This window comes from Scatophagus argus, chromosome 13 (genome assembly GCF_020382885.2).
Source record: "Scatophagus argus isolate fScaArg1 chromosome 13, fScaArg1.pri, whole genome shotgun sequence".
Lineage (NCBI taxonomy): Eukaryota > Metazoa > Chordata > Actinopteri > Scatophagidae > Scatophagus > Scatophagus argus.
The window spans coordinates 14,182,492-14,676,899 of record NC_058505.1 but is presented as its reverse complement, the minus strand read 5'-3'; the positions used below and the strand labels follow the sequence as shown (position 1 = coordinate 14,676,899).

The window sequence follows — 494,408 nt, the reverse complement described above, 5'->3', positions numbered from 1 at the left end:
TACATATAGAATATTATAGATCCAAGACATGACTGCAGGGCTGAGAGAAAAAGGCGTAATTACAGATCCATCTGCTACATCAGCACCAGTCCAACACCACGGTGCCACATAAGCCAAGCCGAAACCAAGTGCCTCAAACCTACAGTCTTTCTAATGACCATCAGGAGGCAATTCTATGTAAACTAATGAGAAAAGGATTTGCTTTGGGATGTTGCTACTAGGGATGTGTGCTTAAACTTGGTATTAAATGTGCCTTGGGGCAAAACAAAATTATTAAAGACTGTAGTGTCAATAAGCACTGTGTTTGGTACTGGAGATATTAAAAAAATAGATTTCATATTTGTTATTGTTGCATAAAAGGTATTTTGCACATTTTATCTCACCACCTGTTTCTAATTAAGTCTCTATCTATCTATCTATCTATCTACCTAACTATCTATCTATCTATCTATCTGTCTATCTATCTATCTATCTAGCTAGCTATCTAGCTATTTATCTATCTCACCATGCAGCACACACACACAATCTTGGTTCCTTAACCTCACCCTAACTTCAACCTCACCTTAAAGCAAATCTTCACCTTAATGTTTAAATATTTATGTTGTGGGCGTTTTGTCCCAATAAATAAGACGACTATGCTCCCAGAGCTACAGGTAAACGCATTCACACACACACACACACACACACAATGGGTGAGAGGACTAAATGGTCAAAGCTGTGGTTACACTTCAACAGAGTCAATGCCAACGATGTTGCCAAACATGAGCAAGCTGTCTAAACATCTAGTGTAAGTGCATTACATATGGGCGGAGAAATGCACAGGTCACTTCTGGCTGAAGAAAAAAAAAGGAAGAGAGAGTGAGAGAGAGATGTCAGTGGCCATAATGCCAAATTCAAGGCTTCAAAACAACTTTAAATCATGTCACAGTGGGTTTACACCTGGAATTTACAAATATACAGCAGAGTCAAGCCTGTGATATTTCAGAGTGATGGTTGGGCCATAGATTCTGACTTACACGAGCCTCAGTCAGATAAAAGATCAATAAGTCAGGCAGACTAGACAGCTGCTCTGCTCCTGCACCCTCTCTGCTTCTTGGGGATGGAGAGGAGGGACTGCAGGCCAGCATTTAGGTCATCTTGCCATAACCAGAGGGAAGACACCCCTCCGCTCAAATCGTCCACTGTCTACCACAAATGATGACACTGCAAAGCAATCCCAGTAAAAACCAAAATGAAACTGCATTCAGGAAAGGCTTTTTAGAACTGTGTATACAACTGAAAGAGGATTTAAAAAAAATAATCATTAGGAAGATTAGAAGGGTGCTGACTTTTATGTGTGAATCCCATGTCATTCTTATCTCAGTCTCTTCAACTCTTTAGTATCTATAGTGTTATTCTCATTGTGTTTGCTGACGCCGATCTTTATGAGAGAACATACAACTGGTAATGAAGTTTGCTGTCTATGTTTCTCTCATTCAAACAAGCAAACTCCTGTGATACTGGTCTAAGTCACCCAGCATGGGGGATATATTTCATCTGAGGGAGGAGTGATCTGACTGTGAGGGCCGATCCTTGTAAATTAACTGGTTGCGTCTCTTTACGAGCATCCAATTGATTATTCGATTGATTTCATTTGCTCTAAATCTTGCCACTATTGATTTTAGGGCGATAGTGAGGACAGGCTTTGCCCAAATAAAAGTTTGTGTTTGTGTATGGGTGTGCTGCAGGTCAGCAAATTAATGAAACTTTTTTAAAAATCGACATGGGACAAAAGTTTTTATTTCATTAAAAAATGAATGCCACTTTAAAGAAACATTAGGAAAATATCTAATTTTTACAAGCGAGACTCTACATCCAGGAAGTTGGACCATGTACAATAGTTAAACAGTCCTTTGGTCATTAATGAGGAAGCAAACCAACTTTTTAATAAATCAATAGAATTTCAATACTAAACTTGATTTATAAAGAGTCTTTCAAAGCCACATTTCAAAGGACTTGACAGCATAATAAGGACAGAAACAATATTACAAAAATGGCAAAAGGAGTAGTATTATCATTAGTATGAAATAGAGTATAGCTTTTGTTGTTTTTCTACAGGCACTGTTGAACAGATTTGGCTGGTGCACTGGAGGGGGGCCTAAAGGCAAACAGGATTAGGCAGAGGAAATTGGTGTACATGCATTTCATAATCATAACTTTATGACACAAATTCAGTCAGTGCTGTGACCCTCTGCACTGAGCCTCATAAGCCTCTTAAAGGGAGAGCGACATGAAACAGCACAACCTCAAATAAAATATGCTGCATCAACTGTTATGTATTATAAACTTTAGCTTTTATAGTAGCATAACATTCAAATTTAGGACACAGTGAATTTGAAAGAAAATAGAGCAGAACAAATAGCAGTTTGAGCTCAATTTCAGTGATTCCCTCAAATTATAGAGGCTTTGGTTGATTAGAAAATCACTTTACCTGAGGATCATTTTCGAGGTGGTTCAAATGCCTCACAATGTCCAGCATGGTTCACATGAAAGATAAATAAATGAAAAAGGCTTCCACTTCCAGAGAAACTATGACATCTTCTGACTTCTTGGTTCAGCTGCATTTCCACACATTGTATTTGAACAGTACATCACCGTGTAAAGCTGGCTGTCTTGTCTCTAAATTCACAGCAACAGTGTGTAATAGTTCTGTCTGTATGACTTCCAAGTGTTCCCTGAACTCTGAACCCTGAATTTAATTTCTCTTTTTTGAATCAGGACCCCTCTTGCAGCAACTCTGCTCTCTATTATAATTGAGCCCTGGGATTTATAAAAACATTATAGAATAACAAAATTACACAATAAACGTAATACTGCATTACTGATCTTTGTCCTCCTGCAGTGTTTGTCACTGTAAAAGCTGCAGTGTAGTATCATATATGACATAAGTCTCTGATAATTCATGAATTACTGTAAATTAAAATGGATGCAGGACTTCTGGTATGTCTGCTCTTTTCCCCTCTGCCCTGCTGTGTTTAATCCTGATACACATACTGTCTAATGGTATTAAAGCCGTTATCTTGACCACTTGCATTACCTCAACCACACAATAAAAATACTGTAACATACTGCAGAGTCTCTTGTTTTCAGGAGCTGAATTGTTGGAAATTGAAGAGGTTTTTTTGGGTGGCCTAAAAGCTTCTATTAAATGTTCTTCAAAAAACCCTCAGAAGAACATTTACATATCCCCCCATCTCATCTCCCGCTCACCCCTCATCTTTACACCAGGGCATAATCAAACTGTCCTCTGTCCAGTCCTTCCTTATGGTCCGTCCATGATGACGCTGGCATGCTGCTGTAGGGATCTAACAAGATACGGATGCAACGAACAAGGAGGAAGAGCAGCAGCAGCACAAGGAGGCCAACGAAACACAGGGCCGTTCCCTGCTCGGGGTGCCCTTCTGTGGGCTGCAGCACTGTCGGGCCCCTGGGAAACCCAGGTGGCGCAGGAGAGGAGAGATCATAGTCCACGACCCAGTAGTTAGTGTCGCTCATCTTGGAAGTGAGGGAATGTTTTGAAGGTTGAAGTGCTGTATCAGTTTTATGTTGCAGTCAGAAGCGGTGAGGGATGGCACGACTCTGCAGGGTCATCTTTGTTACTGAGTGTGATTTCTAAACCCAGAGGGTGATCACATAGTGAAATCTGGCAGATGTCAACCACAGTGTTTCCGACCAGCCACGGGGCAAAGAAACAGTTCCTGCAGAAATAACACGGGGCAAATCAGTAGTGCAAAATAAAAAGCCCTCTGGTAAACCAAACAGCAAGATGAGGCATGCACAGTAAGGTTTAATTAGATTTAAGTGGCCGTTCATGTGTCCCTCATTTGCTCTCCAGAGAAGCTAACAATACAAATTCTGAGGCTACTGCTTCAACTTCAGATCATCTGCATGTCCCTCAGTTCATTTACCAATATTGTAAGTGTCATCCAATAGCAGCCCTCAAGGATAATTTATTGTCATTACACAGTGATGTATAAATCTCTGTTCCACAGATCAATTAAACCACTTGCAGGCTTTAAATGATCTGTGTTGTAGTGCTTCAAAGAACGTTTTTGTCTTGAATCGCTTGAATGGTTTGACCTTGTTGCAATGAGTTGTTGCGTATTTACTGACTGAGATTCTATTTTTATACCTTCATCTCCAGGAACCTCTTCACTTGGAGATTCACTCATCAAGATATCTAAGGGGGTGGGGGGGGGGAGCAAAGATAAGATGCAACATCACTGAGTGACTTTCCTGCATGCAGAGGTGCTGAATAGGGGGAAAAGTCTGATTGATTCAGGGGATTCACAGATTGACAGGGGGCCTTTGATGTCAAGGGTTATAGATTTTTACTGTTCTGGGGCCCCAAGTGAAGGTTTTTCAGGAGGATGAAGCCTTGCTGTTCCCCTCACTGACGCATATTGCAAGTGAAAAACACAGACTCACTTTAAAATTGCTATTATGTACTCTGTCCGATCTTCTAATCCTTTCTCATGACAAAAATAACTGAGACAAGACATAAGCACTACCGCTCTCCTGAACTCAGGTACAGCATAGTACAAGATAAATAAATCAGACACTGATGAAGGAGGAGAAAAATGTTGGGAAATCCCTTAGAGAGTTGCTGCGCTCTTACACAAAACCACTCTCAGTCCATAGCCTCTTTAATGGGCTGTGGAGTGGAGAGACATTTCCTGCAATAGGTGCACTTCCAAGTCAGCAGATTCTATTCCAGGAGGCTTCGTCTCCCTCCTTACCACCCCGCCGATCCTCGCAAAGACACGTTGATAGCTCCCAAGCTCTCTGAATGATGGGACTGAAGGGGCCAAGTGAGGATTTAATAGGAGACTTGAAGATATAATGAAAGGAACCGCCTGCCTCAGAATCAATTATCAAATGGGCCGTGGTTACATCAGGCTGGACAGCTCAGGTAGCAGCATGTACAGAGGGAAGCGAAATGTAAACTCAAAAGTCAATAGACAGTCATGAAGTAAGCATGAAGTTTACACAACAACACAACATATTGGTCCTTAAGTCAGTAAGTGCAAACCACTTAGAACAGGGCTGCTAATGAAAGCTGCAGAACAGGAGTTGAACAGTATGCTTTTTGGCATTGTTTAATCACTCATACAAATAATAATATCACATTTTCCTTTAAAGACTTCATAACCTTGTTTTTCCTGCGCCAATGATTTTTTAAATAGTTTTACGATGTTACTGTTTCTATCAGGTGCCAGAAAACATGAAAGTAAATGATAAAAGACTGGATTTAAAAGTTAAGTGAGATTAAAATCCTTTTTGAGTATCTGCCCAAAATATACAGAGTTACGCAACACAGACAAAATATTTGCTAGTCACTGCAGCTCTACTTGACAGTGCACTTTATGCTTCATTGGCAGAATATACAGTGGTATGGGGAGGCTTTCTTACATCACAAACTTGTCTAGTTGTTCTTATTTGCGAGCTAGCTCAGCAAATACGTGGGCCCATTCAACATGGAGGGTTTCAAAAGGCGATAGGGGAAACCACTGAATCACCCCGAAAGTCTGCAGGTTACCCAAGGTCACGGTGGCACATAAACACTGCAGAGCTGTGAACCCAGTCGTATTGAGAAGCAACACAAATGCAGCTTTAAAGAATATAACAGATTGATCAGTTTCATGATTCAAAAATCCTCATTCAGAGACCTGCTTTGGTTCCTAAACAGCAGATACACTGTGGAGCCTGACCACATCTGATTTACACATACAATAAAAAAGTAAATAAAAACCGATCCAGATTGGATGTAAAATGTGTGCAAATGTCAGAGAATCGCTGCTTTTAATTTAAAAGCCACAATTATATCGGGCAAAAAGTATTATTTGCGAAGGCTTCAAGCAGCCATGCCGATGAATCCTGATGACAGAGCACATGTGATGACATATGGCGTTCCTCGTGGCTATAATACCTGTAATACCTCCCATTTATGCCTGTGGATTATGAGAGCAGCTTTGGAAATGTCAAGGACTTCTCCAAATAAAAAAGGTGAAATGAATAAATAAATAAACCCTGAACATGGTCTGCCAGGCTAAACAAAGCCAAAAATTTATTATTTATTATACATATTATTATTATTATTATTATTATTATTATAGATTTTAAGGCATCCAAGAGGTGTTATTTCAGGATACGTAACACTGTTATCTCCACCATTTTTTATTTAACACTGCTGCTGCTGATCTCTGATTATATCACATCATAAGACTGTCTGTAGCTATGTTTATCCCCTGGTAAGAAGCAATAAAATTTCTTGATCACAGAAATGAGTGGAACTAATTAGAAGATTTAAAGACAGACATTTTAAACTTTTGTCTACTTCCTCCCCATTTTTTGCTTTACATACTTAAACTACTAAAATTGTATTTCACAAACGCATGACATACAGTGACAGCTGTGGGTGGATCTGTTTTTATATTGTGCCCTGATGCTACAAGTACAGTTTTAAACAGTTTTCTACCACTTCTCCACTTTTATTCTGATGGCAGATCTCATCTACAACATTTTTAAACCCTGAATTTTTCTGACTTTTTCTTTTTCCACAGAATGGTCCGATGTTAATGTGACATGAAGTTACACAGCAGCACAAAGTTACAGCCCGCACACGGGTCAACTTTTAAACGAGAGATTCAGAAAGTGACCCCACAGCTCCTGTACTGACTCCTCCATGCAAAAGTTCACCCAACAACAAACCGAACCGTCGTCGTCGCATCATTGCAGTGACAAGCCGGGGGACGATCACATCAGAGAACTTACTTTTCTCCAGGTGAGATGCGGGGTGACGCGGAGCGCGCAGCGGCGGAAGCGGCTGTTGAGCACCGCGGACAGCTCCGAGCTCGCTCGGCCCGCACACGGAGCTTCGGTCACTGAACTCCGTCGCGTCCTGCAGCACCTCCTCCGCTTTGTCAGGACAGGGGCTTTAAGTCCTCTCACTTTGAGGGATCCGCCCCACCTTCCTCCCTCCTCCCCGCCCGCTGTCCCTGTATGGACCGCACACATAATCTTTTCGTTTGGATGAGTAAAGCGCCGAAAGCCATGTGTGACTTTTGCATTATGTAAGACGACTGCGTGAGGGGCATGGATACTAAGGGGGCCTTGTAACCATGCAGCCAATATATTATAGACAAAAGTGGTAGTGATTGTTTATTCTCAAATAAAAATAATCCTGTTACTGATACAAAAACAGTTTGGCCCATGCAGTCCTGCTAGGCCAGATAACAGGTAATATGTGCACAGAATAAGAAGAACGTAAACACACCGCGTATAACTTGTCTCTCACTTCCTTTTCTTTTTTATATTTCTTTTTTTGTATGGTCAAAGTTATCTGAAGAGGGTCTAGACAAAGAAGGTGCCATGTGTTGTACAAATTTGTAATTTTGGGACATATAAAACTGACTGAATTAAATTTAATTTGTGAGTAAAAAGTAGGTCTGGGCCAACTCTATTAAAGGTCCAATAGAATTTATCAGAAATAGAATATAATATTCAGAATTATGTTTAAAGTAATCACTTAAAAATGAGAACTGTTGTGTTGTGTCTTCTTCATGGTTACACCATCATGTTTCTTTATTAGCCCAGAACAAACAAACCAAACACTGGCTCTAAAGGGGGTCTGCTGTGTTTTAAGCAGTCATCGCAGGGGAGTGTTCAGTTGGTTGTGATGTGCAAACTCACCACTAGAGGCCACTAAATCCTACACACTGAACCTTAAAGAGGGCGGCACGGTGGTGCAGTGGTTAGCACTGTCGCCTCATAGCAAGAGGGTTCCAGGTTCGAATCCCGGTCTGGGCCCTTCTATGTGGAGTTTGCATGTTCTCCCTGTGCCTGCGTGGGTTTTCTCCGGGTTCTCCGGCTTCCTCCCACAACACCAAAAACATGCACATTAGGTTAATTGGCTACTCTAAATTGTCCCTAGGTGTGAGTGTGAGAGTGTGTGGTTGTTTGTCTTTGTGTGTTGGCCCTGCGATTGATTGGCGACCAGTCCAGGGTGTACCCCGCCTCTCGCCCGTAGTCAGCTGGGATTGGCTCCAGCTCCCCCGCGACCCTCACGGATAAGCGGTATAGAAAATGGATGGATGGATGAACCTTAAAGAGTGTCTCATTCTGATCAAGTTTACTAAGTCCTACTGACTGTATAGGGACTTAATTACTATAAACTGTGTATGGTGACATACATCTGATGTCAGATTACTTTACAAGATTTGCTGAACTGCAAGAAAAGACATAATCAAGATGTGGAACAAAACAAGTGACTCAACCTGACTGTGCCTGTGGCTAAGCTCCAGATACTTACTGTGAGAAGTAATTAATTGACACAATTAAAACTGTACAAACACTGGGACAGATTGCTGTTTGTACGCATCCACATCTCCCCTGCCTGAGGCTGCATGGGCCCTCCCTGTAGGTTTAATTAATAGTCGGTGGTTTGTAACACTGTCCTGAAGGGGTTCATAATCAAATCACACTGAGCAGTGCTCTAGAAGGACACCCGCTGGGGTCATAATTGATACAAGTCTTTAGCCTGCAAGGTTATGAAATTCAACGTTTCCGTCACTATCCTTATTGTTACAGATGGCACACCCAGGGGCCAAGCTGTGGTTCAGGTCACCGCTACTGGATACTTCAGGCTCACAACAGCAGGTGAGTCTGGGTGACTAAAACCATAAGCCACTGACTTGTGGGGCACTCGAGTCTGTGGTGTCCTGGGTCTATCCAGCACTTCTTTTAAGATACAGCTCTTATCTTAAAGGGCACAAACCCTAAACTTGACCTTTTATTGAACCTCAGCATTGTTGGTACTCTAGTGGGGGAAGTACACAGCTTGGAAATAAGTGATGTCCAACAGGCTCAGTTCAGGGTTGGATCTCCCAGAACTATTTTGAGGTTCCACTTACGGGTTATAGACCTTACAATTTATTGCCATGTGTTTGTCTACTTTGTTCTTGCTGTCAAGGATGGTAATTAAGCTTTTGTGATAACTTTTCCGGGTGCAGTCTTTTGTGTCTCTGGAATTCCCCGTGAATTGCTGTCAATATGAAACAAGATAAACTTGACAGTATTAAAAACAAAACTGAACAGGTCGCCAGTCAATCACTGGGCCGGCACACAAAGACAGACAATCGCACACACACTCACAACTAGGGACAACGTAGAGTAGCTAATCAACCTAACGTGCCTGTTTTTGGGATTGTGGGAGGAAGAAGAGTACCGGAGAAAACCCACACAGGCACAGGGAGAACATGCAAACAGCGCACAGTTTGCAAGTGTGTGTGTATATGTGTGTGTGCGTATATACATGTATATGTGTGTGTGTGTGTGTATGTGTATATATATATATGCTTACATAATGGTTTGATAATGGTCTTTTTATTATGTAGACTAGAGCACAGCTGTATACATGGAGGAGTGTTGCCGAAAAAGTAGATAAAGGAAAGAAGTGCACATCCTCCAAGGCCATTTCTGCTTCCAGGCTGTTGTGTTGATGCATCCAGCTCCATTCATTCAAATACAATAAGAGTGTTCATTGCTCACAGGGCAAAACATGCACATGTTCCACAAGGATGCTCTTACTATATCAAGTGATTTAAATGGTTTTACTGTTGACCTGTTCTGCACCTTAAAAGAAACTAATCTGTGTGTGTAAATGTCCTGCAGAGACTTGATAATGATTGTAAGGATTTACTTTAATTTAGCTTTGAGAAAATCTTATCATACATCAACTCTCAGTAGGTTTCAGTCGCAGTCAAGGGAAGCAAGGACTTTGGAGAACCAAAGGAGGTTAGTTAGTATAAGGACACCCCCAGTCATTCATCACAACAGACAGCTGTTGGATGAGGTCTGCTATATATTGGCCCTGTGCGTGAATATACAGGCCTGTGTTATTTAAAGCCTGATCTATCATCCCTATACTACCAAATCCATAGGTTTATCAACCACTGTCAATGGCCAAATCCATGGACATCTATCAGAGCATGTCAGTTTTGAAATGAGAAAACAAAGGAGACACACACACACACACACACACACAATGTGTAGTTTAATTTTCTCTCGTGAACACAAACACACAAAATGCATACAAAGCTGCTGACTCCAAGAAAGCCTGGATGAAGCAAATCATAATACAGCACTCTTTATTCTGCAAACAGATATATTACTGAACAACAAATGAAAAACTCATGAATATGTTTTTTTTTTCCTTTGGTCAACTCACAGAATAAATAATGAACGTAAAGTTGAAGGATGGATGTAATGTGTACATTTTATTGGAACACTTCAAAATTCATCTACATTTTGTAGTATGAGGAATTTCTCGTGATTTTGGGAAAATGTGGCAACAACCAGATAATTTTTCAAATAAACATGAAAAACTGATGACACAATATATTTTACTAACAAGTTGGGAGGCTGGGTGTGTTATCATTTACAACTTGTAACCAATCTACACCAGTGAGAGGAATGTGTCATTATTCTGATCAAAGAGAAAGAAAAATAAGACACAAATAGATTTTATCTATCACGTGATTTAAAAAAAATACCCTCTCACATCCCACGCTTTGGCCACGTACGATAAATGTTATACATAAACATGATCAGATTCTCGTGGTGTAATATGGGCACCAAAGGCATTAATCAGCTTGTCTTCCCAAGTTTGGATGTCTCTGTGGATGAACCGAACAGCAGTTACAGTACAACCATGTGTTCAATCCTAAGAAACGTGTGAGCAGACACCCACACAGACACAGAATAAATGTTAAATACAGTCAACACAGTAATGTAGTCGTTCATTACAGTAAACCAAACATTTTAGTACAGCTGAACAATGTGCAACATGAGCTGAGTGATCCTCAAACAACAAAGCTGCAGTGATGACATATGACAATGTGGTCCCATCCAAGCTTACAAAGAATCAGTACTTGACACGTACTATATTTACAGAGTTAAGAGCTGTAGACACTATATTATATTATATTATACAATATACTTCTTCTCACCGAGGGTGTCAGGAATACTCTGGGAGTCCAATGCACTGCAGTCTGAGAAAGCATACTGCATTACAAAGATACCTGCTGACTATAGATAGATCATATTATATGGTTCATAATTAATCTTATCTGTCGCAGATGCATTTAACTTATCTTTATCTTTGTGAAACCAGCAGGAATCAAGCAAGAACCACCAGAGCTAAATTTTGTCTCAAGTCCAATCTGATTTAACTCATAAAGTCAAAATTAAATTGCACAGGATATTTACCTTGATTAATAAGACCTCTCATGCTGCCCCACTCAGCTATGTTGGTTGCTGTAATAAGGCTTTTAATTGTTATTTCCCCGCTTACATCGTTTGACGGTGCTGAGCTTTTAAGAGACGAACAGGTAAAATCACATGTGTGGTGTCCATTTATTTCCACTGATCTTCTTGGATCTAGCCACCAGGTTGGTAGTGACGAACTGCACCACTGGATGAAAGTGAAATGCACAGGCTCCTCATGTAGCCATTTTGTGAAAATCCATCCGTTGAAAAGCAAATGTAAATGTTCTACGTTATTCCACCTGGAAACCCAAATACTGAGCTAACCAGTGTCAAAGACAACACACACTAGTGGATGCACAGTTTTTCGATGGATACAACATATGTCAGTATTTTATCTCTATGTTCATGTATATTTTTGCACCTTACAATCTGAAATGTGAGTGTGTACAAATGCAGTCTCTGGCATTACACAGCAGCGTGAGCGCACTCAGCCCTCAGATGTTAGTGTATGTATACATGTGAGTCAGTTCGTGCAGGTGTTTCAGGCACATTCTCTTATCTTTCGCCCTTCTTCACAGTTTGTGTGTCCCTGTCACTCTTTCCACTGGTGTTCTTCCTCCTCCTCCTCTTCCTCCTCCTAAAGGACCTGCTCAGTGCTGGAGGCGGAGATGTCCAGGAGTCTCCAGGCTGCGTTGGGATTCAGCTCCTCCTGGTCGCGACACAACGCCCAAACATACATCATCCTCATCACCTTCCCCTGTTGAGAGAGAAGATCAGAGGTCAGTCCCAAAGACTTAAGTTCCAATTTCAGAACTAGAGCGGTGAGCAAGCAACACTCATCAAACCTTTTAGTGGTTTGGCCTGTAATGAGCATGTTTAGTCCAGCTTGTTAGACAGACTAGATGCAATTTGATAATATTCCTATATTTACCATGTCGCAGTTTAACCCTTAGTGTATTAAAGCAAGCCAGAGTTCTATTGCTACTTCAAAGTAATACAGACAGACGTGAATGAGACTCGTGTCGATACAAGAGTGCTGGTCTAATTTCGGCCATTTCAGTTATTAACTTCCATGTAATGACTCTGATTATATCACATTCCCTACGCTAGTGCAGCACTTGTGAGTTTACTGACCGGATCTCCTTCCACAATGTCTCCTTTAGGGCTGCGGATCACCATGACAACCTGAGCCTGGAAGGTGATGATCAGCACTGGGCCTTGGTCCATCATCTTACCCATCGCTAGCTACAATGAATCAACAAATTAAATGAGTAGTGCCCACTTAACAAAAGTTATTATCACTTTCTGCAGAAACCTGACCAAACCAACAAATTATGTCTGCTTTTGTGCATGTAAATGAAGTGAATGCAATTTGGAAATTTGCAGCCACAGTAAGCGTAACGCTAAATGTGATGGCTGGTGTGAAACACTTACATCTATGTTATCAATGTCAAGGATTTTGGACTGGAAGAGCAGTCCCAGCGCTCTGGCCTGCTGGATGGGCTGAGCCAGCTGACTGTACGTCTGAGGACAGATACAAAAAAAAAAACAAAAAAAACCATGACATGAAGATGACCCAGCTATGGGAAAAGGCTACAAAACCTTCTACGGCATATTTATTAGAATTGTACATGTATGCATTTGGAGATATATTGCTGCAACAATGAACTTACAGCTTCATAGCACCAATCCTTTAACACATCCAACTCTCCACGGATCATAGCCTGCAGAAAGGACAGTGACACTGTGTTATTGACGACTGCTTCCATAAGAAGGCTACTTCACAAGTGAGCTGAGGCAGTAAATTACATTTATATTCTTTAGTGTTTACCTGTTAAATCCAGTTAAACTGTAATGGTAATTTATGCTCCAGTCAAACCTTGTCAGGGGCAGTTTTAAATATGTAAAGAGACACCATGTTGCCATACAGCTACATGGAAACATGGTTTAAATCAGAACAGATTCTCATAGAAACCATACTGAGTGACATTCATGTCATTATTACATGCTTGTAATTTCTGTGAAACTGCATCATAAGCTCTTGTACTGAATTATGCATTCCTGCTGACCTTGTTTAGAAGTTGATTTAAAACTTGATTTAAAATATGACAGCTGGAGCCTGACTTTAAGTCACAAAGAGAAGTCACAAATTCATTTACTGAATCGGATTTGAGTTGGAGTAAAGATTCCCATTTAATTCAACATTTTTTTCAATAACTTATTTCCTTGCCTGGAAGCTGGAACAGCCTCAGGCAGTGGGAAGAGTGTGAATGAAGCAGTCAGTTAAAGACACTGAGAATGAGTGGGAAAAGGCTGAAAGATGAGTACACTTACTTCCAGTATGTTAGGGATGATGTCTTTCTCACACTGTTTGAGAAAAGAGTCTTTGTCAAAGGTGGGGTCTGCCTTCACGATCTCTGTGAGGACTTCAGACATTTCCGTCTTAGAGAAGAGACCACCTGGACAACAAACATCAACAGCAGCAACAACAAAGAGGTCATTCAGTACCACGAAAGGGGCATTAACAAATACAAATTTATATCTTATGTCTATGCTTTTCCAACATCCGCATTTATCTGTAAAACAAACACAACGTGGCCTTTCGTATGTCCACCGGTCTTCTCCAACATCGATATCAGTTATGATGTACCATTACCTAGGAGGTCAGTGACTCTGTCAGTCACAGCCCTGGATGCTCTGATGACGACATTGTCACTTTCATCATATTTCATCTTCATCTCAAAGAACCCTGCGGGAAACACAAGCTGTGGTGAGGATAGATTGTCAAAAAATGTAAATGTTTTTCAGTTTTAATGGGCATAAAACCTGCAGCACTGAGGACCTCTGTCAAGATAAACATGCGACACCTGAACTGTATTAGTTTACAATGAAATCTACTGTAAAGGATCTGGTGCCACCTGCTGTCATTAAAGGACATTACACACATAAACGCTGCAGGTGACCTATTACATTACGCTAATGCCATGGTCTCTAAACTTACAAATCCAGACAATTTTCTTACTGTTAAAAACTACGTTATTGTCCTTGAAGTCCTTCCACTGCTGGAACCACTTTGAATCCTTGTGGAGAACGACACCCATAGCCTCCCTGTGTCACAAAATACAGGAAAGTCACTTCCGTCATTGGAGATGTTTACAAAAGTGCAGTTATGGATTAAAGGGGAACACATGCTGTCCAAGAGAAGATTTATCTTTACAGAAGAGGGGGTGAAAGGGGAATTCACTTTCAACAGTTACTCACTCATTGGCCTCGAACACTCTATTGTCGCTATCTGCTCCTTTAGAGGAGAAATCGCTTCTCTTCCTCAGCTGAGAGGGAGCCCTGTAAGGACCGGCATCACCGACATCTATCTCCTTCTTCATGGTCTCCACACTCTGCAGAGGTACAACGGCATACAGTTTCATTAGAACTGGGGTAGAACATGCATTTATAGCAAACAGTTCCAAACTGAGTGCCTCAAAAATGTAAAAATGAAGATTATATTAAACCCTGTTTCCAAAACAGCTGGGAGTCCATTCAAGACATAAGTAAAACAGAATGTGATAATTTGTCAACTTTTTTGGAGATATACTCATTTGAAAACAGTACAAAGACAATACATTTCATGTTTTACCTCGTCAGCTTCATTGATGTTTCCAAATACGTGTTTATTTTTAATCTGATAGCAGCAACACATTTAATACAAGTTGGGAGAGGAGCAACAAAAGACTGGGAAAGTTGTGCACAGTTCAAAGAACAGCTGTTTGGAACGTTCCACAGGTAAACAGGTTCATATCAACAGGTTGATAGGATCATGAGCATCCTCGAAAGGCTCACTCGCTCGCAAGCAAGGATGGGCAAGGTTCACCACTTTTTTACAACACAAGTGTATACCAGAAACTGTAAAATCAACAAAATGGGTTTGCACAAGATGCTCCTCCAGAGCTGCTCTCATTCTGACATCATGTCTTCTGACCTGTGAGAGGGCCTTGAATGCACCGGTTTTGCCAAGTTTTTCTCCTCCTTTGGAGACAGTCTCAGCAGAGTGCATGGCCGTCCTGGCCGCCTCCTCCACGCCTTCCTTGATCTTCTTCCCGATGTCAGTGCGACTCACCTCCTCCAAGCCCTATGGTCGGAAAGCCAATACATTCACATACACACACACAGACACATAAAGACAGATGCAATTAATTAATATGCTTAAAAGTGCACACAGTATTTCACTGTATTTAAATTCACACGTGAAGTTGTGTTGGTCTTAATGAGGCCAATGTTCCCCACAGTATAGAAGTAAGACTGTTTTATTGGTGAACAGGTGGAAGTGCTGATATCTTACCTCCCTGACGGTGTCTGACAGGGAGCCAAAGGTCTTCTTAAACACCTCAGAAGTCTTCACTGTCTCAGCCTCGATAGATTTCTAATGAAGGAAATAAAAAGTTATGCAAAGCAGCCCTGTATGATGATGATGAATTACATTTTGATTTTATGACTCAGAGAGACATCTTGCTTAAAAATAAAATCACAGACCAAATTGTGTTCTTACATATTTCTTGCGGGCTTGTTGGAGAGCATCAGATTCCTCGAGCCTCTTGGCCTCTTCTCTGAACTTCTTTATGTTCTCCTTCATCTCCTGATCCTTACTGAACTCCTGGCGCAGGTTTTCTATAAACTCTCCCAGGAAACCTTTACGCCCTGAAGAATATCGCACCTAATGAGGCAAACAGAAAGTAGGACTTCACTTGGACAGACAAACGCATAAATAGAGAGAACAGATTCAACACATATTTCCCCAGGGAAGTCCTTCTTTATCCACGACATCAAGAGACAGAATAAACCATATAGCAGTTAGTAAGAGAAAAGAAAATTCTAAAAATCAAACAGGGCAGTGAGATAAGTAAAGCCGACTTTCAACTTTTTTAGCTTATATGAACACTTTAAAGTGACGCAAACAGCTTGCTTTCTTTGATGTAATCAACAATGAGCATGTGTAATTTAAAAGTGAACATGAACTGTCAGTGTGTACCTGCACAGGTGCAGCTGGGGTCCCAGGTAACCTGCAGGCATGTCCTCTCCACACTGAGGAGACCAGAGGCCGGGAGCAGAGGGCCAAAGCCCGTCTGCCAACCAGCTGCAATACACAGGAAGTCACGGTCAGTAACAAACATCAGCACTACAGTGAATGAAGAATGAGTGACGGGCTGTTACTTCATGAGATACTTATGAGTTGTGCCCTCACAACAGTACACAAGGACATAAAATAGGAACATGACAAAGCAAAGCAGGAGTTATGTGGTGATGGTACTCGGAAGAACCACATTTAACATTTGTTTTTGGTCATTTGCAGTGCAGAAACCTGCATCTAGGTGCCTTGGCTAAAACCAGCCTATAAATTACTACAAGTTAGTAATGTTAGACGCCTTTGCCAGATTAAACATAACAGTAACATACACAGGCATACACTGATGGCTAACGCCATTCTTTCATAAGATATTCCCTCATTGGTGTTTTGATGATGGCAGTGGACAGCCCTGTCTGACAGCTCTGCCAACAACAAGATGAGACCATTCAGTGACCCCTTCAGTGATCCTTCACTCTACATTGGGGCGAGTGGACCACAACCACGCCAGAGAAATGCCACCCACAGAGCCACCCGAGGCCTGACTGCAGCATTCACATATGTATCATGCAGTTTAGTCACTGCTCTTATTGAAACACCCGCCATCTGAGCAGTCTTTGTTACGGATGTCCCAGTCATCTGTTCCAAAGACAGGAGATTATACCGGCATTACTAATCCTTACACCAAGTCAGCAATGACTCTAAAAGGCTCCAGTTTGAAGCCCCCAACACAGACATGTTTCCGTCTACAAACCTAAAACAAGACGTCCATTTTAGACATTGATATGTAAACATGAACGCTGACAAGTCTGATGCAAGAAGGCCTTTTCTAACGGACATCTCGCGCTCTAGCTGGATAAAAATCACCCTATGGAATCCCCTCCACATAACACGATGCAAAGACACAACTAGCAAAGCCGGGTGTGACTGTTCCTTTCACCAAATCATCTACTGCACAACCAAGAGTTGCAATGAAGGATATGAATGATTGTCTAACCTCGTAGCACCGACACACGGAGGCTGCCATCTTGATCTTGAAATGCGCGGAGCAGCACGTGTGTCCTCGCTATAGCAGCTGACCTTCCACTCGACCAATAGGAGCACAACTGATGGGCTGTGGGCGTGACCAGCTGTCAGCACGACATTAAAGGGAAAATCCACCCTAAAACGAAAATTTTAGGGTGGATTATACTGTCATGAGCCACATATTTAGCTGTCATCCTAAATAAGAAATCAGAGCATTTAAGACTTGAACTGTATCACTAGTAAAAGTGAAATCTCGATTTGACAGTTTTTGTAGCGGAAATGTTTGCGGAAATGAAATGTTTCTCGATGAGCTGCAGTAATTTCAATTTAGGACCTTCAAATGGGTTTAATTTAAATGCACACGTATGAGTGGGAACATATTGCAATAAATCTTTGGTGCACGTGGTGTCCCTGGAGATATGCTTAAAAAACATTTAAAAACACACAGACAGCATCAAACAGAGTAAACAATAAGTCTTCAAGCAGTTCAACAGAGTGAGATTCAATGTTCAGTTTATTAAAATCTTTGTATCTAAAATGCCTTTGTATCTAATCATTCATTATTAACTTAAAAGACGTGAACATCCTGTGTGGACTGACCCTGTTATTCTTTTCATTCAGAATTAAACGGCAGTCTGGCTGTGAGCTCCAGCTGGATGCTTTCTGCTGGCATGCCAGTAAAGCGCGCCCCCCTGAGGAAGGTATTTGACGTGCAGGGACTCCTCCCCTCCCTCTGCAGAGTTGGGAAGCTCTCCCGTTCAGCGGACAGCTCGCATTGACAGCCAAAACTGGCGCAGAGTCTCAGCACAAACCTTTCCCATATTTTTTTCTCGCATATAACGACAATTCGTACCCATACTTTTTACACATCTTCTTCCGGAGACAAGCGTTGGAGCGGCCTCGTCTAGAATGGGGAACCGAGACGATGAATACGATTTCTTGTTCAAAGGTAACAAAAAAAAAAAAAAAAAAAAAAAAAAAAAAAGACTGCATACCCCCTTTACACAGGCTCTCACCGAGCTGTGTGCTTTATAAATGCCTATAAATCTCGTATTGTGTCATTTTGCTGAGCGGATATCTGCATTTTCTAAGGCAACAGACTGATGTTTTTCTCAGAAGCTGCCCGGATGATAATCGGTTGGTGTTTTTACAACATAATGCTGTCATTGTAACATTACAATGCCTGCAGCTATATTTATAGCCTAGGTATAGTATGCAACACCCTATCCTTGCTCAGCCTTTGTATTAAACTTTCATAAAGTCGTAGAGCAGGATCGGCGCTTTGAGTGAGCAGTTTGCTCATTTATTCAGTGACATCTGATGTTTTTCTTCTGTCATTCCACCTCGTGATGTTGATTAAAGGCCTATTAGCCTCCACTGATCGATCAGCTTCATCCTCAGATGATTTGCACTGAGCCAGCTCTCCCCGGACTTTGTGTGCTGATGTTATTATGACACTCAATAGGGCCTGATCGGTTTGTCACCGAGAGATTTGAGGCGGTACCGCACTCAGGTCCGTGTTTATGTTCAGGGCTCAGATGGATCCAGAAAGCCTTCCTTTGATCGTGCTATCAGCTCCTGTGGCACATTAACATCCTGGGCCTGCATAAGCCAAAGGGCCATTTAGATGTAACAAAGTATCCTCTGTGGGATGAATAGGGCATCTGCCGGAGGCGAGGGCTCCCTCTCTCTCTCTGTCTCGCTGTCTCTCTGTCTGTCTCTCTGACCGAGCCATCGTCTGTGTACCCGGCTGAAACAGGAAGGGCAAGGCGGCCTGAAACTGTCGATTCAGGTTTTGATGAAGCCCTGTTATCAGCTTCCTGCAGCCCGGACCACAGCGATGTCGACAGGGACAAAGTTCGGCTCTATTTCCTTTTTGTCGAAGGCAGAGAGAAAACAAAGGGCTCCACCTCTGCTGCCGCCGCCGCCGCTGCTGCTCTGTGATCAGCAGCATCCTCAGCTTCTGTCCTGACACCAGCTCTGAGCTGATGTCTCACATAACACAGCTAAGACAAGGCCTGTTGATAATCAGTCCATGTCGTGTCAGTTTATAGCCTGCTGTGGACGGCACACAGTAGCTCTTCAGACCTGCAGCTGGTGCACCACAGTGACTCTGTAGGTGACTTTTTAGACGTTTTTAATGGTAAATCCCCATATTTATGCTCACAGTGTCAGTACCACATCCCCATAGTCCCTTTTGCGTGTGGTTCTTGAATGATTTAGGCAGAAGCAAAGTTTTAAATGAGTGTCTGTCTATCTGAGTGCTCTGAGGAAGATTTCGGCAGTTAATTTCAGCCTGCTTAGTAAGTCCATCCAGCAGGGTGTTTGGACCGAGCTGAGGCTGTGATTCGAAAGAAGTGTAAAAAGTTTAGTTAAAGATACAGGGTGGAAGGCAAACTCCTCATTTATTCAGTTGAGCAAATTCTGCTCAGTGAAAAAAAAAAAAAGAAAACTTCTTAAAAACCTTCTCTCATACTCCATTATTTATATTCTGTCATCACTGACTGAGGCACCTCCTCTTTATTTAGTAGATGATCCTTCAAGCACTTCAAGGATTTAATTCTTGTTTGGATTACAATCGGGGAGTATTGGCATAGGTGGAATAACCACAGGCCTACGTCATCTCTGTCTTAGATGGTAGGCAGGTAATAGACATGTTTTTTAGGCACTTTAGCCTAACTTTAGTTTCTTTATGCAGGTGTTTCTCGACATTTACACCCAAAACAAGCCGGATATGCAGAAAGAAAGGTTGTTCATTTGGTTATTTATAAGTGAGGAAAGATGAAGAGTATCAGACATTCAGGTCATTGTAGCATATTGTTCATTACAGTACACATGACTCATCGAACAATCCATCACGTATTTCATTCAAGGTCTGTTAAACAGTGCTTTTGCTGTGTGTGGTCAGGAGAAAACTTCTTTGTTTTTTTTATCAAAAGGCTTCCAAATGGTACCTCTCATTAAGTCAAGAGCTGTAATGGATTTTAAGTAAAAGGCAGATTCTCAAACGCTTTGTAATGTTTTGCACTTTGTAATTGCCACACTCCAACTTTACAGTAGAAATGTGTGTCTTTCTTATCCCATAAATCACACACACAAATGTAACCCCCCCAACACACACACACACACACATTTAGACGCACTGCTTTGTGCTATATCAACATTTCTTGGAACTATTAATACATATTGCCCATCCTGTACGTCTCCCATCACACACGCTGTACAAAAACATGCTTGTCTCATCTTTTTCCTCTCCCTCACTCCCTCTCTTTGCCTCCACAGTTGTGTTAATTGGGGACTCGGGCGTTGGGAAGAGCAACCTGCTCTCTCGATTCACGCGGAATGAGTTCAACCTAGAGAGTAAGAGCACCATCGGGGTGGAGTTCGCCACGCGCAGCATCCAGGTGGATGGCAAGACGATAAAGGCTCAGATCTGGGACACAGCAGGGCAGGAGCGCTACAGAGCCATCACCTCGGCGTGAGTCCACCTGCATGTCACCTGAAAACCCCTCAGTGTGGGGGAAATACTTCAGTTAAAATTGACACTTTATCCTTCTGACTAGATTGCTTGAAATTACATTGTTGCATATATTCCACAACTTTTAACTAAAGATAGAAGCTTTGATCACTGCTCAGCAACACTTGGTTTTGTCTTCTTGAGTCAGAGACAGAACCCCGAGCAGCCCTTTCGATGCCCTACAAACATAAGTGCATCTGATAAGAGTCAGGATATCTGCTGGTTTCAGAAGGCAAGCTTTCACCGTGACCTTTGTGTCTCGCATTGAATTGAATTTAAATCCAATTTAAAGACCAAAACAAAGTAAAATATGAGTTCACTTCAGGTTGAAAAATGTTCATTGGCTGACTGTGAGCATAGTTGTTAACACAATATCCAGTAATGTTTAGTGTAGTAGACAGGATGCAGATTATATGATCTGCTGTATGTTTTGAATTAGTCAGTGTACAAGTAACAGAAAGATACGTCATGAAAACTAACAGGACTTATGAGAATGACTCCCTGACACGCGGATGTTTCCTGTAATGATTGGTGGACCGTGTCGTGCCTCTTACAGATACTACAGAGGAGCAGTGGGGGCCCTCTTAGTGTATGACATAGCCAAACACCTGACCTATGAGAATGTGGAACGCTGGCTGAAGGAGCTGAGGGACCACGCCGACAACAACATCGTCATCATGTTGGTTGGCAACAAGAGCGACCTGCGCCACCTCAGGGCCGTGCCCACAGACGAGGCCCGGGCCTTCGCAGGTACCACTGGAAAGACACAGGAAAGGCTAAATATTGGAGTATGCAGAGAAATTTCAGAGATCTCAAATTTGAATACATTTGTAGATTGTGTGCATAGTTTTGAAAGATATTTGATATTTAATATAATCTGTGTAGGTGGTTACCTGTGTGGCTGTAATAACTGAAAGTCAACATCATCACAGAAAGCTCAACTGTAGTTTGTTTTTCTGAAGGTGGCAAGAGAAGAATATAAAAAATAATGCTTGGTGCTCCTCTTGTCATTATTGTATATAAACTTGTGTCGCCGGGTGTTACAATAAATAGTAAGCATCTGTTGTATGTTTTCTTTTCTCACCCCTCAGAGAAGAACAATCTGTCATTCATAGAAACCTCAGCCTTGGACTCAACAAATGTTGAAGAAGCCTTCAAGAATATCCTTACAGGTATGCTTGTGAACAGAGGTTAGACATCAGAGCGACACTGTCAACACTGATATCAAATAGCAAGAAATTAAAGTACTGTGAACTTACCATTACTCTCTGATTTGAAGATGAAAAATGTGTTTAGGCTCCAAACCTTTATGTGATGTCAGGGCTGAGAATCTCTGGGAACTAAACACGTGACGTTTACTTGTGTAACTTCCTCTTACAGTGGAAGGCTCTTTTACTGGTCTTGTGTAAATTTGTATCTGAAGTATCAACATGTATGCAAAATATCTCATCATCTATATCTTGGTTTCAGTATCATGGGAGGTGTTTCTCAGACAGGTTTGTTCTGATATGCCAAGTGAGGGTGAAGCATAGCTGTCTGGAGGAAAAAAATGGCTCATCTATCTCTATTCTGTCTTTTCAAAAAACAGAAATCTACCGCATCGTCTCGCAGAAACAGATTGCCGAGCGTTCTGCCCACGATGAGTCCCCAGGAAACAACGTGGTGGACATCAGCGTGCCACCCACCACGGATGGCCAGAGGGGGAGCAAACTGCAGTGCTGTCAGAACCTGTAACCCGTGGCAAACGTCCCTCCTCACCTGGGTTGATTATTAATTGAAATCCACAGTATTGGTGTGCTTCCACCCACCTGGAGTGCAATATTGTCTGGATGTGCACTTTTTTTGAGATCAGTAGAGTCAGTTAAGTCGTACTATAAACGATCAATCCAAGAAAGTGGTGTTTGAATTGATTTCAAGTTGTAATCTGACCCAGGTACAATCTGCTACATCCCAGTGCAAAAAACAGGACTGGTGGTACCCAGTAAGTAGCTACCATAGTTAGTGTAGCAGAATAGCTTTGCCTGAGACCTTGTAAGCCCAGACTTCCCCATGGCAGACAGTTATTGCCACGCAGGGTTTGACTCCTGCCTGTTTCAGTCGTACCAGCAGTCCTGTTTTTGGGCTTTCCTCCTCATTCAGTCATCATCTCAAAAGTGGTTGTGACGCCGCTGATGCTTATTTCATTTTCTGTAAAATATATATAATTTTTTTTGTTTTGTTTTGATTTTGATAGCTTGTCTGCTCACATACATTATATTAATGCCATGAAATTAAATTTTACAATATTATGTTGCTGTGTTCTTTTTTCTTAGTCACAACACATGATACAAAATAATACTGTCAATTTTATATGTATAGGTTTATATTTATCTTTTATCTTTTTATCTTTAATTACCATTTCAGGTCGAGGTAGAGCTACTTATATCTACTTTGTATACAGATAACTTTATCCCTTTCGTTCCACTGGTTTCCAAATTAGGGGTCAGGCACCTCGAAAGCATCGCTCAGGGGACTTTCATGATTCTTACTTAGAGGGGTAAGGATGAGGAAAAAACAAAATTGTCACTTACACATTTGTATTCATTTTTTGGCCACTGAACAGAATCTTTTTATGAAATGGTGGATAGCTTTATCTCCTCAGGTCTCAAACAGTAAGTTTAACGAAACCATTCTTTGGTGGAGCCGACGAGAACTCATATTAACCGTTACACATCATAAACCCTCAGGGAAGGACCCCAACGCTGATCGATGATTAGATAATATTTCCAAAGACAACATGAAGATAACCAGAAGTTAAAATACCAAAAACCAGACACACTCCACACTGATTTTGTCCAGGAGTCCCTCTTGTTTTATTGCACAATAACCCAACTTTCCATGGGATGCAGCAGGAAGACTACAATAACACAAAATACCTTGTTCAGTATGCTGCATACACTGATTGACATCTCAGAACACGTTTCTCTTTTGCACCGTTACGGAGTACCAGCCTGCTCTGGTACATCTCTGTGATTCTATATAGGACAAAAAGTCTGTAATGTCACTATTCAGAACACTGGCATCTCTTCTATTTAGAATTGCATCTCTTGTGATGTAGGAGTTAGCTACTGGTCATTGCTAGGCTGCTCAATTGATGAATGGTGCATTTACAAGTGGATCAGGGCCGTCTGCTAATGCACTTCTATGAAAATAGAAGAGACGTCATCCAATTAGAATGTAAACAATTTTTCATAGCTTCAATACTATTTCCTTATGCAGTACTGCATTGCCGTTTAACGGCTGCAGGTAGTGCAACCCCATATACAACAATTTTAACTGACCCTGTGACAAGTGAGATAAATATGTGAGTGTCTAAACGGGAAAAGGATTTCATTTTCACTGTTCAGACAGCAACTGGTATGAGCGACTGTCGCCCTTTCCTTGTTGAGAATGACTATTCACAGATAGACTCTGTCAATCATGTTTTTAGATAATTACCCTCTGCCGGGCTACTGGCTGCCCGTTGTTCAAAAACAGCTAAATACATTGTGAAGGGGCATGGGGGAATTATAGGTAGTGAATATGTTTCATATTATACTGTAGTAGCATGCTGAATGAGTTATATCCTGCTACATTAGCATGTGTCTTAGTATTTCAGACGTTTGTGTCACGAACATACAGTTGGGCTGGTTAGTCCATTGTCCATGTGCTCATGTCATTCACATCCCAGCACTGTCTGTCCGGTGACAACTCTGTGTTTCAACATCAGCTATGACTCCGGAATGAGTTCTTGCCAAAACCACTTTATGCGGTCGGCCAATACCGTAGTAGTTTACATGAAGTGCTTCAACAAAAGAAAACAGAGAGATTAAGAAGTTCTCTCCATGGTCCATATGAAGTGCAAAAGTTCATTAACATGATTAATTTTGTTTTTTGTTATTTTTTAGAGAGTACTTCAGTGGGCTTTCTTTTAATTATTCCTCTTGGCACCACTCTGCACTCATACGATGGTCTCATCAGTCATTTTCTTGGTCGACTTGGTCGGCACAGAACGTTGGGTGGTGTGCGCCCCTTTCATGTCGGGCATGAGCAGGCGCACTTTCTGATTGGTCCTCCTCCACTCTGAGTACAACTGACAGTGATACCGAAATGACACCTGAGATTGGATAGAGGAAGAGTGGGGGTGGGGGGGAAAGAGAGGAGGAGACAACAAAGAAAGAAGACAGACATCAATACAACTGACATCAAGATATTTGAGACAGAGTTGTATGAATGCAGGACAGGAACAAAATGCTGACTGAAGCTGCAGCTGCTACACGACAGGTGCTCACACACTTTGTGCAAAAAGGCTTGTCTTTGACAGTCTGTCATTTCTAATGATTTGCTTGGGGATTATAGGATGAGGTTTATGAAGAAGGTTTCAGATTTGCATCATATTTTTAAAGAATATGATCCAGACAAGAAAAAAGCAGCTTAGTCTTACTTAAGAGTAAAAGTTTCTTTCTGCGAGTTCTGCATGTATGTGTATGCATGAACCATCTGGCCGTCTTTCAAATAAATGACTGCTCTGCGCCAGAGATGATCACGTTTCACATGCCCTCACACCTCTCTCTACCCTTTTGACTTTGTTAAAGTGCCATTCAAGATCGTACTGGGAGCAGAAAAGAGTGACAGGATTTCTACAACAACAGACAACAGAACAGAGCTGTGCCATATTATAAGACCAAGCTGTATGACTGAGCTGATACAGGTCATTTCATATTCAGATAACAATATGGACAAAACCACCACAAGAAAAGGCCTATTTATTATTATAGCTTCAACTAATCACTAATAAAAAGGTGCATTTGATTATTTTTCTCATTTTATTTAAAACCTTCGTGCAAATTTGCAATTAAACATGAAACAGAATATTTAATCATATAATTTATATATATAATAAATATATATGACTGGCATGCAGCATAATTTGTAAAGTACGGTTTTCTACTCCATGTCAGACTTTTCATACCTAACTCATGTCCATACCAACAAAAGTAGTCACTTTTCAGGTATAAGCTCCTCATTTTGCCTTAGCTAATACGAGGCTTACTGTTTGGAATCACCCTGTTCTGTGACACTGCAAATTTCTTGCCCACATCCCTTCCAAACGCAAAGCATCATCCAAATGACAAAAAATACTGGTGTACAGAGTGTAATTACCAACATAACAAAATTACCAATAGGGAATAATGCGAAATGATAAATGTTGTTCCACAGTCACACAACGTACAGCAGAGCATCAATCTGTGGGTCTGACTGTCTTTCTATTGTGTCTGTGGCAGTTTATGTTTGTTTTCCAAATCTATGCGGAACACCAAGACAATAAAACCAACTTGTGGGTGTGAAGATGCAGAGAAAAACATTCACTTGTTGCCAGTACCAGAAGTACATAAACATGTTTTATAAACATGTTTTGTCTCAAATTACATGAGTATGACTGAAGTAATACAATAGTTACCAGTGTCCAGAGGATGTAGATGGTGAAGAGGGCGATGGTGAGGGCGATGAGGCCAACAGCCTCGAGTCTGCTCTTCAGCTGCAGGTGGTCCTGGGCTCCCCTCAGACACAGCCAGCCGGAGATGGCAGCCAGGGGCGTGATGAGAAGGAAGCAGGCCATGTCGCACAGCAGTGTGCGCTTCTCACTGCGAGGGCCTGGGTCCTTCAGCCACTGAGCAAGAACAAAATGAAGAGTCCATTGGTCCAAATGAACATTAGCTTTCTACAGCATCTCCTTAGTGTGTACTGTGTGTGTACTGTACTGCTGTTCCCTGAAAGTTTGCATTTTGTGTCTATTTGCTCCAGTACGGTTTCCATTTTATTATTTTCTACACATTTAATTACTTGTTCTCTTTAAGTTTTTCTACTTATCTGTACTTATTCGGTCCTTGTGCTGCAGTAACACCAGAATTTCCCCTTAATGGAATTATCTTTTCTTATCACAACAAAATTCTGCCAAATTAGAGACACTCAAATATAAATGACTTTCCTGAAAATGACTGCACTGATGCTACTGAAAACTAATCCTGTGAATAAGGAGCTCTTATTACAAGGTCAGGCAGCCATCTCACGAATGCTAGCAAATCATCTAATATTCTACCATGAAGATGCTACCTGTTGGTACATACAACATGGCTTAAAAATCAATCTCAGACAATTCAAATATCAGTACATAAAACCAAAAGGAAAAACAGCCTCCCTTGCTTTAATCTTGCCCGTTTTCACCTTTTCGTGCAAACAAAAGAGACAGTCAATACATTTGTCCTCGCAGTAAAAATCTTCCAACCTGTGTGAGTGGTTGTGGTCGTCGTTCAATGGTGAATTCTGTGTGACAGAGTTCACAGTAGCTGGTGTTGGAGGAGGACAGCCACTTCTCCAAGCAGCTCTTGTGCACTTTACCCAGTGTACCAGTGCAGTCGCAGGGTGAGAGCAGCGTCTCTCCTCCGGCTCCTTCATGACAAATCCGGCACATGCCCACATCACTGTTGAACAAAGTAGAGAAGACGACAATGTAAAGATCAACCAAAGAACAGTGTAATTACAGTATGTTTGTCATGAGGGTCCCATGTGAGATCCTCCCTCTCTTACCTCTGCAAGCTCACAGCTTTGACAACGGTGGAGAGTGGGCGGCCATCTTTAGCCGTAACCTTGGCAATGTAATGGGCCTGCGCAGTAGAATCTGACTCCTCCGAATCCTTGGAGGCATCAGATTCTGCGTTTCCAGAGTAATCACAAAGGGAGCCGGGTAGGTGGCAGCACCCTGATGAAGACATGCCTCAGCTGAGGTTGACAGTGACTAAGATGATGGTGGAGGCGACTTCAGAAGAGGTTCAGATCCAAAACCTGGTGTCCTACACCTTGCCTCTCCTCTCCTCTGCTGTCCACCTACAGAGCAAATGCCTGGTGGATCATGACCAGGAGATGAACAGAAAATAACATATATGTGACTTCAAATGAAACATAAGCAATTTTTAAAAAGTAAACTCTAAGTGTCAAAAAGGCTGGAAAAATAGCCGGAAGTAAACAAAACACACATCTTTCATACAGTCTCAAAGGAAGGCAAAAATCCTCAATATTCCCTGGTTATCAAAAGGGATCGTCAGCACACAGCCAAATAGTCAAGCAAAGTTACGCTTGAGCCATACAGAAATTTGGTAAAATCTAAATGGCATGATGGCTAAAAACAATAAATATGTCCTGCTACAGAGAGATGTGTTTAAACAAAGCCATAGAAAAATGCATGTGTGTAAGTGCTTTACTAAAAGCCTTCAGTAGATAACTCAGGGTTTTTAAATAACGGTGATATGACTGCAATAAACTGTCTCGGCAATACGGCACATTACTGTGCAGGTAATAAAACTGCTTTAAGCTGGCACGGCCTTTAGGGCAAACCTAGGGAACGGGGCATTCTGCTGGAAGTTTGACAAGAAGCTGTCTAAATCACCTCTACTAGCCCCGGCAACCTCTTGAACTAAATCCTTGAAAAAGCAAGAGTATGCAAACATATTCATGTATCTAAAGCCAAGGGCCACAAAGCGAAATAAATCAAATCCATATCATTGAGATTTAACGACTATTACGAAATCAAATAGCACTGTTATCAACATAATAAAACGCTAAGTAGAGAAAGCCCCCGAGTAAATCTATACTGTATACTTCTAATCAAAGATCAACAGTTAAAATTCCACAGTTAATTTTGGCTCGCATGTAAATACATGATTGATAGTACCGTTAATTTACAACCGCCAAAGGCAAAACGTAATACAAGAAAACTATATGAAGTAGCTGAATAACTGTCAACCAACAAGCTAATATGCGATGTTGGTATATAATACAGCTGGTTAACAATGTGAATTGGATGAATTTACTCACCCAACGGCCTCTTTTTTCTCGGCTGGCCTTGGCCTTGGCCCTGCGTTAACCAAACACAGGCTAGCTGAGCTAACAGAATAGCCCTAGCTACAAATTATGACATTGACATCCAACCAAAAGTTGATGATATCAGGGGATGCGAAAGACGAACACATGCGCTGTGTCCTCTCCATGGCGCGTAGTATATCTTCCTCGGGTGATTTAGTTCGGAAAGGTGGGAAGAAACGGCTGTTTCTGCCAGGATTTCTAGGCACTGCTAACGTGGCTAACAGGCTTGCAACTGGCAAAACTACCTCAGCATCCCTCAGCTGTGCACTGGTCATGTGACACAATGCTGCCTTCACGACCATCAGTAATGTTGTAATAACGGACACTTAACACATATCGGTTTTCAAAGTGGAACAAAAACGAGTACTACGCCTGTAAGAACTACATGTAATACATAACTAAATGTGCTGGAAGGATGTTAGTAAACGCGAAAGTTCAGTAAACACATATTATAACAGTAATGTGTGTAATGGCTTAGTTTATTCGATGATTTAATTTATACGTCGATTAGTTGTGGAGCTGAAAGTAACCTAAAACAAAGCAGCATCACAAACAACTTTATCCGCGTACCGTTTTATCTATTCCTAATATCTGCACGTTACAAATGACGCTCCCAACCCGTAACAGCAGCAGTTTACGAGGACGAAGAGAATGCAGCGCAGAGTCAAAAATAAAGGAACGCCAACACAAAGTGTGGGATACTATGGATCAAATGTTTCAATGCCTTTTTCTTGTCAGTTATAGGTTTGATTTCAAAAAGGAGACGACCACCCATCGAGAAAACATCTAAGATATATCAAAACAAAACCGCTAGGTGGCAGCATGTGGTCCCTCTTAGGGCGTCGCAGAGAGGAATCCTGGGACAGATGTTTTCAGGTGAGCTCCAAGGACCTTCAGAGAAAGGGATGAGAAGGATTCTTTGATAAAACAAATCAAAACAAAACAAAACACATGTCTGTCAATAATTACAGACACTAGACATTAGTGCAAGGTCAACTACAGTTTAAATGTTCAACAAATATATATTTTGGGTATTTGAAGTAGTATGAGCATTTTGAGGAACCTCGGGTGTCAGCTACAGCAGTAGTAGAAAGTAACTAAGTAGTCTACATTAAATCATGCACAATTCAGAGGTACTTGTACTGTACTTATTAGTATTTCCATCTTATGCCCATGTCAGTTCTCTACATGGTAGATGTAACAGTGGCTTGATGCTGCTTACATGTTAATGCATCAGTGATAACAAATCAATAATATCATATGTAATATAACATTGGCAGAGACCAGTCTGCTGAACACTGACTTCTTTTACATTTGATACCGCAAGAACATTTAATTTATAATGGACCTCATATTCCAAAACACATAAAGAAAACTGAATGTGAAAATTGGCTAATCCTTTTTGACATACAGTATACTCAGCTGAGCAACACAAAGACAGTATCTAAGTTTTATCTCCTCAACCTCACTGAATTTTGTAATTAATCTGAAACTGACACCAGTAAATTGACACCAGCCCCCCACTGGGACAGGGAAACAAACAGAGAAAGTTGTTTAATGCTCAGCAACACCTGATTGTAACATTCAGTATAAGTAAACAGGCTCTTAACAGGTGTTAGAATCACAAGTAAGGATGGTGCGAGGTTTGCCACTTTGTTAAGCACATTAGTGTATTGGGATGTTACTTCGAAGGCTCAAGAACAGTTTGTAAAACTGCTGTCTGTAAATGCAGTCTGTTTGCAAATGACCGCATTCTGTTTTTATTTAGCTTTCACACAGCGTTGCAAGTTTTTTGAAAGCAGGCATCTATACTTTAACTTAAGGAAAATGCTTGTTATGATGGAAATGATGAAATCAGGCCATAGCCATCAAATATTTACCTCACCGATATATGCAGTATGTACTGTGTACTGTCAATACTTTACTGCTAACATAACTGATGATCTGCAAATATAAAAATTCTCAAAGACTTTTTATTGTCTCACTGAGTAAGCTTCACTTTGCTGAGGTAATGCAATTGGGGGAAAAATTTGATGAACCAAGTCAGTGACTATTTTTTAAACATTTCCCTTTGAAACATCAGCCACTAAAAACTCGATGACATTAAAGCCTGCAAAAGCAAACATTAAAAAAAAGTCCACTTGACCTATCGGTCTTGAATGCAGCGCTCAGACAGATCTACGCTTTATTTTGGCTCATCTCTGTGCTTTCATTCTGGCTCTTCTGGAAGCATTTTGTCACTAGATATACAAAAATAGCTTTCCAATTTAATTCTGCATTACAAATAATCATTCAACACAGTGATACTTTGCAGACTTTTAAAGTGTACCCGGTCAAAGATTTTAAAATGTCCCTTTAGTGTGAGTTAAAATAGTAACAAGTAATTTTGAACCCTTAGATAAACAAAATCTATTTTTGACATACTGCCCTGCCAGAGTGCTCCCCCTACCTCTTCCTCTTTATTCCCTTTGAACCCAAACACTGATAAAGAAGGGGTCCATTCGTGGAGTGTGTGACTGAGTACATTACTGAGCACACACACACACACACACACACACACACACAGAGAGAGAGACCACAGAGCATGTTTCTCATTACTTATCCCATCTGTCTGTCTGTTTGGTCAAAGTCCAACAGAAATCATAAGACACTACCTCTCCGCATGCGTGGGATATCATGAGACATGAGTTAGTGGACTTTAACACTGACAGAAACACAATGGTCACGCCGTTCATTTAGACACGACACATTTTGAATGTTTGAGCAGTTAGCCACCGTTGGAAACTATAGGAAAATAATATTTACATAATAAATATTTCTACCACAAATGTCAGCCTTCGGATTTTGGAGAAGTCTGCTCTTTAGTGTGACAAATAAACTGCTCATTTATAGTAATGGGATATGTACTGCATTTCAGTTACATGCATGGAAAACAGAGGGAAGTTTTGAACTGGGCAGTATGAAGAATTTGACTGACACACACATACACAATAGTAACACACATATACTGTATATATGCTATACCTGTACATTATTTATCCTCAATACCACTGAGAGAAATGGAGAGAGTCAGACAGCCACTGACTGACAGAGAGACAGACAGGTGGATACAGACGGACAGACTGAAAACTTATTCACGGCATTAGGCTTTCAATAACAGTTTAATCAAATTGCTTCCGTTCCATCTCGTGATCTTTTAAACTGTCAGCTGGAGTCCTCATGAGCATCGGTGGACGACGGTAATTCAGTTTCCCTCATTTTCTTATGCCCTCTTGTCCTTGTGAGAAGGACATTGACTTGACCGTGCTTGTCTTTCTCACACCACAAATCTATATTCAAAGCCAGACTCCTGCAGTGACCACCGTGCAACTATTTAATGTCATTTAATATGAGATAGTGTTTTGGACATGCTTTATCACCTTCAGCAATGTTGACAGGTCATGGGGTCACATATTTTGAATTTAATCTTGAGTTCTTAGGAAAAAATATGATAATGGTTTCACTATTGATGAATCACTACTGTTGAGGTTTACACGTCCCTCATCTCGCATTTCCCATTCACTCAAGAATCAATCAAAGCAAAATGGAATTTCACAGAATTTCAGCCACGATGATTCTGAGTATTAGCCTTGTTTATCTACCCATCAGTGTTTATTTTTGATGTACTTTCACCTGGTACTGACCGTATTGATTTAAGATATGAACGGTCCTGCAGAAACAAAACAAAAAATGAAGCTGCTTTAATCTAAACTGAATACATACAGTAGAGATAATCAGTGTGAGACCTGCATAAAAGCTAAACCTCCATTAATCACGTGAAGGCATGAAACAACATAGTTCCTGAAAAATGCTTTTAGTTTACAAAATACATAATAATTAAATATCCAACAACTGAAAAAAGATGACAAAACTTCCATTGATGTGATGTAAAACTCTTACTGTGGTTGTATTTTTTAAAAATATCAGGCAGAATTTTGTTCTTTCAAAGAAAATACAAGGACGTTGATGTATAATGATCAGACAAAACAGTTTCACTGATTAGTGTAGTTTAATGTCAGTGTTTGGTTTGAGCGGCAAACACACTTACTGAAAACAATGCATTTAATGAGAGTAGGAATGTTTTAAAAAAGAAATGCAATATGTACATTTTAAACAAAATAAAAATATCTGGAAGATTTTTGCATATTTTTTTCCCTCTAAAATCTTTACTCAGTGGTAAAACCATTCATTTCATCTTAGTTTGTATTTTATATAATAACAAGAGGCACGCCATTCTTTCATCTGACACCGAATCACTCCTTCTGCATCAGTCCCAAATCTCTGAATCATGAGACTTACATAACCTCTATAATGCAGGACATGACATTGCTTGTTTTCACTTTACAAATGTGAACGGTGAAACCATGCACATGACTCCAACTTGTCATACTATGCTCCCAATTACAAATCTGCGTGCATTCATTCAGATCCATAATTGAATTGCCAACTGACTATTCTGGGTGTAGTCAGCTGATTGTGAAGAAGCTGTCAGAATTTTTTTTAAAAATCCAGTGTTTGGTAAAGACGTGAATGAATGTGCCCATCCACAAAACACGATGGAGTGCCTTCTGTTTTTATTACAGGTGTAATAAAATCCGAGGCACACCTGAGTTGCATACTACAACAGCAGTAATCTTAGCTATGCTTTTAACTGTCTCACCATAAATGCATCATTACTTTCCCAAGCTGGCAGGCTGTCAGCCTGGGTACTCCACCCTGTATTATGTATTTAATTTGTGGCTTGACAGTGGACTATTCAATCACACACACACACACACAAGGTCTGATCTTAATTTCAATGAGACGACCACATCAACAGAAGCTGTTATTCTGATTCTGATTCTGAAACAGCAGTGATACGCTCGATGTTGAGCATGTGAACGGTGCATGATCGGGGCGGATACTATGTGACGTCACGCGCCAAACTGGCCAATGGCAGCGTCTGTTTTCCAGCCTATGATCGTACAGTAAATACGAGGGCTCTGCCCCCTTCCATCTCGCTGTAGTGATGAAAGCAGAAGGGTTAACTGGGACAAATCCGTGGATGTGACATAAAACCGTTTGTTAGAGCAGAGTTATCCTTCTGCTAGTGGGTAGACTGTTGAGCTCGCAGCTATCTGGTGGTTTAAACGAAGATAAGAAGCAATCCGTGTAAGAGGGGAACCGGAGCAAGAGCGACAGAGGGGGGTTCGTCAGTGGCCCGCTGCAGTCTGAATCACCGGAGACTCAGCCCACCGCTGGATCATCATCGACGTCGTTTGCCCAGTTTTCCTGCGCATCCTGTCGGAAGAAGAAAGCAAAGGGAAGGGACTGGACCCAAGATCGCGTTTGACCCTCTGCCGCAGCCCCGAGGTGCGCTGCTTGGCAGAGCATGCTAAATAATGAGCCAAAGGGACACACTGGTTCATTTGTTCGCCGGAGGGTGAGTCAGACAACGAATCAAATATCATTTGGATATTTGGTTTGTTTTTTTAATGAGCAGTCTCAGCAGGAGATGACTTGTCTGGTATCTGTAGTGGGATAAAGGACCGTTCTCATACGTGTGGAAATTCTATAACCCTTGCAGTTGTCAGTCACGTTAGTCACGTCCTCGTCTAAACCCACTGTTCATACTTCCTGTCAACACATCAAAATATGACCACTGTTATTTTAAAGCATTAATACCCATGTGTTGAGGCAGAGAGCGCGTCTGAGCTTAGATGCTTTCAGAGATGCTATAGAGTCTTGCACCGTTTCATCTAAAACACCCGACTTCTTGTGTTTTAGTGGCAAAGTTTGATGCTTTTATTTTGAAGGGAAATTCAGTGTATTTCCGGGCTCGTCGCTGCTCTCTCTTGTTAACTAGATGACGTTATGCAGCAGACAGCTACAGCAGTGCTACTCATTTCCTGTAGAAATTTAGCATTTTAAGAACCTCACAGATTAATTAGATGAATTAAACAAAATGTCAGGCACAGGTCTTTGTATGAGAAGCCCACAGTGTAATTTATTTCTGTATGTATCGTTTTGTTTCTTTACTGATTGATATTACCATCTGCTGAAATATGTAGGAGTTTACACCTTCTCTTGTCAAGACTCCCAGATACAGCAGACAAACATTAATCTGCAAATCTCAATGTGATAATGTTTGTCTTTCTCAGAAGGTTTTTGCTGAGTTGAGTCAACTGTCCCAGCTGTAGGTACAAAGTAGTTTTATAGTGTGAAATAAAATTTAGTATTTTCTGCTGTTTCTGAGGAGCTTTTGTAAATGAGGCACAACTTTAGGCTAAACTGGTGGTCCACGCAAAAGGTGTTGATAGTCATTCACAATTCTGTAAACGGGCCCGACAACTTGTTCATCAAAGAAAATGCAAACAGAGACGTAAGATTTAGCAGTTTATTGATGTAGTATGTCTGTCTTGTTTGTAATCCATTGTCTTCAGTTTCTCTGTGTCTGTTACCTCTGCTTTCATCTCTGCACCAAACCATTGACATTTAAATATGGTAATCTCATCACACCACAGCTTATCTGTTACCTCTCTTGTCAGGGGTTTAAAAATCAAAGAATCAAACAAGATGCATTGCTATCTTGAATGAGCTGAAGCTGATTTTTTTTGTTTTCCCCCACAAATCTGAGCTGGAGGCCTTAGCACAGTGCTTCCACTCACAGCCACTGTGAGACTCACATGCAGCAAACAGCGTAGCTCTGAAAGTAGGCCAAGGGTCACGGCTGCCTGTGAGCATGAATGTGGGTTGGTCTTTTGAAAGGTAAATATAACTGGTGCTGCTCAAAAGAGACTGCAGCTAGAGGAATTCACTACCAAAAGCTAAGATGTCAGAATACACCATTGCAGGAATACAACTTGTATATTTACATACCCTAACCCATAGGACATTCATATGGTTTGTCACTGCAATAGTCACCAATACTATCCAGCTTTGTGGTGGTTTGGTTGTGACGCTCAGTTTATGCAGGTCCTGTTATGGAAAGCACAGAGCCTTTGGTGAAAGCAGAGAGGATCAGCGAATGTGCATGTGCGGCACGGTGACAGAACATTGTTGTGAGATTATTTCTGCTAGCTGCCTTTGGCTTATGAAATAAAGTCCACCATAGCAATGAAACAGATAATACAGTGTTTTTAAAAAATCTTTTCTCTGTTTATTAATAAAGATAGTTAAAATGATTGCAGTGAGATTGGTGTCGGTTTGTTTACATGCTGCAGGCTTCTGTCAGACTGGAGGTCAAAGTCGAAGCAGCACACACACAAGTTTCTAAGGTTCATTTGTGAGCAGTCGTGTTTTTATTTACGGTGTGTGTGTGAGTGTGAGAGAGTTCAGCGAGCCATCTAAACAACAGTCTCATTTTCATGACCTCTCATACTCACTTTCTCATATGGGGAAAGTCAGCAAAGTGGTTACCGTTACACTGAGCTGTTGAGTAAACTGCATGATGAAAGCAGTCATATGGTCTTAGCCGACAGCTCATGCATGACAGTATCTTGCATATCGCAATGCCAGGTCATGGTTTTCCTGGTCCTAGATAATTTTAGATGTAAAAGGACAAACAGTCCGTGTTACCAGGTGATTTGGAAGATCAGCATTAGGGGATGGTGTAAAAAGAAACCTGACAGAGGAAATAGGCAAAATGGAGATGTGTCTTGACCAAATATAGTAATAAAAATGCATTGTATTTGTAGAGTGCTTTTTAACATACTCAAAGACACTTAACATGGCAAACTAAATGAGTAAAACCCCCTAGAAACTGTAAACACAGTACAAACACTTTATCTAATATGTAGTGTCATATATACACTCATATGAACATTAATTTTATTTGTCCCATCTCTCTTTTCGTGAATGCTAAAACAAAGTGTTAAATGTGTTTTTTGTTTTTTCTCTCCATGTTTTTCCTCTTTCTGTCCCTTTTCTTTCACTATCTCCTGTACCTCCTTGTAGATGTGGTGGCACAGTGGGTGCTATTTTGACTTGTCCTCTGGAGGTTGTGAAGACCAGGCTGCAGTCCTCCTCCATCACTCTCTACATATCTGAAGTCCAGCTCAGCACCGTCAATGGAGCCAGCGTGGCCCGCGTCGCTCCGCCAGGGCCTCTGCACTGTCTCAAGTAAGGAGAACAATGCTAAACATAAGTTAGCACAATAGATTAGAGGAGCCTGATCACATAAAATGTTATGGCAAGGTGCAAATTTGCAGCACAAATTAGGTTGGTTACAGCTGACAATTTGAAAATGCGTCAGCTTATGAGATAATTTCAAGTTATCCAGAGTTGCATTACACAGTCAGTGAATGTGCAAAGACGTGAGCAGAGAGAAGAAGGTCATGCAAGATAAAAGTAGAATTTGCTGAAGTTTTGCAATCAGTCGGAGCTGTGACCCGGACAGTTTGCTTGTGCATGTCACTTTGTGAACTGTTCCACTGAAATGGCTCCACAGTAATATGAGTATTGTATGCCATGGATCACTGAAATTTCCTATGAGTTTACATGTATTATATTATTTTACACTACATCCTTTTACTTCCTGCAACCAAATATGCTTTTAGAGGATAACTCTTAACCTCAGCTTGTCACACTGACTTTTCCAAGAGACGCAAAGCTACATCACCATAATGAAAAGCTTTAAATTGTTTCAAGGAATAGCAAAAATATATATATATATATTTTATTAGTGGCATTGAGTGACAAAAGAAATTAAAAACAAGCTCTGTGACTGATTTTGGATACAAAAGCATGAAACAGAAACCAGGAAATACTTGTTAAATTCTTCCTTCTCTTTTCAGAGTAATTTTATGGGAAGATGAAACGTGAGAGTGTAGGGGAATCCAGCATTGGTTAGGTATTTATTTGAAAGTTACTCCAAGCCGATGTTGCAGGATACTCATGATTAATGTTGCTCACTGAGGGATTAAAGGTGTTTAAGTAAATATTCAGCATGGCCACGGTGCTCTGCTCCTGTGCGCTGGCAACCTATTTCCATGACTGTCACAGAGCATGTCACACACTGTTAAACATATTGCATAATGCACAAGCTGCTGTGTGTGGAATTTTCCACAGCTAAATGCTTGCAATAATTAATGTGCAAATTAGGGGATATAGAGACAAACATCCCTTGTTTTACTTAGCTTATCTGGATAAAATTATTGCTTTTTAGCATGAAATTCAGGTATGCCAACCTAACCTCATAAAACTGGTTGATCAGAATCGGTTTTCCTATTTGTGTTTGGTTAAAGTGATTTGTTCTTGCTGGCTGTGGCATTGATTGGGAATGTGTTTTTGCCAGTTTGTCAGATTTTGTTAACAGTGCTTCCTTCAGGATTTTGTTTAGTAATATTGTACTGAGGCCGTCTTTTGATAGCATTTAATCAGGGCATTGTTTTGGGCTCAACATTGGTCTTGTGCCGACATAAACCAACTTCTCATGTTGCCCTTGAGATAAACAGCTACTGGCTGAAACTGTATACCACTATTACATGATACAGAGCGGAGAAGGGCAGAGCAGGGAAGAGCGGTATGGCAAGGAAGGGGAAAAAAAAGAGTCAAAGTAGGTCAGGAGTATTGCACTGTCACTCCAATGCTGCATGTTTTCCAAGTCTGCACTCTTGAGGAGATGGCATATACTGTAAATATTTTTTTTAGCTATGAGCAGAAGTTAGGAAAACTTCACAGCGAATGTAGGAAGGTGCAGAACCCAAACCAACAAGCTGAAATAAATACGACCACAGAAGTTCTCCAAGAAAGAGCGGCGCTGTGTCTTGTTATTCGATGTGTGGGACAGCTCCAGTCGAGCTGCTATCATAAGAATTTAATCTGACCCAGATTTCTCCCCCTGTTTATTATCTGGCCCAAAGCACCGTGTTCAGGTCTTTTGTGTCCCTTATGTCTTTCTCAATGCTTTTGTTTGACTGTGATCGTTTATGTGAAAACGTGTGATGAATGAAGGTGAGCTATAGGCTGAGCTCACTCTGAATGAGGTCACTGGGTTAGATTGGAGACAGATGAACAATGTTTGAACTCAGGTGATGAGAGAAAACGAACACGTGAGGTGTTGTGATAACACCACCATAAACACCACCAGAGCAAGGACACACCTGTCTTTTCATTTATTTTGGGTCTTCCAGTATGTTGATAGTGATGCCATGTATAATGTCAGGCTAGATTGAATGTCAGGTGCTGGCAGATCACTCAGATAGTGTAATCTACTGATGGGCCAGTTGGATATAAATTTAGCTACAAACAGAGATGCTCCCTTTGCCAAATGAAATGCAGTCTGTGCATGACCTCTTCTCTAGTGGGTTTCATTTCAGATCCCCACGCTGCCCTGTAACTATCAGGGTTTAGGAATTAGCGCTGTATTTTTTCTGTCATCATGCAGCATGTAAGGGAACATGAAGCAAACACCAGCTTTTGTACGGGAAACAGGCTAGTTTCCCAGCCTCTGTGCTAAGCCAAGCTAATCAGCTACTGCTGCTAGCTTCATATTCAACATTCAGACATGAGTGGTAACAGTCTCCTCATCCGGTTTGGAAAAAATGTCATGTCACATGTCTTTTTTTTTTACCATAGATCTTTTTTTTTACACTCTACTATACAATCATCATGTTGGTACTGAGACTGGATAACTGACTCTCACATATGCACCACACAAGTGCACCAAGCTGCCATGGTTGAAATTAGAGAAGAGTCTATTTTAATCAAATTAAATCTATTTGGCTGACATAGAGCAGTCTGAACCCCTTCTTTTGACTGATGTTGTTCCTTATGTTGTTGTCCTAGGCCTGTTGTTTGTATAATTTATTGATGTTTACTGTAGCTTCTGTGTGTTTTTAATTGCTTTCTATGTACTGTAATCAGGGCCTTTTCAAGCCTTGTCCTTGTAAAAGTGACCTTGTTAAAATGCCCCTCCCTGTTTAAATGACGGTTCTAATAAAATAATGATGTACCTCTCCGCAAGGAAGTGACTAACCAAAATTCCAGACCATTCTTTTTAAAAATAAAAGCACTGCAATTCTGTTGTTTAAAGTTTACGAAGTGAAAGTTAGATGAAATAGCCAGGAGGACGTGAACTGAGATCTTCTTCTCTCTCTACAGGTTGATTCTAGAGAGAGAGGGACCCCGTTCACTCTTCAGAGGACTGGGACCCAACCTTGTAGGTGTGGCGCCCTCGAGGTAAGTGCAGTATGATTTACACTATTCTGTGTATGTTGCCTGTCTGCTCCTGCTTAACTTAACCTGTACGATGTCTTAAACAATACCACAGAAAAGTACACTTAAAAGTCAAAAGAACAGAAGAAGAAAATGTAATAATCTGTACCTAAACGTGCATATCTGATAAGCAGTACCCTAGAGTAGGTCATATAATCTTTGATGTTGATAAGATACCATCTGTATGAAGCACTGTTATCAGTACTAACATGTTGACTGACTTGTTATCAGAGAATAAAGTGATTTCCAGATCACCTATCTCACATGGTGCACCAAACCTGGGCACATAGTTTTGTCGAGAAAAATGTGCTTCCGGCTCATTCGAAGCTTAGATTGGCCACAAATAAAAGCAGGCCACAAACAGAGAAATGAATGGACTTAAAGCTCACAGGAATGCAGAGGAAATCTCTTTAGTTTTATTCTACAGGAAATGAGCAGGTTCCTTTTTTTCTTAGCTTGGCTGGTTAGCGTTGCATAACAGCCTAAAGTCAGTCAATCAAAGCCTGAATGAAACAGCAGCAACAGCTGGCAGCGGCCAGCTGTGACACTCACATCATGTGACTGTTGTTGTCGTGTGTTATCACAATGGAGTTCCTATACTGAGATGGCTGTGTGTGTGTTGTGTCTAATCCCCCTCCCTGACCTATCTAATTATCCCTAGCGACTGCTGCGTCACATGGCCATTGTCATCCTCCTCTCATTGGTCCACCTCTGTCTCTGTCTGAGTCATCCTTTATATACTTTCGTCCTCTGTCTCTCTCTCGCCATGTTTGTCATTCTCTATATTAATTCAGAATCGTTCTGTCCTCTGGGTCCTTCAATGTCTATGCTGTCTGGCTCAGACTTTCTGAGGGGTGAGAGATGGTGGTGATGGTGTGTGTGTGTGTCTGTGTGTGTCAGTGTCAGTCCTGTGGGCAAGCTGTCCAGCTGTGGAAATGGCAGCTTGTTTCCTGGTCACGACAGCTGTAGCAAACTGTGCTATAGTCTGTACTCGTGAACTCATTGGCCACATATGATATGATATTCCTGCTGTCTTCTGTGCAATTTTATGAAACACTTCAAGCCAAATGTTTAGATTATTCGCTGTTAAAATTGTTTTCATGTAAGAGCAGATTTAGACACATTTTTTATCACTTCAAGGTCACATCAAATGGAGAATTTAGGACACAGGTTTACTGGGGTATAGGACATTTGGACATTTGTTTAATAACAATAAAGCAGCCTGGTTGTGTTTAATGTCACGGGTGTGTTCCAAGTATGATTCAGCTACAAATGAAATCAATGACACATCAACCGTCAGACATACCAATTACAATCTCTTTTGAGGATTAGACGGAGAAGATTTAATTCAATTCAATTTAATTATATAGCACCAATTCACAACAAAAGTTATCTCATGACACTTTCCAATTAGAGCAGGTCTGAACCAAAACTTTAATTAAATTGTCATATAGAGAACCCAACATTCGCCCTTGAGCAAGCACTTGGCTTAAGTGAAACGTCAGCATATGCAGAGACTTGCAGTAATTGGCAAAAGCTACTTTGTCAAAATTTTTCGTTTTGGTAGCCATGAGCACCACTTTAAAATAAAAATACATCAGTTCAAGTTTCAGCTGCAGGCAATGAAATCTAACTAAATCTTCTCTGTGTGTAATTGATGAACACACAGCCATCGATATCTGCACCATTTATTAAAGATACAAGGGAAAATTCCAAATATGAAGATGGACGGCAATTTAAATTTAAAATTTCCATTCCATTTAATCGCAGTCTAATTTAATTAAGGCAAAGCTTTCAGTGCAATATAATTGAATGAAATAACAGATTTATTGCTTTATCTGCAGGGCGAGGTCTGGGTTGCTGAGCTGCAGAGTTACTCTCTCTGGGTTGTAAATTAGGACACAGAAAAAAAAAAAATCAACTGATGCTAATAACAGCGTCATCCGCTGGGCATGCTGCTGGTGTTCATTAGCAACACACACACACATATAACACATGTACATGCAGAACAGCTTACAGCGGCAGCATCACTCATGAGAGATGCACATACACACTCATCCCATGCTGGCTCTTAGTTCAGAACGATGGCAGTGCAATGAGGTCCCCAGGTTTAGTTCCACTGAGAAAATGTAAGCTAAATCCTGGGACTTTATTTAGTGTGGAACAGCTAGGATTTTGAGAGATAAATCTGGGATAAACCAGACTATGACACTGAGATGCACACACACACAGTTAAAGATAAACTTCTTTCAGTGGCTTGTTTTTGCACTAGATGTTATCTTAGTTTAGTTCACATGACCTAATGTAGGGCAGGCAATCAGGCAATTGAAAAAAGGTTTTCCTATTTAATGCAGCTAATTTAAAGCTATTCCTTATATAAATCCATCCATTTTCTATACCCGCTTTATTCATCAGGGTTGCGGGGGTGGGGCTGGAGCCTATCACAGCCGACTATGGGCGAGAGGCAGGGTACACCCTGGACTGGTCGCCAGTCAATCGCAGGGCTGATACACAAAGACAGACAACCACACGCTCACACACTCACCACTAGGGGCAATGAAGCTTGTTTTTGGGACTGAGTACCCGGAGAAAACCCACGCGACTCAGGGAGAACATGCAAACTTCCTTGCTAGTTAATAGTAGTTAATCTTAAGTCAGTTTGGCCAGTGTTTTAATTTCTTACTAATCTCCGTCTTACTTGCCGCAGGGCAATCTACTTTGCGGCCTATTCAACAGCCAAGGAGAAGCTGAATGGGGTGCTGGAGCCAGACTCTACCCAGGTGCACATGGTGTCAGCTGGGATGGCAGGTAATGATGGCTCCTTCTGCCCCTCAGTTCTGTCTGTTTGTCCCTGTCTGTCGCTGAGTGTTTTATCTGTTTGTTCGTTTGTCAGTCTGCCTGGGCAGTGTAAACCACTGATGGGTTTTATATATATATATATAAAGCATTATTCAGTTTGTCTTCATCAGACAGAATTATTTTTTCTCATTATTTTTGTCACAGTCTGAAGTACCCCAGAGTTTCGCTTCATTTTCTTCCCCCTTCACCCCTGCCCTCCCCTTCCATATATGTGTGTAGGATGGTGGGATCTTCACAGATTTAAAATCTTATGAATACCTGAAGCATGCTAAAGCTAACTAATACCATCTGTTATATGCAGCCATTATGTAGCTGTTTCATGTATAAAAATATTAAATACGTACGATAGGGGATTTATCAGAAAGCACAATTTGAGACTCTCGGGATCAAACTGACCTTGATTGTAGTGACAACAGCCTCACTGTTTACTGTGAGGCCGAGACATGCAAGATACATTTACATTACCCATTACCCATGGGTAAACACTTTATTGCAATCAAGTTAAATGAAAGCACTGTCAAACAATAGCATGGTATACTTCTACTACTCACTAGATTCTTTCTGAAAATCCACCCATCTACCCAGATAATACAGTATCTTGTCTCTTCATGCTGGTCTTGCCAGGCCACATATAGCCGAGGAGACAAATCCTTATATCAGCAGTCTTAGACTTCAGTGCACTAAAACTAAATGAAACACAGCAGGATATTTCAGGCTGTAATGTTCCACTTCTGGCATTTGTATCATGACTGCGCTTTGTCAAAACTAAGAAAACCACATGGTCCTCAAAGTTTAGGTTGTGCTTTCCTCGTCTCATAGCCCCTTTGTCCCTCTTGTCATCCATTATTTTTTTTTTCCTCCTTGCCCTATTTTCTTCTTTTTATTCTTTTATTCTGAGGCCTCTCCAGAGGACTCTGTAAATGGTTTAACATCCCAGTTGTTACTTAAACAGCGTGGTCTGGGCCCCCTTCTTTGCTCTGTGTGTATAGAGGAGAGAGCACAGCTCCGAAAGGTCAACCGGGGCCCCTGGCACTCGGGCGGACACGTCAGGTAGCACCCCATTTCTTTACACTGGTATGATGAAAACCATGGTGATTTTTATGAATTTCAGAAAGTTCATAATGGTCATTCATTTGTAATGATATTACCATTGCTTACGGCAATGTGTTTGCTGCTGGTTTGTAGTTTTAGGTTCTTGATATCAGGATTTGCTATTGCTTAGTTTTGACACACACCTCCTTCCCCTTAGCCTGTTGTCTTGTTCCATCAACATAGTAAAGGTAAAGTAATGACACATACTTCTTCTGTGGATTTTATGTTGTCAGTACAAAAGAAATGCTAACCTTGTCACTGCTCCAGATGGTTATAATGGATGTGCTCCATTTTGTCTTTTGTCATCATCCATCAACACCATTTGTGCCTCAGTCATTCTTATCAACGATAATCTGTGTCAGTCCATCATCCAAAAGGCTTGTGCTACTTCAGCATGACTCACTCTTTCAGAAATTAGTTAGATTTCCTGAGCTGTTTTGCACTGACCATTTAACCCCAACAGTACTGGCACCAGTTTAAAAACACAAATTAATACTTGAATGTGGACAAGACACTGTCACTGGACATAATGCATAGTTCGACTTTTCAGCACTGAGAACCTGTAGAGTTAAGAACAGCTAGAATTTTTTCTTGGATAATTGCATCTAGTTTTGTAAAGTAGCTTTATGAAGTCACAGCCTCTCATGGCCTCCCTGCTGTGAATTGTGGTCTTCCTTGCACCGGGGAAAGGGAGGCGAGTCCCACTGCTTCACTTAGACTTATTTTCCCTTCCAGCAGCTAATCTAAAGCATGCTTTCTTTCTCTGGAATGTAGGCCAAACTCCGCCAGAGAAGTTGCACAACGATTGTGTGTCTATAGAAAGATCATAGCGCACAGTGTGGAGCAACATATGCCCATACATATACTTCCATTCATCAGACATATTTCTAAAGCTATGTTGCTAAGCTGAGATTTTTATATATACATTATTGTGACAGAGGGAAAAAAAGGGATAAAATGGAGATCAGTCATCGATGAGCTCATGTTATTGAGTTGTGAATAAAGAGCATGTTATACTTTGACAAAAAACTCTAGTGACTCTAGTAATAGAATGAAACTTGAGCCTTTTATATCCAAGCGTTAAATTTTCAAAAATAAACTTACGGCCATATAGAACAGGGCTCTCGGTTAAACTGTGCATTGTGAACAGTAAGATGTTAAGTTATTAATAATGACATTTACCCATGAACGTTTCTGTGAAAAGCTTTAAAAAGAAGGGTTGCCCAGGTTGCCATTTCCAGTGTCATTCCTGGGTGCGACTGAAGACGACTTGTCCAGTAACTCCTTCAGGACTTATTTGATTTGTGTCTCTAGAAACAGGCTGGCTCTCTGGAGACACATTTTTCTCCTCGTGTGAGGACATTTCATTGTTATTTTTAAAATTTATCCCAGTTTTTCCAGAATCCGGCTTAGTCCAGAGAGTATCTGGGGCTGGCTGAGTTGCATTCATAGTTCCACTTCACTGATTCACTTCATCAATTGTTATGTCATCGCGTATTCATAAAATGATCTCTTCACTCCTTTTCGTCTCCATTGTCTGTCACTTAGAGTCACAACGACAAGGTTAGCATTTCCACCTGCCTCTCTTTATTTTATACCTTATTTTAGTAGTCATTTGATTTTCTTCTTTCTCTAATATGTAGATTATAAATAGATAATGGCACAATGATTCTGAAGAATATATCTTCACTGCCTTTGTATTTGTACTGTACCTCTCTCTGGTGGTTCTGGAGCTGGGGTTTGGGATTTGGATGGCTTCTGTTCAGTCAACATTTTCTTTATTCCAGATAACAAAAGGGGTTAATAAGTAAAAGTAAAACAAATGTAGTAATAACGGTAATAATGATAGTTCAACATACAACTTACAGTGTAGGGGGTTAAGAGTTGAGATTTGAGTTTGGGGAAAGACGGGTGGAGGTCAGTCCTTCCTCTCCCATCTCTTCTCCACCTATCTGTACAGTACCAGAGGGTTGGGGAGGGTGGTTGGTGGGGTTGGGGGTGGATGTGACTGCTGCTTGTGTGTGACTGTGGTACAGAAAAGCCTGTGTCTATTTTAGGGCTTTACTGTAAAGCTTTCACCCCTGCGTGATTGGGTGGGAGACCCCCGCCATCTGAGCCCCCCATATCTGCAGGCTACTAGCTGCAGCGGGGAGGAGCTGGAGGAGCTTTGCCCCTCCCTCGTGAGTACACGCCATAGACGCTACTTCCTTCTACTTCCCTCTTTTTTCTTCTTCCTCTTTGTCTTCTTCTCTCCAACAGACCTGTGTCATCCTCTCTTCTTCACGCAGTTGCCTTAACGTAGGGCTGTGTTGCATTGATACACTAGATGTGACTCAGGTCTCTTTATAGACGTTCCCTCGGCTTAGCTGCAAACGGCCATGTTTTATTTCTCTGTCACATCATTTGTATCAGAAAATTCTCACAGAGACTTTGTGTCATTTCGTGATGATACAAAGAGCTCATTACTAAGCTTATCAGTCCTAACATTACTGTATATTGCCATAGTGTTCCCACTTAATATAAACATAAAAACACATCTGTTCAACATATCATTTCCTGGAAATAACTCAACACGAGCACATGCACGCACTTACAACTGCTTGATATGTATTCTGTGCACAGAGGGGACCCCGATAATGACTGACTGAAGTTTCAAACTAACATTGAAGGCAGATGAACAGACATTACAGTGTACACCAGTACTACTAAAGACAGGAAGTAATGACTGAGCACTAAATTTCACATCATAGACTTTCCACTGTAGTCTTGCTGAATAATTGAAGAATCTCTTCCAGACACCATATTGTTTCTCTGTGCTGTTATAGTTTGCCCGCTATCAGAATCACACCCTCTCTGGCATCTAACCAGTTAACTACTGGTTTGTCAAATGTCACTCAATAAACATGAAGACCTTCACTCACTGAAGGGAGCACATCCATGTTACAGAACCAACAGTGAGAGAAAATTTAGAGCAGCGTCAAAACTAAGAAACAAACCAACTGTGTTGTGACTTTAAGTTGTGGAATGGCAGAATTGCTTGTCAAAGGCCAGGATTTAAATGTTTATTAGAAAACAAATTGAAAGTGTACTGTTACTAAAAGAATAACAGTCTGCCTCTCTGAGCGCTATAAGATTATTTTATGTTTTTATTACAAATGATTTTTATCATAAACACAAGAGCTCTTATTATCAGTTCAGATAAATGAATCAGTTGGCAGCACAATAGCAGCCTGCCACATCCAATGGCCTAAAATGAATTTGCTGCTTGTCCTCATTTCTCAGTGTTTGCAGCTAAATACTCTTTTGAGATGATAGATGGAAAAGAAAGAAAGCACTCACAGCTGCTTCCTTCATGCACTGCTGTTAGTTGTTGTTAGTTAAGATATTTTACTTTTTACTTCAGTTAGAGAGCCAATGTTTGCATATACCTTGTGTGGCATTTCACATGAAGAGGATCAGTATGTGAATATGGAAAAGCATGAAACTCATTTCATGATTTTTTTTTTTTAAAAGAAATTAATACTGACAAGGACTGAAATTATGGATACAAAAACAATTCTCTGATCCTGTTTAGTGAAGTGCTTTCTCATTGTCCTTATACAGTATAGAGTGTTTAATATAGTTGATCAGATTGTGCTCTTCCAAACGTCTCTGCATCTTACTGAGGCAAGCTCTCACCTCCTTTGAATTCCCCAGGGTTCACCGCCATTACAGCCACCAATCCCATCTGGCTGATCAAGACCCGTCTGCAGCTGGAAACCAGGTGAGGAACCTCAGACCTTAAACTTTAAAGTACATCCAGTGGGTTGTGCGAGTCATTCTTGTCCTACATTTGTTATCGGACTGAAACTAAAAGTCTCAATGTGATTGCAGAAACCGGGGTGAGCGGAGAATGAATGCATTTGAGTGCGTGCGGCGGGTGTACCAGATGGACGGGCTTCGAGGTTTCTACAGGGGCATGTCAGCCTCATACGCTGGCATCTCTGAAACTGTTATCCATTTTGTCATCTATGAGAGCATCAAACGTAAACTGTTGGAGTCCAAGGCCCACGCCAGCATGGACGAAGAGGACGAGTCTGTCAAAGATGCCTCAGATTTTGTGGGCATGATGCTCGCTGCAGCCACCTCCAAGACGTGTGCCACCTCCATCGCCTACCCTCATGGTAACCTTCTGTCTCACTCATTTTTCCTAAGTCCCATAATTTTCCATATTTTTCTTATCATCATCAAATCCATATGAAAAATCTAAAACCAGCAATATGTTAGTCCACCTCTTTTTCCACACTTCCACAGCCTCTTTGCCACACTAGAATCTGTTCTTTTGGGTTTTTTTTTTAACAAGGCTAATTGAAGCTTTAAACCAAGGTTACTCCAACCCGACTAAATTGTGCCTTTGCCTCTTTTAATTTCTCACAAGTGCAAGACGATGCATGCAGGATCCACTCAAAATAAAGCGCAGCGTCCTTGCTGTTGATCGTAGCGGAGGAACATGTCAGCAGTGTAACTGGTGGCTCGCTGATGAGTTTTTAAAGAACCGATAAGGTCTATGGCACAGAGGAAAAGCTTTATTGGTTACACGGGCAATAATTTATGAATTTGCTCTTTTCAAGGGTTTTGTAATTAAAAACAAATACAATATCACAAGGCCTATTCTGAAGTTTATTATATTTTATTACACTGTCATAATTCAAAGAACAAATCCAGATTATTAATATGTTGTCACTTTAATTTAAAGGCATTTATAAAATGAACATCGTCAAGATTTCAGAAAATATTAAGCTTTAAACAATGTTTTTCTCATTTTGCACACTCCTATGATTTACTTTATATCTCTGAGCTCATTCTTTTTTTGTGAGATCTTTTTATTACTTTGAAATAAATGGTCAAATCATTTTACAGTAGAGTTTAAAGTAATAGTTCAACTTTTTCAGAAATAACTCGAGGTGAGTTAGAGGAGAAAATCGATACCATTCTCATGTCTGTGCATGAAGTATGAATATAGAGCCAAGGGAGGATTATCTTAAAGCCTGGAACTGGGGGGAACCTACCTGCCCACCAACACTGAGACGTGTTGTATTTTGAGTGAGGCAGTGACTCACTTGTTCTTACTGGAAAACATGGTGATATACTTATGCTGTAAATATCACAATCACTCTCCACCTACATACAGCCCACAGGGGAAAGCAACAATGCCTTCTGGTAATATTGTCTGAAGTTATTCTGGCACTTAGACAAAATCAGTAACTCTAGCAGTTTATTCACAGAAGGTTAGGATTAGGTAGGTTGATGGATATCTGGTATATCCAAAGATCAGTAAATTGCTTATGAGTTAATAAGTGTATATGAGGGTGTCAGATATGGAGATTTAGCCAATACTGTATTTAACTCAACATATCATATCATGTTTTTTTTTTTTAACTCTCAAATTGCAGAGGTGATTCGCACACGACTACGAGAGGAAGGCAGCAAGTATCGCTCCTTCTTCCATACGCTACTCACAGTACCCAGGGAGGAGGGATACCGGGCGCTGTACCGCGGCCTCACCACCCACCTCGTCAGACAGATCCCCAACACCGCCATCATGATGTGCACCTACGAAGTGGTGGTCTACCTGCTCGGCCGTTAGCCCACCAGGTATGTCTCCTTCTTGTTAAAAAGAGGGAGACCGAGAAGGAGGCCCTTTGGCGAGGAAGAGCGAGGACAAAGTGTCAAATCAAAGACCAAAGGAAAAAATAAAAAACCACGCTCCAGTGGACCATCCATGCATCCATCCATCATCTGTAACCGCTTATCCTTTGCAGGGTCTCAAGGGCTGGAGCGGATCCCAGCTGACACTGGACGAGAGGCAGCGTGCACCCTGAACACGTCATCAGTTCATCACAGAGCTGAGTCACGGAAGCAAACAACCAGTCACGCTCACATTCACACCTAATCACCAATTATCCTGTATGTCTTTGGACTGTGGGAGGAAGCCGGAGCACCCGCAGGAGACCTACGCACACACAGGGAAAACGTCCAAATTCCGTCTTTCTTGCTGTGAGGAGACAGCGCTAACTACTGCAACACCCTGCCGCCTCTAGTGGATAAGAAGAAGACAAATCAACAAAAAGTGAAGACAAAAAGAAAGAGAGAAGTCTTTTGTTAGCACATCAGCATCATCACCTCCAGTTCCCTGTATCAAACTGATGGAACAGATAGAGGGCACTACAGTTCACAGTGGAGTGGAGAAAAAGTTTGGCACCTGTTAAATAAAGGACAACTCTGAAGGAGTTTTAAGCACAATTCAGTGGCCTTTATGGAAAGGGTTTCAGTTTGCATCCTTCTCTTGAAGTGAAGTAAAATCTCTCACTCTCTGAGATGATATTGTGAAAGGGGGATGCTCGGAGGCAACTGGACATGAGAGAAAAGATAATAACTAATTGTACTTCAATTTCAGTAATCGAGTAATCTCTGCGTTGGCACTATTTGTCTACATGCTTCGGTGCTGCTGTGAGACTATTGTGTGATTAGATGAGTGGCAGTTGAAGAATGTTCATTCAAAGCAGAATGTCTGAAGGAAGGCGATATTTAAAACAAAGACACCAATCACCTGAACCACCCATCTGTGCACTACAGAAAGCGTGGCTGCAGTCAGCCCGCTCCCTCCTCGATGGCCTGAAGTTCATAAAGAGCAGTGAGCAAACCGTCCACAAGGAAAAAAAAGAAAAAACCACAGTGATGAGCTTGTGATGGCCTCTCTCTCAGAAAGTAGCTGGTGTTTATGCAGAGTGGGTTGTGGGTTGTTTTAGTCCTCTGTAACTCAGCGCCTGGTGGTGACATGCTTCGGCTGAAGTTGGCCTTCAGTGCTGACAGTTTCTCTTTGTTAAAACTGAAACCCAATTGGCATACAAGGCCTGCTTCTGCCAGCACCCGGTCACTGCTCAGGACTTGAAAATCTTGTGTGAATACACAAGACCAGTGTGTCCTTGTTGAGATGTGAAGTGTGTGATTGTCCAAAAGGTACCAAGACTGAGTATCTGCCATTGGAGTGCCACTACTTGAATATAATGTGACAGTGTGGGGAAGTGTTTCATCAGCACCCCATCACCTGGTGTGTGTGTGTGTGTGTGTGTGCGTGCGTGTGTGTGTGTGTGTGTGCATGCACGCACACATGTGTGTTTGTGAATCTGCAGTTATGTGTGCCTGCATGTATAATTAATTAATCTTTACTCCAGATTTCCCTCCACTAACTATTAATCTTACAAGACACTGCGGTTGAGAGTGCAGTGAAGCTTCTGTTCGATACCTGGCAGCTTTCAGTCGCACTCTCCTGCCAGTCCCCTCTTCTAGTGGCTTCCAACTGACCTGATAACATGCACTTTTGTGGCCTTTTAGGGCTTGTGCTTTGCATTTTGTTGTGTTGACAGTTTGAACTTGTACATTGTAAAAAAAAAAAGAAATAGTATTACTGTATATCAAAATGGCATTTTGCGCAACTGTTCTTATAGCAGATATATTGTATAGTTTAGAATTCTCATTAGTTGTGAAGGATGTCCAAATGGGTGTAAATAATATAGATACTGTATATGCATATCATTTGTCATTTTTCTCTGAGGTCCATGTATGATCATGCTGTAGTTTGCATTTGCAAATTATTGCTTTCATTTCTGTGCAATTAACCTTGTTTTGACAAGGAGTGTTGACATAAATATTGATACTGCTTGGCTGGTTTTGCTTACAGTATAAGTTGTGTGGGGTTTTTTGTGTTTGTTTGGTTTTTTTTTTTTGTATTTTTATTTTGCTGTCATGCAAAAATTGTGCTTACTTGAAAGCTGACAATGCTGAAGGACAAATACTTCTCACGTAAGCATTTGTGCTGAAGCGTCGGTTAGTCATTTTACCGCATTCAGAAAAGGTGTTCCATTTTGTAAAGTTTGGATGTTTCCATTATTAGTAATGTTTACACTGTTCTTGACTTGATGTTGGATTATTTTTGGTTCTTTTTGCAAAGCACGTTTTGAATATCAAGACTTTTATGTGACAGTCTAAGAACTGGAATCATCTTTCTACCAAACTGTACAGTGTGCCACAGCGAATTGGGGCTGTTAAAAGCCGAATCTGAGAGATTCAGAAATGAATAAACTAATCTGTTACTGGAGAGGGCTGCTGGCAAGAGACAGTAAATGTACCCTTTTCAGTGATCCCAACAAAAAAGGTTAATATAGTGTACATAAAGAATTAACTTTAGGGAAAATTTGGCACAGATGTTTTTGCAAAGTTGCACCTTTATCAAATTCTTCATATAATATATACTTTTATGTTGTTTATTTTCAAAACAGCCTGTAAGGTGAGATTTCAAACTTCCGTTGAGCAGAGAGAAGCCCTCCCTCCACAACAACCCAAACGCTGTGGTCTCAGTGCACACTGGTCTGCTAGCTTTCCATGTTTAAAAGTATTGTTATTTCAATAATTACAGAAAATCTGATGCATTCATGCATGGTGGAGTTTGTGAACTTTTTCCATCCTCGTTGCAGTATCATTTCAGAGGCAAACGGAGCCCCTTGTTGTACCTTATAATAACTATTGATTTTCAGTCTCCATTGACATGTTGGTAGCCAATAGTTGCTGTTGGTGCTTAAAAAATTTGCTGATTCATTTTAAACGTCCGTGTTTTCCTGTTAAACACTAATAGCTTTTCTGCCTTTGGTTCCGTTGCAGTAACACTTGAGGTCAAATTACCAAAATGTGACATGAACAGACAACTGGACAAGCATTTCACTTTATTTTTTTACCTCTCACTTCAGTGTCTGTATGCAATTCAGTATGTTCAACCTGAATGTTTGGACAGGATGCAGCCTCAAGCAGGGTCGAATGAAACCTGGAGCATTGGTCTTTGTCAGCTCATTCACTGATGTTTTTGTTTGTTTGTTTGTGTGTTTGTTTGTTTGTTTTTAAACAGAAAAGTCAATAAAAATCCACTAGCAACTGAAGCCATATCAGCTTTTTTTTCTCAAGTGTTTGTTTATTTATTTATGTGTATTGTTGTTCAGTTATTTGCAGTTTGTAGCCATGGAAATTAAAAAGAGAAGACTCTTGTTCAGAAGATAGGAAAATCAATTAATGCTGAAAAATGACAATACTGGACTGATATACTGTATGCAGTAGTCATATAGGCCCCTTTCAGGAGACATATAGAAAGTGTACAATAGTGTATGATGGTGCAACTATAGCTTCTATTTTTTATAAATTATACACAATGAAAATGACTGTGGAGGAATTTGCATCGGTGTTAAAATTTTATGAATGTTATAGATCCTAGAGTTGTAGAAATGGAAGGATGGAGAGTTAGAATAAGTCCCCGGACTAATTGTACTAACGCATACGACCGCCAGGAGGAGCCAAACAGCTCCTGATAGAAATGACCGGTGCACCACTTCAATATACTGGATTCACTGCTGTCGGTTTTCATCTCTCTAAATTGGAACTAGAAAAGTCGAAATTTCCGTATTGGCTAAAGTACACAAGCATGTGTCTGACACACACATACACACCGTCACAGCTTGCACATCATGATCATTTTCATGCTTAAACATTAGGAGCTAATAGAGGCATCGATTTATTAATTAGGCCTGTTTCCCTCTCATTCAAGTATAATACCTACAGCAGAGTTGATCAATGAATGTGGGTAAAAGGAAATTGGAATAATCCATCATCATACATGGCGTGGCTGTGAGTTATATTAAAAATGGCCATAAAACATAAGTAATTGATTCTGTTGTTCATCACAGACAGCACACAGCGCAGACACTGCTCTTACTACAACTCCACGCAAATCAGTCAGCCCTACTTTGTTTTACTTACACAAAATAGCCTGAATTTCAAATATTAAAGCAGATCAGTGCATTGATTTTGTGAATCTGAACTGACTTCCTCTTAACCGACCGCTGATCTGTTTAGTGTTAACGATTCTGTCGGAAACCACAATCTGTTACTTTCACGAGAAGAGAGTAATAAAGCATGGGGATAATGATACCTTCAGGGGCTGTCGGAATTATTGGGTTCAAGTCCTAATACCAGAAGAAAAAAAGAAAAACAAAACAGCCTACAAAAGATTGAATGTTATTTTTAACAGTATGAATTGTAATAAAAAAAAGACAAATATAACTATGATAATTACATATGCCTACGGCAAGTTAGGCTTAACAGGCCTAGGCTTTTGTCTAATTGAAAACAAGAGCTTCACAGAGATTAAAAAGAAAACATGACACATAAATGTTGCATCATCACATGGCTCATAGCTACAAAATGAACAATTTTATGAAGAAAACTGACATGTACCCAATACTGGAAATTTCCAGCTGAAACATTTGAGGTCAGTGAAGTACTGAAAGCTCATGAACTGAAGTGGCTGTTGAAATGTAGTTACTGAAATACGACATTTAAAATGAAAAGTCTTGAACAAAGGTTAAGTTGCTGAGTGAAACGTCAGTTAAAGTGAAAGTGCCCAGTGGAGGTGAAGATTTCACCGAGGTTAAAGGACTGAAAGGTGTTGAAATCATGAGAGACTAAAGGATAGTCTGAGTTGTGTCACTGACACTTTCAGAGCTACAACTAACCAGCAGCTAAACTCTCAGTTAAAGAATAAGAAATCAACACAGCAGGACTCTCTATTTAGTTACATTCAACAATTAACAACATCAACAAAGTAAGTGTGTATGGGGGATGTTAATAAAATTTAATAAAATAATAGCACTTAACATACTACCACATGGAATAAGAAATTACATATGAAATACATTACAAACACACAACATCAATACATAATATTATTAAACACAGAAGCACAATACATCAGAAAATGTAGAAATATTAGCAGCTACATCGGCTCACCTTCAAATTAGCTGTATTTTTTAAATTATTCTTCTTGTTATCATAAGTACACACTGAAGTAGCAATAGTATTAGTTTTAGTAATAGTAGAAGAATAAATTTTGTACAGCTCTATAATATGATACAACTGGAGTTTGCGTTTACGAAATGCATTAGAAAGCATCACCTGAGCCTAAGCCAATAGCGTCAGAGCCAAATGTTGTGTTGTGGTGGAAACTACCAATCAGCGTTCGTTCTGCGAAGTAAATGGACACCCAGCATCGGGATTGTGGCTGGCTGGATGTATCGAGCTGCTGTTTGCAACAAAGAAACCGTCGCTGAGTCTGTGTAACATATGTGACATCGCTGGAATAACGTTGTTGTCATCGGCGCAGAAGAAGAGAGGCTTCAGTTTTTCTAACCTGGGAGAGAAATCTTCAGAGAAAAGTGTCGTGTGGAGACGAGTTTCCGTTCGGTGAGTGTTTCTCTGTTTACACCAGATGAGTTGAACACGGAATTTGGAGCGCTAGGTTGTGTGTACTTGTAGGTAGGGGGAGCGGAAGAATGTTTTCCTTGGATAAAAGTATCTCCAATCCACATTCTGTTTAATGTATGAACTGAACTGCCAGGACGAGGAAAGCGACTTCTGTTTTCGTAGCGAGGGTTGGTCTACTTTTTAGTTTGTCGCCTCGTTGCCGAGCTGTTCGTTCCCACAAGTAAGATCAGAAATCCTCACTCAGCGTACCTGGATGTGCTTGTGCTTGTGTGTGTGTGTGTGTGTCCGCCTTTTCACATGGTCGTTTCTGTTGCCCTCCCGTTGTCATCTTACATCACACACAAGTATGAAACGCATAAAGCATCTCATGAATGAGCAAAATCTGTTTGTTGCTTGATTGTAAGAAGTATGTCAGTGGTTTCCAACCTTTATGGCTTGTGACCCTTTTAAAATGAAACAATTTCTATTTGTGACCCCCCCACGCGTGAAAAAAATGTGATGATTCCTACCTGGATTGTTTCATTTGAAAGGGTTTTAGAGGGATGTAAAGGAAACGTTGTGCAGTATTTCACAACAAGAGAACAAAGATGACAAAAAAGTCAAAATTTTGAATGCATAACCCATATTTATCTCGGGACATACTAACCCAGTTATACAAAGTACACTGTCAAAGACTATGCAGAACACAATCTAATCAAGACATTTAGTTCAAAGTGTCTCTGTGTATAAATACAGAACTGGATTGCATTTTTGTTAAGTGACAATGGCTTTTTGTGTGAGTTATCTATTCTCTGTGGGGGCACACCTCGACTTTTACTCAGCTAAGATGGATAAGGTAATGAGGACATGGGAAATGTAGAGCAGGTGGGAAGAGCAGGGAGGGGCGGAGAGAGACAGGGATGGAGTGTTACAGAGGAGTGGAGGGGAAGGGAAGGGAAGAGGATGAGGTGAGAGTGTAAGAAGAAGAGGGAAGAGAACAAAAAAAACATATGGAATGAGAGCGGAGCAAATTGGAGCTAAGAAACCGAGGGAACTCATGCACTCCTCACATGTGCCAGGTGCAGCATCGCTTCATTTGGTTTGTTAACGAATAACAGGCAAAAAAGGGTGTGTGCATGTGGGTGGGTGGGTGGAGTCTGCCAGTTGATGGATGACCTGTCGAGATGCGGGAGGGAGGTGGATGGTGGGGAGAGAGATGGAGGGATAGAGAGATGGAAGAGAGGATGGAATGAGCTATTGTGATAGTGACAGGAGGTCATTTATCTGTCTGCTCGATCTGACCAGCCGGTCACTATGGGAGATGGGGCTGCTCACCAGCACCTCCCCACACCAGCCATGTCTCTTTATTTTGTGGTTGCCTGTTATCCTCTATCCATACTTCTCAAGTCTTCCTCTTTCTGGGGAACTTCCCCTGGCGTTTTTCTTTTTAACCCCCCCCCCCCCCCCCTCACCACCACCTTTCTCCTCCCGTCCTCCTTCTCGCTCTGCCTGTTCCTCTTTTCCTCCCTCTGTGTTTCTGGCGCTTCAGGTTCAGCTGAAAGTTGAACTGCTTTCAGCTGAGTCCCGTTCAACTGACATTTCAACTGGTGTCATCTGTTATGCTTTAAATGACAGTTCAAATTCTTTCATTTTGCAAACTTCAGCCAAGTGCTTTCAGTTTGTTCCACTGCTTTCAGTGCTGACATGCAAATTGACATTTCAGCTTCCTTTGGGGCGTAAACTCATAATAAAACGGTTTCAGCAAAAACACCATTGATTTCAGTTGCTTTCAGCTCTTGGACTCCAAGCATTTAAACGCATTTTTACCAGTTAAGTTTTCACTTGTCAGCATAAGCGAGCATGCTTTAGTTTTCCCCATAAAACTGAGCTCTTTCCAGTCTGGTTGTACATTCTTTGCATTTTTCTCTTTTCTTTTTTGCTCAGCTCTCTCTCCTTCCTAATGAAAGAAAACACTTCTTTCGGTCTTTACTTGCTTTTCCCCTCCCTTTTTAAAAATCTCCCCTTGTCCCCTTTTATCCCTCCAGAGGGACTAATAAGCAGCATTATGAATAAGTGTGAGGAGACAGGCAGATGGGATTCAGCTCGTAGACCAGATAAGGGTTTTTATCTCTTATCGCACCCTGTCACTGCTACTTAAACTGAACATACACTTCCTGGCCTCATAGACTGGTGAAAATCCTTAGCTGAAGTTCTGTCTGAAGCATGTTGGCTTAATCCCCATACAGAAGGGTGATGTCAGAGGTCTAATTTAAATGCAGTGATGGGCGACTTCTTCTGGTGGTTCACAAAGGCAGCAGCCGTCCAGGAGTTGACTCAGTGTTATTGCGCATCAATTAATCAACATCTTGGTCACAGAGTAGAATTTTAAATTAGATTTTTGGTCCATTTCTTGCTAGTTGCTGGACATATTACTCATCTGCGTTCTGCTCAGTGCCCAATGTGTCACTGCACTCATCACTCAGTGACACATCAAGCGATTTGGTGACAAGACATACAGCATTTTGTCAGCTTTCCATCAGCCATCATTATTTTTAATTACTTTATTTCCCTGCCTCCCCTCTGTGCTTGTTGTGCACCACAGCAGAGAACCACACCACAGGAAGCAGGCTCTTTACAGGAAGCAGGCTCAAAGATCTGAACCTGTGAAGCTTCAAATTAGACTAAATCACGACACAAAATAGATCAGAGTGTTGCATTTCTAATGGTGAATCACATTTTACCTAGCATGAGCAAAGTGTAAATTGGTGCTTTGAAACAACTGTAATATATTTAACTAGGTTTGCAACCAGCAATTATTTTCACAATTGATTAATCGGTAATAATTTAGTTGTTTGTGAGAAACACACATCACAATTTCCCACTGATTAAAAGACATACTGACATTTTTGCTCTGTCTGACCAGCAGTCTTAATCTTTACTGTCTTGTGTCCACTGCTTTGGTGGATTTTAGGACACACATTCATGTCTGGATGAATTGTAGTAATTTAAGTTGGTGATCCCTTTCTCCTTTTGAACTTTTCATCTAACAGTAAGGTTTTATTCTGCGGGTTTGTAATATGCCAATATTCTCGTAAGATATTGTGTAAATATAAATATAATCTGTGTAAATATATCGGGAAATGGAAATGTTCCGAGGAAACATGAATTCATTATACATTTATCATAAGAAATCTTATGCTCCATTTGAATTGTTTGCTTGCTCTTTAACAAATGTGACTTTTTTGCAGCTGACCTGCTGTGCCCTGATCAGAAAACTATCTGGGTTATGCTTGTGATCATTTGGAATTAATTAACTGGAAATGTACCAGTTAAGCACGGCCTCTTATTTTCTCTGTAATTAGTAGCACATTGCATGAGCCTAAGCCATGCGTTGCGTTAAATTCTAATTAGGTTAGCACACTAACATGCTAAACTAAGGTGGTGAAAAAGGTAAACATTATGTCTGCTAAACATCAGTGTTTTATCATGCTGATGTTAGTATTTAGTTCAGCGCACCACTGTGCCTAAGTGCAACCATTGACGTATGTTAGTCTTTCTAGCTCTCTGTCATATATCTTTCTACCCATGCAAATGTATGCATCTTACAGAGGCAGATGAAGGGGAATGGATTTATATTCAGCAGCCTTTTGTTAAGTCAGTATTAGACTGCTGAGCTTGCAAATACACACACACACACACACACACACACACACAGAGTCATGTTTCCATCACTTCTGGGGACATTACATAGACTTACATTCATTTCCTGGAGGCTTAACCACCACCTAACCATAACAATAAACATTACTGGCCTAATCCTAATCCTCACCTCAGCCTCACCTTAAAGCAAGTCTTCACCCTAATATCTAATGATTTACATTGTGGGGATTTGTGGTGTAAACAGATTTTTGTCCCCACACCTACTGGAATATGCGCGCACACACATACATGGATGTAACTCTGTGTGTGCACGCTCTGAAGTCAATGACATCAACTGCTGCAGTGAGAAACAAACAGGAAGACGACATGTTCCTCTTGCCCTTGACAGGTGCTCAGTGTCTAAATGCAGTGTACGACCTGTACGTGTGCGCACCCGCGTGTTTACGTGTGAGTGTGAATGCAGTGTTTTGTGCCTGCTGATGCACTGGTGACTCACAGAGGCCATTACAATGACAGGATAGCTCGAGCAATAGTGCACTTTCCAGTAAGATGGGCAGATTTCCTCTGAGTGTCTGCCAATGCAGTGAGCGGCAGAGATGAATTCAGAATGTCAGAGAAAAATCGGTTGTTGTCGTTCTTTACTGGTGAATCTCCTTGTGTTTTTAGCTTGCTCATCAGTTTATAGGGGTGAGGTTGAAACTGCTTGTCATCTTGTTGTCATCCTGTGTGACACGCACCAGTTTGTTTGGGAAAGAACTGCAGCATCGAGTGCTCATCCAAATTCCTACTCGCCACCTGACGAGTCCGCAGCGCAGTTGAAGCCCTTCGGGAGACAAGGGCAAACATGAAATCATTAGCACTGTGACAAACCGACCTTATTTTTAGCTAATGTCCACTCCTCATCAACCCTGTCATCTCATCTCATTTCACCTCATCGTGTCCAGTCTTGTCGTGCATCGTCCGGCTTCCCGCCAATCTCAATCATCTCGTTAGTCATCTTGTCTGATCCGACCGGAAGTTTGCTCCGTCTTCTGGTTTCTGAGAAAAGTGGACTGTGTGGAGGGAGAGGGAGTTTGCTCATCTGCATATAAATGACAGCAGCATCTGAAGTGCTGGGTATCTGCTCATTTGTCATTTTGCCGTGATTTAGTGTCCTCTTGCGTGTGTGTGTTTCCTCAGTATTGAAATGTGTGTGTGTGTGTGTCAGTGTGTCAGTGCAGCGTCATTACGTGTCAATGCCAGGACAGTTGGCTCTGGATCAGCTGCTTCATGCTGCCGCCTGTCTGTGATTTGACTATCTGATGACTTTTCCAGCTGGATAAAATCAGTTGGCTCTTCCTGTAATGTATAGCATTGTTTTGGCCAGAGAGAAAAGCTTCTGATAATTGTGAGGAACATCCAATGGAATGAAAACTAACAGGGTGTATAACTTCTCCGGCATGCTTTCAGTGAACAGCAAATGTGTTCTGTATTTTTTTTTTCTTCCTCTTTACGAAAAGGAAAAACAATAGAATTTCCTGTCAGTCTCTCTTTAAGGGTCTTCAAGTCTTCTCACATATCATGTCTGAGTGTTTTTGTAACAGGAATCCTGGCAGGCTTCTCCAACTATTTACTTATAAAGCCAAAAATAGACCAGACAGCACTCTGAGGCCTGGTGACCACACATCACATTCTCACTAACATTAGACATTAGATTTGTCCTCAGGAGGTAAAAGGAGTGGGATGAACGTATGCTCCGTCTGTTGTGGAAACCCAGTCAATAGCTTTTTCTTTTTTTTAAAACAAAAATATAACTATACCATAGCCTTTGGTGTAGGACATACAGTATGGCCAACAGAATATGTGTATATGTTAAATGTTAGAATAGAATAGAGTTAGATGAGAAAATACCACGTTCATGTCTCTATGGTATGAACTACAGTTAAGTTAGCATAGCATAAAGACAGGGAACTTTTGGAGCCTACTAGCCTGCCTTTGTGAAAGGTAACAAAATCTGTAAAAATCAGTTAATTGAGCTTTGGAGGTGATGGTAAGAAGATTCTTAGAGCCAGTAGCTGCTTCTCCCTTTTTCTTTTTCTTTATATTCATTCGTTATATTTATGCTAAGCAAATAAGCTTAATGAGTCAAATAAGCTTGACGAGTCTGTCAGTCTCTTTCACTTTACGCAGCATTATGGCCAGATGTGCATGTAGGTGTAAATGTAGGCAGGGCTTAAACTTTTTTTCTCACGCTGTCTGTTCTTCTGTACACAACTGCATCCATTCGGACTGACCCATGCGTCAAGGCTTCTGCCATTGCTATGGTAGGCGATGTTTAAATCAGTATTTGAAGGAAGGTTGTGTTGTGTGGGCTGCACCAAAAAACAGGCAAAGGAATAATGAAGTTCCTGTATGGTAAAGCAGTTGTAGTTTTTTGGTTTTTGTTTTTGTTTTTTTTAGCAGACCACACAGTAAATCATGTGGGGGGAAAAGCTTTTACTGAATATATCTGCATGAGCCAAATTAGATCAGTCACTTGTAGGTTGACTCTTGATGTTGGCCTTGGTACATTTTTGGTTTTTCGCCCAGCTCCACTTGGCACATACGCCAAGCCAAGTAGTGGGAATAAACTGGGTGAATCTATTTTTTGAAGTCATCACAACAACAAGTTGCTGCCAAAACTGATTATTGATTTTGACTCCTTGGACTGTTGAGTCTAAGCAGTTTCTTCCACAGCTGTCAGGGAGGATTGCCAGTGTGGCTCTGTGTGTCCATGTATCCACCCGCCTATTATCATATCATCATCATATAGCATCGTTCACACATGAAGTGAGCTCTTCATATCAAACTAGCCACTATTAGGGCCCGATCAGACAGAAGGAAGTTTTTTCCACTGGTTTACAATAAATGTTTTGCACGCTGCTAATGAGCCCTGAGCGTTTTGCATTTTAGACACTCTGGGCACTTTATGTCTTTGGAGGTACGCTTTGAATGTCTCAGAGCAGGAAAGCACCCAATGTCCTTTATCTTTTTGTCTCATTGTCCAATTGAATGGAGTTGTTTTGTTTCGTCTCGCAGCAAAAATGCAGTGTGCCTCACGTTGCCCTTAGTGCAGTGAAATGCAAACAAATAAATAAATGAACAATGAACAAAGTCAACAGTGAACAAAGAACTTTTTTTTTTATTTAAATGATGTTATAACGACGGTATGTCTAACTTAACAGTGACATCCCTTTTCCCATCCCCTTTTAGTAGGTCATGAGGCTCTTTGAAAAATAGTCTTTAGCTTCTCTTGCTTGGGTGGCAGAACTGCACTCCTCTGTTGACTTTATGTGCTAATAGTGTGGGACAGCCTGTGTTTTTAAAAAGTGTGAGGGCATTTCTTTCTCTGCCTCCCACTCTCTCCCTCTTTCTCTCTTTGTTTCTATCCGTCTCTTTTTTTGTGCTATAATTACAGAGCTCATGAAAGCGTTTAGAGTTTCATGAATATTTAGGTCTTGGAGGGGAAGTGTCAGGGGAGACCCATGTGTGGCTGGTCTGCCCTAATTATGGAGATAGGCCTCCATGCCCTCACACACACACACACACACACACACACACACACACACACACACACACACACACACACACACACACACACTTAAAGCGAGGGAGAGAAGGCCAGAAAATGATCAAAAGCCTCCAATTTAGGAAAAGTTAATATAGGCTTAAACAAAGGTATAAGCCCTCTGAGAAATTGGCACATGTGTGCTCAGACACACACACAGCAGGGAGATAATAATAGCGCAGCTGGTTCTTTCTGCTCACTATTGTTTAATAGTGAGCTAATGATGGACACGAGCCTGGCAGATTGGTCAAAGAGACTGTGTGTGTGTGTGTGTCTGGCAGTCTGGAGGCTGGGATTTTTTTTCTTTTTGATGTCTTGTCGTGCTATGTCATGACAGATGTGTGACTCATTGACTCTGTGATGGACACCATTGAATCAAGACAGGAAGAGTCACGCTTTTTGGTTGGAGAGAAAGCCGGAGATGAAGGAAGGGGGCTGCATGAACAGAACTGTGCAGAAATGTAAAATTAATTAATTAATTGGAGCCAAAAGAAGGATGGAAGCGGAGGAAGATAGGAAGTTAGTGGGAGGAATGAAAGGCGGATGAAACAGAAATGGCGTAAGGAAAAGCAGAGGGAGCGAGTGTGCTAGAGGGTGGATGGACTGGGAGCGGAAAGGGGAAGTCGAGAGTTATGTGTGTGTGAGAGAAAAAGATGGGTGAAAAGAAGGTGAGAAAGTAGCAAATGAGAGCGTTGGGGAGGTAAGAGGTTTGCATTTTGAAGGAGGCTTGTATTGTAATGAGTCATTTCAGACAGGGAGGCTGGTGAAGGATGGAGGTGAGCCGTATGAAGAGGGGAGAGAGGTGTGAGGAAATGTGGGAGAAAGATGAGAGACCTAAACAGCATATTGAGAGGGTAGAAGAAGAAGGAGTACGGTGTAGTATGTCACTGCAGATGGTGATGTCTCTGTAGAGGTGAGGAGCGAGGGTGGTGAATTTAAGCACAACAGGCGCATGTTTAGTCCCAGAATAGAAAATAGCGTGACAACATAGTTAATTAGGCATACGTACAGTGCTTTAGAAATTCACAGTGCTCACATACACACATGATGCTGAACTGAGATATTTCAGCGTTTGTTACTGTGAGATCATAGTGAATTTAACGGCCAGTCGTCCTTAGACACCGGATCGCTGAGGCACCTAAACGCACAGATGGGTGACAAAGTAAAGGACGATGTGTCATCAGGTTGGGTGTCCACGAGCCTCCAGAGCTGCTTCAGAGCTCCTTGTCATAGATTCTCCAAATCTCTGAGACTGGAGGGACGAAGACATTGTTTGGTGTTTAATGATGCTGTCGGAGAGTGCAGTCTAACACTCCAAATTCTCCCGTAGTTGCTGAATGAGGTCTGGTGATCACGAAGGCCATAGCAGATGATTAACATCATTTTCATCCTCATCAAAGTGCTCAGTGACCCCTTGTGCACTGTATGGAGACATTTGCATCAGGGATATGAGATAGAATATTAAAACCACTGTGAAAATGTCAGCTTTGGTTCCCCTTGTGATTGTAAACACTCTGTATACACTCTGGCGATGTCTCCACCCCTGTGATGATGGTGATGATGATGATGTCACCAGGGCCATTTGGGGTTGGGTTTGTAGGCTGCTGATTTATTGCAGAAAGCCTGCTTTTTAAACCAGAGTTTAAAGACATATGTTTTTGTTTGTTTCAGAAATGGTTGAGTGCTGCGTTCATTTTATATTTCGCATCCAAGTTATCGTGATTATGCGATTCCAGCGTGTAAACGGTGTTCCCTTCCACACGTCCACCTTACTGCAGAGACAACTTGGACTTTTCCGAAAGCTTGAATATATCTGAAAAGCACCTGGACAAACAAGAAGATACGTATGACTCACATAAGGCAAAGTGGCCATTGAAGGTAATTAAACCCACATTTTATTAAGTGATATATTGTGAATGCACAGTATTTTAACCCTCAGTTAGCCAGCTCTGCTTTCATACAGTTTTGAGTTGTCCTGTGATGTGAATGCTTGCAAGTCCTCTACATCTCTGCTATCCATTCCATATGACTGGAACAAGGCATAAGCAAAGACAACGCTGAACTGCATTGTGGTGTTTTAGCACATGGTTATAGGAGGGTTAAAGGTCGGGAAATCTGGTGCTGTGAAATATTTGATATTAGAGAATAATGATGAAGCTTGTCCTGAATAATAATTAACCGTTTACCCATGTATGTAATGTAGAAGATAGACTGTCTGGTTCCAGAGTGTGAATTCATACCATGTAAAAATCCTGATGTAGCTCATTGGTGTAAGGTTCTGGTGCAGTGTGGATCAAAGTAAAGCGTCAGTGAGGTTTTGCCTTCGTATGAACCATCCTCTTGCTCATGGCAGCATCCAGACGTTAAAAACAAGCTCATCACCATGACTATGCAGCTGAAATGTTTGCCTACTGTCTCGTCACTGTTAAATGTCTGCGGTGGACTGGGAAGTTGCGTCGTGCAGCCGTTGGAGCTCTGCGGTCACGACGAGAGATCAGGCGCGTCTCACTCCCACCACCGTGTGTGAGCTTTCATCAGGCCACTTCACAGCCCTCAGAGCGGAAGCCAGACCACCACCACGTGCTGTGAAGGCACGCTGTTGCCGCACTGACTGTGCCACACACACACACGGGTATGATTATGTACACAGACGCACACTCAAAGACACACAAACACGTGTCAAAGCCACTTATGATAGACCACAGTTTGATGAGATGTGTCACCAGTCTGAGAGGAGTGGAGTCCACTGTGTGTATGTGTGTGTATGTGTGTGTGTGTGTGTGTGTGTGTGTGTGGAGAAAGAGAAAGAATTGTTTAGAAGTTAGTAATCACTCAATCATATAATAGCAATCACTGTTCATCAACCAACTCCAGACAGTGACTGCACTCTGAGCGTATAATGTCATTCAACATGTGATTTAGGTGTGAGTGTGTTATGCTGCCAGTGAAAGGCAAGAAGACGTGGAGGAGATAAAGTTTTTATTTATTTGCTGTGTTAAATTTATGTATACCGCACAACTGAAATGTTTTCGCGTCCTCGGTGCTGTCTCACTGTTTTTTTCATTTCAAGTGTGATGGACGACTTTTGACATAATGTTCCTTTCTTTTTTAAATGTGAGTTGGCAGATGTTAGTGAATCTAGAGAGGGGAAAAATAGTAGTTATGATGAAAATGCCAACCAGTACCTGTCAAATGTAACACCACCCCGCCCATCTCTCTCACACAAAGCGATTTAAACTGGCAGGAGGGTTGAAAGGAAATGGAAATTGGCTTGTTCTCACAGGTGATAAATGCAGTGGGTAAACAAGCCCTGCACTGAGCTTTGATTGCCACAGTATGGGCAGGACTCCTGTCACTGCTTCATCTGAGTCATGTGGACAGTGTGTGATTAGTTTCTTTTTTTTAGCTGCAGTTTATAACCCCCCCCCCCTCCCTTAGCTAAATGGAACAATTGTGAGACCAAGACTCATCAGTTTTAAGAAGAAGTCACAGTAATCTTAAGTGTAGACAATATTGCCCGTGCCTCTAAATCTGTGAGGATCATTATGACTCATTGAACTTGCAATGACTGCTGCTTATTTACCTATGGAGCCACCATATCATTCATGTGGAGCTGTATTTTGTGACAAATGTAAGACCAATGTTCACACTCTTTTAGCCCTGTTTTTGGTCTTCAACCAACTTCTGAAGGAAATATATGGCGCTTTAGCTGCTAAATGCTGAACTGTGTTTAGTCCGTCTCCAACTGTTTTGCTTGCTAGTTTCTTAGCAGAGCATGTTGTGTACAGTATGTCATCTCATATTAGATGTTAACATAAATACATCATAGAAACATCACAGGTTCTCTTCGCTGTAGTTTTTGCTTGCTTTAGGCTCACCTTCCATACTCCTCAACTGTTGCTAAAGAAGAGGAAATCCTCTCCATGTCGTGTCCTTTCTTTGATTTAGGGAACACACAATTTCCCCGTCAGCAGTCTTTGTTATGGTAAAAATGGTCCCAGAATTTTTTCTAAATGATCTTCTTCCTTGTGTATTATTAGCTTTGAGCATGCCCAGTGCCTGTGTTTTCTGTGTTTTGGAATTCACCACCACAATTATTTCCAGCATCATCTTGTCTTCATCACATCCTGGCATAGAGGAAAGACCACCATTGTGACACCCAGCTGCAAGCCTGACAGTCTTACGCACACACCAAACTCAGTTTCAAAATGAGTGTACTGCAGCTCTTAGAGAACATTCAGCACAGAAGCACAATGCCATCCGATGAACACAGTGTGTGTGTGTGTGTGTGTGTGTGAAAGATAAAGTGAGGAGTAAGAATATACTCATCTCATGTAGAATTAAAAGAGATGATAAGCACTTAGTGAAGCACATGTGTGTGAATGAGTAAAATAATGTTTGTATATGTGTGAGAGGCAGAGAAGTGTGTAAAAAGGCATTGCAAGAGACAGAAAGGGCATGTCATTTAAAAAAAAAGGGTTCTTGTAATAGAAAGCAACCCCCACTTATAATTTATTTATTCATTCATTTTTGTTTTTCATTAAGCGAGGAACTGGGTCAGACACAGTGAGTGTGTGTGTGTGTATTGGGGGGAGGGAGGTGAAGAAATATTGAACAGGACAGATGTTTTTGTCCAGTGAAGACTGAAATCTACTAGTTTAGACTGAGGGAAGAGGCAGTTGGCAGATATGTAGGCAGATGCAGGGTATGAGACAGATACATGAAGAGAGGCGGACACATGTGAGCCAGCTGTTTGTCATCTTCTTTCCACAGCTCTTTCACAAAAACAACAGGTGCTGGTACTCAGATGACAGATGCAGAGACAATTTGTGGAAATGAGTTGTGTTGCTACAGAGTTTCAGCCTCTGAGCTGGTTTGTCTGCGTCTGTAACAGATCTGACTGAGCGCTTTGAATTAGTCAAAGGAACAGGAGGTAGCTGTGAAACAGGAGAGTCTGTACAGTACGTCCCACTTACACTGTGTGTGTGTGTGTGTGTGTGTGTGTGTGTGTGTGTGTGTGTGAGAGAGAGAGACGTACAGACAGACAGACAGAGTTCATTTTCTGTTTGATTTTGTCTAATTTTACATAATCTGTTAATTGCTTGACTGCTTGTTTTCTGTGATAATAAACTGAATATCTTTGGGTTTTTGATAGCATGTCAGAGAAAGAAAGCAACACCCTGGATTCTGGGAAATTTTAATGGCCATCTTTAATGAAAACAATCAGTGCTTGCTAGTGTGAACTGTTGTGTGGGCAGGTGTGTGTGTGTGTGTGTGTGTCTGTGGTTGAGGATGTGTTTGTCACACAGAAGAGAGACCGAGTGCAGACGAACTCCTGTAAACTGAGAGCATCTTGTGTTGTTGGCATCAAAGATGCTTCATTTGTCTTTCTTTATTGCTTAAAAAGGGCAAAAAGAAAAATATTACACACAAAGACATATTCCCTTTATTTGTGGTTTGATGATTCAAATAGGTTCAATTCAAAAGTACAAAGACAGTTAGAAATATAGTCTCTCTGTTTGACAACTCTTCTGATTTAATCTGGATACATGAATTGCTGTGATCTGACAGACAGTAAATATTCTTGTGGCAAGGAAATTGGACAATATCCTGCCAGTACTTTTTTTTTTCTTTTTTTTTTTTTATTCAAGGAAGTTTGCTGCTGTCACATAATCGAAAATTCCTGGTATAATATATCCCTTTCATACAGGAGAGTTGCTCTAGGGAAATACTTGGTCCATTCAAGGGGAAAGGGGGAAGGAAAAATGTCAGGGAGACGGAGGGATGAGGGAAAGCAGAAGAGATATGAAAACGATGGAGCAGCTGATAAGAAGCTCATTATTCTGTTCCTATATTTGGCTTCTTCATATCTCCCTCTCTTATTCTCATGCTTACAGTGCAGACATCCTCTGTGTAGGTCTTCATCCTACTGAAATCTGTCGCCTGCAACCTGTCTGTCTTTGCATACATGTGTATGTGTGTGAGCCTCCTCTGTACTTCTGTAGTTGTCATAGCAACATTAGATTCCCTAACGCTATATGAGGGTGTTTTCAGTGACGCTGACGTATAATGAGTGGAGGTCTTTTGTATTTCAGAAGGAGATGTTCATCAGGTTGACCTCTCCCCTCACCAGAGCAGAGAAGCAATTTGAATGTGTGAGCCTCCTTCCTTTTGCTGCGTTGAGTTTTACTCAGTTCTCGTGTTTGTAACAGCTCGCCTGTCATTGTGGCGAGACTTGGCTTCATTTGTCTTGGCAGCACATAACTGAAATGCAATACTTGGCAGTTCTGGTGTTTGAATTTTTACTGACACTCCCATCCGCCACTGCTAGTGTTGACTTTTTCTGTCGAGGGTTGAGAGAATCGCTTGCGTGCACTCAATAATCTGATTGGACATACTTATTTGGATTCCATAAAGACGTAGGGTAAAGGGTAGGGTAAAATGTACAGTATTGTAACAATGAATTTGTTTGACCCATACAAGTTCTCAGAGTCAAAGGCAAAATCAGTAAATATTAATATATTTATAATATATCTTTGGGTTTTGGGTTGTTTTAAGGACTAAAACAATAGTCCTAAGGACTAAAACAACAATAGTAAGGACTAAAAGGATAGTCCTTATAACAGTCCAAAATCCAAAGATACTGAATTTGTAATGACAGTAAAGATAAAACAGAGGCAAATCCTCATTGGCGAGTATCTATACACCGATCAGCCATAACATTATTACTACCCACCTAATATTGAGTCCCCTATTAAGTCACCCTTTCGCCAAAACAGTCCTGACCTATCTAGGCATGGACTCAACTAGACCTCTGAAGGTAGCCTGTGGTATCTGACACCAAGCCATCAGTAGCACATCATTTAAGTCCCCTATATTGCGAGGTGGAACCTGCATGGATCGGACATGAGTTGCAGAAACCCAAGGTTCCCCAGCAGAGCGTTGCCCAAAGCATCCCACTGCCTGTGCATCCTGGTGCCATGTCTTCCCCAGGTAAGTGACGCACACACACCCGGCCATCCACGCTATGAAAGAGAAAACATTATTCATCAGACTGGACCACTTTTTTTCCATTGTTCTGATGGTCACAAACCCATGTAGGTGCCTTTGGCGGCGGACGTGGGTCAGCACGGGAACTCTGACTGGTCTTTGACTATGCAGCCCCACATTTCTGCTGGAACTAGCATTAGCTTTTTCAGCAGTTTGAGCTTTGAGCCTTGGCCACCAATGACCCTGTCACCAGTTCACTGGTTTCCACTTCAAGGACAAAATGTTCACTTGCCATTCAAGTTCAAGTGCCATTGTAATGACATAATCAATGTTATTTGCTTCACTGCTTAGTGGTAACAATGTTATGGCTGATCGGTGTAAATTCCTGAATAAATTACTTACTATTTATAAAGTTGTTGCTTATCCATTTTTTGTTGACTGACCAATTGTTTTAGAACCACAGTGGAGTATATCCTGAATAAAACAAAAAGGTTGGGAATTTGAGAAGCTTCACATTATTCTGATATCTGTCCATTTTTTTCTTTGGTTTTCTTTTTGCTCGAAAGTGAGTGTCATGAAGTTTTTACCCCAATTTGAACTGTGGAACGTCAAGTCTGGAAAACTCTCAAGAGGAACAGTTCTTTTTAGGTGTTAACATATGGAAACTGCTACAAGAGCAAAATATTTTACTAGATTTTCCACTGAGTAAACACTGCTGGACAGCTTCACGGAGAAGTGCTCGAGGCATCGCAAAACATAAGCAGTCAGACAAGTTTTGAACACAACAAATCCCCAGTTGAACCTGCTTATCTAAATGTCTTATTTGGAAATGTAAATAAATGTGAACTTCAAAACTATTACCCAGACTGTCTGCTGTACGGTTGCACTACAGCTTCCTCCTTCAACATAGACATGCTGAACAATGGGTGAAACTGCTTCAATCAGGATATTAAAATAATAGCCCAAAATCAGAAATAAGGAAAAAAACAAATACAGTAGCTTATCGACTTGCAAAATGTTCTTTTGGGCATCCACAGTTCTAAAGGCAAACTCATTTTAATTCACTACATAAACAAAGTTAGACTGGCAGTTGAAGCACTTCCAAGGCTTGAATGGGATTCTCTGAGGTGAAACTTCAGGAAAAAAGTTGAGTGGTTGCTTCTGGGAATGTGTGGCTCTTAGATTAAAAAAGCAAAGAGTCTGTGCCCATAAAAATGAAACTACTCCCAAGGTGCATTTCTGTGAGAAACATTTAGTCACTGAGCTTAAATTTCTGCACGTGCAACTAAAAGCACAATTCATCAGTTAAAATTAGTTCACTTTCAGAGTCTAAATCAGGGTTACATGAATTCAGCAGCTAAAATGTGTTGTTTTGTTCTGAGTTCAAAAAAGAAGAAATGTTTTTTTTAATTTTTTTACTATTTTGCAGAAGCCTTGTCAGAAGTTTCTCTCTCCTGATGAGCTTTGTCACCATAGTATAATCAGCAGAGACCACCTGCTAAACTGATGGAAAAAAGATGACTTACCAGAATAAAAGATGAAATGATGTACACTGATGGCTAAAGCATCACCCTATAGTGTTATTAAATTGTCTATGGGCCTCCTGTGCATCTGTTACAAGTTTAATATCAGAATATGTGTTTGAATGTAAAAGCAGAAGTCTGTAAATGAGTCGTAGAGTGAGTGAGAGTGTTCAACAGGTCAAGACAGAACTATACAGACAGACAGACAGACAGACAGACGGACAGGCAGAGAGTGACACCTGCAGAGGGCTTCTAATCCCAGAGTAAAGTAGATTACTCTAGCAGTCTGGTGCTTCCTCCCAGTCTGCCTGGAGGAAATAGAGCTGCCATAAGCTGCTAAGTTGCTGTGGGCTGAGAAACTGCTGGCCGCGCTGCTGTGTTGCCCAGAATGCTGCTCGATATCGCTCGGCTCGACTCTGAACTCCTCGACTCTTCCATGACCCGTCTGTCATGTCCGACCTGCTGAGTCCTGCTGTCGTACGAGGTCTGTCTGTGTGGCTGCTGTCGCTCAGGTCATTACTGTGTGTGTGTGTGTTTTTTTTGCCTTTACTTTTTGCATTGCATATGCGTACTGCACTGACTGCTAATCACAATTTAGCATAAAGTGCAGAAATGCTACTTGATGTATATTTTCTTTACAAACATTCAATATTCATAGGTTTGTGATGTTTTATAAGTAAAATGATTCAGCTGTTGTTAAGTGCAATTTTCACTGCTAATAGCATAAGCATAATAGCATAAAAATCATAATATAGTTAACCTTAGGAATAAATTGAAAACCCCACATGGATGTGGATTGAAAATGTGAGGTCAAACTCGCTTGTTTCATACACAAATTTTCTAAATCTCACAGGGTCTTTGGGGAGTTTTTGACCATAGTAACACATGCATATAAATCATATGAGGCTCAAAATATTTATAAAAAAATTAGCTTTGTAAATTCTAGGCCAAGGATACACCCAATATGTTTTGGTGTCAATGGAAGGAATGCAAACAGACACCTTTCAGGGCAATTCTAATCCTCATAAAAGTGTGAATATTTATTTATTCATAAAAATGAGCCATTTTGGATCTGCTGTAATTTTGTTTAAATTACGTCCATATGCAAATTTCCAACCTCAAACTGCTTTGTTATCTTCACTTTACAATCAAAATTTTTCTGCTTATCTGAGTGCTGCATGGCCATGAACAATAGCTGCCAGCTGTCAGCTATTCAGTTTGAAATAATGAGAGATTCTGCAGGTGTTCCAGGTTTGAATTATCAGAACAAATGATGTTTTGTTATGACATGGTTACACCTCTGTTTTGGTGAATTACACATGAAGACACAGAAATGTCGACCCAGGCAGTCAGATAGATGAAAACAACACACGCGCATCAAACTTGGGTGTGTGTGTGTGTGTGGAGGGGGGAGTGCTCGGGGGCTCCTCTCTGTGGTCACTAGCGTCATCATTGTCGACAAAACGACACGAGTGCATGTCGCACCGTGTGACAAGGCTAATATCACATTTTGTAAATGGGTCTTTTTGCACAGCATGGCATGCGGTGAATGGAAAATAAGAAACACGGGTCTGATGGGAAATTTCAATGATGTTCTTGCAGACAGATTTTCTAGCTTACTACGACACAGTTTTTGCAGACACAACACCGCAAAGATGAAGGAAAAGGCAGGCGGGAAACTAAATGCAGGACGGGGTCTGTATGTGTCTGCATATATTCATAAGTTTGCTGAGTGCAGTCCCGATGGCTCCGTATCTGAGTGTGTGGGTTATTGATGACAGGTAGCCTTGTAGACTACGTATTTGACTGACCTTGCACCTTTGGCCCTGGCCTGGACGGACGCATGCAGAATAAAGATGTATCCATGCACATGTCACTGAGCATGGGGTAAGTAAAGTGCACTGTGAACAGGATTTCTATCCTAAACATCATTTCAAAAAGTTCAAAGTACAACTGCTGTGCTTTTTCTGAACCCATCAGCAATTGTAGTAGTAGTAGTACTCAGGTTAATCCAGTTTGCTTATTTTCCTTATTTTGTGCTTATGTTAACTGTGTTGTCACAGTTTGTGACAGTACCTAACAGTGACTGATACTGTTATGGATGGATAATGGATATTTTCTGCCATCTTAGTGATAGTGAAGGACATACCCGTAAGCCTTTGATATTTTCCTTTTTTCTTTGTCCTGCAGCTTTGGTGTGCATGTGTGTGTGTACGTGTTTTGAGTTGGGGTAGACATAATGTATCTTCGTCTTTACCGATTACATCTGTTTCTGTCTCTATTTCTTTTGTCTGATCGTCTGTCTGACCTACTCTGATCTGATTTCTTTGTTTTGAAGTCATGAGTAAGATTTCAAAATGATGATTGATTCAGCTAAAAAAAAATAGCAGGTGTAAATATTCCACATGGCACAGCAGCCATGTCCATGTGCGTGTGGGCTTGAAACCTAATGTGTGACTAGCAGATGTGTTTGCAGTCGAAGGGTACGAGGAGGCATGCTGGACATGTGTTACTGTGGTTTTAAGATGCCAGTTCTGTTGCGTTGTCAGACCTTGAAGTGACATAAAAGATGAGTTGCTTTGATACAGTGGGATATAATACATGTACAGCAAGCAGTAAAAGGTCTAGAATGCCTTGAGCCACAAAAAAAAAAAAAAATCACAGTAAAAGTCTGTAAAACAGCAGCTATAGGAGAGGTATGCTAGAAGCAATTTGACGTTGTAGACATGTTGTTTTTTCTGTACATTGCAGAGATTTGACAAGCAGAGAAGCAGTTGACAAGATTTTAGGTGACACTTGCAACTCCTAGCTTTGCAGTTTGGCCAGGAGAGCAGATATACCAATATTACTTTACTACCGCAGAGTAGTAAAGTAGTCCTTCAGCTGTCACTTATAATCCTTTCACATTGGACAAAAAACTCACTAATATCTGGCTTGTGTCGTCACTGTAAAAGGTTACAGTTGTAATTCATTCTTGGGTGAAATGACTGTGCAGTAGCCTCAGGTATTTCAAAGCTCCAACTCCAATCGGCAAACATGACACCAGGATGCTAATTTTTGCCCCTTTTCTGATGCAATTCTATGACACACGTTGAAATTTGGTGCTTATTGGTGCTTACTTTTCCATCCGTCTTCATTCAGGCAGCCTTTGAACGTTGCCCAGTCGGCATTGAGTTTGAACAAGAGACCGAAGGAGAAGATAAAAAAAAATAAGCACTACAACATTGTCACTGGCCTGCACGCTGCCTTGTGCTGTTCTCTGTTTTCTGACGTGCATGACTTTGAATGTGACACGCCAGGAGAAAACAGAAGGAAAACATCTACTGGCAATTGCAAAGGAATCATTGGCCATTTTTAGATGATTTAAAAAACCTGCATGTACGCTCTAATGTTGGTGTAAAAAAGACAAAAACAAAGGCTTGACAGGTTGTGGTAGATTTATTTTGTGGAGCAGCACAAACTCTCTCTCTTTAGCTGGAGGTGTCTTTAAGTGAGCGTGTTTTAGCACGGCGTTAACGCCAAATGCCACTGTCAGCGCTGATGTGTCTGTAGCTGTAATGCAATCAGCATTTCAGAATGACCATCTTCAGTCTGTCAAGATTCTTTGCAAATGTGGTCCAAGGGCACTTTAATTGAAGAATTTGCCCTTTATGAGACATTTAATTGACAAATGATACAGCAATGTAATGAGAGTCTGCAATCAGAGGTTGAATTTGTGTGCTTTTCTCGCTCTCTATGGGTGGGGCACAGCCATCTATCACAAGCTGATCTGTGTGTGTGTTAATGATTTAGGGTCTCTGTGGGACACTGAGAAGAGGACTTGGCATGTGGCAGCGAGAGGTCAGCAGTGACAGACGCAGACCAGCAGATGTTGGAGAAAAGGGAGGAGGTGGCGGGAGCAGAGGGGAGGGGAGACACGAGGAAGAGGATTGGCAGTGGGGAAAAATTGTGGGAGGAGAGGAGTGGCAAGGGAGGTGCTAAATTGATGGATGGATGAGCAGATAGAGATGAGACAGAGGAGATGTGAGGGTAACGAGAGAGAGGGTAGAGATGAAGGGCTAGAGAGGAGGAGGAGGAGGAAGGTGAGAAAGAGGCCATCAGGCGGCTTTAAAAAGAAGAGCAAAGGAGAGATGTGAAATCAACAGAGAAAAAAAAAACGGTTGTACTGGTCGGTTGTACTCAGACTAAGCCTGTGTTGAGAAGAGATATTTTTGAAAATGCTCGTCTGGTGTCAACAGGAAACACTGACATGTGACTTCAGGCCTCTTTTTGTCATGTGGTGTATTTTTGAGAACTGTGATTTGCAGATGCACTGCTTTCTTCAGACTTTGAACTTGTAAACAACCCTTCAAAAAACTGTGAAATACAATTACCAATAAGTGGAGATTTGGTAGAACTTCTGGCTTATGTGGGTTGCAGAAGCTGAACAAGAGTGTGAACTATAGATACTATACAGCGGTATAAACAATGTATAAACTCATAAAATGTGTGGTGTTGTCTATATGTGCAGAGTCCCTGCACTCTGCCTGTATTTTCTTAGTGTTTTTGCTATGTTCGGGATGTTCCTGAGCGCCAGCCTGCATCACAGGTGATCAGATTCCAACGCTGCAGACCGAAGCATCTGTATTTGACGTCGCGGCAATGAGACTCAATAATCACCTATTGCACCCTTGAATGGTGCGTTTAGAAGAACAATGGACAAATCCTTCATAGTAAACCTTATATAAACAGCCTGACAGTGCTAGTGCAGATGGAAAGCTTTTCCCACTTAAACAAGGTTTTCACATGTGTCCGCATTAGTGAAGACATGGCCTTGATAAGGCTGCATGTAACAGAGAACAAGGCACAGACGTGATACCCAGTGTCTGTGTAACTGAAGCCTGAAAGCAAGAGAAAACTGCATGCGTGCTGTACCAAGGAAGACTGTGACTCACTTAGAGAGCTTTCCTGTAATGAAACAAGACATGGAAAGGTTGTGTTTTGTGAGAGAGCGAGAGAGAGACGGAAATGAAAGCAGCATATCACTGCCTGTCCCTCCTGCTGCCTCCATTTACCATCATTGATTGTGCGGCCAGGCTAAATTAATGCCTACCTGCTGTACTCAGACGGCCAGCATCTGTATCGATGTGTGTGTAAGAGGGAAAGGAGTGGAGTGTCTGTGTGTTTCGCAGAGTCTTTCTTTTGTGTTCACACAGTACGACAGCTGAATGTGGGTGTTCTCATCTTTTTATGAATGTCCTCACAGTCAGGGAAAGATGAGGACAACCCTCTGATATGAGGACATTTTTACCAGGCATAGCTCAATTTAAAGGGCTTCTATAGGGTGAGGACTGGGGTTCAGAGGAAAGATTTGAATTCAGATTAGATTTAGGATTCAGCATTTAGGCTTTGATCAAGTTCAGTTAAGGTTGATGAAAGGCTCTGACGAGTTTAGGGTTAAGAGAGAAAGTATAATTAGGTATTAGTATACATTTTCTTAAAATAAAAATGTCTACATTCTTCCATGTATTGATACCATATAGTGTAGTTTTTGCTTGATTAAAGCGCAGAGATTTTGTGATAAATAGACAGATTTTAAAAAAGATACCAATAGATCAGTCATTCAGGGGAGGAAATGTGAGTCAAATGCAAAGTGTGGCCAAGCCACAGCAGAGTTGCCTTTCCAAGATTAAAAAAAAGAAGCTTTAATTCAAAGAAGAAAGGGGTGTGAAGAGGTTTTTTTTTTTTTTTTTTTTGGGGGGGGTCACATTGGACACTTTCCTGGAAACCTTCACTGGCTTCAGAAAAACACAGTGACCATTTCAGGTGAAGGAGTTGGAGGATTTTTGCAGATTATTACTTCATTGTTGATGATGTTAGCATGAGACTTACATAAGCTGATGACGCTGTGTGAAGCCAGTTGATGCTTATCTTAGCTAGCATAAAAACTTGACACAGGAAAGAAAGAGCTAGCCTGGCTCTGTCCAAAGGAAACAAAATTTGCCTATGAGCACCTTTAAAGCTCACTAATTAATGTGTTAATTATATTTTGTTTGGTACTTACAAAAACTTGAGTATAAAAATGATACGTTGTGATTTTACAAGGGGGACTATTTCTCGGCCACGTGCAGTAACTTTCTGGACTTCTCTGATGTGCTTGGCAACCTCCTCCTCAAAACTCAAAAAGTCAGTGCATTCACACAAGAAAAAGTCTGCACATCAGCTGCATAAAACACAAAAGGTATCAATCTTCTCATCTAGTTCTCGGCAAGAAAACGAACAAGCCTGTTTTGCAAAAAAAAAAGAAAAATCAAACCATTCTTTTTGAATTCAAGTAAGAGCAGTTTTAGGTCTGGCTAGATAATTAGGGTCCTCACAAGTACAGTAATATGAATGTTTGAGTGTATTTGGGTCCGTATGTGAAAACAACATCTTCTCGTTCGAGCACAAAATCAGCGAACATGTCCTTCATCAACCCTCTTTCACTGTTACCTTGTCCAGTCTGGCCGTGCTCCTGTCGCTCTCAGCCATCTGTACACGTTAATTCTCCCATCTACTGTTTCTTTTTTCTCTCCATCCTCACCCTTCACCCCGGGGCTGCACGTTTCAGACCCCCTTGTTCCTCCCACTTCCTTTCTTCTGAACTCCTGTTCTCCCCTGCCATCCGTCCATGTGTCCATCTATCCATCCCTCCCTCTCCGTCTATCCTTGTCCCCCGGGCCGTATGGACAGTTGGAAGGCTTTGTGTTTGACACGTGTGTTGGCAGGAGGCAGAGCACACATGCACGCTTACACACACACACATACACACACACTCATGCACATGCACATACACTTCTAGTTTTCATTGTCAGTAAGCTGCTCAGCTGTGAGGCCCCCAGTCCTAATTCTGTGGGTGGGGTGGGGCTAAAGACAGGGCCCCCATTGTCCTGCAGATTAACTCACATACACATACACACACACACACACCCACACACACACACTCGCCCCAGACCCCATGGGTCCCTTAAGTGTGAAGGTGCCTTGAGGCAGAAAATCAGGGGGCAATTTAAAGCCAGGTCCATCAGAGAAGATGGGGGATGTACCTCAGACTCAGACCTCTGTTTGAAGCTTTGATATCAAACTGTATCTTTGGTTGCTTGTTCAGGGTGATAGCAGTGAATCTGAAGCCCTTTATTAGACAGTATAGTAACCTAAATATGTACAGGAACTTGATTCAGTGGATTTTTATGTATACTATGTATATTTTTTATGTATCGCATAGTGATATAAATGGACAATGTGACACATTCAGTAAACAGTGCAGAAAACATTTTTTAAAAAACTGCATATTTACTTTATCAGGGAACCTGTGCTTGCAAATGTATTTTACCTACAGTATTTTATTACTACGATGCTGGACAACACAATCAATTTTGGTGATCATTGGTTTGTGGCAAAGCTTCCCGAAGCTAAAACCTGGAAAAGCCTCTAATCCAGCAGATTTAGGAGGCTGAGTGTGTGGGTTTGTATTTTATATGCAAATTAAGCTGTAAATTAGCAAAAGTAAAATAATAAGCTGTGGGCCCTCATATGTTCAGAAATTCAACCTGTTTATGGACACACTGTCAAGCTGATCCTTTATTATCGGTGAGCATCACCAGATTGTGTCTCTTAGTGACATTACAAATCCAGATCTTTGCAATCCTCTAATAGGACTTTGAAACAGCAAAACATAATTTGTTGAAGAACTGATTGATTTTTGCAACAAACATAGAAGTTGCGGGATTACAGCAATTAAATTAGTGCAGTGTTCTCTTGCATACTACTGCCTAAAAATACGTAGAAAAATACAATTTTTACAAGGCAAACTCATCAGTGAAATGTTGCCCCAAACCTTAGAACCTGAACTCGGCCTCACAGCAGCATGACTTTCATTGAAATCCAGCCTCAGGTTCTTAACCAGATTTCTAACCTTGCTTCAAAGCCCCCTCCTCCTACCCGTGTGTATTATGTTAAGCTTACAGTGACTGCTTACATTCAAAACCATTGACCTACTTCAGCTGGTGTCTAGAATAACGGAGAGTCAGTTAGGAGGTTGAGGTTGGTGTGTGGTGTATGAACTCCATGTGCATGTGTGTGTGGGGCGAAGGTAAATACGTCTGCTTCATGTGATCCATAGCCGCCACTGTGTGTTTGTACAGATCTGCACATTTCCTCTTTTCTAACTCTTGGTCTGAATGAGGTCAATTGACTGGCTTTGACATGCACACACTCTGTCTGTGTGTCGCCAAATGTTTATGTTGAATGGTTTTCAAACTGGTAAATCCATACACATATTTTTGTGTCTCCACACCAGCCATAGTTGTAGATTATACTTTGGCGGTTAACGGTCAAAGGTCCAAGGTCGCTGTGACATGACAAAACAAGTTTTTAGGCAAGAACTGAAATACTAGTTACACCATAGTTTCACACCAGTGTTTAATGGGATAAAATGATGAATAGATGACATTTCATATCTAAAAGGTCAAAGGTCAACTTCACTGTGCCATTATAATGTTTTTGTTTTTTTCTGTTATTCAACACAATAACTCAGGAGCAGAGGGGAGATTGTGACATTTCTCGTTTGGTCAGATGCTGAGTTGGGTGTCCACCTTGAAACAATGCTGCTGTACAGATCGTCAGTGCTGCTTCGTTAAACGTGTGCGAACCACTCACAACTTCCACATTTGAAGCTTTGTAGTCCACCGCTGGTTGTGATGATTTTGAGCTTCAGATGACTGTAGCTACACCATGTGATGAAGCTCTCTATCGGTGGGGACCACAAGGTGTTAATTCGAGTTCGCTCTCTTGTACATGCCTGTTTTGCCTTTTTAACGTCTCACCAAGTTGTATGTCTGTACCACAGGCTGTTCAAATAAATGTAATTTAAAGCAAAAGTTAAAAGCACTTTGTTTGTCCATTAAGTAAAGCCAGGACAACCTGAATTGCACTTCATGGCTCACTGGTACCCTAGGAGCATCCCCCCCAATGACCCCCACCAATTCAGCCCCTTATGTTGTTTCAGTGCAGGGCTGATTTTGGTCTGCACACTCGTAAAGGCCACAGCCAGTGGTAGTTAGCTTAGCTTTGCACAAAGACAACTGTCAACTGACAAAACCTGTTTATCAGCACAGCTAAAGTTCACCAATTAACACAATGTATCTTTTTTTGTCTAAGCCATAGAAAATAACAAAGTGTAAAAAGTTTTTTGACTGGTTGCCAGGTGACCTGACGAAGAAATGGTCCAGCACATAGCCCCCCACAAATCAGAAAATTGTTGTTCTTCAGTTTTGTTTGTTTGTTTGTTTTTTTTGTTTTTTTTTGATGGATTAAAAGTAACCAGCAGAAGGTTAGCCAAACTAGAATAATCTGGCTTCATATTTTAAGGCATATATGAGAGCGGTATCAATAGTTCCCAAAATTTCAAACTATTTCTTTAAGCACATTATGTGCCTATTTGTTAGTGTGTGTGTGTGTGTGTGTGTGTGTGTGTGTGTGTTGGATGGACAACAGTATCTTTTGATTGCACTAGCTCCTAATTAAATGCATCCTCTATTAATCGTAGATGTGTGAGAAAAAAAAAAAAACATAATTAACTGCTCTTTCTTACTGTGTGTTACATTTGAATGTCTCTGCAGTCAGTGTGATGTAATGATATGGTAATGATATAGTGGTAGCAGTGGTGTTGCGGGGAGTTTGGTTCCCGGTGGTCCCTGCAGCCCTGGGAAAAGGAAGTCTATTCAGGAAGTGAGCTGGCTGTGCCTCAGTCCTGCATGACTGAAAACACTGGAGTCCGCCACACTAAATGTAACTCAGGGTGTATATGCTTATACACAAATGCACGCACAAGTACTCTAGCATTAGTGTTTATGTTGGTAAGTGCATAAGCATGTTGTGTTTTTAAACGCCACATGGAGGTGAAAAGCTGTAGCAGTGAAAGAAAAAGTTGGCCACATGTAGGCACAGTGTGTGTGCGTGTTTGCTTGTGCAATTTCAAACTCTTTCTTCACTTCCCACTTTGTGAATGACTGATGTAGCTGTGGGAAAACTCCACCAACTGAAGGCCGATAAATGGACTCAATCATGACATCATCTCTGAGCCAAGTTCTTCAGCAATGTGGGCAGATACACAGCGTGATGACAGGATGGAACAGAGAACAGCAGAGCAGAACAAAGCAGAGCAGGTCCTCATCCAGACAGGACTGGATGAAATGTGTTAACTGCAGAAAAGTAGGAAAAAGAGCCATTCCTCTGAGCACTTCTTATCCTGACAGTTTCTACGTTAAACTCCAAGTGTTCATTCTTCAGTGATATTTTGTTTTTCAGTTTTAACCTCACATGTACTTGTGGTGACACAAGTTTTTTTTCACCTTGATGACTAAAATGTGCACATGATCCACTCGTGCTGGGTGTGTTTGTGGCACGTGTCAGGGTGTGTGTGTGTATGTGTGTGTGTGTGTGTGTGAGTGTGTATGTGAACATGTGTGTCCCACTAACAGAGCGGGAAGCGGGGGTTGCTTTGCTTGGTTGGCTTGGTTGCAAGCTCTTTGTAAGAAAGAGGGAGTCATGAAGAGGGGAGGGAGCGGGGGAGGTGAACTGGGTGTTTCTCTCAGCTGCCTGCTGGTCTGGTTGCTGTCAGAGGGGATCGGCTTTCAGCTCTTCATTTCTCTCTCTCTCTCTCACACACACACACACACACACACACACACATAAAGACTAAAGTGGGACTGAAGCTGGAGTGGGGCTCCGAAGTCTGTGCGCCGCTGTAGTTGTCAGCAGAGAACGTCGTGACGGCGCTGCCTTGGAAACACTCTTTAGAGTTGGAGCGCAAGTGTGTTAGGGGAAGGTGGGTGGGGGGTGCGTGGGGAAGAAGTGATAGCCTTAGGACAGATAAGCTCCAGGGAAGGGAAAAAGGGAGGGAACAAGGGAGGGAGGAGGAGTGAGGTGGGCAGCTCTCTGAGGAAAGAGGGAGTCTCTCTTTCTGTCTCAGACTTGCTGTGTGCTGGTGTCTTCTTCCTCCTGTCTGCTCGGGTCCTCTCTCTCTCTCTCACCCTCTCTCCCTCTCTCCCTCTCTGCCGGTGGCTGGAGGAGTTTAGCTGTGTTTTGGCTGCCTGTCAGGATTTGAACATGGACTGAACACGCGGCTAGACATGAGAAGAGCCACTGGAGACTCGCTGTAAGTGGCTGATCTGTTGTGCTGTCTACAAGGTGTAGTGTGTCATTGCTGAAATATATCTCACTGAAAGAGATTTTTGCTATTTCAGGAGTGTGTGTCTGTGTGTGTGTGTTTGTGGAAGAATGGAGTAGCCGCTACAGCTGTATATGACGACACAGCTGATATACGATACATGCCTTATTTAGTGATATACGATACATGCCTGAGAGATAAAAGTAGCTCTAAGATTGTTTTTTCATTCTGTGTCTATAAACAAGATGAGCCCACACACTGCTGCTGCTGTTAACCTTTTGATCATATACTCAACATTCTCCTCTCCCGTGGATGCTGCCATGCACTCAGCCTCCCTCTCTCCCCCTCTCTTGCTTATCTCCTGTCGCCTTTAATTCTCTTAATGGTTTTGAAGCCCCAGCTGGCCAGATGGGATACCCCAGTGTGTGTGTGTGTGTGTGTGTGTGTGTGTGTGTGTGTGTGTGTGTCTGCTTTTATTGGGGAGAGCTAGAGAGTCGAGAGTCCTGGGATAAGCTATCCAAGGATTTCCCCCCTTCACATACAATAATAGGATAGATCCTGCTTTCTATTTTTAAACACACTGTTTGTCTATATGTTACAAACACCCCTAATCCGGCTCCGTGCCCCACTCTGCCTGCAGTAGCTTCTGTCACGCTGTTGTGTTTAGTCTATGGATTGGGGTGGGAGGGTACATTTGTGTGGTCCATCCTGGGATAGAGAGATAGCATTTCTCCTTTCTGACTTTAGCCTTTTGTTTTGTCAGCTGCTGACCTCTGTTTCTCTCTCTCTCCATCTCTTCTATTGTTTATGTTCTCTTCAATTCTGCCAAATCCATATAGCCTTCCTCCACCTCAGCCTCTGCCTGCTTTTTTCGTTAGTCCCTCGATTTAAATAATCGCCTCTTTCCTCACTGTTTTTTAAGGTCCTTCCTTTCTTTCTCTTCATTTTCTATCTTTCTCTAGTTGGAATTTGAGAACAGCGGGGAGGTTTCTCAGTATCACTGTGTGTGTGTGTGTGTGTGTGTGCGTGCTTGTGTGGATGTACTTTTCCCTGTCCTGGCACAGCACCCTTTGTTCTACTTTACACAGAGCAATTTTGGAGAACAATGTGGCGAGAGAGACAAGTGACCCAGTCATTAAACCTGTGTGTGTGTGTGTGTGTGTGTGTGTGTGTGCGCATGTGTGTCACAGAGCTAAGGCTGCAGTTATTTAGTTATTTCCATTATCTGTCAATTACCATTTGAGTAACTGATATATTGCCCATATATTGTCAGTGAAAAATGTTCTTATCAAGTTGGTACATGAAGTGACATCTTCAGATTGCTCGTTTTGTCCAACACATCGAATATGTTCAATTTACAATGATATAAAATGGGCAACAAATGGGGTGTTTTTAGCCACACAGCATTGTTCTCAAGATGGCATTTCAGTGAGTCTACAACTTTAGGTCATACTGACATATTTCATCAACAGTTATTGGATGGATCGACATGAATGACATGACATATGTTATACAGACATTCATGGCACTCATCATGAGGTCGTTTTTTATTTGTCTAATACTTAAGTTTAAAGCCAAATAATAATAATAATAAAATTTATTGAGCCAAATTTTGTGCTAGACAATATTTCATCATGAGAGCATTTGAAAAAAAAAAAAAAAAAAAAAAACTAACGTTGGACTTGTGTGGGAGTGACACGTTTCATCACGCTCTGGTTCAAGCAGTTTGGATGTTAAATGAGTGAGGCAGCAGCAACGGTGCGTCATGTTCAGTCAGACTTTGATTCAGTTTCATTACTGCTGGGGTTGTGAATCTGCCACCTGAATCTACTGTTACCCCAGAGAGCTTTATGGATGGCACTGACAAGGCCTTCTGAAGGTGTGTATGTGTGTGTGTGTGTGTGTGTGTGTATGTGAGAGAGAGAGAGAGAGAGAAAGATGAATAGGTTTTGCGTAGGTGTCTGTAAAGGAGTGCTCAATCACAACAGCACTAATGGATTTTAAGGTGTCACAGCAGACATGAGGAAATATAAGAACTTAGTAGACAGTGTGCCTGTGTGTGTGTGTGTGTGTGTGTTCCATATTTCATACTCTTTATTTGTACCGCATTTTATTATTTTTAGGCAACTGCGTATCTTAACATCCTCAAACAACAATGAAGCAAATTCAGTATTTAAGAAGAAGAGTGAGGGAATTTTTGGAGGGAATTTTTCATTTCAGGAGGGGAGCAGATTAATGTGAGCAGAGGAGGAAGATGTGGGAGAGGAAACATTTCATTAGGGAGAGGATGACTGGAGTTTCTTTGTGAAGAGTTCAGACTATGATGGGAGGAAGAAAGAGAAAGAGACTGCTTCTGTTATTGACAGGAAATACAGAAAAGCGATGCATCAGGGATATTTCACTAAAGGCAACCGTCAGCTCATGTGCATAGAGGTCATTTCTTCCACAGTACATACATTCATTTTCATCTTTGTGAGGGGTTTTCGTGAGCATGTGTGCTAGTATGCAGCTGTGTGTGAATCCTCTTGTGTTTGGCATTTTGCAGACCCTGCTTTTCCTGCACGCTGAGCTTGCATTGATTGCCACATGCTAGAAGCTGGGGCATTTGTTGTTAGAGCCTTAGATAATTTGTACCAATTGATAGGGTGTCCATGCTGCTGTGCTCTCTGTGGATTTGCTGGTACAGTAAGGCAGATAGACAGGAAGAAAGACAGACAGACAGAGAGACAAATGGATCAGGCAGTAGGGATGAAAGTAAAGTAAAGAATGGAGTGGGGGAGGGATAGAAAGTTGGTGAAAGTAGAGCAGACAGATGTGTGAGGAAAAGTAAAAAAGTCAAACCTACAAAGTGAGACGTGATAAAAGAGTCGTGATGGCTCCCTCTACAACTGCCTAATAAGTGCAGAGAGTCTATATGAGCATGACACTTCTTTTCATCAGCTCCAAGGTAAGTTTAAAGTCCCAGTCTGGAGTCTGTATTTTGACATCCTGTTAGGAGCCAGACGGTACAGTTTATGTCTGGCTCTGGCATCTTCAGCTACCCAGGGATTCCCTCAGTAGGAATGAATGTCAGTAATGTGGAGAGGATGGTAGTTTGTTTAATCTAGCGGGTACCGCTGTTGCTATCAGAAGTTATAATATCAGTTTGCATGTTTGCTTTCCTGCGTGTTTTCATGACCTCTGTTTTTATACACTGTGATGCCCAAAATCCCCACCCCCACCCCTCCGCCCGAGGAGTGGAAAGTGGAAGAAGTGACCACTTTATGATTCATTTCTCAGACGTCATATGAATGAGGCAAAGTTTAATTTAGCATGACAGTTAAGGTTCAAATAAGCTTGGAGTGGTTTAAAATCAGTTATGTAATGGTGGTAAAAAGTGATATGGTTAGATTTAGGCCATGAATGAATGCGTCTGAAATTAGTTTGGCCTTTGCCATTTCTCAAACTTCAAACCTGTTTCTTTGTTAGAGCTCTGCAGCTCTCCATGATGAATTAGAAACTTGACCAACGTGTCAGTGAGTGAGCAGTTTTTAAATTAACCCACTCCCTAATTGTGTGCTTAAATCAGAATTCATGACTCGAATAATTCCAGTTCACCGACCCCTGAAAGACAAGTCACAAAGTACATTGTGCACACTGCTGACATATTTTAATGCTGATGCAGGCGCTCCTTCAGAAAAAGAAAGACAAGACCTCAATATGTGTCGTGTGTATTAACTTTCAAATGCAGCTTTGTTGCTCTAAAGAAAGTGAAGACTTCTTAATGGAACGGTTTGACATTTTTGGATGCATGCTTATTTTTTCTGTTCTTGCCAAGAGTCAGATGAAAAGATCAATACAATGTTCAGACAGACGAGCTGTTCCCCCTGTTACCAGTCTCTATACTACGCTAGGAGAGGGATGTCGATGTGCTCCTCTAACTCTCAGAATCAGCGAATTTTCCCAAATGTCAAACTATTTCCTTAAGATATCTTTAAAATATTCATTTAGACTCGACTGCGTGTGACTTGCTAAGCAAAGCCCATTGTCTCCATGCACGGTACTATTGGTGCAAGACAGCAGCTGTTTCTGTCTGTGTCACTGTCTGCAGGTGCCTGGGATAATAACTTGTGGACTGAGGCTGAATGAGTGTCTAACCATTAATCTCGATCGTGTGTGGCCTTGTGGGCCACCGATTGTCCTTGTTTCACCCTCTCAGACACAAATGAGCAATCACACATGTACAGCAAATTCCACTGCATTTGTAATGCCTTGTTAATCAAGTGATTACCGCCCATGCCACATAGTTGTGGGGCTATGGTCGCTATATCGATTCCAGCTGACAACCCTTATGTCATACCTCTCTCTCTCTCTCTCTCTCTCTCTCTCTCTCTCTCTCGCTCTCTCTCTCTCTCTCTCTCTCACCTTCTCCCTCCCCATTTTGTTTTCCCTTACTGTCTAATAAAAGCAAAAAATGGAGAAAAAACAATCTAAATCAATACAACTGTCATCAGCTTTACTTTGAAAACTTGGTTTCTGTCAGTCATAACTTCCTATTTAAACAATAAAGTGAGCTCAGATCCTCACATGCACACGCTGTCCTCCTCTCATACAGTGTTGCTCACGCACACACACACACACATACGCAGGGCCTTCACATACCTTTTGGAGAGTGCAGCAGTGAGTGAGTGCAGGCTGTTGGCAGTGCGGCAGGAAAAGTCAGATGAAGCACACATCAGGTGCACGTTGCTGTCTGCCTGTATGTCCTCTCCCATCTTATCTCATCCTTTTCCACTTTTTTGACAAGGCTTTTAGAATACTTTCTATTTTAATGTAACTTTTTGGCTCTTTTTTCTTATTGATGCACTTCTCTCAATCCAAATAATTACTTTTCATACATATATATATACTGTATATCTATATTATATAGATGATTCAAATTCTATTTCTATTCAAATTCAATTTCACTTGTAAATATACGTCCATTCTGCCATTCAGGCCTGCAACACATTCCAGAAAAACTGGGGACTTGGGACTAAATTAAAAGATTTAGGGAATCTGGAATACTCTCAATGTGTAAAGGGCAAGGATGTAAGTCTAAGGTGAATCATCGTCATCTCCAATCAGACCGCACTGCAGCAAGAACTGTCATTCATCTATAAACAATATAACCACATGGGCTCAGGATTACTTTTACACCACAAATGAGAGCGTGAGCGAGAGGGAGAGGGGGATGGGCTGCGGGTTGAGAGAAGGAGCACACAAACAGAGAGACAACAATAATACTGTAATCATAAATATTGGAACTGTAGGTAATGATAATGATGAAATATACAGGTACTATGTTGATTATGATAACAATAGTAGTAACAATAATATTGGTAGTAGTTGTACAGAGTAGTAAGAGAATTAAAATAAATTATGACTAAACAGTAGTAACTACAGTAGGTGTTAAGAAGGACTGCAGGTCATTTTAGGAAGAAAAGGACGCCTAATTTGGGCTTGTAGGTAACCAACTGACCATTTTGATAATCTAATCATTCTTCAAGTCATTTTTAAAGCGCAAATGCCGAATATTAGTCAGTAAAACTAGTTATTGTTTGTTTTCGTCTTGTGGGCAGTAAATTAGATTTTTATTAATTATTTGTTTTAGACTGTTAGTTGGGCAAATGAAGAGATTTAGTCTAAATGATTAATCTGTTATTCAAAATATAATAATCAGTGTATTTATAGATAATGATAATAACACTTAGCTGCAGACCTAAATCATAACATGACCTGTGTGTCAGCATGAGACCTCTGTCCCCTCCATACCTGTCTGACCCAGCTGAAAGTACAGATGAAGTGAGGGGGAACAAGCGTGGTCCCTCCTAAATGAGTAGGCTGCAGAAGAAGAGAGAGATGGAGGGAAAAGTAAACAACAGATGGCTGAAACATGTTGCCGCTTTTCGCAGCAGCAGACACTGCGCCAGCCCACCGCCAGCCTCTTGAGAGGTTACTACCCTACGGCGACCGTGACGACACGAGGTCAGAGATCAAGTGCCTCCTTGATGACAGCCCATAATGCCAGATTGTCATCCACATGCTGTGCCATACTAGGCCAGCTGAAAGATATCCACAAACACACACATACACGCACTGAGGGTCGGTACAGTGTTAAATAGTGTTTTCTTTGGCTGAAGTATGGCAGCAGTGACTCTGGAATCTTCCATGCAGTGTCCACCCTGAACCCACCTGCCAGGCGTGATGACACACACTGAGGCAGCTGTCTGTGTGAGTGTGTGCGTGTGTGTGCCCGACCACTGAACCTTCTCATGCTGAGGAGTGAACTGAGTGGTGGCACACATCGCTGCCAGCTGCCATGACCTCATTCACAGTGAGAGAGACAGAAAGAGAGTGACACTGAATGGGAAATGCAAGTGGCCAAAATGAGGCAGAGGTATGTGTGTGTGGACATGCATTCCTGTAGTTGTGGGGACAGAAATCTCACATTTTGAGGACCTGCCTTACTTATGGGGACAAAATGCAAGTCCCCATACCATAAATCATTAGTTATTAGGGTGAAGACTTACTTCAAGGTGAGGTTGAGGTTAGGGTTAGGATTAGGCAAGTAATGTGTATTGTTAAGGTTAGGTGGTGGTTAAGCCTCCAGGAAATGAATGTAAGTTAATGTAATGTCCCTAAATGTGATGGAAACATGACAGTGTGTGTGTGTGTGCATGTGTGTGTGTGTGCATGCAATTCACTCAGAATTACACCATGAGCTCACACTGTGGTGTGGTTGCTCACTGGTTTGATGAAAATATTTATGTCTCTGTCATCATTCTGTGGTTAAAAGTAAACACATTGCATGAATTTTTATAATAACATTATTGCCCTTTACATTTTTTAAAGAAATAGACAATAACAAAAGTAGCTATTGTGAACTTTTTGTAAGTGTATTTCCATGACATTATTGTTGACTTTACAGTTCATATTGGTTCTTGTACAGATTAAAGCACTAAACTCATGATATAACTCACTTAATATAGTCAGCAGCAGAACTAGGTTTAACCCTCTGTAGCTAAAATTTGTTCTTGTAATGTTGACGTATAAAATGAGTGTGACACACTTATACCAGAAGTGCCAGTTCAGCGTACACATAAATGGGCGTTTTGAGGAGGCTTGTTGTGGGTGCAGTAAATACAGGCAGCAGAGAGATGAGACAGATAAAGAGTTGTGTCATCCACTTCCTTGTCTGCCTGAGGTCTGACTGACTCTTTTCCTGTGAACAGGAAGCACCAGCTGCTGTTCCTGGAAGAGTTCACTACGTCAGCTGCACCGCATACTGTCTGTGCACGCATGAGATCACTTTTGTAGGCTTTATGAATGTAAGTAGGCCTTAAAGTATGCCACACTAATCAAAGACAATCAGTTTGTCTACTTGTATATTTTTAATGTATGTATAATCTTTTTTGAATGGTTTATGATCTGTTGTGTTTTTTTTGGCGGTGCCACCTGTACCCCAAGTAAACCAGAACTGTGCTAAAACTGTCCCTCCCACAGTGGAAACTAAGACACTACACTGAAGGTGGCATAAAATGCAAATTGCAATCTAAAAATGAAACTACAATATCAACTGTGGTTATTGCTTACCAGGATTTTGAATTATCATTTAGATGACAGAACTCAAACCTCCTCCTCTTCCTGTGTCATATTACCATGTGAATCACATATTGGGTGATCTATGACGTGTGAGGGTAACCGTAAGTCAAGCTGACTTTTTCAACTTTGTTTCACTGAGGACTGGAGGTAAATTATTACCTGCTGTTTTGTTGTTCCTTCTGCTGTGCTGATAGTTTTGCAGACTCAGGCAATGCTCATTAAAATTACATTACGGAAATGAGAGCATGGCAGCTTCAGATCTGGGCATTGTTGCACAACTGGGGAATGTTTGCAAGGTTGCACATATGTATTGGCGTGTGACTTTGTTGGAAGAATTCAGGATGAGTCAGAGGAAGTGTGAGTCTGTGCGTGTGTGTTTGTGCTAGTATATATATATATTTGCTAAACCAGTTCATTGTTTATTCCTATCGACACGAAGCCACACAAAATCTGTGAAACGAGGTTTTGCCAGCACTTCTCATCAGCATAATTCTCTTTCTCTTCCAGTTATTCTTTTTTCTCTTTCAGTCATTGTCTTTCTTTGCATCTCTTTCTTTCTACCTCATTCCTTAGGTTGTAGTGTGCTAAAAATCTATTAGGTGTTAATAACTAATTTTTGAATCTTTTTTTTCTCTTGTCCTTCTCTCAACAGGAGTGGTAGAAGAGCTGTCTTCCTGAATATGTTTGTGGCATGAAACCAGATCGCATACATCTTTCATTTATCACCTCCCTCATCTCCCACCACCAGTCTTCCATCAGGAACTCTCACCACAGCTCCACCGCATTGATGAGGTAACGTCACGCTCTACGCAGCGCAGCACCCACCTGCACAAACACCACCCTGCCCCCTTCTTTCCCCCTCCTTCTGTCAACCCTTCCATTGCGGCCATGGGGCAGAAGATCTCCAGCGGCATTAAATCGGTCGATGGTCGCGGGGAAAGCGTTGGCTCCCCATCCTACCGACCTCTGGCTCATCGCCGACAGCACCCAGAACTGAGGGACCCAGATTTCTCCAAACCTCCCAGGCTGGATCTCCTGCTGGACATGCCATGTGCTGGAATGGAGACCCAGCTACGTCATGCGTGGAACCCTGATGACCGCTCACTCAACATCTTCATCAAAGAAGAGGATAAACTGACGTTTCACCGCCACCCAGTCGCTCAGAGCACGGACTGCATCCGGGGGCGGGTCGGATACACACGGGGTCTCCATGTGTGGAAGATCCACTGGCCTGCCCGGCAGCGTGGCACCCATGCCGTGGTTGGGGTAGCGACCACAGAAGCTCCTTTACATTCTGTTGGGTACACTGCACTGGTTGGGTCGGACTGTGAATCCTGGGGCTGGGATCTAGGACGCAACAGGCTCTACCACGATAGTAAAAACAGGGCCCACAGCTCGCTGCCCTCTTATCCTTCATTCCTGGAGCCTGAGGAGTCTTTCACCCTGCCGGACTCTCTGCTAGTGATACTGGACATGGACGAAGGGACGCTGAGCTTCATGGTGGATGGGCAGTATCTAGGAGTCGCATTTAGAGGACTGAAAGGCAAGAAGCTGTATCCCATTGTCAGTGCCGTGTGGGGACATTGTGAGATATCCATGAAGTACATCAACGGCTTGGATCGTAAGTTTCACTTACTGCACTAATGACACAGTATGAATGGTTGAGTATGAAGTGTACTCAAAGCTGATATTTCATTATATTTTTGTGCACAAAAGTCTTTAAATTCATGGTGAGGAAAAAGCTATTTTCTTAAATTCCCCTGAACCATGTCCTAACAAGTTCAAGCCATGGTTAGGTTCCTGTTAATGCAAGAATAGGAAACCAACGGCCGTAGCTCCGTCTAATTGTGACATGTCACCGTTTGTCTGAGGCTGCGGCTGTAAGACAGTTTGTTTTGTAACTCTGTGAACTCAGAGATTATACAGGCTGAAAATACGGTGAAAGTTAGTTTGGCACCAGCAGCAAGACGGAAAATCCACATGTTCTGCAATATTCAGGGGCATCACCCGTTTCTCTAGAAGAGAAGCTCAGGCCGTAGTTTAACTTATCATGTGGTATCATCTTATCTGGTTAGTTCTCAACAGAAATTAAATAGAAAATAGAAATAGTACTGTCTGTGTGTGTTTCAGTGGTATAAGAGGGAGATGAGCTCAGAGAGAGCAGCTTCAGTGTTATTCTGTCTGCTTTGGGTTTAGGTATTCAAATAGGGTATGTTTTTCTCTCAGGAGACACTGCATTCTGTTCGACTCCCATTGTCTGTCCACATGTGTGTGTGAGGGGAGAAGAGACAGGCTTTTCCTCCCATAGCAGTCTAAACAGAGTGACTCTTTGGACAGCTTGTTAGAAGAACTCTTATACACACATCATGGACCCATACACACACAGACACACACCTTTCAGGACGGGAAAGAGTGTTATGAAAACATGTTTGTGATCTGACTCTGGCCCTCCCCCAGGTGTTTGCAGAACCCCATGGGTCTTATTTGATAACACAACAGGGTCATTTTTTTTGTCAGTCAGAAAGCTGAAAGCAAACTCATCTGTCTCTCTGTAGTTTGTTACGTCTGATTTTTCTTTGCCTGATCACCTCAGATTCCTCAAATTCTTCTTAGAAGTTCTCCTGTCTCAAGGGTCTCCACGACATCAAGAGCCTGTTTTCTGCTCTTAAAAAGATGCTTTGTAAAACTGCAGCTGCCCAGCTAGAATGTGAATCAGAGTGAAACACTCCACTCTTGGCTCAATCTTCAGGCTTGACTTTCTTAACTTCTGGTTTACGTCCTGCCTGACACTTTGTGTGATGTTTGCGTGATGTCTCCTACACTCAGGCTTAGTTCAAAGCATATACTTCGGCTGCTTCTGAATGCACCTCAACTCGCGCCATTTTCCATTTATGGAGCCATCTGCTGGATTTCACAGCAAGTCTGTGTGATGGGCCACCTTGAAAAATATGGAGAATATTGAGTCTGTTCAAAGCCCTCACTTCTACAAGCGTGTAGACTTCATGCTGTGAAATGAGGTTTGACTGTTCAAAATGTGCACAGCTTAATGCAGGGAGGAGAGTGAAGGCTGAAAGGCTCATCCTGATAGGTGTGTCTTCAATAACAGTAAAATAGGGAGCAGAAAAGGAGCCAAGTAGCAGAAATGAGAGGCTGATACAGTGACAGCCAGAAATTTTTAAATTTTCTTATCAGAGTATAAAATAACAAAAAAGAGACAAGGTTTGGTCATACTGGGAAAAGGCGCAGCGAAACTCATCGGTGTGTTTTAACAGAATATTTGTTTCTCGTAGGTTGGTGACTACTAATGAGACTAGGTGAACTGTTGTTGTTGGCAAGCTAACTGCTCGCATGTTAGCAAGCTAACAAACTAGTGCTGGACAGCTGCAGTAGCTCCTAGAGTTTTCTCCTGTTTTCTCTGTACCTGATCACTAACTCTCCCTGCAGTCATTTCAGTCAGTAGTACTGAAGCATATTGAAGAGGGATTGAATGCTCTCTGAGCTATTGTTAGCTTGGTTGCTAACAGGTCAACGCTTCATTTTATTTGAAAGATGCAATTGTACTCCTGTGCCTCCTGTCTCACAATTGTCAACAACCCGTTCTTGTTTTGGGGGGCAATTTATAATCTGACAAGTTCACCAAATGAGAAACTTTTGTATGAGTTTACTCAGCCCTTATGAGCAAATCCAGTATTTAGCTAGTTGGAACTCTGGTGTGACCTGGCCTGTTCAGTCTAAAAAGATACTGAATTATACTGTCTTCCAAAACTCATAAACAAAATAAATGAAATCAGATGTGTGTGTGTGTGTAGTCCGACAAGACAAAGACAGAGACGGGCCTCAGGTAGGGGAAATCTGCTTGGACCACCAAATCTGAAATGATGCTTTTGGTTTCTTATTCCATTGGCAAATAACCACATTTATGGCTGAGAGGTCTTTTGGGGTTATTAGTGTTCCAGTCATTGCTCTGAATCTGAAACAAAGACTGTGATGAAAGTAATATCTCAAGATTTCATTCAGAGGTGAAGTAAACAGCCTCGAAGTGCTTTCTTTGTTGCCGAGGGGGCGAACAAGGTGTGATTACAGTCTGCATAGTGGCTTCATTTAATATGAGTTTCGAATTGAATTGGCTAGACTGCCCCGCGGATGACTCGGATAGTGTGAATGAAGTCATAATTGCTGTCTGCTTTTGAGTGTGGGAGTGTGTTTGAATGGCAAAGCAGCAGTATGCGGTCAGTTAGTCAACAGACGGTACATTACATAGCTGTCTTTTGCTGCTTTCTGGTAATTTACTCTTGTATCTTTTGTGTGTGTGTGTGTGAGTTTAAATCTCAATAAACGTAATGTCTAAATCTATTCTGTATATTTATGACTGTGTGTCTGCTCATGAAAAATCCTCTTGGTAGTTTGGTAACAGGCCTTCCCGTGAGAAGTGACTATTGGATTGTTTTGTGAATTATTGTTGTGAGGTGAAACAACATGACTGCAGGGTATTAAAAAGAGATTTATAGACGCCACGTTTCCTCGCCACAAACTGTTTGTTTTTCTCATCACTCTGGCTCAGGCCCCACTGCACCACAAGCATTTGATCATCGCTTTGCTCCACCTTCACATCATTGCTCCCGCTCCTGCAGTAACACGGCACATAAGTGGCGAGACATCTAACCAACAGCTCTCCGGGCTCGTGGTAGTTTTGAGAGATTACGCAAAGCAATCAGGGTCAGATAATCGTGTAATAGGCACTAATGCAAAGAAATGTTGAACAAGCTTCAAGCTGCATTATCCTGTAAATGTGATGTAAATTATTCTTCCTTCCAGCGCTCCAGCTTCAAAGAATTTCTCCTCTTCCATCGAGAAGTGAGCGGATCCCCCTTTCCCAGACATTTCACTAAATTGTCACTACATCACATAAACATTTAACTAATTTATTTTGCTAACTTGAAGCACACTCTCATCTGCCTCTGTCTAATGTGTGTGTGCATGTGTCTCTTTCTCACACAGCTCTGTATTCTCTTGCGTCCTGTCTATATAATTGTACCAATTAGTGGTGCTTTGATTCGCTACAATGGGAGCTGTCTTAGCTACAGCCCTGATGTGTTCCACTTCCTCTCTTTCCCTTTTTCTTCCTCTCTGATCTACGTACTCAAGTACATATCGCACCAAACTCCACTGCAAAAGCGACCATCTTAATGTCACCATATCACATAATATACAAACCACCCAGACTGTAATTTCAGACCTTTTCTGAGTCATTTGAGGCCACTGTTGGGAACATGTGATTTTTATCATGTGAAAACCTCATTTAACTCTGATATTTTTAAAACTGAGCACAATTTTTTTTAACATATATTGTTGTGCATGAAAACTACTTTTTAACAGAAAGATCCATGATACTGGCTGAGGCAATCTACTGGACCAATTCCCCAAATTTTCCTGACTGTTTGTTATTTGCCCCGCGAAATATGTAAACAATAGGGACCAGGTTTAAAAATACTGGAATTCCCCTTGAAATTAGTAGAAAGAGTGCGTCTCTTAGAGTCTCACTTTATGCATCAGCTGTGATATGATTCACCAGCACATACCAGTCAGTTTAGCTGACAGGATGACTAGGCCAGTCATTATTGTTTCATAGGCTGGGAGGGAAGCAAACAGAGGAGAGAACAGTTTGGCACAGGGAAATTTGTTTTAAAAGAAGGAAAGGCAAGTAAAAATGAGTTCGACTGTGGCATTAAAGAAGGAGAACAGAGAGTTACATCAGTGAGATGTAAGAAAAAACAGATTTAATAGTAGCTAGGTCCACACTGAAGTTTTATCAGGAGAAAGATGGAGAGTACAAAGGCAGTGAGAGGGAGGTGTGAACAATTAAGCCAGAAAGCGGAGAGCTGGCGATGACGTGCAGTTGTGTGGGATGATGTGAATGAGGCAGCGTGACACTGACACTCAGCTGATCAGTTCCCTGCGCTGACTTAAGATGGAAAACTGACATGTTTACCAAAAAAAAGTTTCAAAACTGCATTGCAACACACCCACATCTCTGCACCAACGCTTTGTCTGTTTTAACTGCACTGAGTGAGAAATGACAAACACACTTGAAGCCACTGGACTTCCAAATTTTCCTTTGCAGCAACAGGCAAACACGAATACTAACACTGGGGGGGTTGATTCATACTTCACAGTTAAAATGATGTTCTCTGCTTTATTCAGGCAGATCTGTCAACATGAAGTGACCCATTGGTGACATTCAGTAAGGAGGGTTAGCGCCATTTTTGACTGTTTTTTTGACTAAGGTGTCAGGCAGTCAAAAGATGCATGGATTAATTGTCCATTTGACCATTTGATTTGACAGTTGTTACAGATGTTATTTCCCCTGCCTTAGTAAGACTTGTCAGTATAAAAGCTTGGATTATTTGATGTCTTCATTGTTGTAAAAGTAAAAATGAAAAGTTATCTGAAATGAAATAATCTCATTTTAATCACTTTTGGGTTTTCTTGCCATTTGGAAAAATATCAGCTTCCCAGTATTTTTCATTTCAGTCACTTAGCAGCGACACATAGCTTGTGTTCTAGAGAGGAATATGTGAATGTGATATTAGAGTCATGCAAATAGTTTTGATTTTGTCTCCTGAGGTTTTTAGACTTTCATCTCTCAGACTTCTGCTGCCATTGTGATACAAAGGAGATGAAAAATGCTCATTTATGCTGCTCAAAGTGCTGAAAAATGACATCAGGAAACTCGCAACGTGTCCTTCCAGAAACAACTCTCACTAATTTCTTCTGAAGAAATAATTCTTAAAAAAAACTGTCCACAGTGAGGTTCGTGCAACTGCGGGGAAGTTGTTCTGGAAAAACACTTTGCTGTGGTAATTTTGTGAAATTCCAGTCACCCTCACTGTATCCACACTGCAGCAAAAATCTAAATGTTTAGACGTCACTTACTGTAAGTATGAAAATGTTTTTGATTTGGCTGGACTGATCCTTTAATACCAGTCTATTTTCTGAGGGTTAGGTTTACCTCACCTCTGCTCGGGTCAGTGTACTTAGGTCTCACTCTGTTCCATTACAGGTATGTTTATCAGTGGTGTGAATTATAAATCTTCCTGCTGGACACTGTGACTCTTTCTAGTGGCAGCCCAGTGGTTAGCAAACTAGCCCTCCAAGTTTCACACAAACTGCCGCCTGTGTGGTATGTGGGTCAGTGGGTTACAGCCTTAGCCTAACTTAGCTGCTAGCAGCAGCTGTAATGGCTCACACTCTGCTTTTTCTGCTTCCCTGATTTGTCGCCGTCTGTTTTTTTACTGTCACATGTGCGTGCTTGTCTCTCCTTGGCTGCCTTTTCTTTAAGATTATATATATATATGTATGTATGTATCTCTCTGTTTGTTTTTCCTCAGGGGAAACATTTAGAAATGCCATCAGTGGCTTCTCACTAGAGCCCACTTATTGTACAGACACACTAACAAAGTATATGCTGTATCTTTCTGTTTGTCCTACCCAACTCTGTGTGTGGTGGCCTTCAACACAGTTGTAATGCAGCTAAATTCTGGCTTTATAAAACTAAAAGGGCAATTTTTGTTTCCATCTGCACCATAAACTACACACAACACATTACAGATGCTAATTGTGCTAATTTTATACTGACTAAGTTAAACTGCCTTTGCAGTTACTTAATAGTTTCTGCTAAACACTGGAGTTGAAGCTACATCAACTGTTGTTCTCCTCATGTGTAATGTCCTTGTTGGATGAATGCTTCTGTCTTTGCAACTGTGTTCTGTGGCCTCGTTCCCCTCAACATAATCTAACACAAATGCCTATGATTGGCTGTTCTGAAACTGCATTACACGATTATGTGACAGAAAGGGCTCGGATGTACATTTGAAAGTGTTGCATGTTTCCTTTTTCATCCTCAGCTGTGAGATCTGAGCACCCTCGGCTGCAGCAGGGAACAGTGGTGTCATGTCAGTGCACTCATAATCAAATATTTAGCAGCAGAGATGAATAAGGGAGAAGGAAAAAAGAGGCAAAGAAAAAAACCCCCATAAAAAATACAACAAGACAGAGAAAGAAAAGAATAGGAGTTGGGAAACTGGTGGCTTGTGAGGGAAAAACGACAAATAGAGAAACATGTATAAAACAGAAATCCTAAAAAGTGAAGATGGTGATTTTTATATGCTGTCTAGTGTCAAAGCTTTCATAGGAGATGCCTTCTGACAAAATAAGGGTATGAGTACAGGAACAAGACTATAAGTGAAAAGAAGAAGAGGCCAAATAAACAGACAAAATAAACCAAATTATACAGACAATGAGATGAAGGCAGCTGTGAGATGTGTGAATGATCACAGATCAAAGGGTGGCAGCCAGAATGAAGAGTGACAGAGACGGCATGATAAAAGATGACAAGAGAACGGAGAGGCATTAGAGATGAAGAAGACGAGAGGTGTGAAGAGTGAACGAGGGGCAAATTGAAAGTCATGTCAAGCAACTGGAGTTCTGGAGATCACATGAACTGATTGGTGAATAAGGAATGAAAGGCTGCTCAGGGGGGGAGGCAGGCCGGTCAGCAACCTGGTGCTAATGAAGGACCGCAGCGGGGCTCCGAGTAAAACCGTCAGGCGTTATGAAGTCATCGTAAGCAGACAAAGTTTACTACATTCTGTCTGTCAAAGTCTGTATCAGTATGTGCGCTGCTAACATGGCTTCAAATGCAGCAAACTATCATCTAACAGTAGAAACTGCAGGACTATTTTGTTGCTGTTGCATTCAATAGCATGACACGAAAAAAACTGGACTTTTGTCTTTGTTACTTTCAGTTGTGTTTTCCATTGACTTTCTAAAGCCCATGGTCAGTAGGAGAAGCACCACAGCTGACCCGATTTAGCTTCCGAACTTTAAAACTTTATTCTTCCTGAACCTTATTCCCATACCACATGGGACTTTTAAACCAGATCAGCTGCAGCACAAACTACTTGTATACTTGTAAACTCAAATCAATTCAAATTGTTTTTTTCTGATAATCCTTGATTCAGTCTTGCATTAACTTAAATGGTTCCCTGAAGAGAAAATCTGCTGTTTATCCCCAATAATGAGACACTATTGGTTTTTTTGTTTTCTTCAGTTTTTCTGCTCCTATGTCTTATCTGTTTCAATTCATTGATTCCAACACAACAATGAACTTTTATTGATCCATTCCTACTTGTACGAGCACCTTGAGGCCAGAGTCATGTGCACCTGCCCTCACTAATGAGCGCTAACACAGGTGCTTGACATTAATCTTGTGGTAATGGATGACATTTGGAAAAACTGTCTCAAAAAGCCACCTTTAAAACTGGGATGAATTATTCCGGATTAATTCTTGGTTTAATTTGCATCATGAACAGGAAATAATTGTTGTGACGGTCATTCACAGATAAAACTGTCTCTACAGCTTAGCTGACTGCGAACACATTCACCCGAGTGCTTTGCACTTATTAAAAAAAACCTGGATGCTGGAGGTTTTGGTTTCGTAATTTGCTTTTCTAGTTCCCCCTCTTTAGTGTTATGAAACATTTTAGCTTTAGTGTATTTGTCTTTTGCATACAGGTGATCCAGTTAAATATACGCAACGTTAATATATTCCTTTGCAGCAGCAGAGCTCATTAGGTGTGTGTTTTTGTGTGAGTAGCTTGTGTGTTTGTTTCTCCATGCAAACCCACTACAAATCTCCAAGGAGTCCATGTGCAACACCAGATCTACTGTTTGCTTTCTGACAGTCTGCTGCCAGCTAACAACCAGATAGTGGCAGGCGTCCTGGCTTACTTACCAACTGTCAAGTGCATATTTTTACCCCAAATTTTGGATGGTTGAATAGAAAAGAAAAACTTCAGAAACACACCCGCAGTGGAGTATTCCTACATTGCATCATTTTTGCTTGATATCACTGACTGTTGCATAATTTCCATTCAGCCTCTTTATCTTAACACATTAAAATTCAGGTAACATAAAGCCACAGAGCCTGAAAAGGAGGGCTGTGATAGACGTGGACAGAAGGACGGAAAGGCAGTGATTGATCAACAAGAGGAGGGAATAGTACGAAGCTCAGGGGGGTAGGATGAAGGTGTGAAAATGGACTACTGTGTGGAAAGAAGGCAGAGAAAAAGCATGAAATCCTGAATGCTGGAGCTTCCCTGAGGGTAGTCGCACACCCGAGGGAGCTCAATTGTTAACATTTCCCTACTGTACCTCCAGTATGTGTTTTAAAAGCCCTGAGATTCGTGCCATTAGTTTGGTGTAAAGCAGAAATTGCGCTGTGCGTTGAAAGACACAGAAAAGGCGAGAGAGCGACCGAATTACTGCAGAAAAACACCAGAGTGATTTCACACCCGATTATCTTCACATTTATCCCCGTTCTCCGTCAGGATAGATCCATTTTCCCTTGTCTGTTCCTCCCAGTGTGTGTGTGTGTGTGTGTGTGTGTGTGTGTGTGTGTGTGTGTGTGTCGTACAGAGAGAGGATCTATCCAGACATATTAGTGGAAAGACATTGTATTTACTGTATTTGGACTGTTTTAAGAAGCAGGTCAGTCTGTGGGAAACTTATTTGAATGCAATTAACTTTCCAGAAATACAAAAATAAATACCTAAACAGCAGCAAATCCTTTTTATCCTTCAGTTTTGCTTTGCAGTCAGTTATGCACTGCAACACCAGCCACCAGAGAGTCAAAGAAATTTATGCGAGCAAGGAAAGCCGAGAGTTTTGAAAGCTCAGCAGTCGCTTTTTATATACCCGTAAATCCCATGTTTAACGCTGCCACAGACTAGACTATGATTGTGAGCCACGCTTTTCCCAGACATGAGTGCCTTCTTTGGATGAGGGTTTTATATATATATATATATATAAAAAGACAGAAGAGGGAAACACTACTACCTCTTACCTGTCTGACATGCACTGAAGAAAACATGGTGGCAAGTGAAAAGGTTTTTAATGCCAAGGAGTCTGATGACCATTGATTCAGAACATCAGTGCATTCATTTCTGCCACCAACACACACACACACACACACAGGTCCATTGTTTTTATTGAGGTGAACCAATCACTCTTTGTCTCTGTAATGAATGAGAGCAAGAAAATCCTCCCCAGTCTTCGCTTCCTCGGCTCTTTGCTCAGGAAGCTGTAGGATCGGCCTCTAATCAACACTTCAATTTGGCCTCTTGACATCACCAATTTACTGACAGTCCCAGCTCCTTTGTGCGTGCTTATGGATTCAGCTCTATTCAAAGGTCTCTTGGCCCTCTCTCCCTGTCTCTCTCTCTCTTTGCCCGGTGAATGAAACTCTGTCAGTTTATTCAACTGTTGCTTCATTCACTTCACTTCTTCTTTTTTAGTGGCTGCTGAATTACGTGTGTGTTTTCTGTAATGTCAGTGAATACTGTGTTGACCTCCCGTAGACAGAGAGCTTTTCAGTTACCATTTCACTGTCTGAGTTAACCGTTAACCATCTGCTATTGCTCTTGCCATACATAAACTTAAGCCTATCTGTGAAGTCGCTCTGAATTGGGTCCATCTGCCACTGTTGAAGAGAAGTTGCACCGTTTCCATGACGACTCAAATTTAACGTTTGTCTTTTGCATGTCTTGTGAGGATGAGGTCATGACTTTGGTCAGATCAAAGGGGTTTGTCTTTGTGCTCAGGAATCCTGTTGGGATGTAATGGATTTTGTTTATGTCAGATGAAAAGTCAACAAAGCACGCTCGAACTTTTCCAGTTATTTCCTAATTCACACTTTCACAATCTTTCACCTTCACGCAAGATCCTCCGCTGTTTGCCACTGAGCGACTGGTGACTGGCTCAAAGGCTTCTTCACATCGCCTCTCACTGTCCTCAGTAAGTGGCATTAGTCCTTGTCACATTTACATGCACTGTAGCCTGCTGAAGAGTAGATCCATGTATACATGCAGTAGGTCAGTAATCAACCTAATTTTGTGAGCGTTACTTCCTCATTTCAACAGTTGTAGTACTACAAGACACAACAAGTTTTTGTCTGAAACCTAGCTGGCTTGGGGAAATCACTTTTCACAAATCCCAATCCCAATTATAAAAGCCTTGACTGTAAGGCCCTGCGTGCCATACTGAGGATCTCAGGCTTATAGTTTTTTTTTACTCTTATAATGTGAGTAATACGTTGGAAAGCTTTTGATTTCTGCCCACATTTTGTATTATTAAAGTAAATTAAGAAAAGTAAATCAGTTCAGTGTACAGCTGAACAAAGACTTTCCACTGACATTGTTTTTCTGTGTTTTCACTGAATGTGCATTGTGAGCACAGGACTACTTTTTACTAACGTCTGCACTTGGTGTCTGTATTGCTTTGAATATTCAAACAACAGAGACTAGCAACCCAAAGAGGTCAAAGAGACCTGAATCTGCCCTCTGATACATTTGTCTTTTGTCTGAAGAGCATCTTCTCAAAACCGTACAGTTTTTGGGGTTTTTTCCCCCCCAGTTCTTACACAATATGTGAAATACTGAGTAATTGTTTTTAGGTCAAAACTTTCTAACATTTTGACATGTGGCCACAGATCCCATGTATTGTGAAAGTCAGACATGGCCTAAAGATCATGGTGTGACATAGTGTGAGCCACTCATTTCATCTCAATCTTGTTAGATATGAATATACAAACACAACTTGTTCTGCAAATGCATCATTCATTAGTGAAAAAAAAATCCAGAGAATCAGGTTCAGTTTTGAGATGTCACAACATAACAGTGTTGACTGTAACTGTGATATTTAACAATGAAACACCAATATTGTATGAATAGTTCACATATAAACTCATATAGATAACCCAGTGCAGATGTTAGGCCTTGTGGAGCTCCCTGTACTCTATTATTTCAAGTGTAATTCCTTTGCCAAAAATAAAGAGACAAAATCCACAATAAACAAAGTTAAAATTCAAACATTGAGCTGCTCTGTTCACACATGGGCTCAGTGGAGCTGGCAGGGAAGGTCTGAATGATGTTCGGTCCAACTGGCTGGGACTTTGGCGTTCATCCATACAGTTTGTCTCAGAAATGTCCAGAAAAATACAGCTATACAAAGGACACGGGTGTAAAGTGTGAAATATTCAAAGTGATCCCTACTAACGTATCAAACATACCCTGATCTGTGGTTTTAAATTAAATCTGTGAAATTAATTAATTAATGAGGCCATTAAACTCAGAGTTGAACAGCAGAGGGCATATTTTTTCTGTCTTACCTGCGACGCTGCTGGTTTCAATTATACAACCAAGTCCGTGGTTTGGTGGTTTTCATCATCACACCAGTTTTTTTCTACACTGAAAACTTTATGTCCCTGTGTGACATGACAGCTCTGGACAGATTTTGCCTTTTTCTTGCTGCAAGTGGTGTGACTGTGGGATCATTTAGGGATTTGTACCCAAATGATGGATTTTAGAAAGTGTTTTGAAGTTGAGTGACAGTTTAAAGCACAGTCTGCTTTGCTATCACGTTAAACCCAATGGATATCAAAGCGGTTTAATGTGCACACTGTTAAATCTGCCTCCGCAGATTAGAGATAAAGATAATCATCATTTCAGTCTGAATTGTTTAATGTTGATGTCCTGTCTGCTCGGCAGCTGAACATCACAGTGTGTGTGTGTGTGTGTGTGTGTGTGTGTGTGTGTTGTACATTTGAAAGTATCACACATCTGAAAGGTTTGCTTCTGTATCTCCAGTGAAACACCGCAGAGTCTGAGTGGCTGTGTGAAAATGTCGCTGTGCGCTTGACCTGAGGATGATGTGGAAACCCTACTTGAATACATAATATTTTACTGTACAAAATTTTTCCAGTTTATTAATCTCAGGTTCTACTGCTTGTGTTTTTTCATGACTTTAACTGACAGCAAATATGTTTATAAAGGAGATTTATTGGTTAACAATAATGTTTTCTGCTAGCATAAAGAGGAAATATTGCTAGTTAACATAGGTGGCAAAGATGTTGACACAGACCACATAAGTAAGATATTCACTGATAACTTATTTTATTTGATTTCTGAAACATTAAACTTAAAAAAACAAAAAAAACTTGACCACAGGTTGGAGTCTTCACACTTTGTACTTTGCATATCCACCCCAATCATGTCCAGGTGGGACACATTAATGTAACAATTCGTTCAGTCGATTAAACTTTACCACTCAACATAATCCAGGCTGCAATTCCATTCCCCTTATGAACGCATATGCTTTTGCAAATGAGTTGTGTTCATTTCTAGGAGACAGAATTTGACTCTTTATATTGAGTCAAATATGAAAATGCATTTCATACAGGAGGTTGAAGAGAGCAGGACAGAAGCTAATACAAGCATTATGATTTCTTTGAAGATATCGTTTTACAGTCTGGCACCTGTCCCTTCAGTGTCCTGCTCAGTGTTTTTTGGTGTTGTGGTCTCCTGTAGGATTCATCTTTGCCTTTGTGCTGCTTCTGTCTTTTTCAGTTTTTATCTCTGAAGGTAGTCATGGATCTCTCTCTCTCTCTCTCATCGCTTCCCAGTATGTCCCTCCCTCCTACTATGTGTCCTATCTCTTAAATGTCATTCTCCCTCTAGTTCTCCATCATTGTATCTCTGTCTCTCTGTATAATTCACGTTGCTCCTTCGTCCCCTCGCCCTCTGCTGGGCCCTGTGCCCGGCCACTGCTGAAGCTTGCTCTGTTGGCTGGTACTACAGTCCAGCCTCTCACTGCTGCCCTGTCCACTGTCATGCAGTGCTGAAGTCACTAGGAGCAAAAGAAATGTTGAGGCTGTTGTCTCAGATGTGTAATCCTGCTTTAATCTTCATTACAGTGCAGTGTAGTCACAGTTACTAGGTTTAATAAATGGTCCTCATGTGGCTGTCTTAAAAACGTTTGTCTCGATATGATCAGTTGCTACTCAGGTTGTTCTCTAGCCTGTTTGCCCTGTTCACTTTTCATGGCTACTCACCTCTGAAGAAGATGACTTGTGTGTGTGATGGATGGCTGTTATGCAGTAAGGACATCCATTGTGAAGTGTGCAGGATTAAAAAGGAGTAGAGGAAGTCACCTTGCAGTGAATCATCGTAGACGGAGTTTGTAGCTGCATTGCAGGTCGTTTCACCTCAGCGGTGTCATGTTGAACAGTGACTGTTCTGTTTATGAGCCTAAAGGCGGAGAAGGTGAGTGGGTAAATGGAGGCAAGTCGCAGATATTCTAAAGAGACAACAATTCTTTAATGTGCAGTGAAGTTGAATTTAGAAATAAAAACCACACTTGACAATTTGTGCTGGTGCTTTTCTCTCCTATTATCACCTCAGCTCCCCTGTTTAAAAAGAGGAGGTGACAAAGGATGCAACCTTTGTTCTGCGTTTCTTCCAAAGCATTTTAATTGCTTAATTTGCATCATAAATCTTCCACCCAGACCAACCAGCAAAGAGCAGTTATGTAATCAAGGTGAAGAATTATGTGTATTAAAGGTAGATCTGGATTTCTGAGAGTGTATTTGTCCTGTCTGATGAACTTCAGCTCACAGTTTCCCCTGCTGCCAGTCTTTGTGTCAAGCTGGGCTAATCGTGCCCTGGAGCTGCCCGTGTACTGCACATACCCTGAAAAAACCTAAATCAATCTCATCATCCAACACAAACAGTTTTCTTTCTTTCCCCTTGTAGATGATCAATGATTGTTTTATCTGCAGCTATTTCAGAGAGAACGGTTTAACATTTGTGTCTAGTTTCATCTGGTCAGGGATGTGCTGGTGGACCACAGATGTGCTTTACTTTGTCGACTGCTGATTTTGTCTGGCAAAATTGAGTTTTTCAGCAGTTTTCATTAGTGAATATCTCCACATTATATTATGTACTCAGAAACAGGACCAGAATTTTGTTATTTGAACGCTTTCATCTTGACCTTTCAGTACTTCACTCTATGCTTATAGCATCTGCCACACAAATACAGCATTTTAACATACACTACAGCAAAAACACATACAGTGTAACCTCACTGTACAGACTGTGCTTAGTTAGTGTACTGTAATTTAATCTTGTAATTCAGTTGTTTCATGCCTGGCACAAGCAAATAAATTCATCTTGAGCTGCTCATAGACCACAGTGTTGATACTGTACAGACATGCAGAAACCTGCAGGTTAATGTTCATTACTGTGAAAGTGAGACAAGTGACAGCAGAATGGACAAAGCTGTATTAGGTACTCCCTCTATTTAATTTAACTTTACCTCAGGGATCACTAGTGTCCCCCGCTGAACTGTGAAGTGGATTCCTGACCCAGTGTGATTACCTGTGTTACTTTAGATGGAGTTTTGATAACCATATGAGCCCAGATGAGTGCTATAAATATTGTGTAACACATAAGACAGTTTGTGCATCATCAGCTTGTCCTGCTGTTTGATGGCAGATATAAAATCAATCTCGAGGGGCTTGGCATTGCCATGTTGTTCTCAAGATTTCATCTTGCTCAGTGAAGCCCAATAAAAAGATTATATGTTCTCACATAACAGTTGATTCATAGTTATGTTCAAGGTGTCCATGCAAAGTCCTTCAGGAAGAAAACTTATTGTGCTGTTGCACAAGATTGATAAATGGCCACTTTTAAGGGCTATAGTTAAATGCTAATGTGTTTGTTTTACAAGAAACTCGGTCTGTACAGTCACATCTATAGACAAGGTGAACTTTAATTTGACATTAATTTGGTCTAATTAGAAAACTATATTTATCTCGAAATTTTAAATCCCTGAAAACTTGGCTGCAGTACAGGTTCCCATTTAATGCTCAAACACTCATCTAATCTCCATCATCACTGCAAACCACTGAGAAATGTACGCACACAAACCACTAATAGAGAAATCTGTCGTGTAAAATAACTAAAGTTAGTCTGACTTTGTCAGAGAGCTGTGTGTTCATGTAGGATCCATTACGCATAGAAAGAAGCAGACAGAGAAAATGAGTTTTTCTGTCCTTTAATATAAAACGTTTAAATCAGGGTTCAGTTCCATAGCAAACTCTAAAAAATACTTCTTTGATTACATTTTGGCATCAAACTCACATGTGTGCCATCCAAAGATGAGCACGTAGGCTTTGATTCCAACCAAACACACTCACAAATAAATTCAGTGATATCTTAACACAGCCAAGAGGAAATGACTGCTGAGAGCATCTGGTGTGGTGTTTGATTGCAATTGAACCCTGTAAACATACCCATTTGTGGAGAGGAACCAAATGAGTGTCACAGTGGCTTTCCATGTCTAATTAAAGGAAGCTGTTGAGAGAAAAAAAACTCACTGTGATCCATACCTCACAAATTAATACTGTGCTCAGAATCTTTTTATTGCTCCAAAAAATAAGAAACTACCCACCCACAACCTCGAAGCGTTTTGGCTTTTTATAATTACTTAACAGTTTGAATGAACTGAACCAATTCCACTGTGAGGGACAGAGATATTTTTAATCTGATTTTGCGTATTTTAGGCTTTTTTCTGGTCATGCCTGATGTCCCAGGCTGAGACTGACCTCGTTGGTTATAACACGAGTGGCCTTGCATGGCATCAGGAATGTGTGCCAGAGATGAAGATTAACTGTCTGCGACAACTGAGGAGAGACAGCAATTCCCTGAAGCCAACTGACAATTTGTTCAGATGTAATGAAATGGGTGGAAGACCACACGTCCCTCAGTTGTGCCATAAAACTCTGCATGCAGTGACAGTGATTGCGAATTGAAAAAGCAAAAGAAATGCAAAAGAATGCTAATGAGAACCTCTATATTCAGCAGCCCTTCTGCTTTATCACAGTTTATCCGTTCTGCAACTTTTTCAACAGCTTCTTTTTTATACATTTGCCTTTTGCAAGCGAGCAAATTAGGTTTTAATTGCTTGAGTGATTGTTGCATGTTCTCTCATCTCTTAAATATTCCATGAGTTTGAGAATGTAAGCAAAACCAAAGCAATTTAAGCAACCCTGCTATGAAAAACTTTATGTGTACAAGCCTGCATGGGGACTGAACATGTGACCAACAATATTTTACAGCACAGATACAACAGTACAATATGATGATTCTTAACAGCTTCAAACAGCTTAAAGATTGGAAGCCAGACTAGCCATTTTAGCAGTCTTTATGCAAAGTTGACCTAACTAGCTGCTGGCTGTAGCATCATATTTACAGACCAGACCAGATGCTCCAAAATGTTGAACTATCCCTTTAACATTCCACATTTTGAGAGTGACTGCATTTGTCTCATCTCCAAAAATTTTAGAGGTCAGGCCTCGGAAGCCCTGTGTGGGGGCTGCAGCTGTTCTTGGCCATCGGCGTTAACAAGGATTCACTGTCACAGTATAATGGCCGCGGATGTTGTAGGCAAAACAGTGATTGTAAGTGTAATTAATTTAGGAAGGCCTTCTGGGTGCACTAAAGGCTAACCTTTGACCCCCATTAGGCAGATATGGAGACATCATTCCAGTTTTTAATTCAGTGCTCTCCTTCCTCTCTTCTCTGTAGTCAGAGTCCTCCTCACTGCTCAGTCTCTTCAGCTCTGCCTTCGCTCTCTCCTCTTTATCTACCCGTCTATTTATCTTCCTTTCCACATATTCTTCTTTGTTCTCTTGGTCTCCCCTCAGGCTATCTTCCTGCTCTTCTTCTTCGGTCTCCAACCTCTGCTCCTGCTCTGGCTCCATGTTTACCTTTGGGTCTGCTGTCTTTTGTTTTCTCCCCACACTTCCCACATCTGCCACATTTGTCTCTGCCGCCAGTCGAGCTCTCAGCTCCTGCTCTCTGCGGCTCCACTCCTCCTCCAACCTTTGGTACATGTGAAGTGAGAAGTGCCATCCTCCATTCTCCTCCAACATGTTCTCCACTTTACTCAGCAGCGCTCTCACCTGCTCCTGCTCTGCTTCCTTTGTCCCGTGTCCCTCACTTCCTGTGCTCCTCCTTCCCACCACCTTGACAATTTTCTTCTGCCAAGTCCCTTGCAGTTTCTTCTCACCTCCCTTCACCTCCTTCTTTCTTCTCTCTTGCTTGCCAATGACGGCTGCCTTGTTATCAAAAACGTGGTATTGATAGCGACACTTCTGCATCAGCCAATGCAAGGCGGGGCCTCCTGACTGGATGTGTTCCTGCACACTGCGCCCTCTTCCCCTCAACTGATCTCCACATGTGAACAACACCATCGTGTGTCTCCAGACTGTAGAGGTCAAGATCTCCATCCTCCTCTCCAATGCTCTCCCCTCAGACTCAGTGAAGTCCAACAGGGGGATCACTAATAGAACAACATGAGGTCCTTCAGGTCCACAGAGAGACAACGCTCTCAGCAGTTCAATTTTCTCCTCTTTGGGAACATACTCCTCAGATGAACCCCAACCCTGTGCGTCCACCACGTTTACGCGACGTCCAGCTGTGATGGCACTGGCAGCTGTGCTCGCTTCTCCTCCTCTGGTTTCAAAAACCTGACCCCGACCCAGGAGGGTGTTACCAGTAGAGCTCTTGCCTGTCCGTCTGGGACCAACCAGCAAAATATTAAGTTCTCCTGAGGCTGGAGTGACAAGGACAAGAAAGAGGAAGCTTTTAATCTGTCGCTGACTTGAATTTACCAAATTGGATTCCAAAGATTTGTGAATGTGGAATTCAGTGTTGTCTAGTATGCGTATTATACATGGATCAATTACTGAAGTCACTAAATGTAGCAAAAACATTTCTACAACTAGACTGGGTTGAATGATTGAATCTATCCGTTTCCTTATCTTAAAGACATATGGAAATGAAAAAATTCACTTTCCTTATTTTAAACTTTTTCCTGGTTGGGGACTAAACAAATTTGCATTTCATGTTCAAAAAGTAACATACCAACATTTCCTGGTGGGTTGTGGCTTCTCATTGTGACAGTCTTTCTTGTGGGTGATTCCTCGAGGCCTCAAGTATAATATCCCTCCACAGTGAGAGTGGCACTACATCATGATCCCTGAAACGGGGTTTGCAGAACTAACAGGCTTGTTTGAGTCTCTCAAGCTGCACCGTCCTCCTCTTCGCTTACTTTACTGTTTGAAGGCTCAGTATCTGAGATACTCCTTATCAACACGTTGACTGAGACTCCTCCCGGTTTTTATTACTGATTTTGCATTCACAAGGAACATAAAGCTTTCCAAACTTTTATGATTCCTGTTTTTTACAGTTGTACTCTCTCTTTCAGGAAGCCTCCAACTATATTTGATGCTTTACTGTTTTATTGAAGGATAAAAGATTGTTGTCAGTGTCAGTGTTTAACTAGTGTTTCTCACTGCTGGGTGGCTTTTGATGAGCCACGTGAGATTGCTCACAACAGAGGGAATAAAGTTGTACTGCAGGGAAGCTGACAGTTTGTTGCATTACATCAGAACACAGAACAGAGTTTTGTCAAAGAAATGTCAAAAGGTTTCCAGTACATCCTGATACTGTAGTGCATATTATATTGATTGCTTAGTCTCACAATACAGAACTTTATTACAAGGCAGTAAAAAGGTAGGGGCAATACTTTAATTGTTCCATGGAACACTAATAAGAACATGATGGATGAACTGCTGACAGACTTTACAATATTAACTTTTTGAAACCACAGTCACAGTCAAGTCACAGCGCAGCAGCATAGAGAATATTTTAAATGCTCTGATACACACATACATACATATGTACATGTATGCATGTATGTAGTAAATAAACAGTTGAAAAATTTGGTCATATATCCATGAGATCTCCTGAAATGTAACATTTAACATGAATTTTGACAAATCACTCAATATACATTAACTGTAACAAGAAATATCCACAAATGAGTGGAACTGTTGACCCATCATGTGTCATCTGAATCTGTCCTAACATGTTGAGTTCCTGATGAATCAGTTTTACAACCTGTTAAAAACAGCAGGCCTCTCACATGTTACACGTCTCAAGGCTCGTCTGCTCGTCTGTTTGTGTGAATTTGTTCCCTCCCCCTGAGTATCAAAGCTCTCACGACTGGTCCGTCTTTTTCGATAGTCTTCATCCTTCAGCGAAGAAACTTTATGGAGGCACGGTAGTAAATTAGATAGTACACAAAGAAAAATACACAGATACTCATATTTGAGAGTGTAATGCATTCGATTGTGATGTAATACCGTAATTTACCTCTTTGTATCCAAATTATTCATCAGTTTACTTCAGTTAGTGGTTTCCGACATTACTCAGAATGACAGTTTCCAGACTGCAGGTATGAACTTGCTGTGTTCAGCTGTGAGTTGTACTTCAGATGGAAGTGGAGGTGGGCATTACTGGTAATGACACATAATGTGCAGTCTGTATTCTACTCTAAAGTTGAGGTCTTTTACCTCTTCCTGTACATCAGCTGATTTATATCTTAAACCTAGGGAGGTGAGGTATTACAACTTGCTGGAAAGTTGCACCTTTTTTTTATCTCTCTTCCCTCTCTTAGGCATTTGTTATTTTCCCTCTGATCTCCAACATGCGCTCAGATCAACACACACTCTGACCCGACAGGTAAAGCCAGCCAAGGATCAGCCAGGTTGTTATCACAGTCTGGCTTGATCACGTTTCTGCTGAGATCCCGCGTGCACACGAGTTAGAACACGTGTGTGTGTGAGTGTGTGTTGTTTTACCACCTTCATTCAAACATACGGTAATCCACTGAAGCTACAGCAGCAGGAGCAAAGTTTCCACCAGGTTCCGCCTTTTTTTCCTCCTCCCTCTGTGTGTTTTTTCTCTGGTCTGTTTTGATCTTAAGACTCTCTGATCTTTTCTACTTTGTCTCCATCTGATCTTCATCTGCTTTTTCTTTACATCTGTGTTTGTTCTTTTACTTGTTGTTTTTTTTTTTTTTTTCCTGTCATCTACACAACCAAGGACCAAAGAGAACATTAGATATGTTTGAGGCTCATCCAGAAATTTCTTCTATAATTTTTGGCTGAGCGTTATACATTTCTAGTAATTTCTTGAATAAATAACAATAGAAATATTGTCCTTCATCTTACTGGAACTGCATTCTTATTGAGTTATTTACATTAACATTTGAACAGATAGCACGTAAATGGTTAACCCCTGCAGTAATTATTCTTTTAGCCACTTGGGACTGTGTCACAATATAGGCACACATGGTGAACACGCTGGCAAACAGCTTTATTTCACTTCATTTATAAGAACAACACACTCATTAATCAACGCTTCTGTCAATGGGCCAGCTGGCTAATTTTCAACTGCAGTCCTTTGGCCAGATGTTTTGAAACTGTAAAGTAATAACATTTACACATGAAGATAACAAGCTGCTATAAAGACAGCAACAGCAACAAAACATAAAACTCTCAAGACAGAGCACAAGTCATGCAGAGCAACAAGAAACAGCAAAACAGCAGACGCAGAGCATCATTTCCTTTCCAATATCAAGTCCCCTTTTAGAAATATTTGGCTCTTGCACTCAAAATATAAAATACAATAATGTTGCAGGCTGTGAAATCAAAACAGGGAGCTGAAAGACACTAAAATACTTTGTAGAGCTGTGGGGAACTGCAGAGTTTAGTGATAATTTGCTGTGGGTTAGTTACTACAAGTAACACCTTTTATCCTTCATCATGTCCTCTTTTCTGTTGTTTGCGCAAAAATATTGATTATTGCTGCTTCAAGTAATTACATGTGCTCGCTCTTTTTGCCTTATCTCATAAAGGTTTGTCATTACTGTCATTCTGTGTCAGACTGTGAACAAGTTATCTTTAATCATGCCTGTATTTTTAAAAGAAAACACACTAGCAAATTGCCACAGTGGATGAACGTCAGCAATTTATCTGCATATTACACAGGCTTGAAGAATCATTCATTACGTTTGACAAACGGCATGTAAGCAGGAATATTAATTGAATGTATGCTTAGTAAATTTACAGATTTCCTCTTATGCTGACATTTTTGTGAATAATGTCCACCTCCCTGCGTTTTTTTTTAATTGTCAAGGATAGCTGACAGACAGGCTGACTGAGCTTGCTCCTCTTCCTGTTTATCACCGTCTCTTCTGTGTGTGTGTCCTCCTTGCTCGGCTCATGACCTCTTCCCATCTTTCTCTGTTTCATCTCCTTTGCTCTTTTCTCCTCTTCCTCTCCCCAGTCCTCCCCCGCTCCCTTTATTTTCCTACCTCTGCTTCACATCTCTCCTCCTCCTGTTTCTCTTATCACTTTGCCTCTCATCCCAGAGGAGATGGTGAACAGTGGATTTACAGTAATGCGGGATGGTAAAGTATGAACAGGGCTTTAAAAAGAAACACTGGCATGGCTTATATTACCACCACCTCCTCTCAACTAGCCAGCTCTGCCCACAGGGCCCATCTTTCTGTGTGACACTAATGTAGCTGGTAAAATATGATTCATACCACAGCATACGCGCATTTTAACATTTTAAGCACCAAAGTTAGCTTTAGCCAACTATCTCAGCATAGACTTTGCTCAAGGAGAGCTTCAGAAAAGTATTCAGCATTTTCACACCCTCCTCTTCTTCTTCAATATCTGTGTGCGACGGACTTTCCACAACTATGCGTGTAGCCATTAGTCCTCCCACAGTGGGCTGCGTTCTTTTCTTTTAGTGCAAAATGGTTTTCTTACAGATCCTCTGTGGATTGTAGCAACGTTACTGCTACAGCTTGTGTAACATCACAATGTGCTGGGGATGAGGATACAGAACACCGATGGCGGTACATTAATTACGGATAACGGCAACATCCCACAGTGGCTATGAAGGACGTTCTGTGTGTTTTAGAAAGCAGCACAAATGTGTGCAAGAGTAAAGCTACACATCCTGTTTAACTTTTCCTTTGTTGTGTTATTTTGGTTTTTAGTGAGATTTGAATACAGTTATTTTGTTCAGTACCTCTCTCTGTTGTGACATGAGGATTAATCCGCTCTCTCGGTAAGGCTGTTGATCTTCAGAATGTAGTTGAAACATCAGCAAGTTGTTATTTACTGCACTGCTGTCTTCTCTGAGCAGATCTGCAGTACAGGTGTCATATTTATGACACTGCATTGTGTGTAAGGGCTGCTGTCCAAAGTTCAGATTATCCATTGGTCAGCATGTAGTGCAGTAGAGCTCTTAAAGTAAAATAAATTACCGGTCCCACAGCACAAAACGTGTTTGATATCATTTCTGAACAGCCCACTGTCCCAGGGCTGCTCCCCTCTGAATGAAGTTTTGGGCCTTTGCAGATTTTGTCCCCTATGCTCCTCACATTTCCAGTTGGTATTCTTTCTGAGTGATCAAGCAGCCGCCGCAGAAGATTTAGCTAAAGTTCCTCAGTTTCCAATCAAAGCTGTTTTCATATCAGATAATTGTTGAAATGGTTACTTAATTAGTCATCTTATCTGTCTGTCTTGCAAAAGGTTTTTTATTTATGTCAAGCACAGAACATCATGAACGTGCTTCCAGCTGAGGATGATGAAAGTCAAAATGTTTAAATTTCTTTGTCATTTCATCTGCTGCTTTCACTGCCTTCAAGAAAGATGCAAACTTGGCCCACTATTTGTATGTCATAAAACATCTACTCTACTACATCTACTAGTATGGAAACTGTTGCTGTAGAATGTGCTGTTCCATTAGTTTTTTTTACTCCTGTTCCTTTGCTCTTGAAAGCCTATTAGTTTGCATGTTAAAGTAGCTAAAATACTGGTAGCCTCTAATAACCTACAGCTTATAGCTTCTTTGATGGTTACGCAAGGAAAACTTGAAGGGATTCTCCTCTTTGTCTCTATTTTTTAATATATTCCACACAGCTGCAGACTTTAGGTTAATTGGATGTTTATTGATCCGTGGAAGCTTCTCACATTGTTAAATGTTGTATACATACAAACAGCTGTTGACCAACTTTTCTGTTGGTACCAAAAGGTACTGCAGTTTGCTCAGTACCCAACCCTAAGTGTGACTCAATGGGGCCTATTGACTCAAAGAATCTGTATACATTGTTTACTTCACACTGAAGTTTAAAAAAAATCTTCCTTGATTTGGAGATGTGTGTGTTTGTCAGTTTGATTTCCTGTATTCGTGACCTTGCATGTGTGCATGCTCTTTCCGTCTGTATTTCTACCTGTCAGTATGTTTGTGAGACAAGTTTGTGGATTTCCTTTGTGTAAATGTTTGTTCTTTCGGGTTTCATGCTAACAGGAAAATACACTGCAGTGGGTCGATGGCATTAGACTGGGAGAGAAAAGGCTCGGCGTTTGCTGTGAAATGTGCCAGAGGTCACATTATTGAGCTGTTGGTAATTTTAACTGATTACTCTGTGTACACATGCCTATGAGCATGCACAGGGCTTGTACATTTGTTCAAATTCCACCACTGTTGTCGTGTGAAAGCCTAGTAATTAGAGTTTTGTTCATTTTCATATTTATTGACTTTAATTAAAGGATTAAAGGATTACATGCTCTTCTAAATTCTTCAGCCTCCTGGGCTTAGAAGCACTTCCAAAACCAACCGGATAATATTAAAAACTGCATTGTCATCAAGCTAAACGCTCACTTGTTTTCTGTCTGTTGTTGACATTTTGAAGATAATACAGCTTTCACCCAACAGCGATCATTTCTAATGTGCCAGAGAAGATCAAATACTCTGACCTTGGAGAGTGTGAAGAGGGAGAAAGATGAGAAACAGAAGAGCATGAAAGAAGGGCAAGGAATAAAAGCGATGAAGAGTAGAGTAGAAATCAGGCAGACGGGTGTCTCCTTTGCTGGTGAAGCAGCGTTGCAGGAGCAAAGAGGCGAGAGGTGTACTGTTACAGATGAAATGGAGCTGTGGCCAAAGGAGGGAGGAAGACCGAGAGATAGAGGAGAGAGCACTAAAGAGGAGAGGATTGTGTTTTCCTGAGCTATCTATTCTGGGTAATGTGTGTTTGTCATCTCCACCTTCTGCTGTTAACGCACTCTGAGACAACTCATGACACAACTCAGTATCATCTGCTAAGAAATCGTTATATGTCCGTAACCTGAGTATTTGCTTTAACAGCTGCATTGTCATCACACTTTATACTTCCTCACGCAGATTTCAGTTCAGCTTCTATGTGTTTTCTGTCTACCACTGACTCCAGTTTTTCTTTTAAACTCACTTGTCATCTGTCAGGCTTTATTTAGCTCTCGGTCCACCTTCAGGTCACTTTTTACATCTATCATAAAAGTGATGCTGCCATTGCCATTTTCACCCTCTCTCCCGTTATCATTGTCTATAGACAGTAAATCCTGCTCTGCACTGCCATGCACTGCATCTCATTACAGGCGTTATGTCACTTTGTGTGCCCCTATTACTTCTTGTTCCTGTCGCAGCAGACCCAGGGTCGCAATTCATATCCATATAAAGTGTCTCATCAGGGAAGAAGTTCACCACTAGCCAGGATCACATCACACATGGTATCAATCTGGTATTGTCTAGTAGTCCTCATCAGTGTAAACCTTCTCATGAAATTCATAGAGGTCAGCCACCTTCGTGCAAATTAATCAACTGCAGGAGATGGTGGAGAAACCAAATAGTTGCAGAGAAGTTGCTGGTTTGAGTCTCAGTGCTGCAAACAAAGGCGCTGAAATAAAGAGGAAAGAGAGCACTTAACATGATTCATGTGCATAATCTTCTTTTTTTCTGCACTAATGGGCCAATTTTCTCACAGGGGTTGAATCATCTAGCTGTTTATTTTAATTCAGCTCTGAAGAGATCAACAAAGAGCAACACTCCAGAACAGATATTATCTGACCCGAGAAAACGGTTATTTTAATGGAAGTAGCAAAATGTCTCTCTGTTCCTCTGTATCTCAGGGTGGCATTCAGTCCAGCAGCATTTTGAATTGCAGTTTCTATTTATACACTGATGTATAATGATGCAAGGGTAAATGACCCGCTGCTGATCAGTTCATCCTCACTTTGTGTCCTCGTTAGCTTGTCTCACCACTTGAGGAGATGCTGATTGGATAAAACATGATAGAAAACGTGTCACTCAGAATAAATCTTATCACAAGTGCACTGTGTATTGTAATTGAAGTTGTTAAGCCAGTTAATTATGTGTCTAATACAATCGAAGGCCACTATACACAACTGGAGGGCAGATGATTTATGTGAAGACGATTCTAACTTACAGTAGCAGCTACTGGCTCACCTACAGCTCGAACGATGTTGTGAACAGACGCCTGGCTTCTTCTACTGTATATACCCACATAACACTCTGTAGCACATGTTCAATACACTGTAAGCTGTAAAGGTATGATCACAATAACGTACAAGAATCATAAGTCAAGTGTTTATAGTTAATTTGTTCCTTGTTTGCACTGCTATAATTTAGTATTTTTATATTAACAGTGGAGCAAATGCCTGTGTGGAAAGGGGTCTCTCTGCCCCATTGATTCTGCCTTCTCCTTCAGCTCTGCTGCTTCGCTGTATTTTCTGTTCATTGCTTTGATTTGATAGTCCACAGTGCAGGCAGCTCTTTTTGGGTGAAAAAGCTCTAAAAAAAACCTGCTGAACACTACCTGTCCAGCAACAAATGTCAGACAGACAGAGATAGCAACAGGCTGTGTACATAACCATCATATGTTTGTACACCTTGCCACACATTGTAGTTAATCATTTGTAAAGGTTTTATATCATGTCATTTCAGCCAATCAAAAGCAGGTGTCAGTAAAGGCTTTCTGTCTCTCTGGGCATCAACCAGGCTGCCAGTAAAGCCAGATTAGCATCAGTGTGTTATATATAGAGTTGTTAATGAGCAGCTACTCTGTTGTTCACAAGCTCTCACACTGTGACTACTTCAGAGTCCAATAATAACACACACACCACTGTGGGCAGCACTTTATCAGTCATTTTATATATGTTGGCATACATTAGAGCTGAAACCATTAGTCAGTTAATTGATCAGTAAGTCTCTGGAAAATTAACAACAATTCTGACAGTCAGTTTATTGTGGATGTCATTTATCAAGTGTGTGAATTAAAGACAAGCCTTCAGCTGTACAGTGCAGTGCTATAGGAAAATATGCAAGGCTTTCCCAGTGTTTTACTGCTACGTTGAAGGCAAATTCCAATTTATTTGATGAAATATTAATCACGCAACCAGTCTTATCTTGTGAGTTAATGATATACCACAACCAATAGGGAAGGAGTTAACCAACTCTTCACTGGGGCTCACAGACTACAACAGATAAACTGTAATTTTGGACTTTTGGACTGATTTTGGACTTTCAATTGGACTTTTGGGCTGATTAATGCTGTACTTCTGCGAGGGTGCGTCGTCATGTCAGGGCCAGACGTTTGCTAGTTTCAGCATCTCAGATATTCGGTTGCATTAAGCTCCTGTTATCTTATTTTCTCACTTTTTCAGTTAAAATGAGTGTCTTTGGATTTTGGATTGTTGTCGGGCAACCTGAAAACATCACCTTGGGCCTTGTAATGGGCACTTTTGCTATTGAATAGACTGACGTAATAATCTTGTCAAAAGAAAATCACCAGATGAATTTATAATGAAAGTAATTGTTAGTTGCAAACCTACCATATACGTGCGCACAAAAGGACTTTTGTGAATCACTTGTTTGCAGCTCACTGTATCTGATGTTGATGCCGCTCAGCTACCTTACAACAGCATTCATCCGCTGCACTCGTGATGAGAGCAGCTCTCATAATGTCAGTAATTGGCAGTCAAACAGAGGGCAAATTAAAAGTCAACAGTGTCAGCGCGTCACTTTGCACAAGTGAAGAACTGTGGTTTCTGTGAGCGTGGATGGGCATTAATATGAAATGTCAACATGTGCGTGTCACATTGTGAGGACACACACATGTTGAGCTGAGGTGGATGTTTTGACTACTGTGTGTGTGTATGTGTGTGTATGTGTAGAGGATGCTTTGTCCTTTTTATCTTGCTGGTTTAACCTTGAACACACACACACACACACACACACACACACACACACACACTTACACAGCGGTGCAGCTACAGAAGCAGGTGGTAGAGGACGTCCAGAATTACAGTGTGTGATGGCAGTGTGTATTTTTTCCTAAATAGGAACAGCAGGGAGAGATAGACTGATAGACTGACTGTGATGCTCTGATGTCAAACACTTCACACCTCCAAAATTAGATACGTACCACTAATTAAAGCCTGTTATAAGATAAATTATGTTGATGGGTATCTCCTCTTACAGGAGCTCCTTTTCTGCAACTTCACACATTCACGCATCAGGTGATTGGAGGTTTTCTCGATTACAACCTGCATCCCTGATGCTGTTTGACCTTTCGTCCCTCCTTTTTATGTTTTACTGTTTCTCTCCCCCCCACCTTTCTCTATGGTGTCTTCCTTAGTTTCACTTTTGCATACACAGCGCAGTGCATTGTCTACGTGTGCACCCGATACAGTGTGTACCTGACTGTGTGAGTGTTTTCCAAGATGGAGGGGTCTGAGGAGGGATGAGTGGGTTGTTTTATCATGGAGTTCATTTTGGTAACATGTCTCTTCTCTCTCCCACTGTGCTGTGCTGTGTAATTAGGCCAATCAGACACAGTCATTACTATTAATTGAAACTGATGATACTATAAAACAGACATGGAGAGGCTGCAGTACGAGGCCAAGTGGTCAACACATAATGAAGGCAGAAGGAAAAAGAGTCAAGTGGTATTAAATGATTATATTTGTGTTGGCAGTTTGTCTTTATTTATCGTTTGTTTACTGGGCTTGATTGTAGAAAACTGGATGTCAGACTGTGTGTGACTGATCAGTGTAAAAATGAACTTGTCAGTGTTCTCTGGTGGTGACTCACTTTTCTGAACTGAACAGTCATGTTACCTGTCCGCCATCAAACCAGTATGTCTGCTTAGATTTTGTCATCTAAACTGTATCCCTTCTGACTCCTTGTCTTATTTAATTAGATTTAGCTTTCAGTGTTTATAACTGGTCTGTAATCACTTTTTGTTGTTTGAAAAGACAAAAGCTACAACATTGAGTGACAGCGTAATTAATTTTCGCAACTCACCTCACCTGAAAATGAGAAGAGCAGAGCATATGAAATGTTAATTAAATATGACACATTTAAATAACACTTTTAGACTACACTTTTTTTTTTAAACTAAACTAACTAAAACTACACTTTAATTTGCAGCATGTTGTATTTTATATAAAGCCCTTTCTGATGGAGAACTGTAAAGCTGATGAATTTAAAATACATACTGATTGACTGATCAGAAACCAAATGTTTCATTTGAGCCATTATACAAATTATGTTCATTTAGTTGGCAAAAGCAACAACCTGGAAGGTGCTGTCTAAGTGTTTTATATGTTGTAAAGCCAAAATGTTTGGGTTGGTTTTGTTGATTGGAATTGCAACAGACTTGTAGAGGTGGATGTGCTTATTAAAGCTCCTTAACAAGAGACCAGACAACACGATTCAGACAGGTTTCCCCTGAACTTCCATCCTTCCACCTCGTCTCCTCTGGGCTCTGTGTGCCCTGCAGCTCAGACCGCAGCCTCCTGTATCTGTTACCTCCTTAACCCTGCGGTGAAGATGAAGGTCAAAGAAAAGGCTGACCAGGAACTCACAGTGTAGAGGGCACAAATATATAGACATTTATACTAGTTTTCCAAATCCCAAATCTTCTTATGAAAGTAGATGGAAAGTCAGGGTGACCCAGATGGCATTAGTGTTTTAATGGTCTTAAAGCAATGTGGCAGTAGAAACAGCTTTGTTTGTTGGCGTGTGTGTGTGTGTATGTGAGGACTGAGTTTAAATATTTAAAAGGTGTGCATCATCACAGTCTCTACTCTTCGTCTACTTGTGTTTCTCATTCATCCATGCATAACCAATATTAAGATGTATTATGCATGTATTAAAGGCAGAAGAGCAAGTGTAAACATAAACCAAACCATAAGTCACAGGTCAAGAGCAACACACAAGTCATTCTCTGAAGTGTTTTCCTCATTTTCCTTCCTTCCTGAACATTATCCTCTCCTAACTTTACCTTTCTCTCTCCTTCCCTCTCCTCAGCCGAGCCTCTTCCTCTTATGGACCTGTGTCGACGTGCCGCCCGCCTGGCGTTGGGCCGGGAGCGGCTTCAGGAGATCGAGAGCCTCCCTCTGCCACAGTCCCTGAAAAATTACCTCCAATACCAGTGACTTGACACCAGCATGGTCAACTGGGAGTACACGGACACAAACCGGACCACCAGAAAAAGATGGAGGGATGAAAAAAATAAAGAATGCAAAGAGCCAGTGCTGGATGGAAGAATGTCTACACTGAGAGCACCATAGCTCTACAAAAGATGGATTTATAAAAGAATGGAGAGAAAGGTGGTGGATGAACTGACTAAGGAAAGCCCAGGCTTTCAGACAAAGAGCAGGACAGCACCAGCTTCTTTTGGATTTCCAGCTGCTTTTTTCATTTCGTTTTTGACTTGAAATAAATTATTAATGATGGTATCCCATCAGTTTCTCACTCATCCAGAAACCCCCATCCTCTGATGGCTCGGTGTAGTTAAGAGGTGACAGTGTTAAGATGAGCACTGCCACCTAGTGATGAGAATAAAAAACTGCGCAGAGAAGCACACTAATCCTACCCCTGGAGGCCTTTCTGACACACACAGTCAGTGACCATATCATTACTGTTGGATACCATAGTGTGTATTCATAGTCTCCACTAGCACAGGTGGCAGGCTGCACAGCCCAGATGTCCAAGAGGATTTTAGCACTAATGTTGTCTTTATCTGATTGACGCGGGGCCAGACCAAAAGCTCACTTCGAGTACTGAGTAGAGCAAAACATGGCTGCAAGCTGTATGCAAGGTCCAGTAATAAGAAGTAAAGCATGCAGAACTTATCTCCTGACTTTATGCTGACATGTAATGAGAGTTGAGTCCTTTTCAGACTTGGAGTAAGCGGCATTTCTAAGTTTAAGTGATGGCTTTTTGTTATTCAGAATTGGTTATACAAAAGTTCGTCACGGCTGTATTCACGGTGCTCGTACACTACTTAGCAGGTGGTGCGCGAGAAGGAGCGGTGGAGCTAAACATTAGTGATGCAAAGGAAGAAAAGCAGATCACTGATGGTTTTTAACATTCATTTTACCATTTAAGTCTTCCTTAATGACCGCTGTCAGAGGGATTTATTTATTAACACTCATTTTATTTTGCCGTGTATTCTCTTATATCATGTCACGTCAGACAGTACACAAGTACAGAATGACAAGGCATTACATTTGGACTCCTGTTTGCTTAAATGCTGTTTGTAAAGTGTTTTTATATACAGGATAGTCATCATTTCATCGATGCAGTTAGTCTGAGAGAAAGTTTAAAAAAAAAATAGAGTCGCATGAGTATTTTGCAAGTTTTTTTTAACCACCTGTGCCCCATGTGGCAAAGAGAAATAAATATCCTTTTTATAGTCTGACCTGACATGAGAACAGTCCTCTCGACAACTTAAAATTCACCCATTTACAGTGTTTTGATGTCTTTTCAACAAATCATAATTACATATTAAATTTGTCTCAGTGCTCTTTATGTTCCTGAAAACCTATTCCCTGTAACATTAAATATTCTGAAATTAATAAGCACCCATCTAAAAGACATCTAATTTCCTTTTCTGGTCTGCGTGGGTGTAATTTGATCAGGTTTGCTTGACCCAAACAACTCAGTAATTACTCATCAAATTTGAATCCAGATGTACAAATATATATAAATTTCTGTGTTTGTGTAGGACTCCTCTGATCATAGTAAGAAGCAGAATGAGAAAATACTTTTTAGGCCCTTTAATAAGGGTACAAAACATGCATTTAATCCTTTAATGTGCCCACATTGTGCTGCTGTGGCCTTAATGCTGATATTAAATTAGGACTTGCACTGTGTGGGAAGTGTTATGGAAATGTTACAAGGTCTGACTTATTAAGATTGCCACCGTGATTAACGAGCTGCATGTCTGAAAAGGGCTTTATTTAAGAAACACACAGGATAAAACTGCCTGTGGTTTATAGTAGTGTTACTGTTGTACTGACAACCATTTCTCACAGGTCACTAAACCATGTGTCATGATGTCAATCACAACCAAAGTATTTCATGTTCATCCACGGAGTGCGTGAATGTGTCTGTAGGAGCCGTAGGTCACAGGCCCGTCTTAGTCTAACTAGTGCTAACGTGCTGTTGGCAGTAGGAAGAGCCTCACCTGGTATTGTAGCACCCAGCTGTAGCTCACTGGTATCATACAGCATCTTTCTGCACTCCACACAACTGTCTTAATGACCACAAACAAAGAAACAAAACAGAAGCAGAGCAGATCTGGTCTCGCTGGATCTATAATAAAGACTGGAGCGGGATGGAGGAACATTACTGCTGCTGCAGCGGCAGAGCAGATGCGTTTCTGGTTCAGAATAGGGGGCAGATGACCAATGCACAACGACAACAACAACAACAACACACACACACACACACACACTGTAGACCAATCATGTTTTCTTTCCTAAAAAAAGCTTGAGTCACTTTTTTTTTTTTAAACTTCTGAGTTTGTATCTTACATTATTGTTATTAATATTATTGTGAGTGTGGAGTCTGATTCTGATGATGGTAGGATGGTGATGATGATGGTGATGATGATGATGATGATTATTTATCACAAGCTAGTTCTTTGTTTTTTTTTTAACTGATCATTGATGGTTACATTCAGGTAAATTTAATACAAAGATGCTGGCGATGAAGGGAGAGAGAAATGAAAGGTTGTTTTCTTCAATGCTGCTTTTATTATTATTAATATTATTATTGTTGTTGTTGCTGTTAATATTATTTTTATTATTTGTAATGGTGGTGTTCTTACCTCCAGTTTTCATCAGTTAGGATGAGGAGAACAGGACCATTAAGAAAAGTAGTAGAATGTATGGACAGATGGTGGAGTTGTGATGTCAACAGATATGAAATGTGAATAAAAGCCAAGTGAATTTCAAAAATGTCTTTTGAATATTCCTTGTTTCTTTCCCTTCAACCTCTTCTGGATTTTTAGGAATGCTTACTAAAATATACATAAAATAAAGTATACAAAAGACTTCTGACAAACTCAAAACAGAGCTGCAGTGAAGCCCCAGTTGAACTGATGGTTCAACTGGGGCTGACACATCTTCAGCTTCTTAATTGTGTCTGCGGGAGCGTTTATTCCAGCAAGGGAGACCTTGGCAAGGAAAACTGGGTCGTAAAGTATTTGGCTGTAAGTTCTTCCAATTGTCAAGTGTGCAGTTCCCACTTCAGAAAGTAAACAGCTAATGCACCGCTCATCAGCTCCTGCAGCTGTGAATACAGCTCACGCTCAGCCAGGGAGTCACCCATGTGCTCAAAGTGAAAAGTGCAGGGCACCGCAGCAGAGTGGGACAAACCAGACATAAGTGAGGCCTGATGTGGTTACAGGCTTTATGTTTCCACTGCACAATATGAGATCAGTCTCATCAGGTTCAGCTCACTGTATCTAAACACAAAGGGGAATGATGTTTGACAAATCAGTAGCAGACAGATGGTGTAATGATGCCTCTGCATCACAATCCTGCCTAGGATGGATGCAACACACAATTTAACAGCATCAGAGAATTTCCTCACCAACACAAACACACACACACAAAACCAGTCAGCTCATCAACAGTTTTCTCTATTTTCCCAGTTAAAACCTGACACAAGTTGCAGGCCCCAGGAGTTACACTTTGATAAGGCTACACAGCGGAGCACCATGTGATTTACAGCAGAGTTTTATATTTTCCAACAGATGGCAGCCAATGCAGGTTTATTAACACTTCAGCCCAACAGTGCAGTCAGACCAGGTTTTGGCACACGAAATTTACTCATGAAGTGTGGCAAAAAAGCAGATGGGAAATAGTGCAGGCAGTATTATAAACAAAAACAGAGGGAGTCCAGCAGCAGCAGTCCACAAAGTTGTAAATTATACAGCAGTGGTAGGGAAACAGAGGCCCATGAGCCAAATGGGGTCCAACAAAAGTATCTGCCCCCAACAATTTTAGAATTTACAACTTCTGTGTACTTGACAAATCTTTTGTAGAAAACATAAATACAAGTCCTCTGTGAATCCCAATGAACATAACATGGTAACATCTAATATCAGCCAATGATATGGATCCAATTAAAAAAAAAGGTGGCAGTATAACACACATGGTGTGTTGAGGTCACAGTTTATTTAGCGTCTTAGTGCAGCACAAAGCAGCGCACTTTTATATCAAGATCAATGTTTTAAATCTACTGTATAGATCAGGTCTGTCTATCTGGAAACTGATCCGAAACATCTGTCAGGTCCACTTTTCCATTCTTATCTAAAAACAAAAAAAAAACAACTAAATAAATCTTGGCACCAGCATAGCCAACTGAGAGTGCAACAGAAAAGTCATCAGAATGCAGAAGTAGCAGTTCTACAATATAAAGAAAATACTCTACTCAAGATACTCTAGTGAATGTCTGACATTCGACATTTTAACCAAAATAAATGTCCTAAATTAGTACAGCACATTATTTATTGCCGGCAAATATTTATATACATATGTAAGTCAAGTATAAAGTAACTATCAATAAATACAGAGAGTAAAAAGTACAATATTTCTATCTGAAAATTGTGCCATAGTGCAATATTTGAGTAAAATATACTTAGTAATGTCTGAAGGACTAACACTTTTCATATGGATGTGCATCAGCAATAAGTTATGAAGGCACCTATGAACTACCAAAATCTATAAAATTCTTTGAAAATGAATAAAACATTTAAGCATAACCTTTGAAGACCAGCATCTACTTCATCTTCCAGCCCACATGCTGCACACACTACTGCTGCATTCATTTCAAACATTTAACCCCAACGGTTGCTGAAGCAGGAAAAGGGCAACAAAGCTGCACTGAGGTTCTATTCTGGGACCGAGACAGGAAATTGAGGTGTGAAAAGGGTCCACAACACATTTCTCTCCTGGGGAGAGCACTTTGTCTTCAGAGCTAGGCATGAAAATCATGAAAAACAAAGATGTTTTCCATGTATTTTTGATTAACAAATGATTTTAGAGAAATAGCAGAACAAACAAGAGAGATGTTCTTCAACATGTTGCCTTTCCATCATCCGTTTTACACTAATGAGCTGAGAGGGGAAAACGCTACGTTACAAAGGCCAATGCACTGGAATGGCAGTGACCATCTGGGACGATGTGTCTGTGTCTGCTCCTGACTTCACAACCATCCGGCACCTGTTCATTCACTGAGCAGCAAATGCAGGCAGGTGGAATCAGCTGAGACGTGTGCCGGTCGATAAAGTGAAGCGAGCTCGAGGAGCTGCAGGAGAGGCCGTCTGAGCCTGAACAGCACTTTACCGCCACACTCAAGATGAAGACAGATAGACAGCCTTTACACTCAGCAGATATGGGCAAGGATGATAATATTTATTCCCACCACACACAACATAGGTAGCCTATTTGATTTCTTCTCTTGTTTAATTTTAACTTGCTTTTTTGGCTCACTGTGTTAAAAGCTGTATGCTTGTATTTAAAACACTAGCTATAACTGCACCACAATGACTGCAAATTTGACATTCTTTGAGAGGACACAAAAGTCAAGTTGAATGAAACAGAAGCATTTGGAGACAGTGCACAGGATGCACAGTTACTGCATGACGGCTCTTCAGTAATCACGACACAAACACTCATGTCAGCACCAAGTTTCATCATCTCCATGATGCACAGGAAAAAAGAATTTTTTGGCATTATTAAAAAAAAAAGACCCTGGTTGCCATGTTTTTTCCCCCCAAAGCATCAACAACAACTTTGGAAGGAATGATGCCCTCAAACCAAAATAAGAGTGTTCTTAACTCACAATACCTTTGTTAACACAGTCTACACCTTTCACAACTGCAGCAAGTGGCCGAACCGTCTTTCACATAGTCTTTACAGTATTGTGTTTTCACACTGTCTTGACAAACTAAATTGAGCCCCTAAAATGAAATATTCAACAGTAAATAAAGAATGTTTATTACTGTACATAAAGATGTTTGTCTATGTCTCAACATTATCGGCCCTTGAAAGTATAAATGTTGTTGCGAAGTTGTACAATAGTATACTCAAAAAAGTTTGACCATTGGCTACTTAAAAAAAATTATGGCAAGAAGGTGACACTTAATATAATTGAACAGATACTACATACTACAAATTTGACTAAAATCTATTGATTTAATTAAGTACATTTAAACAAACCAATTACGTACAAAATAATGAAATTATCAGCTGAAATATTTTGGATTTACTAATGTTATGGTAAATTTTAAGTAAATCCAAATCAATTTTACAGGGAAAACAGATTAGTTAGATTTACCAAATATCTGCAAAAAAGTGATTCACATTTACTAACTCTTTAGATGGATTTATATTTACTAATTACCTGGACAAAATGTATTTTAATTTACCAATTATTTGGATGATGTTGATTTATATTAACTAATTTTATGGGTGAAATTGATGCTTCCTTTCTAAATATCTGGATAAGAATGATTTGGATTCAATAAATAAAATAAGCTATATCAATTCATATCTTGGAACAATGTTTCTTAACTGAACACATTAAAACTGCAATTCTCATGTATCTTTACATAAATTAATTGTTCAAATCAACTTAGAATTGGTATCAAATAACTTAAAATCCAATTAATGCTATTAATTGTCACTTTCTTGTCATAATTTTTCTGTCAAATTTACTTAATACCATGCCTTCTTGTTACAAGAATTTACCGCAGGGCAGGAAAACAGCAGGTACATAAACATTTATTTGTGCAACTTTGCTTACACAAACATTTTTCAAAAAGCATTTTTTGTTAAGTGCCAAAATACAAAATACAAATAGAGATTGAGGCTGTAAGAAAACAGACATAAACAAAGTAAAAGCAAAAACCCTTTAAATTTTTTCTGTGTAAACTGAAATTGTCAAGGCCAATATGTTTCTAAACAGTTAAAACATCCCATGCTCACTGACTCAAGTCTGGGACAAAGGTCAAGTCCTTCATTTGGTTTGGTTCTTCTCTACTACAAGTGGCACTCAAATCATTAATTTGTGCAAATTCCAATTTCTATATGAAACATATGGATACATATGTATCCCTGGTGTACACAAAAGAATCACAGCAGCAGACTGTGCCAATGTTAAATCTAAAAGGGGGTGCCCCTCTCCTCAAACGACTAATTGGATTTTTCTGAACAAACACCTGAACAGCAATTAACTGCAGTACTGAAACTCCAAGCTTCGAAGTAAACCATGTGGCAGTGACTTAACAATTCCTACAGAAAATGCAAAGTGAAACATCAACAACTACATCGGTTAAAACTCTGTGCATTCTTCTAAATTTTCTGTCCAGAAAGGTGGGGAACTTTGAGGCCTGCAATCATAGTGATAAAATATTTCTGGATAAAAACAAAGGCACTTGCTATTTGAGGTTGACCACTTACACAGGTAGCCTCCTGCGTGTCAGATCAACATACAGCTTATGCTCACAACTAACAGCGACACAAAACACAGGTAAAGACTCAGCAGAATATTTTCCATCTTCATAATGGAGCTTTGAGGTGGTGTTACAAGAACAATCAGAAGAATTATGAAAAACAAAAGTGTCTGGTTTTGCCTCTATGAAAGTGGACTGTGTCACTGGCATCCATAGGCTGGTGGCTGAGTGTCCATAGTCCATCAAGAAGCTCTGTGTTTTCAAAGTGCAACTCTCACTGTCCATACCAAGCTACAAAACAGTTACTTCGAGTCATGTCGATTATAAGTCCAAAGTAAAACATCACACCCTGCAAGTGAGTATGGATAAGGTGTTTTTTTTTTCCTCAACAAGACTTGAATACTTAACTGCAGTACAGAATTACTGAGCACTCCAATGTATTTATGGGTCCCTTTTTAAGCCAGCAGCTTGTTCTTGAGGCTATTCACTTTTGCGGAAAGCTTTGAACAATCCAGCTCGAGGAAAAGTTTCTGAAAGACTTCAAAAGTGTACCTGAGTTCCTTGGGACAGGCAAGATTCACTGCATACATCAATCCCATGAGCATGGCACCAGCCCTTGGAAGGTTACCCAGACCAGTCAGGACCTTTGTTGCTTCTATCACAATTCCCATGTCCTCTCTACCCTCTGACGGATTAGTCTGGATGCTGAAGATTTTCATCCCTTGTACAGCAAGGTCCTGTGCAACACTGTCCTCATCTGCATCCTAAAATAACAAGAACATTGTGTATTTCAGACTATACAGCTATAGGAGGAGGTCCTAAATAAACAGAGATAAAAGAGAGAGAAATCACTTCTGTATATTTTAAAATATATTTTAACTTACATTATACTCTTTAAAGAGGTGCTCAGCATATTCCCCAAGGTACAACATCAAAGACCAGATGACAACATCTCTGGTTATGTTGAAGGCAGGATTGCTAGGTGCCTGAAATAACACAAATTAAAATTACTCAAAGTCATTGTGCAGTTTTTAATACCAGGAGGTAAACACTGACCACTGCCATTGACCACCAGTCTTATGAAACAGTCTTAACTGAGGTTTCCAGAGGACCAGCTAGAACAGGAAGTCACTGGTCCTGGAAAAGGAAATATGATTATCATTGAACTTATGGTGAGTTCATCACGGGTGGGGGGCGACCCCACCCCACCACCACTCAGAAGTAGTAAAACTGGTAAATTTGCTACTTTTGACGGTATGTTACTCGAGTATAAAGTGTTACGTCAGTGCAGTAAACCCGATAACACGTAGTGCGGTAAATGAAACTAGTATGTCTCAGAACATCTGTTTGCTCCACCGTTAGCTAGCTTGCTAGCTGCGGCTGACTTTAAATTACGATATAGAGTAAATTTAACGTAGTCTACTGCTGGTAAACTTGTTAGGGATCTCGCGGTAACGTAAAACAATGTTCAGCCACTGGGACAACGTTACTAAGAAGTGTTGGTTACTGAAGCATCTTACCTTGAGAAAACGGCAGTCCGACGACGGCTGTGGCAGACATCAACGTCCACGTGGCGCAAATGGGCGGAAGTGTGCAGCAAGTAAAACTAAAGAGCAAGTTGAATTTAATCATTTTTTGACGTTGTTAATTTTACTGACAAGATATAATTAAATTATACTCAATGTTTTTCCGCTGATATTATTCAAACAAAAATGAGTAAAATGCAATTGATGAATAACTCAAATTTGATTAAATCAGCGTAATAATATACCAAACTGCACACAGTCTTTTTTTCATGTATAGGTTACTACTATTTATTCTGTAAACATTAATTTAGCCCTGTCACACTTTTTTTCAGTGTACTGTATATTAACACTTGCACTTGGCAATATAATATTCCAGATAATTACATTTATTACTATAGCCATTAATGTTTGATCTACTGTACACTTTTCTCCCAGAATAAGAAGAGTTTTTTCTAAAGCGAGCCTGACTCCTTCATTAAAAACTGATGAAGTGTCTGCTGCTTTTAAAGTGTTAAAGAAGGAGCTGGTGTCACATGATGATGATGATTATGATGATGATGATGATGGAAACAGAGAGTAACGCGGTGACATTAAAGTTTGATATCAGGCAGAGATATTCAGTAGCTTTCTCTAGCACTGGTCCATTGCAATGTTACTGAACATGTAGGGTCCATCAGTTAAAAGGGCACATTAAGCTACTAATTAACTGATTGTATTTCTTCATCCTCAGGGATCTGCTGAGTGAAGAAATGAATAGTCAGCACTGCTGCGAGCAGGAAACCCAAGCAGAGCTGCAACACTTCAACTGCACGCTCAGTTTGAGGCAGAATCCACATACTGAGGTCCACGTACAGTAACATAACTTAATGTGATGTTTGTCAGACAGAAAATATCTGGCAGAAAAGTGTCAGTTCCAAAACACTGTTGTTTCTTGTTCTATGTAAATCAAATTATGTTACAATCATGAGTGACTGCATATTCTCAAGGACACCTGCCAGGTTTTCTTTACATGTGCCAATGTAGTTTTCACATCTTTATTTATTTTTTGTGTGTGCGTGTGTGTGTGTGGGGGGGGGGGGGGGGGGGGGGGGGTAATTCAACTTCAAATTAATGTATCTACAAGTTGTAAACCTTTCCACCAACAGGGGTCAGCAAAACTCTACTGTACTGTCGTATCTACTCTGCACTGCATTAAGACAGCAAAAATTCCCCAAATTTTTAAGTACCAGATTTTTCATTTTTATGGCAGCATTTCATAATTCAACATGACATTTCAAAACGTGGCTTTTTATCCAACGGTTTCTCTTATCATTAATTCCTGTTAAAGCTGTCATCCTCCTGCAAGTAAACATTTATATTTGTATAATAGCCTTTGTGTCAGAGCTCACCAGGTTTGTTGTTCCTCTCACAGCAGCCATATAAACCTGCCAAATGATTTACATGCCCACAGTGGATTATCAGTTGTTTTCTTTATGGTCCCACTCACCACTTTGTTGCACAATGTTACATCATTACTTGTGTTACGTGTGTCAGTGTGTATCTTTACCACCACATTCAGCATTTTCCCAGCCAATATTACATGAGGTCTTATTAATATATCTTTCAGGTTTGATTTCTGTTTATCATTCTTGCCCTGTGACTACATTGGGTACAGAAATTGTAATCTGAACTAAATTTATCTTTGGAAACTATTGTAGCATGAATGATCTTGATTGTGTCCTTGACTCAACTGCACGTATTGACAAAATAATAACAACAATAATAATATGCTGATGTGCAATGATAATAATTCACAAGTTCAACCATTTACTTTTGTTTTCCTCATTTAAAGTATAAGTTATGGGAATTAATGTATATCCTAACACAATGGTTCCCGAATCGTTTAGAGGAATAGATTTGAAGAAACAGATTTATTTTTCTTGTGCGCTAAGATTTGATACAGCTACATGGTTTATGTTAAATATGAAAATACAGCCAACTGCTGGTTAGATTAGCTTAGCAAAAAGACAGAAAATGAGAAAATAGTTAGCCTGGCTCCATCCTAGCCTGCAACACCACTAATCAATGTTTTTAGACTTCGGTGTTCATTGTGGTCTTTCTGTATGTCAGGTTGTGAGTAATTCAACTAAATTCAATTTCAAAGTTCATGCAGAGTCCTGAAGAGGGAGCTCTCCAGAAATTCACACAAAGCAATAAATTAGAAGAAATGTTATTTCGCAGCATGGCCTGGTGTTCAACTGTGTAACACATTAGATATGGGCATGTTTTTCCCCTGGTAGTTTAGGTTAGAACTCATACATTAAAACATACACTTTCCATTTCTTTGTGTTAAGACAGGCAGTGTAGCATGCAGTGTGAATATACATTCCTCATATAAGTGTATGAAAGATACACATTACATATCAGGCCTTTTTTCGGTCCAGAAATTCAAATACTGTGAACAAATTCAGGAATGTGATATTAGTTACACCCCTCTCAGTCTATGTGAGCTTATGCACACAAATGAAACACCAGTCAGCATGCACTATCGTGTGATGAGTTTGGGCAGCTTTCCAACATCTACAATGCTTATAGCTCATTAATAATGCAAGTCTCTCAGTGTGCCCACACACACACACACACATTAGATGTCAAACAAGGACAACTGCATAGAGTCTAAAACAAGTTTTTACTGGTCAATATACAGAAAGCAGTGGGATGACCACTAAAGAGAGAGAAATCCCAACCATTTTGTTTACAAAAAGAAAAAGAAACATATATAAAATAACTGTATTGAAGATTTTTACAGGGTTTGTTTTTATATGTAAAAGAATCTTTTTTCCTTTAATCTTTCAGAAGCACAATATGACAAAGGGGGACGAGGGCGACAAGGCAGTTGTTTCACAATGATGACATCACAATCACAGGTGCTTAAAGGCCGGGGGTGGGGTGGGGGTGGGGTGAGCAGACGTCTCAGTCAGAGAGCTCAGAGAGGGTACTGGTCACTGCTGACGTCTGGACATGAACAGGGGAGGGCTGACTTCTCTGAGTAGAAATGGGAATGACAAAGGGGATCTGAAGTTACTTTTAGATCATCTGAATGTAGACAAACTCTACTGTCTGTGCAATCAACAATAATGATGGTACACAATAGAATTAATATTAGTGAAGTTTCCACTTCTGCTTAGAGTTCTGGTGAGGTTGTGCTGACTTCATAACACCAGGAAAATAAACAATCGCTCTGCTTGTCTTCTCCAGTATTTAGCTCTGTGGGTGTACACCTGATGAAGCACCGCTCAGTCAAAGAGAAGTCAGAGAAAATAACCCTGATGATATAGTCAGAGTTTGCTTGGATATGAGACAAATTCCTAACAGAAAGCCTGCATTACCACCTGGAGCTCAAAAAGAACAGTTTCTCAAAGATATCTTAGATTAGTCTAAAGTATTAGGGCAGTCTAAACTTTTCTCTCACATTAGTCTAATACAAGACAGACAGTTTCACAAAAACAAAGGTGTTTTACCGCAAAAAGGTAGCCGCCCTACCTCCAGGTTAACCCAGAAGGAAGAGCCATGTTTCCATGTTAACAATCAGTGTCGCCTCCAAGGACAAGTGACAAAAATGTTCTAGAGCAAATAATGAGAAGGGAAGGAGTTTTAAAGAGAGTGCAGTAACCTGCTGGAAATACACAGCCAAGAGGACACTGTCTGTCATTTTTGTTTTCCCAAGGAAACTTTGCTGAGTTTCACAGACTAGTCAACAGAGGTCCTGAGAAACCACAGCTCCCAGCCGTGCTACTGGTCTGTATTGTATGCTGTGTTTTCTTTTTTTTTTATGCTGCTGGAAGTTTCTGTCTTATCACACTCTTTGCCACATTTTTCCCAGGGAAAATGTCCTGCTGGAATGAACAAAGCTGTTTTAAATTTAGAAATAAATCTGAACTGAACCAGATTTCATAGCACATTAGTGTTACTTAAGAAAATTAAAAAAGCCAGGACAGTTTTATGTGAAGGATTAATTTCGACATCTATCTGAAGTCTGACTGTTAGTTTGATCTAAACCATAGTCAAAGTCTATCTTTGTGAAACCAACCCATGGGTATTTGTCAGGCAGGTCTACAGATGCTGCCGAGTTGCATTATTGGAAGTGTAGAATCCAATGTGTTTGGAGTTTGACCCATACTAGGCACTCAAGTCAGGATATCCTCTCTGTTGCAAATCTGACCCATTTTCAAATCGGCCTGTCACACGCAGTGCAAACTAAATTGCTGGAGTTTCTGTGAACTGGTCTTTTATAATGGGCCCATAATTGCATAGAGGGCTCCATTTACTACAGCACTGAAAATAAATCAAAAACGTGATATCAGTAGCATACAGTAACATCTCTGTATCATGTCATCTGCTGAAAAAAGAAAGACAGCTGACCTAACTCCAAATAGTCAAGGCTACAACAGGCCACAGTACTATTTTAAAATGGATTTGAGAAACCAAAAGTGTAAAACAAGTCATACTTTTGTTTTGTATGTAAGTCAGGACAAATGTTTCTGAATGTTTCTGGTAAGAGTTAACATGATAACAGGATCTTGTTTCTCTTTAGTGTCCAGGCCACAGAACCACAGCACTGCGATGTATTTAGAGAAACTCAGCACTAATCACACAGACATCACTGGTTCAAGTTAAAGATGAGAACAGAGGATATGCACTGAGTGACAGAACAGCTATGTCATACCTACTATATATGCAAAAAGAACGACATTTAAAATGTTTATGGAAACATTAAACAACGGATATGTGTATGGATACATCTCGTTTATAAATCTGCTATAGTATTGTAACCCATCTTATTGCAAACAATCTGTTTAAAAAAACAAACAACACAAAAATAATCTGAGGACACATGCAATGGGAAAATATTCAATGCTGAGATAAAAGCCCACATTATTTTTGTGCTAATATCCAAAATATTTGAATTTGTGATGAGAATTTCTGTCACCATATTTAAGATTTGAACCCAATTTCATGTACCAATTGTGCACATATAAGGAGAGACTGTGCTTGTTTGATATCCATAAGTTTAGCTTCTTCACTGGCTGTGATGTGAGTAATTTAATTAAACTAATTCCAGCACTGTGGGACTGCAGCTGATTCTGTAGTTCTGACTTTGTCCAGCAGAGGAAGATGTTTCATTAAAAGTGACAATGTGGGAAGATTCAGTGGTTTTTTGTTTTTTTTTCAAGCAACAGATTGTAAATAATTTTATCAGAGATTTTGTTTCTGTGTGCATATGTATATGTGTGTGTGTGTACTGAGCGTGGATGATGATGATGATGATGATGATGGTGTGTGTGGCTGATAGAGAGTGTGACAGATGAAGTAAGGAAGGTTTGTATGTGCAGGTGTATATTAATGTGTGTACATGTGTGGTCAGTATGTCATGGATGAACTGTCCCACTCTAATTTTCCCTTCTGCATCCTCTCTTTCCCCTCTTCTTTTTCGTCTTCTTCTTCCTCCTCCTCTTCGTCTTCATCGCTGTTGTCTGACTCAGCACTTGTCATTCCTCCCACCCGCTCCTCATCGTCTTCTTCGTCCTCCTCCACGCGTCCTTCTTCTTTTGCCTCTTCATCAAGCGCCTGAGCTCCTTTTATGTTCTAGAAAACAGAACATGATTTAGTAAAGGTCACCCAGATCCAGTTTACAGAGGCAACAAATGCATCTGAGCTATAAATCGTCTTCTATCGCCCAGTCAGCTATTCTTCTCTTTACATAGACAGTCTTTAGACGTACTAAAAAATAAACAACCCAAAATTTAAATGCAAATTTCATCCAACCTCCATGGGGTTGACAGTAATAGTGAGTGCAGAGTTGTCCCAGTCTTCCTCAGGGTCTTTGCCACCGTCCTCATCTTCTCTGGACCCCTCCTGATGTGTGGCGTGGATCCTGTACACGCCAATCACCACAATTACCACCAGGGCGGCGATACAAACCACAATAACTACTGTGGCTGCTGGAGGTGCTGCTCCCCCTGGAAGAGAAGTGGAAAGGCAAGTCATTAGCAAAATATTATATTATATTATATTATATTTACCCTTTGGTTAAAGCAGCATTATGTAACTATTTTACCTTGATACAGCTACAGTACAGCAAATCATTTTGATGCTGCACTGACTTGTAACAGGAATAATAGTGTCTCCATCGTGTTCTTGCTCTCTGAGAAGTGAGTAACGCTCTACAGAACTATGCCAAAAACTATCAATGTTTGTTCTAAGTGTATCATGAGTGAGACTGGATCATATTTTACAGAGAAAATGCTTTGTGGAGCATTGGGATGAGGGGAACGCTGGCTGGGAGTGGCGCCAAAATGGACATCACAGCTAGAGCTGGGCAAGCTTGCAACCCAACCAGGCTCAGCAGCCTCTACAGACATCATGACAGGAGCAAAAAGACTGAAGAGGACATCGATGGACACGAGACAAGAGGAAATGTCGAACTTGCTTCTAGTCGTTGGCGAGAACACTGTATTCGCTTTGCATGGCAAAAAATGTCCCAGCAAGAAATACATTTTCAATATATAACATTGTTACGAAGCCGTAAAGTTTTGTTCGTAGTTAGCACATACATCTGACAGTACTGTCACAGAAACCTGGAATTTGTATTAAAATTGTTGCACTAAGAAACTGTGGGGGCGCCCAATCCCACAAAATGCCAATTCTGGCATAATGTTGCTTTAAACAGCAGCTAAAATTACTATGCATACATATTCATGGATATGGACATCTGAGTCTACACGTACATGTCTGCAAATCTCTGACTCTTGTTCAACTTTTGTCTTGAGCATAATATCTTTATGATGCACACTGCTTCCCCTCTGTGTGTGAGTAATCTGTAATCTTAGCCTGAAAGAGTCTCTCTTTACAACCCATATCTTACTCTTGTTGTTTAGACCAACATTTTTTTCACTTATGATCACATTTTACTTTTAAATTTGATTGCTGGGATCTGGGGATGAAACAACTCATTTAGACAAAGCTTTACAATCTCCGGTTTAATTATCTTGTCTAAACTGCTTATACGAAACAGGAATCAAAGGCACATAAATCTAGATGTTGATTATTCATTTCAATGCAAAAGTAGATCTGAGTTCAACGGTACAGTGGTTGCAAGCTGAACATGTAGGAAGGAAATCTAACAGGGGCTTAAATGCATGTGTTGTACTCAGTTCCAAATAATGGTCTGATTAACAAAAATACTGAAAAATAAATTGCATTGAAACAATTTGTCTTTGGCAGGAGGTCACAGAAAAGCACACGATCTGCCAATTTAAACATCATTCTGTCTTGTCTTTACAGCAACACATATTCATCACAGACCACATCTCACTTTCATTTGTGGCTTACCTGACATGTGTGAGTTGAGAGTGTGGATCATGAGTGGGTGATGGACGGGTCTCATATATTGAGGTTGGGCAGCCATATGATTAACATGTTCCACAGGCGCAGGTGAGTGGTGAAGAACACTGACCTACAGGGGCAGGACAAATACTATTATCCCCAGGAAAAAGTAAGTGCACAAGAATTTGATTTGTTCAACTACACAAATAAAAATACAGTAAGAAAACAAAAATGCAAGGCAAGATGATACAGTACGAACAATGAAGAAAGAAAAGGAGCATTGGAAAAACAAAAGATAAAAGCAGACACAGAAATTGAGCAAAACAAGAGAGATGATAGATGACAGGGGCTAGATAAACAGTGCAGGACATGTAGGGAACAAGAGAGCGAAAACGAGTTGGAAGAAAGCCGATGGAGAGACATCAAACTGACCTCTAAATTGAACTCATTGCTGGTGTAACGTCCGTTGAGTTCAGAGCAGGTGAGTCTGAACCTTCTCTCACTCAGGGTGGCAGGTCGCCAGTTCCTGTAGCGCACCTGTCTCAGTGCCTGCTCATAGTGGGACATGGAGTCCACGCCTTGTAACACACACAGGAAGCACATTATACCTCAGCCTAAAATTTGTCCTTTAGCACTGTGTGTCAGTTTGTAACTGTAATGAGTTATGACAGGAGTCTATTCGAGGGACCTTTACAGCTGTCTTACTGTATAGAGAGTGAATGTTCATCTTATTGCTGTATAAAGGGCAAGCCATTTTTAGAGCTATTCTTTATGATTTTGGGGGGTGGAGGTGGAGCACATTATATGATGTCTCCCCACACATCGCTCCTCTGAGCAGAAGCTCTGCCTACCATATATTGATATTCCAGAGGTGGAGTTGGTGGCATCCAGATGTTTTCCCAACAAAGCACTGTGATGAATCTCCAGACTCTCTCTCTCAGGATTCAATTCATCCCCAATTACTAGGACATCACAGTAGTCCAGGTTATGCATCACCTCCATCACACCTGGTCTGCGGGCTGTAAATTAGGACACCAAATGACAGGAAATGAGCTATATGTGCCTTGATAGGATCTTAACAGGAATTAATAGAAAATCTTTGTAACATTAACTAAAGCCTTACTTCAAGGCTGGTATGACATGAGAACACCCTAACAACACAGGCAGCCACTTTACTCACATCCACCAAAGCCGTCTCCCTTCATTACAGTGCTGGTGATGTGAAGCTCTTTGAAGGGGGCCACACCCAGCGGGCCCCGAAGGTCACCGGCAGGCCTGACGAGTCGATTAGATCCTGTAATGGTGATTCTCGGTTCACTGGGCGGGAGGACCATCACTACCGCCTTGATGTCTGGGATGGAGAGACATGTGTCCTCCCCGAAACACCTGACACACACACAAGCAGAATAAAGGAGGAGGGAGAAGGTTCAGGACAGGACAGCACCAGTGTCACAGCTTCACTGCTGATTTGTCTTGACTCGACTGTATTGGTGTCCCGGAGGTTTTTCTACATAGCGGTCACAAATAATGATCATAAAATGCAAAAATACTCTTCTTGTCAGATTTCATTTACAGCAGTCGAACAACATTAGTAAACAGCCACCCACAGTCATTAGATCTCAGTCCTAGTTGGTGCTCACTTCATCTAAATGGCAACGAATAGTGTGCTCATGTAAAGAACAGTAGGACCCAGTCAGTCTTAGTAAGAACCTGACAGACACATTTTCAAGTTGCATTACGGGAAGTACATGACTTTTTTTTTTTTTTTTTTTCGGTAAAGGATGATGACTGACTGAAGCTAAATTATCTAAATGGCAAAAATGAAATATTCCCTAAAGTTTCTCTTTTATCTGCCATGCTATGCTCAGAAAATCATTTGAAAATGAGAAAGCTCACCCGCCAGAAAATCATCCTCTGTCTGTCCCGAAAGTGGTTTGTTTTCAATTATGGACACAACACATTCACTTTAATTAATGAAGAAAAAGCTAGTTCATGGACCCTGAAATTATTTGGTATTCACTACTTGGTATTCACTTTTTCACTTATTCTGATGACGATGTACTGCATGTAAGGTATAAGAGTCCAAAAAGTCCACTTTAAACTGAAGCATCAATACCACAGAAGACTAGTATTAACACCCGCAGACATCAACAAAGTTTAAAAACTAAAATGTTGCAATAAAGTGAAGAATCACTTAAAAGTTTGAGTGGAGGGCAATTCACCCTGACCTCTGGCTTACATGAATAAATCTCCAAAAGAAAAAATTATTTAGAACTAAGCATGACACACAGAGAAGGATGTTAGCTTAACCCCAGCTTGTTTGAAATTCTAAATCCACCGACCCTGTGAACACTGAGGTGGCAATTATCAGTGAACTACTCTTGCTCCGAGGCAGGACTTTTAACACGGAGACAAGACACACAGCTTTAATGCACCACAATAACTTTAAGGAGAATTTAGAAAATATTAAAAATGTGTGGTGGAACTAAATATTATCATCCTTGCCTCAGTCACACAGTACAGATTCAACATATCTGCTGAGTGTAAAGGCTGTCTATCTGTCTTCATCTTGAGTGTGGCTGTAAAGTGCTGTTCAGGCTCAGACGGCCTCTACTGCAGCTCCTCGAGCTCGCTTCACTTTATCGACCGGCACACGTCTCAGCTGATTCCACCTGCCTGCATTTGCTGCTCAGTGAATGAACAGGTGCCGGATGGTTGTGAAGTCAGGAGCAGACACAAAGTATACGCCGTGAGACACACACACACACCGACAAGCACCCTCATACACACACGCAGCACGCAACTAAACACACACACAAACTCACACACGTGGGCACAAATGTTGATGAGAATGGACAAATACTTTAAGTATTGTATTGTAAGTATCAGTACAACTATTAAAACATCTACTGAGTAAATCAGTTTGCGTGACTCAACATTAAGGAATTTATTGACTTTATGAGCTAGTATATAAATTTGTAGTTATGCCATTCAAAGTCACTGTGGCATAACAGGATACAAGAGAGTTTTCACATAAAATGTTTCCTTTGGACTCTGAATATCCATAGCATATATCAACGAAATCCAGCCATTTCCAAAGCAGGTTGTTGTGAACCAAAGTGTTTGTAATTTCATATTTCTTCACAACATGGCTAGCAGTCAAGATATTTTGCTTTGGACAAATAGTGGACAAACTGACTGACAGCACTGTCCTCTGGCAGCCGTTGGGAAGTGGACAAAGTCAATTTAAATGAAATTACAACAAGAGGTAGACACACAGAAGGACACTCAGAGACACAGACAGAAAATGAATAAAAAAACGAAATAAACAAAGAAAGCAAGGAAAAACAGACGCTCGCAAGATGGTCTTTCTCTTCTCCAGAGGGCTTAATTTCCTTAATGGCCAGCTGCTCTGTTTAGTGATTTAATAGTTTTTAAACTAATGATTCATCCTTTGCCTTCTCACTGGGAGTTCTGTGGCTTAAAGACAGGACAGGACACATCTGAAAGAGTCTTCCTTTAATACTTTAACCACCACTCCTCTGGCTGTTTGTAGCCTACGCTAACACTGACTGTGTTTAAGTTGACCAACTTCTTAGGCATGCATCATTTCACATTAGTGTTCTAGCGATAATCAACACGCAAACAGAATAACTGCAAAAAGTGCTTCCTTAAGGATCACTACCAAGATTCGTGTCTTAAGGTGATGTGGTAAACAGCAAAAAGAAAGACTTGAGATGTGCTTTTGGGCCATAAACTCATCCAGCTGATCTGTGCATCTCTTAAAGCGAAAATGTAAAATCAAATGAATGTAAAACTGAGGTGAAAATTGTATATACAAGTATATATGCACTTACTGTACTGTGGTGGTGATGCGTAGCCGTCGGAGGCCTGGCGTGGGAAACTGGCGAGAGTTAATGTAGGAGACTTTGGTCATGGCTGTGTTGATGCTGTCCACATCCTCTCCTTCCACCACCAGTACGGACTGGGCAGGGTTAAAATGGAACTGGACACACACACACATGCACACACACTTTTTGTCCTCAAAGGAACTTCCAGAGATTCAGATTTAAACAACTGTCTTCATGTTGCGACTGTTTCACTGGACTGTCTGTAACATCGACTGACACGTATCACGGAGCAACATCTTAACAAAACACATTCCTTTTGACAAAAAACATCAGCCTGTACTTCTTAAAGGTGACACTTTAATTAACAATTGTGTCTTACTTCTTCTGTGCTGACACTAAGGTGTTTAATGGTTGCTATAATACCAACTGAAAGCTTAAAGTGTGGAGCCTGCATGTGTGTGTGTTTGTGTGTGTGTTTTTTATTAGGAACACTGCATCCATTTTTTCCACACACCTTGATGTCCTTAGCCAGGCTTTCAAGTGAGTTGATATCAAGGCCTTCCTTGCAGGCCTGCAAACAGGAGATAACCTTCTGGGTTTCAATGCGGCCTGGTCGGACTGTCAGACCTGACAGGCTGCCGTGGAAATACTGGGTGAACCTCGGGGTTGCCACCTCACCACCTAATGTGAGAGGCAAGACGACGTTACAAGACGACCACAGGCAGGAAAAGTGCGAAAATGAGATATAAGAGAGTTAGAGAGAATTGGACAAAAAAGGACCATTGTTAAAATGAGCCAATTCCTACTCTCAGGTTTTCTGTGTCTGTGTTTTTCCCCTGCCACAGACCTCATTCACTCAGCCATTTTCCTCTGGCGCCTTGCTCAGAGTGGTGGCTTACATGCTGAGATAATTTCCTACTGCTGTGTTGCAGGTTGCAAGCCATTTAAATGGAGGGAATCGGACAAATCATTGCCATTGATTGATTGATTGATCAGCAACTGATAATGGATTGTGAAAATCCAGAGGGACATCGGGTCATGTTACTTAAAGCTTGGATCTCAGGAGTGTGACATCCCAGCATTAGAAGGTGACATCAGTGAATATGGTCTGTATTAACTCTACTGTTGTTTCAAACCCCGTCCCTCTCACCTGTCCTGCAGTAAACCCGCATCTCCACTATTCCCCATCACGTGACCTCCCTGTGCCCACCTGCACTTCACTGTTAGCACAGTGTCCTGGCCCACTTTGATCCATTCCCCACCAGATCATCTCTTGTGTTTCTGCCTCAGCGGTCCGGTCATTTTCTTTGCTCGTTAAGACCCCATGCCTGCCATTTAGACTCCTGCTCTCATCTCCTATTGGATATAATTGTCTCATCTGCCCTGCCTGCCTGATTCTGACAGACCTCAAGTAAACTAAAGTTTTTATTTTACTGGCCTGGTCTCAGACTTGTGCATTTGGGTTCAGACCTGTTTTTACTGAGCCTTTGCAGGGTAAAAGAGACAACTACATATATTATGCATGTGTCCAAGAGACAAGCACACACATCTCTGTTGAAAAGAACATCTGTTAATCTGTTTCAGAAAAAGCTTACAAGACCCAAAGGATCGCAAGCTATGAAGAATTTAGAGGTTATCTTTCCCTAAGTTTACAACAGAGGTAAGAAAAGAAGCATAGAAAACAAATCAGACAGGAAATATCACATTGACACTGACATTGTGTTTTACAGTGTTCTATAATCACATCACTTTCTGTATGACTTCACCCTCACCACACATGTTTAGGGTGAGAGCGGGTGGCAACAACCATACCGATAATGTTGAATACTAGACATAAATCAACCATAAAACTAAGTATATAATATTGAAGCAAACATTCCAAAATGCACTTACAACACCCAACACTTCCTGTCAGGTTATGCATTAAATCTGATGACAGATGTAATGTGTGCTTGACTTGAAATGTTCTGCAGCTGCTACAGAAAGTGAAGCGAGTGGGAAATACATCTTTTCAAGTTAAATAAATCTAACTTCTCATGCAAACCAACACCTTGGCACAGTCTGTGTGTGTGTGTGTGTTTGTGAAAGAGAGAGAGAGGAGGGGGTCAGCTCCATTACAAATTCAGTCAAGCCCTGACATCCCGTGTGCTCGAAAAAGTGTACTTTTTTCACACACAGCACCAGATTTTCCTGTGGAACTGCTCAACTCATGACTTCTTTTTTTCTTTAAAACACATTTTATAAGTTCACTGCTTATTATCCAGTGTGTCATTCCCTTCAAACGAGCAAACAACAACTACGAAGGTGGAGAAGATGTGTGAGGACAGCGTTGCGCTGACAAGGTAGTTAATTACTGCTGATCCTGCTTAAAAGGAGTCACTAACTCTTTATTTTTTTGCAAGTACTTAAAAAGAATTTAATGCAAGTAGTTCAAGATGGAAATCAACAGTCAATTGCAAATACAAAAATGTCACAGAACAGAAGCTTTATATGAGCGTCTGGAAAGTAACCCATCGTCCTTAGGAAAACGTAAGATGAAGTTTGAAATCAAAATAATACACTGTATCGTGCCTTAAAATACCTGATTATGAAAAGAATCTATTAACAACTATATTATTGGTGTTGGTTCATACAAATTAAAGCAAACAAAAACACAAAACATCCATCTTTTACATTAATAAATGTTTATGTTATGCAAACGCAGTTTAGTGCTTGGTAATGTTAAACTGATAACAGATATAAATAATTTTTTTGTTAATATCAAACCAGAAGACCTATGTGTGGTGATATTTGTGTTCTGCTGTAAACGACAAAATGAAAACTGTATCTACCCACAGTGGCTCAACTCTATACTGTAGTGTTGAGTCACTTGTAATATTTCCCATGCATTTGCAATAATCAGGCATGGTTTACATGTTCATTCCAGGTCCTTTGTTAAACATAGGACCATTAGCATGATGGTTTATACACCTGAACTAAGCTGCTGCAGCAAAATCCCTGTCATCACACTGAATCCATGATCTTCAAAGTGCCCCAGTGTTGACTAAATTATTATATTTTCTGAGGTTTCAAATGGGCTTACTGTAACGGAGGCTGGATGTTCTCCTTGTACTGAATTATTCTGTACAGCCAACCTCAGGGGATAGATAGACAGTGGCGGCAGATATTTTTCTGAACAGCAGCTACCAGCCAGCCAGCATGGTGCTGGAGGCATCTACTCTCCCAGCTCTGTCAATGTGAATCACACAGGAGTGCATACATGTGAGCTGAGAGAGCCGATCCTGTCATGGAGGCATCAAACAGCTGCCTTCAGCATGCCAGGCAACAGGGGACTTGTACAGCACATTTTACAAAGCCTATCTACACAACAATATGTTAATTATAGAGGAACTTTGTCTTAGATACAGATTAATAGCATTTGCTTTGTCTTAGAGGCTCCTTCTCCTTTTAATCAGAGCACCAGTCCACTTTATCATATTTGTCTCCTGGAGCACTGAGGTGCACAGGCTGGACACGGATGATGCTGATGAACACTGACGCAACTTTAGGATGAACTCCATGTTCTCTAAGAGCCATTAGTTCAACATAAAAACAAAACAGACACCACGTGAGAGTTCATCCACACTAAACGTCACCAACAAGCTGAATGGCAGTAGGAACTGAATCAGCTCACAAGATTTACACTTATTGACTAGTCTGTATTTATTCTGTGGATTTTTCTGAAAGTCTAAAAGAAATCAGGTGGAACATTACATTCTGTCATCCCTGTTTCATTAATCATGCATGCTCGCTGCTGCAAGAGTTCAAGAGGTCACACCTCGAAGCATATTTTAATTTATGAAGAGTATTTGACATCTTGACCACAACCAGAGCACACACTGCAAAAAATACCTTATTGTTGGGGTTTGTCAATGTCTCACTACTAAAATGATATGGTTGCATTTTGCTTTAATATGGTACTACATCACATACATATAAGAAGAAGCGTCAGACTTCCTTTCATTTTTCATACAAAAATATTCTGCGATGTGCGCTTTTTCCGTGCTTTGGTTTCCAAAGGTGCTGTTGTTGGAAGGCTGAGTCTATTTCTGTGTTAGAACTGTAGCTTCTCCACTTGATCTCTAATGTCAGACTATCAAAGATAAAATAAGTAAAAGTGATTAAAAAGCTTTCTGGTTTGGTTTAAAATGAAAAAACAATTTGACTTGTATTTGTCATCTCCTGTGCGTCCATCAGACACTGTACGCTCTTAAGAAGTACAACCACAAACCCCAAGAGCCAAGAACATCATCCTTGTCACAAGCTTTATCATTATGGTTCTTTATACCTGCTTTATCCATGCATTAGAAACAGACATGGCAAACATCACATTAGGTGCAAGTACGGGCAGAGAGAGGAATTTTCCTCAACAGCGTCCATCATCTCCCTCCTTATCTCTCTGATAAAAGCATTGTTGAAAGGTTTTCATCAAGACAGTGTCTTGGTGATTCACTTACTAAGTGTCAACTGATTGCCTGTGTCTAGACGTGCACATTTGTTGTTACTGATTCACTAAAGAGTGAAATGTGTAAAAGGATGGAATAATAAAAAGAGCACACGTCAGGCATTGCGTGGCAGAGCTTGATATAATGAAGTCTTCTGTAAGTGAAATTAACATTAGATAAAACAGGGCACATAAAAAATATCACATTGTTCTGTGGTTCTCTAGGATTCACAGGAAACTGAGCCCAGGAGCTTCATTTTGCTATTTTATTACTTGCAAAAACATTCAGATACTGAGTGGTACGCAGTTATTTTCACTGGGTTAGTTGGTTTTAAGTCAGTACATCTGTATGTCAATATTCCTAAGCTTTGAATGTTCTCAGAAAAGAGCTCTCAAGAGACTACTAGCTTATGTCCCTGCTTACACCTAATGTAGTGTTCACATACAGGTGTACCCATTAACACTGATAACTGCTGCATTTCATTCCAGTTCCTTGGTTCTTGTGTTGTACATGCGAGCTTCATGGCATTAGTGCGACACCTTAATGAAACAGAGCCATAAACATTATTATTTACATGCATGCCTTATCTGCATTACCAAGTCAGAATGAGAAAGGCCAAGTCGATTACTTTCAATTTGCAGTCCATAAGGATATAAAATATTCTTATTTCAGTGTGTGCTTAAAAACATACTGATAGTATATGTTGACTGGTGCCTTTCAACATGAAATTACCCCTGGCTCCTGGTGCCCACACTGTGCTTTGGTGGTTAAGTATTCATAAACTGTACTGTGAATGATGCTTTGAAGTTGTACACCCACTTTGCCGTTGTGCGTGAAATGAGACGGGAAACACACATTTCCCTTTCAAACTCAAAAACAGCTTATCCCCACAGAAAACCGTTTAAAAATTGCACAACAACAACAACCAAACCGTTCTGTTGTTGCAACCTTGTACGGCGACAACACACGTCTTCCTTTTTGCTTTCAAAAGGCAGGGAAGTACAGTCTAAATGCCTTTCACTTCACGTGTCTCATCATTATGTCGTTGATTGTGGGGAAAAGGGGATGGAGAAATGAGAGGCTGAAAGGCAATCTTGCTCGCTAATGGCCTGCAAAGTTATCAGTTGCGGCTTAGTGAAGCTTAAAGCGGCTTCATTGGGATGTAATAGCTGGCAAAGTTGTCCTCCATTCACTCTAGCTAATCCTTCCTTCAGGGCTTTCTCTCACAATCAGAGATTCATGGAAAGAGGCAGAAAGAGAAGGCTGTATGAAGCAAGGAAGAAAATGATGACGACAAAAAGAAAATTTGCAATCAGGCACAGGATGAAAAGAAATTTAACTGGAAACCAAAACGGCATTAGGATTGAAGTTTTGGATGATGCTGACAAGTGTTATAAGCATGATTTAAGCGAGCAGCAGAACGGATCACCCCGTGTCATTCTGCCCTCCTGTGAAGCACTTTTGTATAATTATTTAAGTCATAAACATGGCAGCAGGCTAGCTCTTCCTCATCATCACTACCCGCTCTCGTTCCCCACCGCTGGAAATGACGTGCAGAATTTCCTGGTTGATAGTCACCCGGCTAGTGCCTCTTCATTTCAAAATAGAAATGCTCACAGCTCTGGGACATAAATCTTAATCTCTTTATTTATCTTAGCAGTAAGAGAGCTGCTTTTTCTTTCTCTCTGTTTTGTGCTTCAAATGTAATTTTCAGCATCTTTTGGATGCTGTTGATGCATTTTCTCTGTTTGCCATCCAGGTTTTATACATTAATTTTCTTGACACTTAAAATCAACTTTATCATTATTAAATGCCTGATTTGTTCTCATGTCTGCTTCTGCGTCCAGTAATTGTTTTCTAAATAATGCAAAGTTTCGGATCAAAAAACTACGACAGACCATTTATCTTTAATTCTAAATAGCCTAAATTTGTAGTGTTACAAATTTAAACAAAACTGTTCCTGAAAAAGGAAAAGCACATGGTTGAAAACAAGTTAATGAGGAGCAAATTAGGCCCTCTGGAAAAAAGTCAATTTATTACCTCGATGAGTGTGTATATTTAGCACATATGGCTAACAAATTAGAGAAAACACATCTTTGTAAATGCACCAGAACAGCTTCTGTGCTCTTTGGCAATGATTTCTGGAACATTCTTCCATGAAATATTCCCGTTTTTTGGTGTTCTTAAATTTCTGGTTTTTTTTTTAACTACTTTTTTCTTTGTTGGTTTCACAACAAGAATTTAAATCAAAAACGCAGCCATAAACAAACTACATAACAACATTAACTGCAGTTGTGACCTATTCCTGTCCAAATTTCAGCTTCTTTAATACCATGGTTACATTTTTAAATTTTTAGTTTCATGTTTGATTTATAAGGCCATCATAAAGCCCAAACATAACTGTCACCATTTGACCAGATTATAGCTTCAAGCTAATTTGCATCTTTACATTAATGGTTCTGGGTATTTTTAGAAACACAGAGACACACACACATACACACTGACCTTGCCAGCAGGCACCCACTGTTAGCTGTGTATCAATCTTTGAGGTGTGGATTGGCCAGTCATCTGTCACCAGGTAGGGTTCATAGGTCACACCATCCACAAATAGAGTGACTGCAGGAAACTCCACATTGATCACATAATAGTGCCACTCCTTGTCACAGATCTGTAAAGCATAGAGAGAGGTTACCCATTAAAGATGCAGTACTTTATGCAAAGTGTCCACCAATTATGCATTCCAGTAAGAGAATATTGTTGGTTTGCACAAAAATAGGGCAGCTTTAAAAATACATTACACCGGCAACTACATGTTATTTAGGTTAGGAGCATTTTTCCGTGGAGGATTATGTTTACAGCGATGCCGTTATGAAAATGATGATGTTTACTCCAATCATGCAGTCGAGCCCGAAGGTGCATCCTTGAATGTTCCCCCCCTCCTTTTCTGCCTTCAATGAGAGCGATGCAACAAATTCCTCTTCTCATAGCTGGATCATTTGCTCCCTGTCGTCAGATGGCTAATGAGGTTTCCATCTAATGAGCTGTTCATTAAAGGCACAGGATGAGTGACAAACACGGCTGTGGAAGACCCGAGTTTCTTTGATTATTTGGAGTGGAGGACACATCCTGTTGACACGTCTTTCTCTTTCCCTCTGGCTCTCTGACCCCCATAAACACATAGCTGCATTTTCTCCCTACCTGAGCCACCATCATATACTAAAACATGTTTGCAATTTTGCTTACATGTACTCAGAGCTATAATTACAACAAGAACAAGATCAAGATCCACTCATACAGATTAGTTTATTAGTGAAATATGGTTCCTAATGAAAACATCATGTTACGCAAAGCGCCGCATTCGCATATGACACCTACAATACTGCACGAGGTCCTGAAAGCGACAACACATCTGTCTGACACACACCTGCCACATGTGCCATACAGCCGATTATCTGAATTACAGGGAGCCATGCGAATACTTTCAATTTAAACCACTTAAACTGCTTTCATTTACAGTGATATTTACAGTTTTAACGTCTTTGGCAACTTGGTGAACTCTTAAAGGATTTAGAAGTGCTCACGTTATCGTTCATCCTCTTATAGCCACAGCATCTGTTTTTCTGTAATCAGTCTGTAATCAGTCTAATGAGAACAGCAGCAAAAGATAAAACATTCAGATAGATTTTCATTTTGTTTGATTTCTTTTGTAAGGTTCAGTGGTCTCTCTCTCTCTCTCTGTCTCTCTCTCTCTCTCTTTCACACACGCACACGCACACGCACAGCTAGTTTATTCAAGCAGTGATATGAACTAATGGGATTGAGAACTGTGTTGGAGCAACCAGGAATCTCCAGGGATGTTCAATTTAGAATGTTGTCTCGCCCTTTCCTGTGTGAAGAGATAGAAATTCCCACAGGATATCCCAGACACCCTCCCACACAGCATCACATGTCTCAACACATACCCAGATCACTATTTAGTATGCTTTTGTATGGACTCCTTCCTGATACAACCACAAGTCAACCTGAACCACACGATTTAAAGGCTGGCGTTACCATCTGCTCTAATGATTTGGTGCTCAACTAAACTACAATTTGATGTGTTACCAGTTGTAAAAAACTACATACAAAACTTTTTCGGCTATATCTTGTTCATTCTTCAGATTCTTGTACTGTACACAGATCGACATGTACCATGATTCCAATCAATGGTGACTGTGATTTCTCTTTCATCAGCACACATTCAGGATTTGTATGTGTACTGGACAAGACAGGCAAAATTGTCACTTTCATGCTGCCTGGCTGATTGCCCAAGACGGTCCCTGAAACAGACACTGAAAAAGTAGAATTACAGGGATATCTGATCTTTCTGAACCTCCTGGAGTTTAGTTACAGCTCTCTTTTTGGGCTGCACTAATGCTGCCAGATCTCTGATCAAGAGTTTACATCCATGCCAGCAGCGCTGTGAGGCTGTAGTTGGAGCTAAATGACTGACTGATCACGGACTCTACATTTCAACTAAATTTCAACACTTTGGTCTTAACCAAAAATCAGAGGATCATGAAAGACATCAAGGTTCACCCCCTGGGGGCCATGGATAACTGTACCAAATTTCATGGCAGCCTATGCAATAGTTGTTCAGATATTTCGATCTGGACCAAAGTGGTAGATAGACAAGGCTGCATGTATGAAAATCTTTACCATGAACATATTTATACACATAATCAGACTTTACTGCACGAATATCAAAGCACAAAACGAACCCGACAGGCACTGAGGCCAGACAATGAAAAAAAAAATACAGTGTATGTTTTTATTTAGTACACAATAACATGTAAATAAAAAGTGTTGCTGGCAAAAGTCAGATAGACAGATTAACTTTGCTGAGTGCAATTATTTACATGAACACACTGCATGTGACTACTGTAATTAAAAAAAAGTTAAAGCCTAGTGCTCAATTTGTTTATGTTTCCAACTGTCCTAATTTGAGAAATCACACCCCAATGCTTGGGAAAGCACACCCGCCCGCACACACACACACACACACACACACATCATTAGTAGATACCATCAGCTGCTTTCTTTCTGCTGCTCAGGCATGTTCGCATACACAATGGGTAATGACACAATGAATGCTGAAAAGCATTAATGAGCAGGTAGCCAAGCAGACTGCAGGCCTGCTTAGAACGAACAGACTCATCAGCGGAGAGAGAGGGAGAGAAACAAACAGCGACAGAAGCTGAGACACACTTAGGCCATGTCTCTGCTAATGTAGATGAACTTTAAAATGCTTCTTGCTCTGTTTTGGACTTTGATTCAAATTAAGTTCTAATAGTAACAACTGAACATTTTTTTTTAAAGATCTTGCCATGCGGGTCACACGAGACACTCACAGCGAGAGAACAGAGATCACTTTTGCTCTCTGACTCCGACAAAACCGACATTTCTACCTTCTTGACAGATTAAACCACCTTAGCTGAATAACTGAAGAAGATGTTTTTTCATGAGAAACTCTAAGCAAAGGGCCATGTTTACCTTACCTTTCTGTGAAATGGAAAACTTGGCTTGCCTGAAGAGAAGTGTGGAAAAAGAAAGATAAAACAACCGCTCCACTATCATTTAATTGCTCAGAATCCTTCAGTACGGTGAAGAATTGTAGCCTAATGGAGCAGACGTTCAGCTAGTTACAACCTACTCTTAAAAGAATGAACAGCGGATTTTCAGACAACGCCAAAAGGATTACTGGAATGACATGCCTTATTTCAGCACAACATGCACCTTACTTCACAGGCAGGATCACTGAACTTAGACAATGATTAAAAACTTCAAATTCAAAACTTAAAGCTGAGGACAGCAAAAGACCCTGGCAAAATGAGCACAAACATAAAAGTCATTTATGATTTAAAAGGGCTCACAGAACACATTTGTTATGTGTTGCAATAAGAGGAATTTTCTGAATAGATCACTGATAAGTCCACACATGTGTATACTAAAAACAACAGACCCTGAGACTGAAAGTAAATGTAAAGTCATTAGTTGTTATGTATGGTACATTTGGAATATTTTCACATGTTAACAAGCCAAAATGTCCTATTGAAGATTTTAGTACACATTGTCAGGAACACGCGAAGTCACTGGTGTGGGTGTGCTGGATTATGAAGCAGACCTTTCTGCACTGCAGATGGTTGGTCATGTCATATCAGGAAACGCATAGGTGTAACTGATGCCATTAAAAAAACTATATTTCACTGTGAGTGAACTGATACCAGGATCCTGTACATATCACTGGAATATTTAAAGGAGCTGAGTCATCATCCACAAAGTTTGTTTGACTTGTGCTTTTTGAGTTAAAATATCTGATAGGAAAAGATCTATTAAGAAGGAGAAGGCCAGGGGAGGTGTTTTACTCATCTCATAACTCCAAAAGTATGAAAGGGACTACTAACACTTTCTTACGTTTTTATCTTGGATAAAGTAACAGATAAGGAGAATTGCTTTGTACTTCTGTCTGGTTTCCTTTATAGAGAAACAAGCCACACTCCAAACTATTTACAATCCAACTATATATACACTATGAAGACAAAGCTATTGGGATGGGGCTGCTTTTCAGGGGTTGGGCTCGGCCTCCTACTTCCAGTGTAGGGAAATCTTAATGCTTCAGCACACCAAGACATTTTGGACAATGCTATGCTTCCAACTTTGTGGCGACAGTTTGGGGAAGGTCCTTTGCTAGTCCAGCATGACTGTGTTCCAGTGCACAAAGCAAAGTCCATAAAGACATGTTGGATGAGTTTGGTGTGGAAGCACTTGACTGGCCCACACAGACCTGACCTCAACTACACTGGGATGAACTGGAACAGATATTGTGAGCCAGGCCTTTTCATCCAACATCAGTGCCTGAACTCACTATTGCTCGACTGCATGAACGGGCAAAAATTCCCACAGAAATAAATCTTGTGGAAAGCCTTCCCAGAAGAGTGAAGGCTGTTAAGGCTGCAAAGTTGTCTGTGTATTTAGAATGTGATGTCACTGAAGTCCCTGTTGGTGTAACTGTCAGATGTCCCAATACTTTTATATGCCTCTATATAGTGTATGTAAAGCATACATTTCTCCAAGTTTTCTCACAGACTTTTTGCATTGTTGTTCTTCTACTGTGAGGCAACTTTGTAAACCAACTGTAAGATTAATATATTTCCTCCAAAGTCCTCTCAAAACTTTTTGACCATTTTTTAATCCGGACATACAAAATCTGGACAGTGCTCCAACACCTGGATAAAAGAATATACAGTGTCCTCCTTCAGATACTCTCCAAGATAGATTACTTCCCCGCTGGACAGAATCAAGGACTTTACAATTGGTATCCAGACAAGTTCTGATGATTCCTCTATTACTGCAACCGTCTCCCGTCCTTATAAAGATTCAGCTTTCAGATATCTTACTGAGCCAGATTCCCTTTGTTGAGTATCTTGCCATGCAGTAGCAGTGTTTTATTGCCAAGAATAAAACACTAGAGATAAGCCCATCTATCTTGTGGAAATCTGTCATGGCATATTTGTGAGATAGGGGCACAAAAGAAGGAAGACCTTAAGAACCAACTGGACCTTGAAAGTACTAACTCAGGTCGTCACCCAAAGGATATCTGGCAAAATAATTAGACTCTGCCCGCATTAGAACAACTACGAACATAAAGAACACAATTCAAAATCTTTTTTGTTCCAAATATAGGTTACTGGATTCAGGTAATAAACCAGATTTGCTTACTGTGCATGTTGCTATGGAGAAAACCAAACATAACCCCTTATTCACATATAGCAATGGGACATTTGAGATCTGCTGACATAAACAGAATAATGAGGACAATCTGCTGGCTGCTGAACAGTACTACAATGGGGTCAAGATGCACTGGAGAAGAAGTCTTCATTGTATGGATACAAACTATATGTAATGATTTGTTCTATGTGATGAACAGTGCCAGCAGGGACATGCCATTAAACCTCAAATCTGCACTTTGGCATCCGAATCACGGGCCAAGACTATGAGGCTTTTTGCTGATGTGAAGGGTATGATGATCGGTAATGACTGGTGCATGAATTCACCTTGTATGCTGACAGTATTCTTTTACTGTCGTTCTTTCCAAACATATTGATTGCCAACTTTCTGTGAGTCACAAAATAATTTCACAACATGTGAAGGTTAGCTCTTAGGCACCACCTTTCAGTTGATGCAGATCCCCTGCTTCTCTCTTCTTCTCATCTGTCCTGTTCCATATCCCTTTGTGTAAACTACTTTCTACTGTTTTTTTCCTGCTATTCCCTCCTCTACCTCATCACTCTATCCTAACCTGCACCTCTCTTCTCTTTCCCTTTTCATCTCCTTTGTTCCTATTCACATTCCTCTCCTCTCTTCTCTGCTCTCTTCTCTTCAGCCACTGTTGTGGCTCTACATTATTGATGCCAGCCTATTATGTGTCAGTGTGGTGGTAGGGAATGACAAAGAGTGAAACAAAGGGAAAAAAACAAAGGAAAAAACAGGAAAATAAAGGAAAAGAGCTTTGGCAGCATACTGAACAGCATAAGATACATCTTGTCACACAAAAGCAGCTTATTTCTGATGTAAAACACTTTTACACTGTCATACAGACCATGTAACAGTCACTGTTATAAGGAATAATGTCCCAGTGAACAGGTTTTGTACCAGTGGTACCAGTATGTAACGACTGCACCAGGGTCTGCTTTCACAAGTTTTACTAAAGTATTTTGATAAAGGGAAGCTGCTAAGCGATGGGACAGAGAGGTCGAGATGGAGAAAGAGAGAGAACACAGAAAATAGAGACGGAAGAAACAAGTTGTCAATACATAAGTGTGCTGACTGAAAGCTTATGCAGTGCTGCTTACAGTGCACTCCATGTCCTCTGAGTGGTCTATAAGTAGCAGATAGTGGAATGAAGTACCTCGTCTCTTACACCCACAATGACACGCAGTCACTCCTGCCACCTCTCACACTCTCAGCACACACTGCAGTGACATACACATATGGTGAGATGCAGCAGCTCCACATTACATACTGTAGGAAAAACACAAAGCGCCTAAAGGAGACAAAGTAAAGCTGAGCTCTCAAATGAGTTCATTTGCAAAACAGAAGCCAGAAATAAAATAAACACATACACTGAAAATGTATATGCTAGAGGCAATGCTCAGTGTCTTCTCTGTTTCTCGTTGTCTTTTTTCTGTTTTGTTCTTGCTTGTTTGTGTGTGTTTTATCATTGTCAGCTTGTGCTGTTTTATACTAAAGTATGCTGCATACTTGGTAATAGGATGACTTGCAAAATCTGTGATTCCTAGCAAACAACATTAATATTAAAAAGCGAATAAACACAGCAAGGCCATGTATGAGTTTGAGTCTTTTGTATAACAAAAAAACATGTCAATTCAAGATTCTTTTCACTGTAACCAGATCACTTCTCAGATGTATGGCAAACAAACATTCTCCCTCTTGCACTGTCATTCAAGATACTTGGTACTTTAAAGTGAAGAACGAGTATGATTTTCCTGAAGAGCAATTTATTTACTCGAAAATAATCCATCTCAGTCATCACCCAGGACCCACTGAAAGTGTGTGGCGTGTCTGTATCTGCAGAGGCTCTGCTGAGTTTGGTACCTTTCTGGGCATCAATCTTTGGGCAGTGGGTGTTGAAGCCTCCAGCCAATAGCACCACACAGGGTGTGAGTGGACTCTATAAAAATGTAGCGACCATGTGCCAGATTGTAGTAAGCATCCAAGAAGAATATACAAAATTAGTACTCACAGCAACGCAAATATAGCTGCAAAACGAGAGTGAATGTGAGACTGTCTCTGTGACGTGTCCTGCAGAGTAAGGGCCAACTTTACAACCTGCAACTGACAAAACCTACTCATTCTGCTTTTAACCTTTAAAAACTACACGGCTACTCTGCTTAAAAACATTACACGCATTCAAAGACCCGAAATGTTCTTTCCAGTCCGTCAGTGTCTTGTGTCTGAGATGGACCTAAATCACTCTGAATAGGCACTTCAGTCTCTCCTGGTATCTACAACAAACACGCAAAAAAGCAATACACTCTCATACACACCAACACCACCGCCGCCATCCGATTAATCTCCTTGGAAACAAAGGGAGTTTTCTAATCAACACAGGACAGTGAACAAGCCATGGCACAACAAGCATGGTAACAGCAGGCAGATAAGGCAGATAATTGCAGATGCCGTATAGACAAGCAATGATTTTGTACTACTCCAACATTCAGTCTCTCAGTCTAATCGAACGTACTCTTAAATCATAAATAGCAGGCGCCCGGCAGCTGTTTTTAAGGCAGTGTAATTGGTGAAATTGGAAAGTTTATCTGTGATTCACACCACGTGATCTCTGCATTGTATAGTTATCTTGGACTGACGTGAAACAGCTGCCAACACAAATAAATCTTTGGCTCTGGACTTATCTTTACCAAATCTCAGGCCTCAGCTGGGAAAAATGCTGTGTATTTCTCTCAACTCTCACCGCTGTTAACATAGATTTTTCCTACCACTGGACCCTGCTGTGAGTAAATAACACCCCATTTGTGAGGATTTAGATGGATCTGCTCTGTATTTAGTTGCATGCCTCCAGGCACCAGTCAAGCTGCAGTTTACATCCATGTCTGTCCAGACTCATATATATAGTAAAGACTTTAATTTAAAGAAATTAATTAAAAAGGTTAATTCCAGTGAATCATTTCCAGTGAGAAACATGCTGTTTTCATTTAGAGACTGTTTTTACAGAAATACAATGGACTCATGCAGAGCTCTGTCACATGTTGCAATGAAAATTATCTGAAGCTCACCATCAGCAAAACCAATGACGGTGTGGTGGACTAAAGCTGTACGTCTGTTGTAAGTGTGGAAGTTCTCCACAACTGTTGTGTGTTCACACGCTTGGTCAATAAAGTGATTCTGATAAACACAAAGAGGCTATAAATTCTAAAATGTGGGAGGTTTACACACATCTTCAACCCGGCAGCACCAAAACATCTTCAGTGAAGACTCGGAAACCTTGACCTTTGACCACCAAATTTTTAATCATCCCTGAGTCCAAGTGGACGTTTGTGCCAAATTTGAAGAGCTCCCCTCAAGGCATTCCTGAGATATCAGACAGGGAAAAATTCATCTTAATTCACTTTGTGTTTTGCTTCCCTTTCCCCTCTGATAAGTATGCCTTTGCTTGCATGTTTGACCGATTCCTATTATCTTCCAGTTAATTTTAATGTGTATAGGACCTTCTGACTGTGAGTGAACATCTTCTGAACACCTGGATTCAACTGATAGAGCCTCTAGACTCAAGGAAAGTGAATGACATGCATAGAGAGGAGGGATGCATCCTGTAGTCTATCACAAAAGCTGAAAAAGAGGAAGGAAAATGGACATTATGTGTGTGTGTGGATGATTGTCTGCTCGTGTACGCTCACAAATAAGTCAGTGCTGAAGATGCGTGTGTAGAGGTCTCTGTCAGATGTGACATTCCTTCAGTGTGTTCAATCGACAAGGAAAATGGAAGCCTCTCTCTCTCTCACTCTCTCTCAACGCCAGCTTCCTTTAATCCCTCTCTGCCCCTCCTCCCTTGGAGTGAAAATTGCAAAATCAATAGAGTTAAATGGAGTTACTGTGGAAGCCACTGAATGTCCTTTCTAAGTGATGCACGAACAAGGGCAGTAAGAAGCAGCAGCTGTGACACTCCATAGTCACCTCCTCTTCTTCCTACAATCCCCCACACTCCTTTTCAACACTCTTTACTTCTCTCTGAGCTCGCCCTCATTATTCACCTCAGGCCACTGTAGCAAATCATGAAAGTGAGGAGAAAGTGAGAAATGTGTGGAAATAAGGTATAGTATGTTAGATACTCAACACTTTTATTCTCTTGCATTTAAGTTAGTTAGATGGTTTCAGACACGTTCACTGCACTCAGGCAATCCTCATTTCGCTAACTGTGAGACTACTAGCATGAACAGGCTAGAATTAGGTCAGTCACTTGGTGAACATTTACACAATCACTTATTCTATATTACATATTTTTAATCAAATGTTTTAAAGTTTTGTCAAAAAAAGCCAAATTGTATTAACTAGAAGTCCATTTATAAAAGCAATAAAAGGGAAAAACATCTAATTGGGTGAATATTTTCTATAGGCTGTTTATTATTATTTATTGCTGTGACTTAATTAAAACTATTTTTGTAAATGTGTAATTCCTTCTAATTTTATGAAGATATTAAATTCAGTAAAATGAAAAAAACAGGACAAAGACATGGGTCTAAATGCACTCACGTAATCAGAGTGTCTGAAATCATTCCCTGACTATGACAGTGCAGTAATCTGGGATTTTACTTGGGTGTCAGAACATTTAATACGAGATGAATCCACTATGTGGTGCCATCATATGATCCCACAACGGAGCAAGAAAAAATGACTTATGACACTACAAACTCCCCAATGCAATGCTCTTTAGCTGCTAAAATTACAATCAGGAGACACTGCACCTCTCTGCAATCCTCACTCTAAAATAAACTACTGTGTGTCTATCATACACAGTAAAGAGGGTTGAAAGCAATAACATTAATGCTGGCACTGCTCTATTTACTGTCCTCTGTACCTTTGTGATGAGCCAACATGCACCAGGTACTGGAAATATGTCAAATGGAATGCAGTGCTAATTAATGTCATAGTTACACCTGTACTTTACCTGCGATGACATGTCAAAATGTAGACAAAAAAGCCAAATTACTGACAAATATCTGATCAGTGTCTCTGCTCCTTCCAATATGTCTGCAGCTACAGGTCATGTAACTTCACTGATCACTCAGTAATGATCTTGTCCTTTTGGTTGACAAGAGCACAATTGAGAAACAATAACCACATTATTGGCTCATTGATGGTCACTGATTTGAGATAAAAATGCATGTACCCGCATTTTCACTCCAGCTTAATAGTCAGTAATGTTAGTCCTTCTGGCATCTTAAAAACAGATCCAAACAGTCTACTGTATTTGTAAGCTGCTGGCGTTTTCAAAAACACTGCGCTCTTCTCTTTGACGTAACATACCGTGGCCCGCTTCAGGGCTTTTGATGTCAGTTCTTCAGATTCAACGAGCAGCAGTTTCTTTCTAGAATCACCATTTTGCACAGAAATTCAACAACACCACAGACCCAAAACGACTGCAAAAAAGAGACCACTTTCTCTTTCAGTAGAAGCCAGAGTCAATAATGCAAACCCATCTGCAAGACATGTTTTCTTAATGATAGGGATTCACACAATGCCACTTTGTGCTCATCTTTCCACTTGAATGTAAAACCATTGGTTAAGTGCATAGTCAGACATCTGCCAAAGAAATATTTAAAAAAGAAAAATCTGGAAATCACTACCATAAGCAGACAGACTGTATGTAGACACAACAGGTTAAGCCAAGGGCAACTTCACTGCTCAGGATCACAGATCAATGAAATCGCAGTTTATGAAATTATTATGATCTTCACTTTGTCCATTCCTGCTCTTGTGATGTCATTTCACTCGTTAACCTCCGGTACTTCAGACCAGTTTCCATTTATATTTAATAAGAGTCTGTGCACGAGTGATTTGAACTAGAGATCAGCTCATCACGTATTCTCTTTGGCTGCGCTGCATGCTTCCTCGATGCTCCTTCTCATGTCAAACTAAAGGTACAAATGGGATTCCCGCCATCGATATAATGTACTTGTGTGTGGGAGAGAATGTGGTTGGGGATTAAGGAAAAGATAATAAGAGACCAACCAAAAGAGAATGGGAAGAAGAGACTGAAACAGAATTGAATTTTGAAGTTGTTTGCCGAGAAAGCTCAGCGGCCTTCTACTTGTCTGCCCTCCTTTTGTCACATTTTCCTCCGTGGACTTCAGGAGAAAAGCACAGTGGACTGAAAAAAAACTTTCTAATCTACCTTTGACCTAGCAAACAACCAACTGGTTGGAAGGTAAACACCACCGCCAGCAGAGATAGTGCCAAAAAAACACACTGGGATGTTTAAGTACACACAAGGCATGACTGCATAACTTCAAGAAAGTAAACCTTGTATGTAATTTTTCATAAAAAACTGCAAATAAAATTCCAAAATGAAAGTAATCACATACTGATGCATCACACAGCCATGAAGTGCGCTCACATGAAGAGACCCAAATATGAATCTCTGATAATCTGCTTAGCGAGCAAAAAACTCTTGAGAGCTTGCTGTAATTATGAAACATTTTCTAAGGTGGATATACGCTGCATCCCGAGGGTAAACAATTAGATTAGATTTACATCTACCACCCATTATTAGTGAGCTGGGGAGAGTCTGTGGAAAGATTCCTGGGCTAGAGAGTTCATTAGCCTAACATGAAAATCATTTTGACTCCAGGGATGTTGTTTTCTTTTTCCAGTAGGACTTCCTCTGCTCAGTGACTTTGTGCTGAGCTGGTGTGACTAGATGCCCTTCGGATGGATGATTCTCAATCAAGCATCAGGTTTACTGAGGTATCCAAGACCTTTAATCCTTCCAGTGCCACGGTCTTTAAGAGAGGGGGCAAAAATGTCACTTTGTTGACTTTACATTTCTGTCTTTCTATTCAAATAAAACACCTTGCTGGTGTGCATAATGTTACTCAGGGGTTATTTACTGTACCATTATATACATCTACATAATTCCAGGAGAAGCACAGTGAAACATTCTGCCAGGAAAAAAAAAAATCTTATTGTATGCATCTTTCTAGATGAAGTAATTTCATAAGGGGAAACGTTTTCCTTTCACAGGCGTTCTGCAGCACCGAAACAACGAGCTGTACTGCAAATTAGTTCAAAAAATACTCCAAGCATGACAGATAATAGAGATCTGCTGCTAGGTGAGCTATTATCCATCTGTGTGATTGTGTGTGTGGGATAAGGGTGTCTTCTCCCCACTTATCTCCTGCAGTAAGCACAATAAAGTGATGGAGGGCTTCTGTTAATTAGAATGGAGAGCCTCTGCCTTCACGACACAAATAATGATAGCCCTTCACCTGCTGTAGAAAATCACCCTGAATCTATGCTTGTACTCAAATAGGACACAGACAAGCTCTCACTCACTCACACACACACACATATACACACACACACACACTACTCACCTGCTCCAGCTTCCAGTGGAACTCAGCAGGTCTGAAAGTGTCGACCTGAGTGAAATCTCTTCTGAGCAGGAACACCAGGCGGCAGTTGTGAACATACAGAGAGTAGTGGTGGCGGTTCATTTCTGCAACAGGACAATCACGGGCATGAATGGTCACGCAAAAAACACCAACCATGCCCACAATTAAGGATAATCCTGCAGTAAACAGTGTCCCATTCAATGTGATTATGCCCTCTATTTGGAGGACAATAACTGAGGCTCTCACAGTTTGATTATTCAGTGGGACCATCCACAAAATGTCATATAGCACAGCTGTCAACATGAGGGTACAGTGAATGTGGTCACTCTGCCGGTATGTGTGTATTATTCATTATTGATTGGTGTCTGTATAACACTGCTTTTATAATACACTAAATTAGCTTGAGCTGGGATGGTGTGTGTGGTGTACGACTGATACAACTCAACTCCACAAGGATGAATCAGAGTTTGTCTTTGACAATTGTTTGTTGTTGTTTTTTTTATGGGAATTTGTGTTTGTTGAACGAATGGAATGGAAACAGAGATGTTTGTCATTCCATACTTGTAGAAGTACAAATCAAAACATGAACAATATTTGAAAAACTTATTTAATTTATTGTGACAAGTGTCACAGAGAGGGCATTTATCAATGTCAATTTTTTTTTCAATTTTTGCTCTTTTGCAAACTATATTATCATTTTTTTGTCCGTCCGTATCACTTGTCAGTTCACATGTCAGGATATCAGTGTTTGTCATTCTCACGTCTAAAAGAATGACATGAACATGAACGTGTTGAATTGTACCAAAATCTGTCACAGTGTGAGCTCTGAAAGACATATTTTTGCTTTAAAAATGTGATAATTATCATGATATGTTATTTTTTCACTATGTACCATTTTTGATGCCACAAGGCTTTTGCCAGAGGAATGATTGGATACAATACTCTACCGTTCTTCCACACAGTATTGATGATCTGGCTCTCACACTGAGCCTTCTGGTACCATTCACATCCTTAAGCCAAAAGTTCCAAATAATAATAAAAAATAGAGTCTGAAGATTCTGATGGTTTAACACGAACTACTCTGCAATTTTGCATTACAAGATGAGACTACACATTTCCTAAGCTAATAAGCCATCTGCGAGACCATTGTGTGAGTTTGCAATGTGCAGATGGCTGGCTTAATTACACAGTTCAGGCAACTCAGTTCAGACATGCAGTGGGAAAAAGCTGAACGTTTCAAAGGGCATTTGCCATTGTGGCCTTCAGTCTTGGCCTCATTAGCTTGTTACTTTGAAAGGATGCTTTTTGATCACGTCATGTTCATAGTATGTTTCTAACACTGAAGACTCTGGGACATCAGAGCCATAAGAATCAAGTAGCTTTCAGTATCCTACCGCAGGAGCAGAAATGTCGCTAAAATGTAAGAGAATTAAAGGTCAAATACAAACTCAGTGACGACATTTTGTTCAATGTTGTTATAGTTTCACTTTTTAATGTGTTAGATGGCAAAAATGTATTCCTAAACAGTGAGCATGTGTGGAACTGTTTCCTCACCAGTCTTGTCCGAGTTACACAGCAAGGTTTCCTTCTCAGCTCTGAGTCCTGGACTGGGCCCGTGCTTCATCCATGTGGCTATGGTGAACTGGTCTGTCAGGTTTTGGGGCACCACGTGATCTGGAACGTTAGCAGCCTGACGCCCGTCAAATCTGTAGATGAGGTCGCTGTCTCGGCCGCTGTCAGTCAGCAGAGATGCCGTCCAGTTTGTGGTGGGGCTGGGGGCAGGAAGGAGGTCGGTGCTGCCTGATGCTGCACCTGGATGTGCCAATCAGAAGACGGGATGCTGTCAAGACAGCTGCACAGAGAAGGAGAGAGACAGCTTCTCCAGGGCTGTCTTTAGTGCGATGCGATTTTTTATTTTTTATCTCTCAGTACCAGAAGTCAGCATACGTCAGTTCATGACCTACAGTTGTTTGTGTGTGACACAAATATAACTCTGTCAAACCATCAGTGTTTAGAAATGGTCAATAATGTGTCACATAACCGTGCTTACAAACTGAATGTGCTTACATGAAGCATATAGCAGGTTTAATTCACATTTTCACTCACAAGACACAGTATAATTAACAACTTACGATAATCTGTAATACACCTGACTAAATGTGATTTCAGTCTTTTTTTTGAGATATTTGAATAATGATGATGAGTTAAGAAAGCAAAAAAAAAAAAAAAAAGTTGACAATGATCATTGTGCACAACACAAAATCTTTTCAGACTTTTTATTTTCTCTCAAACAGGAGTATTATCTTTGTCTGTTTTACATATAGTCTGTACTGCATATTACAAAGCCATAAACACAAGTCACAGTCTTTCTAGCTTTTAGAAATTTAATTTAAAATAAATGCAATTTCAGTACAGACTGCAGGAATGAAATGGCACGAAAATTGGCATATTAATAGACTGTAGAGGGTAAGATGTCAAGAGGTAATTTCTTCTTTGAATTAAATTTTTCCTTGTCTCTCATTATTACTCCTACCCTTTGCTCTTTCATAGTCCTTCACACTTAAACTGCACCCCACTATTTCAACAAGGCATTTCAATCCAGTGCCACACACACAGACACACACACACACACACTCCTCACTTACACCTTAAATTATTTTTTTTCTTTCTCTCTACTTACCACAGAGTTTTTGCAGAGACTTCTCAGAGTATGTTTCCCTGTCACAGCCCTTCCCGATGTGACTGGTCTGCAGTTCGACCATTGCCCTCACGCCAGACAGGGGACCTCCACATGTTTCCAAGTGCATTTTGGGAAATAGCTGCCTGCTTCCAGTCCCTGGCTCATAGTCCACCCGCTTGTTCCAACCTTCGAGAGTCATTCCTGTTAGTCGTCTTAAACATCTCACTTAAATTACTACTGGTTAGTAATCTCACTAATTTGATCGTAGACACACTCACACACAAACACATCAGGATATTCAAGCATCAGTACCATTATGTGGCTTCACAATGTGGCTTGACAATTTCTACCAATCATGAGGTAGTTCTGTTTGACCTGTCTCTTGCATGTCTACCTGTATCTCCTGCCCAAGTCTGTATGTGGCACCCATAGGGAAGGCTGATCAAAAATGTAAATGAAATCAAAAACAAAACAAAAACGTAAATTGGCACCTATGCCTCATATAGATTAATAAACCGTAGGGACCGAATATCTGACGGTGGGCCATGTTTGCCCTGTTTCTGACTTCTATCTTCTTTAAAACAACTACTGATTCACCCCTGACCAATCACTCTGAATAACGATATTTAAATTTAGATCAGCCTCTTTGTGACACTGCGAGTACAACTGGTTTTTGGTCTTTGTTTCAATATCTCATTGTGAGATAAATTTAGGAAAAACTGCATATTTTACAACGGTTCTGTTAGATTTTTGTGTCTTAAAATTGAGATCATCTATCTAAGCAACATACAATTCACTTCACAGGATCAGTTAATCCTAGATAACTACATGTATGTGCACTTGAGTTCTCATATAAATTATAAACACATCTATTTTAGCATAGTGATTTCTTTAAACCTGGTCACCTGTAGGACACATCTCTCGCTGTTAATCTTGTTGCCTTTTCTGCTACATTTCAAGCATCATCAGAGCAGTAAAGGGAAACATAGGAAATAAAATTTTATGTTCTGCTGTAGGTGGTTTTATAATGAGCATGTGGGTCCAGAAAGAATTACATGCAAGTGCACAGGTTGGCAAATTTGCAGCTTAAGATTTCCACAGTGAAATCTTGTTCAGTGTCAAGTCAAAAGGAGATTGAAAGCCCAGTAACATGACAGGGCTGGAAGAGAGGGCTGCTGACCTCCTTTCTAACTGTCGGTCCTGATGCCAGGTGTCATATTTTCATTATCCAGGTGTTACATACATCATCACTGAATGAGAACCCCTGAATCCCAGTGGTGAAAGGGATTCTCAAGCATGACTGCATACAGGAAATGTGTGTGTGTGTGTGTGTGTGTAGGTGGACACCTACACAGCTCTTGTCAAGCCTACAGCGCATGATATCAAGTCTACTGAGACAAACATTTAAAGAGAGAGAAACCAGCTATAGTCAGGTAGGAGTGAGGAGGAGTGAGAGGTGAGTTGGAGCGAGACGTCTTAAGCTTCTATAATGCCAAGAAGACTTCTGCAAAGAGGAGCTGCTGACCTTTACACACACATGATAAATAAGGTTGTGTGATCAAATGACTTGATGTTTGAATGCATCATTGCTTTATATTTTATTCATGAATTTACAACAGGATTATGCAGTATGGCCTCTTTTATGAGCCAGATTGTAAGGAATCAACACTGACAGACATTGGCTCTATGATTTCAAGTGTTTCTTCGCAATTCAAATGCACTGTGTTGGTAACACACATGCCCATGGATTTAAAAAAAGATTGCATATGTTTTTCCTCTATTAGCAAGATCAAGATCTAGCTGATACTTTTGTTGGTTCTACGATCTGTAATTTTGGGTTAAAAATTGCACATGTAGCTTCCATTTTTCAGTCAGGTCAGAGTCCATCACATATACTAACTCTGCAGAGGTTTTTAAATACCCTGCACATGGGGAGCCCCTGTAGGCCCTCAACTGCAGCATGTCTGGTTTCCAGCTGGCACCCATTGTTGCATCTCTCTCTCTCTTTCAATTCCTGTCATTTCTGTCTGTAATAAAGGCTTACAATGCCCAGAAGTTACTTTAGCAAATGATATGCTGTCCACATGGTTCTCAGCATATGTAGAAATTGGGAGAGAGAGCACTTTAGGTCTGTGAATAAGCAAGAGTTGTTTTCTGTCATCCTCGGCTCAGTTTATCTCGGAGCTTTATAAGAGTATAATGGGAATTCAGAAATCAAACTGAGAAACCATTGTTTTGTAGCAGATTTTACTAACTACACCGTACACAGTAATATATATCTTTGTTTTGAGTGACTCTCATCGTCACTGCAACTTTGTTTCTCTCTTTCCTTCCTTGAGTTGCCCGTTCATCCGGTTTCTTGCTTTATCTCATTCTTCCTCCTTTTCACCTCTCTCCTCTTATCTTTCCTCTGTCTTCCTCCTTCATTCCTGTGTGAGCTTGACTCCTGAGATGCTGTCAGAGCTGACAGGTGAAGCAGCAGGGGAGACGCTCTAGCTCGAATGCCAAGCTGCTAGCATGTTACGGGATGAAAAAAAAAAAAAAAAAAAAAAAAACCCCACTCCAGTCAACTTTCCCTCTGGAGGTTTTTGTCAGGTCTTCTGATTTCCTCGAGAGACGCCCGTTCTAAAACGAGACAGAATTCCCTCGAGGGAATATGCTCAGAATCTGCGTGTTTCAATTTTGAAGGCACTGCTTTACATTTGAGTATGTTCAAACAACATGTCAGTGCACTTTGTCCCAGCAGTGTAATAAGTAGATTTCAGTCATTTATCTTAAAGTAAATGAAAGTATTTCAGCAACTGTTTCTTTATCTCTGACCTTGCCATCCGGGTTTGCAGACAGGCTTGACATCAATATGCACAGCCACATCCTCCTTTGCTCTCTTCTGACCACAGTCAAAGGCCGTCAACATAATCTGGTAGCTCTGCTGCTTGTCATAGCTCAGCCGCTCTGTGTTTCTGATGTTGCCTAAAGGAAACAAAAAGAGAAATACAGATAGACATAAAGCCTTATGCTTAATTGACAAATTTAAACCAAGGAACACTTTCCTCTGAGCAATAATTGAAACTGACTTTGCAGTAAAGAAACAGCTCCTTAAAACAAAATATCTCTCTGTGCTTAGCGAAGCCTTTTACTCACGGCTCAAAGTCCAGTAACCTTGTATTGCATTTGAATATCTAAGCCTCTTTTTAAATCAATGTAAAATTGCATTGATGGATTAACTTCACCTGTCACCAGGGTAACAGTGCAAGAACAGCGTGCGATAAGGGAGAGGCTGCAGGCCTTTGGATTTTCATAAAAGAGTCTTGGGTCAAGCCACTAAGACAAGGTCGTAAAGTATGCTGAGGTTACTGCTGTCCACGAGTGCTGCACACTTTTGCAGATGTTTACTGTGATGTATTAACTTCCACACTGATAGTGTGCCGTTTTGACATAAGGTGCCTTCATGGTGTTGAACATTATTGGCCTGCTTTGAAGTGTCCACCTCCATTAACTCTCACTTATCTCAAAAACCCTTAGATTGTTTTCATGAGTGTGAATGAATTCTTTATGAGTATCAAACTGCCTCAAATAAAGTATTTTCAACTGAATTTTAATATTCTTTAATTTGTTGATATCTCTTCTCTGTTGAGGCCCCTGTCCTTTCCATCCTCTGTACAACTGACTTAACCTTAGGGCTGTGATACAGTAATACTGTAACTAATGTGGTCTTACAAAGAAAATGTTCCAGTGAATAGAATCAATAGAACCTCTAAAGAACATTAACTTTTAATGTAAAAAACTGTTCATGGTCAGCTTTTTCTGCCACTGCAGCTAAAAATTATTAAATACCATAAATGTGTATTAAAAAAAGACAAAAAAAAAAACGTTTGGAGAAGACTGTGTGAGTGCTGGGTGAGAAATTCACTGTTCTAACATCCTCAAACTGTATTTGCTACCAACAGAGGCCTGCTGTTAGTGAACTAGCTGTCCAAGAATTCCCTTTGTTGTCTCTTAAGCTTTACAGACTGTTACAATGTGGGTTTTCCATCATCACAGGAGGATTTTGTGAAAGGAAATTTTTGTCTGCTGAGAGCCTGAAGAGGTGGTGACTCCATTTTTTCAGTAAGTTTGTGGCTCGATTTAAAATGTGAACTTTCTAGAGTAGGTTGGGTTTGCAGGCAGAGGTTACTTTGAACATGTTTGTCCAAAGTAGTTGAACCCAGAGGTTAAGATATGATACAGTAACTCATTAATCTTGCTTCATGAGAGCACAGGCAGAGATCTATTCAAATGTACAGGGGGAGATTCGCTAACCACTGGACATTTTATAACATCAGATGCCTTAAAAACTACCTTATTTAAGTTTTAAGTTAAGTGTGGCCAGAAATATGTGAGCTTGAAGTGTAGAATTACAGCCCAATTCAGTTCAGTACAATAATACAGTTCTGGAAACTGCTGTATCATAATATTAAATGTATATAAACAGTTGACAAAACTGTAGAAGTCTATAGATAGAGTTAAGTAGAGTAGAGTGGTGCAACCATCCTATAGTGTACTTAACTGACTGAGCTAAATGTTAAGAGTGCAGCAGAGATCGTGTTGTACATCTCGAAGAACATCAAAGCAGAAAGAAAACACAGCTAAAAGGTTTTCCAGTTGATGATTAAACATTATTTGTGTCTGAGGCTTTAATACAGATGTTCCAACAGACTTCAAAACAATGTCATAGTCTTATTTTATCCTCAGTCACTGCCGACACAGTCTGCCTCTGAACCTATGAAGACGACTGAAGCTATTTTTGTTGTTTGCATCCGGAGGCTTGGCTCTACGAAAGGCTGTCACTCTGATTGCTGTCGGAGAGAAGAGGAGAGATGAAGAAAAGAGAGGAAAATGAGGTGAGATCAGAGGAGAGGAGGTGCAGCGGGCACGGGAGAAATCAGTTCAGAGCGCAGCAGTGCAGAGGAGAAAAGAGCTGAGCTTCAAACGTCGGAGGGAGAAAGATGAGGAGGTCAGAGTCAGACTACACAAGTTCCCTACAGTGACTGTTTGATCCACAGCTGGTGTGAACAGTAACAATTAAGGTTCTGGTTATCAACCATCTCATACTTCCTCAACAACACGTAAGGTTATATTTCGTCAAATACCAACGCTCTGGGAATGAAACTCAACAATCAACTATCTATCGCTCACCCCACCTTCAGCAAGACATTTTATTGATGAAGTTCAGTGAAGGTCACTAAGTCCTGTGTCAGGTAGTTGGGATACAAACCATATCCCCTCACATCACAAGGTACCAAGAAAAGATATTTACAAGAACAAGTTAATTAAGTCTTGTTTGTCTTTGTGAAATTATGAAGAGTGTATGTGAGAATGAATCGCCCACCGGGCATCCTTACTTGCAGGCATGTCTACACAGGCAGGAAGCCACTGCAGAATCAGTGTGAGAATAAAAAGCCAGATTATGTTATCTTTACTATTATGATTAAGTCAGCTTAAAGAAAAGAGAGAAATGTTGTATGCAGCTGATTGTGAAGTTGCCACTACATGTAATCAAATTACAATATTATTATTATTCTCACTCTAAACAAAGATTGTTATCTTAACCTTAATTCACTGTCTGTTTTAAGATGATCGATTTACTTGACATGTGGATTCAGTGATACACACTAACACACAGCCTGTTTACTTATGTTACTTTTTATCTTCTCTCATGCACAAAATGATCTCATTCTATAAAGTAGTTCTGAACGATGTGCCGCATCTTCCACTTTCTGCAAAACAATATTATTGTGCCTGGGAGCAGACTGAATGAAATGATCCTGACTACTGTCCAATACAGAAAGAGACAAAGAGATTGTACAAAGGGATTTGTGTGTGCTTCAGTCTGATCTATTGGTAGAATTCAACACACAAACACACACACACACCCTCCAGTCTCCCTTCAGTTTGGATCACACTGCACTCAGATCAGCACAGTGTGGATGTGGAAGCTCAGGGGGGGAGGCAGCGCAAATCCCAAAGCTGAAATTTTATATATGCAGATATGCTCAGAATAGCTCTCAATCAGAAATGAAATACTCTCCACCAGCGAACTAGGGCTGGTGTAAAGCCACAAACAAACACAAGAAAAAGAAAAGAAAAGGCTGTCAGGAGTGAGGTGGAACTTTGTCAAGTAATGAAAAAGCTTCTTCCCGGATCACAACATTATTGCAGTGAAAAGAGGAATCAGCCACAGTCGAATGCTTGCTTTTTCCTTTTCGTTTTCCTGTAAGTCCATTCACAGCTATCCGTTTGGTGTACGTCCCTAAAAAGACAATTGGACCAGCGCTTACTGTACATCAGACAAAAAAGTTTTAAAGCAGTTTGTGGATTAACAAAATCTTTAATCTTCCACCACATGGAAGCAAAACTTTACTGACTTTACTGCTTCGTATCATCCTCGAGTGTATCATTACTTTAAATAACATTGGTTTGTGTTCACTGTCTGCTCCACAGTTCATCCCTGGGTTCAGTCGTCTGAGCTGGCTCTCTCATGTCCATCTTTAGTAGAGACTTGTTCATGTTCACACGAGGTCCAGCCACAGGAGAACATACAGAGAACATACGCAAATGTAGACAAAGAGCAACTTTTATCTTTCATCAAGACAAGAACAACTCTGCTATTAGTGCGCTCAAAATTTACGCCGAGTCTCAAGGTTCAAAAGAGTATTAACCTGTGATTAAGTTCATTTCAGTTGTTGTTTCATTCATTTCGTTGCTTCAGTTGAGAAGACGGTCTCACACTGAGGTCCGTTTAGGAGCCGTTATTGTTTTGCTTTCTTATCTGACAAACTGATTAGCTGTTGTGGTAATTAATTAAAAGTGAAATTAAACATGAGCAGAAATTAGCTAATTTAAAGGTGTTCTCACATGTTTTTCCAAATTAATCACATAATTTCATGTCTTGCCCTATGGAAAATACTAAACAGTACATTTCTTTATTCACCGAACAGTTTTTGTGACTGTTTGTTTCAAGTTCAGTTAAGGTTATTTTGAATGATTTTGGCAAAAGTTTACATGCTCATGGTCTACTGTACAAATTTGAGACTAATAAGACGAATAATGGATAATTAAATTAAAAGCCCAAAGAATAAAGCCTCCAGTCATGCAAACGGTCCCTCGCTTTGTTATCCCAGTTTCTGCTTCTCTCTCAGACACACATCACCCCTGATCACATCAGCAATTATAACTACCGCTCAGTCTCTCATTCAGCCAAGTCAGACTCAAACACACACACACACTTACCATTACGGTCTATGGCAAACGGTGTCCCTGCAGTGACAATTTCATAGTTGCAGATCTGGCTGTACTGTGGTGAACAGTCCTGGTCCCAGGCTTCCACCTGCAACATCACAACATCCAGTTTCCTCCCAGTTCCTCAACAACTGTTCTGCTGGCAAGAACTCCAAAAAGACTGTAGACAGTTACAATATCTCAGTTTTTTTAAAGAAATGATTATTTGTGCCGGCGGCACGGTGGTGCAGTGGTTAGCATTGTTGCCTCATATCAAGAGGGTTCCAGGTTCGAATCCCGGTCTGGGCCCTTCTATGTGGAGTTTGCATGTTCTCCCTGTGCCTGCGTGGGTTTTCCCCAGGTACTCCGGCTTCCTCCCACAATACCAAAAACATGCACGTTAGGTTAATTGGCTACTCTAAATTGTCCCTAGGTGTGAGTGTGAGAGTGTGTGGTTGTCTGTCTTTGTGTGTTGGCCCTGCGATTGACTGGCGACCAGTCCAGGGTGTACCCCGCCTTTTGCCCGTAGTCAGCTGGGATAGGCTCCAGCTCCCTTGCGACCCTGATGGATGGATTATTTGTGCCATTGTTAAACCATCCTAACCCACATAGTTATGAGCAGGTTGATTCCAACACTGAAACAAGAGACAAAATTTAACCACATTTTAATTTAAAACACAATATCTAAATACCTGCAAAATGCTGTCGTAAATCTTGCCTTCTGTTACTGATGCCTTGTAGAGGGGCTCTCGAAACACGGGGCAGAACTCGTTGACGTCGTCCACCTGGATGTGAACCACCGCCCTGAATGGAGGAAAGGAATGAAAGAAAGAGGGAGAGAGAGAGGGAGAAAGAAAGAAAGAAGGGGAGAGAGAAGGATGCAAAGAAATGAAGGGACACAGTGAAAGCAGAGTGAAAGCAGAGATGAATGGAGGAAGGGAGAGAGATGACAGAGACTCTTTAGAGATGATGAACGTTACTTAAAACCTAACGTACTTCACTGTTAATCTTAAGTAGAGTGAAGGCTGAGAACTGTGAGAGGAAAATGGTCCTTTTGCTTATAGATTTAACCCTGAAAAACAAAATTGAGCAGAATTGATTAAAAGGTCTCGTTTATTGGTTTTTCTTTGTGGAATGGATTCTCATTACTATTTAATGGCTAATGAAGTTTTACTTAACCAGCTTGCCTACTGACACAGGCTCATCCACAGCAGATCTTGCAAAGCCAGTGTTTTTCTAAGTGATCGCTCTACCTTTCGTTCCATATCTCCTTCCCTCTTAGTCTGATACACATGCATGATCTCATCTGTTGGATGGGCCTGCCGAGGATATTAATTAGGCACTCTGATAACATTTGTGCAGTAAAGTATATAAATGAAGCAATAATTCAGATGTATCATGAAGTTTTCTTCACCGGTGACCTTCTCTGAAAACAACTCACGGTGTATCTGACGAAGCACATCTGGCTAATTAATGACATTAGCTTAATGAGGCCTATTTAGAATGTCATGCGGTGATAATGTCACACACACACACACACACACACACACGCCCAAGCATCATTCATCATCCACTGGAGAAATTCATCACAGATCCCAGCGCTGATAAATTTCTCTCTCTCCTTCCCTTTAGTACCAAGCCTGCAGCAGCTTATTTTAGCAGCTCCTTTCCTCCGACTGAAGGACCAGAGGGTTTGATTTGCTGCTGTCCATGCAAGTCTGCCTGCCTGTCAATCTCGTCCACATAGCACACACTCACTGACACACATGGTATTGATGGGCCATTAGGGGGACATATCCTGAGAACGGAACTGCAAGTCTCAGCTGTCACAGCAGCCGCACTCAAAGATCTTGGGGACGAGAAGATATAAAGAAAAAATATAAAAAGGAAGAAGAAATGACAAAGACAAGTCTAATTATAATTCAAAGTTGTTTTTCTTTCGGCTGCAAGTGTAAAATATATATAGATATATATTTTTTTTATTATTTTTTACGTATTTATAGTAGACACCTTAAAATTGTTGTAATTGTAATTGTAATTGTTTAGTATATATAACAAGAGATGTGGTTCTAAACTTTTCCACAGTTACAATACATCCCCGTCTCATGGGCCTTTTAAATTGGACAAAGTAAATAAAATGGGTCCTAAAAAAGGAAAACACGATTTCCAATGCACACTCCATCCCAGTGTTCTACCTCGCATTTTCCTGCACTACAGGTGGACAAATCACTTTGGCCCTTTTGGTTGCTCCATTTGAAAAATACATAAAAACATGAGCATCATTAATTGGGAAGGAAATACACCCAGAAAATCAATATAGTGCAGTATGGGGCAGTGTGCTGTTTTGTAGTTACAGTGTAAAGGCGTATTTAACATTGCCAGATAGGTGTTAATTATTGGTTAGTTTTTGTAATAATATCCTGTTTTTATGACCACTGCTCCATGTTACTGTTTTTCCTGTGTTGTTCACAAGTTGTCAAGTTTTTTTTGGACTTTTTTAGAACTAATAGCTAATTTGTGCAACTTTTTAAATTTAAATACTTGCATGTTAATAATTTCTTTTTGTCATGTCAATCCGCCCACTTTAAGTCAGAATTACTTTGACAGCTAAATAAGTGAGTCATTTTATGATAAATAATAATTGGTGGTATGTGACAGCTTTCATACAGGGTCTGACAATCATCATTTTCATGAGTGAGCTTTTAGGCAGCATAAAGAACATTTCAGAGATACAAACATGTCAGATATCCAGAGGCAATAAAGCGCTGATGGAGTCACAAAATGTGTAAAGTTTTTGAAAGCACAAACACAGAATAACTGCATCAAAAATGAAAGACAGCAGCCATGTTCACAAACAGACTGTTACACTTCTGTGAAAGCAACTTAATGCAAATCAAACATTTTAAGCTTCAGGAAGGAAGAACGTCTTGTAGGGAAACTTAATTAAATTGTAAAATTGTTCTTGACTATCCCATATCGCTGTTGTTTTTTAAATGCACCAATATACTTTTTTTTTTTTTTTTTTTTTTGTTCTTTAACTTCAGCTAGTTTTCAGTTTAACTCCCTTCCTCCAGGCAAGATCTCACCCAAGTGGCTTGGTGCCAAAAACCAAACAAACAAACAAGCAAAAATTAATTGCAATTGTAAGTTAATTAAAATGGAAATAAAACAATGGTATGGAAAAATAATATTACTCTAGTGCATATTGAATAAAAACTGTCTGATTCCTTTCACAATGAGAATATGTACACCGATCAGCCACAGTACCAGGTGAACCAGGTGAAAACAGGTGACGTGAATAAAATGAATCATAGCTTTTTTTGTAGGGAAACCTTGAGTTCTGGCAATCAAGGCAAAGGCTCTTCCCTGTAGAACATTGCATTGTAAAGATATGATTAATTTCATTCACTTCACCCATCGGTGGTTTTAATGTTGTGGCTGATTGGTGTTTATCTCATAGATCTCTCTATATATCTATACCTATATCTATCTATACACATGGCTCTCATGTTGAGACACATATAGATACATTAACTGGATGAAATAACACACATTATCACAAACAGTTTCAAAACAATCACAGTATAAGGTTTGAATAGATGTGTTTCAATGACAGTTTACCCAAATACCCACACACACATGAACGGTCATTGGCTCACTTGTGGGATTTCTTCCAGTCAGCCCCGGTGGGTCCAGCCCCACAGTCGTAGGCCTGGATTATGAAGGTGTACTCTTTCTGGCTCTCACAGTCCACAGGGCTACTGGCTCTCAGGACTCCTTCCCCTGATGTGCGATTCAACACCACAGCCTCAAATGGAGCATCCTGACCGTAGATCTTAAAGGCACAAATCTCCCCTAAAAAGACAAGGAAAGAAAAGTGTAAATGATGTGTTTTACTTTTACAGTTACATTGAAAAAGACAAACATTAGACACAGCTATTGTAGCATTCAAGGCAGCATTTCTTAAAAGGGAGCAGAGTTTTATTGTATCAAAACTTATTTATTCTCTGTTTGTGCCAGAAATGAAAGCAGCACTTTCAATCTACTACATACAGCAATGTGGTTTAGCAAATCAGCACCAATTTAAAACCAAGAAAGACATACAAAACCATGTGAAGACAGTCAGATACAGAGAGAGTGAAATTCACATTAAAAGCGGCAGCACTTTTGAACACCTTAAACACTTTGGAGGACAGGAGTTTTTGTACCAGTCAGACATCTTGAGAAAAGAAGTGAGTTCTGAAGAAGGAAAGCCAAGAAAAAAAAAGAAACCAGAGATATTTATGGATTTCGGCATGTCTGTTCCCCAACAGAGGGTGAAAATGTTAAGAACGTGTCTCATGAATAAATGGACAGACGGTGTTTAAAATGGAGGCAGTCAGCACAGCAGTCAGACTCAGAGACAAAGTCTGAGACTGCGCTTAATTTCAGGTCAACACTAAGGAAACAAGCAAAATATGGGAAAACATTTAAATAAGTAGACATTTTTCACTCAATTTTTCTTTCCTGAATCAGCTGGTAAAATGTTATCACTGTGCTGCTCGTCCCCTCCGCCTGTCATTTTCTCAAACCCGGCAGCAGCTACCAAATGGCTTAAACAGTTTCAGATGAATCAAACTGTGACTAATGAAGCAAAAACTAATAGGGCTGTTGACATGTTCTCTACAGCATGGCTATCACTTCAAATTTCAGTCTGAATCTGGACACAGTGATCTTTGTTGGCATGAGCTTCTCACAAAACAAACAGCACACAGCTCCTGGGGAGTACTTAAGAACAAAATAATTTCTGATATGTGTCAAAGTGTGCCAGCTCAACAAAAGATGAAATTTGCTGCGCTCACATTGTGTTCTACCAAAGCACACTGAGTGCACTGTGTTTACTTACGTGCGTGTGTGTGTTTCTGTGTGGGGATCTGGTTGTGGGTCTTGAATCATACCCTGCACAAGCCTTCATTTCAGGGATTTGAGAAATCTCTTTGCACAGAGAAGAAAAGGCTGCAGTGCTCTGACCCTGTGTTGGCTGATATCTCTCAGAACAGAGTGGGACACAGCGGAAACAAAAAGCTACCTAGCTATGGGAATTCTGTTTGGACTCTCAAACCCCACTGACAAACACAAAGACAAAGTTCTCCTCTCACCGCTGGCTTCTTTCTACTTCTTTCCCTCCCATCTTTAAATCCCACCGTCATGCGAACAGTCTTACAGCCACTTGTTTTCTGGCTCTCATTTCCTTTTAACCTCGTTCAACTTTTTCAAATCCCCTTCTTGGACGAATAATGATGCTGCCAAACACAGTGGGCTTCAACGTTTGATCCCAAACCAATTTTCAGTTTTTTTGCTGGTCCTCTTATTTGTCCCTTTGAGGTGTTATTGAAATGAAAAGGTCCCCAATACGGCTGTGGGACGTGGTTTGTATGTACAGAAAAAAATAATAATAAACACAGCAGGTGCCTTGGAAGAAGGGTGATAAGCACGGCCTTGATCCCAGTGTGTACACATTCATACGCACAAACTGAGAAAATAAGCTCTTAGATGGGACCAGAGAGAGAAGAATCTGGTTTGAAAATACCAGTGATTATAATATGCTGCTGCAGCCCTTATGCATAAACCTTGACTTAGTGGTGGGGAGCAGGAAAAAAGTACTTCCACTTAACAGTTTGGGGTAGGATGCAAATCCATTTTCCGCTCCATCTGTTGAGGCGAATTCATTTTTCTGGATTATATTTTACAGGGAAACGTTACACAGTCATGGAGTGGAGGAAAGATAGAGGGAGCAATAGAAACGGATGGAGAGAGAGATGAGGAGGAATGTGATGTGCCAATGTATATGTAAATGGTAATGACAGAGATTTCAGACAGATTCTCACTGTGTCAGCAAATTAGTACTTAACACACACACACACACAAGTGGACTTTCTTTCCTGCCACTTAGTTTGCTTCTCATCAGCCCCACCAGAGGGAACACTATAATTTCACCGCGTTGTGGTATATGGATGAAATGAAGTCTAATCTTTGGGCCAATACGTCATGAGAGAAAGGAGTCGCTTTTCAAAGTAAATATCATGGATTTTTCCTTCGGGGAGTCGGCCCGTTGCCACGGCAGACTTAGAGAGGAAAGTGGGAGAGTCAGCAAAAAATGGTTCGATAATGACGTTCATCTAGAATAAATGGCATTCGTCAGAAAGCTTGAGCGGCATAGACTGCATCAACAGAAAATGTCAAGTTGTCAGGGCACATGTATTTCACAGGATGTTAAATTGCCAACATAAAGAAAATGGGCAAGATGGATACAATTAATGAGAAAATGATTCTCCTCAAATTAACATGTCGTCACCAGGAGCCGAAACAAATTTGTGTATTCTGACCGTGAGTAACAGCAGCTGACAGAGCATTTAATTTCTGACAAGTTTTTTTATCTTCAATTCAAGGGGTTTTAACAATTGATTAATATCCATGCTTGTTTTTAAAGGGCAGAAACATTGCTTTTCAGAAAGTAACCTGCACTCCATAAAGCATGAACCAATTTTCTTTTTGGTGTAATTAAACTGATTTATTATGAAATCAAACTGATTCATGACAACAAAAATACTAATGAGCAGCTTTAGTTTTCAATCAAAAGAAACACTTTGATGAAATATTAATCTGAACTAACAATCAGCATATTGCGATGAATGAAAAGCTGAATTTTCTCAAGGGTTCTCTTCATTGTTCAATATATTTTCCTGTTAAAGAAAACAAATAGACATACGTATCTAATCATGTCTTTCCAGACTCATACAGGTAGTGAAGGAATTTAATAAAAGATATTACTGAAATGGAAGTTAGCACTATATTTGTTATCACTGTCTTCACTTACAGACTAATTTTACAAGCATACAGAAGCTTCGTCATATGGTGAAATCACCTGAAACTCAGCAAAATCAGTGAGTTTGTGGTGGACTACAAAGCTTCAAATATGGATGTTGCTGCAAAGAAGCTAAAAACGTTAAAATGTCAACACTTCACACACATGTTCAACCTGACATCTCTGAAGATCCATACAGTCAGCACAGTTTCAAGGTGGACACCCAAGATTAATGTCACCAACTCAGTTTCTGAACAAATGTGAAATATGGTCACAATCTGCACGTGTGTTCCTGAGTTTTGGTGTTGAATAATGGACAGAAAACATCATGATGACACACCGACGTTGACCTTTGACCTCCTGGATATGAAATGTCTTCATTTTATCAATAGATGGATGAAGGGACAGACAATGTGAAGGGGAAAAAAAGCCTCAGGCTATATCTGTTGACCACAGCACTGGTCGAGATGTGGATGACATACTGTGAAGACCACTAATCTGCACGACATGACGAAGGTATGAAAGTCTCGAAATTGCAGGGCTAACATAAGCAATACAATGGAAAAAAAAACACATGCTCATTAAAATGGAAGCAAGAATAAATTTACAGTATGAAAAGACAAACTGGGGTCAGGACCTGTGATTTAAATTTGTGTCTTCAAATGGAGGTTTGTGCAACTGACGCCCTCTTGTCAAGAAAACAATTATGTAAAACAGACAGGCTGCTTAAGTCATTTGGGTTAAAGGAGAGGTATTTGTCTATCGTCAGCATGAAAATGAAAGAATATGTCAGGCTGTCCTGTAATGTGACCCATGGGTGAGATCAGTGGAAACAAATTAGGGCCAGGAATGAAGCCTTGAATTTATATCAGCAGTGAAGAGGTAAAACTTCACCAGTGAGAGCCCTACGAAGGGAAACATCCCGCTTTTTTAGATTTCAGCAGTTAATCATGTGATTTATCACCTTGCATCGTGTCTGTGATTGTGTCACGTGCGCTGTACTGTTGGAGCAAAATTTTAAAGAGGGACTTTCAAAGCCTCAGTCAAGGCTCTACAGAGAAATAGAAAATTCAATCAGGTTAATTCCTCTTCTTAATCGAATACTGTTGTGACTCCATCTGGTATGTCTACGCCTGTTTGTCTGTGCAGAGTATTAGACTCAAAAGCTTCAGTATCAAGATTTGAATCTGAGTGTGTGTGTGTGTGTGTGGTTGGGGTGGGCTGTAAGACCTTGATTAAAGTGAGTTTCTAAGCAGACAGTGTGTCAGGCGGTTTTAAACCCTGATTCCTTCACTCTCCTGCCTTCAGCACTGAGCTCGCAGTCAACCCTGTTCCTCTCGTTTAATTAATGACTGGATTACACTTCATCCCACTACTGACCCACAGATACACCCTAACTACACTCACTCAGACACATGCACACACACACATTATACAGTATGCACATACACACACTTCTGCATTTATTTCAAACAAACACACAGAGTAAGTAACGCACGGTGAGCTGCAAAAATACACACTACGGATAAAAATGGAAGATGTTTTGAGGGCAAAGGGCTTTATTACAGTCTCTCGGATTTTAATAACATTTTATTGACTCAGACTTTGCTTTGCTCGGTGTTCTCACATGTGATGTTAAAAGTACAAAACAGCCACAGCTGTGTTTATAAAAGATCCACCTTCTCAGTTAGCCAGCAGTATATTAGAACATTAACACATTAAAAAGCTTTAATTTTTGAAAAGAAAGTACTTAGAAATTTGCTCTCTAACATGTCATCAGCTCTGTGGTGAGCTTTGTGTTTTTTAGGTTTAATCTTTTGTGCATTTCATAGCCATAAAAGATTCCTACCATGAAGAAGCACCTTGCTCTAAATAGCCTCATGGCATATGGAGCACACGGGTGAGTAAGACTGAGCAAACAAGGGCATGCGTTAGACGTCCTCTGCTGCTCCGGAGCTTCAGTCACTCCAGCTGACCCTGTTATCTTCTGAGTACAAAATTTAGATTGGAGAACCGACTACTTAAAGTCTTGTTCTATCCTGACAGAATACGTTTTCACTGTCATGGCAGCCTCAGACGCTGCTTTTATGGATGTTCTATTTGGCCTCCCGCTGTTCCATGTACACTGTTTCACTCTCTGTATAATGCAGTCCAAAACTACGACACAAGCCTCAAACTACCACCTTGGACTTTATCACAGGGCATTTGTATTGGCTTGCTTTAGACTGTACAGAGGAAGTGAACTAAGTGCATTTTCATTTGAGTTGGACTTTAACTGTTAACTCAGTGTTGCTTTGGTGTTGGGGATATTGGCAGGGTTCTATGATCCCCAGTTTAATATTCTATTAACATAGGACCTGGAGAACAGAGGACCCTGCAATGGAACCCAAGGACAGTAAATGTCTTGTACTTTGAGATAAAGTGAATTCTGAGAGCATTTCTGTTTTTCAAGGAGGCAGAAAAGAAGCTCTGAAAGCTTGTACATGCTGATTACCTCACTATTCTCATCTTGATTTAGCAGCCATCTAAACAAACACTTTCTCTGCATTCTTACCGTGATAGATGTTTCGCTGTGGTGCATTTTGAATGGGGGTAAAAAGCTTTTTTATTATTATTGTTATTATTTTTGTGAGCAAATAAGAAGAGAATGTTCAGCAAAAAGGTGTGCTTTGTTTGTACTGTTTGTTTGTTTTAGGGATTGACTCAGATGGGTTTTTCAGGGTCAATACGATAATTAGTAATCAAGAAGACAAATAACCAATTTGGAGCCACCATGCATTAGCAGTATGGAGAGGCCACTTCCTCTATACTTCCACTTCATTACATTTCTGAGGTACATACTGTAATCTCCCAGGCTGGGATCAATAAAGTCTATCTATCTATCTATCTATCTATCTATCTATCTATCTATCTATCTATCTTTTACTTCACACATTTATTTGTTAAGTTTAGTTTCAGGTACCTTGCCATTTCATATGTTATTTTATATTATGTTATATATAATATAAAATAACATAGGCCATTACTAGGAAGGTGTAACCAGTTAATAATCTTGTAATAATAATAATTACAATGTTGTACAGGCATATAGACCACAGAGTGATGACAACAGACAGAATGAGGAGTCAGCAAAAAAACAAAAAACAAACAAAAAAAATACACTGAAATGATCTTTTATTCAACTACTAAAATCAATTACACTGATTAAACCGGCTAATCTTAGCAATTTAGTTTTGTTTGAGAGAGGATGGAAGAGCAGGATAAAGATGAAAACAAAAGAGGGTTCACAGCCTGCCACTGAGACTTTATCCTCTTGGCTTTAATGGGATTTTCTCTGTAATGTCTCAAGGTTTTTGGTGAGGACATGATGAGGACACTGAGCGGCAGGCAGTTAACTGGAGGATAAGTTGTCAGATGTCAGTGGTGGCTCTGTAGATTTGTCACTGCCTGACATGTTGGTTTTTGAATTTACTTCACTACTTTACACCAGAGAATCCCAAGAAGAAGGAAGCACATTGCAAAAGGCAAAGCTTATTACTTAGAAAGTCATGCATTACAAACTAGTGGTTAACACTGAGTTACATTCAGAGGTGTCTATTTGCTACATGACGTCACATGCACCCACAAAGTCACCGACACTTTGAGTCCAAAAAAACAAACGCATATGGTGTTGACTGAAAGCACCTCTTTACACATACACAACCCCACACAAAAAAATGAACTCAAGATAGTCGCAGGTAGGCAGCATTCAAATCATTTCAAGAGAACCCCAGAATCAAGCTGTAACAACTCCTGAAACCTCTTCTACACACCAGCATCTGTTTTCTCACCTCATTTTCTAGCCCTTATGACAGGAAACTTAAACTAATGCTACTCAGCCAATCAGATCTCTGTGCCTTCCAACAGTAGCATTGGCTGAGCCGGGTCAGAGTGTGGATAAGCTGCAGCCAAAAAATAAAAATATTTGAAACAGAGACCAAACAACGGGGTCCTCTGTAAGCCCTGCAAATTGGAAATGACTTCACACAGCAGTACGACTGCAATCCATCAACACTTTTTGTGCGGACCTGGGCATGATATATTAGGATCACCAACACGCAAAACATAATTTCTGCACTGCTGATGTTTTGGTTACTTAACATTACGTGTAGTGTTAAACTGCTGTTTCATTTCTGTTTACTTTAAGGGCCATGTATAACTTAGAGAACTGCTGCAGCCAACACCACAGATTTACAGTCTGTAAGTCATTTCAATCATTTTGGGTTTTTTTGCTCAGTGACTGCATATTACTCCAGTGAAGCAAACTCATCCAAACCAGTACTTAAACAAAAATAATGATTCGTCTCAGGGAAAGGACTGCTCTGACATACAGTATGTGTCATAGCAATCGTTTTGAATTTGAGTTCCAGTATTTTTATGATTAGGCATTCGACAAAGACCAGGATCTATTATATTTATAATTATTAATATCATAACACACCAGTAACATGGAAATTAGATAATGATGATGAGGGAGTAAAATATTTCGTTTTTTTGTTTTTGACTTATATTTAGGGCTAATTAATTGTTTTATCAAATAAAAATAAATAATATTTAAAATAACTGATAAACTAGTTTAATCAATGAAAAAACATAATAGTGATAATAACAGTGAAGTTCTAGATAACAAACTATAACCTCTTTTCTGCTGGCTATAATGAAAGACATGTCAGCTAATTTGAGTTTTAACGGTGATGCTTCATTAACACCATGCAGTTATTACAGCTATAACACAGTTTTCACTGGTGTTCTAGAGAGAACAGCAGAGGCCAAGCAAGCGGCCCATTCCAAACAGGTACACTTTGAACGAGCACTGTATTAGTTCACACAGTGCGCCGTGTCTGTAGTGCAGGGGTGCATGCACTCGTTGACCGGTGCAGCCACAGTGGGGCCTGCCCAGTCAGTGAAAGAGAAACATGCAGGAGCAATTCATCAGAGTCTCACCAGGCTCCTTCAGACAGTCAGCCACTTCCTAATTGCATTTGGGAGATTGTTGGACCATCCACTTGACCTCAGGGTGACAAATCAACGGGAAGCTCATATTCACACACACACACACACGCACACACACACACACACACACACTGAGGGGTTATCTATTCACCCAGAATCACTGGCGCCTTGGACAACACCATATGGGAGTGGGGAGAATTCAATACTGCAGACAATACACATTCATTCTGCCGGGGGCTTTGGTGGTCTGCAATGCAATTAGTGTTAATTGCAGCCTCTGAAGTTGAGGGATTAGAATTCATTGAATGAACTGTGACCGTCAGTGTTGCCTGTTAATTGAAGTGCGTGAAGATGCAGTTGTGTGACTCAAAAGCTAAAAAGAGCTCCGGAGCATTCTGACTGAAGTGTTCAAAGCCGATATGAAGTGTGAGTGAGCGTTAACTACTCAAGTCAGACACAACTACTAATAGTTTAACCCGTGTCTTTTAGAGAGGCTTCCTGTAACTTAAGGATCATGGGCATGAGTGATTGTGAATCACCTTCAGCTCAGCACTGGATTGCACATTTCTCCAGCGAAAACATGTAAACGACTTGTTTGTCAAGTTAAATGGGAAATTGTTAAAATTGCATGTTGGACCACAAAACAAGCCACTTTTCCCCTAAGGGTTTGATAATAATATATATAATTAATATAATATATATATATATATATATATATATATATATGGGGCAGGGGGAGAGGGGGGGGGAGATGGGGAGAGATTGTAGAACACACCAAAGACATTCACATTCTTAGTGATTGCCTTTGTGACATCACACAGGGATTCTGGAATGTTGAAGTTATTTAAGTCACCAGCAGCAGAAAGTTTCAAACATTCAGGGTTTAATCTCACTGCAGAGACTACTGAACGTTTAGAAGAGAGCGTATCGAAAGTGTTGACAATGGAAGAACCACGTGAAAGTGTCATGTCTGTTGACAAAGCAGCGGTGACGGTCCAAGAGGAAGAAAACAACTCTGGGGTCACTGTGGACCAACCTCAAACACCTGCCTCTGGTTGTGAACCTACAGTCAGAGAAGAAACTGAGAACCAGCTCCAGGTGTTTGTCACTGTGCTGACGGTGAGAGTGTTGGACAAGTGTAACGCTGTCACGAACCGCAAGCAGGAGGAGTTGGTCGCCCACATCAAGAGACTGGTGAACCAGACGATGGAGGGACTCACCATCACTGAAGGCTTCTGCCCGGACATCAAGAGCACCAAGAAAGTGTGCAAGGCTGTGAAGAAAGAGCTACAGAAGAAGTTCTGCGGTAGGCGAATGCTGGAGACTCTAGTGTTATTGGAGGATCCAGTTGTGGAAGCAGAGATTGTCCGATGCTTACAAGCTCACATCAAAGACCTGTCCGCTCGCCTTGCAAAGAAAGCTGCAAACTCCGGAAAGTGGTGGAAGGACACGCTCAAGGTCATGGCCATCACCGCAGGTTTTCTGGCCGCCTTGGTTTTACTGATCCTCATCCCATAAAGCAGCCCACCAACAGCTGCAGGTGGTATTATTATTATTGTTATTATTATTATTATTGTTATTACTTGTCACTGTCACTGTGTCACTACTGTTTGAGTTAGCGTAACACGTTTCTTTTTTTGTGTATTCTGTACCCAGGTTTATGACCTGCAAAGAACTCACTAAACCATCAGTCCTGGCTGACTTCTGTCGTCTGGATGCTACAGTCACTGGTCTCTACTTTATTGATCCCAGGCTGGGAAATACGCTCTATACAAAGCAATACAAAAATGTATACAGCAGTACTAAATAAAAAAAAAAAAAAATAAAGTGCAGTGAACTGCATGTGTAAAAATATATAAAATGTGTATTGACTGTATGTTATGACCAGAATTTTAGCTGTTATTGTACAGTGTGACGGCATGTGGCAGGAAAGATTTCCTGGAGCTGTATCAGCCTGTGAGAGAAGGTAAAAAGTGAGTAAATATTTTTGAAAATATATGAATAAAAATACAAGTAATTGAAGGAAAGCCTCTCTAGTACTAAGTATGTAAATAATAAATACGAGGAAAATATAGTATAAGAAATATTTAATGTGTGTGTGTGTGTGGGGATGATGCCACATCACACACACACACACACACACACACACACACACACACACACACAAAACATTTGTGTTTCTGGTTAGTGCATTATAATCTTTCACTGTGAGAGGACAAAAATGCATTAAGGTACATGTAACTTGTGGCTGTTTTGCAAAGTGTGTTTTTTCATCCAAATTTTAGTGTGAGTCTTTATTCATCATTCAATATATTCAGAGTTTCATTCCATATATTGAAATATTAATTTCCTGAACAGCACGCCATAATATATAAAACTGGCAAAAAGAACACTGGGCAGGTGAGCACTGAGGAGGATACCAGTGAGATGTAGTACAGAGGAGGTCAAAGAGATACAAAGAGTGGATTAAAAAGTGATTGAGAGGAGAGGAAAAGCTGTGAGGGGAGAAAGAAAAGAGGAGGAGGAGAAGGAGGAAGGATATAGAGAGATAACTACAGGGTGTGTGATAACTAATGCAGGTATAAATAGCACTATCAACCTCTGGAGTATCTTCAGTGTGCTTCTGCTCCAGCCCCACCCCCCCACTCACCTTCTCCTCCCCATGTTCCTTCTCCCTTCCTCTGCAGCAGATTTCACAGCAGTAAGCAATTATTCAGCTCTTAACATCAGCACTCAGATGGGATGCTCAACCTTGCCCTCCTCTACCCCTGACACGCCTCACCCACACTTGTTTCTGCCCTCTTTCTCCCCTTCCTCCCCTCCTCCTCCTCTGTTCTTCAGTCACCTGCTGTTGCCATAGCTGACAGTTCACTGCTCTCTGAGGGTCACCGCTTGACAGTTAAATGGCTTCTTGAACGAGGGGAATTTCACACTTTGGGGATGTGTTTGTGTGCAGGTGCTCTCTCACAACCACACACACACACAACAAGAAGTGTTGAGAGCTGCTGACCAGGGTTACGTTGCTCTAAACTGAGGTCTAAAAGAGCAAAATTCACAATAGGATTTATCATACTTTGAAAATGTGTCGTATTTCCTCGTGGCTTACATCTAGAATGGTAAGTCATGAGGAAATAAGACATATTTAGAAAGTACATCTCTTCCCACTCTACAGAAACCACAATAAATCAGAACAAAGGATTCAGAGTTACTGAGAGTTATATTTTAGAAGTCATGCATGTTTGTGCAAAGCTTTGAGCCAACTCATCTCTTAGATTTGAACATATTTCCCCTGAAACATATTTTAGCCAAATAGTGGACTGAGTGACAGATCACCATCAGGCCACCAGCTTTGGCGAAAGTCAAGTCCTTCTTTTCATGCAGTGGAAGTGGAGGAACATTAGGATATGTTTTTCATGTTTTTCTTTTTGAGGCAACTTCTGTAATTTTGAATGGCAATTTCTGCAACTCCACAGGTAACAGAGCTGAGCTCTGCATCTCATTAACATATCCTCACTTGACCAATCTCTGAAGTCAATCTACTTCCTCGTCACCTTGTTCATACCTGAAATCACCTGTCCAATGTCTTTTCAGACGAATCAAACCTCTCCAAATCGTTCATTCATCCAGTCATTATGATTCCTTTTTATGGCATGGGTCTGAGATAATCACAGGCTGCCAGCCACAGCAAAGAGTCTCCATAAGCCTCTGAGCTGTAAATGTCACACTGTCTCTGACTACAACCTCTGTCAGCTCAGCGGCTCACTGAGAGGACAAGGACATGGCCCACGGCTTTATAGGAGACAAGCACCGACACTCACCCAATTTGTGTCTCGTGCACATGCTTCAATGCTTCCGAACACGGACACACACACACACATGCATGGACACCTGCTAACACAAACATTTGTACACAAACAGGACAAAGCAGTGAGTATCAATGAAAGACTTATAACTAAAATGTTTGTTTGTTTGTTTTGCATGCATGTCATGTTTTAATATGACAATATCTGAATTATTTCTAAACAGTTTTGTCTTGATGCAAGTCACTAAAATGACCTGAAGTCGGGCTTTTATTGATTTTTATTGACTTGAATCAGAATAAGAACACTTTATTGATCCCTGTGGGAAATTGGGCCAGCATCAGCTGTTTACAGTGTGATTTTCACTGACTTTATACAAACAAAAAGGAATCCGTGATCAGCCAGTGTCAAACCAAACTCAGTATAAATACATTAATCCGTTTTTCTCATATGACTCCTTTTAAGTTCCACCCCACATTTTTTCCCTCCGCTTGTTATGAGCACTTGAGTGTGGAATAATTTACACATTATCACTTACATGTATAGCAATAGCATTAGTTAAAGCAAACACAACATAAATGAAATCTGACGTGTGGCATTTGAGGAACCCCAGGAGACCTTTCGCATGCAAATGCATGCTTATTAAAATAACACAACTAAAGCACCAGCAGGAGTGTGGGCTATAAGAGACAGCATGCAGTAGTCATCAGGAAGGTAAATTCAGAGAAAACATCTTGAAAGGAGGTAATGAGCAGTGTAGTTCTGATATGCTGTGGAGGTTAAGATAACCTAATCTGTCATCTTTCATTGATCACCGCATGCTACTTGTGTTTGTCATAGCAGACAGCAGGCAATAGCTGATGCATGCGTCGCTGTCATGTTTGATCATTTGCCAGCTGAGGTAAATGTGAAGGTGTCTTTTTGTTTTACAGGGAGAACAGCTCCATTCATTTATACAGATTTGCTTTCATGAATCACGGTGTGAAATTAGCCCTCCTGTTGTGTTCTTTTCATGTTAATTAATTCTGTTTGCCCAGTCCAAAATGACCACCTCATTATGGCTAATTATAAATCCATAATAATACATGTATTGTTGTCTAATATTGTAGATCTTTTTGTCAAGTTCTTAAGAATAATACGATTTAACTTCTATTCGATATTTATAGGGTGCTGGCCTCACTGACCTCACCTTAAACAACTTAAAAAAAAAGAAAAGAAAAAAAGCATAATGTATGGATTATTTTGATGGTACAAATAATGACATGAGACACGTGTCTTTTTTCAGACTACTTTGAGTCAAAGTATAACAAAGATGGTTGTTATGAAACCATTTCAAACTCATAAATACATAAAATAACATCTGTTGTGTTCCTGGTCATAACTGACCAGTATGATTCGATAAGGAAGGATGGAGGCCCAAATCTGTGGTAGAATTTAATCCTGGAAATCATAATCTTGGAATAAGAATTTATCTAAGATGAGTGATGACACTGAGCATCATTTATTGGCAATCCAATTAAAATGTGGCAAATGTGACTGAAACAGTCAAAAGGTCAGAGGCCATTTTGGCCATCAAAGCATGGTGCAAGACTGACTAATTGTTCATAAGTGGGCAAATTAGTTTTTTCTGTTCTCCACCACACTGGAATCAGTCACCACGTGATACACCACCCATGTGGACTGCGAGCTGATAAAATCCTCACCTCACAGATACAGTCCCCCTTGTGATAAAGTTAAATGACACAAAAAGGTCAACAAAAGGTCTTAGAAGGGCAGGACGAGGTTGGTATTAGACTGTCTTCATCTGTTTGAGTCACGGGAGACAGGAGACCGTAGATAAGACAGTTTTCCCGATCCACTCCCTCTTTTTCCGCTTTGTCTTTATTCTCACTTACTCTCACAATTAAAAGAGACAACGAAATCCTTAGAGGAGTAACACGAGATAACAACGTGTGACAGAATGCTAATAACAGTACAGGAAATCATACATTAGCTCAGGAGCTGCAGTGCTGTAGAGGTCCAGATGTCACACTTTGCCTAACATATCTTGAGCACAAGAGCATGGTGTGTGTGTGTGTGTGTGTGTGTGTGTGTGTGTGTGTGTGTGTGTGTGTGTGTGTGTGTGTGTGTGTGTTTGTTTTTTTTTTCAGTGTTATTTTTTTTAAACTATTTATGAAAATGTACAGGACTGCACTGAACCATTCCCTCTACTAGATCGTCACTGCTTAAAGGAAGCCAAGGACAAATTTGTCTTATCTTTTAATACCAAATCATCTTGAGGCAAAGTGCTCAGATGGCATATTTACTTTAACTTAATATCATTACTATTGTTTCCAGCATCCATTCAGGATGTGAACTGAGGAAAAATGGAAAAAAAAATGATTTTAACTGATCTAATTATTTATCTTGGGACATTGGCTTCACTATCCTTTGATGAAGTAAAACAACATTTTCTCTTCATTCTGCAAGATTTCCCTTGAAAAGGCCGTTGACGTCAAAGTCGGCTCTAAGTAACGTTTCTCCAAACATTTCAGCATCTCAGTAACACTGCAACACCGTTTTAAAAAGATCTTCAGACATCTTCCTCATACAATAGGCTATACATGTATTGTGAACTTTTCAAAGTCATTTCCTGCATCAGTTATGTCTGGGAGAGAAATTGAGTCATCAGAAGCTATAGTGCAGACACATGAGAGTGGGCTGTAAGTATATGTTAGCTAGAACGCTGACATAGTTCTGTTTAGCACTAGACTGATGGCCCTCGCTACCGTCATCCATTACTCTGTCACTCGTTCGGAATTGCCTTTCACACTTTCTGGCACTTCTGGAAAAGTGAGCACTCCTGAGTTTTGTCCGCTGATAGCTGAACGAAGGCGCGGTGACAGGTGGAGACGCACAAAAATCTTCCTTTCATTTGCACAATCATCAGATCTGTGGGACCTCTTCAGAGGTGATTCAGCTCTGCACTGTGATTGGTATGCCGAAACGTGAGCAAAATACACTGAGCAGAGAAATCAAAAAGGAGAGCGGACAAAACAGAATGCAGACACGCACGCTGCAAAAAATATAACCACAAAAGTGACATTCTTAGAGAGAAATGTGGACACAAGACAAGGTCTCATTATACTTTTGGACTGGATGTCAGAGCTGATGTCACATATGTAAATAAGTAGGCATTGAGAAATGGATAGATCTTGACAATTGTACTATTGTAATTGTACTACTATTGAACTATTTATGAAATTGTGGACACTGTGCATATGTTTGAATACATTCCTGTGGACGTTTGGCATGCGGGTAAACTGCCTGCAATCTGTAATCTGAACTCACAGCCTTCACAATGCACCAAGGGCAGTCTCTCCTGACTCGTGTCCTCCGCTCTGTCCCTGTGTGAGGGCCTGGTGACGTGACAGCTCATTCCTAGAGACTATTAATGACGGCGCTCCCCTTTTCTCTCGCTGATTCGCATCTATCACCCAGAGCCAGACTGGCCATCACTCCTTCACTAAATTACAACCTGCTGCATGAGACATAAAATAGGGTAATGGGCTGAAAATTAGCCAATTACAATCATTACACTGCCATAATTGACCCTGGAGACCCATGTCCAGCAGTACACACTCTGCCTTAAGGTTATGTGAGTGTTTGTGTGTTTGAGGCACTTAATTAGGTGTAGATTGGGCCACGAGGATGAAATCAAATTTATTGAACAGCAGCAATCTAACAGCTGACTGGCAGTAAACAGGGAGCATTTTGGGGAGATGAATAGCTGAGATGTTTATAACAAAATAAAAAAGGAAAAAAAAATTAACAGCCAGGGAAAAGGATGATAGTGTACGGAGGAGGGGAGATATGTATTTTATATCTAGGGAAAAAATCTAGACCAGAACAGAGGGGAGAAAAGATTAAAAAAAACACAAATGGGTCATTATTTCTCAAGGCAGAGTAAGGTCAATAGATGTTAGCTCCTAAAAATGATCTTGTTAAACACTGTATTATACAGTGCGCTGTAGTTTCTAAGCCTTTGGAGTCAAAGTAAAGATCATCTCTGCAAAAGAGGAACAAAAAATAAAATAAAATTCACTTTATTTATTCATATGGGGTGCTATTTTTTTGGTCACTCTATATGGCAAAGGTAAAATACAGAATATAAAATTATTTATGTTCTGCTCGTTTCCACCTTCTACATACCAGCTGACATATGATCACATAGAAAATTTGGCATCAGTGCAGAACAAAGACTGATGAGTGACTCTTACCAGCTCTGTGATCCACCATAGTCCAATTCACTTTACTGTTTCCACTTACAGTCCACCCATTTATGACAAATCGCAGATCAATTAAAACTTCTTTGTCTCCTAATAATTCTATTCTATTCCTGCCAGTCCTCCCCCTGTGTCTCCATCTCAAGAAATATATTTTATGACAATATAAGTAGTGAGAAATGATATAATAAACATAGACAAAATCACATTTTCTCTTTTGTACTTATCAGTCCTTATTTAACCTGTCTCTCTCTTTCCCCCTCTCCCTCCCTGTCCCTCTCTCTCTGTCCAACACAAATGCTAATCTCAAGGTCTCTCAGGATGAGGCATCACTGCATAAAAAGACAGTTTGTCTCTTTCACCTTGACACAAAACAGCAAGACATCCTTCAGATTTAAAACATGTTTCTGAAATCCAGTCTATGACCCAGCGTCTAAACCAGAGTTTGAAAGTGTAAACCAAATACCCCTTTTATACAGTGAGAATAAAAAACTAAATAAATACAAATGACATCTTAAAGCTAACAATTTATTGCAACTCACATTAAGACTGTTGATAACTGCATATTCAGATCTACTGTATGCCGTCACATTTCATAGACTGGAGCAATTTTGAGGAACAGTAGAAGAAATAATGCATTTTTTTACAGTAGCCACTGATCGTATCATAGGAGTTAGAGGCATTTCTTGCTCGAAACAGATGAGTGTAAATGTGCTGCACTTAACCATGCATATTCACTGTTTAATAATTTGATACCAGTGTATTATAATAATGTATCATTTTAGCAAAATGCCGACAAAACAAAGAGATTCTCTGTAGCCAAAAAGTAGCTAGCCTCTGTTGAGTTTTACAGAACTAAAAACTAAACTAAACTAACCAAAATGACTGTTAAACTTTTACACCCTCTATTGTTATGTTGTTTATTACAGGATGGTTGTTTTCAAAACCCAACCGTGGGCCAGTGGACCAGTGGAATGTATGAACACATGGTCACATGCCATATATTGTGCAGAGGGCATAAAATCTTAATTTTAACGGAATAGTTTCTTTAGAAAAAAAAAAAAAAACATCTTCAATTAACGTCAGTCCTGGAGCACAGGCCTCCTGCTTACTTTTTGTAATTAGGATGATCACGGTGACAAGAGAGGAGAGGGAGTTAAAAGGGTACTTGCGAAGATAAACAGGAATGCAAAGGTGACAGAACAACAGAGGTCTGAGGTCTAACTAAAAACAGGTTGGAGTTAGGAGGGTGGAGAGGCCATGGATGATGGAGGGTGAACTCAGTCTGTGCGAGTCTGATGTCGTACACAGGTCCAAAAGCCAGATTATCCTATTTTATGCTCACATGAACAAGGCAAATGGAGCGAGGAAGATATGCAAATTGCTGTCTAATTGGCCTGTCAGGATACTGAGGTCCTGTCAAACCACTGTCAGAGAGGGAGGGAGCAAGAGCGAGAGAACATAGAGATTTACTGAATTAGTTTCACCTGCCATTCACTGCACATTTCATTAAGTAATTTCACCTCACATCACATCCACACGTCCCTGCTCTATCCTTAAAGAGAAGGTTATTTCAGCTGTCATTTTGAGAAAAGAGAGGGAGCACTTCTCATCACTGCTCTACCTTAAGAACCATAACCCAACCAAAACACAGACATTGCCAAGAGACAAGTTCCTACTGGCTTCCCTGCTCTGCAGGTGGCACAAGAGCGACAAATTTGAATACAGTGCAGGTTACAAGAAACTACTACGAAACAAAGCATAGAAACTGTAATAAATCTGTTCAGTCAGACAGTCAAACAGAAATCTCTGTCACCTTTTCTACATCTACACTTAGTGTTAATAAAGGAAAGTCAGTGGATATTTTCTCAACAGGTTCTAACGCTCATATTAAAGTTATACAGGAGGAGTTTATGTCTCCTGCATGCTAAGCTCTGTCACTTTTTGTTAACTTTTTTTAAATAAAGAAACAGCATTGTTCTTCAATTGCAGTGTAGAACATGTTATTCCTGGTGTAAGATGTAACCAGTGTAAGAGAAAATGAAAGATTAGACTGGCTGGATGCTTAGTATATGTACTAGTTCATATTTTCACTTTGAACATTAAAAAAGAAAATGTCTGACAATATGAGCGCCACTGTGAGGGTTAATATGAGGACTGATGTGTCTGGCAAATGTATCATTATCTAAAAATACTATATGGGCAGACTGTCTGTTATTCAGTAATCACCAATTTATGTGGACTCTGTTATATGTATAGTATTGCATTTAATGTAGTTTATGAGTCTTTTGTAGCTGTCATTACATTTCCCTGGTAACTGCAGGTGAAAATTATCCAGAATGTCTAAGATGGCACATTTACAGAAATGTTTATTAACGTGCATTGTCCCTTTAAATCTAAACACGAGGGCACGTGAACACACACAAACACACACAGTCACAGCCTAAGCCCGTTTTGTCTGACACACACAAATGAAACAGAGAATTCCACAAATTGAAAATCATCACGTGGTATCAGGAAATGAGAGACAAATCAAGTGCTAGAAAGAAAAAAAAAAAAACAAGTCATGCGTTAATAAGGGAAGTAACTGGGTCCTCGAGAAAATCAATCAGAGGCTAAGAGGTTGTTTGACGCCGTCAGTGATGCATTGATGACAGAGCTCCAGTGGAGTATTACTGGTCATGTAATTACTCTGTACATCTTACACAGACCCAGTTAGCTTGCCTCAACAGCAGAGAGACATGGTGATCACCATCATATAAATGGTATTTGAATGATATTTTCAGTTAGTTGGAGGTTATTTTGGAGAGTCCTTAGATCCTGAAATAAGTTGTTGAAAGATCACAGCTATCTATTATATTTAAAAAAAAAAAAAAAAAAAAAAAGATAGAAGTAGATATGTGCAGTTTCTCTCCTCTAACTCTCCTTGCGGTTTCTTCAAAATCCTTCCTCTGTGTTTTTTTTGTTACGTATACTGAAACTCCACTGAAATGATACAAGGATGTACAACCTGAAATACCCGAGTGTGAGACTGAAAGTACAGTCAAATACATCTGCTTGTAGAGGGGATGGAGTCGTTATGTCCCGTCGACAACAGAAGGCCTAACGTCTATAGAAGCAGTCTACATACACAAATGCACTTCATCTGAAGGCTAAGTGGCAAGTATTGCGGAGACCACAAATGACTTATTACTCTTTTATCTTCCACTAATTTAACTTTTTAATTAACTGTTTTCATAACATGGAAACACTCACAGAAAACACTTGCATTTAATGAACCTGGTTTCTACATAATTTTGTAGGGGTGTTTATCGCTCCCTTTCATCAATGCAAAAATTATGAATAATTTAATAGAATTAACATTTAGAAAGTAAAATGTTACAGTCTCCTCCTCTCTACAATAGTTTGAGCAGAATTAAATTTTTTGAAAACAACATGCCCTGCAGAGAGACTGACTTGCAAACCAACCAACACTGGTGCAAAGGTGCAGGTCAGACACAAGGTGAAGTGAGAGCAGAATCAACAAAATGTGACAAACGCGATACCAGCCTGGTTTGTAACAAGAGGATGTCATTGACTGTGGGTTAGTCCAGAGAAGTTTCATTTAAGATCTACTGCAATGACAAAGGAGATAGGGAAAGAGCAGGAGAAAGACAGAGTGAGGGAGAGAAGGAAACCAGAAAAGGATTGAGAGGACTGAGAGGGAGGAACAAAAAGGGGATCTGTCCGCATCTGTCCTGCTTGGAGCCAACACAGAGAGATGGGTGTGGAGGCGCAGCAGTGAACCTCATGTCCTAAGGCAAGGAGGAGATATCAATGCACACACTGACAGCTCACTGAGAGCCCGTCTCCTGTTCTGAACAGGGAAAAATGGAGGGAGATACAATAAGAGGAGAAAAGTTTGCTCAGGCAAAACTCTACCTCAGCTCCAAAAATGGGCTGCTGCCTGGGCCTGGCTTAAGTTTTAAAAGTGATGTATCCCTTTTCATTCGCGCTTCTCCACTTCATAGCCCTTTTCACACAGGGAGCCCAAAACACTGTCAGAACAAAGACTTTTTACACTTCATCAAACAACACTGGAGTAATCCAGTCCCAGCGCGAAGAATGAAACAGCATGTGTAACCGACATGATACTGATGAGGACAATCTTGCACTTCGTGTCCATCTGGACTTTGAACAAAAGACTAACTCAATGAGTCTCAGTTGATCTTACTTGAGTATATGAATACAAACACAGATCTATCAACAAAGAAGATCTTGGCACAGCAGGTATATGAGGACAAAGCTACAACAAAAGCTTAAAGTAACATTACATTTGCTCACCTTTACAGAGTAGGTCATACGTCATACAGCTTGTTGTATCTTCATGTCGTGTGTAACTCTTGGTTAGCTTATCATTGATGTTATTAAAATAGTCTGGATTCTCTCTGAGGCTCATCTTATCTGTACCTCTCTTACACTCTATGAGTAGACTGTATGAGTCTACTCATAGAGTGTAAGTTTGCCAGTTATGAAGGACTCTAACTATTACCAAACCAAACAACGGTTTATTACTTTAATATTGTCAATGCATAAAGACGCAGAGTAAAACATTCCTTTAGGAACCCTTTAGCATTGATGTGCAACACAAAGCCTTTGTGTCACAAAGCCTTTCTAACACGTGATTAACATGAAACAGCATTTTGGTTAAGATTAGGCACAAAAACTATTTGGTTAGGTTAAAGAAAAGATTTGGTTTAGAGCTGAGGTGAACAGCAGTGCTGGGATGATTCCTTGTATATTCCGTTACACATAATCATTTGAGACACTAATACAGAATAATTGATCAGTGCTTTTATGTACAAATGTGATGTTATTACTTTATTGCAGTGACAAAATAAAATAAGATGCTCATGCATGTCTGCTAACGCTGGATACAGAAGAGAGAAATCTGGTTCGCAGGTGGGTGTTAGCCCTCTAAAGACCGTACAGAATCTTTGATATTCTGCATCTGTTTCATGTTGCAGATCTGCCTCACTATTACCTCATGACTTTGCACTCGTTGCAAAAATTTAACAGCTGCACAAAGGCAAAGAGGACAGAGCGAGGGAGTGAAAAAAAGAACGAGAGAGGTGGGCAAAGTGATATGTTCCTCTTCTCCTCAGGGCAGACAGACAGACACCTGTGTGATTTTATCAGACTGTCCCTTCAATACTCTCGCTTATCCTTTGATGATCCATCACATCACCCTTTCTACACCAACAGACACACACACACCACATATACCTATTTCCTGGGTCTTTCTTTGTTTCTCTCTTTCATCTCCCCAGCTCCCTTTTTCTGACATGTTTTTGTCTCTCTCTCTCTCTCCCCCTCCTTGTTCCACTTCCTCTTTTGCCTCACCACCTTTGAAGTGTGTCAAAGCTCCTGCTTTGTTGAGTCCTACAGTTTAATTAGCACCTCTGCTTTTGTCACCTCGGTGCAGTTTCACTTTCAGGTAGTCACTATAGGTAGATTGGTATATGGCAAAGGGAATCTGACTGTTGTCATTATGTGAAGATGCTTGGCAGCAACAAAGCCGAAATTCATAGTCATGATCTGTGGAAAAACTGTACTTTAATAGAATCGTACAATTGCTTTCTTGTGTTTATTTACTCCTGTTTTCTATTTTCCCCTATTTTCTTGCCGTCCTGTCTCTCTTTTTAGATTGCGATCCTGCTGTTTCTGCAGATGGAATATATTTTGGGTATAATGCATGTACAACAGATCAAAAGCTCTTATTGTCTCTGCACAAAGGAAAAGGACAATACACCTGTAAGCAAAAAAGCATTAGCCAAAATTTGTCAATCCACCAAGAAGTTTTAATTGTGACTGGGAGAAAAAACAACAACAGAGATCTCGGGACCACTGTCTGTCTTCATTTTAACAACTGACAAAAATGATGTGTTTGTGACAGAAATGCTGGAACATTAAAACTTTTCACTTTTCACAAAATTATTCAAGTATCCATAATCGTGGCTCATTAACAGACAAGTACTGTAAATAATGCGTGCCCACAAAACACAAACAGCATGCTTTTCCTTACCAAAATCCTGCTCATCATTGACTGTGGACTTAAAAAAAAAAATTGTGCTTTCTTTGTCTCTCAAGTTGACATGGATCGTGTCTGGACCTCCTGCTGTGGTTTTGCTTGACACAGATGACTGCTATTACCAGGTCTAGTTCTAGACCTGCTCTTATTGAAAAGTGTCAAGACACAACTGTTGTTGTGATTTGGCGCAATGTAAATAAATTGAATTTAACTGAACTGAAAATGGAAGAAATGTTCGACAGAGAAAAATTAGGGAATTTGGACTACATGTCAGCATTTTTAACACAACACTCAAGGTCTGACTGAGGTAATAATATCTAATATCAGTATCAATCTGATGCCAGAATTGTTCAGCTCATGACTGAGAGGTATGGAGGAGTATGAAAAAAAAACTGCCTAATAAATCACAACAAAAGCATCTAAAATGTGTGCTGAGTATTAACTTCAAGTGTATCAACTTTCATGCTGTTGACCAATTCAAATTTGTAGTTTGATTTTTTTTGATTTTTATTTGACTACACTATGTTTATTTGACTTCTGTTAGATTCCTCAAAACTAAAATCTCAGCTTTGGCCTGCATGATGCTGACATTACATGAACTAATGGACTGGATGGTGAATCAGGTGTCTTGGGGAATTATGTTTGTACTGAGAAATGTTCAGAAATAGATCTGCTACTATATTTGTGTTTTCACTAGCAGATAGGTTTGTCCAGCTGGGTGTTGTAATAAAATTAACTAAAGCTATCTCAGTGTAGGGGTGATGGGAATGTGCTGTTCCACATACTGAGGAGACATGAAATACAGTCCAGGAAGTCCAGTTTGAGTAATAGAGCTGTGAATTTGAAGCCAACACCAAAACCTTGAAGAGCAGCTTATAATAGTAATAAAACAGTAATAATTATAATTTTAAAAAATAAAAAAAATTTAAAATTACTTTTCACTCTTTAATGTTTGATTCACGTAATGACTACATTTTGTTGCCCACTCTTCCTCTGCAACGGCATAATCATGTCAAAATCTGGCATTGGTGCCACCTACTGTTCATCTGGATGAAATAACTCCTAATGCTTTCATATCAACAGTGGATGGTGGGTGGTTGCTGAGATGCTGAGAAATGAGGTTTACAGAAACATTTACATTCACATGCATATCTGTCTATATGCACAAACACAACCTAAACCAACCAATGGGAATAACCAAATATGTTTTGTCGTGGTAGCTGCTCGTGATGACTCCCGCTCATTTCCATTGTCCATCTGTCTCCTACTTTGTTTCGCTCGTATATCCTTTCTCCCTTTGCCTCCAATTCTCCAACTAGTTTTGTTCCTTTACCCAGAGTGAGTTCAGCAGAGGAAACAATGTACCGCAGCACATTATTCTAGTGCCATGATGAATGGGGAGAATCTGTGCCTGTTGACTGTAGCCTTGAGATAAAGAATAAGCAAATGAAACTGTCTGCCTGCCTCGCAGCACCCTGGAGTTCACTGCCGCTATTCCTCATGCTAATTTGATTGAGAATGCTCGATCAGCACATACTCCTCGACCCACACACCTTTACTCCAAGAGAGGTGTTGGATGGACGTGGGGTTGGGGTTGCAGAATGCCATCATAGCATGCAGTAATAACAATTTATATTCAGGATGCCTGTCTCAGTGGATAATGTTCAAGTCAGGTCCACTGTGGGTAGATTGCATCAATGTGAACTGTGGGACAAAAGGAAAGACAGGAAGGAATCAAGAATATTCAGGTAAGAAGGTGAGGTGGGGAAAGAATTGAAGATAAAGGGGCTGTATGAGTCATTCAGAGGAGGGGCAGTGGTGATGGGGGGCTGGTGTAGGGGAGAGGGAATAGAGGAGGACGAGAGGAATGTTCAAGAGAAGTACTTAACAATCTTGGTCTGTGTTCCCACACTGCAATTAATGTGGAGCCAGAAGGACAGCCTACTCCTTTCTGCAGTACAACAAAACGGGGATTGATGAGAGTGTCTGTAGTGCATAAGTGACTGCCTGTAAATGGGCTTGCTAAGAGCAAAGTGACCAGACAGAGAAGAGGAGACAGGAGAGCTGGGCTGAAAAAGAAGGAATGAGGCTCAAGGTAGGGAGTAAAAACATATAAAGAGGGACAGACTGAGATAAAGGTTTGAGCATGGGGCTGTGTGTGGGTTTGTGCAAAACACAGGGAGAGCTCTAGCTGTAGACAATTACAAAGGAAGATAAATTGGAACAAAAGCTGCTCCTATGATGGCCTTTTTTCAGGGTCTCCTTGGTAGCGATTGTACGGGTTTCATTCATTAGACGGCATGCAATGAACAACAGGGAGTGAAATATCACCAGTCAGCAGCCAGTGCACAGCTCTGCTTTTTTCTCTCGGGCGGTATTTCATCCAGCTTGACCTTCCAAAGTCAACAAACCAAAGTGTTAATCGTGCAGAAAAAAAACAGTCAAAATTAATTTCCTCTTTTGTCTGGCTGCTTAATGCAGTGTCATTAAACCTTCACTATGTAACGGATTTGGTTACTAGGAAAAGCTATGTACTGTAAATTACTATTAAGCCACTACTGCTTGACTGGATAGGAACAATGCTGCGAGGCGTATCTTCAGCACCTCCACTTCAGTGGGATGAAAAAAAGATTAATTAAGTTTTTTTTTCATGTTTTTGATAACTAAATCATAATGTATATCCTAAATATTCCTATACAGTACATCTACATATGCAATAGTATTTGGGTAACACTACAGTATATGTACAATGTAGGACTGTTAAAAGCCCTGTGAGGGGAAGCAGAACAACATGAATCCAGCCTGTTTCGAGCTCCTCGAGGTCAGCTACATTTACTCATTACACAAAGAACAGTTCACATGTAAAACTGAAAAACAAAATCCTAACTGTAGCATCAAAAAAACAGACGGGGAAAAAAGGGAAAAACAGAGGGAGAAAAATAGCCAAGTATCAGTTTTACGTGGTTGTCAGCGCTGGGATTAATAGGAGCCATTTCACCATAATGAGCTGTTAAGCGTTAGCTGCCAAAAAGCCTCTTGGTTTGCCTTTGAGTCTCAGAACACTTTGTCCAATTATAACAGCTCTCTCTATCTCTCTCCTACCTGTCAGTATCGGCACTGCTGTACCAGCATGACTGCTGCCTGACTCCAGCTCTTGTTAGACAACACAATCAGCACCTGAAACAATCATCTGGAGATGAAGTCTATAATGATAACGAACTGTCGTTTCTACTCGTGCCTGTTCAGTGACTCAACAACTTTCAGTCAGCACTACGCTCCCAGCACCTGGCTCAACGGAAACTATTACGGGTTGTGTGGCGTATTCGTCTCAAATATGAGGAGCAATAAAAAGTTTCAAAGAAGAAGTGATGTCCTGGAGTTGTTTTTTTTCATGGGCTGCATGAGGAATTTTTACAAGCCTACAAGGATGTACAAAGCTGTTTCTCAACAGCTACAGCAAGTTCTCAGCAACTAAACATTCAGTGGCTGCAGAGAATTTATAAACCTAATACCTTAAATACTGTTAAAAAGGACTTCCCCGGGTAAAGGCTCACTGTTTTTACTGTGTATGACAAGATACGATAACAACATTGTGAAGTCAGAACATGAACAAAAACAAAGTGCTATATCATAGAAATATACGGTATTCATGCTGAGTGTTGTAGTGACAATATAAATAAAAGAAAAATATTATTTCCCTCCTTGGGAGTAAATTACAACTGTGCTTTGTAACTGTAACATCATGTATGACACCAAGCTGACACAGCTGGAGAAGAGAGTTTACATTCTTGAAAACAATCTTTTGGTCAGGTTAAATGAGGACGACACATGGCTTCAGTTAATTCAATTCAGAAGCCATGAATACAGTGAATAGAAAGAGTGAAGAAAGTGAAGAAAAATTATCTTAACTGCAAACCTAACACCTGATGAGATTATGAAAATGAAGGTATTTTCATAAATCTCAGTGAGCTTGAATCAGTCAGCTGTTTTCCCATCATCCAACTCATGACAGAAAGATTTTAAACCCCCTCAAACCTAACAAACAAAACTATCATTTTAAAAAGGTTTTAACATAAGAAGTGGTGCAGCACCTTTAAAGACTAACAGCAGTTCAGCATATATATTTACAGTAAACACAGACATATTGATATCCAAAATAATAATGCTTAGTTATTTTTGAGCCCTCTGTCCCGTGAGTTCTTCAACAATTAAATACAATAATGAGAAGAAAGAAAAGAAAACGATTTGTTTATCACTGCAAAGGGTGATAAATGGAATTCAGTCTCCATAACAAACAGTGAGAACAGAGAAATATCGGATCATCTGTTTTCGTCTTGTGGTGTGAAGTTGCCACAGTTGCCTGCACACAGCACTGTGTGTGTGTGTCTGTGTGTGTGTGTGGGAGGATGTGTATACAGCATGAGCGTAAGAGTGTACATCTCCTAATGTGTGTGGATACTTGAGAGTGCACATACTTCACCGCAGATGTTTTTTTTCTGTGTGAGTGCGTTTGGGCATGTGTTGTTCCTACCAGCATACGGGACCGGGGCATCCTTGTCTAGAGCGACCAGCGGCGGGTCCAGCAGCACCGTGTCCATGTTCTCTGTGATCACACCATGGTAAGATGTTTCTATCCACGGCTTGTGCTTATTGACTGTGAAAGAGGAGAGAAAAAGAGGAGGAACAGGACGAATGTTACCATCTTCCTTGGCAATTTTGTAATTGTATTTTTTACTTCATTGCACATTTCAGTTTAGATGCTTTTTTGTTTCTGTGCTGAGTCATTTCAAAAGGAGCGAGAATGAGGAAGCGGGAGGCATGGAAGCCTCCACTTTTTCCTAAACAACGCATTGTGATGCATTGTGTGTGTGGTTTGTGATTGATCTCTTAGGTTTTCACAGATGACAGGAGAACTAATGGAAGCCAGAGGGTAAAGATTGTAAAAACAAATTACAGATGTTTGTCATATGGCTTTACGTCTGTGATTGTCTTGCTTTGAAAAGAGCTCTGAATTCCCTACAAAAAAACACAACCCCAATTTTGCAAGAGAAGAATAAAAGTGAAACCTTTAACATACAAACACCCCTACTTGCTTTTGTCCCTTTTCCTCCCACTTTGCATACACCATATACGCTTCTTGTTTCGAATAACTCTCTGTGGGCCTGGGGAGGCTGTGGACAGCCATGTGTCTCCTCACTCGATAGTGCAATGCAACAAAGCTTTAAAGTTCTATTACCTTGACTTATTCAGGCAACACAACACAGTCTCAGTCAGCAGCCCACAATCTTTTAAAACCTTGTTACATCTAGAAACACTCATTTTTAATGAGAATTCTGTGCTCTAATCTTAGCCCAGACAAACACAAACTGCATACATTTCCATGTTAAGCTCAGGTTTTGACCTCTACATTTTTTCTTTTCTCTTCTTCCAGCACATCCTCTTTTTCTACAGTGCACTGTTTCTTTTTTTTCCTCTTTCCTGGAGAGCTCAAGACACAGAACTCAACCACTGTCGAATAAATGTGACTAAAAGGTCAGGGGGATGAGTTGGAGATTAACACAGATCACCATCACACATTGGAAATTAAAACCTCCTCCCACTGTCTCCCAGCAGAATCTCACAAGCCGACAGAGACCAGTGTGCAATAACCACATGTGCATGTACACTTTAATGTTCACACTCACATACATATGTAAGTAAATATCTCTGGTGTACAAGTGTCGTTCTTTGCAGGAAGCTGGGATGGCAACTTGACCTTTAAATCCACTGAAGAGGAACGCTTTGTCTCATGCCAGTGACCAGATGACACATCCAGCTGGCAGTGATTTAAAATGCATCAAACTGTTCCTAAAACCTTCTCAGAGCTTTTCATCTGCTTGGACAAATTTCAGTAGTTTTGTCCTACTAGTTCTTTTTCTCCCCAGCTTATGGCCATACCTGGTTGAGGGAACAGGGTGGGAAAAAAAAGGAAACACGTGTTTGGCTGATGCAAAAATGTTGTGAATGATAAAAGACGTTAAACTAATGAAATTATTATTATTTACCAAAGGTAAAACGGTCATTTAAAGTATCTTAGACCATAAGATTTCAACAACTTTGGCTTTAATACTGTATATTAGTATTAGTATATGCTATATACTCTGTTATTTTTATTGTACTCTGTTATTTTTTTTTAAATGTTATTATATTTTGTGGGGAAATTACTTTCTACTTTTGTATGCTTCTTTGTATTGCAATCCTGGCACAACAATTTCCTGCAGGATCAAAAATGTTCTTACCTTATCTTATCTTTAATGACACAAAACTGAATACACTGATTAGAACTGATGCAATTATTGTGCCTGTGCATCAGTTCTCATTCACACTTGCGTTTTAAGTCTTTAATTCAGTGACAGAGACCGATGACTACTGATCATTGTAGATGGGACTCTCACGCTGCAGAGACCAGAGTAGAGAGAGGATTATAGGGAGTGAAAGAGAACCACAAGGGAGGACATTATTCATACTAGGAGTCTCATCTCATGCTCACGCAGGAGACAGAAAGCACTGCAGCAAACAGCAGGACTCTGCTCTGCTGGAAAGTGGAGAGAGGAGAGTGGTGTTTAGGCATATTTACACCTGGAACATTTTACTTGTGATGGCGGAAAATCAGTGTATGAATCACAGCAGCAAACACACTTTCAGAGTGTATTGCAGATAGAGCTTCACCTTTATAGAATACTTAAAGATACTTACCTATAAATATTTATAGATGTACGGTACTATTGTGTGTTAGTAAAATTTCCAACCAAAAAGCTGATGTGAAAAGAACTGCTAAAAATCTTAGAATACACCTCTTCAAAACAAAGGCCACATTAGACTGAGGTACAGAACACACTACAAAAATTGCCATTATTCAAGTAAGTCTTCATTTCTATGTGCTTACACTTGCCAGTGTAAACACATATTAATCCATCGTGCCTGCATAGCATTTCATTTACATTTGAAGATGTCTTCACTAAGTCTAATAGCGGCCCACAGCTAGTGCAGTTTACTCATGGATGGCAGGTTCAATTTCTAGCTCAAGGTCTTACATTTATCCCAAACAAATTGGGTGGCAGTCGAGGCAGCAGAGCTGTGACTCTTTAAAGGGAGTCTAATGTAAGAGCTGTTTTGTAGAAAGAGCACACATCAGACCATGGAAATGTATTATTTCCAAAATGGCTTTGACGACATGTAGTACTGTAAAGCCATTAATGATGCGTTTAAGGTATTCATCCATGGCACCCGTGTACTGAGCCGCAGCAATGAAATAGAAACCAAGGCATTGAATTCGAACAGAAAAAACTCTGCCTGGACAAAATCTGCCCTGCTACGAAATATACTGATCAGCAGTCCTTAAGATCATCTCTGAAATTGAAACAAGACTCTACAGTCTGAATCTTGCCTGGAAAATGGCTGAAACAATTAATACATTATGCAAACATTTGGAAAATAATTTTCTGAATGTCTACACAATGCTTCTAATATTTGTGACACTTCACTGAAACAGCAAATGTGAACCTCATCTTGGCAGAAAAAGAAAAGTCAAGCCATAACCAAAGTCATGGCTGGTTGCATTGCCTGCGACCCAATTTTTGTGGCAGTTCATCAAGCGGATGTTTCACCAATATTTCACCCTAAGTGAATGATATTTCTCAAACGCTGGTGGCACAAAAAAGGAAATAAAAGATCACCTAAATCATCAGAATTAATTTTAGATAGCAATACCAGATGACATAGCAAGTTATTAGGGTTTATCTGTGATAGTTTTTGAAGTATTTCAGTCTTTGACATCTACAGATCCTGGCCACTACCATGGCTAATGAAAACCATTCTTGCACGTGATTCCTCTTTTAATAAGGTTACATGTGTCACTGACTGCAATATGCATGATGTCTTTGGCCATTTCCTAAGAAACATCTGCAGCCATTACAGCATTACAGCATGAGGCTGCACATTATGGAAGACTAATTCACTTAGTAGAAGAAACAGTCTAAAAGTGGATCTAGTACAGCAGTGGATAAGATCGGACATGACGGTAATATGGAAACAGAATTCCTGAAATAAGATAGTGCTTTCCTGTAAACAGCATTACTGTTGGGTATCGCAAATGTCCATCCTGGTATTGAAATCAAAATATCTGTTAGTGTCTCTCCTGGGACTGGGGTTCACGGAAACACATTACTGTAGAGACACAGCAGGTTGTTAATCTATATTTAATTTGGGTCACAGGCAAAAAAAGATAAAAATGAACAGCTAGAAAAAGAGGACATCACATAAAATCTTGTCTCTAAAAGTGTAAAAAGACATGCACATTATTACACGCCTACAGTGTCCTCAGAAAGATGCAATTCTGCATTGTTGGGTGACTTGTGAACCTGTTACCCAACACCAGGGACAAATAGATCATCCGGATGTACGTTATATAGACAAAAGTATCCAGACACACCTCTTTATGGGGCTGTCAGGGTTTGAGCTTGGCTCCTTACTTCCAGTGAAGGGGAATCTTAATGCTTCAGCATACCAAGACATTTTGGACAATGCTATGTTTCCAACTTCAAGTCCTTCAAATTATTTTATTATTACTAAAACATTAAATTGAACTCCTATTGGATACATTTCATGCCCAAGATTATACATCACTAAATAACAGCACTGATTCGAGGGAGGTCCATTTCTTGTTTGAGCAGAAAAATCTCCAAAATGATGAGCTAGGACAGGGTTTTGAGACCCATCCAACATTTCGATGGTGATGAGACGAAGACACTCTGTGTAGAAAATGCCTCCCTGGCAGCCCATTTGTCACACGTCATCAGCTTCTCTTTTTCCCCTTTTTTTTCATCATGTGCGCTATTAATTGCAAAATGGTATTTCAACTCCTTTTGGTCTCAACTTCACACAATCTAATTTTGAACCAGAGAGTATTGGTGTTACAACTTGCAGCCTAGAGATAACGCCCTTCTCTTCTTTTCTCTTTGCTTCTAGCTTCATTAACAAAACAAGAATGAAGTACAACTGACTTGTAATGAATTGTTGTTAACTGACTGCATTTTAATTTCACGGAGACAATTTACAGTATTTTAATTATCTCCCAGTGTTTCCTCACACCAGGCAGCACACTGGTGCAGTGGTTAGCACTTGTCTCACAGCAAGAGGGTTCCAGGTGCAAATCCCAGTCTGGGCCCTGGGCAGAGTTTGCATGTCCCATCCTTCATGTGAGTGTGTGAGGTTGTCTGTCTTTGCGTGTCAGCCCTGTGATTGATCCGTGACCAGTCCAGGAAAAACCCCGCCTCTCGCCCATAGTCAGTAGGGATAGGCTCTAGCCCCGTGTGACCCTGACGTATAAGCAGTATAGAAAATGGATGGACGGATGAATGCTTCCTGACACCATGACAAGCACCACAAACTTAACATTTTTTTTTTTTATTCTTGGTTTCTCTAATGAGGCACTTAAAACAAAGCACCTAATGCTAGATCTGTGTTTATGATGCTGCTATGTTAACAGTAAACAGTGGTCAGAGAATTAAAACTGCAGATTCAGGGCCAGTTAGGCGGTGATAATTACTTCAATGACGAACATCAAATCTCATTATTGCACAGTTCTACCATTAACTGATGACAAATTATAAGCTATAAAGGCATTAATCACGTGCAGCGGTCTTGACAGAGACACATATGAGCAGACATGATGGACTAGTTCAACCCACATCAGTAATGTGTCTGAAAACATCCTCAAAATAACTCACCACTCTATGCGGATGACACGAGCTTCATAGCACGGCGGCACAGATCATCACTCAGCCAATTTAAGAAGTCAGTGTCAGCTCTCAGTCATAATGCACATCGGTCTGTTTTTTATTTAACCTTATCTATGAAAGGAACTCAGGAATAACTTCATTTTTTTGCTGTCATTCAGATCTACAGGCTAATGTTTATTAATGAACTGACTATTGCTAATGCGAAACTGAGCACTAACCACAGCTGTAGTATCATGTACTGAATGAAGATTGTGAAATGTTCTGTGACATTAGCTGAAGGATTAAACAGTGAAGCTAAACAAACATCAGGACTGAGAGTGTCTGTTCAGTGAGAGCACAGAAGGTCTTCAGCAGAGTACAGTTTAGAGGTAAAAGTACTTTGAGTTTGGAGTTTCAGTTACTTTATGCAAGTGCACATTTTTGCCAAACTTCTGTCAAACATCACAGTAATCAAATACAATCATGGCTTCAGGGCACAAAGACATCAGTACAAAGACTGAACACAACTGAGACAGCTTTACAAATTATGAGTTCATAATTTGTGGATGATCAGTGCACCCTTAGAAGGAAGTGACTTGGTCAGTTGTACAGTTGTTTCCAACAAAAAAGCTCTAATAAACACATGCTGCACACAAAATGACGCTGACACACGCAGTAACACAACAGTTAAAATGAATTTACAGCAATGGTCAATAAGGGAACAAACTACAACAGCAGTAGATTAAGCATTAGAAAGTTGCATGCCCATGAGAGCAGGGGGACAAAATCATTACGTTCATAAGTACTATGAGCTTCCACTCCGACTTTAACAGTCCCACTGCTTAAGTGTAAGATGCAGTTTGCAAGAACAGAGTAATTAGGCCTATTGACTGCAGTCCTGCACTTTAAAGAGAACTAGGAAGGATCAAGTGGGTCCAGATTTCCAGTCGGTACTGTTTTTTTTTTTATCTTGTTTATTTATTGTTGATTCTTACATTCTTAACAACTCATTGAAAGGGTCCATAAACTCTGATCTCTGCCATTATAATGTACGGCCATCCTTCTCCCTGTTGTGGAGACAATTAGTTAATAAATATTTGGATTTAATTTGGTTATGGTCACAATTCAATCAAGGCAGTTCAGAGGTTGCTTTCCTAACCAAACACCAACACATGAGATACAGATGTGCTGTAATTGCTTTGCAACATTCAGCTCCCTTCTTTTCCTTTGCTCAACCTGGTGCTGACTGCACAACAAAGCCACTGCATTTAATTGGCATCAGATATTTTGCATATGGCAGTGTCTATATGTATATTAGAAAAACAAGTGCATTTATTTGGGTATATCTGAAAGTGCAGCGTCTGAGTGTGTATGAAGAAAACACAACACAGAGAGAGCAAAGAAAGAAATAAGGTTGCAGGGTTGGAAGTTAGTGGTCCGTAGGGGGATTGCAGCTCCACAGATTAAACTCAGCAGGTTTCTAATTCTGGTGGATCGGAGCGTCAGCAGAATCCTACGGTGTCTGTGGAGGGTGTGAAGGTGGAGAAAATGACACGCGCATGAAATAAAAAAAAAAAAAAAAAGTCTGTTAATATGATATAAAGGCTTTGCCAGTCAATCTCAAGAATGGCACATAAAATCATCCAAACAACAGCATTAGTAACCTCCAGCTCATGGAAGTCTGGCAACCGAAAGAGTCATGGGAGCTTTGATGTCATTTAAGGCAGATGACAATTTTTCATTTGACTGATCATTACCATAGCACTAGCACAATTCTCTAAATAAATAAAACTGGTGTCTTATTCTGCAATTTGTTCAATTCCCTGACTCCATTTTTTCCTCAGCTGTGGCATTTTCTGACACCAGAGCTAAAGTGATATGGGGAGTCTCAAAAGGTCAGTTGTTTGCCATTAGAGCACTTGGCATTCACTATAAGGAAATATTGAAAGAAAATCAGTCTGTCTGCCATTCCTTAATAATAAGCCATATTTGTTTTGCTTCCATGTCTGTCTCCTCTACTTGTTATGAATTATTTGTTGATTTACAGCACAATGAGAGAGCAAGGGGACGTGTCTTGGATGACTAACAATGACTCTGATTGGTTTCTGTAGAGAGAGAAATGCAGAGTGCACTCGGTGATGGCTTACTGTCGATTAGTTTCACTGAGTGGGCCAATGAAGAGGCACAACAGAAGGATTTGAAAGGAGTGAAGTGAAAGTGGAGTGGAAGGGAAAGGACAACAAAGAGAGAACAGAGAAGGGGATGGGAGGGAGGGGGAGGGCGGAGGTGATATCTCCATTAACAGAAAGCAGCAGGCGACGAGAGGAGCTGTGGTGAGGAGAAATGGATAGCTGTGTGACTGACTGGATTGAATAAGAAACTGTTCCACTCTGGCGACTTGGGCCTCATGTGATGATCAAGGAACATAGACAGTCTACCATTTGCACTTATTTCAGCTCCCTTCAAAGACAGCAATCTGGTATGTGTCAAAAACTCCACACCCTGACTGGCTGGAGTGAGTGATTCCTCCATCTGTTTATGTTTAGTTTTGCATCACATATCCACTGACATTTTTTTTTTACACCTTTAATGCAAAGCAGGCTGTAAAGACTGTAGCAACTGAGAACAGTTTTGACAGCTTGAGCGGATTTATGTTGTGTAGACAAGTTACATATCGCATTACATTACAAATCGGACATGCCAGAGGCAATTCAAGACCTATTCAAATCCCCTTAGGCTTGGTTCTCCAACAGACTACCAATACACATGTAACATTAAACACAAGAATACTCATTTAGGGTTAACGCACATCTTATTTATTAGGAATTAAGGAGTTAATTACCTTTGTGCTTCACAACATGATACTGGAGGCGCCCATGTAACTCAAGCTCATCTGCCAAAGCAGATGAGTTTTGACCAATTTCATAGTAGACAACCTCCGTTCACATAAAGCTGTGCTTATCGATATTGCAACTGCAATCGTGCACAGATTGAATATCAGAAAGAAGACTACTTTTTCTGGTTCAATGAACAATGTTAGCTCTAGTACATCAGAGGGCTTCTGCCTTCCTTTCTTTACTTTTCTTTCTAAGATTCTATTGAACTGACAAAATTCATGTCCTCAATGTTAGTGTCATAAATGTATATTAAAAAAGAGATACCTCTTGTAGAAATGAGCTTGAACTTATGGGATCAAGCTCATTTAACATTTTATGTTAGACAGAGTAGAAAACATCTGTTTGAAACCTGCATTTCTCTGCCTTATCTGAGACCTTGTCTTATCTAGTGTGTTAAGTAGGCAATCTCCAAGATGGGGGCCAAGGCTTTGCTGAATTGGCTTTATGAACTGCTTTGCTTATGTATGTGAATAGATCTAAACCGTTCATTTTCTGACTCCTATGTCTCACTATGTCTTATGTAGCCAAGGCTAAACAGCATAACATTGAAATGCAATAGCATTTTCATGAAAAACATTCCCTTTTAAATGTAGTATAAGTTTGTATAATTGAGTAGGTTTAAAAATCATGAACATGGCTCACCTGTTTTAAAAGACATACTTTGGTATTATTTCTCATGCTCCAAGTTGATCTGAATAAGCCTAAGCTTCACAGAGATACAGGGCCATAGTCCTGTTCAGACCCAGGGAAAAGTCCAGAGGAGGGTCGGGTTGTCAGCAAGTTTGAAGACGTGACCAATGGGATGAATCCTCTTACTGACATTAGTGCCTAAAATGAATTAGGAGACTTACAATCCATCAATCTGGATTGAATACATCAATTCATCAACAATCCAATCCAGATTGATACAAACTGAAACATTTCCCCATATCTTCATCTTCAAAAGACGGCTTTATTTTGAAATCCCTATAGCACATGTCTATGTCACTGTTTCCGTGAGAGCTCACCTCCTTCCTAAACATTCAAACAGTGCTTGTTCCAAGCCAAGTAATAGCAAGTAGCTAAGAAAGAGACAAGGCTATTTACTCCCCTCTAAAGAACAAATAAAAGTTGTTGAAATTGTGGAAATTTCGAAGAAAAGGCTAGTCAACAGGCACAACACACGCTGTGTGCAAACAAGGAAATTACTAGGTCAAATACTCAACTAAAACACAACAAACCTGGCTACTAACTCGCTGCTCTCACTATGGCAATATTAGCTGTTCATTTTCAGCAATGTTAGGCTGAGAAAACAGGCATGCAGACTGAAATTCAACCATGTTGTGGGGGTCTGGAGATGCAGTGACTTAAACAAAAATGTATGAATAATACATGTAATTTGTTACACTGTGGGTAGAGGAAAAGTCAGCTAATCACAAGACTAATTTATGCATGTAAAATGCCATAGGCTTTAGCCAATAATGGTGACTACCAAAAGCAAGAACACAAAGTTGTGGCAGCTTTTTCTGTATCTTATTTTTTTTTTAATTACTTATTTTTGTTACATACGGTTGGAAATATGATACAGTCATCAACTGCAGGACCCTGAAATGAATTAAATAAAAATTGCATCATGACATGTTCAAGAAAGATCGATACAATTCATACTGTGATGAAACTTGTGAATAAAAAGGTGGGAGGCAAGACAACCCTTGTGATGAGCCTGAGCTGGTGTACAATATGTCTGATAAACTGCCATCAGCCTATGTACTCTGTGCACACTCAGTTTTGTCAGGTGCCCAGCTGCCAAATAAAGTGATCAATTGATGATGTATTATCACCTAAAATTTATGAATGAATTTGACTCTTTTGTCATCTGCAATGCTCTTCCTGCCAAGGGATGGGTTCCAATAACTGGTTCAATTTCAGATCCAAGTCCTGGATGGCAAAACATCCAGATCTCTTACAGAACATTTTATTGGTCTGATTGTTGGAGGCATTCTTATATGCATGAAAGTGCTCTATTATTATTAGTAGTAGTAGTAGTAGTAGTAATAGAAGTAGTAGTAGTAGTAGTAGTAGTAACAGTAGTAGTATTATCATATCACAGCCTTTTTTTGCAACTCTTTCCACATTTTTTGGGCACCGTGAGCATCAAAGAGGCAAGCAACAACTGCATAAACTCCAAAAACTAAACAGAGAACAGAAAGTTTAGGAGGAAGCAGAAATGAGGATACTTCTGATACTTCTTCTCTAGTTTACGGTACATATATTTGAAACAACACACACAAACCTCACCAGCAAGCTGTTACCATCATCATGGCTACCTTTGATTGCAGCTGGCAACACGCAGGTAATTGAAATAATCGGTGGTTTGACAGACTTGCATGCATGACATTGACATCCTTGCACTTTTCAGTACTATTTAGATTTGATTATTGATTTGAAATGATTCAGATTCAAATGCAGATTTGATGCTGGATTTGACTTTGATAAAATGCAATGAAACCAACCAGGTTTGTCTGCTGGCTAATTTGCCAGTTAACTATTACTAACCTCACTATTTGTCATCTCTGTGTATATTTCTTCACATTAGCTCACAAGTCTCCTTGCTCTGCCAGGTTGCTTTGTGTGACACTCAAGACATCACCCTAGGTGAGAGACACATCACTTGATCTACTCCAACCATGAAAGTCACTGGCAGACAGCTGTTTGGTTGCTGCACTTCTTATCCGTTTTGTTGCTGACTCACGTCTCAGCCTTATCAGTTGCAAATCTGACTGTCTCTAACTTTTCTTGCAGTCTCTCTTGAGATCTCCTTTCTGTCACGGTCTAACATGGTAAATCTGTCATCTAAACCCACTTAATCATGTCTTTCTTTTTATCACTGTCTCTCTTTTTACCTGTCAGAGGATAGTGACAGTTAGGTAGTGATATGTGTGAGCTGTCAGTCTGACTTGGTGAAGACTTATATTAAATGTACCCTGAACAAGCACGAGTGGCAGGTCACTGTCATGAAGGCAATGCAGTCAAAAAGTGGACGGACTATTTCACTTGGATGAATACAGATGACAGTAACAAAAAAGATGAAGTGGCAATGCTGGTTCACAGATTCTGCTTAGCTGCTTAGTGTTAGAACAGTAAAAAATAACATCTTTTTTTTGTTTGTTTTTTTGTTTGTTTGTTTGTTTGTTTTTTAAAAAGCATGTACTTGAATCACTAAAATACTGCATCAACATTTAACAAACCTGCCAGGGAATGACAGACTGAAAAGAGCACATAGTCTAACTGCAAGATGTCTGATTCAATTACAGCACAAAATCTTATCCAGTAGAGCTCTAACAAGAAGGCAGAAGGAAATTACTTCCACTGTGGTGTCCTCAGCACACACACAGCTCATAGCTGAGCACAGTGACACAGTGAGGTCTATTAATGGCTGGTTTCCTTTGTGAAGATTTCATAAAAGCGCATCTTGAAGCTAAAACTTTCCATCTCTGTGATAAAATATACAGGTCTATTTTATATGCAATACGATGCACATGGACTGAAATCTACTCTCAATTAATTAAAAAAAAAAACTGCTGTCCTCATAATGCATTAAACCTTGTGTGTAAAAAGGGATATTTCTGCAGAGCTGCTGACTGTACTCAGAGGTTGCTTCCAACAAACTTACCATTGTAATCACAATTAAATGTGCTGTCGCAGGTCATGCGGGGGCTGTTATTGCTATATTAAAACAATTTGTGTCTGCAAAGTGCAAAGTGAAGTTCCTCAGCTGAACTTGAGAAACTGCTTTTTCACATTTCCAATTATAAGCCACCATGTGACAACTATAGTCTATTCTGAGAAGTGTCTCTTCTGACTCATTTTGATGTGTAAAAATATGCCAACGAAATTAATTCAGTAGGTGAATACAGTCTTAAAGAACTTGAAATATGAAGGTGTAGTATGGTACTGTGGATAAAGAGTGAGAAATCACTCCAGGGAGGTTAAAGTTGCTGGCAGAGGCATTTTTAAAGAAGGAGAAAAGCTTTAGTCATGGCTGAAGGAGCCTGTAAGCCCCTCTAGAAAAGCATGAGCATGAAACACTGTTACTTTCCACAGCAGACTCATTTACTTCACACAAGCGTGTATGCAAACACACCAACACACAGTAACCCAATAAGACAGAATTAGTGAGTACTGCACCACTGGGAATGAGGGTGTACAGCTTTTAAGTACTGTTTTAATACTCTCTCAACAGCCCTGGTCACAGTCATGGGTGAGTATTTGAGCTTTTTATAAAACAGACTTGAAATCAATTTTGATCTTAAGTGTAAAAACCATGTATAAGTAATACTTTTTATAAAAACTTACTGCAGTGGCAACAGTGGACACAAAAAGGTAGATGGCTCTGTTTGGAAAAAAATGTATTATATTCTTTTTTTTAACACTTACTAGACTTATTAGACCATAGCACTTGCCCCAGGCAACCATGAAGACATATAAATGCTCAACATATTAGGGCTGGAGTGACTCATCAATGTAACTGACGTCATCAATTATGGAAATGTGTCGATTTGCATTTGTTACAGTTTTTAAAACCATTTCAGTGGGGTTCCTTGCCTCACACTGACGCAAAAGTAAATTTGCCAGTGATTATCCTAGCTGCATATTAATCCACTGATGAAACAGATCTATGTCTATAACCATTTTAAGTTTAAGTGAAGCGCTGTTAACTATTTAGTAATTGATTTGATTGGATAAAATATAGAAATATTAAATTAAAGTTTGTGATATTTATTTGGGGTAAATTCTTTGTTGATTTAATAATTAGATTAATTATCCTAACTTATAGAGAAACACAACCATTCAAGCCCACAATTAAGAATCACCAGTTAACCCAAATTAGTAGTTAGATAAACTAACTGAAAAAAAAAAAAGTCAGGTTAATCATTGAAAAAATAATGATGAAATGAATCCCTCTTGTGATATACAAACATATCACAACACAAATTCTGCACTGAGCGCCTGGCGTCACTGAACAGCCAGAGTCTGTTTATGAAAACAAACAGACAACATCAGGTGTACACTGTATAGGTACAGATGGTGGCTCATGCCTTCGTGCTGGCGAGGACGTGTATTTTGCAAGCAAAAGTCTCTGTAGCACTAAAGACATTAATCATATTCCATGATGTTATTTTTAGTCCAATAATCAGTATCCAAGAGAGCATCTTCTCATCTTCACTCCAATTCAACTTGTTTTTTAAATGGCCCATTACATTATAGTCTGAAGACAAACATGGTTGATATAGGGCCTGTGCCATTAGGACCAGAATAAAGCTCTTTCTACTGGAAAATTATTATTATTTTTAATCTGTTAAATAAATCTTGGGTCTCCATCGCTCTCTGCACTCTCTCCCTGTCTGTCTGTTTCATACCTGCTCATTCTACGTCTCCACAATCACAAACACACAGACACACACACTGACATACAAAGCCTGAGGCTATATCCAAACCACCATGGTAGAGAGGACCAGGGGTGATGGACTATTGACTGATAGAGTTCAAGCAGTCCATGTAACTCTTGGTGGTTAGCCAGTCATTTCAGCAACAGCCTTGGGCAACCTGCTACTATTGACAGTGTGCATATGGTTGTGTCTGTGCATGTGTGTATCAGGACTTACATGTGTTTGTGTTTTTGCTGCAGAATGATGGAATTCCCCCAAGCCTGTGAGAGTGACTAGGAGGATGTCTGACAGGTGAAGATAAACTGGACCAATAGCATGGAAGCAGTGAGATTTATAAGAACAACATGGCAAACAGAACACATTGACTACTCTGCATAAAAGTTGTCTGGGATTTAGGAGGATATGCTGCTGCATTCATGTATGTGATGGGGCAAGCAAAGCCCAGGGCCTGTAGAGAGATGAATGGGTTATTAAAGTGTGTGTGCATGTGTGTGTTTCAGTGCAAGTGTGAGGGGATGGGTGCAAGGGAGACAAAATAAAGAGAGGAGAAAAATGAAAGTGAATGTAACTGGGAAATATATCAGGGATTAGTCATGAGGCAGAGCAGTGGATAAATCACCACCACCTCAGGGCAGCAGGAGAAGAGGGGTATCAAAGCAACCTCATGTTTTTAGATTTAATCCAGAAGAAATGATTAAATTACATTTCAAATACAAAAATGGAAAGCATTCAGGTGACATAAAATCAGACATCTGTATCACAATGTGAAACTACATCTGATCAGGTTATCATTCATTGTGAAGGAACTGGGTTTATTTGCAAGAGAAATATTTCAACTCTATGTCTCCTTTGTATGATGGGTTAGAGTCGCTGTCTCCCAGGGCAACCAAGGCCAATAGATATGATGTGCTTGGCTACAGAGTCTTAGACAGACAGACTCTACCCTATTAGACTGTATAATATGTGATTATGATTATACAATATGATCCAGGTCAACTTAGGTACCAATAGTTTGTTTATATTCTAATAATGATATTGAGTTATTCCAGCTCAGTAGACTTCCATTTCATTCGTTATCAAGTAGTTGCATGGAAGAAGACTAAAGATGAGGATCATAAAAAGGCGAAGTAACCCCTTAAGCTGTATGAAGTGTAATGGTGGCAAGAGACCTTCTTTTTTTTCTTACACTATCTTAAGTAGACACAGTGATACATTTAATCCATACTACTACACGCTGCTCCTCTGCCACTTCGTACACAAGTACCTACACAGATAGGAACAGAATCATTAGTGCCTTTCCCGCAACAAAGGACGACATACACATACAAACAGAAGACAGAAGAGAATTCTCATTGACGGATGAATGCATACGGCTTCATCAGTAGTAAAAGACTGCAGTGTGTGTGTGTGTGTGTGTGTGCGTGTGTGTGTGTGTGTGTGTGTGTGATGTACACATGTCATTTTTCACTCCCTTCCTCAGCAGGTTTGGCCTTTGATGTCTGGATAATCTTGTGGACTGAAGGCTCAATTAGTCCCTGAGGTGATCAAAACAAATCCACAAACAAATTTAATAGTTCAATACTGGTTCACACTGTCTGCAACATCAAGCTTGTTCACACTGAGAAGGCCATATTCTGCAAAGCATTGCATGTGGGTACAGTGGTTATATGCCTAATACCTATATCCAAGTTAGACAAGTTATTTATAACCTCCCTGAAGCACAAAGCTACATTGGACAATTCACTGTGAACCAAAGGAGGTGCTGTCACAGATCTCCTCAGAGCAATGAATCTGATCAGAGACGCTGCTTAAGCCCACCAGAGTTCAAATGATGAACCTCACCTTACAAATTGTGTGGGAAAGGTTCAAAACACGAACACCTCAGTGAGCAATGAAAGTTGATTTTGGCCTTGGAAACAACAGACAACAGGTCTACAGGTTTTCTTCCTCTTTCTCAAAATCCATCCACTGAGGAAGATGATTAAGATGTGATTAAAACCTCCTGAAAACGCAAGTGGAACTGAATCTTGAGTTAGGATTTTGTTTTTTCAGAACATCTTATTCATTTAAATGTAACAAAGCTGAATGGTTAACATTTAATTCATTGAATTAAAAGCCCTAAAGAACTGCATATCCACCAGCCTGGTGTGTGCATGTGTGCGAGACAAAGATAGTTCCAGAGACAAAGGAGAGGCAGGGAAGCAGGGCCGGGTACGAGCCAACTAAGATCTATGGGCTGTCAGTAACACTAATCAGGCTTTCCCCAGCAGCATTCATCTCAGGAGTAGCACCATGAACTGGGCGCTGACCAGCAGCCGGACAGCCAACTAACACCACAGGCTGCCATGGCTACAGCATTGCTTCAGCTGCCCAGTGATAAAGATGGGAAAGGCAGATTCTGTTAAAAAGAATGACATGTCACATTTCTTAGCAATGACTTTGACCTTTGGTTGTTAACTTGTCTTCTTGAATAGGCTTTTAGCTTTCGACTTGTCGACAAGCTACCCGGTGGAGTGATTGTTAAAAAGACTAAAAAGGAAATAAGAGCAGACAATAGACGATAGATGGAGAATGAGACAACATTGTAAAAATATGATGGAACACCATGTAAGTTTATGTCAAATGTGGGCACTGACTGTCTTTCAGGTAAAAAAAAAAAAAAAAACAGCAGTCAACAGTCCCTCACTGTTGCCAATCTAATAGCATCTGAACCATTTTCATTTCTGTTGCTCTGCTGTTGTGCCATTTCCAGAACCGTTGCCTCTGCTTGCCAGCCTTATGTTCATTTTCACTCCTCTGCAGATAGCATCTGACTTTGTCAAAGTTGTCTGCATCATTTGAAAGAATATGTCACTGGAATAAAAAGGCAAGTGGGAGGAGAAGTGGGGGCCAAAGTAATCAAGGGAGCTGAAAAGCGTGAAAGTACCATTACTCATAATGCCATATACACATAGGAAAGATAAATGACTACAATGCAAAGGCAGCCCTCTAATACTGGATCCAGTTAGGCGGAAAGGAAGAGACAAACCTTCCCCTTGCTTACCATCCTACCATTGTTTGAAATAATTGTTACACACTGGAGGCTCGTATGAAAACGCCCTAGAAGTAGTGTGAAATAAAAGGAGCGTGAAACAACAATGGCAGCATAAAGCTTTATAAACCAAGGTCACATATACGCTGCCTGCGACCCTGCTGTGAACACGCATACATTCTGACAATCTCCTCACACTGTGATATTGTGGATATTATGAGCCTGTGCCATTTGCAGAAGGTGTTCACAGGGTTGTGGTTGTCAACATGAGGCGAGTAACCCCAGTGCAGGAAGGGCGAAGTAACAGAAGGAGAAGAAAACCTTTGTCTGTAAAAAAAAAAAAAAAAAGAAAAGAAAAAAGAAGAAGCACAGCAGCAGGAAAGACGCTGTCTCCTTGAACAACTGTGGTGGCTTTGCAGGTGCCAGTTACCTCCACCTCAGGCTAAAAACTACAGCACCCAGGGCTAGGATGCACATCACGATAGAATACGTGTGCTGGGGGAAGGAAGATGACCAGGCGAGAGTGAAGAGATGTTCTGTCTGTTCTGTGTGTTCAAATACACAGGTTAAACAACACAGAAGTTAAAACACAGAGTACAAGTTATGTGCCATTTTATTTTGGAGCCTCTTCCAAGATGACAGATGATCCAAAGCATCCTGAAGTTGCTCCAAACAGCTTGCAGTGATTGTGTTTGTGTTATGCAAAGACATCACCATTGGTCGGCCTGATTTGAAAAATCCACATGACGCACTGAAATGTTTTTGTACAGTACAGACATAGATCCACTAACAATAACTAGCAGTCCTCAAAGGTCTGTTAAGGGGATTCATCTTCTCCAACAGTAATTTGAGGACACACACACATAAAAACACATTTTTCAGAGGCTTTAACACTTCACTAACACGCTGTGCCAAGAACGATGACTGACATAAATTATTTGTCGTGGCTTGTATAACACTGGTTATAAACAGCAGCTCCTCCTCTTAACATGGGCACACACACCTCCCAGTATGATTACACTCTCCTGGCATTTTTCAAAACTTATTTAGCTGCTCAGAACATTGTGGGAGAAAAGTAACAGCTGCCAACAACTTCGAGAAAACAAAGGAAAGAGAAGGCGAACAGAAATGCAGAGAAATAAGGACAGTTAATTAGGGAGCCTTTACCTGGAGGAACCATGAGGTTCACTTAATAAGTACTGGAATGCTGAATAACGCTCAACTGAACTGGTGTCATAAACTGAAAACAACCTGCAGTAACAGTGTGAAACATTTATGCAGAGTTACATCATATCTCCCTCTGGGCTCGAAAGCAAAGGTTTCCACTGTGCTAGAGAAGCTCCTGGGTCAGGGTTGTAAATTAAACTCTGACCATGGAATTATTTTTTTGGGCTTAAAGTACTGTAAATTATTTTGTTTGGATAGCCAGCACCATACGGTCTAAAATATTATTTAGGCTGAAAAAAAAATCTCTCAATGTAATTTATTTTACTTTATGTTATTTGGTAGTTATGTTACACCAAAAGCAGGCTCATCGGAAACAAGTGAAAGACCTTCATTAAAGTCACAATGTTGTATAATTTAATCATTCAGAAGAACATCAATTTCTGTCAAAACCATGACATGCAGATGTAAGAGAATTTACTATTACTACGCTCATTGGCTAGACATGTTGTCAGTGAGAAGGGGGAGATATGAGTCTGAAAGGCAGCAAAAACTACAGCCTTGTGGAGATAACTATAATGAAGATGCTGTATTTATGAATAAATTTAAATTAATAGGTTTTATCTAGTTTCCTGTCAGAAAGACAAAAGCTTTATTGTTTCCCGTTCCTGGCAACACCAACATCATGCAGATACAAAATCCTGACTATTAGATGAGTTACTGCAAAAATGCCACACTCACACCAAAGTGAGAAACTGTGGGACATCTGCAAGATGATACACAGAAAAACACTCACCAACACACACACACTGATGAGCTACTATATTTTTACAAACCCATATTTTAGTGTTTACGGAATATCTCTCTCTCATGCTGACAAATACACACACACATCCAAAGCCGACTGACATGGATGCACCTGTAGCTGTGTTCTTCCAACCAGCCAATTACATTGCATAGCGAGATAAAGAAGATTGATTCATCGGCAGTAGACGAAGAATAACTGCAAGACCTTGACGTTTACCACAAAGAAGCTACAAAGTTGTTTTTCATGAAAAGATAAGAGAGGCAGGCACCTAAAGGTCAAATTATTTGACTTTATTGATCTAAATCTTCCATGACCTTGTTTTCATTGCACTTTAAACAGTCGTGTTATTATAAAAGTTTCTATTAGATAAGTAGCAACTTGTGAATTAATCTAAGTTCATAAAAGTCTTTGCTGTTGTTAAGGCTGCGTTGGTCATTTTCCGGCAGAACTAAATCAAAAGAAGCAACAGTAACATCAAGTTGTTACAGCTCAGGTTTTAGCAGCATTTCTGCCCTCATTATGAATGAATGTATATATTCACTCTCAGGTCTGTTTTGGTATCTATCAACGCCTGAGAAAAAATACCTGGCCCTTTGTTTTGCCGCTATTATATCAGTATCAACAGCCGATAATATCAATTTCCCATCATTAAGCTGCAGCTTTAATCAGTTTCTTCCTGGAAATAATCCTTCTGATATTCTTGTACCAGAAAGAAATACAAAAAGAACTGTGCACCCTTGGGTATTTTTTATTTCATTCAACTTTCATAAACAGAAATAATTAAAAAAAAAATAGAGGCTTAGAGTTCAGTTAGCCACAGAACTGTCACGATTCATCAAATAAATCATTACAAATCACACATTTAATTTCATGTGATTACACTAAACTAAAGCTACTAAAACTTTTTTCCTCTCCTCATCAACACATTGCTTGTTCTCCACCTCTCACCTTTTTCACAACTTTTCTAAGAACTCCACTTCCATTTATTATTTTCTTCCATCCTTTTTTTTTTTTACAAAATTTCTCAGACTTTCAACAACCCTCATGGACATGTCTGAACTTTCTACATTCAGAGGGAGTGATGCTGAACATGCTGTGTTACATTCTGGACTATTAAGACGTCGTCTCTCCTGAACAGTGTTGGGGGTAAAACGTCGTAAAATGTCACTTGCTGTAGTAATATATTACTTTTTGCAATAAATAAGTAACATCACGTATTACTAATACGATTTTGGTAATATTATTACATTTCATTTGTCAAGCAACATGTTACCACTTGACTTCAATAATGATGATGATGATGTTGATGATGTATACCACAGGCTAGATATTTGCCTGCTAGAGACTTACTTGTTTTTTGCCCAGTTGTATACCGTGTCCCTTTCATAAGCTTTGCAATCCAGCCTTAAACTGCAGTGTCTTTTTGGAGACTTTGAAGCTATTACCCTTGTTAGCACAACTGGTTGCCTTGAGATGACATCAGTCAGAGGCTGTGTTTCATAGAGAGGCTTTATTAGTGACACATATCACCCACCAATGGATTTATAATGAACTGAAATAAACTGGAGCTTCTGTGCTTTGATTACCCAACCCACCATCACATATTACCTTCTTCAACGCTATTTTATAATGCCTAGTCATACTTTTTATTTAATTCAAAATAATCAGTAATGTCCAGCACCTCCTGTCACACGTGTCCCCTCTGCGGCCCCCTTTTTCATTTTCTTTCAGACTTTCCGTCTGGCTGTGTGTCCTCTGGCAAAAGTTGCATAAAAGGCTTTGACTTTAAAAAATTGAGTTGGCCTGCAGGAATGAGGTACTGTAGCAGTTACACAGCACAGGGGAGCAACCAAGATATTAGAAATACAGAAGGGGTAAAACTGGGAAACTGTGCTTCTTTATAAGAAAGAGACTTAAAATTCCCTTTCAAAAAGAATTCATTATTGATTGATAAATGAAAATGGACATGCAATAAAAATCCATGGACATGACCTTGAGGTCCTCAGTGGTAGTTTCAGCCTTGGAACTACACAAGTGCAAATGGGGCCATAGCACAGTGTGAAGACCAGTCAATAATCCGATAAGCGGAAGGACAGACGAGACAAAATCAGTGACGAGCGAGCTGGTCACACAGAGCTGGTGCTCATCCAGAGAGTGCTTTATTCAGAGGAGCTGCAACACGGATGGGAACTTCTCTTTGGCACAGCTGACCCTGTGCTCACACTGCGGCATCAGGCAGCTTGCAGCTTCTGGTCGCTAACTTTCTCTCTGATCTTTCCTATCAAATTCTGTTCACTTTCCTTACAGACGTCCGGGAAAGAATCAGACTTAGAGCAGAACAGTGATCATTATAGCTGGCCCACCAAAGCTTCCCAAGCAGCCCTTCAGAATGTTACTAAATTCAGAAAAAAACATACATTTAACGTTACTTACAAGTGGAAGAGGCCCAGTTCACCCTTAGAGTGATCTGCAATTATCTGGCCAACGTCTGGCAATAAGGCAAATATATGCAAGTTCACTCCTTTGACAGAATCAGATCGTCCTCCAACTCTATCCGTCTACTCAGCTTCCAGGCTGGACATTCCCTGGAGCTGACAGCAGCGCACTGGCAAGATGACAGGAGGTAACCATGGAGTGTAACAAGCTTGTCTATTAGATGCAAGAGGTGTCACTTGAGTTTATTCTTTTGTCTCAAAGCTGGTAAACCCTTGAGATTCACTCATGCTTGGACTTAAGTCAAAAACCACAATATGAAAGACAGAAAGACAGAAATTGCAGTATTAATTATAGCCCATAAATAACAGTGACTCAACATGATATGGTAAACGAAAGTTTAAGGCAGTGACTTCCTATCATAATCAACAGGAAATAACTCAAAGCTTTCAGTAATTTAAAAATCAATTATCTTACAACTAACTTACTGTGAGACAAATTGCAGAACAATTTATCAGGGAGTCTATTCAGCTTCAAAAAGCATTCGCTGAAGTCACTACAGCTACTAAGGACAACAGAGTACACATAATTATACACATGATGTATTTCTATGTTTAAATACAGCTAATTAAACATGCAGTGAGGCAAAGTAGATATTTTTGCACAACATGACACAGCAGAAGAAAAATATAATTGATTGCAGTAGATTGCTGTATCTCTGCAAGAGTCATTCTTGGCGCTGTAATTGGCTACAACCGCATGAGAACTGGAAGAGGAACAATAATGTGACTCAAAACCAAGGCAGTGGTATTCACAATGGTATCCACATTGTCACTGGCTGTGCAACTTTTTTAGTGTCGCATTTGACCTGCCGCTTCATTCTGCACTCCTTATACAGCTGCACAGCGACTGTGATTAGGCCTTTGCATTACTAAAGACTGCACAGCATCACTGCATGGCAACTACTTCGTAGCCACTTGATAAAGGCATCATGGCCAGAATGCAAAATAGCAATGAACACAAAAAAAAAGAAAAAAATTATGTGGTGCCATGGACACTGATTCTGCATGTAACCCGTAGTCCGTTGAAGCTGAAAAACTGAACAGATGACTCACAAAGTCTAATGAGGGGAGGCCATTCTCTTTTATAGCCACAACCATGGTTTGAAAGTTGCAGAGCATGACTATGTGGATGGTGTCTGCTGCAGAGATATCAGGTCAATTCAGGTCTTTCAAATAAGATGATTTGCTCATTGGGGAACTGCATCTCAAACAACAGCATAAGTGTTGTCATTCACAACCCGCTCACTTATTCAAGTACTGTGCCTGTGCATCAAGCTTTGAAGTCTGACATCTGTGTTTGTTTAAGTCTCACAGCACAGAGGTCTTTAAATCCATCTCTAGCTGGCTTCACTTTATGCTAAGTGGGATGCTGTGGCTAAAGTCAGATAAGACATTTGCATTTATGTCTGACTTCCCTTTGCAAGAGAATTTCAAGATTCAGAGGCAAGCTGGTAGGTAAAACTACTCATTGTGTATTACGGTACATCGCTCTTAGTCCACCTGTTCAGATGAATAAAATACACATTTTTATTCGATAGTAATAAAAGCAAAAGTTCTGTAGTCACTAAAACACCTTTGGCTAATAACAAGGTGACAATGTCCCTCTTGATAAAAGAATAGCTGTTTCTATCATTAAAAAACGATTGCTATGCCATGAAATCTGAACGAGTGGTAGAGTGACTCTGGGCCAAGTAACACACAAGAAATTCCTCTGAAATGAAGCCTTCAGCCAAGGTGGATGAAAATGAATCTTACAGTGTGACAAAACCATGTGACACATATGAGAAAGGGCAGAGAAAACGCTAGGTAGAAAGAGAAGGGAGCATTGAACCAACCGAGGTTGGAGAGCAGAAGGAAACCACTTAATAGACAAACCATCATGGTGTGTAAAATGTGTGTGTGTGTGTGTGCGCTCGCGCACTCGCACAATGCGGGTGCTTGTATGAGGGAGAGGCAGAAACACAACTAAAAATAGGAAGGCATAAGGAACAGGGAGAGGCAGAAAGCCAGTGTGTGAAGAGATGAAATGGGTAATTTTCATTTTTCCACATAAAATTCCTTTCGCCCTCCTCTAACTACTGCACCCCCACTTCTCCACCTGCACTCCGCACCATCGCATTTTCCCTGGCTGTCGGCTCTTGATTTGAATTTAGACAGGGAACAGTGAGCAGAGTGCACGGCTGAGGTTTACAGAGGGTGATTTGTCCTCGCTACCCTTGGAGTCAGTCAGAGGGACAGAATTCAGTTTTTTTTTTTCCCAGCCAGGCCGGGCAGCAGGCAGACCAGAAACAGAAAGTAATGTGGGGGTTACATTTTTTGTGTCCAAGTGGCCTAAAGGTTTAAGACACAGAGCATGTAATTGTAACATCATTGGTTCAATTCCAGTGAGAGACCCTGGACACATTTCATCCCCTGTCCCTCACCTCATTTCCTGTCACCACTCTACCGTCTCCTATGAGCTACGGGGAAAAAACTGTGCGTGCAACCAATTTTTCCCTGAAAAGTTACATCATTTTGAACAGATCTACAAAGCACAATTAATTCCAGTGTCAACAGTTGTCACACTGTTAATAGAGAAATTAGTGTCCACTTAATGTAGCAATGAAATGTGGGCATGTAGTACATCAGATTTTGGTGTAGGAAACTGGAGTTCATGTTCTGTGACAGCCTTTCAGTAAATTATTTTTTATTTTTAATAACCTCAATTTTTCCCAACCTTAACCGAGCGTTTCAGTCAACTAACCTTAAAGTCATCATCAAAACAAGCAACACAGGATAGCAGTCCAAATATGGAGATAATATGGAGGCACACTCCACTTTTGGGCAGACACTCCTCAAAGGCTTTCAGTGTGTTGCACAAAAATTAGAATAAGTAGACTGTGTGAAGAATGAAAAAGAGAGAAATTCAAACAGTGTTTACCTTCTCACCTCCACACACCTGGCCAATCGCAGCGTGAAGTGGAAGTGATTATATGATTGAGGGGCATCCCAAGCTGCTTAACCACCCGACAAGCTCAATGTGTCGCTTCAGCTGCAGAATAGCTTCAAAGTGGTTTATGTGGCATAACCACAGTCTTTCAGTAACCATAATGTAGTTGTCATTTGCAGAAATTGTAGAAATAAAAATATTTAAATGTTGGTACTGGATGTTCACTAGTTTTGTCACTGGACATGATCCAGGGTTTTTGCAGAAATGTCCAAAATCAACTTTCTCTGGTAATTGGATTGTGTGTGTGTGTGTGTGTGTGTGTGTCTGTATTTGTGTATTAATGAGCCTTACATGGGCTCACTGGGCTACAAATAATGCAAACAAAAAACGTAATGTAATTTTCAGTATTATAAATTGTAAGACCAAATCCAAGGTTTTCATGAGAATGTATGGAGTACATTTCAGCAGTTAACTGGAATGTATTGAATAAACAAGTTTGAGGGTAATCTTTGGAGAAATACTGTGCACTGTGTAAGTGAAACGACATTGGAGAAATGTGGGTTTAAAAGTTTTGTTAAATGACACGGGAGAGAAGAATGGAATCGCGAGAGTTGGACCGGTACGAGTAATGAAACCAACAATGAGCTACAGCACTAAGGAAAATACATCTGCTGCATTCTCTGAACTAAAAAAACTTGTAAGTCACAGTGGCTTTGCTGTACGAGCCATGCACATGGAGAAAAGTCTGTCAGTGAAGGAAAGCTTTTATAATTGAGAATAAAATAAGATGTTCTTCAGTGTCTTGGTGACAGGACAAGAAATAAAACATTTTGTTGTCTGTTTGATAGATTACCATCTGCCCACTATTCCCACAGCATGATTCTTCAATCAGACACAACCATAGATCTTTCCAGATAAATCCCCAAGTCTAATACTGTAAGGGAGGGGGGGGGGGGTGGGAGGGACCGAGAAAAAAACAAATCTAAAATCTAATTTAACTCACAAACAGTAGAATGTGTACATCAGATTACAATCAAATTGAATTTCTTACTCCCTGTCTCCCAAGTTGCCTTTTTCCTACATCCACTTGTACACAAACTTCCCCCGGTTGTTTGCTTTGATATTACAAGACATCAGTTTGGGCTGTCCGTCGCTTCAATCTGCCCATACTGAGCACCCTGATGCGTTTTCTTTGTGGCGTCCGACATTTTTTATTTTCAGATGGGTGAGTTCACATGCTTTTGCAGTAACAGCTTGTATAAATACAATAGGCACTAATCATCTGCATGTAATTTCCCAAGATAGAAAAGTAAACTCGTAGATTTCCCTTGAGGTGGCTGTCTAAAAATGTTCCACTTCTTGTGGTTGCTGTTTTACATACTTCCTGTCGTTCTCATGGTTTAATCACCCTGTCCTTGTAGCCCTCTGACAGACCCTAAAAACAGTAGCTGTATTTTTGGAGTATTTAGATTGTGGGTTGTTGGGTATGTGGTTTGAGTCAATGTCAAGCTGTGTATTTGAATTTTATATATTTTATAATGTCTTATATTTTTGAGGCGTTGGGCAACATACATATGCTTTTTTTTTTGATTTTCCAGGTTTACTTGATGGCAAAAAGATGATTACAAAACAACAAAATGAACCTCGCCAATTTCTCCTTGCTTCCAACCCTTCCATACATTGTTGCCTTCACCATCAATAGGTCCTGACATTAATTAAATCTCGCCCAATCAGAACTCTGGATCTTGGCCCGTATTGTTTGTGCAGTTGACTGATAACAGGTCACAGAGGTTGCAAGCTTTTATAGTACAGCTACAAGGTTGAGACCTAATCATACAGGGTTTCTTTTTTGTTATGCTTTTTTTAAGTGTGTCTGTGTGTGTGTGTGTGTGTGCGTGCGTGCGTGCAAAAAGCAGGCATATAAAACCTTGTCTCATATTCTGCACTTAAGATAAGCTATGTTATGTAAAAAACCAAACTGTGGGAAGCCAGCAGTTAAACATTAAAGCGTTAAGTCACAACCTCACATTAGTGACAACGGCAGAGCGGGTGCTGTCATTTGTGTTAAATTAGCCGCAGAATTGGAGACAGCTGCATGTTTTATTTTTAGATTATTTTTTTTCTTGGAGTATGCTTAAAAATAGCATTAACTTTCAAGGTGAAGTCAAAAGTGTCATCTCTCAGTCTTCCTCCTTCTCTTTGCTCTCTGTATCTCTCATGCACAATATTACTAGTGCTGTTTTGTCTCCCACTTAAGAACAACCACATTAGGGAATCCATTAGGCCAGAAGCAAAAGGAGAGAAAAGTATGCAGCAGACAAACTCCTAACACAGCAAGGTCGGCAGATAGCCATCAGACTGTTACAAGGAAAGGTCACAGGCATAATGCTAATGCATGTGTGTGTGTTTGTGTGTGTATTAAAATGTGGATAAATTAACATGTTTTACAAGGATAAATGCTGCAGCTTTCTGATGTAAAATTTACACACTTACATTTCCTCTACAACATTTACCAAAGTCAGTTTCTCAGTTTTTTGTTTTGTGTTTGTTTTTTCTTCAGTGATGCCAGACAAACTGATACAATCCAAGCTGCTCTATCACGAGGACGGATGTTGCAGAGAGATAGGACCACCAGCAGTCCATCTGTATCACACTGTTCCTGCAGGCCTGAAACAGACTGGACATGAGACAATCCTGGAACATGTCCTTTTATGTTAGCCAACATGAGTGAGACGTGTTTTTAACATGCATGTCCGGTATCACGCGACAGACACCTCTCTTACTGGTCTGTTTATCAGTTGCAAAAATGACTAACACACTGTTAACCTAAAAAATAAGCGTTTTCTTATAAAAAACTTTTTAAAGTGGATCAAATGCACCTCACGTCTGTGCTTATGTTGAGCAGTTGCTGTATGATAAATGTACCCTGCCAGTTTACAGCCATGTCTGTACGGTCTCTTGACCACCACAGTGTAATGAGTTCATCCTTGAGCCCAAGTGGACAGCTGTGTCAAATTTAAAGAAACTCCCCCACCCTGAGATATCACATTCACAAGAATGGGATGAACAGACAAAAAAACATAACGCCTCTAGCCACAGCTATCGCCATAATGCTATGGCTCTATTGTGCATACTGTGTTTACAGGTACTGCACCTGTCCAGCTTGTATAACCAGTCTGCAATGTCCCATTTAGTGTCTTCTAGTGCAGGGCACTTCATGCTTCACATCTGCTGTGCCCATTGCTTTAGTTTCCTTTCATTCTCCTATGATGTTTTTTCGTCCTCTGCCTCCTTCAGTCTGTTTATCGATCTGTCTATTTTCAGTCCCTTGCTCACTCACACACTCATACAACATCAGCACGGGTGGCAACCCCGCCATCTGTCCTCTGCACCTTCCTTCCCTGTTTGCTGCTTGCTAATTTGCAGGTTAATTATAGAAATGCAGGGGATCAGTGCAGTCTCTCCATAATGCGGGCTGAGTTTATTGTCTTTAGAAAAAAAGATGATTCTAATGAATTCGACAAACATTCGGTCTTCAAATTCAGTGCAAACTCTTGGCCAATCAGGCCATTTCAGTGGAAGATGAGCAGCTTCTGTAAAACCGCCAAGGCGGCTGAATTCCAAATTGGTGTTGTGAAGCTAGTTAGCTCATTTGTAAAGTCCTACAGATGGCCTAAAAACATGTACTGTAATAATACAGTGAGTACTGTATGGTCTCCATTTGCAAAGTATTCTCTGCATGTCTTGCATGTCTAGTGTATATCTGCATCAAGGCACTCACAACAAAAACAAAATGTTTTTAACTACTATCAAAGAATTGCTTCATAGGTCAAAGTCCCAAAGGACCCATACACAAAGACAATGAGATTCATAGGTAGAAGGCGACTGACACCATCCTCCCTCTTGGTGTTTCTGTCTCATACTCATCATCATTGTATTTTTTTCTTTAATTCAGCAGCAGCAACACGACTCAATTAAGGCTGTGTACTGGAAAGAATTGATGATACGTGTCATGATACAGTGGTTATGATTCGATACACTGCGATACTCTAAGCAAGCCGATCTATTATTTCATAGTCCTGTGTTCTTACTGCATCCCGCCTCAGCTGATGTTGTTATATTGGAAGAGTCTAATGCCTGAGGATGGATTACAGGATCTAGTGGTTAGGAGTTTAATTGCAAAACAAAATGAGCCACTGCCACAAATTTTTGGACATCATATAAAAACAGCACAAGAAAACATGTCAAGGGTGAGTGTATTTTCTGACACTTCCAGTTCCTGGGCCATTTCTTGCTTCACAAGAGCTTTAGTTTAAATTATTATTTCGATAGGTTTCCTCAAATATGGGGCTGGAAGAACTTTACACGTTTAACTAAGTTTCTACGCCAGTTTTTGGTGACTATTCAAAATATAAAAAAATAAATGCTGTAGAAAAACACGCACTACGCACCACTCTGGCAAAGGTAACAGTTAGAAATCCTTCAATCCATTGTCTGCCCTGACATTTTTAAAAACAAAAAACATAAATTCTTGTCAAAAGGCAAAACAATAGCGCTCCAGGCTGAAACTGTCACAAAATCGACTCAGTTACTGACAATGAAATAAGTATAAATTCACTTCTTCAAACAAACTAAAAGATAACAATAAGTTTATTCAAACTGAAACGAAGACAGACAATATCAAAGTCTTGTTCTAAGAATACAAGCCACAAAGGACTCCTCGCTCAGACATTTCTGTGCTGTAGCTGAGGTTATTTAGACCTCGGGTTGCAGGTGGGATGGCAGATGTCTGACGATGGAGCTAATCAGACTTCCTGCTTGGTCTAATGGCTGAATAATTGTACCAGGCTTAGCTGTGGTCTGATAACGCCCTATCAGCCCGGAGTCGTCTTACAGAGCGAACAGGGATGGAAAGTAATTCAATAGGGAGAGCGAGCAAATTTTATTAGAGATGATAAAGAATGGATTCATAAGTCTGGATGGAAATAGCAAGAAGCAGAGTGCTGCAAAGCTCATTGCTCTGGAAAAAAAAAAAACAGCTCTCATCCTCTGACCTTTCAGATACAGAGTGGGAGAGAAAGAAGATCTCATTGCGGGTGAGAAAATGTTCCCTCATGTGATGAATTATTGTCCCACCACTTTTCACATATATAAACTTTTTTATTTCTCTCCTGTGAAAGTTAAAAAAACGGGGACCTACGAAAGCAGTTAGGTTTCATTTAGGTATTACACAGTTGTTAGCAGAGAAATATTCTGACATACAAGCGTTTGTTGAGAATTTTAATGTGCTTTCATTAGCTACATTTTTATATCTGGTTTTATAACTGGCAGATAAAATTCAAATGAATTGCTGACAACAGTTCTGTTTATTTCCTCTATGTTTATTTAACATAAAATTGAAAGACCTCCTCAAAGTAAGACTAGCTTTCATGTGCAAGCAACGTACATTTAGTCAGCAATTTACTACACAGAAAGGCGTTCAAATAATTTAAGCACATCATGCATTATGTCAATTATTTTAGTTGCAGTAAATTTCAATTTTTCTTATCCATGGAAAGATTTAAAGTCATGACAAATACTTTCACTTTCTGTTTTTAATGTAATTAAGAAGATGTCGTACAGAAGATTTCCCAAAAATGCTACACTATCTCTGAGCTCAACTGTTTCAACTGTCTGCTTCTTACTACCTGAAATAAAAACATTACATTAAGACATTTTTAATACAAAGGGGAAACTTGCACTCACCCACTCACCCACACACACACACACACACACACACTCAGACCTATACATGAAATCATACACATTTATCTGCGCTCTCCCTGTTAAACTTCTAACTCTTAATCATTTCCCTTTTCTTTAACTGGGGTGTTTAGATTGATACAACAACCACAACGAACACACACATAACTCAAAAAGGACAAATTTTGTGTGTGTACAACAGAAGCATTACTTTACTTTTCACCAACAAGGGCAAATCAAAAATCCGCTCCTGGCAACAGGCCACAGGCTCCTTGATATAATAAAGACATTTCAAGTTAGCTTAAATGCATCTTGGTGAATAGCTTGCAGGGCTTGTTTCTTAAATATTTTGACACCGAGTATTAGATTCCAATGTCAAGTTGTGCTCTATGGATTTTGTACCATTAAAAAAAAAATATTAACAAAAGAATTTGACAGTAGCCTTGGTGCATTCAGTAAAAACTGAAATCAATCCAGTTGCCTGTTGTTTACAATATCTGCTGTGAAGGCTGCATTCCTCGCAATCATGAGAAATGGTTTATGCAATAGTATTATGTGTATTATCTCTCACCACCAAACTAAATGTCAATTTCTCCATTTCCTTCAAGTCCTCAGCTTCTCTTGCCCGTCTCTTGTGAATTTTTTTTACAGTGCTTTTTTTTCCTTTTTCTTTCAAGGCTATGTTTTAGTGTGCGACTGTGAGCTGCTCTGCCACATGGCTGAACTGAAAATTCATGCACAGTCTTATCACAGCGGCTCACATGGTTCTCCCATATTGTCCACACTGGGTAAAAAAGGACAGATGTGGGATACGTTGTCTTCCTTCATCTCTATAATTTTGTTTTTGCTACTCTGGGTCATAGCTTCAAATAAATAAATAAATAAATGAATTAAATAAAACTCTTCTAGATCTTAGAATATTTGACTTTATCAAACTGGGCAGATATGACAAAGTAGATTTGTTTGTTTTTGATCTGATATATTTACAGGCTGCAGGCACACACTGAAGCTCTGTTTGATTTCATCTGGCTGAATTTGGAAAATCTTAGGAAAAGCAAAAGCATTGATATATATACATAGATTTTTTTTATTTTTATTTTTTTTTTCATTTTGCTGTTTGAGTTCAGGGTCTCACCTTCAAATCAGTCACTGTGAACTTCATCCATTCATGTAAATTAAAAAACTAATCATGATTTGAGCAGGGACATTTGAAAATTAAATACTGTATCTAATCAAAGTATTTCAAAATGTGACTTTTATCAAAAGATTACTGTGCTCATGCTTTCTTGCATTTCATCAACAGTTTAAAGTTACTTAAAAATTTTGTAGCCGGCGGTGAGTTACGCTTCAGTAGAGCTCATACAGCAGCTTACTGATGTGCTAAGGCTGCCAGTGTCCCTCACTGACTTCAACGGCCACAGGGAGAAAGCAATGATGCAAGATCAAAAGAGGACAAACAAACCCAACCTCTCTATTTCAAGCATAATGGGGAGCTCAGCAGGTGGATTCTTCAAATGTAAAAATGGAAATAGGATTCACCTCCCCCTGTTGATCATAATTCATTTTGAGCTTTTTATTTCATTACACATCTTCAGACCAACTTATACTCAGTTAATTTCATGACATAATGAACTCGATATTAATTCAAGTCGTCAGTGTTGGAAGTTGGCAGGAGTGAGCGTGTGAATATCAAGCAGCAGTTTTCGGCATATGTCTGTTTGTGGTCAAACAGAGATATTCATGCATGGCTTCTCTGCCGTGTGACTGGCAAAGTAACATGTCCTAACACCTTGCCTTGCAGGTGGTGTACCCATATGGCCGCAGCTCCATGCCGTTCCGTGGGCTGCAGTACAGTCTCAGGCACTCATATTCATTCAAGCTCCCCGCTCGGAGAGGAGCTCCAGCAGAGGGCCCCAATCGCCATAATCAAGGTGAGGCTGATCATTCCAAAGATTTTTAGGGGTCTTGAATTAATTTGCCTTGGGAAACTTTCAGGTACTGTTGCTCTAAGTAACAACAGCTGCTGATCGCAGGGGCATCCGAACCCCTAAACCAATAAAAGGTGGATCTGTAAGGGAACCATTTCTTTGCTTAGCATGCTGCCATGGCTATTAGGAGCCAGACAAGTGTCAGGAAATACTTGGACGGATCCCTGATTCCCACCATGTTTTACAGTAAAGGCTTCTCTGCTGGCCTGCTTCCACTACTGATACTTCCAAATGGTAATTGTCATTAGTGGAAGTCCTCTTTTGGAATGTGATTATGGATAGATGGATGATGGGATGCACCTGTTTTATCATTGAAAGACACTTATATTATTTAAACCTACAGTGAAGAACATACTTATACATGTCCGTTACATTCAACGCCTGCCAAGAGAGTGTGGACAGTACTGAGCGAGCCTATCACCAGAAAGAGCTCTCTGTATTTCACATTATACCAGAACTTTCTCATCTGGGATCCATGGTGACTTTTTGGGGGAACAGTAGAATTCGTATGAATGCTGACAATATTTGTGTAGAACTATAATATTTAATATTTGAAACAATCTGCTTGGCTGTCAATAAACTATCTCAAGCGTGGTCAACATAAAACTGCGGCACCCTGCTTTCTCCAGGATTTATAAATCGTATAACAGAGTTAATTAATATGTCTCAACGTTTAAGTTCCTCATTATTATTATTAGTGGTCACAGATGGAGTAGTACAGTGGAAGTAGTAGCAGCCAAAATTTAGAGCACTGTTTTTATTATGCTTAATTTACATTTTATGCTGCAGAGCAGAGGAGTGAGTTTCTCCAGTTACCTGCTGGGTTAAAAACTGGAGAACAGAACCCCAGCAGCACAGTTTTCATGGAACACAATGATTTTAGTGCTGTCTCTCTCTACCTGCCTTTGTAGCTCTTCTTTCATGCAGTGATGTTACTTATAAAAGCTAATGTTCCAAGACATTATCTTAAAAGCTGCCATATCAAATTCTAGTCTATGGCTGCCTGAGGGGCTAACTGTGGCCAACACTGTGTGTGTGTGCGCGTAAAAATACACACACTTGCATCATTGCTGTCCACATGTTTTTAATATTAAAGTTTTCAGATATATTGAAAGATTAAAAACTACTTCATTCGTTTAGACAAATAAAACATTGTTTGAACTGAAATGAGTCTAGACAGACGTGTGTGAGAGTTTTGATTTTCAGTTTAGACACTTCCAGGACATAAAATTTTGTCTTCTTTTGTCATTTCACAGTAGCAACATGTGTTTTCAATAAAATATTGCACAAATAATAGTGTGACTCTCTGTGAAAAACTCTTTTGCCTAGAGTAAAACAGGGCTTTGAATAAATCCCACCACCCAACAGCTCATGGTTCATACCACTAGGTATACCATGCAGATAAACAGTTAAAGACTGACAAATCAATAACCAACACATATCACCAACCATTACAGTACATAAACAGTATAAAGGCATGTTAATCATTATAGTATTATATGTAGAACACAACTTATATCAAGAAAAACTGACAGCTGCAAGCTCTTGTGCATGCAAACACACCTGCACACAGTAAGCATGAAACATGAACAGGCTCATGTGCACATGCTGGCACTTTCTGTTTACTGCCACTTCTATCAACCATTTTTATATGGATGTGCAGCAAAAGCAAACAAAGGCGTACACAGACAACACAGAGGACTAACACACTGTTTTCTACCTTAGTAAATATCCTGTGTGTATACAAGCTGATAGTCTTTATCTTCCTCGCACTGCTGCCCGACACAGTCATGTCAAACAGAGGACCTGCTATTGTCAGGGCAACATTTAACAGAATATGACAGCGTTATAGATAAAAACACATTGGGGAAAAGGGGTAAGGAAATAATGTGTCATGTTTCTGCAATAGTGTTGGTGTGTGTGTGTGGGTGTGTTTGCTTGGGATTATACCTGCTTTCCTGAGGGCAATAAGAATTCATGGGCCATCTAGAGTTTTTTTTTTATAACAAAATTTAATATCACTATCAGTAGGGTATTGGGACACTTTCACGATGAAACAGCAATTCAAAAGCTGCAATCTAACAGCCGGGGGAGTAAAAAACTTTTGTACATCTTCACGCATAAATATCCACTATGTATCCTCAAACTGCAGTTTTGTGTCAAGTGCAAAGTGGAGTTGAATAAAGTTGAGTTTTTATAATGTATGCTAATATTACATTAAACTGTTTATTGTCATTGAAAAACAAATTAAACTACTGTTCAGCTGTGACATATTTCTGTTTCATGTTGAGTTTATTCGGTTTTCTTTTTACTTGCATCCTGTGTCCATGTGCATTCAGCATGCGCTACATGCCTGCACTCACACAGTTACCAAAAGTGCACCCCCACTTTGTCAGTACACATGACCGCACTTTATGCTCTGCTCCTTGGTTCACAAAATTTTCACCAAAGGAGTCTTCAGTTGTGGGCTACATGAAAAACTGGCTGTCTGCGACACAGCAAAAAACGTCCATTTTAAGTTTAACATGCAAAATGTATTCATTTTAATTCTTGTAAATCCTGTTATATGCAAAACACTTGTTTATTTATGTATACATTACCTCCCTAAATATTACGTTGGTGCACTGTGCATACATTTCTAGAGTCTGTGAGAGCACACAAGCTGCAACATGGCACAGTTATTAGTCCATCAGTCTGAAAACAACATTGGCCCCTCAGGATTTCTCCTGATGCTCCTGATTACCACTCCAACCAAAGAGCTAATCAACAGTATGTCCTGGTTTCAGAGTTTCACAGATTTGGAAAAGCTGGGGGCTGCACATGTAATGGGGTATATGAGGATGTAATTCCATGGATATGGTTGAAATCGGCAAAACAATATATCACACAGCCTAAGCCTGGGTATTAAACTATTGGTGTGTCATAGATGCTGTATTGCATTCATTTTTATTGGACTGCCCTGCATGTTGTTATAGTCCAGTGTGATGTATTTAGGGTTCTGCTAGACTAATGGAGTGTATGGGCGACTCTGAGTAAACATCCTGCAGATGATAAAGCTCCTGTGTCCAGCAGTGATCTATTCCAGGGTAGGAACACATTCTGTTTCTGCTGGGACAAGGCACACACCTTTACAAAAGACAGACACACACACACACACACACACACACAAGCACATAAATACCAAATACACACACACAGCTATTCCTGGATATTCAGACAGACAAAGGGGTTGGCTGTATCTGGCACTAATACCAGCATAGCAGCGTGTGTGTCTGTGAGTGAGTGAGTGAGTGAGAGAGAGAGAGAGAGAGAGAGAGTTCATGTATATCTGTGAATGTCAGAGCCAGTTTGAGTCTTAGAACTAGAGAGTGAGGGCAGGTCTGTCGTCAAGTGGGGGCAACAACCCAGGTGGGGGAGTTATATTATGTGTACTGGCTATTCTGTCACACTGCATCCCGTCTCTCCCTGTCAATGTAATTTTTGAACATGTTTTATTTCCACATTATTTCTGTGATAATATTTTGTATAGTGTCTGGTTTGTCTGTAGGCCTATTGATCCGTTATGGCAGGCGGATTCAGACAACCGCTGTAGCCTGAACAAAATATAGTTCAAATGCAGTTTTCAACCAAAAAAATATTGGGAATCTTGCATAAGGATCATGATGCAACCGCCTGCCTGGGGGAAATCAGATACCTGTCCAAGAAGTTTCCTTTAGCTTTCATTTCTTAAGAAGCTTTTTTGAGGCTCGAGACTTTTAGAATTAAGGTTAGTATTATGTTTCGACTAAATTAAAAGTTAGGGGCTAGGAAATGCAATAATTGAATGAGGGACCTCACAGATATAGCACAGATGTGTGTGTGTGCGTTGATGCACATATTGAAGCTTTTGTTTCCTTATTATACAGCACTTAGAATAACTCCATGGCCAGCCGGGTGCATTGTCCTAGATAGTGAAGGTGTGTGCAGCTTAAGATGCATAGCTCAGTGAAAAGTAAAAATGGAGCATTGGTTTCTGGGGGAAAATAATTTAAATTTTAATGAAGACAGAAACCTAACACTCTAATGAGCAATGACTCTATGCAGTTGCAAAACATGTTCGACCCACCTCTTCAATACTCAGCCCAGTCACTTATGATACTGGTTTCCAGCATAAAAACAGCACCAGAGTTTTAACAAACCTGAACTTACAGAGAAATACTTAAAAGCAAATTAAAAAGAAAATAGTATTACAAATGAAATGTTCCACACTTTTGCAGCTCGCCTTAGTTTAGTGAATATTCATAGTTGTTATGTGAAATTTGAAATAAGCAAGCTTCCTTTGCACTCTCATCAGTAAAGTTGCTGTGCATACTGCATGCTGAAAAACGTAAAAATCTTTGCAAAATACATCCTTGCATTCAATGGTACCACAGTAGATAAAAATGCTAGATAAAAAAATTTTTAATTGAAAATCAGATTGACACTAAGAGTTTGGGGTCATGCAGTGAAGTCATGCACTCATCTATTATTTGGTGTCAGAGGAGCAACACCAGGGAATATCTCATTATTTTTATAAGAGAAAGCATGAAGAGCAAGCATACGCAAATTTAAGGCTGTTGATATTCCAGTGCAGAGGTGGCAATGCCAATAAAGTAGACAGTCACGAGACTCAAAAAGTAGAATAAACGCGGTGTTCCCGAGGCTTACAAGTTAAAACGGCAACCATCAAACACTGCATCCCTGATTCAAGTCTGGCTGGGGACTTGTTGCATCTCTCCCTCTCTCCTATTTCATGTCATCTCTCTGCTGCTGCTGCTGCTGTCTATTTAATGCATAATAAGATTTACAATTCACTGATTGCCTGATGCATATGTTAACACCTTCAGATTAATGGTGAAACTCTGTGTCACAATGTCCGTCAGAATAGAGAAATAAGCAGCAACCCAAAATGTGTCTCGACCACAGCTGGTTTCCCTTAATGAAGAAACATTAAGCATGTGGAGCTTTGCAGGAGGTCCTTAGAATGAGAATGGACGGGATCAATCCATCAGTTCATGTTTTAATAAATTGTACTTACAGAAATAACTCAAATCTGTGTTTTTCTTCTACCTTTCTACCTTCTTCTAATCATTGTAAATAACATTAAGTTAACTGCTCCTTGAAGCTACTACTGCAGCTTCCTTGTAGACTGATAATGACAATGGCAGAAGGGATATGTCACTAAGTTAACAGCTAAATAATGACATAAAACAAAATGACAAGTCAGTCTAATTATCAGGCTATCAAAGTGATACTACGAACAATTGTCAGTCTGTGTATACTATGTGTAATCCTTGAAATGTGCTTCACTTCACTGTGCACAAACTTTATCTACGGCAGCATATTTGTGACATCACATATGTGTGTTGTGTGCATTTCATCACTGTTACTGGTAGGTTGCTATGAGACCAGTAATGTGAAAGTAAGTATTATCACTGTAGATAAAGATAAAGGACAGAGGACAAGTGATAAGAGTTAAGGAGTTGCTGTAAGGTAATGATGGAAGATTTGTCAGATAGTCATCCAGGGCATCCAGGGACATGGCTCTCTTAAGTCTATAATACCACTTAACTCCAGCCAAGGTTCTCAGGCTTTCATGGGTATCAGGGCCGAATGACTATGGATTGCAACCTTGAGAGCAACACACTGTTCAGGCCACACCGAGCATCTAAGCATTGCATCTGCTCACCTGGAGAGGTGCAAGGAATACCCGACCTCCGAGAAATACTCCTGGAGTTACTAAAGATTATATTACATTATATAATAATATTATATTATTATATAAGATTATATTTCTTGAACAGCACTGGTAAAATTGGGAAAAGTTTTTGAAGACTGAGTTGCTACACTGAAAGGTCACGATTCTACAATACTGAATGTACAGAAATGTAGGTTGCTCTGTAATTATTGCCTTTATAAAAGTACTTGAGGACCTAATGACTGGTTTCAGAATGTACTCAAGAAGTACAAATACATAAAGCTACTCGGTTAAAGGACTTCCAAACCCTCACTGCATCCCAGCCCTTGCCTCATGCTCCAGATTATTAACAAGGGAAGAAATGCGGACCAAGAAAGAACTGGAGTGGAGGGAATCAAGAAGTGTTGCATTAACATGTCAAATGTATCAGGAAGCTATTCATTTTGAAAAATATCAGTGAGTCTAGCAGTTGTAGATGATGGCAAATATAACAGAAAGACTTCTACCTATGTTTGGAAAGGAAAACATAATCATACAATACAGTCAATCTGTGTGAGAGAGAGAGAGTGTGTGTGTGCATCTAGCAAAGTGAGTGGGAGAGTGATGTGACAGAGTGCAAAGAAAATGAAGCAAAAAGTAAAGAAAGCGAGGCAACATGAGATAATGTGCAGGCATTCAAAGCAGGAGACCAGATTTCAAGGCAGGTAATTAAATGATCTTTGTGAATGTTGCATTTTTCATTGAACATCACTTATTCATGCATAAGATGACTGGTGTTTCTGTAAACTGTCTGAATGATCAATGGCCCCCTGTTTTACACTCTTGTAGATTATGTTAGTCGTCTTCCCTTCCTCTCAACCTTTCTCTTCATCTAATTTTGAAAGGGTCTCGAATTGACAATCCTGGCATTTTAAACATCAAATCTAGGCTGTGTGGATTGTCCTGAAGACATGATGAGAGCAGATTTGATCAGGATGACTCATGCACCTGGGTGAATGTTAAATACATTAAAATCAAAGGACCAAATTAATTTTTCCAAAACAGATTGTCTGACAACTTGGAACAAGTGAAACTGTCTGACATGCAACCCTTCTTTCTTCCAAAATTATTAAATTGATTTTATTAAATAACTGGCTGTAACAACTGAAGGATGTCACATACTAATGATACAGAAAGCCGCCAACAGTTGCTCATACAGATTCAGAGTAAGTTATTAAACTGACAACATCATACACTATATACACTATGTTGTTCACTTTGAGCTGCTTTGAAACCAATGTTTTTTCAGTGATAAAACACAAAAAGTAATGTGATTTTATAATATCTCAGAATAATAATGAAAAATAAATTTAGTTGTGTTTAGCTGTGACATTCTCTTTTTTGCACAATGGAAAGCTGATATATTACTTTATATTTACGGCAATTTTCAAGACTTTACAGCTTGAAGAATAATAATAAATTGATTGATTTGATTTAACCCTCAATCATACCTCATTAAGATGGCTGACTAATATGTGGTAAAAAGCCATGGAGGACTTCCCCCAGAAAACTTGCTAGGCCTGGTGGCAAAGGTCCGGGAGATGTGGTCATCTCTCAATTTGATACCATCAAAATGCCAATACGACACCGAAATGATTGTCGATTGAACAGATTGATGAAGGGACACCATTTTCATTTTTGTGCTTGAGTGGTCCTCAGTTCATTGAAATGCAGTATGAAACATAAATGGCAGATAGGATAAATGCCCTGCAGTGGTTTTACTTGAAAAAGTTAACTGTATTAATTAATGAAATAATTAATTTGAAAGCAACTTATGGTCTCCTGCCTGTTTGAGAGTAACAAATGAGGGGGATGTCTGCAACAGTTTCTCTGCTGCACTGTTAGCTCCGGGGAAAAGCATCATTGTCCAAGACACTGAGTGGGTGCACAAACAGACTGAGCACAGAGTTTATTCTTTCTTCACCACAGACTTGGTTCAGGTTGTTCAATGCTGCAGTGTGCGTTGATCAGTCGGCTTCGTTTGTTACTTCTGCAGTTCGCTGCTCTGCTAACATTAGTCTGAGGGCGAGTTCACATTTCATAAATACTTCACATTTGTCTCACAAATGTATGTATTTAGATCAAAACATGCCTGGAACCACTGCATTTTGCCAAGATAAATTGCAAGACAACCATCAACATCACCTTATCAAGTTAGATTTACGAGAAAGGCCTGGTGGGGGTCAGTTCAGGCTCGGTGTCCGTCAGGCATGCAACGCACTCTTTTTGACAAAAATGTACTTTTAATTCTTATTTTTTTTCATTAGGAGAGATGGAACCTGAGTTTTGTTTAATACGGTCCAGATGTAAAGCTAAAGATCTAAAGACATTTTTTTAATTAGTTAACCAATTCTGTCTGAGAGGTTTAAGGATGAGAAAGAAAAAAATGTCAGCAGCTACTTTCAAGTCATGTCTGAAAAACTTCTGCTTAGACTTCTGCATTGTTAGTCTTCAGTCTTTTTTTGCAGTAATTGTTTAAAGCCTTGTGGAACACTTAAATCACTTCAGCTCAAAGCTGCATCGACACAGTCATTATCTCTCAATCAATGAGATCGGTTCAGAGAAAGAAAGCGAGCGCTGTGAACTAAGAGGCACAGCAGAAGAGCACAATTTCTGCTGCAGCAGTGCTCCAACTGTTTTGTGCTTACAGTCAGACAGAGACTTTATTATAAAAAAAAGAGATCATTTTAGTGTGATGTTAGAGACAGTTAAGAAGTCACCGTAACAGCAATCCTCAAACTGAAACATTATAGTTAAATTCTCACATTTATATTTGAACCAAATCCTGTATAATTCAAGATGCAGCTGAAGTCTGGGTTTACTGAATTGGCTAGAAGTGTACAAACAGCAACAGAAGTGTTTCCCACACTTTGAAATCGTGGCAGCCCACCACAACATCAACTTTGACTGCTACATATTGATTTTCTATTCTTGTTGTTGTTGTTTTACTGTTTAAATTGCCTAGCATCGTACTTCATTGTAGAGCTACGAACAGCTCATTGATTCACTCAGCCCCTCCTTGCTCCTCTTCCTCTCTGTCAGTGTGTATGACAACAGACTCATCTGTGCACACTCTCAGTCAATACATCAGTACATAATCACATATGAGAGGAAGAATTATTGCTGGCTTTCCCCACAAAAGAAGCCAAATTGCTGAGTCGAATCATTCTGCTGCATAAATTTGTCCAAAACTGATGCACTCCAGTTTTCTCTAGTACCTGTAGTCACTTCTTATAACTTCTAAAACCCAAATATTAAAATAAGTTATTACCAAGCATGTAGTAGAGCCTAGTATGGACAGCTGTGAATTACCCTAGGAATACAGATGGGCTGTCGAGGTTAGCATGTTGCACATAGCTGCTAGTCAATGTCATGTTTAAGCTAATTCTTTAACTCTGACACTCAGTGTTTTGCTTATAACAAGGTCTCATCCTGAGGAGGCGCAATCTGGACAAGAGGTTCTGCATTAGCAGAAACTTAAAAAAACACACGTGGGAAAGCCGAGAAGTCCGACCAGTGTGATTAGCTAGCCAATTAATTTGTTTTGAATATTTCTAGGCTTCAACCAGTGCTGCTGTGGCTGCTGAAGCAACAAGAGAGGGTCATGAAGGGATAGCTGTAGCTAATGAAGACAGAGATGCAGAAGAGGAGGAGGAAGAGGAGGAGGAGGAGGACAGCAGCCAACATGCTGCTGTGGGAGAGCCAGCTAGTGCAAAAGAACACACCACTGAATAATATATACAGCTGCTCTATATTGTTGAGTTTGTTGTCACAGAGTATTTGGCTATTAGAATATCTGCAATGGAGCACATTTTATTATATGGTACAGACTACAAATGTGTCCACAGGAGGACTCGATGAAATGCTTTCCACACTTCTTCATGTCTCGTCATAACAAAATGTGTCTCTGTGAAGTGGACTGTGGCAGTGCATCAACAAAGTATAATGCTAGCTGATAGTGACCGTCAGAACAACTACGTCCATTTTCTCACACAGACAGACACAGATTTTTCAATTTCCGCCCTTCACAATTCCAAACAAGCATTTTAACAAGGCGCAGAGTGTCACTCAAAGATGCTGACACGCATAAACACACACGCATTACATCTAAACTCAGCATTCTCAAGTATCTCTGGACTAATGAGAACAAAATGTATACTGGAGACACAAAACGGACAATAAATGAAGCAGAAATCAGAAAAATGTAAGAGGAGTTAATCAACACCTTTAACAAAGGGGAAGGAACAGAGAGTGGATGGTAAGAGGTAGTGACAAGAAAGAAAAATAAGTAAAGTCTTTGTTCTTTTGTGCAAACATATGGATATTACTCAAATTTCTCAATAAAGGATGTCCTGACTTTGCCAGATAAGTGTTATAATAATAAGCACATGTGGCTTTGTACACGAGTATGTGAAAGATGCAATCCTGGCTTATATCTTTGGCCTTGACTTCCCTCCGCTCCAACAGGAAGTGAGTAATTTATTTATCCATTCATTCGCGTTAGAAAAAAAAACCAACTCGCCTCTAATGTCATGGGGCTTATTTAAAGATAATAGCTCAGCATGAAATATGAATTAATTCAGTCTTCAGTCTCAATCATGCCATTTTGTTTAGAACTCCCCAAAAGATAGAAAAACAAACAAATAAGAAAAGCCATTATAAAAAAATGACAAAAAAGGGAATAATCATACACTACATCAAGTTTACATAACACATAGGAGTGGGAGCCTAGTGAGACAAGAGAAGGAAGCTTTTTTTGTTTTATTTTTCAGAATATTTAACTTGAGTGATGAGTGGAATAAAACAGAGCATCTCCGAATTCTACAACAAGAAGAAAGACATTCATCACAGAAATACGAAATGTGACAGCCCACCCCCGCCACACAGCCGCAAAGTTTTTCAGGGTGAACAAAGAGAGATGAAGGATAGCTAAAAAAAAAAGGGGGGAATTTAGGAAGAAGGCTTATTTCTTTTTCTCTCCCAGGCTGTTTGAGTCTGCCTAACCCATTCTTCCAGGAAGTGAAATCAAATCAGAAATCATTCAGTTGTCCAGTAATGTATTTTCCTCTTATTTGTGTCACAGCAGACAAAGAGCACATGGCAGAGAGGTTAGACACCACTGCATGGACAAACACACAAAATGACTCAGACTTTTTCTTTCCAAAGATATGCCATCACGTTGCAGTTCAAATACAAATCAAACACTGTGTATACTCTCTGTGTATTGTGGAACCACCAGAGTTGCACATGCTCATGTGCTTTTTGCTTTGTCACAGACAACCCTCTGTAACAATCAGGCTGTATGACGATGATGACAGGTACTTCATTCTCACCTTCCCTTTCTCTTCTCCTTGCCCAATTCGTTTGCCTGATCTAGTGATAGACACCCTGTGTGCCGAGCATCTTTGCAAATAAAGACTGTTTTTAAATAGGGATTCTGTTTCCGAGTTGTGCCATTAAGTCCTCTTGCCAGTTGTTACGCAGGTGACGCTTTCCCTGAAATTTTGTGTCAAAGTCAGCACCTGCATTTTCATTTCATTAAGGCATCGACTGACTAATACACAACGGTCAGCATTATGCAGCACACAAACCGAGAAACAGGAAATGAGCGATGAGCCCTAGGCGAGCCAAAGATAAACTATTATTTTCTATAAAACAACAAAGTAAGACCCAGTGAAAAACAGCAGGCCCATCCATCAGCGATGATATCTCAGCTGACAGGGTCAACCCCAACCCAGGCCACAGGCCAATACAGCACATCCGGTTCAGCTTAAAGATCTAAAATGTGTAAAATTGTAAATTATGTCTGTGTAATATAATACAGTGTAATATATAAGTAAATTAAGGGGATATTCAATAATAAGCTATGCTTTCTTTTTGATACCCGTACCTATTGATAAGCCTGTTATTTGTTGTTGTTGGGTACACACCTTGATATTGGAAAGATTTTGAAAGACTTCTTCTAAACATTTGCTCAAAAGATTTTTTTTTTTTTTTTGGGCAGAAAAAAAGTTCACCTTTTTTATTTGGAATTGGATGAAAAAGGAAAGCAATTACCACCCCAAAATCACTCTACTGGGAATACTTATCCTTGAAGAGTGTCGATCTGTTTATGTGTTTGAGCTTGTGAGAGACTTTTCACCTGCTTGTTTCTCTGAAAGTCAAGCTGCCCTTCCCTCCCTCAGAGTTTATGTTGTCCGCCTTCCCACCATCTGTTTGACCCGCCCGTGTCTCGCTCAGTCAGTCAGTCTGTCTGTCGTTATTGAAATCGTCGGGCCGCTTTGTGCATACCATAAGAGTATGAGCACACGTGCACAGTCTCTACGGTTTAGGTGATACGGCTTTTGTGTGCGAGTGTGAAAGCTTCAAACTCATCCAATATTGTCACCAAATAGAATGGCTTAGGGGAGGATTTCTGAAAGCTCAATGTCAATTTCCTCCCTTTCTCTGCTGCTATCGACACTCAGTTCAATATCGCAGGACAGCTCTGAAATCCCACAGGAAGGAGGAAAAAATGACTACAACAAAGATAAGGTCCGACAAACTGTGCTGGAAATTGTTCGTGCAATAAATCTGAAGTAAATAACAAGCACTAGACAACACAGGCATTAAAGCAACTATTAGCGTCATGTTTTTTGTGATTACTATTTACTTTAAAATAACTGATTTACAGAGAGTCTTGAAAGTCTTGAAAGTAGACCTTTTGATTGTGAAAGCTGGCTTTCATGTCAAAGTATACAGATGCTTTGATTCTAGATTTTAACTGTTTAACTCTTTCTTAATGACTTAAAATAAACAATCACCTCAGTTGGACAATGAAGGACAAGTTATTAGGGCTTGAGAAGTGATGTCAAAATCACATTAATACAGATTTAATCAGATTTCTACGATGCACAGCCTAAAGTCAAGTATCAGTCTATAACTGGAATTGAAAACATGAATTTGAATTTCTAGTTTGAAAGACATACAGACAAATATGTTGAGTTGTATTTAATTACCAAATCAAGACATTTCTCTCTTGTATTACTCATTTTATTCTTGCATATTACTACCAGGTTAAAAGTAAACTTTTTTCCTTTTCTCTCTCTCCTTTTGTCCTCAGTGGTGGGGGTCATCATGACTATCAAAACTGTATTACTTGTCAGTCTTTGTACTCAACCGCTTACTCAGTAACTCCGTCATGAATTAAATTTGTTGAAATTTGGTGAAAGAAAAACAGCGCAGCCTCTTCTGGCCAGTAGTTGATTGCGGTGATGGAGGACAAAGTGAATTACTCCATCTCCCAGGTCATAACTTAAACACAAGATTAGCATTTGAAGACAGAGAGGCTGAAAAGAGAACAATATTTAAGTGAGTAAAAGCTTTTATCTGAAAGCTGTCACCCTTTTACCCGATCATTAGAGAAAACAGCTTCCATCAATGTCTCCTGTTGACCATATCCTCTGAGGGAATACAGGCTCATACTGTTCAGTGAAATTACTGCAGTCAAGGTAATCACAGTGGTTTTAATCCTCTACAACAACTCCCATGTCTAAACAGCACATTCACCATTAAAAAAAAAAAAAAAAAGCAGGTTTATGGAAATTACAGCATCGGTGTGAGATGGTTTTTGATTCAGCCGCTGCTAAAATTGTGACTTGAAAGATGTTTCAGTATTTGCCACAGCTGCACTTGCTTTTTCTCACACTATTTTGCATCAAGAAAAATTCAACATGGAAATCTGAACAGGGGTGAACCACGATGAATAGCTAATAGGCAAATGTGCTTCACCAAAAAACTCCCATAAGCTTAGACCGTTCTGTAGTCTTAGCTCAAAGGCCATGGCTGACTTCTTGGGATGCACAATATCTAGTGGACCGATAAATTATTGGCAATAATAAAGGCAAAATTTATATTACTGGCTACTGGTTGATCATGAAGTTATAGGTGATTAATAATATGAAGCACCAGTTGACATGCACATTTAAAATTGGTTTGTGATCTGTCAATAAAGACACACGAAGAAGAACAACAAGTGCAGCACGCCTTGTAGCATTCGTAATATCAAACATCTGCAGCTGGGTAGTCACCTTCCTTCCATAATCACCATTTTAACATTAAAAACAGCATAATACAGACACTAAATGTATTATTTACATGCGAAATAGTGGCAGTGTTGCTTCACAGTGGATAACACTGTAACCATCTCGAACATTACTGAATCTCATTTGTGCAACTGGACTCAAAATATTTGTGGAACTCATGTGTGTTTGGGCCTTTCGCAGTTGGAATAGGGTTAAATTGTGAAGTTTTAAGAGTGGCTTTTCTAAAGCATAACATCTATTAATTCCAGGCTGTTATAGTCATTATTGTGCTCCTGACATTGTTCCTATTTAAGAGAGATTTTGATGCAAAGTTTCCATTTTCTTTAACTTTAACTGTTGCTCAGAGGTATCATTGTCTCTTTCTGCTTTTTCAGTTCTGTACAGCGTATTATTTTCCATTTACATAATATTACTTTTTTTGCAAAACCTTCATACAAAATCCAATCCATTGATAAAAAGGATTTTCTACAACCTAAAGGCATGAAAGACCATTCAAAAATAAAAAAGGTAGTCCTGTCAGCAGTCTCACTGTATTGAACCGAGCCTGAATCAAAAATGAACACTGACAGCTGTATCTTTTTTTTTTATTGCGCTCTTATGCTAATCACTATTCACTGTCCACATTAATCAACTGATGGTCTGGTTTTAATCTCCACAAAACACCATCACACACTACCTAAACTGCTAGGAGAAGTTCTCTTTATCAGAACTGGGAGACACCAGAAACACTGTGGGAAACTCTCTCTGTGGAAATGTAGATTCTATTAATAACATCACAGACAACCTAGTTACAGAAATAAATAAAAGTTTTCACAAGTTACATATAATGTAGGCTACAACTAGGCCAATTAATCATTTTCAAAGAGACATAAAAAAAAGGAAACCCCAACATTAACATTCAAGTGAATAATCATAGTCATTCATCACTCGCACATTGAATTTAGCGGAATCCTTTAATGTATTTTAAGGATAGATGTGATCCAGAGTTACTAATCATCCTGAGTGTTCTCTATAGCTGCGAGCACGTGAGCTGACTGTGGGTGTTGATGACAGTATACAGCTGTGTGAGACCGTGGCTGGCTTGTATGTCAGTAATGGAATTATGAACAAAATCAAATGAAAGTGAACAACTCTACCTTGAAAGAAAAGCAAATGAGAGAAAAGAATAGCAAAACACACAACAACAACGACGTACACACTCACATACATGTACGTATGTTTGCATGATCTCATAAAGAGAAGCAAACACTTTCCGCTAAACAGCTGTCCAAGCACAATACGACAGGATAAAAAAAAAAAAAATCTAAATGACGTTCTGCTCGCTTTGCCTGCAAGGCTGTGCTGACAGTGCAACACTGCAGTAATCATATTTCAGAGCACCTAGGGGCATATAACAGCATGCTAACCCACTAATACTCTTCAGTAATACAGACTGTCAACCACGTGATTATAGTAAATGATGACTTTGACAATACCTGCCCAGTTTAAGCACACAGTTTAACAGAGACTGTCAACGTGAAGTAATAATCTGCATCTCTTTTTTTTTAATCTTTGGTACCAAATGCTTATTGCTGTGAGGTTTGTGCTCTAAATCTTTAAAATGATTATCAATATCAAGTTAAAAATGTGTATGTGTGTGATTTTACACATGAAGTTACGATTATCCATCATGAGGAGTGGGTTGAAGGGGGTTGTTTTTCCGAGGCTTACTTTAGCTAAAGAGATGTTATAAAAAACAGTCTCTAGAATCCACACAACACTGTACAATTAGAGATGTTTCTGTTGCCCAACCCTAACAGCTGGATTATCTGTTAGGGTTCATGGATTATCTCCTCTTCTCAAGAACAAACAGACCTGGTAATTTAAACCAGTAACTCTGAATAAAGCAGTTTCACATGAAAAATCAGTGTCTCTCAGATGCTGTTCGGCAGACACAAAATGTCAGGAAGGGGCTGCAAGCAAGTGTAGAACTTAAGATGCAGACGTGTCATGCATAAAATCCTTCGTCTGTTGGAAAAAAATGAGTTAAAATGACCAAGATCTAAAACCTGACAGTGATGTGACTTGAAGCGGTTTGAAGGTAGTCAGCTATAGATATGTTTTAATGTCCAGCCATCCAGGTTGTAGCTTCAACTAATGTTGCAGTACACGCAGTAAATTGGCAGTGGGGACCTGCTAAAGAGCATTGCTACAGTGAAAAATGTTTTAGATCTATTCTTTAATTAAAAAGACATCAGATAAGTAAATAACTGGCTGGACGATGAGATGGATTAAAACATGAGTGGAGGTAGACATAGAGAGCTGGACTTATTTTTGAGGCAAGCAAGTCCATAACCTATACAATATTCATGGAGTGATGGCAGTAAGAGAGAGTGACACTGGTTTTAGCTGCAGCCTTGGCAGACACACCACAGAGGCAATCATTAATCATTTAGACTTCCCTACAACCACACTGTGCATTAGAGACTTAGTATACAGGAAGTGCACACGACATTACACTTGCATGTGTATGTGCATGTGTGTCTGCTCCAAAACCACCCACCCACAACCATGTGATGAACACAAAAAGCTGCAAGCATACACACAAAGTTATATGCATCAGAGATTTTTTTCTTTCACAAGCTCTCAAATACATACACACACACACACACACACACACACACACACACACACACAAGTTTATGAACAAAACTGCTGACATTTGGACAAACAAGCACTAGACCTCATCACTACACTGTGAGCTGTTTTTGGAAGAGGTGGATGACTGGGATTGTAAAATAGAGAAACATAAAAGAGATGTAAATGATCAGGGTAAGAAATGACAGCAAATGCCACTGAAGAAGTCAGACAGGAGAATGGTGAAGATATGAAATCACAGAAAAAGGGTGAGACAGTGGGGAAAGCACGAGAGAAGGAGGTGAGAGTCAAAAAGATGGAAACAGGAATTGACATTTGACATTTAAAACCTCTTTAATGAGTCACTGAAGCTGGGTGTGACACAGACGGGAGTAAAAATAACCACAAACATCAACACAGAATGGAGAGCAGCGATGATTAGTCGATCAGCTGATTATTCAGTGGAAAGAAAATTATCTGGCAACTATTCTGATGATCAATTAATCATTTCAGTCATTTCCAAGCAAAAATGTCAAACATTTGCAGTCTTTTTACATTTCATAGGTCATTTAGGACTTTGGCCTCTGAGAAATTGTCATTTTATAGACTAAACGACTAATCGTAAAAATAATCACTAGAAATCATCTATAGCAAAAATAAGCGTTAGTTTCTGTCCTTATAGAAAGCAAAAGACACACCACAAATTTCTAAATGTGAAGGCAACACATCATGTGGACCTGCAGAACAAATAACAATAACCAGACATATGCATGAATCAAACTGAAAAAACAAAAAATGGAAAAAGACAGACATACTCAGAGGGTACAGAGGTACGCAGGCCGATGTGACCAACTAGATCCTGGCTGGCAAAAAAAAGATGCCCAGAAATAGCGGCAGCCTCCGCCTCTCGTGTGCCCAGCCCTGCCTGCTGTGACATTACCTGCCTACCACCGCATAATCATGATGAATCGCTCTGGGGCTTGCCGTTGACCGCTCACACCGCCAAACAATGAGTGGCAATGGGCAAACATCACCACACCACACAGGCTCTCCCCCTTTATCTTCTCTCTTTTTCTGTTGTCTGATTTTCATTCTTTGCCTTATCTCCACCTCTTTCTTCCTCTCTAACATCTAGCTTCTCCCCTGTCCTTGGTGTCTACACCACCCTCCTCCCTGTCCCTCTTACGGCCTCTTCCTCTCGCCTGGTCTGATCTTTTTCTCTCTCTTGTATTTTATGATGCATCTCTGTCCTCCATCTCTTCTTTCAAGCTCGACGAGAAAGCTGCAGGTTCAATACACAGAAGGACACTGGAGGTGACAGCATAATAACAGTAAACCTGATAATCCCGAACAATTGAAGAATTCTGCTGCAGTGCGAAGCCATGACAACATATATCAAACCATATTCACTCTGCTCTGTGGATCGGGTAATTAGATACAACTCAACACTTTAGACCTTAGACATTCATGTGGACTTTCATAGTGTCACCAGCATTTTCTTCATGGCATTTGTTTGCTACATCAATTTTCTCTCAGCATAAAAAATATGGTTGTGAGGTCACTACGGGGGGTTGATATATATGGACTATTATATTGTCATAGTGCCATGGAGAGCATTTTCAGAATTTAATAAGCCAAGCCACATTACTCTCAGTAGTTTGTTTTAATTTACCACTGGGATCAGGATGGTAAAGAAAACATTGTTTATCATCACTTTCCTCCTAAAATCAATATCTCGACAGCAGGGATGAATTACATATTCTGCAATAATAAAAAGGATAGCATCAGTACCATCAGTTTTTCCAAATCGCACCATGGGTACAAAGCTGTCCTCATTTCTCAAAGGAAGTCAAAATAACACCAAACTAAAACAAGAGAGACTTCTGAACATAATGACAATAGCAGACAGAATGCCTGTAAGAACAGTCAAAATCCAAGATGGTGAATTTCTGTCATGACTCCCAAAGCAATTACTGGTGTTTTCCTTTTACTTTGCCTCTCTGGGCTGCTGTCTAAATAAAGAAATGACGCTTGAGAGACAAACAGCACGTTGAGACATAAACAGTGTAGGTCTTTAATATTGTAAGATACCTCAGTCTAGTTGGTAACAATATGAGCAATCCTCCGGTATCAGTGGTCCAAGCGGGCACAAAGAGGGGAAGAAAGACAAAGGTCAGCGGGGGGTTAACAAGAGGAGGAAGCTGGTCATCTTCTCTCTGATTCGTCTCACCCACAAGCATCTGTCTGCTGCTTTGTGGAGCTGCCATCTTGGACCACTCACAACTGATCCCTATTACTGGGGAGGACAGAAGTCTTATTACAGAGGCTGAGGAGCTGCTAAGTGAATGTGTACGCACGAGTGTGTGTGCATTTGATTGCGTGTGAGGGCCATGGGGGCAAAGGGCAGCTGTGGGAGAGACGGTGTAAAGAAGACAGGCAGAGCCACAACATGCTCATGTCTAATAAAGGCAAACAGCTGTTACATCCCTAAGTTACAAGCTTGGAGCTGCCATAGCTGCTAAAAGGAGTACTCTCCTTTCTGATGACGACTCAGAACCATTTTCTGGCCAATTACTTTAAATAAAGGGCAATGGGTGAGTGGTCACCCAGGCCGAGAGGAGACGGAGGGAGGAGAGAGGAAGTGTTTTAATGCTAATACGTCCCAAACCAATACATCAGCATCAGCAGTAGGGCTCTAATTCTGGTTATTTCATCTGTGACCCTCTCCTCCCCCCTACACCTCCTCCTCTCTCTGCACAGAATTGTCTCTGGGGCACCGCATTTCCGTTCCAAAAACACTTTCTCCCCATAAATATCTATCTCCTGTGACATGTAATGAAATGTAATCATAGGTTTGAGACACAGCCAATCCAAGCTTTAAAGGTGAATGATAACTTACATGCAACACAATGTAGGCTTACAGATGACACATTTATCATCACAACGTGCTCCATTTCGACCCAGTGCTTTATAAATGTGCAACATATCTCAGTAACATAGTCAGTGTTGCCAGTGCATCACATAAATGGTAAAATGAAAGCTGTAAAGTTTTTATTGCCTGTAGAGTTGAATTTACTCATCCAATAATCTGGAAGAGAAAAGCTCATTTCTGACAATAGTGTTCAGGTGAAAAAGTAAAATATTTAGTCTCAGGGGGGTATTAAGCGTATGTTGCCATAGTGAGGAGGCTGACTGTTGTTTTCAGCCGATAATTTTTGCTCTCTGCTGTGCCAGTATGGTGGCGCTGTCTTTTCAATGCAATACAATAAAGTGATTGTGTGCTTGTGAAGAAAATTGACTATAATTACAGAGGAAAAGTGCCACAGAGATATGGGGGTGAGCAATCCCCACACAAAGCCTTGGCATTTTAATAGAGATTTAGCCGTTAACAGCGGGTTAATTGTGACAGGTAGACTGAAGAGGATGTTCGTACTCCTTCTTGCCAGGCTTTTTTGTTTGGCAGACCGTCATTTCTTTGATCTGTGAGCCTTTGTCTCTTGAAAAACAATGCATAAAAGTTTATTAAAACAGAGAAAAAGTCATTTCACTGTTTTGCAGAAACATAAAACAAATGTTGGCGTCTGCTGCATTAGTCTAATCAAAGAGAGGCAGGCAGACAAAGAAAGACATTTTAATCAATTACTTACCATTTCATTAAACTGAACTATTCAGAAACTGATGCAATAAATGATGGGGGACATCATTCTTAATATCTGCCGCTGACAAAGACCATAAGCTTAAAAAACAGAAGCAGAAATGTGCAACAATTCCATATTTTGAAAAGTGTGTAGTGAGGCATTAGAAGAGTTTGTGACTAGTTTCATCCAACACAGCTCCCCAGCACCTCATATGGACACTAAAAAGTCTTCAGAAAGAGAGGAAGACTCACATGTGAGCCATGTAGACCAGTTTTTCCTTGTATCCTTGTAGGCGGAAGTATCACTTCAGACCAATATGTCATTGTCGCATACGAGTGCAAGAGGCTGTGAGCTTTTGTACATTACAGAGTGCCCAAAGGCCCTGGCCGAGCTCTCGCCTATAGAAAGAGATGTTTCATTTTGCATTTGCGATTACCAATGTCAATCGATCAACAATAATGAGCTCGAAAAAAAACCTGGGTAAGCACCATTATCACGCCGCACAAAAACAATGCTGAAATTGCAGAAAGATTAATAGGATTTTTTGCTGACAGAGAGCAGGGTTGTAATAGCAAAAGCTGTGGACCGTGAATAAAATAAACAGAAAGTGTCATTAAGCCAGAGTAAGTAAAAATTAAAACTCATCTGTTGTGACATGGACTTGATGGGAAATGTTGCTACGCTGACACAAGAGTCGTGGGTGGTAAAACAGTGCTCATTCCTGAGGGACAAGGAGAGAAAGAAGGGAAGCGAGAACGAGACTGAGAGAGGTGGAAAGCAGAGAGGTTGGGTGTGACAGCTTGGTGGAGAACCAACAGGAGGATGAACTCAGCAATATGGTTTTGGTTGAAGGGTCAGATGAGCATATACAAAGTGTGGAGGAGGAGGAGGACCAAATGACCGAGAGAGCAACGACAGCCCATACATCAAAAACACTGCAAATGGAAAACACAAAGGCAAAGATGGGGGCCAAAATACAAATACATAGAGGCTCTGTTCTGACACAACCGAATTTATGGATCATGGAAACATGCAGTATGTGATTCATAATCACTCTGCTTGTTTAATGGGAATACAGTGTAAATGGTCTCATAAGCCCTATGCACACAGTGCATCTTTCATGTGGACAAACACAACAATTTATACTCTGAAAAGTATATATATATAAAAAACGCTGATAACACCAATGAGGTCATTAACTCCTGGGAGAACATTTTCTGTTACAGACACCAGTGACTCAGGAAAGTCAATATTTGAGCAGGTGTTAAACCATAGCAGGTTTTGACGGTACTAAGTAGGCAAATAAGCACAGATCCAGGAATATACACTATATAGACAGAAGTATTGGCACCTGACCATTACACCAACAGGGACTGTAATAACATTGCATTCTAAATACATAGACAGCTTTGCAGCTTCCATTTGTGAGCATTTGTGAGTTCAGGCACTGATGTCGGACCAAAAGGCCTGGCTCACAGTCTCTGTTCCAGTTCATCCCAAAGGTGTTTGATGGGGTTGACGTCAGGATTCTGTGTGGGCAAGTCAAGTTCTTCCTCACCAAACTCATCCAACCATGTCTTTATGGACTTTGATTTGTGCACTGGGGCTCAGTCATGCTGGAATAGAAAAGGGCCTTACCCAAAGTGCTGTGACAAAGCTGGAAGCATAGCTTTGTCCAAAATGTATTGGTATGCTGAAGAATTAAGATTTTCTTTCACTGGAAGTCAGGGACCAAGCCACATAAAGAGCTGTGTCTGGATACTTTTGTCAATATAGTGTCTGTAGTTAATATATGAGGAGGACACTTAGTTAAAGGATATGACAGTTGTTGTGTTCAGACTGTATCAATTTGCATTTGGAGTTCTGCAACAGCAAAACTAAATAAATGATATATTTTGTTATACTAGGTTAGCAATGTCGCCTCACAACAAGAGGTTCAAGGTTTGAATCCTGGTCTGGGGCCTTCTGTGTGGACTTTGCATGTTCTCCCTGTGTCTGTGGGGGTTTTCTCCGGGTACTCCGGGTTCTTCCCACAATCCCAAAAACATGCACATTAGGTTAAATTAGGTTAGTGTGATTGTGTCTTTGTGTGTCAGCCTTGTGATTAATGGATGGATGGAATTTATTTTGTGTCTAACTACCCAACTTGTGCTGTACATAATGATTGCTGAGGAGCCTCAGCAGGGTGAGCAGAACCAAAAAACAAGAAAAGAAGAAAGTGTGTTTTGTCCTTAAGTACACTTTCAAAAAAAGGGGGGGCCCAGAAAATAAACCAGTTTCTCTCATTCCCTTGGTCCACAGGAATATTTCAAAAGAATTAACTGCCCATTTCTAATTACAGTATATGATTATTTATTTCATAACTTCAAAATTTTTCCCACTTCAGTGTGGATTAATTAAGTAGGATTTGAATCAATGAAAATGGATTTCTTCACTATTTTATCAAAAAGATCATCATCTTTCAGGGGAGAGTAAAAGTAGCACAGACATTAATACAGTTTCTACGTTGCATGATATGTAGAAGTGTGTGTTTAGTTCTCAGTCTGACAAACTAATCTACTTTTAATATGCCTGCAAAGCAGATTTTCACTCCTTTCCTTGCAACATAACATCACATTATAAATGTAATCTGAGCCAGAGAGGCATGACGCACCTAATTAGCAAGTGTCTCAGGAAGACATATTGCTACATGATAAGTTGCCGCGCTGGATTTTGCACAAACAATCCATTAAACACTCAGAGAGACTCGGTATACAAATGTGTTTTACACACACACACACACAAACACAGATTTGGCTGCATCAATGTCACCTCAAAACTCAGTTACACTTCAAAACTACAACATCCAACTGATTTGAAAAGGAAACACCAGAAGAGACTGAGTAAGGAAGGTGAAGGCACAGAGAGCAGATGAGGAAGAGTACTACAAAGGAGACATGAAGGGCAATGGCAGAGGTGAGGACAAACTCTCTGTAGCAAGGTGAGTCTTAAGTCAGGAAGCCCAAACGAAGAGGATTAAAATATGAAAGTGATCTGAGCAGGTTGAACCGGGGATATTTGCACTGAGACACACACACACACACACACACAAACCCTCGTATCTAATATGCTGCTGCCAGGAGAGGAGAAGAAAAGAGGCAAAGTCAATGACACAGACGGCGACAGGTGGGATTCTGGATAGATAGAGAGTCCTAGAGGAAGAAACAGGAAAACAGACAGAGAGAAACAGATAACTCATCAGACTGATGACTCATGAAAATTAAAGCCTTTCTTCTTGAGGACATACTTTCATTTTCCCTCCCTGCTGTGATTCCTTTCTTCCTGAGCAGCGACTGTAGCTTCAGGTACACCAGGTGCATGAGTCTGTGTATGCCTGCAGATGTGACTGAAGGTGTGAGCAAAACCCAACAAACGCTCTCTCTTGTCTGTTCCACACACACACACACACAGTTTTGTTCTGTCTCCTCTCAAAATATTCCTTTGTTGTTTTAAAAATGATTGGTTTTTCAGTCACACACTGAGTCGCCTTGTAGGCAAAGTGTGAGAAAACTTTAAAAGAATTCCCTTTAGCATGACTTGCAGTGGCGCCTTGTGATGTTACACTATGTAGTTTCACTTTGTAGCCCGTCTCTCCAACATTCATGAAAACCTGTGGTTGTAAAACATCTCCAGAATCATATCTCATGATGGAAAATACCTGGCTCTTTCATGGTTGCTATGGGAGGGAATCAAAAGCAATAAAAAAAAAAATCAAATATAAAGCTTGAAAGGGAGATGACTCAATCGATGTGTGTATATCTGTGTGTGTTTCTTATATTTATTTGGACGTGAACACACACCACAATGTACACGCTGCAACACATTTTACTAGGTGTACAAATACACAGCAGGCTAATAAGTTTGTGTTGAAATTATAATTAAAAGAGCGCGCAGTGGTGCATGTCTTCATAACTTCAGGCTTTATCATGAGTCACAACAGAGCGCGGTCTATTGTTTAATAAAGGATTGCTAGGCCTGTATACATAGAGACAATAGAAAACATTTCAATGACACCAGCTCATGGGACACAGCAGAAGCATCGCACATCACTTCAGTCTGCTGTTGCTGCTTACTGCTGCTCTACTCGGCTGAACTCTGACTGAGGACCAGCTGTTTTCAAAAGTGGTAGTTTTACACGCTCAGACTCCACAAAACTAAAAAGACTAAAAATACATCTCATCTATCTAACACAACTCCTCCATAGAAGGTCAGTGGCACTCATCCTCCTCCTTGTTTGCCCTGGGACGTGCTCTTGCTGCCAACATTAAGGCTATTTTTCTGTGTTTTTACATCAGTGAGCGCAAACAAGCTAAATTGAAAAAACAGAATCATTTTTGCCTCGTTGGGGAAAATCTATCTAATGTATCATCAAAATTTGTCAGAACTTATCCTATGCTCTCTTGGGCCACAAGCACAAAACTCAAGGCTAAGGATCTTAAATACAAATGAAGGCTTTTGTCACAGCAATAGGGCCTGAAATACTACTACCCATATAACATGTGTAGCAACCATGAGCAGCGTTCATTTGACCCGCTGAGTGCTGATCACGTGATTGCAGTTAAACGAGGCAGGTGTGAAGCCTGCCAGCATGCATTGGAGTGTTAAAATCATATACTGTGCACAAGTACAACCAACTGTAAAGTACAGCAGAAAAGTATCCGTTTTAAACACCATTAGAAATGTGTCTACTGAGGAAAGGACCGTTTGAAGACGCTCCACTTCTGAAACCTTATTTTAATTGCAGCAGAGGCACAATGGCGCTGCCAGGCAAACTGACTGTGACGCAGCTGCATCCAGCTGATATTACATTGCATCGAGTTAATACACCCTTCCCACTGAAACCCTGATATGTTCTTAAGTCGGACTAACTGAGGCTTGAGAAAAACCTGGAGATGAATTGAAATAACTGAGTAAATATGCTAGACATCGCACTGAAGAACTGGTCAGTGATGACTGCAGTTCTGACAGCAAACAAGCTCACAAGTCCTGCGACAGAGTCATGTTTCACCAAACATGTTTTTTAAGAAAAATCTTTATCAAAAATGACAGGCAGCCACTGAACCTGATTATTTAGGATTAAATCAATATAAGAACAGGCCTCAAACTTTACACACAGTCTTTGGATGTTGTAGGGTCTGGTTCTCATTCTCTTTTCCACCTCCAATGTCTCAGAGTAAAATCTGAGACTTTCTCCTCTCTCATTACTTTGTCATCTGTGCCAGCATCTCCTCTACAGAACCAACTCAGTCATTTACACACAATCAGCCACCTGGTGCAGTTTCATGAGGAAAATATGTGTGTGTTTATTAAGAAATGAAAGAGTTAAAGCGTATACGCAGATCGTTTAAGGTACAGGAGTGTCCGAGTGTGTACATGCATTAGTGAGAGAGCGGCAAAGAGTGTGTGAGGGTGTCTCTCAGACGCCAGCACTGCATGCAATGTTTATCCACCACATATTGAGCTGAGCTGACCAGAAAGTCCCACCGGAGCCACTGGACCAGCTGGTGTAATACTGGCGTACACACACAGCTCTAAACACCAACTTTCTCTCTCTCTCTCTCTCTCTCATCAGCACATATACATCATCCAATGGCAGCCCTTCCATTTGCATTCCTCCACCTTACGCCTCATCAGATATATTATAATTAGACATGTTGAGTAATTAACAACCAAATTAGGGCATTAATTTACATATTCATCCTCATTTGCATTACAGCAGCACCTGAAAATCCTAGACACACTTATAAATGCCAGGACAGTCTTTTTCAACACAATTACCCACACCGATAACTCATGCACACACCTTTTCCACACAGCAAACGTGGGGATTTTTTCAGAGAAAAAGAAAGAAAAATATGCACAGAGCCAGAGCAGGTAGACAGAATATAAATGGGAGTGAGGAGGGGGTCGGTAATAGAGGTACGCGAGATAGAGTGAAAATGTGACACTCTCCAGATGAGACAAGGCAAAGTAAGACAGAAAGAAGACTGCCTCGCCATTTATACATCTCACTTAAGCCCATAAAACTTTGAAATTGAATCCATGACTGTGAACAGAGAGAGAGAGAGAGAAAGGGAGAGATGTGGCTTTGCAAATCAGAACGAAAGCTGTCCAAGCTTGGAAAAAGAAGAGAGGAGGAGAATGACGAAACACTTCTCTCTCTCTGTGACATTTGCCCTCTGAATGGCATCAGCTCAGCGGAGCGGAGCAACCAAACAGTGATGCGGAGTCGAACGGAGAGAGAGTGAGACAGTGAGAAAAACAAGTGAGAAAGCAGAGAAAAGAAAGGGAATAGAAAGGACATGAATGACAGTAAAGAGGAAAAGAGCGACAGGACGGGCAGAGCTGCTCCCGCCAGACATTGTTTCACCAGTCATTGCACAGAAGAGGAAAACCTGAGTTATGCTTCTGCGTTCCACATCGCTTTCACGATTTATGTTCCACCCAGGATAATGGAGCTAGACGGCTCTGTTGAAAAGACACCCATAAATCTGATCTTGTTTTCGAATTTTTTTTTTCCTCCCTTTCTTTCTCTTTCAGCGCCCCTCTAATCCTCTCAGTCTGTGTTCTTCAGCATTCATTCTGCCCCGGTCCATTTCCTGACTCCTTATGTAAAGGTATTTGGCAGCAAACCTTTGTCTCATGTATGCACTGTATTCTGCTGAGCTCAGGGAGCTTGTAAATGCCAAATCTACACAAAAACTCAGTCTCTGCCCCTGTCATACACCATGCAAACATCTAGCCAGCACACAGAGGCCTTGATCTAGTCCTTTTAAAATGGAAATGAGTGCAAAAACATCAAGTATTATCACATTTTAAATTATATTGCTATTTTTGCTAACTCAAAGCAAATCTTTCCACACCATAAAAATGTTTGGTAACACATGATATTTGACCTGCAGACCAGATTATTTATCCCTTGCACTGCATAGCCAGAGACAACTGTAGAGGTACACTTGTATGTACACCATATAGCAATCACATACCCCTTTGACAATTCAAATAATCATTAAAGTTTTTAGAGGAGACAGCCTCTTCCTATAAGTTAGTCTAAGCCTAGTTATCCCTCGCTATGGCTCACGGCCATACGGAGGTCTTTTACAAACAGGGAGGGGGGGGGATGGTAATGTTTGCCTGAGCGCAGACAGCCAGTCAGCCTAGCACTCTCACTCCAGAGACCCAATTAACACCACTGTAAACTGCCGCTGCCCTTCATAGGCAACACCAGTCAACGCTGTGCGTGTGTGTGTGCGTGTGTGTGTGTGTGTGTGTGTGTGAGAGAGAGAGAGAGAGGGAGAGGGAGACCCAGAGAGAGGGAGAGTATCACAGGGTGAGGATGAGACTGAATACAACAGCGTGACCATAGCTGCCCTCCCCAGGCACTATTCGATTATCGTAGACAGAAATCATCATTAGATCACTGGCCAACCAGCCAATCATGACCAACAACATAACCGCTGATGTCCTCAATAAACGTTGTGTTTATAGTGTTAATCATCTGAAAAGCACCCGGGGCGTGTAAGGCTGTCTCCAGGCTGTAACGTATAATCTGGTGAGTTACGTCTATCGTCCCAGTTGAAACAATCCGTCAATTAGCGTCAACCGATTAGTTGACAACAAATAAATAAATAGCAGACAATCAATTAATCGTTTAAGTTTCAAGCTAAAATAACAACCAAATTCTCAAATTTAATTTTGTCATTTGTGAATGTCTGCTGATTTCCCCTGTTTTATGTAATATATAAACTGAATATCTTTGGATTTTTAAATGTAAACTCTACAAAACAAAAACATTTGAAGGATTAGGCCACCTTTACATGCTCAAATATCAATAGATTAACAGGTAATGAAAATAACCTACACCCCCTGAGTCTATAACGTCTGTTATACCTTGTTTTGATTTCTCCCAACCAAGTCTACTTGACAAACAAAGATGTAATTTCCCACCAAACTGAACACCTGTCCCCTTAATTGCCATGTCCGCCATTACGTGAACTTTGACCAACTAGTCAATAATTCCCAAGACAAAAACACAAACAAACACCAAGCTGCTGAATACTGAGCAGAACTAAACTGAGCCACGAAAAATACGTAAACGAAGTTGTTGAACGGACGTTCTCCTTGCCAACTTTGCAACTCAAACGCGAAAAAGCAGTCGAACATTTCGAAAGCAAGTTGGTTTTCTTCCATCTTTTTCTTTCTCGTGTCCATACCTTTTCCGCCGAGAGCGCAGGTGTGGCCCCAGATGAGCCAAAACAGCAAAACAGGGACCGCGAGGGTCTGCATGGCTGCCGAGTTGTGCAGGTGATGTCTCCCCGTCCTCTCTCCTCTTCTGAAATCCCGGATCACCTCCCAAGCACGAGGATATTTTCAACTGGCCGGGCGCGCGAGGGATCGTCGAAGGATAGAGAGACAGCCACTCTGTACTTTATATAGAGAGAGAGAGACAGAGAGAGAGAGAGAGAGAGAGAGAGAGAGAGAGACGTCTAAATAGCGTCAATGAACAGCATTTCTGTTGTTTTATTTTCAAAATAAAACAACAATCGACTGTTAATGTCGAATAATGTTGAAAAAGTATACCGAAACAAAGGCTGTATTTACACAGGATGACAATTTCAATCGTTTTAAAGAGTATTTTTACATCTGTAATGATTATGGATTCTCTGAAATCGGTTTCCCTTAGGCGTGACAAAGTGTACACTTTTATGTTGAAAAGTGAAAGCGTCCTTTTCGGGCAAAACCTGACTTTAATTGGTAAACTTGATCAAAAGAAAAGGCACAAGTGATGGATAGGAGGGAGTGTAGGGACCGGCTGAGATGAGTCTGAATGTGTTGGTAGTTTGTTGTTAATAGGGGAAAGTGATTGATTTTGACAACCCAGAACAGGGCTGCTGTAACCCAGAGTTAGCTGCCAGTGATTGCATTTCTCTACACGGATTCAACTACAGTTATTCAGTCAGTCTGATAAACCCCGAGCTATGGCAAGGTAAGACACCAGAAAATGGAGCAACGAACAATTTATGGGAGCTACAGGATTGCAATAACATGAGCACACAGACAAAAACAAAGCAATGGCTGCTGCTACTGCTAATTGGGAGCTGTTCAACCAAAAAGTAATTTTTTCCCTTTTTACATGAATTATTGGCAATGCCTGAGGAGGTGAAATTACCCAGTAGTCACAAGGAAACATCCAAAGATGTATAATAACTAACTTGAATAAATGACCAAGTGTTCATATTATCTTTAGACTTGACCTGCAGAGTCCAAATCCACGTGCTGTATCGAGCTGACCAATTCTGATTGGAAACTGAGTAACAAGGTGACAATTTTGACTGATATCAGAGAAAGTCAGATTAACATTTGTTTGACATGTGCTCGTTCTTGTAATAGATGAAGATACAAGATCAGATTGGATCTTAGATGAAGAACCACAACCACCACTGATGATGAGGAGAAGAACGAACCATCATGGAGGGACAAGCCCTTGCAAGGCAGATAGATAGAAGAAGTGGCTGATATCAAGAAATCCTGCCAAGGGCTAAAAAAAAGACTGGACTGAAGGACAGCACAGAAGCACTAATCATGGCAGCACAAGAACAGGCACTTAGCACGAGTTCAACAGAGGCTGAAGTCTACCACACCTGACAGGACTCCAGGTGCAAGGCGTGCAAAGATGCCCCTGAGACAATTCAGCACATAACAGCAGGGTGTAAGATGCAGGCAGGAACAGCATACATGGAAAGCTGGTATATTACACAGGAATATCTGCACTGAGTATCTGCTGGAAGTCCCAAGGTCAGAATGACCAAGCTAAGATCCTGTGGGACTTCCGGACGCAGACTGACAAAATGATGATGAAGAACCAAGCGGACATTGTGGCGGTCGACAAACGACAGAAGAAAGCAGTGATGATAGGGGAATGAATCCCAAGCGACAGCAACATCAAGAAGAAGGAACCCAAGAAGCTTGAAAAATGCCAAGGGCTAATAAGATAAGATAAGCTCCTTTATTAGTCCCACAGTGGGGAAATTCACTCGAGAATAGGAAATAAAGGTGCAGAAAAAGTCAAATAAAAAGTAAAGTAAAGAAGGGAATATTTACACAAAAATGTTTTTTCTTATTAAACTATCCAAACACACACACACACACGCATGTCACTAATTAAGGACTAATATGAACTGTGATATATATCCTTTTTCATTTTATTACAGCGAGACTCCTTTCATAATCGAATGAAGCAGCTGCTACATGTGATGTTTTTCCAGCTGTATCCTTCTAACAAGAGCCCGAACAGCATGGCTATACTCCCCCTCACCAGATTTGAGTCTTTCAGTTTTCACCCTGTGGCAGAATCACTGGTTTTCTCAAACGGCCGTATGTTTTTCAATTATTCCCCCCCGGTAAGTTTTCTGTTGATTGTGGGTGTGTGTGTTCTGGGGATTAGAGAGTGTGGGGGGGTGGAGGGATGGAGGGGGGGTGGAATCAGGCCTCAAGTGAGTTAATAGGATAACAAAGGTAGAACACACACACACACATACGCAGGACTACATTTACATGCACACATACAGTCACTTACACACACATGCTCCCAGTTGGCTGTCTCCATGGGCAGTGGCAGCTAATTTACAGCAGAGCAGTGACAAGGGAAAGACGGTGGCGTCACTGAAATGTTGCTTTACACATTTTACTCTCAATATTTCATAATGAGTCGGCTACTTGTCTTTCCCACTTCCCTTTTTATTCCCCCAGCATCTCTTGCAAGCCCAAACAGTTTATGACTAATAAATTATTCAACCGTTTGTGACTGATAAATTATTCATCTTATTAACAAAAATATTTATTCATTAAGGTACTGGATCCTCACAGTGAAAAAAAAACAGCTTTCATTTTGCTAGAATTTCTTTCCCCCAAAAAAGCATAGAATGTATAAATGTTAACCCTAAGATTATGGATTGTTCAGTTCATGTAAGTGAATTCATGAAGTGCTTTTCATATAAACAAACCACTGAACCAGTGGCATTAGTGAGATGTTTTCACATCCATCTGACAACTCAAATTTGACTTGGGTCAGTTTCATGTTATTGTATTAGTCACAAAACTATCCAAACCTGAAAATGTTTCATCACCCACATACAGTGAATCTAGAGGCTCCTTTTCTGTCTATTTGCACAAATTCTGGTGTGGCAGGGATTACTGGGAAAGATAACAACATACATACAGTTTTCATACATTTATAATTCCTGTGGCCATAACTCTGTTCACCTGGCAGAGTTTACTCAATTCTCTAGTTGAATATACCAGCCGTGAAATCTCATGACATTTGCTTGAGCTCATTTTGTACTCAGTTATGGGTTGCACTTCAGACAGTCAGTTAGTGTTTGACAAAGCTTCCCCTTTTCACGCAGTTAACAACAGTGTAATTTATGTGGGTATTTGATGTTGTGCTGCTGTAAAGGTCATCTGATGATTAAAGTAGGTTTATTCTTAGATGATGTTGTCCTCAGCAGCAGAGGCTCAAGAACGTGTTAAACTAGAAGCCAGTTTAACAGACTAAGACTGCTCTCAAACAAGTAGCCACTGTAACACGTCGGCTGTCTTCTCTGTGTGTAATTACATGACCTTAACAACTGTTTGTCCAGTGTATTTCAGTACCACGGAGAGCTCCGCCACGCTGCACAGAGAAACTCTTTTCCACCAGGGGACGCAGTAGAGCCAGTTTTGTTTTTTGTTTTTTGTTTTTTATCTCTGCGGAACCATTGAAAAATGGGTCCGCGGAATGGGGGGAACACAAAGAGTGTGACACAGTTAGCTAACAGCCAGAATGTGAAAAGAAGGTAATCAAATAATTCATCCCTTTGATGCTGTTTTTTTTGGTAATATGCCCGTTTGAATATAATGTCGTCATTTTCATTTATACTGACCCCTTCAGTTTGGGTTTGTCGCTCTGCAGGTATTTCGGTTCGCTATGCTAATTAAGGTTAGCTAATGGTCTTGGTCAATGTCAATCCTACAATTTTATGCTATCCTCTGACTTAAATAACACTGTGACATCCGTGAAAAGCCGCAACAATTCACAGTTTTTATGTCTAAACAGAGCAGTTTGTCCGTTGGACACAGCTTGCGCCTGTCACCACTACACTAAATTTGCACAACTTTACATCAATGAATTATTCAGTTTCCAACAGGAAATTACTTATGATTTAAAGACGAGGACAGCGAACACCGTACAGTTTGTTTATTGTCTGTCGTATCTCAAGAAATCTATTGCATAACGTACATGCGAAGTCCTTCAGAGCTATTGTATTAGTCGACCAATAAATACAGATTATATATATATATTTTCTTTTTGTATAGAACTTTTCAAACAAAGGCCAGTATTTGAAGAATAAAAGAAAACACTATAACGAAGGGGACATAAAATGCACTCATTGAGAGATCTCTAAAAATAGGGTAACAATGACAAACGTTTCATAAACAAGAACATGATCAAATCTATGTAGAGGAAACGTACAATGTGGTGGTAACATAACAGGGCAGAACTTTCTCATGAGAGCAGTATATCAGACAGAAAGCCAATACTATTAAAAAGAATTTACATGTTTTAAGTTAAACAAGTTCTTCACATGATGACTGGATACCAGTCAGCGAGGGTGTTGAAAATAAACCATCTTTCCAAATAATGTGCGGACAGAGGCTGGCCTTCATTTCCATCCAAGCTTCTCTATGCTCACATACACATTAAATCAAAATGCCGCTGCAGTTGTTCCCCTCCTCCAGCGTCTGACACCAGTAAAATGGAGACACATTTATTCCTGCCGGTGTTTCTTATAACAAATAGAGAGCTATGCTCTTGCTTGCCTGTCACTGTGGTTATCCAGGCTACTGCGGTATTCATACATTAAAAGGTGCTTTGGGATTACAAACTCCTAACAAATGACAAATTAGTTGTTAAGGTCGGTGCAATTAAGGCAAACCTCAGCAAACTGACTGACTTTTAGATATACAAAGTGCTTCTGCACAGTGTCTTGTATTATGTTCCAGAGGAGGACTCTGTCTCTGTACTTGGTGGCTTCCTGTGGTCTTCTCACCTGTGCTTTCCATCACACAACTCTCACAATATTTATAACTACTGTTCTTTCTTCCAGGGTTCTTTGGCAGTGGTATTGAGGGGGGGTAATCCAAGATGGCCGCCCGCCGCATTCCACTAGTCTTGCTTGCCTGTGGCTCCTTTAATCCCATCACCAACCAGCACATGAGGTTGTTTGAGCTGGCCAGAGACCACATGCACAGCACAGGTGAGATCCGGACATCAGAGATGCTGTATCTGCTAATCCTTTGTGTCTTATTTGGCTTTCTACTTTAGGAACAAAGCAGCTACTGTAAAAGCTCCTAGATAATGGCCACCAGTTAATGTTATTTTTCTTAACAAAGAATCAGAAAACTATGAGAAAGTGGTTGCTCTCAGTTATTAACCTTTAGAGAATTCTGACCCAAAGCTGCAACTCTACAGGTTTCTGTAAACTTTAGCTCATTGTTTTTCTTTCATGATCTGCACATTGTCTGTTGGGTTTCACTGCTCTCATCAACCTCGTTGGCAGCAGCACATGGTGGCAAAGTTAGTACAAAGTTAGAATATTGGACTTAAAAATGTCAGGTTGTCATGAACACGACTCCAAATGAATGCTAATGTTACTTTGTGACGTGAAGCCACGCTCTTTGCAGACACATTAGTCAGAACAACTTTATAAGACAGAACTTTCAGCTATAAATATCAGTTAATGCAGCTTTAAAGAGCCTCAGATTCTCGTGTCTTAGCTAAACTATAGACAACAAGAAAAAAAGTTATATGTGGGAGTGTAAGAAAATATCAATACACTTGAGTATTGCATTATTTGCAGTATTGTATCAATATTTAATTAGTAGTTTACTTGCAAAGATTCATGGCAGAGGTTCATTTTGTTTCTTTTTTGCTCAGATTTTATGTACATGATGGCCTGTTCTTCATACAATTAGAGTTTTCCTAAAATAAGTTTTAAAAAAATTCTTTCCTTCTTTGAAGACAGTTTTGCAGATATATCACAATATCCTGAATTATATGATGACGCAGAAACCTAAGTTGCCCTTCTTGTTGTTCTCTTCATGTGTGAATAAAAAGCTCAGTCACCTTAAACTGTGACCTGTGACATGTGCGGCCACACGGTCTCATGTAACACCCGTGTCAGCACACGCAGTCTCCTTGTATAAACTCAGGCCCATTTACTTCCAAAGCTGCTCTAAATAAGAGAACTGGCCTGGTCACATGGTCATAGCAACATCATTATACCTTAAGTGTTATACTGGTCCTGAGTCCACTCTCTCTAAGATGCTTTATGAATGTATGCACAGTGCAGGGTGTAAGTGGGCAGCGACACGTATAATGCTCTTACAGATCCCCTTTGACCTTTAAGACATCAGGTGACTAATTTGAGGGCAATGAAAGAAATGACTGTAAGCTGCATACGGGATATGTTTTTACTCTACTGTTTGCTGAATGTTTGTGCTACAGTTGCTTAAAGTTAAACTTCTTCAAAAATTTTAAACTTCAAACCTTACTGTCAGTATGTTTTGTTTTTTTTTACCTACACCGAACTTCTTCTATGCATTTAACCCATCACTGGTTGAACACACGTCCAACGTGCCGTGAAACACACAGGAGCAGTGGACTGCCATCTCAGGCGCTAAGAATTGGAATTAGCATCGTTTGCGTCTGCTGTCTTGTAGTTTCATGATGTTAAATCCATGTCAAAAAGATCAATTGTAGCACTCGTCCGCAAATGTGCGATCAGAAGCAGTAATAACATTAACGTCAGTATCTCTTATAGATTACTACTGATTCAAATTCATTTCTGCATTGGCTGTCATGACCCAGAAATAAACTGTATTAATCTTCTCTCCCTTCAGGCCTGTACCAGGTGGTAGGTGGCATCGTGTCTCCAGTGAGTGACAGCTATGGAAAGCAAGGCCTGGTATTGGCTAAGCACAGAATTGCTATGGCAAAGCTAGCGCTCCTGAGTTCCAACTGGGTCACAGTTGATGAATGGGAAAGCCAGCAGCCAGACTGGACAGAGACTGTGGTCACCATGAGGTATAAAAGATGTTTACAGCAACAGCAGAGTTTAAACTGCTTCATTTAACAAAGAACGTTGCAGTGTTCTAAAGGAGAAACAGTAGGACAACACCAGCCTTTGGTCCCTCTGTTCTGCCTGTTTTCAAAATACTTTATCACAACCCCCTAATGCGCAGATAATTCTCTGTCCATCCATTGTATAATTAATAGCGCTTCAGTGGTTTATTGGAGGCGATTTAGTCGCAAAAATGTAATTTGTACGGAGTACAGAGAAAATGCTATTGCTTTGTGTGAGCAGACCTTGTGAGAGTACATTTTGTGTTCATCTAGTCAAACCATTGGGACTCTGATATGAACAAGTGTCCTGTTCCTTCAGTCATCCCTTCCTTAAATCTAAGCATCCGAAACTGTCGCTTACTGACTTGACAGCATCTCATCTCATCTCATAGAAGATCCATAAATGAGCAAGAAGATGAAATGTCTTTTGGGCCACGCACAGCTATAGCAGTTTACACAGCAGCTACTTTTTATTTTTTATTAGCTCTTACTGTCTCCAGTTGCTTCCTTTTTCATCCTTGATGGGATATAAGAGAATTTCTTTGTTCTTTCTCTTTATCATAGCACAGTTCATAGGGATGTACTTTCCTCTTCTTGTCCTCTGCCTGCTCTGCTGCATGCCAGCTTCAACTGCTTATGTAACAGAGTGTTGTCAGGTTCCCTGAGCCTAAATTATGGGTTCTGGTCAATTGGGGGCAGCCAGACTAGACTGGACCCATTTCAGGTCTGTGTTTTTTACGAGGTGAAAGGAGGGACGTTGATTGTTAAATTCACTGGTCAAGTGGGAACTGTGTAGTTGTAAAAGGATGCCAGACACATGAATATGGGTGAAGAAGCGCAAGCAGAGGTGATGTAAGTAAAAGATGTTGGAAACATGGCCCACTCCATGCCCCAGAGGTTTACTGAACAATGAAATTTATTTCTGCAGCTGGGCAAAGGAATTAATCATTTAATGGACAAAATGTACATCACACTGACTGCTGTGACTACTGCACACACCCACTGTACGTCATCTATGACATTTAGTGTTATTTTAATACGCCGCTTGTTTCATTGAACTTTTTCCATTTTATTCATTCCCTATCTTCCCTGTTCCGCATTTTTCACAAATACCCTCAAAGAGTTAAACTCCCCCCACTCCAAGCAGTGTTTGTGCAACCCAAGTCCTGATCAGGGCCTGAACTGGCCTGTTGTCCGAAGCAGGTCACGTCACACGTTCTCTCACTCCACACACACACACACACACACACACACACACACACACACGCAAATGTACCAGAACACATTTAAGAAGCTTTACTTGGAAACAGTGAAGTTTTTCATTCATTTTTTTTTTCTTTGCTTCCTTTGTGACTCATAGATATTTCTCTCTAATTCACTTTAGCTTGATAAGGCTTTATTGGCATTACGTTGAAAAACACACATACATTAACACAGCAAACACAGAAAAGTAATTGTTAGCACCGCTTGTGTAAAACAACTTGGCCACTGGTGCCAACCATTTGTAAAATGAAAGCAATAAATTCTCTATCTCTCTTTCTCTCATGTCTTTTCTCTCATGTCTTTGGTTATTGGACAGGTATCATTATGAGCGTATTCTGACGGGATATGAGCAGAGCACAGGAACGCACAACGCCTCCAGTGGAAACAACACTCATCTCTCAAGTAAGAAACTCTTACTGTTGGGAAAGTGGGATCAGCTCAGGAAGTCTTTGACCTCTTTTGCCTGACTGTATTCAGGTATTTTATCTTTAATTGTAATTCATGGCATTGGCTGTGAATTCCAGCGTGTCATATTTTGACTTTGTCCAGTATTTTAGTTTAAAATCAAATACTTATAAAACTAATGGCATTCCCATCAGCCTCAGCTGTACCTGTAACTTTGTATTTAGTGCTAATTAGCATGCGAACATTCTTAGATGGTAAACATTAATGGATAAACCTGCTTAACATCAGCATGTTGACCTTGTCATTAGCATGCGTGCCTAACTACTAGTATAAAGAAGCATTTTCACTTCCTCCCTGGACACGAGCACTGCCATCTTGTGCTGGTGACAAAATTTGGAGCCCGAGTCTGTGCATTATCCCAGTCTAGTAAGTGGGCAGTGGAGCCAAAGTATTGAGTTCCTGTCCATACGCAAGTCTACAAGTCCACTCAATCACAAGCAGGGATTAGCTCTCAACCATAATGTTTTACAACTTTTTATAGCATCAAATAACTAATTAAAACCAAACTTGTCCAAAAATCAACATTTGAACATATCAGCATCAGCCTGATAAGAACCACTTTGGGAAAAAAAATGCTGACGTGTATGTTAAGTTTTTAGTTTGGCTCATGACCTACTACAATCAGCCACTAGGGGGAGACTGAGATTTTTTTCAATTCACTTTTGGGAAACTTTCATTTTGTCCACCTTTATTTTTACAGTCATTGCTAAATACAGCTTCTCGTAATCCATTATCATGGCTGTAGGCTCTTTTGGGATTACAGCATACATAATAATGGTATTTTCCCAATGTGCAAAACTCACATCTTTAACAAGCTCTCTAACAGAGCTGCTGTTAAGGATTTGCATCAGTCCCACATAATGTGCCTGTGCTTTACACGTGCAAAGTCGAAGCCTAATGGGGCGCTGTGGTCCTCACTAACGGTGGTAAAAGAGTATTAGTGATAGTTTTAATACCTTTGAGACTTATCTTATGATCTACTTTAGCCTCCAGCACCACAGATGTCTAAGTTGGGTAATTTATAGAACCATTGTGTCAGTTTTTGTTAATATTCTGAGTTTTCATTTTCCTGGTTCAGGGTCAGAAGATTCACTTCATTTTTCTTGGCTGTTCTCATCACCAATGCTTCACATTTTTTCATTTTGCTCCACAACAGTGCAGGCTCTGTGGAATTGCCAGTTTTTTTTAGCATGATTTTGGATTAGCCAGTTGGCAAACACCCACTGGATTTTTTCCATGTATTCACAAGGATTATGTCACTCAGTGCCATCAAGATTACTCTGAAAAAATCTCAGAAAGAGAACTGAAGTGTCAGTGATGTAGTGAACAGACTGATCTCCAAATAACTATTTAATAATTGTACAGGCAACTGGAGGGTGAATATCTTAAAACAAAAGATTTAGGTGTTTTAGTGGCAAAGTGATATTATTAATCAGTGAATTCTGTGGAGTAGCAGCTGCATATTTTATTATTTCATTCTTTTTATGGTAAACAAATATCCTGCTGTTTCCTGCTCACTAACTTGTGCCCCCTCTGCTTCAGGCACCTGTCCACAGCTGAAGCTCCTATGTGGAGCTGATTTCCTCGACACTTTTAAGATCCCCGGCCTGTGGCGAGACGACCATGTGGAAGAAGTGGCTGGGCGTTTTGGCCTCGTCTGCGTCAGTCGAGGGGGCCTTCAGCCTGAGCGAGCCGTGCACGAGTCTGACACACTCTCGCATCACCGTCAAAACATTTTCCTAGTGAGGGAGTGGGTGAGGAATGATACGAGCGCCACCGAGGTCCGCCGGGCCCTGAGACGTGGGCTGAGCGTCAAATACCTGGTCCCAGACTCTGTGATAGAATATATTCAACAGCACAACCTCTACACGGAGGACAGCGAGAGGAGAAATAAGGGCACGATGCTGAGGCCGCTGGCCAAATGCGAACAAAAGCCTGTGAAGAGTCTAGATGACTGATAGAGAAACAGCTAAAGCACTGAGCTGAAAATTGGGAGCCCTTGAAGTGTGAAGGTACTCACAGATCAGTGATGTTCTTCAGGGACTGGAAGCTCTGTTAACTTCCACTGGACTGCAGTGTGATGGAGGATTGCACAAGCTGCAAATGTCTGCACCGGACTTGGTGTAGATGTGTAGTCCAGGCATCACTTGATTTCAGTCAGATGCATGAACACAGGACTGTGGTGTCCTTTGAATCATACACATGAAGCGTAGCAAATGCTGAGCCTCATCTTTGTGCCACAGTGTGAATGAACATTGGTTTACTAAACGTTTTCATCCTTTGCACTCTTGTGCACATCATTGCAGAGTTGGATTAATTGAAATAAAAACTTATATATTTTAAATTTTTCGTCTGTCTGGTGTTTTTTTTCTTTGTTGCTGTCTAGATTTATAAAATCATAAACAATGCATGGCCATAACCAAGATTTTAGAAATAATGATGCTATCAGTCCAAGTCCCTTGAACAACTTAAATCATATTCATGGAGACACCAGAAAGAAAGTTAAGTTCAACCATGATGCTAGGATTTGGTGCCTCATAAAATTACAAAACTACAACAGATGGATTTATTTCCATCAATGGAGACAAAGACTGACATGAAGATACATAAGAAAATAAGAGCTAAAGGCTTTAAAGTTGAATCACATGGAGAAAATGTATTACATTTTTTTTCTGAAAGTATACAAGGTCAAAAGACTGAAAGATGTTAGAAAAAATAAATCCTTGAAGTGTCCTTTATTATTTATTATTTATTTAAAAAAATAAGTGACCAATTACAATTGAAGGTCTGTGTGCTGTTCAGAAGCTTTGTGTTTCAGGTAGAGAAATGATGAAGCCCTGTCTATTACTTATTTATTACGTTTTTGTCGGCCTGCTGTCATGAAACGGCCTGTAAAATACCCACTGTGTGTGTGTGTGATTGTGTTTTTTTAATTCTATGTATCCACTGTAGGCTACCAGGAGGCGTGTTAGTTTTTCACTGTAAAAATATGGACTGAAAAAATATGAACCTGTTTTCAATTTCTTCTCACATCATTGTTGTTGTCTCTACTCTGTAGCAGCCTCCCAATGGCAATTCATTGCCAATCTATTCAGTTCCCCATTATCATCCACACACTGTGTCTGCAAGGCCTGTATTTTTTCCACCAACGGATTTAAAGTAATCCTGACAGTTGCTCAGCTACAGGAGGTGTTTTCTCACCGAGGCCAGTGACTGAAAGCACCACTGTGAGTGATACTAACTGGCATCCTTTGAAAGATGGTGTGTGTGTGTGTCTTTGTCTGTGTTCAGTCAATAAAGGATTTAGACAGTGGGCTAGCAGCAGCAGGTCCAAAAGAGAGATTATTAATTGAGTTATTTAAGAGAGACAAAAGATGTGACAGACCTATTGTGCTACATTTAATTGTTCCAGTTGGATCATTTTAAGCTCAGGTGGTTCTTCTTCTGCACTGTGCATATTTTCTACACTGCATGCTCAGCTCTGCAGCAATGACATGCTGTTCAACGTTTTAATAGATGTTTTTGTCATTTACTTCATTAATCTTATTGTTGATGGCCCAGCAGCATGATTATAGCGCAGATTTGAACATGATTAAAACAGCTTCATCTTATACAACAGAAGGCCAAATCTGCCACACGTGGAATTCCAATGTAACTGTGCCCGTGTCAATTAATAAAGGAAATGTATTCATCCTAATCCCACACAGGCGGAGTAAGCATTCTCCAACATAAAGCACTCATGTGTATCCTACATTATGTATGCATGCTGCTTGTTCCCAGTGTACAATATGTAGGGAAGGCATGGTGAGGATTGAGGGGTCACATGGTGTCGACAGAGGGAGGGAAGTGGGAGGTGCATACATTTTCCATTAAAAAAAAAGAAACCTGGCAGATAATCGGATTAAAATGAGTTGGGTTCAAATTGAGGCTTTTTGACAGCAGGTTCTGCACTCTGTCGCAAGTAGCCGTCCACAGGGGACCTCCTTATTCAGTGGAAGTTTGGAAACCAGCAGAGAAAGAGCCAACATGCCAGTTGATTTGAACGGATACTGGAAAATGATTTCCAATGATAACTTCGAGGAGTACTTGAAGGCCCTTGGTGAGTTGAGGGTAGCAGGGTATAAATGGTATAAGAAGGCAGCATCATCATTAGATTACACATATTGAGCTCTTCATGTGAAAGTTGACATTATCAAACTGTAAATAATTCTGTTCTTGTTTATAAAACAATAATATTTCAGCTGTGGTAGAGTAAGACTGGAGCCAGTTAATATTTTGGTTTATAGCTTCACATTACATCAGAACAATTAGGAGAGACATGTAAATTTTTTTTTTTAAATTACTTTGTGTAATAACTATAGTTACAGTCAGAAATGCACTTTGTAAACTGTAAAGCGAGCTGGATTGAAAAATATCATACAAACACTAAGAATCTTTAAAAAATATATATATATATATATATATATATATATATATATATATATATATATATGTGTGTGTGTGTGTGTACATATATATATATATATATACATGTTTGGGTCTTAAAAGTGTCAGTGGTCTCTTGGTCCTTCTCTTGTGTTTCTTATTTATTTGTCCCCTTCCTTGGGAACTTGTTGCAGATGTAAATGTTGCCATCAGGAAAATCGCCACCTTGTTGAAGCCTGACAAGGACATCGTCCACGATGGGGACCACATAATCATCAAAACCCTGAGCACCTTCAAAAACTACAACATGGACTTCTATGTAGGCAAAGAGTTTGAGGAGGATCTGTCTGGAGTGGATGACAGGAAATGCATGGTGAGTATTTGGACCAATGTATTTATGAATGATTAAATTACATTTTAATGAATGTATGCTTGATAAACCACTTATTTAGACCCTGTAGTTAAAATACATTATTGCAGGTGGCGGGGGCATGTGGCATTAACAGATCTCCCATTGGTGCAAAACTTGTAGGTGCATAAAGTGACGTTTCATGGTGGCCCCCCTCCAGTTTTTAATGAGCATATGTTGTAGTGAGACTTCTAATACAATTTAAAACAAAACTTTGCTCCAGTTTTTCACATTCTCATCAATGAATTGATGCAATGAAGACCAGTGTCAGATAATACAGAGAAAGAACTGGTCAAGGCAAGAAGCAAGAGTCAAGGCTCACATTTATTTAATCAGATTGTGTCCCTGAATGCTAAATAGGATCAAAGATTATCTGTAGTGCCCCCCTGAAAAACCTTTCTTGTATGGTGATTATAGATAAGCTACAAGCTATTTGGAGGGTGGCTGAGATAAAGTGCCACATGTAAGTGTATGTGCAGATTTTATCAGAATAATTATTTGTAAGAGTTGGTGGAGGGAGACTGAGCCTCTCAGTCAGCATAGATGTATATGTATATCTATATGAGAGGAGAGGAAACTTGCATCCACATTGCTCATTTTTAAATCCTCATTTCTTATTATTTTCTCCCTGACCTCTGACCCAATGTAGACCACCATCACCTGGGATGGAGACAAGCTGGTGTGTGTGCAGAAGGGAGAGATTGAAGGAAGAGGCTGGACCCACTGGGTGGACGGAGACGAGCTTCATCTGGTGAGAAAACATCAGCTCCTGTCATGAATATTAATGGATGGAATTTGGACACGTTAATCCAAACCCCAAATGCCTCTCAGCACTGTATGTGCGGTGCATATATTTTTATGGGTGACTGGTGAATCTGCCCAGTAGCTCCAGCAGGAGTGACATTACATGTATGCTGTGTGAGGTGTGTGGGAAAACAGTGTGAAAGAATGTGGATGGAACTTATTTCTGCCAAATAAATCATACTATTGCTATCTTTAAATGTACTGTTCTAAAAGGAAAAAAATACACGGCTTATGCATTTTAATTTTCATGCGCTCCCTCCAAATCAAACAAAAAGATTAATGCAAGACAATTAGAAATTAGAAGTTAAAGTTTTGCATGTGTTTTGAAATGAAAAGCCGTCCAGATTCTGCTTCTCATTCATCTCATCTTGCAGTGATCCAGCAAATACTGTATCAATATCAGCTTCTTCCATGTTATTATCTCAACTTTTCTAATCTACTGTCTGTTAGGAGAACTTTTTTTTTTTTTGGAAACATCTCCTCTGTGATATTCAGAGTGTGGCCCGATGTGGCCTGTAATGAAAGAATTAGCATCTGAAAAGACTTTAAAGTAATGACTAGCACATTACCATTTTCATTAGCTCAGCATTATCTTATTTCCCATTCTATGATTACTGCTATCAGGGCTAAGCAAAAAATAATCTGCCAAAGTATTTTGGTCTAAATGATGCCAACAGATGTTTTCAATCAGCAGCCATGAAATTAGTTTATTAGTTTGAAATTCCCAAGAGCTGAAACTGCATTGAAAATGTAGAGAAACAGTGGCATCTTGTGGCAGAAAATAAATTGCAAGAACGTATACTAGAAACTATTGCTGTCCATTAAAACTACTACACATTCAGCCTCTTTGCATCCTATACTCATATAACCTGTTACTCTTGATAAGTCAGATCACATGTTTTGATTGTATACAATTAAGGGCTGGGGTAGAGCTTACAATCATGTCATCCTCCTCCTCCTCCCAGCAGTCAAAATTATGTGTTCTGAGTCTGTTTAGCTGTATCTAAAAACATGCACTTGTCTTTTGTCCTCTGCAGGAGCTGAGAGCCGCAGGAGTTGTTAGCAAGCAGGTCTTCAAGAAGACCTAAGCTGGCTCTTGCTGAATGAGGCGGTGGCCCCGGCTGAAAGTGGCTCACAGAGGCTACATCCATGCTTCCTCCCATGCCTCTGACATACAGTCTGACTTCCCTTTGGTTCATTCATACATCAGCCAATATTTTATGTATTTCCCTGTTACAAATGCTATTTTTATCACGCAAAACGTTCCATCAAAATTACTCTGCCAAAGCCAATTCATATGCAGCACAATGAAGGCAGGTCAGCCTTGTCTGTCATGTAACATCACAAAATGCGATACTGTATAATTGTCTCAGGGTGGGCGCTCTTTTGATTAACAAGTTTAGATGTGCTGGATGCAAACCGCTACTGTAGGTGTAGCTAATCTAATGGATGAGCCAGATTGATAATGCAATGCACTAAAACGACCAGAGGGATAGTAATGTAACAAATTAAAAGGGTCAATCCCATTTTAGTCTTCTGAATGATTGCTTTGGATGGAAAAAAAAGAGGATGATGGGAAAAGGTGGAAATCAGAAAAAAAAGATGGAAATCTGAGTGTGTTTGAGGTCTGTAAACTCCTTTGTTACTGATGCTCAGTCTCAAAAATGGATATCAGACATTATGTGTGTATTTATCCTTCCCATTTTCTTTGGGACTGCACCACTGATAGTAATATGAATGAATCAATAAAGTAAACAGTGCTCAGTAATGTGATTTGTCTTTTTTGAGTGGTTAAATCTGAGTGGTATCTTTATTTTCTTATCAGACTCGTTGGAGAAGGAGGTGTTTTGTTTTAGAAGTTCAGTCCCACAATAGAAAAACCAGTGAAATGATGGGTTGTTATTTACTCTAAGTTCAGACCAACAGTCAAAATCAAGCTGCCTTTCAAGACATGCAAGATGAACCTGAAGGCCTCTACTTGAGAGTTTCGGTGAGTGAAGTGAAGCCTGTGGAGCTTCAGCCAGACAACTCGAGGGACGCTGCGCTCTGAATCAGCTCATGCCAGCTTACTTAGTGCGGTACCATTATAAGCTGTCCGACTCACTTGCTCATTTTCTGCTGCTGCTTGCTCTGCTGTCCAGCCTCCTGCTGCTCCTTGTGCATTCACACCCAACCACCACCCCAGCGTCTACCTGCAGGCACTGTTTATTTATGGTTCTCCAGGGGGTTGTTATTGATCTCTCCGGGCTCTTGCTTTGGCTGGTTAAAAAAATTATGCTCTCAGAGAGGGGTCGAAACAGAGTCTGGCGCCAGAGTAAATTCTGCATCTGCATTTATTCTCAATAAAACGTTTCTACTAAGTGCACAGGTTGTCTGTGAGTAAGTTTCTCAACTCACATTTTCGTCAATAACCAATATGGGAACAGTTCAATACAAGTCCCTTCTGTTCAAAATGTGTTATTGCTACTTATATTGGATGTTTGACCTTCTCCATGCAGAATGATATATGTTCAGATTTTTAAACCTTCATCTGCTGAAGGGGAAGGTTTGTTTTCACAACCCTTATTCCAAAGAAGTTATGTTATGTTATGTAAAATGTAAATTACAACAGGAATCAATGATTTGCAAATGCTTCTAAACTTATATTCAATTTGGTAGTGTACAAAGACATGATAATATTCAAACTGGCTTGTAAGTATACACTCAGTCTGAATTTGATACCTACTACTTGTTCCAGAAAAGTCTGCTTGCCTCATAACCTGCTTGCCATGATTTCTCTGAACAATATGAAATGTGGACTCGTCGGACCACAGCACACTTTCCTCACTTTCTTATCCTACTTCGTGTGAACCCAGGTGACTAATGAATATTTAAACACATTTGAGGGCTATAGCACAATAAATGTGTGCCATAAATAGTTTGAAAAATTGAATGTAACAAAAATCTCAAGGATTAAAACTATGAAAATACTTGCATATTCATAGATTCAGAAGTCTCCCAATTTATGCTAAGATACGTTTAAACAAGCTTATTAAACAATTGAACAATTTTTCAAGGAAACTGCATAATAGATGGAAATTACCCACATTGGAGAAATTAGATATCTGTTTATTATATTTCCAGAATAAGTCACAAATGATGATATTTTTTCACTACTAGATCAGTTGAACTTTATTAACCTTCACGCTCAAAGTTCAGGTATTCAAGTTGAGTATTTGAGTTTGCCATAGAAAAATACACAAAGAGCAAAATACACAAAATGCCAACAACACACACTGTTGGCAGATGTTACAAAGTCTGCATTGTACACGGACCATCACTGCAACGTTTGCACGTTTATGTATCTATGGTGTGTGTGAGAGAAAGAGTGGTGTGTGTGTGTGTGTGTGGACACCCTCAAATATGCCCTTCACAACCTCCACCAATGAGTGAAGGCAGCAAGAAAAGGGTGAGTCTTCCCCCTCCCCCTCCAAAGCAACTGCCCCTGCCAATCCCCTTCAAGCTATAAACTCACTTATCAATAGTTTTCTGCCCTCATGCCCCCCAGCTCGAATAAAAGCAAGAGGACTCCCTGCACCTCCCCCCTCCCTGCACTGTCTAAAGTCTGCACACAACAGTGTCACCAGCTGCCACCATGCCTGCAGACTTCAGTGGGAAATGGATACTGGAAACCAATGAGAAATTTGAAGATTATTTGAAAGTCCTGAGTAAGAAACTTTTACTTTTGGTGGGTTCCATTTTGCTCTAAGATGTCTTACTTCTGTGTTAAAGTGGTGTTAGTGTGATGTGACAGATTGGACAATTCTACAAGAGAGAAATCCATCTAATTTCATGCCTTCTTGTTCCTTCGTTGAAGACAGTGTTTCTGTCCTTTTGTTAGCCTACTTTTCCATTTAATGCAGAGCCACTACAAAAATATCTCACAACTGAGTGAACATCCATCAGTGATGTCAAATACTGAAATTATTCCGTTTTTAAAATCTTGCCAAGTCAACTACATTGGTTTTTCAATCACAAACAGAAAATCAAGTGTCTACTAACAGAACTGACAGAAACTTTTCTTATTACCTCATCTATTCCTTTAAAAATCTAATTTAGGTAGTGTAATGTGGCACGTATAACAGTGTGTAATCAAGTCTCTCTACTCTGGCCCTAGATATCGACTTTGCAACAAGGAAAATTGCCATCTCTTTGTCTCAGACCAAAGTGGTGGCCCAAGAAGGAGACAAGTTTGACCTCAAAACACTGAGCACCTTCAGGAACTATGAGTTAGCCTTCACTATAGGGGTTGAATTTGATGAGTACACCAAGGGATTAGACAACAGAAATGTCAAGGTGAGTTCACCTCTCATGTTTGGAGTCTTTGAAATAACAAGAGTCAGTTTATCTGAGGAGTAGTTAATTTCCATTTTGCCTGTTGCTGGCGTGACAATTAGAACGATATTATCTAAGTGCAGCCAGTGCAAGGACTGGTGCTTTCGAGTCAGTGCGGAAAACAGATGGAATCAACAGTGGCGTGCCGATGATAGAAAATTAACAGAGATTAGCAGTGGTGCGCTGTTACATTGAATTCCAAAGGCTGAAAGACTTTGAAAAAGAAGTCAAAGGAAAAAAGAGGCTTTAGTAACTCTAACTGACTGGAATTTTAGATAAGAGAGCTGTACAGTTACAAATTACTTATTAAAATAAACCAAAAAACAAAAACAAAATATGCAGAACACGTTTTTGGTTTTAGCCTTAACAAAAACTAAATAGTTTAAATAATAACAATAACAACTAAACTGAAATTTTAAAAACTAATGAAAACTACTAAATACTAACTAAAGATAATCAGGAAAGAGTTATGAAAAGGTTAGTGTTTAATAAATGCACTGTATGTTGACTTGTAGTCTCTGGTGACATGGGAGGGGGACAAGCTGGTGTGCACTCAGAAAGGAGAGAAGGCCAACCGTGGCTGGAAACACTGGATGGAAGGTGACAAACTCTATCTGGTGAGTTGACACTATCTGTCGTAATATTTAGGGTTGATGTGATTGTCAAGTATGGTAAGGACAGCTTGAATTAACCTTCTGCTAAATGACTGGTCTAACAGATCATTTTTCTCTCACAGGAGCTGACGTGTGAAGATGTAGTTTGTCTTCAGGTGTTCAAGAGAAAAGAATGAAAGGCAAAATATCTGTTTTTGTTCCTGTCTACTTGCTAGTTTAAAAAAGTTTTTCTTGCTTCTCAATAACCTATTTTTCTCGAACCGATGAACTAAATGAATAAAGGTGCTTTTCAGACAACACATCGTGTTGTGTATGACGCAGCAGTTGATATCATGAATCAGCTGTAAGCTTGGGTGCTTACAGCTTACAGTTACATCAGAATAAAATGAAGGTACATCTATACAGAAGACAGTGACAGTATTATCTTAAACAAGTTGCCTGTTAAACTAATAACAGAGCCCTTAATCAAGAGAGTGTAACTGAATTAAAAACAGTTGATAAAGAGGGGGTATTTTATAAAGCAATGTGTATAACGCCACCTGCTGGAATAAGCTGAGGTGAGATGATGTGTAATGATATAACAATAACATCAGTAGATGTAAACCTACTGTAAGGAAATACACTTTTGCACTCTGTTCATATTACATGAGAATACAGCAAAAAACTTAAATAAATGAATTATGCTTAAGTTGTGTGTAGGCCTGACTTCAACTCAGCTGATAATTCTACTACTACCACTACTATTACTGATAAACAAACTCAATACACAAACAAGGTGATTTATTCTAAAGTAAATTCATGTGCATAAACCCTGTGCAAAATGGTGGTTTGTTTTTAAATCTTCACTCAGTAGCATCACAACCAGACTTTCCTCAGCACAATAAGACGTGTCATACATTGTTACAGTTAGAAAAAAAGATGGCTTTGTACAAATGCAGAGCTTCGACTGCGTTCTCAATCACACGAATAGTGTTAGAAACTGAATTCAGCCAACTCAGAGAGGCTACGTCACCGTGGCATCCCAACGCCTGCAGCTGACAACCTTCATGTCACGTCACCACTTCCGAAGAGCAACTCTCGCGAGATTGTTGCTCAGGAACTTCCACGTCAGTACCCAGTGATCTGTTCACTGAAGTCGCAACATTCGGACTCGGATAGCAATTGTTCACAACACTTTTGTCTGATATTATTGCGACAACATAGGCATAAAACATGGTAAGATGCATTTGGAATACTTTATGGAATGTTTTATTTCTGTGCATATCATCCGATTTATTCTTTTAAAAGACAGTCAAGCAGTGTCAAATGATAGTGCATCCTTGTAAATAGCTTAGCGGCTAACTAGCTTGAGTTAGCATGAGAGCCTATAGCTAACAGTTTTTAACATTACGAACAGTGGATGTTTGTAAGTTTTAGCATTTGTTTACAGCTGTTGTGAGTCAGTTGTCGAATGAATTGTTATAGGACGTATGAGTATGTGATTATCGGAGCCAATGAAATATATCTCAATGTTAGTATGCTAACGGTTACTTTGCCTTTACTACCTCGTATTCCGGGTTTTTACATTGACGCTGCAGACTACTAAATAACTATTTCCCCGTGTAAAACAACACATATTTCAGAGTTTGGGCAGCATGAAAAGGGATACCAATGTCATCTGTTTTTTTAGCCTCTGAGGCTGGACATTAAGCGGAGGCTGACAGCCAGGTCTGACCGAGTGAAGAGTGTGGACCTACACCCAACCGAACCATGGATGCTGGCCAGTCTTTACAATGGCAGTGTGTGTGTGTGGAACCACGAAACACAGGTATGATCACAAACCAATGTGCCTCAAAAAATTGCACTATTAAATATAAATAGACTAATGGCTACCACCACCGTTTTAGTGTTATAATCAAAGACGGAATTGACAGACATTTAAAATTATTGATGGTGCAGCAAACCTTAATCAAGTCAGAAATTTTCGGGGTTTTTTTTCAGACTCTCGTCAAGACCTTTGAAGTATGTGACCTCCCTGTCAGAGCTTCTAAGTTTGTGGCAAGGAAGAACTGGGTCATCACTGGAGCAGTGAGTTACATTGATCGCTGATCATGATCACTACGCTGACAGCTGTCATCTGCAACACCAGCAATTTTGCAGTTTAGTTATATAAAGAGAGAATGAGCTTGAATGTCTTAGGTATAGTGTGGTTTGAGTGTCATGTAGGTATATGATTTAGTTATTACTTACTGAGCTGTGTATTTATCTAATATTCAAACAAGTTTTCTTCCAACACAGGATGACATGCAGATTCGTGTATTCAACTACAATACCTTGGAACGGGTTCACATGTTTGAGGCCCACTCTGACTACATCCGTTGCATTGCTGTCCATCCGACCCAGCCCTACATTCTCACTAGCAGTGGTATGCTAGTAAACTAACTCAGTAACTAATTCAGTGCTCAAATGTGTCTTTATGCCAGAGTATTCAAATGCATGTGTATGTTTGGGTGCACACACACCTGCTTGAATGGATTTGTGTTTCTACACAGATGACATGTTGATCAAACTTTGGGACTGGGACAAGAAATGGTCGTGCAGCCAGGTGTTTGAGGGTCACACTCACTATGTCATGCAGATTGTCATCAACCCCAAAGACAACAACCAGTTTGCCAGTGCCTCCCTGGACAGGACAATTAAGGTAGAGGCCGCTCGCGGTTGCTGTTCCCACCTTTAATGCTGATAATTTTATTTTGTCACCAATTTAATACTGTGGGACACCCACATCCTATTGCAGTACTTCTTCTTCCTTATTGAGTATAGATGATAGATATAGATGATTTCGCTATAGATTCATTCTTACCTGACACATATATCTAAGTATATAGTCTCTGAGGTGCATTGAGTGATTTACTGTCATGTCGCTTGGGTTGTTTCAGGTTTGGCAGTTAGGCTCTTCGTCTCCCAATTTCACTTTGGAGGGTCATGAGAAAGGAGTCAATTGTATCGACTATTACAGTGGAGGAGACAAGCCCTACCTCATCTCAGGGGCTGATGACCGCCAAGTCAAGATCTGGGACTACCAGGTCAGAAAACTTTTCACTCATTTACGTTCACTCATTTATACTCATTCACTTCCTTCACAGAAGAGTGAGAGTAAGCCACAGAACGCTATTCAGCTGTCTTTCTCTCTGTGTTATAGAATAAGACCTGTGTTCAGACTCTGGAGGGCCATGCCCAGAATGTCTCTTGTGTTAGTTTCCACCCAGAGCTGCCCATCATCATCACAGGATCGGAGGACGGTAAGCAGGAATCAAACTTATCCTCTCTCCCATTCACTCTCTCCCAACACCCCTACAATGCATCTGATCTCATGGTCTCAGGAAACATAGTTTTATGCAATGTTACCTCCTCCTTCTGTAGGTACTGTGCGTATCTGGCACTCAAGCACTTATCGCTTGGAAAGCACTCTAAACTACGGCATGGAGCGTGTGTGGTGCGTGTGTGGCCTCAGGGGCTCCAACAATGTGGCACTGGGCTACGATGAAGGCAGCATCATTATCAAGGTGAATAGAGGAGAGGAATTTGCACATTTATAGCTTTGTTTGCGTGAGTGAAAAATCCAAAATCCAATCCAAAACCCCCTTTTCCCTTCTCTTCCTATCCCTTTGCTGTGCAGGTGGGCCGCGAGGAGCCAGCTATGTCAATGGACACTAACGGAAAGATCATCTGGGCTAAACACAGTGAAATACAGCAAGCCAACCTGAAGGCCATGGGTGATGCTGAGATCAAGGACGGAGAGAGGCTACCCCTGGCTGTCAAAGACATGGGCAGCTGTGAGATTTACCCCCAAACCATCCAGCATAACCCAAATGGAAGGTATTCATATACTATATGAATATCTATATATATATATATATAGCCTCTATATATATTCATATATAGAGGCTCTTTGACTGGAGACTGGCGGATATGATCACCACAGATCTTTGTATTTAATAGTCAGATGGGGAAATTTCTGTCAATCATTCTTTTATGTGTGCACCAGGTTTGTTGTGGTGTGTGGAGATGGAGAGTATATCATCTATACAGCAATGGCTTTGAGGAACAAGAGCTTTGGCTCAGCACAGGAGTTTGTCTGGGCACATGACTCTTCTGAGTGAGTATGATTTTTCCAAAGAGAGGTTGAATATGGTTGAGATGCTTTCCAACTGTATATCTCTGTATCAGAGTTGACAGTTAACTCCTACGCTCTTTTTTATTTTTTTAAATAACAGATATGCCATCAGAGAAAGCAACAGTACTGTCAAAATCTTCAAAAACTTCAAAGAGAAGAAATCTTTTAAGCCTGACTTTGGAGCAGAAGGTAATGTGAACATGCATGAGTAGCAGACTTGTTGCTTTGGAAGTGGATCATTTTCATTGTTTTCCTCACTGGAGATGTTCCTTATTTTTCTGCAGGGATCTATGGCGGTTTCTTGCTTGGGGTGAGATCAGTGAATGGCCTGGCATTTTATGACTGGGAGAATACAGAGCTGATCCGCCGCATCGAGATCCAGCCCAAACACGTGAGACATTTTTATTTTGTGGTCTACCTACACTATAATTGGGGCAAATTTTACGGAGTTAGTTTTTTTCTGCACATTTTGATTTTTGTGTAATTGCAGATAATGAAGTAGCTATGAATACAGTTTTGTCTTTCCATAACACTTTTACTACATAATTTAAGGCCTACATGAGAATCTTGTCCAGAAATTGTACTAATTCTGTGTTTGCCTCCTTGTCTCCTTCACTATTCCCCCCTCATTTTCATTTTTTATTCAGATCTTCTGGTCAGACTCTGGTGAACTGGTCTGCATTGCCACAGAGGAGTCCTTCTTCATTCTGCGCTATATGGCAGATAAAGTAGCTGCCTCTCAAGAGAACAATGAAGGAGTCACTGAGGATGGTATTGAAGATGCATTCGAGGTGTGTGTGCAGCTATGCATTAGGAGTATATTTTAAAAATGCTCATTGATTTTAATGTATGCACTAATGAAACTTGTCCATACCTACAGAATGCTATTCCATACTGTACTTTAAAAACTATACATTATGCATTTATCACTTGTATCTTTTTTATATCCAGGTCCAAGGAGAGATCCAGGAGATTGTGAAGACTGGACTCTGGGTAGGAGACTGCTTCATCTACACCAGCTCTGTGAACAGGCTCAACTACTATGTAGGAGGAGAGATTGTCACTATTGCTCACTTGGACAGGTACAAGTAGTAATAATAAATGAAGTCTAAAAAACAACAGCTAAGCTCTAAAATTTTAATTGATTACTTCATCTTTTACACCTCCTACTTGCTCTCCTGTAGAACCATGTATCTGCTTGGTTACATACCAAAAGATGACCGTTTGTACCTGGGAGACAAAGAGCTCAACATTGTCAGCTACTCCCTGCTGGTCTCTGTCCTCGAGTACCAGACTGCCGTAATGAGAAGGGACTTTGGAATGGCTGACAAGGTGCTACCCACAATTCCTAAAGAGCAGCGGACCAGGGTGGCCCATTTTCTGGAGAAACAGGTAAAGAAATGCAGAAATAATCAGTTTCCTTTTTTTTATTTTGTTGCAGGCCGTTAGTGTAATGCAACTTCAAAACAGAAAAGAAGTCACTTTTGTACCCAAACTGATAAGAGGTTGAACTTGAAACTGAAGCATGGAGCTGAATTATATAAGCTTTGATCTTGTAGCATGCTGAAGCGTTTTGCTTCTCTTTTTGTCTGTTCAGGGTTTCAAGCAGCAGGCGCTGGCTGTGTCCACAGACCCGGAGCACAGGTTCGAGCTAGCGTTGCAACTGGGAGAGTTGAAGATTGCCTACCAGCTGGCTGTGGAGGCAGAAGTAAGAGCACAGTAGCTGGTTTTGAGGCTAACTATACCATATCACATCTTTTCAACTTCTTGAAACACTACCAGAGAATTCACATAAGCTCATGGTACATTTCTAATATTTGTCATTTTAACCCTTGCAGTCAGAGCAGAAGTGGAAGCAGCTAGCTGAGCTGGCCATAAGTAAGTGCCAATTCGGCCTGGCCCAGGAGTGCTTGCACCACGCCCAGGATTATGGTGGCCTGCTCCTCCTTGCCACAGCGTCTGGCAATGCCACTATGGTGGGCAAGTTGGCCGAGGGGGCAGAAAGGGACGGCAAGAACAATGTGGCCTTCATGACATACTTCCTGCAGGGGAAGTGAGTACAACCAGATTTATGAGACTGAAAGGTGGTGCACTGGTGGGCAAATGAGGGAATAGATGTAGAATAATCACATGGAATTTGTGGCAACCTGTGTAACTGTTCCACGTATTGTCTTTTCTCCACAGACTGGATCAGTGTTTGGAACTCCTGATCAGGACAAACCGACTACCTGAAGCGGCCTTCCTGGCTCGCACCTACCTGCCCAGTCAGGTGTCCCGTGTGGTCAAATTGTGGCGAGAGAACTTGGCTAAGGTCAACCAGAAGGTCAGTTCTATTTTAAGGATTATTGCAACAGCAAGGACTTTCTATCTTAAAAAACAATCAAAATCAAAATCTGACTAATGAAAAATCTAATTGAAATTCTTTACATTCTTACTGTTTAGGACCAAAAGATTTGCCTTTTAAAAACCAAATAAAACAGTTTGAATGTCTGGATGTTTCTTCTTGACCACGACATGGCACTGAATCTTCATTGCAGGCTGCTGAGTCCCTCGCAGACCCTACTGAGTACGAGAATCTGTTCCCTGGGTTGAGAGAAGCCTTTGCAGCTGAATATTACCTCCGAGAAACCTGCTTGGGCAACACTAGGCCTGCCAAGGATTATCCCCTTGTCACAGTGAGTTTTTAAATACACAAATAAGGTAGTTGTGTAGACAGTATATTTTTATATTTCACGAGTCCTCACTCCTGTATTTGAATAAACTCCAACATTTTTTCAGCTCAATGAAGACAGGAATATTCTTGAGGAGGCTCAGGGATATGAGCCCAAAGGAACCATCATTCCTCCTGTCTCAAAGGTTTGTCAGCAGCACCCAAAATTTCCATTGAACCAACTTTGACCTAATAATAACTTGTTCTCTGCAACTTCTGTAATCTGTAAAAGTGCCATTTTACAAAAAAATAGAAGAATCAAAGCACAGTGATATTCAAACTTTATTTGATTCACTTCTTTCTGGCAGACACAGGATAGTGAGGAGTCAGTGGCAGCAGCTTCTGTTCCTGCACCATCTGTGATGTCGGCACCTGCTGCTCCTACCACAGTGGACAAAGAAGGGAAGGACGACGAGGAGGAGGAGGAGGAGATCTCTGCATTCTCAGAAAAAGAAAAGGTTGGCCTTTCTTCTGTCTTTAACCTTTGCTTTATAGTGTCTGTTCTCACCATGAAAATATACAGAGTGAATAATTTTTCTTATAAAAACTACTTGTCTTTGGTGTTTTTATATAGACTCTGGACGAGCTTGAAGTGGACCTGGACAACATGGAGCTGGATGACATCGACACCACAGACGTTAACCTTGATGATGACTTCCTAGATGATTGAGACCTGCTCACCAGCACTCTTCAGAGCCTATTTAAAAAAAAAAAAAAGAAGAGAAAGAGACCAAACCCATTTCCCCTCCTTTTTTTGTATTTGTACGTAAAAATATTATATTGTCATGTCCACCTACGGGGGTGACAGGATTAAAACTGATGATGATGATGATGATATCAGTTACGTTTTATTCTAAGAGGAAAAGTAGCCTGATCACATCTATTTCAGACTCTTCATTTTATACACCATTTATTGATTGTCTGACAAACTGTCACTAACTGTCCATTGAGTGATATGTTATACTTGCTCTTTGCTTTTTGTTGTCTGTAATGGCAAATGAAAATTCATTCAGTCCAATAAACTGCGGTTGATGTACATATTCACATTTGACTTTGGATGTTCCATATTAGAGTAATTACATATTACAGTGATACTAGTTTTGTAATTTTAATAGGTGACACTATCTGATGATTGCATGTGGCATCATCCTATTAACAACATACATTCCTCAAAATGATTAAATATTGAATAGTTTCCTGTCTGTTTTTGTTACAGAGGTGTAGTAGACGTCCTGTCTGGATGTCTGTCTGACAGACAGTCTCACTAGTAGCAACTGTGTAGGTTATTTGCTTATTTGTCAGTACATTTGTGCTATTTTTATGAAGTTAATTTAACAGTTGAGATCAATAAAATACTGAGGACATCCAGTTCAGTTCCTACAAGGAATTAACTTGTTGATATTTTCCTTTCTTGTCCCCATGCATACTAAAATAAGCTATAGCATATCTCTTAAAATAGTAGGTATAGAAGAAAGGATGCTTTAGGAAAATATAAAGTAAGTAAGTTAGTATAAAGGTTCTATTTTAACATTTACAAATTTCTGTGCCCACGTCAGAGGCTGATTTGATGATGGATAATTTTCTTCTCCTGGTGTGTGGGTGGCCCTTCGGACTGCAGGGCCCTATTGCGCTTGTGTGTACGTCCGCCTCTGCTGCCTCATGCCCTGCAGCAGGAATGGGAAAGCTGCCACTCTCCTCCTCTCCTGTGGGTGGCGCCCTTCCGAGACAGGCTTGGGCGATTTTGTGCAGTTTCGTGTGCAACAAAGTACGGAGCTTGGCAGCTAGCGAGAACAGAAAATCGACCCTTCTGAGATTGTTTATCTTCCCTGCGTTTTGAGACTGTTTTTTCAGACATTTCTAAGCTTTCAGTGTCATATTGGAAGTTTAATAGAAACGGAAATCAACGCGATTCAGTTTTCGGACGGTGTTAGGACGCTTTGAGGAGCAGCAAGGTGCTTTTTTGTATAGAAAAGCGGGCGTAACATTAGCGAGCTGGCGTAGAAAAGAGAGATCCAGCACTACGCAGCGTGTCGGCCAGCCAGGGAGAGCCGGGAGGACCACGGCAGAGCCGCCGCCAGCGCCACGGGGAGTCGGGGCCCGAGAGGGAGCCTGCCAGGCCCTCGGCTTGATGCACCCTGCCTGCCTCGCCTTAGCCGCAGTCCGAGATGGGGGAGACCAAAATTATCTACCACCTCGACGACCAGGAGACACCGTATCTGGTGAAGCTGTCGGTGCCGGCGGACAAAGTCACTCTGGCAGATTTCAAAAATGTCCTCAAGAAACCAAATTACAAATTCTTCTTCAAATCGATGGACGATGACTTCGGGTAAATGTTAAAAGGATTTATTGTGTTTAACGTGGCATCAACATAACACTCCTGGGTTTTCTTTACGTTAGTGCAACTAGATAAACGTTAACTTCCTCCAGCTGGGTTGTCATTAGTTTTAACGTTGCCTGGCTGTCGATCATTTGCTAGCTACTTCTATTGCAGTTCCTTTGTTAGCTGCTAGCGACGAGCTCGCAGCGTTAGCAGGTCTGTTCAGCGTCCCGACCCCGTTTGTTTACATTGCTTGTGTGGCTACCTTATGCGCCGTGTGCCTTGACTTCGTCTGACCAAGTTTGGTATTTGTCAGTTTCACTAACACTAGCGACAGCCCTGAAAGGTATTTTCACTTGTATTAGATAAAGCGGGAACAGCAGTTGACAACACTGATAATAACCAGTTACTGAGGCTACTGCTGTCAGTTGCTGTGTAGCTAATGTATGGTATGTTTCAGCTAACAAGCTAATGTCAGAATGCAAACGGCCACTTTCAGTGAGTCCCTCAGGCCCCTGCTGTTGTTGTCTATTAGCCCAAGGAATGCAGAGTTGGACACAGGAATGTCCTGTTCATCACTCTGGCACTTTTATGAGCGTGTCCTTTTGTGTTAAAACATGGCTGATAAAGTATACATTTTTACGGTGTCTCTACAGAATTAAAGAGGGAAATGTACTATGTTTTTAAACATTTCAGTCAGGTTTCCAGAGTTGTTTTTGGCCAAACTCAGACCAGGGTGGGGCAACAACTTTTTAACATTTGCAAGTGGAAAAGATCTGTTTTCAAAGGACCACAGCTAGACATGTTGTGAGGAGACGGTATGGGAAGGTATGTTCTTCAAATAAACTATTGAAACCTTTACTCCAGGCTGTGGCACAGATTGAGCAACCTGTCAGACTGAAATAGAGACTGGTCCCCTTATTAATCAAGACCCTCAAGGGAAATCTCACTAAGCATCCTTGTTTCTTCTTTTCTGAAAGGCACAGCTCATTGTGTCATAACCCATAGTTTGAGGTTCATTTGTCCCCTGAACTGTTTGGCAAGGTGGTGTTGGAGCACCAGCTGACATCTTATTCGTCCAAGCAAGCAGTCGGTTGAAGACTGACTGACTGGAAATGTTTGCAGAAAGTTCGCACATTTGAATTTGACGAAAACATTCAGGTGAAACCATGTTTGTACAGGAAATCTTAACATGTGTGTTTGTTCAGAGCTTTCCTGGTTGGCTAACTTTGATAGACAGACACTAAGGATTCCTTATATTCTGTGCCTGAACAATTTTATGTGAAACTCACCCTCTTTTGACTGCTTTTCCATGTCTGTGCTGGTATACTTGGACATGTTGGCCACCCCCTGATTTTCTTGGATTTTGGTTTTATAGTGTTAAACTGTAAAATTGATATTCTTGATATTTCTCATTAACCCACATTTCAGTGGTTCCTAATTTTAATGCAGTTATTTTATAGTACACAAGATTATGCAAAAATGTTGCACTTGTCCTTTTTTTAAATATCTTGTTTCTTCAGCTCGTGGAAAGCATCAGGCAGCTGTTCTATGTTTGCAGAGAGGTTTAGGAAATAACTTTGGTGGCCTAATGTCATTATGTAACAATCAGGACTGACATTTTCTGTTGGCAGTATTGTATATCTCTCTGGCAGCGTGTATAAAAAAAGAATAGCGTAGTAAGTGTACTATTAAATCAGCATTGGTAGTCTCGGTCTGTTGTCATTGTCCGTCCGGGCGGATGAAAGTATTGCCCATCTCCATTGCCTCTAAATGCAACCTCATGTTTTATTGCCCTTAGAGGGTTTTTGTGTTGGTAGTGGTTTACTGAAACAGTTCTTTGTTCTCTTTACAGGGTGGTAAAGGAGGAAATATCTGACGACAATGCTAAGCTGCCCTGCTTTAATGGACGTGTGGTATCATGGGTAGGTTTGAAATACATCCTGTAGTAATTTTCTGATTTGTTTAATCTTTTGCTGTTGTGAGCTTTTCTGTGTTCACTGTATTTGTGTGGCTGTGTGGCAGCTGCGTGCATGCATGTATAACAATGATTCCCATCTGTTGACCAGTGACCACAACGTTACTCTGTCTCCAGAGAGAGAGAGACCCTCTGCATCTGTGTGATAATGTCATTATCACATAATGATCCGAGGAGTGATACACACATGCAAAGGCTCTGCACTTGTGTTTTTAAAAAAACTTTTTTCAGAAAAAGAGCTGCAGTGTTTTTAAGTAACCTCATACAAGTCTTCACACATGCTAGTCACCATGCGTAACACATACATACATGTGCTTGCTTGTACATGTAGTATCTCATGTAGAGGCTCTGAGCAGTAACTCTCCTGTCTCCACAACACAAGAGACATCTGGTGCCGGTGCTCAGCCTGCCTTCCTCTCTTCTCGGCATTGAAATTGAATTAAGAGCAAGTGAAATCACAGGATAGGAGAAAAATACCCCATAACAAAGAGCCTCACTGCTTGTTATCTAACAAGAAGATTGAATCTCACAGGGTGGGGAGAGTAAAGTTGAGAGAGTGTTTTGTGTCTTGATGTGAAAGGTTGATGCCTTTGGTTAATTTAGCGCAGTGTGGTTATAATTATAGGTTTTATTTCAGAGTCATCAACACAGTTTTGTCAATAGACGTACGTGCATATAATCCACCATGCTCGTCCTGGTGTGTCCCTTTGTTGTGGTCATTTTCATTAGAGGTTTTTTTGGCTTATGTTCAAAGCCAGTTCCTCTCCTTGTGTCTGTTTGAATCAGTTTGTTATCTCTCAGGGGCTGTTAAAATGTTCCATGTAAAATGAAACCTTATCTCTGTTACACTGCATCCATTTGTTAGTCTTCACCGCTCATCTGTTGTTTCAATGACCTGATTGGTTGTCCTCTGGGGTCCAAGAGCCTGGCTGGCTATCATCACATCACAACAGTTGGATTTTATAGTAAGCTGATAAACAGATTTTGTCTATGACATTATTTTTTACAACTTATCTTGGTGCACCTCAACTGCCCAGTTGTACATTTTCTCCTTTTCCTAACACCAAAGTAGCCTCCCTGTCAACTGAAAATAAAACACTATTATGTGGGTCTATACTGGATTAAAGGGTAAATAAAATGTGTAGTAGGGCTTATGTTCATTATTCTTTCATCCATTCACCTCTTTTATGCCTCTAGTCATAAAAGTCACTGGTCAAAAAACCTTTTCATGGTACAGCTGATACAATTGATTAACTTGCAAAAATGCCCAATGTTTATTGACTCCAGCTTTTCAAATGTCAAGATTTACATTTTCTCCTTGATGTACAGTTTAATGAATTGAGCATCTTTGTGTTTTGCTTAACTTAATGGATACTGTGATGAAATGTGAAAATAAATTGCCTGTGCCTGTTGCGTATAAAATGAAACTGAACCACACTCTGTGCAGTGGATTCTAGTGCAAACGGCAGTATTTCCATCCCATTTCACAACAGATACAGCATACTTGTTGAAAAGGCGCTGAATTCTAGTCTTAAATAGCAACACATAGCAAACGGATAACAACTGTTAGCTACTTAACCAACTGTAGGCTGGTAGTGGTGGAGACCGTTTCACACTGATTTGATGTTAGCTTTTAAACTTGTTTTTGCATGCAAATGATGCAAGTACATGCTTCATATCTAATATGGACAACATCCAAGATGCAGAACTCCATGACAGAAGAAAGATCTTGAGTGAGCGTAACTCATGTTCGCTGGAACATGCTCAAAGTAAAAGGGGAAAGAAATAGAAATGTAAACATCCAAATATTCTAATGTAAAAATGTAATTAACCCTAAAAATACAGTCATGGTCTTTTGGATCACAATGTTTTACTAACCAAATAAATCACGGTTCGTGAAAGTTTTGGCACATGCCCTTTATTTCATAAATCTTTGAATTCACAGCTGCCTTTGTAGTGTTTTGCCCTTTCAGCGGTACAAAACAAATACATTTTTACATTTAATGAAACATTGTAGACCCTAAAGCTAACAAGCCTTTAGGGAGGGACATTAAAATGGGCCCCTGATCATGGTGTAATGTAAACACAGTAACGCTTCAACGTGGGTCTGCTGCCCACTTGTTCTGAGTCTTTCGGTGTATTTTTTTTTTCCTCTTGAGTGTTTGTCTCGTCTCCCTGACTGACCTGATTCTCTGTTTGTTGGCAGCTGGTCTCTGGAGATGGGGCCCACACAGATGCAGGCTCAGTGGCAGATAGTTTAGAAGCGGCACCTCCTTTGGAAAGGACCGGAGGCATCGGAGACTCAAGACCACCTTCTTATCAGTAAGTGTATTCAGAAAACTTTGTGTTGTATTTTCGTGTGCAATAGGTAGATTTTGTGTGTGTGTGTGTGTGTGTGAACGCGAGAGAGGGAGATGCCATGCGTACTTTGTGTTTGGCTGTATGCATGTCTCTTGAATGAGTCCTTCTGTGTTTTCTAATGAGCTCAGTAAGAGAGGAAACAGCAAATTGAATATAAAAAGTATGACACCTTGTGACTGCCCAGCAGGAAACAAAATCTACCTTTTAGCTGTTTATCATTGAATTATCTTCATCCTCGAAATAAATCAAATATTTGTGTTGCTGTGTAGACAACTGATGTCTCTTATTCTTTGTGTCTTTTACTACTTTCAAAATATTTGTTAAGTTTTAGTTTTATTATTGCCACATTCCACATTTGTAACTCCACATTTGAAACTAAAGTTTATAAAGTGTTTAACACACAACAGAGTTTATTATTATGATTTTAACCAGAGGCATTTCATGTAAGCATTAGTTTTAGTGGCTGTTTAATGCATTTGATTGCCTAATAATGATGATGCAGTGTCATTTTATCTCTGTTAAACACTAACTTCTGTGCGTTGTCTCTGTCTGAAGTGGGAAAGCAGCAAGCGGTCGAGACAGTTTGGACAATGACACAGAGACCGGCTCCATGGTGTCACAAAGGAGAGAGAGGGAGAGGCCGCGACGGAAACACAACGACCACGGTCAGAAACGTGTTTGCTACATATTGTTTTTCCCACTGTATTGTATGTGTCTGTTTTATTTCCATGTTTTACACTGCAGGAGGATGTTGCAGAAAAGCAGCAGTTATAATAGCATGTTGGTGCTCCATAGTTGTCAAGACATATTGTCCTTTATGAAAATGCTACAGTGATGGCAGAAGTTGCGTTGAAATGTGGCTGAAACAATGTGAAGATTTGTTGGTAGTTCAGACATCATTTGAAAACAATTGTTTTTGACAACCATGAGTTGTAAGCATAAAGAGAAAAGAGCTTTCCTGTTTATCTGCCTTTAATGTATAGACAGACACTGAGGATTCCATTCAGTCCGTGCCTGAACAAAATTATTTAAAATCTGCCCTCTTTTGACTTCCTTTGTGGATTTATGCTGTAGCTGAAGCCTCTTCTTTAGTTCTAGTCTGTTTCTGCTTTGTGGATGGAATTTTCAAGGTCGGGTGGTCACCAGTATTGACGAAAGCCATGCTGTTTAAGTAGTTGTATCATATTACTAATACACATATTATAATATGTGTGTTCTAAATAATCCAATGTAGATGTTAGACCTCGTGGATCTTTGTGTATCACTTTACTTGGTTTCCCTTTCACTATTCATTAAATGTACTTGCTCTCTTTGTATCCTTTTGCAGCCATGGTTACAAAATCTATCCCCACTTCCCTACACTCATATTTTGATTGCAGTTCACTTGCCAAAAAAAGGCAGAATACACAATGAACAAAGTGAATGATTAATTTATTGGTAGATAGCACGATATTATGGTGAAGTTTTCTGGTCATCATAGTCATGTAGTGAAAATCTGATATGGTGACCACCCTGTTTCAGGTGTTATTTTTCACTGAGCCTTTATCTTTTTTGTCATACACTTTGTGTATACATGGGTCATCCTTATCGTAATGCTCTTCCCACTGCAGGTGGAAGGCAGAATGGCTATTCATCGAGAGCAATGGGACGTGGTGGCGCCGAGTATGACAGCTGCTCGTCCTTCATGAGCAGCGAACTGGAGTCTACCTCCTGCTTCGATTCTGAGGATGATGATGCAACCAGCAGGTCAGATGTCCTGTGTAGCTCTTCAGTTTGTTGTTCCTAAGTGCAGTGAGAATAAGCATTTTGCTTTGAGGAATGCATCTGGAATTGCAGTTGATGGGTCTTGGCATAGATTAGTACAATCTAATTGTCTGGCGGTTTTTGTGGTTACCCCCTGGGTTTTTTTCCAAGAGTTGTAGAAATATCTGCAAAACACTTTAGAGACTCTGCTGTTCTCAGTCTTCAGGCATCTCTCGTCTCTTTTCCTGTTTATGCAGCTTGTAATAGATCTGGATAAAGCTTTGTCAGTGTATGAGTTTGCCTCCACCACAGATAGAAACAGAGTTTTGCCACATCAAAACATTTTTTGGATATTGGTGTCGTTTGATGCTTTGTCAGCCAGGTCATAACTTCTAAATCAAGTGTGTTGGATGCTGTTCTAGACACAACTAAAGCTCATCCTGACTTCTGGCAAGCACCGCTTTCATTATGGAAACTGTGTTTAAAAGGCTTTTTATTGTGTAACAGAGGTAACAGATTTGATGTTTAGACAAGAAAGAAAACAGTTACCATTCCTGTCTGGCTTTTAAGCTTAATTCAGGTAGCAATTTTTTTTTTCTTATAACTGAATTCATGTTGTGTAATATAGAATTTCTTTAGTTAAAGGCACTATGAGTAGGATGCGGTACAAAAACACAACATTCAAAGTTAGCCTTTTTTTTGTAGCTTTGTCTTTGATACATGGTTAGATTAACTTAAAAAGGTGTTACTTTGGTTTTGATATATCCCCCTCTGTAGTCTCACTCAGTGTCCTGCCCACAGCTCTGTTGATTGGTTACACGTCACAAGTAATAGCCTATCAAAACTAAAGGCTTCTGTGCCGCAGAGAAACTGGAGGTGCTCTGTGAGTGAGCAACACTATGTGTCGAAGCAAAGGCAGCAGATGTTGCCTAAGCTGCAATAAAGATCACAATCTTATGATCTATTTCTATGACGACAAGCATGCCCAGTTTTCCCAATTACACCACTAAAATGCCCAAAGTCATAACCCATGGAATTTTACTCAGTGGAGGCAAAAACGATGGCTTTTGCATCAGTTGCTCTTCCCAAACCCAGTCGTTGCTGGTAAAACACAGCATGGAACTCTGCATTGACTGTAAGCTGTAAACTGTTATTTACACCATTATGCTTACATTTTCCAGTTAATAAACAGTATTTCTAGTGGGTCATAAGTGATGATTCAGAGGGATTCATATTCAGAATAATTAATTTAAGGATAATTACTTTCCTTTCCTTTCATTGATATAGCAATAAATGTTTGCTTATTAGCTTGTATATTGTGACCATCTGTATGTGCCATTCCATAGTTTCTAAATAGATATGGTTTTCCTCTTTTCTTGTTTTCAGATTTAGCAGCTCCACTGAGCAGAGCTCCTCTCGTTTAATGAGACGACACCGCCGTCGCCGACGGAAACCTAAGGCCTCCAATATGGACAGGGTGAGACTGCACACAGTTTAGATGTACAGGACTGCAAATCAGTCTCAGTCTTATCTCAAGGAAATTCAATCGAATGCAACTGGATTAGTTGTTTGTCTTTGAAGACGTTGACTAGGCGTTGACTAGTCCCAGCCTAGTCAAGCGAGCATGAACTGATGAAGCCTCTTGGATGAGAGGTGAAACGTCTTCAAAGACAAATAACTAAGTCCAGTTGCATTCGATTGAATTTCCTTGAGATAACCATGACCTGGATGAATGAGAATATTCACAGGCTTAGTCTCAGTCTTCTTATTGGAAACCTTGTTCCAGTTCGTGACTCTTGATTTTTGTTTTCTTTGTCTTTCTTTCCAATTTTCATCATGATTCCTCCCAGTCTTCGTCATTCAGCAGCATCACAGACTCCACCATGTCTCTGAACATCATTACTGTGACTCTCAACATGGGTAAGGGACTTCGCCATGAAGAAACTGCACAAAGAATGCATTTAGACTTATTGGTAAACATAGAGTCTTTTCTGAATAAAGCATCCTCATACTGCCCCACGCTGAGCTAAGGTCAAAAGTTCATTTCACAAGGGGAGGTGAAACATGTAAGTGTTCCATATTGATGCAGGCCATGATGATCTTTCCTGTTTTTACTTAATTCACTGCCGCTTCGATTCACTCCTGGATACGCACTGTGTGTTAATATCTTCTTCACAGAGAAGTACAACTTCTTGGGCATCAGTATTGTGGGTCAGAGCAATGAGAGGGGAGATGGAGGAATCTACATTGGCTCTATCATGAAGGGAGGAGCTGTGGCTGCAGACGGACGCATAGAGCCAGGGGACATGCTGTTGCAGGTGTGTGCGTGGGTGTTTGAGAGAGAGAGCGAGACTCAGAGGGTGAAAAATGTGTGTACGTGCATACCTTGGAGTTGGACCAGGAAAGTGTGTGTGTAGGTCATTTGGATGGTGGATGCCTGTTGTTTAGTGCCAGCACATGCAGTGAACTGAAAGGACTTAGTGACCTTTGACCTGACCTGGTCGTCTTCCTTCACAAGGGCATATATAAATTAGGGGATTTCTCCAGCTGTGGGCATAACCTTTGTGTTCTAAAATGATTGGATATTGAGATTAAACATTTCTTTCATATCTCAAGTTTCCCTTGTTGTCTCCTCTCTGGTGCACTGAGCCTCTCTGTGCAAGGACACCTAGTGTCCTTCACCAGTGACTGTCTTCTCCCTCTCTCCTCTAAGCCTCCTGACCCAGAGCATACAGATAACAAGCAATAGCTGAATATAAAGTGTGGACACAGGCACTCTTTGTGTAAAAGGTTATGCTGAGAGATGACGCTACAAAATCAGTGTTAAAGTTAATTATCAGAGTGCAACACCGCTGTCTATTATTCCTCTTTCCCCTTCATTCTTCAGTCAGTATTTTATAATGTATAAGAGTCATGTTGTATGGCAACGTGTGTCAGTCAACTGTGTTTAAGACTGTAATGATCATTTTACATTTTAATTATTTGCTGAAAACCCACTTCCCAATTGTAATGTGGCATGCCATGTTGAACAGTCCCACTCCTGGTAATGGGAACTCTGTAGTGGGATTGTTGGAGTAATTGTAAAATGCTAATGATGCTAAATCCAAATGTCACATTTTTATACTGTGTTATACTTCAGGGCTTTTTTTGTCTTCCTTTTAGGTGAACGACATAAACTTTGAGAACATGAGCAATGATGATGCAGTTCGAGTACTTAGGGACATAGTGCACAAGCCAGGGTAAGCAGCAAACAAGCACACGTTATTACATACAAGTCTGTTTTTAGCAGTAATACTCTGAAACATCCTTATATAAAAGAGAGGTGGAAAACAAGAACAAAACTGAATTCCGGTGAAGTTGAATCTAGTCTTTGTCTTTCCTTGTCTCTGTGTTTGTCACCAGCCCTATTACTCTGACTGTGGCCAAGTGCTGGGACCCGAACCCTCGGAGCTGCTTCGCTCTGCCCAGGAGTATGTTTGTCTCTCATACTTACAAATACACATCAAGCCATGGGTTTTTTTATGTGTTACTCTGGTTTGGGTCATATCACCAACCCTAACTGCATACCCTACATTTAATTCAACAGGTGAGCCAATCCGGCCCATTGACCCAGCTGCGTGGGTGTCCCACACGGCTGCTATGACTGGGGTGTACCCTGCGTATGGCATGAGCCCTTCCATGAGCACCGTCACCTCCACCAGCTCCTCCATCAGCAGCTCTATCCCTGAGACTGAACGTGAGTCACATCACACCCATGCAGCTTACTGTCGGAGCGCTTTTATTCAAAATCCAACCTTGACTCTTAGTCACAGTTTTCCATTCGCGTTCCTTTTGTCTTAATAAGAGTATTTGCTCACATGCTTCTCCCTAATTGAATTTGCAGTCTGTTTCTTTGTGTTACTGGTGGGGGTTTTTTTCCACTTGTTTTAATGTGTACATGGTGTTTTCTTTTGACTTTTTGATAAACGTAGCTGTTACAGCAATTAGAGATTTTGACTTTTTGCGCTATTATGATATGAATCTTGAATCTTTGAACATTCATGCTCTCACTTTGCTCTCACACACCCTCGTCGACCTCCAAACTGACTTCAGTATCTTCCTTGGACGTGTTAGTAAATCTCAGTTCAATGTGGCCCTGCCCTCTCACTGCATTCCTGTAACTACTCTCTGGGCCAGTTTTTACTGTGTGCTGCCTCACAGCTCCCATCTGCTCAGTAACTCTTGTCAAAACTGAGCCATAACTCAACAACACTCATCTTCCCTGTAATCTTTGGAGGGACGGTGATTTTTTTCATTCCGGAGAGAAGTCTTTCCTCCCTTGACGCACTTTTATAACAGATTGATATGATTCACATTTTTGTAGATTTTTGCTCTCAGACAGAACATTAAGTTTCACATGATCATGTGTCTTAAAAGCCTAGGAAAAAAAGAATAGTGTTGCACCTTTCATGTCTGGCTGCAATTTATGGTTTAGTAGGGCATTTTTCATGTACTTAATAAGCGACCAACTGTGTTGTTGCCGTGAGTCATTTCAAGTGCAGCTACAGTGAACGTTGAAAGGAGAAACAGTGTGTTTTGCATAAAAGCTGTTGCTAATGTGCACAGCTGCAGCAGCTTGCACTACCCTGATACATGGAAAGGAGGTGATCATGTGAGGAAAATATATTGTTGTAAGAATACTGGAAGCAGTAAACCAGAGGCAGGAAAAATACTAATAACTAATAGACTACTACTTGTCTCTTCTCGTTTAGAATATATATTTGGGTAGTTGTTTACTTGTTAAGTTGTTGAAAAGGGAAAAAAATAATGTCCACAAAATATCAAACGATCACATGTACAATGCTGCAGTAGGAGGATGTTCACACTCTTTTTATTGGGAGGATGGTCTCAGGGCCTCCCGGGAAATAAAAGAAAGGACTGACATGGAGGTGTAACAGTCAGTTTGAGGGGAAGTGGGAACACAAAAGGTAAATTACAACATTTTATAAAACATCTTTTCTTTAATTCATTGTCATCAGCCTTAAGAAGACCAACTTGGTTATAGTCCAACTCAAACAGCCTAATCCAGTATGATTCATGATTGAGACAGAATAACGGACAAATTACAGTCCAGACCACAGGAAACCAAATATTATCTTAAGCACTCAACTGTGCTTTCATTAGATTTTAAAGAAGCCAAAATGATATTTGATATTTGTATGAGATTCCTTTCTTTGTCCTTAAAACTGGTTCAGTGGTGTTGAATATCAAAATCTTAGACAGATTTGAGTCTGATCAGACATGGACTACTTCAGGTCTGACAGGAGTGTGTGGCTGAGCTCCTGTGCTAACTTGTACACATGTCATCTGATCTTTCCCAGGATTCGATGACTTCCACCTCTCCATCCACAGCGACATGGCAACAGTTGCCAAGGCCATGGCCTGCCCGGAGTCAGGCCTGGAGGTGCGGGACAGGATGTGGCTCAAAATAACCATCGCTAATGCCTTTATCGGTATGTTTGTCAAAGCAGAAAACATGGTACAGCATTTCCTATTCCCTTCATCCCTTTATTTGCTCAGTTCAGTTTGTTGAATACTGTGACATACTGACATGACATGTCGAGTACCTAAGATGTGTGTGTCTTTGTGCCCTTAGGGTCTGATGTGGTGGACTGGCTCTTCCATCATGTGGAAGGGTTTTCTGATCGCAGAGAAGCTCGTAAATACGCCAGCAACCTGCTGAAGGCCGGCTACATCAGACACACTGTCAATAAGATCACCTTCTCTGAACAGTGTTACTATATCTTCGGAGACCTCTGCGGCAGTAAGTGGACATTCTCTTCTTTTGTTACTTAAGATCTGCTCTAAGTGGAAGAAGTAAAACAAGTTTCCTCTCACTGTCCTGGTTGAGCTGTGACATCCTGTAGTGTCTGTCAGCTGTACACTAAAGCCAGACAAACTTGCATCCTAAGCTGAGTATTAGTGTCTGAATCAGATTTTTTGCTCTCCCTCAGACATGACCCACCTGTCTCTCCACGACCATGATGGTTCCAGTGGGGGTGCCTCAGATCAGGACACTCTCCCCCCTCTGCCCCATCCCGGGGCAGCCCCCTGGCCCATGGCCTTGCCCTACCAGTTCCCTATTCCGCACCCATATGACCTCCCACAGCCCTACCATGGTGGACCGGGCGCTGGCAGTGCAGGAAGCCAGCACAGTGGTGAGTACAATTAGAACATACCATCTGAGCTAAAAATCAGCAGTCAATGAAAAAGAAAATGATGCCATGTTAATACTGTACATTGTAATATTCCATCCAAAGTCTTAACATCTGCGGATCAAACACTCACTCCTCTTTCTGCGTAAAGTTTATAGTTTGCTCCTTCACAAAGAACCGCAGCAGCAGTAAGATTGATTTTGTGTCAGTGATGAAAGATTTCAATGATAAGAAGCTTCCATTGTTTCGTGCCTCCATCCATCTGTTTGCTGCACAGTATGTTGCATTCACTCAACAACAATAGCTTTCCAAAACAAACGGAAACTGCAGTATTTTAGACAGAGCTTCAGAGCTTACAGAAGGGCAACACAGAAGCAGCAAAAAGTTGTCATTGCAACTGAGATGATTTCATGCAAATTACGGCTGCAGTTCATGTGAAGGAGCAAAGCATAAGGTAGAGGTAGGTAGATTTTATGTCTACAGAGCCAACTGCAAACCTTAAGCAACCACTTTTCAGGCCATCAGGCACAGATTTGAAAGTATCACTTTGCACGGTGGGATTTAAAGTAATATTCCCAACCATTGGCTGTGTTGCACACCTCTTTTGCTGTCTTTCCCCAGAGTGACCTGTAACTCTCTATACAGTTATAGGTCCAGTGCATGTTTAAATGATCTTAACTTCAGAGACTTGAAGGAAACAGCCTCTCTCTGTCAAACATTTAAAAATATTCTTTCCAGCAGCACCACGGCAGCCTTATTTACACCTTGTGGTTGTAGGAGCAGTTTGCTCACGCAGTGGAGATGCTTACTGACTAACAGCAGCTGGGCCCCCTGACTGCACAACACATCTCAGAGGCCCTGTCCTCATTTTGTGGTTGCTCAATAACGCTGAATGTATTGTTGGATAGTTTATCAAGTTTATCAGATAGTTTTTCACAAGATCCATTGTGAGTTTTGGAGTTGTTATAAGGTCTGTTTTATTTATTTAGAGTTTTTGCTAAGCCAATCCCAGAAAATGTATCTTTGCATTTGTCTTTGGGATTGATGGCAGCTAGTGTGCTTCTCTAGAATTCACAATGTTCCTTCAATAGAAACTCTTTTGGCTTTGAATTTGTCAGTCTGAAGAATTTTCCTCAGAAACAAGCAGGCTGTTTGTGGCAATAAAATGAAAACATGTAATTGCCTTCAGTAATGGTTAAGCTGTCTTGCCTGTGAAATTCAGTGAATGCTTAGTGACCATGTCTGCATTAGTCATGCAGTTCTCCTGAGAGTCTCCCTCAAACTGGGTCAGTGCTGCCTGCGTCACTTCACTGACACCCAGATGGGAGTGAGTGGCTTGTGTAGGTCTCTCAGATTTCATTTTTAAAAAAATGTCACGTGTTTGTATATTGCACCCAGATTATAATCGCTGCCTTTTCTATTCTGTCTACAGGGAGCAGTGGTTCGAACTGCAGTAAGAACGAGGGCCGGAAGTCTGGCGGCAGTGGCAGCGAAACCGAGATCAGGAGCCACCGAGCTCCAAGCGAGCGCTCAGTGGCTCCCCCTAGTGAGCGAAGTGTCCGTAGCTCTGTCAGCCACCGCAGTGTCAACTCTCACTCGATAGCTTACGGTCCTGGCCTTGTCTATGGTCCCCCTGGCCTTCCCCCCCAGCCCCCACATCTGTCTACAGCTGCACCTGGTGCCCCACCAGGCAGAGAGCTTGCCTCAGTGCCCCCTGAGCTCACTGCTTCACGGCAATCTCTGCGCCTGGCAGTGGGAAATGCAGGAGAGTTCTTTGTTGATGTGATGTAATGCAGGTTACAGGCCGATAAGAAGTAGCAGATTGGGCTTTCCCGGGTCACTGTAAGACTGAGAAGGACAGCGTGATGGACAAGAGGGAGGGAAGATTGCAAAAGCTGTAACCCACAACTCTGATTCCACTCCACTCTTCTAATAGCAGAAATGGATGCAACCCTGTTGTGTATGCTGAGAGAAAATGTTCCTTGTCTTTTGTGCTATTCTTCCTAGCAGTAGTGGCCATACTTTCTTCAGTGAAGAAACCCCCAAGCTCAAGATGGAACCAAAGCACTTCTCTCAGTTTCCGCTCCTCAGTGAGGAAGAATTTCCGTAAGGACAAAGAGTAAGAGAGAGGAGAGAGAGGCATTTGAAATGGACAGCTGGGGAAGATGACTCAGCGCTTTCCTGCGTGGATGTTTTTCATTTGTTCTGCTCTTCACTCTCCTCTCTGCCTTCCTTATCTACCATTCTGTCCTCCCCCACCCTTGTGCATGTCGAAACTGAGAGAAGCAAGCCTCTTCCCTCCTTCTGTTCTTTCAATTCCTTTTGACCTCTAACAAAAAAAAGTCCGAAAGAAAGCTGAACACTAACTGCTAAGGTTATTCAGACTTTTTAAATGTTTGCTTGACTTATGAGAGAAAGAAAATGGACAAGTTTGTATGTAGTGCAAGAGAACTGCATTCCTTACTGTAAGAAATGCATTTGTTTTATTATATATATGTAGTTGGTCACAACTAGTTTCATTTTTCAATGCTAAACATGAGCATCCAACTTCAAGAGTCATTTTTACACTACACAGTTGCATTTTCATCTATTAACCAGAGCATTTTTCAGACTCTGTTGTGATAATGTATAGTGGAAACAAAATTCTTATCATGTCTTTCACACTACTCTTTTATTAAGGAAAAAATGTCTTTTTATTTATAAATATAGTTTTATGACTTAATGCTGCTTTTGTGTTTTTATTTGAGTGGTTGTTCATATTGTTTGTGAAGGAGAAATTTGGAACCGTGTGTGTGTGTGCGCTTGCCTTTCTGTGTGAATGGATCAATCTTGATGGACAACCTTTGCTGTGAGGAGCAGTATAAGTTTCAGAAGTTGTCCTCATACACTCAGAAACTCAGAAAAGTGTGTATTTTCAATTAATTGTTTAGGCTTTATAAGTCTTTTTTCAAAGTGTCATGATTTCATCTATTTTGTCCACTTCTTACTCCTCTCCTCTCTCCCTCACATTCTAGTTTCCATGCTTTACTGATGTTTTTCTCCTTCCCATCCTCCCATCAACCTGCATGACCGCTTTGTTTTCCTTGACACATTCCTGTCTGCCATACCCATTTTCTTTTAGCTATGCCTTGATTTTAAGGTAAGCTAAACCCCCAATATTGCTCCACTTTTGACTTTGCCTAGTTTGAAAACAGCACGGAGTATGAAGGGATGGAGAGTGCAATTTTGAAAATAACTGACCAGGACTTTAAATGCACTAATCAGCTGTTCAGTACCTGAAAATGCTGTAGTAGTGCAATACCTGTGTTAAATCATGCAGGGTTAGAGGTCTAGAGAGACATTATCTGTAACTGCATCTGTTCAACCAATGTTTGTATCTCTGCTCAGACAGAAGACTGAAAGTGGCTGTGTTTTATAATTCCATCCATTTTCTATACCCACTTTATCCGTCAGGGTCACAGGGGGCTGTAGCCTATCCCAGCTGACTTCGGGCGAGAGGCGGGGTTCACCCTGGACTGGTCGTGGTTCAATAACAGGGCTGACGCACAAAGACAGATAACCACACACACTCACACCTAGGGGCAATGTAGAGTATCCAGTTAACCTAACGTGCATGTTTTGGGGGTTGTGGGAGGAAGACCACGCCTGCACAGGGAGAACATGCAGACTCCACACAGAAGACCAGACTTAATGGTAAATCAGACATGTTTTGTATTTTCTAACCCAATACTCATTAGCGATGTAGTTGTTGTGCCTTTAAAGCATCAGATTGATTTAATATTGGCACTTAATTAATTCTAGATATTTCCACATCCCCACACTGTACTTTTAAGTTTGAAGAGAACTGAACAGTTCAGAATCTGAACTTAAAAACAAATAGTTTTATAAATTGAAAGATTCTGTTTTGTATATGAAATAGAAACTTTTTACAGTAAAAAAATAAAAAATCTTTTACTTGAATAGAATAATGTGTCGGCATATATGTTATCACAGTTGCCTGGGGAATTGTGAATTATTACTTTTCAAGCGTAATTACAGTGGAGTACAGTTGAACTTTTATTTTACTACTATGCTACCACACACAGTTATCTGAAATAATCATTAGCAAAGGTTATCTATATCATGACTAAATTAATCTCTTGGTCCCCAGTATTTCTACAACTGGTGCTAGTATAAATGCAGTTCTGTACTGTCTCTATTTCAATAGTTTCAAATGTATTCAAGACTGAAATACTAGAATGTAGACTATATCACTAATGATTGGGATAATTTTAGAGGAGAAACTGTGAGGAGAGTAAAGCAGAGCAAACACTCCTGCTGCCCACTCAGGTTTACTTGTACACATGTAAATACAAACAGCAGTTTGCAAAACCTTAATCACATTATCAGGACTGTTCTTCACATAACAATGCATAGATTTCTGTTTATACGATACTGTTGCTCTTTATTCATCCCTAACAGGCCATTACATAAAATATAAAATATAAAAAGAAATACAGTATAAAATATCTTTTCAATTTGATCATTTTTTCCATCATACTTACATATAATAGCCATTGAACAGCCAGTCAGAAACTGTTCACATTATCAGTCACAATAATGGAAAATTGAAGTACAATAATACACTTTTTTCTCTACCTCTGTCTGGAGGCCCCACCCTCAAACAAACATCATAAGAAATTAAATAAAGTTAAAGATTTTTTATTTATTTTAAATTTTTTTTTTTTTTTTTTTTTTTTTTTTTTTTTTTTTTTTGGATCTTTGGTGTGTGGGAGGAAACCGAAGCACTCGGAGTAAACCCACAGTCAAACATTTAGAGCATGAAGACCCCACAGAAGGAACTGGGCTGAACCCTGAACCTTTTATGAGGTCACAATGCTGCTCAGAGTTAGTGCTGAAGTCCTGGCAAAGGAGGATTATGATGTTAGAGGTGGAGGATGGAAGGTGGTTTTCGAATGAAGGGGAGATTTAGATGTTAACTGATGGGAGTCCGTCATCCTCAGACGGCCTCACATGTATGATACCGTTGTCAGCCATAGGAGAATGTAACTGCTCTGATGATGGTAACACGTCATCTGTTGAGGGATGCTCAGATGGCATGATATCACCATCTGGGAGGATTGGTGGCTGCCAGTTATCTGGGTAAAGGGGTACTGGTTCTTCTGCAACTTTTGGGGCAGCATTGGATTTTCCAAGGACTTTCTTATTTATCCAAGATCTAACCCTCTGCTGTACCGGCTTTGTTGCCTTTTGAAGCTGCCTAGAAATTTCCTTTAGATCTTTTTTTAACTGGTCCCCCTTTAGAATCTCATCATTAATCCATCTGATGTAGGTATTTTTGGTCTGGAATAACTCCATATCCTTGTTCTTAATCTGTGTCTCCAAACCTTTAATCATCTTGGTCTGACTCTGCATGATCCTTTCACAATGCTCAAGCTTTGTAGTGAGACCGTTAATCTCTTCTTGATACGACTTATTGATTACATTGATCTGCACACTTTCATCATCATTAATGTAGCGTCTTTTGAGAGCGATGATTCTGCTTTGTAATTCTTTGGGCTCACTGATTGCAGGCATGCACGCCTCTAGGTCTTCCTTAAATCTTAGCTGAGTGGTTTCTAATTTGTTGACCTTTTCCCTCAAACTTTTTAAGTCTAGTCCAGTGACCCTCAGTTTAGATTTTAACATTTCTTCTTTTTCATTCATGTTACCAATGTTGTCTTTGAGCTTCTGCAGCAGTTCTTCTAGCTGTGTGTTCACGAGCGTTTGCTGCTTAGTTTTCTCCTCTAGACGCATGTTTTCTTCCAACATGTTCTTTGTTTGAACATGTAAAATAGCAGTTTTCTGTTTTTCACTTTCCCAAAGATCTATAATTTCTTCCTTCTCTCCTTTTAAAACAGCCATTTCCGTGTTATGGATCATTTTGCATTTTTCTTGGACACTCTTCTTTAATTGAATCATTACAAGACCATAGTTTTCAATCTTTTCTTGCAGCCTTGCATTTAATTGGTTTAACTCCTGCATCTTCTTTTCCATAGAGTAGTTTTTGAGATAATTTTCATATTCAATCTCCTCCTTTAACTTTTTTTTCCGTCTTTCTGCTTCCCCTATTGATCTTATTCTTGCTTGTTGTTTATCACGGACCTCCTTTTCTAAGTTTTCTGTTACTGTTTTGAGCTTCTCCTTCATCTCCTGGTGTTCTTTTTTCAATTGTCCTTCCTCACTCTGGTATTTTTTTAATTTCTCGGTCTGCTTTTTTAATGTATTGTTTGTCTTTTCTAGCTTGTTGTCAAAGTCTGCTTGCATACTTGAAATAGTTTCTTCATACCCCTGTTTCAGCTTTGATAACGTATCCTTATAGTGTTCCTGTGTATCAGTTAGCAGCTGACTGAGATTTTCACATTCCCTGCTCTTGACCTTGATTGTTATTTTCATGGCATCGATAATTACGCCTTTTTTTTTCTGGAATGTTGTCATTTCATCTTGATGTTCTCTCTCCCTTTCCTTTGCAGCTTCCTTAAGGGTCTTAACTTCATCTTTCAGTCTGTCTATTTGGAACCCTTTGTAAACGGTCTCACTTAACCAAGAGTCAATTTCATGTCTATAAGACGATGTGGATTCTTCCCCCTTCAGGTGTGTTTTGGATTCTTCCTTCTTCATTGTTGAAATCGACCTAAAGTCAAAGATTGTTAAATCACTGAATGAGTACCAGAGAAGTTAAACAACTGAAATTGTGTATTGATCGCCAGTGGCTTTCTCATTTACAATGGAATCAGAAGTCTTTAGATCAAAGACTTTCAGAATTTCTATGAAGTGCTTTGACATCATGAGCATTGTGACGTCATTATGCTCATATCTGACATTCCCTTCTGCACGTGGGAGCGCATGCGCATGCCTGTTTTCATGGTACATTAGGTCATATTTGCATTTAAATGCAGTGAATTCCATGCTGGTGTCCCAAGATCTGGAATGTGAAGGTTCGGCAATCTGGTGCACAGATGTGTGTGTGTGGTGGACCAGGGAACCTTTAGATTTACATTTACATTTAGATTCGCTTATAAACTGAATAATCCTATGAAAAATGTTCCCTGTGGTTACGACAATGGGGTAAACTCTTGTTGGGAAACGATTTGATATATATTAAAAAAAAAGAAAGTGCAGGACAAAATAAAGTAAGACCACCCACCCAACCGTTAGCTTATAGAGTGAAAATATTTCCCGTTTCTCCACAGGGCAGTTAGTTTGCTTCTTGTTTGCTTCTGTTCTCTGTGGATGGGAGTTTAAAAGCAGCTAGAAAGGAATACCTCGGTCTTACTCAGAAGCGTTTAATTAAGCCAGTCGCTCTCTGAAAGGGGCCTATCCCATCGTGCTGCCCCTTATAACTATCTCAAACGTAACTATTAATGAACTACCCTGAAACTAATAATGATTGACCAGTGGCCAACGTAATTTATCATAACAAGGCCTGGGTGCGGTTTACGCGTCGTCCAGCCGCGCCTTTTCCTGTCACAGTGGAACTGCTGTGCGTAAGGACGGCGGGTCAGCTGACAACTATCAGAGGACCAAGAGGAAGGAGCGGAATTAGCGGGTGTGTGAACTGGGAACCCACTGGATCCTCACATAGGCTAGATTCAAGGCAAACGGGGAGGAAAAAACTGGTGGCGTTCGTGAGAGGACTAGGGTAAGTTCATCAGAGTTAAGAAGCTCGTATGTTCTTCGTCAAAATTATCAACTGCAGCCCGATAATCCTTTCGGACAGCCGTTGAAACTGTTTCAATCGGTGCTGAAGCTAACGTTAGCTATATTAGCTGCCCCTCCGTTAGCTAACGTCAAGTTAGAGGCGGTAGCTACTGTGGTATCGGAAAAGGTGGCTTTTACAAAATAAAAGCATATGCCATGAGCTCTGTAGTTTAATAACGATGTCACGATATCGTGCACCGTCGGCATTAAGCTTTTAGATTGATAATTTGTAAGTTGGCGATAATTAATAATGCTGCACGTTAAGTGGTCGTCGGTTGGTCTGATTTCTTCTACCGGAAATCCATTTAAAACTCCTGAACTACTCGACGCTGGTTCGCTGAACATCACCGCCAGCTAGCCTGCTACCGTGAATTAGCTAGCTACCTCTTCTTCGGGCTATTCTCCATCATTTTGATCTTAGCTGAAGGTCAAGCCTCCATCAATGCTGTAGCCGTTAAAGTACGTTTAAAAAAGTGTCTTACGCAAACCTGTCCCCCAACGCTTGAGGAACAAATGAGAAAATATGAAAAATGTATGAACGTTAGGAAATGGCCCGAGTGAGCAGACATCTTGACTTGGGCCAATAAAAGGACGATTAAACCCGCTCAGGCTTTGTAAACGCTTTGTTCGGTCACGATTCGGCAGTGTCTATAAGGAGAAATTATTTTACTAATCTTGGGCTAATGATTGTGTTGTATGCTTCCTCTTAACGCCGTGGGTTTAAGTTGTCTGGCCTCTGTCTTCGAGGAATTTGAAGCACGTCCTTCATTCACCGGCTTCCAGAAGCTTCATTTTTGAATGGAGGGAAACTCCTATGATTTATTGGTCAAAAGCTAATCTATGAACACTTTACGCTAACTGTCTAACAACTGCACTTCCTGTCGATAAATTTGTCTTTCTGTAGTTTTTAATCTTACGTTGGATTTCATGTTTATTCTAATAAGATCCATGATGGATCTCTTAGGAAAATGCAACCTAGTAAGAGCGACAGATTTGTGGCCGACTGCCTGGTGGCATCCTGCCTCAAACTGTTGACTGTTAATCTGCAGTAATCTGACTATGGGACAAAATGGGGAATTGATTGTGGTGAAGCTCACGGCAGTAAAGTCTTTGTAGCCTATTCTGAAGTGATTGTAGATGTATGTGTGTGTATATGCACATGCACGTATCAAAAATGAGTCCCCACACTGGGGGCAGCTGCAGGATATATTCAGTTGGCAATAGAGAGTGGTGTTGGAGTGAAAAGGACAGACAGAGAAAACAGACATGAGGGACAAGCACCTCCCTGTACTGTTGGCCACTCCCTCACTTTTCACTGCTTTCACTTCTCTGTCACCCCTTTTTCCTATCCCCATTTCCTTCCTGCAAACTCTCTCTCCATTTCTATCTCTTCTCAGGCAGGGTTTGCTTTCACCATGGCTGGTTGGGACTGAGAAGCAGCCACGATGATTGGAGGATTGTTCATCTACAACCACAAAGGGGAGGTCCTCATCTCCCGGGTCTACCGAGATGACATTGGGTATGTTCCCCAGGCGCAACACTGCTGTGACATTCCTAAATTTTGGGTGACTTTTGTGTCAGTGAAAAGGTCCTGATTCAGAGGGGGCTGGACATATTGGGATTGATTCTGAAGGGATGAGAGAAGATTATGTTCTGCTTCCAAGATAAGGTTACATTTGTATGTTTTGTTATCTTTTGTAAAAAAAAAAAAAAAAAATCAGAAAAACAGCTATGCCAAAATTACATTTAGGACAGTGTTTCTTAATCCTAGACTAATAACACAGTTTGGTATAGTTAGAGTAAAATGACCTTAAAAATGCTATTAATTATGAATACCAAGCTTGCAACAATATAAGATTCTTCCAATAAATTGTCCAATAAATGACTTTAATAATAAAAAACAAAACCGCATGCATTACCAGAAAACAATGTCCTCATTCACAGTTTCTTATGTCATGATGTAATGATTTGTGTCACTTGTGTTTCTCAAACCACACCTTCTGTTTAAAAGATTGAGCTGTGTTGAAAACACTTGGAAACTGACCTCAGTATTGATACAACGTACAATTATTACCATATGGAAATTAGGTACTGAATTTAAGCACTGTTCTCACCATATGTGTGTGATGCAGTGAAATGTTCTGTATCTGAACTTCTTGGAATTATGGAAATACCAATGTTACATCAAAGCAAGGTATTTTTTTGGGTTTGACATAGAGGGATGGGGAATTAATAATTGTGTGGTTGGGGGGAAAAGCTTGTTAAAATTGCTTAAAAAGAACACTTAGTCAATTGCGATGACTCACCTTACCAAAGGTGGAAGAAAAAGAGACTTAAATTAACCAGAGCAGAGGAGCCTATACAAAGCTAAGATGGAGCACTGGTTGAAAGGAAATTGTTTCTGCTGTCTAAAAATGTGGCTGAGTCATTTCCTGCATAGACTGGGAGTAACAGGTGAGAAAACATATTTTAGAAATTTGGTTCAAGATTTGGTAGCGAACATGTGTCCAGTGAAAAGCTACATCCATATTCACTGAGCTGTGTAGACACAAAAATGTATCGCATAGCGTGAAGATCTGACTTGTATCCCGTCTTCTTTTCTTGTTGTATGTGGTTGTTTGTTTAAGACACAGTGTTTGTGTGACCCACTGTACATACCAGGTCTTTATGCTTTACACCCTGTGATCATTTACTGTTTGTGTAAACACAGCCACATTCAGTGATTAAGTCGAGGGTAGGCACCTCTCCAGAACACACACACACACACACACACACACACACACACACACCAGTCCAGTGCTTTTTAGATTTACATAGTGAGGCTCAGTAAGATCCAGAGAGGGCAGAACACAGGCACAGGTGTAACATGTTACATCAGCAGACAGAGACACCATTAAACATAAAGTGCAAGGTCTGTTGGTTTATTTAAATGATTTACAGACTTACAGTGTATATACCAGGTTGCCTTCCATCTTTTGTCCTGTGTTAGGATAACAAACGGTGACTGTGATAGCTTTATTTTTTTAAACACTGCTCCTACCCTGTCAAGCAGCAGCACACATACAGCACGGTTTCTTGTCTGTTCCTGCTCATGCACAGCAGAGTGTACTCCAGCATAACACTGAAATTGTATTAAAAAGAAAACAAAAATTTGTTTTCAGGCCCCTGTAACAACAGTTCATTTTTGCTAAATGGTGTAAAAAGAGGAAAGCGGTCATTTTTTTGAGACTTTGAGACGAGTTTTTTATTTTATGTTAAATATATAATCAGAAAACCCGTAAGATTTTTCCACAGGTGTCCAATGTGAGCTTTTAATTATAGCAGAAATAGAAAGGGATCCACTTGAAATTATTAAGCCCTTAAAGAGAAATACAACAATGCACTTGCTGTGTTTTTGTGATGATGACACAAAAGGCAGATTTAAAAGAAATATAACGCCTGCTGACTTGTTCCCGACATATTTGGTTTTAGCAATAGCATCATAATGAGCTCCATGTTACTCACCTTGTCTGTGTACATGATGCACGAAAATGTCTCTTGTGCATTTTTGTCTCTCTCCTTTTTACTTCATCCTTTTTTCCTCTCTATCCTCTGTATCACCATTTTCCTCCATCTGTCCATCTTGGCCCCTGTAGGAATAGGTAAGAGATGCTCAAGCCTATCAAGCATGCCCCCTCCCTTCTCATGGCCACCAATCAGCGACCCCTCCTCCCCCGAAATCCCTAACTGCATGCCCATTGACTCCACAGTCAACCTCCCAATACTTCTCCAAGCATGAGTCACCTGTCGTAAAACTACAGTGGTAAATAAACTACCAGATACTGGGATACAACAGCCAATCAATCAAAGCCAACAAATTCAGCCGCTACCAGAGCCCTTCAGAGTACTGATGCTCACAGACAGCTCTGTCAGTGCCTAAGCATGTAGTCTGAGCATGGGATATGACAGCTATTTAGTACTCTCATCCTCTGTATCTGCCCTGATTTTTCTCAAAGAAATAAGAGACATGGCTTAAATCATTTCATATTAATTTTATGTTGTTTTTTTTTTTTTGTGGAAGTGTGCCTTTTCAACTAAGTTATATACACTGAAATCAACTGTATTTTCAAAACATTATTGATAATATATACTAGTTTTAATGTGGAAGCCTTTTAATGGACAGGTTAGATTCTGTGGCGGCCTCAGACTGAGATTGTACCTTTGTCCTCAGTAATCGCCCTGTTGAATTTGTAAACTCGCAAACGAAGAATCAGAAATAGATGTTGAAATTTTGATGACATTGAAGAAATTGCATCTTCCTTGTATGTACTTTTATGTCTTTAGTGTATATACATTTTCTTCATCATACCATTCAAAAATGGGAAAAACAGCACAGTGTGAATAAGAGCGGTGAAATGGTTTACCTGCAGGCTTGGTTCATCTAATGCTGATATAGTAAGGTTATACATCTTTAGGTTCTAACAGACTTTTACATGCAGTCAGATGTTATACATTTTAAAAATTCCGTCAATTATAACAGTCTTGAGTATCAGTTCGGTCGACTGTGTGTGCCTCTCTTTTCTCCAGCGTTTCTCAGCAAGATCTGGTGTTCTCAGTACATGCTGCATCCTCCACACTAAGCCCTGTTAATTATATACCCACATTAATCAGGGCTGTGTTTCCCCAAAGCATCATTCCACTAAGGTATACTTTAAGATAAACTTTATACAAATAGTCCAACTTAAGATCAGATTTGGACCTTACAAGGTTGAACAATTTTCTTTTCCCATGGGGTCTAGTGTAGTTGTGATGCTTCTGTCTGAAAGTGGACCCAAACTCTCAGTGCTTTCCCTCTCATTTACACAAAACAACATCTTTTCTGTGTCTAATTGCACAATTTGAGATTTTCTCTTCCAGTAGGTTGGAAAACATTTTGAAAGTTGCTCATTCTTTGAAATGGGTCTTGTCAGGGTCTGAAGGGTTTATTATTTTGAGTCCATTGCAGAACTGGATGGCTGGATGATCTATTTTTAACAATGTCACATGGTGAGGTAGCATTAACAGTCTCAGTATTTTGTCGAAAGCTATTCTCTCCACTCCCAACATAAACCTCTTTTACCTTTTCTCACCCTCCCTCCCATCTCAGGCGTAATGCGGTGGATGCGTTCCGGGTGAACGTGATTCACGCCCGGCAGCAGGTTCGATCCCCGGTGACCAACATCGCCCGCACCAGCTTCTTTCATGTGAAACGCTCCAACATCTGGTTGGCAGCCGTCACCAAACAGAATGTCAACGCCGCCATGGTGTTTGAGTTTCTGTACAAGATGTGTGACGTAATGACAGCCTACTTTGGCAAGATCAGCGAGGAGAACATCAAGAACAACTTTGTGCTCATCTACGAGCTGCTGGATGGTAGGACGTGATAATTTGTTTGTGCATGTATATAAATATAATGAGAACTGGGCAGCTCTGGAGCATATAGAATCAAATGCAGATTATTGTGTTTAGTAGATACTGGTAGTGATGCCAAACCTGAATTATACTCTCGGTCTCACGTGTAATTATGCAGGTCGTTGCATCTTAACGGGCTTCATGTGCTGTGTTGTACACCAAGTTGTTTCAGTGTCAGCACTGGTTATTTCCACTGCTACATGTCCTATTTTTTTTGTCCCCCTCTGACCGACACTTATCTGTCTGTGTTTGTTTATACAGAGATCCTGGACTTTGGATACCCCCAGAACTCAGAGACCGGAGCTCTGAAGACCTTCATCACTCAGCAGGGCATTAAGGGACAGGTCAGCAGAACAAGTCTAGTCTTAAAATTTACAGATTCACTTTTACAGTGTACACTGTTCAGATAACAGGGATATACACTCGCTTTATAAGGTACGCCTCTAAGCCAGAAGTGTAGCTAACGGAGACACAGGACTGTCTACAGCTAATTCCCTTTAGGAAAAAAAAAATGCATTGATGAGTGTGAGAAAGCCCACACATAAGTTCAGACATGACAGTTTGGTAAATGCAGGTTTAGCAGCAGGTTTAGCATGAATGTAGTAACATCCAAATTGCAAATGCTTTTAAATAAATATACTTGTGGATTTCTGTCACATTAAATATTTTGCATGCATATATATATTTTATATCACATTATGTGTCTGTGAAACCATGCTTTTATTAATTTGGGACTAATCTGATTCCGAATGTTGAATTGTAGCAGTGTAACAATGTTGGTGTCCTCTATTGACTCAAGTCACAGATGCTCGTTGTTGTTTTGAAATACATTTGTGTTTATTGTGTGATTTAGCTAAAGATAACAATATATATATGTATATATCCTAATTTTCTGTTTTTCTATTTTTCTCTACTTGTTTCTCCCAACTGTGACGTTGGACATGTCATAATTCAGCACCAGGTACTGAACAACACAGAGATTCCATTTCAGTAGAATTCATTTTGTCTGTGTATGAGACCGTGTCTTATTTGTTTTCTTTCCTGCTAATGACCTCTCTTCATCGCCTTCTGTCTTTATGTCAGTTTGTAAGCCTCCTCTTGTTGAGAGTGACTCAGTTTCTCTCCCTGTCTCCCAGACAAAAGAGGAGCAGTCTCAGATCACCAGCCAGGTGACGGGGCAGATCGGCTGGCGTCGCGAGGGCATCAAATATCGCCGCAATGAGCTTTTCCTGGACGTACTGGAGAGCGTCAATCTGCTCATGTCACCTCAAGGTCTGTTTAAGGGTCCTCTCCACACTGGGTGGGGGCCGCTGACATGAATGATTTATTGAAATTGTATCACTGTGAACAGCTAGTTACAGTAGTTTGGTTTCTCCTTGTTAAAATTTACATGTACGTGATTAATTTCATTTATTTCTCAATGTATTAGTCAGATGTGGAGCTGGAGAGAGTCTGCATTAGCAGCGACTTGTCTTAGCCAGACAATAAATAGCCAGAGATGAACAAAGCAGAACAATTTCATCCTGAGATCCATTTGGTAGCTGCTCTGGGGCTTTCGATCGTATCATCGTCTTCCTCGGCAGACGTAGCCTGCTGGAGTTTAGCTTCAGCTGCAGGCAGGGAATAGTATATACTTCAGTTTTTTGCGTTGTGCTTGTGAATCACTACTCAGTCTCGTGTTTTGATTTTTGATAGCAAGGTTAGCCTTTTGTTTACCTTTCTATGTTAGACTTGAAGAGAATAGACTTCAGCGAAATTAGTACCTACCGGTACTACTTACTGCTACTTTCTTTTTCTTTTCCCCTTTCCCGTCCAGGCCAGGTCCTGAGCGCCCACGTGTCGGGGCGAGTCGTGATGAAGAGCTACCTGAGTGGAATGCCCGAGTGCAAATTCGGCATGAACGACAAGATTGTCATCGACAAGCAGGGCAAGGGAGGAGCGTCCGATGATGCAGGGAAGAGGTGAGTGACACAACAAGGAGGGTCGGCAGACGGCCAGTTGAAATATCTGTGAGGCGGAATATGAGTTTCTTTACTGAGAGTGTTGCTTTTATGTCATTTCCATTTTTTGAAAACTTTGACAAGGAAATTTATTGAGTCAATTTTGAAGAGAACACCTTGTCTGTTAGCCCCGTGTGTGTGTAATGAGTGTTGTCTTGCTGTTTACAACAAGACAGTTTTTACAATTTATTTTTAATTTTTCTGTCCTTTGGATGCATCTCTCCTTTCTTTTCCCTCTCTTTCTTTTCTATGTGCTGTACCTCAGTGATTTAGGGGGAGGAAGGTACTGTACTGACAAGTGTCCTCACCCTCTGCTGCCTACACACACACACACACACACACACACACACCTGTCTTGTCTAAGCCCTTAAGCACATTAAGAATCTGTACATCTCATGCAGTGTTTCTCCACACACACTCAAAACAAACACGCCCTGTTAACTCTTCAGTGTACTGCCCAGTGGTTGTTTGCCTATTTCGTGGAATGATTGGTTTGTTTCATTACCCGACACCTCTCAAGTCTTTACCCAAAAAGCCTACCAGGGATTGTGCTTTGTTTTATTGCACAATAGTTTTGTTTTTATGTTTTAGTTTTTATGTCATGACACTAGCAGCTGTGCCCCATGTGTACTCATATGTATCATAATGTTTCCTTTTTACCCCTGGACATTAGTTGAGGGAGAGTAGTAGTTGTATTTTTTGAATAGTTGTCATCATAATTATAATATATTTTTTGCTAATAAACAAGCAAACTAATATTCTTTTGTCTGTTGTGTGCATGTCTCTGATGTGTTTTTTCTCCCTGCAGTGGGAAGCAGTCCATAGCCATCGATGACTGCACTTTCCATCAGTGTGTGCGCCTCAGCAAGTTTGACTCAGAGCGTAGCATCAGCTTCATTCCCCCAGACGGAGAGTATGAGCTCATGAGGTCAGTGGATATTTTTTTTTATTTAATTTAGTTACATTTTTTTTTTTAAAGCACACAGTTATTGTCAAGCTATCATGGCAGGCATGGACACTGATGCAAATTGTAAAATGGCCTCATTTTTTATAGACTCTGTTTTCTTGTGCCTTTTTTTGTAGGTATCGCACCACTAAAGACATCATCTTGCCGTTCCGAGTTATTCCTCTTGTCAGGGAGGTTGGCCGCACTAAACTGGAGGTTAAGGTGGTCATCAAGTCCAACTTTAAACCCTCGCTGCTGGCCCAAAAGATCGAGGTGAGCTCTTGTCAAAGTCGTAGTGATGATGAATACAAACAGCCAATCGGAGCACACGCAGATCTTAATTTTTTAACAGAGTCACTCGGGAACACTTCTGCAATTTATGTGTATGAAGTTTGATTGCTTTGACATTGCCTCGTTATTTCTTCAGGTGCGTATCCCAACGCCACTCAACACCAGCGGCGTGCAGGTGATTTGTATGAAGGGAAAAGCCAAGTACAAGGCCAGTGAGAACGCCATTGTCTGGAAGTGAGTAGTAGTTCTGATCGTATATTCATTTAAAAACCATCCACTGTATAGTAAACTTGCAGGTCTGAAAAGGGAAGCCAATTCAGAAGTGTCTTAAACCTGCAGTCTTTGTAATGGACAGTAGGTGGCGACTCCACTTGTTTCTTAAAGTCGAAATGTATTTAGGCAGTAAATTTTCCTTTTTAGTTTATATTCTCGGTTGCTATTTTCACGTCTTCGTTAGCACAGCACAGGGGCTACTTTCTAAATTCTGGTCACATTTAGATTAAAATAGATTAGAAAGCAAGGGTACGTGTTAGGGTGTGGCTACCTTGTTACTGACCATGGCATGTTCTCAGTTTCTCAGTCAGTTCCAGCCCTTGCTTGTCTCCAGTTTCACCCTTTAGTCCAAATGTGGTCACTTTGGGTTTTTAGTCCAGCAGTAGTCCACAAACTGATGGGTAGCTACATCCGCTTGTTTTATTCATTTCGCAATACAAACACACTTTTCTATGCTTTCTGTGTCACATTAATGATTAACAGATTCTCTTGTCGTGTCGTTTGTTTAACCTCACACACAGTCCTCCTTCCTTTGTAAACCATATTTTATTTGGTTGTTATTTATTCTTGTGAGAGCTTTAAAACGAGGCTCCGTGTTACTGAAAAAAACACTTCCAAAGCTTTACTGTTTGCGTGTTTGTGTAGGATCAAACGCATGGCTGGGATGAAGGAGTCTCAGATCAGCGCTGAGATCGAGCTACTGCCGACCAACGATAAGAAGAAATGGGCCAGGCCTCCCATCTCCATGAACTTTGAGGTCAGAACACATTCATATCTTGCAGTCTCTGCCTGTCCTCTCTGTCACTCACACTCCCAAATGTGATTCCAGCACATTATATCACACAAACACACACACTTCCTGTTCAGAGCTCACTTGATTGTCACACCCAAAGTAAGAACCCAGCGACCTGTGTGGCCCACAGCTCCCAGCGTGCCCCGACACGTTCTTAACCTTCCTCCTCTCATTTCTGCAGGTTCCTTTTGCTCCCTCCGGTCTCAAGGTGCGCTACTTGAAGGTGTTTGAGTCCAAGCTCAACTACAGTGACCACGATGTCATCAAATGGGTGCGGTACATTGGCCGCTCTGGCATCTACGAAACTCGCTGCTAAAGTTCAAAGCGGTCGGGCAGCGAACAGACCACTCCCCCCGCCCCCCCATCTATCTTGTTAAGATTTTTTTCTTCTTTCCCTTCCTACTTTGTGTCTTTCCTCCCCTCAATCCTTATAGCTTCTCTCATACACACCCTACCCGCTTACCCTTTCCTAACTAGGTGTTGGAGATTGAATTTACATTGTGGAAAAACAAAAGTAAATATGATATAATGCACAGATATATGCAAAATGTGAACCATTGTATCGTATATATCTTGTAGTGATGAGTAAATCTGTAAACCAACTGGTGTCTGTAAGAAAAAGACAGTGATGCAGGTGGAAACCGGGGGAGAGAACGGGAGGCACATTTGGTGTCTTTTTAAATGGCGCCCTGTTGTGTTTATTGTATTATTGTTCCACTTTCTTCTTTCCAGTTACTTTAGAAGCCCCACAAGTTCCTCGAATTTATCACTGTTAAGATGGTTTGTAGCTGTTGTGCTTTAAAGTAGATCCTAGTGTAGTTCCTGTGTATGAACCTCTGTCTCAGTAGAGCCTGCCATTCAAATTGACATGTCTGGTTATGTATTGTGTACTTGATAAATACATGATCTGTATTTTTTGGGAATGGTCATTTGGATCATAAGCCTTGTATCAATGCCCCTTACAGGCAGTTAGGAAAGAGAAGGAAGTGAGCTGTTTCTGTACAATCTGAGAGTGAATTGTTTCTTTCCCTTGTTTTCCCCCCACACTGTTAGTTTTACCAGCATTCAGTGAGTAGTATCAAAGATAAAACATAGGTGAAACATTCCCGACAGTTTTGACGTTTGACCATCCCGAAAAGATGGTGCGTGACTCAAATTTCCTGTTTATTAAGCACTAAGATCAACTTTGTCACGCTGGTTGGATTCAAAGATGCTCTGGGGAAATCTGGCACTGCTTGGGAGTGTGTTTGCAGTGTGGTGAGGTCTCCCCCTGGTGTTTGCCTCATCACTGTCTGTTTCTTCATGTTTGTAGCCCTGGTGACCGTTCTGTCCAATAAAATCTGACTATGTAACCAACCCCGTCTACCCTGGGTGTTTGTTTTCATTTGGATGATGTTGTTTTAGTTTGTCTTAGTTCAATTGTCTCTCTGTCTCCGCTTGATATTGTCTGAAATGGGAAGTTGGGGGGGGACGACAATAGATTTTGGGCAATAGCAGTTGCAGCATGACTTTGATTATTCCAGTTTTCATCCTGTCCATTCATTTGACAAATATATTGACTTAAGATCTTATCATTTTTCAAAACCATTCTCGAGCCTCAGAAGTTTTATTAAACCACATGAGACAAAATAATAGAACCAGGTCATTAAATGCTTTGGCCAATGTGTTTAATACATTTATCCTGTCTTGTTCTACAAACAAAAATAACCCCAAACAGTAAAATAACACAATTAAAACACTTTGCTGTTAAAAACATTTACACGTGTGGCTGTCATTGGCCTGTCACTCGATTCTTTGCCATCTTGAACTCGTAACGTGGACATGCGCTCACTCAGACGTTTATGCTGATTTTAAATGAAGAGATTCCCAGAAGTAGCTTAGCACCAAAATCTAGGCTAAATTTCCACTGTAAAGCATACTTGATTTGTACTTTTAATACAAAAAAAATGAACCTTTATGACTGGTGGGATTTATTTATGTTTTTTAGTAATTTTCTAGACTTTAAAATCAGATTTGCACCTACAAGAACAGAGGCAGTCTTGATTGAAAGACTGAAACCAGAAAGTGCTTTAGGGAAACCTAGCCTAGAACAGATCAATCTGTCAACATTTACATTAGAGTCATCAAATAATATTGCATTACATCTTCAGATCACCTTTGATGTTTCATTTTTCGGTTATATAGGAGACACAAGACATGCTTTTACCACTTAAGATGCGAGACACACACTGAGGCCGGAAAATCTCAAAACCTTTGGCCCAGTCACTTTTCTTCAGTGCTGCAAACAATGGCTCTGTTCAGAAAGGAAAAGTAATGTTCATACTTTGTGCTCATCTTATGTAACAGAATCAGTTCATGGAAGGAGGAGGTAGCTACAATAAATGTTAATCTGGAGTTTTACTGATGCATAAAATCTGAACACCTCAAACCGCTTATGTGACACTACACAGTCCGGTCTGCATCCGGTCTCTAAACTGACGCAGACCGCATGCACAGTTCGTCTGCAGACTGGTGCAAATCCCAAAACCCTACATGTTTGGAATGGCCTTGTATATTTTGCCATGTGTGTGTGTGTGTGTGTTACCAGTGAGAAGGCCTTATTCATAAAACAATCCTATTTTGTGCTTGTGACTCAAATTAACCAAAAGATGTAGTTTCTTGCAAGAAGTAGTAGCATTTAGACAGTTCTCAGGTCTTATATGAACATATATATATATGAAAACTTAACACTTTCTCTTGTCAACACACAGGTATCAGATGAAAAATATTACTTCCCTGTTGGCCCAGGTGATGCAGGATCTGCTTTACAAAAAATATATATAACTCCAGCCTTGCTCATGTTTCATCACTGCTCACACTGTAAAGCACTTTCGAACAGGGATGATGAAGATCAGTATGTGTACAGAGAATACAGGAAAGAGGATATCTACAAAAATAAGCATTTCTACATAAACATTTAAAATGGGCCGTCCTTGTTTGACTTTCCTTTATGCTACAAGGTGTCCAGTTTGAAACTAGTCTTGCAAAGACTGAATCTTGTCAGCCGACAAAAAAAACAAAAAAAACCAAACAAACTGGAAATCAAATGTGTTATTATACTATATAGTCAATGCTGAACCCAGATCTGTCAACAGGTGGAGAATGCTGACTGAGAACATTTCAAACATGCCGACATACGAGCTTGCACGCACAAACATCACATGCACATACACGCTGACACGCGTAGCAGGCGAACAAACGTGGAAAGAAGCTGCTGTTTAGTAGACATTTAACACTCTCAGATTCACCTCCAAGCCGATGTAATCTGGAGCTTCCACGATATTTAAGAAGGAAAAAAAAAACAAAGCCAGGTTGGTTTCCTGTTAATATGAGCAGAATATAAACCGCCCTGAACAAGCAGATTGTTTATATGTCCAGCCTTCCGACCTGCTCTGAAAAACCTCCCCTGGAGATGTTCAACAGTGTCTCCATGGGGTCTCAGCTTACGTCTCCCACACCAAATTAGATGTGCTGTTCTGACAAGTGACCAAAAAACCCTGCGAGCCCTCCCGCTAGAGCCACGACAAAAATGAAAATACAAATACCTCACTACAATGCCAACCTTAACGATGTGGTCATAGATGGAAGAGCGCATCGAGTGAAACCCCTGCAAATATGTGACAGTGAGTGACTAATAATCTTAACATAAATAGTGACTGAGATAAATGAATAATTTTTCAAAAACTCAGGTGATGAGTGCTAACTTTTACTGACCGTTACATAAGAACAAAAAGGACAAAATTGGCTGTTAAAAAACAAGTGTGATGGATGAACCGGCTGTTCAAGTTGACAATTAAATGCTAAATGTCAAAATCATGAACAAAACAAAACAAAAACAAACAAACAAAACAAAAAAAGAGAAGCAGGAGCTCGGTGAACACCACATTACTCAACAGCTGAGTTAACTGGTAGCACTGACTGCGGACCCCCACAAAAGTGAAGGATTCAAAAGCGCTCTAGTTGTCTTCGTCTTCGTCGTCATCCTCGCTGATGAGGAATACGCGGGTGCCGCTGTGGTGGGGCGGAGGTGAGGGAGGTGGTGAGGTCTTGGTGAAGAAGGGCAGACGGAAGGTGGGAGAGGAGGAGCGCTCCTCACGGGTGGGGCTGCTGTTGGGGCTCTGCCTGGGACTGATGGCCTGCAACATGCGGCCCTTCCCTTCTTTCAGCATATGCTTCTGTGGAGGTGACACAGAAACAGGAAGTCATCATCTATGCAAACCCAGCACGACTTAAAAGCTCTGCTACAAACATTCAGCAGGCAAAAGTTCAGTGTCTATACACATCTGTGTAGTTTTCTCAGCACATTCAATCAAATTAGTTTGATCTGGAGACTTGGTCACTGTGGAGGATCTTATAATGAAACACAATGTCTGATTACACATTCTTCATCTGGGGAAAAAAACTTCCAGAGATTAAGATGCACGATTAACTGAAGCTGGGGCCAAAGGGTGATTAGCTGAGCCTAGCATAAAAGCTGGAAACCAGGAAACAGCTATCCCAGCTCCACCAGTGACTTCCTTCAGTTGCAACCTCTCGGCCACACCAAGACTGCAGGAAGTAGTGACTACACTGGACCAACATAAGCCTCAGTCATATCACAACCTGTCATTTTTATCCTGTATGGTTTAAACAAAACAGACAAAACTTCTCAATCAGTGAGCTTTCAAGGCACCACAATGTGCCAAGTCCTTATGCTAAGCTAAGCTATCTATGCTAATTGTCTACTGACTGCAGTGAGAGAGGTATGTTATATCTCATCTATCTCTCAGCAAAAAAGAAGATAAGTGAGAAAATGTAAACTAAATCACCTGAAAAAGTTTTGGGGCTTTTTTGGTATGAAATCTTATCAACTGGTGTTGCATAATGTGTTTCATATTTTCCATGAAGTGAGGAGTTAAGCTCATACCAGTACAGAGGTGGAACAAAGTCATTGTTTTACACATCACAACACATCACAGGTTAAGTCTCAAGTCTTGGCAAGTGAATCAAGTGTACGTCCAAGCTCTTAACTTTATGTTTCAAGCCCAAACAATTCATTATGGGCACCTCAGTAATTGTTAATGCTATTTTAAAGTGGTGAACAGAATAACAGCAAATCTACCAAAAATAATGAATGCTGTCCAAAATTGTATTTTTTTTACTATTAAGTAAACTTTACAGCAAAATAATCAGGGGTGCTTTGATTCGTTATTATGTATGTGTCACTGAGCCAAAATGTTTTCCAAGTTGCATGTGTTATACATGACAAAACCTTCCTTCCCTCTGCAACACAGGTCACCAACAGTGTACATAAGGATGTATTCTTAGTCACACTGTCTGATCAAATATTGATCAAAGACAACATCCTCACCAGAGCTCCCTCAGGACCAAACATCTGCAGGAAGTTGCCGATGAACTCCCTGGACTTCTCCTCCCATTTCTGGATGAGGTCGATGCTCTTCTCCTCCACCTTCTGGACGAACTCTTTGCTCTTCTCCTCCACGTCACGTACCTTCCTCTTCACCTTGTCCACACGCTCCTGCAGGTGGTACTTCTTCTCCTGATAAGGGTGGGAACAGCAAAGGTTACAAAAATAACATGAGAAGGCTGTAGCCGCTACGTATTCAAGATGAACTACCTTGCACACAAGCAACTGCTTTCACATGACACACTCACGCAGTAAAACCAGAGCTAGGTTTCATACATTAATGAAGCTGACGTTGAGCTCCTTTGCTGTGTATCCTCTCTGCAGGTTGCGTCTGACGTACACATCATAGTCACGGACTATACGCGTGATGATGTCAGACGTGGAGATGCCCTCTGTCCGCTGGGTGGGAGCGAACATACCTGTGGAGGGCATGAAAAGGTCAGCTGTCCCCAGATACTGAAGTTTATAATTATAATAACTGTCAATCAGACTGAGGTGAAGCAGCACTTCAGGGATGACTTTAGCCAGAGACTAAACCTGCCACAGTTCACAGATTTCAATCAAGACATGTATTTCAGGATGACGGCTTCCTGGTCTAGTAGTCACATAACATTTCATTTCTATAATCTTATAATATGTCAGATCTTGGTGGCTTCTTTTTTGACATTTTTCCTGTTTAAGGAGCAGTCACAGATTTGAACACATTTGTGTTAGAACGTGAGCAATTATCCTTTGCTTTATCTAGCTTATGGATGAGAGATTTCCCATTCTCTAAAACAGAAACCGACTGTTAGGTAGCAAAGTCAAAAATTATTTCATCAAAGAATTTTATTTTCTTTCAATTCTTTAAATTTTCTGGGTTACTTTGTATTGATTTACTTACAGGCGCCGTGTATAAATGCCAGATATGGGTGTTGCATATGCATCCTTGCATGTATTGATTTACGTTTCTAATACTCCCCTGTGAAAACTAGTATGAGTGTTAAACATGATGAACACAACATACCTGGAAGGATATTTCATTGGTATGACTGTATACTGTTCTATAACAATAAAAAACGGATCAAAATACACTTTAAACTGTAGTACTATACAGTACCATGTGTGTGTTGGAAGCAGTAGGAAATCCTGAACTGTAGCCCTTTAATTAACTGCAGCCCACACTAGCACTCTTGGTCACTTTGGCACTCACCAGCTTCCTTGATGTGCTTGTACACGTCATCACTGCCCGCTGATGAATATGGGATGTCGTCATGGGCCACAAAGTCGATCTGGAGTGGTCATTACAACATACATCAACACAGTAGACTCAGATCTTCAAATTGTACAGAAACAAAACTACACAGCAGGGAAAGGGTTGCACAGAGGGTGATTTGCCAACTCACTATATTAGATTCTTTTACTAAATTTATTAATTTCTTGGTGTCTCAAATCATGATTTCAATGAATGAACAGACCGAGTGTCCCTGATTACGGTTTTTGTCTTTTAACTTGTCTGTTTGTCTGTGTCATCCACTTACGCGATGTCTCGCAAGGAACTCGGGAGTTAACGTCCAGGGAGCATTTCGCACCACTTCATCCACATAGCGGCAATGCCTAATGGCATCGTAGCGCTCATCCTCATTCATCACTGTGAAGCCCTTGTATTTGTGGGTCAGATCATCACTGCACACTTTGGATAGTAAAAAAAAAAAAATACAGAAATTACTGTTTGAAAAGCTTTGACTATGATTTCAAATCTGAACAAAAAAGAAAAATAATGAAGTTGAACGTTTTGAAGCTGCTTAACATGGAAATGCTTGTTACTGCTGGAACGAGAGAAAACAGGCAGACACTGAAAAACATTGTGGTCTATGTTATTGTTACTTCAGCTGATTTTCTTTGACTTGCAATGGAAAAAACTGCACTATTTGTATAAAACAGACCCACTTTCCTTATCTTGCACTCTTTTCATTTATCTAACTTTTCTCAGATGTCTGAGCTTGTAAGACTTGTACTGGAACCTTCTTGTTTTGTTTTTTATTTTTTAAAGTTTCACAAGGAACTGACGAGATGTCTGCTGCTGTGAAAGCCCATATGGACCCAGACACTCACAGACAAAGATTCACACTCACCTCCGACAATGAGGTGCGTATTTGGGAAAAGGCATTTGGCTTGCATGAGTGCCCTGGCGTGACCTGAGTGGAAAAGGTCAAAGATGCCATCTGCATACACCCGCACTGGTCTATTAGCTGGAGGGAGAGAGAGACGAGACATGTCGACATGAAAGATTTATTCTGTGCAAAGTGAATCCAAAAACTGTACTTGTTTATTCATACATATGACTACAGATAAGATTGAGAGGAAATTTACTGATACTGGAGGAGGGGAGAAGAATGTGTAGCACAAGGGAAAAAAAACATGAAAGGTTTCATAAGGCCAAGAGGCGAGAAAAGAATCAGTCTCACGTGGTGTTCCCCTCTTGGCTTCCTCCATGTTGACTCTCACATAGGGTTTATTATCAGCTGGCTCCAACTCATCTGCGAATGGTGCAGGGTGCTTCAATCCCTAAAAGACCCATGTCATCAGAAAGGGAAGATTTCAGTGTGGAGGTCTGCTACCTATTCACACAAAAATTATAGCTGTACACCCCAGTGAATAATTTGCTTTTCCCTTGGCAAATGAAGTAAAATAATGATGCTTTGATCTCTGGAAACATCTGATTTGGAAATTGAGGGCACTTACTGTTTTAGTTAAACAGCTGATGATATTTTTTAAAGCTCAACACTCATCAGATGACACAAAGTCTGATGCATGACGCAAACAGCAGATACGAACCAATATCAGACCTCTGTAAAAAACTTGATATGTTTTTCATGCATACCGTGGGACATTACGCTGTAAGTTGTCATCCTTCTGTCACGGACATGCATGCAGGTACATGCACATAAACAGTTTCAACAAGCACAGAGCCTTTAGAAACTGCTGGACAACCATGCTGCTTGATAAGAGCCGAAGTGCACAGCTGACTCACCACAGTACATCTGGGGATTTTCCCAAGTCGCTCTCCCTCCTCGGTCTCCCCATTGGAGCCCTCTCTTCTCCTCTTTCTGGACAGCAGGAGCTCACTGGAGCTTTGAGCCTCCATCTGTGTCAAAGTAGCAGAAACAAATGCAATTAAAACACAACACATACTTGGCACAAACCCTACAATGCTGTGTCAACTGTTAAAGTTATTTAAAGACAAACACATACAGTTGCAGACACTCAGTTCTTCTCTGCATAATATGGCCACGTCCTAGACTTGAACTCTATATTACATAATTATAGCAAGGAATATATAGCAAAAAGTATAGACTGTAAATCTACACAGCAGTGTTGCTATAGCAGATGAAATATCCTCAGTCAACTCTGACTCAGTAACGGAGGGAGAATTACAGAAGTACGCTGTGGCTCAATCAACCACGAGGACACACTGGATTTAAAAAATAGCTTTTCATTGGCACACGTGCAAAGGTCATCTGAACATTAGACAAACACCACCTGTTTCAACATAAAACATTCTGTTCCTGAACATACAGAAAACCATGTTCAGCTTTCACTTCAGGTTCCTGTCTGGTCTGCTGTCATTTCCAGAGATCAAGTTATTATCACATTTGGCAACACAAGATCCAGCCTTTTTTCGCCAGACTTCAGCTGGCTTTGTTTTTTCCACATACTGGCAATGGCCAACTGGATGACTTTCTTGTGACCGCACATGGGGGTTTAGCACTACTTTTAAGCAATACAAAACTCCATTATCAAATATACTGAAAACCTTTGCAGTATCCATTAGGCCAAGGTGATGTATTCAAATCCTGTGTATCCTGGCAGAACAGGAGTAAAATAGTCTTTTAATTTTAGTTTAAGTAACACAATTCAACACACCTTCAAAGACAAAGTGACAACCACTCTAACTGCTGAAATTTAGTGGAACAATAGAAACTATCCTATTACAAGGGCTGCTGTGTTATGGGTTAAGGCTCTGCCCCATTCCACACATTCCATCACAGCACCCGCCATGAAGCCACAGTTCATTAAAGGGAGGGTTCATTACATATAAATTTCTTATTTTGTGACTTCTTTAACTTGCAGTTAAGTAGTAGCAACCATTCTGCTGCCGCGTCAGTTATGAAAGTGTGACTCAGTAGAACGAGTCACAGTAGTGGCAGTACAAGATCCTGGTGGTGACAGCTACCTGATCCAACACTGGGCACTCGTACAAGCAAGCCCCTGCCTCTTTCTCTTGGCAACAGCTGAGCCCTGAGAGTGTGAAGCCCTCCTACACACTGACAGAGAAGATTTACATGAACAGCACATGTCATCATAGCTGAAACAGGTTGCTATAATAGGAAAGCAACAAAAGGACAGTGCCAAGTCTTGTTTAACCAGATGCATCACAAAGAACCGCAACAGTCACTTCAGCCTAACTTGCCACAACAGCACCAGTTAAAAACTCATTCTGAAACATTCTTAGTGAATCGGGCTAGGTAGCAGAATTTAAGGCTGCAACTAATATATTTTCACTACTAAAAATATTCTGTTAATTACCTACATAAATGACTAATCAAATACTGTTGATAAATGACTGAAATGATTAATCAATAATCAGAATAGTTTCCCAATGACTTCATATTGACTAACCTCGTAATTTAATCCACTAATTGTTCCAGCTGTAAGAGTACTTACTGTAAACTGTAGTTTTTCTTATGACACTGTGGACATGGAGATACTTTAAAATGTCATTGCTGAATACTGTACTTAGTGTATTCAGAGTACAACTGAAAAACAAAAACTCAAATGTTTGGAATCCAATCTTGGCCTCCTGATGGTTCCCAGACCACACTTTGAGAACCACAGGCTTCAGATGCGTTTCACACAATGTTCTAAGTGTCCACTTGTCTCGTGTATTTTAATAGCTGACTTCGATAACGTCACAGACGGAGACACAGATATGCCAAAAGTTATCACAAGTAATGACAGAAGTGAATCCAGTAACCACAATAGCTGACAGAGGACTTGAATTGATGACACCGGCTGTGCTTTACCGTCAAACAACGGCTTTCACACGCTTTCGCCTATAGCAAAAATCCTTAAAATTAGTAGCCTAACTAACCCGGGCAGTGATGATAGCTGACTTTAGACAGACACATTAAGTTTCTGCTTGCTTACCTTGACTCTTTCGTCCGTAATGCTGCCTTATAGGAGTGGGCGGCTTCCTTGCCTCGTACGCCAGCACACTAGCAAGCTAACTGCAAAAAGCCCACTAACACTGCTAGCTATCGTCGAATGCTAGCTAGCAAGCTAGCTGTCAAGCTGGTTTGCTTGTTAGCCAACTTTAGCTGTTAGGTCGCTGGTTAGCTGATACCAGTAACGACGGTAAGTACGGATAACCCAGTATGTCCAACGCCTTATAGCTTACTGTACCGCTGGCACAAAACTGCAACTACCAGAAGGACATATAAATTATCAGCAGTGACAGCTTGTACTACAAGGCTGACAGGTCAACTCCACAGGAACTACAAAACTTCGACAACCTTAAAGGAACTGACATAAAGAGTCAGACATTTCCGGTGTTGAATCGCGTTGCCCCCTAATGGAAAGTCTGTTTATGGCAGAAGGGCGCCAAGTACAATAAGATCTTTACTGGATGATCAAGTAACACTATTTCTACAAATGGCACAAACTAGATATTTTTTGTAGTAATAGATGGTAGTAGAAGTAGACTTTGTAAAAACTTTACAATCAAAAGTCCGGCATTCAAAATCTTACTAAAGCAAAAATGCAATGAAGTCAAATGTTCAGTATTTATATATTACAATATATAAACATCTGAAATGTAGTAGAGTTGATGTAAAAAGCACGGGCGTTGCTAATGACATTAATGACAGTTCTGTTGTATTCAAGTGTCCCAGTCAGCCATGACAGTGTGACAATGAACCAAAACGCACAACACAAAAGGCAGCTAAATGGACTTCAGCCATCATTCATTTCATTTATTTACACAAGTGACATGACACATTCTATAACAGAGCTTTGACCCACATTTTACAGCATTTGTATGTTGATTCCAGCCTATTGTTTTAAGCTGTAACTGTTAGACAGTAAAGTCATGTTCATGTACAAATCATATGCACACGATATGGCCTATTGTAAAGAGTAAATACTTGTGTGTGTAAACCACCATTGGTCAGACAATTTCAATCCAGTCCTAACATGGAAAATGGGGCTGTTCTGGGGCTTGGCCGAGGTTTAGGTTTAGTTCTAATACCAGTGCTATAACTGTCTCACCTTATATAGGACCAGCTTAGGGCCAGCTGTGTTTATACAACTGGCTGAGATAAGGCTGCGTGACCCATACGCATTCCTGTTATAACAACCAGATTCAGACCACATGTAGACTGTCATTCTCACGTGGGCTGAGTAAAAATGAACAGTGTGGTTGTCTCTTGGACAGACCAAATTTGCTATGTCAGTTCTTTTCAGCCCATTTGACTCAAGAACCGCAAATTTCCATTTGCAGCAATCAATAGAGAGGTTTCATCCAAATAACTTACATGGTTTTACAGCAGAAACACCGAGCACCAGCTTTTAACATCCATAGTAGTAACCTGGCCGATATTTCTAGCATGTGATTGGAATCACTATTAAGATGCCTTATTGCTGCTTGGAGAAGACAGCACAGAGGCACCATGGCTATGGAATGAAGGGTATAAAGCTGACTCTTGAGCTTGAGCCTCTTGTGTCCTGCAGAGAGCTCAAGGACAAGGTGTAATTTCACTTAAACATCAGAGGGGCACAGGCTGCAATAATTGATACCCTTGAGGTGGTGGTAAAAGTGTGCAATGAACACTGCTGTAAATTGCAGAAATGCAGCTTTCTTGTGGTCTCCTTCACAACTGGTTTGACTTTAAATAAAAACAAAACAGAGAGCAATGAGCTTATTTGCTAATATAAAGAAGTGCTTAATACCACTGAGGAGAATGATTTCAGGTCACATGCGAGCATCTCTTTACAACATATTTCAATATAGTGTAAGTAGCAGCCCGGATGGAAGCTCCTTGCAACATATTTTCATTTTTCCATCATAAAACAAATGGTAGGATAACTTAGAATTTCATTCAACATTTTAAACCCTTTGTAACATGCATTGTTTTGTAATTGCAGAAAAGACATTACAGCATAGTATTTCATTCCTCAGGGAGTTCATCTCTTCACTTTACTGTCAAAGTACCACAAGACATCCAGATTAATGGATCTGTTGGTAACAAGTACAAAACTGATGATCTGATGTTGAATGAATTATTAAATATTTCCAATATATGGAAGTTCTCCGTCTACAAGTCTGCAAAAATGATAAAAATTCATGTCAGATTCCTGAGGGCATTACGTGTATATCCTACTGGCACCTTCTGTAGAACAAGTTGATTTATTTTGTGAGGCGACTGCTTGTCTCAACGTAAAGGTAAAATAAATGTATATCATTTAAAAGTAACACGTACCCTTACCCTTCCATTTTTGTCATGTCCACAGAGAAATTACAGTATGATGTTCAGCATTAGCCACCTGGTGGGACCCCTAGACTCCCTGGCTCCTTCTTGCACTCTTTGATCGCAGCTTACCTGCTGGTCTGAAGGATAGAATTTGCTTCACTGTTGAAATGACAATCACTGAGCAGGTGGGCAGTCGTGGAGGAAAATGAAGACAGTCAAAAGAATGTGATGAAGCAACTATCAGTCAGCTTAAAAAAATGTTTAACGCCTGAGTTGAGGTAGTCTGCTGGACGGATCATCAACACATCAACTAGCCAGCTGAAACACTGCATTATATTGTATGGGTTACTATTTCACAGGTTTCTGAAGGAGTCTAACACTGCCATCAGCCTCTGAAAATAAACTTTAATCCTTAATGCGGCCTGTTTGCACTTGTACAAATGTGTAGGTGTTTACATGACATGCTGAACCCAAGTGTCCTCATCTCATTCCAAATAGTAAAAAAAAAATAAAATTCACAAACTTTTGAATATTGTTTGCTTTGTCTTAGGTTTTGGATATCATGTTTTTTGTTGTGAAGTTTCCAAGTTTTGTCTCCAGTTGAGGCAGGAAGGAGACAAAGTAGCCTATAGAACAAGAAAACAGAGGTTCTGGTGGGAAATGTGCAAAGTTGTACATGTTCTAAAAATAGGAATAAGGAATTTTACAGTTTATTTTGTACATTTCTAAGAATTTTTGCTAAATTTTGCTAAATGCATTCTAAAAACATATTTATCAATGTGGTAACTAATAAAAGTGGTGTTTTGAAGTCTCTAAACAAGAATTCCCAGGCTGTGTTACATTGACTTGGTGCTTGGAGCATAGCCCATAATTCCTGCATATTTCTTAGGGACCTAAACAGCAGTTGACACAGCTCCCCCTCTATTTTTTGACTCGCCAAGACCAAAGTTAAAAGGACATATCCAGCTGTTTTGGGACTGAGGGCTAATTTTTACCTGCCAGGCATGTTTTGTCAATAATTAGGACTCAGTAGCACAGTTCATCTCACCATATTCTGCTTATTTGGTCCACAAAACAAAGACAAAAACATATCCATGCTTGGCCGCCATAGATTTAGGAAGACATAGCATCTTTGAATGCATAGATTCTACCAGCACTGATGGTTTCAACCAGGACTATGACCCTGAAAGAGCCAAGGAGCTGGACTGCCTGTGCACCCAGTAGATGCCTTGCTGTTACAGGTCTGTTCCTTGTGGCTTTCCACATTTTGTTTGAAGTTGGTCTTTTACTGCTGGTTCATACTCAGGGCGCTAATGAGCTCTTCCACGTCTCAACAGAAAATGCATGAGGGGTGGAGTTAGGTCTACGTGCCGCTCAGTGGCCAATGGAAAGGCCCCAGTGCTAATAGTAGTTTATATGAACAGTTAGGTTGTGCAGCAGATTAGACCAGGTCTGGGGAGATGCAACAGCAGGTGAGCAGGTTCAGTTTTCCTTTTCACTCTGGTAGTCATGTAAAGTATAAAAGTAGAGTTTTTCAAATAAGACAACCTTTGCTTTGGATTGTTTGTACTGAATTTTCATCACATTTTCTGCAAATGTCCGAACAAAGGATTAAAATTGGTAAATAAATATCCAACAGCTACTATAATGAAGGGTGCTTCCAACATGCATTATATATACTTGTATAATCAGACAGAGTAAAATGTAAAAAGTAAAATGATCAGGGCTTTGTGTAATATTGTAATTGCAGATATCAAGGATGATCTCCCAGGTGTCCCTGTTGAGGGCGCTATGCTACCTGCTGTTAATGACAGGTTTGTCCAAATACATGGAATTATTCGTACTTCCTGTGACATTTATTTAGGAATTCAGAACCTTACCTTACAGTTCACATAGTCACGAGTTGAATGCTGTCTTTAATTGCTGTGCAGTGCTTTGCAGAATGTAGCATTAACATTGTTTGGAGTCAGTGTCTAATATATTCTCTGCCTGCCTCCAGGTTTGCTAGAAGCAACATCTCTGACGAAAGTAAAGAATCCTGGAGGTATTTTGTCTGCCACCGTGTTGCAGACTGCTATTTCTACATGCCACTGCCAATCTTAAAAAAAAATATATATATATAAAAATAAAGAAAAATTTAAATTGTGCCACAGTTGTTTTTCCCCACATTTTTATTTTCTGATTCTGTGTTCTTCAACAGGGAGTCAAATCAGCATTGACTCTGCTCAGGCACACGATTTCTTGACCAACTCTCGACCTAAGAGGAACACTGACCCGAAGTGGTACCGGGGAAGTCCTGATTTTCAGTCCTACTACCGCTTCTACAACAGCATTGGACACATTGAAGGAGTAAGCTGTGGTTGATTGGACTTTCTTACATATGTTGTTCAACTTGGATTTTACTGTTTGACTGAAAACGTTTTTCCTCTCTCATATGTTACTGTGTCTCTCAATCAGATCTATGAGATTGACAGGATCAGGATGTTGTATCAGCAGATGCGTCACTTGGAGCTGACCTATGGCCCAGATGCTTCCAGTTACCAAAATGTCATGGGTGTGCTGACCACCACCGCAGCACCAACTACAACCACTCAGCCGCCTCCACCTCCCACCACCCCTGCTCCTACACCAGACCCTCTGGAGAATGCTCAGAGGATCTATCTGTGTCATCCCAAAGATCCACTGTGCAAACCTCAGATAGTCTACTTGCCAACAGGGGCTGTTCCAGTACTGTGTGATCCACGACACAACCCCTCCTGCAGGCCCAAAACAGAGGAGGAGATAAAAGCTGCTGCTCCTGCCCCACCACCCCCAGCCCCTCCAGCTCCCAAAAAGTCTGTCCAGCCTCCCCCTCCTGCTATCACTATTAAAGGTATGGAGTATGACTGTGACCCATACTGGGACCCTGACTGCCTCATTGATCACCCTCCACGCCCTATCCAAGAAACAGCTGCACCAGAGGCGCCTGCTGAAGAGAAAGTGGTGAAAGAGGAGGTAGTAAAAGCAGAGGAAAGCATCCCTGCAGCTCCAGCCACCCAGAAACCCCTCCATCCCTATTTTGACCCTTATGATTTCAAACGTGACCTCTATGATCCCTTTCGTTATGCCAATCCAGCTCCCGAACAGTAAGTGCTTAAGAAATGAGAGCCTTCTGTGCAGAGTAGGACTATGAAATTGCATCAAAAACCAAGGCAGGACTGTGAGCAGCCACATATTAAAAATGAAACAGGAAAAATCAAATTAAGCGAATCATCATATGTTTTACATGGCAGATAAAAAAAACCATGGTTTCATGGTCTTTGTTTTCCCACATAACAAACCTTGCTTTGCTGTTCATTTGCCCAGGTGTTCATAAAAATGCACAATAAACTTTTGTATGGGATAAAAATTAATAAAAATTGATTATGGTAATAAATGTGTTTGATTTTATATTTCATTTTCGTGTATTGTTCTGTGATATTTGCAGAGCAATGGCGGACTCAGGTTTCTCTCCACTGGGCCTCTGTATAGGCATTTATGCTCATCTACTTGGTGCCACCTAAAAGGGCACTTGGTACTTTTCCACATGGAGGCACCAGCGTTGCATGTTTGGGGAAAAAAAAAATGCTTTCTTTTCATGCTGCCACTAGATGTTTTTAGCTTTAACAGCTGCAGGTAGTGGTAAAGTGATTTTTCATCCTCATGTGATCAGAAAATCAGTTTGTATTCTGTTCAGTTCAGAAAACTGAACAGAATACAAAGAAGCTAAAATTGACACCACCTCGATCAACTAATACTATATATCTACATTTCTCTCCTGACAAACATAGATTTCTATATATTTTTTTATTATTATTATTATTTTGTCATACTGTCAATTTTGCTTGACTGAGCCTACCTCTTACACCACTCTTATCAACAACAAACCCGCTATACACTGACAAATTCTCCATTAAAATGAAATTTCTGCCGTTGTGGTAGCCACTGGGGGGCGGTAATACTCAGCTTTAGCAGCTGGTACACCTAACCGCCGAGGAAGAAGGATACAGCCAAGTAAACTACAGTCTCTTCCAACATCATCAGTCTCCACCATCATCACTCCTATTGACACTTAGCGCATAAGAAACTGGATTCCATTATCATCAGTCTGCTAAAGTGTAACATCTGATATCAGGTATTTTACTATGCCTTCACAACTGCGTTGCTTTCACATGTGTCAGGAAGCGGGGCATTAAAGTAGAAAGGCTAGGGCGTTGGTTTGCGATGCTACCGTTAGTCGCTCATTATAACAGCAGGCCTGCCGGGTGCCATGGAGATTAGCATGCTAACACAGCTAAGCTATCTGACAGTGTAGCCGTTAATGAGATTATATAAATGTTTGTCATATCCTTCACCCAGCAGAAAACCTTTATGAGGCGAACAGTCAACCAAATTAGCGACTTGTAATGAAGAAACATACGATGAAGTGGACGCAATAGCTCATTTTGATTTCAATCTGCAGTTAATATGACAGTGGGTGGAGGGGTGTTGGAGCATCTCGCTTGTCCAACTGTTATGGACTCTTACGACACAAATTTAAAAGGATTAAGACCTGAAAATCACTATTTTGTAGCTACGGTGCGTGTGTGTGCACACAACAAGCTAAATTAGATCGTTTATTAAAACGCTTCTAGTTCTGAATTAACAGCTATATGTACAAGAGTGACAGTCAGGATAATAAATAAAAAATATTTATTTTTAGGATAAAGAAAATAAGAGATGGAGTCATACTTACTTAGATAATAGCTTATATTTAGTTTGTATATGTTTGGAATAATAAACAGTTAGTAATTCATGGCTAGCGGCGACCTTAATAAGGGAAGGGATAAAGAGGATATTGTCATCAACAGCTGGTTGGTGTTCACATGTTAGCAGGATGACAGGCCCAGGGGTACGTCTAATGCTGTGCAGCCACTGGTCCTAACACCACAGTCTGGATATTGCAGCACTGATAGGTGAGGTTTGTGTACTGGAAAAGTCACCAGGAAAATAACATCTTCCCTAATAACAGAAAGACATTTTCTGTTGCTGTGCAGAATTCCTGATGCTTATTGAATAAACTTGCATGAGGACATCTGATGTTACCAACTCTAAAGCTTTAACTTTGATCCCATTTCCCTGCTTTTTCAAATGCAAAGGCTGAGGTTCATTAATAGATGAGTAATTTGACTCAAAATTGGCTACTATTTTGAAACTTGATTATGTGTTTGGCAGTTGAGGACTTTTTATTGTCCTCAATAATATTAAACTGAATATTGTTATGTTTCGAGCTGTTAATTGGACAAAACAAGAAATGTGTGTTTTGGAGCTTCAGAAATTTGTGCTGGGTGTTTTTCACATTTTATGCACCTTCTTGAAGGCCAAACAATTAATTTATAAGAAAACAATTGTCACAACTGAACTGAATTGAAGTAACTGTTAAAAATTCAAAGGGAAAAAAGCAAGAACAAGGAGTGAAGTAATTCTTGGAGAGTGTGTTCATTGTCCTGTAACATCTTCATGCAGTATGTCCGACAAAAGTGAGCTGAAGGCTGAACTGGAGAGGAAGAAACAACGAATCGCTCAGATTCGAGAGGAGAAGAAGAGAAAAGAAGAGGAGAAGAAGAAGAAGGATGTAAGTTCAACACATCCAATTTCACATCTGACTGACAGATAACCTGGCGGGCTGTTGTTTTGTTTTTAGCTTGTCCTGTGCTCTGTAGGGAGACTCAAAGCGTGGAGTTGATGTGGGCGGCGGGTCTTCTGTTGGTCACGAAGACTCCGACCTGGAGAGGAAGAGGAGGGAAGCGGAGGCTCTGCTGCAGAGTGTTGGCATTACCCCTGACATTCCCCATGGTAAACACACGATGCCAGCATGCTTCTATTTTTACTGCACACCCTCACTTATGTCCCATCACTTTCTGATCTTTTGCCTGATGGATTTGCAGTGTATAGAAATGTCACTCCTAACTTTGCTGACTTAATTCTGGTCACTGCCATCCACCCACCCACCTCACACAATATCTGAACATTTTATATAACTGTTGTGCATGACGCCTAAACCTGCCTGCCATTTATTTTCATTCTCTCTTCTCTCCCCTTTGTCTGTCTTTTGTGTTTTGCCCTCCTTAATGCATGCAAACTCATTCACTCACTCATTGATGCACTTCTTTCATACCTCACTTCCTCCCTCACATTCTCACTGACTTTCTCCCTCACTCACTCACTCAACCAACCAACCATTCATCAACTGACACACTCACGAACACACACGCACTCACAGCTCAGCCCCTGAGGGTAGTAACAGAAGATACATGTCTGTTTCACTACCTAGTCCCTGCCCCCATGTCTCCCTCCAACAAATCAGTGGGCAGCGATGCAGGAAGCCAAGATTCTGGGGATGGAAACGCAGGACCAAGGTCTGTGTCTGTGTGTGTGTGTGTGTGTGTGTGTGTGTGTGTGTGTGTGTGTGTGTGTGTGTGTGTGTGTGTGAGAGAGAGAGAGAGAGAGAGAGAGATGGGGATTGGTTGTTTTAGATCATTTTTATGTAATTTTTGGTTGTACCTGCATGGCCAAATGTGTGTGTGTGTGTGTATTAACATGGTAAATATACTTGATGAAATCTGACTTGTTTCCTCTTTGCCTTTTCACCGGCACGCTGGCGTTTCTGAATTAACACGCACTCCTTTTTTCTTCTTCTCTTTCTGTCATTCCTCCTCTCCGTTTCCTGTCTTTTCCACCTTTAATGGCTCACCTTCGGTCCGTCTTCTGTGTTCGGTTTCATCCTCTTGTTTTCCTCTTCCTTTCTGTCCTGTCCTGTCTTTCTCTTACTAACACCGTCTGGTGGTTTGGCTGTGTAAGGACATTGCATTGGGATCCTGACCCCTCTACTCTGCAACTCCACTCCGACTCTGAACTCATGGGGTACTGCTCCTCCTCCTCTCCTTCTCTCCAGCTTTATTCAGTTTTTGTTTCATCTTAGATTTGTCTAAATGTGTTAGTATTATGTGTGTATACCATTATTCATGTCTCTATATGTAAAGTTTGTATTCAGTTCTGGATTGTATTACAAATCTGTGTGTGTGTGTGTGCTTATTTACACCATGGTATGTGTGTAGACGTGGAGCTGTGAGGCTGGGCATGTCCAAAGTGACCCAAGTGGACTTCATCCCGAAGGAAATGGTGTCCTACTCCAAAGAAACACAGACACCCACTGAGGCACTGACACACACCGATCAAAAAGCAGGTAAAACCAACACGGGTTTGCACAAGCTTTTACCTTGGTTGAATCAGAACTGAATAAAAGCCAAATCTGTGTGTGCGCGTTTCAGATGAGGAAGAGGATGAGGAGATAACTGCTCCCCCACCAGCAGAGGATGCTCGTGAGGAGAAGGATGAACAGGGTGAACAGCAGGAGGAGGGTAAGGACAGAAGTTTGTGTTATGGTTTGAGCTGGCTGTTCGAGGACTAGCTGTTAATTTGTGGATATAAAGATTTTGAGCAAATTTCAGTCTTTGCAGCTCTATGTTGTCCTTAAACAAGATTCTTTCTTGCATTTTTCCTCATCTCATATTGAATTATCTGTGCATAGACACTCCCAAAGAGCTGACAGAAGAAGAGAAGCTGCAGGTCCTGCACTCAGAGGAGTTCTTGACGTTTTTCGAGCGAGGCAGCAGAATTGTGGAGAGGGCTCTGGCTGAGCAGGTGGACGTGTGCTTCGACTACAGCGGCAGAGATCTCGAGGATAAAGAGGGGTGAGGCACATGAGAAAAGACTTAGTGTAAATGTTGTAGATAGAAGAAGCACATGCATGATAGGTTAATAATTTTTTTGCGTGGTGTCTTCCAGTGATTTGCAGGCAGGTGCAAAACTGGTTCTGAACAGACAATTTGCAGATGAGCGCTGGACCAAAAACAGGGTGGTCACCTGTCTCGACTGGTCACCTCAGGTGGGTCAGAACACTGACACAGCAGGCTTTAATTCTCTCCTGTCCAACCTTTACAGCCCTGGCAAAGTTGGACTGACAGAAAATAAATTGTAAATATTTTACAATTCTATTAAATATATTCATTTGTGACTCTCATATGCCTTACCTTGAGGCTTCTTCTCTGCATCTAAAACTGGCTGCCACGTTCTTCTCAGTATCCAGAGCTGCTGGTGGCCTCATATAACAATAACGAGGATGCTCCCCATGAGCCTGATGGAGTAGCACTGGTCTGGAACTTGAAGTACAAGAAGAACACACCCGAGTACATTTTCCACTGCCAGGTGAGGAAAGTATTAACGTGCAATTGTCCAGCAAACCACTGCCATAACAGACATTCTTTTAAGCTCAATACAACCACACATTAGGAAAATGTAGACATAATTAAAATGTATTATTTTCTTTCTTCAGTCAGAGGTGATGTCAGCCGGCTTTGCAAAGTTTCATCCCAACCTGGTGGTGGGTGGGACATACTCTGGACAGATTGTCTTGTGGGACAACAGGAGCAACAAGCGCACCCCAGTTCAGAGAACACCCCTGTCTGCCGCTGCACACACAGTAATGCACCAGATCTCACACACACACACCTTCATTTCTAGACACACAGCGTTTTCTCTATTTTCTCTCTGCATCTTGTTGTCTAACTCCCCTGTCTGTGCTCTTCTGCTGTGTTCAGCACCCAGTCTACTGTGTGAACGTGGTAGGAACCCAAAACGCTAACAACCTGATCAGCATTTCCACTGATGGTAAAATGTGCTCCTGGAGCCTCGACATGCTCTCCCAGCCACAGGTAAGTTGAACTTGCACAGATGATATACAAATATTGTGTCATTAATATCAGTTGCTCTGAGTCTGAGGCTGTGGTCCCTTTTCGCAGGACAGTCTGGAGCTGGTATTCAAACAGAGCAAAGCAGTGGCTGTCACCTCCATGGCCTTTCCTCTGGGCGACGTGAACAACTTTGTGGTGGGAAGCGAGGACGGCTCTGTCTACACAGCCTGTCGCCACGGGAGGTGAGGGCTCTTATTCTCTGTCCTTGATTGACACCAAATGTCTTCCTAAGCACCGATTTTTATTTGATTTAAAACCAGGGTGTGATATCAACACTGTGACTTTCAACAAATACTAAGAAAGTCTTTTGGGGAAAGGAGGGTAATTATTCGACGTCTTCACAGATGTTTTCATGTGTGTGTTACAGTAAGGCGGGTATCACTGAGGTGTTTGAGGGCCATCATGGTCCTGTGACCGGGCTGAGCTGTCACAGTGCTGGAGGACCTGTTGATTTTTCTCATCTCTTCATCTCATCCTCTTTTGACTGGACTGTCAAACTCTGGAGCACCAAAGTGAGACATTCACAGTCACAATTAGATTCACTATTAACACATTTGTTTTTTTTTTTTTTAAAAAAAAAAACATTTAATCATTTTTTGTCTCCCTTCTTCTTCTACACAGAGTACCCGTCCTTTGTACTCGTTCGAGGACAGTTGTGACTATGTCTATGATGCGATGTGGTCTCCAACGCACCCTGCTCTGTTTGCTTGTGTGGACCTCGCTGGACGCTTGGACCTTTGGAACCTCAACAATGATACAGAAGTATGTGCACACACCTTAACATCATTCTTTAGGAATATAATAGGAGTCTGTCAAACTGTAATAAATTTCTGCCTTCCAGCAGGTTTAAAGCTCACTAAATACTTTTGTTTATTTAATCTGTAAAATACATACTCCGTGGAACCATATGAGAGCGGGATCAATCCTCTAGTCCAGTGATCCCCAACCAGTTGTGCTGCAGGGGGCCATCTGGCTTCACTCGCTCTGGGCAGGCGGTGGTGGGTGGAGCAGCCAACTGAACCAAATATTTTTGCCCAGCGGCACACTGTGCGATCTTTCTAATGTGAAAGATGTGCCACAGCTCAAAAAGGGACTGCTCTAGTCTAACCCAGGAAGAAAGTGAAAAAGTGTAATTACCAGAATGTCACAAATGAATCACAAAATTATTCCAAAGCCACGTGAGCATGTGGTTATCTTTGAATGGGAACCCTGCTGACCATCTGTCAGTCTTTGTAAGCTGATGTCTGTCTTTTTTCTTTTAGGTTCCCACTGCCAGTGTGTATGTGGAGGGGGCTTCAGCATTAAACCGAGTGAGATGGGCTCACTCTGGCAAGGAGATTGCCACTGGGGACTCAGAGGGACAGGTGCAGGTCTACGATGTAGGGGAGGTGAGATGTCAACCCATACGTTACTGTGATGTTTTGGTTATTTCTGTGTGGGATTTACCGTCCCTCGGTGATACCACTGAAAATAAAAGATATTGGTTCTGATACTCATGCTCTCAGGTTTGCTGTCCTTTGTCTTTCTGCAGCAAATCTGCGTGCCCAAGGCTGATGAGTGGACACGCTTTGTCAGGACGCTGGCTGAGATCAACGAGAACCGAGATGAAGCTGAGGAACTGGCCAACGTCTGATGTTCCAAACCACACACTGACAGCCGCTCGTAAATTCCTCTCCAGCACACTACACACTTATAGCACACTACACAACACTGGCTTCCACCTTTTCCACCTACTACAGCATGAGTTGGCCTGAGGAGATGTGCAGAGCTAGAAGGGATAGAAAAGACAGATTTAGACAAGTTTTAGATGTGGTTTTTTTTTGTTTTGGTTTTTTTTTTTATAAGTGTCTGGAAGAGTCTTAGAGTGTATTAGTAGGAACAATGAATGTCAGGTGTAGCAGTAGTACAGAAGCGAAGCTGCAGTTGAGTGGTTGAACGTTCAACCGACAGAGGAGTAGATGGATGTGATTTTCTGCATAGATGCGTCTGTCCACTCTAAACTTCTATAGCTTTGATAACATCCTCAGGGCCCCGAGAAACTGCTCTTCTCCTGAGGCCTCAACCAACTCAGTTGTTTTTTTAAAATATGCAAACCTTTGTACTTGCACCTTTTTATTACCATTTGAGTGTTTATACATGTTTTAATATTTTCCTGGCACGCTTGTGCGCATGGCTGACAAAGTGAGAGAGAGAGAACAGAGAGAGAAAAATGAAAATCTGACATTTCACTATTAGATCCTGTTTATCCTCAGCAGCAATTGAATTGATGACTAAAACAAGCATGCTTACACATGCTCACTGGCCTGTTCAGAAGTGTGTCATTCTTACATTTTAACCACTATTATATTTAATATTTATTCTGGTGGTTGCACTTATTTAAATATTTTTGTGTATTGTTTAAAAACGATGCTGCTTTGTAATAAGAGCTTGAGTAGTACATTCCTCAAATTAGCAGTATAAGCTTTTTACCAGGCAAACTTACTAAAATTGCTTTGAATTTATTGACACTAGTACAGTTAAAATGCTTTTTCTGTACCAAAGGTTATTGTTTTATACTCTGTACCTGTGTAATGAATAGTAGAAAACAGTTTGAGCTGACTTATCCTCTCAAAGAGGATCTAAATAAACTACATGAAGGAAAGAAGATGTGTAAAGCTAAGGTTAGAAACTAATTTTTACCACACAACATATGTTGTTTTTCATTAGATTGCTTATCCATCCAGTTTTTCATTCCTTCCAGGATGCAATCCAGCCTCATCAGGCTGGTAAAAAAAAATGGATTGAAACCCTTTTTTCCCCCCTCTTGAAATGTTTAAAATAAGCTTGAAAAAAATGCACTGTAGCAACCACATTTGATATAACATGAACAGTATTCTGCAGACTTATACTGTATTGTTCCCTGTTCCTCACACAGTCAGTGGTTGCACTTTTCCATTGGAATAAAACTCAAGACATCTTGTTAAAATTAAAACCATATGGATGATTTATTTCAATAAAATACAATGACTCAGTTCAGTTACATTTAATTTATTAATACCTAATTCTCTGCTCATGATTCTTGTTTTATCAAGAAAACACTTAATTGTAATGTTCTGTACATCAGTCAGAGAGATTCTCAGAGACAGGACCAAAGGCCCCACAATGCTGTCACATTACAGATGCTGTGTAATGATACTGACTGAATGTTACAGAGCTCTGTCTTGTAACATCTTAACTGCTTCCTGTCAACATGCTGTGTGAGGACCAATTGAAGGTGATGCCCCACACACTGCGCTGACCAATCTTATATGTTCTATCCCATTCATCCAGTAAGAAGTCCTACTCACTCTGAGTATCAGACAGAAACCAAAATAAAATCATTCAGCTACTCATGAAAGAGAGAGAAAGAAAGGAGTGCCCAAAGCTCCATTTTATACAAATGCTGAAGAGAAAAACACAAAAGATGGAGATGTCAGGAGCGTACAGCCACAGAAGATACAACACAGTCAGCACTCTGGTCCCGTCGCTGTCTGCTCGGTTACATCCGCAGCTGCAGCCAGCTCTCCGTCTCCACCACCGGCTGGGGACCAGCGGAGCACACCCTCACCCTGGGGAGGCTAACGGACTGGTGTTGTTCATCTCTAAGTTAACAGCCCATATTTGCGGGGTGTGTTTTAACTGTATCTATCTAAGTGTCTGGCTCCTGGTAGAGGAGAGGGATGGCAAATTGATATGGAGATTCAGACCTCTATGAGGCCTGAGCCGGCGTGGCAGTGACTGGCTCTGAGTGATGTATGGAAACCACGCCGGAGGACTTGAATTTGGGAAGGTGGAGGCCAAATTTGTTCTCCACCCCAGCAAAGGTGGCTGCGGCCAGACGGAAGCCTCCAACATGGTCCGCGTTAATGGGAGGAAGCTCTGAGATGCGGGATTTCGGGGTGGGCTCAGATCCTGCCGGACGACTGTAGAAAAGGAGGATGGGAGTGATCATTACACAAACGTATAGAAATGTATGGAATCAAGTGGGTGTACTGAGTCAAAGTACAGAATGAAAAACAAACTTACTGTCCTCCAAAGTCAATGTAGAACCACCTCTGTAAGAGCTCATAAGTCACCAGAGTCACGCCAAACTGGGGAGAAGACCGGCACATACGAGCTGCAGAAAAGAGAGGAGAGATGCAATTGAACACGGTGTATGTGCAAAAACAATCAGAGTCACCATGTCTATGCATGCAGAGGACCACAAACACACACCTCCAGCTCCCTTCCACAAAGCCCTGAACCCTTCCTCTCTCAGAATCTTCCTGAAGCAATCAATGACTCCCGAGTAAGTGGTCTGTCCCGCCCTCGCTGCAACTTGCAGACGCGTCTTGATGACATCGGCAGGCGTCACAAGGGAGGCTGCAGGTATACCTGAGAAACAGAGTGACAAAGAAGTCAGAAGATGCATGTTACTTCAAACCCTGGAAAGACTGGGTCTCCATGACTTGAGCGGAAGTAATAATTCAGCAAGCATTGATAGCAACCGATAGTTTATTTAATAGCAATTGATGAGTCAGCTTGCAGCTATGGCATTAGTTGAATGTTATGCATTTCTCTTTATGCAGGTTTCATACAGTGCAGGCAAGTTGTAGGTTCATGTTCTGAATGAACACTGACCGACAGATTCTTCTGTTCTCGTAATAAGCTGAGGTTACCTGCAATCGCTCCAGCAGTCAGAAGCTGCAAAGGCCCCACCCTGCCTTGTTCATCAGCCAGGTGGGCCTTGAGGTGGGCATACGCGGGAAAATAGATAGCTGAGAAGGGAATGTCTCTCAGGAAACACGCTTTAGCGCCCTAGACAGATGCACAAGTAGCAGACAAATATGTGAGATTGTGGATGGGAGAAGACTGTGAAAATTAGTGAGACAAAGAGGAAGAGTGGATAAATACTCATGCAAGTCGTGATTCAGAGGTCCGTGGTACGTTAAAAGACAAATTACCTTGTAGAGGCCGAAGAAGCCCAGGTCACGGACCACGCTGAGCGCGCTCACTCGAGGTCCAGTGGTGATCTCACCTGCCACCTGCAGGCGAATCTTCACAATCTCCAGAGGGTTGGTAAAAATCACCTGAGAGCCTCCAGCCTGGACAAATGGAGAGAAGAGGACCTCATACATACATTTAAATGGAACACAGAAGAAGAAGAACACAAAAACTCACTGCTCCTGCATTTCACATGTATGCAGCAAGGGGATGGGAGTCAAGTCTTGCTCATGTATCAAAAGTAAAACAAAAAGTAAAGTAAATCCTGAACGTTCATTTACTTTGCCATTTCCTTGGATGGTAAGGTGTGCTGGGCCAATGTGTGTAAGGATGAACAACGCTATCAAAAACAAAAACAGAGGGAAAAAAAACAAAAAAACATGTTGCATTGGACAATGATAATTCAACTGTGGATGCAATTCAGTGTTGCAATCCACTGTTAGTAATGTCATTTGGAACTCTGCAAGCAAGTTAATACAACAAATGAGCTGACAGCATACATGAGTTGCTCCTTTAATGCCAACTAAGAAAGCCCTCACGCACGCACGCACGCACGCACACACACACACCCTTGGGTAACTGACTGCATTTTTTTATCTCGTGTTCCTTTATGAAACGGTGTTTGAGACCTGGTACTTACACAGCCACCTGCGACAATCTCAGCAAATAAAGGAATTGTGTCATCTTTTGTGGTGAACTTGTCTCGTACAAAGTCATTCACCTGTGGAACACAAAGCAGGCATGAGACAAAAGGCAATTCAGAGGGAGTAAATAAAAAACAAAAGTCAGTCACTGTCGTCTCATTTTCATTTGCTCTAAATTTGTAAATACGATTTCTTTCATCCTATAAACTTTTACGCAGATTCTAATCTTATTCTTACTGCACTTTTTGTCTTGTGGAACCCTTTGGTTTCATTTACTTTGAATTGATTTTGCATTATTAAGTGTTGTGTATAATTTTGTAGACATGCAGCAAACCGGTGAGCTCCTATAAAGTAAATCATTAATAGCAGCATAACAAGAGAACACACACAGCGAGTGTGGAGTGAAGGTGAGGGGAGCTACTCACTGTGAGTTTGATAGCCTTCTCAGGTGCCACACCTATAAGCTGAGGAACGAGACCTGTGGGGCATTCATTTAATAGTGTTACCAAGCAAACAGGAACAAGAGAGACATGAGGACAAAAACATGAAGGGGCAACCAACTAACACAGCGTGACAGGAGAGAAAGGACAGATCATAAACAACAGTGGTATCTTGCAATCTTGCTGTTATAGTACAAAGACAGATGCTGCATCACTTCAGCAAGAAAAACAGAAACTGATCTGAAGTCAGTTCGTCAATTCCTTTGAACTGATTTAACAAATCAAGTTGAGGTATTCTTTTTCCCCAAATACTCTTAGATTTAGAATATTGTGTGTATAATGTGTCTGTCTTTGGTGAGAAAGAACTAGACACCTAAGATAAAATACCTTAACAGAGCTTATTTATACTTCCCATTTAAAAACAGGGCAGCCCCACACCAGTTGGTTACATGCTGAGGCATTTTCAACATTTTTTGGGGGGAAATGAATGAATGGTGTGGTGAGACAGGACACTTAAACACCAAAACACCAGAGTAGTGACCGACCACCTGAGAGCTCTACCATTTTTGGCCTACCTCGATAGAAGCCAAAGAAGCCCTCGTAGCGAAGCACCTTCTTAGCACAGTCAAAGCTGTTCTTGTACATCAGCTCTCCAACAAAGGACCCTGTGGACCTCTGGTTCTGCATACGAGTCTTCACCAAGTCGATGGGGTACACAGCCGTCGCTCCAGTAGCTACGTGAACACACACAAACTCACACTAAATATTATCCCTCAGATTAGTTGTGTCAGATGCTTCTAAGTGTCGCTGGCCACAGGAAAACTCACCTCCAGCAATGGAACCCAGGGTGAACCTGTAGGCTGACTCTGCTGCTTGGAGCCATATAGGCCTGGAACCGTCTCCGTGGGCCTGATGGGAAATCACATATGGGACTATGGTGAATTTATATGGAGGAAAATTTCTGTTTGTGATTCCATCATTGTGAATTGTTCTTGTTTATCACTACAAATGTTGCTTTGATGGTATGAGTATACAGTATGTGATGCATTATGGTTACTGTTGTGATGAATGAAGAGTAGCACACACAGACTGCCACAAATGTCCTACCTGTTTTTGGCTTTCAACCAGGTGGTAGGGCAGGCATCCTTCCTCCAATGGAGCTATCCTCTCAATGTCTGTGAGATTCAGGCGCCTGATACACAGATGTTTATTTAGCTGTGATTTACATCACCATCCCACAGTTCATATCAATCATATCAAGTACATATAAGTAAAGTTCAGATGTTTAAATGTGGGAATTTAGGGATTTTGACCAGGCTGACTCTAACACAGACTTTAAACGAGTACGAGAGAGGGAGCGTTTACCCAGAGGGAGAGTGCAGGCCAGACAACTGGTACAGGATGTCAATTTCCATGGGAGTGATCTGACCAAACTTGTTGGCAGCATGAACAAACTCTTCTGCAGAAACAGAGACAGGAGAAAACTTTCTAATTTCTAATAGCACGGCCATTCTCGATACGCATATTTTTATTTCAGCTGCCAGGCAAAGATAAGATAACATCAGATTGCGGACCTTTGGTCACAAGCGTGTCCTTCCGCGTGCCAGCCAGCGTGCTGTATATCTTGCGTATCAGCTCCATGTTGTTCAGGAGGGAGTTGAAGGCATTGAAGTAAGAGAAGCTGACCATATGAGAGGTGCTGCCACCTGCAGCCTTGTAGAAGAAAGGCAGAGGATGTCAGTTAATTAATTATTGACAACCCTGTATTTTTTTAATATTAATATATGAATTGTCTTGGAGAAAGTCATAAGCCATATAAAATTAGAAATGCACCAAGCCTAAGATGAAAATGGCTGGTATTATCAAGTAAAGCTAATAACCCCAGATGCTAAGCGCCTCACCACTTGCTGAGGGTCTACTTTTCATAAACCCACAGGTCGAAGGGGATTATATCGCCACTAGCCAGTGATCAAAACATTGAGAACTTTTTACATATTTGGAGGGAAATGAAAAATGTTTTGTCCCACTTAGACTAGGATTATTAACAGCTTGCTACTCCAAAAAGTGGAAACATTTTGCAGCCTTGTAAAAAGCGAAATGAGTGAGCTTCCAGCTATGATTAATTTAGAACAGTCAAAGCTGTGATTCTGAAAATAACACTCATCCCACTGTCAGTCAGAACTAAATATTCTCTGTGGCCACAGTGACAACTTACACAAATTACTTTCAATAAGCTCGTCAGCATACACAAAACTCACCGAGACAAGGTTCTCCTCCACAAAGGGTGTGAGCATGTGGTGTCTGATGGTGGCCATAATATCACTGAAGTCCATGGCGGAGATGACACCATTCTTCTCTTTGTCCTTCTGGGCAAATGCCTGCCGTGCATGCTCCAACTGCAGCTCCTAAAAACAAAATGACACCACAAGGCTGAGTGTAAATATAGTGTAGTAAAGGACAACCTCATAAGACTGATCAGTGTGTGTACCTGCAGAAACTGGGTGAACTCGAGGTAGCTGAGGTGCTTCTTTCTGTCATGCCCAAAGTGCAGACGGATGAACTCACAGTCCCAGTTGAAGGGGATGTGGTGGTGCACTGTGGTCTGGCTGAAGATGTCCCGCACATTCTCTGCAGCCCAAATACACATATGTACACACTTAGAAAAAAAAAAGAATTAACTATCAATCTTGTGTGTGTGACATAAGAAAGAAAGCAAAAGTAGGAAGGAAAGAATAAACAGCGCATGAGAGCGATTACGTAAGTCCACCCATGTGTAATGACTTACACGAGGAGTAATCTGGTTAACAATGTCATATTAGGAAATTCTTTTCCACAGTGTACCACACGTAAACTGCTCTGATGACGCAGCACACAAACACATCAAGGGGTAGAGATGCACTGCAACTGAACTCGAGGATTTCCTTCAAAAACGCAGTTAAAAATATTTTGTGTACAGTGTTATATATATGCTGGCATGTTTTTGTGTTCACTGAAATCACACGTAAATATACAGAAAACACACTGGGCCGTACCGAAGGAAATGGCTCCAGTTCCAGTCTTGTCAAACAGCTGGAAGGCGACAATGAAGAGAGCGTCGGGTGCACACAACACCGATTCAAATGCAAGAAACTCCTGGAATGAGATCAGCCTGGGTGTATGTGTGGTATCAGAGAGAAAACACACACAAAGGGTACTTTGTTAAACACACCAAAGAGTTTGAAATGAAGGCAAGGTCAAATCATACAGTTCTGCTTAATTAAAAGAAATCACAAACACAAATGATAATTTCCTCTGCCTCTGGATGAGTTTTCACCATTTTTTCACATTTGGTATAACTGAAACAAATACTGTGATATGTTTTAATGTGAACTTAAAGGTCAGACAGCAAATGAAATTATCTACAGCTGACAGATTTTTAATTTCTGGGTGAAAAAGTACAGTTAACACTAATGTTTTCTGGACAAATCTGAGCAGTCACATGTTGCTGTGTAATGTGTGTACATATTACCTAATGAATCAAAAGTATGGGAAATGGGAGTCACTGGGAGTTTTATCTTATCTATGCCTATCTAGGCTATAATGACAAGTGCTGATCAGACATGGCTCAATAAACAGTTATGATAAGCTGTGAGCAAGTATATGTATACGTACCCATCCTTTGTGGTGTCAGCCACAGCAGCAATGAGCTGTACAGTTTTGGGGTTGTGGTGGATCTGCGTGTGTAGCCCTAGATACTTCTGGACAAAGTCTCCTGGGGTCATAAACCTCTCTCCATCCTTGTCCGCTACACTGGCATACTGAGGGGAGGCAACGGGAAAAATAACATCAACAACAGCTTCGTTAACCCAGAGCGACCCTGCTAAAGGCCTGTGTGGTCAGTGGTCAGAGACATGAGTGTGGAGCATGACAGGTACATGGCGTCCACAATTTCACAACTGCACGCTCATAAGGCAAACGCACAAGCACTGATGTTTTTGGCTCGAGCTTGTCAGCTATTTGACCTGACCTTTCCATATCAGTGTACCAACAACTGCTGGCCCACATGCCAATCACACACCGATCACACATGAACGCAATGGAGCAAGGTGAAGGTTAACCACATCCACTCTTACTCATGCTCACTCACACCCACTCACATCTCATGGTCATACACAGTAAAGTCTGCCTTTGTTTTTTTCTGACATGCACTGGCTTCACCCTGACTCCTTTTTTTCCCCCAATACATAACACAAGCACTAGCGTGACATAGTCCTCAGAAAGTCATTGCCTGTGTTGCACTGGAGACAGCAAAACAAAAACTGACAATTTCACCTCTGCAGGGACTTGGACCCCACAACCCAGATTAGACGTATGATGCTCTACTGAAAGACCTATCCAGACTTGACACTAGCAATATCATCTTCCTACATCCTTTCCAACATCCCTGAATATGTCATGACAATGATCACAAAAACAGAGACAGAGAAAAGGAGACGTTCCACACCTTTCTCGCAGTAGCAAATCAAAATAACCTCCCCACTCACAACAGCTGCTGCTAACTCAGCAAAAAACTACAATTACTTCAACTTATGTCAAATAAGACAATAATGTTAGGCTAACTGATGAATATGTTCACCAACAAACTAGTCAGTTACAGTCCTTTGTGCTTCCATGCAACAACAGCAGTCTGTACTGGACCTTTAAGTGCGGCTAATGCTGTAATTTAAACCTCATGACAAACTTACAGGCTCGTTCACCAAGTGAAGACAGTACTGGGTGAGCTCTACATACAGAGCCGTTTCACAAACACAAAACGGCGCACACACATTACCATATCTATGCGTAATGTGACACTGAGCAAATAAACATTTGAATCCGAGCTTGGGCGAAATCTGTGAAAACGTTACCTTCTGGAAAATTGCCTTCAGCTCACTCGGGTCCCCGCGTTTGGTAGATTGCACCTAAAACAGTAAAAACAGCATTATGACATTGCTCGACAATGTGATTATACAATACCATTACAGCTGCTGAAAAGGACAAGTTTTGCAGGCGGCGTACTTTGATACAACATGCAGCAACAAGCAAGCTACTTAGGGTTTATGTCTCCTTGAAACGTCTCAGCTGCTTTGAAGGAGAAACACAAACCGCTGCGACAGGCCTGGCACACGTTCAAAGCGACTACTCCCTGGCATATCATTCATCACATTGGGCAAGTCAGACAACTAGCTAAACAAACCAGCCAAGAAACCAAACCTCTATGTAAGCTCTAAGTAACGTTACAAATGGGTAGATGTAGGCTAGCAAGCACAAACCAAACACACAGGAAGAGGACACAAACCGTTGCAATGACATGTTAAGACTTAAATCAGCAATAAGCGAGAGGACTGATAAACCGATAAAGAGTCGGCTACTGTGAAACGACGCGACTTCGGCTAACGTTGGCGATTTTATCACCGCAGTACTAGCACTCCGATAGCTGTTTAGCATTATCTCGCTAACTTCGAGGTTGTGGATGTGTCATCAAGGCCAGCCGGGCGGCGGCTAGCTCAGTGATGCTACAACCTCAAAGTACACCGTATCACAGGCACCCTACCCGGACAGCACCAGAGAGTCTAGCTCTTAGAAATCCTACACAAGAAAACGAGCAGAAGACATGCAGACTTGTTAAACTAGAGGTTTGAAAAGCGCTAAGAGAGCGATGCCGAAGTCACCTTGACCGCCATGCTGGTTTGACGTCACGTACAGTGAGCGAGCAGGGCGCAGCTCACGCCATCGGACGTATAGTAGTCGGGACACGAAAATGAAAATTAAAGCAGCCAGCCAATACACGTGGCAATCAATTGTTCAACCAACTGATTTAACTCGTCAAATTATTTGAGAAGGATAATATCATTGATTCTGTTGTGATGAAATCAGTGTACACTCTACGTAAACGCGCGCGTGCACTCTCTCTCTCTCTCTCTCTCTCACGCACGCACACACACACACACACACACACACACACACAGAGGCGCTGCTACAGTATTGCCATTACTACAACTAGCGTACAACTGCTGCCACACACACCAGCGTACACAAACAAGGAAATGAGTGGGACGCGTGCACTTCTATAGGATTGTAAAGCAGCTGCAGTTAAACTTGGATAACTTAGTAAAATCCTGAACATGGACTGAAGTAAAAGGACATATCAAGACCTCGGTGCAGTAGTCTAGACTAGCTTGAGTGTGTGTGTGTGTGTGTGTCTGTGTGTTTGTGTGCGTGCGCGCACGGAAGGGTTATTTATTTATCGATTGATTTCTTTTATTATTTTTATTGTGTAAAGCACTTTGCTCTACATTATTCTTGTATGAAATGTGCTATACAAACAATGTTTGCCTGATAAGCCATAAACATTCATTGATAAATCTTTATATTTAAAGTTATAGTATTTATTAAATAAAAACGTAAATGGGCCTTCTTGTGGAGAATATTTTGACATGTCACTATAAGAAAAGCAGGGGTGCAAATACTATAATTGGATTATTTATAGCTGCTGTGCAGTAGTGAGTTAGGACGAGGCATACTGAAGATGAAGAAGGAGAAAGAGGAGGAAGGCTAATAAAACAGGAATGTCCATCAGCCGAACTGTCCAGGCCGAAATTATCATTAAATCTTGTGTCTCTAATTCACATAGCACAGTGCTAGAGTCGGCCTCAAGCTCAGAAGTATCTGCAATATCTGTTCATAGAAATGTTTTTCTGTTACTGTTTTTCAGTACATCGCTCGAACCTTAAAACTGATGACAAAAACAAAACAAAACAATAAAAACTCAGTGTTTTCAACATTAGTCTGTCTAATACTGACGGGTGACAGCTTATCTCACAAACCTCGGTGAGGTGTCCATATGAGATGTCAACAGTGTTTGTTTTTGCTGATAAGACAGTGGAGGTATCTCCACTACTTGTACTACAGCACTGGCAATAGCCTGCATTATGTAACAGTCAAGATCATGTCGTTTGGGGTCATGTCTGACATACAGGTGTTCAACATTTTGTTTGCTTTCAGAGCAAGTTCCTTCACCGGGCTTCAATGACAAAGTGGTCCCGTGCATTTCTTCATATTGCACATTTAAGCTACAGTACGACACCTGTCATGCTTTACTTGTGTAATCATACTGGCTGCTCATGAACGACAGCCTTCCTAGCAGTAACATCCACGTTAGTTTGTTGTTTATTTTCTGTTTTTTTTTTTTTTTTTTTTTTTTTTTTTTGGTTGTTGTTTTTTTTTTCACAAGATTCTGCGTGACCGCGCACAGCAGCTTAAAAGATAAAAGCAATAGTTTCCTTTGATCTTCTCAAAACACGCTGCAACGTCTGGCTTTGTCGCGCTGTGTCGTAGTGTGCCTCTATTACGTCACAGTCGAACGGTCTACAATAGGCACTGATGTTAAAAGGTAATCTCTACAATCACACGAACAGGCGACCGATTTTTTTCTCTCTGGATTCAGACAAATTCTTGTGGCATCATGTTAGCACTAGGCTTCGCTTTGGGTTATGTTGTCACTAAATCTGTCAGTAGACTCGAACGTTATTTCCAGTCAGGAAAGCACGAAGACGAACATAAAGAAATCCACCCCACACCCGCTAGGTCCACTTCACACGGATACCCTCCGTGTGATCCGTTAGATACAATACCAGAGGACAGCGCCACTGATTCACAAAGCCATGACTTACACTTTTTGACGCCAAATGCATCAACGTCCCCTGCTGAAGTGGACAAAGTCTTGGCAACAGAGCAGGGATCAATGACTGATTTTTTAGAAAACACCTGCCAGATGATTTGCAGGTTTCCAAATAGATTGTGTAATTGCTGGATGAATGCAACGCTACAAGCCACACTACACTTGTCAGTTATGCAGGAGTTAAAGTACAAACCCTCCGAAGGGTTTACCAAATTATCACCGACACCGGTATTCGCAAACTTGTTTTTAACAGCCCTCAAAAACCCAGGGAGGACTTTCGGACTGACAGAAATCTATGATGCTTTGGTAGACTTAAGTATTGAAGTACCGGAATTGCGTCTGTTCCAGACTAATGATACACTTGATTTATTAGACCCCTTATTAGACTGGTTCCAAAGCTGCGGGGTGAAAACAGCTATTGAGCTAACACAGAAAAGCAGGTGTGAAAGATGTGACATCACTACCTGGGACACCTCATACCTGGGTAATATTTATTATCTACAACCGTCGCATGCAGGCCAGGCCACCATTTGCTCTCTTTTCAAACAATCTTTCTGTCAAAGTGAAAGCAAATGTAGCACATGTGATGGCACCACCGAGTCGGAGCGTTTTTGGAACAGCCCTGACATCGTAACCGTGTGTTTACCGCGCTCACTTCCTAACGGAGGGGTAAACGAGGAGTCAGTGATTCCGTCCATGTTTCTGGACATCACCGTGGGAAACGACACACAGCTGTACAGGCTGGCCTCTGCCATCTGTTTCAGCGCAACCGCGATTCACATTTGGGCGTATTTGTTTTTTGATCATGTTACCATCAAGGCGGACGATCACGAGATATCAGTCGTACCAGGAGGCACACCAAAAGACATAAACGAAAAAGGGATACTCTTCCTCTACGAAAAGATGGTGTAGAGGACTCCAAGTTGTCAATTCCTTAACCAGTTTGCCACTTTTATCCAGCAGCGATCTAATCTAATCTGTCTGTAGAGTTTGCATTTTTCACATGTTTTTGGGGGTTTTCTCCGGGAGCTCCGGTTTATCCCACCAAAGCAGGTTAAGTGAATTTGAAAAAAAAAAAAACAATAAAAAAAACCCAATAAAATAGCATAAAACATTACAAACGTACAAAAAAAAAAGAATGTCATAGTAATATTTTTAACTGACAATGCAGGTGATGCATTGAGTGTTTGTGTGCAATAAAATAAAAAGACTTTACATTATTAAAAAAGAGAAAGGAGGAAAAAGGAAAGTACAATAATCTAATAATAAAACTCTAAACAAAGAGTTTAGCTGATAAAACATTGGTAGCATTTATTGCCTCATGTCATAGTGGGGAAAAGCACTAATAATGACTATCAGTAAACACTGATTACATAGATATTCTACCAACACCAGAGTGTTATGGATTCCCATTTCAGTTTCTTAGTCCTCTGATTAGATGCTACAAATGCCAGAGATATGGACACGTAGCGGCAGTTTGTAAGGGGAGCACAAAATAGAGGACTGTGGAGACAAAATGCAGGATAAATGTTGTAATCGTGGCAGCCAACACAGGGTGTATAACCTATGGCGGTCAGGAAGAGAACGGTAGCAATTCAGCTGCTGGAAGTGACCATCATCCCATATCGACTGAGGCTGGCTTGAGGGGAGATTGTAATTCTGTTCTACAAGCAGCGAAGCAGCTCGATTCAGAAGAAGGGAGCTAAGAACAAACAGAAGATTGTGCCACGGTGGACAAGTGAATGTGTTGAAGCAATTAAATCTCAAAATAAAGCTTTTAAAGCATTGAAAAGAAATCAAACTTTTCAAAATTTTATTGAATATAAGAGGGCGCAAGCCAAAGTGAGGAGAACTAAGAATTCAAAGAGAGACTCTGAGGAAATTTTGTAACTCAGTAGGGAAGGAGACAGAAAAAGATAAAGTTTGGAAGATGGTGAAAAGAATGAATGATATTAAAAGAGAGTATGGATACCCAGTTTTGACTGATGGTGGAACATCTGCAGTAACAAATGAGAAGAAGGCAGAAATGCTGGTTCAAACTTTTATTAAAATATACAGTTCAAATAATCTTAGTGAAGAGGGCAAGAGAGGCAGAGAGACCACCATATTAGAGAATGAGGAGATAATTCAACAAGGAGATAAAAGTAACGAGGTCATTAACGTTCCATTCGTAAAGGCAGAGTTAAATCGCGCTTTTAGAAAATTTAAGATGTCAGCACCAGGAAATGATCAAATTTGCTAAATAATGATAAGCAATCTTAGTGAGTCATCTAAAGATACTTTATTAGAACGTTCTAACAAGGTTTGGGAAGGTGGAAAACTGCCAGTAAGCAAACCAGGCAAAGACTGCACAAATCCAGGAAATTATAGGCCGATTGCCTTGACATCTAACGTTTGCAAACGTATGGACAAAATGATAAACAAACAATTAACTTATTTTATTGAAAGCATATTGTATTTGTCTGTCTTGTCAGCGTTATGTCTACAGCATGCAGTCAAAAAGCTCAGGTTAATAAGAAAAGTGGGACGGATGTTTCTCTTTCTGCAGACGATGGGACTATTTGACATGGAAGAAATTCAGGTTTTCTTGTAAAAAAAAGATGCAAGAGGCATTTAACAAGGTTGAAGAATGGTCCTATAGATGGAGTTTTAAATTCTCTGTTGATGAAACTAAAACAATGATCTTTACAAGAAGAAGAAGAAGTAATGATGGAAATTAAAATTTTATAACCACGAGATTGACAGAGTAAAGCAGTTCAAGTTTTTGGGAATATGGGCATCTGCCAGCACTACCACCCTGGATTCTTCCCAATGCAACAGCAGGTTTCACCATATTAGAGAGAAACAACAAGGACAAGTGCTTTATTTGCAGATATTTTGATCGACATTCAACAATCACTGTACAGAATTCAAATGATGGGATTAATAATGATTTTTTTCAATGGGTACCGGCTCACTTTTGGTGTGAAAGCGAATGAAAGAACAGATAAGGCAGCTAAGGAATCTACAAAGCATAAAAACATAGAATTAACAGTAACTTATAGTAAAACTGAAGTAAAGAGCATAAAGAATAAAATGAAGGAAAGATGACAAAAACAATAGAAAGAAGAGAGGAAAGGACAGCGTTTTTATAGAATTCAAAAGAAAGTGGGAGAAGTAAGGAGTGCAGGGAGATATAAAGGATATAAACGGGTAATGTCAAGACTTAGTGTGGGACATACTGGCCTATGTAATAGTCCAATGTAAGAACTGTGAGACAGAAAGAATAAAGTTAATCAAAAGTCTTAGGGAAGTAAACGTTCATTTTGACCCCATACACCATACCAATTGGTGGCGGTAATGCACCATAACGCAACCGCATAACAAAACCGCCAATAAACGTAAAAGAAGAAGAAGAAGAAGATGTAGAAGAAGAAGAAGAAGAGTTTCTTTGGTTCTCTGGGTTCCCTGGGTGCAACCAACCATAACCACAACAATTCGTAAGGCGTCATGTGACTCTCGCGCCACGTGACCACCAATAAAAAATGGCAGCCCACTGTTCTGCCGGACTTGCCACAAGATCAGGTACTGAGACCTTGTTCATACTCTAGCATGCAGCGGCTGGTCGGACTGTCCAGCGGCTGGACCGTCTGTCTCCATAAAGACAAATGATTTATTTTAACTAACAGATTAAAACACGACAGCAGCTCTGATATTCTGTGAGTACTGGGACGATGTTTTGTATGGCTAACTTATTGTAACATGGGGTTCGTTTGTGGGCTGATTTGACATCCAGCAATGGCGGTTCTGCGTCGCTTTGTTATATCCATATCATGTACATATGTCTATTTTCGAGGTCATATATAAAGATGGTGGCTTATTCACATACATGACGCGGTGAGAAGATTTGAAAAGCCTCTAACTGTAATGCAGTCGAGTACAGCAACACTACTGACAGTGAAGGTGGAGCAGCTGTGTGACATTACACAAGTCTACCTAATAAAGTGGCCACTGAGAGTAAGCTGCTTACGTGCCCAGTTCCCGGTGCACACGGCAGACTGCAGCAGCTTTGTTACTTGCCCAGACGCAAACCAGCATGCATACGCACAGATAATAAACACTGATTGACTGCAGATTTTTTTCCTAATTAATAAAAGGCCCCTCTACAAGACAGGATCACAAAGCTACTATAAGGCAGGACCTGCTTTAGCTGTTATTACACTTTCTTGGTGCAGATTCCCAAATAAATGTGCAATTAATCAAATTGCCATAACATTTGCACAATTGGTAATTCAGCCTTGGGCTCATTGGAGCTGCAGTCATATCTCTTGGCTTTATATTTTGATATTTATAGTGTTTATATTTGCCAGGTTTTCAGTTAATGATAGATATACATTTTTGGTTTGGTTGTGCCAAAGGGGCTTTTTATTATGCATCTGGCTCGAAACTGTCCACACAAAAATTAGCATCAGCATTAACATTTGATGGTTATACCACAAACTGCTCAATATTATCTTTAGTGTAAGATAACAGCGCTGGCCATAAAAAGATACAATTAAGCAAAGCAAAGCAGCCTTTTTTTCCCTCTTTTTTTAAATTTTGTGTGCCTATACTGAATAGTTGTTTGGGCACCAGACATGAACTGGGAACGCTGCAATTGCATGGTGCAAGTGTCTTAAACCTCTGGGCCACCAGGGCACCCCAAGTCATTACAAATTTCATGAGGTGCTCATCAGCTACAGATGGACATTACTACTGAGCCACCACATGTGGATACTGCAAAAGCCCCACACTGGTGCTAAATTCAGGATTTACTGAAACCCAGTAATAATCACGTAGTAAGCTGATAGATACTGCTAGTAACCCTTGGTCCCCTCATCCAGATTCTGATCTTGATGGCAGCTTGGGCATCACTATGGATACAGATTAAAACAAAACACACATTGTTGCAAAAGTGACTAAAACTAGAGTAGTTCTGAAGGGGAATCCCAGCCATAAACATCTAAACATGAGAATTTCTTTTCTAGTATTTAATATTCTGAGACAGAGCTCTCTTCTTTAGTTGTGTGGCTTTCTTTTTGTCCAGGACTCGGTGGTTTTCTGCAGAGAGTTTGTAGTCAGAGAAGCCGCTGTCCTGCCACAGCCCTTCTGTGTCAGCAACATCGGAACTTCTTCTGGAGGAAGTGGAAAAGTTCTCACAATGTAGTTCGGCCAGCTGCTGTTAGGCCTGCCTATGAAGTGCCCAAGGTACAGTAACATACGTCCCCTTCATGCCATAGTTCTAAGAAGTTGTCTCATGGGAAAAGGTCAAAAGGTAGAAGTTTAATCTTTTAAGTTTAATCTTCTTACTTACTTTTCTTACATTTATCTTTCTATCTCCAAATAATTACAACAACAATATGACCCACCCTTCGCATCATGTCTTTCCTTTCCTCTCTGACTGTAGCACATTGTTCGGCCTGAGTATGTAAGCAATAAACTGGTCCCAGAATGGCCAGACTACATAGAAATCAAAGATCAAGAGCAGATCGAAGGCCTTACCAGAGCATGTCAGCTCGCCAGGCATGTACTGCTGCTAGCTGGACGCAGTCTGAAGGTAAGAGCCTACACATAACATGTAATGGTCTCTGTTTATGTGTTGTGAAAAACAACCAAAACACCTTAACAACTTTGACCTGTGGCTTCCAGGTTGGCATGACAACAGATGAAATAGACTTCATTGTGCACCAGGAGACAATCAAGCACAATGCATACCCATCCCCTCTCGGATACGGGGGTTTCCCCAAGTCTGTCTGTACCTCTGTGAACAATGTGGTCTGTCATGGCATCCCTGACAGGTAAATGGGCCATACATTTATGACATATAGATCAGACCGAGCTAATGTCACTTCTTATGGGAGCGGTGATGCTGGGCTTTGTACAAAGCATAGATGGAGTGCTAAAAGCAATCTTTGTGTGCATATAATGACACCTGGTGTCCACAACAGAAACTGCATTTTATTATTCTTCGGAAACAAATCTAATTTTATTTTCCTAATAATTTACAAGCCATATAAATCGAGATGTCCTAATGTCAAAATAATGTTGAGACGACTAATTCAGATTAACAAAGAAACCTCACTGCACTGTTTTCATGATGTTCAATATAATAGTATCTTAATTTTCTCTTTGCCCTCATTTCCTTCTGAAGTGAGATGTTACTGATGAGGAAAATAAACACAGAGTCACTGATAAATGTTAAACTCAAAAGTAAAACACATTTAAAAAATGAGGTATAATGAGGATGTCCAGTATTAATTAGTAGTGTCCGTGGACCTGTATTATGTATGTGCACCTCTGTATGCACCATTCATTTTTTTTTACATTCCTGTTGTCCTGCAGTCGACAGCTTCAAAATGGAGATATCATTAACATCGATGTCACTGTGAGTTGATGCCCAGTCACACAGAAACATACTAAAAAAACATGATCATTCACAACACTGCTGCCGTCACTGACCGCTGCCTGTTCGCCATAGGTGTATCTGGATGGTTACCACGGTGACACCTCAGAAACCTTCTTGATTGGTGAGGTGGATGAGGTAGGACGGCGATTGGTAGAAACCGCCAGGTATTGTCGAGATGAGGCCATCGCTGCCTGCATGCCGGGTGCAAAGCTCTGTGTTATAGGAAACACTATCAGGTACATGTGCACACAGTATATACACACAGTGAATGGTGTACCATATTGTCACACAGTATACACACAGTGAATGGTGTACCATATTGTCACACAGTATACACACAGTGAATGGTGTACCATATTGTCACATTCATTTTCAACTTATATTTTTTGCAATGCCGGCAGTGAAATCGCCCATGCCAGTGGCTTCCAAGTGTGTCCTTATTTCATTGGACATGGAATAGGCTCCCACTTTCACTGCCATCCTGAGATCTGGCACCACGGTTAGTTTGGGTCTGTGGTCGTGTCAAAAATACTTTCTGTGGGACTTCATTGGCTCCTTATAGTTAAGTCTTCTTTAGTTTGAGGCAGGAATATTGACCCATGTTGCCAAACGTTGTTGTTAACAAAGAAATTGTCTTAATTTTCAGCTAATGACAATGGCATGACCATGGATGAAGGGATGGCGTTCACAATAGGTCAGCTGTATTTTACAGTTTTTGCTTGCACATGAAGGTGTCATTGTGTTAGGATGTGGGCCTGATAATGTCTGCTGATTTGTAGAGCCCATACTGATGGAGGGGTCTGTAGACTTCAGAATACTGAAGGACAAGTGGACAGCCGTGTCTGCAGATGATAAAAGGTAGGCGGCTTTGTGTTTGTAGCTGTTATGTTACCAAAACACTTTTCCCTCGACTAAATGATTTCCCAGCTGCCATCATTCGAGTGCAGAAAAGATCTTAAAAGGCCATAAACCACAAACTGTTTAATATTGTTGTTTGTGTGAGGATTTTAACTAAGTGGGATACAATCTGTTAATTGTAGAGCTTTACATATGCTAGTAGGTCTACTTTGAAACTTTGGAGAGAGCTAGGCTAGCTAGTTTCCCACTGCTGCTGGTCTTTACGCTAAGCCAAGCCCCAGTTCCATACTTACACACAGACATACGAGTGGCATCTATTTTGTCATCTGTCACTCAGAATTCTCAGAAAGAGTTTAACTATTCCTTTGAAATATTACATGTGCATTGTTAATTTTTTGTTTTTCAAAATTGACATCCCTGCAGGTCGGCTCAGTTTGAACACACGGTGGTCATCACATCTGACGGCGTGGATATTCTTACCAAACTGCCAGAAGAGAGCAGTCTGTGACCCGAGGGGACCCAGCTGCTGACCTGCAGGAATCTCTTAACATCAAATAGGATCTAAACTACCTTTTGTGATAATAAAACAGTTTACAGAACTTGAATGGTGATTTGGTGTGAGGAGCAGTGCAGTGACTTTCAGACTTACCACCACTGTGACACACTAAAATTTTCCGATTATTTAATCAAATCACAAAATGTTTACATTTTAAAACATACATTTTATCTATTTATTTGACTGTTCAATTCAATTTTCTGTAATATTTATCTTTTCACCATTGTCTAAAGGTTGTTTCAAAGCCTTCTCTATGCTGTTTTAGACTCTATTCTAGTCTAAAATAATATCTGATCACAAAAACTAATATTGATGTAATTTAAGAGTGCGGTCCCCTTTATGTCTTTAACCTCTCAAATTCACGTATGTTACAGAGGACATTCATGTGCTCAAGATGTTTTGTGCACCCTTGTGAATCATGAAATCCAAACTGCACATTTGATATTGTGTTAATGAACTCAGTGAGAATCTGTCTCTTCTAAGTAACATACTGTACAGCCACTAGATGGCAGCACACACTGTAATAAATTGTAAAGTAAGCTAAATAGACAAATGTATTTGGGCACCTGACCATTACACCAACAGGGACTTCAATGACATTGTATTCTAAATACACAGACAGCTTTGCAGCTATAACAGTCTCCACTCTTCTGTGGAGGATTTCCGCAAGAAGTGTTTCTGTGTGAATTTTTGCTCATTCATACAGTAGAGCATGGTGAGTTCAGGCACTGACTGATGGGCTCACAGTCTCTGTTCCAGTTCATCCCAAAGGTGTTTGATGGGGTTGAGGTCAGGACTCTGTGTGGGCCAGTCAAGTGCTTCCACACCAAACTCATTCAACCATGTCTTTATGGACTTTGCTTTGTGCACTGGGGCTCAGTCATGTTGGAATAGAAAAGGACCTTCCCCAAACTGTTGCAAAGTTGGAAGCATAGCATTGTCCAAAATGCCTTGGTATGCTGAAGCATTGAGATTTCCCTTCACTGGAAGTAATAAATAATAAATAATAATCAATAGTCTGGATGTGTCTGGATACTTTTGTCCACGTAGTGTCTGCTGAGGCCAGTAGAGACTGACCAACACGACAATGTATCACCAGGCTTGGTTTCCTTGGTATGAAAAATGGATTGAATATGTTGAAGAAAAAAAATCTGACAACAATTTTGTAAATTCCAAACAAAGCAGCATTTATTAATGTTATTTTTACAGGTTGGTTTGATAAAGGAAATAACAAAAAAAAAATCAAATATCTTAAGAGGCCCTTTTTCTGTCCATTTAATCTATTTTTTTATAGTTTATAGTTTTTTATAGGAACACTTGCACAATTTTTCTGACTTTTCTCGTTAGAGGTTTGTTAAACTGTGTAGTGTTCAGGGTGTGAGTGATTAAAAGCTTCCTCCACAAGCGTCTGTCCGTAACAATACTTACTCAACGATACTTAAAACAACCATAACTGAGTATTGTAAAGCGAAGATGCTTCAGACAAAAAAAAATGAAAACAGGATGAAAAATTGGATTATAGCCCAATGGGTGTGTTTTCATTTCCTGCCGATGTACTCTTGAATATGTGTGTGTGTGTGTTTTTCTGTGCTCATGCCAGTGCCAGTCTGTGGGGTGGGGCAGGAAAGATTAGACAAATAAGGTGGATTTGCTAATCAGCAGACTGGTCATGTCTAGCCGGGAAATGATTCACATATCATAATTTGATGTTATGTAAGGCACAGTGTAATAAGGATTACACATTTATTCAGCTTTAATAAAAATCATGATATAAAATAAAAAAAAAAAAACTTGTACTGACGTGTACTTCATTTGTTGAAGAAATGCAGTACACTCAATTTGATTTTAGGGCAGGGTGTGTGTGAGTGTGGCTGAAGGAGTGTGAGTTTAGTGTGATTCATAACAGGAGTCACATAAGCAATTCCTAATGGCCTCCCACCAGCACATGGTTCATTCATTTTAGAACATCTGAAGATATAAGGCAAGGTTTGAAAAGGCACAGAGCCTAAAGTAGATATTGGGGGAGTGGAGGTGGGTAGGAGGTTAGGACTGAAGGAGGAGCAGGGAGTGGCAGGGCGTTGTGTTGGACTGTGATCACGAACTCTCTCGCCTGCCTCTCATTCTTTTCCTGCGTGTTGGGACTCATTCCTGCTCTCTGTTCTCTCACTCTGCAGACCTACTGTGAATCCTCTTTTATGTCAAGGATCCTCCTCAGTATTCAGTCCTTATATAACACAACACATCCAGTGTTTCAAAAATGCCTCTATCACTTAGGATTGGAGCCTTTTGTACTGTTATTGTTATATTTTTGTTCCTGCTTTGCTGTTAAAGACTATTCCATGGGTGAAAGGTTCGGCCATGAGCCCTGAGAAAATGTCTGTGTCCATTTATAACTTTTTTTTTTTCGTTTTAACATTTAAGCTATTTTTTTCCACCATCTATGCTTACAATATCAATATAGCCTGATCCTAACCAGATTTGGTCTAAATGACAAGAATGACTTTCTATACTGTACTGTGTGAGGGTTTCTCTGTCCTCCCATGATTTTGCCGCACGATTCTTGTATGCATCCCTGATGTGACATACATTCCCACAATTCAAATGCATTGACTGAAATCCGTGTAAAAACCATTCTGCCTGACACACAAAACACCAGCAAGGGCAATTATTCAATACCAAATTTCCCAGACCACATAATAATTTACACCTATTACAAAAAAATTCAAAATGTTATATAAATACATGTTAGGTCCTCTTTGTGCTGTCAAAACAGCTCTGACCAGTCAGGGGAAGGGAACACAGCACCTCTGGGGGTATTTTGTGGTCACCGGCATCAGAATGGATCCAGAATGGATCCTTTGGGTCCTGTACATTGAGGGTGGGGCCTCCACGTGGGAGGGAGGTGTCAAAAAATACCCACATGCAAAATTTGCAAAGCTCATCCTTGTTCAAAACCCAGTATTTCCCAGCATTATTTAGGCCGTCTGCAGGCCGTGATATATCACACTCAGCTGGCATCTCACTGAGGAGCGCCACAGGAATTCTGGGTTTCTTTGCTGAAATTGTGGGCACTGACAAAGTGAGGTATCATCTTCAGACCTGTGAAGGCAGATCTCTCTGACACATGCACAGATGGTATGTGTTGATTTTGAGAGTAACAAGCTCTGTAGGAGGGGGGGGGCTGAGTCAAAGCACCTGAAGGCCAAGCAAAAGCGGCTGAGTTTGTCTCTAAGCGTGAAACATGCTCTGTGCCAGGACATGTAGCTACAGGGTGATGCTGAATGAGTAAAACGCCTTTGGGGTCTCCACAGTGACAGGATTTCTCCATTCTGAGCGGAAGTGTTGGAAACAACAGAAAAGTTACTTTGGTTCCCTACAGTCAACACGCCATTTCTCAGGAATTGTGTTGTGAAAGCAGTTCGTAGCTGGCAAATTGATGTAGCTACACCTTTATTGTGAGTGAGCGAGTGTTGCTTGCTGTGTCTCTGGTTACGCAGTCATGCTGTTATTTGGCATCTTTGTTATTTGCTTTCAGTCTCATTGCTTTTATTTGTTGTAAGATAAGATAAGATAAGATATTTAAAATTTTGCCTCCTCATGACCACGGTGGTGCAGTGGTTAGCACTGTCGCCTCATAGCAAGAGGGTTCCAGGTTCGAATCCCGGTCTGGGCCCTTCTTTGTGGAGTTTGCATGTTCTCCCTGTGCCTGCGTGGGTTTTCTCCGGGTACTCCGGCTTCCTCCCACAATACCAAAAACATGCACATTAGGTTAATTGGCTACTCTAAATTGCCCCTAGGTGTGAGTGTGAGAGTGTGTGGTTGTCTGTCTTTGTGTGTTGGCCCTGCGATTGACTGGCGACCAGTCCAGGGTGTACCCCGCCTCTCGCCCGTAGTCAGATGGGATAGGCTCCAGCTCCCCCGCGACCCTGACGGATAAGCGGTATAGAAAATGGATGGATGGATGGATGCCTCCTCATGACACTTTTTGTATTTGCCAAAATGTGTGACTATAACAAGACTACAAATATACTAGCAGCTCTCCTAACATCAGCATCTAAGCCCATGTTTCATGCTATCATATATTTCAGTTTGAACTGGGGAACCTGACTGACTGACCATCCGACATTGTCATCCCTAGGGTCACAGTGCTAGCATGGCTAAAAATAAATGTGATCTCATGCAGTATGGGATTATGAGTGCACAAAGACACTAGATTCATTTTTTCAAACAAACAGCGAGGTATCAAGAGTCACCTAGAACAGACTAACCACTGTTAATCCTTAAACTATGAAATTAAACACATTTATATGGATGCCATTTAATGAACACATGAGCACACATTTAAATGAGTCACATCGACTACAAGTGTGTCATAAGCATGAGTTAATTTGCAGGAATGCATTTGTTTGTGTGGGTGTATGTGTGTGGTAAAAGAAGGCGGCTGTACGACTGGTACAGGGAGGGTTCCCACTTGACTGACACTTATAAGATGTCAAACTTTCTCTTCTGACCTCTTGGCACTTTCCTTGCGAGGAATGTTTTTTTTTTTGTCTTTTTAACAGTGGAAATATTTTGGGAGGAGTGATCTGGTACTCCCAGACCACAGTTAAGCAATCCAAGCTATCCAAGCAACCTGGTGTGCAGAGTTGACTCGTGGGTGTATCTGTTAGGCTTTTATGTGTCGCTTTGACACCTTTCCTGTGTCTAACAACCAAAGCAGACCGCCAAAATAAGAGCAGGGGTGCAGTGTGTGTGCATGTGTGGATGGTATGCGTTGCTTGTGGCTTCTTGTGTTGTCTTCTGAGAATCACACACACACACATGCACACACACACACACACACACACACACACACACACACACACACACACACACACTGGACCTCACTGCCCTGCACAATGGCCTCTCTCATTGTATTGAGGCGAGAGAAAAACCGGTTATGCAGCTCAGAGCAATATCCTTTTAGCTCTCTCTTGCTGTGTGTGTGTGTGTTGGGGGGGGGGGGGGGGGGGGGGGGGGGTTGGGTGGGATCAGATGAGCTTGAAAGGAGAAGTGTTTTATTACTTTGTTCCTCAGAAAAAAATCCTACACGTTTTCTCCGATCTGTATCAAAGTCTCACCCAGACAAAGACTGAGAAGGAGCCCACAAGGTGCCAGTAATACTGATATCCCCGTCACTTATACACAGTGGAGGGACAATACTGTCATATGATATATTTGATATTTGTATCAGAGCATCCTGTCTTGATGAGAGGACAGAGAGGTAGATGAGTGACAGACATCACATTTAGATTTCCTGCTTTGACTGTGCTCCTTCCTCCAGATCACAGACATTTTCAACAATTGCACCTGAACTGTGTGTGTGTCTGTGTGTGTGTGTGTGAATGTAAACAAAAACAGGGGGAAGGAAGTTCTCTCCTGGTGCCAAAAGGAATAGAGAAATTCTAAAACAATCCTCAGTTTGAAAGACCCTGATAGAGTCCCCACAGAGCCTTTAAAACAACTCAGTATTTATGTGTTTGTGTGTGAGCATGTGTGTGTGTGAATCAACAATTAGTTCTACCCAATAATGTATAGCTCTCTCTGGCTGCCAAAGAAAGACATTCATTATGGTGTAAACTCTTTTGTTGTGCTGACAGCTTTGGGGTAGGAACAGTTTGGATGCACTGGTGTGTGTGTGTGTGTGAGTGTGTGAGTGAGTGTGTGCATTCCTTCCAATGGAGCTACAGTATAGTTGAAGAGGTAGATTTACTGCAAGGACCTTTTGAACTCATCGTGTTTGTCATCACATCATTAAGAGGATTTTTCACAGCATATTTTCATCATATATAGTTTAGATATATATCATGAAAATATGATATATAGTTTAGATAATTTACACGAGATTCACTCTATTATTTCATGACACAACAAAATATTTTTTTTTATTTTGCCAGATACAGTATACTTGAATATTTTTTGAAGTATCACACTGAATACAAGTAAAAACATATGTAATATGATAAACTACCCTTAACTTAAATTACATTGAATTAACAAGCCCAAGAGTCTACAGCCATCCAATCAGCTCTGTGAGGCCGCATGTGCTTTGAGTTCAATGCTAAGGTCATCACTATAGCATGCTGATGTTTTGCAAGTATAGTGTTTATCATGTTCACCATGCTAGTTCAGTGTCTTTGCATGCTAACATGCTACATCAGACTAAACACAAACTAGTGTGCAGTTGAAGCTGTTTGGGAATGGGATTAGTTTTGCAGGTATTTGTTAATGGCCAATAAATGTGAAATGTTGTCCTGATGGTGGTGCTAGACGGAAAGTTACGGATCACCAGAACTGTTTCACAACTCATCCTGAAGGGTTGTGAATAACTGAATTGAACTTCATGACAATTCTTCTAGTAGTTCATCTAGTAGGAGGACATTTTACTCAACGCCATAAATAACAATCTCATGGTGCCACTAGAAGAAAATTCAGAGGATCACCTAAGTCAGCAGGATTCATCCTCTGGGGACCATGAATATCTGCACAAAGCCCATCCACTAGTTGTTGAGATTTGAAGTCTGGACATGTGATAACTAATTGTGAGTTTTATTTTTCACTCATTCATTCACTAACATTTCACACTGTTTCAGCCAATTCTTGTTTTTAATGTTCCAGCTGCTACACCCACACAGCACGTTCACGCTTTAAGTGTTTGTCGTAGAGCCACTTTGCTGGAGCATTTTGGACTGTCTTTGTGAAAGAGTGCAGAGACTGAAATTTACTGCACAGATTCTTATCAAGTCCAGGGATTGTGCCCTCATCTTATGTTTTTACTGTCTGGTCAACATGGCATCTTTCACAGTATGTGTCATCAGATATACTTCATGACTGTACTATTGTCATAGAAAGACACGGTTATGTGTGGTGGGAGCTGTAATCTGATTTCAGTGTTGCAGATGTTTTAATGTGTTTTTTAACATGCAAAAGCTAAATTAAACGTTGAAGACAGAAGATGCAAAATGCTTGCAAGGCTTCTTCACTGCATAGATACATATTATCTTAAAAACAGCAACTAGAAACCACAACCTGAATCTGTCAGGAGAAAAGTTTGCACCTCCTCAGGTTAGATAACATGTTTGAATCACACCTGCCCCCACCAGCACTGGGAACCCCTCCCACAACTACTGCCATCTCATATTACATCCTCTGATCAGAGCTGGGACACACATACACACACACTCATTGAAGAAGGAAATGTACTGAGGGGGGGTTAGAATTGTCCCGAGGGTGTTACAGCACCACTGGACAAGAGAAGACATCAATTACTCCTTATTGATTGTAATCAATACACTCATCAACGAGGATAAAGGATCTGTTACAGCCTGCCTATGTGTTTGTGTGTGTGTGTGTGTGTGTGTGTATGTCTTTATGTTTTAACCATGAGTATAAATTTTACTAAGGAATAGGATCAATACTGTGAATGGGGGATACGTCACAGGGGAATGTAAATTAGACATTTGTCCCCACAATGTCACTTGACTGCTAACTGATAGCCTTGCTTTCTTTCTGCTTGACAGTACATTACACACACAGCCTCCTCACCACAGTTTATATGTTCTCCATGTCAGCAACACGTGAGCTTTTATCACCATAAAGAACAGTTCTTCTGAATATTAAGAAAATTAGACCAGGAAATATCTTTGTTTGGTTAATGTTATTTCAACATGATGTATAATTTCCTCTTAAACGTATAGATTGACAATTTGGGAATCTAGTTTCCTTTCTTGAGTCAACAGTAAATATGAAGCTACAGCCAGCAGCAGGTTAGCTTAGAATGAAAACTGGAAACAGGATAAAACAGCTAGTCTGGCTCTGTCCAAAGGTAAAATTTAACATTTAAAGCTTAATATTTATTTTGTTATATCTCTACCTGTTTGATCCATGCAAAATGTAAAATATAAAAACATTCTGGCAGGTGGATATTTCTTATCTTTGGACAGAACAGAGTAAGCTTTCCTCATTTCCAGTTTTTTATGCTAGAATACCAGACAGACAGGACAGTGATATCACTCCTGGCGAGAAATCAAATGTATTTCCCAAAATGCCAAACTATTCCTTTAAGGCATGCTACCGTACACCACGTACAATCAAACCCAGCCAGGCGGCTGTAAGTTGAGAAGCGCTGGCTCGGCTCTCGTTAATCTTCTGTCTGCCCTCTGTTGTGGTGGATTTTCAGCTGAAAAAATGTTCAATCAATCGATCTGATCTGAATGAGAACGAGCCATGAATTAGTTCTGAGATGATCAACATATTCCCAGACTCACATTATCAACAGTACCCAGGGAAAGTGCATTAATGTGCTGCAGCTGTGAAAAAGCTTGGGTAAGGAGTTCAATATGATTGTGAAACTTATGCTGCATGTGTGTGTGTGTGTGTGTGTGTGTGTGTCTGTGCATTTATCAGTATCCCAAGGCTATGTGTTTCTACAGTGTCATAAAATCACACACCCCACCACTTAACTCATCGTGCCACACCCTGAGATGAGTGTGCATTTGCTTTCCTTTAGTGTACCTGGAGCTGCAGTCTCAAGAACAAATATAGGGCTGTGGCTCTGACAAGTCTGAGCACTGAACATATGACGTGTGTGTGTGTGTGTGTGTGTGTGTGTGTGTGTGTGAGAGAGAGAGAGAAAGAGAGAGAGAGAGGGAACATTGCTTTCACTGTGATTTCGCTAATTTAGCACCCAAGCCAAGTTTTTTTTTCTCCAGTGCTGTCGTAATACTGAGCATGCTGTACATGGAGCATACACACATGACTCGGTTGTTAATTGTAGGTAGAGATAATTAAAATAATATGCACAGTGCACGCAAGATTTTATCTGGAAATCTTCTGAGTATTTTGTTGAGCAAAATCATGGATTAAAAATGAACTCCTTAAAATAAACAGTAGTACTATGTATGTAACTAATAATTAATTATGGTTGTGTGCTGGTGAGCTACTGTGTCAATAATAAAGTTATTAGGAAGGCAATTCAGAGCGTCATATCCAACTGATTTCTTGAGATATGTTCATTTAATAGTCTTCTCTCATATATCTTATCAAAATTTATTAAATCTTCTATCTAATCTTGTTTAGTCAGGAGTCAGGAAATGTTTCTTTACTTGTCATTATTCATAGTTAGTTCTTGATACGGAGGGTTTTGTGTGCCTTTATCATTATGTGCTGCCCGATTGAAAGAAGAAAAAGTATACCGTTTGCTATACTGCAAATACTGCAATTTCCCAGTTATGGGACTAATAAAGGATTCTCTTATCTTATATTAAATCATTACTGAGCATCAATAAATTGATGCTGAGCTGTAGCTGTGAGGGCCTCTCAATCTGTTTATGTGTGGACAAGATGTCTGACCTTTATTTCCCTGGAGGACAATGGAGCAGAAGAAGGGATAATGATGTTGACAGCCTGTGGTTTTGTGTTATGTTGAGGTTAGACTAACGATAAAAAGAAGACGAGCGCAATTAAGCATATTTTTGGCTGAGTGAGGAAGAAAGCTGTGTTTTCTTATACATATCTGTTAAGTAGTCCTGTTGTCACTGTCTGTATGTTACCACACACACACACACACACACTGACAGAGACTTTAGGCATTGAATTTGACTCCAAAAGACTCCAAAAGGTCAAGGGTGCAGCTATGCCAACTCACCTCACTTTGCTGCTTCTTATCAGCATTACAGCTTACTGTGTCAGACATTGTGCAGACAAAACCATAAATCACTGGTCGTTGTCCAGCTGACGGTTACTGATCAACACCAGCTGAAACTGGACAGAAAAAACGATGTAGAGGCAAAAGAGAACCAACAGGCAGATAGTCACATGACAAACGGTCACATTTTTTAAAGTAATATTATCAAGACATCTGCCAAATATGTGACCGACCAGGACAAAATGACATGATTCTGACTCAATAAGCCTGTTCAAATAGATATCAACTGCTCCTTACTATCCAAACTGTTAGTCAAAAAAAATCTAATATAAAAAAATAAAGAACAAACATCAGTTTTTGTCCAGCTCCAAGTAATGTTATGTCACAGAGCTGATCATCACTGGAGATCGTGAGGACTTAAGTGGATAAGAGACCGCATGTGGGCCACATTCCACTCCTGCCCTTTTCCCTTTCTCTGCTCCCCTCTTCCACCATTATTTGTGCCTTTTATACTGTATGTGGGCAGTTTCTTTCTCCCTCTCCCTTTCTGTCTGCCCTCTTTCTTCAGTGTGCAGACAAAGCCTGCGTTGTCTGCTGAAATGCTGCTTTGCGAGGACAGGCTTTAGGTCAGCGTCTCATGGAATGCCTTGAGAACCATCTAGTGAGGGAGTGTGTAAATGTGCAGGTCTGTGCCCAGTTCAGCTCCTTCTGGCTCTGTGAGTCATCTAATCAGCCATTACAGAGCACACAGGCCCTGCAGCGATAACATGAGGGAGAACACCAGAAAGGAGGGCAGCTCTAACTTCTGACTAATTTCAAGCTTTGGAATTCTGGGCTGTGATTTGCAGAGGACAGCTACTGCAAACACACCAGTTGCTGTGTATCTCTGTTTCTTCTATTCCCTATTTGGTTGAAATCATGTCTTGTTTCCCTCTGTCTCTCCTACTCTAGCTCATTGCATTGTTTATGCTGTCTGGGCTGATCTCACAAAAACGAATACTGGTATTTCTGGCAAAATTACAGAATTATTGATTAACTAATCTGCCATCTTTCTCCCTGTCTAATGTCTGCTTCTGTGTGTTCGCTGAGAAGATTTCAGTAAACACAGCTTACAGCGTGTGCAGACTGCACCCTCATGTCACTGGGTATTATGCCAATATTGTCCCTCTTAGGCACTTTGGGTATGTTTTGTTTACGCCCGTTTCCAAGGGAGTTTAACTGAAGTCTTTATGATGGCGTTATGCTTAGAGATCTTGTGTCAGAAGCTGAAGTTGCCTGAAGCACCATTTTATTGCTGCAAATCTGACAAACCCTCAGGCATCGCTGAGCTGCGTAGATTACAGAACTGATCTGCTGCAAACACACTAACAGGGGGGAAGTTGAGATATATTTGTCAGTGTAAGTCGGATTTGAGGTGTGGTACGATGTGTGTGTGCCAGTAGGAGGGGCAGCTGTAAGTGGACAGCATTCACCGCCTCAGCACTCAGTAGCACTCCGCACCTCTGTGGCTCAGGACTCACCTCTCAGCACCTACAGGGAAGTTTTGTGTTTGATTATATCTCAATGGAGGGCAGGATCACCTGTGGACTGCCGCTGCTTCTCTTCCTCTTGGGATGTGGGCGACTGCACGCCTTCAACCTGGACAGCGAGAATGCCCTGCGGAGGACCGGAGACCCAGGCAGCCTTTTCGGCTTCTCTCTCGTCATGCACCGGCAGCTTCGACCGGTGGATAAGAGAATGTAAGAGCCACACTATTTGCTGTAAAGTTGAGGGTGGTGGAGGTGGGGGGGAGCGAGGGTGGAGGCGCCTTGTTCACTGGCCTCGGAAACACGCTACATATCATTAAAATAACTTCTGTAACCATGTAATTAAAGTGTCACAGCAGCAGTAGACGACTGTGGGTTTACTTGCGATCGTTAGAGCTGCTGCAGCAGATGAGAAATCCCGTCTGCTTCTGAGGCCTACACACGTACAAATGTCACCTGGGTGCTACATGCTAAGCAGTCATTTGAGCTCAGGTATGTCTCAGGTATTTTCCATCCAGTAGGCTCGAAGTTTTCCGTTAAATGTCAGCAAATTATTTTGTCCAACCTCTTTAAAAGTAACGTCCTGTACATTGTGCACCTGTTTTATGTTTAAGGACAGGCATAGCTCTTGTTAATATTTGTTCAGGTTTTCCCCCCAGGTTACTTATTTTTAGTGGACCTCCACACTTCTCTCTCTCTCTCTTTCTCTCTCTCTCTCTCTCTCTCTATCTCCTCTCATTTTTTAGCTGATTTTCTCCCAGACTGGTTTTAGGTCCCAAACATCTCACTGAATCATTGTTGGCATTTTTATGGGCATTGATTCAGAGGGTTTTGTCATTCTGAATAAAGGCCAACTGCCATCAAGTGGCCACTGGTTTGAATAACCCTAATATTAACTGACCTGAGATCAGTGTGGTGCAATTCTTTAATCTCTTTTAACTGTAATGAACCAACCAGAAATGTAAGCTTTTGTTAGCGTAGGGAGTATTCAGATCCCTTCAAAGTAACCATCAAAATGAGCTTTCACTCGACCCAGAAAAAATTGTGCCAGTGGCAGTGGTATATTGTTGTGTGTTATATACCTAATGTTAGTCATGCAGTTGTAATAAAAAAAGTAATATTTAAATATTATTGTTAATTGAGGAGAGTTTTATAGTTTAAACTACAACAATGGATAATGTTTTTTAAGCTCTTCATGTGTTTTGTATATAAAATCTTGATTAAATAAGTATATTTACAGAGTATAAAAGACAGTATCATGAAATAGTAAAATTCAAGAAAAGTACTACAAGTATCTTAAGTACTTGAGTAATATCCCAATATAGCGCAGGATACCATTTTGTGATACTGTAATGTAAAGTACATTGTGTAAATTAACTGGCTTTAACTGGCTTTTCACCAGCACGCAAGCTTTTCCATCTTGTAACTGTTCATGAGATGTGGTGAAACTGTTCTCCAGGTAGTGGTTTGTGTTTGTGCAGCTAACACACAGGGGTCAGCACGATGTGTTTCCCCTCTGCAAGGTATCCTGAACTATACGGCTCGGAGTTATTAAACGTCCCCACATCTTTCAGCGTCCTCTCCACAGAGGTCAGACACTGCTGTTAAACTTATTTACACACACACACACACACACACACAGTGGCAGAAGTGTCCTAGTTTTAGGCTGTGTCTAAATGAAAGACACATGGTGATCAGCACAAGACCAGAGCAACAACAAAGTCCCCCTGCTTCAGTTTGTTATTTACAGATAGGCCTACGAGTGCAGATAATGTAGACTGAACTGATTGAGCGGAGGTGCCCTATACTGAAACAACTGGATCAGTCAAGAAGTAGATCGTCAGAAACTTAATGTAATTTAATGTCATTTTTAAGCAAAAACAAGGCAAATGTTTGCATGTTTTTCTGGTTTTCCTCATTGTCTGTGAGAGCTAACTGAGTACCTCTGAGTTATGGACTGTCTTACCTGCAATTTCAACATGGCAGTTGTGGCTCTGGGAAGTACCGATGAACATTTTTCATCGGTCGTTGGACGTTTTATTGGGTAAACCACTGATTAATGGAAAAAGAAATTGGCGGATTAATCACAGATGAAATAATGTGGTTTGTATCTTGAAGGCTCGTTTCTGACACGTGTACAGTCACATTTTCACATGATTTATTGCCATTGACACAAATCTATTTGATTTGCTGAACAAGTCCTTTACATTGTGCTCTCGTCCTTCATCAGTAGCATGCGAATGTTACATTATGACACTAGTTTGAATGTGTGTGTGCATGTTTGAGCAGGAAGCCACGTTTGTTTGGCACTGACGCTGCTCGCACTGCTGTTACAGAGGTGGAATGTGCTTTCGCTATGTATCTGTGTGTGTGGACATGAATTCATTCGCTGCCTGTGGATGCATGTATGTGTACGTGTGTGTGAGCGAGTGCCTGATTGGTGTGTTTTAATGGTGCTGATGCATGTTGTGGCGGAGCACTGAGGCGTTGCCTTGTTGCCTTGTTGCCTTGTCACTTGGAAGAGTGTCAGAGAGCTCAGTGTCCTGCTTGATTCACACCAAACCTGAGGCAAAAAAGGAGAAGAGATAGACAGATTTTCTCTCTCTGCAAGAATTCACTAAAGTACATTGCATCAACATGACGGAGTGTGTGTGTGTGTGTGTGTGCTTGTGTGTCCTAACTGCTGGGTGTGCATGGTGAGTCATAGCTTGCCAACAGTACGTGCTAACTTTTATTTAGTCTTATATTTTTCAATGTCTTTCGTGCCCTACAGGGATGAATGTTACATGTACCTGCAGGAGAGGGCAGGAGCTGATGGGATCTTGTATATGTCCGTCCGTGTGTGTACATGAGTGTGTGTGTGAGTAGCTTTCCGTTCTGGTCATAATTGCCAGATGGAGCTGTCTGTATAATAAAATCAAGAGGGAAAGCACAGAATGCATGAAGAGATGAGGGAGGAGGAGACAGAGCGAGAGTTAAAACAAGTTTCAGAGCTTTGTGTGTGTGTGTGTGTGTGAAATAAACTGTCTCTGGAGAAATGTAGCACAAAGAGTAAAGGATATAGAGACATGCTGAAAGGAGGAGGAAAGCAAGACATGCCAATATGTTAAATAGTAATGTCAATATCATGCTGAGTCTATATTCCAGAAATGATAGAGGAGATAAGAAGAGTGTAAAGGGTAGTATTTAAGCCATTTTTGTGTGTGTGTGTGTGTGTGTGTGTGTGAGTATATATGGTCTCCGTATGAGCGTCAGATTTCCCACCTCCCTTCAGTTCAGGTCAGCTGAGGTTATCCAGGATCAAAGGGGGAGCCTAAGGAGTTGAAGAAAACAAAGAGAAGCTGGTTGAAAGTATGCAGAGAGGAGCATAAATCAGTTTTATATCTGGGCACCAAACATAAGCTGTTATTCAACCAGGCCGAGTTAGCGGCCTCGATCCTGGCAGACAGATGTGAGTAACGTATGACATGAACCTCTCGATCTGCAACCCATTTGGAGGTGAACGCCTCTGTTTGATAGGGTGCCGCTGGCTGTCGCTAAGCAACGGGCCGTACCCTGGCTGGGCAGCCAGTTAGCTGCAGTAAGAAGAAACAGCACACCTCTCTCGATGGGATGCCTCTCTAATGGTCCGAGTGTCACTGCCAGTATGTGTGTCTGTGTGTGTGTCTATCTGTTTTGGGAACTGCTGCGCACTTGTATCCAACCACACACACATATACAAACACACACTCTCTCTCTGTTTGTCTTTGTCCTTCCTGTGGTCTAAGCCTGTGTGTTGGAGCTTCCTCTGCTGGTAGTAAATGATTAGATAAACAGCTGTGTCCCTGTCAGTGAGCTTTATGACAGTGTTACGCCCTGACACATCATGTCAGCACTTCACTCTTTGAGGGCACCAAATTTTGATAATTTTATCAATAAAGATAAAACTTTTCTATGGAAAGTCGTCTCCGATTTAGATTCCTGAACAAGAGTTTTTATAATTTGGATCCTGTATAAGCAGCTGCTTTCTGTTGCCTGAGCAATTTAATTGTTCAGGCTACCAGTAACATAACACTGATAAATTGCGTTATTTTATTTTCACCTCATTGCGTTGCAGTCTGTGCAGTCGGCTGCATTTAAATAACAACAGGAAATAGCTAAACAAGACCCTGAATGAGGATCACATTGTCATTATGTAGAAGCATAAGTCCCAGTATCCAGTCTCTGTTAATGCAGCAGAGACCCCAGACCCAGTGACCCCATTTCCCAGAGTCCCAGTGTGTCTTGGCAGAGCAATTTCCGTCCATTCTCCTGACTTCCTGTGTCTCAGCCGGTAATGGGAGTGGGGATGAGCCCACCTGGGACTGGCTGTTCGTCTCGAATCCTCCTTTTGAAAGTGATGACTCATTTGAATCGGACTCATCTCTGACTGATGAGCACGTGCCCTAACAGTTTCTGTGAACAGTTGACTGTGTCGTATAAAATGTCGAGTGTCACTCACCCTCCTTGTGCTTTAAAAAAAAGGCTGGATTGGACACTTGATAGGTGGAATAACTGTGCAAATTATAGTGCAGCGGTTTTTCAAACCAGAGCTAAACCAATCCAGTGGTTAAAATGGGATAAACAGTTTAGACTTGGCTGCAGAAGGAGTGTGTTTCTTCTCCTAATGCATTGTATTTTAGATACATTTCTGCTTACTTCTTCAGTTTTGCCTGTAAAACTTTTACATCTCATAACGGCAGCATAAGACTGTCGACTAACCTTGTGAACAGTTTCAATCAGCCATATTTTTTGCCATTTATTAAATAGATTTATTGTCCATTGCTAATCCCCGTCTGAAATCAATATTCATGATGATTTATGCTTGTCTGTAAAATACCTTTATAGTTTTAAATCATCTTGCACATGCAGTTAGTGTTGACTATTGAGGCCTACAGTGCAGACATGCTGATCATATTAGGCCTCAGCTCTTCACTCCGCCTATATGTCTCTGTAAATTCCCTCCCACATGGTGTGCATGTGTGTCTGAGAATGCTTTGTGTTCTGGCTAAAAATGACTGATGCTTAATCACATCTGGTGAAGACAGTAGGCTGTACAACATTAACTCTGGAGGTCATCAGACTAAGACAAGACAAACACAGAGAGAGATTATGGGACGTACAGAGTTTGGCGTATTGACAGTGCAATGTGTGTGTGCGTGCGCGCCCTAAACTCCATCATAAACTTCCACAAAGTATCAGTTCGAAGGATGGCATCCATATTGCTTGATTTACTCTGTAGGAAATCCATGGAACTGGATGCCAATCACCAAGACCTGCATGCAGCATTTGCCCTTGTCCTTTCTCCACAAAGGCAGCCTCTGTGTGCGCGTGGAAAGAGATAGAAAGCCTGGTTCAATCAACCACAGCAGGCGTTTTGAAAGGGGTCTTTGACTCTGTTGGGCTGTGAAGACATGGAACGTCGGTTTGGTGGCGGATGTGTGTGCTTATGCTTGTGAATATGGCTGCTATGTGACACAGTAGACTGGAATGTGTGATAACATAATGCATGAGTGGAAGAAATGCCAAAATGGTAGATTGCAGATGAGTGCTTGAGCTTGTTTCACAATGTGCATTTGATCGAGCTGCGTATGTCTTCACTGATTCATTTGTGTGTCTGTTACAGGCTGCTGGTCGGTGCTCCCAAAGCAAAATCCTGGAGTGGTCAAAAGGCAAAAGTGACAGGAGGACTGTACAGCTGTGAACTGGGCTCAAATGATTGTGTCAGAGTTAAATTTGATGAAGGCGGTGAGATATTTGCTGATATGTTTGCTTTTCTCTCATATGATTTTGGTTATTTTAGATCATTTTTTTCCACCAATATTAGAGTCACAGTATCCTCTTTGTGCTTATTTTGGTCCCTTTTTCTGTGTAGAGGACCTAACCAGAGAAAGCAAAGAGAACCAGTGGATGGGAGTGTCAGTGAGCAGCCAGGGGCCAGGAGGCAAGGTTATGGTAAGACTGTGTGTTTCTGTGTCCGAGCATGACATTGAAACTCAACATCGAGTTGACATTACAAACTTAGCTGTAGAGCTGAAACAATTAGTCGATTAATCAATTTGTCATCCGGTAAAAAAATGAATCAGCAACTAATTTGATAATCCAATAATCATTTCAGTCATTTTCCAAGCAGAAAAGCCGAAAATTGTCAGGTTATTGATTCTGTTTTATATGATTGTGAGGTGAATATAATGGAGTTTGGGTAGTTGGTTGGTCTCAGAAAAAAGTTTCATAACTTCTCATCCCATTTGATTTTAAGCCCAGCTGTGTGTTTTTTGTGTGTCCCTGGTAGACCTGTGCCCATCGCTACCAGCGACGGAGCAACGTGAACACACCCATCGAATCCCGCAGCATTATTGGCCGTTGCTACGTGCTGAGTCAGGACTTGACTATCAATTCTGCGTCGAGTGAAGATGGGGGTAGCTGGCATTTCTGTGAAAGTCGACGTAGAGGCCATGAGTTGTTTGGCTCCTGCCAGCAGGGCATATCTGCCAAATTCGACAAGGACTACCACTACCTCATCTTTGGGGCTCCTGGAGCATACAATTGGAAAGGTAGTCAACACTACTGTTGCGTTATTGTGTTATGGGTTCATTGGTCATCCTTTCATTGCAAGACGGATCTTTCCTGTCTTAACCCGTCCTGTCTCATGTTGTCTCCTCTACTCCAGGTGTGGTACGCTTGGAACAGAACAACAGCACTCTCTTAGAGATGGGCATCTATGATGACGGTCCTTTTGAGGTGGGGGATGAGGACGAGAAGAACCCTGATTTGGTCCCCGCTCCTGCCAACAGCTACCTGGGTAAATCACAGCTCGCCCCCTCTGTCCATTCATTTGCAATCTTACACTGTCTGTTCAGCTACTCCACTGTCACAAAGAAGAGTTCTCACGTTCCTGACTGCCTCTGACTGTGTAAGCAAGCATGATTTCTCCATTGCTCAGGTTTCTCTCTGGACTCGGGGAAGAGTCTGACCAAGAAGGGCCAGCTGACGGTGGTGGCGGGAGCTCCCAGAGCGAACCACAGTGGGGCAGTGGTGCTCCTGAAGAAAGGCGATGACACAAGCAACATCCTGCTAGAAGAGTACACCCTGGAAGGGGAAGGGCTCGCCTCATCTTTTGGCTACGATCTGGCTGTGCTGGATCTCAACGGGGATGGGTGAGTGACGGAGGGTGACACTCACAACCTGTAACTCCTGCTTCGCTCTTACTGTATACTCACCAACAAGTTGTGCTCCTGTTTGTCAGTTGGCAGGACATAGTGGTGGGGGCACCTCAGTACTTTGAGAAGGAGGGAGAAATCGGTGGTGCCGTCTACGTCTACGTCAACAAAGCTGGAAAGTGGAACAAAGTCACACCCACCAGAATAGATGGACCTCAGGACTCCATGTTTGGTCTGGCTGTGGAACATTTGGGGGACATCAATCAGGATGGTTACCATGGTGAGGCTGCTATGTCTGTGCTTGTGCATATGTATATTTATCTCTGTATATTTAGCTGATTATTCTCAGTTCTCCTTCTCCGTATGTACCTGTGTAAGTCTCTGTTGTTGTTCTGTTGTTGTTCCAGATTTTGCTGTGGGAGCTCCTTATGAGAATGCAGGTGCAGGGACGGTTTACATATACCACGGATCAGCAACGGGTCTTAGCTCTAAGAAAGCCGCACAGGTATGTAATAAACTGTTGTAATAATTAACTTCACTTTTTCAACTGCTACAGTGTTTGTTTTGCAAGGAAGGAAGGTTTGAAGCTTGGCATGGCTTTGGATAAATACATGGTGTACACTAAGTGGCTGTAAATGTAAATTGGTGTTCCTCTGGCTTTAGGTTCTGTCAGGCCAGCCTTTAGGACTCAGGCTGTTTGGCTACTCTTTGGCAGGCAACATGGACCTGGACCAGAACTCCTATCCTGACCTAGCTGTCGGATCCCTCTCTGACTCAGTCTTTGTCTACAGGTGAGAAAACTGGTGTGTTTTTCTTACTATACATCTCTGATCATGGTTATAGAGTTGTTCACTGAGTTCTGTCCTCTCAGAGCACGTCCAGTAATTAACATCAAGAAAGAAATCAAGTTCTCACCGAAGGAAATCGACCTCACCAAGAAGAACTGTGGCAACACCTTCTGGTATGTGTGATTTTGTTTTTCCTTTTTGTGTCAAATGTGAATGAAAGATCCAGTTCGTAAAAGACATTTAATCTTTGATAATTAAGTAGAATCACAATGACATTTTTCCCTCTATTAATTTCTCGACATTCCTCAAACTTATGTGGAAAAACACTGTACCAGTACTGTTTCTGACTGTGGATAAACTGCATTCTGTCCCCAGCTTGGATGTTGAGGCATGTTTCACCTACACTGCAAACCCCAGTAGCTACTCTCCTCGTCTGAGTAAGCTGAGCCATCTTTTTGTTTATTAAAGCAAAATTAGCTTCTTTTTGTCAAAAAAACATATTTTGTAATTATATTGACACATACTAAAAAGGACATGAAAGGCTTGCACAAAATGGTATTTTCCTGTCTCTTACGTCCCTGTCTTTGTCCCATCTAGATGTGGCGTACTCCTTGGAGGTCGATGCAGACCACAGGAAGAACGGTCTTATCCCCAGGGGGACCTTCTCACAGAGCACTGGAAATGGCTACGAATCCAAAGGGACCATCACCATGGACAGCAAAGGAAAGAAAGTGTGCATTACACGTCAGATCGCCATAGTGGTAGGGACTCTCTCTCTGTCTCTGTCTGGAGATTCGTCTCTTTTGATCAGAGTGCTTTGTGGGTAGTGTCTGATGTTGTGTAATGTCATCATTTTGCAGGAAAATATCAGAGACAAGCTGCGGGGGATCCCCATCGATGTGTCGGTGGAAATCCAGGACGCCAAACGTAAACGCAGACAGAGCTCTGATTCTGAGCTGGCACCTGTCCTGGACGCCAGTGAGCCACAGACAACTCGATCAGAAGTGTGTAGATACAGTAGAAACACTTTGACAGATAGATTTTAAAGACATGCAGTAGTTTTGTTGATGTTGCCACTGTATCTGTGTAAACTTGTGTGTGTTAGGTGAATTTCCTGAAGGAGGGTTGCGGCAGCGACAACGTGTGTCAGAGCAACTTGCAGGTGAAATATCGCTATGGCTACAGGACAACTGATGAAGACGGATTCACCCCATTAGAACTGTAAGAGCACACACAAACACGCCTTGTTCATAAGAGTATTATTTGAATATGTGTTTTAAGGCTGGTTCCCTAAGACACAGCCATTCATCAGTGCCCATGCTCATAACTTCTGTCTGTTTAAAGTGAGAATGGCGTGCCGGTGATTTCGCTCAGTGACCAAAAGGACATCGCCTTGGAGGTCACAGTGACCAATAAAGATGGAGATGATGCATACGAAGCCTCAGTGTTGGCCTCCTTCCCACGCTCCCTTACCTACTCTGCTTTCCGCGTCCCACCTAACGTGAGCCTTGCTTTTTCTCACACTCTCTCTCTCTCTCTCTCTCTCTCTCACTCTCTCACACACACACACACACATATACCAATTTGTGTCTCTTGTGTCTCTCTGACTGGAACCTGTTATTGATTCCAGGAGCGGCAGGTAACCTGTGTAGCCAATAAAAATGGTTCTCAGACCGATTGTGAGCTTGGAAACCCCTTCAAACGTGACTCAAAGGTGAGTGAAAATCGCCTTTTGGCATCGTCTGCCTCTTCTGCATAAGTGCTACTGTTAATGCCTAACCAAATGTCTCCATGTTTGTGCATAAAGACGACTTTCTATATTATCCTGGGTACATCAGGCATCTCTCTCAACACCACTGAACTGGCGATTGATCTTCAGCTGGAGACGTAAATATTGATTTACACTTTTTGAATAATCAGGAGGTTGATTTTTAAATGATGGTTGCTTTGATTGTCATCTCATTAATTTGAACCTCTGAGAGAGGTTTGGGGTTTCATTCCTGCTTGAGTCTTAGAAAAAATAATTCTGTGGATACAGCAGAAATGCTCCTGGGGTTGTCCTCAGCATAATTATCGATTAGCATTTGTAGTTCATCTAACCTGTATGTAACATCTGTTCTGACAGGACAAGTGACCAGCAGAAAATACCCCTTGTTGAAGCGAAGGCAAAGGTGGTCATCATGTTGCAGCTTTCTGTATCAGGGTGAGAAACAAACACGCACACAATATAAATAAGAAATGCAAACCTATGGAGATTCTTGCTGCTAACTGTACTTCTCTGTCTTCACAGACAAACCCAACCATCTCAGGTCTACTTTGCAGGAGAGGTCAAAGGTGAGGCAGCCATGAAGACTGAGAGTGAAATCGGCAGCGCCATCACACACCACTTCAGAGTGAGTACAGAAAAGCTGGGAAGTTGTTTCTTCTTCAGAGTGGCTCTTTCTCTACAGCACTGTTAAAATGCAGCTACATGTGCTTTAGTTAGATAATTCATACTATATCATCTGTGGTAGATGACCTTGTTCCCTTATATGTTTACAGATCATCAATCTGGGTAAGCGCCTGACAGACTTGGGCACTGCCACCTTGGACATACACTGGCCAAAGGAGACAGAGGAGGGGAAGTGGTTGCTCTACTTGATGAAGATCAGCTCTACTGGAGTGGAGCACATTCGGTGCACTCCAGAACAGGAGGTCAACCCTCTCAAAATGGTCAGTGAAAACATCAGTATGGTGTGCTGGTCACTCTGCCTGCACGTATACTTCAAACAGCAGTTTAGGTATCTGGCGGAAGAAATGAGCACTTTATAGATTTAGACAAATAAACAAGTCGAGGTCAATGTAATAGGTGATAGTACTTTTTCTTCTCTGCTTGAAGGAACCAAGTAACACCAGGAAAAGAAGATCGACAGAAAACACCCAAGGAAGTGACGAGGGCACAATTTCACGTTTAATTGACAAGAAGACATATAAAACTCTGGTAAAACTACACTACAAGTTCTGTTCTTTTGGTTTATACTATGATGATTTACATGCTTCTGCAACCACTATTAGGGGACTCCAGCAGTAATGTCTATGCTCATGTGTTTGTTGACAGTCCTGTGACAGTGGGGCAAAATGTGTGAGGATAAAGTGCCCCCTGCAGGGCATGGACAGTAATGCAGTCATCACTCTCAAGTCTCGCCTCTGGAACGGCACCTTCATAGAGGTAACCCAACAGAGTGGAAGAAAATCATGTGTTTTGACTTAGCCATTTGGTCAGGATTTGAGATGGGTAGCTGGGTAGATGGGTAATGGGTAAGGAACATTTTTTTGTAGTAGTTATGCAATGTTAAATGACCATGAAAAATTGGGTGTTTGACTTACCAAATACTAAAACTAAATACTAAAAACACAAGACATTTAAGAATGTTTTGACTTAATAACTAGCTGTATCAACTTTTCACCAGACATCCTTACAAAAAAAGCCATCATTTCCATAAATTCATTGTTCATTTTAAATCATATATCTTCATGACACAAAACACTATTCATAAATGAGAGCACTTAGAAAACCTCCATGACTCATATATGGAGGATTGTATACACCTTTTCAACTTTGTAGGCAGCCTCGTACATAAAATGTACAAGTTATTTTTTTTATTTAAAGGGAGCAGAATTATTGTAGGGAGTTAATAAATTATTTTACTATTTTCTTTAATTATTGCCAGAACCATCTAAACTTGACATTCCCCTTTTGTCTTTAAACAGGGTTTTTCTGACTTACATCATGTGGAGGTGATAGTGAAGGCCTCTCTGCATGTTGATAGCACAGTAAAGAACACAGTGCTGCAAAACGCTGAGACGCAGGTAATTCAAACATTCAAAAAACCCGAGCTTGTGCGTAATATAAATAAAGAATGAAAATACATTTAACACTCTCATCCAGATATTTTAAAACCAATGTTCTGCCACTGATTTTCTGTCCCACAGTTGAGACTGACGGTGTTCCCAGAGAGGCGTGCAGCCCAGTATGGAGGAGTGCCATGGTGGATCATCGTGCTGTCCGTCCTGCTGGGGCTGCTTTTGCTTGCCCTGTTGGCTTTCCTTCTCTGGAAGGTAATGGACTGGGACACACAGTAACCCAACCATAAAAAAACATGCATCACATCTACATTTTTGTATTTTTAACTGAAAAACAGAACAACTGTAGGTTTGCATACAAGCAAAAAAAGCATATTTTCTAACAATTTGCCTCTCTTCAGTGTGGAGTCTTTGGGAAAAAGAATAAAGAGGACCCATCAGAAAAAGAGAGACTGACATCAAATGCATAAAAAAGAGAGAGGGTAAAATTACCCTGCTTGATATGAATGGGTGAAATGTTTTTTCTCGCTTCTTTTTTGCTATAAAAACGCTGCTTTCTGGAATTACGCCGGTAGTGGGCAGTTCTCACACTGACATGAATGCTACTGTAAAAGCTGACTGTAAAAGCTGAAAGAATTGATGCCTGAAAGTTTTTCACACGATTATGTGTGAATCATTATATTTTACCTGCATGGCCAGCAAGGTGATGGCTGATAAGCAATGACTGTTATTTAATGCTCTGAGGATCACCATGGGGGCTGTTCTGCATCTCTTTGATGTTCTCTTGTTTCCGGTTTCTCTTTTTCTGCCTATTGCACATGCAGTTAACTTGGTCTGCAGGTTTCTTTCGCTGTACATTTAAAAACAGGGGCATTAGGCCATGTTTCCTATCTTAAAGAGGAGTGCAGATGTCTTATCTACACCTCTTGGATTCATTGCATTATGGTTCCTCTCTGTGAAACAGATTGATGACATCAAATGTTTCCTCGTCTTTCTTTGCTTTCTCTCAATGTCTTTAAATAGCTCCCCCCCATATTGATTTTGTTTCCCTTTTCCTTTCTCCAGTGTGGCTTTTTTAAGCGAGCAAAATATGAAGATAAGGTTCCCAGTTACAATGCTGTTCGGATTAAACGGGAGGAGAGAGGAATAAAGCCTGGGAATGGTAACTGGGAAAGCCTGGAAAAGAAGCCCTGGATGACAACCTGGCATGACAAAGAACATTATTCTTAACATCCAATGAGATCTGAATCCACGTAGATTCCTGTCGCTTACTGATAATTGCCCAGTTTTATTTTTTTTCCTGCCTTGTTTTTTACACAGCATGGACTGTAAATATCAAAAAGCTAAAATATTTGTTTAAAAAAAAAAAATCTTTTTTGTAAGACAAAATACTTGATCAAACATTCTGCCTTAGGGGCTGAATTGATCCTGGATAAAGTCCACATGAAATCAGTGGAGAAGGAGCGTTGCAGTGTGGGAGCCGATCCTGCACCACAGCTGACAGAGCTTGTTTTGTACGTTTGCTGCATTCAGTGTTGACCTGGGGAGGGAGGGGAGTTGTTTTTGTTTTGTTTTTTTTTTCTTTTAAGTTTTTGTACATCTTTTTCAAAGTTTTGCGTAATGTATGTATTTATTTGTCGTGATGACTACTTCATGTTACATGCCCCCACAGGCCAAAGAGTCATGCAATGCAAACACGGACGACTTTTCTTTTCAATTAGAATGTGTTTATTTCCCCCGTTTTCTTTAAATCCACTGTGCATCTGCCTTAAACTTGTTGATCAATCAATACTTTTAATGCTTGAGGTGCCTTAGGTTTTACACTATGGAGGAAGTGAAATTTATCCCACAGCAGTCGAGCACTTCGTTTGTAAACAGATAACCAAGCCTCTAGCAGAAGTCACCTTTTATTCACTGGCTGTAAAATAGGGAGAGAGTGAGAGCGAACAAAGAATTTCTTGAATAAAAAACTTTTTAAATGTCATATCCAGGTGTTCTGCATGTGATTATTCAAGGACAAATGAATACGTTTTTTAAAAAAGGAAGAAGTTTAAAAGAATATTTATTAATACATAAAAAAAAGCATTTACAACAAATACCTACGTGCTTAAATCAGCACAGCGTTAAATATTAAAATCATGATTAAAAAAAACATCACTGTAAAACAGCAAGTGGTCACACACTTCACACTTGATATACACAGAGAGATGATCATTAGCCGAGAAAACGTGATGAAGTCAACCTCTGCTCTGTCTATCCACTGAAACCAACCAGTGTTTTGTGTCCTAAATGTTCTAAATTCAGAGGACGATGTGCGCAGCAGATGTAGCCGTTTCTGTTAAATAACTAAGAGATTGGTCCAGGTGTATAGTTGGGCCTTAGACTGCAAATGTCCTCATGCTGGTGGTGCACCACCTATATCACCTTTATAAAAGTGACTCGGTTCTTACAGTTTTGCCACTGCGTCTGGTGTCCTTTACGGACTTTTCCATCATCATCCTCGCCTTGTCCTTGTCTTCCATTTCCTTATCCAAAACCGCATTCTTCTCCTTTTCCTCCTTCAGCCTCTTCTCTTCTTTTCTTTGTTCCTTCTCCTCGTTTTTCTTCATCTCCTTCAGCTTTTTCTTGAGGGCAGACCGGTCGCTATGGCTGCACACGCCCAGAGCCTGACAGCAGCAAAATGAAACGGCAAGAAGACGCACGTGAAAGTAAACAGAAGATACAAGAATTCTGAACGGGTTCTGACCCTCCGACCAGATCTGATTTAAAAACTTCGCAACATTAAATACTGTCATAATTGTCAACAAATTTGGTTTAAGCCCACTAAGGAGGACAGAGGCAGCCTCACTAATGTGATTACTACAGTCACAGCCTTGCAAATGTATCAGCATGGATTAAACCAGTGGTTCTCAAAGTGGGCTTCACAATGACAACATGTATGACTATTTTGGCCATGGGTTTCAGATTTTATTTATTTATTTAAACTATTAAATATTTGTACTGATATGTAAATTCTAGTATGGAATTGCTCTGTATTTAGCAGTAGTTATTTTTTCTCCAAACAGAGGAAGCACTGAGATCTTCAATTCAGCAATAAATACAGTAAATCTGAAATATAAATGAAAATGCACAATTATAAAACGAGACAGTTTTCAGAACTGGAAAAAATAAATCAAAATATAAATATCCAGTTATATCTATGAAATAAAATATCTAGTTACATGGCTACACACACACACACACATATATCTATACATGTATGTGGATTAGTACAAAATAAACAGCTGAAAACAGCTTAAGTTCTGGGAATCTGTCAGGGATGGCAGTATTGAAAAATGACACGGAATATAATAAATAATAGGACTACTGCTAATTAATTAGTTGAACTGGAAATAATCAAACCGCTATGAAAATAAAATGTTCAGGCCAGGGATGTAAACAGCTGATTAGTTAGGTCTTCAAGCTATGCATATTGGAGTGGTTTAAGATGCATATGCTTGATCAGAATCCAGTTTTCTACAATGGTTAACTTAATTTGACAAAATGTATGTAACATACAGAATCAGCGTATCTGTGCCTACCACATTCGATAAGTGATTCGGTTTCCCTTGGCATCCTCTGAACTGCTCACCTTGAGTTTCTCACCGTCCATGCTGAGCAGCTGCGTCCCATCCACACCTCTCGCAGCAAACTCAGACGCGTACTGGTCCATGTTCATGGCGACTAACCACAGACACACCTGCTGGTTGTTCCACTCCAAGACGGGTCGACTTTGCCACTGGTTGTTGTTATTGGTGGGAACTGGCTCGTCATCCAATGTCTGACAGGACACCAGAGACAAGACACAGACAGAGTGAGGATGAGTGAGGAAGAAGGAGAGAAATGAGAGAAAACGGTATTTAAAGATGACAGTCGACTTGGGAAAAAAAATGGACAAAGAGTGAACCATGGGGGGAGGGGAAGGAAGAAAAAGAAAGTGAAGGACAGACTCACCTCAGAGGAGGAAAAAGTGAAAGTGTGAGAGTGTCCAGAGAGGGAGAGATCAGAGACATGACCCACCATGCTGGAGCTGCACACTGGAGAGCCAATACTCTGGAACCAAGAGAAAGAGGCTGCCTGCATACTGTGCTTCAAGTGTGTTGTATGCAAACCCATGCATGTGTGTTCATGAGCTATCAGATAGTTCTGACAGAGGAGGAGGGCAGCACACAGAGAGCCTAAGTTAAATCCTCGTTAGTCCAAGTACATGTCAGCGTGGAGATTTTATGAGTTTCTTTTCTTACCTGATCTCTTCTACCTGTGGTGGTCAGGTAGGGTAAACTGCTGCTGGACACAGATCGAAGTCTCTCCCTGCCTCTCTCACCCTCCTCTTCTTTTTCTCTCCCTCGCTCACCAAACCAAGGAAAGGGCAGGCAAGAAGGCATGGAGGTGACCGAACCCGACGGAGAAACTCCAGTGGGCTCGTCCACCAATTCACCACATGATCCACTGGTTGAAAACAGAAGTTAAATATTCGGATTAAAAACAAATACCTACATACTGTGAGGGGCGGCATTATGCAAGTCAAACAGATATTAGTTCTGAATGGCTTTTATTTATTCCCCCGACAAGCCATGAAATTTAACATTTAATGCCAATTGTGTCATTTTTTTATGCTTTGCTGTGTTTTTGTGCGCATGTGTAATCACACCTGTTTTTTATGGACCTTTTGCAGTGTTTATTGCTTCTCCTTTTGCTGAGAGACTTGCGAAGGCCACTAAAAAAGATGCAAATTATAATCATGAAAGGGATCAGAGAAAGTAAAGTATACCACCAACACTCAACCAGCCACTGTAGTAAATAAGCAGACATTAGCTGACAGGGATACTATCAAGTAATATCAAAACAAATGTTTTGTGATATTGTATTCCAAATCTAAGACAAACAATAGAGTCAGAGACCCTGCACCTGAAGTCAGGAAATTTCCTTTTGGACTTTCTGGAAGTGGAGGATTTGCATGGTGAGGGAGTGACAGTGTCGGTGATGGAGATGGGAGGCGTGAAGACGAAGCTGGTGGGAGGCTGAGGACTGAGTGCTGAGAAAGACGAGGTGCTGGACAGGTCGCTTCTGCTGCTCCTTTGGACCACCGTCTGAGTGGACAGCGACTGGCTCTCCTGCTGTTTCTGAACTTCAGCTTCCTAAAAGCAACACAAGGACGTATGTGTGTGTGTGTGTGTGTTTTAACAGTCAGACATTTGCTCAAACAGCAAATTCAGTGTCAGTTTTACAGCTCTGTCTCCTACCTCTTTTCTAAAGCTCTCTCTGAGTTTGTCTCGAGAGGGCGGGTGGCGCTTCGATTTCTGGGCCAGCTGAGCTCTGGCTATGTGAGCACTGGAGTCTAGACGTCCCGTATCAGGAACTGGAATATACCAGTCTGGACCTGAGACACAAACACAGTTGATTTTGTTCGGTCAAAAAAGCAAGTTTTCCAATGTTTAAACAATACAAAAAGCTCTGAATTATAAATATAGCATAAAGAAATAAAAAAATAATTCTGATTTTTACTTTCCAGTAGAAAAACAAAGTCAAAGGAACATACACACAACAAACTATATACTCTACAGTCACAGCAACTGAGCTGTTTACCTGTGACTGAAGAGTCCACAGAGTGGTTCTTTCTGTCTGGCTCTTTCCTCTCCACCTGTGCTATCTGAGATAAACAGTGTGAAACAATGGAACAGAGGAATGGCAGGCTCAGTAAAATAAATCCGGACAGGGCTGAGAAATCTGCTCTCACCTGGCTTTGCAGTCTTTCAACTGTGGCTCTGTGAAGCTTTTCTCTCTCCTCCATTTCTCTCCTCAAATCAGCTTCTCTTTTCTCCCTCTCCTCCTCTCTGAAAAAAGTTTAATTCCAAATTTATGGTTGGGAGGCCCATGACTCACATATATACATACAAGTACGTACAAGTAACGTTCCACATTTACAGAGAAATAAGTGGATTGGCTGGACTGGATAAATACCTGCTGTGGTATTCTCTGACCAGTCTCTTGGCTTTGTTGTATTTGATCTCCAGGCTTTCTGATTGGCTCTGAGCATCAGCCAGGCGCTGGCTCACAACCCTACACAGTGTCTGGGCCTCTTGCCAATACCTGATAAAAAGAGCGAGGGGCAGTAACACCCTTCTTAACCATCATAGTTTTCAGAATGTTTCTCAACATGACTATTCTTTTGCAGGCTATGAGCTCCCACTAATCTGCATATATACTATATCTGTCAAGCCTACCATGGCAAAATGAATTTCTACGATACATGCAGTATGCAGTCCATAGGATCGTACTTCTCTAGTTTGTCAGCTTTCTCCTCTCCATCCTCCACTCTTTGCTCCAACTCGTCCTTCTGGCTCTCCCAAGAGGCCTGCTGCTCCTCCAATGCCTTTAACTAGGCAAACATACAGAGTAAGAATAGATCATCATATGTATATGAATAGATCATATACATATGTATATGTCTGTGACTAAACACCAGAGATAAACGTCACACGTCAGAAAAAAAAGGCCCGTTTGTCGTTTATATCACACATTGAAAAACTATTCTTAGAGCTGGAGAAACTGTATACTTCTTTAATCCTCTTACTTCAAGAGTTCTGATACAACAAATGAAGTGTTCACTGATCTGACACAGTTGGGTAGAAGAAAGCCAGATTTTCTTTTGCCAACCTAGTTATGTCACAGCAGTGATTACTTCAAGGCAAAGGCAGAAAAGCAGAGAAGTGTTGGAACGCGGCCCGTGTCCTACTAACTCCACACCGAGCCATCGCGCACACACAGTTAAATAGGTCAGACTGTACCAAATGCGCATGCAAAGGTAGTGTATTCAGGTACAGTTATTGGTTTGTGTGTGTGTTTGTGTGTGAGAGAGAGAGAGAGAGAGAGAGAGAGAGAGAGAGAGAGAGAGAGAGAGAGAGAGAGAGAGAGAGAGAGAGAGCCCTCAGTCTTAGATGAGTGACCTACCTTTTCTCTAGCGTGGTGAAGTTGAGCTGCTCTGCTTCGTAGTTTTGACTGAAGCTACAATGACAAAAAAGGTGGAAAACCAAATAAACACGATCTGTTTTGGGACAATACAGTACATATGAAGAGAGATCTACTGATGGAAGGCAAGCGGTGGTACTGACAACGATCTGCTTTTTCTTTAAAATGTAAAGCTATGGTAAAATGAGTGTACACGTAACTGGTATTTAAATTTAGTCGCAATCTGATATCCAACAGTAGGATTGCTGTATATGTCCGATTTATGGATGTTAACTAAGAAATTCATCATGAATGTGAAGTACCTGCTGGTATTTGAGGCAGAGCTGATGGTTGTCCAGGCTGGACAAAACAGACACATCCTCCTCTTCGTCTTCCTCTTCTTCCTCGGCCACTGAGTCCCTCTCGGACACGCTACTATCATGATATTCATCTCCAGGCGCGCCTTCTCTCTTCATATATGAGAAAGCACGCATACACGTACACACACACAAAGAAGCACAATCACACCATGTGGAACTGTTAACACGGCTTAAAGTCTTCTCCTCTTTTAGAAAACAAACCTTTCTCGATGTTTTATCCATTTCCAGGCTTTCATTGATCAGTCGCGCCACCTCGCTCTCCACCCCCTCCTTCTCTCGGCCAATCAAAAACCTGAAGCCAAACAGAGAAACCAGTAAGAACTGTGAGCAATCAAACCCAACCTATTTCACAGTACACATTTTGACATGTCATAATTACATAAACAATAGCATGTTTTTCAGTGAGCAAGCGTGTACAATTCCAGCCATCATTTTATCATTTACCCATGTCTCTTTGCTACTGTGGCAAAACTTCCTTGGTGAATATTTATCATTCTCTAAATGATGCTGTGTTTACAGACACCCACGTCCCAAATTTGAACTGAAAAGGATCCAATTCACAAGTGTTTGGAAAAATTATTTTTCAAAGCAAAAGCTCAAGTGGAGGATATGAAAAGAAAATTATGGCAGCCATTTCTGGCTTTAAAAGCCGAGATGCTGCCTGGCATCTGAACCTACAAATCACAGGTGTTCTACAGGTGTTTTCAGTACGAAAGGCTGGCAGACAGCCCAAACACTGTTATGTTTAGGAAAATGGATTTCAGAAATGTCAGGTATGTATGACGTGTGGGCCAAAACTCAATAGATTTTGTTTTAAAGACTCTGGGGGGAGAAAAGTTGTATTTATCTTTCTACCGTGGTTTCATCCTTAAATGACTTCAGCTGTGTAACAAACATTTAGACGTCTGACTCGGTTACTGATTAGGTGGACTATTTTTTGTAAACTGACAAATCAAAACACCAGGCCAAAAACGCATCACTAAAGAGAACGTTAGACACACATGATGGCTTACTTGACGAGGCCTGATGTGTTCTTGAGGACTGTGGCTGCGAACAGCTGCGACACTCCAACCAAACTCACCCCATCCACTTCCACTATCTGGTCATTCACCCGAATCCTAACACATTCAGTCAAAAGAAAATCTCATGTAATTAGAGCCAAACTAAATCCCCAGTGAATGTGAGACTGATGCTGACAGGCACCTTCCATCTTTCTGTGTTGCCCCTCCTTCAGTGACTGTTTTGACAAAGATTCCCAGTTTTTCCAGTCCCTGGTCGGCTCCAACACCCATTCCTATGATACTGATGCCCAGACCATCATCCCCTACAAGGAAAACACATGAGGAATTTATCTTCAGATTAACAACATTAGTCCGGGAGACTGTTTGCACCATAACGAAGCAGGAAGTATGTAATGAAAAGAGTGAGAACGCCTCTTGGGAGAAATGTTAGATGTCAGCCTTCATGACACATAATTTCTTACATAATTTCTTTTGTTTCTGGGATCTGGTGAGGGTACACACCCTTTTCTATCTCCACTGGAAAGACATCCATCCTGTCCACCCTCTTCTCCAGCTCATACTCAGCCGAGGCCGACACAGGGTCAATGTCCTCATTGTGTCTGTCGTACTCTGCGTTGGAGTAAGTGCAGTACACCTGAAAGACACGATTCAATGTGCGTTTAAGTCACTGCAGCGGCCTCAGCTTGTGTCAACCTGGATATCAGATTCAGGCCTACTGATTTAGCTTTTGACACAAAAAAAATCACTGATTATGTTGACAAATCTGTCAGAGTAGGAGATTCAGGAAGATTTGAGCAAACCGTTCAAGCATAATTAGAGGATTGCAAAAAATCTCACTAAACACACACATACTTTCCATGTGTAAATTACTGATACAACACTGACAACTGACAATAGTTTGTTATGAACTGAGTTAGATGAACGGCATACAAATTAACAGGAATATTTTCTTCACTTATATGTCAAGGGAACTCTGAGCCGACACAACCAAGCATGTGAGGTCTTGCCTTTCTCCTCGTCCGCCTCTAAATGATTAGAAACATGGCTTTGGGCTAACACTTCTCTCATATGGATTCAAATGTCAGCTGTAGCTGACAGTCACACAAATCACCAATCTCCTGTAAAATGCATGAATTCAGACACACATGACAATCCAGCTGTCACTAAGGGGAATAATGAAGGCTGAAAATCTGGATAACTATTCCTTACCTTGATTGGTGAGGAGGAGAACTTGACTTTTCTCTTTGCAGCTTTCACTGCATCTTCATCCTCCTGTTTGGCCACTTCAGGCACACCTGGAATTTCCTCATATTGCAATAAAAGCTCACTTCCTGTATGTGCAGAGTTTTCCAGTTCCTGTCTTGGTGATGTCGAATGCTCTGGATGAGACTGGGATTCCTGCTCACATACAAAGGCCTCGTTCTCAATCCCCCAGATAACTGCAGATCCTGTCTGGACTTGGCCTCCTCCTCCATTATCTTTTTCATCACTGGCCTCACTGCACTCCTCATTCTTCACTTCCTCATTGGCATGCTCCTGTTGCAGCTCCAATGTTGAATCTTCTTCTTTCTCACTTTTCTCTTCTGTTTCAGTCCCTTCCTTCTCTCGACTTCGTTTGCATTCTTCTTCTCCACATATCCTCTTCCCTACACTGTGAGAGCCAACTTCCTTGTCGATACCCTCCTCTTGCACCATGCCTCTCTCTTTCACTTCAGCACTTTCTTCATCAGTCTTTTTCTCCCTGTAGTCCCCCTTTTTTGCTGACTTTTCATCTCGTGCAATGAACTGTCTGCTCTGCCCCTCCCACTGTTCATTCACCTGCCAATACTTGTCTCCTCCACCTTTCCTGTCATCCTTAGTCTCTTTCTTACATGACATGTTGACCGATAACTCCTTCAGGTGCTCTTCTGGGGAAATGAATGGCCTTCTGCCTCCTACTCTTAGATCCACTCCATTTTCCAGCATAAATAGTGTTGTTGCCATGCTGGGCTCTTCAAAAACATCATCCACCAGGTCTTGCACACTTTCTTCTGAAACTTTGCTCACACACTTTTCCCCCTCATCTTTAAGACGATTTTTGGCCTCTTTCCTCTCCTTTTCTTCTTCGTTCTCGTCACTTTCCGATGACTCATTCTTCACGTCAACTAATTCTGCCCTCAGTGGTACCTCAGGTGTCAAGCAAGGGTGAAGAGCTGCGTCTTCTGCCTTTCTTTCTCTCTCTGTTTGTGATCCTGTGGTTGGGCCATGTTTGTTGAGACAGGAGGGAGATGTGTTAGATGCTTTACTCGGGCCATCCAATACAGGAGATTCAAGGTGTCCTGTCAGTAAGACCTCTGCAGGAGGCTTTGGCAAGGAAATATTAATGATGGGTAGGTTTAGGGATTTGTGCTTGTTAACGCTATCCTCTTCTGTGTGTATTCCTTTCCCACTTGAATCTTGCCCCTTTTCTTCCTGGCTGACACCTCTTCTCTCCTCTTCCTCTCCTCCTTTCTCATCTGCCATCCCTTTGCTTCCCCTGCTGGTAATACCTTTAGAAACCTGTGCTCCACTGCCTTCACCCACCATCACCTTTGTTTCAAACAACCTGCGGGTTACAGAGAACTTCTGAGCCAGAGCAGCTCTGTCGATATCCACTATCTCCTCTGATCTGGATGGTTTTTCTAGCAGAGAACATTCTGGAGTAGAAATGTTGGCCACAGTGTTCAGAATAGATGAGGAACTGATGACTGAATGTCTGGAACGACAAAAAAGTGAAGTATGGGGCTGCAGGTTAGCATTATGGGGAGAAAAGAGGGGTGTGGAGCCAGAACTGAGCACTGGACCACCATCTTGTTTCTGCTGCTGACTGTCCATTTGCAGGAAGATGTTTTCTCTGATTTTGGTCCCCCTGGTGCTGTGAGCCCTCCCTCTGCTGCACATGGCGGAGCTGGTGCTGATGTTAGACATTATCGAATCTGACAGGCTGGGTGGCAGCCCGGTTGAGTACACAGCAGAGCGCTGGGCAGCGGCAGCAGTAGCTTTGGTCCCTGGTTGCAGACTGGTTCCAGTGTCAAATGAACATTTGATGGCGTGGAAGTCAGACTTATAGGTTATCCTGTGAGGGGAGGCACTTCGACCTTTGCTGTCTGCCCTCATCATTTGGGAATTGAGTTTTCCGTTAAGTGAGAAAAAACTGTGGAGAAGATGAGGAAGAAGCTTTTCACAGCTAATGAAAGCACCTGGACAAGTTTAGAGCAGGTAGATAATGCGTGAGGATTTGCTGGTACAGTGGAATGGTAGCAATAAGGCAGTAAATATGCTGGATAACAGAGCTGGTGTTTTAAGAGGTTACTGAATTTGTCTGATGACAGTAGGTGACAAAGCAGACTCTCGGTCTTGAAACTTCATTGTCAGTAGCAGATAGTCTTCAGTTATTAATTCAGCATCACTGCAGCAAGAATCACCTGCAAGAGTGGTTTGAGAAACGGTTAAGCAGGCCGTAAACACATTCAGTGAGGTCAAGTAACACAACCCATTAACGCGAATTACTGCAGAGACAAATCATCAAGTAGTTTACTCATGACTCGCAGCTATCAATGACAGAACTAAAATGGAAAAAAAATTCAAGCTGAGTACTCACACTGACTGTGCAGCTGGTGAATTAACGATTGTCAGCACCTTCGAAAACACAAGACGTAGCCATTGGGCGTCCTTGTTACACAGCTAGTTACAATTAACTTGTTTGCAGGAGCAATGAAGTTCTTCAGCCAACCGCTGCTTTCGCGTGCTGCCGGAAAATGAGAGGATAGAGACACATTGATGATATAAATGTCTCAGTTGAAAACGCTTATACTTCATTAATTGATAGTAAGAGGGATTTACTCTTTTTCGTACTTAATGTCTTGGCATTATATGTCAAATTAGGTGAAATATAACTCCGTTTTGTTTATTCAATTTGCAAAGTTAATTAGCTGAATCTAACCCTAATTTGATGGCTGGTGTGTGTGTTGTCTTCTATTTACTATAGCCTACACCATAACGTTAGGCTTGTGTTCCCTGAGTCCTAAAAAAACCCCATAAATGTTGTGCCGTTAGCCTTAACGCTAACTTTAAATTTGCCAAAACATGGCCACTCCAAATGTGTTACAGAGTTACGGAGGAGTAGTTTACGACGGCATTTGAAGGAAGCAAATCTCACCAACCTGCGCGGAGTGCGCGCGCAGTTTAAAGGCCGTGACAAACGTTGGGTCACCCTGAGTGCTGATCAACGGCCAGCTGAATTTAACACTTAGCCATGTAGCATTTTCTTGTATAATTCTCGACGTTTGTCTTACCGTAGAAGTGCTGTTTGTTTGCAGTCAGCCGGTGCTGACGGCTCCCTCGCTGTGATAAATGCAGACAGATGGCGACTCATGTCTCTAAATACTGTAAGTGGATTATCTCCAGGTAATCCTGTGTAAACTACTCTAGTAACTGTGAAACACTGATGGTGAGTGGGTACCAACGTTGGGACAAGTTAGCCTACAGGCTACTGTACAATTGGAGGGCCATTTGTTACACCTGTGCACTTTAAATTATGTACCTGCAAGCGTTTTGGTCACTGCTCACTTCACCCTGTTAAAATATTGCCACTGGGTTAAATAGCCATTTGCAGTTATATAGCCAAGTGTGAAGGCTAATGTAACAACAAATACTGCTTTTAGCTGTGTCTCTCCATTTTACTCAGTAAATACCATTTTGCAATAAATCACTGTACATATAATCTTCTGTGGCTGTGTCTTACACTACTGTCAAACATGCAGGTTGCAGCTCCACCTACTTACCTTAACCTGTCTTTCAGCATCCCTGCCAGTGTTGTCATCTGCTGTGAAAACCGATATCCTTGTGACAAAGGTTCTCCTGGGCTCAGAGGTAAGCTTTGTGTGAATATTCACCTGTGTGCATGATGCAGGTTAGTGCAGTCAACCAGATCCCTCACTATCTACCTGTGTGTATGTATGTGTGTGTGTGTGTGTGTGTGTGTGTGAGAGAGAGAGAGAGAGAGAGAGACAAACAAGAGCAGTGATGCAGCACCTGCTGATGTGTGTGTGTGTATTCCTACCTACCTACCTACCTGTGTGTGTGAATCGGTGCAGTATCTGTGTCTGTCTGTGAAGCTGGCTTGTGTGGCAGATGGACTGGACTGGACTGGACTGGACTGATCTGATCCATGCAGAGCACAAGAATGGTTCTGCCTGCTGTGACCTGGATCTGACTGGAGACCATTGTCCCAGGTGGCAGTGGGACCTAGTTGATATAAATACTAACCAATCACAAAAAGCCTCATTCTGAATGAGGCTAACCAAAAGGAGGGAGGTGAGGGAGGGAAAGTGGATTGAGATGGAAAATGAGGGAGTGATGTCGGGGTGGGTGGCAAAGTAAATTTAGAGGGGGTATAGGCTGCAAGAAAGTGAGTGAGGCAGAGTAGACGGAGACAAAGAATGGAGGCAGAAATTTAAGTGACTGGTAAAAGTGAAATGTGACAGACTCTGGTTGGCAGTTAAATGCGCTGTGTGGTATATGTGTGTAAAACAGTGAATTATAGGTATGATGGCTGCTGGGTGATAAAAGCTAATTCCTTCTTTTTAACTCCTAAGCAGTATTTATAATTGATGGTGGATATGGGGATCTGTGTATGCTGACATAATCCTCAACACTCATTTCTCTCACCAGCAGCAGGTCACCTTGACTTCTTCTACATTGGTGTTCTTCCCTCCCCAGGCTCACATAAGGATTTTCTTTTTTAATTGGCTATTATGACATTCATGTCTACACACACTCTCTCCTTTACTCTCCCTCTCTCTCTCTCTCTCACACACACAGTCAGTATTCACAACACCGAGCAAGATATGGGATGATGGCTGTGTGTGCTCACACATCAGTGCAATATGCAAAGCTAGTAGACACAGATTTATGACATGCCAGAACATATTCATCGCTGTCCCTCTTGAATTTATGAGAAGGTCACTGAGTTGGCTGATATCACCTTATCATAAATGCTGTACAGCTGATAAGTGACAAGACACTTCAGTACAGAAATGCCCCAAACATAAGTTTTCGATTAATGTACAGAGTTTGTCCACCAGAGTGAGCTTCATTTTTTCAGTTGTAATATGTCCTGCTTGGTATATATGTTGGTTTTAATTCTTTCATGAGATTCTTTCATTGAAGGAATCCTTTTAAAAATGTTATGTATTTATGTAAAAAAAAACATTAACTTAGCACAATATCAGTATCTGATTTCAACATTCAGCATCTCTGTGGCTGTGGATACTAATTACAACTTTCAGTCTTTGATGAAGTGCTACTGCATTAGCACTATTAACTTAAAGAGTCAACTTAGAGAATAGGGGACAGCTACTTTCTTTAGACTGGGATACTCTCTGACAGCTGAATATATCAGCTCTCTCTCTCTCTGTGTGTGTGTGTGTGTGTCATGTAGGCAGCATTTGGCAGACAGTCATGCCCCATATGGTTATCTGCTCAGTCAGCCATGTTTAGAGTTTCCCAGCTTCACAAGGGAATTGCACTGGATCCTCTGAGCATTTAAATGCAGAGCCACACATAAATCACACACACATACACATGCTTTATACTGAACCCGTGACTCGGACAAACACACAGGTCAGCACGATGTAGCAGTTTTGCAGCTCTGCACAGTTTATGAGGTGCTGTGAATCAGTCTGACGTGTCCCCTAAACTGCACTTTTTATGGCTCAAGTGTTGGTGCATCTGTGAATCCATAAACAATGATACTGCCACTTTGTGTTTAGATGTGTGTATTGCACATACATTATTTTAACAACAGCAGCAACATTGATATAATTCTTTGTAGTTGGATACGTACAGCTTGGCACAAACACTGGCAGTTATAGATTCAATGCTCACCAGTGTCAAAGATGACAAAAACCTACCGTCATCTTACTGAGATGTGTTTTGGAGAAGAAGAAGTGTCAGATTTACATACAATTATGTTGTTGTTTTTTTATGTTTAGTGCAGTAGGCTGCAGTTATTGTAGAAAATATGTGGTGATTGTGCAACTGAAAGTCAAACCCTTAACAGATGAAACTGAAACGGTTTGGTGACATTTATTCCAATACTAGGTCAGAAAGACAACTTTGATGTCAAAAAGGCAATATTATTAGTTATTAATTTCTGTATTCTATTTCTAAATACAATTATTTTTTGCCAGACATAGTGAATACTGAAAGCTAAACTTTACCACGGTTTTAGTCGTTTCAATTTGTCTTAAAAACAGAGCATCAGAAATTCTGAGACGGCTGAACTGGCACACACACACACACAGTTTTATTTTAGCAATCACCCTCCAGTATTTCAGTCATGCATGCTGAAGAGCTGTTTCAAATAGATGCACTAAGGCAAGCGTCAACATCCACACACGCAGTTGCAACAGGTGTACACTTTCACACGTTTTAATTCACCTGATGCAGTAAAACGCAGGGCTTTCACCTGATCAGTATGCAGGATGAAGGGAAAAAAGAGGATCTACTGTACGTTGGAGGAGCCTGAGATATGACAGTAATTCTCCTGCCTCCCTCGTGTCTCATTTATCATTCTCTTTGCCCTCGTCTTTCTCTCTGCCTTCCCATGCTTTTCCAGAGCAGACACACACACACAGAATAAATCCCTAAATTCTTCTTGCATCTTCTGTTCCCCCTCCTCTTCCTGTCTTCTCATAGCGTATGCATGAGACATAAGTTTTGGTTTTAGGCAGTTCTGAATGCTCAGAACCTCCCTACTCCTCACCATCTGCCCTCCCTCACTCCCTCCCTCCCTCCCTCCCGTCCTCCCTTCGTTGCGGTTGGCTGTGGTCATCCGGGTGACAGGCTGCATCTCTTCTTTTGCTGCTGCCTCTCTCTCATCACTTGGGTTGAAACAAAACAAGTGAAACTAACGCTGCTTTGTGTTTTGTTTATACACCACTTCACATGAGGCATCCTTCAAGGCCACAGGAGTTGCATCTTGCACTGATCTTTATTTAGGCGCATCAAAGCCTCTGTATACAGAAGCAATGTTCACATACAGCTTGGTTCTGCCATGTTTCCTTAACACTGACTATGCTCTGTTTTGTTTCTGCCTTTCTCACCCCAATTTATAAATTCAGTTGATTATTATAATACTTTGAAGAATATAAAGAACATATCGTGATACAGCATTGGATCATTTATCTATGTATCTCTCTGCTCTCTCTCTCTGTGTCTATAAATATATATACAAACATACACACTATCTATGCAGAAAGGTGTGCAAAGGCAAGGAAAACTTTACTGTCTCCATTACATCCTGCTCTGCTCGGTGTATCAAGCATATAAACAGTTGCTTCAAAGCATTGTGTGGATAAGCAGCCTGTCAATTTGAAGATAATACTTTATATTATACTTTTTTCTTTTATACATCTTTTATATTCTCTTAAATACTGAGAAATGTGTTTGTATTCTTCATGGATTTGCTTGAGCTGCATTGCTCTGGGTGAGATGCTGTGTTTTCACTGAGGTGTGCACTGCTCTGCTTTATTTTGCCAAGGTTTGTAACTTAGCTTAAGAATCCTCAGAATTACATGACTTTTCCATCCTTCAGGAAGGATGGATTGGGGGGGGGGTTTGCAGTGAGTTTTGTAGCATGAGTTTATTAAATGTATCTGCAACTTGCCAGTGACATTTGTGAAACAAGACGGTCTTGCCATTTGCAACTGGCTTGGAAAGATACTGCTAGCAAATCACTCATGTGAGACACTTGTTGGAACATGAATATCATGATTGTTTACATGCCAATGTACTCTGAAGCATCCTCGTTAACTGCTTGGTTGGTTGTTTGGCCCTGAGGTCACGCTGGAGCTGCACCACAGCTGATCTGCCCTGCACACCACCCAGGTGCACAACACTGGCATAAATCCTTTGAAAGCACCTGTAGTGGCTGTACACAATACGCCTAAATAGCACTTGGAAGCATTATATGTATAGAAGGCTAATAGCAGGCTAACAAGTGACATGTTAATATCTTTAATTATGTCTCCAAGCATTGCACTGCAGTGTATGTCATGTTGTTTGTGAGACCTCCAGCTGCCCTACGGAAAAAAAAAATCCCATTAAGGCTGCCTGACACAAGTCATCTGCATGCCATGATGAAGGCAGCATCAGCAGCATCAGCATCAGCAGCCTGTAGTTGTGTGAGGCAGCTCGAAGCAGTTGGGCGGGGAGGGGGCGCAGCCGGAGCTCACAATCATTAACGACCACCGACAACCGGGAAGCCTCCTCCGGTTGCATCCCACCGTTCACCGTCACACGGCCGGGGAAAGATGGTCGCGGTGCAGACGTCCCCCAACTCGTCTCCGTCGGCGGAGTGGATCTGCTGCCTGGACAAAAGGTGGGTGAATGCACACTCTGAAAGACCCCTTGTGTCATCTCGACCCTTTTTCATTCACCCGCTTCAACGTGATTAAAAGCAACCGGCGATCGCTGCGTGTGCGGCGTGTGAGTGTGCAATAATAGCACTGAGACGCATCGGTTTGAGCAGATTATAGGCTGCTGTCATTATCAGAAGACACAAACAGCCACAAACGGTAGTGCATAATGATATACACTGGTTCCCCCTCTCCAGAAAGGTCCTGTTTTTGCGTAGTCTCGGTCATAAAGGCGTTGGTGGCTTCGAGGTTCACTGGGTTGTCTGCACGGCATGAGCTCTGATAGGTGGCTGCATGAGACGCACATGGTTTATGTCTGTCGGCTTAAATCAAAATAGCCACACATTAAAAATACTACGTTGCCGTGCATTTTAATGATTTTATTTTTCTTACTAAGTGAGGATAAGAAGCAGGTCGCTGTTCTGTTTTTTTTTTTCTCCCCCCTCGTGTTTTTTGCCACAGTGCCGCATGTCAGGCTATTTGTCTGCTCTGACCGAACAGGTTAGAATAACTGAACAACCATTTTAAGGTATGTTTATTAACAAGTCTTATTACTTATTTCGCAATCCAGAAGCGTCAGTGTTTCAGTCCATGCAGTATGTGCCCAGTAAAGGTCTCATGCTGCAGGAATACTGTGCCAAAAAAAGGCATAGCATCCAGGGGAGTGTGCTTGAATAAATAAACAAGATGAAATGGCAGCACATACACTAATTACCGAGGATGATACACCTCACACCTAAAACAAACAATGATACATGAGCCTGGCACCCCGCATCTCATACACCCACACATCCTGTACACACCTCACTATGACACATCCTCACGTTACCATTGGCAACCCGAAGCTACCATCTTGTCTTCTCATGCTCACCTGTAGTAAGTCTGGAGGCATGATGTAAATACAGTGTGCTGTTACATGTGTCTCCGACAGAAGCAGTTAAGGGCAGGGCTGCAACTAGCAGCTGAGTTGATGTACTGATTGTTTTCTCAGCTGATTGATTGTTTGGTCTCTGAAATGTTGTTCAAATGCCCGTCATATTTTTTCAGGGCCCGGCATGTTGTCAACACTTGACTTGTTTTGTCTGACCAACAGTCAAAAGCCCAAAGAAAACAATTTGCTATCATTAAAGATGCAAAATAGTCACATTTTGAAGCTGGTGTTACTATAGTTTGTATATTTTTACCAAAAAAAAAAAATCTGTTATAATGAGGTTTTATATATATTGTTGTGTAACAACAAATGTAGTTTGAAGAAAATATAAAATGAAGATAAAAACAACTACTGCCAGAAGCATAATTAGAAAATATAAGAATGACAATGACATGTAAAAACCTATAAAGCGTTATATACAATGTGAATGTTATTTAACTGAAAGAGCTGTACAGTTTTGTGCAGGAATGTGCAAACCTACTGAATGTGGGTGAATGTGAAAAAAATCATCACTATCAGGTTTAAAGAATAATTGCAAAGTGCAACAAGAAAGTAATTCATCAAAAATGTTTGTCAGTTAATTTTCTGATGATTGACCAATCAATTAGGTGTTTTTAGCATTAGTTTAGTGTAATTTGTTGTTAACTTTGGAGAACTGGGTAAAATATAGTATATAATCATGTGATCCTTGTGCTAATAAATGCTTAAAGCCATCCAGTGTGGTGTTGACAATCACCAAATGGCCTCAATCCTGCATGGCTTAAACTAAAAGCAGCCGATGTGCAGCTGTAGGTGAGTGTCACTAAGGGCAGAACGGGTCGTAATATTAGACTGGACAGGATCTTATTGTAGAGCACTCAGCGCTCCTCAGCCATGCACCTCCTTATTCAATCAATATCCAGCAGCCTGTGTGTGTGTGTGTGTGTGTTTCATCTACAGACACTGTTGACATGAGCAACTGAAGAGTGAGAGGTGTGGAGGAGAGGGAATGTAAAAGAAAGCAGGAGGTGAACATAACCACCGTGTGTCCAGAGACATTTATTGCTAATGAGTGTGAAGAATGGTAGAGAAGATCAGATCACACACACACACAAACACACACACACACACGGCACCAGTCCAGATGCCATTTGAGGTTTAGTGTCCTTCTGCTCTTGAAAAACAAGAAGTACGGAGCACTGTGACCATTTAATCTTCATATATGCTCAGGCTGGATGAGTCATTTTTCAGATGTTTATGCCGATTAATATTCAGTGTTTTTGACAGGATTTAGGTTGTTAGCAGTGATGCAGATGTGTGTTAGAAGAGCTGTGTACATAACAGTTCAAGAATCTCTCTACTACAGTAACTCGTTAATCTGCCAGCTTGGGAAATCTGTTTGTGTACAGGCTGTCTGACATTTTGGTTGGCTGCCACAAATCAACCTATTATTTATTTTGTCTGGAAACAGTGACTTATTTCCAGATGGATGTCTCCTAAAACAATCTGCACGACCTTCTGGTGTGTCTCAATTTTCTCTTCAGTGTGTCATGCTGGTTGATTTTGTGTGCGTGTGTGTGTGTGTGTGCGTGCGTGTGTGTGTGTGTGTGTGCGTGTGTGGCTATGATTTGTAGTTGAAAGCTGAGATCTTTGCTGACATGAATAGTTTGTGTATGTGCGTGTGTTTGTGTGTGGGGTGGGGGAGTGGGGTTGGCTGAGGAAGGGAGAAGCAAAGGAAGAGAGAAAAGGGCCTTGGAGGGGGAGTAAGATCAGGTGAACAGCTCTCAGGTCACATCCATCTCACAACGACTGGGGAGGAGGCAGATTCCTCTGGACAGGCAGGGAGCGAGCAAGCACAGGACAAACGGAAAAGAGAAAGCCGAGGATTTAACCGGGGGATTATGACTGACGTATCTTAACAGTTTCACTGTAGACAGATAGGTGAAGGGTGATGCTGGTGTCACCCATTCGACCCGTCAGAGTTAACCCTCCTGTCTGTCCTTGTTGTGGTGTGTGGGAGTCCACCCGTCTTAACCATTAACCCAGCCTACAGTGGAATATGACGCTTTGTCAAAGCTGAGGGCTTTGGGCCAATACGCTGGCAGCGGGAGGATGAGTCAGAGATTTAAAAAAAAAAAAAAAAACACGCTGAAAAGACTGGGAGAGAAAGAAAAGACCTGTTTGTAATGGCCCTGAGGTCTTGGCAGATGTTGTGGGACTGGAAAGATGTGTTGTGCAGTTCAGACCTGAAGGCTAAGTCTGCATTCATCTGGGAGCGCTGTCCTCGGTACGGAGGACAATCCACTGCAGCTCGGGGACACAAACACACGTGTGTTGATCCCTGTAAGTACATGTGCTTGTGGGTAAAACAGGGAGTCATCGCTGCCTGTGAGCTCGCAAAGAAGAAGTGAAGGGATAATAATGGGAGGAGGATAATGGGAGTGAGTGTCGGTGTGTTAGTGGTGGGACTTAATGGGTGGAGGGAAACATGAATGCACCAGTAATGGGGAGTGCAAAATGGGTATAGAAGGGGGCCATTTGTTCTTTTCCATCTTGCCTGGCGCGTTCCTGAGAGAAACAGGCGAGTCTTGAGAGAGGAGGAAAAATGGATGGAGATAAGAGAAATGTTTAGTGGTGGCAGACAAAGAGGAGAGAAAGCTGCAAGCGAGGGAAAGAGCTTAAAGAGGAGAGGGGATAGACGGTCTCTCGTCTGTGAAGGAGGTGCATTAGCAATTCTGTATGAACACACACACACACACACACGTGCAAGGATGAGTCACTAGCAAAGGAAAATAAGTGAATGAATGGGGCTGCAGCTTGTGTTACTCTGAGATGTTTTGGCTTTGTAGTTTTTTAGCGCCACATCGCAGAACAGAATGTTTAAGCTCTCAGATCAAACTTGTGTGTGTTCCCCTGTCTGCGCACACGTGTGGATGTCCAACAATGCTTGTTACTGTGCACGCTCAGATTTAAGCGTATTAGAAATGGCTGCAGTACAAATGAGATCTTACATCAACACCCTGTGGGGGGTCTGAACCGAGAGAAGTAACGCCTGCAGCTCTCAACTGTTATCACTAAGACACCAGGCGAAACAATGGAGCAGCGTAGACACACACACACACACACACACACGCAAATGCATAGCTATGGCTAAAACAATAGAGCCTCCTTAAAGGACGATACCATCGATTGCTATATTTAACATTACTGCCAACCACTTTTCAAAGCGCACTGTTGGGTTTTCAGATTTCTTTACCATGCAGAGATGAACTCACTTGAGATAAATAATCCATTGCAGTGAGAAAGTTACATCCTACAGTTTATTTAAAATAGTTTTGCAGTTAACGGGTGAAAACACTGATACGGTTCCTTAACAGCTAATGTTAAATCTAACGACTGGTTCTTTTGTGTGCAGGCCCTCGGAGCGCTCGGGAGAGGATGTGGACATTATATTGACCAGACTCAGAGAGGTCAAAGCCTTCCACAGGTTCCCACCTCCGCTGTTATTGCAGATCTGCGCTTGTGCCTTCTATGAATGCCTGGAGAAAGGCATCACGCGTATGTACATGTACACACACACACACACAAATGTAATGGTTGTAGGTTTTGTCTGTGACAATAGAAGCTTCCGAGGCTGTCAAGCACAGAATGGCTCTCTATAGTAAAGCAGTATAGTAGCATTATACAGTATACACAGTGTATGTTGTTATATGAGAGTCGTGCTACAGGGATCCCTTTGGTCTGTGAAGTATGAGTGTACTGCGATCATTTAAATTCATATGTACACGTCTTTGCATACCAATTATCCATTTATGAATCAGGTTGTGAATGTTAGCACATTTTATCGCTTTCTTGATAAGGTTTTGTATGGCTACAGTGAACAACCTTAAATAATTGCTTTAAAATATCAGAAAATTGTGCAAATATCAGTGCAAATAGTAGTAGATAATAGTAAATAAATCAAATGTTTTGACTCTAAACCATTGCAGCTGTTGTGGTTTGCTTATTTAAATTTGCAGTATGCACATCGTTTCTTTTCAGTTAAGGATAGAAAGAAAACTTCATGCACTTTTTACCGTTTGAAGTAAGTTTATATATTTTCTCACAAACAACTGCAAATATTTTAACTCTTTCATCTACTGGAGCAAACCAGTGTAAAAGTCAGCTGGACAAATGTCTCCTCTGAACAACAGTGATTGTTACATCATTTTGTTGTTGTATGTATGTTGTATGTCTCCATAGCGGATTTTACTTCACCATTGCCCTACACTGTTTAACATGTTTTACCGTCTGCAGTGTTTCGACAGGGAGACATAGGCACCAGCTGGTATGCTGTCCTGTCAGGCTCTCTGGATGTCAAAGTGTCAGAAACTGCCAACCACCAGGTGAGATCAGGTTCAAGCCGCTTCATACATAATAACATCTTTAGTTTCACTTCTGCTTGTTGTGTGTCTGTTGCACGTATGGTTCATTCTGTAATTTGCTCTCTGTTTTTGTGAAAGTGCAAGATTTGTTTATTTCATGGTTGACATTTTCCTACTTCCTCTTGTGCTATTTTTATCACAACCTTCTCAGTGGAGATCCATGCTTGCTCTACAAGTGCTCCTCATGTTAGAGAGCGGGTCCTGCACGACTCTCTTCAATGCTGACATTGTTCTGCTTCATTAGCTTGTGTCTCCCTGCTTAAACATTCCAGAGCAAAGCTGCCGCAGCACAGAGACCAAGTCCACTGAGAGCGATGCTTTCTGCTACTTGTTATGCCCTTTACGCCTGAGAGTGGAAACAGGGTTATACTGTGCATATAGAGGAGAAGAATGACGTGCGGGAGAAGAGAGAGAAAGATTTATTCCCGGTCAAAGTCGGAGATAAGAAGCCCCTCCACTGTAAAATGTCCTTTTCATGTATGTAGCCCTGAAGTGCCATTGGTGGCCTAGTTTCTGTAGCTATATTTGAAATGTCAGTTTGGACAGCTGAAAAGGTTTCCATAGTGTGCAGAATATTTGTCCAAATCAGTGAATAGTGCTGGTATATGTGCGTGTTTGGGTATGTGTATGTGTGTTCTCTTCCCTTCAGCCCGTCCAATTATATCCAGCACCTAGGGATGTTTTCATTACAGGAGACTCTGTTTGCTAGGCTTTCATATTTGAATCAGTTTGCATTAATTACCATAGTTTAGTCTGTCTGCTCTTCTTGTCTGTCCATTTGTATAAAACAAACCTTTGGATGTATGTTTTTGTGACTGCTGTGTGGTGTCTGTGTCTGTGGTCTGCAGTATTCAGTCAGTCAACAGAAAATAAATCAGCATAGCTTTGTCCAAAGTGTCTTGATAAGCTTAAGCATTAAGATTTCCCTTCATTGGAAGTAAGGGGCTGAGCCTAAGCCCTGAAAACAGCCCCATTCCACACCTGAATTCAGTAATAAAGAGGTGTGTCCCAGTACTTTTGCCTATATAGTGAGTTTTTAGTTTAGATTTAGCTTCCAATGATGCATTCGATCTTATTTAAGCCTTACTTTCAAACCTACTGGCTACCCCACATTTTTTTTTTCTTGTACAGGCTGTCGTTTAAATAAGTATGTTGTGCTTGTGTGCAGGATGCAGTCACCATCTGTACACTGGGGATCGGAACAGCGTTCGGGGAGTCCATCCTGGACAACACACCACGGCATGCTACCATTGTCAGCAGAGAGACCAGTGAGCTGCTCCGTATCGAGCAGAGGGAGTTCAAGAGCCTCTGGGAGGTGGGACGCAAAGAGTTTTACCAACTGTATGAGCTGCTGTACTGTATGTAGCAACCACATGATTCAGCATGAACTTTGCCTTGGTTCCATACCTAAAGCTTTCTGTCTTGGAAAGATGTGAACCTGTTGAGACAGCAGTTTTTAGACAACCTTCCATTGTGCCTTTAACCACAAGAGGGCTGTCTACCATAACAACGCCCTCTGTTCCACCTGCAGCCTTTTATGGCCATTGTTTTCAGAGCTTGCTGTGGCTTAGACCAGCACTCGTAAGTAGTGTGTTATGTGTTTAGTGTGGTTGAATTTAAAGGTGATAGGTATATATCAATCTTTGCAGCCTCATGAATAAAACAGTTGTGTGCGGACTTATTCTCTTGGGCTTCTGCTACTAATGGACTGAGTTTAGCACCTTCTGATTTCTGTCATTTAGACGGCTTAACCGGCTTGGACAAAAATATTTTTTCTATATAGTACATTGTAAGAGGAGAATATGTCCAGGTCGCCACTCCCAGGTGGTGATGTCAGCAGTTGCAGCAGATAGTAATCAAATGAAAGGGCAAAAAACAGTGCTGCATTAAAGATAGAAAAGGTCATACACTGTGGGGATTACAGTAGATAAGAGTATTGATATTTTTGGCTAATATTGCAACTTCCATCAATAAAATGCATCACTGTGTACCTAAGAGGGGAAAAAGACAATAATAATAATAAGCAATAATATTGTAGTATTGAATAAGTGAGTAGTGTTCAGGATATGAAAACTCACCATCAGCAGATATTGCAGACAGATACTGTATCATACAACCTGGAAAAATCAGCACTCAGAAACATGGCTTTGGACTGGCAGCTCCTTTGACAGTTGGCATTGTAGTAGTGGCCTCCCTGCAGGCCTCCTTGTTGAGGTCACCCTCTCCATTCACTGGGTCCCTCTCAGAGAGGAAGTCCTGGCACAGCAGTTATGGCAGTTTCACAGTCGGCACTACAAGTGTCTGCCCTGCTGTTCTGTCAGGCATTAGTCTCCTATTTCCATGTCCAAAAGTTTTCATTGATGTTCTAAATTCATTTAGTTTCTTTTCAATAGCTTTCATATTTAAAATTATTATAGGAAACTCGATAATTAACGTGTTTTTTGTTCACATTGAGGTCAGAGGTCAGGATTATAGAAATTATAGAAAGATTTTGAGTTTCTTGCTGTCTGCCTGAAGGAGACTCGCATAAGAACACATGTAGTTGTTTGTTCATATTTTGAGCCCATAAAAAAAACAACAACAAAAACGTCCATTTATAGGTGTACAATACTAAATCTAAATAATTCTCTGCTCTCAGCATCAGTGTAAAACACACACAAGAATCTATTCATTGTTGCCATTTATGAAAAAAATAGGACCTCTTCAGTATTATTATGTCTACATGAAATTAGCTTTACTGAAATGTGACGTCTCCATTTTATGACGCAGCAACATTTAAAAGTGAGATAAGACAATAATTGGTTAAAGCGTGTGTCCCATCTTGTTATCGGGCCTGTAGTGTGTTTGTTTGTCAGCTAAGTGCACTCAGTCTCCCTCTCTGCTGTCTATTTTAAGACAGTAGACATAAAACAGATAACGTTGCCCGAGGTTGTCCTCTTTTGAATCTTATTCAGCTCATAGTAAAAGGATCTTTGTGTTTTATGTATGTGTGTGTGTGTGTGTGTGTGTGTGTGTGTGTGTGTGTGTGTGTGGACTAATTTGTGTGCATGGACCTATGTGTGGCAAAGACTAGAAAGCTACAGGATGAATGCAGTCATGTGTTTGATGAAAGGATAAAAGAAAAAAAGCGCTGCTCCATAATTCTAGCACTAAGTGAAAGTGAGACGAATAAACAGGGTGTAAATGTGGAACAGCTTGTTGTTTCTGATGGATAGGTGTAAACATACAATTTACCAAACAGCAGATGGTTATTTGGCCTGAATTAAGTCTTTCTTACTTTCTTTTTCTACCCTCTTTTACCCCTCTGTCCCTTTCACCTGCTCCACATTTCTCTTGCCCACTTCCTCTCTCCTTTATTGGCCATGCTGTGTCTTTTGCCAGTCTCCTTCCTTGACTCCCCTCCTTCCCTCCATCATTACCCTCACTACTCTTTTATTTCCCTCCCCTGCTTCTTTTTTTCTGCCTCTCTCTCTCTCTTCCTCTCCTCACTCCTCCTCCACTAGAGTAGCTCGTTCGTACGGAGACTCACATCACTGTGGTAACCTGTGAGAGAAAGTGGTTTGGTTCTTGGCTCGATTGAGGCGAGAGTGGGGGTGAGAGACACTGGGGTGACTGTGAGTGTGTGTGTTTGTGTGTGTGTGTCAGAGAGAGAGACAGAGAGAGAGAGAGGGGAGGACGAAAGAAAGGAGAGCAGCTTGTTTTGTGCAGGATGCTATCCGGTGGCTTGTGTGTGAGTTGTAAAGGAGCAGAGGGCAGCTCTCTGAGGTTTCAGTCCCGCCGGTGTTAGGCAGCTGAGTCTGTGATCTCAGGTGAGTCTGACTCCTCCAGCCTAACACCATGTTGTCTGTGGTGCGCAGGTTTTGTTGTCTTCTCTTAAAAAGATATTGGAGCTACAAATTGAAATTGTTTTGCTGTGCTTTCTCTCTCTCTCTCTCTCTCTCTCTCTCTCTCTGTGTGTGTGTGTGTGTGTGTGTGTTTGACAGTCATCAGAGGTCATAGGTTGCTTGGCAGTGCCCTTGCATAAGAGGAGTGGCACATTCAGGCTCAAAATTTTCTGCACTGTGTGCTTCAGTGTCTCTGCTGTGGAAATGCAAACACAGATTGTTGTTTGTAACAGCTGTAAGAGCAGCATCTGTACATTCTCATTAATGCTGGTTTGAATGCTGCTGCTGTGTGTGTGTGTGTGTTATATAATGTTAGTTGTTCTGCATGTAAATGATCTTGGTTGTACAAAGGGCTTTGTTTTGAGGGGCACTTGCAGCGTGTGTGAATTCAAGTAAGACTGTGTATGTGTGTGTTAAAGAGACGGGTGATGGGTTTTGATGTTTAATAGCTGATGATGTCTTATAAGTGATCCTAACTGTACTGAGATGTACATTTTTTAAAGATTGACATATGTGACTAATTGACACATTTGTATGTATGTGTGTGTGTGTGTGTGTGTGTGTGTGTGTGTTTTGCAGAAGTATCGTCAGAGCTTGGCTGGACTTTTGGCCCCTCCTTATGGAGCTATGGAGAGTGGATCCAACAATGACAGTGGGTACACTCACACACACAAACATTCACACACTGTAAATAAACATTAGGCACCAAAGTCTGTCTAATGCACATCATAGAGACAAAGATATCCAGACGCACCTCTTTATGGGGGTTTTTCAGGGGCTGGTTTCAGCCCCTTACTTCCAGTGAAGAAAAATCTTAATGCTTGGACAATGCTATGCTTCCAACTTTGTGGCAACAGTTTGTTGCAGGCCTATAATGTCATTAAAGTCCCTGTTGCTATAATGGTCAGGTGCCCCAACTCTTGTCTATTTAGAGCATACTAAGTATGAAAGCCTGAAAAAGAAAGGGAGAATTTGACAGTCACGGTGCTTCCTTTTTAAGATATTATCCTTGTTCCCCACCCAGTATTAATGTAGAGCATGCCTTCATGTTTTTTAAGCTAAATGCTGAATAGGTTGTATTTTGGTGTTTGGAGGATGAAAAGTGTCTGCACATGTAAAAGTCTTCAATTTGACCAGCGTGACAAAAAATTTTTTCTCCGCAGGACTTGCAGACAAAGACAACATGAACTCAGACTCTGCAAACAAAGCTCACAACAAGGTAAACCCTCTCTACAGCTCACTGCTTGCAACCCAAAGGCCTGTCTTGGATTTGTATGAGAAGTAAAAAACAAAAGTTCAGCATAGCTTGATCCCTTAAATGAACTCTGCCAACAGCGTGTTGCAGCGAGCTGTGCCCTTCCTTGTGGCATGAAAAGAATGAATGAACTAAACTCAACCAATACACTGAGTGGCCCAGGCAGCGTCTGTTTGTCTTGGAGTCCTCTGCTCCTCACTGCTTGTGTCAGAGGATTTGTGTGGACTAGTGGACTAGAAGTCTAATTTTTTTGTTACCGCTAGCTAGTATTTGAGGGTGATGCTAGGGGTCTCTCAATCAAGGAAAAAAAATAGTTTGATGACATAGTGAAGTGTCTGATGTGACTCAGTCAGAACTGTTTGCAGTTAGGGTGTTGTTTTAAAGCTTTGTTCATGTTACATTTAGTCCCGTTTGCCAACAAAATGAAATGCAGTTACCTTGAAGAAAACTACTGATTTGTCTGGGTTTGAACATTATTGGAAACATGTGAGATGATGTTTGAGCAACAAAGCTAAATACATAATGAATGCCTGCTCGTTTTTAGACGGTTTCAAGTGGAAATGTTACTCAGAGCGTAGAGAGAAGATGGCAAACTGGACCACAGTGTCACAAAAGTGTGCACTGCTGCATACTTTCATGTTTGTGAATGAACCAGGATGTCAGAATGAAATTTGGAGGTGTTGTGTGTATTCTGTGAAGAGACCAGTGATGACTCACAGCTATGATCCTCTGTAGTTATGCTAATGCTAGCTAATGGATGCACGCAGAAGAAAGATCCCATCTGCTCAATTAGCATACTTTGCTTTGTTGTTTTTTTCCACAGCAGCTGTGTGTGTACACACATCTGCCCTTTCTCTCTGTTTCTAAGGTGCAGGTGTGATGTGTATAGGGTGTGTTTGCTTGAATGCACTGGGTGTTTTGGTACGGTTTTGCTGTTATGAGTGCTGTATAGTGCTGTAGTGTTACTAGCATTCACATTCATCTTAATTGCAATTTGTGCATCATAATCAAGGTTCGTAGTCATAATGATCAATTTTATTGTTACAATTTACTGTATTGTATTTATTCATATTTCCCCAGTAGAATTTATTTGAAATGCTCATCAGAATGAGCTATTTAACGTGTTAATAATAGCTTAGCTGGATGCTAAGATGTGTGTCGTTACTGTAGTCAGTTTGTAGTTTTTGGTGTAGATATTGGAGTGTGAGTGTGATAATATGGTGCTTTGGTTTCTTTCTTGTGCTGGTATTTCTCTTGCTGTTGTATGTACAAACATTAAAGCCCGGATGCAGTAGAAGTATCGTAGGTATTGACTCTTGGATCACAGTTTACAGTCAGTTTTCCAAACTACACCGGTGCTCCTGTTTGTCCTGTAGATTCCTTCAGATAAGCTGCAAAGAGCGGGGAAGGTTCTCCGCAACGCCATCCTGTCCAGAGCCCCACACATGATCCGAGACAGGAAGTACCACCTCAAAACATACAGGTGAGAGTATGTTTGTTCATAAGTCCTGCTGTGTGTTTACGAAGAATTCTGCATTCATACAGACTTGGAAAAAAATGCGTGTGTGTATTGTAGACAATGCTGTGTAGGCACAGAGCTGGTGGATTGGTTGGTCCTGCAGAGTGCCTGTGTTCTCACACGGTCTCATGCTGTCGGGATGTGGCAGGCGCTAGTGGAAGAAGGGGTGCTCAACCATGGTAAGTACAAAAAAACCCCACATTCACATTATCCTTGTTTTACTGTGTGTATGGTTAAGTGCATAACTTAAGCTCAAGTGCTATTCAGAATAAATTCAAAAATCAGTTAAATTTCTAGAGTGGAAATAAGATTTTGACCCCAACAAAATGTTTCTATTTGTGGAGTGGTGCTTTTTGCGGTGGTGTTGAAATTAGTTAGAAATTTTGAAGCAGGGACACAAAATACATATTGAATTTTATGCACTTCAGAGAAGATGTTTGAAATTATTCTCTGAGATGAGAAAGCTGAAAATCTCCAGGTGCGCATAGTTTGTCTGTTTAAATGTGTACGTTTGTGTTTTTTGACCACGCTGCTTGACTGCTCCTCAGTGGACCAGGAGCTGGGTTTCCAGGACAAGTACCTGTTCTACCGTTTTCTCGATGATGAGGAGGAGGACACGCCGTTGCCCAGCGAGGAGGAGAAGAGAGAGAGTGAGGAAGAGCTTCCAGAGACCATCCTCTTCCTCGCCCAGATTGGCCCAGATGCACTGCTGCGCATGATCCTCAGGAAATCGTCAGTAGCAGCCAAAAATTCGTTCATTCAAAAATTCATAAAATCATAATATTTTTTTGTAATATTTCAGTCCAGATTTTTCTGAACCAAATGTAATCCTAAACCAACATTTGTAATATACAGTAATTATTTTGTCAACAAATCATCTGTAGGGACTACTTTTGAAACAGCCGCACTGTTTAAGCATTAGGGCGTGGCATTACTAATTTTAGTACAGTGTAATAAGATTTGATGTGCGTACGTGAAGTCTTGAGGATGGGTTCATGCTGACTAACCCCTGTGTGTGTCTGCAGGCCTGGTCAGAGGACAGGGGATGACCTAGAGATCATCTATGATGAGCTGCTTCACATCAAGGCCTTAGCTCACCTCTCAAACACTGTGAGTCATCCTGTCCACTTTTCTTTTAAAGGGACAGGACGGTTTTTCAAGAAGGCCATTAGTTCTTGAGAGCCACTTGCTACAGTCTTTTTGTTTCTGAAGATCAGAGGGAAAAGTTTGTCGGCATTTCTCTCACCAGTGTAACTGAGCTTAGTTTTACACCATTCTGCTGTGTGTTGTTCACCATGTGGAGGAGGCCTGTAACGGATCCAGTAGGGTTTTTGTTGTAGTCATGCTTCATGTATTCCTAGAATTGGGACGTTGTTTGCGAAAATGACCTTGAAACAAGTGTCTCATTAACAGTTTTTTAAATCCTATTTCCCTCAGTTATCATTTAGAACAGTGTTATAAGTCTTATAAAGCTCTCTATCTATTCTATTCTCTCACATGTTTCTGCACTGCAGCTAAATCCAATGTAACTTTCATTATGTGCTCTGTAGGTGAAGAGGGAACTGTCGAGTGTTGTGATCTTCGAGTCGCATGCCAAAGCTGGGACTGTGTGTGAGTCTTCACTTTATCCAAATGCATTTTTACTGGTGCACATGTGACTGTGACAATCTAAACCTTTTACTGTAAAAAAATATATTTATAATGAAAAGTCTTACTTTGATGTATGGTATGATCATGTTCTATGTTTGGAAGTATTATTTCCATTATTTTGGGCCATTGGAGGATGTAAACAGGGAGGGTAATATTACCATGTAGTCTGTCACAGTAGTTGGCTGTAGGCTCCAATTTAAGCATTATTTTTGTCTATATTTGTTTGCATTTAGGCAACTTGGCACTATTACATAGGCCAAATTAGCTATTTGTAGCTTCTGTTTGCATTGTGCCCATGGAATTGGAGACCACTACTGTGTCACTGGATTACTTCGATTCTCATTTGACTTCAGGAGCTGTAAGGAACGTTGTCATTTTGCGATTTCTAAGCCAGTATATGAAGTTTATTTGCGATGTACAATAATCGCATTCTCGTGCAATCTAAAAATACCCGTAGCATGTCTGTGTGTTCAGGTTTCACTGAAATATGACTCCCTTGGTGGATGAATTTTGGCAGGAGAAGTTGCTGCTCACACTTCATGTCTTTCCTTCTGTGCTCCCCTTGCAGTTTGAAGACCTCTGGTGTATAGAATGTGTGTGTTAGTCATGTATGAGGTTTTAACATGTTTATCCTCTTTACCTTGCAGTGTTCAACCAAGGAGAAGAGGGCACATCATGGTACATCATTCAGAAGGGCTCTGTCAATGTGGTTATCTACGGCAAGGTGTGTGTTTGTGTTTGTGCATTTGTCCATGCTTTTCTTTCTTTCGTTTGAAACATGAGCATTGTTATATTTTTCTGCTCCAACTGATGATATTTCATCTGTAAGTAAAGGAATTAAAATGTGTAGCTGATCATGTCTGTATGGGGCAGACTGACAGTATCTACCCTGTGGGGCTGGGAAACACCAGCAGTGGAGTTTGGCAAACTCAGCTCAGCTCACCATGACTCATCACTGTGATTAAATAGCTGAAGGGGGGGTTGTGTGCATCTCGCGCCCCACTCAGATTTGCAACCACTGTACAGACAGATGTGCTCTCCATGCTTGTGTCCATGCATACACATTGATCATGCATGTACATACACACATGCATGCACTCTGCACACAAAGACAAGTACAGATGGTTGAACCCAGTCCTGAGTGCCGCTGCTCCTTCTTGATCCTTTTTTCAGGGTTCGAGACGACGAATAAACTGTGTATTTGATTTTTCTTGTGTCTTGGAGCGTGTTTGTTTTTATGTGCATTCATGCATGTGTGCATCTTAGGGGGTGGTGTGTACGCTTCACGAGGGTGATGACTTTGGGAAGCTGGCCCTGGTTACAGATTCACCTCGTGCTGCCTCCATAGTCCTGAGAGAAGACAACTGCCACTTTCTTCGTGTGGACAAGGAAGACTTCAACAGGATACTCAGGGTAAGGTCAACCAGACATTTGTCCTCTGATGGGTTTCAAGTATAATCACACACCCTTGGTCCAGACTGCATATTCAAACTGCTCCCCGCTGAACACCATCTGAGTTCATTTATTTGGGCTGCCTGAATTATCACAGTGCAGGTGATGCTGCCTGACTACGATGTTTGTCTCCCTCCTCTGACAGAGGAGCTATATTACATTTAAAAAGCAACATTATTGCATTTGACGTGGAGTGATGTTACTGATTTTGCCCATGCATCTTGCTGTATTTTTTATTTTTGTTTTAGGATGTGGAAGCCAACACTGTGCGTTTGAAAGAGCATGAACAAGCTGTGCTGGTGTTAGAAAAGAGTCCTCACACCTCCACCCTGGGAAGCATCAAGTATGTGAAAGGTGTTTTGCATATGTACAAATGTACAGTAGAATGTATCCCTCTTTGTGTGTGTGCTATGTGTTTTTTTTAAATATAAATTTCCACACCTCTCTTTTTTCTTGCAGGTACACTGTAATATCAGGAACACCAGAGAAGATTCTTGAGCACTTCCTGGAGACCATGAGGATGGATATACATCCCAGTGAACCAGGTAGCTGATAGAAATATATAAATAATACAAAATGAATGGGGCTTTTAGGCCTAAATGCATGAGTTGAATATATGGGTAACAGAGATGGTTCATATAAATGCATTGTGATAAAAGAAGTAGGATGGATAGAGAGATCCGCAGCATAATTGGATTAACAATGAATGGTGTTTTCACTACTTTTTGAACCTCTTGATCTCTTTCCTCTCCCGTCCATTTTTCGTCCTGTCTGTTAGACCCAGCCGTGGATGATTTTGTCCTCATGCACTGTGTCTTCATGCTCAACAGCCAGCTGTGCCCTTTGCTCATGTCACAATATCCTTTCTGACTTCTATATACAAGATTCCTTTTTTTTCCATACTGTCTGTAATCCCCACTTATCAGCTGAGTACACTTACAAATTTATAACTGTAGCCAAAATGTTATGTTGACAAGCCCCATAAGAAATCAGTGAATGCCTCTGTTGTTTGCTACATACTTTAAGAGCGCTACTGACAGCTTCTTGGACTGTGTAACTTCCTGTTTCTGCTTATGGAAGTGCTGAAGCAGCAGTTGACCGTAAAGCACTAATGAACTGCTCATTGAATCCACAGCTCCCTTCACACCATAGTAACAAGTTGTAATCCCAGCCAAGGAGGTCTTTTCTTATGGTCTTAGTCGTTGTAGTGCAATTGTTCAGCTGCTTGTGCTTTACCGGACTGGTGATTATACCCTCATTTCCTACATAGGATGCAGTAATGAGGGTTAGCTATAGCCTTGAGCAGGTTGAAATATCCATTCTATTTTGAGTGAAGCTATATATCATTGTTTGTTTGTGTGTTTAAGCTTGTCACATATGTAAAATCTACGCCTTTGTATTTATCTTTAACATTTTGTGCACCTACCATGCGGCTTCTCCGCCCGGCTCTGAACAGGAGAAGTTTGAGTACGCTCTCAACAGTAAAAGGAGGGCCCTCATTCTGGCCCTGCGCTGGGCTAACGCACACACATATCTGCTACAGGAAGAGCCTGCTTCAGTCTCGTTCCTCGAGGTGACCAAAAGCAAACTTCCAATTATCAACATAATTAACATAATTTACACTGATTATATGCATGCCCTGAGTGTGGCTCTTCCTCTGTCTCTGCAGGAGTTGTATGGCAGTTTATCAAATGACTCTCGGATGTTAAGAGCTTTGAAAGACCTGGCTCCTGACTTGGAGAAAGTTGTTAAATTACAGTATGTTTTCCAGCATCTGCATGTTAAACCTTCATTGTGATGTTTTGTGTACCAGATGCATTTATTGTGATTTTCTTTTGTGTCTGTGCATTTTGTAGTTCGGAAGAAGCCAAATCCATAAAAAAGGTATGTCCAGACTACTGTTTTTAACAAGGGTGTATAGTACATTTTTACTTGTTGTATGTATGCTGGCAACATGGTTGCTGACCACAGGCTGTCTTGTATAATTCGACAGAAAACCCTCATACGACAGTTCAGCAATGGAGAGGAGAGGCTGCAGAAGAAACAGCCCATTAGGAATCAAGATGACAGTAAGTTAGCATGAAGGTTAAGTTTGTTTTTTCTTTGCTGCTGATGTGACCCAAAGAATGAATGACTGTTGATCCCCAACCTTTCCCACAGTTCCACCATCACTCCAAAAAATGTTCATCATGTCAGTATTACTTCTGTATGTGCAGTTCTATTGAAGGTGTACTGCAGCGATCACACATACACGACTATCCGGGTTGCCGTGTCAGCGACGGGAAGAGAAGTGATCAGCGCTGTGGCCGACAAACTTGGCACCCCTGATGAGCTCCTGTTGGTCCACCTCAGCTCTGCTGGTGGTAAGAATACAGACTGATTCAGATATGAAAGAGAGTGTGACATCTACATTACCAACAAACAGATTATGAATCATTTCAGCGGCCTCTTGACTCGGACACATGAATACTCTCAACCTTGTCTTTAGGTTAGCATTAGGATGCATCTGTGTCATTACGACAACTGAGCTATCTTTACTTTTGTTACAGAAAAACAAATCCTGAAGCCTAATGACGTATCAGTGTTTTCTGCTCTGAGCATCAATGGGAGATTATTTGCCTGTGCTCGAGATCAACTCAACAGTCTGGTAAGAGATGAGTGTTTCTTCTGTTTACCTGAAATGTGAACTTTTTATGAACTGGATATACAGTAATAACTAGCGTGCATTTTTTGTTGAGACAGGTTCATGTGAGAACACAGATAACCATGCTTTATTATTGAACGTGTACTCTTGTTTTTTTTTCTTTTTCACATGCGTATGAATTTGTGTCTGCATGCCTCAGACTCCTCTTACAGACCAGGAGGGTCCCTCTGCAGGCTCCATGTCAACTTTTGAGCTGATGAGCTCTAAAGACCTGGCTTACCAAATGACCATGTTTGACTGGGAGCTCTTCAGCTGTGTGCATGAGGTATCACTCGTGCAGAAAAACCCTGCAAGAATAATGTTTGATAGATGACAGGTAGCAGCTAACTCCCTAACCTGCTCCCACTAACGTCTCCTCCCTCCTCTCCCCAGCACGAGCTGCTCTACCACACATTTGGTCGGCAGAACTTCAGGAGAACCACAGCCAATCTGGACCTGTTTCTGCGCAGGTTTAACCAGGTTCAGCTGTGGGTGGTCACCGAGGTCTGTCTTTGTGGACAGCTCAGCAAGAGAGTCCAGCTCCTCAAGAAGTTCATCAAGATAGCTGCACAGTGAGTAGGAGCTGACGGTGACTGTCACACACTTCATATGCATTCTGGTTTACACAGGCAGTTAGATGACGAGCGTATCATACACATGTTTGAATGCTTTAGCTGCATTCAACTTTATGTCCTGCTTGTATTTGTCCATAGCTGTCGGGAGTTTAAGAACTTGAATTCATTCTTTGCCATCATTATGGGCATGAGCAACCCCGCTGTCAGCAGACTGAGCCAGACGTGGGAGGTGAACATTGTTTAATCTAGACTTTCAATGAACTCTCTGGGTGTATTTCACTGTTGTTTAAGTACTACACTTTTATCTCCTGCTTTTCTGGGCAGAAACTTCCCACCAAGTTTAAGAAGTTCTATGCTGAGTTTGAGAGTATGATGGTGAGTTACATGTATTGTATTGTGTTGAGATGGCAGCAGAAGTTTATCAATGGATAGATTAAAAATGTGTATAACAGTGGTGGATGGATATATTCAGAGCTTTTACTTGAGTAAAAATACTAATGCTATGCTATGAAAACACTCTGTTACCTGTAGAGGTTACTTAAGTAAAAGTATTTTAAAAATGACTGTTATATTTGATTAGATTATTATTACCCATGCATTAGTGTTAAAGCAGGAAACAGAAACATGAAAACATATAAAAATATGTGATTGGAATGACGTGGGTAAAACTCAAGTAAAATCCAAGTACCTCAAATGTGTACCTTTGTACAGTGCTTGTACAATAATAATTTTATTTATTTATTCTTTTTTTTTTTTTTTTTTTTTTTTTTTAGTAATTTTTAGTTGAACTGGGCTCCAGATGTCTTAGAAATTGACAGTTTTTATGTTTGGTGACAGGACCCATCGAGAAACCACCGGTCCTACCGACTCACTGTCACCAAACTGGAACCACCAATCATCCCCTTCATGCCTCTCCTGCTTAAAGGTACGACTCAGTGTTCTGCCCAGAATAGCCCGGTCACTGTGTCATATGGCGATGAACTGTGGGAGGAACATGGCTGCTGTTAAATTTACTTCCTGTCTTTACAGATATGACATTTACACATGAGGGCAACAAGACCTTCATTGACAATATGGTCAATTTTGAGAAAATGGTGAGTTTCTGTGCACACTGAAAGGACAAATGAATTTATTTTATGTTTTATGTGCCATACTGTTTTTCACTAAAAATTGATGTAATATCTAAAGTGCCTCTCACCCTCATCTCCTCAGCGCATTATAGCTAACACAATTCGGCAAGTGAGGTACTGTAGAAGCCAGCAGTTCAGTAAGTCTGCTTCTTCCTTATCAGCACACATTAATCACATTTGCACACTGACTTCGCACGCGTCATTCCGATCACATATTTTTTGTTTCTTCTCTTGCTGCCGTAGATCCCGACATATGCCAACCCAACAAAAATCAAGCAGAGGTGAGGGGTTACGTTAGGAAGCTCTGCGTGATCGACAACCAGAGGGCACTGACGCAGCTCTCCTACAGGCTGGAGCCTCGGCGGACATGAGCTCCACACGTTCCCCCACTATCGCCTTCTCTGTGACGTTAGCATTAAAACACACGCACACACACACACACACACACATTACCTGGATAAAATAACTCAACACAGCTGGTCGTAGCAAATCACAAGAGTTAATGACTTTAGCACTATTATGGACTACTTTGGATCAAGGACTTATACTGTGCCATTAAAAGCCTCTTCTTCCTGGACAGATGCTGTTCAGCTGCTCTCTTGTCGCTGTGTCTCCGAGGGTTTTAACCGTACTTGTTGTTACTGTGTGGGACCTGTTAGATAGAAGTGTAATGTATAGAACTGGAATCAGTATCCTGCATGATTGAACTTCATAGGCTTTGTGTTCTATACAGTGGATTTCTATCGGAGTGCCCTGTAATGTTGTGTTACCCCAAACGAGCCCTAGTTTACAATATATTACTGTACCTGCCTGTAAAGCGAACCTTATTGTCCTGATGATCTTAGACAGAAAAATCAGAAAGCCCCATAAACCCTATAATAATAAGCTAGACTCTTCATTTTCCCTGTTAAATTAACAGATAAATATGAAAACTGAAAGTATGTATTTACTTCATAATGATTATATCCAAGTTTTTGAAAATCTTTAGGATGTGCTGTCCTTTAGATAAATATCAGTGTCCCTTAACAAGTCAGACATTTCAAAACTACGAAACAGAGTATTATTTGGATTAAAGCCCTTAATAGTATTGCAAAAAGTAGTCACTACAGTATTGCGTTTTATTTTTGCAACTCCTGAAGAATATAAATTATTCCAGCTGATAAAGTTGCTTGGTCTGATCTGCTCTGAGTTCAGCCGTATAATCAGATCATCCTACTTTGATTTGGCAGCACTGATCTAGACACAAAGAGTCTAAAGGCAACTTCTCCTTTGAGGGGAAATCTTCTCATCTCTACCAGTCGTGATCAGCTCATGTAATTTTATTTTTATATAAGTGGGTGTAGATTTTGAGTGTGTTTTGACAAGTGTCATTAATTTTCCTTTGATCTCAGGAGCTTTTGATGTGATGTGGTGTGTGTCGAGAACTGCTGTGAGGCTGGCTTTTCCCCAGAGCGGCCTGTAACCGTAATGTATGTGTGGTCTGCCTTGTAAATAAAAATAGCTAATTTAACATTGCTCATGCTTTGATGACATTCTTCAAAAGGAGTTTTTTTTTTTCCCCCTGCAAGAGGTGGAGAGTCTCGGGACGGTGATGGTGATCGTCCTGAGTCTCTGGGAGCACAGGCACATCAACATGTCCAAACTTCTTATTTCAGTCACTTTACTAACTCTGAGGAGTACCATTCAGCCTGTGTAAACAGCTGTAAGATGTCTTTTGCGTCATTTGAATGTAAGATGCTACTGAGCCAATCTACAGGACATGTAGGAGCATCCAGCACTTTTGAAGCTTGAACTGATATTTGCTTCTCTGCAACAAGAACTTTTTCTTTGCATCTCGTCTCTTGATGTCAACAATAAATCACGAGGCTGTTTTTTTTTGACACGGTAACGGTTGTATTCTGATGTACGGTAACAATTTGACGCAGATAGTCACGGTTCCGCAGAGGTGGAACATTTTTTGACTTTGAGTGCTGGAAATCAACCACATGACCTTTCCTCGCCCATCATCCTACTGTGTCTGAATGTGTCCCCTCTGAATTTAGTTCTATAGTTCTAACCTTGAAACCACACTTTACAGTGTTTATCTTACCCAACACTTTTGTATTGTGGGGTGCAGTGAATCAGGGCAACTTTCTGGGAACTGCTAGCAGTCCTTCAGACTTTGAGTCATGTTTTATTTCTCCAATGAATCACCATTAAATCTCCTCTTGCACTTCATTACTGTCAACAACTGACAAGTGCCCTAACTTCCCTGAGCTGATCTCACCTGTCTCTGCTCAGTGATGTTAGCACGGCTGTCCTGCTTGATGATGTCACTGGGTCATTCCTGTCATGTTGAGTAACACTGCCCAGGGTGTGTGTGTGTGTGTATGTGTATGTTTTTTTTTTAGATACAGAGTGTGAGATATGGATTTAGGTGTTTGTGGCAGTCACCCTCATTGCTAACTGATTTATTATGTCTGCCACGCTACTATAGGCCAGAGCTGTATATCTGTGTGTGTGTGTGTGGCGTACAGAGAGCTTTATATAGCCACAGTTATCCAGGAAGGAATGCCCTGGATGCCAGTGACCATATTTGAACAGTGCGTCTGCTACAGGCAGACCTCACACACACACACACACACACACTGACTGCAAACCATAACTTACGCACACTCAAATGCTCACCTCCCCTTCATCTTTATGCTCTGTGTGTGTGTGTGTGTGTGTGTGTGTGTGTGTGCTCTATGTTGTAGTTACACTGGATCGCCACTACAAGGCAATGTAATACCTTATCTATTTGTGACAGAGGGGGCTCTGACTTCTCCTGACTCACAGGGAGCAAACTTCTCTCTCTCTTTCCAGCACTTTCTTCTTGCTACTCTCTGACAGTCTGTTCCGCTAACTGACAACATCCACTCCCACCCAGTGGAGGAAACCACTCCACCTCTCTTTATTTCTTATTCTTCTCTCGTTCTGTGCTGGTTTGTGACTTGTATACTTTCGGGGCAGTGCCGGTGGTTGACCGTGCAGGCATTTTTTTTTTTTTTCTGGACTGCGTGTATGTGTGTGGTTGTGTGCGTTGTGTGAGTCAGTATGCCATGTCGTCCCCTGGCTCGTCGTTTGTGCAGATAAAACATGAGGACCTGCTCTTCTATGAGAACTGTGGAGGAGGCAGCTTTGGGAGCGTCTATAGAGCCCTCTGGATTTCCCAGGACAAGGAAGTGGCTGTGAAGAAGCTTCTAAAGATTGACAAAGAGGTGAGGAGGGGGGGCACACACACACACACACACACACACAGAGAGAGAGAGAGAGAGAGAGAGAGAGAGAGAGAGCAATCCTACACTTGGGCAGCATAGATGCATCATTTTAACATCCAAAGTAGCACATTACAGCTCCACTAATTTCCCAGATTCTCTTTGGACTCGTACACCCAATGCCCCTTCCCTCCCTCCCTCCCTCCTCCCTTCCCCCTCCCCCCTCCCCTGTTGTCTGCTGTTGAATATGTGTTTATCTTATACATACCTCTCCTCATCCCCCTCCTCCCCAGCTCATTGTAGATAGAGCTGTTTCATTTATGCCAGCACTCCCCTGTTCCTCCCATTGTGTGTTAGGACGAGGTGTGTGGTCATCCGGGGCTCTGTGCACTGCACTTGAGGCCCGGGTGGTTGTCCATGAGTGTGATCCCGATCGTAGTCCAAACATTATTTCCTTCCACGTTATTAATGCTGGGCTGGTGGAGTGTAAAGTTAGGGTGACCTGTGGGTGAAAGCACGCTGTAATTGTTGTGGACAAGCACATTTAAACAATGCAAGGTAAAGTAACAGCAGCAGTCTGATTTGTCGACTTATTTCTCTCACACTCTCTTTCTCACACCCACTTGAAAGTGTGTAGAGTTCATATGTAAATACTAATGGATGGATCATGGGAGAACCGCAGATTGTAAATCTTTCTGCAACTTGTGTCAAATGGAGCTGCCTGTGAACATTAAAGTCAGCTTGGATCTTTGCATGAATGCTGCATGCACACAGTGGTAGAAGAAGTCGGCAAAGTAACAACATTACGTTATAGTAATACTCAATTTCAAGTGAATCACCATTATACTTGAGTACAAGTACAGACATATTAGGCACAAAATGTATTAAATTTGCATCAAAAGTAAAAGCACTGATGCAGAATATCTGCTGTCAGTGTTCAATAGAGGAACCACTGTAAATATCTAAATGTACTGGACTCAAAGTACAAAATTTCCAGTATTAAGTAGCATTAAATGGAAATACAACTCATATTAGCTATGTGTGTATTAAAATTGTAGTGAAGTACAGTACATGAATAATTGAAAAATTAGTTGCATTCACAAGTACAAAACTGCTTGTGCATATGCATGCACACAAAATGATGTTTGCACACACTGATAACCTCACACATGGGAATGAAAGCAACAAGATAACTTGCTTTTTGGAGGAAAACATGTTTACTGAGAAAATATTTTGGCAGTGGTTTGATATTGCATCAGTCACATATTCCATGTATGCGGAGGGTATGACCCTTATGTACGTTCAAACCGATGACATGTTTGTCACTCCGGTGTGGAAGGTTTGGAGACTCAACCTGTGGTATGAAAAAGGTTCAGACCTCAGTCCAGAGACGCTGACAGGACTACCTCTAAAACTGGATTTTAAGTCATAAGAGTCTAGTTCTATGATGAATGAGTTGCACTTTATTCTGTTAAAGGCCATGTTTCCTTTCCAGTGTCAGATTTTGGAAGACTGAAGGATAATTGTTCTTATCCATGTTTTTCTTTTTCTTGTCACCTCATCCAGGCTGAGATTCTTAGTGTCCTGAGTCATAAGAACATCATTCAGTTTTATGGAGCCGTGCTGGAATCTCCCAACTATGGCATTGTCACAGGTCAGTCCCTGTGTGTGTGTGTGTGTGTGTGTGTGTGTGTGTGTATGTAGGTGTTTGTGACATCCATGTAACCTTTTCAGATGTCCACACAAGAACATACACACTGAACATATGGTTATGAGAGTGTTTAATCCCTACTTTCATTCAGATAAGAGTAATCTTTTGAAAATGTTTTCTACAATTTTAGATGTGTATTATTATCTTTGGTGTTGCAGACTAATGGATGTAAGTGATATTATGTTAAGATCAGGTGAAGAGATATACAAGTACACAAGTACACAATCTGTGTGTGTGTATGTGTAATGTGTATTTGATCTTGGACGTGCCACTTACAGACACGTTATCACATGTTCCAGTGGCTGACAAGTGTTTATGTGTGTGTTTTGAAGTGTTGGTGTATACTTCCAGCGTTGGTTCTTGCTGTGTTTCCTGGCAGGACATTTGTAACTGAGACCAGCATGTTTGGATGTGGTTGTAATCCTGGATGGGATCATATGGTTAAGATAAAGCAGTGTCACGTCACTACATACTCGTCCAGCAACAATTCTCACTCACTCTTAAGAGAGCCCAACACTTGTATAAAAATATGAAAGCACAGTAGGCAAAAAAAAAGAACGGGTTCAGGAGGTGGATTTTGCTCCCAGTAAAATGCACATGCAGCCCTTTAAAAGTGGAAATGCACCTATCCTATTTTTTCTTTGCCAAGGATCAGATTCTGATACGTGAATTTAGATACAGAGCATCAATCCAATATTAATGTTTATTTAGCTCATTCTTTTATGTATAAGGCAACATCAGGCTTGACTTAATCACTGCGTAACAATGCAAAACAAAATGTAACAAATACATCCATAGTTATAAATTCTTAAGTTATTAAAATAATTAGAATTGTGACAAACAACTTTGTACTTACCTCACAGTGAACTGGCTGCCCAGCAGACATTTTGACTTGTCACATTAGGAAAAACACAGGTGGACTTAATAACAGTGACAATGGCTCATTTCCATCAAGAGTGACAGGGACGGAAAACCAGCGTGCACAATAAGCAGGACCTCCTCGAAGTGGAACGCAGCACTCATTAATACAGCTGTGAGTTTCCTTCTAGGACACGTCAAAAAGTCTGCTGTGCAACCAGTCCGTTAAGTCAAAACTAACACACTAACTAGCTAACAAACTAACAAAGCAAACTAAAATAAATTCAGTCACAATTCACACAAGTAGTAAGTAACCTGGAAAATATTAAAACTATGGAAGCCCCTGAGAGGCAAATGAGACAAAAAAAAGCACTCTGGTGATCTGTTAAAGTCTGATCTAAATATTTTTTTTCTCCTGTGTTTATGACTTGGAAAAAGGGGTTTTGCCCATATCATCTTTACAAGTTGTTTTAATTGTTTTTTTATTCGTGAAAATGAACTTTTGGCAGACAGTTTTTATTTTGTTGTTGTAATACACATTTTGGTCACATGAGGCTGAAGTGCACCACTACCCTATGGTCTACATAGAACTAAAAGCATTCATGTTTTCTTCTGGGAGAGTTTTACTTTGGTTTAGTACACACCATTTAGAGTACAGTACATAGAGAAATTCCATACAAAATATTCCTTAGTAAGTCTTGTAAATGTTTAGCGCAAACAGGCATGTAGAGGTAAACAAGAAGCGAGCTGGATAAACAGTCCGCATTATTACTGATATCCAAAACAGCTTTTTGAAAAAATATCAGACATCGGTGCATCCTTACTTAAAAGGGTCAGGTGTACTCACAGCTGGATTAAACAATCAAAGAGTGTTTCCACCGATTTGAGGTAGCTTCTCTTTTAGTTTGCGTGTGATGTTTCTGCCACATAATAATGTTCTGACGTAGTAGTTTTTATATGTGGAGTGATATCTGCAGTCCCTGCTATATAAACTTGGATATTTATTCTTTAAATAACCAGGTTCTAAAGATAAAATGCAACTGTTTCCAGTGTGAAATGCTAAAGCATACTGTTTTCATGCAGCATGTTGCTGTATCCACATAATTCCTGTTGTCCTGTAATGACCCATGCCTCTTTGTGTGTGTGTGTGTGTGTGTGTGTGTGTGTGTTCTTGCAGAATATGCTAGTGAAGGGTCTCTGTATGAGTACCTTTCCAGTGAGCGGAGTGAGGAAATGGACATGGAGCAGATCATGACATGGGCCATACAGATAGCCAAAGGTACATCTGAAGGAATGATGCTAACAGTAATGATAATAAACATCACTGTGTCAGGGTTCAATCAGTTATCTTATATTATTATTACATGTTATCTGATATTAAGCAGCTCAGAGGCAGGAGCAGTGTGTACCAGAGTAGTTTACACAGCTTTTTATTTGCCTCTTAATCACCCTCTCTAACCTCTCTGTGTTCGACACCAACAAGCTTTTTCCATTTGCCTGTTTAATTGCTGCCAACAAAAGAATCAAATAAAACTATAAATATACTCAGCAGCAAAAACAGACAACTTTGGACGTAATGTTACATGTGTTAGAAACAAAAACCCGGGGAGTTAATAAAGTTGGCAGCTGGCACCTTACTGATTACTGGGTGAATGAGGGCACAGAACATAAATGAGGAACATTTTTTCAGTTGACGAGACTGATCATACGCAATCACACCCATACAATCAATTTGTTGTCCTTTCTAGTTTGCCCTTATTTTAGCTGTTAAATCTTATGTCTGTTTTTTTGAAATCCTATTTCATTCAGTGGATTTATGAGTTAAACTGAAACTGCGATTAAACCAAAATATTTTATTGTAAAATTGCACTCAAGTTGAACAGTAATGCAACCAAAACCAAACAAAGTAAACATCAAAAGGTGTAAATTTTTTATTTTTATTTTTGCCAGTTAGTAATGTTTGATTTCCTTCCAGGAATGCATTACCTCCACGCAGAAGCTCCAGTCAAAGTCATTCACAGAGACCTCAAGTCACGGAACGGTAACTCATGAGCTTAAACCCATTTTAATTCCTCAGATTCCTCTGCATCTTTTTCTTAATAATATAAATAATATTTAATGTAACACATTTTGACTGGTTCCTCTGCTCTCTTTGAACAGTGGTAATGACAGCGGACAAAGTACTGAAGGTTTGTAACAGTGGGCTTGTGATGCACAGCCACGTGTTCATAATATTTATTCAGTTTCATTCAGGCACACGGGTCATTTCGTGCCCCCTCACTGCTCTCTCTGTTGGGGGTTCCAGATTTGCGACTTTGGAGCGTCCAAGTTTCTCTCCCACACCACCCATATGACGGTGGTGGGCACTTTCCCCTGGATGGCTCCTGAAGTCATTCAGAGCCTGCCCGTGTCCGAGACCTGTGATACCTACTCCTATGGCGTGGTGAGTTGGCAGCACTGTACACATATCAGTGTTGTACAGCCAGCAACCGAACCCCAGGATTTTTTAATACCAGTTAGGGCCGTCATTATATTGGATTTTCTCTACACAATTATCTTGGTTAAAAGAATTCATAATAACAGTAATAATAATTACTGTGCTATTTATAGAAAATCAAAGGAAAAAATTGTTGTTTTTGTAAATTACAATGGATTATTATTATTATTAGTGCAGGAAGATGAACTGAGAGTCTGTAACCATAACTGTACAAAAGTATCCAATAATTACACTTAACAAATAGTGAAAAGGTAACCAGATGGACTGATAAACATAAAAGATTTGCAACATTTGCGCTGGATTATTTACATGACATTATCATGTGTTTATTATTAACATGAACTCAATGTTTAAGTTTTTGACGTCACAGTCTAAAACAGTACTGAGCATAGATCATATTTGTAGTCTTCTTTACTTGTTTTTTTGCCAGTTTTAAAAATTATATTTAGCTAAAATTCTTGTTTGGCTTCTTTCAAAATTTAATCTGGGAAGTTTTACTTCTTTGGTTCATTTGCAAAAAGTAAATTATATTTCTCAAAATAAAATATCTGAAAACTAGCCCACCATTTGTTATCAGCTAGCATGCGATGATTTGTATTGAATTCAGTGTTTTGATTTAGAGGGTACCTTTTAATTTAAGTCATCTTTACGTCTATTTAAACGAAGTATTTAAACAAAGGAAGTATTTAAACAAAAGCCACCGTAAAGTTTTCGGGGCTACTGCCAGCACATCAAGAAATCACGTCTGTTTAAATGAACCAGCGCAGTCTGTTCTGTGGCCAGGTGCTGTGGGAGATGCTGACTCGGGAGGTTCCTTTCAAAGGTTTCGAAGGGCTCCAGGTTGCTTGGCTGGTGGTGGAAAAACAAGAGGTAACCCAACACACACACGTGAGCACATCTTTCTGAACGCACTGTCAACATGTAGAACTACCACAGTTTGAGACGGCTGGAGGAATAATGCGATGCTCTCATGGTTTCCACTGCAAGCTGGTGAGGCTGAGGCCGGGTATTTTTAGGCCTGATGTCAGTCCTCTGCTCTTGTAAGGCCTGGATGCACAGCAGTGGAGCTCAGCCAGACCCTCCCACCCCCCTTTACGAGAGAGAAGGGAGAAAGAGAGAGACTAAAGATGTGTGTGTGTGTGTGTGTGTGGGGGGGGTATTCAAGAGGTTTATGGGAGATGGGGGGGATGATTGTTATACAGTATGTTTCAGTTATTGACGTGCCTGAATCTCCTTTAACACACACACACACACACCAGGGGCTAACAAACAACTCAGAGAACATGACTCCTGTGAAGGTGCTGGCTAATCTCCAAATACTCTCCCTAAATAACTCACTCTGTCTCTCTCTCTGCCTTTCCCAGTCTCCCTCTTATTTTCCCCTCCATTGCTATACCTCTCTTCCTGACCCTTTTACTTGCCCTCCCTCTACTCAGAGTCTGTGATCGATTTTAGGATTAATCCCCAGAGAAAACTGTTTCCATTTACTGTGTTGTACTATGGAGCTGTCTGGGCTCCCTCGGACCTTTGATGATGCTGGAATCTTTTATGCAGGGACATTATTTTGGTGGCATGGTGTGGTTCGGCGTTGTTACCGCATATTATACAAAGATGAACAGGGACACCAGAGACTCAATTGGAAAATTTGATGCCACCTACACATGAGAAAGAAACAGTGGGGCTATTTGACTGTGCTTTCAGGGCAATGTCAATAAAATCTGATCAAATCATACCCACGCAGTCCTAATGAAGCACTTTCATTGAGAGTAGGAGTATAAAACTTATAACTGATTTTCTTTCTCATAACGGGTCGTAGTAACTTTGGTGAGCCCATGATTTTTCAGGCAGTGCCATCAACAGGTATTTGCACTTACTGCTAATTAGCTAATGCTAACATGCTAACACACTAAACTATGATGATGAGCATTCTAGCATTGTCATTGTGAGCTATTTAGCATGCTTATGTTAGCATGTAGCTCAAACTCCACTGTATTGAAGCACAGCCTCACAGAGCTGATAGTGTGTTTGCACACTGAATGGACTGAAAGTAAAGGCTTTTGCTTATGTGTTTGTGTGTCTGGTTATCTAGAGGCTGACCATCCCCACCAGCTGTCCAGCAAGTTTTGCAGAGCTGATGAGGAAATGTTGGCAAGCAGACCCAAAGGTAAACTAAATGAACAAGGATACAAGTGCTGATCTCCTAATACAAAAATGTTTTCTATGTCTCATGTATACTTTTAAGGATATGAAAAACAGGTGTCAACTTTTCATTTAGTCTCATGTGCACATGTGTACCTACAGGAGCGTCCACAGTTCAAACAGGTGCTGGTAACCCTGGAGACCATGGCAAACGACAGCAGGCTACCGGACCAGTGTAACTCTTTCCTACATAACAAGGACCAGTGGAGGTGCATACACAACCGCACATGCATACTGAGTGTATCGTGTATCTACAGTGTGTCTGAGACTGAGGCATCTTCTTAAGTATCTAAGAGCATATGGTAAAATCTTGGTGTTTTGTCAGAATGACAAATGCAGTATATGGTTTACTGTATTCCAAGTAAAACTCCAAATGCATAGACACAAACTCAGCACAGTCACACAAATACCAGTATGTATGTGTGTACGCACACACACACACACCCTGTGGACTCTAAAGCTCAGGAGAGAAGTTGAATATGTGACCCTGTGCTCTACTTCAGTCTATAATAAGCCCTCTGGAAAGTGTCCATGGAAGAGATTCCTCTACTCTTCCACTCTACCCTCACTCCACCACAGGGAGAACAACAGGGGGTTGGGTGGATGGCTGAAGGCTGAAGAAGAGAAGTTTAGGGAGGAGCAGAAATGTTTGGGGGGCATGTGAAATCTAAAACACAGGAAAAGGGAAACACTGAGGATACTGGGAAACAAAAATGGTCGGAAGACTGGGGTGAGACAGGGTAGAGAGAGAGGGAGAGAAGTGGTGGATGGAGCAGAGGAGAGAAGGTGTGAGATTCTGTGCATATTTAACATGAGTACAGCGAGGCAATCAATTTTGAGTGAAGTTTTGGGTATGGCTGGAAAAACTTGGACAAGGGAAGGAGGAGTGAGGGAGGTGAAGGGGCGGGATGAATGAATAGGGAGATATGGAAGGAACACAGGCGGAGGTATGGCTCTGCGTCACATCTGTCTATTTTTAGTTGCTAGGAGAGTTGATTGTGTTTGTGAATGCAGGTTCATGGACACTTCACTCATCAACTCTCACAGTGACCTCTTGTGGTAGCAGACAGTATTTTATCCTATCAAGATCCCCTAAACTTGCACAAACTAGACCGTGGTTCCCCATTTCATAAGATTGGCTTTTAGATATTTTATTACAAAAACAAACAAAAAAAATCCATGAACACAATAGTTATATACTTTGTCCCTGTGTTACTTATGGATGGAATTATAGTAAAACAAAAATATAAAATTATTAGTAATACTGTCTCCTGCAGAAATAGTCAAGAAAAGAAAGATATTATGTTATGTAGTTTGCAGAATATAGTGATTTTAAAATGGGAATATCCCTTTAACGTTGCCAGTGTATCAGACTTGCAACTTTGCTATGAGCAATATAACAGCAGTTACAATCAGTAATGTTGATCCACTTTCATATTACATAGTATTTAAGCATGTTTTGAGTATCTAAAGTATTTATACTGAAAAACTGAGAATATATAGTATAATAAGTGATTTGAGCATGCTTTGGATGCGTAGTATTTTTCCCACAATGCTATTGCCAAAGAAATTAAAAAAGCTTGAGAAAGACATTTTGTGGTGGCATTGAAGATTGCAGTTTGTCTGACCTGCATCAATGCACACACTGCATGATTTCCTGCACTGATTTCTTGTATGTTAACAGTAAAAAAAAGTGTGACAATTAGTAGATGGTTTATACTGTACACTTACATGTTTTCAACAGCACATACATGCACCACTGAAAATTTCATCTTTCTCCTGTGTAGTTTTCTGAACCTGAATCTGTCAGCACTACGTTGGCTGCTGTAAAGTTGCTGCTAACACTAGGCCACATTTGCATGTACAAAATCACAATAAATGATACAAATGATTCTGCTTGTGAACATGCTGTAGGTGTGAAATCGAGTCAACTCTGGAGCGACTTAGGAAGCTGGAGAGGGAGCTTTACTCCAAAGAGAAGGAGCTGGAGGAGAGGGAGAGGAGGCTCAGACTGTGGGAGGAGAGGCTGATGGAGAGGTCCAACATGACTCCCAGTCCGACCTCCCTACTCATGGAGCGCTCAAACATCTCACCAGTAAGTGCACGTAGAGTAAACCTATTCAGAAACCCTCAAAATAAACAATAGCTTTTTATGATCTTGACCCTCGTCCTCTCCTTCCCTCAGTTCTTCACACCAATGTCGATTGGTTCCTCTGGCTCTTTCTTCCGCTCACACTCTCATGACTCAAACAGCACAGGACTCAGCAGCGCTGGGGTCAGCAGCGCTGGCGTCAGCTGTCTCCTCCGCACACTCAGCAACGGAGACACAGAGAGGGGGAGCAGTGCGGTGCTGGAGAGGGGGATGGGTTCACTCGACAGCGGGAGACTGCACGCCATGCTCCGTGGGTTGCACGGCAGGTTTGGCGAGGAGGACGAGGAAGAGGAAGGAACCATGGAGGACAAAAGCTGGGGGCAGAGGGAGAGAGATGAGAGTGGGAGTCTGGAAGGAGGAAGGGTGCAGGTAACACTCAGGAGCTTCCCAGGTGGCGTAGTGGAGAGGGAGGAGAGGACATGGGAGGAGGGGGACAGGGAGAGAGGAGGGATGCAGAGGAGCAGGGTGACCACCATAGTTCGAGGATACTCAGGCGGGTTTGGGGAGGCGGAGGGGGAGAGGGAGAAGGAGGGAGGATGGGAGATAGAAAAAATTGGGGACAGGCTAGACGAGAGAGGAATGGAGGGAGGGATAGAAGGGGGGAGGCTCCCGACCATGTTCAAGGGTCTCCACGGGAGTTTTGGGGACATGCTGTCCTTAGACATGAATGAGATGGGAGAGATGGAGAAACTAGGTGACTTGGACATGGACATGGGTGACCTGGGAGTGATGAAGGTTGTAGGTCACGGTGTCAGGAGTGAGGTGGGGGTCAGAGGTCATAGGAGTGACATGGGAGTCGTGGTCCAGGGAGTCAGAGGCGACCTCAGCGAGGCCATCAGCAAAAAGATTAGAGGAGAAGTAGGGGTCATCGGTCACTCGGGGGTGCAGGTGAGCATGCGCTCTTCGTCCAATCAGAACTCTGTGAAGAGCTGCAGCGTGCGACACGGAACCAAGTTCAACGTGGCTACTGCAGCCATGGACATGATGGAGCTTGACTGGTCTGACAGTGACTAGAAAATACATACAACAACAACAACAACAACAACATACACACACATGGAAAATACACACAGAGGCCAAACCAGAATGATTTTGACTTGTTAGCACATACAGTATCTGAGCTACAGTATGTGCATTAGGATCTACTGTTGATAAAGAGCTGGTATACACACATTGTTTTTGTTAATTTTTTTATCGAATGGATGAATACTTCACCCATGTGTACTGTGAAGTGGGAAGGATTAAAAAGACAATTAGTGGTTGTCTTGCCATGTTGTCAGAATGACTTCACCTGTGTAATTTAATGTGCTATTAAAACTGCGACATAACATACTGTACAAGTGTTACAGAACAATACACTTGAATGCCGCACTAATGAGGCAGCCGTCTTTTTTTCCCCCCTGCTTATAAAGTATCTTGTAGTTTGTAGGTTTGATTTGTTCGAAACAAGCTTTGACTTCATCAGTTCTAACTGTGATCTAGTGTGTGAGTTTTTTGGCATTTTCTTTCTGTATATTTTATCATTTTTCAATAAAAAGACAAGAAACTGATTCCATTCCTGTGATTTTTTTTTTTTCCCAGAGAGTAAGCCTCCATCCTCTGGTACATGTATGCAATGCATTATGTGTAGAAACTTAGAAATGGAACAGTAAGAACTACAAGTAAGCTGATGATACCCCTTTTTAACACACAGTAACACGCCTATCTTACCCAATAAAATAAAATCCCTCTTAACTTCTGAATCTTTACCTCTGAACTCTTTTTCACACACTGAGCAGCAGAGCCACTCCCGCCAGCACCCACTTGGCGGGCCTCTCCCTGGTTTTGAGGTTGAGAGTCCATACATATGTTGGTCCTCTGATCTTGGTCTTGTAGAGCGGACATTCATAGATGTTCCTGGTCTCCTGGCGGTCATTGGGCACAGCTCGGACTGAGATGACTGGCATGGCTGGGGTCAGTTCCTTTAGTCGGGCCTCAGTGATCACCCCAGCTTGAGTGTCCCACCTTGCACCTGTGAAAGGATCCAGGTGAAGAGGAGAGGAAAGATGCTTAAAATATGAACATTTGAACATAACTACACAAAATTAGACAGGATAAGTATCTTGCTTAGGGATCAGTAAAATGGCTCTCCCTGTTGCCCAACAAGAAAGAGGAGCAGTTGTTGAATACCTTCCATGTAAAGTCCATATACGTATGCTCCCTCCCTGGCTGGTTGGTTGAACTCTTCCTTAAACTTCTTGGTCACATCCACTGTCAGGTTCACTTTATCCAGAGGCCACTCGTTCTTACGTGCCAGAGTCTGCATCACCGCTGCAAAGCAAAAAAAAAAAAGAAAAAAAAAGAAGATGAGGGGAGAGTTGTGAAAATATTCTAGTTTGTAATAGTGCAGACAAATGTGTGTTACCAGTGAGGAAGGACTGCGGGTTGAAAAGTCCCGACAGCCAGACAACACTAGGTAAAGACAGGTCTTGAGTCCAGCTGTCCAGCTCTTTACAACGCTGCAACACATCATTATACCTGACGCACACACACAGAAAAGATCTTAAGATAATGTCAGTATTCTTGATGCAAAAAAATAACGTGCATTTCTTCTAGTCACTGAAGGTGGATTAATCTATCTGTGATGCCAGTATCTGTATCTCAAACAGTTAAATATATTCTTCTGCTGAACACACAGTAAGTGCATATACTATGGCTAATACAATTAATTATACTCAAAGCCAAACAGAAACATGATAAATGTATCACCACTTTATCAACACCTGTTCACATCCACACATGCTGACACACACGCACACACACCATATAGACAGGCTGTAGGTGGAGGGGTAGGCCAGCTTGGTCCAGGTATCAGGGACGTTGTCAAAGAACAAGGCTGCCTGCAGCTTCTCCATCTCAGAAGAGATGGCCAGTTCACCCTTTGACAGACATCTTTAACTGTTACATCATCATAAATACACAAACTGAAGCAGCGATTCTAATAATTAATTTGACAATACTGAGATGTTGAGGGCTGTGCTGTATGTAAACATGCAAACACACACACACGTATAAGTGCACCTTGAGTCCCAGGTCAAGCTCCTTGAGCGAGCGCCGTATCTCAGAGATGAGTATGTTCATGCGCTCACACTCCTGGAAGCAGACCAGGATGTACGGGGATCGTTCAGCTGTCTTAGAGGTGATGTCAGACATGTTGTACTCCTCTGGCAGCTTCTCCAGTACCTCATCTAAAATGGTTTTCACCTAAGGTAGCAAAGTTTGTGACACTAAGTTTGCGTTCCAACTATATAGAAGTAATTTAACTTGTAGGCGTAGCTACCTTCTCCTCCAAGGTCTGTGATGCTCCCTCCCCCGTCACAGCATCAGGAGACTGCAGCTCCAGCAGAGTATGGAAAAGACTATCTGATGTTACTGTCAAGAACTCAATTTCTGCATTGGGGTGCAACCCATAATGCACTGGGCTCTCGTGGGGCAGCATCTCATCTATGAAATCATGGTAGCCCTGAAATGTAGAGAGAGAAAAAACAGTGTGAGGCATTTGGTCCTTTTATTTGTGTTGCGTTTTACAGTCTGAACTTTTGACTTTTTTTTATCCAGAGATAAACAGGAGAGACACACCACTATGCAGTTAACAGTCCTTTTCAGACCAGCTTGCTGTTCAACACTGAGGACAACTGACAATGAAAGTTAAACCATTTCAAGGAAACATTTGCTAAAATAGGATCTATCTCTGTTACCTTGTAGTCCAGGTTGGATGGGACGACAAACCCTGGAGCCAAAGCAAGCTTACGGTCAAACTGGGAAATACAACAGAAATTTTTCGCTTCAGATGTCTAACACAGGACAAAACATGAAATTATCCCAATCCAGGCAGCCAAAATTTCTTGGCCTAAATTTGGCACCTTTGGTTGCCAGACACACTTTAGCTTGCATGTGCAGTCCCTGGCCCAAAGGTAGCCAAATTGCTATAAACTGCAAAATGGTCTCAGTCTGCAATCCAAAAATAAAATAAAAAAAAAGTTCAGTCTGGCAGCCATATACTGCCTACACCAGAGCCAGTTCACATTTGGTCCTCTTGTGCGAGTACACAGGTGAGCGTGCTAACATTCAACCTCAACGCGCCTCATTCACCATTTCTCACTTTATCTTTCTTCCTCATGAACAAACCTGGTTGGGCTGCATGTATTCTTCCAGGTATGTTCTACAGAGCCGTCTGTCCCAGTCATCAGTGATGTGTCCTCCGTACATGATCTCTCCAAACAGATACCTCAGGTCCTCCCATGGCACCTTCATCATCATAATCATTATGAAATTACTGCCAATGTAATATTTATCTTTATTAAAATCACCATGCTCTCATGTATCATCTCATTTAACTTATAACACCAACAACACCTCCTACCTGTGCATTAGCCTCAAGGTAATTGTAGAGGACATTTACTGATATTGTCAGGTCTCCAGTGTTGAAGGGGTACTTTCTGTTCCAACCCTGGGGTCCAAACTTCCTTCTCTCTGCCACACAGGCGTGGAAGTAACATAGAGAGAAGAGGATGGTCTTAAATTCCTGTTCACGGCTGCACTGGTCCAGGATGTCCTAGAGAGAGGCCAGTAAATAAATAAATAACCAAATCAAGCCCGACTTGCAGAGCAGACGATAGACACCCACCTGGTCAAAGTTATCCAGAGCAGCGTGCAAATTGGCAAGCATGCCTGTAGGAGGTTCATTGGTGATCTTGATAGCATTTTCCAGGATGCCCTGAGAAAAACATACAAGATCAAAAGATTCACATCTGTGCTTAATGACACTATTTCACAAAGAGAAGAACTTATACACTGCTGCAGTAATGAATGGCATTCTACAGTCATTATGTGACTATGCTTGATGCACTGGGATGACCTTCCTGCACATATACTGCATCTCTACCTGAGGGATAATGTGTTCCTGGGGTGTTGGTGCTGGCTCAGCGCTCATAAACACCCTGTAGTCTGGATGACTGCCTTCGCAGCAGCGCTCCAGGAGCTTCTCAAGAGAACCCAGCCAGCGAGCAACCAGGTGGATGTTCTACAGGGATGTGAATGAAAATACACAATCTAAATCTAGCAAAGAAAACAGACTATGTAGAGGTTGGGTAGCACTTCAGAGAAAAACGTTCTTATTCATAATTTATCAAAAAATTTTAAAACTACATTTAAATAATTCTCAATTGTAATTCTGTCAAAGATTTTAACTTGTGATAAAACATTAGTTCTAGCTATCCAAATATTCACAGAAAACCCATCTCTCCTCCAGTCGAACCTGCAATATAACCCAGTGACCCTCCTTGGCAGCCTTTTCCATGGCAACCTCAGCCACAGCTTCCTGGCCCTGGCCCAAGGAAACGTTGTGAAGCTTCCCAAGGTCGATAGTGAAACCCAGCTTCCTTCCTGGAGACACAGAGCCTCGAATTTTAAGCTGTTCTATGCTGATGCAGACTAAAAAAAAATAGCTTCGACTGATCCTACTTGCACTAAATACATTCCTGATGTTCACTAATCATTCTTAGGGCTGACTTATGGTAGGTTGTTTGACACTTGATGAGTGTTGCTCGACAGAAATTCAACAGTCACACATGGTTTTCAATTTACGCTTCAGCAAAAGGCTTTTAAGTCATCTCCATGGTAAACAGAGACCCTCTGTGTTTTTAATGTGCGCAGACAGCCGTTTAAATCATACAGATGTCCTGCTGTGCGTATGTCTTTAAATTACAAAATGTATCTACACTGAATGACCCACTGCCAGTCTGTGAGTGGCACATTCCCCGCACGCTGTACAGTGGACTTAAAAATCAATAAAATAAAATCAATAAGTCAATGAATATAAACACAGTTGAGTTCGTCCCCTGGAACTGACCTGAAAAAAAATTCCAGTTCATTAAACGTCCACACTCCTTCCACAGGAGCTGCTGCCGACACACAAGCAGCCACTTTGGTGTGGATCGATAACTATCTCCATGGCAACACTTGTAACATTACACAGTCACATATTGTGCTACGATATACGAGGTATCTGCGACATAACAAAATTCTCCAGGAGTCCAAGATTAAAGTATTGACAACAACTTTTTTTCAGTTGAAAATACAACACTAATCTGCAATGCTGGATGGCCTACCATAAATCAGACTTTATGGTTCTTGCTGGCTCTCTCCTTAGACCTTATTTTTATTTTCTCTGCATTAACTTGCTACATGATTGTTCTCCTGTCACAAAGATGCTTGCAATGTAAAGTATTAGTGCTATTTTTTAAAAGCCCATCAGCGACACTTGTGTGAGAGCATGCAGTGTGTGCAGGTTTATAGTACCCAGTGATTCAACATCTTTCAGTGGGTCCACTCCTGGGGAGAGGATGAAGAACACAGGTGAGGCTGGAGCGCTTTCTCTGAAGGACTTTGCAAATTCAGTCTTTCGGCCCTCTGTATACTTCGCACCAAGCTTCTCCTCCACAAAGTTCCTGCAGTGTGGCAGCGAAAAGAGCAGAAATAGTTCACAGAGTTTACAAAAGAGTGACGGAAAAGTGGAGAACCCAGAAGGACCAGCAACAAGCAAATATATATATATGAGCGGAACAGGAAGAGTTGACACACAGAAAACAAGAGGGAAGAACCCTGACTAACCTAAGAGCATAAGTCATGCGGTCAGGTCTCAGGGCTCTCATCATGACGAGCTTCTGCAGGGACGTTTTCCCTTTCCACTCCTGAGGAAACTTCTCTTTCTCTGGACACTCTGACTCCACTAACTTTTTCCAGCGCTTAGGAGAGCCTTCAATGTCCCGATCCAGACCACGAAACTCATCTGTGAAACTCATCACCTGAGCAAAGACAAGGGACAGGTGGCGCTGTTTGACAACATCATGCATGGATCTAAGTCCAAAAAAAAAAAAAAAAATCCACAGTGAATGTGTTTGTATGCATGAACCTTTATGGCGCTCCACGCCGAGTTGGAGAGAAAGTCGAGGGGGCTGACATAGCCGTGGTCGATGTTAAAACGTAACAGAAAGTCCAGTTCTCGCACATCTATCTCCTTATTCATCAGGAGCAACTAAAAAAAGGAGGACACAGTCAGGGACCACACACACACTCTGTCCCTACCATTGACATGGATACACACACACACACATAAACACCTGGAAGGCTAGCTGTGCAGTAAAGGTGAGCTTGTCTCTCTCAAATAGCCCCCTGCTGATGTAGTTGAAGGTGGCGTAGGTGACACAGTCTATGAGCGTGTCTACTCTGCTCTTCACATCCTCAGAAGGCTCCGCCATCGCCACAGACTTGTGGAAAACCACGTTAAAAGCCTGTGAACAAGAGGGAGGATGGATATGTAAAGAGCTTGTTAAGGAGGCTGCACATCATCCCATCACAGATTTCACAAGAAATCACATCTTTTATTTATTTTTTTATCTTAGGTTATCCAAAGTTTTAGATGTGATTTCATTCAGGGATTACATTACATTAACAATAAACAATAAAACACAAAACAAAGCTGGAGGTTAGCACAGAGTCAACGTGAGTGTCCGTGTGTTAATTGAAGTGGTCTGTTCCCAGGCTGTCAGTGTGTTCCTGTCTATCCCTTTTGGTTACCTTGAGACTGAACTGGTACATGGGGTTGATCTTGTTGAGGTCGTTCATGATGAAGTAGAGCAGAGAAGCTCTGACAGCGACAGGACGATAGTGTTCTCTGGCTTCATTTATCTTCACCTCATTAACTTTAGCTTCCAGGACCTGAGAAGGAAGGAAAGATAGATGGGAGGCAGAAGACAGACGAAGAAGAGGTGGAGAGTTATGGTTGAGCATTAGAGGAAATATGGAGAGAATGGATGAAATGAAAGCTGAAAACAAAAAGAAGTGAACTCACAGCAGCTAAGCACACACATTCACCCTGTTACCTTCATCTCAATCTCAGCAGCAGTGTGCTTGGTGGTCTCAAGCTTCTCCACCAGCAGGTTGTCACCCAGGAAGTTACTCTCCGCAGCAGACAGTCTAGTCAGGAGCTCGTCCTCCAGAAGCTTCAGCTCTATCTTGAACATATTCTGCTGTTTGGTCAGTTCACTCTGCAGGGAATTGCAAAAACAGCAAAAACTTTATGAACACTGTTAGATTTAACTGAATATTATAATGAACCAAGTGTTATAATATTACCATACTCAGCATTATGTTTTGACACGGGGTGCCGACACTAATTTGCCATATCATGGGGGAAAAGACCTAATAAATAATTCACCCCACCTTGAGCTGCTCGAGGTCGGGCCTTTCCTGATTCACCACCTGGGCCAGGAGCTGGTCCTCCAGACCATCCCTGGTCACTGTAAAATTGATGAGAGTGGTCTGCGCTTGAATCTCCGGCTTGTAATGAGGATTGGCCAACTTGGTGTGGAGTATGAGTCTGAAGCCCGGGTGGAAGAAACACTCCTTGTCGCCAACCTTTATACAACTGCGAGAGCACGTTACAGAGGGGGTTCGGGTAAAACATGAGAGGAGAGGCCAGAAAGTAGTTGTTCTGTCTGTACGGTACACATCCTCACATGTGTGTCTCTTGAGTTACCTGCCCTTCTTGATGGTGTGTCGTCCCAGCAGAGGGTCAATAACAGGATCAATGGACTCCTCAAGGTTCTCTATGAGGACAGTGTCCCCTGCCACTACAGCTTGTTCTATCACATCTACGTAGCTGGAAGAACATTTGACAATGAAAATTTAAAAAGAACACTTACACATATAATCAGTTCAAATCAGTCACTTCTCCCAGATGGAGAAACTAACAACACTGCTGAAGCCTACCAGACAACAGTAGGTCCAGAACAGGTCCATACTGCAAGTCCATTTCAAAAACTCACCCTCTCTGCCCTAGACTGACAACCTTGAGGTTGCTGCCACAGTGACTCTTGATCCACTTGATGCCTTGCAGCTGAGGGTCAATGAGGAGAGGCCAACGCTCACCTGAAACAACAAACACACGACCCACACATGGCAAACCTGGCACTGCACAGTGTATGCTGCCACCTATCATCCACATGTTGATGTATATTTAATGCCACAGCTCACAGTTAGTGAGGATGGTCGCGTTCTGAGTTGACATTTTGTCTCCTGGTAAGCCCTCATTGTTCCACTGGGCCACCATTGCATCATCAGTCAGCATTGACACTGGATCCAAGCCCTCTGTCATGGGGATGAGCATCTGATGGAGAGATGAACAAAATAAAAAGAGTTGTTATCATGGAAATCTAAACATAACCCCTGTTATAAGGACAGGCAGCTGTAGGAATGACAGAGGGAGGAAAGGAAGGAAAGAGAGAAAGCTTTATCACGTCAAATACAAAGATAACCTTATAACTTAGCAAAATATTTTTTCATTGTAGATTAATTTGGGCAAAACATTTAAGTGTTTGTAAGGCTGTGACCTTCTGGCTGCGCAGGAAAGGCATCCAGAGGTTGTCCAGCAGCTCTCTCCTGTACTTCTTGGAGAAGGATCCGGCATAGGAGATGAACGCTGCTGTTAGGAGGACGTCCCCACTGAGAGTTTTCTCCTGTTCATGGTACTGAGCCACTGAGTGGGCCCAGCGCACATTCTCACTCTGAAACATGCACATATAATATACATACAGTGAGACACCTGGGTACTGTTCACACAGTACTTTAGTACTGTGAGTAATGTTTAAAATGTTGACTTCTTGCACAATATATAACATATTACAATAATACAAAATGTCTGAAATCAAGAAACATGAATCAAGCTGATCCCACATTGGTCGCTGCTGTGCCCACCTCCAGTCCCTTGACCAGCCGATTGGCCAGTTCTATTGTCTTGTTGGTGCGGTTGACCTCTTCCTGAAAGCGTACTTTCTCTGATGTGGCTTTCTCAAATGCTGTTGTCAGAGTTTCCAGGCTGCTGTCCAGCTCCTGAGAGAGAAAGAGAGAGAGAGAGGGGAAGAGGAACAGCCAAACATATGATGACTTGCTGACCTCATAGAAACATCTAAAAATGATTGCTGCAGGAGAGGCGGGAGTGGACTATGACCTATAAAAAAACCACAAAGTCACGGTCACTTGAGTAAAACAAAGAGCACACAAACGATGATCTAAACAGACTTACAGCGAGTTTCTTTCTGATGGCCTCCAGTTTCTCAGCAGCCTCAGTCAGATCAGCATTGGCCTGAGACAGACACATCCTCTTCATCTCAACCTCACAGAATACCTGAGGACAAAACAAACGCATACACATACGTTATTTTGATGGCTGCAGTATAAATACAGTACAATTAGTGACATAAAACATAACCTGCCATAACATTTTCTGTCATGAGAGACACTCACAGCAGTCCTAAAACATTATGAGCTGAAACAAAACTAATGATAAAAACACTTCATCTGTGTGATCACATAAATGTCATTGTGCACACACTACATTTGAAATATGATAATATAAACACAACAAAGTAGAGCTATACTTACGAAAATCTACCCAGGGCAGCACAACAGTTGGGAAAACAGAAAATAACTGATCAAACAACGTGAACACTGTGGTACAGTGAACAACAGCACATCGGCTTAGCTTGGTAGACACCGTGCGTGGCAGCTGGTGTGCACGAGTGTACCTCGTGGAAGCGTATGATGTTGATGACCCAGGAACAGAGCCCCGCAGCAGCCGAGGATTTCTGCCGAACAAACTCGGGGTTGAAATCCGGGTCACTGAGGTGCTCTTCTCTCACACACCTCACTGTGGCCTCGGGGATGTGCTCTTTGTCAAAGTTCACCAGAGCCTGCAGGAAGTCATCAACCTGGAGGCGCATTTGTGTGTACGTGTGGATGAGAAGTGGTGTCACCTCACAATTTCCACATGCAATACTGCGGTATTATTTTTAATTCTTCATCAGAAGCAGGGATTCAGGAGTGAAATAAAATAAACTAAGCACTGAACAGTACTGGTAACTGCTGAATATAACAAAATCACTCTTTCAGTATTATTTACCACCTTCGAGGAAAGTGCTGCTGAGATTAAAAATCTCTTTTACAAGAAACAAAAAGCAATAGCACACAGAGCGTGAAGTACGGAGGTTATAAAACATTCAATATAACACAGAAAAAATAAAAAACATTCAAACTGATGATGAAAAACAGCAGTCACTACGTCACTATGAGAAATGTGAAAACAGATACAAACATAAATATAAACATTCAATTCTCAGTCGTGTTAGCAGCTCAGACATGGGATGAGCAATAAGTCATTTTAAATGTGACATGATGTTAGTTCAGCAGTTTGGGGAATTTATTGACAATGGACTTTTTGGCTTTGGGGTAGATAGCCATTAATCTAAAAGACTCTACAAAACATCACTGCAGAATATCACCTTGCTCATGACCATCTTGGAAGCCTTCCAGCTGCGATCTTTGGGGATTCGGCCTTGGGGAGAGAGAAGCACCAGAACAGCCGCTGAGACGTTGGTGACAATAGCTGGAGGGTTGGGGAACGTCCTCAGTTCTGTCAAGTTTAACTGGATGACAGCATGTACGCGCACCCACCCACCCACACACACACACACACACACATAAAATTTTCATTTGGGGGGTTGGGATGGAGCCAACCTTGCAATGCTTTCTTCAGTATATTTGCACTGCTAGAGACTGTGTACATATAAAACAGACTTACTACTTTAATTAAACCAAACTAATAAAATTAATCGTGAGACAAGTTTTACCCTGTTAAGTGTATTGAGGGCTGCATTGGCGGCCTGTAGAGCAGGTTCAGCTTTAGCTAGGTCCTCCTCTGTCTGCCGCTGCTGTTTGGTCACTTCAGCTTGGATTGCTGCCACCTGAAGAAATGCAGGAAAGCAGTGGTACAAGATGAAACTCAAAACATGGTGTCATTTTGATGATCCAGGACTTCACATCTATTTTACTGTTGCCCAAGAGGCCCCACACACGCAAACAATCACACACTTACCTTTTGTTCCTCTGCATCTGCCACAGCTCTCTCTTGGTTAAGCTTGTCTGTCTGTTGTCCAATTTTAGCTAGGAGAGCCTCTATATCTGTGTTCCTCTGCCACAGCTCTACCTCCTGCACTGCAAGCTTGGCTTTCAGATCTTCCACCTGAGTGAGAAGGACAGGAGAACATTGGGATATAACGACATGCAAATCGGATTGCGAGAATATAACATGTAGACAGACAAAGAAGACCGCTGTATATTGTCTGACCTGTGAGGCAGTCGTCTGCAGTTTCTGTAGGCCGTTCTCTAACCGTTCCATCTTCTGGGTCAGCTCTGTGCGTTTTTTACCCAGCAGATTGCCATACAGCTTCATAAACTCCAGGAAACTCTTTGGGGTGGTGTAGTTGAAGTGCTTCTCATTCTGCTGGTATTTTACACTCACCTGTCGGGTGTAGTTAAACAAGAAACCCGAGAGGTGATTTCAGAGAAGCTGTCAGGTGTGGTTAGCACACATTGTTGTTTGCAATAACTCACCTCATTGACACTGGTGTGGGCGTATGAGATGAACTCACTGATAGATGCCCGCACATTTGGCTGCGGAGGACAAACACGCACAGGGATTCAGGTAATCATTGTGGTATTATATGAACATGCATTGGTTACAGTATCCAAATGTGTCTTAATATACTACCATTTTTGTTTAGTTTGTTCATATTTATGGGTATGACTGGTATAGGCTACTTTTTCGTACGTTTCAACTATTTAAGATACAAGTTTCTATTCCTAAACTCCAGAAGGGAGTTAAAAACAAGTGAATATAAGTGGTAGGTAAATGTGCTGTCACCTCCAGTCCGGGTATCTTCTCTATGAAAGTGGAGCTGACGGACTGCAGGGCGATCTGAGGCCAGGGGTGGAACCAGTCTATTGCTGTACAATTAACCAGAGCCGGAAACTTGCGCGCACGTGTCCGCAGTGTGAAACCAACTGGGGAGAAACACAAGACGACCTGGAGGATGGTAAAGAGAATGGTAGCAGATGATACATGATATCAATGATATGAGACACGGGTTTTAAAAAAAAACATCATATTTTACTTTGATACATATCCCACATGACTTAATAAATAATGTTTCAGACCTTGAGCTGTCGTCGTATCCTCTCAATAAAGAAGCTCCAGCAGTTGTCTCTGGTATCTATGAGTCCTAATCCCCTCAGCTCCATTCGGATCGACGTCACAATCATGTCCACTTCTTCATCACTAAACAGGTCAGGAATATCCCCTGAATAACACAAATGATACTACCTCAAAATACAGTACAATGTGAGTACAGAGTTCAGAGGTCAGAGAATTTGCCTTGTGCTTCGTGATGCCACTTGGGCTCAGATCTTTTGCTCAGCATTCTACCAAATAAAACGCTTCTACCAGCCATTGCAACCAGGGATTGAATCATTATCATTTATCCAACACCCCACAAATGAAAAATATAATTCACTAATAAAGGTTGGCTGGGACTGTGGTTCAACTATTTAGATCCCACCAAAAATCTCTGATGAAAAATGAATTTTAAGCTGCAGAGGGTTGTTAAATTCATTTACTCAATTTTTTTTAAATCCATGCAAAAAAAGCTCTTTGATATTCCACAGAAAACAGTATGCTTTTGGTAAAGCAAAAATTCTTCGCTCGTGAAAAGAATGGGCACTCATCCTACATCAGTGCAGCCAAACCTGAGGCCAGCATGTCATTGATGAGCACCAGGAAGCGTTCATCTGGAACCTGGGCGTCTGTATGAAGGAACACTGTCCCGATGTTCTTCACCCCCACCTTTATATACAGTGCAGCAATATCAGTCTGGAAATAAAAACAACATAAAACACATAAATGGCACGGCATACATTCACCTGGGACAAACAGTGGACATTTTGCATCAGTTGTGCACGTGCGAGTAAATGCGTGTTTACCTTCAGGTCATTAATGCCGTAGCCTTTACGCAGGGTAATCTGAAAAACCTCCAGTGTGCTGAGGAAGGCAGCCAGCCGACACAGACTCTGCTTCCCACTGCCCCCAACTCCCACCAACAGGGCGTTACCGTAGGGGGCCTCCAGGATGCGACTGATCCGACACCTGAACACAAACACCATAATTAAAAGTGTGCTCATGGTCTGTGACCTACAAATGTGCTCATCTGTATAAATCCTCCCTTATGCATGTTAGCAGATGGTTTATCTTCTACTGAAATTTGCAACTTGTGTATGCGTGTGTCTTACACATGCTGGATAGCCTCTTCAAACAGTACCAGGTCCATGACGGCGTGCAGCTCATTATAATGCTCCAGGGCATCAGCCAGTGTCTTCTGGAGTTTCTCCCAGTCTGAAGCCTGACAAGATGGGAAAATAAATAAAGTTTGCTCTCTTGAGTAAGGACAGCAGTGGCCCAGTAACTATGTGTGTAACTTCCAAATACATAATGAAATTAAGTTCTTATCAAGACTTGAGTTGATTAACTTTCAATTCAAATCCCACAAAGAAAAGAAAGGTAATTAGTTTGTTAATGACAGTGCATTCATCCTCATTTATTTTCTGACAGATAAGACATGACAGCAGAATTTACGCCGTAAGATCTCTGAATATGAGCTGCAGATAATCCACGCACTAAATTGACTGAAGTCAAAAACAATTAAACTCACCCATTTTATTACCACAGTTAATAAAAAATAAATGGATGCTTGAAAAGAGCAACATGGACTCCAGACTGGAATAGCTTCACAAGAGGGTAAGATTGTGTGCATATGAATGTTTTGAACCTGGTGATAGCGAGGCTCTCCCACTCCTTGGGCAAAGTGACAGTACACAAGAGGCTGGTGGATAAAGATGGACTCATCTATTCCCTGGAGAAAATCGGATCAACAGAAGCAGAAAATTAAAAAGGCAAGCAAATCTCGACCATTCGACAGTTAAACGGCTCTTCAGCGGCTAGAAACTGATCATTTATTTTCAGTGAATCATAGACTATTGTATGAAAAGCCCATAAAATGTTCACCTACAAATGTGGCAAATTTTAAAGACAAACACATTCTTTACCTCAAAATATCTCTTGCCAGTGTCCAGCAGGATTTTGTTGAAGAGTTCAACATCTTTTTCTTCCATCAGTTTATCAGAGTAGACCCTGGAGCTCTCATGCAGCCACAGGTGAACCAGGTCCATGGGGTAACGGATACTCTCCGGGAGGGCAAACAGGATACCCTACGCACCAAAATACAACAAACAGATAATCTTGTGATTCAGTCACCCATGCCTGGCTTTGAAGTACTAATGAATTTGATACATCAAATGCATCAGGCATCTCCCAGGAAACAGATATCTCACCGACAGATACAGTCAGATATATGCACCTGTAATTGATTAATTAATCACACATCCTGGTGCCTTACAGAAGAGACAACAATCATTTGACAATCATTTATATGATTTCATGTTTTTTATCTGAATGCCTGAGTGTTACCTGGAAAATGTTGGAGAGGTCTCGCAGGTTGAAGATGTAGTGGAAGCGAATTGCTGTGGGGAGGAAGTTCTGGCTGATTTTTTGATGCAGACAGATAGCAGCCTGGATAAGCAGAACAAAAAAAGATGGATGGATAGATTGGATGAATGGATAGAGAATAAAAGGGCATTATCAAGCACAGAGGGGCTGATAAACTGACTTTTGCATTGATCAGAACAAAAACTACAGTTTAGGATAGAAAGACGCTGCACCGATGCTGCAGGGGTTTACCTGTATGAGAGTTCCCACTGAGCGAGAGACCCCGTAGCTGAATCCACCCTGGAGGAAGTGAGCTGACAGGATGCTGGAGAAGATGGTGGCTAATGCATCAGTACTGGGGAAATGTACCGCGAACACTGAGAAGTGCCTCTGAAAATGAGAGATGGAACAATGACTTTCCATTATCATTCTGTGGGAAGAATCTGTCAGACTGCTTCCTAAATTTAAATTCTTCAAAGGTGATGTGTGTTTACCTGAAGTCTGGGGTTAATAGAGAAGCTTCCAGCTGTGGGGTTCATACAGGTGATGTACTGGCAGTTATGAATTTCCTTCAGCACCAGTCGTTGTCTGTCATACCTACACAGGTTTTTTTTGTATTTAGATTCAAACTAACCACTGAATTTCAGCGTAACCTGAATTCACTACACAGTATGTGAATTAATTGCGTGTGTATTGTCTCTCAGTCTCACCAGTGGTTGTAGTCAAGGTGCTGGCGTACGAGTGTGTGCGGCTGGACGGTCCCATAAAAGTCCACCTCGGGCATGTTGAGGTCGTCTATGAAGTAGATGAGTCTTTTAGCAGTAGGTGGCGCAAATTTACGACCAGCTTTCTTTTCCAGGGGTTTCTCCAGGACACCTGGAAGTCCACATAATGCAGGAAACAGTTGATGAAAATGACAAGAAATATGACACATTCAACTCAGTCAGTGTGTGAATAATAGAACTGTGGTTCTCAGTTATGAATTTCAAAATGCCACGCCAGGAAAACAGAGTTAAAAATACAAGTAATGAATTTCAAAAGGTAAAGAATCTTAAGGTCCGAATCTTAGTTTTTTTTTTAGCTGGGATTACTCTACTCATACAAAGTGTTTAGATTAGATTAGATTCAACTTTATTGTCATTACACATGTACAAGTACAATGCAACGAAACGCAGTTTGGCATCTAACCAGAAGTGCAACAAGCAGTAAGTGCCAGGTATACAGTATGTACAGGTGTCTATGCTACAGGTATATTATAAACATGATATACAGATTGTTGGCATTAGGAATCTATTAAACTATCCCAAATTCAAACTCTCAGAACCTTGCAAACCTCATTCTGTGCCATCAGTGTGCAGAATCTGTATTTATTTTTAGTAAGCACATAACCCAATATATTTGTTCTCACTCCTGTGATTCTTACGTTGCAGCATGGCTGATGTGGTGTAGTAGTTGAAGGGTACTTTGGCCACCATGTAGTCCTCCTTCAGCTTGGCCACTTTATCAGACACCAGGATGGTCTTGCCCACTCCGGCGTTGCCTACTAACATGATAGGTTTTCCCCTCTGGAGCAGCAGGTCCATGAAGTAGGTCAGACTAATGGTTTCTGGAGTGTGGACCAACACAGTCTGAAATGCACATCATATGGCCTCAGTGAAAGGGCTTGTCTAAAATGTGTCCAACAATGAGTTTAAACATAATGCGCAGTAATTCTGCTCTCTTGTACACAACTACACACACAAACACACACACACCATTAGTACACACACCTGTAATGGCACATCAGGCTCCAGCTCAAACGGCACCAATTTCTCGCTCCAGGGAGTAAACTTTTTAGTCTCAGAATCAATGAAGTAGTCAAATACGGTGCCCTGAGAGGGAAACTTCACTGCTCTCATCTCTTTGGACCACCAGCGGCTGAATTCAGCACGGTAGTCATTCAGCTGGAACAAGTGGTGGGAAAACACAACGTCATTATGGCATATGATGATTTGAATGGGGTAATTATCTGTAATGTAAAACACAGCCACAAAAAGGAGTGAGTGTTTTCAGTCACCACACACATGATCCTGGAAGAGGGCCCCTCCAAAGGCCCAGACACAGGCAAAGACAAAGTAGATCTCATAAAGTTCTCGGGGAGAGTCAGCGGGAGTGTTGTCTTTTGTCAGCAGACAGTCCAACAAGGAACACAGTGTCTGATTGGCCAAAAACACATGCATTTAACATTGTTCTTCTTGTCAATATGCAAGAGTACGACATAGAAATTCAACATCTGGTTAAATAAAACTGAGAAGACAGGATGTAAAAGGTATTTAACACAATGACTAAGACTAGGCCTGTCATGATCAACTTTACGATACATGAACATAACCTTGACCTGTGACGGGCCTAATAAAGACCCTTTGGCCTGGAGGTGAAACACATAATGAGTGTGTTGTGTGTGTTCTAACCTGCACCATGCTGTTTTCTGGTATGGGAGTGATGGTTTTCAGGTTGCAGCGGACTTGTTCCAGGCAGTACGGCACATACTTATCAAACAGAATGGTGAGGTTGGCTCGCTCTGATTGGGCCTGTCGGGTGTCTATCCAGCTTGTCACATACCTGGGAATACAGTTAAGACAGCACGGCTAACCAAAGTTTCAGAAAAGTGAAGAAATGGAACTCTAATTTTACATATATATATATATATGTGTGTGTGTGTGTCTTACGAGCTCCAGCCAAGGTCCTGTGGGTTGACGTAAAGTATCCCTGCCCTGGACACAGTGGCTGGAGTTGCAGCCTTCAGATGGGATATCTCAAAGAGCAGACGCATGGAGGAAGACAAACTGATCCTCTCATTACTGGCAAGAGTCAGAACCTGGACAGAAGAGAGGAAAACTAAACTAATTAAGTTTTGCGCCTTTTAAGCATTTATTCAAATATACACAGCAGCAGGGTGTGAGGTGACTGACACGGACATACATGTAGGTACAAATTTTTGTGTACTCTTTAGGTCTGTTGATCTAAGGATTAAGGTGCATTCAAACGCTTGGTTGATGGACTAATTCCAGCATCATGAGAATGGAAACACAGATCAATAACAGAGAACAACCTGACCTTATTGTCATCCATTACAGTGTTGAGTGACTCAATCCACATGGGGTCAATATCCCCATCAAGAACAATCCATTTTGGACCATCATGGCTCACTGAGGTCAGCTCTCTCATGGTAGAGGAGAACAGACCTACAGTAAAGAGTACAATGTACAGTGGTATTTTCTTTAAAAGTAACAATGCAAAGTCATATAATGGATTCCAGTTTTTCCATATCAAAACTATTTCCTGAAAGTACTTTAACAAATTCTAATAAATTCTGAGAAGACTGGGAACTAAATTATGGACTTGACATCAAAACGACTAGAGAAAATGCTGGTTCCTTTAATTATCATTTACAGCTTATTATATTCCTTGTATGGTCCTCAAGCTCCTCACCATCTTTCCACTCTCTGGTAGCAGGGTGCAGGTACCCAAATAACTCGTCTGTAGTCACAGCTTTAGGGTTGATGTCACTCCATACAGGCTTCACCTTCATGTTTGAGTAGGTTCTGTGTAGGGTCTTCAAGATCTGGCGAATCAACATTTTACATTTTTGACACACTGTGAACTCTGTTTTTTCACAAAAGCAAATCAATCATGACAATATACCATAGACAGGAGGTGTTTGATGCACCTTCTACGTCGTAATAAATCAAAGACATATAAAGCATCCAAACTTAACAGCATAGTTGCAACCTGAAAATGAACACGTTTGGGTTTGAGGACATTTGCTATAATCGACCTGTTTAAAAAGTTGCAGTAGTTATACTGAAATTCACCTGGCTCTTTCCAGTTCCTGGTCCACCAACTACAAACACAGAGTGTCTGACAGCCAGCAGCTCCTCCAGCTGGGTCACCTGTAGACACACAAACATTGTTGTCTTACTGGATCATTAATCATATAATTACAAAGTGACATTTCTTTCTAACAAATCAGCAACTTAGTATATACATGTCTTCATGTTCGCAAAGGAATTGAGTAATGTGTATCCTTGCAACACAAAACTCAAAATTCAATACTAGAAAATATAAATAACTGCAAATGTAGTAACTGTAGTAAAATGTAGTAAAATGTTTTATTCAGCAGTTCTATATTCATATACACATGTGCATTGTGCATCAAAAAGTCATGCTGTACCACCCACTTGGTAGTGCAACTGAAACATAGGCACTGCCATTGTACACAAAGGTAAAGAGTATTTCAGTTTTGACATAATGTAAATGAAACACCTTTAGTATGAAATTTTCCTCAGGCTGTAGCCGCAGTTCACTGACTGACTGGCGAACAGCATTCTCCAGCTCAGGGTCTCTCTTCCTGGGCACGTCCAGCAGAGGAAACAGGTCACTGATCAGCCCGAGGAATATCGGAACATCGCTGGTCACTATTTTAGGCAGATTGAAGTCCCTCAGTGCCCGCATGAGCACCTAGACAGCAAATGACAGTTGGGAAGTGGCAATGCAAAACACTTTGGGATTAGGTGTGAATGACAGCACCCACCAGGGACAACAGACTGATGCGTACCTGTTCCTCAGGTCTGCTCCGGTCCTCTCTCTTCAGAGATCCAGCAACAACCAGAACTGATTTGATAGCCCTTAAACCCCAATCATAATGATCCTAACAGATACGGGGAATTGATTATGAAAATCATGAAAGCAATGGCTTTAATAGGTCATATTTTTCATTTGTATGTGAGTCAAATAAACAAGGAAAATGTGACTATTTTCTCCTCCTTGACCCAGAAATTTGAGATCTGATATTTTGTAGAATCACATTTTTCATTTGATTGTTTTTGTCCTCCAATATAAAGGTGGATTTAGCAGCAGTTTAAAAATGCAACCACAATGATCAGTGCAAAAAGAAACATATCATGTTTCACATATCACATATCATGAGAAAGATGAGAGTGTATTTAGAAGCATATGTTATTTTTGTTCACTTAAGTTCACCATGTGCAAAAGAGTGTTGTGTAAGTCTGCCCAGAATCTGACGAATGAGCAAATCACCTTTAAATGTAGTGACCCTCATGGCCTTGGAACTGCAGGTGTTGCATGCCTAAATATGTACAGTAATCCCCCTAATTCCCCTATTCCTGGCAAAAGTGCTCTCTCTGACATAACAGAAGTAGCTTTTTGTTTCTTTAATATGCATCTCAACTCCCTAAACAGTACAAGTTCATCCCGAAACAGAAAAATGAACAGTTATCATACACTCAGTGCTCTGTATGTTAAGTAGAAAGTGGTTCTATGTACCTGTTTGGACAGTAGCTCCTTACAAAGAGTGTACAGACTGATGAACTTGCGTGCCAGCAGACGAGCATCTATAAAACCTTCTGCCACCAACATGATCTCACAGATGAGCTCAAAGTCTGGGATCACCATGGCACAGGGCCTGAACAGTTAGCAAGCCAGCTATTAATGAGTCATCCTTGAGATTTGTTAACTCTTGCACTTAAAATCTCCTTTTACTCCCTGTTCATATCAGACCTGAATAGAGCCTTGAGGTTCTCTGGGAGCTCAGCCCTGCCAGCATAACCTGGGTTCAAAGTGATGAAGATCCCCACAGTTGGCTTGAGCTCAATCTCCTCACCAAGGAAATGAAACCTACATACACACAGTATCAACAGCAGATTAAAAATATGGACCATAGAGAAACCCCAGACTGGATTCATGGAAAAATTAATGAGTAAATATTTGGAAAAATGATCACGCAAGTCATTATTTTCACATCTACCTTGGTTTCTTGTTGCGTACAGCATCCTGTATAGTCTTGACCTGCACAGCTACCACTGACAACACTTCCACTGAGATCCTGTTGAACTCATCAAAGCATCCCCACACACCTGTCTGAGCCAGACCCTTATAAATGTTACCTATGGACTGCAGTAACGTGAGGGAGACACAGACAGTATGTTGAAGTGTGGAACAAATATAATTTACAATATAAATGTAGACACAACGTAAACACAACGTAAATGGACAGAGAACATCTGTACACCCTGTGCTACCTTGTAGTCCATCTGTTCTGAGCAGTTGAATACATATACCATGATGCTCAGGGAGCGTCCAAGATCTTTGGTAGTCTCAGTCTTACCGGTGCCAGCTGGGCCAGAGGGGGCACCACTCATAGTGAGATGGAGGGATTGGGTCAGGGTTATGTAACACCTGACAGAAGTAGGGTTGAGATATGAGCAATACATCATTCAGCAAAGTATAATTCAACGGACATGTGTATTTGTCAAAAATGTGGTGTAAAAGAAACAGAGTAAAGTACATGAATATATTCACGTATGGCATTCAATGTGGTTGAACTTATTTAATCCAGATAATACTCCATTACTAATGTCTGGCTACAACCAGCAGTCACATGCCATCTCACTCTTTAAAGTACACATCTTTAATAATGTGTGCAAGTGTCTGTGTGTATGTGTGGATACCTGTCAGTGAGCGGAGTGATGACAAGTCTGTTTGTGTTCCCCAGGTATTCGTAGCTGAACTGGAACTGGGCATCACAGATGTTAACGTAACAGTGTCTGGTTTCGTCATCCCAGCGATGGCGTAATTGGGAAAGCCATGCAAAGGCCTGGCCTGTTGCCACCTAAGAAACACAAAACAGTAACACCAACAGGAAGGTCTTCTTGGTTGTATGATGCCTCATGCAACAAATGCTTGTCTTACTCACTTTCTGACTTATGAGACTGGCCACTACGTCTCGAGCATGGACATCAATAGTACAGATGGTCATAATTTTCTGTCTGTCTCCAGGCGTTAAATCTCCGAGCAGCATGTGGATCAGTGAGTTCAGCTGTGTGATCTAGAAAACCAGAATTCAGCAAATGCCACTGAAACAAAACAACCATGTGTGTTCACCCACCATTCTAACAATGTATTACTCTGGATTTATAGCTTACCTGTTTTCTGTTGTAGTCTTTGAGAGCTGACTCAAATCCCTCCTCCACCCTCTCGAAGGCAATTCCCACGTCTGTGGCCCACCACACCTGACTACCAGTCAACCCTACCTATGAACAGAAAGAGAACCGGACAACAGGCAGACAAATTTGTTTAAGAAAATAAAAGTGGTAAACTGCATCCTGTACCTTATCAGACCTGTGCAGGGTAGTCAAACAGCCACTGGTCCCGCGGTTTGTCCTCATAGGCAGCTACAGCCTCCTGGATCTCCTTTCGGACCGTACAGCGCATGGTGGTCTCTAAGGCACTCAGCCAGCACTCCGCCTGAAATAGGACACAAAATGTGACAAATACATGAAAATAAAAACAGAATTCTGTGCTATATAATATTTAGAAATGGCATGAAAATTATTACACAGGGTCACTGTATACACATAGCATTATAAATATATACTGTACATAACACACAGAATACAGGGAACGTCACTCCTTGATAATGATAATATGATGAATGAAAGCAGCAATAACTGACTGTAATGAGTAGTTTTATCAGTACCTGCCCTTCACAGACACACGGCTCAGAGAATGGAACATATTCTCCCTCTCGGCTGTACATTCCTATAGCAACTGTCTCTCCATTCTTCTCCTCTCTTCCTCCGCTGTCTGAGTCCTCGAAGCAAAGATCTGCTATGTTGTCAAACAGCTTCAGCAAGTGTCTGGTCACCTGGAAAACACACACACAAAGTTCATGGTTACATTTCTGTGTAAAACATCATGTTGTTTGCAGACTGTAATCTCTTGACTGGAATGGAAGAAAATAAAACAAAAAACAACAACAGTAAATCAATGTCAAACGTCCACTTAATTTTTCATTCATATCTTTATTAACATTCTCCGCAATTTAAAGAATTTGCTGAACTGATAACAACACTGTGCTGAAAGTCTATATACATGTGCTCTCTTAGAAAACATGATTAAACTGTAAACTGTCACCTCTTTGGGCTGTGTTCCTTTGGAGACAATCTCCAGAAGATCTGAGGCAGAGACAAAGTAAAATCTGGGGAACGTGAGTCTCTTGGTCTCCAGGTACTCTGCCAGGGCCTTCTCACACACAGACAGCCTCTGCTGCAAGGTTTCCAGGTTCTCCAGGAAGCCAGGCTGATTGGTCACCTCTACCACATTACTGTTCTGCACCACTTCTGTCATCAAAGTCTGGGTGAGAGAAGATGGAGAAAAATTCGGAAAAAAACCAAGAGGAACAAGAACCTTAAGTTTCTGTGAGATGGATGCATGTTGGCAATGACATTTATGAGTTACCTGGAAGTCAGTGTGAATTCCCTGGAAGCGTTCTGCATCATTCGCCAACTGGCAGCGGATGTCGTGGCTGTTGGTGAAGATGCTGTTGAGGTGGGCCCAGGTCCTCTGGACAGACATCCAGGAGGAGATGACCAGGTCAGCCACCATCAGCTTCCTCTGCCACCCGCTGACCTCTGCCTGGAAGTATTCGACGTACTTACTCATCAGGATGTTTTGCAGCTGCACCTGCAGAGGATTAAAAAAACAACAACTTTACATTATGATCTGTAAGAAGCCTCTTATAAGCATAAATTAAATAATTAGTATCCATTCGTTCATTCTGAGCATATTCTGCTCTAGTCAATTGCCTCCCTAATGTCAGGGAGTCAGACTGACTGAAAGCATTATATGGAAAGCACAAGGTAACACTTAAAATTAAAACTGTTACATGTAATTCTGAGCCTGATCTTCCATACCAACACAGGATTCAGCATAAACTACTGAAATAGACTAGATTTCACACACTTGGTAGAATCGGCACAGTTATCAAATTCACCTGGTTGTCCTCCAGTGTTTCTATCAGATTCTCATCTGCTTTGAGAAGAGGGGTTCCAGTGCTGCCATGAGTCTCATATGACAATGACATAACACTCCATGTCTGGGTTATCTCGGCCAAAACCTAAATGTAGGAAATGATTGTTCGTGACATAAACAATACACAGTAGGCTACAACTAACACAAGAAAGGATGTTATTAATTAGATTTTGTATCTTATTTCTGCATAATTATTTGTGACTTCATTCTTCACGATCCTTAGGACTACTAGACTGATAATGGACTGTTGTTGGTTGGTCCCTATGATTCTATGATCTGGAAACTATTATTCTTACTTTCTCTATGGCCATTTCTTTCACAGCCTTGTCCACAATGTTTTTGACCTCATCTTCCACACGATGAAGCTGCAATTCCAAAAGGTCCCCCAGGGTGGTGCCTTCCCCCATCACAAACCTGACCTGAGGACCAAAAGGAATACATGACAACCACGAGTGTGATCAGATTTCAGTTGAGGATAATTGGGTTCACTGATCTGTCCTCTTCTTTATAGGCTTGCACATGATTTGGTTGGATAGTTGAATGGAGGCAGAGTACATAAACACTAAAGAAGAACAGAACTCAAATCAGCAGAGTTTTAAATGTCGAAGAGAAAGAGCAGAACGTGATCACTGCTGAACATTATTGAATCAGACGGAATTCGACACTGTACAGAGATGGTCCTGCACCTTGGTGGTGTTCATGAGTTGTTGCCAGTGTCTTTCTCTGACAGCAGAGTTTTGCAGCTCGTTCACGGCTCTCAGAGATGTCAACAGGTTCTTCACGGTCGACTCCAGACCCATATAGACGTCCCACACCCGCACCTCCTTATCGAGCATCTTCATCTCCTTTAATGTAGTCATAAATTATCAGAAGTGAAGCATTTTTCTCAACTGCGGCAAAATGATAAATTCTAATGTCTGTCGATGAGAGCTTATCATACTTTGGCGAATCGTCTGAGCTCCATGTCCATCTGCTCAACATTGATCTCCTTCCATGGCGTCTTGGTCCAATCCTCTATACTGGTCTGTCACAGAGAGGAGAATGGAAACACTTCATCTATGATTCTTTGATGAACTTTACAGAGGAAAATCTATTTCCCCTGCAGTTTTTAACATCATCTGTAGGTGTGGCCAAAATATGCATTTTGTACTAATAAATATGCACCTTCACAAAGATGACCATGTCCCACACTGCTTTGACCAGTATGATGTCAGAGCGGCACTGGCGCAGTTGCTTGTAGTCTGGAAAACTGACCTCGAACAGGTCAGCTGTGTCCTGCAGCTTCTTCATTTCTGCCTCCATCAGTGCTACTGCTCGATTAGACTGGGGACAGACGTTTTGAAACACTGGAGGTTAAAATGGGATTGTTTGTCGGGTTCTAATTAATAATACGCTCTAAGGTGCTTCTCTGCAAAGAATGACAATTAAATTTCTCTTTTTAAATAGGAAGTAAAGCATGTCTTCCAGTGCTCACCTTATCAATTAGTTTATAGGGCTCCTCCACATTGATCTTAAAGATTAGTTCTGTACGAAACTGTTCTCTGAACTCATGCTGTTTGACCTAAATTGTGAAAAAAAAGAGGCACATGCAGGATTCTTCAAAGATGCACTTCCTATGAACATCTGCCTTTACCACTCAGTCTATAATTGTACACACCAGGGTGTGTGGTGTCATATATAATGCAGGACAGAAAGTGAGAAGGTTTATATGTCAGATACTGAGCTCTTTGTAAGGGGTTGTGACACTGACATCCTACTCCACTCAAACACAGCCTCACCTCAAACCGGATACACTTCCTTCGTATAACTGAAACTTCATTTGATTGTAGTGGCGCCACTTCGTGTTTAACTGTGAATGCAATTTTCCTCAGACTCTTCCATTTCTCTGGCAGCTCCTGTGTTTTTTGTGGTGATAAAGCAAAGGATGTCATGTAATGATAAAGGTACATTTCTGGAAATGTACATATTTGTGCATTGGTACGCACTTCGAGCTGTGTGTAGACACTCTCAGGCAGCTGCTGGCCGTAGGTTTTGAGGAGCTCAGCAGTAGACTTGAGAGGTTTGAAGTGCAGTTCGTTGCTAATCTGTCTGTCTCGTATGGCCATGAGGTGTCCCATAATGGCCACAAGGCCTGCATAGTCGCCATCTGACACCTTTTTAGAAAGACCGTGGGCTGTGTCCTGCATAAAGGAGGATAATTCTCTCACGCTGTGGGATAGAGAGGAAAGAGAATGATGTACGGTTTCAGAGTGGAGAGGACTGACACAGGAAAAAGCAGAAAATGCTCTCAGACCTCCACCAAGGAGGAAGTCATTGTTCAATACAAAAATCAATGGTTCAACCTATGAATGAGTTCTTATCTGACCAATAAACTCCACTTCAGGATCTCAGAAACTAAACAAAAACTCTAATCTGAGACTCAGGAGAGGATGGAGGTGGAGAAAAATCTGACATTGTAGAAGGGGTGAATCATGAATTACAGACTTTTTGGGTCATTGTCCGGGGTTGGGAAGATAATGGACGATCACTCTCAGGACTGACTGGATAAAGTCCGATCTGCGCAGTTTCTGAATCAATTAATCAGAGATGATTCAGTCCAGATATACGTACGTGTACATCTAGAGTGAATCATCTGTGTGTTTGTGCTTGTCAATATGTGTGTCTAACCTCTGGTTCACATGGTTGAGCAAGTGTTCCTTGAACATCCAACTCCATCTCTTGATGACATTCATCAGCATGTGCTTGAAGGGTCTGATATCCAGCTGCAGCCAGCCACAAAACACCTTTGTGTCCTCCATCTTGCTCACTCGTACATACAGAGACTCAAACAGGTTGATCTGGAGTGAAGAATGTTACAGTGACTGAGAGGCGCTGACCAAAGAGGAAAAGACCAGAGACTACTGTTGCACAGACCAGCTCCATACACTGAAATTATGGTCAAGTCAGCTTTGAAGGTCACCTGTTCTTTGAAGTTGTCCAGGGTGGGTGGGTTCTTTTTCAGTTCATAGTCTGCATACAGCTCGGCTTCCTCCATACTTAGCACATGGCCATAAAGCAAGAATTGCCTCATGAATTCAGACCTGTGAAAGTCATGGAAAAAGGACCAGCTTTTGCTTAAAATGTTAAATCTTTAATCCTTTCTTCATGCAAGTCTCTATTAATTTCCCCCCAAGTGGTATTTAACATTTTTCAAGGGATGAGAACAAAATTATGTATTAGTGTATTTCAGTAATAAAGCAATTTGATGAATCAAAAAAAGGCCAGTGAAACATATACTTAAAACACTTCTGACCTGTCATCAGTCCAGAGGTAGCGATAGCTGGCAAACGACCCCTGATATTCTCTGACCTGAAAATCAACACAATCTTTACAACTCTAAACAGCACAAACGAGCCTCCGTGTGTGGACAGAGAACACTTACCTTAGCAATAGCTGCACGTGTCCGTGAGCGCATCACATGGCACATCTCTGACAAATCCTCCATCTCATTTATGTCGCACTACAGCATGTAGAAACAACACAGAAGATGAAAAGAGTGTGTGTATGGGCAAATATATTTTCTGTAAAGGTGTATGGGTGTAAAAACCTTTAATCCAACCTGTACAGTACCTGATAGTTATCCAGCTGTTTATGCTTTGCCACTCTGGGGATGAAGGATGCCATATTGGTGATATTAGCCACCATGTTATCCACAATATCATAGAAGTTACCAGTGTGGCTGTAGTCTAACGGGGGCTCGAATGTCATTTCATTGCCACTGAGTACAAGCTGGATCTCAAACAGAGGCACAATGCGCTGGGCTACATCTGTGTTGTCCATGAGGTACTGCAGGGAGCAGCGTACTGCACTGGAGAAGCCTGTCAGAATCATGCGGTCCACATAGTCTGTGTATGCCTGCCAATCACTGCTATCCAGATCTCTGACACCAAGCAGAGACTGGTTCTCCTGAAGCACACATGGCAAGTGATGGGTTAGACGGAGTTAAGAAGGGAAAAAAAAACATTATATGAATACACAGATATGAACATGAGTGTGTTCTGAAGATGTCAACATCGACCTTAGTGTGTGCTTTATTCTGTACTATTATTATATTCTATACTGCAGAATCAAGAGTGAAGTGAGTCAACAGACCTGCAGCAAATTGTGTATATGCTCCCCTGTGCTGCTGATCAGGGCCTGCTGTTTGGAAACAGTCTCTTCAATGTCAGAGAAGATGAGGAGAGAAGAACCACGGCTCTTTCTGGTAATGAAGGCACGGTGGCTGAACTTTCCCATAAGGGCCTGGAGGGCCTCCACGTTAGCTTTACTCTTCTGGACACGACAAGAAATGCTCTGGTGATAGCAAAAGAGGGAAACTATTAGAGCCAGCAATTACATCCCCTTTGGTTGACAGCTGCTTGTTGCTTTTGTTTCAAGAGTGTTTGCTGTAATTGAGGGAAGCTGGCTTGGACTAGATGAAGTGAAAGCCAGGTTTCATGCTACGTTGGCATGCAACAGTTTCACAGCAGCTTTTTCTATTTCCTTTGCACTATCTGCAAACAAACGAGAGCATTTAGTAAATGTTTTTGTATTTCAGTATAAAATGCAGTTAAGACACGTTGCTTTTGTTTGTTTACGATGCAGTCAAACGACTTCCTTAAAATACACAAGAAATATTTGGTACCTTGACCAGGTCTCGTGTGCTTTGAATGTAGTCCCATAGGTCATCCTGAGCCCATGTCAGGTCTTGGAGGGCTGGGTCCAGCTGTCGTCTAGCGCCGTCCATCTCATCTTTAACCAATCCCAGCTCTACAGCCAGGATGGTGCTGTGGAGCTGGTTGTACCACTGGGTCACCAAGGTCAGTGTCTGTGTGTACTACAGGATACAAGGCAGGGTTAACACTAAGACATTTCAGCGGTCAAAAACCATTTACAGCCACATTGCTGGCAACAATAGAAACTTGGTCACCAACCACGTATAGCCGCTCCCGTTTGGAGTAGAGATGGAGAGCTGCTTTGGGAATGTTTTCGTTTTTCAACATGCCCAGATACTTCACTTCCCTTAACACTGATGTCAGCTGAGGAGAAAGAGGAGAAAATGTAATTAACAATTTGATCCAAAGTTGTACTTCACTGCTGCCTTTTTTTCTTCTGGACAGGATCAGCATCTTAAAGTGGAGATCTCATTAAGATACAAGAATAATTAAGGTGGGTATAAGAAGGCCAGTCATTGTTATTAAGAACCTGGAGCAAAGTGCACATGCACAGTACAATGGAGGAATGGAACGGAGTGTTTATTCGTAGTTTATGGTTCCTGATATTTACCGACTTCTGGATAAACATATTCGTTGCCGCTGTACTCAAGACTTGTTTCTTTTTATGCTGATCACAGTTCATGATTTTCTCTATCTGTGGTTATCCATGCTAGTGCAAAATAGTGTTAGTGTTAATTCAAAACACTGTTGTTACTTCTGATAAGCAGGTGCAGCTCTAGGCAGACCAGACCACCCAGACAAGCTGCATGTAACACAATCAGACAGAAAATATATGTTTATATACGCTGTTATGTCTCTTGGTGATTGCATTTTCTCTGTGCTTACTGCAGGGCTGAAGTTGACATAAAACAGGCCTGTGTCACTGTCCAGTGTGAGCAGAGGTTCCTTCAGGTGCGTTTGACAGATTTCTTCCAGGCCTTCAGTCCACTCTGAGAACAACTCCTCATCTTGCTGGTCAAGAACCTCCAGAATGTGCTCACACTTCTGGAGGACATCATCTGCTTCAGCACACCCCAGAGGCCTGGAAGGGAGGGAGGGAGAGAAATGTGGAAGTGAGTAAACCTTAAACGTCATCTTGGACATGTTTGACAAGTCTACTGCATTCTTGCAGTGTATATGCAAGAATTTCAAACCAACAATATTTAACATACAATGTTTATAACATATGTTCCATGTCCTGACAAGGAAGAAGGATGCTTGAAATAAAATAGATCATATCTCTGGGTTTGACTGCATTACAGGACAGTATCATAGTTTAAAAGCTTAAGTCTTAATGAGTCTTAGCTGCTGTTTTTTTATTTTTTTTAATCAATCCACATTATATTAACTCATCGACAGACCTGACAGTTGCTATGTTAAGATAACTATGTTTGCGTGTCATGAGTACGTCAGTCTGTACATGTGGGCCAGCTGGCAGAGGTTGCTCCTGTTGGTGAGTATGCGACTCCGAAGTTCCTGCGACCATTTGAGGTTGCCGGCTACTGATGGCATATTTTTTCCCACGGCAGCACAGCCTGACTGCAGCTGAAACACACAGTAGGAATGAATTACAATGCCATGTAGGATGTAGGATGGTACATTCCGAACAGTGTCAATAATCAAAATGATTGGCAACATTTATTTCTGTTCGGCCTCTCCTACCCCATCTCTGTGTTGATCAAGAATAAAGTGACAGTGGTCTGTTTCCTGGTTGAACATGGCCAACAATACACTGTAGTTAGGAGAGAACAGCTGGTGGATCCTGGGTCTCTCAAGGAGGGTGCTGAAAATCTTCAACAACTAGATGTGAAACAACAGCAGCAACAACAACAATAAGACAATTTTAGGACAGTTTAGACAGCTGATGATCCAGTCATATTGTTCTGATTTACCTCCTGTTATTCCTTGGTTTTTTCACTCTAATTCACCATCAAGTTGAATAAGGACCAAATGCTTTTCAGCTGAGGTCACTTTTATTATAATATGCTAACATGCTAAACATTCTATATTCTTCTTACAAAGATACTGAAAAGTGTGATTGATAATGACCGTGGGCCTGATTGACCTGGAAGCATCCAACTAATAAAGAAATTAGACCTACCTTAAAGACTGACTTCAGGTTTTTGGAGTGCTGAAAGGCCAGATTGAGGACAGTTCCGAGCCTTTGGTCAAAGTCTCTGTTCTGCTCCATGAAACGCCTGTAGTGACGCACAAAATCCTGGACACAAGATGGAATAAGACAGGAAATATTTTCAGTTCATTTCCAGATTAAAAATATTTGAGTCTACTTACATTATTAGGCAATTTTGATTTAATTGTATTATATATTCACTGCAGTATTTCAGTTCTCCTTAGTCGAGTGGACAGTATCAGATGAAAAAACACTTGTAAAAAATGTATTATAACACAGATCAATTTCTTATTGAGTTCTGCTTTTGAGAGGCTGAGTCACACTAGAAGCTTTTATAAAATATCTGGTAAATTAAATATTGATGCACTGGCTAATAATGCCTGCTGTCACTGATACTCACACGTTGCTTAGTAACTACTTTGCTACTTTTCAATTATTGTACTGCTGAGCAGAAAAATAACATCTAATTGTAATTTTTTTATCATTTGGCATTGCCCATCAATAACACTTATAAATTGCTGGGAATCACAACCCTTTGGGGCTTATTAATTACACTGCAGTGCAATATCAGTGACAACTGCAACGATCTCATTTGGCCTCACATCATTTGTATAGTCAAGGGGGTCATATTTGCTCTCTCTGAGGGTCCGCCAACGGTCATGAAACTCTTCGCTCATGCTGAAGACCATCTCACTGAGGACTTTCCCTCTGGATCCACCCAGTTCAATCTTCTCCAGTTTCAGAAAGTCCAGTGCTGTTGCAAAAAGTTCCTATAGATGAGAGGAGGAAAAGCCACTGATGGGTCAGGGAGAAAGGATGGACATAATCATAATTTAAAAAATACACAAAAAAAAATACAAACAAAACCAAAATACAAAAACCAAATATTTATATAAATATGAATATACAGCAGTTTACTTCATGTAAATACTATTTTTTAGGAATAACAGCCAAGTGTGTGCATTTCTAACTGTCATATAAAACCAACACACAGACAGATTTTCTTGTCAACAAATGCACCTCGATCATAAGCAGTCTTTCCATGATGCGATCTGAACGCTGGAACACAAGTGTAGCCGGAAAGTCCCACAGCTTGATCGTCTGGGTGTGTCTGAAGTACTCGTGGATCCGCTGGCGGTGGGTTTGAAATAACTGCTTGAAGGTGCGCAGAACTGAGATGGTTATCTGAACTCTCTCCACCCCCTCCTCAAGCTCCATCTTAAATAGTTCTTCAGGGATTAGGTAGGCAAAGGCCTAAATACATAAACATACAACCATTGAGAAGATTAATTGTTTAAGTTAAGTAGTTTCTCTTATTCTGTTTCTCTACCACAAATACACAGAGATTTATCACTTTACCTTTTCGATGATTAGGTTACAGAACTCCTGCAGGAGGACCACCATGCGTTGTGGAGTACAGTAGTATTGGGAATGGCTCCAGATGAGACAGAGTGTGTGGAAAAGAGCAGGCAGCAGAGCATCTACCTTTGAGAAACTCCTCTCTTCTAAACTGCTGATTAGTCTCCTCAGAGGGCGGAGATAGAGATCTATGTCCTCGGCTTCCAGCACCGCTATCATAATTACATACAAAAGTATTAATGGATAACATGATCCTAATGGGGATTTAATGTAAGAAAAGTGAAAATCATACAGTGATCTAAAAGTTGCTTTCTTAAACTGACATTTCTAGCGACAGCAGCAATGTGAGTGCCATATTGCCTACTTTTGCTAAATGAGCATGATGACACAAAAAAGCAATGGTAAAATTACATTACAATGTATATATGATTCTGAAATCCAGAAGAAATCATCAGGCTAAATACAAGTCATTTGTGTACTTGAGACCAAGAAAAGAGAACAGAGATGTTATTTGCGTATTGCGAAGTATTGAGCAAATGTGTGGAGGACACTGCTGTGATAATATCCCTAAACTCTGAATGTCATATGCGTATGTATCAAAACAATGACTGCGCAATATGTTTCTTAAGTAAAAATAAATGAAAAGTCAGGCTGTGAGAGACTAGATGACAGAATGAGGAAATGAATTAATTAGTACTGATAAATGATGAGTAATGTAGATCTACCCTCATTGACTTGGAGGCAGACGTCCTTGAAGGAGGAGTAATAACTGCTTTTGACTCGCCTCAGTATCTCCATGATGCGCTCCACTTTGGGGCTCTGGATCTAAAAACAAGGACATTACATACAGTACTAGGATGTACACACAGTGGTCAGTTTATTATGCACACCTGTAGAATCTATTACAACACTTCTGCCGTACACTGTAGTTTAACAATGCTTTCATTTTATGTACTTTGTCGGAAGTGTTTAAATAAATTACTAGTTTCTTGCTGGGGCCACAGTTAAACATGGCTGTACTGGACAAGAGGATGTTGGGAGATGTTTGTAATGTTTTGTTTTAACTAATTACATACATGAGAGTGGCGGAGTGTTAGAAACACCTCTCAGTATGGTTCAGTCCAGTACAACAGCACAACAAACATTATAGACATCATAAAAGTAGACGTAATGGCAGAACAGCAGTCGTAGGTTGCATCAGAATGTACAGGTGTGGATTCAAAGTGTATATCACGCCTATGAGAAATCCATGACTGGAGCGTACATTATGTTATGCTCATTTAGGGTCTGCTGACATTTATTGATTTCGAAGCTGTGAACTTGAAGTCTGTTCTTTTAAAACCATCAGAATCTCACATGCAGTCTCTGAGTTAAAACACCTCTATTGCTAGTACACTTTCAGTATACATCAACTGCATCCCTATCTACTTCCACAGAGTCAACGTCATACCTGTGACTGGATGCCCAGCAGGTTTTCCCTCTGAGTGGACCAAAACTGGAGCTCCACGATGGGACCTGGATGGTCCCCTCGGAGCAGCAACATACCGGAGTCTTTCTTCAGGACATTCCATATCTGTCCAGACCACTGCACTATCAGAGTTTCTATAGAGTATAACAAGCCACGGTCCAGTGGCCAACCGGCGGGGCTGAGGGAGACAGAGAAGGGGGCAATCAGTGTGACAATATTGGCTTTGGAAGATGAAAGTGCAGCAGGCAAACGGCAAATAGGACTAAATATTATTCTTGTAAACGTCATCACTGTGTTAGCTGCTAACGTAAATCTGTGTTAGCAGTCACAAAATGTTTGTGCATCGGCAACTTGTGACATACAAAGGAGCATAATATGCTACGATATATCACCTATTATACTCAGTATTAATGGCAACAGGCACTTGTACCTGTCCAAAGGGTGCCTGCTACTTTTATAATCGCTGCAATGAATCTGAAACTTGTGCAGCGATGATATTAACTGTCAACCGAAGGTCAACTGACAACAAATTAACTACTTACCGCTGTATTTTCCACTTCCTCAAGGGCTCTCTTAAGACTTTTAGCTAACTGGAATTTTTAAAAATCCGTCAGCTGCACAATACAGATGTTAAATTCCCGAGCTCGATTCCCAAGCTGCCATATTGTTAATTAAAGTAAACAAAGATGGTGAACGGAAATGGCACTTGACCTTGTTTTTCCTTTTTGTGTTTTATTTTTCTTTCTTGTCTCTCTGAATGCTTACTTATTTTCTCAAACTATTGATATATTTTTAAAACATGAATATAAGATCAAGGCAGGTAAGTGAATTGATAGTAAACCTATTAAGTTTGTGATGTTGTATTGTTAAACTTCCGGCTTCTAGTTGAACAGGAGCATCGCCAAGTCCTTCCGCTGGCTAAAAGTACTTTACCCGGCCGGCCTGTTATTATTTCCAGCTGAACAGAGGAGCGTTTAACGGATTTGGAAATACGGCGAGAGTCAGTCAGCCTGTGGGGTTGTTCCAAAAAATGTTTTAAATATCAGGAATAAAGACGAGCATTGCGTTATGATCCAGGCAAACGCACTGACCTGAGCACGACATCCTGAGGCCGCGCCCTCTCCACACACAGCGGTAGCGGCAGCAGCGTCCGTCCCTCCGCGCGGCCTCTCAGGGTCACCACCTTGCTCCTCAGGTTCTCCAGGTGCCTATGGATGTCATCAGACATCACCCGCGGCCAGTCCTCATGGTTCAGACCGTTGGACAGCACGCACACCAGCACCTATGCAGGACACGCAAGCTGGTTGTAAGTGGACACTTGTACTGTATTACAAAGTGCGTCCTTCCTTTGTCCTGCCAGCAGTGGTCTTAGTTGGAAAGTCCAACTATATGCTTGAGTTGGACTTTTACCTCCAGACACACACACAGTAGCCCACCTCAGAGATGAGAACAGGTAGGTGCTCCATGGGGTAACCAGGCACTTCTCCCAGTCGCAGCTGGTGTCTGAATCCTTGGCGGGCAATTCTCTTCACTCCTCTCTTCAGCACACACAGCAGCTTGGTCTTCCATGGTGGGGATGTCTTCAGAGATGCAAAAACAGTAGGAATGCTTTCAACAGCATTGAAAGCACCAGAAATAAGTAGTGACTTATTTCAAAAAATTTGTGTTAGATGGAGTGTCGATGGCAAGCCCTGGAGATTTTGTGAGACCTACATGGCTGCATATCAGCTTAGTGACCTGTTTAAGGGCTAAATTCAGTATGCAGTTGTATGCATGGGGCAGTGTTTCCTTTGTTCTCTCAGGATGTGAGGGATTTTGCAGATCTTTTTTGTTAATCAACTCTGTCTTCATGTCACCCAGGTATACAGATAATGAAATGTGCCTGAACATCAGTCACTCTGCATGAGTCAGCATCATCATTTTACAGTATCTTTGCTTCAGGTATATTAGTATACAGAATGTTTAACATACTATGCATATGAAAAACAAGATATGAACTACACCATTAAGTTATTTACTAAAGGCCATAACCGTGATTGGATTTGCCTGCAATATTCACTTTTCCCAAGGTGGGGAGATGAGGAAGAAAATGCCAAATACTATAAAAACAGGTGCCTCAACTATTTATAAACTCAGCTCATGTTTGTGTTCATTTCTTACCTGTGCATCCCCTGCGTGCAGTGTCCCTCCCGGACCAGTAAAGAGCAGCAGTCTGTTGGTCCAGATGTGGTCCAGGAAATCCAATATAATCTTCTGGTTCTCCTCTGCTCCAATAAAGCGGTTCCACTTATCTGTCTTCACTCGCAGCACACAGAAGGCCTGCTCTCGAAGGAAGTCCACCCTCTCATCTGACAACACCACCCCAGCCTTGAGAGAGGACTCTTGGGGGACACGCACTCCTCCAGCCCCTCCACTGACTAAATCTCCACCATTGCTGATTGTGCTGGTGCCCTCAGCCATGAAGCTGTCAGGAAGAAGAAATAGGGGTACTACTACTTGATTCAGTGTGTAGCGAATAAGAAAAATGAATCTTGTAGAGACGGGTAAAAGGTACAAACTCACCTCAATCGTTCCTGTCAAGATCAGAAGCTATAAATTGACATTTCTCCAATCATAATAATGTTGTACTCTTTCCAGTGTCCCAGTCTGATGTTTCTTCTCTCTCTCCTACAGCTCTGAGGGCTATCAGCTGGAAAAGTGATGCATACCTTGATCGATAGGTCACCTTGTCGCTGTGACAACGCAGTGTGGGCTGGTTTCATTATCCTGCTTAGTGGAGGCTGTTTGTGTCTTTCTGTATGGCCTGCAACCCAATCCTGTAACCTGAGCATTCAGAGGAGACCTGGCTACAGTGACACCTGCAGGACAGGTAAGGATATTACACCTATGCAGCATTTACAAGGTTTTTTGTGATACAGCTGTATGGGAGTTACATTTTTTGATTCTAGAAATCGTGCACTTACCATTTGTATGTCTGTATATCAGAGGTCAGAACAGTTGAGTTGTTTGGGTTTGTCACTTTAATATGCAGAAGTACATATGGCAGCTGACACTGAAAAGAAATTAAGTTCTAGTCAAATTCATCCAAAAATAGTAGAAAAAGTGTTATAATTATCCTCCTCCACTAACCTATGTAATGTGTGGCATCACCACATGGGGGCAGTGTGGTACAGTGATTCTGAGAACATCTTTAAACTGTAATCCAAAGTGACCCCAGCCATGACATCCTATTACACATGTTATGCCATTTATATAAAAACGTGGAAAAATGGGACGTTTCTCTAACTGTGTTACTTAAAATATCACAGCAATGATTACCCTTTCAAAGATCCTTCACTTTCAGAGTTTAACCTTAATACTCGGATGTAATCATATCCCAATTTGAAATGGGCTGACTGGAGAAGGCAGAGCTTTTTTGACATATGAGTATAATGCTAACTTTGTATTTGTACATTTGAACCATATATGGGATTATGTAGTTCCTACAAACAGGTAATATACAATAAGGATCTTTTCAGTAAAAAGCTTGTCAAAACCTAACAATTTAACAGCTGCAAAATGTCCTCATCCCTTGTGTCCCTCTATATTAAATGCAGTTTAACAACTCAATACATTATACCAGATTTTTTTTTTTTTAATATCCTTTGACTCACCATTTGCAATTTTTCACTTCATGCGACTTGTAAATGCTTAATATACGAAACCTTTGGAGGTTTATGTCTTTATTTTCAAGTGTGCAGCATTCATCAGTAGTGAATGTTTCCGTTGTTCACAACATTGGCTTTACTAGCCAGTAATCCATGGCAGTACTCCAAGGGAATTTGTCCTTTGTGAAATCCATTTCTCACTCTGTTTGCATAAGTGAATGCATGTGTGTGTTTTGTGTATGTTGTGTGTGTCGTGTGCTTGCACGAATGCTCTTTGCACACATTCATTTTATGTGTGTGTGTGTCATGCATCTTTGAATTAATATTCTTAATATGAAATGTAAGAGCGCAGTTTGTGTTGGTATTAATGCACATATGTGTGAATCTTTCTACTATTACATGCCTGCAAAAGTGTGTGATTGATGTGTGGGGCTTGTGTGCATGTATGCCTGTCCAGAGCCCAAGGCGAGTGAGGCTCCCCCTGGGGTGTCTCCACACACACACTGTATGTAAGCCCATTTGAGCCTGTCGACAGCAGGAGCGTGACTGCCCATCTCTCTGACCTCATGCCCAATGTCAGCTCTGCTCTGCAGGGATGGAGGCCAGAAAAAGAGATCTTCGGACAATCGGGGGACAAGAGGAGCGAGAGAGGGAGCCAATGGAGAGACAAAGGGAGAGGAAAAAGAGAGGGTGTATACTGGGGTGGAGAATGAGGGACAGTAAGCTTACAGAATACAAATGAGACTGGAGAATAGAGTGATGAAGGGGCAGCGGAGCAACAGCAGAACAGAGATACGCGTATGGCCGGCTGTTAGTGATAAATATTTAAGAATAGTTGTGAACAGAGACTCTGCTGAGTAATGTAAACAAGAGAAGTAAGAAGGCAAATAGAGAAATGTATCATCAACTAGTATTTAAACTGCCAGCTCTTGACTCTACCTGAAATACCACCTGTAAGTGGATGTAGTATTCAGCTCCTGTGTAGTATGGTGTCTTATTTAATCTTTTAGCAGTGTAGTTTTAACCTGAAGCATCTCCCTCATTTTTTTCCCACCTCCTCTGTTTCTCCTTCTCGCTCTCTCCATTTGCTGTTGCCATGACTACATGTTGCTTGATGATCAGACTGGCGTTCTTGAGTATGGAGCTTCAGCCTGGCTTGCTCCATGTCTCTCCTCTTAACTGTTCCTCTGCTCCTCTTTTCATCACCCTTTCCCTGCCCTCAGTCAGGGGAGAAAAATTATACGTAGATGAGCTTGAGGTCTCTGTCTGCCACACACACGCACACACATACACACATACATCGTGATGGCCATCATCTCCTCAGGCACTGGGTGTCTTGACCAAGTGTGCACTTTGGTTCTACTCACCATGGCCTTTTTCATTTTGTCTTGTAGTCTCGAGAGAAAAACGACAAATGCATTTGTCGACAAATGCAAATGTATTTCTGAAGCAGTTGGACTCTGGGGAATCAAAGAAGCAGATTAAAAAAGCGGATGAGGGGTCAAAAAGAAGGAAAAATGTCACCACGATGAAAGAGAGAAATTGAGACAGTGACAGCGATGGCCAATTCATATCCACTGTCACGGGCACACAAACGCACACATATGTAATGATCATTTCAGAGCTTCCCTCCTGTTGTTGGCTGACGACTCGTGAGACCCTATCATGGCTGGAGATTGCCATGTATGTGCTTGTCCAGATGGTGCTGACCAGCCGTCCCTCCCAGGGTAGATGAAGTAAATGGAGCGATTACAGTAATGACCAACACACACATCTGTCTCATTCCTCTGCAGGGCTGCCAGCTATTTTGGACACACACACACACACACACACACACACACACACACACACACACACACACACACACACACACACACACACACACGCTCACTCCTGGAGGCTTAACCACCACCTAACCATAACAATAAACATTACTTGCCTAATCCTAACCCTAACCTCAACCTCACCTTAAAGCATGTCTTCACCCTAATATTTAATGATAGACATTGTGGGGATTTGTGTTTTGTCCCCATAAGTAAGGCAGGTCCCCACAATGTGAGATTTTTGTCCCCACTACTACAGGAATACATGCACACACACACACACACACACACACATACACAAAAGAGATCTGCAGAGCTGGTTAGAGCAGTCAAATCCCATTATAATGTGAATTTTATCTGATGCTACTGTATTGTACAATTTTGCAGTTTGCTATTTGCTGGTGTGGGGAGTAAAGATGGAAAAATTTAAGTCGCCAGTTGACATCGCAGACAAAAAAGTGTCAGTTTGGATGACCCTTCTTGTCAAGGTGACTGCTTAATCCCTCTCAGTTCTTGTTGTTAATGCGTTCGATGGGTATTTCTCTTTCTGTCTCTTCAGTCTCACTCTACTCCGAAAGCATCCTCATCTCCCTTTCATCACTCCAATCTGGCCTGCTGAAAATTTGCCCCCTCCTCTGTCCTGCCGTTTTCCCTGTTTCAAGATCTTTCGTGTTTTTCTCCAACCAAAAACGAGTCGAGAGAGGGGGGACAATTCGGACGAGCCACCAGGGGCAGACGTTCTCTTTGTAGTTAGTAGAAAAGGTAGAGTGTCACCAGCAAGATTTTCTTTATCAGACCTCTCCTTTGTTCTGCAAAGGTCTCTCTTCTATGTCTGGGCTCAGTGATATTTGAGAGGCAGGTCTGTGTGTGCAGGAAGGGGTTAGAGAGCACGGCCAATCTCCCAGGATGTGTGTGTTCCTGTGTTTAAGTCCTGAGCTTGCTCTCCCCTCAGCATATCATGTGCGTTTGTGCTTTCTAGTTGAGGGGTGCCCTGCAACTTGCATTCGGAAATGCTGAGGCCATGCTGACCACTTCCAGGATGTTCTTCACTAAGTCAACACTTTGTGTAAGAGAACACCCTAATTTCACTGGCAAAGTACTGCAGTGTCTCCTCCAAAATCTGCAGATACGGTATTTTTGTTGAAAAAGAAAAAAAAAGGACAGCATTGTTCTGTGCTGTGGTAGACACAGGTAGTTTCCTCTTACATCGAGTTCACCTGGGCATGCTCTCTGGAGACTCATTAAGCTTTGCTGAGACAAAGAGATGCACTAGAATAAAGTTAGGTAGAAAACCTTCTGTGTGTGTGTGTGTGTTTGTGTGCGTGTGGGGAGGGAGGGGGGTTGGTTTCCAGTCACTCTTCAATCCTGTAGATGGGGCTGTTTCTCTATCAGGCTCTAAGAGAATGTCCCCTAGATGGTTTATATTAAAATTTCTCTCATGCCTCCTCCTCTTGTTGCTTATGAATACCCATATAAGCTCTGGGGAGATGTGTAATATGTGTGCTCCTTGTCAATAGCTGAATTTGATTAGACATAGCTCCACTGTGGGCATATTGTAAGCATATTTTGGTAGGTATCCACACATATACTTTTGCACACAAGCCAGTAGAAGCGTGTTTGCAGATTCAGAATCAGACACTTGCACACTTAGTGTTCCCTTGGTCTTTGACAGAGAGGGAAAGTGTTGTTTCTATTGATTTATCGTCATCTGCTAACCTCAGAGATATTAAGACCATAAAACAATAAAAGAGGAGTGGAATACACCTGGGTAACCTCTGAACAAATACAAATTACCCAGATCTGCTCCTCTCCGGTGTTGGATAGCATTTTTAAGAGCACTGAGAGCTGGAGAGGTGTTTGGGGGGAAAAAAGAGAATGAAAAATTATCCGTATCTCAGTTTGTTTCTTCAACTTTTCAAAGTTGAAGAAACTAAAGTGCAGAGCGGAGCTGTTTGATGTCAGAGATATTTTAACTTCCTTCAGAAGTCCCCCCCATGACATGATTAGGTAAAGAGTAATACCATACTGCACCCTATATCTCAGTGATTTAGTTATTTAGCCAAATGAGGTGAAAGGAGCAAAACGTTTCCATGGTTCCAATAAAATATGTCTGAGAACAAAGGAGGGACTTAGACACACTGACACACTAACTGTACCACCATCCCCCTTTCAAATGACTACACTACTTTATCTGATTGGCTGCCACTGCGCTTGGCCATTACATGTGAAGATGTGCTAATGAAGGTAGACAGAGGGGAAATGATAGACTGAAGTTTCACTCTGGTGAATAAGATTGTAGGGCACAGAGTCTGATTGTCTGTCATTTTTGTGCCATTCATTTGCAGTTATTGCAGCGGCCAGCAATTAGTTTAATGTTGCATATAGGTTAACTGTGGTGCCGTCTGATGTTCTTTTTAGTAAAGGGGCTCTTCTTCTGGTGCTATTGTATGGAAGGTAGACAGCTTTGTTCTAAAGTTGTGCAGAGATTAGGCCACAGACAGGCTGGCTGGTCAGGAGGACAGGCTGCCCTTCACACAGTTGTCATGCGGACCACGTGGATGTTGATAAATTTTGCTGTGATGCTTGATTACTAAAGAGAGAATTCTCTCTGCCACAAAGCAAAATCTTTGTTTGGAACATTCCAGTTGACATTTGTTTGCAAAAGCTGGATGACTTGTTCCCTTCAGGATGAATTGAAATAACTTAGCAATGCTGTGGCTTTTAATCAGGGGCCACCATCAGATCAGTTTTCTTTTTGGTTTAATGCTTTGATTCATGGCCAGATATATTCCTGTTAGCCTAAACTGTACTTTCGTATAGTGTTAATTATTAAATGTTAGCATGCTAAAACGCTAAAACTAAGATGGTCAACATTGTCCCCGTTAAACATCAGTGTGTTAACAGTGGCACAGTGAGCAAGTTAACATGTAGCTCGAGCATACGTGCACACTCTCTGTCTTGTTAACATCAAATCATAATGTTGAAGATGTAGGCTGGTTATAAAACCTGTCAAGTTTAAGAATGTTAATGCAGCTTTCTAGAAAGATGGAAATTGAGATGATGCAGAAAAACACATGCACACACAAAAAAACCAAATGTCATTGATCAGGGTTAAGCTTTGATCTCTGTGTGAGAGCATGCCATGGTCGATCGATAACTTTAATTCAGCCTCAAGTGTGTGTCTGCACGATTCTGTCTCACATGCCTCTCGCACCTTGACACTTTTCAAGCGTATGCACACACACAGTCATATTGTTCCATTTCTCAAATCCTCACACACCAAATTAAACACACACACATACGCAGCAACCTGATTAGGTGAGCCACAGGGGTTAGGCCTAATGACAAACAAACTCAGCATGTGCACAAACACCTCAGCTCCTCAGATGAAATATAGATTTTCCTCTGCCCCAAAAGCTGATGGGTATTAGGAACAAGCATGTGTGCATGTGCGAGCGAGTGTGTGCCTTTATGCTTTCGTGTGTGTATGTTCGTAATCTTGTTCTCCAGATTGTTTTCTATGGAAAGAGGAGACACCAGGGAGAGGCGTGTAAGTGATTGGACACTGCTTTGTTACTGTTAAAGACCCTCTCTCCAGGGAAAGAGTGGGTTAAATAATTGTGTTTTCTGCTTGTGTGTGTGTGTGTGCGCGCATGCATGTGTGCTTGTGTTTGTCTTATGGATTAATGAAGAACTGCATTGGTATTTTTGGTTTTTATAATTGTGCATTGTTTACTTGTAAGTCTTTAAAGATTACTCAAAATGTCCCTAATGTGTGTGTGTGTGTGTGGAGACCAAAACAGACCTATAAGGAGAGTGGATACTGGACTGGCCAAGTGGAAAGAAACACAACACAGAATTAGTGATAATGATGCACAGGAAATGAGCAGTTATTTGCTAACAAGTTCACCATATTTACATTATAGGGTGAAAAGATGTTAATGTGGTGTTTACAGCATGCTGCGGCCAGAGGGATCAATGGCTACTGTTTTTTCTTTTTTCTTTTTTTTTATTTTAAAAAAGCCATTTTTGTTGGACTAAATGATTGAAACACAATCAGACACAGACGACACAGCACACAGATCTCAGTCGAACACATGAGGGTTTGTACAGCAACATCTGGCTGCCATTATTGAAGGAATACGGCATAGCTGTTCCTTCATGTTTACTGACATTCAGACAAACTGCTCAGTATTCAGGCGGTTGACACAGCACCTCAGACACAAGACATTATGTTGGACTATTGAAATAAGATATCTTTTCCAATAGTATGTCCGTAATTCACCAAAAATATTACATATATATCAATATGTACAGCATGATTTCCTTCTCAATCAATGATTTTATGACGTCTCTTATGCTATTTCATCCCAAACTGATGCTATCTAAAAATCATCAGTTAACATTTTAGCCATCCAAATGATCGTATCATCAAAAGCAGAGTATTTAGGAAGCAGAGGGATTAAGATGACTCATAACTTTAATTATAATCCATAATAGGCTCCACTTTCATGCCAGCAATCAATTTATCAGAGTTAATGTCAGCTCTCCCTTATGGCGGGTGTCTTATTTTGGGATGAAACTCTTCAAACTGTTCCAAATCCTTCGATATCAGCGGTGCGGGGTGTGTAACATCTTGTAAGCCTGTCTTGTGTGTAACTGTGTGCTTGTGTTTGAATGTGCTCAGCTCACTGTAGGTTAAGCTAAGTGGCTGTCTGGCACAGGCATCTTTGATTATCTTTATTTATTCCTACCACCCGCTGTTTCTCTGCCCAGTCTCTCACTCATACACACACCCCTCCTGCTAAAAAGCTAATCTTTCTGTGCTAATGAAAGGTATTGGGTTTCCTAACAGGCTTTTAAAGGAAGGTGATGGATTGAGGGATAGATGGATGGTGGGAGGGGAGAAAGAATACGGGGAGGGGAGGAAGTGAGAGGAAGGTGAGGTGTCAATAAGCACATCAACCTGATCCCTTTCAGACTGCGAGGTGTGCATATGCCCCTAATGTATGCATTCTTGCACGCACACACACGCACTCCACGCGGCTTTAGTTGCTCATAAATCTCTGGGCAAAGCATAAAAGCAAGTCCTTTGGTGCCAATAAGCTGAGAGATGGATTGCTGGAGATGTCTCCACCTTGACCATTGCTGTGATAAATGCCTGAGGGTGTGTATGCATGCACTTCAATGTATTACATCAGTCAGGAACTGTAAGTCTGGGCAGATTGGTGCAGAACTACTGTTCTAAGTGTATTTTGTGTTGCAGAGAGGAATTCATGATGTGATACTTGTCATTTTTAACTCATTTGCAGGAAGAAACTTCTTCCTGTAGACCGACCCAAACCGCATTCAAAACCGTTAAATGTGTTATTTGGTATTGACCTGTGTACTGTGTAATTGATGGGATTTTGTACTGTATATCCTGGGCCAAATTTATACATGTGTGAGTGTAAAGCTGATAATACAAGTAATAACTAAAATAATAATTTTAAAACATTGGATGGCAATCAGATTCTTAAAACAATATCCTTTCCCTGTGTATATATCTAAATTTTCTTCGTTCGTCCACCTTGTTTATTCCTCCAGGTGAAACATTCAGGGGGTGTCTTGGGATCATGAGCACATGCTCTCTCCTGATCTTTTCCCCTTTCTAATAAAGCTCATAATCATTTGTTTCCCAATCACATTAGCATGCCAATAATGAGAGGGGTAAGTCAACCATTAGAATATGTTCCATAATTCATTGTTGACTCCTGTTCATTACCCCAAACTCACTCCGATGAATCTTTAATAAGTGTGTGTGTGTGTGTGTGTGCGCGCGTGCGTGTGACTTTGCATCTCTGTTTATCATCTGGGGTGCAGAGCAGTGTCAGGCTGCAATGGATTGTTTGTGCTGATGGAAATTCACATGATGGACTCTGTAATCTGCCTTTTTCCATTTGCATTACGTAACTTATGAATGACGCAAGCAACGACTTTAATTGGAAATATATGCAAGGATGCATTACTGTGCATCTGTGTGTGTGTCTCTCTATCTAACTCTCTGTTTTCTCACTTTCTGTTTCTCTTTCGTGAGTGATGCAGACAGCTGTTATCAGTCGCTGACAGAATACTCCCATCAACCCCCTCCTTCTTGCTGTCAATCACAACACATTGTCACTAAGTTGCCATTTAAATAGCCCCTTCTCCTGTGTTTACCCAAGAAATATGTCTGCGTGTGAGTGCACAAGTGGGTGAGTGAATAATGTAAAAGCCCTACCCTTGCTCGGCTCTTCTCCTCTCCAGAAAAAGACAAACACTGCAGGCTGATTAATACACAAGAATTCCCCAAACACCTTCATCAGGTTCCCTACACAGCAAAATTACTCCCTCAATAAATAAATAGTTGTTAAAACCAGCTGGAGCATCATTAATGTCCGGCTCCAAGCCAGAGTTGCTTCAAGTTGTGCATGTTACTCTCTTTCTGTGTGTGTGTGTGTGTGTCTTTTGGCACCTTCCTAATGAGATGCCTGTGTTTCCCTCCATTAGTAGTTTATTAGATAGCATGGGTCGCTGAGGTTTGTAAAATACAGTAAGCTTAATTTAGCACATTTGGCACTATGGGGGCATAGGGGACTTAAGGGAGTATCAAGGGCATGAACAACTGGCATAGCTTGGGATGTAAATTTAAGTTGCCAGCAATAATAGGTGAGCTCTTGAGCACAGCCATCATACCCTTCAACAAAGCATTTCTTTATTGCCCTGCCTTAAAGGTGCTGATGACTGTGAATATAATGATGTGTGAGTGGGATTTGAACCACATGACAATTGCTGCTTAATTTTATGCTGCTGCTTTGAATGTGTGTGTGTTTATTTTTAATTTTTTTTAATGCTTGACTGTGGTCAGAGGTCACTTTGCAATCAAACCGGGTCGCAGACGTGGAGAGGAATTTTATCTTGTATATTCTGCTAGAGGAGCAGACTTTGTGTATGTCATGCTCTTTTATTAGAAACAATCCATGGGTGCTGCTGTTGCAAATGTGCAAAATTATTCACTCTCCTGGTTGAGGGAAAGACCTACATGACTCTGGATGTTTAAAACAGCAAAATGCAACAAAGGCTTTGATGAATTTGGGTAGAAGGTTGTACCACCCATACAGTCCAGAGAAACACGGCTAGGTGAGAAGTGGATATTTATTTATGTGAGTGATGCATATGTTGCCATTTCAACTACCATATAACCTGATTCCATACTGCATGTTTGTTTCATATTTCCTAGTAAAAAATATATGGTGAACTGTGCATTACAGTCTATATAACATATGTACCTGAGCTAATGTGTAGCACCACAGAAAAAAAAATCTCTGTATCCTTCAAGAAGTATGAAGGAGAAAGTATATGAAGTGTTTCTTTTATTGTTAATATTCTGTGGATAAAAGAAAGATACACCTAGTTTACTTTGTTTGCTTGACCTCAAGCACACACACACACACGAACACACACACACACAATATAATTTATAGCTAGCTGGTAAGTGACAGATAGACCCATTTTCTCCACCGTTCATGTAACCTTTTCTGTCTGAGGCTATCAAAGGTCACTCCGTCAGGCCTGATTTACTGTAGAAGCATGGTGTTCTCTCTCTCCCTCTCTCTCCCTCTCTGAGACTTCCCCTCCCCCCTTACATTACTCTGTTTCTCCATTTTAAGCCTCTTTTTTGACATGCACAGCCCACTATGTAATTCATAGATCCTCTGTCAAGTTAATATGCTGATGTCAAGTTTGACGAGACCCGTTAACACCACCCACCGTGTCCCTCTGGCAGTATTACAGTATTACATTTCTGTAACATTTCCTACACAATAAGAGTAGTAGAATTCAGATTGCTTGTAGAGGTGTGGACAAGATTACAGTGTTCTTATTGAAGACTGGATGTATGATGGTTTTAGCCACGCTAGCTGCATGACTCCAGGAAAAGTTGATCTGTTGCTTCAGTCAGTTCACCACTGTGTTCCAGACTGAAATATCTCAACAATTATTTGATGGATTGACATGTATCCTAATGACTGCTGATGCCCTGACTTTTCCACCGGCACCACAGGGTTGACATTTGTAGTTTGGAGTACTGATATTTTAACAAGTGTCTTGACAGCCGTTGAATGGATTGAGATGAAATTTAGTACAAACATTCATTTCCACCCCAGAATGAATTGTAATAAGTTTGGTGATCCCTTACCTTTTTGTCTACTGTTACCATCAGATTAAAAGTTAATTGGTCCAATACTTTGGTTTATTCCCATCAGCCTCAGCTGTACTTTGTGTTTAACTTACAGCTCAAATGCTGACATGTTAACATGGCAAACTAAAATAGTAAACATTACATCTACTTAACATGCGTCCAAGTATAGTATGGCTTCAGACTTAGTCTTGTCCTATATGAGAGGCTACAAAGCGATGTTTTATTATAGATTTTTTTCCTTGGTGAGAAAGAAAGTAAATTCTTTACTACCAGATGTCAACCACTGCACAGGCAGTATGGCTCTAACTGTCCTGTGATAGGTAAACCAAATTATCATGGAACTTTTAGATGTAGACCTGCATAAAGTCATCTGTTTTTTTTTCTGCTACTTGTACCTGTTCCTCTTCTCTGCCATGTACAAATCTTGGTTTTGGGATGAGACGGGGACAGTGTACTCGACACATAATTTGACAGGAAGAATGATGGGGACGGTGCGGCACACTATAAAGAGCAGATGAGAAACAGCTGAGGCAGAGAGGCAGACCCTTTTTATCATTTGTAATAGTTGCATATGTGAAATGTGAGCTGGTTTGATGAATGTAGCTGTGACACAAAAACACAACTGACACATCATTGGGTCGTTAATGAGAAGAATAACACTTTTGCCCAAAATGGTGAAAAGCTCATTCATGCAAAAAGCTTTACAATGCTTTCTGTCACACCTGATGTCTGGATGTGGAGGGAAAAAGGTGGGCAGCAGAGTGGATAGAAAAAGAGCAACTACGGAAAGACATTTTTAATGGGTGAGGAAGAAACGGAATGGGAATTATGTCTTCTTTTCTTCTTCATCAGTGTCATTAAGACCAGAGGTGAACAAAGATAACAACTCTAGTATTATGAAACTGAGAGAGAGAGATGTCTGAGTGACCCTATAAAACAACAAGTTAAAGTGTGGGATCCAAATACCTTTTGCTATTGACAAAGCTATAACAATATATCTGCTACAGGGACCCGCAGAAATGCAAAAATATCATCTCATGTTGATGGAGAGCTGTTTGCACTCTGGGAGAATGGACACAAGTTAGACAGAGTGGATGGAGGACTGGAATAAATTTTGCATTACTCATCCTTTGATGTCTTCGTCCCTCCATCTCCTGGTTGCGTTGCCTTCTCTGATGTCATGCTTCTTTGCATCTCATCTGCATCCATTCATGTCCCATTTGTCTCTTTTGAATCCTCTGTCAGGTTCACAGGCGTCCTTGCATTTTGTTTCTTATTACCTAATTGCATCGTATTTCCCATCTTGCTCTTCCTCTCTATTCCTTGTGTGTTTGTTTTGTTATTGCAGATCCGTTTAATATTCACAAGGTGTGGCTGAGGCCTCGGGAGCTTTAATCTCCCTAACAAAGCCACTGCTTCATTCTCTTCCATAGCGTGTGTTTGCGAGAGGAACACGTTGTTTTCTTTACTTTGGATATGTGTCAACGTCGTCCCATTAAAACACTTTACTGCGAAGCCACAGTTCACTTAGCATATTGATTCATTAGTTGGATTTCGCACACCAAGTCTGCTGTTCTTGTTTATAGTGTTTTCTAACATGTAGGCAGTTTCCTCTGTGGCTGCGTGCTGTGGAGGGACCGTGTGCATAGCTGTCAAGAGCTAAATGCTTTGAAGTTCATCGTGCTGTGTGGCGTTTGAAGAGAACAATGAGAGAGTATTAGACTCTCTTGTTAAGCCTTCCTGGGAACAAACAAAAGCAACAATGGAGCACTTGTTGAGTCTTTTTCCTCCCTCACAGCTCCAATACAGAGGTACATAAAATGACACTTTTCTGCACATTTCCTCTGTTGTGGTGTGTTGATGGACTGTGCGTGCGTGTCTGCCTTTTATGAGAACATTTCTGTGCCAGTAGCGATTGTTGTTAGTGTGTGTATGTATTGTGCCCAGGTACTCTGTGTTTAACCTCTGTTGTTCATTAAAAGAGGATGCATGTGACATTTATAAAGAGCTCAACTACTTAACAAGCAGCTTTCTCTTTCTCTTTCCTTCCCTGTGAGTTATTATCCCTTATAAGCTGAAGTAAACCGTGAAAAGGCAGCGTTGCAGAAATGCTATATTAGACCGTTTAGATTTCATACATTTATGCCTAATCTATGAGACGGTTTAATGTGACACCTGTCTCATAAATAACTATCAGTTCTTCTGTTCGTGGAAATTACTTGTGCACAGAGTGTTTCTCGTCAGCAGGATACCTTTGCCAAAGCAATCCACGAGGCAGAAAAGGACAATCTGTCACTCTGCTTTACAGCATGGTCTCTTGAGATTTTTTGAAACTAGCACAATGTCCTAAAATGCAAATGTGTACTTCCTGTACAAAAAGTGTGAGAAATACATTTTGGCCTTCTTGAAAGTAGTACTTGAGGGGGACATATCTATAAACAGGTTACAGTTTGACATTGAAATAATGCTGGAGGAAGTTTGGGTTGTGGTGAATGGTCACAAATATTTGACAACTTTGGCTACAGGAGTTATAATCTAGACTCAAGCCAAGCAGTTTCCTTCTGTGGGTGAAGTTTTAAATTTTGTGTTGTTCTTCCTTCAAACCACAACACAAATCCTACACAAACTCCACACAGAAGGACCCAGACCAGGATTTGAACCTAGAACCGTCTTGCTGTGAGGCAACAGTGCTAACCACTGCACCACCGTGCCACCCTAAGTACAACCAGACGTGATGAAACACGTGATGAGCACACACACACACACACACACACACACACACACACACATACAGAAACAGAGTCAGTTTCTGTTTCTGTAAGGTGAATCAGTTTTAAATTTTTATATCATTCTGTAACCAGGGGTGTTCCTTATGTTTTCAAACGCAAACATTAAAAATTGATTAAACATATACTATCAATAAATCCACTCAATCCAACATATGCATAGTATGCCTTGAGACAAAGGTTTGATCGACTAGCATGCTAGTGCCTTCATCACTCTCCACACTTATACTGTCACTGAACTTGTGTGTGTGTGTGTGTGTGTGTTTGTATGTGCAGGCTGAGGGAGGGGAGGGCATCAGCGCTGTAACCTGTGTCACTACTTTTGGCTCACAGCCGAGTGGGAGTTCCTGTTTTCAAAAACCCGTAAAAGAACGCAAATAGAATCAGCCTCTGAAATATACGGGTCTCCAGGGGAGTCTTTGTCTCACCTTAAGGATTTTGTATCATTTTTTTTTCATTCTGTGCCTGTTCTCCTCAGACACTACTCATTGGGAGTAGTAGCTATAAACTGTCTATTATGTTACCTTATTAAACACTCAAGGACACTCTGGTATATGTCAGATCTATTATAGTTCAAATTATGTTTGCAACACTTCAGTCTGGAGGTATTAAACATCATGTAGGCTGGAGGTTAAATATTTCCCAGTGTCTGAGCAGGAAATACTAACAGAGATGTGTCCAACAAGCCTGAGGTTACTTCACCCTCTGCATCTCACATTTACACTGTTGCTTCAAGGTTAATCTTTATGTCAAAATCTCTCGGTTTGTCTCTGCCTTTCTATTTCCCTCTCAGGCACTCCCCTCCCCTGCTTTCTCTCTGATCCTGCCTCAGATCAATGAGCTGGATGACTAGAGTAAATCTTAATGGTCATGGTGTGTGTGACAAAGTTTAGATGTGTGTGTGTGTGTGTGTGTGTGCCTCCAGTGCAGGTGAAGTATTGCTCACTCAGCACTGTCCTGCCCCTTGGGCACCACCACACGCCTGCCTGCCTGCCTCCTGTCCAGCCACAATCAATTTCACAGTTACACACACACACGCACACACACACTACACAGTTATCTTACTAAAATCAGGTTTTGTACATGGAAAACATTAAAATAGATTTGTAAACATATTTATTCCATTGATGGATGTGATTTGATGAATGTGTGCAAATAACATTACTAAAATTATTTAGATCCTCAGAAAATGTTCACTTACAGTACTACCTAATGCTACTGATACACTTTAAATTAATTATGACATGTTTTCATGAATTTGAGACAAATTTATTGGTTCTATTTATTTTAGCTGTCTAATAAATTCTAATTATTGAATTAAATCCAGTTTTATGAAAGGTGATCTTTTTTGTTAAAACAGGTTCTACACCAATATGAAAATATGAAATATGTGCATTGAAGGTCCAATCAGTTCTTGTTTTTTGAGTTGAAATAGAAAATATTGTGTGTTTATCAAGTGGACACTAGCCATATAATAGCTGTGTTATTTTGTCAGTACACTGAAGTGACAGCAAACAGTTGATCTCAATTCTGTGATTAATTTTTGGTTTGACTTCCTTATTGCTTATATATGAATCGCACATTGTGTCTTTAATAGTCTTGACTGGGTTAATTTTTTACTACCTACTGTTGCATTTGCAGGACACAGCGTTTGAAAACTTAGAGACAACTATTACTGCGAAAAGCTAAATGAATATGAACTTAAAGAAAGATTAGTCACTGTGTTCGCTTTCAAAAAGACCAGCCTGTTGTAAAAGTAAGTCAGGTAGATACAATAGAGCTCGCAAATAAAATCTTGACAATATCAATACAGTAACAGAAAATATAAGCCAGTATGGATAAGAAGGGTCGAAAGTTTCTAGTTACATTACAGACAACAAAGCATTGTTGTAGACCGTATGGTACAAACTCAAGTAAGAGGAGATTACTGTTATGTCAACTGGCATTCCCCAACTTTGTACAAATAACACTTTGGATTTAATCTCATTCTTTGCTTTAATTCAGCACTGTAACACATTCAGACTAAGATTTAAACGTGATTGTGTATTGACAGTCACAGTGTTAGGAGTTAGAAATGAGAGGTAAGATACACAGTTGAGGTTTGACATACACTCTTGAATTTGAGACTTAACATTTGATTTCAGTGTTTGTTCATGTGAGTGTGTGAGCGTATGCGGCGAAGCAGCTGCAGAATCTCGCTTCTGATTTCATGATTACCACAGTTCATGTTTCCTGCGCGTAATTGTAGGCTATGTCTTTGCATATCTTTATTTGTCTGCGAGTGGGCGCAGCGTGGGTCCTCGCTCCAATCAGTCTATGATTTCGGCATAGACAGATCTTCATCACATATAAGTGAAAATGAGCCTGATGAACTGTAAATCTGCCTCATCCTAAAGAAGAGAGAAATTTAGAGGAGAGAGACCCCACTGCGTGTAGACGGCATGGGCCAGGTGGTGTGAGTGAGTGCAAAGTGAGAGGACTCGAAAGGATGCGTGTGAGGTGGGGGCGGCATTCAGCAGGCAGCTGGTGCTGACAGGCTCTCATTGAAACTCTGCGATCCAATTCAGATTCAGCCCCCCTATGTGGCTTTGAAGGGCCTCGTGACAGCTCATTCCCTCTCCTCTGCTCTGCTCTGCTCTCCTCTACTCTCCTCTCCTCTCTATGGGGGTCCCATTATTACCTGCTGATTACAGACCTGTCATTCCTCGCATCTGACAAGCTTGCTGATTGGCACGAGTATGTGTGTGTGTGTGTGTGTGTGTGTGTGTGTGTGTGAGCTTATGTGTTTGTTCATGCCCATGAGCCCTTCTGGTTGGGTGCCTGCTTTCTTGACTGTAATGCGAGTGTGTTTACCCATCTGTGTGGGCACCTGTGCCTTCATGGAAGTGTTATGTGTGCACCTCTCCGTTACTCTGATTATGATTGCAGTGTGAATGAGTGCTGCTGCTCTGACAGAGTAGTGGAAAGAAGAGTGAAGTGAAGCTTTTGAAGAGAGCAACCTTTGGGAATAACTGTGCAACTGAACAATTGCACTGTGATGTCTAGTTACTGATGTGATGTCTTTCACATCAGTATTGCATCATGAATGATAAATGCTTTGCTGTTTCATTACTGTACACGTGTTGTTTATGCAGCATGTAGCATGTGGAATTTGACAGATTACGGCTTAATAAGTCATAAATGTTTCACTTAACACATAAGACATAAGGCATAATACTGTAGAAATGACTGTACCTGTGTAGCTATGAGTCATTAGTAGTGGAAACACAGAAATGTACAGTGTGTGCAGGAAGTGTAAGGACAGAGGTTGGATGTAAACGCAGTATCTCTCACAGGGATCCCACAGATACCAACGTCATTAATGCGTGCCACAGCAAGGTCATTAAAAAGTGCCAGTGAAGGGAAGTGGCCTGATTGGCTGTTTGACCTTTAAAGGGTAATTGCCACTTTTAAAAACTAATAAAGACTGTGAGAGGCTGAGAGGAAGCCAAACCCATTTTACTGGAAACAATAACCCCAAACAATAAAGGTATGTTTCTCCATAAAAACATGGGGCAAGTTATTGGGAAATGGCTCTTAAATGGAATCAAAGTGAAAACTGCAGATTTTTTTTATTCTTCTCTGTGTTCCCTTACCTTTAGCTCTTAAATATTTCAATCATATAAAGTCTACCTTTAGTATGTTGTAATGTGCAGTGTTCTTATTAATAGTAGAGATTGCTGCATTTTGTAATAGTTAACCCTTCAAATGCCTTCCAAAGAAAAGTGTTGAAAAGAATTCTTCAAATCCTAATATCCAATTTTTCTGTCTGCTAAAAATGGGAATGGGAGATTTAAGTAAGAAACTTTATGACAGTTTTACTGGCTCTGACTTAAAAGGTGCCCTCTATTCAGTTAGCATGAAAGTCCGACTTTGAACTGCAGCATTTTGGAATATAGATTGCTTTCAGCACCCAGACCATTGTCGTTTCAAAGCTGCCTGAGTTCTTCTTTGGCTCTCCAGCCTTAGAAATGGTTCCTTATAAAAGAGGAATAAAAATGGAATGATATCAGACTGAAACCAGGGACGATAATGGCCTGAAACCAGAAGACAGGAGGAAAAAGACCAAAGGGATATTGGGGGAGAGGATAGACAGAGAAATTAATGACATAAGTCAGAGGGCTTTAGGGCACCTGAACTACAGAAGACCACAGAGTTTTGGAGGAAAGACAAAACAGAGGACAACCTTAAAACATAAAAAAGCTAACAAGATGAAGACAGGTGAAAAGATGCATGGAGAGGAGCAGACAAGGTAATAGTGAATGCGTTAAGCTTCGGTGAGTAAGGATAAAACACGAAACAGTCATACGGGGGGGACCCTGACAGATGAACCTGAGAAACACAAAGTTAAAAGATTGCTGGGTGACAGCGTCATCTCATTTTGGCTGGTGTAACCCCTTGATGGCATTGCGGAGCCGGTGCAGTAATTACTATCTAAGTGTCTCTCCTTAAATGTGCCCATGACAAACATCATCACCACTGACACCACCATCACCAGAGTGACTGGTAGGTACCCCGTGGTGGTGATTCAACATCATTAGTGAACATGACTGGCTGTGGGCATTAGAGATGCAACATTACACCGCACCGTGCAGGGTGCTAATGTTCTGGAAAACTAGATACCATCTCTTTCATCCTTCACTCACTGAGTTCTATAGGAAAAAAGTGGAAAGGAAAATTTCTACAGATGCTCTGCGGCTTTTGCGTTTGTGTGTGTGTGAGTGTGTGCGCAAGTGCTAGAAACACATACAAGAGGAGAATGAAAAGCAGAAAACCAACATGTGCTTTAGTGTTTAAGTAATCCATAAATGCATTCAGTCTTCAGTGTTTTCATTTTGCTGTGTGTTTGCTCTAAGCTCTCCCGCTTCGCTATCTTATCCTCCATCGTCCTCAGTCGTAATACATCGCACACAGGTAACCTGCCAGCAGACAGAGTTAGCCTGCTGTATGCTACATCTTTCTCCTCCCTGCCACTAGATGCAACATCTGCGAACTGGGGGAAATGGAATATCCCAAATATCACAGCAAGGGCTCACTTATCTGTAATGACTGATAACAGCAAAGGCATTTGTGCGTGTTCATGTGCTTGTGTGAGTGCATTATAGTAATCATATGCGGCATGAATGTGTGTTAGTCTGTGCATGTGTGCACGGGAGCATGCCTTAGCAGCCCACAGTGAGCACTTCCATGCCAAGGCTATCATCATCTCACCTCCTGCTATTATCACCACTTCTGACAGCCCACTCCCAGCTAAATTAATTTCCCCCTCCTTCCAAGGCTTTGCCCCCCTCCCTCAAATCTCTCCCTCCTGCCGTCACCACCCTGACCAACACATTTCTCTGGTATTTGTCCTTTCCTTTTTTCTTTGTTCCTCCTTTTCCTCCTTCTGACAATTCAAGAGGAAGCCAGTTTTCCACTCCATTTTGTTTTTCGTTTATATCTTCTAAGAGGTTGCTATGCCTTGCTGAGACGTGTCCGTATCCAGAGTCCATCAGTAGCTGCTGGACGCACATCCTCATCCGCAGAGATGAACGAAGTGAAAAAAAGTCAAAATAGAGAGAAAGATTGGGAGGGACACAGTAATTGTTTGGAAGCATTTGGTTGTACTGGCTTTGCAGAAACCCATTTGCACATCATTTCCATTAAAAAGCAGTAGACAAAGACGTGCATGGTGACTACACAGTGGCTCGAGCTTCTATAATTTACATGTTTTCAGGCTCTCTTTGGCATAGCTTTTCATTTCTGTCACATGCCTATTCCAGTGGAAAACTCACTTAGGACTGTTACACGTGCAATTCTTAAATAAAAATAAAGTCAAAGACGGCTGAGAAATGGAATCCAGCTCAGACAATTAGACGCACCATCTGCCTCGTCTTCCACCGGTCCCCAGTGTGATACGAGTAAATACCAGCCAAGTTAGTTAAGTAAATGCCACCGACCCACTGGTTTGTGCTTGGAATGATCATCTGAATATTAATTTTGGTTGTATTTGCTAGTGTGTTTATGTGATGCAAGACTCCATTTGGTAATGCTGAACGAGAAGGGCAGAGGGAATCGTTAGCTTGATTAAGCTGGGCCATATGCTCCTGTCACGGCAGAGGACCCAAAAAATACCAAAGCACAACCACACGACAGCCCCGAATCACAATGAAGATGCACTCATTAGCCATTTGCTCACTGTAGATACACTGGACAAGATGATCTCTGTCTCCTTCTCTCTGTCTCCATATGCAGGCTCTGTTTTCGCACAGACAAAATGCAGCTTTGTGCTAGCAAAGTAACATCTTCCTGATTTGGGGCAATGCCTGTCTTTGTCTGTATTGTGTTCATGTTTCGGTTACATCACTGTTTTGAATCAAATTGGGGCATGAAGCACCAAAAGCAGTTTGCCAGAGGCCTGTTGTGATTTTTTTTTTTGTCAAGGTGGATCAAGATTTGTGTTAACCACTAGTTGCTTGGAGCAAGTCGACAGGACACAGTACAGTGCACCCATGTTTTATGCTGTTGGGGAGTTGAGCATCGGTTTGATGAAAATGTAAATGATTTGTGGATGAAATCGCTGTTGTGTGGGGCCTTGTAATGTGAAAGGAATGTCTTTGTAAAACCTAATTAATTGTAACTGTTTTCAGTGAATGTCTTGCATAGGCTAATTTATCTAAGCTGGGATAATAGGGTGCAGAGGTACCTGGAGAGTCGGAGCAAAGCACAAATAACACTTCTACTTCTCTGCACTAAAGAGACAGATAGTTGATTCCAAATGAAACATTGGGGGGGAAAAAATGAGTTTAAAGTAAATATAATCAAAATTGAGAGGTTGCAAGCTGGCCACCTTCCCTCATGGTAGTTTGGGATATATTCCAAATAAAGTGAGTGCAATGGGAGACGACACTCAAGGATATAGTTCTAGTTGTTGGGATAACGAGCAGGCCTGCCTGCTGAGATTTTAAAGTGCTTCAAAAGCCGTAGGAGATTATAAGGTTTGTCAAGTATGTTAACAAGCCCTCACTGTGATGGAGTGTTCTCACCAAGTTTGCACATATATTTCTCTATGCCCCTATTATGGATCTGCAAGCACAATGTAACATAAAATTTCTTCATACGTTTAAAATCATTTGGTTCTGTTTTGATACGCCTGATAATATATTCCTCCTTATCCAATCCACTTGCACTGCAGGTGTTGTCTGCACAAACTATGAATGAAAAAATCACGTCAAGTGCACTCTGTTCTTTGAGTTGCTGGATTTGCTTTGCACTGTGTGCCATGATTTATGAAGATAAAGCACTACGTTTGTCTTCCCACGTGTCTCGTCTCATTCTGTTTATTTATTGCTTTCCTTTATTGATTCCTTACCTGCTTCTTTCCATTTCTCTTTGCCTTCATATGGTTTATGTGCCTGCTTCCTATTGCTCTGTGTCTTCTGGCATTTTTGTGTCTTTTTCTCTGACTCCCCTCATCTCTGTTTTGCCTCCCTCCCTCCCTCCCTCCTTCCCTTCATCAACGTGGTGAACTGGGATGAACGAAAATTCTGAGGAACAATGCCATTACAAGCATGGATGCATGTGTGTATTTCTGTGTGTCTGCTCATGTGTGTGTGCTTGTGTGTTTGTGACACACAGTGACTGTGGGCACAGACTCTTCCTGGGGGAAAATGTGAATGCAGTGTTTTGTTTTTGCTCTTGTTTCAGATTATGGTTTGTTTTATTAATGCTATGGTAATCTGTTTTCTCCTCCTTCTTTGGTCCCTGTGCCTCTCGAAATGGAGGAAAGCTCAAAGGGCACCCATTGATCTACGTGGTTCCAGAGACCCTGTGCCAATCAGCCAGTTTCGACCGTGTCAATCTTTCATGAATGCTTCTGGAGGAAACTGGCCATTGGGGAACTGCAAGAGACACTCTGCTCAAAACAACGGGTTGGAAACATAGCTGAGCCAACAGTGGTATGGCTAG

General features: G+C 40.9%; 22 protein-coding genes and 2 long non-coding RNA genes across 41 annotated transcripts; 15 read left to right on the top strand and 9 right to left on the bottom strand.

Annotated features, from left to right (window-relative positions):
• Positions 1-10,076: 10,076 nt before the first annotated feature.
• Positions 10,077-17,529, bottom strand: LOC124069898 (mitochondrial import inner membrane translocase subunit TIM44-like). The gene is made up of 13 exons (XM_046409403.1): positions 17,421-17,529; positions 16,331-16,435; positions 15,851-16,015; positions 15,644-15,724; positions 15,284-15,433; positions 14,569-14,702; positions 14,330-14,415; positions 13,964-14,056; positions 13,642-13,766; positions 12,981-13,031; positions 12,742-12,831; positions 12,442-12,552; positions 10,077-12,064 (listed from the first exon to the last, which is right to left on the bottom strand). Exons 1-13 carry the CDS (start codon positions 17,448-17,450, stop codon positions 11,945-11,947), a joined length of 1,341 nt encoding a protein of 446 aa, XP_046265359.1. The 5' UTR covers positions 17,451-17,529; the 3' UTR covers positions 10,077-11,944.
• Positions 17,530-18,168: 639 nt separating this feature from the next.
• LOC124069686 (ras-related protein Rab-11B-like) lies at positions 18,169-23,252 on the top strand. Its single transcript, XM_046409055.1, has 5 exons — positions 18,169-18,398; positions 20,732-20,927; positions 21,523-21,716; positions 22,058-22,138; positions 22,555-23,252. The coding sequence occupies exons 1-5, from the start codon at positions 18,359-18,361 to the stop codon at positions 22,698-22,700; spliced, it is 657 nt and encodes a 218-aa protein (XP_046265011.1). The 5' UTR covers positions 18,169-18,358; the 3' UTR covers positions 22,701-23,252.
• Positions 23,253-23,791: 539 nt separating this feature from the next.
• On the bottom strand, positions 23,792-29,186 carry LOC124069685 (E3 ubiquitin-protein ligase MARCHF2-like). Its single transcript, XM_046409054.1, has 5 exons — positions 28,857-29,186; positions 27,573-27,884; positions 27,271-27,466; positions 26,446-26,655; positions 23,792-25,101 (listed from the first exon to the last, which is right to left on the bottom strand). The coding sequence occupies exons 2-5, from the start codon at positions 27,755-27,757 to the stop codon at positions 24,946-24,948; spliced, it is 747 nt and encodes a 248-aa protein (XP_046265010.1). The 5' UTR covers positions 27,758-27,884; positions 28,857-29,186; the 3' UTR covers positions 23,792-24,945.
• A 4,739-nt stretch (positions 29,187-33,925) lies between these two features.
• LOC124069415 (solute carrier family 25 member 36-A) lies at positions 33,926-53,063 on the top strand. The gene is made up of 8 exons (XM_046408576.1): positions 33,926-34,365; positions 36,879-37,043; positions 40,026-40,103; positions 42,847-42,947; positions 47,787-47,853; positions 47,964-48,253; positions 49,523-49,724; positions 49,892-53,063. Exons 1-7 carry the CDS (start codon positions 34,325-34,327, stop codon positions 49,714-49,716), a joined length of 936 nt encoding a protein of 311 aa, XP_046264532.1. The 5' UTR covers positions 33,926-34,324; the 3' UTR covers positions 49,717-49,724; positions 49,892-53,063.
• Positions 53,064-55,187: 2,124 nt separating this feature from the next.
• Positions 55,188-123,892, top strand: LOC124069380 (SPRY domain-containing SOCS box protein 4-like). Of its 5 annotated transcripts, none has more exons than XM_046408522.1 (4): positions 55,188-55,412; positions 89,613-89,708; positions 90,635-91,603; positions 120,954-123,892. In XM_046408522.1, exons 3-4 carry the CDS (start codon positions 90,871-90,873, stop codon positions 121,079-121,081), a joined length of 861 nt encoding a protein of 286 aa, XP_046264478.1. In that variant the 5' UTR covers positions 55,188-55,412; positions 89,613-89,708; positions 90,635-90,870; the 3' UTR covers positions 121,082-123,892. The 5 variants fall into 5 exon arrangements, with proteins under 5 accessions (XP_046264478.1, XP_046264481.1, XP_046264477.1 ...); XM_046408525.1 differs by lacking the exon at positions 89,613-89,708 and adding an exon at positions 81,209-81,401; XM_046408523.1 differs by lacking the exon at positions 55,188-55,412 and adding an exon at positions 81,857-82,347.
• Positions 108,338-109,864, bottom strand: LOC124069382 (GTPase IMAP family member 4-like). Its single transcript, XM_046408528.1, has 3 exons — positions 109,806-109,864; positions 108,995-109,494; positions 108,338-108,859 (listed from the first exon to the last, which is right to left on the bottom strand). Exons 1-3 carry the CDS (start codon positions 109,834-109,836, stop codon positions 108,353-108,355), a joined length of 1,038 nt encoding a protein of 345 aa, XP_046264484.1. The 5' UTR covers positions 109,837-109,864; the 3' UTR covers positions 108,338-108,352.
• Positions 123,893-127,834: 3,942 nt separating the features above from the next.
• Positions 127,835-130,067, bottom strand: LOC124069383. The gene is made up of 3 exons (XR_006845049.1): positions 129,918-130,067; positions 129,282-129,383; positions 127,835-129,161 (listed from the first exon to the last, which is right to left on the bottom strand). It is a non-coding gene; the product is annotated as an uncharacterized LOC124069383 (long non-coding RNA).
• Positions 130,068-131,993: 1,926 nt separating this feature from the next.
• LOC124069384 lies at positions 131,994-135,106 on the top strand. Its single transcript, XR_006845050.1, has 2 exons — positions 131,994-132,829; positions 134,497-135,106. It is a non-coding gene; the product is annotated as an uncharacterized LOC124069384 (long non-coding RNA).
• On the bottom strand, positions 133,775-261,528 carry clstn2a (calsyntenin 2a). Its single transcript, XM_046408520.1, has 18 exons — positions 261,306-261,528; positions 201,251-201,373; positions 174,408-174,603; positions 171,441-171,552; positions 170,761-170,857; positions 166,312-166,461; positions 163,492-163,677; positions 162,366-162,623; positions 160,794-160,915; positions 148,129-148,291; positions 141,654-141,820; positions 141,146-141,294; positions 138,469-138,674; positions 138,140-138,307; positions 137,721-137,866; positions 137,295-137,418; positions 135,729-135,922; positions 133,775-135,548 (listed from the first exon to the last, which is right to left on the bottom strand). Exons 1-18 carry the CDS (start codon positions 261,376-261,378, stop codon positions 135,324-135,326), a joined length of 2,859 nt encoding a protein of 952 aa, XP_046264476.1. The 5' UTR covers positions 261,379-261,528; the 3' UTR covers positions 133,775-135,323.
• A 3,284-nt stretch (positions 261,529-264,812) lies between these two features.
• On the top strand, positions 264,813-280,908 carry LOC124069421. Its single transcript, XM_046408582.1, has 12 exons — positions 264,813-264,926; positions 266,239-266,387; positions 268,033-268,216; positions 269,835-269,920; positions 271,526-271,939; positions 274,603-274,781; positions 275,467-275,568; positions 277,763-277,824; positions 279,225-279,328; positions 279,778-279,956; positions 280,511-280,612; positions 280,732-280,908. The coding sequence occupies exons 2-12, from the start codon at positions 266,276-266,278 to the stop codon at positions 280,783-280,785; spliced, it is 1,578 nt and encodes a 525-aa protein (XP_046264538.1). The 5' UTR covers positions 264,813-264,926; positions 266,239-266,275; the 3' UTR covers positions 280,786-280,908.
• rbp1.1 (retinol binding protein 1, cellular, tandem duplicate 1) lies at positions 273,954-277,380 on the top strand. The gene is made up of 4 exons (XM_046408526.1): positions 273,954-274,082; positions 274,603-274,781; positions 275,467-275,568; positions 276,659-277,380. Exons 1-4 carry the CDS (start codon positions 274,010-274,012, stop codon positions 276,707-276,709), a joined length of 405 nt encoding a protein of 134 aa, XP_046264482.1. The 5' UTR covers positions 273,954-274,009; the 3' UTR covers positions 276,710-277,380.
• Positions 280,909-281,666: 758 nt separating the features above from the next.
• copb2 (COPI coat complex subunit beta 2) lies at positions 281,667-288,519 on the top strand. Of its 2 annotated transcripts, none has more exons than XM_046409187.1 (22): positions 281,667-281,824; positions 282,279-282,416; positions 282,590-282,676; positions 282,887-283,013; positions 283,141-283,289; positions 283,528-283,674; positions 283,791-283,890; positions 284,012-284,154; positions 284,268-284,467; positions 284,637-284,747; positions 284,866-284,954; positions 285,050-285,156; positions 285,413-285,556; positions 285,717-285,847; positions 285,950-286,157; positions 286,363-286,473; positions 286,604-286,818; positions 286,950-287,088; positions 287,303-287,440; positions 287,544-287,621; positions 287,790-287,933; positions 288,050-288,519. In XM_046409187.1, exons 1-22 carry the CDS (start codon positions 281,822-281,824, stop codon positions 288,143-288,145), a joined length of 2,805 nt encoding a protein of 934 aa, XP_046265143.1. In that variant the 5' UTR covers positions 281,667-281,821; the 3' UTR covers positions 288,146-288,519. The 2 variants fall into 2 exon arrangements, with proteins under 2 accessions (XP_046265143.1, XP_046265142.1); XM_046409186.1 differs by having other exon boundaries at positions 287,784-287,933.
• A 659-nt stretch (positions 288,520-289,178) lies between these two features.
• On the top strand, positions 289,179-304,790 carry LOC124069768 (segment polarity protein dishevelled homolog DVL-3-like). The gene is made up of 15 exons (XM_046409188.1): positions 289,179-289,801; positions 291,648-291,717; positions 293,977-294,092; positions 294,687-294,796; positions 295,742-295,877; positions 297,261-297,351; positions 297,725-297,794; positions 298,053-298,192; positions 299,037-299,113; positions 299,277-299,344; positions 299,461-299,610; positions 301,235-301,366; positions 301,510-301,677; positions 301,868-302,071; positions 303,501-304,790. Exons 1-15 carry the CDS (start codon positions 289,641-289,643, stop codon positions 303,857-303,859), a joined length of 2,052 nt encoding a protein of 683 aa, XP_046265144.1. The 5' UTR covers positions 289,179-289,640; the 3' UTR covers positions 303,860-304,790.
• A 4,573-nt stretch (positions 304,791-309,363) lies between these two features.
• Positions 309,364-320,897, top strand: LOC124069769 (AP-2 complex subunit mu-A). 2 transcript variants are annotated; one of them, XM_046409189.1, is made up of 13 exons: positions 309,364-309,749; positions 311,206-311,327; positions 314,934-315,199; positions 315,500-315,582; positions 316,194-316,199; positions 316,375-316,510; positions 317,055-317,199; positions 317,504-317,521; positions 318,047-318,166; positions 318,322-318,457; positions 318,612-318,709; positions 319,394-319,505; positions 319,723-320,897. In XM_046409189.1, exons 2-13 carry the CDS (start codon positions 311,254-311,256, stop codon positions 319,855-319,857), a joined length of 1,329 nt encoding a protein of 442 aa, XP_046265145.1. In that variant the 5' UTR covers positions 309,364-309,749; positions 311,206-311,253; the 3' UTR covers positions 319,858-320,897. The 2 variants fall into 2 exon arrangements, with proteins under 2 accessions (XP_046265145.1, XP_046265147.1); XM_046409191.1 differs by lacking the exon at positions 317,504-317,521 and having other exon boundaries at positions 309,373-309,749.
• Positions 320,898-321,191: 294 nt separating this feature from the next.
• On the bottom strand, positions 321,192-330,552 carry pcyt1aa (phosphate cytidylyltransferase 1A, choline a). Of its 2 annotated transcripts, none has more exons than XM_046409192.1 (9): positions 330,178-330,552; positions 328,001-328,114; positions 327,435-327,534; positions 327,102-327,218; positions 326,508-326,659; positions 326,180-326,258; positions 325,264-325,406; positions 324,931-325,119; positions 321,192-323,755 (listed from the first exon to the last, which is right to left on the bottom strand). In XM_046409192.1, the coding sequence occupies exons 2-9, from the start codon at positions 328,112-328,114 to the stop codon at positions 323,537-323,539; spliced, it is 1,113 nt and encodes a 370-aa protein (XP_046265148.1). In that variant the 5' UTR covers positions 330,178-330,552; the 3' UTR covers positions 321,192-323,536. The 2 variants fall into 2 exon arrangements, with proteins under 2 accessions (XP_046265148.1, XP_046265149.1); XM_046409193.1 differs by lacking the exon at positions 330,178-330,552 and adding an exon at positions 328,222-328,396.
• A 3,369-nt stretch (positions 330,553-333,921) lies between these two features.
• On the top strand, positions 333,922-335,903 carry and3 (actinodin3). Its single transcript, XM_046409146.1, has 5 exons — positions 333,922-333,970; positions 334,249-334,312; positions 334,498-334,542; positions 334,699-334,847; positions 334,956-335,903. Exons 1-5 carry the CDS (start codon positions 333,959-333,961, stop codon positions 335,625-335,627), a joined length of 942 nt encoding a protein of 313 aa, XP_046265102.1. The 5' UTR covers positions 333,922-333,958; the 3' UTR covers positions 335,628-335,903.
• Positions 335,904-336,497: 594 nt separating this feature from the next.
• On the top strand, positions 336,498-344,317 carry LOC124069354 (dynein, cytoplasmic 1, intermediate chain 2a-like). 6 transcript variants are annotated; one of them, XM_046408448.1, is made up of 18 exons: positions 336,498-336,651; positions 337,367-337,471; positions 338,022-338,130; positions 338,219-338,351; positions 338,779-338,914; positions 339,357-339,419; positions 339,614-339,741; positions 339,827-339,916; positions 340,087-340,249; positions 340,344-340,443; positions 340,638-340,763; positions 340,891-341,037; positions 341,156-341,269; positions 341,357-341,490; positions 341,676-341,820; positions 341,930-342,070; positions 342,571-342,696; positions 342,840-344,317. In XM_046408448.1, exons 3-18 carry the CDS (start codon positions 338,023-338,025, stop codon positions 342,939-342,941), a joined length of 1,956 nt encoding a protein of 651 aa, XP_046264404.1. In that variant the 5' UTR covers positions 336,498-336,651; positions 337,367-337,471; position 338,022; the 3' UTR covers positions 342,942-344,317. The 6 variants fall into 6 exon arrangements, with proteins under 6 accessions (XP_046264404.1, XP_046264406.1, XP_046264403.1 ...); XM_046408449.1 differs by having other exon boundaries at positions 336,502-336,651; positions 337,389-337,471; XM_046408450.1 differs by lacking the exon at positions 337,367-337,471 and having other exon boundaries at positions 338,830-338,914.
• Positions 344,268-353,259, bottom strand: LOC124069353 (calcium-binding mitochondrial carrier protein Aralar1-like). 2 transcript variants are annotated; one of them, XM_046408444.1, is made up of 18 exons: positions 353,084-353,259; positions 352,280-352,333; positions 351,045-351,190; positions 350,426-350,541; positions 349,882-350,021; positions 349,652-349,798; positions 348,968-349,106; positions 348,759-348,852; positions 348,501-348,585; positions 348,221-348,302; positions 347,969-348,127; positions 347,379-347,431; positions 346,950-347,030; positions 346,270-346,410; positions 345,985-346,123; positions 345,542-345,700; positions 345,353-345,443; positions 344,268-345,249 (listed from the first exon to the last, which is right to left on the bottom strand). In XM_046408444.1, exons 1-18 carry the CDS (start codon positions 353,093-353,095, stop codon positions 345,036-345,038), a joined length of 2,052 nt encoding a protein of 683 aa, XP_046264400.1. In that variant the 5' UTR covers positions 353,096-353,259; the 3' UTR covers positions 344,268-345,035. The 2 variants fall into 2 exon arrangements, with proteins under 2 accessions (XP_046264400.1, XP_046264401.1); XM_046408445.1 differs by lacking the exon at positions 353,084-353,259 and adding an exon at positions 352,431-352,694.
• Positions 353,260-358,502: 5,243 nt separating this feature from the next.
• On the top strand, positions 358,503-362,973 carry metap1d (methionyl aminopeptidase type 1D (mitochondrial)). Its single transcript, XM_046409417.1, has 10 exons — positions 358,503-358,656; positions 360,158-360,318; positions 360,518-360,667; positions 360,760-360,908; positions 361,453-361,495; positions 361,589-361,752; positions 361,918-362,015; positions 362,163-362,210; positions 362,296-362,374; positions 362,798-362,973. Exons 1-10 carry the CDS (start codon positions 358,617-358,619, stop codon positions 362,880-362,882), a joined length of 1,017 nt encoding a protein of 338 aa, XP_046265373.1. The 5' UTR covers positions 358,503-358,616; the 3' UTR covers positions 362,883-362,973.
• An 11,029-nt stretch (positions 362,974-374,002) lies between these two features.
• LOC124069106 (integrin alpha-6-like) lies at positions 374,003-387,934 on the top strand. Of its 2 annotated transcripts, XM_046407877.1 has the most exons (26): positions 374,003-374,354; positions 379,786-379,907; positions 380,035-380,114; positions 380,452-380,713; positions 380,830-380,961; positions 381,103-381,316; positions 381,406-381,599; positions 381,727-381,824; positions 381,983-382,110; positions 382,191-382,280; positions 382,483-382,544; positions 382,705-382,868; positions 382,968-383,111; positions 383,213-383,328; positions 383,452-383,608; positions 383,738-383,821; positions 383,915-383,994; positions 384,233-384,310; positions 384,398-384,500; positions 384,649-384,819; positions 384,986-385,087; positions 385,205-385,315; positions 385,858-385,956; positions 386,080-386,205; positions 386,352-386,432; positions 387,016-387,155. In XM_046407877.1, exons 1-25 carry the CDS (start codon positions 374,179-374,181, stop codon positions 386,418-386,420), a joined length of 3,162 nt encoding a protein of 1,053 aa, XP_046263833.1. In that variant the 5' UTR covers positions 374,003-374,178; the 3' UTR covers positions 386,421-386,432; positions 387,016-387,155. The 2 variants fall into 2 exon arrangements, with proteins under 2 accessions (XP_046263833.1, XP_046263832.1); XM_046407876.1 differs by lacking the exon at positions 386,352-386,432 and having other exon boundaries at positions 374,004-374,354; positions 387,016-387,934.
• A 61-nt stretch (positions 387,935-387,995) lies between these two features.
• On the bottom strand, positions 387,996-398,535 carry LOC124069105 (neurabin-2-like). 2 transcript variants are annotated; one of them, XM_046407874.1, is made up of 19 exons: positions 398,521-398,535; positions 397,959-398,105; positions 395,549-397,782; positions 394,841-394,973; positions 394,521-394,641; positions 394,331-394,435; positions 393,519-393,609; positions 393,261-393,407; positions 392,941-392,994; positions 392,268-392,368; positions 391,951-392,079; positions 391,727-391,823; positions 391,576-391,639; positions 391,233-391,369; positions 390,898-391,127; positions 390,641-390,706; positions 390,234-390,438; positions 389,582-389,770; positions 387,996-388,616 (listed from the first exon to the last, which is right to left on the bottom strand). In XM_046407874.1, exons 3-19 carry the CDS (start codon positions 397,475-397,477, stop codon positions 388,377-388,379), a joined length of 4,038 nt encoding a protein of 1,345 aa, XP_046263830.1. In that variant the 5' UTR covers positions 397,478-397,782; positions 397,959-398,105; positions 398,521-398,535; the 3' UTR covers positions 387,996-388,376. The 2 variants fall into 2 exon arrangements, with proteins under 2 accessions (XP_046263830.1, XP_046263829.1); XM_046407873.1 differs by lacking the exon at positions 398,521-398,535 and adding an exon at positions 398,301-398,446.
• Position 398,536: 1 nt separating this feature from the next.
• Positions 398,537-424,777, top strand: LOC124069107 (rap guanine nucleotide exchange factor 4-like). 3 transcript variants are annotated; one of them, XM_046407878.1, is made up of 33 exons: positions 398,719-398,745; positions 399,159-399,229; positions 402,090-402,092; positions 403,507-403,742; positions 408,105-408,247; positions 408,986-409,074; positions 410,282-410,428; positions 413,577-413,649; positions 414,161-414,216; positions 415,629-415,735; positions 415,829-415,950; positions 416,320-416,503; positions 416,797-416,881; positions 417,322-417,382; positions 418,069-418,145; positions 418,688-418,834; positions 419,122-419,216; positions 419,333-419,418; positions 419,652-419,730; positions 420,296-420,446; positions 420,543-420,631; positions 420,730-420,757; positions 420,867-420,942; positions 421,090-421,236; positions 421,423-421,520; positions 421,717-421,842; positions 421,950-422,128; positions 422,270-422,360; positions 422,456-422,506; positions 422,969-423,056; positions 423,161-423,225; positions 423,344-423,398; positions 423,505-424,777. In XM_046407878.1, exons 4-33 carry the CDS (start codon positions 403,675-403,677, stop codon positions 423,630-423,632), a joined length of 2,991 nt encoding a protein of 996 aa, XP_046263834.1. In that variant the 5' UTR covers positions 398,719-398,745; positions 399,159-399,229; positions 402,090-402,092; positions 403,507-403,674; the 3' UTR covers positions 423,633-424,777. The 3 variants fall into 3 exon arrangements, with proteins under 3 accessions (XP_046263836.1, XP_046263834.1, XP_046263835.1); XM_046407879.1 differs by lacking the exons at positions 398,719-398,745; positions 399,159-399,229; positions 402,090-402,092; positions 403,507-403,742; positions 408,105-408,247 and adding an exon at positions 409,386-409,590; XM_046407880.1 differs by lacking the exons at positions 402,090-402,092; positions 403,507-403,742; positions 408,105-408,247; positions 408,986-409,074; positions 410,282-410,428 and having other exon boundaries at positions 398,537-398,745.
• A 1,263-nt stretch (positions 424,778-426,040) lies between these two features.
• LOC124069420 (mitogen-activated protein kinase kinase kinase 10-like) lies at positions 426,041-437,464 on the top strand. Its single transcript, XM_046408581.1, has 11 exons — positions 426,041-426,500; positions 428,064-428,151; positions 430,244-430,345; positions 431,042-431,107; positions 431,227-431,255; positions 431,372-431,509; positions 432,347-432,433; positions 433,653-433,727; positions 433,865-433,971; positions 435,677-435,857; positions 435,948-437,464. The coding sequence occupies exons 1-11, from the start codon at positions 426,342-426,344 to the stop codon at positions 436,926-436,928; spliced, it is 2,013 nt and encodes a 670-aa protein (XP_046264537.1). The 5' UTR covers positions 426,041-426,341; the 3' UTR covers positions 436,929-437,464.
• dnah9l (dynein, axonemal, heavy polypeptide 9 like) lies at positions 437,184-471,240 on the bottom strand. The gene is made up of 90 exons (XM_046408689.1): positions 471,040-471,240; positions 469,931-470,126; positions 469,206-469,305; positions 468,481-468,692; positions 468,142-468,375; positions 467,724-467,891; positions 467,092-467,208; positions 466,653-466,790; positions 466,411-466,535; positions 465,837-466,032; positions 465,210-465,314; positions 464,921-465,112; positions 464,389-464,589; positions 463,867-464,202; positions 463,679-463,756; positions 463,550-463,605; positions 463,217-463,337; positions 462,925-463,094; positions 462,243-462,465; positions 462,036-462,152; positions 461,732-461,818; positions 461,422-461,580; positions 461,198-461,281; positions 460,944-461,102; positions 460,554-460,676; positions 460,220-460,342; positions 459,685-459,909; positions 459,361-459,579; positions 458,924-459,091; positions 458,566-458,691; positions 458,370-458,477; positions 458,141-458,272; positions 457,896-458,056; positions 457,467-457,623; positions 457,193-457,338; positions 456,946-457,062; positions 456,712-456,850; positions 455,984-456,076; positions 455,692-455,886; positions 455,241-455,318; positions 454,858-454,990; positions 454,483-454,610; positions 454,095-454,243; positions 453,837-453,987; positions 453,450-453,581; positions 453,156-453,329; positions 452,810-453,014; positions 452,097-452,262; positions 451,881-451,983; positions 451,639-451,776; positions 451,369-451,470; positions 450,948-451,109; positions 450,671-450,754; positions 450,135-450,244; positions 449,829-449,991; positions 449,595-449,718; positions 449,007-449,149; positions 448,714-448,875; positions 448,404-448,463; positions 448,138-448,311; positions 447,886-448,032; positions 447,641-447,754; positions 447,293-447,436; positions 446,540-446,722; positions 446,397-446,402; positions 446,038-446,139; positions 445,710-445,844; positions 445,346-445,519; positions 444,990-445,122; positions 444,782-444,884; positions 444,493-444,615; positions 444,177-444,381; positions 443,837-444,001; positions 443,532-443,672; positions 443,075-443,245; positions 442,867-442,989; positions 442,566-442,759; positions 442,254-442,402; positions 441,211-441,338; positions 440,839-440,976; positions 440,581-440,670; positions 440,317-440,508; positions 440,082-440,201; positions 439,652-439,711; positions 439,234-439,416; positions 438,975-439,157; positions 438,717-438,832; positions 438,319-438,431; positions 438,084-438,224; positions 437,184-437,925 (listed from the first exon to the last, which is right to left on the bottom strand). Exons 1-90 carry the CDS (start codon positions 471,174-471,176, stop codon positions 437,678-437,680), a joined length of 13,008 nt encoding a protein of 4,335 aa, XP_046264645.1. The 5' UTR covers positions 471,177-471,240; the 3' UTR covers positions 437,184-437,677.
• Positions 471,241-494,408: the final 23,168 nt, after the last annotated feature.

Excerpts from the sequence above, each read along its gene's own strand:
- LOC124069898 (XM_046409403.1), bottom strand. The coding sequence starts at position 17,450 with ATGGCAGCCTCCGTGTGTCGGTGCTACGAG. Across the intron at positions 13,767-13,963 it reads CAGAGTCACTGACCTCCTAG|GTGGTCTCTTCTCTAAGACG; the intron begins GTAATGGTACAT and ends TTTGTTGTCCAG. Across the intron at positions 13,032-13,641 it reads TCATCCCTAACATACTGGAA|GCTATGATCCGTGGAGAGTT; the intron begins GTAAGTGTACTC and ends TCCTTTCTGCAG.
- LOC124069686 (XM_046409055.1), top strand. The coding sequence starts at position 18,359 with ATGGGGAACCGAGACGATGAATACGATTTCTTGTTCAAAG. Across the intron at positions 20,928-21,522 it reads TACAGAGCCATCACCTCGGC|ATACTACAGAGGAGCAGTGG; the intron begins GTGAGTCCACCT and ends TGCCTCTTACAG. Across the intron at positions 21,717-22,057 it reads CGAGGCCCGGGCCTTCGCAG|AGAAGAACAATCTGTCATTC; the intron begins GTACCACTGGAA and ends CTCACCCCTCAG.
- LOC124069685 (XM_046409054.1), bottom strand. The coding sequence starts at position 27,757 with ATGTCTTCATCAGGGTGCTGCCACCTACCCGGCTCCCTTTGTGATTAC. Across the intron at positions 26,656-27,270 it reads GACCACAACCACTCACACAG|TGGCTGAAGGACCCAGGCCC; the intron begins GTTGGAAGATTT and ends GTTCTTGCTCAG. Across the intron at positions 25,102-26,445 it reads TCTACATCCTCTGGACACTG|GTGTCATTTCGGTATCACTG; the intron begins GTAACTATTGTA and ends ATCCAATCTCAG.
- LOC124069415 (XM_046408576.1), top strand. The coding sequence starts at position 34,325 with ATGAGCCAAAGGGACACACTGGTTCATTTGTTCGCCGGAGG. Across the intron at positions 42,948-47,786 it reads GGTGTCAGCTGGGATGGCAG|GGTTCACCGCCATTACAGCC; the intron begins GTAATGATGGCT and ends TGAATTCCCCAG. Across the intron at positions 47,854-47,963 it reads CGTCTGCAGCTGGAAACCAG|AAACCGGGGTGAGCGGAGAA; the intron begins GTGAGGAACCTC and ends ATGTGATTGCAG.
- LOC124069380 (XM_046408521.1), top strand. The coding sequence starts at position 90,871 with ATGGGGCAGAAGATCTCCAGCGGCATTAAATCGGTCGATGGTCGCGGG. Across the intron at positions 91,604-120,953 it reads GTACATCAACGGCTTGGATC|CCGAGCCTCTTCCTCTTATG; the intron begins GTAAGTTTCACT and ends CCCTCTCCTCAG.
- LOC124069382 (XM_046408528.1), bottom strand. The coding sequence starts at position 109,836 with ATGAGAAGCCACAACCCACCAGGAAATGTTG. Across the intron at positions 109,495-109,805 it reads CAACCCACCAGGAAATGTTG|CCTCAGGAGAACTTAATATT; the intron begins GTATGTTACTTT and ends TTGTCACTCCAG. Across the intron at positions 108,860-108,994 it reads ACGTTTTTGATAACAAGGCA|GAAGCAGAGCAGGAGCAGGT; the intron begins GCCGTCATTGGC and ends CACGGGACAAAG.
- clstn2a (XM_046408520.1), bottom strand. The coding sequence starts at position 261,378 with ATGCAGACCCTCGCGGTCCCTGTTTTGCTGTTTTGGCTCATCTGGGGC. Across the intron at positions 160,916-162,365 it reads GTGTAACTCGGACAAGACTG|AAATGAACCGCCACCACTAC; the intron begins GTGAGGAAACAG and ends GTCCTGTTGCAG. Across the intron at positions 138,308-138,468 it reads GGGAGACGGCTTTGGTGGAT|CCCGCAGACCAGGTGTGATG; the intron begins GTGAGTAAAGTG and ends CCTAATTTACAG.
- LOC124069421 (XM_046408582.1), top strand. The coding sequence starts at position 266,276 with ATGGCCGCCCGCCGCATTCCACTAGTCTTGCTTGCCTGTGGCTCCTTT. Across the intron at positions 268,217-269,834 it reads GAGACTGTGGTCACCATGAG|GTATCATTATGAGCGTATTC; the intron begins GTATAAAAGATG and ends GTTATTGGACAG. Across the intron at positions 275,569-277,762 it reads ACGGAGACGAGCTTCATCTG|CCTCCTGCTGCTCCTTGTGC; the intron begins GTGAGAAAACAT and ends TCTGCTGTCCAG.
- rbp1.1 (XM_046408526.1), top strand. The coding sequence starts at position 274,010 with ATGCCAGTTGATTTGAACGGATACTGGAAAATGATTTCCAATGATAAC. Across the intron at positions 274,083-274,602 it reads GGAGTACTTGAAGGCCCTTG|ATGTAAATGTTGCCATCAGG; the intron begins GTGAGTTGAGGG and ends AACTTGTTGCAG. Across the intron at positions 274,782-275,466 it reads TGGATGACAGGAAATGCATG|ACCACCATCACCTGGGATGG; the intron begins GTGAGTATTTGG and ends GACCCAATGTAG.
- copb2 (XM_046409186.1), top strand. Across the intron at positions 282,417-282,589 it reads TGTGGAACCACGAAACACAG|ACTCTCGTCAAGACCTTTGA; the intron begins GTATGATCACAA and ends GTTTTTTTTCAG. Across the intron at positions 287,089-287,302 it reads TGGCTAAGGTCAACCAGAAG|GCTGCTGAGTCCCTCGCAGA; the intron begins GTCAGTTCTATT and ends TCTTCATTGCAG.
- LOC124069768 (XM_046409188.1), top strand. The coding sequence starts at position 289,641 with ATGGGGGAGACCAAAATTATCTACCACCTCGACGACCAGGAGACACCG. Across the intron at positions 294,797-295,741 it reads ACGGAAACACAACGACCACG|GTGGAAGGCAGAATGGCTAT; the intron begins GTCAGAAACGTG and ends TTCCCACTGCAG. Across the intron at positions 298,193-299,036 it reads CAGGGGACATGCTGTTGCAG|GTGAACGACATAAACTTTGA; the intron begins GTGTGTGCGTGG and ends TCTTCCTTTTAG.
- LOC124069769 (XM_046409189.1), top strand. The coding sequence starts at position 311,254 with ATGATTGGAGGATTGTTCATCTACAACCACAAAGGGGAGGTCCTCATC. Across the intron at positions 315,200-315,499 it reads CATCTACGAGCTGCTGGATG|AGATCCTGGACTTTGGATAC; the intron begins GTAGGACGTGAT and ends TTGTTTATACAG. Across the intron at positions 319,506-319,722 it reads CCATCTCCATGAACTTTGAG|GTTCCTTTTGCTCCCTCCGG; the intron begins GTCAGAACACAT and ends TCATTTCTGCAG.
- pcyt1aa (XM_046409192.1), bottom strand. The coding sequence starts at position 328,114 with ATGGAGGCTCAAAGCTCCAGTGAGCTCCTGCTGTCCAGAAAGAGGAGA. Across the intron at positions 325,407-326,179 it reads CAAGCACATCAAGGAAGCTG|GTATGTTCGCTCCCACCCAG; the intron begins GTGAGTGCCAAA and ends TGCCCTCCACAG. Across the intron at positions 325,120-325,263 it reads TCAACGTCAGCTTCATTAAT|GAGAAGAAGTACCACCTGCA; the intron begins GTATGAAACCTA and ends CACCCTTATCAG.
- and3 (XM_046409146.1), top strand. Across the intron at positions 334,313-334,497 it reads CTACCTGCTGTTAATGACAG|GTTTGCTAGAAGCAACATCT; the intron begins GTTTGTCCAAAT and ends GCCTGCCTCCAG. Across the intron at positions 334,848-334,955 it reads GCATTGGACACATTGAAGGA|ATCTATGAGATTGACAGGAT; the intron begins GTAAGCTGTGGT and ends TCTCTCAATCAG.
- LOC124069354 (XM_046408447.1), top strand. The coding sequence starts at position 338,023 with ATGTCCGACAAAAGTGAGCTGAAGGCTGAACTGGAGAGGAAGAAACAA. Across the intron at positions 339,420-339,613 it reads TCCGACTCTGAACTCATGGG|ACGTGGAGCTGTGAGGCTGG; the intron begins GTACTGCTCCTC and ends GTATGTGTGTAG. Across the intron at positions 339,742-339,826 it reads ACACACCGATCAAAAAGCAG|ATGAGGAAGAGGATGAGGAG; the intron begins GTAAAACCAACA and ends TGCGCGTTTCAG.
- LOC124069353 (XM_046408444.1), bottom strand. Across the intron at positions 345,444-345,541 it reads TTTGTGGAAGGGAGCTGGAG|CTCGTATGTGCCGGTCTTCT; the intron begins GTGTGTGTTTGT and ends TCTTTTCTGCAG. Across the intron at positions 345,250-345,352 it reads TACATTGACTTTGGAGGACA|TCGTCCGGCAGGATCTGAGC; the intron begins GTAAGTTTGTTT and ends CCTTTTCTACAG.
- metap1d (XM_046409417.1), top strand. The coding sequence starts at position 358,617 with ATGGCAGCCCACTGTTCTGCCGGACTTGCCACAAGATCAG. Across the intron at positions 360,668-360,759 it reads TAGCTGGACGCAGTCTGAAG|GTTGGCATGACAACAGATGA; the intron begins GTAAGAGCCTAC and ends TGTGGCTTCCAG. Across the intron at positions 361,753-361,917 it reads GTTATAGGAAACACTATCAG|TGAAATCGCCCATGCCAGTG; the intron begins GTACATGTGCAC and ends CAATGCCGGCAG.
- LOC124069106 (XM_046407876.1), top strand. The coding sequence starts at position 374,179 with ATGGAGGGCAGGATCACCTGTGGACTGCCGCTGCTTCTCTTCCTCTTG. Across the intron at positions 382,869-382,967 it reads CACGTCAGATCGCCATAGTG|GAAAATATCAGAGACAAGCT; the intron begins GTAGGGACTCTC and ends ATCATTTTGCAG. Across the intron at positions 384,501-384,648 it reads CCATCACACACCACTTCAGA|ATCATCAATCTGGGTAAGCG; the intron begins GTGAGTACAGAA and ends ATATGTTTACAG.
- LOC124069105 (XM_046407874.1), bottom strand. The coding sequence starts at position 397,477 with ATGATGAGGGCAGACAGCAAAGGTCGAAGTGCCTCCCCTCACAGGATA. Across the intron at positions 392,995-393,260 it reads TCTGCCTCAAATACCAGCAG|CTTCAGTCAAAACTACGAAG; the intron begins GTACTTCACATT and ends TTGTCATTGTAG. Across the intron at positions 390,439-390,640 it reads AAAAGGTCCATAAAAAACAG|TGGATCATGTGGTGAATTGG; the intron begins GTGTGATTACAC and ends GTTTTCAACCAG.
- LOC124069107 (XM_046407878.1), top strand. The coding sequence starts at position 403,675 with ATGGTCGCGGTGCAGACGTCCCCCAACTCGTCTCCGTCGGCGGAGTGG. Across the intron at positions 420,447-420,542 it reads CTTCAGTCTCGTTCCTCGAG|GAGTTGTATGGCAGTTTATC; the intron begins GTGACCAAAAGC and ends CTGTCTCTGCAG. Across the intron at positions 423,226-423,343 it reads TGGTCAATTTTGAGAAAATG|CGCATTATAGCTAACACAAT; the intron begins GTGAGTTTCTGT and ends TCATCTCCTCAG.
- LOC124069420 (XM_046408581.1), top strand. The coding sequence starts at position 426,342 with ATGTCGTCCCCTGGCTCGTCGTTTGTGCAGATAAAACATGAGGACCTG. Across the intron at positions 426,501-428,063 it reads TTCTAAAGATTGACAAAGAG|GCTGAGATTCTTAGTGTCCT; the intron begins GTGAGGAGGGGG and ends CACCTCATCCAG. Across the intron at positions 431,510-432,346 it reads ATACCTACTCCTATGGCGTG|GTGCTGTGGGAGATGCTGAC; the intron begins GTGAGTTGGCAG and ends TTCTGTGGCCAG.
- dnah9l (XM_046408689.1), bottom strand. The coding sequence starts at position 471,176 with ATGTCTGATGACATCCATAGGCACCTGGAGAACCTGAGGAGCAAGGTG. Across the intron at positions 466,791-467,091 it reads ACCTGAAGTCAGTCTTTAAG|TTGTTGAAGATTTTCAGCAC; the intron begins GTAGGTCTAATT and ends TTTCACATCTAG. Across the intron at positions 444,885-444,989 it reads CGCGACCATCCTCACTAACT|GTGAGCGTTGGCCTCTCCTC; the intron begins GTGAGCTGTGGC and ends TTGTTGTTTCAG.